This window comes from Salmo salar, chromosome ssa22 (assembly GCF_905237065.1).
Source record: "Salmo salar chromosome ssa22, Ssal_v3.1, whole genome shotgun sequence".
In the NCBI taxonomy this organism is placed as follows: Eukaryota; Metazoa; Chordata; class Actinopteri; order Salmoniformes; family Salmonidae; genus Salmo; species Salmo salar.
In genome coordinates this window covers 38,953,757-39,530,472 of record NC_059463.1, presented here as the reverse complement: position 1 = coordinate 39,530,472, position 576,716 = coordinate 38,953,757, and the positions used below count along the sequence as shown (strand labels likewise).

At 43.0% G+C, this 576,716-nt stretch overlaps 2 protein-coding genes across 19 annotated transcripts; one reads left to right on the top strand and one right to left on the bottom strand.

The window, feature by feature from the left end:
* Window positions 1–12,994: 12,994 nt before the first annotated feature.
* LOC100380688 (calcium-dependent secretion activator 1) lies at window positions 12,995–171,313 on the top strand. Of its 17 annotated transcripts, none has more exons than XM_014167815.2 (32): window positions 12,998–13,658; window positions 52,971–53,084; window positions 77,646–77,978; window positions 102,812–102,892; window positions 103,531–103,764; window positions 106,451–106,572; window positions 116,175–116,286; window positions 120,736–120,875; window positions 121,863–121,929; window positions 122,742–122,850; window positions 124,604–124,816; window positions 131,438–131,449; window positions 134,811–134,947; window positions 135,734–135,921; window positions 136,977–137,078; window positions 137,207–137,270; window positions 137,872–137,995; window positions 139,852–139,920; window positions 144,224–144,330; window positions 145,008–145,037; window positions 145,661–145,669; window positions 147,303–147,459; window positions 148,277–148,418; window positions 149,356–149,520; window positions 151,145–151,300; window positions 161,843–161,990; window positions 162,102–162,176; window positions 162,413–162,496; window positions 162,640–162,672; window positions 164,074–164,181; window positions 169,415–169,519; window positions 169,961–171,313. In XM_014167815.2, exons 1-32 carry the CDS (start codon window positions 13,311–13,313, stop codon window positions 170,135–170,137), a joined length of 4,065 nt encoding a protein of 1,354 aa, XP_014023290.1. In that variant the 5' UTR covers window positions 12,998–13,310; the 3' UTR covers window positions 170,138–171,313. The 17 variants fall into 17 exon arrangements, with proteins under 17 accessions (XP_045561254.1, XP_045561255.1, XP_045561256.1 ...); XM_014167819.2 differs by lacking the exon at window positions 139,852–139,920 and adding an exon at window positions 142,226–142,261 and having other exon boundaries at window positions 12,999–13,658; XM_045705298.1 differs by lacking the exon at window positions 149,356–149,520 and having other exon boundaries at window positions 12,995–13,658.
* Window positions 171,314–180,994: 9,681 nt separating this feature from the next.
* LOC106583528 (receptor-type tyrosine-protein phosphatase gamma) lies at window positions 180,995–436,049 on the bottom strand. 2 transcript variants are annotated; one of them, XM_045705290.1, is made up of 29 exons: window positions 435,497–436,049; window positions 394,234–394,344; window positions 299,971–300,150; window positions 284,770–284,918; window positions 258,346–258,441; window positions 252,291–252,357; window positions 244,656–244,813; window positions 232,564–232,762; window positions 224,412–224,584; window positions 219,576–219,684; window positions 219,389–219,438; window positions 218,447–219,215; window positions 216,356–216,494; window positions 192,835–192,926; window positions 190,338–190,429; window positions 188,421–188,517; window positions 188,247–188,329; window positions 187,939–188,073; window positions 187,679–187,813; window positions 187,189–187,361; window positions 186,826–186,961; window positions 186,413–186,559; window positions 186,098–186,191; window positions 185,753–185,829; window positions 185,233–185,361; window positions 184,962–185,108; window positions 184,506–184,648; window positions 184,288–184,423; window positions 180,995–184,020 (listed from the first exon to the last, which is right to left on the bottom strand). In XM_045705290.1, exons 1-29 carry the CDS (start codon window positions 435,579–435,581, stop codon window positions 183,874–183,876), a joined length of 4,248 nt encoding a protein of 1,415 aa, XP_045561246.1. In that variant the 5' UTR covers window positions 435,582–436,049; the 3' UTR covers window positions 180,995–183,873. The 2 variants fall into 2 exon arrangements, with proteins under 2 accessions (XP_045561246.1, XP_045561247.1); XM_045705291.1 differs by having other exon boundaries at window positions 232,594–232,762.
* Between the last annotated feature and the right edge of the window lie 140,667 nt (window positions 436,050–576,716).

Below are 576,716 nucleotides of genomic sequence, written 5' to 3'. Positions count from 1 at the left end.
CTCAGCACGGGACAGCCAGATAAGAGACATGTTGGCTCTAATCTGCTCTAACATAGGCATACTGAACTAGACTGAACAAAAATATAAAAGGAAAATGTAAAGTGTTTGGTCTGATGTTTAATGATCTTAAATTTTCCATTAGCACAAAAAGCGTATTTTTCTCAAATGTGCACAAATTTTGTTTACATCACTTTTAGTGAGCATTTCTCCTTTGCCAAGATAATCCATCCACCTGACACGTGTGGCATATCAAGAAGCTGAATAAACAGCATGATCATTACACAGGTGCACCTTCTGTTGGGGACATTAAAAGGCCACTCTAAAATGTGCAGTTTTGTCTCAAGTTTTGAGGGAGTGTGCAATTGGCATGGTGACGGCAGGAATGTCCACCAGAGTTGTTGCCAGATTATTTCATGTTTATTTCTCTACCATAAGCCACCTTCAACGTTGTTTTAGAAAATTTGGCAGTATGTCCAACCGGCCTCACAACAGCAGACCACGTGTAACCATGCCAGCCCAGAACCTCCACATCTGGCTTCTTCACCTGCGGGATCGTCTGAGACCAGTTACCCATACAGCTGGTGAAATTGTGGGTTTGCACAACCGAATAAGTTTTGCACAAACTGTCAGAAACCGTCTCAGGAAAACTCATTTGAGTGCTCGTTGTCCTCACCAGGGTCTTGACCTGACTGCAGTTCGGCGTCGTAACCGACATCAGTGGGCAAATGCTCACCTTCGATGGCCACTGGCACGCTGGAGAAGTGTGCTCTTCATGGATGAATCCTGTTTTCAACTGTACCAGGCAGATTGCAGACTGCTTGTATGGCGTTGTGTGGGCGAGCGGTTTGCAAATGTCAAAGTTGTGAACAGAGTGCCCCATGGTGGTGGTAGGGTTATGATATGGGCTGGAATAAGCTACAGGAAACAAACAGAATTGTATTTTATTGATGGCAATTTGAATGCACAGAGATACCGTGACGAGATCCTGAGGCCCATTGTCGTGCCATTCTACCGCTGCCATCACCTCATGTTTCAGCATGATAATGCACGGCCCCACGTCACAAGGATCTGTACACATTTACTGGAAGCTGAAACTGTCTCAGTTCTTCCATGGCCTGCATACTCACAAGACATGTCACCCATTGAGCATGTTTGGGATGCTCTGGATCGACGTGTACGACAGCGTGTTCCAGTTCCCCCCCAATATTCCGCAACTTCGAACAACCATTGAAGAGGAGTAGGACAATATTCCACAGTCCACTATCAACAGCCTGATCAACTCTATGTGAAGGAGATGTTTTTCTCTGCAAATGGTGGTCACACCAGATATTATTTTATCCCCATAACCTATTATAGCACATGCTAACATCCACAATGATAAATTGGTTCACAGATCAAGCATTCGACTGTTAAACACATCGTAAAAGAACATTTCAAACATAACATCTTTAAGTACTGTATGAGCAGCTATAACATTCAGGGTTTGTGATTTTCAACCTTTGGTGTGGAAAGCACAGACCCAGACTTTGTATATACTGTAACTGTATATAGTTCAGACAAAATTATACTTCTACAAACATGCAGTCCAGGAGACTTACAAACATCCTCTCCAAAAAATGACAGGGAGTTTACTGTACCTTCAGTGAAAAATCAAAATGTTATATGTGACAAAGATTCAGGAGGGATTATAATGCGGTTTAAGGAAGATCGTTCAAATTATATAACAGCAGAGAGAAAAGGAAAAACATTGGCTGAAGGTAATAAAATACATTATCAACTCAGATGTATATGCCCCCATCTGACTTTCCATATTTGAACAAATATTGTTTTCAGACTCTCTATTCTGATATGACTCATTTTCAGTCAGTAGACAAAGTTCTGTTAATGGGGAGTATCTAAATGATAGAACTGGTAAAGAAACAGACTACTGATTAAGAGGGAAACATCCATTTGCATCTCACTGGTTAAATGTACATCTCACTGGTTGAATCAACATTGTTACAATGTAATTTGTCTACGTATTGGGATGTGGAATTTACATGGGAAATAATTAAGATTTGAAAAAAGTTATCATAAACAGTACTGTTGTTTTTGAGGGAGAAATTTCAACCAAAGGATGATGTCAACATGGTAACCAAGTTTCAATATAGACATACAACATATAAAATATGTTGAATTTGTACCTTTAAAATAACATCAGATCTTAAACATTATGTCCACTACCAGAAACAAAACTATAGGCTGGGAAGCACCTCCTTCTGGAGAATTGATGTATCTACAGCTCCCCTTTGGTCTCCCATCCAGGGTTTTAACCTCTAAAAGGTTATAGAGAGAATTACTGAAGAGTCCTATAAAGAAAGTGATTATGGCAGAATCAGGAGTTGGGGCTTTAAGTCCCTAAATCACTGAGATAACTGATCTTTCCCTGCCTATCCTTCTCTCTCTCTCCCTTTCTATCTTTGAGGTCGAGAGGATGGAGGCTGGAGGACAAGAGTTTTAAAATGACCGTGTAACTTCGGCAAAGTACTTAGAACTTAATGAAGTCCATAAGGTGACTTGGAATGGAAATATGCATTTACGCAACGTTTCTAAGGTTTTACTGTAGGTATCTAATACCAGCTCTATAGGGATAACAAAATATCATTCATTGTTTACACCACACTGTCAGTTCTTCTTTCAGAAATGAAGTCATGCAATATGGGTGTATATTTTATGTATGTTGTGTGTTTATGATTCATCTGCACTATGTATGATTCAATCAGCATTTTTTGCACATTATACACAGGATGAGTTTAAAAGCCATTTCATGTTCACAATATTTACTAAATCAGAGAACACAGTATGTCCAACGTAAGTATCTATAGGAAAACCTACTTCACAATCAAAAACTAAGGGCAATTAAATGTCCCTGTTAGCTCTGGCATTGATGCACACAAACATGAATGTGTACACACGCCTACTCTGGCCAAACCCTCCCCTAACCCGGACGACGCTGGGCCAATTGTGTGCCGCCCTATGGGACTCCCGATCACGTCCGGTTTTGATACAGGGTCTGTAGTGACGCCTCTAGCACTGCGATGTAGTGCCTTAGACAGCTGCACCACTCAGCTGGAGTGTTGAGAGGCGCTAACTGGGGAAACATCTGAAGATGTCAGCTGGTCACCTCACGGGACCGGCTGAAAGATTCAATGTCATCTGAATGCCAGCAGGCAGCAGGATGAAAGCATCATGCCTGCCCATCCAGCACACGCTGAGCTGAGCCTGAGCCGAGCCTGCTTTCCTTTCTGCCTGCCTGCAGCACCATGGGAAGCACTAGCCCAGCACAGAGAGAGAAAGAGGGAAGAGATGAGGAACAGGAGAAGATATGGGATTATAATGATGACAGAACTACATGAGTTTGTATTTAGAATTTGGTGGTAACACATTGAGATTTGTGGTTGCAAAAGGTCCTGCCCCCAGAGCACAAATCACATTTTCACTTGCAAATCTCATTCTACAAACATACAAAACTTTTTACAAGCTTACGAATCTCTTGGTAACGTGACAACAGTGACAGAACTCAGAGCGCGAGCAGATTCAAAATCTGCAAATGTATTTTTGATTCAGATCAGAATATTCATACTCATAAATGGACTTCTGAAATCATTCTGATAATAAATTATACTTGCAAATCTTATTGAATGCATTGAAATATTAAGTTACATGTTTGCGACCATTTTTAAATCTTTCACACATCATGATACAAGCTTGCAAAATGTAATTACACATTTGCGAATCGTACTTGCGACCACGAACCTCAATGTGTGACTACGAAATTCAAAATACAAAGTCACGTAATTCTGTCATGATTATAATACCATAGTAGGAGGAGGGAGTAGAAGCAATTACGGAGGTGGCATCTTTAGCTAGAAAGAGAACAAAACCTTACTATTAGATCTCTTCTCACTCACCAGTCTACCTAACACATTTACAAAGTCCATTGCCCTGTACTTTAGATGTAGTATGGTGAAGACTGGTCTCAGAGTGAGAATTCAGCTTCTTTGCCCCACAAGCAGTAAATGTGTTTGTTTTTCAGTGGGGTGTAAACAAAGTATCACTTCTATGGATGTATTATTTCTTTAGCACCCCCAACCAAGCAAACACTGCTACAGTACCAGGCTGATTGTGTGAAACAGTGTGAAAGTATGTGCAGATGGATCTGCTGCCTACTCTTATTGGTGAGCATCTGGGACTCATGTTAGGGCCAGTGGTGTTTCTTATTTTATTTTTTTGTCTGAGAGAGAGAGAAAGAGAGAGAGAAAGGGAGAGAGAGAGAGACGTTAAATTGAAATTGAATTGAGAGAGAGAGAGTAATGCCGGCGCTGTGCCTGCAACCCCCATGGCATGGTTCCATAGCTGTCCTCTATCTCACACAGAGAGCCAGTCTTCAGAGAGACACTGGGGTGCTCACTCACTTCACTGCAGGGGAGACAGAGCCACTGAGATAGACTCAGAAAAAAGGGTTACAAAAGGGAATTCAGCTGTCCCCCCCCATAAGAGAACTATTTTGGTTCTAGGTACAACCCTTTTTGTTTCCAGGTAGAACCCTTTTGGGTTCCATGTAGAGCCCTCTGGGGATTGGGTTCTACATTGAACCCAAAAGGGTTCTTCAAAGGGTTGAAGAACTCTTTTAGGTTCTAGATTGCACCTTTTTTTCTAAGTGTGTTGCTGCTAAAGGAACCAGTTAAAACTGTGCTGTAAATACAAGGAGGTTCCTTCTCTGGTCCTATGGGCTCCTCAGCAAGATGCCCTTCTGTAATAAAATGTCAGTCTATTGTTCTATTGATTTATTTATTGCCTTTTTAAAGGTAACCTGTAGAGAATGCATTGTCTTACACAATACCAATCTGACCAAGAGGGAGCATGAAACAATACATTACCAGGGTCTATTGTGGAGCATAGTGTAACTTGAGTAGCTAGGTGATTTCTAAACACACGATTTCTAATGTTCATAACACAGTAAGTTCCAATATGAAACATTTTTACTAACAGAGATTGTATAATGAATTGCATATAGGACTATTATGTAATGCTCTAGTTAATAGTATGCAGAGTGCAGTTTCACAGTGGAGACCCAAATCCTGTCAGAGCTGGTGGATGGATGGTGCTACATACTGTAAAGCCTTAATTAGTCAAAAGGAATGTTGTCATATCCATCAACCACAATGGCGCAGGTTTTTAATCACTGAGGAATAATCCATAGCATTTTCTTATGGGGAAGAGGAAACACTATATTTACTCTGACACATCCACACAATGCTAGATTTAGAAAGAGAAGGACTAGAATGGACATTCACATTCAAGTAAAATTTCCTGATGCTTTTTGGCATTCTAGATATTTTATTTCTATGGCGAAAGACCCCCCTGGAATTACAAACACTCCCACGATGGCACACATACAGTTCACATACTTACACACACACACAGACACGGCACACACACACACACACACGGCACACACATATCAAACACATACTGCAGCAGTCATGTGGAACATCCTATTACCACATAATTTCACAGTAAAAATGTTAAATATATTTGCAGCTGTAACTGCAAAATGACAAGTGTGAGACGGCATCATAATGATTAACCCCTGAATAGCCTTTACACACAGCTGCACCAAGATAGTTCCAGTTAAACTCTTACCACCTAATAATAGGTTGTTTAAATTGTCTATATGTCAGAGGTGTATACAAGTCCTGCCAGAGATCACTAAAAGAGACATGGTGTCCTGGTCTCATAGCATCCTTCACCGAAGGCCTGAACTGCACTAATGATATTGAGTTGTGTTATAAAGAGGGCAGCTTCAGTACAGTAACACCGACATCACACAGTCTGTGTCCCAATTCATCACACAGTCTGTCTGTGTCCCTATTCCTTATATAATATAGTGCACTCATTTTGACCAGCGCCCTATGGGCCTACTAATAAACAAATAGGGTGCCATTTGGGACGCATCCACAGCGTACAGTCTTTTTCTTCCAAGCCATGAGTAGCCCACAAATATGGCTGTCACTACTGGGCATCTCTTATTTACCTACTGTAGGGGTCAATCACATGCTAACTTAATCTCTGCTCCGGTCATCACACTGGTTAGTTCAGCTCTTAGCCCTGTCAGAGTCTTCATGGTGACATGGCTGTGTGTGTGTTTGTGTCTGTTGTGTGTGTGTGTGTGTGTGTGTGTGTGTGTGTGTGTGTGTGTGTGTGTGTGTGTGTGTGTGTGTGTGTGTGTGTGTGTGTGTGTGTGTGTGTGTGTGTGTGTGCACATGTGTGTATGCATGCTTGTGGCGTGTGTGGGGTCACATGACAGTTCAACTAGTACCAGCTGCAGATCAATGGTCAGCTGACATTGTGGAATGTTCAGAATATGTTATGTAGAACAAACATGCTTCTGTGACATGTTGAGTGAGGAATCATGTCAGCTCTAATCATAACATTTCTATCTGTTACGTTCAGTTTGTTCCCTAGTCCAGCTGTAGGTCAGTGGTCAGCTAATGCAAGCAGCGTGGAGCTCTGAGTAGTGTCTAGTGGACACATGGTACAGCTGACACCCTGGTCTCTGAGGACCCGGTGGGGTTTTGACATGGATGTAAAGAAGCTGATCTGACCATTCTCTAGCTGAACAACACGACGATACCAGGCTGTAAAGTGGAATAGGGCTGGACAACCAGAGACCGTTCTCTAGCCTCAGAGCCCTCCTGTATCATAGACTTGTTCTGCACCATACTGTAAAATGAATAGGGCTGGACAACCAGAGAACACACCACAGCATTATTACAGCAAGGAGCTGTAAGGAGCCGCAGAATGAATTATTAATTCCATTTAGGGAAACTGCAAGGCTGGAAAGAAGTAACACACGCCGACCTGCAAAGAGGAAGTGACAATAAATGAGTTCATAAGCTATTTGGGAGAGATATTTGGTTGTAAAGGCATGTGCTAAAATGCTTTTTAAAGTCTGGTGAAACACTTTTTGAGTAGGCCCCACTTCAGCCAAGGTGTTATTATTTTTGCAAGACAACATGTAGCTACACTCATGGAAAAAAAAGAGCTATCTAGAACCTAAAAGGGTTTTTCGGCTGTCCCCATAGGAGAACCCTTTGAATAACCCTTTATGCTTCCAGGTTTGGGTTTCCCTTTTGGGTTTCATATAGGACCCTTTCCACAGAGGACTCCACATGGAACCCAAAAGGGTTCTACGTAGAACAAAAATAGTTATCCTATGGGGACTAATTGTGGATTACAGGAAAAGGAGGACCAAGCACCCCCCCATTCTCATCGACGGGGCTGTAGTGGAACAGGTTGAGAGCTTCAAGTACCTTGGTGTCCACATCACCTACAAACTAACATGGCCCAAGCACACCAAGACAGTCGTGAAGAGGGCCTGACAAAACCTATTTCCTCTCAGGAGACTGAAAATATTTGTCATGTATCCTCAGATCCTCAAAAGGTTTAATAACTGGACCATCGAGAGCATCCTGACTGGTTGCATAACTACCAGGTATGGCAATTGCTCGGCCTCCAACCGCAAGGCACTACAGAGGGTAGTGCGTACGGCCCAGTACATCACCGGGGCCAAGCTTCCAACCATCCAGGACCTCTATACCAGAAGTTGTCAGAGGAAGGCCCTAAAAATTGTCAAAGACTCCAGCTACCCTAGTCATAGACTGTTCTCTCTCCAACCACATGGAAGCGGTACCGGAGAACCAAGTCTAGGTCCAAGAGGCTTCTAAACAGCTTCTACCCCCAAGCCATAACAGTCCTGAACATCTAATCAAATGGCTACCCGGACTATTTGCATTGCCCCCCCCCTCTTCTACGCTGCTCCTACTCTGTTATTATATATGCATAGTCACTTTAATAACTCCACCTACATGTACATATTACCTCAATTACCTCAACACCGGTGCCCCCAAACATTGACTCTTTACCTGTACCCCCTGTATATACGTCGCTATTGCTATTTACTGCTGCTCTTTAATTATTTGTTATTCTTATCTTTTAGGGTTTTTATATTTTCTTAAAACTGCATTGCTGGTTAAGGGCTTGTAAGTAAGCATTTCACTGTAAGGTCTTGTTGTACTCAGAGCATGTGACAAATAACATTTGATTTGATTTGACAGGTGAAGATTCCTTTGGAAAACTTTTTTTCTGAGTCTATAGTGTAATGCAGAAACAGTAAAGTTGAGTCCACCATTGAAAAGGTTATGTCTACCTAAAACCATTGATGTGGCTACCTTATATTGATGGTTGAAAGCCAATTGAGATTTACATTTACATTGTTTACATTTGAGTCATTGAGCAGATGCTCTTATCCAGAGTGACTTACAGCAATTAGTGCATACATTTTAATAATTTTTTCATACTTTTTCTCTCTGCTGTCATCAACCAACTGGCAGTCATGACAACAAACTGATACTCTTAATTAAGAAGGCAGATGGCAGAGCAAAAGCCACCTCAAGAAGATGTCAACCTGCACAAACACACGCGCGTGCGTGCGTGCGTGTGTGTTTGTGCAGGTTGATACTATCAAGCTATACTGTACCAAATTCCTTCTCAAGTCTGTAACAAAGTTTTAGTTCCCTTTAATGTTTGGCACTGTGGAGTCTAATAAGCAACACATACAGCATAAAAATAATACACTTTAAAATTGTGTGTAGTATAGTAAGTAAGAAAAAAAATCTCATTAGGTCACTGCACTCAAAATTAATGTAATGCACTATTTAGTTGGAATCAGTTAGTTAACAGCTGAGTACCTGATGTTATGCAACCACGAATTGTCCGTAGAGCGCCGAGACGGGATTGTGTCGAGGCACAGATCTGGGGAAGGGTACCAAAACATGTCTTCAGCATTGAAGGTCCCCAAAAACACAGTGGCCTCCGTCATTCTTAAAGAAGTTTGGAACCACCAAGACTCTTCCTAGAGCTGGCCGCCCGGCCAGACCTCTGTGGAGATGGGAGAACCTTCCAGAAGGACAACCATCTTTGCAGCACTCCACCAATCAGGCCTTTATGGTAGAGAGGCCAGTCAGAAGCAACTCCACAGTAAAAGGCATATGACAGCCCACTTGGAGTTTGCCAAAAGGAACCTAAAGTTCTCAGACCATTAGAAACAAGATTCTCTGGCCTGATGAAACCAAGATTGAACTCTTTGGCCTGAATGCCAAGCAACACATCTGGAGGAAACCTGGCACCATCCCTATGGTAATGCATGGTGGTGGCAGCATCATGCTGTGGGGATGTTCTTCAGCATCAGGGACTGGGAGACTAGTCAGGATCGAGGGAAAGATGAACGGAGCAAAGTACACAGAGAGCCTTGATGACAACCTGTTCCAGAGCGCTCAGGTCCTCGGACTGGGGCAAAGGTACACCATCCGACAGGACAATTTTTTAATTGATTTTATTTTACCTTTACTTAACTAGGCAAGTCAGTTAAGAACAAATTCTTATTTTCAATGACAGCCTAGGAACAGTGGGTTAACTGCCTTGATCAGGGGCAGAACGACAGATTTGACCCTAAGCACAGAGCCAATACAACACAGGAGTGGCTTCGGGACAAGTCTGAATGTCCTTGAGTGGCCCAGCCAGAGCCCGGACTTGAACACGATCGAACATCTCTGGAGAGACCTGAAAATAGCTGTGTAGTGACACTCCCCATCCAACCTGACAGAGATTGAGAGGATCTGCAGAGAAGAATGGGAGAAACTCCCCAAATACAAGTGTGCCAAGGTTGTAGCGTCATATCCAAGAAGAATCGATTCTGTTATCGCTGCCAAAGGCTTTTCAACAAATTACTGAGTAAAGGGTCTGAACACTTATGTGAATGTAATATTTCAGTTTCATATTTAATAATTTAGGAAAAATTTCTAAAAACCTGTTTTTGCGTCATTATGAGGTATTTTGTGTAGATTGATGAGGGGAAAAAACTATTTTAAACCATTTTTGAATAAGGCTGTAACGTAAAAAAAAATGTCAAGGGGTCTGAATACTTTCCAAATACGGTGTAATTTGGGAAGCAGGCAGAGAGAACAAGATGCCATAAGCAGTGCTGTAGTTAGATGTGACAAGGTAATTGATAGTATTACGCAGTAGTATGAACCAATGGAGGGCCAGTTGCTACATAGAGAAATCCAAAACAGTGATTTGTTTTTAGTTCCTTCCATCATCAAAATGTACAATCAATTTTGTTTTCCACCATAGATAGCTTCCATTCAATGTATGGACAGCAAACTCTGAATTTTAAACTCAACATAAAATGCAAAGAGGACAAGGAAAAAGTAAATAAAAACACTCTTTAATGTGAAACCCAAATGGCACCCTATTCCCTTATCGAACACAATTTTAAATTCAGGTTGTAACACAACAACATGTGGAAAAAGTCAAGGGGTGTGAGTACTTTCTAAAGCACTGCATGCATAGACCTACTACCAGAGCCGAAGACATGCATCCCAAACAGCACCTTATTCACTATATTCCCAAAGGGCTCTGGTCAAACGTAGTGCACTAAATAGGGAATACAGTGCCATTTGGGATGCATGCTTGAGTTTGAAAAGTAACCAGAGTTTGAAATCAAAGTCTAGACAGAGATTTCCTCACCGACAACCACTCAGTTTTTCACAATTCCTGACATTTAATCCTAGTAAAAATTCCCTGTCTTAGGTCAGTTAGGATCACCACTTTATTTTAAGAATGTGAAATGTCAGAATAATAGTAGAGAGAATGATTTATTTCAGCTTTTATTTCTTTCATCACATTCCCAGTGGGTCAGAAGTTTACATACACTCAATTAGTGTTTGGTAGCATTGCCTTTAAATTGTTTAACTTGGGTCAAATGTTACGGGTAGTCTTCCACAAGCTTCCCACAATAAGTTGGGTGAATTTTGGCCCATTCCTCCTGACAGAGCGGGTGTAACTGAGTCAGGTTTGTAGGCCTCCTTACTCGCACATGCTTTTTCATGTGCGAGTGAGTCATAGAATTATAAATAGGGTGTGTACAGTGCTATAAAAAAGCTTATGCTGTTTGGTGCTCTAGCATCAACTGATCTTGATCCAAATATATTTTTGGTAACACTTTACGGGACATTATAAGAGGGCCATACTGTACATAGGTTCTGTGGCGTTGGTGAAATTTTGTCAGTTGGTGATTGTCAAGCAAATAACTGCCGGTCTCATAGTAACTGACCGTTAATTAATCTAAGCACATTTAGAATCCTGGCTTCCACACATAGCCACTGATGCAGACCTTTGGAACATCTACATTTTACACGTCTAATAAATCCATGTAATATAGCCTTCACCTTCACAATAAATCCATTATTTATTTTAGACAGGTCTAAAGAAACAAGAAAAATGTAGTCTATTTCAGATGTGTTAGGTCCTGATCTGGCTATGCCATATATCCTTAGCATTATTTTATAGTATGAAGAATACAATAGAACAAAGCTGAATAAAATAGGAATGACATTTTCTCCAAACGATTTGAGGGAGTATTCTGTGTTGAGCGGTTAACAAAGAAACACGTACTCCTATATTCTAAATGTAGAGTTATTAATGTAACTTTCGTTGTGACAGAAACGTTGGGCTATATGTCTTGATTTTAATACATTCTAAGACTGCATGATGCAACTCTAATGACGATTTGAAAAAAGTTGCATGAAACGCATGACCTCTGCTTTGTTTTTTGCGCAGTCTGTAAACCCTTCATCCGTCTCTCATTCACAATTTGACAAGCACTTGATAATGCCTCGAATTTCCCGGTGGCATCACCTTTGTTTGGCTGTAATGTCCCCTATAGAAATGTTGCGCAACATGAGCTCATGGGCTCTCGTGAAGTGATTGATTCAATTTTAGATGACATTTGCATTGATGTCAGAGTGATTCGAGGCACAGTAGAATGCTGAGTAGGAGGCAGTCAGGAAGTTTGGTCTGCTACTAATGACCAATGGCATCAGAGCTTTGAGAAGCCTAATTACCGTGACTAAACGGTCATTTGGAATTTGCCTTCGTGACTCGTTACCGCAGGTGTGGCGGCAATATGGTCACAGTAATAGCTAGTCATACAGCATGCTCATAACAAATCTTACAATGCGTAATTAATTATAATCGATTATACTTATAACGTTACATACCTTATATGTAACATTCATGTTATTTGCGGCCCTGTTTTCAAGCTTGATGGTGGTTGCACCATGTGTATCAATATGCTTGTAATCGTTTGGAAAATTTCAGAAAATGCAGTCATGGTTTTAGAAGCTTCTGATAGGCTAATTGACATAATTTGAGTCAAATGGAGGTGTACCTGCGGATGTATTCAAGGCCTACCTTCAAACTCAGTGCCTCTTTGCTTGATATCATGGGAAAATCAAAAGAAATCAGCCAAGACCTCAGAAAACAATGGTAGACGTCCACAAGCCTGGTTCATCCTTGGGAGCAATTTCCAAACGCCTGAAGGTACCACGTTCATCTGTACAAACAATAGTACGCAAGTATAAACACCATGGGACCATGCATCCATCATACTGCTCAGGAAGGAGACGCGTTCTGTCTCCTAGAGATGAATGTACTTTTGTGCGGGGGGGGGGGCAGTAGATTATGTTTACAGTATGTCATTCCTAATAGTAATTATACATTGGCGATATATGCTCTGAGTAATGGTAATAAACCTACCACTGTCACTCACTACGTATTTACATGTAGCCTATTACACCTCAATTTAATTGATTCGTGAATACAGTACGCCTACATACACTGTAACAAAACATCAACAACTGCAGAGGTCAATAATGGATATTCGTTCAAAGTCAACGGTACCCCGTTTCACGCGACCGACCGAAAGGCAGGCGCCAAAGAACAGATTCAGCACCATGGCCAGCTCCTCTCCTTACGCCTGCGCGACCTCGTCCAACAATTCTAGAGCTCAACTGGCAGGAAGAGGCAATCGCTTGCGTTTTTCATTGAAGGAGCCACTTTCACTCATTCGCGCCCCTCCTCCCTTTCTCTCCCACCTCCTTCTCGCACATCCGTGGCGGTGACTGGCGAGTCACCGTGAAGGAAAATATTGCCGTGCTGTGTCTGTGTGCGTGCAACATCTCAGCTCTCTCTCCAAGCATAAGTCGTATTTTATGGCAACCTTAAGAAAAGGCTCAGCAAATTCGGGTGTCTTTCGTTTTGAATCAGATAACGGTTTAATTTCAGTTTATTGTTCGAATTCGTATCAATTTCACAATTTCTGCAAATAGGAGTTCTGCCAGGCTACATCCTCTCTAGGCAGCGATATGTTGGATCCGTCATCCAGCGAGGAGGAATCGGATGGTGGGATGGTCGAGGAGGAACACCATCACAAGGAGGCATCGGCACCCCAGAGCGGAGCCCGCATCTCTCCAAGCCGGACGAGCGAGAGCTCCGGCGGGCTTGCGCCCAGCAGCAGCAGTCGCAGTAGCGCTCGCCCGACCAGCCCGAGCCCGTCTGCTGCCAGCGAGCAGGAGAAGGTGGAAGAGGCCAATTTGCAGAAGGAGGAAGAGGAGCGCAAAAAGAAGCTGCAACTATATGTATTTGTGATGCGGTGCATTGCCTACCCTTTCAATGCAAAACAGCCCACGGATATGGCTAGGCGACAACAGAAGGTAAGCCACCCACGGTGGAGGGGACGTAAATCACCACATGTCAACGAATAGCCTCCTTTTCACGGCAATGATTAGCTAGATGCTGTCATACAGGGCCGGATAAAAGCTACATTAATAATAAACCTACCATCCCACAAACCCTTACGCAATACCATCATATCTAATTGATAGGCTATACCATACCAACATTAGGTTTTTCCTCCAACACTGTTTATATGAATTTAGAATGTAGCTGAATTCAGCCATGCATAATGCGAGGATATGAAGCGCAGGCAGCTATGGTGTGGGTACGTAGGCAACCATCATGCAGATGGATGTTGCAGAGAAAAAAACACCGTTCTACACACACAGTAATCAGTCGCGGGGCCTGGCAAACCGTCCAATCCGTGCAGCGTGTCATTTATAAATGTATATTGCGGAAGGGAATATGTTGAATATAACCTAAATAAAGCAGTGTCATTGCAGTTGAAGACATCACCATTTGACTAGCTTTCATTTGAGGTCTAGAGCTGTGTGCCGTGCTATTCCTGTTATAGGATAAAATGTTAGCCTTTTTGCGCCATCACTTGACCCCTCGATTCATTTTCCCAAGGTGACTTAAAGTAAGACCCAAGTCCTGACAAGATTGAGGACATTTGGAAGGGCTGCACATTTTCCTTTTAGCCGGGAGACTGCAGGCAGTCTATACCATAATACATATTTATTCATAGAAATGTAATTATTTAATCAATCAATATTTGATTGTGTCACGTGATCCACATACCATCGAACCATACTATTTAGATAGGGTCAATTATGGTTTATTTAAACCCTTTCCCTGTTTGGTGAATAGGCATACATTCAGCCTTCAATATGCCCCCCCATATTTCGTCTCAATATAAACCATGGGTGTAAAACCTATGGCCTAAATATATATATTTATATATTTTTTTTTTCCCGGGTGGGGACTCAATATAGCCTACTTTAAAATGACTAATACCAAATCGAAACTGTGTAGGAATGATAATGGACCTACATTTATACAGTTTCCACGACTGTTTCCGGCTCACTGATAATCACCGAAATTAAAACTAGACAGTCAGGGAATATCGAAAATTCCAAAAACGATGGACTATCTTTCGCAAGTTTTGACTACGAGGAAATAAATATAGGGTAACCAATTTTCAGTGTGGCCCTCCGGCCCTACTTGAAGACCGAATACGGCCACGGGGCAAAATAAGTTTGACACCCCTAATATAAACTGTCCCTATAGGCGACCGTGTAGGCTAGATATAGCTGATTTTGAGAACATATTGTACCGGTGGCCACTTATCAACCGTCGCGGGATGCTGCCCAATCGACGGAACATGTCCACAAGATACCGACAAAAATATAACCCTAATGGTTAACGGAATAACAGTTTCTTCAATACTAAATCGCTAAATTGAGTCATACATATTGTAATTGAGATTCTGTGGCATGTTTTGGACGAGTGTCTATCCATTGTTCCTATGATCAAAAACAAAACTGTTGATCCACGTTGATTTGCTATATAATAATATCAGTAAAATCAAGCCGGCATGCCACATACGGCCGTTTGTGTTGGTTTGCATTAGGTCGGTGGAGGTAATAAGATAATGTAATTATAATCCCACAGGCCACTATTTGATGTCCATATTATCATCTTTTTAATTGCAAAGTACAATGGCAGGCTGCAGTGTTTGCAAAATGGCATAGGTCTCTATCCCTATACATTCTTATAAAAAAGCTACTATCTAGATCTTTTCAGATACATTGTCATTTTAGTAATTTAGCAGATGCTCTTATCCAGAGCAATTTACAGGAGCAATTAGGGTTAAGTTCCTTGCACAAGGGCACGTGAACATATATTTAATCTAGTCAGCTCAGGGATTCAAACCAGCAACCTTCCAGTTACTGGCCCAACACTCTTAACTGCTAGGCTACCTGCCAGCCTCCCCAGAGGGTTCTACATGGAACCCAAAACGGTTCTTCCTAGAACCAAAAAGGGTTCTACCTGGAACCAAAAAGGTTTATTTTATGGGGACAGACAAATCACCTTTTGGAACCCCTTTTTCTAAGAGTGTATAGCGCACCCTATGAGGCCTGGTCAAAAGTAGTGCACTTACACTACACTATAAAGTTAATATATGTAGCTTGCCATTCGGGAAGAAGCCTCACTTAATTCCTGTTCATTAAATGGCAGACGAACGTTTGTTCTTCATATCTTTGATGACTCATATGAGTCAGCATGGGTACAGCGCTGCATTGTAGGCCTACCCACTGATGGGATAAAGTGCAGTGTATTTAGCACATTTACATATTATTATCTCCCATCAGAGGAGGCTGATGGCGCCAGAGGAGATGGCTGCCGTTTTACGGGCTCCTAACCAATTGTGCTATTTTGTGTTTTTTTTCTCGTTGTTTGTAACTTATTTGTACCTAATGTTTCTGCCACCGTCTCTTATGACTGAAAAGCGCTTCTGCATATCAGAACAGCGATTACTCACTTTCTTTATTAACGAGTCGGACGCAAAGGATTTACTGCAGATACCGGACCAGGCCAGAATCCTCGTCATTCGCATGAAGAAAATAAGCCGATACAGGGGTGTGAGAATTAGTCGACGAGTGGGTAACCCTCCGTCCTATTAGCCAACGTGCAATTAATGGAAAATAAACTGGATGAGCTCCGTTCAAGGCTATCCTACCAACCAAACTGTAATATCTTATGTTTCACTGAGTTGTTGCTGAACAACGACATGAATAATAGACAGCTGGCTGTATTTTACAGAACTTTACTCTATAGACAGAGACACATACAAAGCTCTCCCTCACCCTCCATTTGACAAATCTGACCATAATTCTATCCTCCTGATTCCTGTTTACACACAAAAACTAAAGCAGGAATTACCAGTGACTCACTCAATACGGAAGTGGTCAGATGATGCAGATGCTAAGATACAGGACTGTTTTGCTAGCACAGACTGGAATATGTTCCGGGATTCATCCGATGTCATTGGGGAGTATACCACACCAGTCACTGACTTCATCAATAAGTGCATCGATGACATCGTCCCCACAGTGACCTTACGTACATACCCCAACCAGAAGCCATGGATTGCAGGCAACATCCACACTGATCTAAAGGGTAAAGCTGCCGCTTTCAAAGAGCGGGACTCTAACCCAGACGCTTATAAGAAATCCTGCTATGCACTCCGGCGAACTATCAAACAGGCAAAGCGTCAATACAGGACTAAGATTAAATCCTACTACACTAGCTCCGATGCTCATTGAATGTGGCAGGGCTTGCAAACTATTACGGACTACAGAGGGAAGCCCAGGCGTGAGCTGCCCAGTGACACAAGCCTACCAGATGAGCGAAATTACTTCTATACGCACATTGAGGAAAGCAACACTGAAGCATGAGAGCACCAGCTTTTCCTGACAACTGTGTGATCACGCCCGCTATAGCCGATGTGAGTAAGACCTTTAAACAGGTCAACATTTACAAGGCTGCAAGGCCAGACGAATTACCAGGACGTGTACTCCAAGCAGCACTGACAAACTGGCAAGTGTCTTCACTGACATTTTCAATCTGTTCCTGAGTCTGTAATACCTTCATGTTTCAAGCACACCAACATAGTCCCTGTGCCCAAGAACACCAAGGTAACCTGCCTAAATGACTACTGACCCGTAGCACTCACGTCTGTAGCCATGAAGTGCTTTGAAAGGCTGGTCATGGTTCACATCAACACATTCATCCCAGAAAACCTAGACCCAGTCCAATTTGCATACCGACCCAACAGATCTAGAGATGACGCAATCTCTATTACACTCCACACTGCCCTTTCCCACCTGGACAAAAGGAACACCTACATGAGAATGCTGTTTATTGACTACAGCTCAGCATTCAACACCATAGTTCCCTCAAAGCTCATCACTAAGCTAATGACCCTGGGACTAAACACCTCCCTCTGCAACTCGATCCTTGACTGCTTGATGGGCCACCCCCAGGTGGTAAGGGTAGGCAACAACACATCTGCCACGCTGATCCTCAACACGGGGGCCCTTCTTGGGTGCGTGCATAGTCCCCTCCTGTACTCCCTGTTCACTCATGACTGCGTGGCCAAGCACGACTCCAACACCATCATTAAGTTTGCAGCGGCACAATGGTGGTAGGCCTGATCACCGACAATGATGAGACAGCCTATAGGGAGGAGGTCAGAGACCTGCAGTGCGGACCCAGGACAACAACCTCTCCCCCAATGTGATCAAGACCAAGGAGATGACAGTGGACTACAGGAAAAGGATGGCTGAGCACGCCCCCATTCTCATCGACGGTGCTATAGTGGAGCAGGTTGAGAGCTTCAAGGTCCTTGGTGTTCACATCACCAACAAACTATCATGGTCCAAACACACCAATACAGTCGTGAAGAGGGCACTACAATGCCTATTCCCCCTCAGGAGACTGAAAGGTTTTGGCATGGGTTCTCGGATCCTCAAAAAGTTCTACAGCTGCAAAATCGAGAGCATCCTGACTGGTTGCATCACTGCCTGGTACGGCAATTGCTCGGCTTCTGACCGAAGGCACTACAGAGGGTAGTGCGTATGGCCCAGTACATCACTGGGGCTAAGCTGCCTGCCATCCAGGACCTCTACACCAGGCAGTGTCAGAGGAAGGCCCTAAAAATTGTCAAAGACTCCAGCTAACCTACTCATAGACTGTTCTTTCTGCTACCGCACTGCACGCTGTACCGGAGCGCCAAGTCTAGGTCCAAAAGGCTTCTTAACAGCTTCTACCCCCAAGTCATAAGACTGCTGAACAGCTAATGAAATGGCTAACCGGACTATTTGCATTGACCCTCTTTCCTTTTTTACACTGCTGCTACTACTGACTGTTTATTATCTATGCATAGTCACTTTACCCCTACCTATGTACATATTAACTGAATTACCTCAACTAACCAGTGTATTGCACATTGACTCTGTACCGGTATCCCCTGAACATAGCTTCGGTATTGTTCTTTTATTGCTTCTCTATTATTTTTAGTTTAGTTTATTTAGGAAATATTTTCTTAACTCTTATTTTTCTTAAAACTGCATTGTTGGTTAAAGGCTTGTAAGTAAGCATTTCACGGTAAGGTATGCACCTGTTGTACTCGGCGCATGTGACAAATAACATTTGATTTGATTATATTTTTTGGTGAAGGGACGGCTGTTATTAATGGCTGGAATGTTGCCATTCCATTCATTTCAGTCCATTCCAGCCATTACTATGAGCCCATCCTTCGATTTAAAGTGCCACCAGCCACCACTGTCTCCTATCCCCATCACTACTAGCATTAGTGCTTTTAAATGAATGTATAAACTGTATCTACAGGTATGTCAATCCTATGGAGTATTTGTATAGATTGAATGGAAGCCACATACAGTAGTCGTCTGTGATCCTTTAGTGGAGATGCTGCCTTTAATAATGGAATCCTGGCAATTCTGAGGCCTGTTGACATGACACGTGTCCGGCGCCATAGCATGCTGTAGGATACATCCCGTGTATGCAGGTATATATAAAGTTGTGCATTTGTACATTTTAAGAGTTCAAGAACAGTATAGCCAACTATTTGTCTCTATGAAAGAGGTTACAAATCCATTGGACACTGAGCAGAGTGGTTTAGATGTGTGCATCATTGCCCTACTGATATAAATATTGAAATAAAGGTTGAAATCAGATAATACTGTAAGTCATTAATGTTAGGTCTCAACTTCTAGACAGGGAAATGAAAAGCCAGACAGACACATTTACCAGTCATTACCATATTACCTACCTATGCTTTGAGCCCCACAGTGGAACCACACATTGGAACCATCGCAGCATCCCAAATGGCATCATATTCCCTATATATACCACCCCTATTATTGAGCCCTATGGGCCCTAGTGCACTATATTGGGACACTCTGACCCAGTCTACTCAGGACCGTGAGTCATTAATGTCACTACTGACTGAGACCATTAGCTAAAAGATGAAGTCATTAGGCGACCCTGAACTTCATTACAGATCTATTGTTGTGACTGAGTTTGGGACTTCATGGAGAGAATATTTTCTATCAGTTTTGACACATTGATTCAACATCATCACATACATTTTTTGGGTTGAAATGATGTTGAAACAATGTTGATTCAACCAGTTTTTGCACATTGGGAAAGGCCTAAAATTACAGGTACTTGCCAAGCACTACAGTGGAACTTAAAGGTGTTCTCCAGAACCTGTTGTTTCAGATATTTCCTTAAAAAAAGAAACATCGATCACTGATCAATCAAATAAATTAAAAGCTATATTGTTATCATTAATAATGTAGTCATCATCCATTTACATATTATTTATTCCTAAAAAAAATGATGGTTGTATAGTCATGACACATTGTCATGAGACCATACTTTGTAATTTTTGTTATATAAGGTTTCCCATTGGAAGCCCATTGATAATCAAACCAAGGGCTCACGTAAGAATTTCTTCCTAATTGCCCGATGGTGGATACATCTAGAAATAATATACAGCCTATATTTTTTTCCTATAGTTCCAGATTAGTCACCAGAATACGCTGAAAGCTTTTGTGTAATGAAAGGACTTGAAAGCCATTCTGTGTAGCTGCGTAGTGGAGGAGAGGAGAGGAGCAGCCAGGCTGCAGCATTATAATCCGTTATTAGGACTTGGGGCTGGCACACCAACAGAACATAGTGACTTGGGCTATCAGTGTGAAACAGGCCTTGGTACGGAAAGAGAGACAGACAGAGGAGGCAGCAGAGGCAGAGGAAAAGGAGTTGGGCTGTTGCTCCTTGAAGTGCAGCGCAGTGACCCTGTGAAAGACACAACACAATGGGGCAATTACTGACTGTCACTTCCTTTTGAGGCCCGTGAAAAATGATTTCTTCAGTCAGAAAGCTCTCAGCTAAAGGGAGAAGGGGCATATTGTGAACATTGCTGCATTACTGTGCTGCCATTGGGTCTATTCTTAAACACCAAACATATTTGAGTCAGTGTGTGTGCATATAGGCTCATGTACTTGTGTACATATTCGGTGTATGTGAATTTGTGTACAAGGATTTGTATTCATATGTGACATTACAATGCCTCTACTAGAGTTTGTTTGGGTATTAGGGATGTCAGTGGATTACTCACACCATATTCTACCTACCTTCCTCTATCCATGATCCATCTGAGAAACACCAATTCCCTGCACTATATTCAAACCTCAATCTCTGACTGACCCTTCATGAGATAAGCTATCCCCCTAACTCCTCGGTCCACCGCCCCACCGCTGCTCCCCTGCTTGTCATCTGTGCCTCCTCTGCTGCCTGGGAACAGGGAACCAGAGCAGGGGAGCTACGCAGCGCAGGCCTGATGAATTCATTATGAACACGATTGAGATGCAAATCAGTGGCGAATTGAGAGGTTGATGAAGTTAGCATTCTTGTAATCTAGTAGTCGTGCTTCTGCAATTCACTTCACTCCTCCGATCCTCTGCTTGTCGTTTGGTCCTCAAGGGCTTTTTAATGATGATGGTGAAGAGGTGCCAACGTGGCTCTTTCTGGAAATAGTATGGAAATTATCATGTCTAGTGTTTGTGTGTGTTTTGTCTATTTACTTTGGATGATATTTGGAACTGGCCTAGTGGTTAGAGCATTGGGCCAGTAACTGAAAGGTTGCTAGATCAAATACCCAAGGCAGTTAACCCACTGTTCATTGTAAATAAGATTTTGTTCTTAACTGACTTGCTTAGTTAAAAAAAGGTTTTAAAAAAAAAAATATATATATATAGTGGGACAAAGTGTGCAGGTTTTTATCCATGTCTGTTCGAGGTTTTGTAATGTGTTTGAAGTGGAAACGAGATGGAAAGGAAAGAAGCAAAAGAAAGACTACGCCCTACACACTCAGTACTAATATACCTATGGGCTCTGGTCAAAAGTAGTGCACTAAATAGGGAATTTGGGACACACATGTTTAGCGCAGAGAGAGCCTGATGGAAGGTTAGGATTTGGAGGATTAAGGCTGTATTAATACAACAAGATAAGTGAAGTGGATCAGCCCAACTCATTAGCCACATGAAAGCCAGGGTCAGATCTTGGCGATATATCAAAGCAGGGATAGGAAGGAAACAGGTGGCGGTGGGTAGTGCAGTATGGTTTTAAATAGCCATGGAGCGGTGCATTTCATTTCAAGTGGTTCCCTCCCTTCATATTCTCTTGTTCACTCCCCTTCACAGATCTGACAAGACTGGGTAGGGGAAAGCAATATGGCAGAAACGATGTACTTGTCTAAGATCCATGAATGGGAGTGGAGGGCAAAGGGGAGGGATCATGTTCCTAGAATTAAATGCAGCCCAGCAACACCAATCTTCAAGGAGAGTAGGACTGCATCCCAAATGGTACACTATGCACTATATACTGTAGTGCAAAACTTCAGACCTGAGCCCTATGGTCAAAAGTACTGCACTATGTAGGGAACAGGGGGCCATTTGGGACACAATAGTGTCTGGAGTGGTCTGTCTAAATCTTGATCTGATGCACCCAGCCCGAGTCGAGTGCTCCGCAGTCCACTCCGACAACAAAGTAGCATCATGAGGTAGAAGACTGTCTCACCTACATTTTAAAAGAACCCTATTGGTCCTGGCCAAAAATCTAGCCAAAAGTAGTGCATTACATACGGAATATAGTGCCATTTGGTCTGCCTAGTAACAACTCTAGGTCTCATGGCTTGACATCCTGTAAAGAGACGGTTGCCAGGAATGACAGGATAGGCCAGTCCTTTAAACAACCTAGTGGTGAGATTAGGTAGCTGCTAGGGCTACAAGATTCTGATAACTTTCCCAAAAATTCTCTCCTGATTTTGGGAATGTTCCAACCAGGATTTCTGGCAATCCTGGGAAGTTTGGAAAAGTTGGAATTTTTCAAGCCTAGCTTCCGATACCGTATTGGTCACTTGGACTGCATTATTTAGGTTTGATGTGTAGAGGACTTCAATTGGCTTACTGATAGTCAAAATTGTCCTGCCATTAGTTTCCCTTATTACAGTGCATTCGGAAAGGATTCAAACCCCTTGACTTTTTCCACATTGTTACAATAAAGCATTATTCTAAAATTGATGAAATCATTTTTTTCTCCCTCATCAATCTACACACAATACCCCATAATGACAAAGCAAAAACCGGTTTAGAAATTTGACCAAATTTATAAAAAATAAAACACTGAAATATAACATTTACATAAGCATTCAGACCCTTTACTCAGTACTTTGTTGGAGACCTTTGGTAGCAATTACAGCCTTGAGTCTTGGTTAGGACGCTACAAGCTTGGCACACCTTTATTTGGGGAGTTTCTCCCATTCTTCTCTGCAGATCCTCTCAAGCTCTGTCAGGTTGGATTGGGAGCGTTGCTGCACAGCTACTGTACTTTCAGGTCTCTCCAGAGATGTTCGGGGTCAGGCTGCGCCACTCAAGGATATTCAGAGATTTGTCCCGAAGCCACCCCTGCATTGTCTTGGCTGTGTGCTTAAGACTTTGCCCCAGCATGAGGTCCTGTGCGCTCTGGATCAGGTTTTCATCATGGATCTCTTTGTACTTTGCTCCGTTCATCTTTCCCCTTGATCTTGACCAGTCTCCCAGTCCCTGCCACTGAAAAACATCCCCACAGCATGATGCTGCCCACACCATGCTTAGGGATGGTGCCAAGTTTCCTACAGATGTGACGCTTGGCATTCAGGCCAAAGAGTTCAATCTTGGTTTCATCAGACCAGAGAATCTTGTTTCTCATGGTTTGAGTCCTTTAGGTGCCTTTTGGCAAACTCCATGCAGGCTGTCATGTGCCTTTTACTGAGGAGTGGCTTCTATCTGGCCCCTCTACCATAAAGGCCTGATTGGTAGAGTGCTGCACAGATGAACTTTCGGGTTCTTGGTCACTTCCCTGACCAAGGCCCATCTAAGGCCCATCTCCCCCGATTTCTCAGTTTGGCCACGCGGGCCAGTCTAGGAAAAGTCTTGGTGGTTCCAAACTTCTTCCATTTAAGAATGATGGAGGCCACTGTGTTCTTAGGGACCTTCAATGCTATAGAAATGTTTTTGTACCCTTCTTCAGAGCTGTGCCTCGACACAATCCTGTCTGGAGCTCTATGGACAATTCCTTCGACCTCATGGCCTAATTTTTGCTCTGGCATGCGTGGTCAACTCTGGGAGCTTAAATAGACAGGTGTGTGCCTTTCCAAATCATGTCCAATCAATTGAATTTACCACAGGTGGACTCCAATCAAGTTGTAGAAACATCTCAAGGATGATCAATGGAAACAGGATGCACCTGAGCTCAATTTCGAATCTCATAGCAAAGGGTCTGAATGCTTATGTAAATAGGTTATTTCTGTTTTTTATATTTAATGAATTTGCAAAAATGTCTAAAAAACAGTTTTAGCGTTTGTCATTATGAGGTATTTATTGAATACATTTTAGAATAAGGCTGTAACATAACAACATTTTAAAAAGTCAATGGGTCTGAACACTTTCTGAATGCACTGTACATACTAAGGTGCTGGAAGAACATGACAGGAAAGAATGAGATCCTATAAAACCATAACACGGTGTAAAATAAATAAAAAATGAAGATACAATTCCTGGTTCTGGGTGATAGTAGCATGATACCACAATGGACCTTCATGTTCATGTCGTGAGATTAACCAGAAACTGAATCCTGGTCATGCCACAGTTGGACAGCAGCTAATGATTACACAGCTGGGAATACTCTGTGTGTGATCAGATGATGAAGGATTATTGATTCATTAATTGATTAAGACACCAAGCTGAAAAGGAACAGGCCACATACCTTTTTACAACCACATCCAATCAATAAACCCCTCTCCAGGAACATATGAACTGTGGTTGGACGATTCAGCTCTTACAGGGTAAACATCACAGGCCTGCAAGATGATAGTGAAGGACTTTAGTAACATTGAATAAGGGATGGTCATTCCATGACTGTATGAATAAAATCCGTAAAATCCCAAATCCGTAAACACAGGCACCCTTATAGATGTCATCCTAACCAACTTACCCTCCAAAGACACCTCTGCTGTTTTCAACCAAGATCTCAGCGATCACTGCCTCATTGCCTGCATCTGTTATGGGTCTGTGGTCAAACGACCACCCCCCCATCACTGTCAAACGTTCCCTAAAACACTTCAGCGAGCAGGCCTTTCTAATCGACCTGGCCCGGGTATCCTGGAAGGATATTGACCTCATCCCGTCAGTAGAGGATGCCTGGTTATTATTTTAAAGTGACTTCCTCACCATCTTAAATAAGCATGCCCCATTCAAAAAATGTAGAACCAGGAACAGATATAGCCCTTGGTTCACTCCAGACCTGACTGCCCTTGACCAGCACAAAAACATCCTGTGGCGTACTGCATTAGCATCAAATAGCCCCCGTGATATGCAACTTTTCAGGGAAGTTAGGAACCAATATACACAAGCAGTTAGGAAAGCCAAGGCTAGCTTTTTCAAACAGAAATTTGCATCTTGTAGCACAAACTCAAAAAAGTTCTGGGACCACTGTAAAGTCCATGGAGAATAAGAGCACCTCCTCCCAACTGCCCACTGCACTGAGGCTAGGAAACACTGTCACCACCGATAAATGCACGATAATTGAGAATTTCAATAAGCATTTTTCTATGGCTGGCCATGCTTTCCACCTGGCTACCTCTACCCCGGTCAACTGCCCAAACACCCCCCACAGCAACTCGCCCGAGCCTCCCCAGCTTCTCCTTCACCCAAATCCAGATCGCAGATGTTCTGAAAGAGTTGCAAAACCTGGACCCGTACAAATCAGCTGGGCTAGACAATCTGGACCCTCTCTTTCTGAAATTATCCGCTGCCATTGTTGCAACCCCTATTACCAGTCTGTTCAACCTCTTTTTCGTATTGTCCGAGATCCCTAAATATTGGAAAGCTGCTGTGGTCATCCCCCTCTTCAAAGGGGGTGACACTCTAGACCCAAACTGTTACAGACCTATATCCATCCTGCCCTGCCTTTCTAAAGTCTTTGAAAGCCAAGTTAATAAACAGATCACTGACCATTTAGAATCCCACCATACCTTCTCCGCTGTGCAATCTGATTTCCGAGCTGGTCATGGGTGCGCCTCAGCCACGCTCAAGGTACAAACGATATCATAACCACCATCGATAAAAGACAGTGTTGGAACGAATTGCAAAAATCGCTGAAGCTGGAGACTTACATTTCCCTCACTAACTTTAAACATCAGCTATCTGAACAGCTAACCAATCGCTGCAGCTGTACATAGTCCATCTGTAACCCAATCTACCTACGTCATCCCCATATTGTTTTTATTTACTTTGCTGCTCTTTAGCACACCAGTATCACTACTTACAAACCATCATCTGCTCATCACTATCTGCTCATCTATCACTCCAGTGTTAATCTGCTAAATTGTAATTACTTTGCTACTATGGCCTATTTATTGCCTTACCTCCTCATGCCATTTACACACACTGTATATAGACTTTCTTTTCTTTCTATTGTGTTATTGACTGTACGTGTCACGCCCTGACCTGAGAGAGACGGTTTATTTCTCTATTTTGTTAGGTCAGGGTGTGGGGTGGGCATTCTATGTTTTATATTTCTATGTTTTGGCCAGGTATGGTTTCCAATCAGAGGCAGCTGCCATTCGTTGTCTCTGATTGGGAACCATACTTAGGCAGCCCTTTTTCCCTCCTTGAGTTGTGGGATCTTATTTTTGTACTGCTCGGTAATCCTGCAAGATGTGACGGTCGTTTACCTTTGTTTATTATTTTGTTTAAGTGTTCTGATTTAAATAAAATATCAAGATGAACACATACCACGCAGCGCCTTGGTCTACTCCTTTGGACAACCGCTACAGAAGATCCCACCACAAAAGGACCAAGCAGCGTAGGCAGGATGACCGGACCTGGGAGGAAACCCTGGATGGGGCAGGACCCTGGACAAGGCCTGGGGAGTATCGCCGTCCGCAAGAGGAGATAGAGGCAGTGAAAGTGGAACGGCAATACTGGGAGGAACAAGCAAGGCAACAACGGAAGCGCCTGAGGCAGCGCCCCAATTGTATTTTTTTGGGGGGGGGGCACACGGGGAGATTGGCGAAGTCGGGGTTGAGACCTGAGCCAACTCCCCGTGCTTACCGTGGGGAGCGAGTGACCGAGCAAGCACCGTGTTATGCTGTGATACGCACTGTGTCGCCAGTGCACACTCACAGCCCGGTGTGCTCGGTGCAAGCTCCTCACAGTTGCCGTGCTAGAGTTGGCAGTCAGCCAGGAAGAAGTGTGCCGGCTCAGCGTTCCTGGTCTCCAGTGCGTCTCTTCGGCCCAGGTTATCCTGTGTCAGCTCTACGCACGGTACCCCCCGTTCACCAGCACAAACCAGTTCGTCCTGTGCCAGCGCTCCGCCCTTCCTGGGCTAAAATAAACATCCAGCCAGGACAGGGTGTGCCAGCCCTAAGCTCCAGACCTCCAGTGCGCCTCCACGGTCCAGTATACCCTGTGCCTGCTCTGCGCACCCAGTCTCCTGCGTCTCCCCAGTCCGGTGAGAGCGGTTCCAGATCCACGTAGGAAGCCTCCAGGGATGATCTATGGTCTGAAGCCTCCAGTGATGAACCATGGCACGAAGCCTCCAGTGATGATCCATGGCCCGGAGCCTGTAGAGATGATCCATGGCACGAAGCCTCCAGTGATGATCCATGGCCCGGAGCCTGTAGAGATGATCCATGGCACGAAGCCACCAGTGATAATCCATGGCCCGGAGTCTCCAGTGATGATCCATGGCACAAAGCCTCCAGTGATGATCCATGGTGCGGAACCTGTAGTGATGATCCATGGCACGGAGCCCGCAGCGACGTTCCCCGGTCCAGAACCTACAGCGACGCTCTCCAGTCCGGAGCCTTCAGCAACGCTCCCCAGTCCAGAGCCTTCAGCCACGCTACCCAGTCCGGAGCCTCCAGCGATGCTCCCCAGTCCAGAGCCTCCAGCAACACTCCCCAGCCCGGAGCCTCCAGCGACGCTCCCCAGCCCGGAACCTCCTGAGACGGCCTGCAGCCCGGAGCCTCCTGAGACGGCCTGCAGCCCGGAGCCTCCTGAGACGGCCTGCAGCCCGGAACCTCCTGAGACGGCCTGCAGCCCGGAACCTCCTGAGACGGCCTGCAGCCCGGAACCTCCTGAGACGGCCTGCAGCCCGGAACCTCCTGAGACGGCCTGCAGCCCAGAGTCTTCAGCGACGGCCTGCAGCCCAGTGTCTTCAGCGGCGGCCTGCAGCCCAGAGTCTTCAGCGGCGGCCTACAGACCAGAGTCTTCAGCGGCGGTCGACAGTTCAGAGCCTCCGGCGATGATCCACAGTCTGGTTCTTCCGGTGACACAGAAGTGGGGGGATCAGCGGGAGGTGTGGGGGCTACGCCCCGAACCAGAGCTGCCGCAAAGTATAGATGCCCACCCGGACCCTCCCCTATAGGTTCAGGTTTGCGGCCAAAACTGTTAAATAACACATATGGAATCATGTAGTAAGCAAAAAAATTTTAAACTAATTGTATATTTTAGTTTCTTCAAAGTAGCCACCCTTTACTTTGATGACAGATTTGCACAGTCTAAACCAGCTTCACCTGAAATGCTTTTCCATCAGTCTTGAAGGAGTTCCGACATGTACTGAGCACTTGTTGGCTGCTTTTCCTTTACTCTGCGGTCCAACTCATCCCAAACTATCTCAATTGGGTTGAGGTCGGATGATTGTGGAGGCCAGGACATCTGATGCAGCCCTCATCACTCTCTTTATTGGTCAAATATCCCTTACACAGCCTGGAGGTGTGTTGGGTCATTGTCCTTTTGAAAAACAAATTATAGTCCCACTAAGCGCAAACCAGACGGCATGGAGTAACTTTTTTGGTTACTACATGATTCCATATGTGTTATTTCATAGTTTTGATGTATTCACTATTATTATACAGTGTAGAAAATAGTAAAAATAAAGAAAAACCCTTGAATGAGTAGGTGTGTCCAAACTTTTGACTGGTACTGTATATCGATATACTGTATACTGTATCTATATAAGAGCATGATGGCACTTGTATTGATGTGTATACAGGGCTCATCTGTAAAAGAGAGCTTGGTCTCAGCATGACTCCCTGTTGAAATAAATGTTAATTAAAATGATTTAATGGTTACGTGGTCATACAGTAGTTAATCACACATGTACAGCTACAGTACATCATGTACAGCTACAGTACATCATGTACAGCTACAGTACATCATGTACAGCTACAGTACATCAGTTCATTATGTACAGCTACAGTACATCAGTACATCATATACAGGTACAGTACATCATGTACAGCTACAGTACATCAGTACATAATGTACAGCTACAGTGGGAATGGACATGTTCCACTAACATTCACACTTAAAATGAGCAAGTGACTCATTAAACCCCCATGGATATACTGTATGCGATATTTCCCATCAGACACTGCTGTATACGTATGTATGGTGACATACATCTGCTGAGTGAACCATCACTGAGCAAAATATAGAAATACGTGAGAATTAAGAACAAATTCTTATTTTCAATGACGGCCTAGGAACAGTGGGTTAACTGCGTTGTTCAGGAGCAGAACGACAGATTTCAGGGATTTGAACTTGCAACCTTCCTGTTATTAGCCCAACACTCTAACCACTATGCTACCCTGCCGCCCCGAATAGGAGTGAACAGCTGGTGTGGCTAAGATACTGTGAGTGTGCTAAGATAGAGATAGATAGATAAAGAGAGAGAGAGAGAGAGAGAGAGAAGAGAGAGAGAGAGAGAGAGAGAGAGAGAGAGAGAGAGAGAGAGAGAGAGAGAGAGAGAGAGAGAGAGAGAGAGAGAGAGAGAGAGAGAGAGATAATAATGCCTGGAACGGAGCAAATGGAACGGTGTCAAAAACATGAATCCATGTGATTGCTGTATTTGATACCGTTCCACATTTAACATTTAACTTCAAGCATAATACAGATATTCACACATATACACACAAACACACACACACACACACACACACACACACACACACACACACACACACACACACACACACACACACACACACACACACACACACACACACACACACACACACACACATACACATACACACACACTGAGACCATGAATATGACATGAGGGCTGCTCTTCAAAAAAAAGTATTAAGCACAGGAGATACCCTCTACTCTCTGATCATCCTTCCCTCTGTTTTTAATTTCTCTCTATCCCTTCTCTCTATCCTCCTATATTTTCTCATGCTTCTCTCCCTCACTTTTTCTCCCCATCTCCCCATCATTTCATTTTCTCCCCATCACACGCTTTCTCCACATATCTTTTTCTCATGTAAATACACCCTCGAACAACATAAATTGATATGCTACTTTGAATTTTCATAGAATGCAAATTAACCAATGCATGTCATATCTTCCGCCACAAGGGAAAAAGAGGATAGTTGGTTGGTATAGTAATAAAAAAATACAGCTATTCTAGCATTCACAAAATGCTCTTGCAGTATGTTAAATACTTGTTACTAACACAAAACATAAGTCCTTGGTAAGCAGTAAACATTAAAATAAGTCCTTGGTAAGCAGTAGACATTAAAATAAGTCCTTGGTAAGCAGTAGACATTAAAATAAGTACTTGGTAAGCAGTAGACATTAAAATAAGTCATTGGTAAGCAGTAGACATTAAAATAAGTACTTGGTAAGCTGTAGACATGAAAATAAGTCCTTGGTAAGCTGTAGACATTAAAATAAGTCCTTTGTAAGCAGTAGACATTACAATAAGTCCTTGGTAAGCAGTAGACATTAAAATAAGTCCTTGGTAAGCAGTAGACATTAAAATAAGTACTTGGTAAGCTGTAGACATTAAAATAAGTCCTTGGTAAGCGGTAGACACCAGCCCCTACTACTACTATACACAACACCAGACACTACTACTATTGTACACTACAACAGACCCTACTACTACTGAACACTACACCAGACCCTACTACTACTGAACACTACACCAGACCCTACTACTACTGTACACTACACCAGACCCTACTACTACTAAACACTACACCAGACCCTACTACTACTGAACACTACACCAGACCCTACTACTACTGAACACTACACCAGACCCTACTACTACAGTACACTACACCAAACCCTACTACTACTGTACACTACACCAGACCCTACTACTACTGAACACTACACCAGACCCTACTACTACTGAACACTACACCAGACCCTACTACTACTGAACACTACACCAGACCCTACTACTACTGAACACTACACCAGACCTTACTACTACTGAACACTACACCAGACCATACTGCTACTGTACACTACACCAGACCCTACTGCTACTGAACACTACACCAGACCTTACTACTACTGAACACTACACCAGACCCTACTACTACTGAACACTACACCAGACCCTACTACTACTGTACACTACACCAGACCCTACTACTACTGTACACTACACCAGACCCTACTACTTCTGTACACTACACCAGACCCTACTGCTACTAAACACTACACCAGACCACACTACTACTGAACACTACACCAGACCCTACTACTACTGAACACTACATCAGACACTACTACTACTGTACACTACACCAGACCACACTACTACTGAGCACTACACCAGACCCTACTACTACTGAACAGTACACCAGACCCTACTACTACTGAACACTACACCAGACCCTACTACTACTGTACACTACACCAGACCATACTACTACGGAACACTACACCAGACCCTACTACTACTGAACACTACACCAGACACTACTACTACTGTACACTACACCAGACCACACTACTACTGAACACTACACCAGACCCTACTACTACTGAACAGTACACCAGACCCTACTACTACTGAACACTACACCAGACCCTACTACTACTGTACACTACACCAGACCCTACTACTACTGTACAGTACACCAGACCTTACTACCACAGTACACTACACCAAACCCTACTACTACTGAACACTACACCAGACCATACTACTACTGTACACTACACCAGACCTTACCTACACAGTACACTACACCAGACCCTACTGCTACTAAACACTACACCAGACCCTACTACTACTGAACAGTACACCAGACCCTACTGCTACTAAACACTACACCAGACCCTACTGCTACTAAACACTACACCAGACCCTACTACTACTGAACACTACACCAGACCCTACTACTACTGAACAGTACACCAGACCCTACTGCTACTAAACACTACACCAGACCACACTACTACTGAACACTACACCAGACCCTACTACTACTGAACAGTACACCAGACCCTACTGCTACTAAACACTACACCAGACCCTACTACTACTGTACACTACACCAGACCTTACTACTACTGTACACTACACCAGACCCTACTACTACTGAACACTACACCAGACCCTACTACTACTGAACACTACATCAGACACTACTACTACTGTACACTACACCAGACCACACTACTACTGAACACTACACCAGACCCTACTACTACTGAACACTACACCAGACCCTACTACTACTGTACACTACAACAGACCCTACTACTACCGTACAGTACACCAGACCTTACTACCACAGTACACTACACCAAACCCTACTACTACTGAACACTACACCAGACCATACTACTACTGTACACTACACCAGACCTTACCTACACAGTACACTACACCAGACCCTACTGCTACTAAACACTACACCAGACCCTACTGCTACTAAACACTATACCAGACCCTACTACTACTGTACACTACACCAGACCTTACTACTACTGTACACTACACCAGACCCTACTACTACTGAACACTACACCAGACACTACTACTAATGCACACTACACCAGACCACACTACTACTGAACACTACACCAGACCCTACTACTACTGAACACTACACCAGACCATACTACTACTACTACTGAACACTACACCAGACCCTACTACTAATACTGTACACTACACCAGACCCTACTACTACTGAACACTACACCAGACCCTACTACTGAACACTACACCAGACCCTACTACTACTACTGGACACTACACCAGACCCTACTACTACTGAACACTACACCAGACCTTAATACTACTGAACATTACACCAGACCCTACTACTACTGAACACTACACCAGACCCTACTACTTCTACTGAACACTACACCATACCCTACTACTACTGAACACTACACCAGACCCTACTACTACTACTGTACACTACACCAGACCATACTACTACTGAACACTACACCAGACCCTACTACCACTGAACACTACACCAGCCCCTACTACTACTGAACAATACACCAGACCCTACTACTACTGAACACTACACCAGATCTTACTACTACTGAACACTACACCAGACCCTACTACTACTACTGAACACTACACCATACCCTACTACTACTGAACACTACACCAGACCCTACTACTACTACTGTACACTACACCAGACCATACTACTACTGAACACTACACCAGACCCTACTACCACTGAACACTACACCAGCCCTTACTACTACTGAACAATACACCAGACCCTACTACTACTGAACACTACACCAGATCTTACTACTACTGAACACTACACCAGACCCTACTACTACTACTGAACACTACACCATACCCTACTACTACTGAACACTACACCAGACCCTACTACTACTGAACATACACCAGACCGTACTACTACTGAACACTACACCAGACCCTACTACTACTGAACATACACCAGACCCTACTACTACTGAACACTACACCAGACCTTACTACTACTGTACACTACACCAGACCCTTTTACTTCTGAACACTACACCAGACCCTTTTACTTCTGAACACTACACCAAACCCTACTACTACTGAACATACACCAGACCCTACTACTACTGAACATACACCAGACCCTACTACTACTGAACACTACACAAGACCTTCGTGAGACTTGTGACCTCTGTGTTGAATTTAGGTTTGCATTTACACCAAAAATCGTAATTCTGTCGTCTTTGCTGTCTCTTTTGCTCCCAGATTGTCTGACACAGGAGCGCCACATGATATCTGGCTGCCTGCCTGTTACAGTAAGCTTAGCACAGGAATAGTCTACTGTAGCTATAGACACTCTAATTAGTATTTGTTGGTACACTGAACACATGACCTAACCTTTGGACAATCAATTTAATCACTTTCGAGCAAATGAAAACAGTGAGCCGAGCCCAGCTGTCAATAAGGGGTGTGTCCTGTGTTCCCTGTCTCCTCTCCATCTGTGACGATTGAAGACACACGCCCTCTTCCGAGAGAGGACAGCCAAGGACGTGTGTGTGTGTGTGTGTGTGTGTGTGTGTGTGTGTGTGTGTGTGTGTGTGTGTGTGTGTGTGTCGGGCCAGCTATCAACTCATTACATTCTGCTAGAACAGCCCTGATTGGCATACGGGTGAATATTAACATTTCTGCACCTCCGGATGGTCCTTGAACACTGCAGTCTATTAGGACAGAACAGGGACAAGTAGGACAAGTGCATGTGTGTTTGTGTGTGTATTAGGACAGAGCAAGGACGAGTCAGAGCTTCTCCACTCTCTTCTGCTCTAGCAGCTGTTGGGGTAGAGAGACAAAACCACAGATGCCGAATCTCAAGTATTGATCTCTACGCCATATTTTTCTTCCTCTAGCGCTTCTGCTTTTCATCTATCTATCTATCTATCTATCTATCTATCTATCTATCTATCTATCTATCTATCTATCTATCTATCTATCTATCTATCTATCTATCTATCTATCTATCTATCTATCTATCTATCTATCTATCTATCTATCTATCTATCTATCTATCTGTCTGTCTGTCTGTCTGTCTGTCTGTCTGTCTGTCTGTCTGTCTGTCTGTCTGTCTGTCTGTCTGTCTGTCTGTCTGTCTGTCTGTCTGTCTGTCTGTCTGTCTGTCTGTCTGTCTGTCTGTCTGTCTGTCTGTCTGTCTGTCTGTCTGTCTGTCTGTCTGTCTGTCTGTCTGTCTGTCTGTCTGTTCCCCAGCTTTTTCTCTCAGAAAAGGTTGTCTTGTCAGAGGAGAGTTTTTTGGTTGATCTGGCGGACTCACTAAACACACATGATTCGTTTGTTGGAGTGTGCCCCTGGCTATTTGTAAATAAAAAAAAAATTAAAAAAATGGTGCCATCTGGTTTGCTTAATATAAGGAATTTGAAATTATTTTAACTTTTACTTTTGTATAGTATATTTTATCAATACAATGTACTTTCGATACCTAAGTATATTTAAAACAAAATACTTTTAGACTTTTACTCAAGTAGTATTTTACTGGGTGACTTACACTTTTACTTGAGTAATTTTCTATTAAGGTATCTTTACTTTTACTCAAGTATGAAAATGGGGTACTTTTTCCACCACTGGAAATACTATTACACATGGTGAGGCTGAGGTGGCTGCTGAACTAAAGTGTCAAAGTGTAATCCAAAGTAATGCCTGCAGAGCACACACCCAACTTTGATTTAATGTTTTAATAAAATATAGCTATGTGGTTTGAGGGGCTCATAAAGTATTGAGATAAAATGCATATACAAATATCTTCTTGTCATCGACAGGACATGGAAAAAGAAAGATGTTGTAATTTTTATTACAGTGTGGACCATTCAATCTATGTACTGTATCATCTAGGATTAACAGAACATGACAGGGTTGTCTAATATAGTTACATTATAAAGGAGAGGTATTTCTGATCCTGCCTGTCTCTCTAGCATGTGGTCTTTACTACAGGCGACCATCTTGCTCCTGTTATCAGTCATAATTGGTCAATATTTGTTTTTCCTACTTAAATACCCAGGATTCCTCTGTGAAATATTGATGCAGATGATTCAGTTGTGCTTTAGTGAGAGATTACATTACATCAAATCAAATTTTATTTGTCACATACACATGGTTAGCAGATGTTAATGCAAGTGTAGCGAAATGCTAGTGCTTCTAGTTCTGACCATGCAGTAATATCTAACAAGTAATCTAACAATTTCACAACAACACAAGTGTAAAGGAATTAATAAGAATATGTACATAAAAATATATGGATGAGCGATGGCCGAACGGCATAGGCAAGACTGTTTAACAGTCTGATGGCCTTGAGATAGAAGCTGTTTTTCAGTCTCTCGGTCCCAGCTTTGATGCACCTGTACTGACCTCGCCTTCTGGATGATAGCGGGGTGAACAGGCAGTGGCTCGGGTGGTTGTTGTCCTTGATGACCTTTTTGGCCTTCCTGTGACATCGGGTGGTGTAGGTGTCCTGGAGGGCAGGTAGTTTGCCCCCGGTGATGCGTTGTGCAGACCTCACTACCCCCTGGAGAGCCTTACGGTTGTCGGCAGGGCAGTGGCCGTACCAGGCGGTGATACAGCCTGACAGGGTGCTCTAGATTGTGCATCTTAGGTGACAAGCCAAATTTCTTCAGCCTCCTGAGGTTGAAGAGGCACTGCTACGCCTTCTTCACCACGCTGTCTGTGTGGGTGGACCATTTCAGTTTGTCCGTGATGTGCACGCCGAGGAACTTAAAACTTTCCACCTTCTCCACTACTGTCCCGTCGATGTGGATAAGGGGCTGCTCCCTCTGCTGTTTCCTGAAGTCCATGATCATCTCCTTGGTTTTGTTGACATTGAGTGTGAGGTAATTTTCCTGACACCACACTCCGAGGGCCCTCACCTCCTCCCTGTAGGCTGTCTCGTCGTTGTTGGTAATCAAGCCTACCACTGTAGTGTCGTCTGCAAACTTGATGATTGAGTTGAAGGCGTGCATGGCCACGCAGTCATAGGTGAACAGGGAGTACAGGAGAGGGCTGAGAACGCACCCTTGTCGGGCCCCAGTGTTGAGGATCAGCGGGGTGGAGATGTTGTTTCCTACCCTCTCCACCTGGGGGCGGCCCGTCAGGTAGTCCAGGACCCAGTTACACAGGGCAGTGTCGAGACCCAGGGTCTCGAGCTTAATGACGAGATTGGAGGGTACTATGGTGTTACATGCTGAGCTGTAGTTGATGAACAGCATTCTTACATAGGTATTCCTCTTGTCCAGATGGGTTAGGGCAGTGTGCAGTGTGATTGCGATTGCGTCGTCTGTGGACGTATTGGGGCGGTAAGCAAATTGGAGTCGGTCTAGGATGTCAGGTAGGGTGGAGGTGATATGGTCCTTGACTAGTCTCTCAAAGCACTTCATGATGATGGAAGTGAGTGCTATGGGGTAATAGTCATTTAGCTCAGTTACCTTAGCTTTCTTGGGAACAGGAACAATGGTGGCCCTCTTGAAGCATGTGGGAACAGCAGACTGGGATAAGTTTTGATTGAATATGTCCATAAACACACCAGCCAGCTGGTCTGCGTGTGCTCTGAGGACGCAGCTGGGGATGCCGTCTGGGCTGGCAGCCTTGCGAGGGTTAACATGTTTAAATGTTTTACTCACGTTGGCTGTAGTGAAGGAGAGCCTGCAGGTTTTGCTAGCGGGCCGTGTCGGTGGCACTGTATTGTCCTCAAAGCGAGCAAAGAAGTTGTTTAGTTTGTCTGGGAGCAAGACATCGTGGTCCGCGATGGGGCTGGTTTTCTTTTTGTAGTCCATGATTGACTGTAGACCCTGCCACATACCTCTCATGTTTGAGCCGTTGAATTGCGAATCTACTTTGTCTCTATACTGACGCTTAGCTTGTTTGATTGCCTTGCGGAGGTCGCCTTGCCCTGATTAAAAGCAGTTGTTCGCGCTTTCAGTTTTGTGCGAATGCTGCCATCAATCCACAGTTTCTGGTTGGGGAAGGTTTTTATAGTCGCTGTGGGTGCAACATCACCGATGCACTTGCTAATAAACTCACTCACCAAATAAGCGTATTCATCAATGTTATTGTCTGACGCTATACGGAACATATCCCAGTCCACGTGATCGAAGCAATCTTTAAGCGTGGAATCCGATTGGTCGGACCAGCATTGAACAGACCTGAGCATGGTCGTTTCCTGTTTTAGTTTCTGTCTATAGGCTGGGAGCAACAAAATGGAGTCGTGGTCAGATTTTCCAAAAGGAGGGCGGGGAGGGCTTTGTATGCGTTGTGGAAGTTAGAATAACAATGATCCAGTTTTTCCAGCCTGGGTCGCGCATTCGATATGCTGATAAAATTTAGGAAGCCTTGTTTTCAGATTAGCCTTGTTAAAATCCCCAGTTACAATAAATGCAGCTTCAGGATATGTGGTTTCTAGTTTATATAGAGTCCAATAAAGTTCTTTCAGGGCCGTCGATGTGTCTGCTTGGGGGGGATATACACGACTGTAATTATAATCGAAGAGAATTCTCTTGGTAGATAATGCGGTCGGCATTTGATTGCAAGAAATTCTAGGTCAGGTGAACAAAAGGACTTGAGTTCCTGTATGTTGTTATAATCACACCACGTCTTGTTAATCATAAGGCATACACCCCCGCCCTGTTTGTTTCTGTCGGCGCGATGCGTGAAGAAACCAGGTGGCTGTACCGACTCTGATAACGTATCCAGAGTGAGCCATGTTTCCGTGAAACAAAGAACGTGACAATCTCTGATGTCTCTCTGGAAGGCAACCCTTGCTCGGATTTTGTCTACCTTGTTGTCAAAAGACTGGAAATTGGCGAGTAGTATGCTCGTGAGCAGTGGGCGTTGTGACCGTCTACGGAGCCTGACCAGAAGACTGCTCCGTCTACCCCTTCTGAGGCGCCGTTGTTTTTGGTCGCCGGCTGGGATCCGATCCATTGTCCTGGGTGGTGGACCAAAAAGAGGATCCGCTTCGGGAAAGTCGTATTCCTGGTCGTAATGTTTGTGACTTGACGTTGCTCTTATATACAATAGTTCCTCCCGGCTGTATGTAATAAAACTTAAGATTTTCTGGGGTAACAATGTAAGAAATAATACATTAAAATTATTTTAAAAAAAATACTGCATAGTTTCCAAGGAACGCGAAGTGAGGCGGCCATCTATGTCGGCGCCCGAAGTCTGCACAAATCCTAGCAAAGACAGAAGGTGCAATATAACATATTTCAGATATATTTCAGATACAGTTTTCAGATAGGCTAAGACTATCATTAGAAATGTACAGTTTATATGCAGATTGTTTTCTTATGCTCAGCACTACAAACGTTCCTACCTTGTCAGAAGCAATCAAATCAAGAGCTATGAAACACCCCAAACATTTATCTTCTCAAAACAGGGAACTACACTCCCCTCCATATTTATTTGGACAGTGAAGAAAACATTTGTGAATTTGACTCTATACTCCAGCATTTGTATTTCAGATCAAATCTTTCATATGTGGCAACAATACAGAATGTCACCTTTTACTTTAGGGTATTTTTACACTACCGTTCAAAAGTTTGGGGTCACTTAATTAAAAATGTCCTTGTTTTTGAAAGAAAATCTATTTTTTTGTCCATTAAAATGAAATCAAATTCATCAAAAATACAGTGTAGACAATGTTAATGTTGTAAATTACTATTGTAGCCAGAAACGGCTTATTTTTAATGGAATATCTACATAGGCTTATAGAGGCCCATTATCAACAACCATCACTCCTGTGTTCCAATGGCACGTTGTGTTAGCTAATCCAAGTTTCTCATTTGAAAGGCTAGTTGATCATTAGAAAACCCTTTTGCAATTATGTTAGCACAGCTGAACACTGTCATTCTGATTAAAGAAGCAATAAAACTGGCCTTCCTTAGACTAGTTGAGTATCTGGAGCATCAGCATTTGTGGGTTCGATAACAGGCTCAAAATGGCTAGAAACAAAGACTTTCTTCTGAAACTCGTCAGTATATTCTTCTTCTGAGAAATTAAGGCAGCTTCATTAAATAGTACCAGCAAAACACCAGTCTCAACGTTAACAGTGAAGAGGCAACTGCCTTCTAGGCAGTGTTCCTCTGTCCAGTGTCTGTTCTTTTGCCCATCTTAATCTTTTATTTTTATTGGCAAGTCTGAGAAATTGCTTTTTCTTTGCAACTCTGCCTAGAAGACCAGCATCCCGGAGTCGCCTCTTCACTGTTGAAGCTGCCAGTTGAGGACTTGTGAGACATCTGTTTCTCAAACTAGACACTCTAATGTACTTGTCCTCTTGCTCAGTTGTGCACCGGGGCCTCCCACTCATTCTATTCTGGTTAGAGCCAGTTTGCGCTGTTCTGTGAAGGGAGTAGTACACAGCATTGTACGAGATCTTCAGTTTCTTGGCAATTTCTCGCATGGAATAGCCTTAATTTCTTAGAACAAGAATACTGACGAGTTTCAGAAGAAAGTTTTGTATCTAGCCATTTTGAGCCGGCAATCGAACCCACAAATGCTGATGCTCCAGATACTCAACTAGTCTAAAGAAGGCCAGATTTATTGCGTCTTTCATCAGAACAACAGTTTTTAGCTGTGCGAACATAATTGCAAAAGGGTTTTCTAATGATCAACTAGCCTTTCAAATGAGAAACTTGGATTACCTAACACAACATGCCATTGGAACATTAGAGGGATGGTTGCTGATAATGGGCCTCTGTACGCCTATGTAGATATTCCATAGAAAATCTACTGTTTCCAGATACAATAGTCACGGCTGTCGTAGGAGAGAGAGGACCAAGGCGCAGCGGGTTGCGTGCTCATCATAATTATTTATTAAAATGAATGTGAACACGGGAAAAACAATAAACAAAAGAACGACAGAAGACAGTTTAACAGGCTATACTCACAACAGCAGTGTTAAAGACAACTACTCACAATTAACAACCCCAAACACATACCTATATATAGGACTCTCAATCAGAGGAAAATAGAAACACCTGCCTCCAATTGAGAGTCCACACCCAAACCTAAACATAGAAAAACTAAACTAGACAGAACGTAGAAAATACAACATAGAACACAAAACCCAGAACATACACCAAAACCTCTACAATACACATAACCCCCGAACCACATAAAACAAATACCCTCTGCCACGTCCTGACCAAACTACAATACAAATAATACCTAAACTGGTCAGGACGTGACAGCACTGTATTTCTGATCAATTTGATGTTATTTTAATGTCTTAATTTTTTCTATTTTCTATATTATAGAATAATAGTGAAGACATGAAAACTATAATATAACACATATGGAATCATGTGGTAACCAAAAAAAGTGTTAAACAAATCAAAATATATTTTATATTTGAGATTCTTCAACGTAGCCACCCTTTGACTTGATGAGAGCTTTGCACACTCTTGGCATTCTCTCAACCAGCTTCATGAAGTGGTCTCCTGGAATGCATTTCAATTAACAGGTGTGCCTTGTCAATAGTTAATTTGTGGAATTTCATTCCTTCTTAATGCATTTGAGACAATCAGTTGTGTTGTGAAATGGTTGGTATACAGAAGATAGCTCTATTTGGTAAAAGACCAAGTCAGTATTATGGCAAGAACAGCTCAAATAAGAAAAGAGAAATGACAGCCCATCATTACTTAAAGACATTAATGTCAATCAATTTGGAAATGATAGTTTGTTGGTGATGTGGACACCAAGGAACTTCGAAGCTCTCAACCTGCTCCACTACAGCCCCTTCGATGAGAATGGGGGCGTGCTGGGTCCTCCTTTTCCTGTAGTCCACAATCATCTCCTTTGTCTTGATCATGTTGAGGGAGAGCTTGTTATCCTGGCACCACACTGCCAGGTCTCTGACCTCCTCCCTATAGTCTGTCTCATTGTTGTCGGTGATCAGCCCTACCACTGTTGTGTCATCGGCAAACTTAGTGATGTGTTGGAGTCATACCTGGCCGTGCAGTCATGGGTGAACAGGGAGTACAGGAGGGGACTGAGCACGCACCCAAGAGGGGGCGCCATGTCGAGGATCAGCGTGGCAGATGCGTTGTTACGTACCCCTACCACCTGGGGGTGGCCCGTCAGGAAGTCCAGGATCCAGTTGCAGAGGGAGGTGTTTAGTCCTAGGGTCCTTAACTTAGTGATGTGCTTTGAGGGCACTATGGTGTTGAACGCTGAGCTGTAGACAATGAATTGCATTCTCACGTAGGTGTTCCTGTTGTCCAGGTGGGAAAGGGCAGTGTGGAGTGTAATAGAGATTGCATCATCTGTGGATCTGTTTGGGCGGTATGCAAATTGGAGTGGGTCTAGGGTTTCTGGGATAATGGCGTTGATGTGAGCCATGACCAGCCTTTCAAAGCACGTCATGGCTACAGACGTGAGTGCTACGGGTCGGTAGTCATTTAGGCAGGTTAACTTAGTGCATCATCTGACCTCTTCTTCATCGATGAAGTCACTGGTGCTTCCTGGTTTAGTTTTTGCTTGTAAGCTGGAATCAGGAGGATAGAGTTATGGTCAGATTTGCCAAATGGAGGGCAAAGGAGAGCTTTGTACGCATCTCTGTGTGTGGAGTAAAGGTGGTCTGGAGATTTTTTTGTCTTGGTTGCACATTTAACATGCTGGTAGAGTCCCCTGCCACTAGGAGCGTCACCTCTGGATGCGCGTTTTCCTCTTTGTTTATGGCCTTATACAGCTTATTGAGCACCCCACACTTGATGGTGTGGGGGTGCTTTTCTGGCGACACTGTCTGTGTTTTATTTCGAATTCAAGGCACACTTAACCAGCATGGCTACCACAGCATTCTGCAGCGATACGCCATCCCATCTGGTTTGCACTTAGTGGGCCTATCATTTGTTTTTCAACAGGACAATGACCCAAAACACACCTCCAGGCTGTGTAAGGGCTATTTGACCAAGAAGTAGAGTGATGGAGTTCTGCGTCAGATGACCTGGCCTCCACAATCACCCAACCTCAACCCAATTGAGATGGTTTGGGACCGCAGAGAGAGGGAAAAGCCGCCAACAAGCGCTGAGCATACCGTATGTGGGAACTCCTTCAAAACAGTTGGAAAAGCATTTTTGAGAGAATTCCGAGAATGTGCAGAGTTGTCATCGAGGCAAAGGGTGGCTACTTTGAAGAATCTAAAATCTAAAATATATTTTGATTTGTTAAACACCTTCTCGGTTACTGCATGATTCTGGTACTGTACGTATTTGGACAAATTCTCTTATAGTGTATTAATGTAGTCAAAAGTTTAGTATTCGGTGCCATATTCCTTGCAATGACTACATCAAGTTGTGACTTTACAAACTTGTTGGATGCATTTGCTGTTTATTTTGATTGTGTTTTAGATTATGTTTGGCCCAATAAGAACTGAATGGTGAATAATGTATGATGTCATTTTGGAGCCCCTTTTATTGTAGGTAAGAATATAATATGTTTCTGAACACTTCTACATTAATATAGATGCTACCATGAGAATTAACTGTATAATCAGGAATTAATTGTAAATAATAATAATGAGAAAGTTACAGAGGAACAAAGATCATACCCCACAAAAAATGTTAACCTCTCACCATTACCAATACAGTATAATTTTTTGGGGGGTATGATCATTGTTTATCTGTAGCTTTCTCACTCATCATTATTCTCGATTCATTCATGATTATCCATAATCATGGTAGCATCCACATTAATGTACAATACTTGTCTTTTGACTACCTTAATAGATAAGTGAATTTGTCATAATACTTATGAAATAAATTAATTCAAATGGGGGACATAAGGTGAAATACATAAGGTGTATTTCTAAACGGAAAAACAGATATGTATGAAAATACCCTCAAATAAAAGGAGGCATTACGTACTCTTTCCTCATATGAAACATTTGATCTCAAATCCAAAATGCTGTAGTCAAATTTACAAATGTTATCTTCACTGTCCAAATAAATACAAGATGGTGTAGCAGTTCAGACGTCTTTGTCTTTGTCTTGTCATGTCCCGTGTATATATCTTTTTTCCCTTCGTATATACAGCTGTATTTGGTATATATTTTGTATATTTTTAACCTCAGTTTCAACATACTCTCCTGCAATCGCCTCACACAATGTGGTATGGATCTGCTATTTTCTATACTTTAGAACCAGAACCCACAACAGAAGCTAGCCAGCTAGCTACTAGCTAGTAGTCAGTTAGCCACTGCTAGCGGTCATCAGCTAACCTTAGCCCGGTTAACTCCTGCCAGTCTGCACAGCGCGATTCAACCCAGAGCATACCGGACTGCTTTTTCTCCACATCTCCGGTTTCCTACTTCAAGCTCTGAACCTTTTCACCTGGATCATCGCAGCTGCTATCCGAGTGGCTACCCCCTGGCTACTGTCTCTGTCCCGAAGCAAGCACCAGTGAGCCTGGAACTAGCCTTGTGCTAGGCCCATCTCCTGGCTAGCAGAAGAGGTCCATCAGCCACTCCTTGGACTACAATACATATTTTGCCAAATGGCATGGACCCCTTTTTATTGCCGATACGGAGCCCCGCCAATTCCATCACGACTGGTCTATCGACGTAATCCGCCAGATGGGTTTCAACAGTCTCCTCCGTCATGACGTCCCCTGAAGGCCCATTCGCTAGCCTGCTAGCTACGGCCCGCTAGCTGCCTAGAGCATATCGACTGTTAGCTGAAGAGGACCATCAGCAAATTTCTAGGGCTACAATACCTATTTTGCCAATTGGTCTGGACCCTTTTACTGCCTACACGGAGCCCTGCTGATCCAACACGACTAGTCTACCGACGTAACCGTCTGAGGGGGCTACAAAAGACTCTCTGAATCGCCGTGTCTCCAGCTCGCCAAGCTTCCCACTATGATCACTCGGCTACGCATGCCTCTCCCTAATGTCAATATGTCTTGTCCATTGCTGTTTTGGTTAGTGATTATTGTCTTATTTCACTGTAGAGCCTCCAGCCCTGCTCAATATGCCTTAGCTAGCCCTTTTGTTTCACCTCCCACACATGCGGTGACCTCACCTGGTCTAAATGATGTCTATAGAGACAAAACCTCTCTCATCGTCACTCAATGCCTAGGTTTACCTCCACTGTATTCACATCCTACCATTCCCTTGTCTGTACATTATGCCTTGAATCTATTCTTCCGCGCCCAGAAACCTGCTCCCTTTACTCTCTGTTCCGAACGCACTAGACAACCAGTTCTTATAGCCTTTAGCCGTATCCTTAGCCTACTCCTCTTCTGTTCCTCTGGTGATGTAGAGGTTAATCAAGGCCCTGCAGCACCTAGCTCCACTCCCATTCCCCAGGCACTCTCAATTGTTGACTTCTGTAACTGTAAAAGCCTTGGTTTCATGCATGTTAACATTAGAAGCCTCCTCCCTAAGTTGGTTTTACTCACTGCTTTAGCACACTCTGCCAACCCGGATGTCCTAGCCGTGTCTGAATCCTGGCTTAGGAAGGCCACCAAAAATCCTGAAATTTCCATCCCTAACTATAACATTTCCCAACAAGATAGAAATGCCAAAGGGGCTGGAGTTGCAATCTACTGCAGAGATAGCCTGCAGAGTTCTGTCATGCTACCCAGGTCTGTGGCCAAACAATTTGAGCTTCTACTTGTGAATTGATTGCTCCCCATCTATCTTCAGAGCTCGTACTGTTAGGTGACCTAAACTGGGACATGCTTAACACTCCGGCAGTCCTATAATCTAAGCTAGATGCCCTCAATCTAACACAAACAATCAATGAACCTACCAGTTACAACCCCAAATCTGTAAACACGGGCACCCTCATAGATATCATCACTGTCAAACGCTCCCTAAAACACTTCAGCGAGCACGCCTTTTTAATCGACATGGAAGGATATTGACCTCATCCCGTCAGTAGAGGATGCCTGGTTAATCTTTAAAAGTGACTTCCTCACCATCTTAAATAAGCATGCCCCATTCAAAAAATGTAGAACCAGGAACAGATATAGCCCTTGGTTCACTCCAGACCTGACTGCCCTTGACAGCACAAAAACATCCTGTGGCATACTGCATTAGCATCAAATAGCCCCCATGATATGCAACTTTTCAGGGAAGTTAGGAACTTATATACACAGGCAGTTAGGAAAGGAAAGGCTAGCTTTTTCAAACAGACATGTGTATCCTGTAGCACAAACTCCAAAAAGTTCGGGGACACTGTAAAGTCCATGGAGAAAAAGAGCACCTCCTCCCAGTTGCCCACTGCACTGAGGCTAGGAAACACTGTCACCACCGATAAATGCACCATAATTGAGAATTTCAATAAGCATTTTTCTACGGCTGGCCATGCTTTCCACCTGGCTACCCCTACCCCGGTCAACAGCTCTGCATCTCTCACAGCAACTTGCCCAAACATCCCCCATTTCTCCTTCACCCAAATCCAGATAGCTGATGTTCTGAAAGAGTTGCAAAATCTGGATCCCTACAACTCAGCTGGGCTAGATAATCTGGACCCTCTCTTTCTGAAATTATCCGCCGCAATTGTTGCAACCCCTATTAATAGCCGGTTCAAACTGTCTTTCGTATCGTCTGAGATCCCCAAATATTGGAAAGTTGCCGCGGTCATCCCCATCTTCAAAGGGGGAGACACTCTAGACCCAAACTGTTACAGACCTATATCTATCCTACCCTGCCTTTCTAAAGGTCTTTGAAAGTGTAAGGTCTGTCGTCAGAAATGGACCAAGGCGCAGCGGGAATGTGGATACTCATATTTCTTTAATAAAAGCACGTAAAGCATTCACAGGGAAAACAATAAACAATACTTACGACGACAGGAACAGTTTTGCAGGCTAACAAACGCAGTGCAAAAACAACTACCCACAACCACAAGGAAAAACACACCCTACTATATAGGACTCCCAATCAAAGGCAACTCAACACACCTGCCTTCAATTGGGAGTCCAACACCCAACTCACACGTAACACAAAATCTCTGCCACGTCCTGACCAAAACGAATACAATTGCTCCCTCTGCTGGTCAGGACGTGACAGTACCCCCCCTCAAGGTGCAGACCCCGGAATGCACCTTAACCTCTATGGGCTAGGTGGGACGCTAGCGTGCCACCCGTGGTGCACTCCATCAACAGCAGGTGCATTTCAAGAGCGGCAAATTTGAATCCAAATAAATGTCAAAATTCTAATTTTTCAAACATACAACTATTTTACACCCTTTGAAAGATAAACATCTCCTTAATCTAACCACGTTTTACGATTTCAAAAAGGTTTTACGGCGAAAGCATAAATTTAGAGTATGTTAGGACAGTACATTTACAAGAGTTGTGTGTAATGTTTTGTCGATTCAAAGACAGGGTCACCAAAACCATAAAACCAGCTAAAATGATGCACTAACCTTTTACAATCTCCATCAGATGACACTCCTAGGACATTATGTTAGACAATGCATGCATTTTTAGTTCTATCAAGTTCATATTTATATCCAAAAACAGCGTTTTACTATGGCATTGATGTTGAGGAAATCGTTTCCCTCCAATAACCGGCAGTCAAGTCAGCGTCACAAATTAAATAATTAAAATTAGAAAACATTGGTAAAATATTATATTGTCATTTAAAGAATTATAGATTTACATCTCTTGAACGCAATCAACTTGCCAGATTTAAAAATAACCTTACTGGGAAATCACACTTTGCAATAATCTGAGCACTGCGCCCAGAAAAATACGCGTTGCGATACAGACTAGACGTCATGTTGGGGAGATCTAAAATCGAAAATACTATGTAAATAATCCATTACCTTTGATTCTCTTCATCAGATGTCACTTCCAGGTATCACAGGTCCATAACGAATGTAGTTTTGTTCAAAAAAGCTCATCATTTATATCCAAAAATCTCCGTCTTGTTAGCACGTGATCTAAGCCAGCCGGACTTCTCGTCATGAACGAGGGGAAAAAATATATTTACGTTCGTTCAAACATGTCAAACGTTGTATAGCATAAATCATTAGGGCCTTTTTAACCAGAACATGAATAATATTCAAGGTGGACGAATGCATACTCTTTTATAACGTATTGGAACGAGGGTACCCAACATGAACTCGCGCCAGGTGTCTAATGGGACATCATCGTTCCATGGCTCTTGTTCGGTCAGATCTCCCTCCAGAAGACTCAAAACACTTTGTAAAGGCTGGTGACATCTAGTGGAAGCAATAGGAAGTGCCAAAATATTCCTCAGCCCCTGTGCTTTTCAATGGGATAGGTTTAAAGGTAATACAACACATCAGGTATCCACTTCCTGTCAGAAAATGTCTCAGGGTTTTGCCTGCCAAATGAGTTCTGTTATACTCACAGACACCATTCAAACAGTTTTAGAAACTTTCGAGTGTTTTCTATCCATATATAATAAGTATATGCATATTCTAGTTACTGGGTAGGATTAGTAACCAGATTAAATCGGGTACATTTTTTTTATCCAGACGTGCAAATGCTGCCCCCTAGCCCTAACAGGTTAAAAAAGAAAACACAAAAAAATCCCCAATACCCCAACAAAACCAATAAACAATACCCCCTAAACAATAAGGGAGGGAAGGGAGGGTGGCTGCCGTCAACGACGGCACGGTGCTACACCCTCCCTCCCCAACCCACCTATCCTGGAGGTGGCTCAGGTGCGGGACGTGAACCTCGCTCCACCTTCGGCGTCGCCCACTTCGGTGGCGCCGATAGCTGCGCCGGACAGACGGGCCACTCGGGCTGACCCTGGCAGACGGACCACTTTGGCTGGGCCGGAGGACAGGCGGGCCACTTGGGCTGGGCTGGAGGACAGGCGGGCCACTTGGGCTGGGCCGGAGGACAGGCGGGCCACTCGGGCTGGGCCGGAGGACAGGCAGACAACGTGGGCTGGGCCGGAGGACAGGCGGGCCACTCGGGCTGGGCCGGAGGACAGGCGGGCCACTCGGGCTGGGCCGGAGGACAGGCGGGCCACTCGGGCTGGGCCGGAGGACAGGCGGGCCACTCGGGCTGGGCCGGAGGACAGGCGGGCCACTCGGGCTGGACCGGAGGACAGGCGGGCCACTCGGGCTGGACCGGAGGACAGGCGGGCCACTCGGGCTGGACCGGAGGACAGGCGAGGCACCTTGGCAGATCCGGGCAGACTGGCCACTCTGGCAGATCCGGGCAGACGGGCCACTCGGGCTGGGCCGGAGGACAGGCGGGCCACTCGGGCTGGGCCGGAGGACAGGCGGGCCACTCTGGCAGCTCCGGGCAGGCGGGCCACTCTGGCAGACCCGGGCAGACGGGCCACTCTGGCAGACCCGGGCAGATGGGCCACTCTGGCAGACCCGGGCAGACGGGCCACTCTCGCAGACCCGGGCAGTCCGGCCACTCTGGCAGCTCCGGGCAGTCGGGCCACTCTGGCAGCTCCGGGCAGTCGGGCCACTCTGGCTGATCCGGACAGGCGGGCCACTTGGGCTGGGCTGGAGGACAGGCGGGCCACTTGGGCTGGGCCGGAGGACAGGCGGGCCACTCGGGCTGGGCCGGAGGACAGGCAGACAACGTGGGCTGGGCCGGAGGACAGGCGGGCCACTCGGGCTGGGCCGGAGGACAGGCGGGCCACTCGGGCTGGGCCGGAGGACAGGCGGGCCACTCGGGCTGGGCCGGAGGACAGGCGGGCCACTCGGGCTGGACCGGAGGACAGGCGGGCCACTCGGGCTGGACCGGAGGACAGGCGGGCCACTCGGGCTGGGCCGGAGGACAGGCGGGCCACTCGGGCTGGGCCGGAGGACAGGCGGGCCACTCGGGCTGGACCGGAGGACAGGCGGGCCACTCGGGCTGGACCGGAGGACAGGCGAGGCACCTTGGCAGATCCGGGCAGACTGGCCACTCTGGCAGATCCGGGCAGACGGGCCACTCGGGCTGGGCCGGAGGACAGGCGGGCCACTCGGGCTGGGCCGGAGGACAGGCGGGCCACTCTGGCAGCTCCGGGCAGGCGGGCCACTCTGGCAGACCCGGGCAGACGGGCCACTCTGGCAGACCCGGGCAGATGGGCCACTCTGGCAGACCCGGGCAGACGGGCCACTCTCGCAGACCCGGGCAGTCCGGCCACTCTGGCAGCTCCGGGCAGTCGGGCCACTCTGGCAGCTCCGGGCAGTCGGGCCACTCTGGCTGATCCGGGCAGTCGGGCCACTCTGGCTCATCCGGGCAGACGGGCCACTCTGGCATCTCTGGGCAGACGGGCCACTCTGGCATCTCCGGGCAGATGGGCCACTCTGGCAGCTCCTGACTAGCGGGCGGCTTTGGCGACTCCTGACTGGCGGGCAGCTCTGGCGACTCCTGACTGGCGGGCAGCTCTGGCGACTCCTGACTGGCGGGCAGCTCTGGCGACTCTTGACTGGCGGGCAGCTCTGGCGACTCTTGACTGACGGGCAGCTCTGGTGACTCTTGACTGGCGAGGCTGGGCTGACGCACTAGATGCCTGATGTGTGGGGCTGGTACTGGACATGCCAGCCTGGAGACATGCACCTCCATGCTAGGGCGTATAGCGGGAAACACCGGACCGTAGAGGCGCACTGCCGGTCTTGAGCGCAGGGTTGGCATCACCCCTTCACGCTCGATGCTCATCTCGCCCTGGCACATGCGGGGCACTGGTACAGGGCGGACTGGGCTGTGCGTGCGTATAGGCAAGATAGTGCGCACCTCAGCGAAACATGGCGCCCTCCACCTCATACGCTCCTCCATGTAATCACAGGTAGCTGGCTTACGGCTCTTCCTTGGCCTAGCCAAACTACCCGTGTGCCCCCCCCAATTTTTTTATTGGGGGTGCCTCTCCGGCTTCCTCGCCAGCCGTGTTCCAGCATAACGTTCGCTCTCTTTTCCTGCTGCCTCCGCTCTCCTGGCTGCCTCCACCTGTTCCCATGGGAGGCGATCCCTTCGAGCCAGGATCTCTGCCCATATGTAGGATCCCTTGCCGTTCAGGATATCCTCCCATGTCCATTCATCAACCCGATGCTCCTTCCTCCTCCGCTGCTTGGTCCTTTTGTGGTGGGTAGTTCTGTAAGGTCTGTCGTCAGAAATGGACCAAGGCGCAGCGGGAATGTGGATACTCATATTTCTTTAATAAAGCACGTAAAGCATCCACAGGGAAAACAATAAACAATACTCACAACGACAGGAACGGTTTTGCAGGCTAACAAACACAGTGCAAAAACAACTACCCACAACCACAAGGAAAAACACACCCTACTATATAGGACTCCCATTCAAAGGCAACTCAACACACCTGCCTTCAACTGGGAGTCCAACACCCTACTCACACGTAACACAAAATCTCTGCCACGTCCTGACCAAAACTAATACAATTGCTCCCTCTGCTGGTCAGGACGTGACAGAAAGCCAAGTTTACAAACAGATCACCGACCATTTTGAATCCCACCGTACCTTCTCCGCTATGCAATCTGGTTTCCGAGCTGGTCATGGGTGCACCTCAGCCACGCTCAAGGTCCTAAACGATATCATAACCGCCATCGATAAAAGACAATACTGTGCAGCCATTTTCAGTGACCTGGCCAAGGCTTTTGACTCTGTCAATCACCACATTCTTATCGGCAGACTCAACAGCCTTGGTTTCTCAAATGACTGCCTCGCCTGGTTCACCAACTACTTCTCATACAGAGTTCAGTGTGTCAAATTGGAGGGCCTGTTGTCCGGACCTCTGGCAGTCTCTATGGGGGTACCACAGGGCTCAATTCTCGGGCTGACTCTTTTCTCTGTATACATCAATGATGTCGCTCTTGCTGCTGGTGATTCTCTGATCCACCTTTATGCAGAGGACACCATTCTGTAATCTTCTGGCCCTTCTTAGGGCACTGTGTTAACAAACCTCCATATGAGCTTCAATGCCATACAACTCTCCTTCCGTGGCCTCCAACTGCTCTTAAATGCAAGTAAAACTAATTGCATGCTCTTCAACTGATCGCTGCCTGCACCTGCCTGCCCGCCCATCCAGCATCACTACTCTGGACGGTTCTGACTTAGAATATATGGACAGTTACAAATACCTAGGTGTCTGGCTAGACTGAAAACTCTCCTTCCAGACTCACATTAAGCATCTCCAATCCAAAATTTAAATCTAGAATCAGCTTCCTATTTCACAAAACAAAGCATCCTTCAATCATGCTGCCAAACATACCCTCGTAAACTGACCATCCTACCGATCCTTGACTTCGGCGATGTAATTTACAAAATAGCCTCCAACAATCTACTCAGCAAATTGGATGCAGTCTATCACAGTGCCATCCGTTTTGTCACCAATGCCCCATATACTACCCACCACTGCGACCTGAATGCTCTCGTAGGCTGGCCCTCGCTTCATACTCGTCGCCAATCCCACTGGCTCCAGGTCATCTATAAGTCTTTGCTAGGTAAATCCCCACTTTATCTCAGCTCACTGGTCACCATAGCAGCACCCACCCATGGCACGCGCTCCAGCAGGTATATTTGACTGGTCACCCCCAAAGCCTATTTCTCATTTGGCCACCTTTCCTTCCAGTTCTCTGCTGCCAATGACTGGAACGAATTGCAAAAATCACTGAAGCTGGAGACTCATATCTCCCTTACTAACTTTAAACATCAGCTGTCAGAGCAACTCACAGATCATTGCACCTGTACATAGCCCATCTGTAAATAGCCCATCCAACTACCTCATCCCCATATTGTTATTTATTTTTTGCACCTTTGCACCCCAGTATCTCTACTTGCACATTCACCTTCTGCACATCTTTCACTCCAGTGTTTAATTTCAAAATTGTAATTACTTCACCACTACGGCCTATCTATCGCCTACCTCCCTTATCTTACCTCATTTGCACACACTGTATATAGATTTTTCTATTGTGTTATTGACTGTACGATTGTTTATTCCATGTGCAACTCTGTGTTGTTGTTTGTGTTGCACTCCTTTGCTTTGTCTTGGCCAGGTCGCAGTTGTAAATGAGAACTTGTTCTCAACTGGCCTTCCTGGTTAAAGTTGAAATAAAAAAATCGAAAATAAAAAGAATTGTTCATAGGGGAGTGTACCTTGACTAATGTAAGTCAACTGTCTTCCATAGCTATAGCCCATACATCTCCCTTCTGTGACTAATGAATATCTATCCCTACCCATGGCTGTGTTATATCACTGTAATTGAGATGTCCTCTGTGTTATATCACTGTCGTTGAGATGTCCTTTGTGTTATATCACTGTCATTGAGATGTCCTCTGTGTTATATCACAGTCATTAAGCTGTCCTCTGTGTTATGTGGCTGTCATTGAGATGTCCTATGTGTTATATCACTGTCATTGAGATGTCCTCTGTGTTATATTGCTGTGTAATTGAAGTGTCCTCATTGTGTTCTCTGCCTCCCCAGATCACAGAGCAGCAGCTCCGGCAGACCAACGACCGCTTCAAGGCCTTCCTCAACGGAGACACCCAGATAGTGGCTGACGAAGCTTTCATCAACGCAGTCCAGAGTTACTATGAGGTACAGTAACATAACCTCTCTCTACTGCCACAGACCCATAACCCCATCTCTCTCTCTCTCTCTCTCTCTCTCTCTCTCTCTCTCTCTCTCTCTCTCTCTCTCTCTCTCTCTCTCTCTCTCTCTCTCTCTCTCTCTCTCTCTCTCAAAATCCCATAGTATTACTACCAGTCCAGAGCTACTAGGAGGTAAACTCTATCTCTGTGACTAACTTGCAGTCTTCACCCCCTGGGCCCAGTTTTTCAAAAGTTATCGGATTTTGGCAATCAGATAGGGTTAAATGCACAGGAATAGAACAGGCATTCAAGTCAATGATATGCCCGTTCTATTAATTATATTTCTATGCATTTATTCCTATCCGATTGCATTTTGAAAAATGGGGCCCTGGAGTCTGTCACAGTCTTATAATACTACGAGATAACCTAACAGGGTTGTGTGCTCGGCCCCGTGGCTACGCATGACTCCAACTCAATCATCAAGTTTGCTGAAGACACAACAATGGTAGGCCCGATTACCAACAACAATGAGACCGTCTCTAGGGAGGAGGTTAGAGCCCTGGTGGAGTGGTGCCAGGAAAATAACCTCTCCCTCAACGTAAAAAAACAAACAAAGGAGTATGGTGTCAAATTGATCTCTAAAATTGAGCGCGTGCGAAATGATGTTGTTGAACAAGATGGAACATCATTGAGCAAGTAAACACTGAGTCGAGAGAGCAGAGGACGCATCCTGTGAGCAGTAGATGAGTGCTGCGAGTGCATAGACCAGTTGAAAGCACAGATATTTGGCCAAGACCGAAAGGATGGGTCCCACGAGTGCACAGGCCAAACTTGAGAGCTTGCAAGTGCGACTTTGAGTGAGCAGAACATCATTGCCGCAGATCAAAAATAAAAATCGTGTAATAAAAAAATACAGAACCGTAAGCAAACACACGTTGTTCAAATGTGAAAAATGTATTGGAAAGCATCAAATTGTCTACCAACAATAGGCAAGTCTTTGTTAAGTTTTCACTCTCAATTTCTCAAGTTGCTCTCTCTCAGGTCTTGGCACCTTTGGGTTTCAATGTCTGTTTTCTTTTGATTGGATTTCAGGCTGGTGGGGGCAGGCGAATGCTTGCCAGTGGCCAGTCCAGTGTTGCGTTGTGTGATTGGCTGAGTCTTCTTGGGTGCATGACTTCAAACAGATGAGCTTTAGAGCCATCTGTTTAGCTTGATAGCCAGCTTGAACAGTAAGTACCGACCGACTTGGGAAACCCAGCTTCAACATGATACATAAGCAAAGCAATTGGGAAATAGATTATAAACTATACTATACCTTTAGTTGAGTGGAATCTACTTGCTAAAGTTAGCTAACTAACTAATTACTTGTTAGCCAGTAACGTTTGTCTGTAAGACGAAAAGCAGACAGTCTGCTCTAGCTAAGTAACACCATAGTCCATCACTAGATAATAGTTTCTCTTCACTTTTCCACAAAGTGTCTGGTAGGTGTTTGCTTGATATGAGGGAGTTAATGTATCAAAGAATAATTAGATTATGGACATAATGTGGATGTGATCTAACAGGTTCATTCATCACACAGTAGGTCCTGGACATCATTTAATACAGCTAAATATAATGATTCCATTGTTGGGAATAACATGTGAGTGCACACATAATAATGGCATAATGATGATACCATTGAAAGAAAAGAAGGACCAGGAGGGTAGTTAAGAGAAAGTGTAGGAATTGAGATGAAGGCAGGATCCAATATTTAGGATATTTACTCTATTAAGGGCATACATGCAGCACATGGGGGATTTTTTAATTATATGGTGACATGAAGGGGAGAGTCTAATACTTTAATACAGTACATAACGAGTGCCTTATAGAATGTAAACTGAAATGAATATGATTAACCAGCTAAACTCAGGTCAACATGTTATCATGGTACACACAGTATTCAAAGGAGGACTGAGGACAAAGCAACGCTATGTATTCACCAAACATTTAACTGAGGAAAACAGATTTGTTTTATAGTAACTGTCTGATTGGGAACCACAATTGCCTATCAAATTACAGTCTCAAATTATTTCAATTTACCATTGGATGTATTATTGAGTATAGGCAGTAATATAGGAGTCGAATCACATGGGGAGTCTGATCAGATCAGATGTTATCAGCAAGCCAGAGCCATCTGTGGAAAGAGCTCAAGTTGAACAAAGTTATATGTGCAAACGGATAACAAATGTATCATTCGACATAAGATTCCACCTAAAACAATGACATGAGCTCTGTCGCAATTATTCTCAACTCCTCACTTCCTCTCTACTCAGACTGTGTGTGTACTGATGTCTGGCCAGAGTGTGATTTAGTAAGGAAAAGTTTCAACCTAGGGCTGAATATGTCACGCAGGTTGCCAGCCTAAGAAACTGGGGAAAACGCAGAGTGGAATGTTTACATTTTCTACACCGGTAACTGGACGGCGTTCACACTTGTTGAATAGTTTCACCGTCCTGGAGCCTGATTTTCCTGCACCTTCGTCGCTGGGGGTGCCTGTATCAGCGGCCGCAGTGCCTACTACTACGATTTAGAAGTTGACGTCTGCAACCTTCCGTCCCTGCTCTGGATTAATTGGGGCTTCTCCAACTGTCGGAGGCCTGCACCAGGCACCGGGAGGAACAGGCTTAAGTCATCCAGCCTCTCGCCCGTCCATAAAGGGTTCTCCAGCTGTGATTTTAGGCAGATCCATGGTAGGAAATGTGACTGTTCCTGGTGCAAAAACATTGTCCTATCCCGGAGCTCGAGTAAATGACATTACTAAACTGCTCCCACATGTACTACGTCAGGTCATGGACATCGATTCTATCGTAGTCCATATGAGTTTTAATGACATTATGAAGAGTAGGTCTGAACAGTTGAAACTGGATTTTAAAGATCTGACTGACTCTCTGCTAGACACTAACAAAAGACCAATCATATCTGGCCCTGTGCCCTCTATGAATCGTGGCATTGAACGCTTTAGCAGGATTCTTTCTCTTCACAACTGGCTATGTGGTTATTACAGCTCAATGGGTGCAACTTTTGTTGACAATTTCGATATCTTTTGGAAACAAAACACATTTTATAAGGAGGATGGGATCCACAAAAATCATTTTGCTTCAGGTTATCAGTCAACCTAACAGGGCAGTTACAAACAGCACAGGAATGAAATCATCAAAATGTATTAATCACATCTTTACTAATGCTGCAGAAATTGGCTTGAAAGCAGTATCCAGATTGATTGGATGTAGTGATCACAATATAGTAGCCTTAACTAGGAAAACCAAAGTTCCAAAGGCTGGGCCTAATATAGTGTATAAGAGGTCATACAAAAACTGTTGTAGTGATTCCTATGGTTATTGATGTAAAGAATATTTGTTGGTCCGTGGTTTGTAATGAGGAGCGAACAGATGCTGCACTTGACACATTTATAAAATTGCTTATGACAGTTACTAATAAGCACACACCCATTAAGAAAATTACTGTAAAAACTGTTCAATCCCAGTGGATTGATTAGGAATTGAAAAATTGTATGGTTGAGAGGGATGAGGCAAAAAGAATGGCAAATAAGTCTGGCTGCACAACCGATTGGCAAACGTACTGCAAATTGAGAAATCATGAGACTAAACTGAATAAAAGAAGAAGAAACTACACTATGAAACAAATATAAATTACATAAATAATGATAGTAAAAAGCTCTGGAGCACCTTAAATTAAATTTTGTGAACAAAGGTAAACTCAATAGATATTGTCAATTACTTTAATGATTTTTTCATTTGCTAGATCAGCAAATTTAGGCATGACATGCCAGCAACAAACGCTGACACTACACATCCAAGTATATCTGACCAAATTATGAAAGACAAGCATTGTAATTTTGAATTCCTTAAAGTGAGTGTGGAAGAGGTGAAACAATTATTGTTGTCTATCATCAATGGCAAACCACTGGGTTCTGTCAACTTGGATGGAAAATTACTGAGGATAATAGCAGACGATATTGCCACTCCTATTTGCCATATTTTCAATTTATGCCTACTAGAAAGTGTGTGCCCTCAGGCCTGGAGGGAAGCAAAAGTAGTTCCGCTACCCAAGAATAGTAAAGCCCCTTTACTGGTTCAAATAACCGACCAATCAGCCTGTTACCAACCCTCAGTAACCTTTTGGAAAAAGGGTTAGGGTTAGGGTTAGGGTTAGGGTTAGGGTTAGGGTTAGGAAAAAGGTGTTTGACCAGATACATTGCCATTTTACAGTAAAGAAATTGACAACAAGCTTTCAGCATGCTTATAGGGAAGAACATTCAACAAGGACAGCACTTACAATTCATGATAAAAAGATTGTGGGGGCTGTTTTGTTAGACTTCAGTGCTGCTTTTGACATTATCGATCCTAGTCTGCTGCTGGAAAAACGTATGTTATGGCTTTACAACCCCTGCTATATTGTGGATAAAGATTTACCTATCTAATAGAACACAGACGGTGCTCTTTAATGGAAGCCTCTCCAACATAATCCAGGTAGAATCAGGAATTCCCCAGGGCAGCTGTTAAGCCCCTTACTTTTTTCTATATTTACTAATGACATGCCACTGGCTTTGAGTAAAGCCAATGTATCTACTGTATGTATGCAGATGACTCAACGCTATATATGTCAGCTACTACAGCGAGTGAAATGACTGCAACACTTAACAAAGACCTGCAGTTAGTTTGAGTGGGTGGCAAGGAATAAGTTAGTCCTAAAAGTTTATAAAACGAAAAGCATTGTATTTGGGACAAATCATTCACTAACCCTAAACCTAAATGAAATCTTGTAATAAATAATGTGGAAATTTAGCCAGTTGAGGTGACTAAACTGCTTGGAGTAACCCTGTATTGTAAACTGTCATGGTCAAAACATATTGATACTACAGTAGCTAAGATGTGGAGAAGTATGTCCATAATAAAGCGCAGCTCTACCTTCTTAACAGCACTATCAACAAGGCAGGTCCTACAGACCCTAGTTTTGTCGCTCCTGGACTACTGTCATGTGGCAGTAAAAGGGACTCAAAAATTGCAATTGGCTCAAAGCAGGGCAGCACGGCTGGCCTTTGGATGTACACAGAGAGCTAATATTAATACATATATATGTCACTCTCTCCTGGCTCAAAGTGGAGGAGAGATTGACTTCATCAAAACTTGTATTTATGAGAGGTATTGACATGTTGACACCCCACAAGACATGCCAAGAGGTCTCTTTACAATCCCCAAGTCCAGAACAAACTATGGGAGGCACACAGCACTATATAGAGCCACAACTACATGGAACTGTAGTAAAATTAGATTTGTAAAAAATTGATAAAAATACACCTTATGGAACAGCGGGGACTGTGAAGCAACACAAACATAGGCACCGACACATGCATACATGAGGTGAACTGTACCAATCCACATAGGCACAGATAACATATGCACTATACACAAGTACATATGGATTTTGTACTGTAGATATGTGGTAGTGGTGGAGTAAGGGCCTGAGGGCACACAGTGTGTAGTGAAATCTGTGAATGTATTGTAATGTATTTCAAATTTTATAAACTGCCTTAATTTTTCTAGACCCCAAAGAAACATTAACCCTTAAACAGAAGAGGTAAATAACGACTCTGCGAACTAGCCAGTTCAGTCCATTAACCTGGAGGTTGACTAAGATGCCTAACGGAGCCTAAGAATGAAAGGAGGTTAAGTCGTCCCCCAGATGAGCAGGTTGAGTTCGTGCCCTCATTGGCTGTTATTCAGCCACCCCCGCATGTGGCTCTTGCCCTTGGGGAGCCCACAGAGGCTGGGGCTTGGGTGGTAGTAGTGGAGGAGGTCCATCAGGTGGAGTCTCTGGCCTGTAAGTCAGTTTTGTGGGCATTTGTGTTCTTTGAGGGGCTGGTACTTTTCTAAGGCGGCTGGCGTGCCAGCGTGATCCATTGCTCAGCATGAAGGTGGCGTGCCCCAGTTGTCGTCTGACCTGCAAGGGGTCCGACCAGAATGAGGCCATTTTGTTGCACCACTGAGGTCAACGGGCTCAGACCCAGTCTGACACTTGGATGATTGGCTTCTTCACCCTGTGTGCCTTGTCAAAATGCTGTTTCATTGTTCTTTAGTGCCTGGTCACTGCCTGCTTTTCAATGGTGCGCATAGTCGCCGGTTCTGTTACTCTCTGTGTTCTAAGTCTGTCCAGTGGCAGTTCCATCTCACGACCTAGCATGAGAGATTCTGGGGAGACCTGTGTTGTTGTGTGTTTGCTTTCTCTGTAGTGCATTAGTGTTTGGTTCAAAGCAGTTTGGAACGTGCACCCCTGGACCAGCTTCTGGGTTGTAGTAGGCCATGAGGATGTGTTTGATTCCCTTGTTGCTGAGATAAGAGGAGAACTCGACAGAGGTTAGCTGGGCCCCATTGTCCGTGGTAAGGGGGAGGCCCCACCCTGTGAACAGGCTGTCTAGGATGTCCATGATGGCCTGTGTTGTGACAGTTCCAACAGGAACCACTTCTGGCCACTTAGAGTGGAGGTCATATGCCACCACCAGGAAGCACTGATGGTGAGGGACTGCGTGCCCATGGATCTCGCCACAGATGTCCAGCTGGATGTGCTCCCAGGGGCGGGACGGCCATGCGAGAGGCTGCAGGGAGGGGGGGTCCTGTTTTCCCACTGAGGAGGCATGCAGTACAATCTCTGACCAGGGCTTCAACGTCGTGGTCGGTGCCTGGCCACCACACAAGGTCTCGACATCGCTGCTTGACCTTCACTATGCCAAAGTGACCCTCGTGCGCCATTGATAGAACATGTTTACGCAGGCCACTCGGGACCACAGTGCAAAACCCTCAAGAGACACAGACTTCTTCCCAGCAAGGAAGTTCATGCTTCACCTTGGTGAAAGTCACCAGCTCTTCCAGCACACATGCTGGCCATCCAGTGCATATGTAGGTGCGCAGGGTAGACAGTGTGGGATCCTATTCCGATGCTTCAGCTCCTCCAGTGAGACGACTGACTGAAGGGGAGCGTAGTGCATTTGTACGAGCTCTGTTTCGTTGTCGTCTGGCAAGACGGTCGGAGTAGGAGCATCAAAGGAGCATGAGAGGAGGTCTGCCACCAAGTTTTCTCTCCCCGAAGTGAACTTCAGCTGATAGTCATACTGTCTGAGGCTAAGTTGCAGAATATGCCTGTGGAGGGGGTCTTGACCACACTCTGGCTGTTCCCCAGACAGCGGTGATGCTGGAACATGTCCCAGGCACTGTTGGTGGCCACATCACCTCCCTCAGAACTACTGAAGATTTCCAGGTTCTTTCAGTGGGGCTACAGTACAATCTATAGAGAGAACAGAAAAATACTGGAGATGGAATTAGATTTAGTATGGAGTCCAAGGGCTGAATTAAAACCTTGTAGCTCGAATTGTTATGGAAGTGACAACAATGCATTATTTATGCAAAAGTCTCAGTTGTGTCTAGGTGTTTAATAGTGTGTGGGAACTAATCGAGTCAATGGGTGTATATGAGGACTGGACATCACTGAGTGCAGAGTAGAAGGGCAGGCTCAGACGAACACTGTAGTCCATCCCTGCCTAGAAACTCTGGTCTGAGGAGACGAGAGAGAGAGAGGTCACAAAACACTGCACTAAATCACACACAAGAAAAGTGTAACATAAAACATAGGCCTGTAATACAGGGTGTATACAGACTCAGAGTAGACTCATGTACACATCATGTATATCCTACACTACACACTTGCATATACAGACCCATTACTCACTCTCTTACATGCAACAAACATACAGTACACAGACAGAGAGGCTAGGTGTGTCTTTACTGTCATCCAGGGTGGAGGAATATCGTCTGGTAGTCGTCATCAGGCATGGTGTTAGCACAGCAGCTGTTCGTTGAGATCACACTGGGATGCATCACTGTTATCAACACCTCCTCCCACTGAGGAAGGTGGAGGGATACATACAGTGTGTGCTGAGTTGTGTAAGGCACAAGATGAGTTAGGGAACATCCATGACCCCAAAAGCCTTAGAAGAAAGTTACGTCAAGGTCAAAGGTGACTCAGAGGTCCAAACTTGATGTCCTCTGCCTCGTAGGTGTAGTGCTACAGGGCAATGAAGTAGAACCCTGACTCCACCTTGTCAGACATATGTTCTCTATACAGACACTGACCCGTCTCCTGAGAACAACTGCAGTGATGGAGAGAGTAAAAATATGATGTCTAGAAATATCAGAGTTCAATTGGAGTTGAAAAGTTTTAACATCTTATTTTTTTATTCTTTTATTTTATTTCACCATTATTTAACCAGCTAGGCCAGTTGAGAACAAGTTCTCATTTACAACTGCGACCTGGCCAAGATAAAGCAAAGCAGTGCGACAAAAAACAACAACACAGAGTTACACATGGCATAAACAAAAGTACAGTCAATAACACAATAGAAAAATCTATATACAGTGTTCAAATGGAGAAAGGAGGTAAAGCAATAAATAGGCCAATAGTAGCGAAGTAATTAAAATTGAGCAAATTAACACGAGTGATAGATGTGCAGATAATGATATGCAAGAAGAAATACTGGTGTGCAAAAGAGCAAAAAAAGTAAATAAAAAAAATGTGGGGATGAGGTAGGTAGTTGGATGGACTATTTACAGATGGGTGGTGTACAGCTGCAGCGATCGGTAAGCTGGTCAGATAGCTGATGCTTAAAGTTAGTGAGGGAGATATAAGTCTCCAACTTCAGCGATTTTTGCAATTCGTTCCAGTCATTGGCAGCAGAAAACTGGAAGGAAAGGCGTCCAAACCAGGTGTTGGCTTTGGGGATGAACATTGAGATATACCTGCTGGAGAGCGTGCTATGGGTGGGTGTTGTTATGGTGACCAGTGAGCTGAGATAAGGTGGAACTTTACCTAGCAGAGACTTATAGATGACCTGGAGCCAGTGGGTTTGGCGACTAATATGTAGCGAGGGCCAGCCGACGAGAGCATACAGGTCGCAGTGGTGGGTGGTATATGGGGCTTTGGTGACAAAACGGATTGCACTGTGATAGACTACATCCAATTTGCTCAGAAGAGTGTTGGAGGCTATTTTGTAATTGACATCGCCGAAGTCGAGGATCGGTAGGATAGTCAGTTTTACGTGTGTTTGGCAGCGTGAGTGAAGGATGCTTTGTTGCGAAATAGGGAGCCAATTCTGGATTTAATTTTGGATTGGAGATGCTTAATGTGAGTCTGGAAGGAGAGTTTACAGTCTAGCCAGACACCTAGGTATTTGTAGTTGTCAACATATTCTAAGTCAGAACCGTCCAGAGTAGTGATGCTAGACGGGCGGGCGGTGTGGGCAGCTATCAGTTGGAGGCCACGGAAGGAGTGTTGTATGGCATTGAAGCTCGTTTGGAGGTTTGTTAACCTCTCTGGGCTAGGCGGGACGAATTCGTCCCACCTACGTAACAGCCAGTTGAAGCCTGTGGCGCGATTTTCAAAACCTTAAAAATCCTATTACTTCAATTTCTCAAACATATGACTATTTTACAGCTATTTAAAGACAAGACTCTCGTTAATCTAACCACACTGTCCGATTTCAAAAAGGCTTTACAACGAAAGCAAAACATTAGATTATGTCAGCAGAGTACCAAGCCAGAAATAAGCAGACACCCATTTTTCAAGCTAGCATATAATGTCACAAAAACCCAGAAGACAGCTAAATGCAGCACTAACCTTTGATGATCTTCATCAGATGACAACCCTAGGACATTATGTTATACAATACATGCATGTTTTGTTCAATCAAGTTCATATTTATATCAAAAAACAGCTTTTTACATTAGCATGTGACGTTCAGAACTAGCATACCCCCCGCAAACTTCCGGGGAATTCGCTAACATTTTACTAAATTACTCACGATAAACGTTCACAAAAAGCATAACAATTATTTTAAGAATTATAGATACAGACCTCCTCTATGCACTCGATATGTCCGATTTTAAAATAGCTTTTTGGTGAAAGCACATTTTGCAATATTCTAAGTACATAGCCCAGGCATCACGGGCTCGCTATTTAGACACCCGGCAAGTTTAGCACTCACCATAATCATATTTACTATTATAAAAGTTTGATTACCTTTTGTTGTCTTCGTCAGAATGCACTCCCAGGACTGCTACTTCAATAACAAATGTTGGTTTGGTCCAAAATAATCCATCGTTATATCCGAATAGCGGCGTTTTGATCGTGCGTTCCAGACACTATCCGAAATGGTAAAGAAGGGTCGTGCGCATGGCGCAATTCGTGACAAAAAAAATCGAAATATTCCAGTACCGTACTTCGAAGCATGTCAACCGCTGTTTAAAATCAATTTTTATGCCATTTTTCTCGTAGAAAAGCGATAATATTCCGACCGGGAATCTCCTTTTCGGCAAACAGAGGAAAAAATCACAAAGACGGGGGCGGCCAGGTCACGCGCCTAAGCCCAGAGTCCCTTGATCGGCCACTTGAGAAAGGCGATAATGTGTTTCAGCCTGGGGCTGGAATGACGACATTCAGGTTTTTCCCGGGCTCTGAGCGCCTATGGACGACGTAGGAAGTGTCACGTTAGAGCAGAGATCCTTAGTAAAAGATAGAGATGGCAAAGAAGTTCCAGAAATGGTCAGACAGGCCACTTCCTGTAAAGGAATCTCTCAGGTTTTGACCTGCCATTTGAGTTCTGTTATACTCACAGACACCATTCAAACAGTTTTAGAAACTTTAGGGTGTTTTCTATCCATAAGTAATAAGTATATGCATATTCTAGTTACTGGGTAGGAGTGGTAACCAGATTAAATCGGGTATGTTTTTTATCCAGCCGTGTCAATACTGCCCCCTAGCCCTAACAGGTCAACACAGTGTCCAAAGAAGGGCCAGATGTATACAGAATGGTGTAATCTGCGTAGAGGTGGATCAGAGAATCACCAGCAGCAAGAGCAACATCATTGATATATACAGAGAAAAGAGTTGGCCCGAGAATTGAACCCTGTGGTACCCCCATAGAGACTGCCAGAGGTCCGGACAACAGGCCCTCCAATTTGACACACTGAACTCTATCTGAGAAGTAGTTGGTGAACCGAGCGAGGCAGTCATTTGAGAAACCAAGGCTGTTGAGTCTGTTGATAAGAATACGGTGATTGACAAAGTCGAAAGCCTTGGCCAGGTCGATGAAAACGGCTGCACAGTATTGTCTTTTATCGATGGCGGTTATGATATTGTTTAGGACCTTGAAAACCGGAAGGTACAGTAGGATTCGAAATGGTCAGTGATCTGTTTGTTAACTTGGCCTTCAAAGACTTTAGAAAGGCAGGGCAGGATATATATAGGTCTGTAACCTTTTGGGTCTAGAGTGTCACCCCCTTTGAAGAGGGGGATGACCGCGGCAGCTTTCCAATATTTAGGAATCTCGGACGATACGAAAGAGTGTTGCATTCAAGGTAATAGTGCATTTTAAGACTGCTGCTGAATCAAAAGAGGCAACTATGGATAATAATTTAGCCAATTAAGTGATAAAATACTATGTGGGACTGAGGCGAACTGTACTAATCCATGCCACTCGTCAGCCAGTATGGCTCAGTATTGAACAGACTGCTTTCATTTCATTCCCAACCCTCATCGTGGAAAGCTATCCTATAGGTTTTCACTTCATCCCTAACCTAACCTACTTGTACACATACAGTACAGAACCATCCTCTTTATAGAACAATCGTTCTAACCAAAGTCAATAACATCATCCTCTCTACGTGACAAATAATAACAATGCCTCCATACCGTGTCAAAACAATCAGTACCACTAAGGATTAAGTTATCGGGGTGATTGATAGTAGTCATGGCTACCTGCAGGAAGTCCCCAGAGTGATGTGCATAAAGGAGAGCCAAGGTACATGGAACAGAGTGGACTCCCGTATCTCCTATCTCTGTCAGCTAAGCAGAAAACAACTTCCCCACCACATAGTGACGGTGGGCCAGCATGGAAAGAGGGATGGAGAGAGAGAGAGTGTGGAGAGAGAGTGTCACGTGTGCTCCCTCCCCGTTCTCTAGGTCACCAGGCTGCTCGTTATGGCGCACACCTGTCACTATAGTTACGCGCACCTGCGTGTCATCACTCACCTGGACTCCATCACCTCCTTGATTACCTGCCCTATATATGTCACTCCCTTTGGTTCCTTCCCCAGGCGTCATTGTTTCTGTTTCATGTCTGTGTGTTGTTTCTTGTTTTGTATTATGTTACCTTTATTTATTAAAACACTCACTTCCTGAACTTGCTTCCTGACTCTCAGCACACTCGTTACAGAGAGATGGTTATTCTCTTTTATTATAACTGCACATAAACTGACAGATTAAATGTAATATCTGTATTTCAGATAGACTGTATCTCATAGAATGCAGTTAGCAGTTTAATGGTTATTTAGTTCAGAGTTTGATATCTCTTGACTCCCCCTCACCCAATCTCAATCCAAGGGAATCTTCCCCAGAAAGGGGCTTCCCTGTTCGTTCTCACCCTGCCTCTCCCTCCTTCGCCACTCCTTCCAAGTCATGCTTGTCTTCCAAGTCCTCCTTCTCTACCAACCCCGTGTTTACTTAGCTAGCTAGCTTCAATGCTCTTGGTTAAACCAAAGATACTGGTAATTTATATATGTGGTTAAATGTTAGCTAGTTAACTTAGCTTTCCTAATCAATAACTTGCTTAAATAAGATTCTCTACTGAAAAACAATAGAGTTGACCTTTTTATCGTTGGCCATCGTCTCACCATCACCTTTCCTTTCACCGTCAAAATCTGGTTAGAGAGCAGTCAAGCCGTGATTGGTCAAGAAACCTGACGAATTGCGTTTCAGGAGAACGCCACAGCGGTCTAAGGCACTGCATCACAGTGCTTGAGGCGTTACTACAGACCCGGGTTTGATTCCAGGCTGTGTCACAACCGGCCGTGACCAGGAGTCCCATAGGGCGGAGTGTAACAGTGTAGGTTCCGTCCCTCTCTTCGCCCCAACCCGGGCTCGAACCAGGGACCATTGCACACATCAACAACTGACACCCCACGAAGCAATGTTACCCATCGCGCCACAAAAGCCACGGCCCTTGCAACGCAAGGGGAAACCCTACTTCAAGTCTCAGAGCGAGTGACGTCACTGATTGAAATGCTATTAGCGCGCACCACCGCTAACTAACTAGCCATTTCACATCGGTTACAGGAGCACAATTGGCCCAGTGTCGTCCAGGTTAGGGGAGGGTTTGGCAGGAGGGGCTTTACTTGGCTCATTGGGCTCTAGCGACTCCTTGTGGTGGGCTGGGCACCTGCAGGCTGACTTCGGTCGTCAGTTAAATGGTGTTTCCTCCAACACATTGATGCAGCTGGCTTCCGGGTTAAGTGGTGGCGGGTGTTAAGGATCGCGGTTTGGTGGGTCATGTTTCGGGGACACATGACTCGACCTTCGCCTCTCCCCATCGTGTTGAGGAGTTGCAGCAATGAGACAAGATTGTAATTGAAAAAGGAGGTAAAATACACACACACACACACACACACACACACAGAAAAAAAAACATTTCACCTGTAATAAAATGATTATAAACAAGAGCAAGATTTTTTTGTGTAAGAGGAAAAATCCATATGGGGATGCGGTGTATTTTTTAGAGTACAGTAACAAAACAAAAATCTCTGCTCTGAAATTAATATTTTGCGTGCAGCAACGATGTTCTGGTCACTCAAAGTATTACTTACAACTCAAGTTTAATTTGCGTGCCCCCCGCTGCATGTGTGCTCGTGGGACCCATCCTCTATGCTCTCATCCAAATGTCTGTGCTCTTGACTGGTCTGTGCGCCAGCGGCATTCATCCTCTACTTGCGGGACCCATCATCTACAGTCTTGATTTGTGTTCTCTTGCTCAATGATGTTTCCTCTTGCTCGACAGCGCCATCTTGCGCGTGCTCAACTTTAGAGATCAACTTGACACCATAATGGAGCTGATAGTGGACTACAGGAGAAGGAGCACGCACCCATCCACAGCGATGATCTGCCCGGTACTTTGCCCTGCACCTTCAGAATAATGCCCCATGTACAGTATATAGAGTCATTGAACCCCGGTCACCTCATAGACTGTATAATGTTGTTTACTCACTATGTACAGTACCTGTAAAAAGTTTGGACACACCTTCAAGGGTTATTCTTTATTTTATTGCACAATAATAGTGAAGACATCAAAACTATGAAATAATACATATGGAATCATGTAGTAACCAAAAAAGTGTTAAACAAATCAAAATACATTTTATATTTGAGATTCTTCGAAGTAGCCACCCTTGCCTTGATGACAGCTTTGCATTCTCTTGATATTGCCTCAACCAGCTTCATGAGGTAGTCACCTGGATTGCATTTCAATTAACTGGTGTTCCTTGTTAAAAGTTAATTTGTGGAATTTCGTTCCTTAATGCGTTTGAGCCAATCAGTTGTGTTGTGACAAGGTAGGGGTGGAATACAGAAGATAGCCTTATTTGGATAAAGACTAAGTCCATATTATGGCAAGAACAGTTATAATAAGAACAGAGAAACGACAGTCCATCATTGCTTGAAGGACAGTCAATCCGGAAAATTTGAAGAGCAGTCGCAAAAACCATCAAGCCATGTGGTGAAATTGGCTCTCATGAGGACCGCCACAGGAAAGGAAGATCCGGAGTTACCTCTGCTGCAGAGAATACGTTCATTAGAGTTACCAGCCTCAGAAATTGCAGCCCAAATAAATGCTTCACAGAGTTCAAGTAACACACACTTCTCAACATCAACAGTTCAGAAGAGACTGCATGAATCAACTCAAATTTTATTAGTCACATGCTCTGAATACAACAACCTTACAGTTCTATAGACTATATACAGGGGGGTACCGGTACAGAAGTCAATGTGCGGGGGCAGCGGTTAGTTGAGATAATATGTACATGTAGGTAGAGTTATTAAAATGACTATGCATAGATGATAACAATAGAGAATGCAGCGGTGTAAGGGGGGGTTGGCAATGCAAATAGTCTGGGTGGCCATTTGATTAGATGTTCAGGAGTCTTGGGGGTTGAAGCTGTTTAGAAGCCTCTCGGACCTAGACTCTCCCACACCGCTTTTGCCGTGCGGTAGCAGAGACAACAGACTATGACTAGGGTGGCTGGAGTCTTTGACAATTTTAAGGGCCTTCCTCTGACACTGCCTGGTATAGAGGTCCTTGATGGCAGGAAGCTTGGCTCCAGTGATGTACTGGGCAGTACGCACTACCCTCTGTAGTGCCTTGCGGTCGGAGGCTGAGCAGTTACCATACCAGGCAGTGATGCAACCAGTCAGGATGCTCTCAAGGGTGCAGCTGTATAACCTTTTGAGGATCTGAGGACCCATGCCAAATCTTTTCAGTCTCCTGAGGGATAATAGGTTTTGTTGTGCCCTCTTCACGACTGTCTTGGTGTGCTTGGACCATGTTAGTTTGTTGGTGATGTGGACAGCAAGGAACTTGAAGCTCTTAACCTGCTCCACTACAGCCCCGTCGATGAGAATGGGGGCATGCTCGGTCCTCTTTTTCCTGTAGTCCACAATCATCTCCTTTGTCTTGATCATGCCTAGGTAGAGGTTGTTGTCCTGGCACCACACTGCCAGGTCTCTGACCTCTTACCTATAGGCTGTCTCATTGTTGTCGGTGATCAGGCCTACCACTGTTGTGTCATCGGCAAACTTAATGCTGGTGTTGGAGTCGTGCCTGGCCGTGCAGTCATGAGTAAACAGAGAGTACAGGAGGGGAATGAGGACACTCCTCTGAGGGGCCCCTGTGTTGAGGATCAGCATGGCGGATGTGTTGTTATCTACCCTTACCACCTGGGGGCGGCCCGTTACGAAGTCCAGGATCAGGCCTTCATGGTGGAATTTCTGCTAAAAAAACACTACTAAAGGACACCAATAATAAGAAGAGACTTGCTTGGGCCAAGAAACACGAGCAATGAAAATTAGACTGGTGGAAATCTGTTCTTTGGTCTGATGAGTCCAAATTTGAGATGTCTTTGTGTCTTTGTGAGATACAGAGCAGGTGAATGGATGATCTCTGCATGTGTGGTTCCCACCGTGAAGCATGAAGGAGGAGGTGTGATGGTGTGGGGGTGCTTTGCTGGTGACACTGTCAGTGATTTATTTATAATTCAAAACACACTTAACCAGGTTGGCTACCACAGCATTCTGCAGCCATACGCCATCCCATCTGGTTTGCGCTTAGTGGGACTATCATTTGTTTTTCAACAGGACAATGACACAACACACCTCCAGGCTGTGTAAGGGCTATTTGACCAAGAAGGAGAGTGATGGAATGCTGCATCACATGACCTGGCCTCCATAATCACCCAACCTCAACCCAATTGAGATGGTCTGGGATGAGTTGGACCGCAGAGTAAAGGTAAAGCAGCCAACAAGTGCTCAGCATATGTGGGAACTCCTTCAAGACTTTTCACCTGGAAAAGCATTCCTCATTAAGCTGGTTGAGAGAATGCCAAGAGTGTGCAAAGCTGTCATCAAGACAAAGGGTGTCAACTTTGAAGAATATAAAATATATTTTGATTTGTTTAACTACATCATTTGGTTACTACATAATTCCATGTGTTATTTCACAGTTTTGATGTCTTCACTATTATTCTACAATGTAGAAAATAGTACGAATAAAGAAAAACCCTTGAATGAGTAGGTGTGTCCAAACTTTTGACTGGTACTGTATGTACATACTGTATTCCAATCCTAATATACCTACTACTGCTCATACCATTTTCTTTCCAAATGATGTACTGCCTATACACACCAGTTATTTATACTCTGGATTCTGAGAGATGCTCACTGGTATATATCTGCTCTGGGTTGTTATTTGGACTTGTTCCGTCACTTCTTTATTTCTTGTTTCGATTTTTTGATTATATGTCTATTTACTGCACTGTTGGAGCTAGTAACATAGGCATTTCTCTGCACTTGCTGTAACACCTTTCTCTTTCTCTCTCTGTTTCTCTCCCTCCCTCTCTGCTGTAACACAATGCTGTAACTCAACCTACCAATTTGACATTTCATCTGTCAACAAACCACCCTGTCAAAATACGCTTGTTAACTGAACCATCAGAATCATGTTCTCTTTCTCTAAGGAAACCACTGTTATGTGTTCTAATGTTGTGCATGTTTCCTATGTGTTGTGGTGGTGAGATAGTGTTGGTAGTCAATGTGATAGGCCAGGCTGAATAGCTGTCATATGCTGCTCTAACTCAATTAGCATAGAGATGAGTCTCATAAAAAGACCCTCCAGCTCCCTCTGTCTCCCGGGACCTGTTATGAGAGCTTCTCCTATGAATCAAAATCCGAGCAACAAAAGAGTTGACATACAGTCTGTCCATCCTGCTGAAAACGGAGTGGCAGAGTTGAGATACAGAGGGACAGAAAAAGAGAAACCTCGTCCTTAGTGCTGCTCGGGGAGTCAGTGAGTTAGTCTCTTGCTGAAGGTCTAGGAAGCCATCTCTCGTATAGTGGGATTGAAGCGGCGGTTCTGTTGCTTTGGCCTGAATTCCAGAGAACTGCTGTGCTATGTGGGGGGGAGGAATGAGGAATGAGATGAAGCAGAAAACCCATATAGGGGATTTCTTATTCTTTCCTCCTCTATCCTCCTCTATAGGATACTTAGAGCCCCCATTCTATACGTCTACATCAGGGATCCTCAAGTAGATTCAGCTGTGGGCCAAGTTCTTCTGGAGTGGATGGTCAGGGGGTCGGAACATTATTATAAATCATTTGTGGACTTCAACTTGACCGCAAGAAGCCCAAACAGATATAATAGTTGACTAAAACATAATCATTTCAAACCTTCCTTACATTTGTATACGATCACATACACTGAGTGTCATAGACTGACCAGGTTAATCCAGGTTAAAGCTTTAATGCCTTATTTATGTCACTTGTTAACTTGGCCAAATAAAATCTATTAATGCAATGCGTTGAATGAGCTCCAATGCAATTCATTTGAAAACAAACAAGTCGATTTCATTTAAATAGACAAAATGGCGACTCCATTGAAATAGTGTTTACCCACTTAATGGATGACGGCAGGTTACTTTGTCTTCTTTGTTTGACTGAGACACCCCCACACAGCTCTGTCTTCTTCCTGGGCCATGAAGAACTCTGAAAGCACCAAAGGCAATCAGGACAAATCAGGACAAATAGATCTACTGTTACAGGCTTGTGTTAGCAAGTCTCTCTCTCTCTCTCCCCCCTCTCTCTATCTCCCAACCCACAGCAACTCCATTATTTCAGTGTTGTAAATACATAACATGACAGGGTTAAAACTCTACTGTCTTCTTGCTGTAGTGTGTCACTGGTGTTTAGTCTCAGTGGCCAATGGGGCCACAATTTGATTGTTATAGTCTTAGAGTGTGCTGGGGCCTGATAGACACTAACTCTGATGTGTGTCCTGTGCTATTACAATGGCCTTGTCTGGTTCGCTCCCCATGACTCTGTCATTAAGGGGATGGAGGTTGACCCTGAGAACGGACTGGCCTGTCCCTTGCTGCTGCAGTTGCTGCCACCGCCACACACACACACACACACACACACACACACACACACACACACACACACACACACACACACACACACACACACACACACACACACACACACACACACACATACATACATACATACATACATACATACATACATACATACATACTCTGTAGTGCCCAGGATACAGCCAGTGTTCTGTTGGCTTCACTATACTAAGAGAGGATATCAATGAAACTGACAGGAAACAAGAGACAGGAAGAACAACCACCACTACCAATATGAAAGACTGAGGTAAAAAAAAAAAATGACACTGTAATGATGTAGGGGTTTTAGATGTTGTTCTTATGATGTACAAAGCCTGCTTGTCCATGTTCCATTCCTGACAGATAATGACAAAAGAATACCACCGCCACGCCATTTCATTGAGATGATTCACTTCTCCAGCAGTGGTTTGTCTTCTGTTAGTGCTATCCGGTATCCTTGGGACATCCCTACCCTAAATCCTAACCCTAACCTTAACCCTCACCTAAACTATTTGAAATTTCAACTTTAATGGGGTAATGTCAGAGTCGAGATGTCCCAAGGACACCGGATAGCAAGGACCATTTGTCTCAGCTGTGATTGTGAGAGTAAGTTCTCCACAGGTAGAGTAGCTCTCTGTAAAATGGCTGCCGTCTGCCTGGATAGGAACCAGAAGGTAATTTAGAGCCCCATCACTCTCCTCGTCCTTTCACAGGAGAGAAAAGGGGTTTAAAGAGAGAGCAGGCAAAGTATATATGCCAGATTTCAGACTGACTGTGGGAAACAACATCAATCAGTATTTTACTAGCCTAGCTGCTCTATAAAGTAAGGTTGGTTTGGACCCTGTAGGAGAGAAAGTCCATCTGGCAGGTAGCTCTAGTACATACAGGGTCCTCAGATAGACATTTACTCTACTCTATACACACACACACACACACACACACACACACACACACACACACACACACACACACACACACACACACACACACACACACACACACACACACACACACACACACACACACACACACACACACACACACACACAGTAAATGAGAAAGAATAGCTTTCAGTCTGATTAATTCAAGACTAGAAGGAGACCAGGAGAGAGAGAGTCTGGAGTGGATTTCAATCCAGTGGCCATCAACATTACTCCCCAATATTCTATATGCTACTACCTATCTTTCTGTCTCTACTGCTATGTCTATGGTTATATTACTCCAGTATATCACTGTAGAGCAGAGAGCTAACATCTAGTTACACTGCATCGTTCAGTATTCCACCACTATTGTGGTGTGGTATTGCAGTCAGACTCTGGCCTTTCCTTTTTTTGTTGTCCTGCATGGATGGCTACCTTCCATTGGCTCGTATTCATCTGCAGGCTGAGAGTCAGAGTGGTTGCAGTCACAGACACAGACACACAGGATGGCCCCGACTTTTGTTCTTCTGTACATTGGATCCACAATGATGAACAAAATGTGTGTGGAGTCTTAAATGTTATGGTCAACAGCAGACCTAGGTTTAAATACTATTTGAGATCATTTGAAATACTTTAGCTGGGCTTGATTGAGTTTGCCTGGCATAATGGAACCGAAGGAATAGTCGTAAAATGACAAACCCTGCCCATCTGGCACTCCAGGCGGGCTGAAGCAAATGTGAAAGATTGTGAAACGCATTTGAAAGATTTTATAATTATATGAGATTCCTCTTAATCATACATGTAACTGCCAAAATAAAGGAAACACTTGACTTCAGTATATGAGGGATACAAAGTACACTGAACAAAAATATAAATCCCAGAAATGTTCCATAATTACAAAGAGGTTAGTTTTCTCAAATGTTGTGCACATATTTGTTTACATCCCTGTTAGTGAGCATTTCTCCTTTGCAAAGATAATCCATCCACTTGGTGTGGCATATCAAGAAGCTGATCATTACACAGGTCCACCTTGTAATGGACACAATAAAAGGTCACTCTAAAATGTGCACAATGCCTGAGATGTCAAAAATGTTGAGGCTGCTTGCAATTGGCATGCTGATTGCAGGAATGTCCACCAGAGCTGTTGCCAGAGAATGTAATGTTAATTTCGCTACCATAAGACAATTTCTCTACCAACATAGTTTTAGAGAATTTGACAGTACGTCCAACCGGCCTCACAAACGCAGATTTCGTGTAATCACGCCAGCCCAGGACCTACACATTTGGCTTCTTCACCTGCGAGATCGTCTGAGACCAGCCACCCAAACAGCCAATGAAACTGTGGGTTTGCACAACCAAAACATTTCTGCACAAACTGTCAGAAACTGTTTCAGGGAAGCTCATGTGCTTGCTCGTCGTCCTCACCAGGGTCTTGACCTGACTCCAGTTCGACATCGTAAGAGACTTCCGTGGGCAAATGCTTACCTTCGATAGCCACTGGCACGCTGAAGAAGATTAATCCCAGTTTCAACTGTACCAGGCAGATGGCAGACATCGTGTATGGCGTTGTGTGTGCGAGCGGTTTGCAAATGTCAACGTTGTGAACAGTGTGCCCCATGTTGGCGGTGGGTCATGATATGGGCAGGCATAAGCTACGGACAACAAACACAATTGCCTTTTATAGATTAACTATTTTATGCACAGAGATACCGTGACGAGATCCTGAGGCCCATTGTCATGCCATTCATCCGCCGCCATCACCTCATGTTTCAGCATGATAATGCACGGACCCATTTCGCAAAGATCTGTACACAGTTCCTGGAAGCTGGAAAATGTCCCAGTTCTTCCATGGCCTGCATACTCACCAGACATGTCACCCATTGAGCATGTTTGGGATGCTCTGGATCGACGTGTACGACAGCGTGTTCCAGTTCCCGCCAATATCGAGCAACTTCGTACAGTCATTGAAGAGGAGTGGGACAACATTCCACAGGCCAAAATCAACAGCCTGATCAACTCTATGCGATAGAGATGTGTCGCTCTGCATGAGGTATATTGTAGTTGCACCAAATACTGACTGGTTTTCTGATCCACGCCCCTACCTTCTTTAAAGGTTATCTGTGACCAACAGATGCATATATGTATTCCCAGTCATGTGAAATCCATAGATTAGGGCCTAATTTATTTATTTCAATTGACTGATTTCCTTATATGAACTGTAACTCAGTAAAATCTTTGAAATTGTTGAATGTTGCATTCATACAGTTGAAGTCGGAAGTTTACATATACTTAGGTTGGAGTCATTAAAACTAGTTTTTCAACCACTCCACAAATTTCTTGTTAACAAACTATAGTTTTGGCAAGTCGGTTACGACATCTACTTTGTGCATGACACAAGTAATTGTTCCAACAATTGTTTACAGACAGATTATTTCAATTATAATTCACTGTATCACAATTCCAGTGGGTCAGAAGTTTACATACACTAAGTTGACTGTGCCTTTAAACAGCTTGGAAAATTCAAGAAAATGATGTTATGGCTTTAGAAGCTTCCGATAAGCTAATTGACATCATTTCAGTGAATTGGAGGTGTACCTGTGGATGTATTTCAAGGCCTAGCTTCAAGCTCAGTGCCTCTTTGCTTGACATCATGGGAAAATCAAAAGAAAACAAATTGTAGACCTCCACAAGTCTGGTTCATCCTTGGGAGCAATTTCCAAACACCTGAAGGTACCACGTTCATATGTACAAACAATAGTACGCAAGTATAAACACCATGGGACCACACAGCTGTCATACCGCTCAGAAAGGAGATGAGTTCTGTTTCCTAGAGATGAACCTACTTTTGTGCGAAAAGTGCAAATCAATCCCAGAACAACAGCAAAGGACCTTGTGAAGATGCTGGAGGAAACTGGAACAAAAGTATCTATATCCACAGTAAAACGAGTCCTATATCGACATACCTTGAAAGGCCGCTCAGCAAGGAAGAAGCCACTGCTCCAAAACCGCCATAAAAATGCCAGACTATGGTTTGAAACTGCACAAGGGGACAAAGATTGTACTTTTTGGAGAAATATCCTCTGGTCTGATGAAACAAAAATAGAACTGTTTGGCCATAATGACCATCGTTATGTTTGGAGGAAAAAAGGGTGAGGCTTGCAAGCCGAAGAACGCAATCCCAACCGTGAAGCAGGGGGGGGGCAGCGTCATGTTGTGGGGGTGCTTTGCTGCAGGAGGGACTGGTGCACTTCACAAAATAGATGGCACCATGAGGCAGGAAAATTATGTGTATATATTGAAGCAACATCTCAAGACATCAGTCAGGAAGTTAAAGCTTGGTCGTAAATGGGTCTTCCAAATGGACAATGACCCCATGCATACTTCCAAAGTTGTGGCAAAATGGCTTAAGGACAACAAAGTCAAGGTATTGGAGTGGCCATCACAAAGCCCTGACCTCAATCCTATAGAAAATTTGTGGGCAGATCTGAAAAAGTGTGCGAGCAAGGAGGCCTACAAACCTGACTCAGTTACACCAGCTCTGTCAGGAGGAATGGGCCAAAATTCACCCAACTTATTGTGCGAAGCTTGTGGAAGGCTACCCGAAATGTTTGACCCAAGTTAAACAATTTAAAGGCAAAGCTACCAAATTCTAATTGAGTGTATGTAAACTTCTGACCCACTGGGAATGTGATGAAGGAAATAAAAGCTGAAATAAATCATTCTCTCTACTACATTTCACATTCTTAAATTAAAGTGGTGATCCTAACTGACCTAAGAGGGACTTTTTACTAGGATTAAATGTCAGGAATTGTGAAAAACTGAGTTTAAATGTATTTGGCTAAGGTGTATGTAGACTTCAGACTACAACTGTATGCTTGTTCAGTATATATTGAACGCAGGTGCTTCCACACAGATGTGGTTCCTGATTTAATTAAGCCATTAACATTCCATCATGCTTAGGGTCATGTATAAAAATTCCCAGTTGCCATTATTTTGGCTGCCGTGGCTAAATTAAGGGATCTGTGAATTTGAAAGTTTGGTCTCAAAGGAGCGTAGGGGCATTTAAAGTGTTGTATGTTCCTGTGTGTGTCTCAGTCACCAGATCTCAACCCAAATTAACACCTATGGGAGATTCTAGAGTGGCGCCCAAGACAGCAGTTTCCACCACCATCAACAATTTCTCATGGAAGAATGGTGTGACATCCCTCCAATAGAGTTCCAGACACTTGTAGAATCTATGAATTTACTCATTGAAGCTATTCTGGCAGCTAGTGGTGACCCAACACCTTATTAAGACACTTTATGTTGGTTATGGTTATGTTGGTGTTTCCTTTATTTTGGATGGTACCCATATGTAATCACAATACCCACTTGGCACAGCGGGCAATTCAATGTTGGTTCAAAGTCATTGTAATCCTTCAAAGTTCAAAGTAATCCTTGAAATTACTTAGAAACAATGTTGATTCAGCCAGTGTGTCCTCAGTGGGTATAGTCTACTCAACAATATGTTAAATAAAATACACAAGGAGATTCATAGTTTATTTGCAGTAGTTAGATAGCCTCTTACAGTAGCAGTGTAAATACTTCAGTTATGTTATTATAAATTATATTATCTCAGCAGACCTGGTTAATGTCTTTTCATACCTCCATTGTCTGCTGTCTGCATTCCAAGTGCCTTCAGGAGCAAACATGAAAATTTGTTTTTCTTTTATATCGGTTTGCCACTTTTCGTGCTTTGGTATTCTTTGTAATGAAAAGCACTATATAAATGAAATGTACACCTATTATTATCTATAGCTGCAACGGCAGTTTGACCCTTTCTGTTTCTACTCTGTTACAAGACAGTCATTGACATCACATTGCTCTCTTTCTCTCTGTGGCATTATAACTTCAGATGCTCTACTTTCATTTACCTAGGTTTGATTACTTGATGTAATCAAAATGTATATGAGCCAGGTGTGGGTGCCCTTTATCACACAGTTTTGTATTTCTTCTGGATGTTTTCAACAGTGTACACATATCTATTCTTTCCAACATGTCTCTCTGTGACCGCAGGTGTTCTTGAAGAGCGACCGCGTTGCCAAGATGGTCCAGAGCGGGGGCTTCTCAGCCAATGACTGCAGGGAGGTGTTCAAGAGGCACATTGAGAAGCGTGTTCGCAGCCTGCCTGAGATCGACGGCCTGAGTAAGGAGACAGTGCTCAGTTCCTGGATGGCCAAGTTCGACACCATCTACCGCGGGGACGAGGACCCACGCAAAGCCCAGCAGCGCATGACGGCCAGCGCCGCCTCAGAGCTCATCCTCAGCAAGGACCAGCTCTACGAGATGTTTCAGAACATTCTGGGTATCAAGAAATTTGAGCACCAGCTGCTCTACAACGCCTGCCAGGTAAGAGCAGGCGTTAGTAGAGGGAGGGTGTGTGTGTACGCATCATTGTGAAATATGGTTGCATCCGAAATGGTTCCCTATTCCCATCACTGCTTTTGACTAGGGTCCATAGGCTGCTATTTCTGATGCATCTATGTGTGTGTACATCACTGTTAAAAAAGAACACTACTTTCCCAGTGGGCAAAACTGACTGGTGACAATGAAGTCATCATGATGTCATCACAACCAGAGACTGATGTCATTGCAGACAGTTTTGCCTGCCAGGTAAACAAAAAACAATCAAGGCCAAGAACAGTGCAGCATTTGTTACTGTTGTTTGGGCTATGCCTGCAGCTGGACAGCTACAGTGGAAAGTCTGCTGTCTCCTTTCTCTCATGCAGTAGCAAGGTCACGGATCAATATGGGTTTATAGAATCACACCAGGTTTTAGAGACCAACTGTATTTTTCAAGCATCTCAAGTTTCAAGTTTTAATGTCACATGCACAAGTGCAGTGAAATGCCTTTCTTGCAAAGTCAAACCCCAACAATGCAATAACCAATAACAATGTAGGAGTGCTGACTTAAGATCAGGTTTTCCTTTAAGATTATAATGCATGGTCGAACTGATCCTCGATCAGCGCTCTTACTCTGAGACAATTTGTGGATATGGGCCCAGGTTTTACACCTTGACTAGAAGGCCTGTTTTACTTTAAAACAGGCTCTTCCTGTTCTTGTATTTTGGCAGAAACAGGTTTCCATTTGGTAAAATAATATAAAATAACATGCACCTGACACTTATTTTCAAGAGGGAGATAGCACAAAGCCAAAGCTGGTAAATCACAGGCCTATCTTACAGCCCAGCGCCTAGAGAGCCAGAGCTTCAATCTCCTTCCTATGAGGAGTGACATGTTGAGATTGCTAGAGGACAATGGTGGAAACCAGTGTGCTTGTGTCAGACATAACTCTCCTACCCGCAGCGCTGCTTCACTTGTACAACACTCTATGAGAACGCTGAGACTTAGAGAGCAGATAGCAGTGCTAATATATTGTTCTTCCAGGAGCTTGATTAAAAGTCTGATCACAGGAAGCATTCGGAGCCAGAGCTCAGATACATTTACATTTACTCATAATTTAATGCATTAGCAACCACACTTAAGTGAATGGTCTCATTCTCTCCCATTTCGATTTAATGCACGTGGCCCTCAGAAACCAATGAATTGTTGAAACGGCTTAATTTCTGCCTGAGAGAAGAAGGTATCATCTTACTATTTTCTTCGTCATTTATGTTGTACAACATTTAAAGATGCACTGCGCAGAAATCGTTCTGCCATTTCCTGGTAGAACAAATTCTAAAACTTTGCCTAATTTCAGTTTATGTGACAAAATTGGCAAGAATAGTGTAGAGAATCATAGTACCATCTAAACAGCGGTGAAATATATTTTCCATAACCAAAAATATAGTGTTTTCTGTGGTTTGAAGCTGGTGTACAAACCCAAAAGTAAGAGACGCAAAACAAAACTTCAGAACGGGAGGGATAAAAATATTGCACATAGAACAGACTTGCTTTCAATTAAAATTATAGATGGTTGAGTCTCCTAAAAAGTTACAGCTTTAATGGTTGCTATCCCAACGGCATATCCTCAGGAAGCTTTGAACTGATGTGTTTTTCCTTCAACTGAAGTATAATGGCAGATTGTGAATGGAGACTGGGTTACAATGTGAAGTGATAGATTGATCAGTCTTGTAAATTCAGAGGCATGAGTCTCGCTCCCTCTCTTTCTCTCTCTAACTCGCTCTCTCTCAAATGGCTTTATTGGCATGGAAAGTGTTACCACGTACATTGCCAACACAAACATATAGACACGCATCAAATCAATGATGACGCAGATAGATAACAATAGGACAAATAATAATACTCAATGAGTAGTAACAATTAACGGGACACTACACTAATAAATGAACTAGGACAATAATGAAATAGTGATAAAGACACAGTTAGCAATGTTATTGCTCTGGTTTGTCATTCCACTGCTTGTCCCTACCAGTGTGGTAAGAAGCTACATATTTAGCAGCTAACGTGGCACAAAGTTTGTTTTTGTTTTTCTCCCAGTAGATATTTGATTTTTTCCCTTTCTGTTTTGGTTTCAAATTGTATTTGTTTTCAATTTTGGGAAAGAAAATTGCTCATAAGTCTGTATAGTTCTGGCAATGTTGGAGAAAGTGCAGCTCTGTCTCTGAGGGAAGAGTGAGCACAACCTGTCCTCTCGGAGATTTGTCTATGACGGCTGGTTTCTATGGCCAGGCTGTGCTTACTGAGTCTGTACACAGTCAGTGTTTTTCTCACTTTTTTATCAGTCACGGTGGATAGATAGTCTGCCACCATGTACTGTCTGTTTAAAGCCAAATAGCTCTCTCTCTTTCTCTCTCTCTCTCTTTCTCTTTCTTTCTCTCTCTCTTTCTCTCTCTCTCTCTCTCCAATCCTTAATGTGTTGGTTTGTCTCACGCTGAGATAAAACATAGCCCCTCTGAATCTTCCCATAGTTGCTTTAGATTCTCCCCTGCTCATCCTTTGAAGATGGCTAACCTAGTTTTCCTGTGCAACCTGGCGGCGGAGCAGAGTAGAGCCGCTGGTGGAGGGTCAGGAATGAATCTGCTTGCAGGACAAGGACACAGTGCTGTGGGTTGGTATGGTGTCATGGTGGGCAATCCCTCTGAACATATCCCACTTGGCACTAAGTACTGCAGATCTGCAGACAAATGAAGCTGCCAAATTATAAATATAATCAATCGTGTTCTGTTCGTTCTTTTTGCCCTTTTGCTTTTTTTTTGCATTGGTAACAGGAAACTGTGTTGCTGTGTTTTAGGTATAGAATATTGTGGTGCTTCTCCTCCATGATATGTCTTCAGGTCAGGTCAAAGAGCTGAACTGGGCAGATCAATTTACCATTTGTCTGGATTGGAACACAGACACACATGCTTAAAATCATGCGTTCATGTACGTACACCCACACATATGCACACAAACACATGCACACACAAACACACACACGTACAAACATACACACACACGTACAAACATACACACAGACACACACACACACACACACACATGTACAGACATACACACACACGTACAAACATACACACACGTACAGACAGACAGACAGACAGACAGACAGACAGACAGACAGACAGACAGACAGACAGACAGACAGACAGACAGACAGACAGACAGACGCACAGACAGACGCACAGACACACACACAGATGCAATGATGCACACATAAACAGAGAGATCAGAGGCGAGCCATTTCAGCATACTAAATATCCCTATTCCAGTTACCATCTTGTCACAGCAGTGAAAACATCACTGCTCACAATCAGCAGAATAGCTATTTTCTGCTGACCACTGACACTATAGACCTTTTTACCACAGTGTTCAGTATGACAGGAGCAATAGGCCTTTTTACCGCAGTGTTCTTATGACAGGAGCAATAGTCCTTTTTACCACATTGTTCAATATGACAGGAGCAATAGGCCTTTTTACCACGGTGTTCAATATGACAGGAGCAATAGCCCTTTTTTCCACAGTGTTCAGTATGACAGGAGCAATAGGCCTTTTTACCGCAGTGGTCTTATGACAGGAGCAATAGCCCTTTTTACCACAGTGTTCAATATGACAGGAGCAATAGGCATTTTTACCAGTGTTCAATATGACGGGAGCAATAGGCCTTTTTACCACAGTGTTCAGTATGACAGAAGCGATAGGCCTTTTTACCACAGTGTTCAATACAACAGGAACAATATGCCTTTTTACCACAGTGTTCAATATGACAGGAGCAATAGGCCTTTTTACCACAGTGTTCAATATGACAGGAGCAATAGGCCTTTTTACCACAGTGTTCAATATGACAGGCACAATATGACAGGAGCAATAGGCCTTTTTACCACAGTGTTCAATATGACAGGGGCAACAGGACTTTTTACCTCAGTGTTCAATATGACAGGCACAATATGACAGGAGCAATAGGCCTTTTTACCACAGTGTTCAATATGACAGGAGCAATAGGCCTTTTTACCACAGTGTTCAATTTGACAGGAGCGATAGGCCTTTTTACCACAGTGTTCAGTATGACAGGAGCAATAGGCCTTTTTACCGCAGTGTTCTTATGACAGGAGCAATAGCCCTTTTTACCACAGTGTTCAATATGACAGGAGCAATAGGCCTTTTTACCAGTGTTCAATATGACAGGAGCAAAAGGCCTTTTTACCACCGTGTTCAATATGACTGGATAAGCAGACCTTTTTCCCAGAGTGTTCAATATGACAGGAGCAACAGGACTTTTTACCACAGTGTTCAATATGACAGGAGCAATAGGCCTTTTTACCACCGTGTCCTTATGACAGAAGCAGTAGAACTTTTTACCACAGTGTTCAATATAGCAGGAGCAATATGACAAGAGCAATTGGCCTTTTTACCACCGTGTTCAATATGACAGGCGCAATTTGACAGGAGCAATAGTCATTTTTACCACAGTGTTGAATATGACGGGAGCAATAGGCCTTTTTAACATTGTGTTCAATATGACAGGAGCAATAGCCCTTTTTACCACAGTGTTCAATATGACAGGAGCAACAGGAGTTTTTACCATGGTGTTCAATATGAAAGGAGCAATAGGCCTTTTTACCACAGTGTTCAGTATGACAGGAGCAATAGGCCTTTTTACCGTAGTTTTCTTATGACAGGAGCAATAGGCCCTTTTACCACAGTGTTCAATATGACAGGAGCAACAGGCCTTTTTACCGCAGTGTTCAATATGACTGGATCAGCAGGCCTTTTTACCACAGTGTTCAATATGACAGGAGCAATAAGCCTTTTTACCACAGTGTTCTTATTACAAGAGCAATAGGCCTTTTTACCACAGTGTTCAATATGACAGGAGCAACAGTACTTTCTACCCCAGTGTTCAATATGACAGGAGCAATAGTTTTTTTTTTACCAGTGTTCAATATGACAGGAGCAATAGGCCTTTTTACCGCAGTGTTCTTATGACAGGAGCAATAGCCCTTTTTACCACAGTGTTCAATATGACAGGAGCAATAAGCCTTTTTACCAGTGTTCAATATGACAGGAGCAAAAGGCCTTTTTACCACCGTGTTCAATATGACTGGATAAGCAAACCTTTTTCCCAGAGTGTTCAATATGACAGGAGCAACAGGACTTTTTACCACAGTGTTCAATATGACAAGAGCAATAGGCCTTTTTACCACAGTGTTCAATATGACTGGATAAGCAGACCTTTTTCCTACAGTGTTCAATATGACAGGAGCAACATGACTTTTTACCACAGTGTCTAATATGACAGGAGCAATAGGCCTTTTTACCACAGTGTCCTATGATAAGCTGACCTTTTTACCACAGTGTTCAATATGACAGGAGCAACAGGACTTTTTACCTCAGTGTTCAATATGACAGGCACAATATGACAGGAGCAATAGGCCTTTTTACCACAGTGTTCAATATGACAGGAGCAATAGGCCTTTTTACCACAGTGTTCAATTTGACAGGAGCGATAGGCCTTTTTACCACAGTGTTCAATTTGACAGGAGCAATAGTCCTTTTTACCACTGTTCAATATGACAGATGCAAAAACACAACCTCTCATGCTTGATTTTCTCTCTTTTGCTGCGTAGAGAGTACTCACCACTTAGATTTAATGGCCAGTGGTTTGGTTTTTGTCTGATGAATTTTGAGCGGTAAATAAATGTATTTGCATTGCAGGATGTAGGATAATTTTCTGTAGGGGCACATTTTTTATGATGGATGTTTTTCTGTTAATGGGGCAATCCGTGATTCAAAAACAACAACGGCTGTATATCATTATTTTAAGGCTAGGCACCACAGGCTGAAGTTAGATTTTTGCATATAACTATCAATTTTGAGATTTGTTTGTGTACAGTATAGTGTACTACTTTCAACCACATAAGGCTCTGGTCAAAAGTAGTGCACTATGTAGGGACAAAGGTACCATTTGGGGAGACAATCCTCATAAGAACCAACCCATGGCAATGGCAGCGCCGCATTCTCCACGGTTCTCTCTCGATGATTATCCTAGAATCCAGATTGATATGCTGTGTTATTATTTGAAACAATGGTGAAATGGTGCATATCCATTTAGATTGATGACGGAGTTCTCCCCAAACAGAAGATGATGCTGTTCACTGCTCGCTGCTCAGCACTAGATGCCTCAGGGCTGGTTGGAGAAGATGTGATGAGAGGTTTTCAGGGATTGGTTAAGATTCAGAGGCCATCAGTTTTAGCTCTTATCTCGTGGGATTTAAGTCATTTGTTAAAGTCACATAACAAGAGAGCGGGGGAAGGGAAAATGACTATTTCTGTCCCAGATAGAAGGTACCAGGAAGCACTGCAGAAATATGGGAGTGACTCGGAGCAGGGTGACTAGACTGGTACAGTGTGACTTGTTGTAAGGCTTGGGCGTAGTGGGTGAGGAATCAAGCGCAGGAAGCAGCTATACAGGGTAGTGGCTTTTAAGGAGCACAACGGCGAAACACAAGCCACCCCAACAGCGATCCAGAGCGCACACAAAACAATGTGCCCCAAACACAGGGGACAGAAAACAGTCGGCGCAAAACCACGCACTAGAGCATAAACACAATCAGCGTGAACACAAGCAAAAATACAGAGCAACAATCCCGCACAAAGAGCAGGTGGGCCTACTGGCTAATATAGCCCCGCTAATCAGCCCAACACATAACAGGTACAAACAATAACGGAAAGGGGGGAAACAAAAGGGAATCAGTGGCAGCTAGTAGGCCTGTGACGACGACCGCCGAGCGCCACCCGAGCAGGAGGGGGAGCCACCTTCGGTAGGAGTCGTGACACCTGTGGCCCCCCTGCACCAGCCTTCCTGGCTCTCCCAATACAATGTAATGAGGCTGGGCTGCACAATCAGGTGATAACCAGGTGAATGTGGTACAAGTGGCACTGAGAGTGACTCAGAGCAGGTTGAGTATACTGGTACCTTGTACTAGTAGACTAGTACACTGGTACAGTATGTATGACCAACGGCCCCATCGCACCAGCCTGCCTGGCTCTCATGATACGACACACTGAGGGTGGGCTGCACAACCAAGTGACCTAACTGTGCTATGCGTGGCACAGTCCAGCAGACATATCTATGGTAATGCAAAGATGTACATGTCTCTTTTCCTCATGCCTATTGGAGATGTGCAGGAATATGTATTTCTAAGAAGGTTGTTACAGCCAATCCATGTATTTTTTCTTTCTGCTTCGTGTCTGCTTTCCATTCTGTAATGTGACTCATTATGAGTTCCAGTTCAGTAAAGCATGAAACACACATACACAGAGTAATATGTTTCGTGTCGTGAGTTTCAGTAAAGCATGCAACTGAATAGACGCTTCAAGGCCACATCATGACAGCCGCTTGACCTAGTTAAATGGCTCTCTGAGTGGCGTGTAGCAGTCGTTAGTGTGTGTGTGCGTGGGCACGTGTGTGTGTGTGTGTATGTTTGGTCGTGTAGCCACGATAAGCCAAAGGCAAGCCACTCTGCATCAAACACATCCATCCACATAAAACATACATCATTTAGCCTTTCTGATGGTGATGGAGTGAATGGCATTTTTTGTCAATAGAAAGGCGTTCTAAGAGGCGTTCTGAATGAGTTTGTGCCATTAGACGACACATACACCACCTGGAGTTTATTTAATGAAAGCACAATTAGACATAATTAGCAGAAATTGTCGGGCAACGTAAGCGCAGTCGGAAGCAGAAAATGTGAATGTGCTGTTGCCTGCCATGTACTCACGCATAGAGATGAGATGGATGGCCTTACGAATCTCTTTCTCATGTTAACCAACAAATCATTTTAACATTTGCCATCTGATCTACTTGGATGATCGTTTGCCTTGCTGAAGAGGTTGCCACAGAAGGCTGAATGCATATGAGTCATCTTTGTAACCAATGAACCAGTCAATGCCAGTGTCAGCAATGACATGGCAAAAATAAAAAATAAAGATGACAATTATTGTCACGCAACGAAGCATCACAAATGTGATGATAATCACACCTCAAGGTGACAGATTCATTATCTTGGCTTTGAGCTGTAGTGACGCGGTTATATTCTTTGAGCATTACTGTAACTCAATAACAAACAATGAGACTGCTGGTTGGGTATTATTGAAGGCCAGTGCTGTGTCCAGTATCCAGTGCTGTGTCTCTACAGTACCACAGTAACAATTCAGTCTCTTAGCTCCTCTCACAAGGCTGCTTGGGTGCTGCTGAACAGTTACAGGCACTATGTATGGAAGTGGTCAGCGTTAATATTATTCATATGGAGCAGATAACACGCAGACTGTGTCCCAAATGGCACCCTATTCCCTATGTAGTATGCTACTTTTTACCAGGGCCCATACGATTTTTCTAACAAATAATAGTGTACACTTAGTACTAATGTATTTGTACATTTACATTTATGTCATTTAGCAGACGCTCTTATCCAGAGCGACTTAAATATGCACAAATATAGCCTAGTTCAAATACATTTGATAGAACTTTGGTTTTGAATATTTTGGATCACAAATTGAGAGTGGGAGGAATAATTTACATTTTGTTTAATCATTTAGACTCTGAAGTCTGGCATTTCATCTGTGACATTTTCACAATGCAACAATCCAGAGTTTATTTTTTTGTTTTGTTATTCCGTCAATGCATAGTGCGCACAGCTCACAGCCTACTGCCTACCTGCTATGGTGAGGGGGTTCATGTCTACAATAGCCTGGGTTTCTGCTGCACTAAAATACTGTAAATAGTTAAGCACTTAAGTGCCAAACCTCAATACTGCATCTAGAGGTATTCAATGAAAGCAGATTTGGTTGCTTGTTAGTGCTATGACACCACAGGGTGAAAATATCTGTTCTGTTGGTGGAGCGTGAATCTGATACAGTGATACAATGATGCAGTGTAACAACATCACTGACTGGTTAAAAAAAACACTGTTTCTCACACTCTCCTCGCTCAGCTGCTCTGATGTGTGATCATGAATATTTACCCGCACGGATGAACTCTCTTTCTCTCTCTTCGACTGAAATTTTTCCCCAATCTCAAGTGGCAGCTGATTAAATTACCTTCATCGTACGCACAGGGAGATGTCAAAGTGAGGTAAGAGAGAGCAGAGAACATTAAAATGAACCTCTAACTCTGAAACGAGCAATCACAAACCCCGCAGCCAACAGACAAAAATGTGTGTGTGCAGTGGTGTAGAATAACCCTAGTGTTTGAATAACAAGTGTTGAACCGAAAACCACACCCATCATGCTCACATTTATATTTTAGCAGACACTCTTATCCGGAGTGAGTCCATACATTTTCATACTGTTCCCCCATGGGAACCAAACCCACAACCCTGGTGTTTCAAGCACCGTGTCCTACCAACAGAGCCATACAGGACTTCTATTGCAAATTGATTTTGAGAATGTTTGTTTCAATATCTATGTTTTTGCATGTTCATCGATGAATTCATCCTATGCTACTCTATTAAATAACATAGATTTTCTAAATGAATCTAATCTGTTACTTGGATTTATTGCACCTGTTACTGAAATGGTTATTCCAGTTTAGATGCTTTAGGTAGTCTCATATCTTAGTCTTCCTAACCCTGGCAGTCATACTGAATGCAAGTTGCGGATGAATAATGTTTGATATCCCCACTCTGGCTGGATTCCGATAGGAATTACACATCACTTAGCAAGCCAGCATTATGTGACTTGCAGGCCTGATGTGGTGTGCAAACCATGAGGTTTAATTGGGCTCTCACTTGATAAAGGTCACAGGACTGAAAATGAACGAATGCAACAAGCATGTTTTTGTCACTAACAAATACAATCACGGGTGGTAACTCTACAATTAACTCGAAATATGCAAATAAGGCTTTACACCAGAGGTGTCAAACTCATTTTTTCCCTAGGGCCGTGTTCGGTTGTCAATGAGGTCCGTAAGGCCGCATTGAAAATGTATTTTATTTCCTCACCGTCAAAAAGAAATAGTCCCCTATCCATTGTTTTTTGCCATTTTTGATGCTCCCTGACTGTCTATTTTAATTTGGGAGATTATTAGTGAGCTGGACACAGTCAAGAAACTGTATGAATGTAGGTCCATTATCATTTGTACACAGTTTCCATTTGATTTTGATTGGACACCTGCTTTACGATAAGCAATGTGTTATTTTAATACTGAAAAGAGTGGAACCATAAAGACACTGGAACATTGTTTCATTTAACACTCTCAGTGTTAATTTAACACTGGAGAATGTGCTGTGCATGCACACCACACACCCACAGACACACACACAGCTCCCCCACTCCTACTGGTGTTGGAGGAGAAAGGCAACACCCCATTATGCCTTCGTTTGCTTCGTCAGCAACTGTTCGCTGGTGAATTATGCTTGAGGGAGTTCTGCTTCCAGCATTGAACTGATCTGATTATGGAACCCTCTGTGTGTGTGCACGTACATGTGTGTGTGTATGTGTTTGTGTATGTCTCTTTGCGTGCCTTCATGTGCCTGCGTGTGCGTGTGGTAAGGCTGGTGATGGGATCTATATAATGCAGCACTATAGATTGGAAGAAGGGAGAAGGGGAAGGGGGACAGACTGCATATTGTTGCTAAGCTAGCCGCGAGGAGAGGGAGGGCTAGATAGATACACTCTTATCAAAAAGGGTTCCAAAAGGGTAAATCAGCTGTCCCCACAGGCAACCCCTTTTGGGTTCCAAGTAGTACACTTTGGTAACACTTTACTTGAAACCCAGCGTCATAACACATTATGACACGTCATGACCATGTCGTAATATATCATAACAGCTTACATAACTTGTCATAACCTTTTATAATATGGTCATAACACTGTCATGAGACATATATGTTGACCTGTTGTGTCATATAATGTGTTATTTTATGTCTGGTTATGACAGCTACATAAGAGTGTCAAAACCCACAAAACCTACCACACAAGGCAAAACATTCCGTTACACCATAACCTACATGTCAACAATATGTTTATGTTATATACAATACCAGTCAAAAGTTTGGACACACTGCAGGGTTTTTCTTTATTTTTACAATTTGCTATATTGTAGAATAATAGTGAAGACATCAAAACTATGAAATAACACATATCATGCAGTAACCAAAAAAGTATTAAACAAATCAAATATATTTTATATTTGAGATTCTTCAAAGTAGCCACCCTTTGCCTTGATGACAGCTTTGCACACTTTTGGCATTCTCTCAGCCAGCTTCATGAGGTAATGGAATGCATTTCAATTAACAGGTGTGCCTTGTTAAAAGTTAAATTGTGGAATTTCTTTCTTTCTGAATGTATTTGAGCCAAGCAGTTGTGTTGTGACAAGGTAGGGGTGGTGTACAGAAGATAGCCCTATTTGGTAATATACCAAGTCCATATAATGGCAAGAACGGCTCAAATAAGCAAATAAAAACGACAGTCAATCATTACTTTAAGACATGAAGGTCAGCCGCAAAAACCATCAAGCGCTATGATGAAACTAACTCTCATGAGGACCGCCACAGGAAAGGAAGACCCAAAGTTACCTCTGCTGCAGAGGATAAGTTCATTAGAGTTACCAGCCTCAGAAATTGCAGCCCGAATAAATGTTCAAGTAACAGACACATCTCAACATCAACTGTTCAGAGGAGACTGCGTGAATCAGGCCTCAAATTGCTGCAAAGAAACCACTTGTAAAGGACACCAATATAACCTCTTACATCTAGACGTTCCGCTAGCGGAACACCTGCTCCAATATCCAATGATAGGCGTGGCGCGAATGACAAATTCCTCAAAAATACAAAAACTTCAATTTTTCAAACATATGACTATTTTACACCATTTTAAAGACAAGACTCTCCTTTATCTAACCACACTGTCCGATTTCAAAAAGGCTTTACAGCGAAAGCAAAACATTAGATTATGTCAGCAGAGTACCCAGCCAGAAATAATCAGACACCCATTTTTCAAGCTAGCATATAATGTCACAAAAAACAAAACCACAGCTAAATGCAGCACTAACCTTTGATGATCTGCATCAGATGATAACCCTAGGACATTATGTTATACAATACATGCATGTTTTGTTCAATCAAGTTCATATTTATATCAAAAACCAGCTTTTTACATTAGCATGTGACGTTCAGAACTAGCATTCCCACCGCAAACTGCCGGTGAATTTACTAAATTACTCACGATAAACGTTCACAAAAAACATAACAATTATTTTAAGAATTATAGATACAGAACTCCTTTATGCACTCGCTATGTCCGATTTTAAAATAGCTTTTCGGTGAAAGCACATTTTGCAATATTCTGAGTAGATAGCCCGGCCATCACAGGCTAGCTATTTAGACACCCACCAAGTTTAGCCCTCACCAAAGTCAGATTTACTATAAGAAAAATGTTATTACCTTTCCTGTTCTTCGTCAGAATGCACTCCCAGGACTTCTACTTCAATAACAAATGTTGGTTTGGTTCAAAATAATCCATAGTTATATCCAAATAGCGGCGTTTTGTTCGTGCGTTCAAGACACTATCCAAGGGTGACGAAGGGTTACGCGCCCGACGCGTTTCGTGACAAAAAAATTCTAAATATTCCATTACCGTACTTCGAAGCATGTCAACCGCTGTTTAAAATCAATTTTTATGCTATTTTTCTCATAAAAAAGCTATAATATTCCGACCGGGAGTCGTTGTTTACGTTCAAAGACGAAAGAATAAAAACATGGGGTCGCCTCGTGCACGCGCCTCAGTCTCATAGTACTCTGACCGACCACTATCCAAACGCGCTAATGTTTTTCAGCCAGGGCCTGCAAAGCCACGATTCAGCTTTTTGCCCGCCTTCTGAGAGCCTATGGGAGCCGTAGGAAGTGTCACGTAACAGCAGAGATCCCTTGTTTTGGATAGAGATGATCAAGAAGGCCAAGAAATGGTCAGACAGGGTACTTCCTGTACAGAATCTTCTCAGGTTTTGGCCTGCCAAATGAGTTCTGTTATACTCACAGACGCCATTCAAACAGTTTTAGAAACTTTGGAGTGTTTTCTATCCAAAGCTAATAATTATATGCATATTCTAGTTTCTGGGCAGGAGTAATAATCAGATTAAATCGGGTACGATTTTTATCCGGCCGTGAAAATACTGCCCCCTATCCATAACAGGTTAAGAAGAGACTTGCTTGGGTCAAGAAACAATAGCAATGGACATTAGACTGGTGGAAATTTGTCCTTTCATCTGATGAGTCCAATTTTGAGATTTTGGGTTCCAACCGCCGTGTCTTTGTGAGACGCAGAGTAGGTGAACGGATTATCTACACATGTGTGGTTCCCACCGTGAAGCATGGAGGAGGAGATGTGGGGGTGCTTTGCTTGTGACACTGTCAGTGATTTATTTAGAATTCAAAGCATGCTTAACCAGCATGGCTACCACAGCATTCTGCAGCGATATGCCATCCCATTTGGTTTGCGCTTAGTGGGACTATCATTTGTTTTTCAACAAGACAATGACCCAACACACCTCCAGGCTTTGTAAGGGCTATTTGACCAAGAAGGAGAGTGATGGAGTGCTGCATCAGATGGCCTGGCCTCCACAATCACGCAACCTCAACACAATTGAGATGGTTTGGGATGAGTTGGACCGCAAAGTAAAGAAAAAGCAGCTGACAAGTGCTCAGCATATGTGGGAACTCCTTCAAGACTGTTGGAAAACTACTCAAGGTGACTACCTCATGAAGCTGGTTGAGAGAATGCAAAGCTGTCATTAAGGCAAAGGTGTCTACTTTGAACAATCTAAAATATAAAATATATTTGGATTTGTTTAACACTTTTTTGGTTACTACATGGTTCCATATGTGTTATTTCATAGTTTTGATGTCTTCACTATTATTCTACAATGTAGAAAATAATACATCTAAAGAAAAAGCCTTAATGAGTAGATGTGTCCAAACTTTGGAATGGTACTGTATATATTTTTTTAATTGACCATATTAAATTATCATTGTAATTGTGCACACATTGATGCCAGATATGCACCTACCCCAATGCTCTGTTGCTGATGACTGAGATGAATGTGGGTTTTGACACACTTATGTAGGTGTCATATCCAGCCATAAAATAACACACTATATGTCACAACAGGTGTAAATATGTGTGTCATGACAGTGTTATGACCATATTATAACAGGTTATGACACTAGGTGTCAAGTAAAGTGTTACCAACCCTTTTTGTTTTCAGGTAGAACTTTTTTGGGGTTCCATGTAGAACCCTAAGTGGAAAGGGCTCTTCATGGAACTCAAAAGGGTTCTACCTTGAACAAAAAAGGGTTCTTCAAAGGGTTACACTTTTAGGTTCTAGATAGCAGCTTTTCTTTCTAAGAGTGTACGAGCACATTCTGTAGCAGCAGGCATCACCTCTCCTCGTCAAGCCTTTCTATCTAACTACACCCATCCTGTCACCTCTCATCACCAAGCCTCTCTATCAAACTACACCCATCCTGTCACCCCTCACCACCCATCCTCATCAAGCCTCTCTATCTAACTACACCCATCCTGTCACCCCTTATCACGTCAAGCCTCTATCTAACTACACCCATCCTGTCACCCCTCCTCGTCAAGTCTCTCTATCTACCTACACCCATCCTGTCATCCCTCATCACCTCTCCATCTTACTACACCCATCATCACCTCTATCTAACTACACCCCTCATCACCTCTCCTCATCAAGCCTCTCTACCTAACTACACCCATCCTGTCACCCCTCATCACCCCTCTTTGTCAATCCATCTACACCCTCATCACCCCTCCCCGTCACCCTTTCCTGTCACTCCTCCCCATCTAACTACACCCCTCTCTGTCACCCCTTCCTATCAAACCTTCCTGTCACCCCTGACCTGCTCTCAGCTTCAGCTATCATTCAGGCAACGTCACCTCTGTGTTCACTGCAGTGTGGCTGTCACTTTCACTAACGCTGAGGGAACATTACATTTTAGCCAGGGCCGGGCGTGGGCTGTGTGTGTGTCCCACGTGTGTTGTGCTGGTGACAGCAGTGATCTTCAGGCTGGGCTGATTATATACATATATATATTTTAACCTTTATTTAACTAGGCAAGTCAGTTAAGAACACATTCTTATTTACAATGACGGCCAAGGAACAGTGGGTTAACTGCCTTGTTCAGGGGCAGAATGACAGATTTTTACCTTGTCAGCTCGGGGATTTGATCTAGCAACCTTTCAGTTACTGGCCCAACACTCTAACCACTAGGCTACCTGCCGCCCCTGGATGGAGATTGTGGGGCTGTGTAGGGGCTCCATGAGGGGTGTCAGATTGCCCCTTCATTAACGTGTCCCTAGGCACCCCCTATTGTGTTGCAGACCAGACCACCTCTGTGACTGACACTCTCAGAGGGGTGATAAGAGGGAAATGAAGGTCACCTGCGTTTGTCATCTTTGCCTCCAACACCAATCACACATAACCCACCCAAAACCACTCACTGCCCATATAACTGATCTACCATACGTCACAGTTCTATCAATGAGATACAGTTCTTACAGCCTTCAAAACTACTAACAACATCAACACCTGCATTTTATCCAGTAGATTCACTCACTTCTGAGGTTTATTGAAATAAACAAATTAAAAAATATCCTTGGATTTTTCATTGTGCTCGTGTTCAGTTAATCTAAATTGGATGTCTTCGTTTCTGGATGTCTAGACTAGTGGACAGACGTGACCAAGTCCTTGTGTTGTCAGGATGCAGTCAGACAAAGACAGCGATCTACACAAGCTGCTCTGTTGCTGGCATTTCCAGGGAGGCGTGGCCTTCTCTCCATCCCTCTGTGACTGTGACAGTTCTGCTTGGATTGCACTATGCCGGCCAGTCAGAGGTCGCTAGCCTTAGCCTCACACACCAGTACCACACACACACACACACACACACTCACACACACACACACACACACACACACACACACACACACACACACACACACACACACACACACACACACACACACACACACACACACACACACACACACACACAAACACGTACAGACGCACACACATACCACACAGACACATAGACATACACACCACACTTGCACATGCACACAGACACACACACACCACACACACACCAGTCCCTTAGAGCCCCACAGTTCAGCACAGCACACTCAGATGGACAGGCAGCAGCAGCCAGCGTCAGGGAAAACCACTCGAACACACACACACACACACATACACACACACACACACACACACACACACACACACACACACACACACACACACACACACACACACACACACACACACACACACACACACACACACACACACACACACACACACACACACACACTCTGTAATGGCTCTGCACTGCCTGGGTGAATCCTGGGTAAATTCCATGAAGCCAGTCTGAGAAATGTATTTAATCCTAATCGGCAGTGTGTGTGACGCTCTGAAAGGCTGAAGCCCTGACAGTGCAAAGGCAGAGCAGAACTTCTGGTGGCAAAGTTCTGATTATGTGGTCTACTAACCAGGAACTCTGTGAATTCATCCCAAATGACACCCTATTCCCTATATAGTGCACTACTTTCCAATAGGCCCTGGTTGAAAGTAGTGCACTATAAAGGGAATAGGGTGGCATTTGGAATGTAGCCTGTGAAAAACAGCAGGCAGGGTGGCTGCACAGTGGCCCAAACACTCCAAACATACACTACTATACTGTACACACTGACATCATAGCAGCTCATGCCAATATTTTCTATTTATATGGAGAAGGAATACAGACTAATACTGGTAAGAGGATGCATTAACAAAACACAATCATATTAAACATCAGACATCCATAGTATAGCCAATACTTAAATTGAATGCAGAATCCCAATTATTGTAGTAATTGCTTCTTTTTTACTGGCGTTAGGATTGTGGGGATCTTATAAACTAGATGGCCAGACCTCATCCAGAGAGTAGCTGTATTTTCCCTTTTCAATCTGAGGAGAGGACTGCTTCATACTGTTTCCTTGATTATTTAAGTGAGATCCATCAGTGTACTTAAAGCTGTCTCCCCCTTTTCTCTCTCTCTCTCCCTCTCCCTCCTATTGCTCTATTTCCCCATACTCTCTCTCTACCTCTGTATCTCCCTCCTTCTCTCCCCCCTTTCTCTTTTCCCCCTTTTCCCCCTCTTTCTCGGTCCTTCTCTACATCTCTCTCTTCCTTCTCTTTCTCTCTCTCCAGCCCCACCCCCTTCCTTCACTCCATCTCAGTTCAGCAGCTTTCACTTAAAGCCCCCCTCCCTTCCACAGTGGTAGCAGCTCATTCTCTCTTTAAGGGGATTGCTGGAAGGAGCGGGGAATCAATACAGTAAAGCCTCAGAGATGCACTAGGCCTGTTAATGTAGTAGGAATAGGTGAAATACGGGACAGAGTGCAGGGGCGAGGAGAGGAGAGAAGAGGGGAGGAGAGGAGAGGAGACGAGGGGAGGGGAGGGGAGACGAGGGGAGGGGAGGAGGGAAGAGGAAGGGAGTGAGGAAGTGGGGAAGGGAGGACAGTGCAGATGAGAGAAGAAGTCAACACTAGCCATGTCTCTGCAGCAGAAGATTGAGACAGGGCTTCTAGACCTCCTTTGTTATTTTATTTTTTAATTTTTAATTTCACCTTTATTTAACCAGGTAGGCAAGTTGAGAACAAGTTCTCATTTACAATTGAGACCTGGCCAAGATAAAGCAAGCAGTTTGACACATACAACAACACAGAGTTACACATGGAGTAAAACAAACATACAGTCAATAATATAGTAGAAAAATAAGTCTATATACAATGTGAGCAAATGAGGTGAGATAAGGGAGGTAAAGGCAAAAAAGGCCATGGTGGCGAAGTAAATACAATATAGCAAGTAAAACACTGGAATGGTAGATTTGTAGTGGAAGAAAGTGCAAAGTAAAAATAGAAATAATGGGGTGCAAAGGAGCAAAATAAATAAATAAATACAGTAGGGGAAGAGGTAGTTGTTTGGGCTAAATTATAGATGGGCTATGTACAGGTGCAGTAATCTGTGAGCTGCTCTGACTGCTGGTGCTTAAAGCTAGTGATGGAGATAAGTGTTTCCAGTTTTAGAGATGTTTGTAGTTCGTTCCAGTCATTGGCAGCAGAGAACTGGAAGGAGAGGCGGCCGAAGGAGGAATTGGCTTTGGAGGTGACCAGAGAGATATACCTGCTGGAGCGCGTGCTACAGGTGGGTGCTGCTATGGTGACCAGCGAGCTGAGATAAGGGGGAACTTTACCTAGCAGGGTCTTGTAGATGACCTGGAGCCAGTGGGTTTGGCGACGAGTATGAAGTGAGGGCCAGCCAACGAGAGCGTACAGGTCGCAGTGGTGGGTAGTATATGGGGCTTTGGTGACAAAACGGATGGCACTGTGATAGACTGCAACCAATTTATTGAGTAGGGTATTGGAGGCTATTTTTTAAATGACATCGCCGAAGTCGAGGATCGGTTGGATAGTCAGTTTTAAAAGGGTATGTTTGGCAGCATTAGTGAAAGATGCTTTGTTGCGAAATAGGAAGCCAATTCTAGATTTAACTTTGGATTGGAGATGTTTGATGTGAGTCTGGAAGGAGAGTTTACAGTCTAACCAAACACCTAGGTATTTGTAGTTGTCCACATATTCTAAGTCAGAACCGTCCAGAGTAGTGATGCTGGACGGGCGGGCAGGTGCAGGCAGCGATCGGTTGAAGAGCATGCATTTAGTTTTACTTGTATTTAAGAGCAGTTGGAGGCCACGGAAGGAGAGTTGTATGGCATTGAAGTTCGTCTGGAGGATAGTCAACACAGTGTCCAAAAAAGGGCCAGAAGTATTTCAGAATGGTGTCGTCAGCGTAGAGGTGGATCAGAGACTCACCAGCAGCAAGAGCGACATCATTGATGTATACAGAGAAAAGAGTCAGCCCAAGAATTGAACCCTGTGGCACCCCCATAGAGACTACCAGAGGCCCGGACAACAGGCCCTCCGATTTGACACACTGAACTCTATCAGAGAAGTAGTTGGTGAACCAGGCGAGGCAATCATTTGAGAAACCAAGGCTATTGAGTCTGCCGATGAGAATGTGGTGATTGATAGAGTCGAAAGCCTTGGCCAGGTCAATGAATACGGCAGCACAGTATTGTTTCTTATCGATGGCGGTTAAGATATCGTTTAGGACCTTGAGCGTGGCTGAGGTGCACCCATGACCCCCGACCCCCTACCAGACATCACATCAGTAGGCCCACTCAGCAGGGGCGGCCATGCTGGAGCTTCTCCTGCTTGGATGGAATTTGCTCTCAGATGGGGGTCAGACACACACCAAACAACCTTTTTTTTTAACATCCATGATGGAAAATCACTCACAATGCGCTACATATCAAAGGCGCTATCTAGAACCTTAAAGAGTTATTCGGCTATCCTCATAGAATAAACATTTGAAGAACCCTTTTTGGTTCCAAGTAGAACCGTTTTAGGTTCCATGTAGAACCCTTTCCACAGAGGTCTCTACATGGAACCCAAAAGGGTTGCACGTGGAACCAAAAAGGGTTGTACCTAGAACCAGAATGGTTCTCCTATGGGGACAGCCAAAGAACCCTTTTGGAAGCCTTTTTTCTAAGAGTGTGGCGTGCCTGTAATTCTACAGTAGAAAGAACATCTGAAAAAGTCCACTATAAATCCCCATAACTCTACAGTCAATATACTACAACATAATAGCCCTGTCCTCTACTGTTCTGTCCTCCACCTCTTCCGCTTAACATGCAATACTTTCCACCATGTGCAAGACCAAGCCAGCCCCATTTATACTAACATGTTTTAGGGCTTTATTTTGCCTCTGTCTGTCTGTCTGTAAGGTCCCTGTCTGCAGGGTATGTGCTGTGGGCTCTGCTGTGTCCTCAGTAAGGCGGACGGACTGACTGACACAGTCAGGGTCATCACAGCGGGTGGCAGTGAGTCACAGCATTAATGTTGCTGAAAGATGAACAATGCTGCTTTTGCCAGAGAGAGAGAGAGAGACAGAGAGAGCGAGAGAGAGAAGGGGAGAAATGCAGAAAGAGAGAGAGAGAGAGAGACCAAGCCCTCAGCCCTCTCCACTCCTCTCTTTGCCTGTGTCAGCTAATATACAGTATATGTCTTCATTCATTATTGATGTAAGGGAGACTGTGAATTCCTCTGCTTTTCATTACTCTGGGGCAGAAGATTTGGCAAACAGATGCCAGGCTTCTCTCTCTGTCCTCCTTCAGATGGCTTTTATCTATCTAACCAGGACCAACCCATGATAGCTCCCACACAGGAACCCTGTATAAAGCCCCGCTATTGTTATTTACTGCTGCTCTTTATTTATTTGCTACTTTTATTTCCTATTTTTTAGGTATTTTTCTTAAAACTGCATGGTTGATTAAGGGCTTGTAAGTAAGCATTTTACTCTAAGGTCTACACCTGTTGTATTCGGCATATGTAACAAATAAAATTTTATTTGATTAGAAATAGCGACTTCAACATTATTATAAACACCAAGGTCATCTCTAGGTAACTGCTCTTGAAGTCAGACGTCTCTTACAGACTAATGTCGATTTTCTTTCTGAATCACTGTGTTTGTCATTGATTGAGTTCGTGCAGGTCTTAGTCACCTCGGGAATGAAAACTTACCGTAATTTCCGGACTATAAGCCGCAACTTTTTTCCCACGCTTTGAACCTCGCGGCTTAAACAATGACGCGGCTAATATATGGATTTATCCCGCTTGCAATTTTCTTTTCACAAAAAAACATTCTGTGACGTGCTCAGTTTTTTGGCGGCATGAAGCTTTCATTAGACCAATGAAATTGCCGAACGGGTTAAGGTCAAACAACTTTTTTGTTTACTGTTTAGATTAAATTGAGCGCTCTCAAACTTCCCTTCATTCTGATTACGGTAGTCATTTTGTCACCCTCATCATGGCAAAGACACGGAGAAATGCATATGATGCAGCTTTCAAGTTGAAGGCGATTGATCTGGCTGTTGGAAAAGGAAATAGAGCTGCTGCATGGGAGCTTGGTCTTAATGAGTCGATGATAAGACGTTGGAAACAGCAGCGTGAGGAATTGACTCAGTGCAAAAAGACAACTAAAGCTTACTGCTAATTTTTTATTTTTTGTTACAAGCCGTGTTTCGTTAAAGCCGATTTATTTTTGTTACAAGCCGTGTTTCGTTAAAGCCTGTGTAAAGTTAATTTGTTTCAATGTACCGGTAGGCACCTGCGGCTTATAGACATGTGCGGCTTATTTATGTTCAAAATAAAAATAAACATTTCATTCAGTGGGTGCGGCTTATATTCAGGTGCGCTCAATAGTCCAGAAATTACGGTACAGAACCCTCTCGTTAACTACGTTCCCTTATTTACTTAACATGGCCAATGTGACTGTTCTGGTGGTCTCTATGGCCACAACAGCAGAGTTTTACTCAAGTTGTTGAAAAAAATGATGTTATTTTCATAATAAAAACAGAATCTAGAATTGAGTAGATTATATAGATTATATTTCAATGCTTTTTATTCTGTCTATGATGTCAGTCAGTACAAAATAGTCTAACTGCTGCATGAACAAAGAGATGGTTTATTCATAGAATTACGGACCCATTGACTAGAATGGGAATTTTCTATTCTAGCAATTCCATTTCTATGGGTTTTAGTCACTGTTTAAGTTCAAGACAATGCCACGCCTTAGTCACCACCACCGCCAGTGTCCATTAGCAGCCTTGGATGCCTGGGTCACGTGATCAGGTTGTTGTGAGCCTGCCTGAGGTCATGCTTGAGTGATTCAGTTAGCCCCTGGCCTCTGTAATTGAAATCTAGTTACACTACAACATTCCCCTCTCCTGTGGTTGCACACACACACACATACGCAGGCATGCATGCAGGCACATACACGCACAAACAAACACACACACACACACACACACACACACACACACACACACACACACACACACACACACACACACGCACAAACACACATGCACAAACACACACACACACACAAACACACACGCACAAACACACACGCACAAACACACACACACAAACACACACACACGCACAAACACACACAAACACACACACACACACACACACACACACACACACACACACACACACACTAGTTATAACACCATTCTTCTCTTGTGGTTACATGCAGACATTTTCCTCCCTTCACTCTATAGCGGTAACATTACAGAGCTGGGGTTTGCCACAACACAACCGCTCAGCAGCATCACACACCATGACAATCCACCATGGTAACAGTAACATGACATTGCCATTAGGCCACCTGTTTTGTCAACAGGGCTGGTTTAGCCTATTTGTCTTCACAGAACGAGGAAGGTCCTCCTCTATGCCCTCTGCACATGTTCTCTGTAAGTGGAGTGCAGGCAGCAGTGTGTAGTAGCTATCAGATCTCCTTGTACAACACTAGAAAGTTGTTTTCTGGAGCGCGATAGCTGCTCCATGTGGATGTGCATCAGCGCTGCAGGGTGGTGGTGTTCCGGTTCAGCTTCGTGGCAGTACCGTGGAGCACTTGAAGGCTGTGTGTGTGTGTGTGTGTATGACTATGTGTGAGTGGGCGGGTGAAGGCACACTGCATGTGTGACATGACTGGAAGTGACTGCTCTACAGGGCCAACCTGGCTAAGACATCACGTTGCTGCTACTCTGTGTGGGCAGGCTGTGGGCAGGCTGTGGGCGAGCTGGAGGGTAGACATGTCACAATGCTAGTTTCAGGGAGTGTGGCTCTCCACACTCCCTGGCCCCCGCACATTGACTCTGTACCAGTACCCCCTGTATATAGCCTCCACATTGACTCTGTACCAGTCCCCCCTGTATATTTTATTTTATCTTTATTAAACTAGGCAAGTCAGTTAAGAACAAATTCTTATTTTCAATGACGGCCTAGGAACAGTGGGTTAACTGCCTTGTTCAGGGGCAGAACGGCAGCTTTTTACCATGTCAGCTCGGGGATTCAATCTAGCAACCTTTCAGTTACTAGTCCAACACTCTAACCACTAGGCTACCTGCCGCCACGTTGACTCTGTATCGGTACCTCCTTGTATATAGCCTCCACATTGATTCTGTACCGGTACCCCCTGTATATAGCCTTCACATTGACTCTGTACTGGTACCCCCTGTATATAGTACTGGTACCCCCTGCATATAGTACTGGTACCCGCAGCATATAGTACTGGTACCCCCTGTATATAGTACTGGTACCCTCTGCATATAGTACTGGTACCCCCTGCATATAGTACTGGTACCCCCTGTATATAGTACTGGTACCCCCTGCATATAGCCATGCTATTGTTATTTTACTACTGCTCTTTTTTTTCCTCTTTTAATCTTTATTTAACTAGGCAAGTCAGTTAAGAACAAATTCTTATTTACAATGACGGCCTACCCCGGCCAAACCCAGACGACGCTGGGCCAATTGTGCGCCACCCTATGGGACTCCCAATCATGGCCGGATGTGATGCAGCCTGGATTCGAACCAGGTACTGCAATGACAACTCTTGCACTGAGATGCAGTGTTTTAGACCACTGCGCCGCTTGGGAGCACCAATTTTTTTTTTTTATTACTTGTTTCTTTTATTTCTTATTCTTATTCATATTTTATAACTGCATTGTTGGTTAGGGCTTGTAAGTAAGCATTTCACTGTAAGGTCTACACCTGGTGTATTCGGTGCATGTGACTAATACAATTTGATTTGATATTGTATCAATTATTAGAGCTATGCCCTCTCTGTCTACACAGAAACCTATGGCCGGTTCTCCAGATTCTCCATGGAAAGAGCTTTTCCATCCATGACTAAGTTTAATCTGTCTGGGAAACTGGCCCTTCAAGTAAAGTCAGCCTTATATCCTTATAACAACACAGTATTTATTGACAGTGTGAATCTAATCCCCCATCCTGAGATCAAAAGAGATAAATCATCAACATGGGAGGTGGGTGTTGACCTGTAACCCTCTGACCCCATCCTGTTCGGGGTCATCTAGGAACATAATGGAGAATGTATTGATTACCCAGCTCAGTGGTGATGTCCTCCTGGGCCCATGTTGTGTGTCCCAATAACCACCCCTTTCTCCTGCCCCCGTTTATTACTTCCCACAAAAATCTAAAATAATTGAATTAGTGGAGGCATGGTCTTATGGGAGTTTTCACCATATTTCTTAGAACAGTAATTTCCTTTGAAAACAGTGAAGGGAAGTGAAAAGTGCACACTGTGGGAGAAAGGAGAGATAATTGGGACATAGCCGTATTCACAAAGATTGCTGATCTAGCATCAGTATTGTCTTTTATATCTTGAATACAGATACATGGACAGGGAGGACCTGATCCTAGATCAGTACCTCTACCCTGAGACACTTTATGAATACAGATTCTAGTCTTATTCCATGTAAAATCATAATGGATATTGTATTAATTATTACCATGTGGTGATGGGTGAGGTAATGCCTATAGGCTTACATAGCTCCAATGTCATGGATATCCAAGACCACACCTGGGTACCAGTGAATCATCACAGGCTGATTCATCTATCTCATTGTCCCGTTTTCCTGAAGAAGGCACAGTTGGGGTCAAAACGTTGCTTGATTAAACCAACACTTGAGAGCATAATGATTCTCTCTAATCAAGTTCCTGGGACACATTTATTTTGAAGTATGAGCACACAACACTTCTTCCTGTCTCTTCTGTGTTTGACCCTCCTCTAGTTGGACAACCTGGACGAACAGGCTGCTCAGATCAGACGGGAGCTGGATGGACGCCTGCAGATGGCCGATCAGATTGCCAGAGTGAGTCTGATAGCCTACAGACATAGGATCTTAATTTGAGCCAGTTTGCTACAGCAGAAAAATAATCCTGCAGCAACAGGAAATGTGAATTATTATGTGGATTATAATGAATGGATATTTTGTAGGGGTTGATAAAAATCTTCTTCAGGGAAAATCAAGTTTGAAATTTCAAAGTGGAAATTACAAACTTCAGAAGACTTTTTAATACACTCCCAAGTAAAAAATGTCCTGCATTGCAGGAAAGTTCTCCTGCATCAGGGTGATTGAAGTCAGATCTTACAGCTGTATACACACCGCAGTAGGGTGACATCAACACACGGGTAACATTGTGCTGAGCTACATAAGAACCTCAGTTTGTAGGCTAAGAATCAAAATGGCTTCACTATGCGAGTTCCCTATTCTAGAAACAACTTTACATCACAATGAATACTGTAGTCTACATACAGTAAATGTTAATCTATTGAATGACAAGCATTTACATTAGTGTTGACAATTTGGATATATTTTATAAATAAAATGTCTTTCATTTTCAGGATGACTAGTCAACATGGACACAAAAGCTGACTTGAAATCTAGTAAAAACACTTTTGTACAACATAATTTTTGGTATGATTATTATTTTTTATTTTTTTCCAAAGGGTGGCAAGTTCCCCAAGTTTGTGTCGAAGGAGATGGAGCACATGTACATAGAGGAGCTAAAGGCATCGGTGAACCAGCTGATGGCCAACCTGGAGAGCATGCCGGTGTCCAAGGGAGGAGAGTTCAAACTGCAGAAGCTGAAGAAAGGACACAACACCTCCATCATGGATATGGGCCAGGAAGACGAGAACACACTGTCTAAGTCTGACGTGGTGCTCTCCTTCACTCTGGAAGTAGGAACCCTAATCCTGTCTAACCCTACCCCTGACCATCACCCTAACCCTAACCCCCTAATCCTAACCCACCTCAACAGTAACACTAACGCTAACCAAGTACAAGTCTGATGTAGCCCTAACACTGTCTAGGAAGGATAAAACCTCAGCATTTTGACAGAATATCCTAAATACAGTATTACCATTCACCTGCCTCTGTCTTTATAAGCAGGATAAGTCATCAAAAACATGATCAACCTATTTATTTACAATGTATCTGTGTTCTGTGGCAAGGAAAACACTGTTTCTATTGAGGTCTGTGGTGGTGGTGGTGATGGTAGTGGTGGTGGTGATGATATAGCAGATTTTTACCTCAGATTTTTACCCTTTGATAAACTAGATCTGATTTGCACTTTCATTGGTCTATTGGTTATTTTAGAACATGGATGCATTCCATGCCGAAGTCCCAGAGTGTGTTTGCTTATGCTTTAGTTTTCTTCTATCTTGATAGATGTGTATAAACCTAGACCAGGGCCCGTATTCACATAACATCTCTGAGTTGGGGTGCTGAATGATCTAGGATCAGGTTCTCCCTCTTATTAGTTATGATTTGAAATGCAAAACTGATCCGAACTCATACTCTGAGACGCTTGTGAATATATACCCAGTATAGATTGCAAACATGTTGCCCTCCAGCCATAAAGAAAGAGAAGAAAAATTAGATGAACAAAGGAGTGAAATAACAGATCACAAGGTATACCTAGGTAATGTAGTGAAATAAAATAATACCTCCTTTTTTACATTTCATAGCAAACTTCATAATAACTCATTATAGTAACTCTGGTTATGATGAACGATCTAAGAGAATACGATATACTCAGAAGAGCTATTTCTGTTCCCCTAGCTACTTAAGGAGAAGGAAGTTCTAGCACTGGAAGCAGGATTGGTGGGTCCCCTGCGGGACGGTACTGCTAACGTAGGCTAATGGGATTTGCACAAGGTTGTAAGTAACAAGAACATTTCCCAGGGCATAGACATATCTGATATTGGCAGAAATCTTAAATTCTTGTTAATCTAACTGCACTGTCCAATTTACAGTAGCTATTACAGTGAAACAATACAAAGCTATTGTTTGAGGAGAGTGCACAGTTTTGAACATGAAAAGTTATTAATCAACAAATTAGGCACATTTAGGAAGTCTTGATACAACATTTTGAATAGAAATGCAATGGTTCATTGGATCAGTCTAAAACTTTGCACATACACTGCTGCCATCTAGTGGCCAAAATCGAAATTGTACCTGGGTTGGAATTATGGCCTTTCCCTTGCATTTCAAAGATGATGGTACAAATAAAATACAAAAAACTGTTGGTTTTTTCTTTGTATTTTCTTTTTCCAGATCTAATGTGTTATATTCTCCTACATTCCTTTAACATTTCCACAAAGTTCAAAGTATGTCCTTTCAAATGGTACCAAGAATATGCATATCCTTGCTTCAGGGCCTGAGCTACGGACAGTTAGATTTGGGTATGTCATTTTAGGCAAACATTGAAAAAAAGGGGCCGATCCTTAACACCACTCCCTCCCCAGCCTGATCTCATAGACATGTAACATAGTAAATGTAAATCCAGAACACTCAAATTAGTATATGGTACGTTACATAAGACAGAAGGATGCTAAAGTCAAAAATGAAAGTAGGGTGGTTGGTCGGGGTGGATGGGTAGGTGCATAACGTGAACGTCTAGCAACCCAAAGGTTGCGTGTTCGAATCTCATCACCTAGCCACCTAGCTCACGTTAGCCACAACAAATTGCAATTGCAAACATCCACAAATGAATACATACCATACGAAATGTAGCATATCACACTAATTAGGGTGTCTCTGATTTACATTTATTATGTTACGTCTACCACTGAGTCCACGTTGCCCTCCCAGCAGTTGATTGTAGTGTAGAGAAGAGAAGATGATTATGGTGCTAGAACTGAAACTACTGCTTTATAGATTGGAGAGGCTGGCCTGATTTGTAGCTTCTGTCATGGAATTTAGTGATGGGGTTTTTGCCCACCATTGTCTTTCCCATTTTAATTATCATGAGTTTTAGTTTGCTTGAGTAGGTCTCACTGTTATCATCTTTCTCTCAGTGGGGTGTAGGGAACCATGATAATGGCTGGAGCGGAATCAGTGGAATGGTATCAAATACATCAAACACATGATTTCAATGTGTTTGTTGCCATTCTGTTCCCTCCGTTCCAGCCATTATTATGAGCCGTCTGCCCCTCTGCACCATCCATTGGTTTAAGGTACTTTAAGATATACTGTAAATGTTGTTGACCAATAGAGCTAAGGGTGATAATGAGTTTTAAACTAATGATTGTTAATGGGGGTTTTATGAGGTTATACTGTATGTATTTACCTATGTGGGTTTCTGCCTTTGATCAACAAGGTCAAGGTGACTGTTGTAGTTGTGTAAAGAGCACCATAGACAGTTACGGGTCATGGTTCATGGCTTTACAGGGTGAGTGCTGGGGCCTGTTCAGGAATGTGCAGAGTGCTCAGATGTATTGTCTAGACCAAATACAGTATGATTGTCTTTCATGTAGAATAGAGAGTAATGTTAGCTCTATATTTAATACATTTCTGCTACATTGTGAACCTTATTGAATACACCTGTGGTTTAACAACATGCTGTTTGTGTGTGCCCTCCAGGTGGTTATCATGGAGGTGGTGGGCCTGAAGTCTTTGGCTCCTAACAGGATTGTGTACTGCACCATGGAGGTTGAGGGAGGGGAGAAACTGCAGACAGACCAGGCCGAGGCCTCCAAGCCAACGTAAGACCCTACTATCTCTCTGTCTCTGTCTCTGACTCTCTCTCTCTCTCTCCCTCTCTCACCTCCCCTTTCTCTTTCTCTCTCTCTTTCTCACCTCAACCCGGCTTTGCTCAACATCCACTTACTCATGTATTCTCATTGTATCTGAATGCAGTCACCTTCTCTTCTCACTTTGATTTCTGAGTCAGCTGTTGAAGTTGTGAAAGAAGGCTCACAGTGTAATCTTCCATTTAGAACAGTCTGTCTCCATGGGAATTAGAGGAAGGTTCGATGAGTCAATCTCAGGTCATGAGCATACCAAAAAGGTTCTCCTTTGAACACCTCACATTTACCTACGGATATAACCATATAGATACATACTGAAACTATATCTAAGGGTCCAACACCTTAAGTTGGTTCATGTTCATCCCTGCCTGAATGATGATGATGATGATGATGGAGGTGAATGTGTCGATCATGATCATGTCTCCTGTAATGAAGGACACAGTCTATAACAGTACAGTGTGTCTATGAAGCCAGTCTTTCTCTCTTGTGATGTTTAGTGCATGAGCTATTTCAGGGACACATCATCCTGCTTCTTTCCTTCTCTGACACTGATTGCGCCGACAGACAAGGCAGCTCTGCTTCTAGCTCCTAAGCAACTTTACAGTATTACAGCTGAAAATAACTTTTGAATATCAGAGCGGTGGTAACTCACCATCATTACGACCAGGAATACGACTTTCACGAATTGGATCCTTTGTTCATACCCCCCAGGGCAATTTAACTTGTCCCAGAGGCTGCTCCAAGTCGAAGCCGGCGGGGAAGAGGTATTTGGAGTGGACGTCTAGTCCGACTCAGGAGGCGGGCACACCATCCACCACTTTCGAGTGTATTACTCGCTAATGTTCAGTCTCTTGGACAATAAAGTAGACAAGTTCAGGGCGAGGATCTCCTTCCAGAGAGACACCAGGGACTGTAACATACTCTGTTTCACGGAATCATGGCTCTCTCGGCATATACTATCCCTGTCCATGGAGCCAACTGGGTTCTCATTTTATTCGCGCAGACAGGAATAAAGAACTCTCCGGGAAGAAAAAAGGTGGGGGTGTATGCTTCATCAATAACTACTCATGGTGTGATTGTGATAACATACAGAAACTCAAGTCCTTTTGTTCACCCGACCTAGAATACCTCACAATCAAATGCCGACCGTATTACCTCCCAAGAGAATTTTCTTCCGTTTTAGTCACAGCCGTGTATATTCTCCCTCAACCCGATGCCATGACAGCCCTCAAGGAACTACACCGGACTTTATGCAAACTGGAAACCACACATCCTAAGGCCGCATTTATTGTAGCTGGGAATTTTAACAAAGCAAATTTGAGGAAAACGCTACCAAAGTTCTATCAACACATTGACTGTAGTACTTGCTTAACAAAAACACTAGATCACTGCTACTCACCTTTTGAAAATGCCTACAAGGCCTACAAGGCCCTCCCTTCGACAACTCCATGTTGCTTCTCCCTTTCTATAGGCAGAAACTCAAACAGGAAGTACCCATTCAAAGGTCTATTCAATGCTGGTCGGACCAATCGGAATCCATGCTTCAAGATTGTTTTGATCACGCAAACTAGGATATGTTCCGGGTTGCCTCAGAATAACATTGATGCTTACACGGACACGGTGATTGAGTTCATCAGGAAGTGTATAGGGGATATTGTTCCCACGGTGACTGTTAAAACCTACCCAAACCATAAACCGTGGATAGATGGCAGCATTTGTGCAAAACTGAAAGCGTGAACCACCACATTTAGCCCTGGCAAGGTGACTTGGAATATGGTGAATACAAACAGTGTAGTTATTCCCTCCATAAGGCAATCAAACAGTTAAAACGTCAGTACAGAGGAAAAAGTGGAATCATAATTCAACGGCCCAGACAATAGATGTATGTGCAGGGTCTACTGACAATCACGGACTACAAAGGGAAAACCAGCCACGTCACGGACACCGACGTCTTGCTCCCAGACAAGTTAAACATCTTCTTCGCCGGCTGCCGGCCCTAGACGGCAACCCTCAGAGGATGCACAGACCAGCTGGCTGGAGTGTTTACGGACATATTCAATCGCTCCCTATCCCAGTCTACTGTCTCGACTTGCTTCAAGATGTCCACCATTGTTCCTGTACCCAAGAAAGCAAAGGTAACTGAACTAAATGAATATCGCCCGGAGCACTCACTTCTGTCATCATAAAGTGCTTTGAGAAGATACTTTACCTGACACCCTAGACGATGCAATCGCCATCGCAATGCACACTGCCCTATCCAATCTGGACATGAGGAATACCTACGTCAGAATGCTTTCATTGACTATAGCTCAGCCTTCAACACCATAGTACCCTCCAAGCTCATCATTAAGCTCGGGGCCCTGGGTCTGAACCCTGCCCTGTGCAACTGGGTCCTGGACTTCCTGACGGGCCGCCCCCAGGTGGTGAAGGACAGAAACACCACCACTATGCTGATCCTCAACACAGGGGTCCCACAAGGGTGCGTGCTCAGCCCCCTTCTGTACTCCTTGTTCACCCATGACTGGGTGGCCACGCATGCCTCCAACTCAATCATCAAGTTTGCAGACGACACAACAGTAGTAGGGCTGATTACCAACAATCCCTACAGGGAGGAGGTGCCAGGAAAATAACCTCTCTCCCAACATCAACAAAACGAAGGAGCTGATCGTGGACTTTAGGAAACAGCAGAGAGCACGCCCCTATCCACATCAACGGGACCGCATTGACAATCTGAATTGGTCCACCCACACAGACAGTGTGGTGAAGAAGGCACAACAGCGCCTCTTCAACCTCAAGAAGCTGAAGAAATTTGGGTTGGCCCCTAAGACCCTCAGAAACTTTTACAGATGCACAATTGAGAGCATCCTGTCGGGCTGTATCTCCGCCCGGAATGGCAACTGCACCGCCCGCAACCGCAGGGCTCTCCAGAGGGTGGTACGGTCTGCCCAACACATCACCGGGGGCACACACCTGCCCTCTAGGACACCTACAGCACCCAATGTCACAGGAAGGCCAAAAAGATCATCAAGGACATCAACCACCCGAGCCACGGCCTGTTCACCCCAATATCACCCAGAAGGCAAGGTCCGTACAGGTGCATCAAAGCTGGGACCGAGAGACTGAAAAACAGCTTCTATCTCAAGGCCATCAGACTGTTACACAGTGCATTTCACTACACCCACAATAACATCGGCTAAATATGTATATGTGACCAATACATTTGATTTGATTCGGGTGAGAGAGAGAATGGGGGGAGAGAGAGAAGGGGGAGAGCGTGAGAGAGAGATGGAGAGAGAGAGATGAATGAAGGACAGACAAGGAAAGAGAAAGTGACAGGTGACAGACAAAGCGGTAGAGAAAGGGGAGGGGCAGAAACGGAAAGAATGAGAGAGGGGGAGAGAGAAAATAGAGGTAGAGGGAGAAAGGTAGAGGAGAGAGTGAAAGAAGGAAAAGGAGAGGGGGAGATGGAGGTAGAGAAATGGGGAGATGGAGGGAGAGAGAGGGGGAGAGCAGCCTTACTGTAGTGCAGCCAGGCAGAGAGAGGCTGATTAGGACACAGCATCTCAATGGAGCAGGAGAGAGTCCCCATCCAGCACTCATGGAAATGACAAGCATAACGTGCTGCTAGCTAGGTGTCTGCTTATCCATCACATACACCATCACACTGCTCACACACACTGTACACACTGCACGCAAAAACGTACAAACACGCATACAAACAGGATAACACAAAGCACACAGGTACACATTCACAAGCATGCATGCCCACGTATGCACACACACACATTGTTTGTACACTCACGTACACACGTACACAAAACATGCACACAACACGTACACAAAGCTCATCTAATTCACCAAGCATGGATTGACATGGGTGAGCCATACACAGCCACTGTGTATCTTAGCAATCTGCAGCGATGTATACATACTGTACTTATGGGAAAACACTGACACAACCTTTGAGTGGACAAGCTTCAACTTCCCCCATTTGAATATACACGATGCACACCGATGCAAGGTCAAATACAACACAATAATGAAATCCATTTGTGAAGACTGGAGAGTGATTGATAGGTGATGGGGTTGATATAGTACTGGGTTGAGGGACCAGCATAAGCACCAGTGACTGTTTCGTCCTTCTTTGTAATGACATGAGACCTACTCCAAGCCACTCAACCCAGATATGAATGAGACACTCATTTATATGCAGCAGAGTAGGAGTATGGACCTTGGTGTTGTTGCTTCCTTCGGCAAGGTCCCCGTCATGTTCTTCAAATGGCCTCTGTAGCCTACCACACACAACGCTGCCTCCAAACACACACACACACTCATAGAACTCCCTCTTTGCCCAGTCACCTTACTCAAACTGTACCCCTATCTGTTGTAAGAGAATTCCAAACCCCTTGGACAGGATGAGACACGTACAGATGTAGGATCTTAATTTGATCACCCTGTTGCAGGACAACTTTCCTGAAATGCAGGACATTTTAAACTTCTAATGAATTTGAGGTTTAAAAAGTCTTCTGAAGTTTGTAATTTCCACTACGAAATTTCAGTATTGATTTCCCCTACAAAAATGTCCATTAATTATAATCCAACATAATAATTAATAATTTCCTTTTGCTGCAGAATAATTTTCCTGCTGTAGCGAACTGTCTCAAATTAAGATCCTGCATCTGAATCCTGACTGATCTAGGATCTGCTGTCATTTTGTTGAACAAATTATCTTTCTGCTTCTTGAAGATATTACAGTACTACACTCATTCTTATTGATTATATCCATATCTATATTCTGCCCTTGAATTGCGTTCCCATGCAAAACTAGACAGATAGCTAACAACTAAGTCTTCAATAAAAATTAGAAGGCTTGACTTTTCTAAAATGAATTTATTGAAAACGTTTATGTTGTGAAACTGCAAAATACAGAAAAGAATATACTTTAGTATTCAATTCAAATCGAGATACTGTAGCTGTACATTATACCTTTCAAGTTGAAGTTGCATGAAAATACAAAGCACGTGCCAAGGTACCATGCATCTGGCATGACGCCAAACCATATAGCTAATTGTTACTCATATGGTAATTGGCTAACTCCTTTCATTACTCTAATAATGTACAACCATCTCTGTAGAATAACAAAGCATATTACACTAGAAACAGTAACAAAACCACAGTATTGTATATTTTACAATTCGTTTGCATGACGCACAAGCAAAGTAATACAGCTGACGGCGTACATGAAAGGCAAGGCAATTTGTGAGTAGATGCAACCAACATTGATATGTAAGAAATTCTATCAATAACAAGATTATCATCACTAGCTAAATGCTTGAATTGAACTTACAACCAAATATTTTCCGAGGCAGAAGCGTGCCAAGAGAACTGCACCGTAGAGTTGTTTTTAGCTGCTTCTCCGCATCTCTTCCTGTTTCCGTCTCTGCGTGTCTCTTCCTGTTTTCCTTACAGTCTAAGTACCAAAAAGCTCCACTAGGGGGCGAATAACACCATGGAAAACAATGAAAATCCATCTTAACCATTGTAATAAAATTATCTGTTACCTTCAAACAGGATGGCAGCACAATCTATATTCAATAAATGATCAATACATGTAGAAATATAGGGCCAATGTGAAACAGTTCCGTGTAAGATGAGACACCACTGGCCCCCCTGGTGGTGCTGAGTGGTAGTGTCAGAGAGGAGCAGGAGGAGGAGGAGAGAGTGACACTGTTGCTGTGTTCACGCACCGTTTCCCCTGTCCCCTTTCTGTGTCTCCATTTGTCACATCATCACTCACAGATGCAGCTCACGTAGAGGGACACTCACAGCAGGAGGACAAACGGCACACACAGACGCTCAAACACGCGGGCAGACACACACACACACACACACACACACACACACACACACACACACACACACACACACACACACACACACACACACACACACACACACACACACACACACACACACACACACACACACACACACAGCCTCAGACTGCTGGCTCTGCCTCCTTGATGATGATATCACGTGTCATCCCACTGTGATTAAAGACACAATAACCCCTATGAACATGTTAGTATATGTCTCTTTGTGAATGTGCATGTGTGTGCATGCATGAGTGTGCATGTGTGTTTGTCTCGTGGTAGTGTTTCCTCAGGCTGGTAGTGCTCCCTGCGTGGTGCGGTCGGTGGCCTGTCTCCTTCTCAGTCTCAATCAAATTGTATTTGTCACATGCACCCAATACAACAGCTGTAGACCTTACAGTGAAATGCTTACTCACAAGCCCTTAATCAACAATGCAGTTTTAAGAAAAATAAGAAGCTGTTTAGAAGCCTCTTGGACCTAGACTTGGCGCTCCGGTACCACTTCATCTCTTCTCTGTAATAAATTGAATGTTGCTGCTGCACAGTGTGTGTGGGACTGGGACCAGACAATGCATTTCATATCCCCTCCCTCTACTCCCCGCAGCCCACTCTCCGCAAGTTCAGCCAAGACAAAGAAAGTGTCAGCTGCTGTTCTCAGTCTGTCTCATAATTCAACAGTAAATTGCTTACTCAGTCAGACCTAACTTTTTCTTTTCCACTTTGGTTTTCTAGTAATTTATATCTAACCACCACTCACTCCTTCTGAGAGTGCAGGTATCGAGAGGATGAGAGAAAAAGAGATGCACACACACAGAGAGAGAGAGAGAGAGAGAGAGAGAGAGAGAGAGCGAGAGAGAGAGAGAGAGAGAGAGAGAGAGAGAACCTATTGGGTGAAATACCAGTGTGCCATCACAGCAGCAAGATTTGTGACCTGTTGCCACAAGAAAAGGGCAACCAGTGAAGAACAAACACCATTGTAAATACAACCCATATTTATTTTTCCTTTTGTACTTTGACTATTTGCTCATCGTTACAACACTGTATATCGACATAATACGACATTTGAAATGTCTCTATTCCTTTTGAACTTTTTTGAGTGTAATGTTTACTGCACATTTTTTTATTGTTTACTTCACTTCTGTTTATTTTCTATTTCACTTGCTTTGGCAATGTAAACATATGTTTCCCATGCCAGTAAAGTCGTTAAATTGAATTGAATTGAATTGAGAGAGAAAAGGGACGGAGATGGAGTTTGTTTTGTAGATCGTGTGCAATACCTCTGGGTCAGGCAGATGTTAAGTAAGGCTGGGATTCAATCCAATTCAATTACATTCACTCTAAAGACTGTGAATGTCGGCTCGAACAGAAATCCCCTTCCAAATGAAATTTCAGTGCAGGTTGTTTATCTGCATTAGTTTGAATCCTGGCTAAATTTACAGCCCCTTGGATGTTGCAGTTGCTCCCATGTTTTGAGTCATGCCAGAATGTAGTGAAGGTATAATGCTTCTGATGTTTGTGCAGTGGTGGAAAAGTATTCAATTGTCATACTTGAGTAAAACTAAAGATAACTTAACAGAAAATTACTCACGTAAAAGTGAAAGTTACCCATTAAAATACTACTTGAGTAAAAGTCTAAAAGTATCTGGTTTTAGATGTACTTAAGTACAGTTCTAGAAAAAGTACTAAATTGTCATTCTTGAGTAAAAGTACAAGTAAAAGTAAATGCTATACATCAAATTCCTTATATTAAGCATACTAGATGGCACTATTTTCATATTTTTAATTACAGACAGAAAGGGGCACACTCCAACAGTCAGACATCATTTACAAGCACAGTAGTTGTGTTTTGTGAGTCCGTCAGATCAGAGGCAGTACGGATGACAAAGTGTTATATTGATAGGTGCCATAATTTTGTCCTGCTTGAGCATTCTACATGTAACGAGTACTTTTGTGTGTCAGGGAAAATGTAAGGAGTAAAAAGTACATTATTTTCTTCAGGAATGTAGTGGAGTAAAAGTAAAAGTTGTCAAAAATATAAATACACTGCTCAAAAAAATAAAGGGAACACTAAAATAACACATCCTAGATCTGAATGAATGAAATAATCTTATTAAATACTTTTTTCTTTACATAGTTGAATGTGCTGACAACAAAATCACACAAAAATAATCAATGGAAATCCAATTTATCAACCCATGGAGGTCTGGATTTGGAGTCACACTCAAAATTAAAGTGGAAAACCACACTACAGGCTGATCCAACTTTGATGTAATGTCCTTAAAACAAGTCAAAATGAGGCTCAGTAGTGTGTGTGGCCTCCACCTGCCTGTATGACCTCCCTACAACGCCTGGGAATGCTCCTGATGAGGTGGCGGATGGTCTCCTGAGGGATCTCCTCCCAGACCTGGACTAAAGCATCCGCCAACTTCTGGACAGTCTGTGGTGCAACGTGGCGTTGGTGGATGGAGCGAGACATGATGTCCCAGATGTGCTCAATTGGATTCAGGTCTGGGGAACAGGCGGGCCAGTCCATAGCATCAATGCCTTCCTCTTGCAGGAACTGCTGACACACTCCAGCCACATGAGGTCTAGCATTGTCTTGCATTAGGAGGAACCCAGGGCCAACCGCACCAGCATATGGTCTCACAAGGGGTCTGAGGATACCTAATGGCAGTCAGGCTACCTCTGGCGAGCACATGGAGGGCTGTGTGGCCCCCCAAAGAAATGCCACCCCACACCATGACTGACCCACCTCCAAACCGGTCATGCTGGAGGATGTTGCAGGCAGCAGAACGTTCTCCACGGCATCTCCAGACTGTCATGTCTGTCACATGTGCTCAGTGTGAACCTGCTTTCATCTGTGAAGAGCACAGGGCGCCAGTGGCGAATTTGCCAATCTTGGTATTCTCTGGCAAATGCCAAACGTCCTGCACGGTGTTGGGCTGTAAGCACAACCCCCACCTGTGGACGTCGGGCCCTCATACCACCCTCATGGAGTCTGTTTCTGACCGTTTGAGCAGACACATGCACATTTGTGGCCTGCTGGAGGTCATTTTGCAGGGCTCTGGCAGTGCTCCTCCTGCTCCTCCTTGCACAAAGGCGGAGGTAGCGGTCCTGCTGCTGGGTTGTTGCCCTCCTACGGCCTCCTCCACGTCTCCTGATGTACTGGCCTGTCTCCTGGTAGCGCCTCCATGCTCTGGACACTACGCTGACAGACACAACAAACCTTCTTGCCACAGCTCGCATTGATGTGCCATCCTGGATGAGCTGCACTACCTGAGCCACTTGTGTGGGTTGTAGACGCCGTCTCATGCTACCACTAGTGTGAAAGCACCGCCAGCATTCAAAAGTGACCAAAACATCAGCCAGGAAGCATAGGAACTGAGAAGTGGTCTGTGGTTACCACCTGCAGAACCACTCCTTTATTGGGGGTGTCTTGCTAATTGCCTATAATTTCCACCTGTTGTCTATTCCATTTGCACAACAGCATGTGAAATGTATTGTCAATCAGTGTTGCTTCCTAAGTGGACAGTTTGATTTCACAGAAGTGTGATTGACTTGGAGTTACATTGTGTTGTTTAAGTGTTCCCTTTATTTTTTTGAGCAGTATAGTAAAGTGAAGTACAGATACCCCAAAAACTACTTACTTAGGTACTTTACACCACTGTGTGTGTTGTGTTTCAGCTGGGGGACCCAGGGAGACTTCACCACCACACACCCCCTCCCTGCTGTCAAGGTGAAACTGTTTACAGAAAGCACTGGAGTTCTGGCCCTGGAGGACAAAGAGCTGGGCAGGGTAACACACTTTACATCTCTCTCTCTCTCTCTCTCTCTACAGTCTCTCTCTACAGTCTCTCTCTCTCTCTCTCTCTCTCTACAGTCTCACTGTCTACAGTGTCACTCTCTACAGTCTCTCTCTCTCTCTACAGTTTCTCTCTCTCTCTCTCTACAGTCTCTCTCTATACAGTCTCTCTCGCTACAGTCTCTCTCGCTACAGTCTCTATCTCTACAGTCTCTCTCGCCATACAGTCAGTCTCTCTACAGTCCCTCTCTCTGTACAGTCTCTCGCTACAGTCTCTATCTCTACAGTCTCTCTCGCCATACAGTCAGTCTATCTACAGTCTCTCTCTCTTTACAGTATCTTTTTACAGTCTGTCTCTACAGTCTCTCTCTACATACAGTCTGTCTCTCTACAGTCCCTCTCTCTATACAGTCTCTTGCTACAGTCTCTATCTCTACAGTCTCTCCCTCTCGCTCTACAGTCTCCACAGTCTCTCTCTACAGTCTATCTCTCTCTCACTCCACAGTCTCTCTCTCACTCTACAGTATCTCTCTCTCTACAGTAATTTTCTGCAGTCTCTTTCTCTCTACAGTCGCTCTCTCTCTCTCTACAGTCTCTCTACAGTCTCTCTCTCTCTATACAGTCTCTCTCTCTACGGTCTCTCTCTCTCTACAGTCTCTCTCGTTACAGTCTTACTCCTTACAGTGTCTCTCTCTCTCTACAGTTCTCTCTCTACAGTCTATACAATGTCTCTCTACAGTCTCTCTCTACAGTCTTTCTCTCTACAATGTCTCTTTCTACATTGTCTCTCTCTCTACATTGTCTCTCTCTCTACAGTGTCTCTCCATAGTCTCTCGCTACAGTCTCTTTCTACAGTGTCTCTCTACCGTCTCTCTCTACAGTCTCTCTCTCTACAGTCTCTCTCTCTCACTACAGTCTCCCTCTCTCTAAAGTCTCTCTAAAGTCTATTTCTACATTGTCTCTCTCTCTACATTGTCTCTCTCTACAGTGTCTCTCCACAGTCTCTCGCTACAGTCTCTCTCTACAGTGTCTCTCTACCGTCTCTCTCTATAGTCTCTCTCTCTCTAAAGTCTCTCTCTCTACCTGTCACCTGTCCCTCTCTTTCTCTCTCTCTGTATTTATCTCCATCTTCCTCACTTTTATGTTTGTATTGTTATACACTACCAGTCCAAAGTTTTAGAACACCTACTTATTCAAGGTTTTTTCTTTATTTTTTACTATTTTCTACATTGTAGAATAATAGTGAAGACATCAAAACTATGAAATAACACATATGGAATCATGTATTAACCAAAAAAGTGTTAAACAAATCCACCTATATTTTATATTTGAGATTCTTCAAAGTAGCCACCCTTTGGCTTGCACATTCTTGGCTTTCGCTCAACCAGCTTCACCTGGAATGCTTTTCCAACAGTCTTGAAGGAGTTCCCACATATGCTTAGCACTTGTTGGCTGCTTTTCCTTCACTCTGCGGTCCAACTCATCCCAAACCATTTCAATTGGGTTGAGGTCGGGTGATTGTGGAGGCCAGGTCATCTGATGCAGCACCATCACTCTCTTTCTTGGTGAAATAGCCCTTACACAGCCTGGAGGTGTGTTGGGTCATTGTCCTGTTGAAAAACAAATGATAGTCCCACTAAGCGCAAACCAGATGGGATGCGTATCGCTGCAGAATGCTGTGGTAGCCATGCTGGTTAAGTGTGCCTTGAATTCATAAATAAATCACTGACAGTGTCACCAGCAAAGCACCCCCACACCATAAAACCTCCTCCTCCATGCTTTACAGTGGGAAATACACATGTGGAGATCATCCATTCACCCACACCACGTCTCACAAAGACACTGTGGTTGAAACCAAAAATCTCCAATTTGGACTCATCAGACAAAAAGACAACAAGAGGCTGATTCAGTCTCATCTACACTGCCTGATACTTATTCAGTACAGTACTGTAGGTGGGCTGAGTCAGTGATGGTTTTAACCCCCCACAACCAGAACTTAATTTCAACCAGTTTTACCTCTGAGCTGTGACCCCGTCACAGTTCCTCAATGATATCCCCGGGCCACATACTGTACACGACTGTCATATTTCTTCACTTTGATTAACATGTTTTAATTAGTTGCATATTAATAATGCAATTTGCATCATCTATGACAGGAAAGTCATGCAGAAATGTCTTAATCATCTGGTTTGCTCCTCTCTGGCGCTGTCCTCTGGTGCAGAGAGCGAGAGCAATCGATCGTCCTGTGACCGTGTGACGGATGGCCCCGGGCTCGGCTGGGCTCACTGCTGGTTATCAGAGGGGCTAGCTAGGGCTGATTTGTGGCTGTGGTAGACTGAGGCTGTGGAAAGGAGAGGCGAGGAGGGGAAGGGTGGGGATGGGAAGGGTGAGGAGGGTGAGGAGGGGAGAGGCTGTAAGACATCACTTTGGGGTAGTGACCTTGGCTTTGACAGGAGCTCTTTGGTCTCCTGCTGCAGTGGCAGAGAGGCAGCCAATCAGGCACTCAAAAAGTGAGCCAGTCAGTCAGTTGATCAGTCAGTCAGTTAACCAGGCAGGCAGTCAGTCAATCAGCCAGCCAGTCATCCTGCTGGGCCACAATGCTTCCTCAAAGCTCTTTAACTCAGCAAAGATAGATTAGACCCCCTCTTCAGGGAGGCAGTGTGGAGCAGAGCGACGCGGAGTAGAGGAGAGTGGAGGCTGCTGGGCTTCTCTCTCCTTTGATACGGCTACGCAGCTACACAGATAGGCTGAGCCACCAGCTCAAATGTGGCACGAAGCACAGGCACACTGGGGCCCAGGCTGCCAGAGCACGATTAAGATTTAATGGAAGCTCGTGAAAATTAATTGAGTGTTCAGAAATGTTGAGAATGCTGACTCATGGTACTGAATACAGACTCACTGGATGGATGAATGGATACAGACCAGAGATATCTCCAATACACCTGGTACATTATACTCAAAACGGTGCACATTATTTCTATCTCAAATCAAATCAAATGTTATTAGTCGAATGCACCGGATACAACAGGTGAAATGCTTACAGTGAAATGCTTACTTACAAGCCCTTACCAACAATGCTGTTTAAAAAAAGAAGAGCAGCAGTAAATTAACAATAGTGAGACTATATACTGGGGGGTACCGGTACAGAGTCAATGTGCGGGGGCACCGGTTAGTCTAGGTAATTGAGGTAATATATGCATGTAGGTAGAGTTATTAAAGTGACTATGCATAGATGATGATAACAGAGAGTACCAGCGGTGTAAAAGGTGGGGGGGGGGGGCAATGCAAATAGTCTGGGTAGCCATTTGATTAGATGTTCAGCAGTCTAATGGCTTGGGGGTAGAAGCTGTTTAGAAGCCTCTTGGACCAAGACTTGGTGCTCTGGTACCGCTTGCCATGCAGTAGCAGAGAGAACAGTCTATGACTAGGGTGGCTGGAGTCTTTGACAGTTTTTAGGGCCTTCCTCTGACACTGCCTGGTATAGAGGTCCTGGATAGCAGGAAGCTTGGCCCCAGTGATGTACTAGGCCGTTCGCACTACCCTCTGTAGTGCCTTGCGGTCGGAGGCCGAGCAGTTGCCATACCAGGCAGTGGTGCAACCAGTCAGGATGCTCTCGATGTTGCAGCTGTAGATCCTTTTGAGGATCTGAGGACCCATGCCAAATCTTTTTAGTCTCATGAGGGGGAATAGGTTTTGTCTTGCCCTCTTCACGACTGTATTGGTGTGCTTGGACCATGTTAGTTTGTTGGTGATGTGGACACCAAGGAACTTGAAGCTCTCAACCTGCTCCACTACAGTCCCATGGATGAAAATGGGGGAGTGCTCAGTCCTCTTCTTCCTGTAGTCCACAGTCATCTCCTTTGTCTTGATCACGTTGAGGGAAAGGTTGTTGTCCTGGCATCACACGGCCAGGTCTCTGACCTCCTCCCTATTGGCTGTCTCGTCGTTGTCGGTGATCAGGCCTACCACTGTTGTCATCAGCAAACTTAGTGATGGTGTTGGAGCCGTGCCTGGCCGTGCAGCCATGAGTGAACAGGGAGTACACGAGGGGACTGAGCACGCACCCCTAAGGGGCCCCCGTGTTGAGGATCAGCGTGGCGGATGTGTTTTTACCTACCCTTACCACCTGGGGGCGGCTCGTCAAGAAGTCCAGGATCAAGTTCAGAGGGAGGTGTTTAGTCCCAGGGTCCTTAGCTTATTGATGAGCTTTGAGGGCACTATGGTGTTGAACGCTGAGCTGTAGTCAATGAATAGCATTCTCACATAGGTGTTCCTTTTGTCCAGGTGGGAAAAGTCCGTGTGGAGTGCAATAGAGACCTCAATGGGACTCACTTGGTTAAATAATAAAGTATAAAAACAAATATTAGTTTAGTTATTGTCATATTTTCTTAATCTCTAAATCTCTCTTTCAATATGAACTTATTTGATACTTCTCTCTTCCAGGTGGTCCTCCACCCGACCCCTAACAGTCCCAAAGCCTCAGAGCTCCATAAGATGGCCATCACTAAGGCCTGCCCCGACCAGAACCTTCAGATCAAACTGGCCATCCGCATGGACAAACCGCAGAACATGAAGCATTCTGGGTAAGCATGGACAAGCTGCAGAGCATGAAGCATTCTAGCAAAGCATGGACAAGCCGCAGAACCCGAAGCATTCTGGGTTGCAGAAGAAAAGGTCTTCTGAGCTCAATGGGCCTACCTTACTGAATAAATGTTTACTTAAAGAAGAAGTCTGCTACTATAACATTCTCATGATGACAAAGGAGCAGGAGGATGATCTCCAAAGAGGGCTTTATTTTTATTTGTGTATCTAGAACTCCACCAGCCTTCTCATTGGTTCCTTCTTGGCCTCATTTCTAGTCACATAGATATAGTGGAAAAATACTGCGTATTGTACTGATTTAGCCCCTCTGGTGGTTACTAGTGGGTACTTTGATCTGTACAACTCTTAGAAAGTTTCCCATGGAATTCTCTGCAAATTATTGAGGACCATAATCATAAATATTGCATGACATTGACATACCATTCAGACTACCATCAGGTGTTGGAATTCATTGAGACAATCTATATGAATTATCTTGTGTTTCCGTAGATACACTATAACATTATAATTGCAGCACATGACTAGATGTCTTATGACCATTCTGCCTGCCTATGGAGGGCCCTTTTGTCCTTGTCTGTTTCACCTTTGGGGAGCAACAAAGCCTCTAGCTTAAAGGCTAAAATGACTAATTCTCGCTGTGTCAACTCAGGGTCATCCAGTCTGCATGAAACATAATTGTCATCCCTTATGGAAAACCACATACATTTCACATGTGATCTTATGTGAAGTTAATGTGATAACATGTTAAGCAACATGTGACAACATGAAACTACATATGTCAAATGTAATGTGAAATTATGTGGTTTTTCAGCCTCTCTTTTCCACGTAGGAGGGGATACAGTCTTGTCTATACATTTAGTGTGGGCTAAACCTGGCCATTCTGTTGCTGTTGCTACAACACAGGAAACAATATGAGCCAATTCTCATACCAATGCCATGTAATAAACTTTAACATTGTTTTCTGGAAGGTATTTGTGGGCTTTTGGGAAAAACGTCTGGAAGCGATGGAAGAAGCGTTTCTTTGTCCTGGTGCAGGTAGGTATATCATCAGCCTCTGAAATATCACGTCTGCTCAAATGAAAGGTTATTTAAATTAGTACACCACCAACACCAAAAGAAACATATGCCTGAAGCAGTGGTGGATTTAGGTATAGGCGACATTGGCAGCCGCCCAGGGCGACATCTTGCAGGGGGCGGCACGGGGCGCAAAAAAAATCATAATGGTAACATTTGCGCGATCGGTTTTCTAATGCTCGTTTGCATGTCATGTCAATGATATCATGTCACCGTGTGGGACTGTGGGTCAATTAACCTTGTCGGAGTGGGCACCCTGATTCTATTTTGCGAGCTAGGCAGGCTACTGCCTGGAAAGGTCTCCCACTCAGAAGTATGAGATTGGGAGGGGGCCGGGGTAGGTTGACCTCAGGACTCCCCACTGGAAGCCCGAGGTAAGGTGAGCGGGGGAATCTATCAAATAGCGCACCTCTAACTTTGTACAGTACTAATGCAATTAGTAAAATCAGTCACACTACGAAATGCTACCAAATAAACCATAATTAATTCATAATACTGTGAATATATAGTTTTACAGTCATGTTGTTGCATTTTTTTCTGGTTTGTGTGAAGTCATTAAGAATAATATTAAACCAGTCTGCGCTCCACCAAGCTGAATTGGTTTAGTCTTGACTCTTCGTTTAAGGGGGGGTCGCCCGAAATGCCACTGGGAAGGGATGGTTTCCACACAAATATAATACCTTTTTAAAGAAGCTCATACTTGAAAAGTCACCACTGATCCTGTAATGTTCCTCAGCACATGACGTGTGACGTGTCTGTCCTCTCTGGTGTAGGTGAGCCAGTACACCTTTGCCATGTGCAGCTACAGAGAGAAGAAGTCTGAGCCACAGGAGCTGCTACAGCTGGATGGTTACACTGTAGATTACACCGACCCCCAGCCAGGTACATACAGTTGAAGTCGGAAGTTTACATACACCTTAGCCAAATACATTTAAACTCAGTTTTTCACAATTCCTGACATTTAATCCTAGTAAAACTTCCTTGTCTTTGGTCAGTTAGGATACCCACTTTATTTTAAGAATGTGAAATGTCAGAATAATAGTAGAGGGAATCATTTATTTCAGCTTTTATTTAATTCATCACATTCCCAGTGGGTCAGAAGTTTACATACACTCAATTAGAATTTGATAGCATTGCCTTTAAATTGTTTAACTTGGGTCAAACGTTCGGGTAGCCTGCCACAAGCTTCCCACAATAAGTTGGGTGAATTTTGGCCCGTTCCTCCTGACAGAGCAGGTGTAACTGAGTCAGGTTTGTAGGCCTCCTTGCTCGCACACACTTTTTCAGTTCTGCCCACACATTTTCTATAAGTTTGAGGTCAGGGCTTTGTGATTGCCACTCCAATACCATGACTTTGTTGTCCTTAAGCCATTTTGCCACAACTTTGGAAGTATGCTTGGGGACATTGTCCATTTGGAAGACCAATTTGCGACCAAGCTTTAACTTCCTGACTGATGTCTTGAGATGTACTTCAATATATCCACCTACTTTTCCATCTATTTTGTGAAGTGCACCAGTCCCTCCTGCAGCAAAGCACCCCCACAACATGATGCTGCCACCCCCGTGCTTCACGGTTGGGATGGTGTTCTTCGGCTTGCAAGCCACCCCCTTTTTCCTCCAAACATAACGATGGTCATTATGGCCAAACAGTTCTATTTTTGTTTCATCAGACCAGAGGACATTTCTCCAAAAAGTACGATCTTTGTCCCCATGTGCAGTTGCAAACCGTAGTCTGGCTTTTTTATGGCAGTTTTGGAGCAGTGGCTTCTTCCTTGCTGAGCGGCCTTTCAGGTTATGTCGATATAGGACTCGTTTTACTGTGGATATAGATACTCTTGTACCTGTTTCCTCCAGCATCTTCACAAGGTCCTTTGCTGTTGTTCTGGGATTGATTTGCACTTTTCGCACCAAAGTACGTTCATCTCCAGGAGACTGAACACGTCTCCTTCCTGAGCGGTATGACAGCTGCGTGGTCCCATGGTGTTTATACTTGCGTACTATTGTTTGTACAGATGAACGTGGTACCTTCAGGCGTTTGGATATTGTTCCCAAGGATGAACCAGACTTGTGGAGGTCTACAATTTTTTCTGAGGTCTTGGCTGATTTCTTTTGATTTTCCCATGATGTTAAGCAAGAGGCACTGGGTTTGAAGGTAGGCCTTGAAATACATCCACAGGTACACCTCCGATTGACTCAAATGATGTCAATTAGCCTAACAGAAGCTTCTAAAGCCATTACATCCTTTTCTGTAATTTTCCAAGCTGTTTAAAGGCACAGTCAACTTAGTGTATGTAAACTTCTGACCCACTGGAATTGTGATACAGTAAATTATAAGTGAAATGATCTGTCTGTAAACAATTGTTGGAAAAATTACTTGTGTCATGCACAAAGTAGATGTCCTAACCGACTTGCCAAAACTATAGTTTGTTTACAAGAAATTTGTGGAGTGCTTGGAAAACGAGTTTTAATGACTCCAACCAAAGTGTATGTAAACTTCCGACTTTAACTGTAAATACACACGTACACAAGCACAGATGGATGCATGCGCACACATACACATGCACGCACACACTTACGCACACACACATACACACACATACACAACTTGTCCCTAAACCCTCCTCTCTATCTCTAGGTCTGGATGGTGGGAGGACCTTCTTCAACGCAGTGAAGGAGGGCGACACTGTGATCTTTGCTAGTGATGACGAGCAAGACCGCATCCTGTGGGTCCAGGCCATGTACCGGGCCACCGGTCAGTCCCACAAGCCTGTGCCCCCCACCCAGGTCCAGAAACTCAACTCCAAGGGGGGCGCCGCCACCCAGATGGACGCGCCCATCTCCCAGTTCTGTGAGTAAACCAATACAAAACCTCAGCATCAGATCAACCAATCAGAAGGCAGTGTCAGGTTTCATCCCCCCAATCCCGTGACAGCTCTCATCCATAACATTTCACCACGCCATGCGTCTCTCCCCACGCCACACTGCAGGCACATACTGTAAGTGTTACACGCTGCTCTGTAGAACTAACGGCAACACACAGCCACGCACACGCACACACCCAAACTATCACACACACGCACGTAGGCACGCCTCCCTCGTTGCTGTATCACACAGAGTACTCAGCATCCTTTGGGCCTCCACTCACCATCACCAACCAGTCACACGTGGCATGTTTAAAGGTGCAACTTCACATAACTTTTTTTCCCCTTCAGTCTCTCTCTCTCTCTCTCTCTCTCTCTCTCTCTCTCTCTAAACATCAACAAAGCTGACAAACTAAATTGAGAAAGACTAAATGACGCCCGATGAGGTAGAATCTAGATTAAACCACCAAAAAGATGGTTAAGCCATGAAACATCAAGCTTCCAAACTTTTTTTGGTATTTTATTAGAATTCCCATTAGCTGTTGCAAAAGCAGCAGCTACTCATCCTGGGGTCCACACAAAACATGAAACAAAATACAGAATGACATAATAAAGAACATTATTAGACAAGAACAGCTCAAGGACAGAACTACATAAAAAATATATAAAAAAGATACACGTAGCCTACCTATCAATGCATACACTCAAACTATCTAGGTCACATTTTAGACTTTTGAATCCTCTTGAAACTTTTAAAAACTTTTTATGACATTTTGAGATAACAGTAGTACTTACTGTAAGTGTAATTTTTAAGACACTGCTAAGATGTCAGGGAGTATTGCATAATCACCCCAGACCCCAGCCTTCTGTATGGTAGAAAACAACAGCTGTTGAATTTCTGAGTTTCCGCTCACCCTGGCCCTGTCTCGGTCTAGCCACTGCTCTGTCAGTCTTCTCTGTAGTGTTAACCATTCCTCTACGTGTTACTGTACTTGCACCTTTAAGCAACCTACCTACTTATCCCCACTGGTCCTATACTGGTAAGACCAGTCCCCACTGGTCATTTACTGGTCAGACCTATCCCCACTGGTCAGATACTGGTAAAACCAATCCCGGCTGGTCAGATGCTGGTCAGACCTATCCCCACTGGTCATATACTGGTCAGACCTATCCCAACTGGTCAGATACTGGTCAGACCTATCCCAACTGGTCAGATACTGGTCAGACCTATCCCTACTGGTCAGATGCTGGTCAGACCTATCCCCACTGGTCATATACTGGTCAGACCTATCCCCACTGGTCATATACTGGTCAGACCTATCCCCACTGGTCAGATACTGGTAAGACCAATCCGCACTGGTCAGATGCTGGTCAGAACAGTCCCCAGTGGTCAGATACTGGTCAGACCTATCCCCACTGGTCAGATACTGGTCAGACCTATCCCCACTGGTCATATACTGGTCAGACCAATCCCCACTGGTCAGATGCTGCTCAGACCCAGTGGTCAGATACTGGTCAGACCTATCCCCATTGGTCAGATACTGGTAAGACCAATCCCCACTGGTCAGATGCTGGTCAGAACAATCCCCAGTGGTCAGATACTGGTCAGACCTATCCCCACTGGTCAGATACTGGTCAGACCTATCCCCACTGGTCAGATACTGGTCAGACCTATCCCCACTGGTCAGATACTGGTCAGACCTATCCCCACTGGTCAGATGCTGGTCAGACCTATCCCCACTGGTCATATACTGGTCAGACCTATCCCTACTGGTCAGATGCTGGTCAGACCTATCCCCACTGGTCACATGCTGGTAAGACCAGTCCCCACTGGTCATTTACTGGTCAGACCTATCCCCACTGGTCATATACTGGTCAGACCTATCCCCACTGGTCAGATACTGGTAAGATGATGTATCTGGTCCTATACTGATCAGACCTATCCCCACTGGTCAGATACTGGTCAGACCTATCCCCACTGGTCAGATACTGGTAAAAACCAATCCCGGCTGGTCAGATGCTGGTCAGACCTATCCCCACTGGTCATATACTGGTCAGACCTATCCCCACTGGTCATATACTGGTCAGACCTATCCCCACTGGTCAGATGCTGGTCAGACCTATCCCCACTGGTCAGATGCTGGTCAGACCTATCCCCACTGGTCATATACTGGTCAGACCTATCCCCACTGATCATATACTGGTCAGACCAATCCCCACTGGTCATATACTGGTCAGACCTATCCCCACTGGTCAGATACTGGTCAGACCTATCCCCACTGGTCAGATGCTGGTCAGACCTATCCCCACTGATCATATACTGGTCAGACCTATCCCCACTGGTCATATACTGGTAAGACCAAGCATCTGGTCAGATGCTGGTCAGACCTATCCCCACTGGTCCTATACTGGTAAGACCAAGCATCTGGTCAGATGCTGGTCAGACCTATCCCCACTGGTCCTATACTGGTAAGACCAAGCATCTGGCCAGATACTGGTCAGACCTGTCCCCAATGGTCCTATACTGGTCAGACCTAATCCCACTGGTCAGATACTGGTTAGACCAATCCCCACTGGTCATATACTGGTCAGACCTATTCCCACTGGTCAGATACTGGTTAGACCAATCCCCACTGGTCAGATGCTGGTCAGACCTATCCCCCTGGTCCTATACTGGTCAGATCTATCCCCACTGCTCAGATACTGGTCAGACCTATCCCCACTGGTCATATACTGGTCAGACCTATCCCCACAGGTCCTTTACCGGTCAGACCTATCCCCACTGGTCATATATTGGTCAGACCTATCCCCACTGGTCAGATACTGGTCAGAACAATCCCCACTGGTCATATACTGGTCAGACCTATCCCCACTGGTCAGATACTGGTCAGACCTATCCCCACTGGTCCTTTACCGGTCAGGCCTATCCCCACTGGTCATATACTGGTCAGACCTATCCCCACTGGTCATATACTGGTCAGACCTATCCCCACTGGTCCTTTACCGGTCAGACCTATCCCCACTGGTCATATACCGGTCAGACCTATCCCCACTGGTCATATACTGGTCAGACCTATCCCCAATGGTCAGATACTGGTCAGACCTATCCCCACTGGTCCTTTACCGGTCAGGCCTATCCCCACTGGTCATATACCGGTCAGACCTATCCCCACTGGTCATATATTGGTCAGACCTATCCTCACTGGTCAGATGCTGGTCAGAACAATCCCCACTGGTCAGATGCTGGTCAGACCTAATTCATTCAAATAACAGAATTGTGAACTTCACTTTAGTCAGAAGGCTACAATATGAACTAAATGACCATGGATTACTGTGTATAACATCAGACCTATCCCACTGGTCAGATACTGGTCAGACCAATCCCCACTGGTCAGATGCTGCTCAGACAAGATACTGGTCAGATCTATCCCCACTGGTCAGATACTGGTCAGACCTATCCCCACTGGTCAGATACTGGTCAGACCTATCCCCACTGGTCATATACTGGTCAGACCTATCCCCACTGGTCATATACTGGTCAGACCTATCCCCACTGGTCAGATGCTGGTCAGACCTATCCCCACTGGTCAAATACTGGTAAGACGAAGTATCTGGTCATATACTGGTCAGACCTATCCCCACTGGTCAGATGCTGGTCAGACCTATCCCCACTGGTCAGATACTGGTCAGACCTATCCCCACTGGTCATATACTGGTCAGACCTATCCCCACTGGTCATATACTGGTCAGACCTATATAAAAGTAAGACTACACAAATACACTGAGTGTACAAAACATTATGCTCTTTCCATGACATAGACTGACCAGGTGAATCCAGGTGAAAGCTATGATCCCTTATTGATGTCGCTTGTTAAATCCAATTCAGTCAGTGTAGATGAAGGGGAAGAGACAGGTTAAAGAAGGATGTTTAAGCCTTGAGACAATTGAGACATGGATTGTGTATGTGTGCCATTCAGAGTGTGAACTGGCAGGACAAAATATTTAAGTGCCTTTGAACTGGGTATGGTAGTAGGTGCCAGGCACACCGGTTCGTGTCAAGAACTGCAATGTTGCTGGGTTTTCACACTCAACAGTTTCCCATGTGTATCAAGAATGGCCCACCGCCCAAATGACATCCAACCAACTTGACACAACTGTGAGAAGCATTTGAGTCAAAATGGGCCAGCATCCCTGTGGAACGCTTTCGACACCTTGTAGAGTCCATGCCCTGACGAATTGAGGCTGATCTGAGGCCAAAAGGGATGCAACTCAATATTAGGAATGTGCTCTTAATGTTTTGTCCACTCAGTTTATGGCGTAATACGCTTAGGTTGTTGTTGTTTTACATGATAGATCTAATTTACACTTCATAAACACACTGAAACCTGAACAGGTTTAACTTAACTTGGGAAATTAATACACATTCTGTTATTTTACAACACTAAAGAACTCACCTTTTAAAACCAGACTGAATGCTGTGCTCACCATTGTTTCAATAAGGTGAGTGCAGTGTTCAGTCTGGTTAACCAGGCTAACTACTAAAGATCAATCCACAATAATAGATCCTGCTATTCAAAGCCAAACATGATCATGTATTTTGGTGTGCATCTTTCCTTTAACTCCTTTAGTTATTTGAAGGATTGTTCTTATGTCCAAACCGTTTTCGTTAGAGTCAACGGGTTGTAGAAAAAACATTTTTTTTCCTCCTTATAATATTGGCATTTTTATAACCAGAAAACAATTCAACAATAAAAACGTCCATATAGGTTTTTATACTGGAATTGCACTGTTTAGGTTAGACAAAAACACAGTTTATTTATTTAAAGAAAATCTATATTTTTAATGAATTACTCTTCATCTATAGCACATTGAAATAAGTAGCTCTAGTTTTCAACAGTTTTTATAAATATAATCTATAAATATACATTTTCTGTGGTATCCATTGGTTTCTTTGTCCAGTATGTGATTGTTATTGTGGTTAGATGGTTACATCCTCTATATAAGACCAGCCATACTGATGCCATTCAATGCCCCCTCACAGTGGCACAGACCTCCTTCCTCTACCGCCCTCCTCTCTGAAACACTGTGCCACACCAAGCGTAGATGTTTCACCCCACCCTGGTGGTCTTGAATGGCACAGAGGCCATAACATACACAACACCACCCCGTTACTCACCCCTCTCTCTCTTTCTCTCTTTTTCTCTCTTTTTCTCTCTCTCGCTCTCTCTCTCTCTCTCTCTCTCTCTCTCTCCTCTGAACTTTGCTGCAAATGATTTGTCTGATTCTAGAATGCAATGACAGTTCTGGAGCATTGGTTTGGAATGATAGGAAAGAAGTCTTTCTAAAGGAGAACTTACAGGCTAACTGCAACTCATTACCAGACTACATCACCTTGCTTTAAGTGGACTCTGATATTCATATCCATATAATAATAAACTATTCTGATAAAATGATAACATAAGATGGATATGTCAGGTCTATTGCTATTGAGTTAGCCATATTATGTTATTACTCTACATACATTTTTCCTCATAGATTCATAAGAGGATACTGGCATCATGTACACATCATCATATTAGAACTAGTAGGTGGTGTTGGACTGCTGGAGCCGGTAAATGTATGGGCTAGTGCTCCTCTACACTCTTTGAAAAAAAGGTGCTATCTAGAACTTAAATGGGTTCTTCAGCTGTCCCAATAGGATAACCCTTTGAATAACCCTTTTTGGTTCCAGGTTGAACCCTTTTGAGTTCCATTTAGAACCCTTTCCACAGAGGGTTCTACATGGAACCCAAAATAGTTCTACCTGGAACCAAAAAGGGTTCTTCTGTTGGGACAGCCGAATAACCATTTTGGAACCCTTTTTTCCAAGAGTGTAGTTAGTATAAGCTGGAGAAAGCAAAGTGAATCTATCATATTGTGATGGTAATGTATAATATATGTTAGAGGTAGTATTGTGAATAAGATAGAACTAGATCAGAATCCAGACTAAATCAACTGCAGCAGAGTGATGAGAACCCTTAACTACTTCTCTCTATCTCTTCTCAGTCTTCTCAATCTTCTCTCGATCTTCTCTCTCTCTTTTTCTCTCTCTTTCTTTTAATTATATATCTCAATCAATCTGTCCTTCTTTCGCTCTTTCTCTGTATACTTTTCACTACATCGATCTCTTTCTCTATTTCTCTCTTTCCCTTTCTTTCTTTCTTTCTTTCTTTCTTTCTTTCTTTCTTTCTTTCTTTCTTTCTTTCTTTCTTTCTTTCTTTCTTCTTTCTTTCTTTTCTTTCTTTCTTTCTTTCTTTCTTTCTTTCTTTCTCTATCTCTCTCTCTATCTCTCTCACTCACTCTCTTTCTGTTCTCTCACTTTCTCACTCTCTTTATCTTTTGTTCTTTCTTTCTCTCTCTCTCTCACTCTCTCTCTCTCTCTCTCTCTCTCCCATGTTGGTACAGGTTGTTGTTTTTTGAGTTGTGTTTTTCTTCCTCATGCTTTGCTTGTTACCCCTCTTTAGTATTGCAGCTGCTAGGTCAGGGTATCTCGTGTTTGCTCTCCTCCAGCCTTGTTGCTAGTCTTTATGTTATTCTGGTTTGTCCCTTCTTACCCCGCTGTCTTCTAGCTGGACTTAAGGGTAAGTGCTTCCCTGTAGCCGGCACAGCTCAGATAATCCCTGACGATTATCTGACAAATGCAACGTGCTTTCTCTCCTCTTTCCCTATCCTCCTACTCCCCCTCTTAAGTCTCCTCGCTTCATGTCTTTAGACATTAGTAGATAATGTCTTTTTAAGTATGATTTCTTCTCAATTTGAAGTTTTAAGTACCTATTAGCTTACATTCTTGACAGTTTAGGATGCATGTGTTTGATTCTTAGGCTTATAATTTGGCTCAGTAATGATTCTTAGGCTTATAATTTGGCTCAGTAATGATTCTACTTTATATGATGGTTATTATTAGGATTTTTTTGCATAATTGCCTTCTCTCCTTAATCTTATTGGTGTTCAAGGACCCCTCAGAGTAAAGCATAGAGATCGCCCAATGTGACATGATGCCATCAGAAAATAAAATTCCACAAAATGGCTGCTAGTTGTGACTCCATCAACAGTTATGTAAATTCAATCCATTTTTCAATTATATTTGAGTTTTAGAGAGCAGTAGTGGACAGTCCCATTTTTTCCTACCAGAACTTCGGTGCTTGTAATCAAGCTTGTTTTGTTTTAGAAAAAGCTTTTCACAACATGAACAAATGATTGAACATTTCCGTATTGTTAAATCCATTTTTCAAAGAGTAGAGCAGTTGGAAAGCTATGACGTTGGACATTTTGGTTGAGATTAGTTTGGACCCTTTTAGCAGGGTAACCTGATTCCTCTATACTAACATGGGTCATGCTTTACTATCGAGGGCTCAATTGTTTTTAGTTATTTTCTTTAGTGCTCTGTTCACGAGAGTTGGCAAATATGTACGCGGAGTATTCTGAATGACAATCACAAGGAGTAGCCATTGCCACCCCTTCCCAAACAATACTCTGGATGATCCCCTTTAATAGATGGGCCTGTAGACAGCAGCTATTCCCCCATAGTAGCACCTTTAGCAGGGAACAGATCTCATTTTGGTTTCTTTTGATTGCCCTTTGATTGCCTGAATTGGGGAACACCTTTGTTATGTATTATTCCGTTGATGGAATTGCAGGATTTTTATATTTTTTTCCCCCCCCTGCCATCTCCAAAAGAATGATCTAGTTTTTGCATCTGTCGGCTTGATGCTATATACCTATGTACTTGCATCAAATTGTATTGCTACTTTGTTAGAGATACTCCGGTAGTTGGTATGCCTGTTAGTTGTGCTCTATAAAGATCATGAATACACTGCAACATACTCAAGTATTGTCAACTTGCAAATGCCAAGAGAAAAAGGAATGCTCAAAAAATGGAATCCAAATGTTGAAAATAGATCTGCAGATGCATGACATAACATGTTGAAAGCACAATGAAAAGTCAAACTGTTCTATTTTGTCAGTGAGTATTTATTAACTACAGTATTTGCCTATGTTCAGTATGGAAAAACAATCCAGTCTTTTGAATCAATCATCTTGTCTTTAGATGATGACGTCATCATCGATAAGAACTCACAAAATATGATAATGTCCCCTATAGTTCATTTAGTCTATTAATCAAAAATCAAACTCCATTTTTTCATTTAAAACAGAAGAGATATTCCCCACCCCCCTCCTCCCGCCCACCTTCAAGCATTTTCTATCACATATCGCACCTTCACTCTGCCCTTATCGCAAACTTTCTCTCACCCTCACCCTTCCCTGTCCCTGTAACTCTCCCACCCCTTCTACTATCACTTCCTCCCCCACTTTCCTGGCAGTCTGTTTGTCCCTCATCTATTTCTCTCCCTTTGTCTCAGTCGTTCTCTCAGTCCCTTTCTTTCTTTCCTTCTCTCTCTCTCTCTCTCTCTCTCTCTTTTTTTTCACCCTCTGTTTCCTCTCACACCCTTGACTTTTGAACTCTATCTTCCCCTACAACATTTTTTTTTCTATCATATCTATAATTTCTTCCATGTCTCTCACCTCGCTCTCACCCCGGCTTTCATCTGTCTCTTACCCTGTGCTTACCCCTCTCTCCCTTTTATCTTGAGATAGGGACTTTTTATTCAGTTCCTAGAAAAACCAGGGATACATATTATTTTGGTCTAGTCCACTCATTTCAAAGATTAAGAAACAAAACATCTCCTAATTTGACGCTATAGAAGCCATTGAACCTATAGCTATCCTATCCTCAGCCGTTGCCCTCCATCCTCCTTGTATCTCTCCCTTTCTATGAACATGGGACTGACAGATGTCACTTGAGTTGACAGTTAGTAATGCTATAGTAACCCTCCTCTCAGCCAAGCCCACTCCCTTATCCACACGCCCTGCCCCCCTCACGTCATCCTCACTCCTTTCAGTGTCACACAATTGGACATGGCATATGTCACTCACCCACCCTAAGGAGAACATGAACATCAACCCCACTCTTGTCTCTATATTGAGTACCCCTCTTCATGCACACCTCATCTCATCACTGATCGAGATCTGACTATTTATATTATGTATCTCTGGAAAATGGGAGCAATATGTAGGCCTGTCTCATTTTTGATCAGGTACTGGTGATATTCTGCTTTTAGGCTTCTCATCAATGACTGTATTACATGAGGGTATTCTAGTCATTATTGTCATGACAGACAGAATACATATTGTTGTTTCAGAAGGTCATACATGCTAGTGTCTCCTGTACTTTCTTATGGTTCTCTGTCCTCAACTTATTCACTACAGTTTAAAGTATATTTAACAATCATACAACACTAATCAAATACCGTCAAAACATGGGCACTCGTTACTCGACCAGCTCCCAGAATGCATTTGTAAGAAGATAAGCAGTTCCTTAGACGCTAGCGTGTCCGCTACCCAACCTTTATGAAAACTTTCTTCCCTGTAGAATAGAAAACACTCTCCTCTTACAGTTTTTAATCCACTAGCCTTCATCCTTAAACCAGAGCTATTTGTTCATCTTAATAATTTAAGAAATCACTCTGTTCTCTTATTTCTGTTTTTGTTTTTCAGCACACGACCCATCATTGGTCAGGAACTGAGTGACATTCACCAATCATTCTCGAATGGCAGAATCTATTGAATACACATTACAAATGAGATTTGCATCCTATTCAATTTAACCCACTACTTCCTCAATACATGTTTTGGATCTAAGATGCCTAAAATGGTAGCCATTGAAATGTTAACAACACATACAGCAAAAAGCTGCAAGTTGATAATGTAAAGCTGTAAGTGTTTAGAATTGTCCCTAGCAAGAGCTCTAGTCAGACTGGCCCAGTGTGTTGTACTGTGTTGAGGTAGAGAGACATGCTATACTATTTTTCTGTGCTTCACTGATGCCCTATTCATCTGAATCCTGTCCTTTTCTCTGTGCTGGTTGGCTGGTTGGACACACAGACGCAGACAGAGCTCAGAAACACGGCATGGATGAGTTTATCTCGGCTAACCCCTGCAGCTTTGACCACGCCTCCCTGTTCGAGATCGTCCAGAGGCTCACGTTGGACCACAGGCTCAATGACACCTTCTGCTGCCTGGTGAGTGTCATTCTCCGTACCCACAGTACCGTGGAATAAGGATGAATGCATACATTAATAAAATGGTTTCCCAAAAGCACCTTAAGGCTAAGTTCATCGTAAGAACCTTCATAGGACCAAATCTCCAAACTGTTTCCCAAAACAATTGTTACTTAAGTTGCACTTGAAAGCGCTCGTTATTTACTGACTGCCTCAGACCACTTGTAGAACTGCTAAGTGCGTCGTTTCGTTAGATGCATTCAATTGATTTCTATTTTGCTAATTGTAGACTGCTGTCTATAATTTTTTCCTCAATATATTTAATGATGTGTAACAACAGGTGCCCAATGATGTACCAAATCTTGATTTAGTGCATTATTATAGAGTAAGCATTAGAATAAGCTGCCTCAATGTGTGCAGCCATGGGTGATAATATCTCTCTAGGAGCTGATCTGTAGTCAGTATTGTGGAATAATTCTAATGTTAAGGTAAGATTTCATTGGAGAAAGCTGATCCGAGAGCAGCACTGCCTTTCTTTTGATCCTATAAGCATCGATACTATGCCTCAATGACGTATTTAGTAAGTGGTCTCTATGCGTGGTGTTTTGGGAAACACATGCTACATCTTCGACCATTGTAGGAAAGATGCATCGTTAAAACACCCGTAAGCCTATGTTCCATCGCTATCGGGAAACTCTCTCACAGAGGGATGCTAGCGCCAAGGTCATTGTTTAGTTTGGGACAGGTGTTTGTTTGTGATTGTGATCATGGTGCTAACCTGCTAAAAACTCTTATGTGGTGTTTAAGGGATGGTTCAGCCCGGGCCAAGTGTTTGTCCTGGATGAGTACTGCTCCAGGAATGGCGTGCGTGGGTGTCATAGACACCTGGGTTACCTAGGCGACCTGCTGGAGAGGGCAGACAGAGGAGCCATGATCGACCCCACCCTGCTGCACTACAGCTTTGCTTTCTGCGCATCCCATGTCCACGGAAACAGGTAAAGTCTACACCCCATTCAACCTGGGTCTCCTGCTCATTAATCCAAAGTCTTCACATTGGACCAAGAGGAAATGCTCAAGGTCAAGGTGCAGCACTGGGCTTACATGTCTCAGGCAGGGCAATCTACTCACATTATTCTAAATCACCACCATAGTCTATGGCAAGAGAGATGGCTAAACTTCAAACATCAAATACGCACTCAAAGGTCTTCAAATGACAAAAGAAGAGAAGGAAGGAAGGAAGGAAAGAAGAGCTGGCCATAGTGAGAGAAGACAAGGGTCAGATTCCTCTAAAGCATCCGAGCATCTTTTCTTATTGTTTTATGATTTTCCATTGTTATTGTCATTAATGTTTGCATATGATTTATTACTATTTTGGTCATTTTGTCCTCTATATTATCATGTTATCATTTTGTCCTGTATGTTATCATGTTATCATTTTGTCCTGTATGTTATCATGTTATCATTTTGTCCTGTATGTTATCATTTTGTCATCTCTTTTTTTTACTAATCAGTTACATATACTTTGTTTTCCACTATTCCTCTTCTCTTTCTCTTATTTTCCATTCCTCGTCTTTTGCTGCCCTGTTCAGTCTTATTATGTAGATGTTGCTCATCCTCCCATGCATCCCTATAAAGTCAGAGAGGGCAGCGGTTACTGGGGGCCACTGATGGGTTGTCAGGGACCCTGGGGCCCTGGCGGCCACCAGAACCTAGGACCAGGGGCTGCGGGCTCTAAACAGGGAAGAAAAGATATGAAGTTTAGAAAGAAAAGAGAATCCAAATCGTCCAAGAGCCCATCAGGTAAGATACTGTACTGTATAATAACAAACATTGAAGGTTAGTAAACATGCTGAAGAATGATTCTGTTTCACTCACACAAGCAGCAGTACAATCATGGAGAACTAAATTATCACACTGTTTTGGTGTAAATTGCTGTATTGTTCCTTTTTGTAGGGGCTCTAACTGGTGGCTCTGCAACTGCATGATTGGCTGGGCTGATGTGTTTGCGTTGTGTTTATGTTTTGTTTGTATTGTATGATGTCATCCTCAGGCCTGATGGACTGGGAACAGTGAAGGTGGATGAGAAGGAGCGCTTTGAAGAAATCAAAGAGCGGTTGCGGGTGATCCTGGAACACCAGATCACTAACTTCAGGTGACTGCTTCCTACTGGTCATCCATCCATCCAACTATCCGGCCTCATCTATTGTTCTGTTCATCATTGCTCATTTTTCCCTAGTGAGTTTTATTTCATTGTGATTCTACTCTTTTATCTTACTGTAGATATTGTTTCCCGTTCGGCCGTCCAGAGGGAGCGCTGAAGGCCACTCTGTCTTTGCTGGAAAGGGTTTGTACATTTAGATGACTCCAATCTTTTCTTTCACATTTTACAGAAACTTTGCAGGTCATGAATGATTCACATTTTACAGAAACTTTGCAGGTCATGAATGATTCACATTTTACAGAAACTTTGCAGGTCATGGATGAATCACATTTTACAGAAACTTTGCAGGTCATGAATGATTCACATTTTACAGACACTTTGCAGGTCATGAATGATTCACATTTTACAGAAACTTTGCAGGTCATGAATGATTCACATTTTACAGAAACTTTGCAGGTCATGAATGATTCACATTTTACAGAAACTTTGCAGGTCATGAATGATTCACATTTTACAGAAATTTTGCTGGTCATGAATGATTGATATTTTACAGAAACTTTGCAGGTCATGAATGATTCTCATTTTACAGAAACTTTGTAGGTCATGAATGATTCTCATTTTACAGAAACTTTGCAGGTCATGAATGAATCACATCTCGTTGCTCATATAATCTCATATATATGCTTGAAAAAGGAAATTGAAAATGAAAACTATTGTAAGCTAAACTGTAATTCAGTGGTGAGACTCTAAGGAAGACTTGTCCTGCCCTGTTTCTCACTTTCAGGTGCTGATGAAGGACATTGTGACTCCCGTCCCACAAGAGGAAGTGAAGGGAGTCATCCGTAAATGTTTGGAGCAGGCTGCTCAGCTCAACTACGCTAAAATCACAGAATACGCTCAAATGGAAGGTAACTATCCATCATTTACATATATAGACACACCTTCAGAATGCAATAGCATTTACCTCTGTTGGTAAATTATAGGTCGTTGTTGCTTTGAAACATGTAACTGATTGTTTTTCTTTTGATGATTGTAACTATTAAATAATGACCTCTTTCAGTACTTTAGTGACTTTTGAGTCATTCTGGGGGTGTCTATGTGGAACAGGCGCGTCAAACATTCTGCTCTCTTTCGGAAGTGACTTGTCTTTTACACTTTGATTCATATTTTAGCATCCTACAGTGGGAATCCTTTCAATATTAACCTGGACAAGAAAACAAGTACTGAAGAAACATACTGATATATCTTATTTTTTTTTTACCAGAGATGTGGATTACATTTTTTCTCACATGATGAATTCAAGAGGAGCAGCCTATACAGTATTTTTTCATTTGACAGATTGGTTGTCACTTGTTTGTCACTCAGCCATTTCTCTCCCCCTTGTTTCAGGCAGGCTGCTTTAGCTGTGGTGTTCTGTACTCTACTTTACTCTACTCTATTGAACTGTACTCTACTGTACTCTACTGAACTGTACTCTACTGTACTCTGCTGTACTGTACTGTACTGTACTGTACTGTACTGTACTGTACTGAACTGAATTGTATTGTCCTCTACTGTACTCTACTGTACTCTACTGTACTGTTTTGTACTGTAGGTGAAGTTGGCTTTCTGTATAGGTGTTGTGAGTAAAAATGCATTCAAATCCAAAGTTTTGGATTCAAGCCCTGTTGATATACTGGGCTGGCCCCCCTTTTACTGTACCTTGACTCTAGCTGTATCCTGGCCTATGGCATGTGGTGATTTAACAGTATAGTGCGCAGTATATATTATAGATCTACATTATGCAGTAAAGATAATCAGTAGCTAGAATCAGATCTCCCCTGAAGAGAACCCCCCTCTCAAGACTCCAGGGCCTACAATCTGCCTCTCTTCTTCTCCTTTCCTAGGGACCCTTGTCCTTCTCTCCCTCTCCTTTCCGCCCTCTTTCTCCTTCTCCCTTTCCTTCCCCTTTGTCTTATTCCTCCGGCGGACCACTGCCCTCCTCTCCCTAGTCCTCTGCTGTCCTCTTCCTCCCTCTCCTCTTATTGGCTTCACCACATTTATCACCTCACATTTCTGTGATACTTGGTTTTGAAGCCAATGAAAAAGAATGTTGGGATTGGACAAAGACAACCCAGCATCTGTCACCTGCATGTGCTACAGGACATTATGGAAAGGTTTGTCTTTATAGGCATGGACTAGCCACTACATATCACACTTTACCTTTAAAAACAGCCCTTTTGCAAATGCCATATACAGTACTCTATTCTTGCTTGCATAACACCATTTTGGTTTCCCTATAAAGTCAAATGCATAGCTTGCATTGACATGCATGTCAACAGGTTGATTCCAAAATGTGTAGTCAATACATAGAAAGACATTCTTATGGTGCCGAAGGTACTTGGGTGTTTATCCCTTACTATCTTGAAAATATACCAAGTAGAATTTGTCTCCCTGTCCTTGTGATGCTGTTGGTCCAATAGTCCTAAAACAATCATTATTGGACCCAGTCATCCATAGTCCAAACCCAAGTCAATACTCACCATTGTTGTGTTCATTAGGCCACCAAATGGAAGAAAACAAACTGAAACAGCGAAGATCTACCTGGACATGTCCAATAAGAAACGTTTTGTTTTGTTTTCTGTTACAAAAAGTGTTGCTATGGTGTGCCCTAATGAACATGACCCAGGACAGTTCTCTACCTTCCCATCTCCTCTGACCTTTAACCTCTCACCCTATCCTCTGACCCCAGACTCTTGCATGTCCCAATCCTCCTCTTTTGTAGGGAGAAAGAGGGAAATGTTTGAGCACCCTGTCTTCTGCTTGGCGTCACAAGTGATGGATTTAACCATCCGTGAGTACCTGCCTCATCCTTCCCTGTCTCTCCTCCCTCCCTCTTTCAACCTTCTTTGACCACATCACCCCCTCCCTCCTTCCCTCCCTCCCTCACTCCCCTCAGAGATGTCCACTCCTCCTTCCTCCTTTGTGCTTTTTTTTAGTCTATCGCTCATGTCTGTGAGAGCGAGTGGGGGGAGAGAGAGAGTCAGTCTGGTCTGTGGAGGTCTGTCTGAGAAGCCAGTACTTCTAGGGACCTACAGTTACACATATGTTTGTGACCCACATGAATGATCTGTCGGTCTGGTCTGTAAGCTTATTTCTTTTGGTTGGACATACGCCCATGCCCACCCATGTGACTTGAATGCATTTTTTACATTGCTTCTGTGTTATCTCCTTCAGTCGTCTGATCATGTGTCAGTGTGTGGTACGCTCGCCACGCTGCGCTGTGCGCTGGGACAGACAGGTATGATGCTATGTCACTGCCAGAGACAGAGATGGAGGCCATAGAAAAGAGCAGCAGCTGCAGGCAGAGCTACAATACCAGGAGGACAGAAAGGATTGCCTATAATATGTGTTTTAACTCAGCTCAACTCACCACCGGTCAATGTGTCCTGTCTTTGGTTCAAGCAGCTGTTGTTCGTCTTATGTCTAAGTTCATGACGGTCTAAAGCTGTCTGTCTGTTACTGTTAACTGCATCCTGTTGTTGTTGCTTCTTTAATGTTGACTTCTCCTCAGGCTAATGTCTCAGCGTTTCAGAGTGTCTGTACCAATCTGTACGTCTGTGGAGTTTTGTCAACTACTGTAGCTACCTAACATATTCAACTACTGTAGCGATCTAACATATTCAACTATTGTAGCTACCTAACATATTCAACTACTGTAGCTATCTAACATATTCAACTACTGTAGCTACCTAACATATTCAACTACTGTAGCTACCTAACATATTCTACTACTGTAGCTATCTAACATATTCAACTACTGTAGCTACCTAACACATTCAACTACTGTAGCTACCTAACATATTCAACTACTGTAGCTACCTAACATATTCAACTACTGTAGCTACCTAACATATTCAACTACTGTAGCTACCTAACACATTCAACTACTGTAACTATCTAACATATTCAACTACTGTAGCTACCTAACATATTCAACTACTGTAACTACCTAACACATTCAACTACTGTAACTACCTAACACATTCAACTACTGTAGCTACCTAACACATTCAACTACTGTAACTATCTAACATATTCAACTACTGTAGCTACCTAACATATTCAACTACTGTAACTACCTAACACATTCAACTACTGTAGCTACCTAACACATTCAACTACTGTAACTATCTAACACATTCAACTACTGTAGCTACCTAACACATTCAACTACTGTAACTACCTAACACATTCAACTACTGTAACTATCTAACACATTCAACTACTGTAACTAACGAAACACATTCAACTACTGTAACTACCTAACACATTCAACTACTGTAACTATCTAACACATTCAACTACTGTAACTATCTAACACATTCAACTACTGTAGCTACCTAACACATTCAACTACTGTAACTACCTAACACATTCCACTACTGCAACTATCTAACACATTCAACTACTGTAACTATCTAACACATTCAACTACTGTAGCTACCTAACACATTCAACTATTGTAGCTACCTAACATATTCAACTACTGTAGCTACCTAACACATTCAACTACTGTAACTAACGAACACATTCAACTACTGTAACTATCTAACACATTCAACTACTGTAGCTACCTAACACATTCAACTACTGTAGCTACCTAACATATTCAACTACTGTAGCTACCTAACACATTCAACTACTGTAACTAACGAACACATTCAACTACTGTAACTATCTAACACATTCAACTACTGTAACTATCTAACACATTCAACTACTGTAGCTACCTAACATATTCAACTACTGTAGCTACCTAACACATTCAACTACTGTAACTATCTAACACATTCAACTACTGTAGCTACCTAACATATTCAACTATTGCAGCTACCTAACATATTCAACTACTGTAGCTACCTAACACATTCAACTACTGTAACTAACGAACACATTCAACTACTGTAACTACTAACACATTCAACTACTGTAACTATCTAACACATTCAACTACTGTAGCTTCTCTCAGATGGAGAAGCGTAAAGCATGACATCTTTCCTCTCTCTTCTGGAAGATAAACTAATAACCATGGTGTTATAAACCTAAATATCTCTTCTTTTCTCTTTCTTGTCTTTCTTTTCTCTCTCTCTTTCAAGTTGAGAAAGATAAAAAGCCGGATCCAAATGATCCAGGTGAAGCCCTGTTTGACTTTTAGCTTAGCCCCAATACACACCTACCCTAAACACACATACACACACTCACGTGCACGCATGCATGCACGCACACACACACACACACACACACACACACACACACACACACACACACACACACACACACACACACACACACACACACACACACACACACACACACTTAAACACATACAATACATACATCATATAAACACACATAAACCCCTTTCAAATTCGCCCTCATGTCTTGGCATGGCAACATTTAGCACACTAATATTTGTGTAGTGATTGTATTACTTTATAACAACATACTGGGATAATATATACTGTAGATGCATTCATGAATGATTTTCCATTGTTTTTCCTGATACTATGATACATGTATTGAATAAAGCAAAAATACATCAGAAACATAAGCAAAACAATCTCTCACAAATATGCAGACAAAAGGTAGCATCTCCAATGTGTTGAGAGAAATAATGCAATACGAGCTTGCTTAAATATATCTGGCTATCAGTTTTCAAGTATACAATGAGTAAAATTATTACAAATGATTACATTTGTATACAAAATAGATTCCATTCTCTGATAACATGATATATTTCATAAAACAGATGAACACATTGGATATGGATGAAGTATGATACATTTGACAATGATAATCACCACATTATCATTCTGCTCATTATACTTCAGTGTAAGGTCTAAAGACCAACATAAAGGCTCTGTAAGGAATCCTCTGCATGATCTCTCGTTAGCCTTATTAACTGTGCTGTGGGGTTCAGGGTCCTTTTAGCTGCATGGCTACTTAGTAGTCAAGGTAGTACATAGCATAGAGCAGGGTTCCCCAAATGGCGGCCCGACAGTAGTTGGTTTTATTTTGCCCCTAAGTTTTCTTAGACATTTTTAAAATAATTTTCATTGTTGAAATAAAAGACTGTAAAAACACCAGGAAATCAGCCCCAAGTAATTTTAAATTAAGAAATCTGTTCCAAAGTATTTCCATGCATAATAGAGAGACAGCTGAACATATACAAATGTAAGCAAGGTTTGAAATGATTACGTTTTAGTAAAATATTATATCTGTTTGGGCTTCTTGCGATCAATTTGCAGTCTACAAATGATTTGTAATTATGTTCCGGCCCCCCGACCATCCGCTCCAGAAGAAAATTGGCCTGCAGCTGAATCTAGTTGATGATCCCTGGCATAGAGTATATGACGTGTGACTAAAATATTTTGAGAATAAATAGGCTACACTGAAAGTATCATTTCAACATTTAGACAGATATGATAAAAGTGATATGATGAAATTATAATTTACCAATATTAACTCTGCACAGTTCTATCTCCTTATTTCAAATTCTTATTTCAAATTAATTTGAGCCGTCCAATTAAATGTCCTGATGTTTTGCCACATTATTGTTAATAATCTGAATGCCTAATTTCACCATAATCAATTGTCCATTCAATTGTATGTCAACAGATAAAATGTATATGAAAAAAAGTGTCCAGGTTCACCCTAGATCTTACCAGCGATATCTGTTACAAACTCAACATTGAAAATCCCAAGCAACAAAAGCATGAAGAGCACAAGAGCATTTTGCATGATAGTATAACAATGCATTTGATTTCTCCATGGGATTGATTTAGTCCATCACTTCTACCCGACTGTGTTGTCCCATATCACCTCACACTAACTGTTTACACACCATGTACAAGTACCAGTTCATTGGGGGCATGCTTTAGAAACCATGACACTCTCATCTTCAATGCTGGTGGTCAGTGTGGTCTGTGTGCGCCAGAGAGAACCCAGAGCACTTATTATGTCTTTCATTTAAAATATCTCTGGAGTTAACGAAATCGATGGGAAAACCATTCTAACAGATTCTGTTAGCTACCCCACTCTGCCTAATTAACCACCCACCCCCCCCACCCCTGCCCCCCACCCTTCTGCTCCAGAGAACGTAGGCCGGTTAGTCACGCCCGCCAAAAAACTGGAGGACACTATTCGCCTGGCCGAGCTAGTCATAGAGGTCCTCCAGCAGAACCAGGAACATCATGCGGAGGTGAGTGAGTAACCCCTCCTCTCCTCCTTCTCTCATCCCTCTCTTTGTCTATGTCACTTCTTTACCTCCTCTGAAACCTCCTTCATGGCATGGAGGATGGAGCTAGTCCATTCCTTCCTGACACCTTTATATGTAATGCTGTCTTTGTGTATGGATGCATTTTTTAATCAAATATTTAATACACAGCCCGAAATCCTTAATGGGAGATGAATGTTAACATTGTACCAGGCACTATTTCTACCAGAGGAGGCATTTTAAAGTAGGAAGTGTACAGTTCCCTTCACTTATTCATCATTCATAACCCTGGTGGTACAATGTTACATAAACATTGGTTGCCTTGAAAGATGGTAATGCCTAAATTGATTTCAGCTCAATGTGTACAGTAGAGTAGAGAACAGAACAGTATAGGTAGCTCTAATGTAGGCTAGGTGCTCCTAGTCGTACTGAACTGTAGGTGATGCATGCTCATTCCGTGTTAGCTGAGAAATTGGATCATGAAATAGAAACAGCACTAAATAGCTTTTCCCTTGTCTTTGTATTTCCTAAAAGTATAATAAACTAATGTAAACAAACAGCATGATGAGCATGTATAGCATATCTATAGGTGATCCTATGGGATCGATAAGATTAATGCAGATAAGCAGATTTATTCTATCTCTCTGACATATGCTTGACAGGCTGCAGTCACAAGTTCTGGAGATCAATCGGTACAGTATAATTATTTACCTTTCTCTTCAGTCCCATCACAAACCTCCTCTCCCTATCTATCGCATGTTGACCTGCACAGAGACTAGGGCTGCCCTTAGTGTTGTAAGGCTGAGGGGAATACACTAGAGAGGGATGGGTGGCTTTTGTGTGTTGGTGCAGAAACATCAGCTAACATGCTGAATCTGTAATGCTCCACTATACTATAGGCTGCACAACATCACTTTGATCATGAGCATGTCCATGGGGCCATAAAGACTAGTCTTCTTTCCTCTAGCAGCATGTTGAAGTGAGATACACCACAGTATTCTCTCTGTGGTTCTTTTAAGGTTTGATTCAATCCAAAACTCTACCATGAATGTCTCTCCTCTCCTCCCTCCATCCAGCTTTAAGTTGGGTTTCAAATCACGGTTCACACTCTTTGAAAATGTAGAACATTCCTCTTCCTGCTGGCTTCTCCTCTTCCATCTCTCCGCTCTATCCCTCCTTCCGTTTAAGAATTGTTCCACCACTCAGAAACCCTTTATAGGAATGCCTAATAATGTAGATACACTACTGTTTACTATCCTGTACATCTCCCTGTGTTTTCACTGTCTGTATGATCGGTGATATTCGCTCCCTTCAGGGCAAAGAGGTACGTGGTGAAGTTGAATGAGAACCCCCTCCCCCCTGTAACCCTGTAATGGTTTGTGCATGTCCACTAAATGCCCTGCCCCCTTTCTCTGAAGTGTTGGTACAGTCCTCCAGGACTTCTCCTTTGAGCCTATTGTGAACAATGGTGCCTGTTGCAACACTAGAGCCTGTACCCTCTCTGGCTGAGCCTGAGCACTGAGCCTGGGTGTGCAGTAGAGGCCTGGGCCTTGCCTGAGTTCCCCTCCCCCAACATACAGTAGGATGGAGCCCACAATTTACCTGTCCATCCCTCCTTCCTGGAACTATAACCTCCCCCTGAGTCCACACTCACTAACGCTGCCCTGTGTATGATGATGGAGCTTGTACAGGTCTGCTGCGTGTACTATAGCACTAATGATTTATAGTGTTGTAAATAGTATTGGTGGGGGTGGGCAGGTAACTGGGCAGACAAGTAGGTAAGTGAGGACTTGACTGCAATACCGTACCACTGCGCTGGGCTAGCTATAGTCCCCCTATGACAGATGTTTTTCAGGGGATATTGATTCGATATGGAATAAAAGCATGCAACATAACGGGAAGGATTAAGCTTTTCACAGTTTAATCAGTTTCCCCTCTTGGAATTTGTCAAATGTCAAGTTTTTCCAAAGATGAGCAAATAAGCAGAGCCAAGACTGCGAGCACAGGAGCAACATCAACAGAAGCAGAAAGGTCAATGAAAACAGACATGATAAATACCTCCTTCTGACTTACTAAGTAGCATTGTTCACCCTAACTAGTCATCCCGAAAATCACTGGGGAGACCCATATCAAGTACCTTGGTCTGTCCACAAATTATCACTCAGAAGACCCTGTAGTTAGTAGAGAAGCTATGTGCTGCAGTCTTCGGTCAGTGTGCCTACTTCCTATTATATGGCAGAGTACAGTGCATGGACATGACCTGTGTCACATTCACATCTACAGAGGAGTGTTCTGTTGGTATGGCAATGATGTGAATGGTGGAAACCCGAGCTCCTTCCTGGTCCTGGAGAGCAAAGCATGTAGGGAGTTTTCCACGTCAGTCTGCATGAGAAAAGGTACCTAAGGCGCCCCCCGCCAGGCTGTGACCCTCCCTCAATCTAGAGATTAATAATCAATAATCAATGAATACAACATAATTACTCAGCTATATGCTATCATTATGCTATTTTTGGCTTTGTGTATAAATGTATTGTAAAGTTCTTCTCCCGTTGGTGGGAGGCTAGCTAAGGTTTTATGCAGCCCAGATCCCTTTAGTCTTCACCAGCAAGAGCTGTGGATTGGTTTTACTCATTATTGGAGAACACATGGGTTTGCAAGGCTACAGACATCCATTACTATAGATAACTACATAAAATCATTACATTTAACAGCCAACAATGCAAGTACTCTGTGCCTACCTACCTACACTAATATCAGTCCACAGTGCTTTGCTGGTGTGGGGTTTGTTAGAGCTCTGATTAGCTACAGTACGTGTGTGATCCTTCCCAGTCTGCTCTGCCCCCTCGCTGTCCAGCCTGCTCTACCCCATATCCTCACACCTTGACAGGGACTTGTGTTCACCATTCACCCCCTCCCTGGTTCTGTCTCTGTCCTGTCCGTGGTGTGTGTGTGTCTAGGCCTTTGCCTGGTGGTCTGACCTGATGACGGAGCACGCTGAGACCTTCCTAGCCATGTACGCTGTGGACATGGACGCTGCCCTGGAGATCCAGTCTCCTGAGAGCTGGGACAGCTTCCCTCTCTTCCAGCTGCTCAATGACTTCCTCCGCACGGACTGTACGTTTCCTGTTTCTCTTCCTATATACACCAATGGCCTTCTCCAATAAACATTAAGGAACAAGTTAGATTCATGTCATATCTTGGAATGTGAAAGGGATTAACCACCCACTCAAAAGTCCAAAGTTTTCACCCATCTTAAACAGCTAGAGGTGGTTGTGGCTTTTCTCCAGAAATCACACCTTAGAAACAGTGATTCAGAACAGATTATTTTCAAAAACACGTACTGTTCTGTGCTATACTAACACTGCTTGGTCCTGCCCCTTTGTGAAATTTATGTTATAATTGTAACAGTCGTCGTATGGAGTGGACCAAACTGCAGCGGGTATATTGAACATCTTCTTTTATTCGAAGGAAAAACAAACCACTTACACAAAACAAACGACGAAACAGTCCCATCAGGTACACAGACTAAACAGGAAACAACCACCCACAAACACAAGAGAAAACTAACCTACTTAAATATGGCCTCCAATCAGAGGCAACGACAACCAGCTGCCTCTAATTGGAGGTCCTTCCAAAACCCCAACAAAAAAATAGAAAAAATAGATAAACACATAGAAATAGAAAACATAGAACATCAACCAAAAACCCCGAAACACACTAAACAAACACCCCCTGCCACGCCTTGACCAAACTACAATAACAAATAACCCCTTTTACTGGTCAGGACGTGACAATAATATCAATACTGTATTCTCTCTCCCCCTCTTCTGCCTAAATCACTGCCCTTCTATGATGTTTATTAACAATATAACTATAAAACAATGTTTATTGCTATAATCTCTTTATTCTCTCACTCTTCTTCTGCTTCTAGATCACCTGTGCAACGGGAAATTCCACAAACACCTGCAGGACCTCTATTCTCCCCTGGTGGTTAGATATGTGGACCTGATGGAGTCCTCCATCGCTCAGTCTATCACCAGGGGGTGTGAGGGAGAGTCCTGGGTGCCTGTAAAGTAAGGGACCGTCCATCCTCTCACTAACTGTCTGCTCTTTAGGATGGCTAGATAGGCCAGGAGAGAGAGACTCTTACAAGACTACTATACCTCATGTTGGTCACTCCTTATTGAGATTTGACTGCCTCACCACACTCCTCAGTCAGAGTTTCTTTTCTGAGAAGGAAAACATATCCCGATAGGCATTAATACAACTTTTATTAGGATACAAAGGCCTTGGAGATTAGTTATTCCAACTTCAGAAACAAATTAAACCTGAATATGATGGTACGACTCATAAGGTATTATTAAAACTATTAGTTTTATTGTCAGAAGCTCTAAACTTTAGTGTATATTGTTCGGTTTAGTTGAAGTCTATCTCCAATATTTCCATCCTTTTTGTTTCATGCTCTAACGTTCATAGTGTGTGCTTTGAAATGTCACTAGGGACAGAAGCTCTCCGGTTTAGTTTGTGTTTCTAATTTGCTCTTTTTCACTTTGTAAGTAATTCTTATTGATTTGTCATTCCATTTACATTTTGCTTTGCTTTCTTCATAAAGGAAGCTCTTTACAAAGCTCTAAACCTCAAAAGAAAATACATATTTCTAGACTATAGGTCTAGTGTTTATATAACTTTGTTGTTTTGTCTTACTGCTGCTTTTATACTGTATGTGTCTCTGTGTCTCTGAAATCCACTGCTTATTCTGAATGTAGTAGGTCCTCTTTTTCTATGTGCTTCCGAAAACATCTGCTTCTCTAACTGTTGCTCTTGTTTATGTGTGGTATTTACATACTATGTATCATGTCAGAAGATGATCGGTTTCTTTGTGACTTTTCCTCTTGTGTTCTGGATTTGATTACTTTTACTGTACAGTGTCACATGGCTTTGATCTGCAGCAGTGTCTACATTACCACTGTTCTGGATTTATTTTGTTCTTTTTGTCTGTCTCTTCTGCAGGAGCTTAACAAGTAATCTGCCCAATGTGAATCTCCAAATACCAAATGTCAACCTCCAAATTCCCAAAGTACCAAATCTGCCGCCAGTAGCAGGACTATCAGTTAACCTTCCAACAATGCCTAGTTTTTCCACCCCGTCATGGATGGCTGCTATCTATGTCCCTGAGTGTGTATTCAACTAGTTCACCTTAGATTTATGTGCATCAGCAATGTATTGCCTTGGTATGAAGATGTCCCCTAGGTCCCCAAGTCACAGGTCATTGACAATTAAAATATTGATTTACATTTTGAAATATCTCTGCCAACGACCTGCTTAGACATTATGTAAGGGAAAACAGCTTATTTCTCAACTCCATAGGCTAGAGCATGGCACGCACATTCCAGATATGACTACTTTACCCTTACGTTCCTCAAATCAAATCTGGGGTAAACATTAAAGCAGAGCGGTCTTTACCGATCCTATCATGTTCATGCCAAGAGCACTGCAAAGGGGTTAAACACAGTAGTTTAGGCTTGTTTAGAGTTTAGACTTGATTGTTCTCGAAATGAAGGGCTATCTGATGCCTTCTCATTTCCCCTCAACATGCATGCAGTTGAGCTGTGAGGTACAGAGATACAGATCCAAACCATCTCTCACTGGAAGTGTTGAGCTTTGTTGCACTGAACTCTATTGCAGCAGTGGACATAATTCAGCTGGAATTTTCTGTCCAATGTGTATCTTTCCTCTTCTCTCCAACAGTTTTCATAATTGCACTAGCTGTAGAGAATAAAGTAGTTTGTCCATAGTGCTCATGAATAGTTGACTGTACCACTGATTGCTAATAGAAAACACAGTTGCATCAGCACCATGTATGAATATTACTGGTCCTGGCTCACATGACTGTCTATGGCCAGTGGGATAGGGTGGGTGGGGCTGGTGGTTAGCGGATGTTTTCATTCTAGTGTTTCTATTTTTATGGTTGGGATGGGGAGGGGTGGGTAGAGAGTCCACCTGGTTGTATCTGGGTGGGTGGACTGTTAGCTGAATGCTCTGAAGCAACCATCGCTTCAGTGCAGCTGGCATCCAATATAGTAGAGATCTGCCCCCTCTCCTGTCCTCTTTTCCTCTCCTCCTCTTCCTGTTTTTCCTGCATCCCCCTATCCCAGTCAGCTCTACCCAGGATGACAGCACCTTCAGACAGGACTGCATGGTGTGTTTAATATCTACTGTACTGTAGGATACACTCCCAGTACCACCAGCCTGAGGACATGGGGGGTGAGAGAGGGGGCTGCTCTTCAAGAGTTGTATTTTCTGTGATTGATCGTGTATACCCAAAACAAACCAAGTTCAATAGAGATCAATTAAACCTACTTTTGAACACAAAATTATAGCCATGTTTCAAGGCACGCCTTCCCTTACCTCTCTACTCCCTCGCTCTGTATAGACACAAGTCAGCGTGTGAGATATCTGCAGTGACTATCCTGCATGATTCCACTTCACACCTAAAGGGTTAATAATAACCATATGCTACAGCATGGTTATTTCAATGTTGGAGTCAACCCTGACCTTTTATTTCCCCCACACACTGACTGTCTGTCTAAAGAGAAGATCTGATATTTATAAGTTGAGTTAATATGAAGGACATTACTCTGGAACAGTCGGTCGGTGTGTGGTTAGAATAAAGGACCTTTGACCCCAGACGTTGAGGTGTGGAGGACCAGCATCCTCCTTTACACCCCCCTGACCCCTCTGTCTTCTTTGACCTTTGCCCTCTGACCTGTTTGTGTTTGGGTGTGCCGTTGGTGTGCAGCAATGGCTCTGGGACATCGGAGGACTTGTTTTGGAAGCTGGAGGCACTGCAGACCTTCATCAGGGACCTGCACTGGCCCGAGGAGGAGTTCGCCAAACACCTGGAGAACCGCATGAAGCTCATGTCCAGCGACATGATCGAGAACTGCGTCAAACGGTGTGTGTGTGTTGTGTGTATGTTTCTGTGTTGGATTCGATATAATGTGGTTGTCAGTGTTTGTGGGGGTCGGTGCATGTGTGTGTCAAATCAAATCAAATCAAATTTTATTGGTCACATACACAAGGTTAGCAGATGTTAATGCGAGTGTAGCGAAATGCTTGTGCTTCTAGTTCCGACCATGCAGTAATATCTAACAATTTCACAACAACTACCTTATACACACACAAGTGTAAAGGAATGAATGAGAATGAATGAGAATATGTACATATAAATATATGGATGAGTGATGGCCGAACGGCATGGGCAAGATGCAGTAGATCGTATAGAGTACAGTATAAACATATGAGATGAGTAATGTAGGGTATGTAAACATGATATAAAGTGGCATTGTTTAAAGTGACTAGTGACTAGTGATGCATTTATTACATCCAATTTTTAATTGTTAAATTGGCTAGAGATTTGAGTCAGTATGTTGGCAGCAGCCACTCAATGTTAGTGATGGCTGTTTAACAGTCTGATGGCCTTGAGATAGAAGCTGTTTTTCAGTCTCTCGTTCCCAGCTTTGATGCACCTGTACTGACCTCGCCTTCTGGATGATAGCGGGGTGAACAGGCAGTGGCTCGGGTGGTTGTTATCCTTGATGGCCTTCCTGTGACATCTGGTGGTGTAGGTGTCCTGGAGGGCAGGTAGTTTGCCCCCGGTGATGCGTTGTGCAGACATCACTACCCTCTGGAGAGCCTTACGGTTGTGGGCGGAGCAGTTGCCGTACCAGGCGGTGATACAGCCCGACAGGATGCTCTCGATTGTGCATCTGTAAAAGTTTGTGAGTGTTTTTGGTGACAAGCCAAATTTCTTCAGCCACCTGAGGTTGAAGAGGCGCTGTTGTGCCTTCTTCACCACGCTGTCTGTGTGGGTGGACCATTTCAGTTTGTCCGTGATGTGTACGCCGAGGAACTTAAAACTTTCCAACTTCTCCACTACTGTCCTGTTGATGTTGATAGGGGGGTGCTCCCTCTGCTGTTTCCTGAAGTCCACGATCACCTCCGTTGTTTTGTTGACGTTGAGTGTGAGGTTATTTCCTTGACACCACACTCCGAGGGCCCTCATCTCCTCCCTGTAGGCCGTCTCATCATTGTTGGTAATCAAGCCTACCACTGTAGTGTTGTCTGCAAACTTGATGATTGAGTTGGAGGTGTGCATGGCCACGCAGTCATGGGTGAACAGGGAGTACAGGAGAGGGCTGAGAACGCTCCCTTGTGGGGCCCCAGTGTTGAGGATCAGCGGGGTGGAGATGTTGTTTCCTACTCTCACCACCTGGGGGCAGCCCGTCAGAAAGTCCATGTCCCAGTTGCACAGGGCGGGGTCGAGGCCCAGGGTCTCGAGCTTAATGATGAGTTTGGAGGGTACTATGGTGTTAAATGCTGAGCTGTAGTCGATTAACAGCATTCTTACATAGGTATTCCTCTTGTCCAGATGGGTTAGGGCAGTGTGCAGTGTGATTGCGATTGCGTCGTCTGTGGACCTATTGGGGCGGTAAGCAAATTGGAGTGGGTCTAGGGTGTCAGGTAGGGTGGAGGTGATATGATCCTTGACTAGTCTCTTAACCTGTCTGGGCAAAGTGGGACGTTTGCGTCCCACCCTAGTCAACAGCCAGTGGAATCGCGTTGCGCGAAATACAAAACCTCATAAATGCTATAACTTCAATTTCTCAAACATATGACTATTTTACACCATTTTATAGATACACCTCTCCTGAATCGAACCACGTTGTCCGATTTCAAAAAGGCTTTACAGCAAAAGCAAAACATTAGATTATGTTAGGAGAGTACCCTGCCAAAAAAAATCACACTGCCATTTTCAAAGCAACTAGATGCATCACAAATACCCAAAACACAGCTAAATGCAGCAATAACCTTTGACAATCTTCATCAGATGACACTCCTAGGACATCATGTTACACAATACATGCATTTTTTGTTGGATAAAGTTCATATTTATATATGAAAACAGCATTTTACATCGGCTCGTGACGTTCAGAAAATATTTTCCCTCATTGTTAAAATGTAATATTGTCATTCAAAGAATTATAGATTAACAGCTCATGAATGCAACCGCATTGCCAGATTTAAAAAATTACTTTTTTACTGGGAAATCACACTTTGCAATAAATGACATGTATGCTCAGAAAAATAGGCTAGGCGATACATGTTAGCGCCATCTTGGAACCATCTAAAATCAAAAATACTATTGTTAATATTCCCTTACCTTTGATTATCTTCACCAGAAGGCACTTCCAGGGATCCCAGGTCCACAACAAATGTAGTTTTGTTCGAAAAAGTTAATAATTTATGTCCCAATAGTTCCTTCTTGTTAGCGCGTTCCGAAGGCTACTCATAATGTACTGAAGCGCGCGGGACTTGTCGTCATGTATGTGCAAAAAATATATATTTACGTTCGTTCAAACATGTCAAACGTTGTATAACATAAATCTTTAGGGACTTTTTCAACCAGAGCTTCAATAATATTCAAGGCGGACGATTGCATTGTCTTACTAAACGTTTCGAAAGGGGAGGGTAGCCATGGGCGCCCACGTCATAGTGGTAATGGCCCTCCCCCTGTGACCAACTTCCCAAGCATCTCTTTGGGTCAGTTTCTACCATAGAAGACTCAAACCACTTTGTAAAGACTGTCGACATCTAGTGGAAGCCTTAGGAAGTACTAAATGATTAATAAGTCCCTGTGTGTTTCAATGGCAAAGGTTTGAAGTGATTCCACACATCAGATTTCCATTTCCTGTTAGGATTTGTCTCAGGGTTTTGACTGCCATATGAGTTCTGTTATACTCACAGACACCATTCAAACAGTTTTAGAAACTTTAGAGTGTTTTCTATCCAAATCTACTAATTATATGCATATTCTAGTTACTGGGCAGGAGTAGTAACCAGGTTAAATCGGGTACGTTTTTTATCCGGCCGTGCAAATACTGCTCCCTATCCCCAACAGGTTTTAAAGCACTTCATGATGACGGAAGTGAGTGCTACGGGCCAATAGTCGTTTAGCTCAGTTACCTTAGCTTTCTTGGGTACGGAGAAAAAATGTATGAAATGTATGTATTCAATACTGTAAGTCGCTCTGGATAAGAGTGTCTGCTAAATGACTAAAATGTAAATGTTGGGAACAGGAACAATTGATTGAATATGTCCGTAAACACACCAGCCAGTTGGTCTGCGCATGCTCTGAGGACGCGGCTAGGGATGCCATCTGGGCCGGCAGCCTTGCGAGGGTTAACACATTTCAATGTTTTACTCACGTTGGCTGCGGTGAAGGAAAGCCTGCAGGTTTTGGTAGCGGGCTGTGTCAGTGGCACTGTATTGTCCTCAAAGCAAGTAAAGAAGTTGTTTAGTTTGTCTGGGAGCAAGACATCGTGGTCCGCAACGGGGCTGGTATTCTTTTTGTAGTCCGTGATTGACTGTAGACCATGCCACATACCTCTCGTGTCTGAGCCGTTGAATTGCGACTGTACTTTGTCTCTATACTGTTTGATTGCCTTGCGGAGGGAATAGCTACACTGTTTGTATTCGGTCATGTTTCCGGTCGCCTTGCCCTGATTAACCTGTTAGGGCTAGGGGGCAGTATTGACACGGCCGGATAAAAAACATACCCGATTTAATCTGGTTACTACTCCTGCCCAGAAACTAGAATATGCATATAATTATTGGCTTTGGATAGAAAACACCCTAAAGTTTCTAAAACTGTTTGAATGGTGTCTGTGAGTATAACAGAACTCATATGGCAGGCAAAAACCTGAGAAGATTCCTTACAGGAAGTGCCCTCTCTGACAAGATCTTGTTCTTCTTGTCTCTGTTTATTGAAGACTGAGGATCTTTGCTGTAACGTGACACTTCCTACGGCTCCCATAGGCTCTCAGAGCCCGGGAAAAAGTTGAATGATATCGAGGCAGCCCCAGGCTGAAACACATTATCGCGTTTGGATAGTGGCCGGTCAGAGTACTCTGAGACTCAGGCTCGTGCACGAGGGCATGAGATGTTTTTATTTTCTCTCTCTTTGTACGTATACACGCTTTCCCGGTCGGAATATTATCGCTTTTTTACGAGAAAAATGGCATAAAAATGGATTTTAAACAGCGGTTGACATGCTTCGAAGTACGGTAATGGAATATTTAGAATTTATTTGTCACGAAATTGAATCTAGAAAAAATCTAGAAAAGATTTAGAAAAAAAGATCTAGAAAAACGCATGTCAAAAATGTTATAAATTGATTTGCATTTTAATGAGGGAAATAAGTATTTGAGCCCTCTGCAAAACATGACTTAGTACTTGGTGGCAAAACCCTTGTTGGCAATCACAGAGGTCAGACGTTTCTTGTAGTTGATCACCAAGTTTGCACACATCTCAGGAGGGATTTTGTCCCACTCCACTTTGCAGATCTTCTCCAAGTCATTAAGGTTTCGAGGCTGACGTTTGGCAACTCGAACCTTCAGCTCCCTCCACAGATTTTCTATGGGATTAATGTCTGGAGACTGGCTAGGCCACTCCAGGACTTTATTGTGCTTCTTCTTGAGCCACTCCTTTGTTGCCTTGGCCGTGTGTTTAAGGTCATTGTCATGCTGGAATACCCATCCACGACCCATTTTCAAAGCTCTGGCTGAGGGAAGGAGGTTATCACCCAATATTTGACGGTACATGGCCCCGTCCATTGTCCCTTTGATGCGGTGAAGTTGTCCTGTCCCCTTAGCAGAAAAACACCCCCAAAGCATAATGTTTCCACCTCCATGTTTGATGGTGGGGATTGAATTCTTGGGGTCATAGGCAGCATTCCTCCTCCTCCAAACACGGCGAGTTGAGTTGATGCCAAAGAGCTCCATTTTGGTCTCATCTGACCACAACACTTTCACCCACTTGTCTTCTGAATTATTCAGATGTTCATTGGCAAACTTCAGACGGGCATGTATATGTGCTTTCTTGAGCAAGGGGACCTTGCAGGCGCTGCAGGATTTCAGTCCTTCACGGCGTAGTGTGTTACCAATTGTTTTCTTGGTGACTATAGTCCCAGCTGCCTTGATATCATTGACAAGATCCTGCCGTGTAGTTCTGGGCTGATTCCTCACCGTTCTCATGATCATTGCAACTCCATGAGGTGAGATCTTGCATGGAGCCCCAGGCCGAGGGAGATTGACAGTTCTTTTGTGTTTCTTCCATTTGCGAATAATCGCATCAAATGTTGTCACCTTCTCACCAAGCTGCTTGGCGATGGTCTTGTAGCCCATTCCAGCCTTGTGTAGGTCTACAATCTTGTCCCTGACATCCTTGGAGAGCTCTTTGGTCTTGGCCATGGTGGAGAGTTTGGAATCTGATTGATTGATTGCTTCTGTGGACAGGTGTCTTTTGTACAGGTAACAAGCTGAGATTAGGAGCACTCCCTTTAAGAGTGTGCTCCTAATCTCAGCTCGTTACCTGTATAAAAGACACCTGGGAGCCAGAAATCTTTCTGATTGAGAGGGGGTCAAATACTTATTTCCCTCATTAAAATGCAAATCAATTTATAACATTTTTGACATGTGTTTTTCTGGATTTTTTTGTTGTTATTCTGTCTCTCACTGTTCAAATAAACCTACCATTAAAATTATAGACTGATCATTTCTTTGTCAGTGGGCAAACGTACAAAATCAGCAAGGGATCAAATACTTTTTTCCCTCACTGTACATCAATGTTGTTGTCCGACGCTATCCGGAACATATCCCAGTCCACGTGATCGAAGCAATCTTGAAGCGTGGAATCAGACTTGTCAGACCAGCGTTGAATAGACCTGGGCATGGGCGTTTCCTGTTTTAGTTTCTGTCTATAGGCTGGGAGCAACAAAATGGAGTCATGGTCAGATTTGCCAAAAGGAGGGCGAGGGAGAGCTTTGTATGTGTCGCTGAAGTTAGAGTAACAATGGTCCAGAATTTTGCCAGCCCGGGTCACGCATTTGATATGCTGATAAAATTTAGAGAGCCTTGTTTTCAGCTTACCCTTGTTAACCTCTATGGGCTAGGTGGGACGCTAGCGTGCCACCCGTGGTGCACTCCATCAACAGCAGGTGCATTTCAAGAGCGGCAAATTTGAATCCAAATAAATGTCAAAATTCTAATTTTTCAAACATACAACTATTTTACACCCTTTGAAAGATAAACATCTCCTTAATCTAACCACGTTTTACGATTTCAAAAAGGTTTTACGGCGAAAGCATAAATTTAGAGTATGTTAGGACAGTACATTTACAAGAGTTGTGTGTAATGTTTTGTCAAGTCAAAGACAGGGTCACCAAAACCATAAAACCAGCTAAAATGATGCACTAACCTTTTACAATCTCCATCAGATGACACTCCTAGGACATTATGTTAGACAATGCATGCATTTTTAGTTCTATCAAGTTCATATTTATATCCAAAAACAGCGTTTTACTATGGCATTGATGTTGAGGAAATCGTTTCCCTCCAATAACCGGCAGTCAAGTCAGCGTCACAAATTAAATAATTAAAATTAGAAAACATTGGTAAAATATTATATTGTCATTTAAAGAATTATAGATTTACATCTCTTGAACGCAATCAACTTGCCAGATTTAAAAATAACCTTACTGGGAAATCACACTTTGCAATAATCTGAGCACTGCGCCCAGAAAAATACGCGTTGCGATACAGACTAGACGTCATGTTGGGGAGATCTAAAATCGAAAATACTATGTAAATAATCCATTACCTTTGATTCTCTTCATCAGATGTCACTTCCAGGTATCACAGGTCCATAACGAATGTAGTTTTGTTCAAAAAAGCTCATCATTTATGTCCAAAAATCTCCGTCTTGTTAGCACATGATCTAAGCCAGCCGGACTTCTCGTCATGAACGAGGGGAAAAAATATATTTACGTTCGTTCAAACATGTAAAACGTTGTATAGCATAAATCATTAGGGCCTTTTTTAACCAGAACATGAATAATATTCAAGGTGGACGAATGCATACTCTTTTATAACGTATTGGAACGAGGGTACCCAACATGAACTCGCGCGCCAGGTGTCTAATGGGACATCATCGTTCCATGGCTCTTGTTCGGTCAGATCTCCCTCCAGAAGACTCAAAATACTTTGTAAAGGCTGGTGACATCTAGTGGAAGCAATAGGAAGTGCCAAAATATTCCTCAGCCCCTGTGTTTTTCAATGGGATAGGTTTAAAGGTAATACAACACATCAGGTATCCACTTCCTGTCAGAAAATGTCTCAGGGTTTTGCCTGCCAAATGAGTTCTGTTATACTCACAGACACCATTCAAACAGTTTTAGAAACTTTAGAATGTTTTCTATCCATATATAATAAGTATATGCATATTCTAGTTACTGGGTAGGATTAGTAACCAGATTAAATCGGGTACATTTTTTTATCCAGACGTGCAAATGCTGCCCCCTAGCCCTAACAGGTTAAAATCCCCAGCTACCGTGACGGCCGTCGTAGTGATTGGACCAAAATGCAGCAGGTATGTGAATGCTCATCTTAACTTTTATCGAACACTACACAAAACAAGAAAAAAAACGAACGACAGCTAAACGGTTTTGCAGGCTAACCACAGCAGTGCAAAAACAACTTCCCACAAAAAACAGGTGGAATAAGGGCTACCTAAGTATGGCTCCCAATCAGCAACAACAAAGTACAGCTGTCCCTGATTGAGAGCCATACCAGGCCAATACAAAGAAATACACAACATAGAAAGAACATAGACATACAAAACATAGAACAATACCCAAAAACCCCGACAACACAAAGCAAACACACCCCTGCCACGCCCTGACCAAACTACAATAACAAATAACCCCTTATACTGGTCAGGACGTGACAGTACCCCCCCCAAAGGTGCAGACCCCGGACGCACCTGAAACAAAATCTAACAAAACAATAACCCACAACAAAAAATCCCAAAACTACAGGGGAGGAAAGGGAGGGTGGTCACCGTCACCGACGGTTCTTGTGCACCACCCCCCCTCCCCAATCCTCCTACCATGGAGGTGGCTCAGGAGCGGGACGCAGACCCCGCTCCACCACTGGCTCACCCCACTTTGGTGGCACCACTAGAGCGAGGTCCCTCGCCACCGACCCCGGACGGGGGACCCTCGCAGCGGGCGACTCTGGCTGCGCCGGACAGGAGGGCAACTCTGGCTGCGCCGGACAGGTGGGCGACTCTGGCTGCGTCGGATAGGCGGGCGGCTCTGGCTGCGCCGGACTGGCGGGCGGCTCTGGCGGCTCCGGACTGGTGGGCGGCTCTGGCGGCTCCGGATTGGCGGGCGGCTCTGGCGGCCCCGGAAGCTCTGGACAGGGACTGCACACTGAAGGCCTGATGCATGGGGCTGGCTTTGGAGGCGCCAGACTATTTTCATGCACCACAGGGCTAGTGCAAGGAGTAGGAGCAGGATGAACTGGACTGGGCTGACGCACTGGAGGCCTAGTGCGTGGGGCTGGTACTGGAGGTACCAGACTGGAGACACGCACCTCAGGGCTAGTGCGAGGAGCAGGAACAGGATGTACTGGACTGGGCTGACACACTGGAGGCCGGGTGCGTGATGCTGGCTTTGGAGGTGCCAGACTAGGGTCACGCACTTCAGGGCTAGTGCGAGGAGCAGGAACTGGATACACCGGGTCTTGAACACACACTGGAGGTCTGGAGCGCACAGCCTGCACAACCCATCCTGGCTCGATTGTCAGCGTAGCCCTGCACGGGCGGAGTGCTGGCACAGGGCGAACTGGGCTGTGCTGAGAACCGATGGCTGCCGTGCGTAGAGCAGGCGCAGGGTAGCCTGGATCCAAGAGACACACTGGTGGCCAGATGTATTGTGCCGGCGCACTTCTCCCAGGCTCGATGCTCACTCTAGCACGGCACTTACGGGGGGCTGGTATCACCCGTACCGGACTGTGCGTGCGGCTGGGCGAGACCGTGCGCACTTCCGCATAGCATGGTGCTCTCTTGTTCCATCGCTCCCCGTAATAAGCACGGGAAGTTGGCTCAAGTCCCAGTCCTGGCCTAGCCAACCTACCCATGTGCCCCCCCCAAAATTTGTTTTGGGGCTGCCTCTCAGGTTTCCTTGCCAGCCGTGTTCCCACATAACATTCCCGGTTGTCACCAGCCTTCTTCCATGGTCCTTTTCCAGCTAGAATCTCCTCCCAAGTCCATGACTCTAGATAGCTCTGCTGCTCCTTCCTCCGCTGCTTCGTCCGTTGTTGGTGGGAAGTTCTGTAATGGCCGTCGTAGTGATTGTACCAAAATGCAGCGGGTATGTGAATGCTCATCTTAACTTTTATTGAACACTACACAAAACAAGAAAAAAAACGAACGACAGCTAAACAGTTTTGCAGGCTAACCACAGCAGTGCAAAAACAACTTCCCACAAAAGACAGGTGGAATAAGGGCTACCTAAGTATGGCTCCCAATCAGCTGTCCCTGATTGAGAGCCATACCAGGCCAATACAAAGAAATACACAACATAGAAAGAACATAGAAATACAAAACATAGAACAATACCCAAAAACCCCGACAACACAAAACAAACACACCCCTGCCACGCCCTGACCAAACTACAAAAACAAATAACCTCTTATACTGGTCAGGACGTGACAGCTACAATAAATGCAGCCTCAGGATATGTGGTTTCCAGTTTACATAGAGTCAAATGAAGTTCTTTCAGGGCCATTGAGGTGTCTGCTTGGGGGGGGGAGATACACGACTGTGATTATAATTGAAGAGAATTCTCTTGGTAGATAATGCGGTTGGCAATTGATTGTAAGGAATTCTAGGTCAGGTGAACAAAAGGAATTTAGTTCTCGTTAAACGACTCGTTAATCATAAGGCATACACTCCCGCCCTTCTTCTTACCAGAGAGATGTTTGTTTCTGTTGGCACGATGCGTGAAGAAACCAGGTGGCTGTACCGACTCTGATAACGTATCCAGAGTGAGCCATGTTTCCGTGAAACAGAGAGTGTTACAATCTCTGATGTCTCTCTGGAAGAAAACCCTTGCTCGGATTTTGTCTACCTTGTTGTCAAGAGACTGGACATTGGCGAGTAGTATACTCGGGAGCGGTGGGCGATGTGCCCGTCTATGGAGCCTGACCAGAAGACTGCTCCATTTGCCCCTTCTGCAATGCTGTTGTTTTGGGTCGCCTGCTGGGATCCGATCCATTGTCCTGGGTGAAAGCCAAACACAGGATACGCTTTGGGAAAGTCGTATTTCTGGTCGTAATGTTGGTAAGTTGACGTTGCTCTTATATCCAATAGTTAATCCCGGCTGTATGTAAAAAGACTTAAGATTTCCTGTGGTAACAGTGTAAGAAATAATACATAAAAAACAAAATACTGCATAGTTTCCTAAGAACACGAAGCGAGGCGGTGTTGTGTCGTGTCGGTGTTGGTGTCTCTCGATCATGTGGCTGGACATGAGCCTCTGCCTCAAACAAAATATGATACATTGCATAGAGATGTTCCCTGATGTGTATTGCAGCACTAAGATGGCATTTGAGTCCAAGCTGGCAAAGAGCAGCAGGGGCACAGACTTCCGCATCTCAGCAGCAATATGCACCATGTTCAATGTGATGGTGGACGCAAAGGACCAGTCCGCCAAGCTGTGTGCCATGGAGATGGGCCAGGAGGTAAGAATGTGGTGCAAAGGTTGTGGGTTCATTTCCCACAAGGGATCACATACACCTACTAGAAAATGTACCACCAAAATAGATGAACTGTGTGTTATTTTGGTATTTCAGAAACAGTACCACGCCCAAATAGATGAACTGATTGAGGAGAGTGTGAAAGACATGATCCAACTCATGGTGGCTAAGGTACACTTCACTCTTCTTCTTTCTTATAGAAGTTGTCCTTCCTAACGATACGTGACTCATTTTGTGGTTGGCCTCAGCTTGCTTTGTGGTACTAGAAAAGAAGAACAAGGTGATTTGTGGTCTGGGATAAATCTATTTGTTAGTTGTTTGTAACCATTTCACTGTTGTATTCGGCCCATGTGACAAATACGATTTGATTTGTTTATTTGTTGTTTGTGTGTCTCACTTCTTCTCAGTTTGTGGTTATTCTGGAGGCCCTGTTGGCGAAGATCTCCCGATATGATGAAGGCACTCTCTTCTCATCTTTCATGTCATTCACGGTAAGACTAGGCTTCTCTACTGTATCTCCTCCAATATCGTGGCAGATGGAACTGTGTTTCTGTCAATTATTGTAGTTATATTGGTGACTGTGCAAATGATGCAATTCTCATCTTTTCTTGTCACATTCTGTCTGTAATTTCAGGTGAAAGCTGCGTCTAAGTATGTGGATGTCCCTGTAAGTGTGCTGCAGTCCCACATGTCAAACCAGTAAAGCTATGTGATCTGAAAGCAATAACATATAATTCAGTACATTCTTATGTGTTTGCTGTGATTTTACTGTGCTGTGCAGAGAAGATATATTTTTCTCCCATAACCCCTTTCCTCTGCCTCTCCCAACCCTTCCTCTATTTATTATCCTTAATACTTTTTACTGTGTGAGTAGGTACAGTTGAAATCGGATGTTTGCATACACTCGTTTTTCAACCACTCCACAAATTTCTTGTTAACAAACTATAGTTTTGCCAAGTCGGTTAGGACATCTACTTTGTGCACGACAATTGTTCACAGACAGATTATTTCACATATAATTCACTGTATCACAATTCCAGTGGGTCAGAAGTTTACATACACTAAGTTGACTGTGCCTTTAAACAGCTTGGAAAATTCCAGAAAGTTATGTCATGGCTTTAGATGCTTCTGATAGGCTAATTGGCATGATTTGAGTCAATTGGAGGTGTACCTGTGGATGTATTTCAAGGCCTACCTTCAAACTCAGTGCCTCTTTTCTTGATATCATTGAAAATTCACAAGAAATCAGCCAAGAACTCAGAAAAAAATTGTAGACCTCCACAAGTCTGGTTGATCCTTGGGAGCAATTTCCAAATGCCTGAAGGTACCACGTTCATCTGCACAAACAACAGTACGCAAGTATAATCACCATGGGACCACGCAGCTGTCATACTGCTCAGGAAGGATACGCGTTCTGTCTCCTGGAGATGAACGTACTTTGGTGCGAGAAGTGCAAATCAAAACCAGAACAACAGCAAAGGACCTTGTGAAGATGCTGGAGAAAACAGGTATAAAAGTATCTATATCCACAGTAAAACGAGTCCTATATCGACATAACCTGAAAGGCCGCTCAGCAAGGAAGAAGCCACTGCTCCAAAACTGCCATAAAAAAGCCATACTACGGTTTGCAACTGCACATGGGGACAAGGATCATACTTTTTGGAGAAATGTCCTCTGGTCTGATGAAACAAAAATAGAACTGTTTGGCCATAATGACCATCGTTATGTTTGGAGGAAAAAGGGGGAGGCTTGCAAGCCGAAGAACACCATCCCAACCGTGAAGCACAGGGGTGGCAGCATCATGGTTGAAGTACATCAAAACCAATACTTTATTTAATGTATAGCTGGGATTAAATGTCAGGAATTGTGAAAAACTGAGTTTAAATGTATTTGGCTAAGGTGTATGTAAACTTCCAACTTCAACTGTATTTAGTACATTACATCATTATTTAATTTCAGAGTTGTCAATATTTTATTTATTTTCCATATTCTTTAGTATATTTTAAATACATTTTTACATAATACAAATGACAGATTTACAATGTTTCTGTTTCTGGTGTGTTTGCAGAAGCCTGGGATGGATGTTGCCGACGGTTACGTGACCTGTGTCCGCCACTCTCAGGACATCCTGCGAGATAAGGTCAATGAGGAGGTGTATATAGAAAGGTTATTTGATGTAAGTAAGATGCCTCCTCCTGACCAATAGGAAGGGGGATTTCCAAAATGTGGCAAAACAATTGTGACAGAGAAGGGATATGATATGTCACATTTTGAGACCATGGGCTGTGTGTATACCTACCACAGCCTGGTACAGAAGAGGGCTGTGTTTTATTATCCTCCTCTAGTGGCTTTTCTCTTCTATCTATTCTTCCTCCTCTGCTGCTGCCCACTGTATTCTGGTATGCATTGCCACAGTGTTTTTGGACCTTTGGGAATTGGTTGGATCCCTTTGGTTTACAAGCAAAGAATCCAAACAAGCACCATCAGGCAGGATTATCGAAAGCAGTGCTCTCTGGGTAAAGAAAGATATGGGATTATGTACAGATGATCTAATTCACTCCAACACTAGGATACATAATAACTAACATTGATTTTCTATGTCAATAATCTTGAATATTATATAGTACTTTACAATACAGATGTCGGATCTTAATTTGTGGATTAACATTAATGGATATTTTTGTAGGGACTGATCAATTTTTCATAAGGATAAATCAAGCCTCTTTCAATGTGGAAAATACAAACTTCAGAAGCCTTTTTAAACCTCAAACACTCTAAAAGATTTAAATGCCATGCATTGCAGGAAAGTTCTCCTGCAACAGGGTGATCAAATGAAGATCCTACATCTGTACACGTTCACGTTTGAATCGGTCTGGCAAAAGCCAGGGATATGAGAGCACTGTCTTACAAGCACGTAATCCTTATGTGGTACATTTGAAATAATGTGTCCACCATTTCCGTGAGGTGTACTACAGTGATGTGTGTCTGCTTCATACCCCTGAAATGTATAAACTGTACAGTATTGTGGTGCACAGATGTGTGTGTGTGTTGGCTTTGTGTGTCTGAGAGATGTGCGGTACAGTGATTCAGTATGTGTATTAGTGTGTCTGAGAGGTGTTTGGTACAGTGATTCAGTATATGTATTAGGTGTGTATTAGTGTGTCTGAGAGGTGTGTGGTACAGTGATTCAGTATGTGTATTAGCTGTGTATTAGTGTGTATGAGAGGTGTGCGGTACAGTGAATCAGTATGTGCATTAGCTGTGTATTACTGTGTCTGAGAGGTGTGCGGTACAGTGATTGAGTATGTGTATTAGCTTTGTATTAGTGTGTCTGAAAGGTGTGCGGTACAGTGATTCAGTATGTGTATTAGCTTTGTATTAGTGTGTTTGAGAGGTTTTATTCGTGCAGTAGCATTCTGTTCCAGCGCTGTCACTGTGTGTTGGCTTTGTGTGTTTGAGAGGTGTGCTGTTATGTGCTAGCGAGGTGTGCTGTTATGTGCTAGAGAGGTGTGCTTTTATGTGCTTAGAGTGGTGTGTGTTTTGTGCTTGAGAGGTGTGTTGTACTACTGTGAAGTATGTTTGCTTTCATCTTTGAAGTCAACACTGGCTGTCCCTGTCTGTCTCCTTGTATTTCTACACTGCTAAACAGTACCTCCTCCCTACTGTTTCTGATGTGTGGCTGTTAGTATAGCTGCTTCTGACCTGACCCTACCATGTTTGACTGTTTACATCTTTTGAGCTGTGGATGTTTTGGTTGCAACAGTGTTTAACTTTGTATTTCCATTAGTGTCTGATGATTAGATTGGTGCTTTTATAAACATTATTTTCCATCCTAATGCTATTATATTCCATCCATCTCTTTGCATGAAACTGGCAAAACTCCCCAATGCTGCATCTCGCTCTCTCTCTCTCTTTCTATCTTTCACTTATTCATTTCAACAACTTTACTTTTTTTCTCTCTCTCTCAATTCTTTCTTTCTTTATTAACCCCATAACTCCTACCGCCTTATCTCTCTTCAGAAAGTGGCACTTATCTCTAATGTTGCATTGTTTTAGCACATTATGTTGAATGGCATGAATTCAAGTCAAATAATCTTCCTGTGTACATCTTCTAGCATGACCATTCTCCTCTTAGAGTTCTGCCTCAGTCATACTACTATACTACCCTACTACCATACTAATATACTACCATACTACTACTGTATACTACCATACTACCATACCACTATGCAACTATACTACCATACCAACATACTACTACTATATACTACCATACTACCATACCACTATACTACTATACTACTGTACTACTAAACTACCATACTAATATACTACTATACTACCATACTAATATAGTACCATACTACTACACTACCATACTACTACAGTGCCTTCGGAAAGTATTCAGACCCCTTAAATTCCCACATTCTGTTACGTTACAGCCTTACTCTAAAAATGGATTAAATCGTTTTTTTCCCCTCATATATCTACACTCAATACCCCATAACGGCAAAGCAAAACAAGATTTTTTTGTATTTTTTTGCTAATTTATTAAAAAGAAAAAACGGATATATCTCATTTACATACACTACCATTCAAAAGTTTGGAGCCACTTAGAAATGTCTGTCACGTCCTGACCCTAGTAAGATGTCATTTTCTATAGTAGAGTAGGTCAGGGCGTGACAGGGGGTGTTTTGTGTTTTTCTATGTTTTCTATTTCTATGTTTGTGGTTCTAGGTTTTCTATTTCTATGTTTTTTTGGGGGGGGGGGGGTTGATCTCCAATTGGAGGCAGCTGGTCCTCGTTGCCTCTGATTGGAGATCATATTTAAGTAGGGGTTTTTCTTCCTGGGTTTTTGTGGGTAGTTGTTTTCCGTTTTGTCAAGTGGACCTGACGGAACTGTTGGCTGTCGTTTTGTTGTTTTGTTTAAGTGTCTTCGTTAAAGTTAAGAAATGAGCACTCTACACGCTGCGCCTTGGTCCCCTTTATACGACCCGCGTTACAATGTCCTTGTTTTTGAAAGAAAAACACATTTTTTGTCCATTAAATGAACATCAAATTGATCTGAAATACAGTGTAGACATTGTTAATGTTGTAAATGACTATTGTAGCTGGAAACGGCAGATTTTTTATGGAATATCTACATAGGCGTACAGAGGCCCATTATCAGCAACCATCACTCTTGTGTTCCAATGGCACGTTGTGTTAGCTAATCCAAGTTATCATTTTAAAAGGCTAATTGATCATTAGAAAATCCTTTTGCAATTATGTTAGCATAGCTGAAAACTGTTGTACTGATTAAAGAAGTAATAAAACTGGCCTTTAGACTAGTTGAGTATTTGGAGCATCAGCATTTGCGGGTTCGATTACAGGCTCAAAATGGCCAGACACCAAGAACTTTCTTCTGAAACTTGTGTCTATTCTTGTTCTGAGAAAAGAACGCTATTCCATGCGAGAAATTGCCAAGAAACTGAAGATCTCGTACAACGCCGTGTACTACTCCCTTCACAGAACAGCGCAAACTGTCTCTAAGCAGAATAGAAAGGGCAGTGGGAGACCCCGGTGCACAACTGAGTAAGAGGACAAGTACATTAAGAGTGTCTAGTTTGAGAAACAGACTCCTCACAAGTCCTCAACTGGCAGCTTCATTAAAAAGTACCCGTAAAACACCAGTCTCAACGTCAACAGTGAAGAGGTGACTCCGGGGTGCTGGCCTTCTAGGCAAACATTTCTAAAAACCTGTTTTCGCTTTGTCATTATGGGGTATTGTGTGTAGATTTCTGAGGATTTTTATTTATTTAATCCATTTTAGAATAAGGCTGTAACGTAACAAAATGTGAAAAACGTCAAGGGGTCTGAATACTTTCCAAAGGCACTGTATATGAATATACTGCCATACCACGATACTACTAGACAACACATACAGCCAACTAATCTCTGCACGCACGCATCCACCCAGCCACCTACCCACCTGCCTTCCAGGTCTGCATGCACTGCACGCACGTAGGCTCAACTCGACCGTGTGAAGTGGACAGGCATCCATCCGCTAATATCTGACCTCAAGCGCCAATCCAAAACCTCCTGACCTACCAGTCCTCTCTACAGGACAAACAAACTTGGGTCCAATCAAATTAGAGCTAGGGCAATTAGACCAGTCAAACCATCCAAATACCAACCAAAAGAAGTCGAATCCTGGCCTTCCAGGCCCTCATTCCTGAGCCTCCAGGCCCTCCAGGCCCTCATTCCTGGCCCTCATTCCTGACCAGGCCCTCAATCCTGACCCTGCCTACTCACTCCACATTACTCAAAGTTTATATTTTTTTCTGGACGTTCGAGGGAGGATGACTATATCCTATCTTCCTTGGTTCATCACTCCTCTCTTGTGTGCTGTTCTCTTATAACTTGATCTCTGATATGAATCATCTAGATCAATCTTATCCTACACTCTGAATGCATGAATGAAACGATCTTCTGAAAAGGTATAAGAAAATAGCACAACTATCTGCTCCTTGCCTGCCTAACACTTTCCTCATTTTCTCATTATGATTTCATTTCCGCAAATGATCGAGTTGAAAGGACACTATGGAGTTACAGTATGTAGAAGGAATGTTCTAAGACGTTGTTGTGTTGCTAATAACTATTGAAGAGTCTTCATAGGGCTTTAGCTCTAGTCTGGAAGTACATTTGAAGTAAAGAATTTACTTATTTAAATTCAGATACAAATTATGTATGGCATATTATGTTCAGTTTATTAAAAACTATATAAGATTCTGTCCCTGAGTGTACTGGAGCCAGAACTTTAGTGCCAGAAAACATAAAGATTTTATAGATTAATGTCTACTACTAATACTAATGTCTACTAGTATACCCTGGCAATTTATTAATCATTTAATTGTTTCCCTCAGATTTTCGTAGAGTCCTGCAGTGATTGGAGAAATGGGAATTATGAAATAATAATGTGCTTTTTTCTGAATCTGTATTTTATGCATGTTCAGTGTGTGCTTCTATTCACCACTACAGTATTGTGTCTTCTGTGTGTGTGTGTGTTTTGAAATGTCTGTCTCATCTTTCCTGGAGAATACTGTGAATGTCTGTGTGTGTTAAGTGTCAGAAAGTACGTCCCTATGTGTGTGTGTTTTGCTTGTAAGACGTGTGTATGTGTTCACTAGAAAACATATCAAGCTGCATCTTGATATTCAGAGCTCTAGTTTGCTTGAGTGTGTGTATGTGTGTGTGTTGCTTGCTTTTGTCAATGTGTGTGTGTGTGTGTGTGTGTGTGTGTGTGTGTGTGTGTGTGTGTGTGTGTGTGTGTGTGTGTGTGTGTGTGTGTGTGTGTGTGTGTGTGTGTGTGTGTGTGTGTGTGTGTGTGTGTGTTTTGCTGGAGAACGCTGTGTTTGTGTGTGTTGCAGCAATGGTACACAGCCACCATGAACCTACTGGGGACCTGGCTCACTGAGCGAATGGACCAGCAGCTCCATGTCTACCAGCTCAAGATCCTCATCAGGATTGTCAAGGTAACTCACTGGCAGGGAGGGGTTAATAACCTGCACTGTAACCCAGGTACTGTAACTTCTGATACTTTTTTATTTAAGCTTTATTTAACTAGGCAAGTCAGTTAAGAATTCTTATTTACAATGACGGCCTACAAACTTACTGGCACCCCAGGGGTTAAAACTCTTTTGAGACTAGCGTCGCCTTACGTGATGGCAAGATGGGAACGTGATTGAAAGGGTATGTTGAAAAATGTATCTTAGTGGTATGGTAGGCGTTATAGTGTGCTGGAGATGGTGATTGGAGAGACCCTCATCTCTTCATAATCATTATCACTGATTTCCATGTAGTCTACCTCTAACCCGGTGAAACACGTTCTTTCTAGAGCCTTTAGTTACTGTCAACATTATCATCCCTCTGTACCGGCTAACCAATTTACTCATGAATAATCCTTCTCCTTGTAGAAAAAGTACCGTGACTTCCGTCTGCAGGGGGTGCTAGACTCCACCCTGAACAGTAAGATGTATGACACGGTGAGGAACAGGCTGACCCTGGAGGAGGCCAACGCGTCCATGAAGGAGGGAGGCATGGGGGGAATCTCCATGAAGGACAGTGACGAAGAGGACGAAGACGACGACTAGAGCCCGGCACCACCCAACACCGGAACTGGCACCTCCCTTTACCCCCGTCTGACTCCTGTCTCCACACCCCACCGCCGACCCCCTCCTCTCACAACTTTTGACTTAGCCTGGTAACCAATGCATGTACCAACTCTGTTACTCACATATCAACTCTAGGACATGTTTGTCAGCTTGAAATGCCCATGAAGGACCTGTAATAAACAATACAAATAGTAATTACTATACTGAAGAAAAATGTTGAAAAAATAAACCATGATCGACAGTTTAGCTGTGTCATGCTGAAGATAGCACCGATGATATCTTTGTCTCATTGATTTCTAAATTCATTTCTATGTGTTCCTAAGCAATATGGAGTACCATTTGTTTGACAATGTTGAGTGAGATTATTAGGTGTGTTCCTGTCCAATGCAAACCTAAATGGCGCTTCTTTGTCGTATTCTACACTCATTATAATGGTACATTTTTGTGACGATGAGTGTATGTACCCTTTTCTTTGTCTTGTCTGTCTTAAAGTGGATGCCAACTGCTTCAAACTGAAAATGACCCTCATTATTTAAGTTCAAAGCTGTTTAGGATAAACGTCTTCTCGTCTACTCACTCTACTCTCAACCCCACAGTATGTTCTAGAACTTGCGTTTCCATATCTATGTCAATGCTCTGTGACCTCATAATCTCTCACCCTAACACTAACGAGACATTGTCCAGCAGCCATTTTGAACTAAAATGAGTGGGTATTCTAGAAATGCAATATTCTCATAGCTCCATTTTGATATCTTGTTGGAGATTATATTTTTATTTCTACGTTGTTGAAAAGACCTTGAAACAGGTTCTACTCTATTTTAAATTGAGTTGCACTTTTACAGAGAAAAGAGCTCTAAAAAGAAAAAGGTTTTTTATTTACCAAAATGAAAGTTGGTTCGTCTTTTATGTTTGATTCCGTAGTTGATTAGGATGAGCTGTGTGGCATTTCCTTGGATCTCACTGTTGTTTTGTATATACAACGCTGTACATTGCATTCTGAGCCATTGCTGCATGCCCGTGGGTCCCCACCCTCTGAACGCTTTCTGTTTTCTGTGTGAAATTAGCTGGTGGATCATTCTTGCTTTTGCCTTATGAAAGCCAACAGTTGTAATATGCAAGAGCTGTGGCCTCTAAATAAAAATTACTGTACAAATACACAGTTGTTTTCCGTTTTGTGTTATTTATATAATGTATGTCAATTACCTATTTGACCGAGGGAAAGGGGAGAGGAGATGTTTTTAAATCTGCACATAGGGAGAGAACAATGTTGTCACGGATCCCTCTGGAACTTTCATTGAGCACACCTGGCCCCTATTCCCACTGATTGTATTTGTATATATGTGCCCTTTGTTCACCATGGTGCTGTCGATTATTGTTACAATGTCCGTTGGAGCGTGTGAGTACATGTGCTGTGTGTTTTGGTTTTCGTGCCGTTGATTACGGGTCTCGTCCCGTGTGTTAATCATTCTGCGCGTGTGTATTTATTCGAGGTACTCCTCTCTCTTTTGTTTGGGTTTCAACCCTGTGTTTTGTTACGTGCTTGTTTGGTCTTCGTCCCCGTGCCCTTACCCGGCATGCCGTAATTTGGGGTGTAATAAAAAAGCCTATTATGCATTCCTGCGCCTCCCGAGTCATTGTTACCAATGTGACAAATGTCCATAATGGTGAGGTTAGGTATAACTGTAAAACAACTACTGGCAACCAGAGGGTGATAATGTTACCATAGAAAATAGAACTGACCTCATCACTAAGCTAAGGTCCACGGGACTGAACAGCTCCCTCTGCAACTGGATCCTGGACTTCCTGACGGGCCGCCCCCAAGTTGCTGAGGGTAGGCAATAACACACCCACCATGCTGACCCTCAACACGGGGCACCTCAGGGGTGAATGCTTAGTCCCCTCCTGTACTCCCTGTTCACCCACGACTGTGTGGCCACGCACATCTCCAACACCATAATTAAGTTTGCCGATGACACATCAGTGGTGGGTCTGATCACCAACGACGATGAGACAGCCTATAGGGAGGTTAGAGATCTGGCAGTTTGGTGCCAGGACAACAACCTCTCCCTCAACGTGGGCAAGACAGAGGAGCTTATTGTGTACTACAGGAAACGGAGGGCTGAACATGGCCCCATTCACATTGATGGGGCTGTAGCAGAGTGAGTTGGTGTCAAATTAAATCAAATCAAATCAAATTTATTTATAAAGCCCTTCTTACATCAGCTGATGTCACAAAGTGATATACAGAAACCCAGCCTAAAACCCCAAACAGCAAGCAATGCAGGTGTAGAAGCACGGTGGCTAGGAAAAACTCCCTAGAAAGACTAGAACTTAGGAAGAAACCTAGAGAGGATAGTCCACTAAGAACTGATTATGGTCCAAACACACCAACACAGTCGGGAAGAGGGTGCGACAATGCCTCTTTCCCCTCAGGAGGCTGAAAAGATTTGTCATGGGCCCTCAGATCCCCAACAAGTTATACAGCTGCACCATTGAGAGCATTTTGACTAGCTGCATCACCATTTGGTATGGCAAATGCTCTACATCCAACCGCCAGGCGCTACAAAGGGTAGAGTTTACGGCGCAGTACATCACTGGGGCCGAACTCCTTGCCATTCAGGACCTCCATACCAGGCGGTGTCAGAGGAAGGACCTTAACATTGTCAAAGACTCCAGCCACCAAGTCATAGACTGTTCTTTCTGCTATCGTACGGCAAACTGTTCTGGAGCGCTAAGTCTAGGATGAAAAGGCTCCTGAACAGCTTCTATCCCCAAGCTATGACTGCTAAATAGTTAACCAAATAGCTACCCGGACTATCTGCATTTACCCTTTTTGCACTAACTCTTTTTGACTCTATGCACACACAGTCAGTAGCGATGCGTGGGGAAAATCACTGGGGAAGCCAATCCAGAAAAAACGCCATATTACACCCTATGTGTTGGGATTATTGCGTTATTTGCTCAATAATTAATTCATATGCCTTGACGCCATAATATAGAGGCCTAAGGCCGAGACAATGAGAAGACACAGCGGCAGAATAAATTCAACCACACATTTGTTTCATTACAAAACTGGAGAGCAACATCTGTCCGGTGAAGTCCACAAAATATATTGCATGTAACAAACAGTTACATGACCTACAGCATTGTCAAGTGTCATGACGTTGGCCTGTGGGTAAGGTTTATGACCCCCCCATAAATACCTTTCTACCTTCCCCTCTCTTTCTGACCCTACTGAAGGACTGTTGAATAGCCTTTGTTAAATATAGAGATTCTGGGAACATCAAACAAATGGGGAAAAGGAACCATATTTTGGTAATAAAACCAGTTGGAAATATGCTTTGGAACTTAATGAGTATGGATGTCAGCTCGGTTGTCATCTGAGACATTATGACTGATGACAGGACGACATAAACTGTACCTGGGAAAGTATACACCCTCTAGTTATCAGAGTCACATGGAATTGTTATGCAATTGAAATGTTTCATATTGAAATTTTTGTTAGGAGATTAAATGTAATTTTAGCTTCCAAGTGAGAGAATTGGGTTTTCATAAGGAAAGTGCCCTGCTTTATCAGTGGCCCGCCCCTGTAAAGAGACAGGGGTTATAAACGATGACACAGCCTTCTCCCCTCGCCACTATATAAGACAATGACACAATGTAACCGGGTTCCACTACGTGAGGTCTGCAGCCTCTGCGTTACAAGGACACACATGTCAAGTACCGAACTAAGCCAACCTCGGCATGAGCTTTGGTTGTGAATGGTATGAACTTTGAACTTATTCACTACAGAAGTGATACTTCCTAGCCGTTGAGTTAGCAGCGGCCGCTGTAGACGTGGGCTAGGAAAGGACGGACGACGGATCCAGTCTACCACAGACGAAGATACTACAACGTAACCACTTTACCACCATTGACATTCTTCCGAGGACAGGAAGATCTGTTGGCCAACCTGGCCAGCATCTACGACCTAGCCTAACTTCCTTTCATGCGTAACGATATGCCAGGCCAGCTAGTTAACATTAGTATACTACATCTAGCTACATGTTGAAATTCCATCCTCTCGGCCCAGGGGCACAATGTATGACTTTTATGGTTGGATCAGAATCACCGTTATAATCATTGGCTAGTACGGAGAATTAAGTAAAACCACAAGTCCAAATCCTATCTCCATCCCATGTCTAATTTAGGAAAGGGCTGATTTTAGCTAGCTAGCTAGACACCGGAGGACAACAACACAACAAGATGCAACAATAAAAACCAAATCTGTCAATAATGCAATTTGGCTGGCTTGTGACGTGATTGGCTTGAAGCCAAATCCAAACTGGCTTCCCTTGACACTTTTTTTGGTGCGCCAGGACCATTCACAGCTGAGCTCACTCAGTTTAGCTCAACACTGATTGGCTATTATTTTTTTAATGTATCAAGGGAGGCCAAATGCTCACTGGCTTCCCTTGCGTTCAATGCTATGGGCGGCAACAATGTCATACTCTTTCTGACCTGACGGCATCAGATAGATACCCTACACAGACTGAGTCAGACAGAGTTTTGTTCGGTCGGATGCTTTCTACGGTGAGATACATTCAGTATCCTCTTGCACAGTTAAGGAAATGTATGAAACACAGAGAGAAGAAAGAAATTGTTTTTGTATGTTTTTTTCTTGGAACATTTTTGGTGGATGTCTGGCTTCCCTTGGCATCCATGAATACACATCACTGTACACACTGGACTCTAACCACATATTCACACATACATACACTGACACTCCAACACACTCACTCACTCACTCACTCACTCACTCACTCACTCACTCACTCACTCACTCACTCACTCACTCACTCACTCACTCACTCACTCACTCACTCACTCACTCACTCACTCACTCACTCACTCACTCACTCACTCACTCACACATAACACGTACACGCAGGTAAACATTCGTCACAAATACAAACACACACTTCCACAATCATCACATACGCTGCTGTTACTTGCCACGTTCAAAACAACTGGGAACTCTGAAAAATACGAGGTCAAATCATAACGTCAGTGATCTTCAGGTCGGAAGGTCAGAGCTCTAGAAAGAGGCCAGAGTTCCCGAGTTGTAATTCCCAGTTAGCTGACCTTTCAAATAGATTTTTCCCAGTATGAGCACGTTTTTTCCAGTTTCCAGTTATTTTGAAGGCACTGAAGTCGTAAGTCTGAGATTTCCGAGTTCCCAGTTTTTTTGAACAACTGCCTATTATCTTTCCTGTTGCCTAGTCACTTTACCCCTACCTGTCACGCCCTGATCTGTTTCACCTGTCTTTGTGCTTGTCTCCACCCCCCTCCAGGTGTTGCCCATCTTCCCCATTATCCCCTGTGTATTTATACCTGTGTTCTCTGTTTGTCTGTTGCCAGTTTGTTATGTTTGTCAAGCTTACCAGCGTTTGTCCTGTCAGCTCCTGCTTTTCCTAGCCTCTCTTTTTCACGCCCTCTTGGTTTTGACCCTCGCCTGTCCCGTCTCTGTACCCGCCTGCCTGACCACTCTGCCTGCCCTGAGCCTGCCTGCCGACCTGTACCCTTGCTCCTTCTCTGGATTATTGACCCCTGCCTGCCTTGACCTATCTCTTGCCTGCCCTTTGGACTATTAAACCATTGTTTTTTGAACGTGTCTGCATTTGGGTCTTATCTTGATTCCTGATACTACCTATTGTGGCAGACCAGGGGGTTGGGTCAAGACATTTACACAGATCAGACACGGACAGAGTATGATTAGCTCGGTTTCAAGGGTGTTTATTAAATAATAAATCAAAAGAAAAGGATAGGTCTCCCCATGAGACCCTTTCCGGGATATCGTCTTCTGGGCTCTGGGTCTTGCTGTATGCTGTCGGGCACACAAACTCAAACTCCCTCATCTTAGCTCGGGCACCGTCTCCAACTACACGGAAGTTACCTTACTTCCCCCAGTCCTCTCCTGTGTGCTGCCCTTCTGACAGCTTTATGGGGCTTTATACAGCTGGTGAGCAATCAGCCCTTGATTACTCACCAACTCCCCAATCAGCCCCAATTAGTCCTGGGCGGAGAGCCCGTCGAGAGCTGGCACGTCCAGCAGATGGAGCCATCGCCTCGTGATGTATACTCCGTCTGTCACCAGGCCTCGACGAGTCTCCCCCTGGTGGCTGACCTGCTGTACGCCACACTATATATACAGCGCATTCGGAAAGTATTCATACCCCTTGACTTTTTCCACATTTTGTTAGGTTACAGCCTTATTCTGAAATGGATTAAATAAAACATTTTCCTCATCAATCTACACACAATACCCCATAATGACAAAGTGAAAACAGGTTTTTAGATTTTTTTGCAAATGTATACATTTTTTAAAACAGAAATACTTTATTTACAAAATTGAGCTAAGGTGCATCCTGTTTCCATTGATCATCTACAACTTGATTGGAGTCCATCTGTGGTAAATTCAATTGATTGGATATGATTTGGAAAGGCAGTGGGAATTAACATTTTATGTTTGTGGTTTTCTAATAACCAATTCAACTGGGTTCATGCAAGTGACTGATTGATCATGCCTGTGAGGAATCCTCACTATCAGTTGAAGCAATTTGTCAGTAAGCCCAGAACATTGTTTTGAGAACGGAAAGGGATATCTCAGTATCAAGGTCTCAGCATGGAGAGAAGAAACCTCGTGAGGTATTGGTTGGTCACATGCATGAGCTATACGTAAATTATGAAGTAATTATGAATAATGAATAAGCTAAATCATGCAAATACAGTTGAAGTCAGAAGTTTACATGCACCTTAGCCAAATACATTTAAACTCAAATACATTTAATGTTTTTCACAATTCCTGACATCTAATCCTAGTAAAAATTCCCTGTCTTAGGTCAGTTAGGTTCACCACTTTATTTTAAGAATGTGAAATGTCAGAATAATAGTAGAGAGAATGATTTATTTCACATTTTATTTCTTTCATCACATTCCCAGTGGGTCAGAAGTTTACATACACTCAATTAGTATTGGTAGCATTGCCTTTAAATTGTTTAACTTGGTCAAACGTTTCAGGTAACCTTCCTGTCACGTCCTGACCAGTAATAGGGGTTATTTGTCATTGTAGTTTGGTCAGGACGTGGCAGGGGGTATTTGTTTTATGTGGTTCGGGGTGGTTGTGTGTTTAGTGGTGTGTTTGATTTATTATTCCGGGGTTTTGGGCACTGTTCTATGTTCATGTATTTCTATGTTTAGTCTAGTTCTTTGTATTTCTAGGTTTAGTTTATTGGGGGTTGAACCCTCAATTGGAGGAAGGTGTTTTCTCGTTGCCTCTGATTGAGGGTACTATAAATAGGTATGTGTTTGTTTTAGTTTTGTGGGAGATTGTGCTGTGTATAGCTTTGTGCCTTACCGGCCTGTTATTAGTCGTTGTGTTTTTTTTGTGTACGTGTTGTTTTGGTTCACCTTCTTGTCCATTTAATAAAAAGAAGATGTGTGCACATTTCCCCGCTGCGTCTTGGTCCACTTTACCCTACGACAATCGTGACACTTCCACAAGCTTCCCACAATATGTTGGGTGAATTTTGGCCCATTCCTCTTCACAGAGCTGGTGTAACTGAGTCGGGTTTTTTGGCCTCCTTGCTCGCACACGCTTTTCAGTTCTGCCCACACATTTTCTATGGGATGAGGTCAGGGCTTTGTGATGGCCACTCCAATACCTTGACTTTGTTGTCCTTAAGCCATTTTGCCACAACTTTGGAAAATTTGCTTGGGGTCATTGTCCATTTGGAAGATTCATTTGTGACCAAGCTTTAACTTCCTGACTGATGTCTTGAGATGTTGCTTCAATATATCCACATAATTTTCCTTTCCTCATGATGTCATCTATTTTGTGAAGTACACCAGTCTGTCACGCTCTGACCATAGAGAGCCCTTGGTTCTCTATGGTGTTTAGGTCAGAGCGTGACTAGGGGGGTGTTCTAGTCATTGTATTTCTATGTTGGTGAGTTGTATGGTTCCCAATTAGAGGCAGCTGGTAATCGTTGCCTCTAATTTGGGATCATATTTAGGTAGCCTTTTTCCCACCTGTGTTTTGTGGGATATTGTTTTGTTTAGTGCATTGTGTGCTACGAACAGCACGTTCATTTTGGTCTTTGTTGTTTTGTTAAGTTTCACTTTGAAATAAAATATGTGGAACTATATGCACGCTGCGCTTTGGTCCCGTCCTTTTGAAGAATGTGACAGAATATCCAACCACACAAGGACCAAGCGGCGTGTTCATGAGGTAAAGGAGTTTTGGACATGGGAGGAGATCATGGGAGGACACGAGACCCTGCTTTGGTGGGAGTTGCAGAAGACGCAGGAAGGACAGCGATGACGCCAGGGACCGCGGCCACAGAAACCCCAAGATGTATTTTTTGGGGGGGGCTCGAGAGGTGGTCGACTGAGCAGCGGGGAGTGCCAGAGCCCGCCTGGGAGTCAATGGAACAGTGTGAGGAAGGATACCGGAGAGAGGGGTTAGCTAGGAGTATGCGGTAAAGCAGGCGTTTGGAGGAGCGTGTCATCAGTCCGGTGAAACCTGTGCCGGCTCCACGCACCAGGCCTCCAGTGCGCCTCCCCAGTCCGGTACGTCCTGTGCCAGATCCCCACACTCGTCCTGAAGAGCAAGATACCGTCAGGGAGACAATGGAGAAGTTGGGAGAGAGAGAGATGAGAGAGATGTTGGTCAGGTGTGTTCTGCACAACATTTGACCTGAAGATCCTGTCAGCAGTCTGGTGCGTCATGGGCCAGCTCCCCGCATCCTCCAGGAAGTGCGTGTCACCAGTCCGGTGCCACTTGTGCCGGCTCCATGCATCAGGCCTCCAGTGCGCCTCCCCAGTCCGGTACGTCCTGTGCCAGCTCCACGCATCAGGCCTCCAGTGCGCCTCCCCAGTCTGGTACGTCCTGTGCCTGCTCCCCGCACTCGCCCTGAAGGGCTTGTCACCAGTCCGGCACCACCTGTGCCAGCTCCACGCACCAGGCCTACAGTGCGCCTCCCCAGCCCGGTACGTCCTCTGCCGGCTCCATGCACTAGGCCTCCAGTGCGCCTCTACAGCCCGGAACCTCCAGCGACGGTTTACAGTCCAGAGCTTCCAGCGACGGTTCACAGTCCAGAGCTTCTAGTGACGGTTCACAGTCCAGAGGTTGGAGTCATTAAAACTCGTTTTTCAACCACTCCACAAATTTCTTGTTAACAAACTATAGTTTTGGCAGGTCGGTTAGGACATCTACTTTGTGCATGACACAAGTCATTTTTCCAACAATTGTTTACAGACAGATTATTTCACTTATAATTCACTGTGTCACAATTCCAGTGGGTCAGAAGTTTACATACACAAAGTTGACTGTGCCTTTAAACAGCTTGAAAAATTCCAGAAAATTATGGCTTTAGAAGCTTCTGATAGGCAATTGACATAATTTGAGTCAATTGGAAGTGTACCTGTGGATGCATATCCAGGCCTACCTTCAAACCCAGTTCCTCTTTGCTTTGACATCATGGGAAAATCAAAAGTAATCAGCCAAAACCTCAGAAAAAAAATGTAGACCAACACAAGTCTGGGTCATCCTTGGGAGCAATTTCCAAACGCCTGACGGTACCACGTTCCTCTGTACAAACAAGAGTACACAAGTATAAACACCATGGGACCACGCAGCTGTCATACCGCTCAGGAAGGAGATGCCTTCTGTCTCCTGGAGATTAACGTACTTTGGTGCGAAAAGTGCAAATCAATTGCAGAACTACAGCAAAGGACCTTGTGATAATGCTGGAGAAAACAGGTACAAAAGTATCTATATCCAGAGTAAAACGAGTCCTATATCAACACTGCTCCAAAACCGTCATTAAAAAAAGCCAGACTGCAGTTTGCAACTGCACATGGGGACAAGGATCGTACTTTTTGGAGAAATGTCCTCTGGTCTGATGAAACAAAAATAGAACTGTTTGGCCATAATGTCCATCGTTCTGTTTGGCGGAAAAGGGGGAGGCTTGCAAGCCGAAGAACACCATCCCAACCGTGAAGCACGGGGTGGCAGCATCATGTTGTAGGGGTGCTTTGGTGCAGGAGGGCTGGTGCACTTCACAAAATAGATGGCATCATGAAGAAAGGAAAATTATCTGGATATATTGAAGCAACATTTCAAAACATCAGTCAGGAAGTTAAAGCTTGGTCGCAAATGTGTCTTCCAAATGGATAATGACCCAAGCATACTTCCAAAGTTGTGTCAAAATGGCTTAAGGACAACAAAGTCATGGTATTGGAGTGGCCATCACAAAGCCCTGACCTCAATCCTATAGAAAATGTGTGGACAGCACTGAAAAAGTGTGTGCAAGCAAGGAGGCCTACAAACCTGACTCAGTTACACCAGCTCTGTCAGGAGGAATGGGCCAAAATTCACCCAATTTATTGTGGGAATCTTGTGGAAGGCTACCTGAAATATTTGACCCAAGTTAAACAATTTAAAGGCAATGCTACCAAATACTAATTGAGTGTATGTAAACTTCTGACCCACTGGGAATGTGATGAAAGAAATAAAATCGGAAATAAATCATTCTCTCTACTATTATTCTGACATTTAACATTAAAATAAAGTGGTGATCCTAACTGACCTAAAACAGGGATTTCTTACTGGGATTAAATGTCAGGAATTGTGAAAAACTGAGTTGAAATGTAGTTGGCTAAGGTGTATGTAAACTTCCGACTTCAACTGTATTTACAAAGCATGTGACAATTAAAAATGTATTTGATAAGAGTACAACCCAATTCAAACCTTGCCTTATACTTTGGTCAATCTGACAAATACACAACACCAGGTTGAAGTACATCAAAACCAATACTTTATTTAATGTATAGCAATACAATTTACGTATTAAATAGCACTATTAAACTTTAATAACATTATATCATATCACAGTACCATAGTAATGCAACACCATGGTACTATCATACAATGACAGAATATAATAAATGGAAAAAACATTTCTTTATCTTCAAGTTTACAAAATAGAATGAATGCTGAACTTGCTTAGATGGATTGAGGCAGCAAACTTTACTCAGTGACTCCCTAGATGTCTTCCATTCATAGCACAAATTGGTCTGGTGTAGTCTATAATAAAAGTCTGATATTCAAATGGGCAGTAATAACATTCTTTACCCCGACAGAACAAAAAAGAATCATGGTACCCTATTCACTATATAGTGCACTCTTTTTCATCAAATGTATTTTATTTTATTTAACCTCTATTTAACTAGGCAAGTTGGCTAAGAACAAAACCCCTATGGGACTCCCAATCACGGCCAGCTATGATACAGCCTGGAATTGAACCAGGGTCTGTAGTGATGCCTCTAGTACTGAGATGTAGTGCCTTAGAACGCTGCGCCACTCAGGAGCCAAAAAGTATGGCGCTATATAGAGAATAGGGTGCTATTTTAGATGCAGTAATGGACTTGTGCTGGAATGTGATGTCGGTCTACTTGTTTATTTGGAGACTTGGGGCTCTATTCGCTGAAGCGTTACAGATTGCATTATAGAAATGTAAAGGTAATTTCCAACATGCAGCGTTTATGTGAATGCAGTCTCCGCTAACGCAGGAACATTACCTTTACATTTCTATCAAGTTGTAATGCTGAACTTCTGCGACAAGGATGGAATAGAGCCCTTAATTCCTACATATTCTCCACAAATGCAATGAGTGAGAGTAGGATAATGTTAAAGAAAAAAGCTTAATATGAAAATATAAAAGTCTATGATGATCACACAGCATAGATTATAACTTCCAAGAAGATTGGTCCTTGAAGTAAATATGTACATGACCTTGAAATAGCAAATTACACTAATGTTATAAATGAAATATGATTAAAGCATAAAGTTAATAATAATAATAATAATAATAACAATAATAGTTACAGGCAAAAACATTTTTTTTGCTGCCAATAACCATTTCGTGACAGATGAGCATGTAGGCTGTGCTTACACAGGCAGCCCTATTTTGATATTTTTTTCACTAATAGGTCTTTCGACCAATCAGATCTGAATAAGATCTGATGTAAAAAAATCTGGGATTGGTCAAAAGACTTAGGCGGCCTGGGTAAATGCAGCCATAGTAAGTCAGGACTTTTCTTCAAATGTTGGAGAGTTGTGACTTCATTTAACAAGATACTTGTTGAGAGAGAAGAGCAAAAAATAGGAACAAATAGGAAAATACAGCATGTATGTATCAGTACAGGGTACAGCTACAGGATACAGTATAGGGTAAAGTAGATATTGTGGTTTGGTGTAGGCGTTAGATAAAAACAACCTCTTTTAGCCCAGTTAAAACAACATGGTGCAGTATGGACTGACACATTGGACTGGTTTTTAGGATAAAAGCTTCATGTGACACTTGTTTACATTTTGGGCAAACAACTTTGTTGCAATTTTCAACCATGTCTTTGGTTATAATGACAGTAATACACTTCACCCTCCAGATTATGTTAAAACCAAGAACTCCATTCATATGGTAAAATGAAAGCTATGTTTAATATGAAGTTAAGTCCATTGTAATGGAACAGTTGATGCCAGACGAGTCACATGTAGACCTGGGTTTAGAAACTAACTAGTATAATTTATTAAAACAAATTTGACAATATGGGTCTCAGTGTGTCCAAGCACCAATCCACACAAGGCGAGAGAGGAAATGACAGAGTATACAAAACCAGCTGCTTAATATGATCAAGTATATAGTCATATGGATTACAAAACAATAGAAATCTTAATATAAAGCAATGAATGTTCACAGTAGTTGTTGTAATACCAATTTACAAATAGAATGGAGATATTTGGGTAATATAGGAATAATATGTATAATCTACAGATTATAAATGCTCCTGGGATAAGGTGGGTTTTACTGAATAAGAAGTGTTGGGTACACTTTATTTGGATAGTCCTGATAGAGCATCTACAGATGGGCTTACCATCAAAAAACGATCTGTTGATAAGCAACTGCTTGCTAAGGTTACGGTTAGTTAGGTATAGAATAAGGTTTAGGGTAAGGGTTCAATTTAGGATTAGGATAAGGGTTAGGGCTAGTAGATAGTTTAAATCTTACTGATAAGTCTGTAGAGCATCTACAGATGGACTACGCCAATAAAGTCTTACCGAAGAGTTGACCAGATGATAGTGTTGCAATGCTTGTTAAGTGAGCTGTACTGTCATACACTGAACTGGGATAGTCTGTATTGAGAAATCTTTTCGACTGGATCATGTTGACCTTCAGGGTTGTCCTTGGTCCTCATTCTTCATTCATTGAAGCTAAAGTCTGTTCTTTGCCACAATCCAAAGAGTTCCAATGAGTGTAGAGTACAGTGGAGCCAGGGTCTAGTTAATGGTACTGTATTATCTAACAGGGTTTTAGGCAGTAACACCGACAGTGTAGTGTAAACTGGACAGAGACACTTTCTTTTTCCTCACGTGAAACAATGTAACAGTTAACAACTCTCAGCAGGATAACAATTAAGACAAACAATTATGAAGAAAAAAATAAATATCCAAAAAGTTTATATCAGTGTAAAAAAGGTAATCAGGTTATTCATTTAACCAATAATTCTGGCTAAAAAGGCCTCAAGGAAAGTCCGCCAAAGTTCTCTTTGTTCCTCAGAGTTGTACAAATTAAGTGCCTTCGGATGGTGGTGTGGTCAGTCAGACCAGTAACCAGTCAGACCAGCGACTCCATGCTCTCAGCAGGATCTGATTGGTCCATGATGACCACCACTCCATTAGTGTCCATGTAGATGGGGCTCATCCCACTGTCTCTACTGCTCACCAGGCTCAGCATGGCCTTGTACAGGTACTGGTACTGCTCCTGGAGACAGACACACCGGGAGAGAGGAAGACCGAGAGACAGGTTAACACCACTGTAAATTACTGACAAATGTTACAACTTTAAATGATACTTCTAGGTCTATTCTAAGATTGTTGACATGTCAGAATGAGCAATGACAACCACCAAGTGATATTTGTTCCTATGACTGACTGGAGATTTTGCTTAAGTTAAATAAGTTATTGCTTATTGGCGATTATTGAAGCCTGACAGCACCAATCCTCCTGACTGGGTCAGGGGTGAACTCACTATGTCTGTGAAGACTCCCGGCCTCATGAGGTTGATCATCTTAGCCACCTGATAGACATCCACAGCCCCTTCACTCTCCAACTGCTGAGACAAGGTGGTGAGGGCACACAGAGTCCCTGCAGACACGGCCCCAAACCTACCAGGGACATGGAGGGACATGTTAACACACATACATACTCCTGATATACCAATGCATGCATGCCGACAAACACACTTACTCATCGTGTATAATGGTGGGTCCGTCTCGGGTCATAGCCTCCTCTTTGATGACGTTGATGAGCTCAAAGGTGCCGCTGAGAGGGGCATCAGGGTTGGGCCATTTAGGGCACTGGAAATGTCTCACCTCCAGGACATAGTCATCCTGTTAGTGGGAGAGATATTAGACAGACAGACAGACAACTAGGACACTGACAATACAGTACCGCTACCTCAGGCCAGCACTGTAGTTTAGCTAAAGCCCACTTATCGACACTTAGTTTGTATTAATGGGAATAATAAACTTTTAAATGTATTCAAATACTACTTTCCTATCTAGCTTGAAGGATCACTCTGGGACACACATGGCCCTGCCATCTGTGTACAGGTATGACAGGGTCTGAGAGGGTTTTATACACTCACGCAGGTGAGAGTTTACTTGTGAAGGGTGAAAGGTCAAAGGTGAAGGGTTACTGTACCTGCGTGGCCTCCAAGATGAAGTCGTGGATGATGATCTGTTCTTCGTTAGAGAGACACAGTCTGTCCTTGCTGATCAAGGTGACGGTGAAAGCTAGGCAGTTCATTGCCTCCTCTCTGCTGGGCCAGTACACAAACTCATCCTCAGCCTAAATACACATATGGCAGACATACATGTTAGATGTGTGTAATGTATGTGTGTGTAACCAGGCGAGAACAGTAGAGCGCTACTTGACTAAATGTTATAACCTTCTGGCCAGCTACTCTACTCACCAAACCATGGTTGTCTGCAAGCATGACGATGATTTGGGCATTGTGGTCCCAGATCATTCTCCAGAAGTCTGTGGTGGTGTGGGGTAAAGGATGCTGGGTAATGATGAACTCATTACTCCTGTAGTAACCCTGCGTGGCCCAAGGTAGAAGATCAATATGTAAGCACTCATACATAGTCAACAACTCACAAAATCTTCTATAACATGATTACCCAATTACTTTCACGTTGTCTAAACATCAGAAGGAATTTATTGTGCCAGTTAGGTTTTACATTTGATCTAAATGAGTTTTAAAAGGTTACGATCGGATCGTGATGAGTACTGTGTACAGGCCCTTGTCTCAATTTCTCAGTATTAATTATTCCTTATAATAAATAATTGACTATTATTCAGTAAGAGGCTTCACACAATAACAGTTTGAAATGCAGAGTAATTATAATCATCAAGGGAACAGAAGATATCATTAGACAGAGTGTGTGTGGTGAGCGTTGTGTGGTGTGTGGGGTATAGCAGTATCATACCATTATGTAGGAGGCATTGATATAGTCTGTGCCTTTCATTCCAGGGAGAGGGGCCAGTCCTACGCGAGCTCGTTCCGCTAGAGCGGGAAAACATGTATTCAATCACACCCATGGCCTTAGGGTGCCATGATACAGTACTAGATAATAATGCACATAACTGTTGCTGTGGCATCTACAGCACTTTCCATAACATGGCCAGGTAAATAAACTCTTTCTATAATGTCTCGGGGCGAACTGGCAAAGCATGACACCTCATTATCTCACTCAGTGCAGTAGATGATGGGGAATTGACAGAGAAATTGATAATGTAGCCTAGGATAGTATCTATAGAAATACTGTCCTCACATGGAACTACTGAGGAGTTGCGGTTCTTCTCCTTGTTGCAGTCTTTCTGGGCGCTGAAACACTCCACGAAGCTGCCGTTACTCTGGGTCAGCAGCTGGAGAGATAGAGGTAGCAAGACCGTACTGTGAGATAGAAAAATCTCACCATGAATGGGTTTAATGTTTATTAAGTGTGTATGTGACATGTATTACAGTGTTCAGTACACCGTAGCCCTTCAACTATGGAGTCTCTAAAAGGCTCTATTCCTTATAGTTTGTAAGACATACAGCACGAACTACACTATGCTACACCAAAGGAGTCTGGGGTTCATCATACCCTGAACTGCTTGTCGAGGCGTGTGCGGCCCCCCAGGCCGGGGGTGAGGATGCTGTTGACGTAACCATGGAGCTGCCAGGCGGGTACCTCTGTCTCACTGCCCAGGATGGCCTCCATCAGGGCATCATGGATGAACACGTACTGCTCCTATAGTCCAGGGGGAAGGGCAGAGGGAGGAAGAATTAGACTGGAGAGAACCACTGAGCTTATGGAGAAGATCTCTCTAGCTAGTGTAACATTGTGTAGGAGATGACATTCTCTTCGGAAGTTACTGTAGCTGTATGAACTTTGGAGGTGTATTGGAGGTGTCATTTGTCACACACACACACACACACACACACACACACACACACACACACACACACACACACACACACACACACACACACACACACACACACACACACACACACCTCTGTCTGGACCAGGTAGTTGCGTTGTGTGCGGATGTGTTTGAGAAAGCCCCAGACGTTGACTGTGCTTTTGTCTTTGATCTGCTGCAGCATGCTGTCGATGACGATGTACGTCCCTGTCCGCCCGACTCCAGCACTATACAACCAAAACACATGTTAACTACTAACTACCACAGGAGACCCATAGAACGAGCTGTATTACGGATCGTAGACAAGACTTCAATGAAACTAGTGGTGTTTCTGATTACTTCTTATGATGAGGAAGATGATTTTGTGCACTAGGATAGAGCGTCACCCTCTCTGCAGTAAACATGGGTGGAATCCATGTTTAGAGAACATCATTTTTCTAGAGAGCTATTGTACCTGCAGTGCACTAGGACAGGGCCCATGCCAGGTGCGCGTGCTGCAGAGGAGCGCCCTATAAAGGTGAGGACAGGTAGGGTGTATTCCGGAACGCCCATGTCAGGCCACTGGGTGTAGTGATACTGGATCACCATCCGCTCGTTCTGACGCCCCTTCGGGTTGCCCTTCTGACCCTGAAACAACATGGATGACATTTAAGAATAAACTGGATGGAGTATGTCCACTTGACAGATACAAAAATATAAGGCACACAAGGGAAGACCTTCTGGCTAAAGGGCCAATTTCCTTAGGCCTAGCCCAAAAACTATTTCAATGGAGGATTTCTATTGAACATGATTCTTAGTGATTTTAGCCAGGACTAGGCTTAATGTGTGTCTGGGGAAAGCAGCCCTAAGCGGAGGGGTCCCCAACACAAGGGAAGAGCACTATGCACAAACATCTCAGTAGTACTGTAGACGTACTGTAGGGGTACTGTACCATTTGGACATACCTTTTTGACTTTGGTGTTCCGTATGAGGAATTGTCTCAGTGTGTAACAGGCGTGAACTTTAGTACTCTTCAGAGTCACCACAATGTTGCCATACTCCTCACTGCTCTCTGTGGGCCAGTATTGGTCACATTTTCTCTGTGAAAGACAACAGTATTAATCTAATCTTCTCTGGAAAAAGAAAACAGTATTAATCTTATCTTCCCTGTCAAACAACAATATGATATGCTCTTTACACCAACAGTCAGCGAGAGACCACCTACCCTTCCTTTCTCTACCAGGTTGGTGATCATGACGATGATACCAGTGTTCTGTTCCCACACCATCCTCCAGAAGTCCTCGAACGTGGACTTGAGAGGGCCCTGGGCGGCGATGTAGGCCTTGGGATGGTTGTAACCCTGTTGAGAGGAGACGAGGGGCTGAGTGACAGCAGTACACTCACACAGAGCGCAAGTACAGTACACATAAGGTGAGTACCAGAGCATATATAATGACAGAGAAAGAGAACACAGCATACATAAAAACACTTAGAATAGCTACTAAATACATCTAAAGCAGTTGGTTGACCTACATCTACATAGTTAGCGTTCATGTAGTCACTGTGTTTAGCATCCTTGCCAGCCAGGGGTCGTAACTTCACCCTACTGTGATCGTCTGGGAGATAGATGAAAGGAATATTAGTCTCATTCTGCATTGCCTTTTTAACATCACACATGAATATAACAGGCTGTCAGTGTTGACTTACAAGCCACGATGTTGATGTATCTGTTTTTGTGCTTGTTGTCAGGATGATTGGAATGTTCTGCAGTGATCTTAAGGTCCACCGTACAACGCTGGACCTCCTAGGGAGAGAGAGGTCAAGATGGGAAGAAAACTATTTATTTTTCAAACAGCAAATGACCCATCAGTTAATATTGATATGTTTGAATTACATTAGAAACATGATCATTATCTTACGGGTTTGTATAGTTGTGTGTATCCACACATCTGGGACAACTAGCCTAGTGTTGCGGCTGTATGTCTGTACTCTGTTTGATTGACATAGTATGAATAATGTAGGTTCACCTGCACCCAGCTGTGTGCGTCTGTGTGCTGTGTGTGCAGTGTGTTCCTTCTGGGGAAGTGTTAGCTTTGTGCCTCCACCTGGTCACAGAGGCAGTGTGTTCCTGTCCAGCCAACCAGTCACGCCCTGACCTTGGAGATCCTTTATTCTCTATTTTGGTTGGGTCGGGGTGTGACGAGGGTGGGCATTCTAGTTTATTTAATTCTATGTTGGCCTGGTATGGTTCCCAATCAGAGGCAACTGTTTATCGTTGTCTCTGATTGGGGATCATATTTAGGCAGCCATTTCCCCACTGTGTTTTGTGGGATCTTGTTTGTGTTTAGTTGCCTTGAGCACTGCATAGCTTCACGTTTCGTTTTGTTCTTTATTGGTTTTTTTTGTGCCTGTTCACATAATAAAGATGATGAACCCAAACCACGCTGCATTTTGGTCCGATGCTTACTCTAATGATCGTGACAACCAGCAACTAGACTGTTAATTAACCTGCCTCACACTCAGCCATCTGCTCCACAACACACACTTTTTTCAGTATAAATATACTGAACAAAAATATAAAACGCAACACGTAAAGTGTTGGTCCCATGTTTCATGAGGTGAAAAAAGATCCCAGAAATGTTCCATACGTACAAAAAGCTTATTTCTCTCAAATTCTGTGCACAAATTTGTTTATATCCCTGTTAGTGAGGATTTCTCTTTTTCCAAGATAATCCAACCACCTGAGAGGAGTAGCATATCAAGAAGATTATTAAACGGAATGATCATTACACAGGTGCACCTTGTGCTGAGGAAAATAAAAGGCCACTCCAAAATGTGCAGTTTTGTCAAACAACACAATGCCACAGATGTCTCAAGTCGAGGGAGCATGCAATTGGCATGCTGAATGCAGGAATGTCCACCAGAGCTGTTCCTGGAGAATTTAATGTTCATTTCTCTACCATAAACTGCCTCCAATGTTGTTTTAGAGAATTTGGCAGTACGTCCAACCGGCCTCACAACCGCAGACCAAGTGTAACCATGCCAGCCCAGGAGCTCCATATCCGGCTTCTTCACCTGCGGGATCGTTTGAGACCAGCCACCCAGACAGCTGACTGAGTTGTATTTCTGTCTGTAATAAAGCCCTTTTGTGGCGAAGAACTCGTTCTGATTGGCTGGGCCTGGCTCCCCAGTGGGTGGGCCTATGCTGCGCTCCTGCCCAGTCATGTGAAATCCATAGATTAGGGCCTAATGGATTTATTTTAATTGACTGATTTCCTGATATGAACTGTAACTCAGTCAAATCATTGTATTTATTTATATTTTTTCAGTATACATACTGCACATGCCCTGTACACATTTCATAGTGTTTACACAGACATAGGCAGTAATGTACACACCTACACACTCACAGACATAGGCAGTAATGTACACAACTACACACTCACAGACATAGGCAGTAATGTACACAACTACACACTCACAGACATAGGCAGTAATGTACACAACTACACACACAGACAACATAAACCAGAATATGAGAATATCATAGACTCACAGACACACACTCCCCCTCAACAATAGGAGAAAGGCTGAGAGATAAAAACGTATTGTGTTACTTCCTACCTCAAACTCCTCAGAGAACCCGTGCAAGTTGTTGGAGTAGAGCTCCATGATGTGTTTGATGAACTGCCTGACAGGGATGGCATCCATGTCATCTGTAGGAAGACATACCACACTTAGAAAGACACAAATGTGGACATATCACACTTAGGCCTTCTTCACATTGGCAGAGAGAGAGTGACTTTCTTTGGCAATGTTAACATATGTTTCCCATGCCAATAAAGTGCCTTGAATTGAATTGAGTGAGTGTATGACTGTCACAAACAAAATCTAAATTTAGATCAATTTTAAATTCAGGCTATAACAACAAAATGTGGAAAAAGTCCAGGGGTGTGAATACTTTGTGAAGGTGTAAATAACAATATTAATATCCTGTCTAGAACCTCCCTACGTTTGTAACATCTTCCATATTTCAGACAGACAAATGAAAGACCAAATATTTGAATATCCCTTCAGCCTGTATCCCTTAGATTACCAACGTCCCACTGTGCTACTCTAGTGTGGCACAGCATTACAAATGAACCAGCAATCTGCTAGATGTTCACTGCCTCTCCCACAGACACTTTCAGACAAGAACATATATGGGGCCCAAACGTCTCAGAGTAGGAGTGCTGCTCTAGGATCAGGTCCTCCCTGTCCATTAAATCTCATTCAATGTGATCTAAAAGGCAAAACTGATCCTAAATCAGCACATCCCACACAGCCTCCCACTAAGACTAATAACTACCCCAGTAGTACAGATATTGTTGTTGTTTATGTTGAGAAGAACACTTATTAGCCATGTCACACAGAGCGATGGGAATCACACCACAGCTAAACCAGTCACTGGCGGACAAAGAGCCATAATTGTCTAATATGGGTGTTTAGAGGGGGTGGCATCTGTGTCAGATGAGCCACATCAGTCCCAAATTATCCATTAGGGAGGAGAGGTGATGGGGAGGCTACTGTCACACAGAGAAAGCCATCAGGACAAAGGGTGTGTGTGTGTGTGGACAGAGGAAACAGCTGCTGGGTTTGTCTGCTGGTGCTGGTGTGTGATATTACAGCCAATACACACTCCCAGCTGGGTCCACTGACAGACAGGCACTCCCTGACTCAGTTCAATGGTTCCATGGTTAAAGGTGATTGGGGGATTGTTTGAGTGTCCATTTGTCAACCGTCTTCCATTTATACACTAATCAATGGAGCTGATTACAATACTATGGGCACATTTGGATTTGCTAGAACTTTGCAGCTGTGCACACATTTTGCATCCCTTTATTCAGGAGAGAAGGGATGTGATGAAAGGTGGAACAAAGACATTCACGTGCAGGCAGGCACACGTGCAGGCAGGCACACACACTAGACCAGCTGTGTCAGAGTTTTGGCTCCATGCATTACAGTCCAGTGGGGGGATGGATTTAGCATTTCAGACGCTGTAAAACAATCACAGTTCTATAAACACTTAACACTCGGTTCTCTGAGATGGTATATTAACTTGTCTGTACAGAAAGAAGCAGTTCGTCTCCACATTGAGGAGAAAAGAGGGAGTAGGGGAGAGAGCGCGTGAGCGAGGAAGGGGACAGAGCGCTTGCGCGAGGAAGGGGGACAGGGAAAGAGCGAGCAAGGAAGGGGGACAGAGCGAGCGAGGAAGGGGGACAGAGCGAGCGAGGAAGGGGGACAGAGCGAGCATGTGAGGAAGGGGGACAGAGCGAGCCTGCGGTGAAGGGCGACAGAGCGAGCGTGCGGTGAAGGGCGACAGAGCGAGCATGCGCAGAAGGGGGACAGAGCGAGTGTGCGAGGAAGGGGGACAGAGCGAGCGTGCGAGGAAGAGGGACAGAGCGAGCGAGGAAGGGGGAGAGAGCGAGCGAGGAGGGGGGAGAGAGCCAGCGAAGGTGGGGGTGGGGGGGAAAGAGAGCGAGCAAAGGTGGGGGGAGAGAGAGGGAGAGAGAAAAGAGACAAAAGCAGAATGGATGAAGAGTCAATACAGACATCAGCTGAGTTCTTTAAGTTAACCATCATTGCTATGAACTGGGCCGTAGTGCCATAGTCCCTCTGTCCCTGAGTGTCTGCTCTCTTTAAAGGAACGCTATGCACTACACACAGCACTGTCTTCTCATTGTGCTATTGACTAGCTGCCTCTACACTGGGCTCTCTCAGAGAAGAACCCTCTCACATGACTCCTAATAGAGCAGGTCACAAGCATTTTTACATGCACTCAGGGTGTAAGCTGCTGAGTAAAATAGAAGTAGATTGGCCCATTCAAAAGTATTAAACTCACACTAGAATGGATCCTATCCTTAACAAGAGCAGATAATGACTAACAAAGAAAAATACTTGACTTTGAGAGTGTGGACAAAAACATTGACAAGAAAATGGTCACAGAATGGTTGTGGCTACTATAAAAACCTACCAGGAAGCGGTGGGCAATAGTTTGTAAACACAAAAATATTGCTAAAGCAGGTTAGATTGAATTGGGCTCTCATGTGTGTTATGGTGTGTTAAAGAAGGTGTGTCTTACCTGGGATGGGGATGACAGGGATGTTCTCATTGGCCACCACCCTGGGAGAACTACTGTCCTCCACATAGAAGTGAGCTGTCTGGAAAAACCTCCTGTAGATGAACACAGAAGAGGAGAGATAGCCCAACATCACCACACAGAAGAGGAGAGATAGCCCAACATCACCACACAGAAGAGGACAGATAGCCCAACATCACCACTGTCATGACGTTGGCCTGTGGGTAAGGTTTATGACCCCCCCATAAATACCTTTCTCCCTTCCCCTCTCTCTCTGACCCTACTGAAGGACTTTTGAATAGCCTTTGTTTAATATAGAGAGTCTGGGAACATCAAACAAGTGGGGGGAAAGGAACCATATTTCGGTAATAGAACCAGTTGGAAATATACCAGGTACTTAATGAGTATGGATGTCAGTTCGGTTGTCATCTGAGACATTATGACTGATGACAGGATGACATAAACTGTACCTGGGAAAGTCTACACATTCTAGTTATCAGATTCACATGGAATTGTTGTGCAATTTAAATGTTTGATATTGAAACTGTTTGTTAGGAGATTAAATTTAATTTTAGCTTCCAAATGAGAGACTTGGGTTTTCATAAGGAAAGAGCCCTGACCAATCAGTGGCCCGCCCCTGTGAAGAGACAGGGGTTATAAACGATGTGCAGATAACCAACAATTTACGATGTTTGGAATGAGATTGACGTGAGGTAAACTAACGCATCATTAATCAGAGGACTCATGGATCAGATATTATAATATCTGAAAGTTATATTAGGAAAATTATAACTTTGTAATCTGAATATTTTCCTTGGTGCCCCGACCTTCTAGTTAATTACAGTTACACGATTAATCAGTTTAATCGCGTAATAATAATTACACAGTTATTTGATAAACATGTCTTCCGTTTTATTGATGCCAAAGACACGACACCACACAGAAGAGGAGAGATAGCCCAACATCACCACACAGAAGAGGAGAGATAACATCGCCACCAGTACCACGCAGAGGAGAGAAGAGAGTAAACCCAACATCACCACCAGTACCACACAGAGGAGAGAAGATTGTAAACCCAACATTACCACCAGTACCACACAGAGGAGAGAAGATTGTAAACCCAACATTACCACCAGTACCACACAGAGGAGAGAAGAGTGTAAACCCAACATTACCACCAGTACCACACAGAGGAGAGAAGAGAGTAAACCCAACATCACCACCAGTACCACACAGAGGAGAGAAGATTGTAAACCCAACATTACCACCAGTACCACACAGTAGGACAGAAGATTGGAAACCCAACATTACCACCAGTACCACACAGTAGGACAGAAGAGAGTAAACCCAACATTACCACCAGTACCACACAGTAGGACAGAAGATTGTAAACCCAACATTACCACCAGTACCACACAGTAGGACAGAAGAGAGTAAACCCAACATCACCACCAGCAACACACAGGACAGAAGAGAGTAAACCCAACATTACCACCAGTACCACACAGAGGACAGAAGATTGTAAACCCAACATTACCACCAGTACCACACAGTAGGACAGAAGAGAGTAAACCCAACATCACCACCAGTACCACACAGTAGGACAGAAGAGAGTAAACCCAACATCACCACCAGTACCACACAGTAGGACAGAAGAGAGTAAACCCAACATCACCACCAGTACCACACAGAGGACAGAAGATTGTAAACCCAACATCACCACCAGTACCACACAGTAGGACAGAAGAGAGTAAACCCAACATTACCACCAGTACCACACAGAGGAGAGAAGAGAGTAAACCCAACATCACCACCAGTACCACACAGAGGACAGAAGAGAGTAAACCCAACATTACCACCAGTACCACACAGAGGAGAGAAGAGAGTAAACCCAACATTACCACCAGTACCACACAGAGGACAGAAGAGAGTAAACCCAACATTACCACCAGTACCACACAGAGGAGAGAAGAGAGTAAACCCAACATCACCACCAGTACCACACAGAGGAGAGAAGAGAGTAAACCCAACATCACCACCAGTACCACACAGAGGACAGAAGAGAGTAAACCCAACATTACCACCAGTACCACACAGAGGACAGAAGAGAGTAAACCCAACATCACCACCAGTACCACACAGAGATGAGTAAACCCAACATCACCACCAGTACCACACAGAGGAGAGAAGAGAGTAAACCCAACATCACCACCAGTACCACACAGAGGAGAGAAGAGAGTAAACCCAACATCACCACCAGTACCACAGAGGACAGAAGAGAGTAAACCCAACATCACCACCAGTACCACACAGAGGAGAGAAGAGAGTAAACCCAACATCACCACCAGTACCACACAGAGGAGAGAAGAGAGTAAACCCAACATCACCACCAGTACCACAGAGGACAGAAGAGAGTAAACCCAACATCACCACCAGTACCACACAGAGGAGAGAAGAGAGTAAACCCAACATCACCACCAGTACCACACAGAGGAGAGAAGAGAGTAAACCCAACATTACCACCAGTACCACACAGAGGAGAGAAGAGAGTAAACCCAACATCACCACCAGTACCACACAGAGATGAGTAAACCCAACATTACCACCAGTACCACACAGAGGAGAGAAGAGAGTAAACCCAACATCACCACCAGTACCACACAGAGGAGAGAAGAGAGTAAACCCAACATCACCACCAGTACCACACAGAGGAGAGAAGAGAGTAAACCCAACATCACCACCAGTACCACACAGAGGAGAGAAGAGAGTAAACCCAACATTACCACCAGTACCACAGAGGACAGAGGAGAGTAAACCCAACATCACCACCAGTACCACACAGAGGACAGAAGATTGTAAACCCAACATCACCACCAGTACCACACAGTAGGACAGAAGAGAGTAAACCCAACATTACCACCAGTACCACACAGAGGAGAGAAGAGAGTAAACCCAACATTACCACCAGTACCACACAGAGGACAGAAGATTGTAAACCCAACATCACCACCAGTACCACACAGTAGGACAGAAGAGAGTAAACCCAACATCACCACCAGTACCACACAGAGGACAGAAGAGAGTAAACCCAACATCACCACCAGTACCACAGAGGACAGAAGATTGTAAACCCAACATCACCACCAGTACCACACACAGGACAGAAGAGAGTAAACCCAACATCACCACCAGTACCACACAGAAGACAGGAACATGATGCAGAGTTCATTGAAAATCATCAGTACCACATCGATAGAGCTCTGTGGGTAAAGTTGCTGGCAATGACAACATAAACCAGATTGCAACCAGTTTGTGATGGTCACATGTAGCAATACACCTTTGCACTTTAAAGATGCACTCTGGGATCTTAAGCACAACAAATTTGTAACATATTGGGTTCATATCAAAATCAAATCAAATGTTATTTGTCACATGCGCAGAATACGACTGGTGTAGCCTTTACCAGAGGTGTGGACATGAGTCACAAATATGATGACTTTGACTTTAACACCAATGACTCGTTACTTAACTTGGACTTTATCCTTTTGACTCAACCTGACTTGATACCCTCCCCAAGCCCAAATATTAAAAATGATGCTATTAAAAAATGTGTGCAGCGCATCAACTCTTCATTTAACGGATTACAGTTTGAATCGGACAGCAGCCAATCAAATTGTGCCAGCTGAAAGAAAGTTGCACGTGGCAGTGCAGAGGAACGTCGGTGGGTGAATTCAGTCGGAGCCCTTGGAAAGATGATACCCCAAATGATTATTTTTGGATATAAAGACGATGCTGTATCAACAAAAAACGAATTGCAACTTGCAAAATATGAGGGAGGAAAATTACAGACGGAGGCGCAACAATTTCCAACTTTGTTCAAAATTTGAAGCTGCACAAAGAACGGTAAGTCGTGGCTAATATAGCCAACAGCTATATATTTTATTACTTTACTAGTGTATCATGTAGGCTAACGTAACATTAAATCAATGAGCCTCCACACAGTCAGTCAGTGCGGGAACGTGATCATTGCACCCAAGATTGAGCTACAACTGGCTAGGCCTGGTGTTACTGCTGTTCCTAAAACCATTAACATACGTTAGCCTACTGTAACCACACAGAGAGAGTGCAGAGTGTGTTAAGGTTGGGCGATTGTGTACAAGCCTACATCGCCCAATTGCGCCACAGAGATCCTCGATAGTCGATCACTATTGGTGGGGGGGTCTTTTCATGGCTACCCATGTATTTTCATGGAAATATGTTTATTTGGAAAGTAATAAATATATAGACATTTTTAAAAGCATTCATGATTTGAGTAAATGTAATATACTAACTATTACTCTTGTTAAAAATATGAAATGGTATTACATTTGGTGAAGAGCACATTATGACTTGTTTGAGACTTGACTTGATGGTCTTGACTTGAGACTTGACTCGGACTTGGCTGTCTTGACTTGAGATTTGAGTGCTAAGTCTTGAGACTAACTTGTGACTTGTAAAACAATGACTTGGTCCCACCTCAGGCCTTTACCATGAAATGCTTTCTACCGCGCCCTTCCCAACAATCTCACGAAATGGATGAAGTAGTACAATTAGATGACAATGTACACAAAATAAATTGCAAGCTAAGTGCACACCCTTACATTTATATTTGTAAAAGGATCATATTCCAACAACTATTTTCGATGTTTTGCTATTTTAGTTTTTTGCGCTCTCCTTTTGGTGTCTTATCTGCAGCATGGTGGCCTGTCACGTCCTGACCAGTAGAAGGGGTTATTTGTTATTGTAGTTTGGTCAGGACGTAGCAGGGGGTATTTGTTTTATGTGGTTTGGGGTGGTTGTGTGTTTAGTAGGGTGTTTGATTTATTATTCCGGGTTTTGGGCACTGGTCTATGTTAATGTATTTCTATGTTTAGTCTAGTTCTTTGTATTTCTATGTTTAGTTAATTGGGGATTGGACTCTCAATTGGAGGCAGGTGTTTTCTAGTTGCCTCTGATTGAGGGTCCTATATATAGGTATGTGTTTGTTTTAGTGTTTTGTGGGAGATTGTGCTGTGTATAGCTTTGTGCCTTACTGGCCTGTTATTAGTCGGTGTGTTTTTTTTGTGTACGTGTTGGTTTCGTTCACCTTCTTGTCTGTTTTAATAAAAGAAGATGAGTGCACATTTCCCCGCTGCGTCTTGGTCCACTTTACCTTACGACAACTGTGACATGGCCTGGTGTGCTTGTTAGAGGTTGTGCCACTAATTTTAGTTGGAAAGGAAAGGGTAAATAAAATAAAAAATCCAATCAGGATTTTTCTTTGCTGGTCTCTGGGGAGATACATCTAGCTAGTTTAGTCAGCCATTGGCTAGGCCATCAGAAGCTAGATAAAGGCATCTGCCATTCAACTGTATTCATTTTGGAGTGACAGTGGAATCAACCATTCACATTTTGACTTAATGAGTGGGAACGTTTTACAAAAAAATGTATGGAAACTTCTGCTTTCTTGAAGGCCAAAAGGTCACTGCACAATAGCAAGCAGTAGTTTTTCCACAGTCTAGCTAGCTAGCTTTTGTTGTCGGCTAATTTGCGGCTGCAGCAGGTGTTATCAAAGAGGATGTTGTTGCTAATTTGTTAGCTTCTCCGTTTTCAAGAATAACTTGAAACACAAAGTTATTTTTAAATGATCATCATCTGGTGAGTGGAACTGTGTTTTTTATCACAGCGTGCTTGCTGTTGTTAGCCATCTCTTTGTGAAACATTGTTGCATTTGAAGTGGACCTGACAGCATTTTAGCAAAATTGATTCTTATTCAAATCTGTTCATATCCACCCCCAGGAAGAATATGACACTTAAAAAAAACATCTAACAAGCGACCACTTAGATATGGTAATTTTCACGTTTTCATAAGAATACAATGTTTGGGAATGATGTATACTAAAGTATTTGTGAAAGTTCTATAGCCAGCATAGAGTGGGAAAGCGGCCATGTGTTTGGGCAATTAATAGACACTGCAGTAAATAAAAACATCTGTCTTGTCCAGGACCAGAGCACTATAGCCAATCAGAGCTACAGTACAGTCGTGGCCAAAAGTTTTGAGAATGACACAAATATTAATTTCCACAAAGTCTGCTGCCTCACTTTGTATGATGGCAATTTGCATATACTCCAGAATGTTATGAAGAGTGATCAGATGAACTGCAATTAATTGCAAAGTCCCTCTTTGCCATGCAAATGAACTGAATCCCCTCCAAAATTTCAGCCCTGCCACAAAAGGACCAGCTGACATGTCAGTGATTCTCTCGTTAACACAGGTGTGAGTGTTGATGAGGACAAGGCTGGCGATCACTCTGTCATGCTGATTGAGTTCGAATAACAGACAGGAAGCTTTAAAAGGAGGATGGTGCTTGGAATCATTATTCTTCCTCTGTCAATCATGGTTACCTCCAAGGAAACACGTGCCGTCATCATTGCTTTGCACAAAAAAGGCTTCACAGGCAAGGATATTGCTGCCAGTAAGATTGTACCTAAATCAACCATTTATCGGATCATCAAGAACTTCAAGGAGAGTGGTTCAATTGTTGTGAAGAAGGTTTCAGGGAGCCCAAGAAAGTACAGCAAGCGCCAGGACCGTCTCCTAAAGTTGATTCAGCTGAGGGATCGGGACACCACCAGTACAGAGCTTGCTCAGGAATGGCAGCAGGCAGGTGTGAGTGCATCTGCACGCACAGTGAGGCGAAGACTTTTGGAGGATGGCCTGGTGTCAAGAAGGGCAGCAAAGAAGCCACTTCTCTCCAGGAAAACTTCAGGGACAGACTGATATTCTGCAAAGGGTACAAGGATTGGACTGCTGAGGACTGGGGTAAAGTCATTTTCTCTGATGAATCCCCTTTCCGATTGTTTGGGGCATCCGGAAAAAAGCGAGCGCTACCATCAGTCCTGTGTCATGCCAACAGTAAAGCATCCTGAGACCATTCATGTGTGGGGTTGCTTCTCAGCCAAGGGAGTGGACTCACTCACAATTTTGCCTAAGAACACAGCCATGAATAAAGAATGGTACCAACACATCCTCCAAGAGAAACTTCTCCCAACCATCCAGGAACAGTTTGGTGACGAACAATGCCTTTTCCAGCATGATGGAGCACCTTGCCATAAGGCAAAAGTGATAACTAAGTGGCTTGGGGAACAAAACATTGTTATTTTGGGTCCATGGCCAGGAAACTCCCCAGACCTTAATCCCATTGAGAACATGTGGTCAATCCTCAAGAGGCGGGTGGACAAACAAAAACCCACTAATTCTGACAAACTCCAAGCATTGATTATGCAAGAATGGGCTGCCATCAGTCAGGATGTGGCCCAGAGGTTAATTGACAGCATGCCAGGGCGGATTGCAGAGGTCTTGAAAAAGAAGGGTCAACACTGCAAATATTGACTCTTTGCATCAACTTCATGTAATTGTCAATAAAAGCCTGACACATATGAAATGCTTGTAATTATACTTCAGTATTCCATAGTAACATTTGACAAATATCTAAAGATACTGACACAGCAAACTTTGTGGATATTAATATTTGTGTCATTCTCAAAACTTTTGGCCACGACTGACCTTTTATAGAGACAAGCCATTTGCCACACGGGCCAGCCATCATTCACTTTGAACTGGACTGTGTGTTTACAGGCAGTTACAACAACGAGACTTTAGATCATTACAAAACATTCGCCAAAAGCCACACAATACACTTACATTTTAGTCATTTAGCAGACGCTCTTATCCAGAGCGACTTACAGTAGTGAATGCATACATTTTCATTTCATACATTTATTATTATTATTTGTTTTCTTTTTCGCACTGGCCCCCCGTGGGAATCGAACCCACAACCCTGGCGTTGCAAACACCATGCTCTAAGAACTGAGCCACAGGGAAGACCGAATGGATTTCTGCAAATATGATAACACGGGAGTCCTCTTACATTTGGGAACTTTACTGCACATTTGATCAAACAACCATTAAAAAGGTTATGCACATCAACAACAAAAAGATCAACAACTAATGCTAGCCAGAGAAAGATGAGTTAAATATAACGAACGAACATTAGATAAATCCTCTCAACCCTTTCAGCTAGTTGGCTGTCAAAATTGCAGTGATAAACAATGGGAAATTGTAGCCTCCTCGTCCTTCTGCAGCTTTCCTGAAATCGGAGTAGATAGACAGAGTAGATAGCCAGAGTGAATATGCGAACGCAAGAGATATGCTAACTGTATAACAGTCGTTCAAGTTCTTGCTAGCTAACCAAATGACACCTGCATCTCTAGCTGTGTACAGTATAGCCACCAAAAATGATATGAGTGGAAAAAGTCAGTCACTCACCCACTCCTCCAATGACATGACATGACATCCTAGCATCTACAGTAGCTAGCGAGCTATCTATCTAACGTTAGGCTCTGTGTTTTTAGCTTGCTACATAAATAGATACGCTAGCCTATTAGCCACGTTATGACTGACTTGTGATCATTGACCTTGCTAGTTTGTTTGATAGTTACATTTGTCCGTTTTTGTCCAGAATATTTAGTCATTGAAACTGAAACAGTGCATCCCGAATTGAGGCAGCAAACAATGTTCCAGGGCAGCTGTGATTTACAACCTGATAACAATATTTTCTGGACTACCAAGAAATGTATTGGTGAATTATATTAATTGTGCATAGAACTGCATCGATCTATTCTGCCAAGAATGCCTTAGTGTACGTCATGGAACGTTCAGTCAAATATAACCTATTTTTAAAACCTCTTTAAAACCTATACATTTGGTTGTGTTTTTGTATTCTTATGATTGGGAGCTACTGGCTTATTATGTTGGAGTTTATGCCTTATCCTTTAACATCATGCTGTGTGTGACTGCTGTCTTTCCATCGGCCCTATGTAGTGGTGCCTGGAAGAAGTGGGTATACTCTAATTTTGCCAAAAGGTTCCCAAATGGCCCGCCCAGCGAAGGAAAGGCATCCTGTGTGAAAAATCCTGTTTTCCTATATTTAATTGTTTGTTTTTTTTTTCAGATTTTTTCTTCTTCAGATTTCCACTCTCCCATTTTTTTGGTTCAAGAAAAAAGACAGAAATGTGATGGTCTAAGTCCACAACAATTCTTAAACCACATCAATCTTATTGGGTCGGCCTGTCAGGGCCTGGTTCCCCAGTGGCCCATGTCCACCCAGGCCTATCCATGTCTACCCCCCTGATGCAAACAGCGCATGATGACAATATTGTGCTTCACAAATAGTCTACTAACCAACACTTTGGACGAACCATTTTCAATGCCTGGTTTGCATGTCCACAGTTGCCTTAGTTAGCATTTACTAGCAGATATCATAAGTTGAAACGTCTTTCCTCCCTACCGGCTACCGATGTCATTCTTCTGTGAGCTGCTCATACCAAAACCAGTTGAGATCTGCACACTTGCAGCCTGCAGATGATATTCCGCTGAAACTAGGCTACGTGTGTGGTACACATGTGAATATACACTGCTCAAAAAAATAAAGGGAACACTTAAACAACACAATGTAACTCCAAGTCAATCACAATTCTGTGAAATCAAACTGTCCACTTAGGAAGCAACACTGATTGACAATACATTTCACATGCTGTTGTGCAAATGGAATAGACAACAGGTGGAAATTATAGGCAATTAGCAAGACACCCCCAATAAAGGAGTGGTTCTGCAGGTGGGGACCACAGACCACTTCTCAGTTCCTATGCTTCCTGGCTGATGTTTTGGTCACTTTTGAATGCGGGCGGTGCTTTCACTCTAGTGGAAGCATGAGACGGAGTCTACAACCCACACAAGTGGCTCAGGTAGTGCAGCTCATCCAGGATGGCACATCAATGCGAGCTGTGGCAAGAAGGTTTGCTGTGTCTGTCAGCGTAGTGTCCAGAGCATGGAGGCGCTACCAGGAGACAGGCCAGTACATCAGGAGACGTGGAGGAGGCCGTAGGAGGGCAACAACCCAGCAGCAGGACCGCTACCTCCGCCTTTGTGCAAGGAGGAGCAGGAGAAGCACTGCCAGAGCCCTGCAAAATGACCTCCAGCATGCCACAAATGTGCATGTGTCTGCCCAAACAGTCAGAAACAGACTCCATGAGGGTGGTATGAGGGCCCGACGTCCACAGGTGGGGGTTGTGCTTGCAGCCCAACACCGTGCAGGACGTTTGGCATTTGCCAGAGAACACCAAGATTGGCAAATTCGCCACTGGCGCCCTGTGCTCTTCACAGATGAAAGCAGGTTCACACTGAGGACGTGACAGACGTGACAGAGTCTGGAGACGCCGTGGAGAACGTTCTGCTGCCTGCAACATCCTCCAGCATGACCGGTTTGGTGGTGGGTCAGTCATGGTGTGGGGTGGCATTTCTTTGGGGGGCCGCACAGCCCTCCATGTGCTCGCCAGAGGTAGCCTGACTGCCATTAGGTACCGAGATGAGATCCTCAGACCCCTTGTGAGACCATATGCTGGTGCGGTTGGCCCTGGGTTCCTCCTAATGCAAGACAATGCTAGACCTCATGTGGCTGGAGTGTGTCGGCAGTTCCTGCAAGAGGAAGGCATTGATGCTATGGACTGGCCCGCCCGTTCCCCATACCTGAATCCAATTGAGCACATCATGTCTCGCTCCATCCACCAACGCCACGTTGCACCACAGACTGTCCAGGAATTGGCGGATGCTTTAGTCCAGGTCTGGGAGGAGATCCCTCAGGAGACCATCCGCCACCTCATCAGGAGCATGCCCAGGCGTTGTAGGGAGGTCATACAGGCACGTGGAGGCCACACACACTACTGAGCCTCATTTTGACTTGTTTTAAGGACATTACATCAAAGTTGGATCAGCCTGTAGTGTGGTTTTCCACTTTAATTTTGAGTGTGACTCCAAATCCAGACCTCCATGGGTTGATAAATTGGATTTCCATTGATTATTATTGTGTGATTTTGTTGTCAGCACATTCAACTATGTAAAGAAAAAAGTATTTAATAAGATTATTTCTTTCATTCAGATCTAGGATGTGTTGTTTAAGTGTTTCCTTTATTTTTTTGAGCAGTATATTTCATTTGCTTTAAGATAGTGTAGGCTACTTTGTGCATGATTTCTCTATTGTACTACATAATTGATAAGTTGTGCACCTCCACTACACTACCTTGATACGCATCAGTAGGGATTACGAAGTGAGTACCGTAATTTCCGGACTATTAAGCGCACCTGAATATAAGCCACACCCACTGAATTAAAAAAATAAATATATTTTGAACATAAATAAGCCGCACATGTCTATAAGCCGCAGTTGCCTACCGGTACATTGAAACAAATTAACTTTACACAGGCTTTAACGAAACACGGCTTGTAACAAAAATAAATCGGCTTTAACGAAACATGGCTTGTAACAAAAATAAATAGGCTTTAACGAAACACGGCTTGTAACAAAAAAAAATAATTTGCAGTAAGCTTTACCGGTAGTTGTCTTTTTGCACTGAGTCAATTCCTCACGCTGCTGTTTCCAAACTCCCGTGCAGCAGCTCTTATCATCGACTCATTAAGACCAAGCTCCCGTGCAGCAGCTCTATTTCCTTTTCCAACAGCCAGATCAATCGCCTTCAACTTGAAAGCTGCATCATATGCATTTCTCCGTGTCTTTGCCATGATGAGGGTGACAAAATGACTACCGTAATCAGAATGATGGGAAGTTTGAGAGCGCTCGATTTAATCTAAATAGTAAACAAAAAAGTTGTTTGACCTTAACCCGTTCGGCAATTTCATTGGTCTAATGAAAGCTTCATGCCGCCAAAAAACTGAGCACGTCACAGAATGTGTTTTTTCAACCAAAAAAAATTGAAAGCGGGAAAAATCCATATATTACACGCGTCATTGTTTAAGCTGCGAGGTTCAAAGCCTGGGAAAAAAGTTGCGGCTCATAGTCCGGAATTTACGGTATACGCAATGCCCATTGAAAAAAGTGTGTATACGGCTTATACCTGCGTATACTCTCCACTACTGTCCTTTTGTGTTAGACAAAAAGTGCACTATCCTACATGAGTGTGCTCGTATTACAGTTGCTGTCCTTACAGAATCACGAACCCGTCACACACTGAAGGCCAATAGGTTCACCACTGTGCAAACATGTCTATAACAGATATTCATGTTTCAAGAAAGGAGAGTATATATTTGGCCTGGCGAAGCAGTTTTATGCGCTGACTGAAAGGAAGCTGGTAATAATTCATTCTTATGAAATTAGGAGTCCTCACTGTCCGAGACCGAGTTAAGACTGGATACAAATGTATCCAACACCGAGACAAGACCGAGATACTCAATATGTGGTCTGAAGACCGGACCTCGAGTACTACAACACTGTGTCCAGCATAGGGGGAATGGATTTTCACAGTTAAAATATTATGCTAGAATTTACTATTTAAAATGTATACAGTACCAGTCAAAAGTTTGGACACACCTACTCATTCAAGGGTTTTTCTTTATTTTTACTATTTTATACATTGTAGAATAATAGTGAAGACATCAAAACTATGAATTAACACATATGGAATGATTTAGTAATCAAAAGTGTTAAACAAATCCAAATATATTTATATTTTGGATTCTTCAGTGTAGCCAACCTTTGCCTTGATGACAGCTTTGCACACTCTTGGCATTCTCTCAACCAGCTTCACCTGGAATGCTTTTTCAACAGTCTTGAAGGAGTTCCAACATATGCTGAGCACTTGTTGGCTGCTTTTTCTTTACTCTGCGGTCCAACTTATCCCAAACCATCTCAACTGGGTTGAGGTTGGGGGATTGTGGAGGCCAGGTCATCTGATGGAGCACTCCATCACTCTCCTTCTTGGTCAAATAGCCCTTACACAGCTTGGAGGTGTGTTTTGGGTCATTGTCCTGTTGAAAAACAAATTATAGTCCCACTAAGTGCAAACCAGATGGGTTGGCGTATTGCTGCATAAGCCTGTGGTAGCCATGCTGGTTAAGTGTGCATTGAATTCTAAATAAATCACAGACAGTGTCACCAGCAAAGCACCATCACACCTCCTCTTCCATGCTTCATGGTGGGAACCACACATGCAGAGATCATCCTTTCAACAACTCTGCGTCTCACAAAGAGACGTTTGATGGAACCAAAAATCTCAAATTTGGACACATCAGACCAAAGAACATATTTCCACCGGTCTAATGTCCATTGCTCATGTTTCTTGGCGCAAGCAAGTTTGTTCTTCTTCTTGGTGTCCAAAAGTATCCATATCCACAGTAAAACGAGTCCTATATCGACATAACCCGAAAGGCCGCTCAGCAAGGAAGAAGCCACGGCTCCAAAACCGCCATAAAAAAAGCCAGACTACGGTTTGCAATTGCACATGGCACAAAGATCATACTTTTTAGAGAAATGTCCTCTGGTCTGATGAAACAAAAATAGAACTGTTTGGCCATAATGACCATCGTAATGTTTGGAGGAAAAAGGGGGAGGGTTGCAAGCCGAGGAACACCATCCCAACCGTGAAGCATGGGGGTGGCAGCATCATGTTGTGAGGATGCTTTGCTGTAGGAGGGACTGGTGCACTTCACAAAATAGATGGCATCATGAGGCAGGAAAAGTATGTGGATATATTGAAGCAACATCTCAAGACATCAGTCAGGAAGTTAAAGCTTGGTCGCAAATGGGTATTACAAATGGACAATGACCCCAAGCATACTTCTAAAGTTGTGGCAAAATGGCTTAAGGACAACAAAGTCAAGGTATTGGAGTGGCCATCACAAAGCCCTGACCTCAATCCTATAGAAAATTTGTGGGCAGAACTGAAAAAGTTTGTGCGAGCAAGGAGGCCTACAAACCTGACTCAGGTACACCAGCTCTGTCAGGAGGAATAATGGGCCAAAATTCACCCAACTTATGTGGGAAGCTTGTGGAAGGCTACCCGAAACGTTTGACCCAAGTTAAACAATTTAAAGGCAATGCTACCAAATACTAATTGAGTGTATGTAAACTTCTGACCCACTGGAATGTGATGAAAGAAATAAAAGCTGAAATAAATCACTCTCTACTATTATTCTGACATTTCACATTCTTAAATAAAGTGGTGATCCTAACTGACCTAAGACAGGGAATTTTTACTAGGATTAAATGTTAGGAATTGTGAAAAACTGAGTTTAAATGTATTTGGCTATATTTGTAAATTTCCAACTTCAACTGTAGGTTCTTCTTCATTTAATTCCATCTAAGAAAAGTTTTGCAACAGAATCTGCATAAGGAATACTATTTTTATGCACTATGGTTATTGATTTCTCTGACTTTGTAAAAAACACAAGTTTGCCAAAATAAACCGCCTAATAATTGCACTGCACCCTAATCAATTGTCTCTCATGCCTGTTTGGTCCTTCCCGTACACAATTGTCATCATAATGACATCATTGTATCTGTTTTCGCTAACACAAATTGGCACTCGGATAGGCCCGAATCTGGATCGGACCAGGTCTATAGGGAACAGGTGTAGTTTTCCTCTGGTCCGTTCGTAACAGTTCTCTATATTTAAAAACATTTATTTATGCATATCGGGTCCAGGTGGGAAAGCCCCAGGTCCATTTCAGAACGGGTCCAACTTTTTGGACCCGTGAAGACCTCTAGTATTAACACAACATATCGTCATCATTCTCAGGTTGTTGTTAACAGCAAGATGGTGAATATAATTACACAGACAGAGCTGCCAGTTACATTACAGGTAAAAGCCCCAGGGTGGTTAGAACCAGCCCTATTTACAAGCCTGCTGATGTTATTTACATTTGACATTTTAGTAATTTAGCAGACACTCTTATCTAGAGCAACTTAGGGGAGCAAATAGGGTTCAGAGCCTTGCTCAAGGGCACGTCGGCAGATTTTTCACATAGTTGGCTCGGGGATACGAACCAGCGACCTTTTAGTTACTGACCCAACGCTCTTAACCACTAGATTTCCTGCCGCCCACACAGTAATGACTCAATAGATGATGATCACCAGAGCACACAACAACACCATGCTGGAATAAGGTACACGCACACACACACACAGCCTTCTGTAAACGCGCATAGCCTTCTGTAAACGCGCACAGCCTCTTGTAAACACGCACAGCCCCGTGTAAACATGCACAGCCTCCTGTAATCTGAACACACACAGCCTCCTGTAAACTAAACACGCACAGCCCCCTGTAAACACATACAGCCTCCTGTAAACACATACAGTGAGCTGACCATATAAACTGCATGCACGCATGACCATTAGTCACTTTGGTTAAAAGCGTCTGCTAAATGGCATTTATGAGCCTTGGCCCATGACTCCTACTGCTACATAACAAACAGCAGGACTAGAAAGAGCCCTGGCAGTCTCTCTCTGCCTACAACATGTACACAAGCACAATGACTAGCTAGTCTCTAGTCTAGGCATATTTCTCTAAAGCTCGCATTTTGTCAGAAGCATTTTGAAATGTCACCCAACTTATCAGTATGTCTACTGATGTTACCCTACCAGTATGTCTACTGACATTCCCCCTACCAGTATGTCTACTGACGTTCCCCCTACCAGTATGTCTACTGATGTTCCCCCTACCAGTATGTCTACTGATGTTACCCTACCAGTATGTCTACTGATGTTCCCCCTACCAGTATGTCTACTGATGTTACCCTACCAGTATGTCTACTGATGTTCCCCCTACCAGTATGTCTACTGATGTTCCCCCTACCAGTATGTCTACTGACATTCCCCCTACCAGTGTGTCTACTGATGTTACCCTACCAGTATGTCTACTGACGTTCCCCTACCAGTATGTCTACTGACGTTCTCCCTACCAGTATGTCTACTGACGTTCCCTCTACCAGTATGTCTACTGCCGTTCCCCCTACCAGTATGTCTACTGACGTTCCCCCTACCAGTATGTCTACTGACGTTCCCCCTACCAGTATGTCTACTGACATTCCCCTACCTACCTGTACTTGATGCAGAGGAGAGAGCAGATGCTGGTCATTCTTGTCGAGAGATGAAGGAAAATAAAATAGGAGAGAGTGGCCTAAAAGCATTTGCAGAAAGAGAGGGGGAGGGAGGCAGAGAGTGAGAGAGAGAGGGAAAGACAGAGAGAAAGAAATGAATTGAATCGAGAGGGAAATAAAGAAACCGAGAGATTGAAGATATGAGGGGAGGGGTCTCCCCTGCCCCCCTCCACCCCTGCCCCCCAGGCTAATGACTCCCTGAGGGAGAAGGTGTGGTGTGGCTAGCTAACTAACCAGCCGTTCAACACCTCCCTTACACCGGGGGAGGGGGAACCCCATCTAAAGGGGGGAGGGGGGGCTCATTCAGAAACAGAGAGGGTGGGATGTATGGAAAGAAGTAGTGATAGAAGGATGAGATCTTTTCATTGGACAAAATTATCCTCCAAACAGACTAGCCTACCTTTTTCCCTAGCAACCGCTGACAGAATGGATACTGAGAATCACTCTCTCCTACCGGAGTTATATATAGTCATCATTTTCCCCTTTAAACCTCTGTGTGACATATGTGAGCTCCCTCTAACCATGTCCTCAAGCCCTCCAGATGGAGCCCTCCCCTTTAAAAGCAAATATTGTCTTAATAACGTTTTGATGCATAACTCAGATCTACTGTGAACCAACAACAATATAACCTATTGAGACAATAGAGTCATGAAATTGAGTCTCGGGATGAAAAATAACATTGGATCTAATAAGTGACCACAATATTCGCTGTACTGAAAAATGAAAAAAAAAGTGATGCTGAATTAATGACGACCACGTTTGCATAACTCCATTAGGAATAGCTCTTTTCTGAAAAATGTATTTTAATCTCCCCATTGTCTCCTTCCCTTCTGTCAGTAGGGATGGGGGAGTGTAAGAAAGAGATGAGAGGAGAGGGAGGATGGAGAGAGTGCTGGTACCAAGGCAGCACTCAACGAGCTGTATAGGGCCATAAGCAAACAGATGTGTTGCTCCTAGTGGCCGGGGATTTTAATGCAGGGAAACTAAAATACATTTCACCCATTTTTACCAGCATGTCACCTGTGCAACCAGAGCCGACAAAACTCTAGACCAACTTTACTCTACACAGAATCGCATACAAAGCTCTCCCCCGCACTCCATTTGGCAAATCTGACCATAACTCTATCCTCCTGATTCCTGCATAGAAGCAAAAACTCAAACAGAAAGTACCAGTGACACGCTCAATACGGAAGTGGTCAGATGAAGCAGATGCTACACTACAGGACTGTTTTGCTAGCACAGAATGGAATTTGTTCCTGGGATTCATCCGATAACATTGAGGTATTTACCACATCAGTCACCGGCTTCATAGGTAAGTGCATCGACGGCGTCGTCCCGACAGTGACCATATATATATATAATCCAACCAGCAGCCATGTATTACAGGCAACATCCACACCGAGCTAAAGGCTAGAGCTGCTGCTTCCAAGGAATGGGACACTAATTCAGACGCTTATAAGAAATCCTGCTACGACCTCCGATGAGCCATCAAACAGGCAAAGCATCAATACAGGACTAAAATCAAATCCTACTGCGCCGGCTCTGACGCTCATCGGATGTGGCAGGGCTTGCAAACCACCACGGATTACAAAGGGGAACGCAGCCACAAACTGCCCAGTTACACAAACCTACCAGACGAGTGGCACAGCGGTCTAAGGCACTGCATCTCAGTGCAAGAGGCGTCACTACAGTCTCTGGTTCAAATCCAGGCTGAATCACATGTGATTCATAGGGCGGCACACAACTGGCCCAGCATCGTCCAGGTTTGGCGGGGTAGGCTGTCATTGTAAATATGAATTTGTTCTTAACTGACTTGCCAAGTTAAATTTAAAAAAGTAAAATGTTTACTTTATACGCTCTTCGAGGCAAGCAATACTGAACTATGCATGAGAGCACCAGCTGTTCCGGACGACTGTGATCTCGCTCGCCCTAGCCGAATAAGACCTTTAAAACAGGTTATCATTCACAAGACTGCGGGGCCAGATGGATTACCAGGATGGGTACTCTGACCAGCTGGCAAGTGTCTTCAATTACATTTTCAATGTCTCCCTGACCCAGTCTGTAATACCTACATGTTTTAAGCAGACCACCATAGTCCCTGTGCCCATGAACGCCAAGGTAACCTACATAAATAACTAGATGTAGATGTAGCACTCACATCTGTAGCCATGAAATGCTTTGAAAGGCTGGTCATGGCTCACATCAACACCATCATCCCAGACACCCTGGACTCACTCCAATTCGCATACCGTCCCAACAGATCCACAGACGCTATCCCTATTGCACTCCACACTGCCCTCTGGATAAGAGAAACACCTATGTGAGGAGGCTGTTCATTGACTACAGCTCAGCGTTTAACACCATAATGCCCTCAGAGCTCATCACTACGCTCAGGACCCTGGGACTGAACACCTCCCTCTGCAACTGGATCCTGGACTTCCTGACGGGCCACCCCCAGGTGGTGAGGGTAGGCAATAACACATCCGCAATGCTGACACTCAACACAGGGGCCCCTCAGTCCCCTCCTGTACTCCCTCTTCACCCATGGCTCTGTGGCTGCGTACGACTCTAACACCATCATTAAGTTTGAGCATCTTGACTGGCTGCATCACCGCTTGGTATGGCAACTGCTTGGCATCCAACAACAGCTTCTACCCCCAAGCCATAAGACTGCTGAACAGTTAATCAAACGGCTACCCGGACACTCACTGGACTCTACCCACACACTCACACATACTTACACTGACACTCCAAGACAAACGTGCGCACACACACACACACACACACACACACACACACACACACACACACACACACACACACACACACACACACACACACACACACACACACACACACACATTTAAAAGGTCTCTGTAGGGTGTGGGGGCTGTGCTTTGGCAAAGTGGGGGTTATATCCTGCCTGTTTGGCCCTGTCCGGGGGTATCGTCGGACGGGGTCACAGTGTCTCCCGACCCCTCCTGTCTCAGCCTCCAGTATTTATGCTGCAATAGTTTGTGTCGGTGTGCAAGGGTCAGTGTTATGTCTGGAGTATTTCTCCTGTCTTATCTGGTGTCCTGTGTGAATTTAAGTACGCTCCCTCTAATTCTCTCTCTCTCCCCCTCTCCCTCCCATCCCAGAGGTCCTAAGCCCTGGGACCATGCCTCAGGACTACCTGGCCTGATGACTCCTTGCTGTCCCCAGTCCACCTGGTCATGCTGCTGCTCCAGTTTCAACTGTTCTGCCTATGGCTATGGAACCCTGACCTGTTCACCTGACGTGCTATCTTGTTCAGTTCCTGCTGTTTTTGACTCTCTCTCTCTACCGCACCTGCTGTCTCTAACGCTAAAGCTATGAAAAGCCAAACTGACATTTACTCCTGAGGTGCTGACCTGTTGCACCCTCTACAACTACTGTGATTATTATTACTTGACCCTGCTGGTCATCTATGAACGTTTGAACATCTTGGCCATGTCCTGTTATAATCTCCACCCGGCACAGCCAGAAGAGGACTGGTCACCCCTCATAGCCTGGTTCCTCTCTAGGTTTGTTCCTAGGTTCCTGCCTTCCTAGGGAGTTTTTCCTAGCCACTGTGCTTCTACACCTGCATTGCTTGCTGTTTGGGGTTTTAGGCTGGGTTTCTGTATAGCACTTTGTGACATCGGCTGATGTAAAAAGGGCTTTATAAATTAATTTGATTTGAATTTGATGTGTACAGAAAGCACCTCCTTCTCCAATCAGCTAGGCTGCTTGGAGAAGCTGAAACAAAGCAGGCCCGCAATCTGGAGGCCACGCGCCGCAAGCCTGTGTACGTGGCCGAGTCTGCCAAAGATCAGCGCCACCAGCTTGTACCTACACCCGAGGCTCTCCAAGCATGCCACGAGGGGCTGGTATTTAAGCAGCTTCTCGGCAAAAGCCTTCTCCATGAAGCCATAAAATGAGCACCTCCGCCTGCCCCCCCACAACAACAATATCTGGTGTATTTGGCACACAGAAAACCACATTGTCAACATCAAACCAGCTTCCCCTTACACAATAATGTTTCTGCATGTGTGCTGTTGTTGAGACTACTTGTCTCACCTCGCTGGCTATCAGGTCAACAAGGCAGTCATGTCTAGCAATGCACACACACACAGAATCTGTCAAATCGGGCCAAGCCTTTGCTTCAATGAAACAGCTCAATGCAGAGCTGCATAAATACATAAAGCATTAAACACAGATTTCTAGTAATGATCCCATTGTGCTGTATAGCTCATTAGGCAGCACATGCAGCCAGCTGTTAGCCTGGCCTGGCCTGTGTAATTACTGAGGCTGAGAGAAAGTCTGTGTGTGTGTGTGTGTGTGTGTGTGTGTGTGTGTGTGTGTGTGTGTGTGTCACACTGCAGATGAACACACAGCTGGGCCCTCTCCCGGCACCATGGCCCCTATTGGCTGGCCCCCCTGCAGAGAGGAGTGTGATAGCGATGTGGGAGGAGGGAGGAAGAAGGGGGAGGAGAGCGTGAGGGAGGGAGAGAGGGAGACGGGAGGGGGAAGGGAGACGGGAGTGGATTTAGAAAGAGAGGGAGGGGGGAGGAGAGAGGGAGGGAGGAGGAGGAGAGAGGGAGGGAGGAGAGAGGGAAAGAGAGAGGAGGAAGGGGGAAAAGGAGCGAGAGAGAGGGAGGGCTGCCAAAATACCAGTCATCTTCCACCAAGTAGGTTCCTGGTGGCCAGCAGCATGCAAAAATGCACGCACACACAGGACAGAACAGCAGATGGGCCGGAAACTCCCGAGGGGACAAGAGGATAGGTCACCCCACTCCAAGAGTGTGTGTCTGTGAGGTCAGCTAGGGTCAAGAGCCAGTGTGATGTCGTGTGAGGTAGGAGTGCTATCTGTACCTCTGGTTAAAGAGGGTTAACTGACAGCTGTGACTGAGCAGAGCAGTGGGGATGAGGAGATAAAAGGGGCCTCATCACTGGAAGTGGATGAGATGAATGCATGACAACATGGTGCTGCCCTGCGAAGGCTTTGATTGTCTTATAGTGGCAAACCAAAAATATGTTAATGACACTACAATTCTTCTGAGCTGTTTCCCAAACTAGGGGTCGCGACACCATGTGAGGTCGCCCGATTTGGAAATGGGGTCGCGAGAGAAAAGACGCGGTAGTAATAAACATAGTGGTTTCTGTTAGATGAGGTTGTAACAAACAGAGTGGTTTCTGTTAGATGAGGTTGTAATAAACATAGTGGTTTCTGTTAGATGAGGTTGTAATAAACATAGTGGTTTCTGTTAGATGAGGTAGTAATAAACATAGTGGTTTCTGTTAGATGAGGTAGTAATAAACATAGTGGTTTCTGTTAGATGAGGTAGTAATAAACATAGTGGTTTCTGTTAGATGAGGTTGTAACAAACAGAGTGGTTTCTGTTAGATGAGGTTGTAATAAACATAGCGGTTTCTGTTAGATGAGTTAGTAATAAACATAGTGGTTTCTGTTAGATGAGGTAGTAATAAACATAGTGGTTTCTGTTAGATGAGGTTGTAACAAACAGAGTGGTTTCTGTTAGATGAGGTTGTAATAAACATAGCGGTTTCTGTTAGATGAGGTAGTAATAAACAGAGCGGTTTTTGTTAGATGAGGTTGTAACAAACAGTGGTTTCTGTTTGTTACACCATAATTTGCTAATAAATTCATTAAAAATCCTACAATGTGATTTTCTGGATTCTTTTCCCTCATTTTGTCTGTCATAGTTGACGTGTACCTATGATGAAAATTGCAGGCCTCTCTCATCTTTTTAAGTGAGAGAACTTGCACAATTGGTGGCTGACTAAATACTTTTTTGCCCCACTGTAGTGGTTTCTGTTAGATGAGGTTGTAACAAACAGAGCGGCTTCTGTTTTCTTCCTACAAATGTGCTCTATCTTTTGAACTATTTAAGATACAAAATACTATGATCCCATCACTAAAAGAAACACGTACAGTGCCTTCAGAAATTATTCATACCCCTGGACTTATTCCACATTTTTTTGTGTCACAGCTTGAATTCAAAATGGATAAAATTAAAAAAACATTCTCAACTATCTACACACAATACCCCATAATGACAAAGTGAAAACATATTCACATCCCTGAGTAAATACTTTGTTGAACCAGATTTGGCAGTGATTACAGCTGTGAGTCTTTCTGGGTAAGTTTCTAAGAGCTTTCCACACCTGGATGTGCAACATTTCCCCATTATTCTTTAAAAAATTATTCAAGCTCTGTCAAATTGGTTGTTGATCATTGCTAGACAACCATTTTCAGGTCTTGCCATCAAAACTGTAACTCGGCCATTCAGGAACATTCACTGTCTTCTTGGTAAGCAACTCCAGTGTAAATTTGGCCTTGTGTTTTAGGTTATTGTCCTGCTGAAAGGTGAATCCATCTCCCAGTGTCTGTTGGAAAGCAGACTGAACTAGTTTTTCCTCTAGGATTTTGCCTGTGCTTAGCTCCATTCCTTAACGATTACAAGCATACCCATAATATGTTGCAGCCACTACTATGCTTGAAAATATGGAGAGTAATGTAATGTATTGGATTTGCCCCAAACATTACACTTTGTATTCAGGACAAAAAGTTAAATGCTTTGCCACATTTTTTGCAGGATCACTTTAGTGCCTTGTCGCAAACAGGATGCATGTTTTCTTTTCTCCTATCACAGCCATTACATTTTGTAACTGTTTATGTTACCATTGGCCTCATGGTGAAATCCATTAGCTGTTTCCTTCCTCTCCGGCAACTGCATGTATCTTTGTAGTGACTTGGTGTATTGATACACTATCCAAATTCTCATTAATAACTTCACAATGCATGAAGGGTTATTCAATGTATGCTTTTTGTATTTTAACCATCTACCAATAGGTGCTCTTCTTTGCAAGGCATTGGAAAACCTCCCTGGTCTTTGAGGTTGAATGTGTTTGAAATTCACTGCTCGAATGAGGGACCTTACAGAAAATAAAAAAATAAAACATAATTCCACTTTGACATTATGGGGTACTTACTGTGTGTAGGTCAGTGACCCCCCCAAAATATATTTTAAATTCAGGCTGTAACACAACAAAATGTGGAAAAAGGTGTGAACACTTTCCGAAGGCATACTTCCTTCAGATTGAAATACTGTCAACACTACTGTCAAACGGATTTGTAATGGACTGCCATAGACTCAATTAAAAAAGTAAACATTGGCCTTTGATTATATAACTTTTTTTACATGGTGGGGTCTGGAAAATGCACACACACCTAGCATGCATGACGAGGCAGAGCAGGGTGAGGGCTGAGACCACCACCAGGGGTCAGTAGGGGTTAGGGTTAGTAACCCAGTAATATAATAATATAACGTAATATATAATACCTCCAGTAGACCAGGACAGCCAGTAGCATGACGAGGCAGAGCAGGGTGAGGGCTGAGACCACCACCAGGGGTCAGTAGGAGTTAGGGTTAGTAACCCAGTAATATAATAATATAACGTAATATATAATACCTCCAGTAGACCAGGACAGCCAGTAGCATGACGAGGCAGAGCAGGGTGAGGGCTGAGACCACCACCAGGGGGACGATCCACTCCATCCTGCCCACCCCAGGGTGAGAGCTGCGGGTCATGTTGGACACACTAGTTCTGTCTGGAAAGGTGGAGGGGTGGAATGGGAGACATACACAGAGGATGTGTCAGACATCTACTCCAAAAACACTTTAACACACAAAAGTCAAATCAAAGTGAGATTATTCAGATTATTTGGGCCACTCATGGAAGCTTCAGCCTTCAAACAACCAATTCCACTTCAGAAAAAACTGTTTAGCTCCACTATTTATATATTTATACTGCTCTACCAAGCAAAAAGGCAGTAACTGCTCACAGTGTGGAACAGAGAAAAATGGCTTTTATTTACCTTGGTTTCACAGTAACTTTATGCAGTTACTGCTAAAATCACCCCAGTTTTCTTCAAAACACAGTACAATAGAGGCAGGATACTTGTCCACATGATTAAGCATGTATTTAATGTATCAAAAATGACATTAACTCATTTTCGACCAAATGAGCAGTTACTGTCTTTTTGCTTGGTAGGGCAGCATACATTTATTTCAGTGTGATGGCTTCATCAGTAGGGTGAGTTTATTTTATTGTATTTTAGTTACCTAGGCAAGTCAGTTAAGAACAAATTCTTATTTACAATGACAGTAAGTGACTAGGTTTACCCTGAGGCTTGGAGCACGACTCATCTAAAAAATGTTATTCAGAATGAATAAGGACATTTATAAGAGAGCATTGACAAACACTTTGTTATTCATGAAACAAATACCCTGCTTTACTTTTTCAGTTTTATTCCTGGCTGGTAGGCAGGCAGTTTGGTCTTGAAAATATGCCTCAGAGCATGCCCCAAACTAATGGCACCTCAGGCTAGGTAATGGCACCTTGGGCTAGGTAATGGCACCTCGGGCTAAGTAATGCCACCTCGGGCTAGGTAATGGCACCTCGGGCTAGGTAATGGCACCTCGGGCTAGGTAATGGCACCTCGGGCTAGGTAATGGCACCTCGGGCTAGGTAATGGCACCTCGGGCTGTAGAATAGTTCCATTACTTTCTCTAGGGCTCGCTCTGTGTGATATTATGGTGGCACTCAGAAATGTAGTTATTTGTCTCAGTCTATTGCCACATACTGAAGCTGGGGCTGGTCCCAAGGCTAATGTTTAAAATAGGCCCTGCCTGTCTCATATTTACTGTTGATATGCAGATTATATATATATATATATATATATATATAATAACACAGCCTGTGGTAAGGGTGAACCAGAAAACTAAAATGACATTATATAGGTCTAAATATTGTGTTAAATATCTCCAGTGTACAACTATACTGAACAAAAATATAAATGCAACATGTAAAGTGTTGGTCCTATGTTTCATGAGCTGAAATAAAAGATCCCAGAAATGTTTCATAGCCACAAAAAGCCTATTTCTACGGACAACGAACACAATTGCATTTTATAAATGGGAATTTCAATTCCCAGAGATACCGTGATGAGATCCTGAGGCCCATTGTTGTGCCATTCATCCGCCTTCATCACCTCACGTTTCAGCGTGATAATGCACGTCCCCATGTTGCAAGGATCTGTACACAATTCCTGGAAGCTGAAAATGACCCAGTTCATCCATGGCCTGCATTCTCACCAGACATGTCACCTATTGAGCATGTTTAGGATGCTCTGGATCGACGGCATGTTCCAGTTCTCTCCAATATCCAGCAACTTCGCACAGCCATTGAAGAGGAGTGGAACAACATTTCACAGGCCACAATCAACAGCCTGATCAACTCTATGCAAAGGAGATGTGTCGCGCTGCATCCGATATTTTTTTTAAAGGTATCTGTGACCAACTGATGCCTATTTGTACTCCCAGTCATGTGAAATCCATAGATTATTGCCAAATTAATTTATTTCAATTGACAGATTTCGTTATATGAACAGTAACTCAGTAAAATCTTTGAAATTGTTGCATGTTGCGTGTATAATTTTGTTCAGTGTAGTTGTGCTAAAAAGAGGGAAATGATATGGGTTATACAGAGAGTTCTACTCACCAGTGTGGACAGAGAAAGGCCAAAGGCTCTTCTCCTCCCCACCAGTCTTTGGGGAGCGTGTTGGGCTCTGAGGAATCTGCATCTCTCTCTCTGCTGTGTCCTTCTTTGGCTGCACCGTGGGCCCTGAGCTACTGTCCACTCTAAAAAGTTGGTCCTCTCCTACACTGGGAGGCACAGTGGTGCTGTTAGCCACAGGCTCTCCCTGCCCCTGTCCTTTCTCTTTGGCTGTGGGGGTAGGGACATAGGCGGAGGGCACTTTGACCACGGTGCTGTTCATCTTTGTCTCCACCTCATCAGGCGCTGTCTTGTTATTCTTCTTCCTCCTGTCGTCTTCCCCTTCATCCTTCTCTTCCTCTCCCTCCTCCCCCTCGGCCTCCCTGTCCACCCCTGCCTCCTCCTCCGCTGTGGGGGTGTCCGTGTCAGAACCACCCTGACGGGCTGTAGGGAGCTCAGTGGAGGCCTGGGACTGGGCAGGCTGGCGGCTGGGGATGGGACCCGGGCCAGGATTAGACCCAGGGCTGGCTGCAGGGGCCTGGGTGGGCCAGAGAGAGCCAGGCAGGGAAGAGATGACCCCTCCGCTGAAGCCCAGGCCGGCCAGCAGTGTGCTGGTCACCACCGATGCCACCGTGGCCTGACTGCCGCTGGAGGATGGGCCGATACCCCCCGTAGCCATGGAGACAAAGGAGAAGGGGAGGCCAGAGGAGGTCCAGGTGGAGGAGCCGGAGCTGATAGGAGCCATGTCCGCCGAGGAGGCTGGGGAGACGGTGGGCTGGGGGAAAGAGGAAAGAGAGGGGGAGAGGGAAGGAGGTGGAGAAAACGAGAGAGAAAGTGAGAGAGAGAGAGAGTTAGAATCATGCCATATCAAATCATGTTGGATCATCACAAAATAAATTGTTATGCTGCCATCTTCTGGACAAGACAAATGATCTGTACTTTACTCACCATTCCAGTTTTCACTATCCGTGTTCCCTCAAATATCCTGGTGGTGTTAGCTGGAAGACCAAACAGAGGAAAATATTACACATGTTTTGGAACAAAGACAAGTGTTTGTCCTTAGTACTTAGGATTATGTGACTCCATCCATAGGGCTGTACTGTATATGCTGTGTTATGGTGTGTTGTGTGGTTACCGCTGAAGAGCAGTGTCTGGCTGAAGTCACTGCGTAGGTCTCTCTGGCACACTGCCTGGACTCTGAACAGATACAGGATGTCTGGAGACACGTGGGTTATCACTGCCTTCTGTAGGATGGACACAGAGGCAGAGAGAGCAAGAGAGAGAATGAGAGTCAGACAGACACACCCTGTCACAGAGTCCTGTACATATGGGACATCCACACTACATGGCCGAAGGGGAGATGAGAGGAGGGGATGTGAAACTAAGGGCTTGAGTGGTTTTCAATTGATTCAACTATGATTGCAGGAAGCCTGCAGTTCCCTGATATAACCCAGATAAGGACGGAGATTTAAAATAAAAATGGAAATGAAGTGGGCAGAGAATGGGGAAAGGGGGCTGATGTGAGGGAAGAATGAAGGAGTGTGGTGATATGGCAAAGGAAGAGAGAGAGAGCGAGATTGATTGTAGGCAAAGAGAGATGGATGTCTCTGCATCGTCTCTCCTGGGACAGTGTTTTCCTGCAGTCTATGTTTATTCCTTTTAAATGATTGATCACAGCCAAATCCTCCTCTGTATGGCCTCATATATACAGTTGAAGTCGGAAGTTCACATACACCTTAGCCAAATACATTTAAACTGAGTTTTTCACAATTCCTGACATTTAACCCCAGTAAAAATTCCCTGTCTTAGATCAGTTAAGATCTCCACTTTATTTTAAGAATGTGAAATGACAGAATAATAGTAGAGAGAATGATTTATTTCAGCGCTTATTTCTTTCAACACATTCCCAGTGGGTCAGAAGTTTACATACACTTAATTAGTATTTGGTAGCATTGCCTTTATATTGTTTAACTTGGGTCAAACATTTAGAGTAGCCTTCCACAAGCTTCCCACAATAAGTTGGGTGAATTATGGCCCATTCTTTCTGACAGAGCTGGTGTAACTGAGTCAGGTTTGTAGGCCTCCTTGCTCGCACACACTTTTTCAGTTCTGCCCACAAATGTTCTATAGGATTGAGGTCAGGGCTTTGTGATGGCCACTCCAATACCTTGACTTTGTTGTCCTTAAGCCATTTTGCCACAACTTTGGAATTATGCATGGGGTCATTGTCCCTTTGGAAGACCCATTTGCGACCAAGGTTTAACTTCCTGACTGATGTCTTGAGATGTTCCTTCAGTATATCCACATAATTTTCCTGCCTAAGGATGCCATCTATTTTGTGAAGTGCACCAGTCGCTCCTGCAGAAAATCACCCCCACAACATGATGCTGTCACCCCCGTGCGTCACGGTTGGGATGGTGTTCTTCGGCTTGCAAGCATCCCCCTTTTTCCTCCAAACATTACGATGGTCATTATGGCCAAACAGTTCTATTTTTGTTTCATCAGACCAGAGGACATTTCTCCAAAAAGTACGATCTTTGTCCCCATGTGCAGTTGCAAACCGTAGTCTGGCTTTTTAATTGCGGTTTTGGAGCAGTGGCATCTTCCTTGCTGAGCGCCCTTTCAGGTTATGTCGATATAGGACTCGTTTTACTGTGGATATAGATACTTTTGTACCTGTTTCCTTCAGCATCTTCACAAGGTCGATTGATTTACACTTTTCGCACCAAAGTACGTTCATCTCTAGGAGACTGAACGCGTCTCCTTCCTGAGCGGTATGATGGCTGTGTGGTCCCATGGTGTTTATACTTGCGTACTATTGTTTGTACAGATGAACGTGGTACCTTCAGGCATTTGTATATTGCTCCCAAGGATGAACCAGACTTGTGGAGGTCTACCATTTTTGTTCCGAGGTCTTGGCTGATTTCTTTTGATTTTCCCATGATGTCAAGCAAAGAGGCACTGAGTTTGAAGGTAGGCCTTGAAATACATCCACAGGTACACCTCCAATTGACTCAAACGATGTCAATTAGCCTATCAAAAGCTGCTAAAGCCATAAAAGAATTTTCTGGAATTTTCCAAGCTGTTTAAAGGCACACCCAACTTAGTGTATAAAACTTCTGACACACGGGAACTGTGATACAGTGAATTATAAGTGAAATAATCTGTCTGTAAACAATTGTTAGAAAAATTACTTGTGTCATGCACAAAGTAGATGTCCTAACCGACTTGCCAAAACTATAGTTTGTTAACAAGAAATTAATGGAGTGGTTGAAAAACGAGTTTTAATGACTCCAACCTAAGTGTATGTAAACTTCCGACTTCAACCGTATATATATATATATATATATATATATATATATATATATATATATATATATATATATATATATACACACACACACACACACACACACACACACACTACATGACCAAAAGTATATATACACACACACTACATGACACCTGCTTGTCGAACATCTCATTCCAAAATCATGGGCATAAAAATAGAACTGCCCCCCCCCTTTGATGCTATAACAGCCTCCACTCTTCTTGGAAGGCTTTCCACTAGATGTTGGTACATTGCTGCGGCATTGGTGCGGGGACTTGCTTCCATTCAGCCATTAGTGAGGTCGGGCACTGATTAGGTCTTGTTGGGCGATTAAGCCTGGCTCGCAGTCGGCGTTCCAATTCATCCCAAAGGTGTTCGATGGGGTTGAGGTCAGGGCTTTGTGCAGGCCAGTCAAGTTCTTCCACACCGATCTCGAGAAACGATTTCAATATTGCCCTCACTTTGTGCACGGTAGCATTGTCAACAATGCAGGGAAACTGTTATAGCCTCGCTACTGTATATAGCCTCGCTACTGTTATTTTTCACTGTCTTTTTACTGTTGTTTTATTTATTTACTTACCTATTGTTCACATAAAACCTTTTTTGCACTGTTGGTTAGAGCCTGTAAGTAAGCATTTCACTGTATGGTCTACACCTGTTGTATTCGGCGCACATGACAAATAAACTTTGATTTGATTTGTCATGCTGAAACAAGAAATGGCCTTGCCACAAACTTGGAAGCACAGAATCGTCTAGAATGTAATTGTATGCTGTGGTGTTAAGATTTCCTTTCACTGGAACTAAGGGTCCTAGCCCGAACCATGAAAAACAGCTCCAGACCATTAATCCTCCACCACCAAACTATACAGTTGGCACTCTGCATTGGGGCAGTTAGCAATCTCTTGGCATCCGCCAAACCCAGATTTGTCTGTCGGACTGCCAGATGATGAAGCGTGAATCATCACTCCAGAGAACACGTTTCCACTGATCCATAGTCCAATGGCAGCAAGCTTTACACCACTCCAGCCAACGCTTGGCATTGCGCATTGTCACGACTTCCGCTGAAGTCGGCCCCTCTCCTTGTTCGGGCGCCGTTCGGCGGTCGACGTCACCGGCTTTCTAGTCACCACCAATCCATGTTTACCTTTTCGTTTTGTTTTGTCTTGATTACACACACCTGGTTTCAATTCCCTTATTATGTTCCTTATTTAACCCTCTGGCTTACCTTTCTGTTTTGTCTGTGATTGTTCTTTGTCAGTGGTTGTTGGAGGTGTTTCTCCTCACACTGTTGTTTCCTGTTGGAGATTTTGCTTGTGTTTTTCTTGAGTAAACTAGACTGTTTTCACTCAAACCTGTGTCCTGCGCCTGACTCCGCTACGTCTCCAAACCCAGGTCATTACACGCATGGTGATCTTAGGCTTGTGTGCGGCTGCTCGGCCATGGAAACCCATTTAATGAAGCTCCTGACGAACAGTTCTTGTGCTGACGTTGCTTCCAGAGGCAGTTTGGAACTCGGTAGTGAGTGTTGCAACCGAGCACAGCAAATTTTTACGCACTACGCGCTTCAGCAGTTGCCAGTCCCGTTCTGTGGAGCTTGTGTGGCCTACCACTTCATGGCTGAGCCATTGTTATTCCAAGATGTTTCCACTTCCCAATAACAGCCCTTACAGTTGACCAGGGCAGCTCTAGCAGGGCAGACATTTGATGAACTGACTTGTTGGAAAGGTGGCATTCTATGATGATGCCATGTAGAACGTCACTGAGCTCTTCAGTAAGGCCATTCTACTGCCAGTGTTTGTCTATGGAGATTGTTTGTCTATTGGGTGTCCACATACATTTGTATATAGTGTATTTAGAGGATGAGACAAGTTAGGCTCCATTTGGCAAGTCTAAATAGTCGACACATCCAAGTTGGAAACTAATGTGAAGGCGTGAACTATATCAATAACAACCACTGGCTGAATGAGAAGACTGCCATGATGTCTTTAAAAATAGAACTTCACTGAGATCCCACGTTACAGTGACGGTACGAGCCAGACGTGGTGTGCATCTCACCTCTCACTGACACATTAGACTGGAGGGAGCTGAGCCCATCGGACACATCACAGTGGGAGTCTCGGTGCAGTGTGTGTGTCATGGATTGTTCTCTCTACCGCACGGCAAGCAGTACCGATGCACAAGTCTGGAACCAACAGGACCCTGAACAGCTTCTGTTAGTTAAATAGTTAACCAAATAGCTTCCCAGGACTATCTGCATTGACCCTTTTTGCACTAACTATTTTGCCTAGTCACTTTATCCTTACCTATATTTACATATCTACCCCAATGACCTCGTACCCCTGCACATTGTCTCAGTAGTGTTATCCCGTATATACTGTATAGCCAAGTTCTCGTTACTCATTGTGTATTTATTCCTCGCGTTATTATGTTTTCTATTATTTCGATTTTTTTCTCTCTGCATTGTTGGGAAGGGCCCGTAAGTAAGCATTTCACTGTTAGTCTTCCCCATGATGTTTACAAAGCATGTGACCAATAAAATGTGATTTGATTTGTGACAGACAGACCTGGAGTGTCTATTTCCAGCCAGGCAACTGTGACCGACTGACAGTCTGTACAGCGTTCTCTGTCTGTGTGTCTCACCATGTTCTGGTCCCCAGTCTTCTCGTAGGCCACGTCACTCTTCATCCAGCTGTAGGAGACCATGAAGCTGGTGATAGGCGGGTGGTAGACCACTAGCGGGCGCTGCCAGCTCACCACCAGGGCAGTGCCGTTCAGTGGCTGGATCTTCATGTTGACCGGGGCACTGCTGCAGACTGGTGAGGGAGGGATGTGGGGGGGAGGAGGGAAGGAGGTGTGTGGGGGGGGGTTGAGGAAGGACAATCAGAATGGAGAGGGAAGGAGGGGTGAAAGAGAGTGAAGAGGAATGAGGAGACGGAAGGATTGAGAGAGAAAACGGTAAACACATTATTTATTTGACAATAAAAACCACCCTGGGCGGAAGAGGATAGGATAGAGAGAAAGAGCAAGAGAAAGCCTTGAAGACTTGTTTTTCTGATGAATGAAGTGATGATGGTGACAGAAACAGGTAAAAAATAAAAGGATTCACTCGGAGCGGCGGACTGCTGGTTGTGTACATCTCACCAGCTCTGTCTGATCTGATAATGGCAAGGTGTGTGTGTTTGTGTGCTACATGCGTGGGTCGCAGGCAGCCTGAGGAGAAACTACATATTTTATTACTGTCTGACTGCTGACTCATCCAGCCGTTGGTTTCCAGAGGAGCAGCTTTAACCAGACTGAAAGAATACATAAGCTCATAAAGACACTAGCCTTGAGCCTCAATACACAGGGCTCTGGTATAGTACAACAAACCAGTCTCTAGGGTACTGGATGGAGCGATAGAGGGATGGAGGAGTGGAGAGACGGAGATAGAGGGATGGAAGAAGGAGGAAGTAGGAATGGAGGGATGAAGAAATAGAGAGATAGAGGGATATAGAGATGGAGGAAGTAGGGATGGAATGGTGGAGAGCTAGAGAGTTAGAGGGATGGAGGAAGGTGGGACGAAGGATTGGAGGGGTGGAGGGATAGAGACCAGGGTCTGTAGACTGGAGGAGTGAATGTGTGTGATGAATCTGAAACAGGAGTCAGGCATGTGTGGTGTTGTTGACAACTTCTTTAGTCATCTTCAGTGGTTCTATATTTAAGTGAGTCAGTCGTCTCATCTGTGGTACTAGAGAATAGATCAGAGAATGACTCACTCACACACTGTATGGCTGCAGTACTATACATAACCTCAAGGTGGTGATGTAGGCTACAGTATGGTCACCGTATGGTCACCGGAAAGACATCCATATCCATGTGTCCTTCCTTCCTTCCTTCCTTCCTTCCTTCCTTCCTTCCTTCCTTCCTTCCTTCCTTCCTTCCTTCCTTCCTTCCTTCCTTCCTTCCTTCCTTCCTTCCTTCCTTCCTTCCTTCCTTCCTTCCTTCCTTCCGTCCTTCCGTCCGTCCGTCCGTCCGTCCGTCTGTCTGTCTGTCTGTGCATGGAATGTTGAGTTACTAGACAACGGATTAAGAAGCTGTCTACAACCAGTTTCAAGGCAGGAAGCTCTATGTTTTCTGTCTTAGATTGCTCCATTATTCCACTGAAAAAATTATGTGAAAGTAGTGTGAATTATGTATACATGAAATGGAGGTGGGACGTGAGGAGAGGGTTAGGTTGGGTGAGAGATGGAGGAGAGGAGAGAGGAGAGCAGATAGGAGGAGAGAGGAAAGGAGAGAAGAGGAGAGAGGAGAGCAGAGAGGGCGAAAGCAGAGAGGAGAACAGATAAGAGCAGAGAGGAGTGAGGAGAGCAGAGAGGAGGAGAGAGGAGAGCAGAGAGGAGGAAAGAGGAGGCGAGAGGAGAGCAGAGAGGATGAGAGAGGAGAGGAGAGCAGAGAGGAGGAGAGAGGAGAGCAGCAGAGGAGAGCAGAGAGGAGAGGAGAGCAGAGAAGAGGAGAGAGGAAAGCAGAGAGGAGGAGAAAGGAGAGCAGAGAGGAGGAGAGCAGAGGAAAGGAGAGGAGAGCAGAGAGGAGAGCAGAGATGAGAAGAGATGAGAGCAGAGGAGAGCAGAGAGGAGAGCAGAGGAGCGCTGAGGAGAGCTGAGGAGAGCAGAGGAGAGCAGAGAGGACAGCAGAAAAGAGGAGGGAGGAGAGCAGAGGAGAGGAGAGAGAAGAGAGGAAAGGAGAAGAGTGCAGATAGGAGGAGAGGAGATCAGAGAGGAGAAGAGAGGAGGAGAGGGGCTATTATACTGTATCTACATACAGTTGAAGTGGGAAGTTTACATACACTTAGGTTAGAGTCATTAAAACTTGTTTTTCAACCACTCCACAAACTATAGTTTCAACCACTCCACAAACTATAGCTAGGACATCTACTTTGTACATGACACAAGTCATTTTTCCAACAATTGTTTACAGACAGATTATGTCACTTATAATTTACTGTATCACAATTCCAGTGGGTCAGAAGTTTACATACACTAAGTAGACTGTGCCTTTAAACAGCTTGGAAAATTCCAGAAAATTATGTCATGGCTTTAGAAGCTTCTGATAGGCTAATTGACATCAATTGAGTCAATAGGAGGTGTACCTGTGGATGTATTTCAAGGCCTACCTTCAAACTCAGTGGCTCTTTGCTTGACATCTTGGGAAAATCAAAAGAAATCAGCCAAGCCCTCAGAAAACAAATTGTACACCTCCACAAATCTGGTTCATCATTGGGATTTCCAAACGCCTGAAGATACCACGTTCATCTGTACAAACAATAGTACGCAAGTATAAACACCATGGGACGATGCAGCCATCATACCACTCAGGAAGGAAACGCGTTCTGTCTCCTAGAGATGAACGTACTTTGGTGCGAAAGGTGCAAATCAATCCCAGACCAACAGCAAAGGACCTTGTGAAGATGCTGGATGAAACAGGTACAAAAGTATCTATATCCACAGTAAAACGAGTCCTATATCGACATAACCTGAAAGGCCGCTCAGCAAGGAAGAAGCCACGACTCCAAAACCGCCATAAAAAAAGCCAGACTACGGTTTGCAATTGCACATGGCACAAAGATCATACTTTTTGGAGAAATGTCCTCTGGTCTGATGAAACAAAAATAGAACTGTTTGGCCGTAATGACCATCACTATATTTGGAGGAACAAGGGGGAGGCTTGCAAGCCGAAGAACACCATCCCAACCGTGAACCACGGGGGTGGCAGCATCATGTTGTGGGGGTGCTTTGCTGCAGGAGGGACTGGTGCACTTCACAAAATAGATAACTTCATGAGGAAAGGAAAATGATGTGGATATAATGAAGCAACATCTCAAGACATCAGTCAGGAAGTTAAAGCTTGGTCGCAAATGGGTCTTCCAAATGGACAATGACCCCAAGCATACTTCCAAAGTTGTGGCAAAATAGCTTAAGGACAACAAAGTCAAGGTATTTTAGTGGCCCTCACAAAGCCCTGACCTCAATTCTATAGAACATTTGTGGGCAGAACAGAAAAGTGTGTGTGAGCAAGGAGGTCTAGAAACCTGACTCAGTTACACCAGCTCTGTCAGGAGGAATGGGCCAAAATTCACCCAACTTATTGTGGGAAGCTTGTGGAAGGCTACTCGAAACGTTTGACCCAAGTTAAACAATTTAAAGGCAATGCTACCAAATACTAATTGAGTGTACACTGCGTGCACAAATGTTAGGCAAATTGTATTCCTCGAGATTCATTTTACTGTTCAACAAACACAATGCTCTCAGTCAATCCAAAATGTTATTGAACCTCAAACCTGAATGTTCAACAAAGGAAAAGTGAGTTTTGTCTTTCTCAGGGAAATATATAAGTGTACACAATTATTAGGCAACTAAATTACAAAAATAATTTCTCTCAACTCACTTGTTGACTCTCAATTTTTAGAGTAAGTGTAACAGATAAGTAACACAAAACGACAATTATATAACATTTTTGGCCTTTCAAAAATATTCAGTGACCAAAATAGCCACCCTTATTTTCAAGAACTGCCATGAGCCTTCCATCCATGGAGTCTGTCAGTTTCTTGATCTGTTCACGATCAATTTTCGCTGAAGCAGCAACCACAGCCTCCCAAATGCTGTTCAAAGAGGTGTATTGTCTTCCCTCACTGTAAATCTCACGTTTGAGAAGGGCCCACAAGTTCTCAATAGGATTTATGTCAGGTGAGGAAGGGGGCCAGGTCGTTATTCAGGCATCTTTGAGGCCCTTGCTGGCTATCCAAGCAGTGGAGTACTTGGATGCATGTGATGGAGCATTGTCCTGCATAAAGATCATGGTCTTCTAGAATGCTGAGGACTTCTTCCTGTACCACTGTTTGACGAAAGAATCTTCCAGAAACTGGCAGTAGGTTTGGGAGTTGAGTTTCAGTCCATCTTCAACCTGAAAAGGTCCAACTACCTCATCCTCAATGATAGCAGCCCATACCAGTACCCCTCCTTCACCTTGCTGGCACCTGACTCAAAGTGGTGCCCTGTATCCATTACTGATCCAGCCACGGGCCCATCCATTTGGTCCATCAAGAGTCACTTTCATTTCATCTGTCCATAAAACCTTTGAAATATCTGTCTTCAGGTATTTCTTTGCCCAATCTTGACGCTTCATCTTGCGAATCTTATTCAGTGGTGGTCTTGTTTCAGTCTTCTTGACCTTGGCCATGTCTCTGAGCACTTGACACCTTGTACTTTTGAACACTCCAGGTAGGTTGCAGCTCTGGAATACGGTGGCACTGGAGGATAATGGGTTCCTGGTAGTTTGACGTTTAACTCTTCTCAAGTCTTTTGCAGTTAATTTGCGCCTTTTCTTCCCCATGCGTTTTTTGCGCCCCAGTTGACTATTCGCAACAAAACGTTTGATTGTCCGGTGGTCACGCCTCAATAGTTTAGCTATTTAAAGAGTGTCGCATCTGTCTGAAAGGCATTTTTTGGCTTTTCAGTGTCAGTTAAATCTCTTTTTTTGGCCCATTTTACCTGAGGTAATGAGGCTGCCTAATAATTATGCACACCTTGATATAAGGTGTTATTCACTTTCGCCACACCCTCCCTCATTACACAAATACATATATCCTGAAAATGATTAAATCCAATAAGCGTTCAAGTTTATATGGTTTGGAGTTCGAAAATGTGAATAGAAATAATGATAAGATCAGAATACTAACTTGCCTAATAATTGTGCACGCAGTGTATGTAAACTTCTGACCCACTGGGAATGTGATGAAAGAAATAAAAGCTGAAATAAATAATTCTCTCTACTATTATTCTGTCATTTCACATTCTTAAAATAAAGTGGTGATCCTAACTGACCTAAGACAGGGAATGTTTACTAGGATTAAATGTCAGGAATTGTGAAAAACTGAGTTTAAATGTATTTGGCTAAGGTGTATGTAAACTTCCGACTTCAACTGTATATATCAGTAGACCCAGGGATCAGAGAGGATACGTCTGAGAGAAAGGGAGAGAGAAAATGGGACAGAAATGGAAGAGGAAATGGAAGAAAGATGAGAGAGAGACAGAGCAATTTCACAACTTAATTTGTATGACAATTTTTTGTGTGCATATTAATGATGATTACTCAGTCATGTAGCCCGTTACAGCGCTAGCTCCCACTTCATCACAATCACTCCCATTCAATTCTCTCTGCCAGCCACACTCAAAACAAAGAGAGCTGGCATTTAAAGAGGCAGGGGCCTTTCTGGATGAACTCGACCGGTTTTAGCGGAGCCTCAACTAGAGGTCGACCGATTAATCGGAATAGTTTTCATAACAATCGGAAATCAGTATTTTTAGACACCGATTTGGCCAATTTTTTATTTTTTTTTAACCTTTATTTAACTAGGCAAGTTAGTTAAGAACAAATTCTTATTTTCAATGACGGCCTAGGAACTGCCTTGTTCAGGGGCAGAATGACAGATTTTTACCTTGTCAGCTCGGGCATTCAATCTTGCAACCTTATGGTTAGCTAGTCCAACGCTCTAACCACCTGCTTTACATTGCACTCCACGAGGAGCCGGCCTGTTACGCAAATGCAGTAAGAAGCCAAGGTAAGTTGCTAGCTAGCATTAAACTTATCTTATAAAAAAACAATCAATCAATCATAATCACTAGTTAACTACACATGATTGATGATATTACTAGTTTATCTAGCCTGTCCTGCGTTGCATATAATCGCTTAGGTACACGTTGCTCCAACCATAAACATCAATGCCTTTCTTAAAATCAATACACAAGTATATATTTTTAAACCTGCATATTTAGTTAATATTGCCTGCTAACATGAATTTCTTTTAACTAGGGAAAATGTGTCACTTCTCTTGCAAACAGAGTCAGGGTATATGCAGCAGTTTGGACCGCCTGGCTCATTGTGAACTATGAAGACTATTTCTTCCTAACAAAGACAGCCGACTTCGCCAAACGGGGATGATTTAACAAAAGCGCATTTGTGAAAAAAAGCACAATCGTTGCACGACTGTACCTAACCATAAACATCAATGCCTTTCTTAAAATCAATACACAGAAGTATATATTTTTAAACCTGCATATTTAGCTAAAAGAAATCCAGGTTAGCAGGCAATATTAAGCAAGTGAAATTGTGTAATTTTGCATTCATTGCACGCAGTCAGGGTATATGCAACAGTTTGGGCCGCCTGGCTCATTGCGAACTAATATGCCAGAATTTTACGTAATTATGACATAACATTGAACGTTGTTCAATGTAACAGGATTATTTAGACTTAAGGATGCCACCAGTTAGATAAATTACGGAACAGTTCCGTATTGCACTGACAGGAAAAACGATTTGTTTTCGAGATCATAGTTTCCGGATTCGACCATATTAATGACCTAAGGCTCGTATTTCTGTGTGTTATTATGTTATAATTAAGTCTATGATTTGATATAGCAGTCTGACTGAGTGATGGTAGGCAGCAGCAGGCTCGTAAGCGTTCATTCAAACAGCACTTTTTTGCGTTTGCTAGCAGCCCTTCGCAATGCATTGCGCTGTTTATGACTTCAAGCCTATCAACTCCCAAGATTAGGCTGGTGTAACCGATGTGAAATGGCTAGCTAGTTAGCCGGGTGCGCGCTAATAGCGTTTCAAAGTCCCTCACTCTGAGACTTGGAGTAGTTGTTTCCCTTCCTCTACATGGGTAACGCTGCTTCGAGGGTGGCTGTTGTCAATTTGTATTATATTAAGTTAAAATAAGTGTTCATTCAGTATTGTTGTAATTGTCAGCAACAGCCAAATAATGGTGGTTGAAGATATCCCTCTAGTGGTGTGGGGGCTGTGGTTTGGCAAAGGTTTCTTCCTAGGTTTTGGCCTTTCTATGGAGTTTTTCCTAGCCACCGTGCTTCTACACCTGCATTGCTTGCTGTTTGGGGTTTTAGGCTGGGTTTCTGTACAGCACTTTGAGATATCAGCTGATGTAAGAAGGGCTATATAAATACATTTGATTTCATTTGATTATTACAAATAAACAAAAAAATAAAAATATCGGCCGATTAATCGGTATCGGCCCGGGTTGGTCCTCCAATAACCGGTATCGGCGTTGAAAAATCATAATCGGTCGAACCCTAGCCTCAACTAACAATGTCAATAATGCAAAATAAAGCAGTGAAAAATATTTTATTCAAAGACAAAGAAAGGCAATAAACAACTGAAAGACTGATTGACTGAATAAACGTATGAGTGAATGTTGATTCAAATAATCAAACTAATCATAAAGCTTCAATAATTTGAATCAGCTGTGTAGTGTTAGGGCAGAAACCAAAACGTGCACCCCTTGGGGTCCCCAGGACTGAGTTTGTGAAACACTGGTATAGACAAACGACAGGCACTAAGTGAAAGACCGAGTGGCATGGTGAGAAGAAGCGTAAGGTCAGATCAGATCAGCTATATTGGTACCTCTGGATGTGTCTGGTGACTGACTGACTGACTGACTGACTGACTGCATGTAAGAGAGTGTATAGTGTGGTACCTCTGGATGTGTCTGGTGACTGACTGACTGACTGACCGACCGACCGACCGACCGACTGACTGCATGTAAGAGAGTGTATAGTGTGGTACCTCTGGATGTGTCTGGTGACTGACTGACCGACCGACCGACCGACCGACCGACCGACCGACCGACCGACCGACCGACTGACTGCATGTAAGAGAGTGTATAGTGTGGTACCTCTGGATGTGTCTGGTGACTGACTGACTGACTGACTGACTGAATGTAAGAGAGTGTATAGTGTGGTACCTCTGGATGCGTCTGTGATGCCGTCTGTACCTAGTCCCTGGCTGTCAGTCAGGTCCCTCTGCCAGGCATCTTTAACAGCGGACTTCAACACCTCCCTGTTGTCCAGGTCCTGGAGGGGTCTGTAGTTGTTTCTCAGGTACTCTACTGACTTCACATGGTCCTGCTGCTCAGTGGTGAAGATGGAGTAGAACGCCTCCAGCTAGACAGAAGAAGAGTGAGAGAGGGATAGGCTTCAGTAAGGCAGAAGCAGTGTGTGTGCATGTGCATGTGCGTGTGACTGTTTTGCTTGTGTGTGTGTTGCATGTTGGTTGGAGGGGGTGCATGTGTGTGTCCCTGAAGCAAAGGACATAAACGTGCCTCTGTTCTGCTCAACTGGCTCCAGGAGTGTGTAACATTTCAATGGGGCAAATGTTCTGCCATCGATCTGTTTGACTGATGCCCTGCAGAGCGCTGTAATGACTAACCATTAAAGACGGGCTAGAATCAATTTCTTCTATCGACGGATGGAAAAATGAATTACGTATTCATAAGAGACCATATATGAATGCCATAAAACATTGCAGTACACAGTCAATACTCTGCGTCCAGTGATCCAATACAGAACAAAGGATTTGTCCTCTGCTGCAGGTTTGTGAACATATCTCATCCGGAGCTCTTCAAACATGCAATGTACATTCAAGGAGATATGTGAATATATGTGTATATAACCAAGTGTTGCACATACTAAGATAATCCAAATAAGATCATAAGACCATGTCTTACTGAGAAAGGATTATTAAAAGCCAAGCACTTGATGTGCTATTTATTATCCTTTCTACAGTAGCAGTATATTTATAAAGCAGCTGGGAAGTTTTATTTATCTCGGGGTGCATGTCAGAATCAGATTTGAAAACCTTTTATCAGGCCAACTTTGCTCCTCTTTTAACTCGTTCTAAGGACGATTTGGAATGCTGGTCTTTGCTACACCTCTCCTTAGTCGCAATAATTAATTCTATTAATATGAATACTCTCCCTAAATTCTTATATCTCTATTGGTGCCTACTGATTTTTCTTCCCAATACGTTTTTCAAAAAGATTGACAGCCTAATTCTAACTTTTATATAGGACAAAAAGCCCCTTATGATAGGAAAACAGCTTTTGCAGAGGCTTAGACCAGACGGCGGTCTAGCGCTACCGGATTTCAGATTCTATTATTGGGCTGCTAACCTTAGGATCATTCACTACTGGTTGCAGAGCAGAGAGATATTCCCACCCCCAATTTGACTAGAGATGGAGGCCGTCTCATCTATACCGGCATCATTGTCTTCCCTCACTCACTCCTCCGTTACAGGCCCTTACTCCTCCTTCAACAAAAATATATGTGTCAAAACAACATTGAAGATCTGGAATCAATTTAGCCACCACTTTGGGTTTCAGACAACCTCTTCTTTGGCTCCGGTAGCCTCAAACTCAGCTTTTTCCCCATCAATGGTTGATGGTGCTTTCTCAACATGGTCTAGTCTCAGTATTAAAAGATTCAGAGAGCTATATTAACAATACATTTAGTACGTTTGAACAATTATTATAATTTCTTTACATATCCGGAGTTACGTCCACAGCATAGATCCCAGATTCCTCACCCTTCCTGGTGAAACACAGTTTGACACATTTCTTATCCCACTTCCTACTCTGAAAGGCACCTTGTCAATAATCTATAGTCAAATTTGCTCACTACAAACCACCTCATTAAACAATATTAAATCCTCATGGGAGGAGGAACTGGGTGAGGAAATATCTGATGAACTATGGGAAGGGCCACTCAAAAGGGTACATACCTCTTCTATTTGCGCTCGGCATGGTCTCATTCAATGCAAGCTCATTCATAAGACCCACTGGACCAAAGCAAGATTGTCCAAAATTTACAAGGATGTGAACCCTAATTGTGTACGATGTAACCAGTCTCCTGGTAATCATGTACACATGTTTTGGTGTTGCCCATCTCTTGTTGGTTTCTGGAAAGACATCTTTAACACACTCTCAGAATTAAGCGGCACACAGATCAGATCAGATGTCTCTGGGCCTACTCACTGCCACAGTCATACTCTGGACCTAGTTTTGTCCCGTGGAATAAATGTTGTGGATCTTAACCTGTTGGGGATAGGGGGCAGTATTTGCACGGCCGGATAAAAAACGTACCCGATTTAATCTGGTTACTACTCCTGCCCATTAACTAGAATATGCATATAATTATTGGCTTTGGATAGAAAACACCCTAACGTTTCTAAAACTGTTTGAATGGTGTCTGAGTATAACAGAACTCATATGGCAGGCAAAAACCTGAGAAGATTCCTTACAGGAAGTGGCCTGTCTGACAAGTTCTTGTTCTTCTTGGCTCTGTTTATTGAAAACTGAGGATCTTTGCTGTAACGTGACACTTCCTACGGCTCCCATAGGCTCTCAGAACCCGGGAAAAAGCTGAATGATGTAATTCCAGCCTCTGGCTGAAAAACATTAGCGCGTTTGGATAGTGGCCGGTCAGAGTACCATCAGACTGAGGCTCGTGCACAAGTCGACCCCATGTTTTATTTTCTTTCGTCTTTGAACGTAAACACGCTTTCCCGGTCAAAATATTATCGCTTTTTTACGAGAAAAATGGCATAAAAATGGATTTTAAACAGCGGTTGACATGCTTCGAAGTACGGTAATGGAATATTTCGAATTTTTTTTGTAACGAAATGCGTCGTGCGCGTCACCCTTCTTTACCATTCGGATAGTGTCTTGAACGCACGAACAAAACAGAGGATATTTGAACATAACTATGGATTATTTTGAACCAAACCAACATTTGTTATTGAAGGAGAAGTCCTGGGAGTGCATTCTGACGAAGAACAGCAAAGGTAATAACATTTTTCTTATAGTAAATCTGACTTTGGTCAGGGCTAAACTTGGTGGGTGTCTAAATAGCTAGCCCTGTGATGCCGGGCTATCTACTCAGAATATTGCAAAATGTGCTTTCACCGAAAAGCTATTTTAAAATCGGACATAGCGAGTGCATAGAGGAGTTCTGTATCTATAATTCTTAAAATAATTGTTATGTTTTTTGTGAACGTTTATCGTGAGTAATTTAGTAAATTCACCGGAAGTTTGCGGGGGGTATGCTAGTTCTGAACGTCACATGCTACTGTAAAAAGCTGTTTTTTGATATAAATATGAACTTGATTGAACAAAACATGCATGTATTGTATAACATAATGTCCTAGGGTTGTCATCTGATGAAGATCATCAAAGGTTAGTGCTGCATTTAGCTGTGGTTTGGGTTTATGTGACATTATATGCTAGCTTGAAAAATGGGTGTCTGATTATTTCTGGCTGGGTACTCTGCTGACATAATCTAATGTTTTGCTTTCGTTGTAAAGCCTTTTTGAAATCGGACAGTGTGGTTAGATTAACGAGAGTCTTGTCTTTAAAATGGTGTAAAATAGTCATATGTTTGAGAAATTGAAGTAATAGCATTTCTAAGGTATTTGAATAACGCGCCATGGGATTCAACTGGCTGTTGAGTAGGTGGGACGATTTCGTCCCGCCGACCCTAGAGAGGTTAATGTTTTTCCCCATAATCCTGGACTATCGGACCACCATTTTATTACGTTTGCAATCGCAACAAATAATCTGCTCAGACCCCAACCAAGGAGCATCAAAAGTCGAGCTATAAATTCTCAGACAACCCAAAGATTCCTTGATGCCCTTCCAGACTCCCTCTGCCTACCCAAGGATGTCAGAGGACAAAAAGAGGAACTCAATTTAACCTTGCGCAATACCCTAGATGCAGTTGCACCCCTAAAAACTAAAAACATTTGTCATAAGAAACTAGCTCCCTGCTATACAGAAAATACACGAGCTCTGAAGCAAGCTTCCAGAAAATTGGAACGGAAATGGCGCCACACCAAACTGGAAGTCTTCCGACTTGCTTGGAAAGACAGTACCGTGCAGTATCAAAGAGCCCTTACTGCTGCTCGATCATCCTATTTTTCCAACTTAATTGAGGAAAATAAGAACAATCCGAAATTTCTTTTTGATACTGTCGCAAAGCTAACTAAAAAGCAGCATTCCCCAAGAGAGGATGGCTTTCACTTCAGCAGTAATACATTCATGAACTTCTTTGAGGAAAAGATCATGATCATTAGAAAGCAAATTATGGACTCCTCTTTAAATCTGCGTATTCCTCCAAAGCTCTGTTGTCCTGGGTCTGCACAACTCTGCCAGGACCTAGGATCAAGGGAGACACTAAAGTGTTTTAGTACTATATCTCTTGACACAATGATGAAAATAATCATGGCCTCCAACCCTTCAAGCTGCATACTGGACCCTATTCCAACTAAACTACTGAAAGAGCTGCTTCCTGTGCTTGGCCCTCCTATGTTGAACATAATAAACGGCTCTCTATCCACCGGATGTGTAACAAACTCACTAAAAGTGGCAGTAATAAAGCCTCTCTTGAAAAAACCAAATCTTGACCCAGAAAATATAAAAAACTATTGGCCTATATCGAACCTTCCATTCCTCTCAAACATTTTAGAAAAAGCTGTTGCGCAGCAACTCACTGCCTTACTAAAGACAAACAATGTATAGGAAACGCTTCAGTCTGGTTTTAGACCCCATCATAGCACTGAGACTGCACTTGTGAAGGTGGTAAATTACCTTTTAACCTGTTGGGTCTAGGGGGCAGCATTTGCACGTCTGGATAAAAAAAATGTACCCGATTTAATCTGGTTACTAATCCTACCCAGTAACTAGAATATGCATATACTTATTATATATGGATAGAAAACACTCTAAAGTTTCCAAAACTGTTTGAATGGTGTCTGTGAGTATAACAGAACTCATTTGGCAGGCAAAACCCTGAGACATTTTCTGACAGGAAGTGGATACCTGATGTGTTGTATTGACTTTAAACCTATCCCATTGAAAAACACAGGGGTTTAGGAATATTTTGGCACTTCCTATTGCTTCCACTAGATGTCACCAGCCTTTACAAAGTGTTTTGAGTCTTCTGGAGGGAGATCTGACCGAACAAGAGCCATGGAACGGTGATGTCCCATTAGACACCTGGCGCTACTTCATGTTGGGTACCCTCGTTCCAATACGTTATAAAAGACTATGCATTCGTCCACCTTGAATATTATTCATGTTCTGGTTAAAAAGGCCCTAATGATTTATGCTATACAACGTTTGACATGTTTGAACGAACGGAAATATATTTTTCCCCTCGTTCATGACGAGAAGTCCGGCTGGCTTACATCATGTGCTAACGAGACGGAGATTTTTGGACATAAATGATGAGCTTTTTTGAACAAAACTACATTCGTTATGGACCTGTGATACCTGGAAGTGACATCTGATGAAGAGAATCAAAGGTAATGGATTATTTACATAGTATTTTCGATTTTAGATCTCCCCAACATGACGTCTAGTCTGTATCGCAACGCGTATTTTTCTGGGCACAGTGCTCAGATTATTGCAAAGTGTGATTTCCCAGTAAGGTTATTTTTAAATCTGGCAAGTTGATTGCGTTCAAAAGATGTAAATCTATAATTCTTTAAATGACAATATAATATTTTACCAATGTTTTCTAATTTTAATTATTTAATTTGTGACGCTGACTTGACTGCCGGTTATTGGAGGGAAACGATTTCCTCAACATCAATGCCATAGTAAAACGCTGTTTTTGTATATAAATATCAACTTGATAGAACTAAAAATGCATGCATTGTCTAACATAATGTCCTAGGAGTGTCATCTGATGGAGATTGTAAAAGGTTAGTGCATCATTTTAGCTGGTTTTATGGTTTTGGTGACCCTGTCTTTGACTTGACAAAACATTACACACAACTCTTGTAAATGTACTGTCCTAACATACTCTAAATTTATGCTTTCGCCGTAAAACCTTTTTGAAATCGTAAAACGTGGTTAGATTAAGGAGATGTTTATCTTTCAAATGGTGTAACATAGTTGTATTTTTGAAAAATTTGAATTTTGACATTTATTTGGATTCAAATTTGCCGCTCTTGAAATGCACCTGCTGTTGATGGAGTGCACCACGGGTGGCACGCTAGCGTCCCACCTAGCCCCAAGAGGTTAATGGCATCAGACCAAGGCTCTGCACCTGTCCACGTGCTCCTAGAGCTTAGTGCTGCTTTTGATACCATCGATGACCACATTCTTTTGGAGAGATTGGAAACCCAAATTGGTCTACACGGACAAGTTCTGGCCTGGTTTAGATCTTATCTGTTGGAAAGATATCAGTTTGTCTCTGTGAATGGTTTGTCCTCTGACAAATCAACTGTAAATGTCGGTGCTCCTCAAGGTTCCGTTTTAGGACCACTATTGTTTTCACTATATATTTTACCTCTTCGGGATGTCATTCGAAAACATAATGTTAAATTTCACTGTTATGCGGATGACACAGAGCTGTACATTTCAATGAAACATGGTGAAGCCCCAAAATTGCCCTCGCTAGAAGCCTGTGTTTCAGACATAAGGAAGTGGATGGCTGCAAACTTTCTACTTTTAAACTCAGACAAAACAGAGATGCTTGTTCTAGGTCCCAAGAAACAAAGAGGTCTTCTGTTGAATCTGACAATAAATCCTGATGGTTGTACAGTCGTCTCAAATAAAACTGTGAAGGACCTCGGCGTTACTCTGGACCCTGATCTCTCTTTTGAAGAACATATCGAGACTGTTTCAAGGACAGCTTTTTTCCATCTACGTAACATTGCAAAAATCTGAATCTTTCTGTCCAAAAATGATGCAGAAAAATTAATCCATGCTTTTGTTACTTCTAGGTTGGACTACTGCAATGCTCTACTTTCCGGCTACCCGGATAAAGCACTAAATAAACTTCAGTTAGTGCTAAATATGGCTGCTAGAATCCTGACTAGAACCACATTTTTTTTTATCATATTACTCCAGTGCTAGCCCCCCTACACTGGCTTCCTGTTAAAGCAAGGGCTGATTTCAAGGTTTTACTGCTAACCTACAAAGCATTACATGGGCTTGCTCCTACCTATCTTTCCGATTTGGTCCTGCCGTACATACCTACACGTACGCTACGGTCACAAGACGCAGGCCTCCTAATTGTCCCTAGAATTTCTAAGCAAACAGCTGGAGGCAGGGCTTTCTCCAATAGAGCTCCATTTTTATGGAATGGTCTGCCTACCCATGTGAGAGACGCAGACTCGGTCTCAACCTTTAAGTCTTTACTGAAGACTCATCTCTTCAGTGGGTCCTATGATTGAGTGTAGTCTGGCCCAGGAGTGTGAAGGTGAACGGAAAGGCTCTGGAGCATCGAACCACCCTTGCTGTCTCTGCCTGGCCGGTTCCCCTCTCTCCACTGGGATTCTCTGCCGCTAACCCTATTACAGGGGCTGAGTCACTGGTGTTCTTCCATGCCGTCCCTAGGAGTGGTGCGTCACTTGAGTGGGTTGAGTCACTGACGTGGTCTTCCTGTCTGGGTTGGCGCCCCCCCTTGGGTTGTGTCGTGGCGGAGATCTTTGTGGACTATACTCGGCCTTGTCTCAGGATGGTAAGTTGGTGGTTGAAGATATCCCTCTAGTGGTGTGGGGGCTGTGCTTTGGCAAAGTGGGTGGGGTTATATCCTGCCTGTTTGGCCCTGTCCGGGGGTATCATCGGATGGGGCCACAGTGTCTCCTGACCCCTCCTGTCTCAGCCTCCGGTATTTATGCTGCAGTAGTTTATGTGTCGGGGGGCTAGGGTCAGTCTGTTATATTTGGAGTATTTCTCCTGTCTTATCCGGTGTCCTGTGTGAATTTAAGTACAGTGGGGAAAAAAGTATTTGATCCCCTGCTGATTTTGTACGTTTGCCCACTTACAAAGAAATGATCAGTCTATAATTTTAGTAGGAGGTTTATTTGAACAGTGAGAGACAGAATAACAACAAAAAAATCCAGAAAAACGCATCTCAAAAATGTTATCAAATGATTTGCATTTTAATGAGGGAAATAAGTATTTGACCCTTCTGCAAAACATGACTTAGTACTTGGTGGCAAAACCCTTGTTGGCAATCACAGAGGTCAGACGTTTCTTGTAGTTGGCCACCAGGTTTGCACACATCTCAGGAGGGATTTTGTCCCACTCCTCTTTGCAGATCTTCTCCAAGTCATTAAGGTTTCGAGGCTGACGTTTGACAACTCGATCCTTCAGCTCCCTCCACAGATTTTCTATGGGATTAAAGGTCTGGAGACTGGCTACGCCACTCCAGGACCTTAATGTGCTTCTTCTTGAGCCACTCCTTTGTTGCCTTGGCCATGTGTTTTGGGTCATTGTCATGCTGCAATACCCATCCATGACCCATTTTCAATGCCCTGGCTGAGGGAAGGAGATTCTCACCCAAGATTTCACGGTACATGGCCCCGTCCATCGTCCCTTTGATGCGGTGAAGTTGTCCTGTCCCCTTAGCAGAAAAACACCCCCAAAGCATAATGTTTCCACCTCCATGTTTGACGGTTTGAGATGGTGTTTTTGGGGTCATAGGCAGCATTCCTCCTCCACCAAACACGGCGAGTTGAGTTGATGCCAAAGAGCTCCATTTTGGTCTCATCTGACCACAACACTTTCACCAGTTGTCCTCTGAGTCATTCAGATGTTCATTGGCAAACTTCAGACGGGCATGTATATGTATTCTTGAGCACGGGGACCTTGCGGGCGCTGCAGGATTTCAGTCCTTCACCGCGTAGTGTGTTACCAATTGTTTTCTTGGTGACTATGGTCCCAGCTGCCTTGAGATCATTGACAAGATCCTCCCGTGTAGTTCTGGGCTAATTCCTCACGGTTCTCATGATCATTGCAACTCCACGAGGTGAGATCTTGCATGGAGCCCCAGGCCGAGGGATATTGACAGTTCTTTTGTGTTTCTTCCATTTGCGAATAATCGCACCAAATGTTGTCACCTTCTCACCAAGCTGCTTGGCGATGGTCTTGTAGCCCATTCTAGCCTTGTGTAGGTCTACAATCTTGTCCCTAACATCCTTGGAGAGCTCTTTAGTCTTGGCCATGGTGGAGAGTTTGGAATCTGATTGATTGATTGATTGCTTCTGTGGACAGGTGTCTTTTTTACAGGTAAGAAGCTGCGGTTAGGAGCACTCCCTTTAAGAGCGTGCTCCTAATCTCAGCTCGTTACCTGTATAAAGGACACCTGGGAGCCAGAAATCTTTCTGATTGAGAGGGGGTCAAATACTTATTTCCCTCATTAAAATGCAAATCAATTTATAACATTTTTGACATGCGTTTATCTGGATATTTTTGTTGTTATTCTGTCTCTCACTGTTCAAATAAACCTACCATTAAAATTATAGACTGATCCTTTCTTTGTCAGTGGGCAAACGTACAAAATCAGCAGGGGATCAAATACTTTTTCCCCCCACTGTATGCTCTCTCTAATTCTCTCTTTCTCTCTCTCGGAGGACCTGAGCCCTAGGACCATGCCACAGGACTACCTGGCATGATGACCACTTGCTGTCCCCAGTCCACCTGGCTGTGCTGCTACTCCAGTTTAAACTGTTCTGCCTGCGGCTATGGAACCCTGACCTGTTCACCGGACGTGCTACCTGTCCCAGACCTGCTGTTTTCAACTCTCTAGAGACAGCAGGAGCGGTAGAGATACTCTCAATGATCGGCTATGAAAAGCCAACTGACATTTACTCTTGAGGTGCTGACTTGTTGCACCATTGACAACTACTGTGATTATTATTATATGACCATGCTGGTCATTTATGAACATGTCCTGTCCCCTTAGCAGAAAAACACCCCCAAAGCATAATGTTTCCACCTCCATGTTTGACGGTGGAGATGGTGTTCTTGGGGTCATAGGCAGCATTCCTCCTCCATGAAAAATCTTGGCCATGTTCTGTTATAATCTCCACCCGGCACAGCCAGAAGAGGAGTGGCCACCCCTAATAGCCTGGTTCCTCTCTAGGTTTCTTCCTAGGTTTTGGCCTTTCTAGGGAGTTTTTCCTAGCCACTGTGCTTCTATACCTGCATTACTTGCTGTTTAGGGTTTTAGGCTGGGTTTCTGTACAGCACTTTGAGATATCAGCTGATGTAAGAAGGGCTATATAAATACATTTGATTTGATCGAGCGAGACCCTTTTATTGCATTATTTGGGGTTTCCTTACCCACAATACAACTGACCAAAATGAATAAGGATGTAATTGCCTTTATCACTTTGTTAGCGAGACGATTAATATTACTTACATGGAAATCTTCTGCACCCCCTTCTCATGCGCTTTAGATTAAATCCATTTTGAATTGCATAAAGTGGAAAAAATTAAACAAACACTCAATGGGTCTGTAGACAAATTCTATGCAATGTGGGCTCCCTTCTTTTCTTATGTTAAACGACTACATTTCCCTGCAGTTCCAGAGTGATGTATATTTCTATATCGGTGATGTAAGAGGCCTGGTATGTGTTTACACGGCATCTGGTATGTCAAGGAGGACTGTATTATCTGTGCTAGTTGACCTGTAGCAACTGTATCAAAATATATAATTTTTTTTGTCTTTGTTTAAAAAATATATATATTATGTTTCTGTCTCACTCTTTGTTTTGCTGTATTGTTGTCCTTGATGTGTTGTTTTATATGACTACCAAATAACTTACAAGTGCAATTATTTTGTAAATGCTGGTGTTGAAAATCCAATAAACAAAGTTTTAAAAAATAAAGCAGCTGGAAGACTGCGTGGTGTGGTGTGTAGGTAATGTTAGGAGAGGTCATTTGCAGTAAATATGCAGTCACCTCCAGTATTTAGTGTGATATTCAACCTGGTGTCAGAGGGAATTTACAAGCCTGTAGCTGCCCGCAGCCAGTCTGTTTGCGTGTGTTCACAGCCCCTATAATTCACATACTGTAGCAGTAATTGGCTACACCTGTTTAATCATCCACCACATAGGCAGTTAATGTTTGATACACATAGGAAGAGAAGGAGGAGGGAGGCGAGGAAGGGTAGGAGGAGGAGGGGAAGAGGGGAGGAGTAGGTTGGTGTATAGAAACAGAGGGATAATAGTAAACTTGGGCAGTCTCCAAATTGTCAAACCTTCATATCAACCTTGTGTCATACCAGGATATTCGGTAATACCGGCACTGAACACAGGGGGCGCTGTTTTCTAACCCCACTGATACGCTATAATCCGAAGGTTAGCAATGCTAACAAGTACATGGCAAATCCCATAGAGAATACTAACTAAAAGGTAACGAGCGCATTGCGAACATTTTGTACAGTTTCTGTCCTAAACTATACAAGTATACAAGTAACTCAACAATGCTACTCACAGTTTGATGCACACACAACACAAATATTAGCCAGCAAGGATCTTGATCCAGGAGTGGTGATCTCTGCTGTTAGCAAGTGAATGCTTGATTTTGGAAGAAGCTAACCACAGCTAGATAGCTAACTAGCTACTAAATTAGCAAGCCAAATGCAAAACTGCAGAGCATTTAGCACATTTTGGATAGTTAACTTGACAGTTATAAGATATCTATCTAGCTGGCAAACATTTAGTTGTTAATTCCATACTGTAATTAGATCACCTGGCACTGCAAAACCATGAGTGACTCACAAGGCTCAGGTTTCTTGTCCTTGTATGCTTGTCAACAATCACCATGTGACTGGGGACTACTGTAAGCTTCCAAATAATGTGACAGTTAAATTGAAAAAACTTAGTTTCAATTGAATTGACGGTACTGAAAAACCATCCCGTGGCTTTTTCCAAATATCCTGATTTACGGTATATGCGGTATACCGCCCAAGCCGAGATGATAGTGTGTGCGTGTGTGTACATGTTTTCCTACATTATCAGGACCAGAATATCCTGACAAGTCCCCAGAATGTCCTGACAAGGTAGAAAAACAAAAAAAGTTTGCAAAAGTTTTTTTCAAAACCTGAATTTGTTAAAATGCTATTTTAGGCTTAAGGGTTAGTTTTAGGGTTAAAGTTAGAAGTTAGGTTTAGGGTTAGGGAAAATAGTATTTTGAATGGGAATACAGTTTAACTCCCCAAAATGTGTGTGTGTGTGTGTGTGTGTGTGTGTGTAACTGACCTGTGAGTGGGAGAGTAAGACGGGCCTGGAGAAGACGATCCACTCAACCACCTTGCTGCAGGGCGGGCTGGTGAGAGAGCCTGTGTAGCGGTAGTAACTCCCCAATAATGACGGTAGCAGATCCCTCAGGATAAATGGACTCAGGAATGTCTCCTTCTCTGAAAGGGGGAGAGACAGAACAGATACACACATCAACACAGAGAAAAACTAACTAACACATCAACACAGAGAAAAACGAACTAACACATCAACACAGAGAAACTAACTTACACATCAACACAGAGAACAACTAACTAACACATCAACACAGAGAAAAACTAACTAACTCATCAACACAGAGAAAAACTAACTTACACATCAACACAGAGAAAAACTAACTAACACATCAACACAGAGAAAAACTAACTAACACATCAACACAGAGAAAAACTAACACATCATCGTTCTCGAGGGGAGAATAGAGAGAGCACAGGAACGCATATATCAACACATAAACACAGCCCACACACACTCAGAAACCCACACACAATCAGAGACCCACACACAATCAGCGACCCACACACACACTCAGAGACCCACACACACACACTCAACTCAAATCAAACTTTATTTGTCACATGCGCCGAATACAACAATGTAGACTTTACAGTGAAATGCTTACTTACAAGCCCTTAATCAACAATGCAGTTCCAAGAAGAGTTACCCTCACTACCCTCTGTAGCGGTTGCCATACCAGGCGGTGATGCAACCGGTCAGGATGCTCTCGATGGTGCAGCTGTAGAACCTTTTGCGGATCTGGGAACCCATGCCAAAACTTTTCAGTCTCCTGAGGGGGAAAATGTTTTGTTGTGCCCTCTTCACGACTGTCTTGGTATGTTTGGACCATGATAGTTTGTTGGTGATGTGGACACCAAGGAACTTGAAACTCTCGACCCACTCCACTACAGCCCCGTCGATGTGAATGGGGGCCTTTTCCTGTAGCCCAAGATCAGCTCCTTTGCCTTGCTCACATTGAGGGAGAGGTTGTTGTCCTGGCACCACACTGCCAGTTCTCTGACCTCATCCCTATAGACCGTCTCATCGTTGTCGGTGATCAGGCCTACCACTGTTGTGTCGTCAGCAAACTTAATGATGGTGTTGGAGTTGTGTTTGGCAACGCAGTCGTGGGTTTACAGGGAATTCAGGAGGGGACTAAGTACACACCCCTGAGGGGCCCCAGTGTCAAGGATCAGCATGGCTGACGTGTTGTTGCCTACTCTTACCCCCTGGGGGCGGCCCGTCAGGAAGTCCAGGATCCAGTTGCAGAGGGAGGTGTTTAGTCCCAGAGTCCTTAGCTTAGTGATGAGCTTCGTGAGCACTATGGTGTTGAACGCTGAGCTGTAGTCAATGAACAGCATTCTCCCATAGGTGTACTCAGAGACCCACACACACTCAGAGACCCACATACTGTAAAGAAAATGTAGATTATTCCCACATATTTAAATAGAAAATAGACATTATAGTGCGTCTTTACGCCTATTTCAATCCCCAAATGTTTAGAGTACAGTGCATTTATTTACTGTGCATAATCAGCCATAAGTTCTGTATTTTATTTTAAATCAGGTAGGAGGATCCGTGTTTATTTACAACTGACAGTTATTGGGAACATCGCTCTAAGAGATTTTCGCTGGCGTCCTGTTTTACATGGACATTTCCTGCCTAAAAACCTCCTTCTGGCATTTGTTTGGCAACATCAGGGCTTAACAGAAAGGAGAGGAAGAGGAGGAGGAGGACGATCAGATAAAGTGTCCTGCTCTGACAACTAATCCATCGGTGGGCTGCTGTAGCCCGCTGTAACCACAGGGAGAGAGAGTTCCCTCCTTGGATACACCCTCCTGTGTTTTGAGGCTGCTGTCACAATCCGGGGTAGTAAAGTGGGAGATGGAGACAACCTGTGGTGGAAGCAGGACCTTGAGCTTGGGGTTAAGATATAAACCAAGCCATGTGGGTATGAGGGAGATCCTACTAACAGTCATATATGTTACTATGGAAGGATGAAGAGGACGCTATACCGTGGACTATGGGGAGTGGGACGAGACAGCAGACGTGTAGAGCAGAGGTGTAGAGCAGAGGTGTAGAGCAGATGTGTAGAGCAGAGGTGTAGAGCAGATGTGTAGAGCAGAGGTGTAGAGCAGATGTGTAGAGCAGAGGTGTAGAGCAGAGGTGTAGAGCAGAGGTGTAGAGCATAGGTGTAGAGCAGATGTGTAGAGCAGAGGTGTAGAGCAGATGTGTAGAGCAGACGTGTACAGCAGACGTGTAGAGCAGATGTGTCCCAACATCATGGGATGTTTCAGTAGTCACAGCATCTCTACTACCGCCTGACCTCAGACAGCACAACCCCTTTCTGTTCCCGACATCGTGTGTCGTTTCAGTAGTCAGACAGCACAGCCCCTTTCTGTTCCCGACATCGTGTGTCGTTTCAGTAGTCAGACAGCATAGCCCCTTTCTGTTCCCGACATCGTGGGTCGTTTCAGTAGTCAGACAGCACAACCCCTTTCTGTTCCCGACATCGTGTGTCGTTTCAGTAGTCAGACACCACAGCCCCTTTCTGTTCCCGACATCGTGTGTCGTTTCAGTAGTCAGACAGCACAACCCCTTTCTGTTCCCGACATCGTGTGTCGTTTCAGTAGTCAGACAGCACAACCCCTTTCTGTTCCCGACATCGTGTGTCGTTTCAGTAGTCAGACAGCACAACCCCTTTCTGTTCCCGACATCGTGTGTCGTTTCAGTAGTCAGACAGCACAACCCCTTTCTGTTCCCGACATCGTGTGTCGTTTCAGTAGTCAGACAGCACAGCCCCTTTCTGTTCCCGACATCGTGTGTCGTTTCAGTAGTCAGACAGCACAGCCCCTTTCTGTTCCCGACATCGTGTGTCGTTTCAGTAGTCAGACAGCACAGCCCCTTTCTGTTCCCGACATCGTGTGTCGTTTCAGTAGTCAGACAGCACAGCCCCTTTCTGTTCTCGACATCGTGGGTCGTTTCAGTAGTCAGACAGCACAGCCCCTTTCTGTTCCTGACATCGTGGGTCATTTCAGTAGTCAGACAGCACAGACCCTTTCTGTTCCCGACATCGTGGGTAATTTCAGTAGTCAGACAGCACAGCCCCTTTCTGTTCCAGACATCGTGTGTCATTTCAGTAGTCAGACGCACAGCCCCTTTCTGTTCCCGACATCGTGGGTAATTTCAGTAGTCAGACAGCACAGCCCCTTTCTGTTCCCGACATCGTGTGTCGTTTCAGTAGTCAGACAGCACAGCCCCTTTCTGTTCCTGACATCGTGGGTCGTTTCAGTAGTCAGACAGCACATCCCCTTTCTGTTCTCGACATCGTGGGTAATTTCAGTAGTCAGACAGCACAGCCCCTTTCTGTTCCCGACATCGTGTGTCGTTTCAGTAGTCAGACAGCACAGCCCCTTTCTGTTCCTGACATCGTGGGCCGTTTCAGTAGTCAGACAGCACAGCCCCTTTCTGTTCTCGACATCGTGGGTCGTTTCAGTAGTCAGACAGCACAGCCCCTTTCTGTTCCTGACATCGTGGGTCATTTCAGTAGTCAGACAGCACAGCCCCTTTCTGTTCCCGACATCGTGTGTCGTTTCAGTAGTCAGACAGCATAACCCCTTTCTGTTCCCGACATCGTGGGTAATTTCAGTAGTCAGACAGCACAGCCCCTTTCTGTTCCCAACATCGTGTGTCGTTTCAGTAGTCAGACAGCACAGCCCCTTTCTGTTCCTGACATTGTGTGTCGTTTCAGTAGTCAGACAGCACAACCCCTTTCTGTTCCCGACATCGTGGGTAATTTCAGTAGTCAGACAGCACAGCCCCTTTCTGTTCCCGACATCGTGTGTCGTTTCAGTAGTCAGACAGCACATCCCCTTTCTGTTCTCGACATCGTGGGTAATTTCAGTAGTCAGACAGCACAGCCCCTTTCTGTTCCCGACATCGTGGGTAATTTCAGTAGTCAGACAGCACAGCCCCTTTCTGTTCCCGACATCGTGTGTCGTTTCAGTAGTCAGACAGCACATCCCCTTTCTGTTCTCGACATCGTGGGTCGTTTCAGTAGTCAGACAGCACATCCCCTTTCTGTTCTCGACATCGTGGGTCGTTTCAGTAGTCAGACAGCACAGCCCCTTTCTGTTCCCGACATCGTGGGTCGTTTCAGTAGTCAGACAGCACATCCCCTTTCTGTTCTCGACATCGTGGGTAATTTCAGTAGTCAGACAGCACAGCCCCTTTCTGTTCCCGACATTGTGTGTCGTTTCAGTAGTCAGACAGCACAGCCCCTTTCTGTTCCTGACATCGTGGGTCGTTTCAGTTGTCAGACAGCACAGCCCCTTTCTGTTCCCGACATCATGGTTTGTTTCAGTAGTCAGACAATACAGCCCATTTCAGTTACTGACATTGTGGATTGTTTCAGTAATCCCTAGTGCCACCCCACATTAACCTTTCTGTTGCTGACATCATGGGTTGTTTCAGTAGTAAGACAGCCCAGTGCCGTATGGTGGTGCTACCTCAGACCTGCTAATGAATGGATGGCTGAGGCTAACAAGCTGGTGGAAAGCCCACCACCGCCACCCAGCTAGAAGAGAACAGTATAGTGCGTCCCAAATTGCACCTTATCACCTATGTAGTGTCCTACTTTGACCAGAGCCCTATGGGAATAGGGTAACACTTGGGACACAGCCTAAGTACCTAGCCAGAGAACCAGGAGCCTCCCTTGGACCATCAGAACAACAACACAACCCAGCATGCTTTTTAGTTTACTAAACCTAGCAATACCACCTGCCTGCTAGCCCCATTCTAGCCCCCTTCCAGCCATGTCAGATCATTCAGTATAGATAGTCAGTGTAATGAATGGGATAAAGACCCAGAGAAGCACGGAGGAGCTCCAGTTGTGTGAGATGAATCAGCATGAGTAAAGAGACCATATGCTCTCAGTTTATTCCCTTCTTCCATTAACATGTTTTCTCTCCGTCTGTCTCTGAGTGGACCCACATAAAGAGAACTACGTCAGTAGCACATTGTTAACCCAGCTGTATGTGTTAGTACACACAAAGCGTGCATGCACACATACACAGCGGCACGGCTCCATATGCAATACAATACAACTTCATGAATCCCTAAGGGGCAATTCGTTCAGGCCGGTGTGCGTGTGTGTGTTTAGGCAGGTGCAGCAGGGGATTAGGGAAACATGGTAAAGCACATCCGGATACGGGCTGGTGGAGACACGGCATTACTCATGTTTGTATCGACACCAGCTAACTCCACTTTCAGACCATACAGATAGGCATGTCTATCTGTGTCCCCCTAGCATTAAACATTAATGGTGCAAGCGAGCATGCATCTGATGCTGCTGCTGTGTATGTAAATTCTGTGTGTGTGTGTGTGTGTGTGTGTGTGTGTGTGTGAGCGAGCGAGACAGTGTTGACAAATTGAGGTTTAGATGCAATTAACTTTTCCGTCTCTTCTTTGCAGTGCTACACAGAGAGAGAAGCAGGGGTAACTCTGTACTGCCTTCCTCTTGATGGAAGACTGGGCTCACAGCTTCTGGTCAGACTCTAATTTGGGATTAAAAATAAACGCCAAGGTAAAGTATCTTCAAAAGCTTAAACAAATGGATGGAAGACCAGATGAGAGGCGTGGAATCTCTATTCACAGACAGTCTGGGAGATGTGTGATGTCTGATAATAGACAGTCTGGGAGATGTGTGATGTCTGATAATAGACAGTCTGGGAGATGTGTGATGTCTGATAATAGACAGTCTGGGAGATGTGTGATGTCTGATAATAGACAGTCTGGGAGATGTGTGATGTCTGATAATAGACAGTCTGGGAGATGTGTGATGTCTGAAAATAGACAGTCTGGGAGATGTGTGATGTCTGAAAATAGACAGTCTGGGAGATGTGTGATGTCTGAAAATAGACAGTCTGGGAGATGTGTGATGTCTGAAAACAGACAGTCTGGGAGATGTGTGATGTCTGATAATAGACAGTCTGGGAGATGTGTGATGTCTGAAAATAGTCAGTCTGGGATATGTGTGATGTTTGAAAATAGTCAGTCTGGGAGATGTGTGATGTCTGAAAATAGTCAGTCTGGGAGATGTGTGATGTCTGAAAATAGACAGTCTGGGAGATGTGTGATGTCTGGGAGATGTGTGATGTTTGAAAATAGACAGTCTGGGAGATGTGTGATGTCTGAAAATAGTCAGTCTGGGAGATGTGTGATGTTTGAAAATAGACAGTCTGGGATATGTGTGATGTTTGAAAATAGTCAGTCTGGGAGATGTGTGATGTTTGAAAATAGACAGTCTGGGATATGTGTGATGTTTGAAAATAGTCAGTCTGGGAGATGTGTGATGTTTGAAAATAGACAGTCTGGGAGATGTGTGATGTTTGAAGTAATCACCTCACATTAACCTCACAAACAACAACTTGGGAAATCATTTCTCTGTCTCTTTTTTTTAAATTTGTATTTTTTTGTGGACATTCATTGAGTGCTCTTGTGTGTGACTGAAAGCCCTATACAGCCAGCAGTATACCACCATGCATCCCACTGCTGGCTTGCTTCTGAAGCTAAGCAGGGTTGGTCCTGGCTGGATGGGAGACCAGATGCTGCTGGAAGTGGTGTTGGAGGGCTAAGGAGATCCTAAAGCAATGAAGGGGACATTGCCCTGCATAGGGTGCTGTCTTTTAGATGGGAAGCTAAAGGGTGTCCTGACCCTCTGTGGTCATTCAAATCCCATGGCACTAGGGCCTCCTGAGTGGCGCTGTGCCACTAGAGATTCTGGGTTCAAGTCCAGGCTCTGTTGTGATCGGGAGACCCATGGGGCGAAGCACAATTGGCGCAGTGTCGTCTGGGTTAGGGGAGGGTTTGGTCGGCAGGGATGTCCTTGTCCCATCGTGCACTAGCGACCCCTGTGGCGGGCTGGGTGTAGTGTATGTTGACACTGTCACCAGGTGTACAGCGTTTCCTCTGACATGTTAGTGTGGCTGGCTTTTGGGTTAAGTGGGCGTTGTGTCAAGAAGCCGTGCGGGATGTGTTTCGGAGGATGCATGGCTCCCGAACTTCCGTACGGGAGACACAGTGATGAGACAAGACTGTAACTACCAATTGGATACCATGAAAAAGGGGTCATTTTTTAAATATAAAAATGCAAATAAATAAAAATAATCCCATGGCATTTATCATAAGAGTAGGGGTATTAAACCTGATATCATCCCCCTCATTCCTAATTGGTATACAATCACTCCTCACCCCTCGACCTGATAGCTGGTGAGTGTTCTGGCACAAAAATGGTCGCTGTGGATGAGGTGAGTTTCCCCATTACTATGTAAAGCGCTTTAAGTACCTCAGTTGGTAGAAAAGCGCTATATAAATCCAATTATTAGTATGAATTATAGCGAAAGTGATAAAGCCAAGGTCCTCTTTAACAATCATTAGTGTGTCTGTATTTATATCTGTGTTTCTGTGGGAAGACTGAGAACCTGGGGCCCTGCTGACTCTGTAGTTAACTGAGAAGTGCTATAGAACTAAGGTTGTTGAACAGCAGCACAGCGAGAGAGTAGTAGACAGTAGTAGTGTGAGTGCCAGTGGTATACTCACCGTGGTGTACAACCCGTTTCAGTCCCTGGATGATGGGCTCTACGGCTGGATTGTCTCTCCGCCCCACCTGAAGACAACAAACAAGACACAGGATATTTTACAGGACAGCCCAGAACAGCAGTTACAGTACCCACACTCAGTTCAGTACACATATCACATTTATTACCAACATTCCCAATGTGCTATTTACACTTAGAGGGGTGAAAAAAAGTGTTGAGATATGGGGACCGCTCCTCCTCCTCATCGTCCTTCCCATTCCTAATTCAGGTCAGTCCAATGAGAGTAATAGTCTGTAACTAAGTGCTGAATGTGGATAATAATATGAACCCCTTAGCGACCATTCATACACCCTCAGGGAGCCTAAATGCAGCTCGATTAGAAATGGTAAACTGGTGTGTCTGTGTGTGTGTGTATATGTGTATATGTGTGTGTGTGTATATGTGTGTGTGTCTGTGTGTGTGTGTGTGTATGTGTGTGTGTGTGTGTGTGTGTGTGTGTGTGTGTGTGTCAGGTGTGTGTGTGTAAATGTGTGTGTGTGTGTGTGTGTGTGTCAGGTGTGTGTCCTGCTCTTTAAAATGTAATTCAGCGGGATACATGTGTGTTGGCGCTGATGCTAATTGCTGAAGGGCTGTCAGAAAAACAGTGGTAGCATTTAGGTCTTCAATCACACAAGGTCCGTTGTTGTCTAGCCACAGACCTAGAAATACCTGTGTCCCCACTCCTACCTGCCTGCCTCTCTGTCAGAGAGGAACTGTGCCAGCCACTTTGTCTGTGTGGCTCTGAGTGTTAGGATAGAGTGCTTCTATGTAATAGATCACATCAGTATAATAGAAATAGAACCAGCCATTTTACTATGGCGTTGCCATGGCTAAATCCTTGCCAACACGCCCCCAAAAATGGAACATGAAAACAATATTCTGCTGAGGCGCACTTTGAAGATGCTAGAACAGTCCACATTTACTTTTCATCTGCAACCAAAACGAGTAATGAATAGAAGAATCAGAAAAACACTATACAAAAGTATGTGGACATCCCTTCAAATTAGTGGATTCGGCTATTTCAGCCACACCCGTTGCTGACAAGTGTATAAAATGGAGCACACAACCATGAGATCTCCATAGACAAACATTAGCAGTAGAATGGCTCGTACTGAAGAGCTTAGTGACTTACAACGTAGCACCGTCATAGGATTTCACCTTTCCAACATATCAGTTCGTCAAATTTCTGCCCTGCTGGAGCTGCGCCAGTCAACTGTAAGTGCTCGTATTGTGAAGTGGAAAGATCTAGGATCAACAGCGGCTCAGCCGCGAAGTGGTAGGCCACACAAGCTCACAGAACGGGACCGCAGAGTGCTGAAGCGTGCAGCGTGTAAAATTAGTCTCTCCTCGGTTGCAACACTCACTACCGAGTTCCAAATTGCCTCCGAAAGAAAAGTCAGCACAATAACTGTTCGTCGAGGGCTTCATAAAATGGGTTCCCATGGCCGAACAGCCGCACACAAGCCTACAATTACCATGCGCAATGCCAAGCGTCAGCTGGAGTGGTGGAAAGCTCGTCGCCATTGGACACCATTGGACTTCTCTGGAGTGATGAATCACACTTCACCATCTGATTCTGTGCTGCCATCTATGTGGCAACAGTTTGGGGAAGGCCCTTCCCTGTTTCAGCATGACAATGCCCCCGTGCACAAAGCGAGGTCTATCGAGATCGCTGTGGATGAACTTGACAGGCCTGCACAGAGCCCTGACCTCAACCCCATCGAACACATTTGGCATGAATTGGAATGATTACTGCGAGTAAGGCCTAATCGGCCAACATCAGTGCCCGACCTCACTAATGCTCGTGGCTGAATGGAAGCAAGTCCCCGCAGCAATGTTCCAACATCTAGTGGAAAGCCTTCCCAGAAGAGTGGAGGCTGTTGTAGCAGCAAAGGGGGGACCAACTCCATATTAATGCCCATGATTTTGAAATGAGATGTTCGACGAGCAGGTGTCCAAATACTTTTGGTCATGTAGTGGATTTACCTAGTCGGCTTGTTGTGTGTTTTATGTGAGATAAATATTCCTCTAGAGACGCATTGAAGTTGCGAGTTCCCTAGGGAGGGAAACATGCATTCTGACAAGCAGTCAATGCACAACAATGCTTGAAATTGCGAAAACAGCAGTTTTAATGGTACTTGTTAAAAAAAGGGGGATCCCAGCTTTCCATTCCTCATTTATTTATTTCTCAACTCTTAAATATGTGCAAACTGAACCATTTAAAACCCAGAGCAGCGGCATTATTAAGCACCTAAAAGGCGCTGCATGGTCAATCTGACATCTGCATTTTCCATGCTGCATTAATGGTGAGACGTCCTCTGCAGAAGTCAGGGCATTCATACTTCTTGCACTTCACCGAGCAGCGCAGAGCTGTTGAGCAGAGCTGTTGTGAAGGAAGTTGTCAAGGAAGTGAGTTTGTGTTTATAAAGGACCTCCCGCCCCTACCTACCGTCAAGAAATCATGTCAATGCGGAGCTGTATAGAGCTATATGGCGCCCTCCGCATTGTTACAAAATTTGGGAGGCGCACGGCGATGTCCTACGGAGGTGAATTTGACCTCTGAATTCCTCCGGGGGCAACGCACCACATTTTTGGATCAAGCATAAATTGTCTTTTACTCAGCAATTTGCTGTGAGTGCATAGGGGAGAGTGGGGCTAAATGTAACATGGGTCAACTGTAGGGTAACTTAGGGTAAAACGCTACCCTACCTCAAAATCATTTGGCAACCAGGGAAGGTGTTGGGGGGGATGGTGACCTGAATTGGTTTCTTTGAGAAGTACAGGCAGGGGGCGTGTTACCCCGGGTGGCAGGTTATCCTAACATGTAGGCCTACATTATATTCACTGTGTGTATGCAATTTCTTGGGACAACATTCATCAATAGAATGCTAACTAGTTAAAAGATCACATTTGGGATCTGGCTAATGATTATTCCAATAGGGTAACTGCAGACAGGCAACCTCATGCTTCAACCTATTTACAGTGGGGGAAAAAAGGATTTGATCCCCTGCTGATTTTGTACGTTTTCCCACTGAAAAAGAAAGGATCAGTCTATAATTTTAATGGTAGGTTTATTTGAACAGTGAGAGACAGAATAACAACAAAAATATCCAGAAAAACGCATGTCAGAAATGTTATAAATTGATTTGCATTTTAATGAGGGAAATAAGTATTTGACCCCCTCTCAATCAGAAAGATTTCTGGCTCCCAGGTGTCTTTTATACAGGTAACGAGCTGAGATTAGGAGCACACTCTTAAAGGGAGTGCTCCTAACCGCAGCTTGTTACCTGTAAAAAAGACACCTGTCCACAGAAGCAATCAATCAATCAGATTCCAAACTCTCCACCATGGCCAAGACCAAAGAGCTCTCCAAGGATGTCAGGGACAAGATTATAGACCTACACAAGGCTGGAATGAGCTACAAGCTCATCGCCAAGCAGCTTGGTGAGAAGGTGACAACATTTGGTGCGATTATTAGCAAATGGAAGAAACTCAAAAAATCTGTCAATATCCCTCGGCCTGGGGCTCCATGCAAGATCTCACCTCGTGGAGTTGCAATGATCATGAGAACTGTGAGGAATCATCCCAGAACTACACAGGAGGATCTTGTCAATGATCTCAAGGCAGCTGGGACCATAGTCACCAAGAAAACAATTGGTAACACACTACACCGTGAAGGACTGAAATCCTGCAGCGCCCGCAAGGTCCCCCTGCTCAAGAATACATATACATGCCCGTCTGAAGTTTGCCAATGAACATCTGAATGACTGAGAGGACAACTTGTGAAAGTGTTGTGGTCAGATGAGACCAAAATGGAGCTCTTTGACATCAACTCAACTCGCCGTGTTTGGAGGAGGAGGAATGCTGCCTATGACCCCAAGAACACCATCTCCACCGTCAAACATGGAGGTGGAAACGTTATGCTTTGGGGGTGTTTTTCTGCTAAGGGGACAGGACAACTTCACCGCATCAAAGGGACGATGGACGGGGCCATGTACCGTCAAATCTTGGGTGAGAACCTCCTTCCCTCAGCTAGGGCATTGAAAATGGGTCGTGGATGGGTATTCCAGCATGTCAATGACCCAAAACACACGGCCAATGCAACAAAGGAGTGGCTCAAGAAGAAGCACATTAAGGTCCTGGAGTGGCCTAGCCAGTCTCCAGACCTTAATCCCATAGAAAATCTGTGGAGGGAGCTGAAGGTTCGAGTTGCCAAACGTCAGCCTCGAAGCCTTAATGACTTGGAGAAGATCTGCAAAGAGGAGTGGGACAAAATCCCTCCTGAGATGTGTGCAAACCTGGTGGCCAACTACAAGAAACGTCTGACCTCTGTGATTGCCAACAAGGGTTTTGCCACCAAGTACTAAGTCATGTTTTGCAGAGGGGTCAAATACTTATTTCCCTCATTAAAATGCAAATCATTTGATAACATTTTTGACATGCGTTTTTCTGGATTTCTTTGTTGTTATTCTGTCTCTCACTGTTCAAATAAACCTAGTATTAAAATTATAGACTGATCATTTCTTTGTAAGTGGGCAAACGTACAAAATCAGCAGGAGATCAAATACTTTTTCCCCCCACTGTATTTCTAGCCACAATTCCGCATCAGTTGGGCTACAGGTGATAATGCTTATTCTTAATAGCATACCTGATAATATGGACCATGTATAGGCTATATGCATGGTCCAATATGTTCAAATAATTGTACCAACATGTTATTGATCATTGTGGGTGTATGTTGGAGAGTGATGATGCTGGGTTAGTGTACAGATATAAACCAACAGGGAAACAAAGTGGAGTGCTCATCCTTGTGTGCTCAGTAGAAGGTTCATTTCATTGCAGAAATAAAATATGTATTCGCTTTTTGAATTTAGAATACCATATACTTATCCAATAGCTTTTTGTAACAACCCACATACTAATACAAACAGGCAGGCAGACGGACAAATACTTTTCTTTTAGGTAAAGAGGGGATTTTTAAGAGATAGCGGCAGAGGAAGCCCTTATTCTCTCACTCTGTCTGTGCTTCTCTTTCACTGTAATGACTCCCTGAAGACACCTGTCTGTCTGTCTGTGCTTCCCTTTCACCGTAATGACTCCCTGAAGACACCTGTCTGTCTGTCTGTGCTTCTCTTTCACCATAATGACTCCCTGAAGATACCTGTCTGTCTGTCTGTGCTTCTCTTTCACCATAATGACTCCCTGTAGACACCTGTCTGTCTGTCTGTGCTTCTCTTTCACCGTAATGACTCCCTGAAGACACCTGTCTGTCTGTCTGTCTGTGCTTCTCTTTCACTGTAATGACTCCCTGAAGACACCTGTCTGTCTGTCTGTCTGTGCTTCTCTTTCACCGTAATGACTCCCTGAAGATACCTGTCTGTCTGTCTGTGCTTCTCTTTCACCATAATGACTCCCTGTAGACACCTGTCTGTCTGTCTGTGCTTCTCTTTCACTGTAATGACTCCCTGAAGACACCTGTCTGTCTGTCTGTGCTTCTCTTTCACCATAATGACTCCCTGAAGACACCTGTCTGTCTGTCTGTCTGTGCTTCTCTTTCACTGTAATGACTCCCTGAAGACACCTGTCTGTCTCTCTGTGCTTCTCTTTCACCGTAATGACTCCCTGAAGACACCTGTCTGTCTGTCTGTGGCAATGACAGAGTCACAGCTCTCTGGATAGGGATGATGTGTGTGTGTGTGTGTGTGTGTGTGTGTGTGTGTGTGTGTGTGTGTGTGTGTGTGTGTGTGTGTGTGTGTGTGTGTGGTGTGAGTGAGTGAGAGAGAGAGAGAGGGAATAGTTATGTACAATAGGGATATGGGAAGTTGGAAGTAAAGCGAGGAAGAGGAAGAAAGATTCCATGTGCCTCAGGAGAGCAAGCAGCTTTCGATCAGTGTATCCATTACTGTTGTTCATATTTTCCAATGAGCACTATATTCCTACCCTCTACCCTCCTGTTTCACTGTGTTTGGGAACAAATGAAACCAAAATATCTCAACACAGCCCGAAGCCAGTCTTACCTCAAAGAACACAGCCAGCGCAGCAATCATGCGTTTCTCCTTGATGGCCGCACTGAGACTGTCAAAGTCATCAGAGTTGTACAGGTAGATCTGCATCTGTGGAGAGAGCGAGAGAGAGAGAGAGAGAGCAAACAGAACATTAGAGGTTGCTCTTAAGTGATTCTTGCACGTCAAAATCAATCAGTTATTTGGACAGAATGCAGTGAACACTGGCAGGTACCCAAAACATATTTCCTTTCAGTAGGTTGCAAATAAACAGTACAACTTTCAATGGTTATAAAATCATTTCTAAAAAAAATACTAGTTTCTCTTTCCCCCTCTTCTCCGTCATTCTGTCTACCTCACACAAACCCACTGTTATCACACATCCCAGTGCTGTACTGTAATACTGTATGCTGCTGTATTTACAGAAGCATAATCACACATCCCAGTACTGTACTGTAATAGTGTATGACGCTGTATTTACAGAAGCATAATCACACATCCCAGTGCTGTACTGTAATACTGTATGCCACTGTATTTACAGAAGCATAATCACACATCCCAGTGCTGTACTGTAATACTGTATGCCGCTGTATTTACAGAAGCATAATCACACATCCCAGTGCTGTACTGTAATACTGTATGCCGCTGTATTTACAGAAGCATAATCACACATCCCAGTGCTGTACTGTAATACTGTATGCCGCTGTATTTACAGAAGCATAATCACACATCACAGTACTGTACTGTATCCCGCTGTTCTGACAGTAGCAGCAGGGTTCTACTAGGACTGGGACAGTACCAGTATGGCAATATTTTTTACATGGCAATAATAAAATCTGTCAAATGTGAAACGCTTAAAAGTAATAATACATACACAATGAATAACGATAAATGTGTTTTTTTATTTAACCAGGCAAGTCAGTTAAGAACAAATTCTTATTTACAATGACGGCCTACTCTGGCCAACCCCAGCCAACACTGGGCCAATTGTGCACCACCCGTATGGGACTAATCATGGCCAGATGTGATATAGCCTGGAATTGAACCAGGTACTATAGTGACACCTCTTGCACTGAGATTCAGTGCCTTAGAACGCTGCGCCACTCGGAAGCCCACTATAGTGTAGGGGTATGAAGTAATTGAGGTAGATATGTACATATAACCAGGAATAAAGTTACAGACAATAAACAGTACCAGCAGCGTATGTGATGAGTCAAAGAAATTAGTGCAAAAAGGGTGAATGGAGATAGTTAAATAGTTAACCAAATAGCTACCTGGACTAACTATTTATCAGTCTTATGGCTTGAGGGTAGAAGCTGTTCAGGGTCCTGTTGGTTCCAGACTTGGTGCATCGGTACCGCTTGCAGTACGGTAGCAGAGAGAACAATCTATGACTTGGGTGGGTGGAGTCTTTAGGGTCTTCCTCTGACACCACCTGGTATAGAGGTCCTGGATTGCAGGGAGCTTGGCCCCAGTGATGTACTGGGCCGTATGCACTGCCCTGCCCTGCGCTTTGCGTATGTAAGCCAAGCAGTTGCTATACCGAGCGGTGATGCAGCCAGTCAAGATCCTCTCAATGGTGCAGCAGTAGAACATTTTGAGGATCTAAGCGCTCATGCCAAATATTTTCAGTCTCCTGAGGGGGAAGAGGCTGTTCATGACTGTGCTGGTGTGTGTGGACCATGATAGATCCCTATTGATGGAACTTGAAGCGCTCGACCCGCTCCACTAGTCCAGGATCCAGTTGTAGAGGGAGGTGGTCAGTCCCAGGGTCGTTAGCTTAGTGATGAGCTTGGAGGGCACTAAGGTGTTGAACACTGAGCTGTAGTCAATAAACAGCATTCTCACATACAGTGCCGTGAAAAAGTATTTAGTACGGTCTAGTGTAGGTCAGTATCCAGATTTTCATATCTTCATACCGTCTTTCTCTCACCCCAGGATATATGGTATTACCAAATTAGTACACAAGGTGGCGCCAAAAATGCAAAAACAAACATTGGGCATCTATTTTTAATTTTACTTTTATTTAACTAGGCAAGTCAGTTAAGAACAAATTCTTATTTTAAATGACAGCCTAAGAACAGTGGGTTAAGTGTCTTGTTCAGGGGCAGAACAACAGATTTTTACCTTGTTAGCTCAGGGATTCAATCTTGCAACCTTTCGGTTATTAGTCCAACGCTCTAACCACTAGGCTACCTGCCATCTATTACCAGAAGGCTAACAAAATTAGCACACGTAATAACGGATTTCCATGGAGACGGCTAGCTAAATATGCTAACGAGCGCAAAAGAAAATAAACAAGTTGCAAAGACAGCTCATAAATTTATACATATATATGTAGGAACTACCGAATGTCATTTTTGGTGAGTTTGGACATTTACAAGCGAATGAGAACGAGAGACATCGTGCAAATGAACAAAGTTTTGCAGTACTGGCTCTCCCAGCAGCATGTCTACACACTGTGTCTGTGTGGAGTCTGAGTAATGGGCCACTAGGGCAATAGGCTTGCCTGCTCTGCTCAGAGAAGAGGGGCGAGGAGCCGAAGGGCCAAGAACGGAGAGCAGAAAAAAACACCAGGAAATCAAGATAGCAGTGGCAGCTGTACAAATAACGCATAAATAGTGCTTTGTCTTCTCAAACGCGGCAGAAAACGAACACAATATGATCCCCAGTCACCTCATTCAGTCATTTACTTAGATAGCAAGTTAAACTACAAGTCATGTTAACACATAATTCTGAATTTTTCACGCAGGAAAAAAAGATAAAACGCATAAGATATATCTTGCTGCGTTTTGTAAACACAGATCTAAAATGCTTCTTATTGTAATTTCTGCTTGGCAGCATTCTATCAGCAGATAGCGCTCTGACTGATGTGTACCTACTTTCTTGGTGTAGCCATCCTATTTTTCTTTGGTAAAATGCAAGATTAACTTTAAGCAAAACAATAGGAAATGTAGCTGTCTACATTCTTTCTATGATTGGCCTAAACATTAGAAATATGATGGCTATGCATCGTTTTTGTTTTTTCAATGTAAGCTCATTTACTTGTGTGGCTGCCGCCAAATAGAGTTGCACTTCTGTTGTCATCTGATGAAAATGAAGCTATTTTATGCCGAATGTGTTGCACTAATGTCAAGGAAAACTATAGTTGCACGTCCCTGATCAGTCTATTGAAGCAAACAAACACTGTTGACTTTCAATATAAAACGCGACCCCTGTCAATAGACAGCAGGACATAGTTTTCTCCTGTTGTGCTATTTACAAACAAACAGGTGACTGGCTCAACTGTTCTGGGGAACTATGGTAAGCTTCATAATGTAAAATAATGTGACAGGTGAAATGAAGAACGCAGTCTGCTTTATCTCCTAACATATTGCACAAGTTGACTGCAGGTATTTACTTAAAAAATAGCTACAAATATTAAAACATATTGAAAAACATATAAGAAATAGTTTCAACGGTATTGAAGGTATTGAAAAACCCTCCCGTGGCTAATAAAACATATTTTGCATCTTCAAAGTAGTAGGCATGTTGTGTATATCAAATGATATGGCATTTTTCCTAAATGACCCCCCCAAAATCTATTTTCATTCCAGGTTGTAAGGCAACTAAATAGGAAAAATGCCAAGGGGGTGAAACTTTCGCAAGCCACTGTAACTTGGAAGATAAATAAAGGTGACTCTGGATTTCAACATAATTATATATTTTTTACAATATTAGGTCTGTTGTATCTTTTTCCACTGGTGGCACTGGTGCTATCAACACGATATGCTTACACTATTTAAATTATTAAAATGGACCTGACCTGTGTCCCATAATGTGCTTGCAGAACCAGGCTAATAATGACTAGCAATCTTTTCAATTAGCATGCCCCTGTGTTCTTACATTAATTTGGATAGATTTGCTGTAACAGCAAAGAAAATAGACAAAATAAAGTCCAAAATGTTTTTATTGTAAATTTCAAATTGCTATATGTTATTTTCTGAAAAATCCTCTAGAGGGCAGAATAATATCAAAACAATACCACAGCAAAAAAAAAAGGAAAGCAGGTAAAAGGACTGATTTCCCACAGTTTTTTCAGGTTTTTGCTCTCAAAATCACCTGTTTAATAGAAAAACTTAAACATTGGATGTTCCATTGTCAACAACAATGTTAAAACCACATTAAGGATCAATTTTTGTGGCCTGGGAAAAATCGGAGGAATGTAGATTTTTGTTGTGTAGTTACCCTTTAATTCAGATGCCCATCAGCCAGACAGTTGTGTTTGGCTAGCAGTGTTTCTGTAGCGCACTGGATAGATACGAAGATTCATGATTCTGCCAGGTAGGCTACTTTTAATTACCTATCCATCTACCCAAAGGCTATCATTAGCATCACTGACGACTAAACAAAGTAGTAGACATATAGGCCCTATGAGCACCGTACACAGCAGGCAAAATTTGCCAGTACCATGCAACTGAAAGCTACTGGCCCAAATGAAAAATATACTGGCCGGGTCAAGGTCCGACAGGAAAGCGAATGATGTGTGAGTCATTTTAATAGTAGGTGATTTAAACTTTAATTTGTGGCTGAGCAAGTCGCCTATACAGAGTTCATGCAGACATTGGCAAGTCAAATTCAAGAACTTTCAAGGACTTTTTCAAGCACGTAATTGTAATTTTCAAGGACTTACGTGTTGCATTTAATTGTTGTAATAGCCTATAGAAAAACAAAGTCCCCCCAAAATGTATGCAAAAAAGTATGCATTACCACTTTAAGAATAACACATTTTCGAATAGGTCTACCTAAGGGCATTATTCATTGACATTGACATTATTTTTGTATTCTAAAATATGCCTGAATAATGTGGGCATTGCCTAACTAAATAGACAGCATGCTACCGACACAAACACACTAAAGAAGTCTGTCCATGTGCTAGTCAGTCTCACCATTTGAAATGTTGAAGAGTTATTGATGGGTTATTGTATCATGTTTTAAAATGAGAAAGCGACCAAAAACAGGGTTCCCTTTGTAATGGAATGCTTTGTATGGAAACCCAAGTTGAAGCCAACATTCGATGTTGTCTTGCTCATAATAACCACACATGGTTTTACCACAGGTAAAGCAGGTATTCCCAAACTGGGCTAAGCGCAATGCCATCGAGGGGGTACGCCAAATAAAAATAATATTCATATTTTTTTTTTCATGATTTATTTTTTGAAACTTTTTTTTCTCTTTACATTTTCAAACAGTCCATTTATATTTTCCAACGGGGCTACACATTTGGGTGATTTTTTTTCTCTCACCTGAGTAGCCTCGTTTCACTGTCAAAAATAAAATGAAACCATCTAGTGTTCAGCGAAATAAATAATAGCAAAATAATTTACATCCAATCACATTAACTGTTACTCTCTCGCGGGAATTCCACTAACGGTCCTTATGTAGCCAAACGTTGCTGCTGCTCATTCCATTTGCTCGAAAATGGATAAATGGTAAAAGAAATGAAGGCCCGCGTACATAGACACACATACCAGCTATACTGGTAGTACTGCTACTACCAGCAGTACTACACCTGCACCTGTCGACGACACAAGTTATTCTGCTTCCACGAGCACATCCAATGCTAGCATCAGTAATTCTACATTTGTTGTTAGCCCAGCTAGCATGGACACTGACAGTTGTGAATCTGATACAGCCGAAGAGCTACTGCCCCCATACCTGAGAAAGCACTGAACAACAGACAGGGACGTTGGACCATCGAAGAGGCGATAATATGATGAGAACTACATTGATTTGGGGTTCACTTATACTGGGAGTAGTGCCTTTCCTCAGCGACAGTGTTATATGTGCAAAAGTACTATCTCACAACTCGATGAAATCTTCACTCTTGCACAGACATTTAGAAACAAAACATGCCAATTTGAAAAATAAGCCACAGGAGTTTTTTGAGCGAGAATTAAGGTGACTTTCGAGTTGTAAGGCATGTATAAAAGCAACAGATACCATGAAGCGTATTATATGGTGAGCTACCGAGTGGCTAGGACAGTCAAGCCCCATACCATTGTGGAGGACATAATTCTGCCGTGGATATGGCTCAGACAATGCTGGGGTAAAAGGCCCAAAAAACTACACAGACAATGCTTTCATCAAACAACACTGTTTCACGACGCATCAGTGACATGGCAGGATATGTTTTGAAACAATTACTGCTTTGCATACAAGCCAGTGAATTCTATGCGTTACAGCCGGATGAGTCAACAGACGTGGAGGGCCTGGCACAGATCCTGGTATATGTCCGTTATGTTTATGGGGGGGTCAATTAAAGAAGACATCCTCTTCTGCTAACCACTGGAAAACAACACAACAGGAGAGGATATTTTTACAGTACTGGACAGCTTTGTGACATCAAATGGAGGTGGTCAAAATGTGATGGTATCTGTACTGATGGCACAAAAGCCATGACAGGGAGACATAGTGGAGTGGTAACGCGTGTGCAAGCAGTTGCTCCCGATGCCACTTGTGTACAATGCAACATCCACCGAGAGGCTCTTGCTGCCAAGGGGATGCCTGACGCTTGAACAATGTTTTGGACACTACAGTGAAAATGGTTAACTTAGTTAAAGCAAGGTCCCTGAACTTTCGTGTATTTTCTGCACTATGCAATGATATGGGCATGTAACGCTTTTACAACATACAGAAGTGCACTGGTTATCAAGGGGCAAAGTATTGACAAAACATTTTTATTTGAGAGATGAGCTTAAAGTTTTCTTTATTGACCACAATTTTCACTTGTCTGACCGCTTGCATGATGACGAGTTTCTCATACGACTGACCTATCTGGGTGATGTCTTTTCTCGCCTGAATGATCTGAATCTAGGATTACAGGGACTCTCTGCAACTATATTCAATGTGCGGGACAAAATTGAGGCTATGATTAAGAAGTTGGAGCTCTTCTCTGTCTGCATTAACAAAGACAACACACAGGTCTTTCCATCATTGTATGAGTTTTTGTGTGCAAATGAACTCAAGCTTATGGACAATGTCAAATGTGATATAGCGAAGCACCTGAGTGAGTTGGGTGCGCAATTAAGCAGGAACTTTCCCGAAACGGATGACACAAACAACTGGGTTCGTTATCCCTTACATGCCCTGCCTCCAGTCCACTTAGTGATATCTGAACAAGAGAGCCTCATCGAAATTGCAACAAGCGTTTCTGTGAAAATTTAATTTAATCAGAAGCCACTGCCAGATTTCTGGATTGGGATGCGCTCAGAGTATCCTGCCTTGGCAAATCGCTCCGTTAAGACACTGATGCTCTTTGCAACCACGTGCCTATGTGAGAGTGGATTCTCAGTCCTTACTAGCATGAGAACTATATACAGGCACAGACTATGTGTGGAAAATGATTTAAGACTGAGACTCCAATACAACTCAACATTGCAGTGTTATGTGCATCCTTTCAAGCACACCCTTCTCATTAACCTGTGGTGAGTTATTCACAATTTTCGATTAACAAATAAGGTTTTACATGTAAGATGGTTAAATAAAAAGCAAAATTATTGATTCATATTATATTATTATTATTTGTGCCCTGGTCCTATAAGAGCTCTTTGTCACTTCCCACGAGCTGGGTTGTGACAAAAACTCACAATCCAGGTGAAAGCTACGATCTCTTATTGATGTCACTTGTTAAATCAACTTCAATCAGTGTAGATGAAGGGAAGGAGACAGGCTAAATATTTTGAAGCCTTGAGGCAATTGAGACATGGATTGTGTGCCATTTAGAGGGTGAATGTGCAAGACCAAATATTCAAGTGCCTTTGAACAGGGTATGGTAGTAGGTGCCAGGCGCACCGGTTTGTGTCAAGAACTGCAATGATGCTGGGTTTTTCACACTCAACAGTGTGTATCAAGAATGGTCCACCACCCAAAGGATATCCAGCCAACTTGACACAACAGTGGGAATCATTGGAGTCAACATGGGCCAGCATCCCTGTGGAAGGCTTTTGACACCTTGTAGAGTCCATGCCCCGACAAATTGAGGCTGTTCTGAGGGCAAAAGGGGGCTGCAACTCAATATTAAGAAGGTGTTCTCAATGTTTTGTACTCTGTGTGTGCGTGCTGCGCACGTGTGATGAATAATCGACATAGGAAACGAACAGCTTCGAGAATCCATCTGTTTTAAAAAAAATCGCATTCTAACAATATTTTTTTCAGTGACTGACCCGGAGGGTTTCCAAAACCTTCCATGCATGTTGACCCCTGACATTTTTTGACAGGGGCATTCAAATTAATTTGAGCCGTGACACGCACAGATAGGGGCATTCACGTGCAGTTGTTTTCTGTTTTTGGTTAATTGCACATTAATGTTTGAATAAATCATGATGATAAAAAAATCGCTAATTGTGAACCAAAAACTAACGTGAACAGGTACATTTTTCTCACTGGCACCCTTGCGACCAATTAAAAATGTGACTGTTTTTGTTGCAGTATTGAACCCTGCAGTAGTGAGCATGGATCCACAGCAGGATTATACTCTTCACTAAGACCTAACTCCATGCCTTATTAATGCTATCAATGCACAGCTCCCAAATGCATTTTCTCTGAGAATGATGCACTCTGAAAATGTAGGCCTATGCATGTGTCTGCTTGATTTGTGTGAGTGTGAATGCATGAAACACAACCACAAAGCTGGGAGAGAACAGCACCATCAAAGAAGTGCTAGCAATCAACAGTCTCTTCACTCAAACTAAATTTAAAAGCTACCCCCTCATCAAACGGATGTGGCCGCCACGTCCCCATCTCACCCTGTGTGTTTGTGTTTGCATCACAACTTGTCTGTTGCTCTACCGTTGCTTCCCTCTCTCACTCCCTCTGTCTCTCTCTTTAATCAGATGAGTAGGCACTGAGCCGTGTTGCTGTTCTCCAGCCAGGAATAATTGGATGAATCAGCCATCAGACAGCCTTGAACTGTTCAGGGACAGTAGATAATGCTCAGGAGATGTCCTGTCTGGTGCATTAATACACACACAAGGCTTTGTGTATTATACAGAAGCTATGGCACATCATCAGAAGACGTTTGTTTGTCACAGACGCAAATGGCATTTTGTTGTGTTACAAAGTGGGATTAGAATGGATTTAATTATCATTTCTGGTCAACGATCTACACAAAATACTTTGTAATGTCTAAGTGGAAGAGAAATTCGAACATTTATAAAATATTTGAAAAATACAACACTAATATACACTACCGTTCAAAAGTTTGGGGTCACTTAGAGTTGTCCTTGTTTTTTGAAAGAAAAGCAAATTTTTTGTCCATTAGAATAACATCAAATTGATCAGAAATACAGTGTAGACATTGTTAATGTTGTAAATGACTATTGTCGCTGGAAACAGCAGATTTTTTATGGAATATCTATGTACATAGGTGTACAGAGGCCCATTATCAGCAACCATCACACCTGTGTTCCAATGGCACGTTGTGTTAGCTAATCCAAGTTTATAATTTTAAAAGGCTAATTGATCATTAGAAAATGTGAAAAAAGTAAAGGGGTGTAAATACTTTCTGAAGACACTGTATATTATTTATATATATATTGTGTTCTGCTTGTCTTCACACTGTATGTTGCTTAACAGCTATCACACACTATGCAAGCTAAAATCAATCATCAATATCCTAGTGAAGCACCTTCCAGACAACTTGCAACAGAACACTCCAACAATACCCTTGACAATCAAGGTTGCTGTTGATGACAGATTGCATTGAGGAGAAAATAAATAAATAGTAAATCAATCTTTTAATGCATAGAGTAAAACAGGCACAAAGGCAAGTGGTCCAATCCAGCTAATTATACTTAATCACTTTCCTCAAGTTCCTTTAACTGCAGTCCTTAATGGCACCCATTTGTTGTCTGTCTGAGAGCTAGCAGGGCAATGGCTATCTATTGCATGCACGCACACGCACGCACACACAGTCTTGTATAAATAACCTTGTGGGGGGACACAATTCAGTCCCATTCAAAATCCTATTTTCCTTAACCCCTAACCCTGACCCGTACCCTTACCGTAACCTGAAAACCAAATCCTAAAACTAACCCTAGCTCCTGAACCTGACTCTAAACCTAATTCTAACCCTAACACTAATTGTAACCTTAACCCTAAACCCCCTAGAAATAGCATTTGACCTTGTGGGGACTAACAAATGTCCCCAGTTGCTCACATTTTTGTTTACTATAGTGGGGATGCCACAAGTATAGTTAAAAGCATCCACACGTACACACATACACACACACACAGCTAGCACTAGCCATCCATCAACATTCAAACATTATTAGCTACATTAGCCAATTAGCCAAGCTCTGCTTTAGCCCCCCCAGGCTTCATTCCCTCACCAAGTCTGGCACACACAAGACCAACTCCTGTCATGGGCCCACTTAGAGCAAACTTGATACTCAATTATCAAATTATTTTATAGCGATAAAAAGGGCACAACGGATGTAGGTATAAAGAACACAGAGAACATAAAAGTCACACTGAATCAGTTGAAGTTCTAGTCAGGGATGAAAGCAGAGTGTCGATGTTACAGCTAAATGTCAGAGTCATATTTTCATAGTGATAAAACGGGGCAATTACCACAACAAATGATACTAAAATGAACATAAAGCACATAAAAACCACACTGATTCAGGAGAAGTTGACGTTAGGACTTCAAAAATGTTCAACTTCATATTCATCGTCTCCAGCACTAGTCCAACATCAGCATAGGTGAAAATGATGCGTTTCTATGTTTTGCAGTAAAAATGATAGTGAAAGATAAGTGTTTCCAATGACATCATCAACCAATTAGTAGACAATTAGTAGGCAATGCCTACTCACAATTGGTCAAAAATCACATGACGCACACCGATGATGTCATTAGAAACACTTATCTTCCTCTATCATTTTCACTACAAAACATAGAAACACACCATTTTCACAAAAAAAGAAACTTCCCTTTTTCAGGACCCTGTCTTTCAAAGATAATTCGTAAAATCCAAATAACTTCACAGATCTTCATTGTAAAGGGTTTAAACACTGTTTCCCATGCTTGTTCAATGAACCATAAACAATTAATGAACATGCACATGTGGAACAGTCGTTAAAATACTAACAGCTTACAGAGGGTAGCCATTTAAGGTCACAGGTATGAAAACTTAGGACATTAAAGGCCTTTCTACTGACTCTGAAAAATACCAAAAGGAAGATGCCCAGTGTCCCTGCACATCTGCGTGAATGTGCCATGAGGACTGCAGATGTGGCCAGGGCAATAAATTGCAATGTCCATACTGTGAGACGCCTAAGACAGCGCTACAGGGAGATAGGACTGACAGCTGATCGTCCTCGCAGTGGCAGACCACGAGTAACAACACCTGCACAGGATCGGTACATCCAAACATCACACCTGCGGGACAGGTACAGGATGGCAACAACAACTGTCCGAGTCACCCCAGGAACGCAAAATCCCTCCATCAGTGCTCAGTCCAGCCTCTCTCAGTCCACAATAGGCTGAGAGAGGCTGGACTGAGGGCTTGTAGGCCTGTAAGGCAGGTCCTCACCAGACATCACAGGCAACAACGTCGCCTATGGGCACGAACCCACCGTCGCTGGACCAGATAGGACTGGCAAAAAGTGCTCTTCACTGACGAGTCGCAGTTTTGTCTCACCAGGGGTGATGGTCAGATTCACGTTTATCGTCGAAGCAATGAGCGTTACACCGAGGCCTGTACTCTGGACCGGGATCGATTTGGAGGTAGAGGGTCCGTCATGGTCTGGGGCGGTGTGTCACAGCATCATTGGACTGAGCTTGTTGTCATTGCAGGCAATCTCAACACTGTGCGTTACACGGAACACATCCTCCTCCCTCATGTGGTACCCTTCCTGCAGGCTCATCCTGACTTGATGACTCCCTCCAGCATGACAATGCCACCAGCCATACTGCTCGTTCTGTGCGTGATTTCCTGCAAGACAGGAATGTCAGTGTTTTGCCATGGCCGGCGAAGAGCCCGGATCTCAATCCCATTGAGCACGTCTGGGACTTGTTGGATCGGAGGGTGAGGGCTAGGGCCATTCCCCCCAGAAATATCCGGGAACTTGCAGGTGCCTTGGTGGAAGATTGGGGTAACATCTCACAGCAAGAACTGGCAAATCTGGTGCAGTCCATGAGGAGCAGATGCACTGCAGTACCTAATGCAGCTGGTGGCCACACCAGATACTAACTGTTTCTTTTGATTTGACCCCCCCTTTGTTCAGGGACACATTATTCCATTTCTGTTAGTCACATGTCTGTGGAACTTGTTCAGTTTATGTCTCAGTTGTTGAATCTTGTTATGTTCATACAAATATTTACACATGTGCCCTTTACTGAGGAGTGGCTTTCACCTGGCCACTCTACCATAAAGGCCTGATTGGTGGAGTGCTGCAGAAATGGTTGTCCTGGAAGGAACAGAGGAACTGTGTTCCTCTCCACAGAGGAACCGTGGATCTTTATCAGAGTGACCATCGGAATCTTGGTCACCTCTCTGACCAAGGCCCTTCTCCCCCAATTGCTCAGTTTGGCTCGGCAGCGCGCTCTAGGAAGAGTCTTGGTGGTTACAAACTTCTTCCATTTAAGAATGATGAAGGCCACTGTGTTCTTGGGGACCTTCAATGTTGCAGAAATGTTTTGGTACCCTCCCCAGATCTGTGCCTCGACAAAATCCTGTCTTGGAGCTCTACAGACAATTCCTTTGACCTCATGGCTTGGTTTTTGCTCTGACATGTGGGACGTATATAGAGTGGTGTGTGCCTTTCCAAATCAAGTCCAATGAATTGAATTTACCACAGGTGGACTCAAATCAAATCAAACTGTATTTGTCACATGTGCCAAATACAACAAGTGTAGACCTTACCGTGAAATGCTTACTTACAAGCCCTTAACCAACAGTGCAGTTCAAGAAGAGTTAAGAAAAGATTTATCAAATAAACTAAAGTAAAAAATAACACAACAAATTATCAATAACGAGGCTATATACAGGGGGTACCGATAACGATACCGAGTCAGCGGAGTTCTCCAATCAAGTTGTAGAAACATCTGAAGGATGATCAATGGAAACAGGATGAACCTGGGCTCAATTTCGAGCCTCATAGCAAAGGGTTTGAATACTTATGTAAATAAGGTATTTCTATTTTTTCTACAAACCTGTTTTCGCTTTGTCATTTTGGGGTATTGTGTGTAGATTGATGAAGTAAAACATTAATTTCATCCATTTTAGAATAAGGCTGTAATGTAATAAAATGTGGAAAAAGGGAAGGGGTATGAATACTTTCCGAATGCACTGTATAACACAACAAATATAGTAATAAAGGGCATAAAAGGACACCGACTCAGGGACAAGTTGAAGTCAGGTGAAGTTATTGGTGGGATAACGTTGAGAGTAAGCAGTGCAACAATATTCATCACTTCTCATGTGTCTGTGTGACATTCTATGTTGTGCCCCCTCGTTGTCCATGAATTAATACTCTGTTGTGATCCCATGCTACTGTCACGACGTGGCACTTTTGGGGTGTATATGGTGTGCCCCCCCCCTCTCACATCAGGTTTTACTACGGTCATACAATCCTGCTAGAAACCCCCTCTCTTCGCTGCCATGGAGTATGGAGGGAGAGAGCCTATGGAGAACAAAGAAATTATTATTCCCAAAACTACTAATCCCCAAAATTGGAGAATTAAACAATATTTATATTTATGAGAATGGTCCGTGGACACTTAAGGGACAGTCATTTCGAGTTTGTTTCATTTGGAGATCTCATGAAGGACTGGAAACACATATAACTATATCTCTTAATGTGTACATTTCCCAGCTGTCTGGTTTACATCTGAAGGTTGTATAAGATGAATGGATAAGTATAAGAATACTTTTGAAAAGTTAACAATGTGATTTAGTCTTCTAAATGAGAATTGATTGTTTTATGGTAACTTATGCACGGTCAGTAGCCACGCCCAGGTGGGCACAAACATGATGAGACGGCCCTTTTCTACCCAAGTATAAAAGCCCCCGTGACGCAATTCACACCAGATCACGCAAACCACGGTGTAAGCTAAGGTTGCACATTGTTGAATTTCTAAGACCAGACATACAGCGTAGCTACACAGCTGGAATGGTTCAACTCTGAGACTATCAATTCACTACAGAAGTAAGAAATCCTAGGTCGTCGAACTACCAGTCCGCAGCAGGAAATGTACGAAGCCTAGGACAAGAATACCGACATTCGTCAAAACATCTATCTATGCGACAACCATGGGTACGCCTGACGTATCCATTATGAACACAACCAGAGACTTTCTGTCGATTGACTCTCCAGCAGACGGACCGGCGACCACAGAGAGAGACAACATGACATACACTCGTAAATATGTACATTTTCGAATGAGCGTTCGTTCACGTAAGGTATTAGAAATTTCTATGAGTGTAGTTATCAGCTATGAGTTTCCCGCTCTTGAGCGGTCCACACCCCCTTTCCTTTGTCTATCAAGCCATCATATCGGTTTCATCCACTAGGGCCTTGTTCTTTATAACATGTAATACTCAATGTATGAACTATTGTGTGTGTGTGTTATGTATTTCTGTGATTATTTAGCTAGTTAGTAAATAAATAATTCGGCCAATTTGTATATCGCTGATTCATCATTTAGGCTAGGGTTCGTGCAGATATCCAAGGGTTTGCGACTTTCAGTAATGAGAACTGATGAGATAATAATGGTACATTAATAGAAGACTAATCGATAAGATATGAAAATATCTGAATTGCCGATTTGGGAAATAGAGACTCTAAACATTTTCCCGTGGTGCCCCAACTTCCTAGTTAATTAAAGTTTACATGATTAGTTTAATCACGTTATAATAATTACACATAGAGAATTGATTTGATAATATGACAGTCTTCACATTTAATGATAGTCCAGACACGACACTACCCATGTATTATAACTGTCTGTGGGGCCAAGGAGAGAACCAACAGCCATAAAAAACATCCTGCAACTATCATTTATAAGTATAAGACACTTTGGTTGTAAATCAAGTTGGTTGTGAGGCAGAAATATATGCAATGTTAATGAGACCTTGTTGTTCACTTTGAGCACAAAGTAAAGCACAGGCTCACACCAAGACCAACACACAGACAAAAATCACATCGCAAGAACAATTATAGTAGCTGCGAGCATATGAAAGCATGCACGCACACATCCACCCTTCTGCTGTGCCTTGCATATCACATTTCATATCATATTTCATATCGAATTCGTATAATGAATGTAACAGGAGGTGACACATTAATACATTATTATAACAGATATCCCCGTGGCCTCCTGTGGGGGAAGTAGCTCCTTCATCAATCACTGTACTGACTGGGATCTAACAGGTGGTCCATTTATCGATCCCACCACTTCACTGCTTTGAAAAAGAGCATGACAACATCAGCCAGGGGCCACAGGCAGTGCAGCCCACTGGTCTTTATGTAACGGCCATGCTCACAATATGGCAATGTGGTTCAGTGATCACCAGTGCCAGGCTCACGACTTGGCAGTGTGTTTCAGTGCAGCTCAGTGCAGCTCAGTGATCACCATAGGGGCGGACCATGTTCATGTTTGTCAGGATATGTAAACAAGACAGGAGTGATCTGAAGGTCTTAGAGGATTACTGTGCTGCTTGTCTTGTCTGCCAGGCAATATCAAATGACTAACTAAATCGGATGACATGTTTGCAGCTACTATACAAACTCTTAAATCAATTGTTATAAAGTTGTTCTAAAAGTTGGGTTTGAGGATCTCCAAATAAGCTCTAACTTTGGAAAAAATCCCACAACGCCCCACAGTCAGCGTCACACGATGAATGAAAAACTTGAGAATGAGAATCAGGCGGGCACATTGGGCGTTCACTCGTCAATCTACGGGGCAGATTTTATCCCTGAGAACTTCCACAGCTATCAACAATGGAAGGAGGGCTTCAGTGAGAATTTGCTTCTCAAAGTGGATGCCCTCTCTACCATCAATAAGGCTTCTAAAGCATCTCAAACAGCCAGCAGTACCAGCAGAGATCGTGAGAATGGAAGTGAATCAGGTAAGTGAAAGAGCTAGCTTGCTACCTCCATGCTAACCTTTGCTAGCTATAGCGCATTTAGCTCACGTCTTCCATCTAAATAACACTGATACAACTAACCAAATGTAAACATGTCTGCCAGCTGTTACAGTTTAGTCATTTAGCAGATGCTCTTCATCCAGAGCGATTTACAGTAGTGAATGTACATTCTACATACTGGTCCCCTGTGGGAATCGAACCCACAACCCTGGCATTGCAAGTACCATGTTTTATTAACAGCTGAGCCACATGAGACCTTATGGCAGCTAACTGCTGATGCTGTCATACTGTAGATAGTACAAGCCTATGGGAAGAGTAGTTTTGGCCACGATGGAGGTCACTGTTACTGTATAGAGCAAGTTTTAAAGGTGTTTGTTTGGCTGCACGTTGGGGTAAATCGTCCATTCTGAGCCTCTGGGAGAGTTTTATATAGAGTCTGCCGAGTGCGGGCTAAACTGAAATGTGACGCTTCGATTATGGATTTGATCGTGGATCTGGTGGCATTTCGGAGAAGCCCCAGAGCCATGCTTTCTTTGGAGGGGTGAATTGTGGATTTGGCTCAATGGAAAAGTTTATTTTGTGATCTTAGGACCATTGTTGTCGCAGTTGTTTCTTGTTGAAGAATCAGCTGCTAAGTTTACCTTGCTATAGCTATCTATCTTCTTCCTGCATTTCTGAAGTAATTTCTGTCAATTTTTTTCTAGCTGGTAAAATAATAGAATAGGCTAAGAAGCTATCGGCCAGTCTGATAGTTTTTGCCATGATACTCTTATACTGCCCGTGTCTAAGTGATGGAAGTGGGGAGAACAGGCCGTGGCTCAGGTGCCTGAGGTCCTTGATGATCTTCTTGGCCTTCCTGCGACACCTGGTGTTTTAGGTGTGCTGGAGGGCAGGCAGTGAGCACCCAATGATGCATTCGGCTGAGCATACCAAACTCTGTAGAGCCTTGCGGTCAGCGGTGGTGGAGTTCCCATACCAGGCCGTGATGCAGCCCGACAGTATGGTATCGATGGTGCTCCTGTAGAACACTGTAAGGGCCCTCAGGGACAGGCCGAGTTTCTTCAGCCTCCTGAGGTTGAAGAGTCGCTGCCGTGCCTTCTTCACCCCAGTGTTACCTACCTTCACCACCTGGGGGCGGCCCGTCAGGAAGTCCAGGACCCAGTTGCAGAGGGAGGAGTTCAGTTCCAGGTTTGCTGAGCTTTGTGAAGATCTTAGAGGACACTATAGTATTGAAGGCCGAGTTGTAGTCGAACAGCATCCTCACATACTGTATGCATTCCTGTAGGCCAGGTGGGTGAGGGCAGTGTTCAGGCTCTGAAGTGCAATGGCAATTGCATCATCCGAGGATCTGTCAGGGCGGTAGGCGAATTGGAGAGGGTTGAGTGTGTCGGGGATGGTGATGTGGGATTTGAATAGCCTCTTGAAGCACTTCATGATGATGGAAGTGAATGCTACGGGTCGGTAGTCCTTCAGTTCAGATAATTTCCCTTTCTTGGGCATAGGATGATGGTGGGGATAACAGCCGGAGCTAGAGAGAGAAAATGTCAAAAAACACAACAGCTAGCTGGTCTGCACATGTGGGCTCTGAAGGCGTGGCTAGAGATACCGTCTGAGCCGGCAGCCTTGCGAGGGTTAACACGCTTGTATGACTTAAATACTTACTGCGTATTACAGACTCAATTCAATCTATCAATTCTCAAACATGAAAAATGTATGATGAAAATGACCATTTTCCACTGAATGACAAATATGCCATTTGACTGACTGTCAAACAGTAAATGGCTCAAAGCTTTTAGATACAGTTTACTGGGGGGAAAGACTGAACATTCATCAGATGACAATCTTGAGTGCTTGATAGAGAGTATAAGGAGTCTTGGGATTTTGTAACAGTCCTTTGAAAAAGTAATGCTTTCCTACCTAATTCACTTCAGTGAATTGTATGTGTGTGTGTGTGCTTTATCCAGAGTGTGAGGCTTCCGCAGGCAGTTTTCTCCTCTTTATTCCACTGATATTGCACTTCCTCTCTTCCTTTCTGTGTGCCAGAGGTCAGGGGTAATTTCCCCATGGTGTCACTTACTGCATCTCAATCCATGCTGCCAGAACCCCAGCCAGCCCTATCTGGGCCGAGTGTTCCATGCTAAACAGGACCTCAATCTCTGCTGCCAGAACCCCATACAGCCAGTCCTGGTTTAGGGTTAGATTTAGCTGCCCGAACCCCAGCCAGCCCTATCTGGGCTGAGTGTTCCATGCTAAACAGGACAACTTCTGAAGGAAGACCGGTCACACACACACACACACACACACACACACACACACACACACACACACACACACACACACACACACACACACACACACACACACACACACACACACACACACACACACACACACACACACACACACACACACACACACACACACACACACACACACACACTTCCAATCCGTTTATCATTGCAATGAGACACTGAATGAGCTCAGTCTGTAAATACTCTCACTTCACAAAGTTATTCCTCTGATCTGCTACAGCATAAAGTCAAGACTTTGAGGTGAGTGAGTTTGAAGTTAAATCCTCATACACAACTATGTCCCCTAGGTGTTTGCATTGTGAAGCTACAAGATACAAAGCCAGAAGCTATGTAGCACATACGCACTCATCCCCACCCACCGACACACACACACACACCCACACCCACACACGAGGGCCCTTCAGAGCTTGTACATTCAAACATATGGTTTGTTTAGGCTTTATTTTATCTGGGTTCTTTGTTTCTTTGTTCCGTGTCCAATGGGGACAACGGTGGAATGAATTGCCCACCCATTCCCTCCCTAAGCCATTATTTTTATTAGTGACATTGTGTTGGGGAGGCTCCATCAGTCTATAGCTCAGAGCAGCAAGAAGTACACAGGAAAAATTGCAGCCCCCCTTTTCTGAGAAAGGAAACAATAATCATACATTGAAGATAACTATCTGAAGTTCTGTTCTCAAGTGAATCTAAGAAAGACTACTAGGCTATATCTATGGCTGATATCCATTGAGTGCTGTGATATGAAAATAGAAGGCTAGTGATGTTTAGCAAATCATATAGTGGACTTGTGAATGGAAAATCAAAGTTTGTTAGGGGTAAGCCAAACTATATACAAATATTGGGACACGGCCATAGAGAAGAGTGAGTGGTAACAATCCTAAAGGATGTCAGGTTTTATGAAGGTTTCTTTACTTTTTAACTCTTATTCCTCAAAATGTTTACACATGGACACAAAAACGCACGCACACACCATGTCTATTTCAAATGAAAAATACTTCACACTATGGGCAGGTTTCCATTGACCCCGTCATTGGGACGTGTAATGGAAACGGCAGATATCGGATAAATGTTCTAAAGATGGACAATATTTTAATCCGTTCGACAGGACTGGATTTTTCTATGTCTAACTTTCCTTATTAGAACACATGATGAAGGAAATTGTGTTTTTCAAATAAATGATGATTGCCGAATAATTTTGAAGGTATGCGGGGCACATGATGTGATGGCCCCAGTTGCATTTTTAAACAAATAATTTTGCTTCATGAAATCCATAGCCTAATATGTAAACATAGGGTGATAGTGGGCAATTGACAGTGAGCTGTGAGCAAATTAAGCAGACTGGAAGTTGACAATGGCTTAATAGGTATAAATACATTGAATTTCTATGGTTGCAGTCCTCAAAGATGGAATTGAATCAAATCTAACGATTTACCGCCTATAGGGCGGGATGTTGCCATTTTATTCTAAATGCCTTCTGCTTGAAAAAAACACTTTTTTATATAGAAATTATGTCTATTTGCAGGAAAATGATTTTCTTGACTGTCTAGAATTCCTAAATTGCTTTGCCTTGTTTTCTGGTTGGCTGGATGTTATTATTTCAGATCTACAGAAGAGCAAATTTCACCATGGCACGGACCGTGGTGATACGTTGGCAGATGATAATTATTAGAATATGGCAAATATGAGTAAATTCCTGCATTTCTATCCATGGTGGCTTTCATTGCGCTACCAGAGAAATTAAACAGCTATGTGGGAGGACATACAGCCTGTCGCCAATTTATTAATGCGTAATTTACCTAAATGTGACCCGTTTCAGGAAACTAGGCGTATGTCGCGGTCATTACTTCACATGAGAGCCATTTGAATGTAATCTTTTTTTAGATCAAAATATGATTTTTTGACAGAAACGCCTTCTGGAACAAGTGAACTTTCATGTGCCTTAATAACAAACTTGTATGCCATCTGTAAATATGAATAAAATTGTTAAATTACGAGCCTAGTTGGTTTAGCCACAGAAAAAGTGAGCAACCTTCTCGCTAGCCATGATTGGCTGAGATAATGAGAGAGATGAGTTCGGATTGGTCTGCCATATAGCACACTTCTGACTATTTGAGCTGGTTAGTATGTGTAGGTAATCCTTTCTAACGCTGCTTTTTTAAAATATATTGCTTAGTAGAACTGCATAAGTGTTGCTCTCTACTTTCTGGACGACCGAGTTTTGAAATCAGTGGAATTAGAGTATGATAGCTAAGGAGATGGAGAAAAAAACCTGTCTAAGGATTACTTCTTCAAACTAAGGGAAACCATGGCATCCGTGACAGGGAGAAGCGTCAAACCATGATGTATACGCGTAAGATAATGTAGCTAGCTACATTTGTTTTCATTTCATTGTAGCTAGCTAGCTACATATCATAACAAAAGACTCCACTATGCAAGTATCCATTTCAATAGAATGTCAATGCGACAACTGTTGATAGACGTAGCTGGTAAATTTGCTCTAGCTATCTACTCCGATTTCAGAGCAAGGGTAAGATAGTCTAGCTAGCTACATTTTCAGATATTAAAGGTTTTAAATTTTGACAGAAAGTCGCTTTCATTTAAAGTTAAAGTGTACTGTTAACTAGCGACCCTTAAAGAGATGGGTCGGGCGAAAGCTTAAGAGGGTGTGAACGATGCTGAATAGGTGTAGACAAAGAAGAGCTACCCAGTTGGTACCAAAACGTTCAAAGGCAATTTTCTCAAAAAGTGAGGTTACAAGTTTATCAACTTTCAAAGCAGAATTACTGTCCCATTGTTCTTCAAATACAGTGTATGATATACCATTTTGTAGCTCTGTGTCTCTGCTTTTATCCAATGTAAAAAAAAACACACTTTCAAATGTTGCTACATAAGACTGAATCAAGGCGGTCGGTCACAAATGGTTAATGGAAACACTTCAACCACCTCATTTTTATTCAACACTGTAGGTGTCATTTTTTATATTTTTAGGTGTTACATCAATATGTCCAGCTGTTTTTATCGACACAAGATTGTTAAATGGAAACACACCGTAGTAGGCAATTGTTGCATCTATTTTCTATGCAACTTTAAAAATGTCTACAAAAAAAAAATTCACTTGACAAGTTAATAGAAACATATCGACTGTCCTCTGAGTTCAAGTAATTTTTTTCTTGTCACATGTGAGCCATAAACTAAATGGCTATATAAAGTGCCTTCAGAAAGTATTCATACCCCTTGACTTATTCCAAGTTTTGTTGTGTTACAGCCTGAATGAAAAATTGACTAAATATATATTTTTTATCTCACCCATCTACCCACAGCACCCCATAATGTGTAACGTCCGTCGTTCAAGGTAGACCAAGGCGCAGCGTGTGTTGGGTTCATCATATTTTATTTAACGGTGAACCAGCAAAAACCAAAACAATACAACAAACGAAAAGTTTTGCAGGCTACTCACAGCAATAGAAAAACAAGTATGGTTCCTAATCAGAGGCAACGATAGACAGCTGCCTCTGGTTAGGAACCATACTCAGCCCAACACAAAGAAATACAAAACATAGAATGCATAGGAAAAAAAAGACAGGATTTTCTCCCCCCCCCAAAGGTGCGGACTCCCGGTCACAAACCTGAACCTATAGGGGAGGGTCCGGGTGGGCATCTATACTTGGAGGCGGCTCTGGTTCGGGGCGTAGCCCCTACACCGCCCGCTGATCCCCACGCTTCTGTGTCGCCGGAGGATCCAGACTGTGGATCAGCGCCGGAGGCTCTGAACTGCCGACCGCTGCTGAAGACTCTGGGCTGCGGGCCGTCGCTGGAGACTCCGGGCTGCGGACCGTCGCTGGAGACTCCGGACTGTCGCTGAAGACTCCGGGCCGGAGCCTCCAGCGACGCCCTCCAGTCCGGAGCCTCCAGCGACGCTCCCCAGTCCGGAGCCTCCAGCGACGCTCCCCAGTCCGGAGCCTCCAGCGACGCTCCCCAGTCCGGAGCCAGCGTCACTGGAGGCTCCGGACTGGTGAGCGTCGCTGGAAGCGCCGGACTGGGGAGCGTTGCAGGAGGCCTCCTACGTGGAGCTGGAACCGGTCTCACCGGACTGGGGAGACGCATAGGAGACTGGGTGCGCAGAGCAGGCACAGGGCACACTGGGCCGTAGAGGCGCCCCGGAGCCCAGCAAGGGCGGGGCGCTGGTACAGGATGGACTGTGCTGCGCTGGTGAACGGGGGGTACCGTGCGTAGAGCAGGTACCTGGGCTGTAGAGACGCACTGGAGACCAGATACGCTGAGCTGGCACACTTCTTCCTGGCAGCCGGCCAACTCTAGCACGGCAACAGTGAGGAGCTTGCACCGAGTGCACTGGGCTGTGATTGCGCACTGGTGACACAGTGCGCATCACCGCATAACACAGTGCTTGCTTGGTCACTCGCTCCCCACTGTAAGCACGGGGAGTTGGCTCAACATTTTCCCATTATTATTTTTGAAATTCTTCAAGCTCTGTCAAATTGGTTGTTGATCATTGCTAGATAACTTTTTTCAGGTCTTGCCATATATTTTCAAGTAGATTTAAGTCAAAACTGTAACTCGGCCACTCAGGAACATTCACTGTTTTCTTGGTAAACAACTCCAGTGTAGATTTGGCCTTGTGTTTTAGGTTATTATTCTGTTGAAAGGTGAATTCTTCTCCCAAAGTCTGATGGATAGCAGACTAAACTAGGTTTTCATCTAGGATTTTGCCTGTGCTTAGCTCCAATCTGTTTCTTTTTATCCTGAAAAACTCCCCAGTCCTTAACGATGAAAAGCATACCCATAACATGATGCAGCCACCGCTATGCTTGAAAATATGGAGAGTGGTACTCAGTAATGTGTTGAGTTGGATTTGCCCCAAACATAACACTTTGTATTCAGGCTTCCTTCCTTTTCACTCTGTCAATTAGTTTAGTATTGTGGAGTATCTACAATGTTGTTGATCCATCGTCAGTTTTCTCATATCACAGCCATTAAACTCTGTAACTGTTTTAAAGTCACCATTAGCCTCATGGTGAAATCCCTCAGTGGTTTCCTTACTCTCCGGCAACTGAGTTAGGAAGGACACCTGTATCTCTGTAGTGACTGGGTGTATTGATACACCATCCAAAGTGTAATTAATAACTTCACCATGCTCAAAGGGATATTCAATGTCTGTTTTTCTATTTTTATCCATCTACTAATAGGCGCCGTTCTTTGCGAGGCATTGGAAAACCTCCCTGTTCTTTGTGATTGAATCTGTGTTTGAAATTCACTGCTTGACTGAGGGACCTTACAGATAAATGTATGTGTGGGGCACAGATTTGAAGTAATCATTCAAAAATCATGTAAAACACTAGTATTACACAGAGTGTGTCCTTGCAACTTATTATGTGACTTATTAAGCAAATGTTTACTCCTGAATGCATTTAGGCTTGCCATAACAAAGGGGTCTAATACTTATTGACTCAAGACATTTAAGCTTTTCATTTTTATTAATTTGTAAACATTTCAAAAAACATAATTCCACTTTGAAATTATGGGGTATTTTGTGTAGGCCAGTGACCAAAAAATCTAAATTTAATCAATTTTAAATGCAGGATGTAACATCAAAATGTGGGAAAAGTCAAGGAGTGTAAATACTTTTAGATGGCACTGTATGTGACCAGATTTATTTCTTTTTTTAAACTTTTTATAAAAGTACAGCCTCAGCGCTTCAAATTTGTATATCACTGTAGTTGGAGGAAACATGGGAAAGTTATGCTGCAGTTGATAAACGTGTTATCCCACTTAGGAGACAAGTAGAAGAAAATTGCCTTTTTATTCTTTGTTTACGCCCATTCAGCATCATTCACATCCTCTTAAGCCTTAGCCTCACCCAGTATAAATACAGTAAAGTACACACACTAAAGGGTTACAAAAATATATTTTCAGCAAAAGAGTGTTTTTAGACACCACTGCGCAAAAAAGTGTTTTGTGACACAACTGCAAACTGCAAGGAGTAGGGTTTGATGGGAAGTCGTGATGTCATCGGCCTTCCCCCTGGCTTAAAAACAGCCTTACTGTGAAATAGGAACTAGCGTCAAACTCCTAGGATCCTGTAACCAGTCAAATATTTGAACAGAAATGAATAGCATAAATCCCTTTACCTTCTCTTCTCCTGCTGCCTTTCCTTCCTCCCCCTTAACTACCCACTAACCACACAAACCTTTCATCAAAGTTAATTACACATCCGTAATTACCACCACGACAGGTAACGGCAGCACTATCAAATGCAGCCATATGTACAACAGCTAATACATTTAGAGTTTAGTCATTTAGCACACACTCTTATCCAGAGCGACTTACATTTACATTTTCATACTTTTTTCATACTGGCCCCTTGTGGGAATCAAACCCACAACCCTGGTATTACAAGTGCCATGCTCTATCAACTGAGCCATACTGAGCACTGCTTTCAATTAAAATGGCTGTATATCATCCATCCAGTGCCCTTTAACGGGTCATTGGTCACAGAAAGATATGAGGAGACAAAATGGTGATGGTAATTACACAAGCATTCAGAATCAGAAACCTGAAGGGAAGAAAAGCTCTATAAGAAAAGAGCTAGCGCTACAAAGACAGACAAGGAAGGAAGGTTTTATGTGAGAAGCTTAATGAATACAGGCCCTGACTGCCAGACGGAAGGCTTTATAAGAACAGTGCTAGGCTAGAAAGAAACCTAGCTGGAAAGAATTCCCAGGTCTATGAGATATGGAGAGAAAAGCAGCACACAGAGAGCTCTCCCTTCTATTTCACTAGTATGCAAAGGATTCAAAAACAGGTAGCTTGTAGACATAATGGTAGCGCAAAGCTAAGTGCTTTAGGTGCTGGAAAGTTCACTGTGTTGACATGCTGAAAGTGTCTCTCCACTTCTGACTCCCTACTCAGTCTGAATGATTAATCTGCCATCAGGGTGAGAATTTATCTGCATCGCAAAGGACAGCCACAATAGGCTATCAATGTGTGTCTCTCTCTCGCTTTCTCCGTATCGGCCACAGTCTTTCTGTCACTCTCTTTTTGCACATCTCTCAAATATGACCCTTACGTTCATCCACTCAGCATGAGGCTTACATGGTTATACTCACCCCGTTGAGTTGCAGTAACCTCCTGTATTCTTGGTTCACAGCCTGCACTGACACATCCTTCTCTTTTGGGATCAGTGTATCATTCTCAACCATAAACACCCTCAGTCTCGTCCCCTATCCTTTGTGTCCATATGATCTAACCCCTACAGCCCTCTATCCTCTGTGTCCATATGATCTAACCCTTACAGCCCCCTATCCTCTGTGTTCATATGATCTAACCCTTACAGCCCGCTATCTGTGTTCATATGATCTAACCCCTACAGCCCCCTATCCTCTGTGTCCATATGATCTAACCCCTACAGCCACGTCCTCTGTGTTCATATGATCTAACCCTTACAGCCCCCTATCCTCTGTGTTCATATGATCTAACCCTTACAGCCCCCTATCCTCTGTGTTCATATGATCTAACCCCTACAGCCCTCTATCCTTTGTGTCCATATGATCTAACCCCTACAGCCCTCTATCCTCTGTGTCCATATGATCTAACCCTTACAGCCCCCTATCCTCTGTGTTCATATGATCTAACTCCTACAGCCCCCATCCTCTGTGTTCATATTATCTAACCCTTACAGCCCCCTATCCTCTGTGTTCATATGATCTAACCCTTACAGCCCCCTATCCTCTGTGTTCATAGGATCTAACCCTTACAGCCCCCTCTGCTCTGTGTTCATATGATCTAACCTTTACAGCCCCCTCTCCTCTGTGTTCATATGATCTAACCTTTACAGCCCCCTATCCTCTGTGTTCATATGATCTAACCCCTACACCCACGTCCTCTGTGTCCATATGATCTAACCCCTACAGCCCCCTATCCTCTGTGTCCATATGATCTAACCCCTACACTCCCTGTCCTCTGTGGCCAACTAATCTTACCTCCACAGGGAACTTCCTGTTGTTGATGCTGTGTTCTGACCCTGCTGATCCGTTACTCTGACCCCAATGGAACTCAATCTTCTCCGCCTTGAAGCGTCCAGGCAGTCCTGCCCCCCGTACAAAGTAGTCATCCTTCAGCAGCACAGCCACTGGGGAGAGATGGAAAAGTGAATACAAATGAGCATAGGGAATATTAGTTGAGAAACAGGCGCGACTCTCACTCACAATTAAAAGCTGATGATTTATTTTTCGTCAATCAAAAGCATAACAATTCGGCCATCAATAGCTTTCATCAGATAGATAGATAGATAGATAGATAGATAGATAGATAGATAGATAGATAGATAGATAGATAGATAGATAGATAGATAGATAGATAGATAGATAGATAGATAGATAGATAGATAGATAGATAGATAGATAGATAGATAGATAGATAGATAGATAGATAGATAGATAGATAGATAGATAGATAGATAGATGTGTGGGGAGGAGAGGAAGAGGATAAAATGAAGATATGGGTAGAAGATAAGAGGAGAGGGAAAGCAGATAAGAGATAGTCAGTAAGGGGAGGGATAACTTCATTAGTTATCTGGAAAGTGTCTTACGTCAATCTGTGACTTACCTTTTCTCTGAGAATGTGCCTCTGTCCATTCTGGTTTTGTTGAGAACCGTTATGACTGAGACCAATGTAAAATGCACTTGATATATATTCGACTTGACTTGTGTGCAGACCAGAACATCCTGTTTAATTTACTCCTAAATGAAAGTATTTTTCTACTGATGCCTTTTGGAAGCTAGGGGACTCCAGGAGTGGGACACATAACAGCCTTCTTCTTTGCTATCATCATTGGCCTAAAAAGTCCCTGATGACATGCTAATTCACAGATCTCTCAGTTAATACTTGGAGCGCTGAAATTCCATAACTACTAGAATGGCCATGACGGTCATGCTGTTGATATTTCAATTGTGTAAATATTCCATAATAAACAATAAATTGCTAAATGAATGCCTTTATTATGTTAAAATAGGTCATAAGAAACCCCAGGACACCAAATGTAAATTGTAATCAGTCAGAAAATGTATTGATTGATCCAAAAGCGCATAGACTGCAAATACTAAGGTGGCTGAGGGATTTCGGCATGCCTCCCAGAGTCCTCTCCAAATACTACCACTGCACCATCGAGCGCATCCTGACTGGTTGCATCATGGCCTGGTATGAAGTAACTTCGTTCACGACTTCAAGGCCCTTCAGAGGGTGTTGAAGACAGCCCAGTACATCACTAGGATCGTGTTCCCACCCATCCAGGAGATCTACTCGAAACAGTACCTGAGGAAGGCACGCAGCATAATCAAGGACCACACACACTACAGCCACGAGCTGTTCTCTCCCTTACCGTCGGGCAGACGGTATCGAGGCATGAGGTCTGATACCAACAGGCTCAGAGACACTTTCTATTTACAAGCTATCAGACTGCTGAACGCTTGAACTGCACTGTCCACCTGCTCTGATTCTCTGCACCTTAGCACACGTGTACTCACTTATGCACACAGACACTCATGCACACACCCACACACGCACACACCTCACAACTGCTGCTACAAAACCCTTATTATACTGATCAGTTTACACACTTCCCCCCCATCCCCAAAACACATGTAAATATTGTACAATAAATTGTGCCTTTCTGAATTATACTTGCAGGCTACTCACAGCCTTTCTGTATTATAAAAAATATTATATTCTACTGAGCCATTTACTTTATGTTCCTATTCTTATCTTTTATTATTGTTGCATTGTCGAGATGGAATCTGCAAATAAGCATTTTGTTAGACGATGTATACAATGTTTATCCCGTATATACAGAACAACTAATAAAACTTGAACTTGAACTACTAAAATAAGGAAATAGTGTATTTTCTGACTGCAAGACAATAGTTGCCTGCCCAGCTGGCCCATCCAAAAGACACCTAAACTACATTGGAACTATTTTCACACATAAAATAATAATAATAATAATAATAATAATAATAGACGTGGACTAAAGTAGTCTGATGGGTGAAAATATTATCAATTGTCAAATAGTGACAGATGACCAGCGCAGTGTGCATTGACAAAGAAGGGAAAGGAGATGAAATAGTACTTCTTCCATATCATCCTACAGAGGTCCATGCAGGCCAGACATTTGATTGCTATACCCTATCAGAAAGAGCAGATTCGAAGGTTTCTAATGACAACTCCACCAATTGCGGGGATGGTCTCTGTTTCAAAATATAACTTTTTCCTAGAATAACTGTGGCTCCCTGCACGTTCCTCATGTGAGTAGGTTACTGGTAACAATCAGCATGTTATATCTGCTAAATTAACACCTTCATTTCATTGGCATGACACAGCCATAGCCTTGGCTACTAAGCACAGATAAATATAACTCAAAACATGCTATTCTGTTCTTTTGAAATACATTGTCTTGAATCATGTTTTTTTATGGCCTTCCTAAACAAAATATGAATGTATTTCTTAGTGATTCTGTATATGAACACCAGAAAGACAGACAGCATCATAATGACTAACAACACATTTCAATGTTTAATTACTCTACATTTATAATGTCATATCCCCCTCATCCTTGACTTTTCCTAAATAAGTCTATAACACACTGCTGTTGTTAGAATCTTAATATCACAAACAGAACTGGAGTTATAACCAGTTTTAGGATGGCATGTCATTTTATGAATGTTTTTCCCTGCTGCCCCTTTTCCCAACAGATTGGCCTACTCCGTTCCTTCTCTCAATAGTTGAAGGTGTCGTGCCCAGTTGATAATCACCTCGAAACTGAACCTAGACTATACCGAAACTAATTTCCCACATATGAGAACGTATTAAATAAATTAAATATAGTATGATGGGGGAGAATGGGTGAGTTGAGCAAGAGGAAGCGAACAATGCATAATTACGTAACCACCAATTGTGAATGAAGAGCAGGGCGGGCTATTCTATTGCATTCATCTATTGTAATTATAATCTCAAAACAGTGTACCCTTTATCAGTCCACTGAATCCATTTTAGAATCTGTCTGTAATGTAACAAAATGTAGAAAAAGTCAAGGGGTCTGAATATTTTCCGAATGCACTGTATATGAGGGCCAAGGCAGCAGCAAAGATTCAACGTGAGCCGTTGCGCGAGCTAAATTGTGCACAGCCCCTGGGGAGGAGAAACTGCCCTCAGAACAGAACCCATGACACCAGTTTCAGCTGCAAGGAAATTGTTGTGGGAAGTGATTCATTCTATAGCTAGAGGACTCCTGATATCTCCAGGAGTGCTAGCTAAGTGCTGCCTGTTTATCTCCAGGAGTGCTAGCTAAGTGCTGCCTGTTTTCCCAGTAGCCTACTTGGTGTGTGAACTGCTGACTGCTCATAATTTGCAGATAGTTATTGACACATCAATCACGATCAAGGGGAAGGGCAATTTGTGACTTGTTTTTGGTAATCAGATGCTGTATTTGGGGGGGAGTGGTTTCACCTCTCCTAGGCAATCAGCAATTAGTACAGGGATGTGTGCTCTCCACCTCTGCTGGGAAATTATCAATGATTGTTAGTTCTTCAGTCTCCCCTGGTTTCTCAGTGGCAGCTGTAAGTGGCGGTCGTGTCGGTGGCAGTTTTGTCGCAAAACAAAGACCGTAGCCAAAACAAAGACCGTTCTGCGGAGTTGTTCTGCCGAGTTGTTCGAGGAAGGAAAGAGAGGAAGGCTCACACCAGTCTCTCACTTGAGTATCTTACCTAGTTACTTTGCTCTTTTGTAGCTTTGTCAACTATGTGTGTGTTTTCTATACCCTTTCGCACCTCTCCCTATAGGCTTTACAGACGCTCCCGACCCCTTGGCTGCAACCCTTCTAATTTAGTGTACCCTGCACGCACAACTCATGTGGAATTCTGGGTCTCTGGCAGCGTTTGCGGTCAAGAAAGCTGAGTTCATCCCAGCCTAAGCTAACCATCAGTCCCTTGACTTTTTGCCCAAGATGGAGACATGGATCACCCCCCAGAGAACACTGCTACTCCCGTTGCTCTTTCTTCATCTGACTATGTTGTCTCTCATAGTCCGAGAGCATCTGTTTGTCGCAGTAGTGGCACAGGTCTACTAATTTCTCCTAAGTGGAGATTTTGTCTTTTCTCCCAAATGTCCATCTCCTCATTTGAATTCCATGCTGTCACTGTCACTTGTCCACCCAAGGTTAACATTACTGTCATCTATCACCTACCAAGTGTTCTTGGAGAGTTCCTCAATGAACTTGACACCTTGATGAGTTCATTTCCTGACAATGGCTCACTGCCCTTCGTACTTGGCGACTTCAATCTCCTGACGTTTGCCTTCGATTCACTTCTTTCCAACTCTCTTTCCCCTCCTTGCCTTTTTTGACCTCACCCTTTCCCAATCCCCACCAACTCACATGGCAGGCAATACGTTTGACCTCATCTTTACTAGAAGCTGCTTGCCTACTAATCGCCCTGCAACCACCCTACAAGTATCTGACCACTACTTTGTTTCTTTTTATGTCTCCTTTTCCTCCAACCCCAGGCTCTCAGCTCCTAGCCAGATGGCCATGCGCCATCGCAATCTTCGCTCTCTCTCCCACTACTTTGTCCTCTCTATCCTATCATCTCTCCCTTCCGCTAAATCCTTCTCCCCCCTGTCTCATGATTCTGCCTCTTCGACCCTACTCTCTGCCCTTTCCGCATCCTATGACTTGCACTGTCCCCTTTCCTACCGGCCGGCTAGGCCCTCCTCTCCTTCTCCATGGCTGAATGACTCATTGCGAGCTTACAGAACAGGGCTGCGGGCACCTGACTGAAGGAAAACAAAACTTCTTGAGGACCTATCATCCTTTCACTCCCTCCTCTCTATTTTCTCTTCCTCTGTATCTGCTACTAAAGCCATTTTCTACCACTCTAAATTTCAAGCTGTGCCTCTAACCCAGGAAACAGTTTTCCACCTTCTCCTCCCTCCTTAATTATCCACCCCTCCCCCTTCCTCCGCGGACGACTTTGTCAACCACTTTAAAAAAAGGTTGACAACATCCGCTACTCATTCACTCAGCCTATTGAGTCCACTCGTCTCAGTTACACAGAACTACCCTACGCCTTGACCTCTTTCATTGACTGACTTTCATCAAGCTGCCCACTCAAGAAAAAGCTACAAACTAAACAAGTGCATGCAATCTGCTTCAGGTTATCAATCAACCTACCAGGGTAGTTACAAACAGCACAGGAATAAAATAATCAACATGTATTAATTACATCTTTACTAATGCTGCAGAAATTAGCTTGAAAGCAGTATCCAAATCCATTGGATGTAGTGATCACAATAGTGTAGCCATATCTAGGAAAAGCTCATTTCAAAAAGCTGGGTCTAATATAGTGTATAAGAGGTAATACAATCACTTTTGTAGTGATTTCTATGTTGTTGATGTAAATAATATTTGTTGGTCTGTGGTGTGTATTGAGGAGCAACCATATGCTGCACTTGAAATTGCTTATTCTAGTTAAATGGCTGTAAAAACGGTTAAATTCCCGTGGATTGATGAGGGATTGAATAATTGTATGGTTCAGAGGGATGAGGCAAAAGGAATGGCTAATTATTCTGGCTGGACAACCGATTGGCAAACATGCTGAAAATTGAGAAATCATGTGACTAAACTGAAAAAGAAAAAGAAACTATACTATGAAAAAAAGACAAATTACATAAATAATGATAGTAAAAAGCTTTGGAACACCTTAAATGAAATATTTGGCAAAAAGGCAAACTCAGCTCCATCAGTCATTGAATCAGATGGCTCATTCATCACAAAACCGATTAATATTGCCAATTACTTTAATGATTATTTTCATTGGCAAGATTAGCAAACTTAGGCATGACATGCCAGCAACAAACGCTGACACTACACATCCAAGTATAACTGATCAAATTATGAAAGATAAGCATTGTCATTTTGAATTCCATAAGTGAGTGTGGAAGAAGTAAAAAAAATGATTGTATCTATCAACAATGACAAGCCACAGGGGTCCGGTTGCAAAATGACTGAGGATAATAGAGGATGATATTGCCACTCCTATTTGCCATATATTCACATAGCTGACCAATCAGCCTGTTACCAACCCTTAGTAAACCCTTAGTAAACGTTTGTAATAAATTGTGTTTGAAAAGATACAATGTAGTAGTATAGTTTCTTCTTTTTTACTGTAAACAAATTGACAACAGACTTTCAGCGTGATTATAGGGAAGGATGGCGCCGGAGCAGAAGGCAGACGTTTTACGTGCCCCCAAACGATTGTGTTTTTTTGTTCGTTGATCTGCGCTGTTCGTAACTTATTTTTGTACATAATGTTGCCGCTGCTATCTCTTATGACCGAAAATAACTTCTAGACATCAGGACTGCGATTACTCACCACGGACAAGCAGAATCCTTTTTCTTCTTTCACGACTCTGACGAGCCCGAGGCGAAAGCTATACGGCTCCCTCGGGAACAGGCCCCAACACCAGTGATCTGTGTGAAGAGGAGGCGGAGAAAGAGAGGCCGGAGGGCGGGCTGCCTTCTGAGGAGTCAGAGGCGATTGAATAAACCCCTACTCCCCTCAATTCTGCTAGCAAACATGCAATCTTTGGACAATAAATTGGATGAGTTATTAGGAAGATTAAACTACCAACGGGACATTAAAAACTGTAACATCTTATGCTTCACGGAGTCGTGGTTGAACGACGACAATATCAACATACAGCTGGCTGGTTATACGATGTACCGGCAGGATAGAACAGCGGCGTCTGGTAAGACAAGGGGCGGCGATCTATGTATTTTTATAAACAACAGCTGGTGCACGATATCTAAGGAAGTCTCGAGCTATTGCTCACCTGAGGTAGAGTTTCTCATGATAAGCTGCAGACCACATTACCTACCGAGAGAGTCTTCATCTATATTCCTTGTAGCTGTTTACATACCACCACAGTCAGAGGCTGGCACTAAGATAACATTGAATGAGCTGTATTCCGCCATAAGCAAACAAGAAAACGCTCCTAGTAGCCAGTGACTTTAATGCAGGGAAAAGTAAGTCAGTTTTACCAAATTTCAATCAGCATGTTAAATGTGCAATCAGGAGGGAAAAGATCTCTGGACCACCTATACTCCACACATAGAGATGCATACAAAGCTCTTCCTCGCCCTCCATTTGGCAAATCTGATCATAATTCCATACTCCTGATTCCCCATTACAAGCTAAAATTAAAGCAGGAAGCACCAGTGACTAGATCAATAAAAAAGTGGTCAGAGGAGGCAGATGCTAAGCTACAGGACTGTTTTGTTAGCACACACTGGAATATATTCCGGGATTCCTCCAAGGGCATTGAGGAATACACCACATCTGTCATTGGCTTCATCAATAAGTGCGTCGATGACATTGTCCCCACAGTGACCGTACCAGAAGACTGTGTGATCACGCTCCCCGCAGCCGATGTGAGTAAGACCTTTAGACAGATAAACATTCACAAGGCCGCAGGGCCAGACGAATTACCAGGACGTGTACTGCGAGCATGCGCTGACCAACTAGCAAATGTCTTCACTGACATTTTCAACCTCTCCCTGTCTGAGTCTGTAATACCAACATGTTTCAAGCAGGCCACCATAGTGCCTGTGCCCAAGAACACTAAGGTAACCTGCCTAAATGACTACCGACCCGTAGCACTCACGTCTGTAGCTATGAAGTGCTTTGAAAGGCTGGTCATGGCTCACATCAACACCATCATCCCAGAAACCCTAGACCCACTCCAATTTGCATACCACCCCAACAGATCCACAGATGATGCAGTCTCTATTGCACTCCACACTGCCCTTTCCCACCTGGACAAAAGGAACACCTATGTGAGAATGCTATTCATTGACTGTTCAACACCATAGTGCCCTCAAAGCTCATCAATAAGCTAAGGACACTGGGACTAAACACCTCCCTCTGCAACTGGATCCTGGACTTCCTGACTGGCCGCCCCCAGGTGGTAAGGGTAGGTAACAACATATCCGCCACGCTGATCCTCAACACAGGGGCCCCTCAGGGGTGCGTGCTCAGCCCCTTCCTGTACTCCCTGTTCACTCATGGCTGCACGGCCAGGCACGACTCCAACCCCATCATTAAATTTGCAGATGACAACAGTGGTAGGCCTGATCACCAACAACAACGAGACAGCCTATAGGGAGGAGGTCAGAGACCTAGCCGTGTGGTGCCAGGGCAACAACCTCTCCCTCAACGTGATCAAGACAAAGGAGATGATTGTGAACTACAGGAAAAAGAGGACCAAGCAGGGCCCATTCTCATAGACAGAGCTGCAGTGGAGCAGGTTAAGAGCTTCAAGTTCCTTGCTGTCCACATCACCAACAAACTAACATGGTCCAAGCACACCATGACAGTCGTGAAGAGGGCACGACAAAACCTATTCCCCCTCAGGAGACTAAAAAGATTTGGCATAGGTCCTCAGATCCTCAAAAGGTTCTACAGCTGCACCATCGAGAGCATCCTGACTGGTTGCATCACTGCTCAGCCTCCGATCGCAAGGCACTACAGAGGGTAGTGCGAACGGCCCAGTACATCACTGGGGCCAAGCTTCCTGCCATCCAGGACCTCTATACCAGCCGGTGTCAGAGGAAAGCCCTAAAAATTGTCAAAGACTCCAGCCACCCTAGTCATAGACTCTTCTCTCTGCTACCACATGGCAAGCGGTACCGGAGCGCCAAGTCTAGGTCCAAGAGGCTTCTAAACAGCTTCTACCCCCAAGCCATAAGACTCCTGAACATCCGGTCAAATGGCTACCCAGACTATTCGCATTGCCCCCCCCACCACTGCCACTCTCTGTTGTCATCTATGCATAGTCACTTTAATTAACTCTACCTACATGTACATACTGCCTCAACTCAACTAACATTGTCTCTGTACCCGCACCCCCCTGTATATATTGTTATTTTTTACTGCTGCTCTTTAATTACTTGTTACTTTTATCTCTTAATCTTATCCATATTTTTTTTAAATGCACTGTCGGTTAGGGGCTCGTAAGTAAGCATTTCACTGTAAGGTTGTTGTATTCGTGTCAAGGTATGCGTGAAGGGCTGTAGAAAGTCAGGCGCAGGAGAGCAGATATTTGGTAGCAAAACGGAGCCTTCTATTTGGCGAACCAAAAGCACACGTCACAAACGAACATGAAATACAAATACGGGTTGAACATAACCCAGCGCAACCAGCCTAACGTGTGCATACATGAAAACAGATAAACAATACCACACAAAGACATGGGGGAAACAGAGGGTTAAATATATTTAACCCTCTGTTTCCCCCATGTCTTTGTGTGGTATTGTTTATCTGTTTTCATGTATGAGGAAAATGAGAACCTGGTGTGTGGGAAAACGAGACAAAACAAATGGAAAATGAAAAATGGATAGGAGATGGGTAGAAGACCGGCGATGTCGACTGCCGAACACCGCCCGAACAAGGAGAGGCATCGACTTCGGCAGAAGTCGTGATAATTCGGCGCATGTGACTAATACAATTTGATTTGATTTCACATTCAACAAGCACCACACTTACACAAATTACTGATGATTGGCTGAGAAATGTAGGACTTCAGTTCGGCTTTTGACATTATTGATCATAGTCTGCTGATGGAAAAACTTGTTATGGCTTTACAGCCCCTGCTATATTGTGGATAAAGAGTTAACTGTCTTACAGAACACAGAATTCTCCAACATAATCCAGCTACAATCAGGAATTTCCCAGGGCAGCAGTCTAGGCCCCTTACTTTTTTCAATCTTTACTAACGACATGCCACTGGCCTTGAGTAAAACCAGTGCGTCTATTTACGCAGATGACTCAACACTATACACGTCAGTTACTACAGCGAGTGAAATCACTGCAACACTTAACAAAGAGCTGCAGTTAGTTTCAGAATGGGTGGCAAGGAATAAGTTAGTCCTAAAATATTTCCAAAACTGAAAGAATTGTATTTAGGACAAATAATTCACTAAACCCTAAACCTCAACTAAATATTGTCATAAATAATGTGGAAATTGAGCAAGTTGAGGTGACTAAACTGCTTGGAGTAACCCTGGATTGTAAACTGTCATGTTAAAAACATACTGATAAAACAGTAGCTAAGATGGGGAGAACTCTATCCATAATAAAGCGCTGCTTGGCCTTTCTAAAAACAAGGCAGGTCCTACAGGCTCTAGTTTTGTCACATCAGATTTCTAAAACAGTTAAAAATACACCTTATTTAACAGTGGGGAGTATGGAGACACACACAGGCACAGACACACATGATAAGACACACACGTACGCATGTTGTATTGTAAATATGTGATAGTGGAGTAGTGGCCTGAGGGAACACACTAAATGTATTGGTAAAGTGTTTTGGGTACATTATGAAATGTAATGTCATGTCATATTTCAAATTGTAAATAACTGCCTTAATGTTGCTGGACCGCAGGAGGAGTAGCTGCTGCCTTGGCAGGAACTAATGGGGATCCTTAATAAATACACAATTAAGGCATCAATTAACCCCTGCAACCTCCAGTAAACACGCTTTGTCAAGGAGATATCCGTGTTCGATCAAAGGGCTTGGACTAGCTTGCTGGCTACAGCCTTCCCTGGGCTTTCTACATTTAAATACATTATCAAACACAGTTTAATTAGCATTAACGGTTGTCAACTTTTTTTTCCATCATGATGCAAGCAAGAGGACTTGCACATTTTAGAGACAAAACATGGCTTTGCAGTTTGCTTTGAAGTTAGTTACATCTTGTCTTGTTGAAGAATTCCCCTTTCAGAAGTTGGGAAATGTAATTATAAGTAAAGGCTTTGTCCGTGTGTGGTGTAAACACTAAACACTGATGCTGGATTTCTAGTGTTTTCGCAGATGCCTACCCTCCTATTCACATCTGAAGTCCCGCTGAGTTTGTCTGAGTCACACAACATATGGGCCTGTATTCGAAGAGTGATGTGCTGATCTAGGATTAGTTATGCCTTTTAGATCATAATGAAAAAGATTATATGGACAGGGGGGTCGTGATCCTAGAACAGCACTCCTCCTACGCTGAGACGCTTTATGAATACAGGCCACGAAACTCCATCGTATGTGAACAACTCTGACATTTCCCCTCTCTGTCCGTGGCGTGGTAGCTAAGTGAGTGTGCTCTGTGCATGTTTCGATGAATCCATAACCCTTGAACATCTCTCCAGCTGATATTATTAGCCAGATTAGGCCCCTGATCCCCCTGACTGTTATAGGTGGACTAAGCCTAGCTGGGCCCTCCAAAAAAGATGCAGCAAGGCTTCTTTTATTAACAAAGCCAACTGAGGAGGAGAGGAGATGAGCATGAGGACAAACAAACCCGAGTGACTGTAAAAAAACAGAGCTGTGGAAACAAGCAGTGTCACGGGAGTGAGAGAGGGAGGGTGGGAGAGAGGGAGAAAAAATAGAGAAAGAGAGAGAGGTAGACAGGACAAAAGACAGTGGAAGAGATGGACAGTATGAATGAGGGGAAAGAGAGTGAGACAGAGGGAGAGAGAGAGAGAGAGAGAGACAGGGAGAGATGGCTGTACATGTCTACCAGGCTAGGGTTTGTGAAAAGGCCCCAGATCCAGGAGATTTTCACAAGCTCCTTCAAGTACACTATAAACATACAACCACACAGCTGAAAACTGACCCCCCCTGCTATGGACAGTGTCATAGTCAACAGTCAACCAAAATGCATACACATGCAAAGAGACACATGCAGATGCACACAGAAGAGGAGATGAGAGTAGTGTTGCCACAATACCATAATTCTTACTTTGGTATTTGTATCAGATTTAGTATCACAATACTCAATACCATCACGATACTCAATACCATCACGATACTCAATACCATCACGATACTCAATACCAAAACGATACCACAACAAAAAAGTCACAGAATGGCACTTGATCCAGACAGAGTTATTATTTTTTTGAGACACCCATGTATGCAATAAATAATCAATTATACAATCAATTTTATTTAGCTTTTACCTATTTAACTAAAAAATAACAATGGTCATCATTTATTTGAATGATAAACTGGGTAAATCAAGATGTAGCCTAGGTCTATTCCCAATGCCGGTGAATGCATATTATTCAATAGGAGTGTGTGCATGCATTGAGTTATTGCGGTTCTTTTAGCTGATTTCATGGGTAGTTAATTCAGCTGTAAGCTAACAAGGAAGGTTAGTCTACAATTAAAGCTGGAAGCTACTGATATTGTCTTGCATTGTAAAAGTGTTCTGGCCTCTATGGACATTGTTTTGCGAAATGTAATTTATAAATGTTTGTATTTTATTTAACTAGGCAAGTCAGTTAAGAACAAATTCTTATATACAATGACGGCCTACCCCGGCCAACACTGGGCCAATTGTGCGCCGCCCAATGGGACTCGAAATCACGGCCTGTTGTGAATCAGCCTGGAATCAAACCAGGGTCTGTAGTGACGCCTCTAGCAGTAAGATGCAGTGCCTTAGACCGCTGTGCCACTCGGCAGCCCAAGAGGTAATGAACAGTTAAAACATTTCTACATGCCGTGTTGCATTATTCAAACTGTTCTGGAGCGGGTCGAGAGGTTCAAGTTCATTGGAGTCCACATCACTAAGGACTTACCATAGTCCACACATACGCGCATAGTTGTAAAGAGGACATGGCAACGCCTCTTCCCCCTCAGGAGGCTGAAAAGATTTGGCATAGGCCCTTGGATCCTCAAAAAGTTCTACAGCTGCACCATCGACAGCATCTTGACTGGCCGCTTGGTATGGCAAATGCACCAACCTTGACCACAAAGCGCTACAGAGGCTGATGCAGACAGTACAGTACATCACTGCGGCCGAGCTCCCTCTATATCAGAGGAAGGCCGGAAAATTGCCAAAGACTTCAGCCACCCAAGCAATAGACTGTTCACTCTGCTACCGTCCAGCAAACATTACCGGAGCATCAGCTCTCAGACCAACTGGCTCCGAGACAGCTCCGACCCCCAAGCCATAAGACTGCTAAATAGTGGTACCCTAACTATCTGCACTGACTATATATACACACCATATACACCCTCACACACACTACATTGACACTCCCACACAAAACCCACACACATTCATTTCACTACACACGCACACACGCACACACACACACACACACACACACACACACACACACACACACACACACACACACACAATAATTTACTGCTGCTATTCTGTTCTTTATTTTACTCTTATTATTATCTATCCTGATACCAAGTCACTTTACCTTGCCTTCATGTGTATCTACTGTACCTCAAATACCTTGTACCTCTGCACAATGATCTAGTAATGGTACACCCTGTATATAGTTCAATTCTTGTGTATTTCACTGTATTCGTTGTGTTACCATGGAAAGGGTTCATTAGCAATGATTTCACAGTAAAGCCTACACCAGTTCTATTCGGTACATTTGACAAACATATGATTTAATTTGATTTGGGGAGCTAGCAATGCAGCCCAGAAAGCTCTTGCAGTGAATGAGTAAGTGGAGCAGAAACTGTGCTCTTCACACTATAAAGGGCCTGCAATGTATAGACTTGATCCTCTCAATCACGTGAGACAGATTTGACAGAAGTACCGAACGTAAAAAAAATTCTAGTACCGAACCTTTATTATTAGCCATTTTTTGGGGGTTTCGGTACACCGTGCAACACTAAAGGAGACGCAGGCGGGCCGGCCCTGGGACTTTGATTAGCGATGCAACCCTCTCTGTGTTTGAGCGCTCCAGCAGTCGAGCCGAGCAGAGCAGGAATTAGATGCTAAGCCAAAAATACCTTGAAGCACAGGCTGTGAAAGAAGGGAAGTAAATCCTTGATCAATGCAAATGTCTCCGGGACCATCTTTCCACATGAATTTGCTTAAAGGTCCAGTGCAGTCAAAAACATGATTTCCTTGGTTTTATATATTTTTCCACACTATGATGGTTGAAATAACATGGTGAAATTGTGAAAATGATGATAATGGTCTGTGAGTGTAAGAGCTGCTTGAAAAGACTGGCTGGAATTTCAGTAAATGTGTTAATAGACCAATAAGAAAGCATTAAAAACCTCTCTGCCAATAAGAGCTAGTTTTCCATTTTCCCCTCCCCACTCCCAGACAGTCCTAGCAAAATGATTGCTTGAGAAATAGCTCTTTGCTAAGAAGCAATTTTTGTTTACTCTTGACCACAAACTGAAAATGAGCAGAGTATGGTATTTCATTGTTACCCAGAAATTGATATAGAAATTTGCCTGGGGAAATCTTTTTTTAGCTGAAGACTTCTGGACGCTGGCCAATCAAACACAGCTTAAAGCCAAAGCGGGTCAAGGCACCATGCAGAGAAAGTAAAATCATTAAGAATCAACTATTAAGATATTGACCCTTTGTGTTTACTGTAATTACAATGTCGGCAGGAACATGCAAGATGAAGTTTAACACTATGTAAAGCCAAAACCAAACGTTCACTCATCATAATCGATAGTGTGTATTTATGTATCGTCTCGACCAGCTCTGCTAAAGAATTAAAAACCTAAGCCTGTTCTACTCCAATAGTTTTTTTTTTTCCTTCTTTGTGGTATCCAATTGGTAGTTACAGTATTGTCCCATCGCTGCAACTCCTGTACGGACTCAGGAAAGGCGAAGGTTTGAAAGCTGCACATCCTCCGAAACACGACCCTGCCAAGCCGCACTGCTTCTTGACACAATGCCCGCTTAACCCGGAAGCCAGCCGCACCAATGTATCAGAGGAAACACCATACACCTGGCGACCGTGTCAGCATGCATGCGCCCGGCCTGCCAAAGGAGTTGCTAGAGCGCGATGGGACAAGTACATCCCGGCCGACCAAACCCTCCCCTCACCTGGACAAAGCTGGGCCAATTGTGTGCCGTCCCATGGGTCTCCCTGTCGCGGCTGGCTGCGACAGAGCCTGGACTCAAACCAGGATCTCAAGTGGCACAGCGATGCAGTGCATTAGACCAGTTCTGTTGAAGTGAAGGAATCTAACCTGTTATCTAACCTGAGCATTGAGGACAGCACCCATTCCTGTCTCACCCTGCTAAGGAAGTGAAAATCTTTTGAATTCAAAGAGTTCTGAATGAATGAGGGCACGCTAACCTGTCTTCCCTGTGTTCTTCATGGATGTCTTGTTGGACGACTCAGCGTTGAACCCATTGAGGGTCAGCTCCTGGTACTCCTGAGACACCTGGGCATCCTCGTCTGAAATATCCACTGGTGATTGGTTCCTCTCCACACACTCAGGGTAGGAGGAGGCCCAGCCCCCAGTCCCGTGGGTCCCTACAGGAAGAGAGGAGAGAGAGTCAGTTACACCATCCACAGCACTAAGATCTGGGACAGTATTCAAAAAGTGTCTCAGAGTACTACAGCTCCTAAATAGAGACAGAGAGTGAAACCCCACCTCCCACCTTTCTCTTTGCAGTGAAAGAGACAGTGAGCCAGTAGAAAAATATACTTCCTGATTCACAGTCTGCTCTTCTAATCCTCTCTCACCCCCACAGAATAATCCCCCATCGAAAGACGTGGCTGCTCTTGATCTGTTCACTGCTACACATTTCAATGTTTTTATTTACCTTTATTTAACCAGGTAAGACACATTGGGGTTAAAAACCTATTTTGCGAGGGCAACCTGGCAAGAAGGCAAAACAGAGAAATAGCAGCATGTACATAAAATATTACAGAAATACTAAAATACCCCCCCCCACCCCCGCACACTCACACCTGAAGAGCAATCCACTGCAGTCATGCTTTATTCAGATGAATTTGTCACCAGTTTCTCATGCTGAAGCAGAAAACTAGACCCCTGAGTGCTACAGATTTGTCCATCAAGTTAAATTAGGATGAATCGTCTTCTCCCCGTTCCACATACTGCCTGGAAGCGTACATTGATTGGCCAGGTCGGGATTCCATGGAAGAGCGGCCGCTATGGATCTGGTGTTTGCTTCTCACTAATAGCTGCATCAGTAAGCTGGAGTGAAGTCATCATTCATCGCTTGTGTCTGTCTGTACCAGCGCCACTCTAATATCTCACACCGCTAAAGAAAAGCATGCACACGTGCGCGCGCGCGCACACACACACACACACACACACACACACACACACACACACACACACACACACACACACACACACACACACACACACTTCTTGCCATAGTAATAAGAGCAGATAAAGGAAATATGCTCGCCACACAACAGTGTGCCGACTGAAGAACACCGTTTGTGTCTCAAAACAGCAAGAGAAAATAAGTAGTTCTCACACAGTTAAATAGCATCCCCCCGCACTTCAGCCATAGCAATAACAGATGATAGCTGCTTGCCACTCAACAGGATACTGTTTATACACTGATTGCACAAAACATTAGAAACACCTGCTCTTTCCATGACATAGGCTAACCAGGTGAATTCAGGTGAAAGCGATGGTCCCTTATTGATGTCACCTGTTAAATTCACTTCAATCAGTGGAGATGAAGGGGAGGAGACAGGTTAAAGAATGATGTTTAAGCCTTGAGACAATTGAGACATGAATTGTGTATGTGTGCCATTTAGAGGGTGAATGGGCAAGACAAAATATTTAAGTGCCTTTGAACGGGTATGGTAGTACCGGTTTGAGCGTGTCAAGAACTGCAACGCTTCTGTGTTTTTCACGCTCAACAGTTTCCCATGTGTATCAAGAATGTTCCAGCACCCAAAGGACATCAAGCCAACTTTAAACATCTGTGGGAAGCATTGGAGTCAACATGGGCCAGCATCCCTGTGGAACGCTTTCGACACCTTGTAGAGTCAATGCCTCAATGAATTGAGGCTGTTCTGAGGGCAAAAGGGGGTGCAACTCAATATTAAGAATGTGTTCCTAATGTTTTATACACTCCGTGTATAGGCTACAGTAGGGAGAGAGAGCAGGCTCTGAGGAAATGTAATGTATTTTCTACTTCTGTAAATAAAACCCTGGCTGTCTCATCTTGGTTTGACATATTCCTCTCTCTCACTCTACCCTGATCCAGTTAACTATACCAGGTGGAAACACAAATCGAATCCTTTATGGACACATCAGTTTTCTTCAAAATAGCAAACAATCTAATTACATGTAAAAACCCATGTTTTCAGGAATGCACATAATATAACTACACCACAGATATAAATAAATGAATGAAACAAATAACAGTCAAATAATACGCTCCACAGAAACGTAATTACACACACTTAAACTTGAAACGCTTTTTTATTTTTTCCAGTTGTAGTCTCGAAGTTCACCTTTCTGGAAAGCAATCCCTGATCAAAAGCTAGCTCAGAGCTTTCCACGTCTGTATTATTTGTCGGCAACTTATTTGGTAAACAACCTGCAGCTTTATGAAAACAGTTGTCATTGTAGCCTCAAATCCTGATGCCCCTCCTCACAGTCAACAACACCACCACACACTCATCATGAAGAGTTACAGCACATTTATGTATCCAACCTCTATCATACTGTACCTAATAGTTACATCAATCATTTTCCAATTTATCTTTACAGAAATGTAAGACTAATGTTGAGGGAATTTCTTTAACAGATAATATTATATTGACTATGTATTCACCATGCATAATTTCATCTATTTATTTTTCCCCCTGGAAGCTATTTCTTCCCAGAATGGCAATTGACATGATTAAACAATGGGTAATTATATGTATTCCTTACAATCTTTGCTTACGTGGTAGAAAACGTTTTCTGTACCGATGAGCAAAGTATACACAATGGGAATTTGGGCTTTTAGTTTTAATATATAACCATTGTAATAACAATCCATGAGCTTCTCCCCATCCCACTGTTTTCTTATGAGGCCCTCTGGCCTTTCCAATCCACAGGAGTTTGACTCAATTTCCCCTGCTAACAGGAAGCCCCTGCCAGCCCCTGCTCCCATCCCCATGTCACCCCAGATCTACTTAGGGTTTTCTAAAGCTAACCAGAATCTGTTAGCTTCACATTCCAGCTCAGGCTTCATCCATACTACGATGGTGGATATTGCTCGTCCGCCTGCCGATAACTCTAGCAGGCTTGTAACTGGGTGTGCATGTCGCACGTGGCTAGTCGAACACCAAACTCTTTATTGAGACAATGCTGAAACATCAACCCATGGGCGAGTCAGTGACACATTTTCATTTGTTCCGGAATCAAAATGAAAAGTTATCTTGCAAATTCAGCAGGCTATGGTGTGAAATAAGCTTTATGTTACCACGTCTTTATGTTACCACGTCTTTATGTTACCACGTCTTTATGTTACCACGTCTTTATGTTACCACGTATCGTTAATGCCGACTTTGGTGTTCTTATCAGTGCACAACCACAAACACCTTTTCCACCCACTCCGATCGATAAAATAACTGTATTAAGTCATACAAAAGTGTTACTGTGTGTAAAGATGAAAATGCATTCTGTCATTACCAAATGTGTAATGTGATATATATTAATATTACAAAAAAAGTGGTTTAAAAAATATTTAAATCCGTCCCTTCTCAAATGAAGGGAATGATGACACAATGTTTGCAAGAGGAAGGAAACCTATTTTCATTGGTCCTCAACTTGTGGATCAGTCATTTCCTCCAGGGTAGGTGGAGTTAGCCGTGAGATAGCCTGGTTAGTTCTGAACGATTTGTTGCCATAGAAAATGTACTTGGCTAAAAGTTGAGCCACTTACATATGACCAGTCATCCCGAGTTGATCTCAGACTTGACCAAAGTTACCTTGATAACTCCTCAAACCTGCTTCGTAGGATACCCCTCAGGTCAGTCACACACACGCACGCACGCACGCACGCACGCACGCACACACACACGTAAGTAACACTGGGGACTGGTGGGAGGGAAAGGTTTGACCGTCACACCAGAGAGACAACTTACTGGACCAGTGAACAATGTGAACAAAGACAGGTGATATGTTCAGTTGGGCTGGATGACAGACATGTTATAGAACGTTAACGACACAGTTGGCATTGTAGTTAGTCTTGCATAGCGTCTTGTGATCGAGGAGAAGCAGGGAAATCCAGGCTAGGATTTCTTTCACCCACATGAAGCAGCGACGGTCAAAAACAACGGCTGACAGAGTACATGCCCTGGTAGAGGAATAAAGGAATAGGCTGTCTTTTCAGGAGTGGCTTTCCACGCCTCACTAACCATAGACATTATCCTACTCTGCACATTTACCTATTCCTATTTAACACTGTAGAACGATAATAGAACACTTTTAGCTGAAAAGGAAAATACTAATTCTGGTGAAACAAAGGATTTCTCCAGTACGTTAGTTAAAGAGAGGCAATGAGGCTCCTCTGAATGTGAAGACCTGTAATACAGTACAATGCTGTTGGCTGACAAGAAAAGGGTGGTAGCTAGCACTGTCAGGATGAAACCACTGTTTGTTGAAAGCTGTTGCATTATTCCCTGGTTTATTGGCTCATAAAGAGGAGAAGAGCCTCAAGGCTGTAAATACAGTTCTGTCTGTGTGAGTGTTACAGTTGAGGGTGACTCACTGTTTAACCTGCATTTGCCTGTTTGCAAATACTAGTCTTTGATATAACTAGGAAGAGTTACAGTACAATGCCTCAAATATTACTCACAGTAACACATTTATATGTGCTCACTGTTTCTCGAATAGCTGAAATAGCCAATGTATCTTGTAAGAGACGAAGTACATTCATGCACAATGTTCTAGACAGAGCTTAACACAAATAAGTGTTTTCATGCCACTCCCACACCTTATTGACAAGCCTCCAATAACTTTATCTATTCCAGTTCCATGTTAGAACTTTCTATTCCACTTCCATGTTATAAATGTCACTATTACAATTCCATGTTAGAACTCTGTCTCTTTTCCAGTTCCATGTAGTACCTGTCTCTATTCCAGTTCTATTTTAGAGGTCCTAGGAGACTTGTACCATGTTTCCCCCACAGCCCATGTCTCCAGCAGGAGAGAAACAGCAATTGCTGGTTAGTGTCAATACAAATAAATGAATGAGTGTAATAAACCCAACGCTGGAACAACTCAAATACTAATTGCACACGTGTCAGTTTTGTCCAAACGCAACTTGCAACAGGGTCTAATCTGGTGTTCATTTTCCATCAGAAATAGATTCCATGCCATTTACCAGCACTGAGATAATTGGGGTCTTTAAAAGTAACAGAGAAAGGGAGGAGCAGAGCTGGGATCAGATAACAAAGGGTTGCGAAGTCGGTTAATCATTCTACAATGTCATCCATCAGGCTGACTGTAATCCTAGTGGCTGGCTCTGCCTCTGCTGCCACTGAATGGATGGAGGGAACAGTCACCCTTCGGGCAGGAAGACTACAGAAAAGAGAACTTGGATGTGCAACATCTAACCAAGCTGCAATAAACCCAGTCAAGTCAACTCAACCATCTGGCGAAAGATGGACTTTATGCTAGTTCACGGTAGCAGTGAGGTGCTACCCTTAACTAGCCTCCAGTCCACCATTCACTATATGGTCTGCCGAGCCAGATGGTTGACTTGGCTTGAATGCATTTATTGTAGGTTGGTTTACAAAGACAGTCCAGTGACATCAGCATTAAAGGTTAGTGGGGGGGATTGATACAGTTATATATCGTGACATTATTTTTTAACTATATTATATCGGTACTTCACTCAAAGTATCGATTTGTAAAAATATATATACACAACCGTTCAAAAGTCTGGGGTCACTTGAAATGTCCTTGTTTTTGAAAGAAAAACACATTTTTTGTCCATTGTTTGTTTAATAAAGAAGATAATGAGCATTCATGTAACCGCAGCATTTTGGTCCAATTCATACGACGCCCGTGACACATACACCTTAGCCAAATACATTTAAGCTCAGTTTTTCACAATTCCTGACATTTAATCCTGGTAAATATTCTTAGGTCAGTTAGGATCACCACTTATTTAAAGAATGTGAAATGTCAGAATAATAGTAGAGAGAATGATTTCTTTCAGCTTTTATTTCTTTCCTCACATTCCCAGTGGGTCAGAAGTTTATATTCACTCAATTAGTATTTGATAGCATTGCCTTTAAATTGTTTAACTTGGGTGAAACGTTTCGGGTAGCCTTCCACAAGCTTCCCACAATAATTTGGGTGAATTTTGGCTCATTCCTCCTGATAGAGCTGGTGTAACTGAGTCAGGTTTGTAGGCCAACTTGCTCGCACATGCTTTTTCAGTTCTGCCCACAAATTTTCTTTAGGATTGAGGTCAGGGCTTTGTGATGGCCACTCCAATACCTTGACTTTGTTGTCCTTAAGCCATTTTGCCACAACTTTGGAAATATGCTTTGGGGTCATTGTCCACTTGGAAGACCCATTTGTGACCAAGCTTTTACTTCATGACTGGTGTCTTGAGATGTTGTTTCAATATATCCACCACATTTTCCTCCTCATGATGCCATCTATTTTGTGAAGTGCACCAGTCCCTCCTGCAGCAAAGCACCCCCACAACATGATGTTGCCACCCCCGTGCTTCACGGTTGGGATGGTGTTCTTCGGCTTGCAAGCCTCCCCCTTTTGCCTCCAAACATAACGATGGTCATTATGGCCAAACAGTTCTATTTTTGTTTCATCAGACCAAAGGACATTTCTCCAAAAAGTACAATATTTGTCCCCATGTGCAGTTGCAAACCGTAGTCTGGCTTTATTATGACGGTTTTGTAGCTGTGGCTTCTTCCTTGTTGAGCGGCATGTCAGGTTATGTCGATATAGGACTCGTTTTACTGTGGATATAGATACTTTTGTACCTGTTTCCTCCAGCATCTTCACAAGGTCCTTTGCTGTTGTTCTGGATTTATTTGCACTTGTCGCACCAAAGTACGTTCATCTCTAGGAGATGAACGTACTTCCTGAGCGGTATGACGGCTGTGTGGTCCCATGGTGTTTATACTTGCATACTATTGTTTGTACAGATGAAAGTGGTACATTCAGGTGTTTGGAAATTGCTCCCAAGGATGAACCAGACTTGTGGAGGTCTACAATTGTTTTTCTGAGGTCTTGGCTGATTTCTTTAGATTTCCCCATGATGTCAAGCAAAGAGGCACTGAGTTTGAAGGTTGGCCTTGAAATACATCCACAGGTACACCTCCAATTGACTCAAAGTATGTCAACTAGCCTATCAGAAGCTTCTAAAGCCATGACATAATTTTCGGGAATTATCCAAGCTGTTAAAAGGCAGAGTCAATTTAGCGTATGTACATTTCTGACCCACTGGAATTGTGATAGTGTATATATATATATATATATATATATATATATATATTGTGATCAACTGTATGTATGTGACTGTGCCTTTTAACAGCTTGGATATATATATATATATATACTGCTCAAAAAAATAAAGGGAACACTTAAACAACACATCCTAGATCTGAATGAAAGAAATCATCTTATTAAATACTTTTTTCTTTACATAGTTGAATGTGCTGACAACAAAATCACACAAAAATAATCAATGGAAATACAATTTATCAACCCATGGAGGTCTGGATTTGGAGTCACACTCAAAATTAAAGTGGAAAACCACACTTCAGGCTGATCCAACTTTGATGTAATGTCCTTAAAACAAGTCGAAATGAGGCTCAGTAGTGTGTGTGGCCTCCACGTGCCTATATGACCTCCCTACAACGCCTGGGCATGCTCCTGGTGAGGTGGCGGATGGTCTCCTGAAGGATCTCCTCCCAGACCTGGACTAAAGCATCCGCCAACTCCTGGACAGTCTGTGGTGCAACGTGGTGTTGGTGGATGGAGCGAGACATGATGTCCCAGATGTGCTCAATTGGATTCAGGTCTGGGGAACGGGCGGGCCAGTCCATAGCATCAATGCCTTCCTCTTGCAGGAACTGCTGACACACTCCAGCCACATGAGGTCTAGCATTGTCTTGCATTAGGAGGAACCCAGGGCCAACCGCACCAGCATATGGTCTCACAAGGGGTCTGAGGATCTCATCTCGGTACCTAATGGCAGTCAGGCTACCTCTGGCGAGCACATGGAGGGCTGTGCGGCCCCCCAAAGAAATGCCACCCCACACCATGACTGACCCACCGCCAAACCGGTCATGCTGGAGGATGTTGCAGGCAGCAGAACGTTCTCCACGGCGTCTCCAGACTCTGTCACGTCTGTCACGTGCTCAGTGTGAACCTGCTTTCATCTGTGAAGAGCACAGGGCGCCAGTGGCGAATTTGCCAATCTTGGTGTTCTCTGGCAAATGCCAAACGTCCTGCACGGTGTTGGGCTGTAAGCACAACCCCCACCTGTGGACGTCGGGCCCTCATACCACCCTCATGGAGTCTGTTTCTGACCGTTTGAGCAGACACATGCACATTTGTGGCCTGCTGGAGGTCATTTTGCAGGGCTCTGGCAGTGCTTCTCCTGCTCCTCCTTGCACAAAGGCGGAGGTAGCGGTCCTGCTGCTGGGTTGTTGCCCTCCTACGGCCTCCTCCACGTCTCCTGATGTACTGGCCTGTCTCCTGGTAGCGCCTCGATGCTCTGAACACTACACTGACAGACACAGCAAACCTTCTTGCCATAGCTCGCATTGATGTGCCATCCTGGATGAGCTGCACTACCTGAGCCACTTGTGTGGGTTGTAGAGTCCGTCTCATGCTACCACTAGAGTGAAAGCACCGCCAGCATTCAAAAGTGACCAAAACATCAGCCAGGAAGCATAGGAACTGAGAAGTGGTCTGTGGTCCCCACCTGCAGAACCAGTCCTTTATTGGGGGTGTCTTGCTAATTGCCTATAATTTCCACCTGTTGTCTATTCCATTTACACAACAGCATGTGAAATGTATTGTCAATCAGTGTTGCTTCCTAAGTGGACAGTTTGATTTCACAGAAGTGTGATTGACTTGGAGTTACATTGTGTTGTTTAAGTGTTCCCTTTATTTTTTTGAGCAGTGTATATATATGACATGTTATATCTCCTAAAAAAATCAATTATCTGTGTGAAAGCAGATCACTATTAGGCTCATATTAAAACCGAACAGGACTCTGAAACATTGTAAATGATGTGCTGTATAAATTTCTCCTTTCTTCTCTTCTCCTTCCTTGTTTCATTTGTTTCACCAAAGAATAGGGGTGAGCTATTATGCATATTTCACGTTCAGATTATTTTAATTATTTACTTTTCAGGGCTACTTTGGATGTGATAGTATAAAGTTTTGAATAGGATAAATTGCTCAAGTGTCAGTCTTGGTCGTGGTCTGGGATGCATATTGCCCAGAGTAAAGAAAGTAAAGTAATGTTTAGTGATGCACCGATATTTCCCTTGTAAAAAAAAAAACAGATACCAATAACCGATATTTAAAATCTTAGTGGCCTTTTAAGCATTCTAGTACAGTTATATAGTTAACACACACATGGATACAGCGGTCTAAGGGACTGCATCTCAGTGCAAGAGGCGTCACTACAGTTCCTGGTTCGAATCCAGGCTGTGTAACGAGTGCGCTGAGAGTCCATAAACAAAACAATAAACAATAAACACGAAACACAAACAACACACCGATATGAAACAGAGTCAATAACACCTGAGGAAAGAACCAAGGGGAGTGACAGATATAGGGAAGATAATCAAGGAGGTGATGGAGTTCAGGTGAGTGTCATGAGGCGCTGGTGCGCTTGCCGATGGTGACAGGTGTGCGGGATAATCATCAGCCTGATTAACTAGAGGCCGGAGAGGGAGTATAAGTGACGGCTGTATCACATCCGGCCGTGATTGGGAGTCCCATAGGGTGGCGCACAATTGGCCCAGCGTCGTCCGGGCCGTCAAATAACACAACATAATCTGTTAGTGTAGCTATAGTTAGCTAGCTAATTATATAGCTAGGTGTCATCATCTAAAATAACCCTAATTTATAAGACAGTTCTTATTTGATTAATGGTGGTCGGACCCATCTATGTGAAGCTAGCCACAAAAAGGATTAGCCACAATAGTGGGCATGGTGGTTAGCCTTCAAAATAAAAGTATGGCATTTTACTATTTGTATTAATTTGCATCACTGTCAATGACATACTTTTATTTCAAGGCAAACCGCAAATTCCACTATTGTGCCTAATCCTTATTGTGGCTAGCTTCACAACACATAACCCGGTCCGGTCGAGCCTCACTAGCCAGATGAAACTAGCTGCTCATAACGTTAGCTTTGGGCAACAGAGTTAAGTAGCTGGCTAGCTATTTACTTTCATGAACTGAAGTTCAATTTCAATAGGTGAATAATAAGTGACAACCTAGCTAATACTTACTCACAAGGATTCCTAAATCATTGCTAAGTTTCTACTGGTCATTGTTTTCAGGCTGGTTGTATTGGTGCTAGCTAGGTACCAAGTTAAAGCTAGCTACCCCAGAAGTTGTGGTTGACAAATGATGCTTTATTACCAACGCAGTATCATAAACACATAGTTCGTGGCCAGTGTTTGCTTGTTTGCAGACTTTTTGTACAGCTTTGACAGTGCTACTGTATTTTTTTGACACGCAAAGACACAAACGGCGTTCCATAGTATCTATGTCGTGAAGCTACTAGCAGTGACAGTATTAATGTGTAACTCCAGTATGGCAACATCAGAAAAATATAGCACTTGGTAGTGCTCGACCAGTCGGCAAAAGCCAACATCACCCACGACAGAGAACGATTAGTTGTCAAGGGCAATGAATTCCATTATCTTGGCTTTAATGGAGTTCACCTTGGAGTTGTCTCGCTGAAATGTTCTTACTCTTTCAAATGACTGCTTGATCCACACAGCAGACATTGTGTGGGCTAGGTTAGGAATGCTGTGTTTCAAGTGTAGCGCAAAATTTTATGTGCCGTTATTACGTCATGTAACTACGTTACATAGGAATGCACGGTACCTTTGACATCGGTTTTTAACATCACCGTTAAACTAGACATTGGCCGATACAGATGTCATTTTTAGCTAATATCGGCCGATTCCGATATGTTCACCGATATAGTATAGTAATGTTAAAATAGAGTATGTGTTCAAACTTTCACAGCAGTGTAATGTAAACGACTACTTTACAGAAGTTAGCCCTAATTGAAGAGTAAAGCACCTCATCACTCAACCAACTGTGTTATTAGAATAAAGGACTAAATCATCTTGATTTCAGTATTTTCAAACAACTCATCTGGAGCCTAGAGTGAAAACCACAGTGGTTAGTAGTTTGATGGAAAATAAATGGAAGAGGGCTTTTGAAGCACATAATATCTCCCTTCCACCTAGAAAATATTTTAAATTATTTTAAATATATTCTGTGAGAATAGGTAGCTTCAAAGAACAAGGAAAGGGGACATGTAGAGGTGAGGGAAGTTCATGGTGTGATGAATTAATCTGTTGAAGAGTGCCTTCGATATGACAGGAACATTATCTCGTGTGTGTGTGTGTGTGTGTGTGTGTGTGTGTGTGTGTGTGTGTGTGTGTGTGTGTGTGTGTGTGTGTGTGTGTGTGTGTGTGTGTGTGTGTGTGTTTGTTCATCCGTTCGGGATTACCTCCGATATGACATAAACATTACCCTCCAGCTCCATCATTTATTGGGCTGAGAGAGAAAGAGAATCCTGTCGGAGGCATGACTAACTGTCAGGAAACTGTCAGGTCTCTGTGAAATTTGTTCACTCCTCACACCGGAAGAATGTGATCTGGATTGGCACAGAGACTGTGAGGGAACTTGCAGGCCTGTGTGAATTCAGTTAACCCCTTAATTTGATCAGGATTGGCAAGGAGATTAGCGTGATGGCATTCTGGGTCCTGGAAGAGTCGTCAAGTCAACTGGAAGGCATGTGAACAGACCTTCCAGTTTGTGTACAAGACCATTCAGCGAACATGATTGGCATCACCAGAGCTCAAGGGGATTTTGTTTAGTTTTTGGGAGCAGTCAAACTGAATTTGTATATCAGAATTGTATATCCTGTCCTGAATACAGAGAGCAAATGCTGTGGTTTCCTTGGCTCCTCACTTGCCCTCCAAACAGTTGGATCTGCCAAGTCACGTAATCCTGTCACACTGAGTTAACCAATCAATCTCACAAGACTGTTATAATAATACTAATTTGGTGGGTGCTTATATTTGTCCTATTTGGAAACGTTTTTTTTGCATATCTCAACTCCCCCAGACAGTGGGGTCAAGGCGAAGGTCAGCCATTATCAACAGTGACCCAGGAGCAATTAGGGGTTAAGTGCCTTGCTCAAGGGCACAGACACATTTTTTATTAATGTTATCGGCTTGGAGATTCAAACTAGCGACCTTTTGCTTAGTGGCCCAAAGCTACCTGTCTCACTAAATGTGAGCTCCCATAACGGGAGCTGAACCCAGGCCGTCTGGGTGAAAACCAGGAATCCTAACTTCTAGCTGTTGAGGAATCATAACCACTATAATCTCTATGAAAGATCTCAAACTGTCACAACAAAGTTATAAATCTCTTGAATATATTTGGTTCATTCTAATCTCTAGACATCAGATAAAGACAGATCAGGGTTGGTACTCAAAGGCTGAGGCTCAAGTATGGCCAATCATGCAATTGGACAGCAAGAGATAATTACAGAGTCAGTAGAAAGGCTATTGCTGATGTAAGCATCCCCTTGTGGGAAAATTATGCCACAACCCCAATGTTTGACAATGTAGGTAACAAGCAACACTCTCTATTGGTGTTGAAACATTAGAATCGAGGAGTGTCTGGCTGTTTAAACTTTACAAGTATCAAAAAGTTCACACTGTTAAGGGAATGTGACATTACCCATAAGAAGAGACAGATCTGCTATCTGGGCAGAGACTTGAGAAAATGTTTTTGGCATTTAATTTTCTGTCTGACAGACTTATCCCCAAACTGTCACCTTTTCTCTTTCCTTTGAATAATTTCGAAAGTTTCACAGAAAAGCCACTTCCCAGTTCCTAATTTTCTCTATCAATGACTTTTGACTTGACGCCTCTCTGCCATTCCCAGAACCACCTCACTGTTCTTCAGCATTGTACAGCGTTGACGTAAATCTTGATCCAAGGTCAGAATCAGATCGAGGTCCTTGGCGCCTCGAAGGACGTTAATTACTATGAAACAGCTCTTTTGTTAAAATGTCTATATTCTGTTTCACCGTCTATATGGAGATGCAAAGACTTTTAATGTCCTCTGAAATGGAGAAGAAATTGCAGTTGTTAACATACTTTCTTCTCTCTGTGTGTGGCTCCTGCTAAGTGACTAGTTACCATGGGAAAGACAGGCTAACCTGATTGCAGTCGAGAAGACCAAAGCGATATGCTTAATTTAACACAAGTTCAACTAGAGAGATTTAGTGAGAAAATTATATCCATAATATAATGCTGTGGTGCAAACTAAGCATCTGCAATTATATAATTCCATGAAGTATGCTGTTGGAGCTAGAAATTGCCAGCAACCTCACAATATGATCTTATCATGATACATTTTACCAGGTAAGTTGACTGAGAACACATTCTCATTTACAGCAACAACCTGGGGAATAGTTACAGGGGACAGGGATGAACAAGGTTGGAGGGCCAGATTGGGAATTTAGCCAGGACACCAGGGTTAACACCCCTACTCTTACAATAAGTGCCATGGGATCTTTATTGACCTCAGAGAGTCAGGACACCTGTTTAACATCCCATCTAAAAGACAGCACCCTACACAGGGCAGTGGGATATTTTTTAGACCAGAGGAAAGAGTGTCTCCTACTGGCCCTCCAACACCACTTCCAGCAACAGCTGGTCTCCCATCCAGGGACTGACCAGGACCAACCCTGCTTAGCTTCACAAGCCAGCAGTGGTATGCAGGGTGGTATGCTGCTGGCTACATACAGTGCCTTCAGAAATAATTCATACCCCTTGACCTATTCCACATTTTGTTGTGTTTTATATATTGTTTTCTTACACATCTACACATAATGACAATGTAAAAACATGTTTTTAGAAATGTTAGCAAATGTATTGCAAATTAAATACAGAAATATCAATTTACATAATTATTCACACCCCTGAGTCAGTACATGTTAGAATCACCTTTAGCAGTAATTACATCTGTGTCTTTCTGGGTAAGTTTCTAAGAGCTTTGCACACCTGGATTGTACAATATTTGCACATGATTATTTTATGTATTTTTTATACCATGGTATACAGTATATACGGTATACCAGCCAAGCCTACTCAGCATCAACATCCCCTGTCTGAACAGCACAGATGGTAGCTAGAATGGTTCAGTCTAACAGTCTTCACAACAATAGGCTTTTTCACCAGCTTCTTCCTATACAGTATGTCTGATAGAAAGTAAAGACCACAAAGGCTTTCTCTTCTGTATGCTAGAGAAATATACTGTATTTTCACTAGATTCACAACTGTTTCTGCTACAAGTAGGCCTGGTTTCTTAAAAGGTCAATGTCTCAGTGCTTAGTCACATTAGAGTAGCTTGGCCAGCTTAACATAGCATTTTTCTCTTCTACAGTACAGCTGACACAGTCCGTGTCTTAAATACTTAAAATGTCTCTCTGTACCTTGCCACTGGATTTTAATCCTTGGCCAAGTGATGGGTAGGAAGACTTAACTCAATGATTGACTCATGTTATATTACTCAATGCTGTTGGGTTTTTACATTGGTCCTTCCATCACCAAGCAAAACATAAAAGCATGATATCCTTGGCCACCACCAGACCTTGACACAGCTGTCATTTATTTCACAGTCTTGACAGCCCAGGCTAATTACCTTGACTGATACAGTAATTGGATGAATTGAGAGTTCATTCCTTGAATCCTGGAGAGACAGATGTAAACAAATGTGCACAAATTAAAACATAATTCTACTTCACTTAACTTTGCAAAAGACCTAGGCCCACAGTACAAGTAATGTAACATATACAGTATTTGAAATGTGTCATTTTAATAAGCTAATAAATGAATACTGTTACTTTAAGAGAATTTGATAATCGATGGAATAAGGGAAACATGTACACTCACATTTCATGTAGAATGGAGATAGCGCAGCATCCCCATAAACCATGATACAACACCATTCGTCCTACTACTACCCCCCCCACCCCACATCACCACCCTGGGCCACTGATACCTGGCACTGAACCACACAAAATGGTGGAAGGGAACAGTCCCACAGCATATTTCATGAAGAATGCTGTGTGTGTACCCTGCAATGAGCCTGTCCTATAACCGTAGGCAACTACGATGGGCTCCATTGCAGCTGGTTCCTTCCCTTCCCCTCCCTGTTTGACACAACCCACATCCCAAATGGCACACTATTCCTTATTTAGTGCACTATATTAGGAGCAGGGTGCCATTTGGGATGCAGTCATGGTACCGGTGAACCAGAGTAAGCTGTAAATGGTGTGGATAATTCAGCTTGAGATGGCGATTGGATGAGGAGAGCCCCTGGGCTGCGGCTGGGCTGTGGTGAGACAGGTCCTCACAAGGCGTCATGATACCACAAATCTACCATCATAGCATGGTCAATTACACACCGATACAAGGATGTGCAAACACACAGGCATACGCACACACACACACACACACACACACACACACACACACACACACACACACACACACACACACACACACACACACACACACACACACCGTGTACTAGAGATGGGAATTTATCATAATGTTGGTTGGTCCACGTCGCCCAGCTCTACTGTGTACATAGGCCAGCACGCACGCACACACGCACGCAAGCACAGTCACACAGACTCATACACGCACACAAAATGTAAAGCACACAGAGTTTTATCATGACTGAGTCAGAACAGTCTGATGTGTTAAATCGTTAGCTTTGCCTTTGTGAAAAAATCCACCTCATATTATTATTAGACTGGGGTTTAGGCATACAGCAGCAGGCTGAGCATGGTCACACAGCTATGGTACTGCACTCTGCCATGCAAGGGGACATTGTATTTAAACATTTTCCACATGACCTCTATCATTTCCATACAGCATCAGCAGCAGTGAGCCATATCCATGTAAATAGCCCACTACCCAGTCAGAGTTCTCACAGAGGTGAGAGGAGAGAAAGGAATATAATAATTAGCTGGCTGGCTTCTACAGCACAAACACAGTAATTGACAATTATGCTAGATTCAGGAATTACAGGTAAAATAGGTTGCAATGTACAGTTTACATCGTTTTTTATCTCCAATGTATGGTATGCTGGGATGAAATAATTATCTCCTACTGTGAATATACAGTAGCTGTCCCACGTTCATACATGCCTAATCACATACAGTAGAGAATGTTATAGCAAAACAAGGAATGTATCTGAAAAAATGTCTTCGCAAAGTTTAACACACCTATTCCGTTCCCGTGTTTCCCCTATATTCATTCAGCAGTGGCGCACTGAGACACGCTTTTAAGAATGAGTGACAAGTTACAACATCAGATTGTCCGAGAAACCTCCAAGGTAACTAGCTAGCTAGATTGTAATCCTGGTAGTGTAGCCAAACCTATGAGATCAGTACTAAGGATTAATCATCCTACAAAGAAAGACCTAAAAATGGCACTTACAATTGAAGTTGGAAGTTTACATACACTTAGGTTGGAGTCATTAAAACTCGTTTAACCTCTTGACGTTACCCTAGGATAGGGGGCGCCACAGCGCATTTTGGAAAGAATTCGTGCCCATTTTCAACGGCCTACTAATCAGACTCAGAAGCTAGGATATGCATATAATTAATACCTGTGGATAGAAAACACCCTAAAGTTTCTAAAACTGTTTGAATGGTGTCTGTGAGTATAACAGAACTCATATGGCAGTCAAAACCCCGAGACCGATTGAACCAGGAAGTGGAATTCTGAATTGTGGACTCAACTTCACGTCGTCGCCTATTATTAACACCGTGAGATATCGTTTATTGAGCACTTCCTATTGCTTCCACAAGATGTCGCCAGTCTTTACAAAGTGTTTTGAGCCTTCTACTGTCGAAACTCAGTGAATGAGACGCGTTGGAAATTGGTCACAGCGGGAGGGCCATCACCATTATGACGCCCGGCGGCCCTGTCTACCCCCACCTTTGGAAACGTTTTGAAACACATTGAAATCGTCCCCCTCGAATCTTATTGGCTCTCTTGTTGAAACAGGCCCTGAAGATTTATGTTATACAACGTTTGACATGTTTGAACGAACCTAAATAAGAAAAAAATGCTTTTTGTTGACAGAGTAGCCCCGCGCACGTCGGAACTTTTGGTGCAGCCTTCAGAACGCGCTAACAACAACAAGCTAATGGAACATAAAGGATGAACTTTTTCGACCGAAAATACATCTGTTGTGGACCTGGGATTCCTGGAAGTGCTTTCTGATGAAGACAACTAAAGGTAAGGGATTATTGACAATATTATACAACATTAGATGTGATATGCGATTGTTCCAAGATGGCGCCGAGCTGTATTTACTAGCTCATTTTCTGAGTATCGCATCCCCTTTTATCGCTAAGTGTGATTACCCAGTAAAGTTATTTTTAAATCTGGTATGACAGGTGCTTTCAAGAGATATTCATCTATAAATCTTAGAATGACAATATTACATTTTAAACATGTTTTGGAATAGTAATTCAGTAAATTGTAGCACTGTTCCATCGGATGCTTTTGACGGGAAAATAGTTAGTCAACGTCAGACGCCGATGTAAAATGCTGTTTTCATATATAAATATGAACTTTATTGAACAAAAGAATGCATGCATTGTGTAACATGATGTCCTAGGTGTGTCATCTGATGAAGTTTGTAAAAGGTTAGTGCTGCATTTAGCTGTTTTTTGGTTATTTGTGATGCATGTGTTGGTCATAAAATGGCTATGTTGCTGCTTTTTACGATGGACTCCTCTAACATAATCTAATGATTTGCTTTTCCTGTAAAACCTTTTTGAAATCGGACGACGTGGGTCGATTCAGGAGAGGTGTATCTATAAAACGAAATTTTTTTTTTTTTTTTTTTTCAAATTATTAAATTTTGTTATGCTAATGGCGATATGATTTTTCGCTGGATTTTGATCCCGCTGACGGGATGAGACGCTGAAGTTAACAACCACTCCACAAATATCATGTCAACAAACTATAGTTTTGGCAAGTCGGTTAGGACATCTACTTTGTGCATGACACAAGTAATTTTTCCAACAATTGTTTACAGACAGATTATTTCATTTATAATTCACTATATCACCATTTCAGAAGTTTACATACACTAAGTTGACTGTGCCTGTAAACAACTTGGAAAATTCCAGAAAATGATGTCATGGCTTTAGAATCTTCTGATAGGCTAATTAACATAATTTGAGTCAATTGGAGGTGTACCTGTGGATGTATTTCAAGGCCTACCTTCAAACTCAGTGCCTCTTAGCTTGACATCAAGGGAAAATCAAAAGAAATTAGCCAAGACCTCAGAAAATAATTTGTAGACCTCCACAAGTCTGGTTCATCCTTAGGAGAAATTTCCAAATGCCTGAAGGTACCACGTTCATCTGTACAAACAATAGTACGCAAGTATAAACACCATGGGACCATGCAGCCGTCGTACCGCTTAGAAAGGAGACGCGTTCTGTCTCCTAGAGATGAACGCACTTTGGTGCGGAAGTGCAAATCAATCCCAGAACAACAGCAAAGGACCTTGTGAAGATGCTGGAGGAAACAGGTACAAAAGTATCTATATCCACAGTAAAATGAGTCCTATATCAACATAACCTGAAAGGCCGCTCAACAAGGAAAAAGCCATAGCTCCTAAACCGCCATAAAAAAAGCCAGACTGTGGTTTGCAACTGCACATGGGGACAAAGATCGTACTTTTTGGAGAAATGTCCTCTGGTCTGATGAAACAAAAATAGAACTGTTTGGAGGAAAAAGGGGGAGGCTTGTAAGTCGAAGAACACCATCCCAACCGTGAAGCACGGGGGTGGCAGCATCATGTTGTGGGGGTGCTTTGCTGCAGGATGAACTGGTGCACTTCACAAAATAGATGGCATCATGAGGAGGATAATTATGTGGATATACTGAAGCAACATCTCAAGACATCAGTCAGGAAGTTAAACCTTGGTCGCAAATGGGTCTTCCAATTGGACAATGACCCCAAGCATACTTCCAAAGTTGTGGCAAAATGGCTTAAGGACAACAAAGTCAAGTTATTGAAGTGGCCATCACAAAGCCCTGACCTCAATCCCATAGAACATTTGTGGGCAGAACTGAAAAAGCAGTGTGTGCGAGCAAGGAGGCCTACAAACCTGACTCAGTTACACCAGCTCTGTCAGGAGGAATGGGCCAAAATTCACCCAACTTATTGTGGGAAGCTTGTGGAACGCTACCTGAAATGTTTGACGCAAGTTAAACAATTTAAAGGCAATACTACCAAATACTAATTGAGTGTATGGAAACTTCTGATCCACTGGGAATGTGATGAAAGAAAGAAAAGCTGAAATAAATAATTCTCTCTACTATTATTCTGACATTTCACATTCTTAAAATAAAGTGGTGATCCTAATTGACCTAAAACAGGGAATATTTACTAGGATTAAATGTCAGGAATTGAGAAGAACTGAGTTTATATGTATTTGGCTAAGGTGTATGTAAACTTTGGACTTCAACTGTAAGTACTGATGTGCAAGAGAGTATTTGTTGATCTAAGCAGCTACTTTCAGTGTCAGATCAAAGTGGTTTAGTCTGATGTGACATCAGCCGCTGTGTCTCTTGCTTAACCTCTCTAGGGTAGGGGGCAGTATTTGCACGGCCGGATAAAAAATGTACCCGATTTAATCTGGTTATTACTACTGCCCAGAAACTAGAATATGCATATAATTGTTTGATTTGGATAGAAAACACCCTAATGTTTCTAAAACTGTTTGAATGGTGTCTGTGAGTATAACAGAACTCATATGGCAGGCAAAAACCTGAGAAGATTCCTTACAGGAAGTGCCCTCTCTGACCATTTCTTGGCCTTCTGAGGATCTCTGCTGAGGATCTCTGCTGTAACGTGACACTTCCTACGGCTCCCATAGGCTCTCAGAAGGCGGCAGAACGTTGAATGATGACTTTGCAGCCCATTGCTGAAAAACAGTAGCGCATTTGGATAGTGGTCGATCAGAGAACAATGAGACTGGGGGCGCGTGCCCGAGACGACTCCATGTTTTTATTTTTCCGTCTTTGAACGAAAACAGGGTTTCCCGGTCAGAATATTATCGCTTTTTTACGAGAAAAATCGCATAAAAATTGTTTTTAAACAGCGGTTGACATGCTTCGAAGTATGGTAATGGAATATTTAGAATTTTTTTGTCACGAAACGCGTCGGGTGCGTGTCACCCTTCGTCACCCTTCGGATAGTGTCTTGAACACACGAACAAAACAGAGGATATTTGAACATAACTATGGATTATTTTGAACCAAACCAACATTTGTTATTGAAGTAGAAGTCCTGGGAGTGCATTCTGACGAAGAACAGCAAAGGTAATCCAATTTTTCTTATAGTAAATCTGAGTTTGGTGAGGGCCAAACTTGGTGGGTGTCAAAATAGCTAGCCCGTGATGGCGAGCTATCTACTCAGAATATTGCAAAATGTGCTTTTGCCGAAAAGCTATTTTAAAATCGGACATAGCGATTGCATAAAGGAGTTCTGTATCTATAATTCTTAAAATAATTGTTATGTTTTTGTGAACGTTTATCGTGAGTAATTTAGTAAATTCACCGGAAGTTTGCGGTGGGTATGCTAATTCTGAACGTCACATGCTAATGTAAAAAGCTGGTTTTTGATATAAATATGAACTTGATTGAACAAAACATGCATGTATTGTATAACATAATGTCCTAGGAGTGTCATCTGATGAAGATCATCAAAGGTTAGTGCTGCATTTAGCTGTGGTTTGGGTTTATGTGACATTATATGCTAGCTTGAAAAATGGGGGTCTGATTATTTCTGGCTGGGTACTCTGCTGACATAATCTAATGTTTTGCTTTCGTTGTAAAGCCTTTTTGAAATCGGACAGTGTGGTTAGATTAACGAGAGTCTTGTCTTTAAAATGGTGTAAAATAGTCATATGTTTGAGAAATTGAAGTAATAGCATTTCTAAGGTATTTGAATATCGCGCCACGGGATTCCACTGGCTGTTGATATACCCTAGAGAGGTTAAGTAAAACAGGCACATGTTTGTCTTGATTCGCCACCTTTGCTACCTGACGCTATCTCATTAACCTTGGCAATAAATAACCTTGCCAGCCCGAGCAAACACGGCGACAGAATGGGAGGGCATGTGTAGACTCACAGCCTCCCTCGCAACTCGCACACACACAGCCTGGCAGGTCCCCCTCACGACGGGCGTTTGGCACAGCAACTCTTACACATCCAGTCCAATAAGTCCATATGCAAGACGACCAGCGACAACAAACAAACAAGCAGTGTTGACGTGAGTCAGACTGACAGCGTAACTGGTCTGGGTGTGCACAGATCACCATGGTCTGGTCCATGGTGACAGTGCAAGTGACATCCATCACATTACATTTTCGTCATAAATTCCCAAAAGTCCCGTGTTGTCATTGAGCTGTAGGTCTATCATGTTCCAATAAACTTTCACGACTGCACGCACATGTGAAGGATCGTATGACAAATGTCAGACAAGACAAGAGTTAGATGATATATTGACCTGTCATTTCCCAAAACAATGCAGACCCTCCCTTTAGCAACAGTCAATGAAATTGTTAAAAGGTTAAAAGGAATCCTTTTTTGATGTCACTTGCTAAATCGACTTCAATCAGAGTAGATGCTGGAAGAGGAGACAGGTTAAAGAAGGATTTTTAATAGGGCTGGGCGATAAATCAATATCAATAACTAGAGGTAACTACTTCCCTCAATGACAATATAAAAACGTTTAGATAAATTGTCGAGAAATTTCGATATCGAATGATTAGGTATAGCAGTCCATTTCACCTCTGTGAAGCAGCAGGAATGTGCGGAGAAGTGACAATAGGCACGTGGAGAGGTATACGCCCACTAAAAACCACTTAGCACCTTGAGTGATGGAGTAGCCACTGTTAAACACAAACAATGAGTGATTTAGGCGAAAACAGTGGCAGTGATAGCCATGGAGAAGGAGCAGCTTCCAACGAAGAAATGATTGATGAAAAGGGTTCAACAGTTATTTGGAAGTGGATTGAGGTCCGACAAAGAGCAGAGCAATGTTCAGTGCAAATTGTGCCGTAGACAGGTGGCTACCAAGTCTGGTAATATGACGAACCTGTTTCACCATCTGAAGCAAAATCACTCTTTGGAACATGCAGAAAGTTTGAGTTTGCACCAAGGTATTCATAAACGCCCCTCAAGCACCAGCCAATTTAGGGATGTTCGCCCGAAGCAGTCAACACTGACAGCTTTTATGCCCTATGAGCAAACATCGAAAAGACACAATGACATCACAAATGCTATTATGCATTGCATTGCTAAGGACATGCTACCAATTAGCACAGTCGAAAAGGTTTCAAGAGGCTTTTCAATTTAATTGACCCCACGTACGTGCTCCCTGGCTGTATATTTCTCACACCACACTGCCTAAACTCTACGCTGAGTGTAGGGGAAAAAGTTGAGGAACAGCTCAAGACAGATTTTACGCATTTTGCTACTACTACCGATCTATGGTCAAGTCGCACGTCAGAGCCTTATATTAGCCTCACGATCCACTATATTGACAAAGAGTGGAATCTTTGAAATAAATGCCTTCAAACATCATACTTTTCCGACGACCGCATGGGTGAAGCTATAGCAGAGGGGCTCATTGACAGACAGGTATGCATTACAACGGATAGTGGGGCGAACGTGGTGAAGGCCGATCAAATCAACAAATGGACCAGACTGCAATGTTTTGGACATCGTTTGCACTTGGCCATTAGTAAGTATCCTTGTCAATTGTGTATATTGAAGTAATTGGTTAGATGAAACTAAATGTGTATTTTTTTTCATCAACTGATTAAGTTAAATATTACATTTTTACATAACTAAAGGGATTATTGTGATTTTAAAATTGTATTAAAATCTCTTGATTTCTCTTAGAGAGAGTGGGTACAGACAAACGGGTAAATTGAGCAATTGGAGTGTGTAAGAAAGTGGTAGGTGCCTTTTCCTATTGGTGGAAAAAGAAGAGAGACCTGGCAGTTTCTCACAAAGAACACAACCTACCCCAGCACAAGTTGGTGACAGAGTCGCCTACCAGGTGGGGATCACGTCAAAAGATGGTGCAAAGAGTACTGGGGCAGGAGAAATACATTTCACAGGTCTTGTCCAGTGACAAGAAGACCCGGCACTGAGCTCCCACCTATACAGATATAGATGTTCTTAAGTCCATCAACGAGGCATTGACCCCACTAGAATTCACAGATGCTCTGTCTGGTGAGTCTTATGTCAGTGTATCTTACCTGAAGCCAGTACTACACCTATTCAATACAGAGATCATGAAACCTGATGATGGTGAAACAGAGCTCACGTTAACCATCAAAACGATATTCATGGACTATCTGAATAAGAAATATGATGACCTAGCCACAGATGACCTCCCGGACATAGCCTCGTTGGTCGACCCTCGGTTTAAAACACATTACATCAAAGAGGAGAAAGTGGGTCACATAAAAGCAAGAGCTGTCTCAGAGATGGTCAGCGAGGGACATGAAAACCCAAGTCCAGCACAGGGAGACGTTGCTGCTGCTTCACCACAACTGTCAGCTAAAAAGAGAAAGTATTTTTTTCAAAAAGCCATGCTCCACCACCACAGGTCTTACTGAAATCCAGCTGGTAGAAAAGGAACTCAGCTGCTACCTTCAGTCTCCTGATGCTGACAGTGAAACCAATCCACAGGACTGGTAGAACATGGACCAAAAAAAGTTTCCCAACGTCAGCCACCTGGCAAAGCGCTACCTGTGCATACCAGTTCCCCCTCAGAGCGTATTTTTAGTGGCATCATAGTGACCTGCCATAGGGCATCTTTAAAGCCAGAGACTGTAGACAGACTTGTCTTTCTGGCTTGTAGCTTGTAAGTTTACAACTTCAACTGTGATGTGCCATTAGGCTAACAGATACAATGTATGTTTAAAACATATATATATATATATATATATATATATATATATATATATATTTTACCTTTATTTAACTAGGCAAGTCAGTTAAGATCAAATTTTTATTTACAATGACGGCCTAGCGGGGAACAGTGGGTTAACTGCCATGTTCAGGTGTATAACGACACATTTTACCTTGTCAGCACGGGGATTTGATCCAGCAACCTTTCGGTTACTGGCCCAATGCTAACCACTACGTGCCGCCCCATATTGACTTGCACTATTTGTTTTTTACATTTTTTATTTATTGTTCATAACTTGTAAGGGTTTATAGCTTTAAAAAAAGTGGAGTTAATGTTATTTGTAAGTTCTTGTACTTCTGACAATAAATAACAAACATTAAAGCCTTGGTTTGTTCAGGCAGGCTTGAGTCTGAAGCAGAAATGACCCTTTTACACATTACTTGATTAATATCGTTATCGAATGAAAAAATATATATAGTAATCATTTATTTGCCATATCACCCAGCCCTAATTTTTAAGCCTTGAGAAGATTGAGAAATGGATTGTGTATGTGTACAATTCAGAGGGTGAATGGGCCTTTGAATGGGTTATCGTAGTAGGTGCCAGGCCTACCGTTTTGTGTCAAGAACTGCAATGCTGCTGGGTTTTTCCACGCTCAACAGTTTACCGCGTGTATCAAGAATGGTCCACCACCCAAAGGACATCCAGGCAACTTGCACAAATGTGGGAAGCATTGGAGGCAACAAGCATCCCTGTGGAACGCTTTCGACACCTTGTAGAGTCCATGCCCCGACGAATTGAGGCTGTTCTGAGGGAAGGGGGGGGGGGGGCAACTCAATACTAGGAGTGTGTTCCTTATTTTTGGTATACTCAGTGTAGATGGGATACCAGTACCGAGTCGATGTGCAGGGGTACAAGGTAATTGAGGTAGATATGTACATATAGGTATCAGGTATTACTTTTTAAGATTTTGTGTTAAAATCTATAAAATTACATGTTCCTCATTTGCATAAAAATACACTGGCTGTTTTTGCATGTCTGAATTAACATAAAATAGTGCGCTGTCTAAACTGCCTCATTAATTAGACATGAAGATTGCGCAGGAGGGGATGGCTGCCGTTTTATGGGCTCTTAAAACCTGTTGGGGCTACAGGTTAGCAATGAACCCCGAGCCGGGATTGCTAACAAGGCTGGAAATTCAAAACATCAAAAATCTAATAATTTCAATTTCTCAAACAATCAACTATTTTACACAATTTAAATGATAAACATCTCCTTAATCTAACCACATTGTTCGATTTTCAAAGAGGCTTTACGGCAAAAGCATAAAGTTAGATTATGTTAGGACAGTACATAGCCACAAAAGTACAAACATCCATTTTCAATTCAAGGTCAGGCATCACCAAAAGCAGAAACCAGCTTGAATTATGCACTAACTTTTGTCAATCTCCATCAGATGACACTCCTAGGACATTATGTTATACAATACATGCATTTTTTGTTCCATCAAGTTCATATTTATATCCAAAAACAGCATTTTACAGTAGCGTCAAATTCAGATTTTTTCTTCTCTGAAATGCTTCCGGTGAACATAACAAAATTACTATTCGAAAACATTGGTAAATTATAATATTGTCATTCAAAGAATAATATATTATCATCTCGTAATTGCTACCGAATGGCCAGATCTCAAAATAACTTTACTGGGAAATCACATTTTGCAATAAACGGGGTGCTATGCTAAGAACAACAGGCTATGCTATACAGTTAGCATCATCTAAAATCGATAATAACATTGTAAATACCCCCTTACCTTTGATTATCTCCATCAGAAGGCAGGATCCCAGGTCCGGAAGGCATTCCAGGTCCGGAACAAATGTGGTTTCTTTTGACAAAGTTCATAATTTATGTCCAAATAACACCAAGTACTTAGCGTTCATTATGCTCCCACAAAACGTGGTGTGGGGCTGGTAAAATCACGCCGAAAAGCTAAAAAAACCTAGTAAATAATCTATTTATGTTCGTTCAAACATGTCAAATGTTGTTTAGCATTAATCTTTTGGTCCATTTTTAACGTTAAACATCAGTAATATTTTCACACAACCTATCCTATGTCTAGATAAAAAATTATGACAAACTCACGTTTCTCAGATTTATGCGCAGGCGCAAAAAAATGAAGTGATGACATGTCAACTTCCTTGGATTCTAATTTGCTCTCTGTTTATCATAGACGCTTCAAACAACTTTATAAAGATCGTTGACATCTAGTGGAAGCCGTAGGTGTTGCGAAATGAATCCTTTCTCACTATGGTATCTATAAAACAATGACACTAAATAGTACAGTCACAAAATTCACATTTTTTTGGATCTATTTTTCACAGGTTTTTGCCTGTAATATGAGTTTTGTTATACTTACAGACACCATTCAAACTGTTTTAGAAAATTCAGAGTGTTTTCTATCCGAATGTGTTAATAATATGCATATCCTAGCTTCTGAGTTGGTGTAGGAGGCAGTTAAAAATGGGCACATATTTTTTTTTAAATGTCTCAATACTGCCCCCGAGCCCCAACAGGTTTAACCAACCGTGCTATTTTGTTTGTTTTTTCGCAATCTTTGTAACTTATTTTGTACATCATGTTGCTGCTACCATCTCTCATGACCGAAAAGAGCTTCTGGACATCAGAACAGCGATTACTCACCTTGAACTGGACAAAGAATTTTTTTTTTAATGAGTCCGACGAGAGGGATTTACTCCAGACACCCGAACAGGCTCTCGTCTCCGTCATTCGCAGGAAAAAGAGACGGAGGATTCGCAGAAGGAGATCGGGGTCCCTTATGAGGATTCGGCGACGAGTGGCTAATCTGCCTTTGCCATCTGTACTATTGGCCAACGTACAATCGCTTTATAATGAAGTGGACGAACTACAAGCACGTATATCCTACCAATGACATTAAAAACTGTAATATCTTATGTTTCATCGAGTCGTGGCTGAACAACGACATGAATGACATACAGCTGGTGGGTTATAGACTGTATCGGCAGGATAGAACAGCATCCTCTGGTAAGACAAGGGGTGGCGGTCTCTGTATATTTGTAAACAACAGCAGGTGCAAAATATCTAAGGAAGTCTCAAAGTTTTGCTTGCCTGAGGTAGAGTATCTCATGATAAGCTGTAGATCACACTATCTACTTAGAGAGTTTTCATCTATATTCTTTGTAGCTATCTATTTACCACCACAAACCCATGCTGGCACTAAGACCACATTCAATGAGCTGTATATGGCATAAGCAAACAGGAAAAGGCTCATCCAGAGGGGGTGCTCCTAGTAGCAGGGAAACATTTTTCTCCGTTTTACCTCATTTCTACCAGCATGGTAAATGTGCAATCAGAGGGAAAAGAACTCTAGACCACCTTTACTCCACACACAGAGATGTGTACAAAGCTCTCCCTCACCCTCCATTTGGCAAATCTGACCATAATTCTATCCTCCTGATTCCTGCTTATAAGCAAAAATTAAAGCAGGAAGCATTAGTGACTCAGTCAATAAAAAAGTGGTCAGATGAAGCAGATGTAAGCTACAGGACTGTTTTGCTAGCACAGACTGGAACATGTTCCGGGATTCTTCCAATGGCATTGAGGAGTACACCACATCAGTCACTGGCTTCATCAATAAGTGCATCGATGACGTAGTCCCCACAGTGGCTGTACGTACATACCCCAACTACAAGCCATGGATTACAGGCAACATCCGCACTGAGCTAAAGGATAGAGCTGCCGCCTTTCAAGGAGCGGGACTCTAACCTGGAAGCTTATAACAAATCCCGATATGTCATCCGACAAACCTTCAAACAGGCAAAGCGTCAATACAGGACTAAGACCGAATCGTACTACACCGGCTCCGACGCTCATCGTATATGGCAGGGCTTGCAAACTATTACAGACTACAAAGGGAAGCACAGCCGAAAGCTGCCCAGTGACATGAGCCTACCAGAGGAGCTAAATAACTTATATGCTCGCTTTGAGGCAAGTAACACTGAAACATGCATGAGAGCATCAGCTGTTCCGGACGACTGTGTGATCACACTCTCCGCAGCCAATGTGAGTAAGACCTTTAAACAGGTCAACATTCATAAGGCCGCTTGGCCAGACGGGTTACCAGGACGTGTGCTCTGAGCATGCGCTGACCAACTGGCAAGTATCTTCACTGACATTTTCTACCTCTCCCTGTCTGAGTCTGTATTACCAACATGTTTTAAGCAGACCACCATAGTCCCAGTAATGACTACTGACCTGTGGCACTCACGTCTGTAGACATGAAGTGCTTTGAAAGGATGGTCATGTTTTTTGTACTTTTTTTGTATTTTTATGATTTTCTTTATTTTAATATATTTTTTCTATTCTATTTTTTTATTTGTTTGATATTTTCTTTTTTATATATTTTTTCAATCGTTTATTCATTTATTTTTTCATTTTTATTAATGTCAACTGTATTAAATTATTACTTTTTTCAAATCATCAAAAAAATGTACACCCATCTTTCTTCTCTTTCTTGTGATGTATGTGTCGAGATGGTGTGTTAAATCCCCGACAAAACTTTAACATTCTTATAGAGTCAACGTTAACGTGAAAAAATGTCAGGTACAAGCAAGAGAACAAAAGAGTTGCAGGAGTAAAATGAAAGCAATCACTCCAGCGAGATTTAAGTGACGTGGATTTTGCAGCCCCAAAAACAGGAAATATATGGCTAAAAAAGACAGGGCCTTAGGTGGGCGGGGCATGTACATTGCTACTCCCTCTCACAGGTCATGTTACCAAACAGGTAAAATTACCTGTCTGTCCCTTCCTCCATCTATAGTCCTACAGTCCCAGTCCCAGAGGGAGACACATTCTATAACTGGATGTGACAGACCAACTGGACAACAATCCATTCACAATGACAAAAATGGCACTGGTTTTAGACCATTATTCCCCACAGTATTCAATACTGACACATAGAAGCCTGAGGTGTCTACATCATGTTTTCTTGGTGATGTGATCCCATCTGAACTTTCTATGATGTCAACAGTGACAGTAGCTCAATAGAAACCCAGCAGGATGTGTTTGAGGCTGTACGACATGCTGCAGGGCTGGCCATCCACTCTCAGCTTGCTCTCGCTCAGGCAGGCGGGTGGCGGTTTCCATGGCGTCAGATAGCCTGTCACAACAGGCTTTTTTACTGCTTTCTTTTTTACAACAGAGTGCCCACCCCCACATCCCTGTCTCTCCCCCTCTCCCTCCCTCTATCCCTCCTCTCTCCCCATCCCTCCTTCTCTCCCCCCCTCTTCTTTCCCTCTATCCCCCACCTGCCAGCAGTACCTCTGATGTGCGTATCTCTTTACATGCTTCCCGTCAGGCAGCTCTTTGGTGTGACAGGGTAGAACGTGACACAGGAAGAGATGAGAAGAGCACAGGCTCAATACACAGCTGAGTCAACTAATGGGAAAAAATGGGCTGCACAGCGTCTGTCTGTCTGTCTGTGCCTCAGGGGAGAATGACTGCCCCCTCTCATTGAAGCCACGAGTTCAAGGCCGACCGCGGTACTGCAGGCATTGTTAGCAGAAAACAGGATCCCCCATTATAGTGAATGGGAAAATGGCAAACTTTATGGAGTAGCTCAAACTGCACATGTTATGTCTCCATAATGGCTTTTTCCATTCATATATACAGTCATTGCTGTGCCTCACTGAAAACAGTGTTGACTGTTATAGTGTTCACAGAAAGACAATTACTCTTATTTTACCTGTCTGGCTCATTAAACGGAGGAGGCAAAATATAAAATCTAGGCATAGATAATCTCTCATTGACTGACTAAGTAAACAAACATTAAGCAGGACTTATGCTTGCTTTATTACTGTGAATTTAATCAGTAGAAAAATCAGTATACTACTGTTGGGTCATGTAAATGAGGCCTGGGCAGAGGAGACATTAGAATCTTGTTGAGAGTGTCTCCCCATACAGTACTCTTTCAGAATAATATAACCAGTATAACTTCATAATAATGGGCTCAGGCAAACAACACTAATCCCTTCAGCCCGTCAGCAACCAAGCAGCTGATTAGTGTACATATAACGAATGACTATAACTTGGCTCTCCCTCTCCCTGGGAGCGCACGTGCTACACCCTGCCATGTAGGCCTACCTCACTCAGAATCAAGTCTACAACTCTTCCAGGGATGTATTCATTTCACATCAAATAGAAGGAATACTGACTGAAATAGGGAGGGACTACATGAACTTGTCCAATAAGAAACGCTCATTTTAATTTTCTGTTGAAAACATGTTTCTATGAAGTGCCCTAATGAATACCACCCTGTTAACTAGCACTCAACAAGCAAAGCAGTCTGGGAAATCAAACCAGGAAATCTATCCCCTTTTCATCAGAAAAGTTTCAGTAACCTCAGATGACTTACCTCTGACAAACAGAGAACGAGAGTGACTTAGAAGGTGAAGAAGGAAAATATGTTTATGAAAGGGAATCTCTTCTTCGCTACTTGTGATAGCTTAATTAATCTTCTTGGTGTGAGTCTGCTCTTCAGAGAGCCCTGTACCTTCAAAGAGATGCGGAGCAAGAGTCTTATTGGCCGGCTGCTTTGGATGAGAAGAGTCAATCGTCATTGGCCAATAGATACACGTACAACAAGCATAACTAACAGTTCAGTGGGCTTCAAAGTCTAGCGGGCGAAGGAATATGGGATATCTGATGGATAACAGTGATTGACTTCAGCCAGGAATCACAAAAAAAAGATAGGCAATAAAAAAGTATATTTTGATAATAATTCATGGGATTTAAGGGTGTATTCTCGACTGAGCATTCTACTCAATGCATTGTAAATGAGCGCTAATGAAGATTTCATCAAAAGTGCATTACAGTGGCTTTTAAATACAATGACATTTCAAAAGGAGGTAAATAATTAGTAGGAAAAACCTGTCATAATGTTGAAGTTGCCAGATTGACTTTAGATGCATTATAACGTTAGCTAGCTAAAATTGCGGGGAGACCACTGGATTGCTAGCTATTTTTGAAGAGCTTTGCTAGCTAATGCATTGCCATCTGTCTTAAAGCTGCAATATGTAACCTTTTGGGTGACCTGACCAAATGCACATAGAAATGTGAGTTATAGATATGTCACTTTCATTGAAAGCAAGTCTAAGAAGTGGTAGATCTGTTCTATGTGCACTCTTTCTATGCTTCCTGTTCTTAAGTTTTGTTTTTGTGTCTTTACTTTCAGTTTTGTACACCAGCTTCAAACAGCTGAAAAATCAATATGTTTGGTTATGGTAAATATGTTTCGCAGCAGTTTAGATGGTACATTGATTCTCTACATTATACTTGCTTGTTTGGTCACTCACTTGCTTGTTTGGACGCAAACTATTAGAGTTTTAGCAACCAGGAAATGGCGAAGCGATTTCTATATATTGCAGCTTTAAATACATTTAACGGCATGATATTTATGGAAAAGTTGATTCCTACTAAATACTTGCCTACTTTAGCAATGTCTATGTATTTCTAGGCCACTATAATGTAATTTTGACTAAACCGTCATTAGCCTCCGTTCAGAATGACTGGGCTCATCACGACTTTTGGGCACCACTATGGCAGAGCGCGGCTTGAGAACGTTCATAACAATGGCATGACGCGACCGACTGACAGAGGTGCAACCTATGAATAAATTAAAAAAAGACAATAAAATTAATAAAATCTACTTAGTTTACACTTCGTATGCATTTCTTGACCAATAACCAAATTGTCATTCTGGACAAGAGCCTCTGTGACAAATGACTAATATGTCAAATCCATTTCTGTTCTTGGAGAAAATAGTACGAAGCATTCAAAATGAAAACAATGTGTAGAGATTTAACAGATACCTTTCGGGGATATCTCCCTGAGGCCATGGCTCTCAGCAGAGAAGTGTTAGACAGAAACATGGGTGCATGCATCCTAACATCCCCCTGTCATCATAAACAATAACCTCATGGAGAGTAAAAAGCATATGGAATTCTGAAGCTACAGTTACACTCCCTCCACAATATGAAGTGTATATTTGACCATAGTTCAGCACCGAAATGTTTTTTTTTTACAAAACAACCTTGGAATAACCTCTAATTCATATCACAGATTCCCTTTGAACTTATTGAAACATGATTAGGGGACAGAGAAATAACGTTGTGCCATAGCAACTCAATCTATACACAACCTCAATGTTTACCACCACAATGCAATTCATAGAATTCATGAGCACATCTATTTTTGTCACGCCCTGACCTGAGAGAGACGGTTTATTTTCTCTATTTTGTTAGGTCAGGGTGTGGGGTGGACATTCTATGTTTTATATTTCTATGTTTTGGCCTGGTATGGTTTCCAATCAGAGGCAGCTGCCTATCATTGTCTCTGATTGGGAACCATACTTAGGCAGCCCTTTTTTCCTCCTTGAGTTGTGGGATCTTATTTTTGTACTGCTCGGTAAGCCTGCAAGACGTGACGGTCATTTACCATTGTTTATTATTTTGTTTAAGTGTTCTGAGTAAAAATAAATATCAAGATGAACACTTATCACGCTGCACCTTGGGCTACTCCTTTGGACAACCGTTACAGAAGATCCCACCACCAAAGGACAAAGCAGCGTGGTCAGGAGGACTGGACCTGGGAGGAAATCCTGGATGGGGCAGGACCCTGGACAAGGCCTGGGGAGTATCGTCGTCCACAAGAGGAGATAGAGGCAGTGAAAGTGGAACGGCGATACTATGAGGAACAAGCACGGCAACAATGGAAGCCTGAGAGCCAGCGCCAAATTGTTTTTTTTTTTGGGGGGGGGCACACGGGGAGATTGGCGAAGTCGCAGCCCGGTGCGCTCGGTGCAAGCCCCTCACAGTTGCCGTGCTAGAGTTGGTAGTCAGCCAGGAAGAAGTGTGCCAGCTCAGCGTTCCTGGTCTCCAGTGCGTTTCTTCGGCCCAGGTTATCCTGCGCCAGCTCTACGCACGGTACCCCCCGTTCACCAGCACAAACCAGTTCGTCCTGTGCCAGCGCTCCGCCCTTGCTGGGCTAAAATAAACATCCAGCCAGGACGGGGTGTGCCAGCCCTAAGCTCCAGACCTCCAGTGCGCCTCCACGGCCCAGTACACCCTGTGCCTGCTCTGCGCACCCAGTCTCCTGTGCATCTCCCCAGTCCGGTGAGACCGGTTCCAGCTCCACGTAGGAAGCCTCCAGTGATGATCTATGGTCCGAAGCCTCCAGTCATGATCCATGGCCCGGAGCCTATAGGGATGATCCATGGCACGAAGCCTCCAGTGATAATCCATGGCAAGAAGCCTGTAGGGATGATCCATGGCTCGGAGCCTGTAGAGATGATCCATGGCACGAAGCCTCCAGTGATAATCCATGGCCCGGAGCCTCCAGTGATGATCCATGGCACAAAGCCTCCAGTGATGATCCATGGCGCGGAACCTGTAGTGACGATCCATGGCACGGAACCTACAGGGACGCTCTCCAGTCCGGAGCCTCCAGCGACGCTCTTCAGTCCGGAGCCTCCAGCGACGCTCCCCAGTCCGGAGCCTCCAGCAACGCTCCCCAGTCTGGAGCCTCCAGCGACGGTCCGAAGCCCGGAGCCTCCAGCGACGACCCGCAGCCCGGAGCCTCCAGCGAGTCTTCAGCGGCGGCCCGCAGTCCGGAGTCTTCAACGGCGGCCGGCAGTGCAGAGCCTCCGGCGATGATCCGCGGTCTGGTTCCTCCAGCGACACAGAAGCGGGAGGATCAGCGGGCGGAGTGGGGGCTACGCCCCGAACCAGAGCCGCCGCAAAGAATAGATGCCCACCCGGACCCTCCCCTATAGGTTCAAGTTTGCGGCCGGGTGTCCGCACCTTTGGGGGGGGTACTGTCACGCCCTGACCTGAGAGAGACGGTTTATTTTCTCTATTTTGATAGGTCAGGGTGTGGGGTGGGCATTCTATGTTTTATATTTCTATGTTTTGGCCAGGTATGGTTTCCAATCAGAGGCAGCTGCCTATCGTTGTCTCTGATTGGGAACCATACTTAGGCAGCCCTTTTTCCCTCCTTGAGATGTGGGATCTTATTTTTGTACTGCTCGGTAAGCCTGCAAGATGTGACGGTCGTTTACTATTTTGTTTAAGTGTTCTGCGTAAAAATAAATATCAAGATGAACACTTACCCCGCTGCACCTTGGTCTACTCCTTTGGACAACCGTTACAATTTTTCACAAAGAAAACTTGTATTTGCTTGTCAATAATACATATATCTTCCTACTTTTCCACCATGATGGAACTGACTGTAACTGGAGGAGTGTCTTTAATATATTCTCTGTCTTATGCTGTGTGGCCTTTGCGTGCGAGTCTGTGGTACCTCTCCCTCACACCTCCTCGATGAATCACCTGAGTCTGACTGAGCTAGAGGAGAGAGTGAGAAGTGAGAACCATTTGGAGAAGATGGAAGTGAATTTATTATTCATTAGAAACGGCTTCAGCCTGAATCGTAACGATGATTTAGTGTAGAACAGTGTGGTAGTGGGACTTAACACTCTCTATATGAAGGCATTCCCCCCCCCCTTTTTTATCCTCCCAATCTCCACTTCCTGTTCAGAGGACAATTATAATGGCCCTTAGCTCTACTAAAACATAGCAAGTTATATCATCATGGGGGTGGAAGGAGTGAAACGGGCAAGGTAATAGGAAAATGCAAGGTAATATCTGATTACCGTACGGTCACTTCTAGGTACATTTACAAAATCCAACTATTCTCCTGTTAGTGAAGAATGAAAATGGGATTTGGTTTCTAAAGCTGCAAATAAATCTCTTCCGAGCAGAGGAAGAAAATATGGTTCCTGTCATTGTTGGTTTCAGTTTGTTTGTATGAGTGTTATTTGCACATTCAATAAGGCGCCAGTTAACAAAAACTGGGTCGCCAAATTGGGTCTCATCCACAGAAAGTGAAAGATGTAGCTCAAAATCAAGTGTGTTGACCCCAATATTGAGTCTTTCATACAACAGGATGATATACTGTAAACCGCCAGTTTATATCAGACAGCACACAGTAGAAACATATCACGCATATACACCATCTCTGGTTGTGAGGGACTGGGTTCCCAAAATGTACAAAAATAAACTAAACCTATGAGGGAATGAGGCCACGTAAAATTACTTTTTTTTATTGTTACATTATGACATTTCACACTGTGTCCTTTGGTAAATGGCAGTTGGTTCTACATTAGATACGATAATTTAGATCAGAGGAGATGTGTGTTGTTTTCAACCTGACAAAGTAATGAATATAGCAACATTTTTGGCAATCTACCAGTTTTAGCCATTTGCTTAATAGCTCATATACAACACTATTATATTAAGAGGTATAATGAAACCTGTCAGGGAGAGTAATAATAATTTAATTCATATCAAGTTAAGTCAATTTACTTGGCACTACTGTTATAATCTTGTGTACGACTACTCTACAGTACATAGCAGAAGCATATAAAGGAAGATAGTGTAGTAACGGATTTAGCACCTGATAAAACATCAGCCTGATAGCTATGACATTTCATCACATCACACAGATAGTAGCCTCTGATTCAGGGGGGTTGGGTTAAATGCAGAAGACAGATGCCTTGGAGGTCAGACCTAGAGAGCAACTGCCTGTGACAGGTTCTTAGACGTCTGGTTTAGGAGCGCGAGAGAGTGCGAGAGAGAGAGCGTGAGCGAGAGCGAGAGAGCGAGAAAGAGAGCGAGAGAGAGAGAGCGAAGGTCGGAGCAACATTTTCCCCACATGAAAACCTGAAGATACAAAATTCTCACCCTTGCAGAGAAGGGAAAGTGGATCAAGCGTCTTGGTTAGTGGTGATCTAGAATAAATGTTGCCCATCAGGGGCTCCTACCCTCTGACAAAGTATGAATATGGGCCCAGAGCACAGCTAAAAAGGGTCGTTTTGACATCATGGCCTCCTCGTCCTCTGAGTCACCCATTGACCTGCATGACACCATCTGCAATTAACAGCTTCCATAACCGGAGGCTTGTTATTTTAGATTTCAGCATCAACCGATGTGATAAGACAAGAGGTTGCTTAATTGTTTCTCCCCTTTCAGTTCAAATTAAAGCCCCAGCAGTATTTTTCCGGCCTCGGCCCGTTTCCTGATGTCTGTGTGTGTATGAAAGAGTGGTGCTCCGCCCGGAAAGACATTAATCAGCCTCATTAGCTGGGCGGGGTTGTGGCCCCAACAGTCTGATCTATTACAACACTGAATTAATATTCAGTAAACACAAACACACCCAATATGTCCAACAATTATTCTACTGGGTTGTGTTCATAAGGGCACGCAATGGAAATCGCTTTAAATGGAAAATGAAAATGAGTACATGTAGTGATGTAGTTCATGTAGTCCCTCCCTGTTTCAATCTGTTTTCTTCCATTTGGTGCATACAATCATCAGTTCACATAGTTCATGGAATGTTGGTGCAACATGCAAAAGATGGCTGCTTTGTAGCTATGGTTTTAGGCCTACATATCTAACTGCTCAGAAGCATGGCCCTTGCGTGGCTCATAAAATATCAAACACAAGTGTAACTAGGGTTGCGCATTTGGGGAATAATCAGAGGTGGAAACTTTCGGTGGGAATTAACGGGAATATGTGAATTAACGGAAATATATGGAAATTAATATTAATACCATTTAAAAGTAGATGTTTTTTTGTATTGGATATATTTTCCATATCATATGGAGACAGTGGGGGGGAAAAGTATTTGATCCCCTGCTGATTTTGTACGTTTGCCCACTTACAAAGAAATTATCAGTCTATAATTTTAATGGTAGGTTTGTATGAACAGTGAGAGACAGAATAACAACAAAAAAATCCAGAAAAACGCATCTCAAAAATGTTATCAAATGATTTGCATTTTAATGAGGGAAATAAGTATTTGACCCCTCTGCAAAACATGACTTAGTACTTGGTGGTAAAACCTTTGTTGGCAATCACAGAGGTCAGACGTTTCTTGTAGTTGGCCACCAGGTTTGCACACATCTCAGGAGGGATTTTGTCCCACTCATCTTTGCAGATCTTCTCCAAGTCATTAAGGTTTCGAGGCTGACGTTTGGCAACTCGAACCTTCAGCTCCCTCCACAGATTTTCTATGGGATTAAGGTCTGGAGACTGGCTAGGCCACTCCAGGACCTTAAAGTGCTTCTTCTTGAGCCACTCCTTTGTTGCCTTGGCCATGTGTTTTGGGTCATTGTCATGCTGGAATACCCATCCACGACCCATTTTCAATGCCCTGGCTGAGGGAAGGAAGTTCTCACCCAAGACTTGACAGTACATGGCCCCGTCAAATGATGCGGTGTTGTCCTGTCCCCTTAGCAGAAAAACACCCCCAAAGCATAATGTTTCCACCTCCATGTTTGACGGTGGAGATATTGTTCTTGGGGTCAAAGGCAGCATTCCTCCTCCTCCAAACACGGCGAGTTGAGTTGATGCCAAAGAGCTCCATTTTGGTCTCATCTGACCACAACACTTTCACCAGTTGTCCTCTGAATCATTCAGATGTTCATTGGCAAACTTCAGATGGGCATGTATATGTATTCTTCAGCAGGGGGACCTTGCGGGCGCTGCAGGATTTCAGTCCTTCACGGCGTAGTGTGTTACCAATTGTTTTCTTGGTGACTATGCTCCCAGCTGCCTTGACATCATTGACAAGATCCTGCCGTGTAGTTCTGGGATGATTCCTCACCGTTCTCATGATCATTGCAACTCCACGAGGTGAGATCTTGCATGGAGCCCCAGGCCGAGGGATATTGACAGTTCTTTTGTGTTTCTTCCATTTGCGAATAATCACAACAAATGTTGTCACCTTCTCACCAAGCTGCTTGGCGATGGTCTTGTAGCCCATTCCAGCCTTGTGTAGGTCTACAATCATGTCCCTGACATCCTTGGAGAGCTCTTTGGTCTTGGCCATGGTGGAGAGTTTGGAATCTGATTGGTTAATTGCTTCTGTGGACAGGTGTCTTTTATACAGGTAACAAGCTGCGGTTAGGAGCACTCCCTTTAAGAGTGTGCTCCTAATCTCAGCTCGTTACCTGTATAAAAGACACCTGGGAGCCAGAAATCTTTCTGATTGAGAGGGGGTCAAATACTTATTTCCCTCATTAAAATGCAAATGAATTTATAACATTTTTGACATGCGTTTTTCTCGATATTTTTGTTGTTATTTTGTCTCTCACTATTCAAATAAACCTAACATTAAAATTATAGACTGATCATTTCTTTGTCAGTGGGCAAACATACAAAATCAGCAGGGAATCAAATACTTTTTTCCCCCACTGTACATATAAATAGTTAAGCAGTTAGATTAAACTATTTTGTAAGATAAATGTTTTAAAATGAAACATGTATGGAAACAGGTGAATTAACACTCCTAAGTTAGCAGGCTCAAACAAGCTAAAACCCACACGGTAGCAAAAACTAACTAGCAGACAATGTTAAGTTAGAAATGATTTAAACACACTTTGCTGTAGGCTACTATTTACTAGTTAACAAAAAATAATGTATGTCATAAAAAATATATTCACTCCACCCAGTATTGTAATCAAAACTTACCAGAAAGGCTCAGACAGTGTGGTAGTGTGGGCTCAAAAGCATCTCATTAGTGTACAAGCTCTTGAGAATCAGCTGCACATGTGGTGGAAGAATGCACTGTGCATGCAGAGGGATGCAATTCCATTGAATTGGGGATAGTTTAACCAAAAGATGCCACAATACCTAGAATTTACTTATGTGTATCCCACAAAAAAAGGTTCACTGTTATAAGCTAACTTTTTTGATGAATTTAAGCAAAATTCCCAAAATGTCCAGGCTTAACTTCCCATGGAAAAAACACCAACTTGAACATAACCAATATACTGTCTTCACAGTATATAATCATCAATTAGATCACTAACAGCTAAATAAGTACTCTGTCTGGAACAAGGATGAACTAAGGAAGTGAATCCAGATGCAGCACTGGAAATATTTTACAACTATTGATGCAAATTGTTGACAAGCATCCACCTGTTAACCTCTCTAGGGTAGGGGGCAGTATTTTCACGGCCGGATGAAAAACGTACCCAAATTAAACGGCCTACTACTCTGGCCCAGGAATGAGAATATGCATATTATTAGTAGATTTGGATAGAAAACACTCTGAAGTTTCTAAAACTGTTTGAATGGTGTCTGTGAGTATAACAGAACTCAGATGGCAGGCAAAAACCTGAGAAAAATCTAAACAGGAAGTGGGAATTCCGGTGCTTGTAGTCCTTTCAAGTCATTGCCTATCGAACACAAAGTGACTTAGGGTTCATTTTGCACTTCCTAAGGCATGGGTGTCAAACTCTGGCCCGCGTAATTATATTTGGCCCGCGAGACAATACCAAATTACTACTAGAGCTGGCCCGCCGGTATTATACAGCGCATACACCGCTAATACTACGAATCCCATAATGCTCTGCTGTGTTGTTTTCGCGCGCCAATCAGGACAGGACCCAGAAACGCCCTCTCCACTGTGACAGTAGTCATAGCAACATAGACGCTACAACTGTCAGCGCGCTATCCCTTCCCAAAAATGGCGAAAAGAAAGGCAGAAAACAGGAGCTTTCTGGACAAGTGGGAGGCAGAATATCTGTTTACATATGTAAAAGACAAACCTGTTTGTCTTGTTTGTGGAGTCAACGTGGCTGTAAGTAAGGAGTACAACATTAGACGACACTATGAAACGAAACACCATGACAAATACAAGGACCTGGACATGACTCAAAGGAGCCAGAAAGTAGAGGAGATGAAAAGAAGTTTGGTTTCACAACAGAATATGTTCAAAAAAGCCACATCACAAAGTGAGGCTGCTGTAAAGGCTAGTTATATAGTGGCAGCAGAGATCGCAAAATCAGCCCGGCCCTTTAATGAGGGAGAGTGCGTGAAAAAGTGCATGATGAAAGTTTGTGACCTCGTATGCCCAGAGAAAAAGCAAGCATTTTCAAACGTGAGCCTGAGCAGGAACACAGTAGCTGATCGCACATGTGATCTTGCCACCAATCTGTATGACCAGCTGATGGAAAAGGGAAAAGATTTCGTTGCGTTCTCCCTCGCTGTGGATGAGAGCTGCGACGCATCTGATACTGCTCAGCTGTCAGTCTTCATCCGTGGAGTGGACTCAAATCTGTGTGTTACGGAGGAGCTATTGGGATTCAAATCAATGCATGGCACAACCACAGGAAAGGAAATCTTTGAGGAGGTTTCCAAATGTGTAACTGAAATAAAGCTGCCGTGGGATAAACTCGTTGGATTAACGACAGATGGTGCGCCAGCGATGTGTGGTAAAAAGAGTGGACTGGTGGGCATGGTTCGGGAGAAGATGCGGGAAGAGAACTGTGCAGGTGAGCTAACTGTTTACCACTGCATCATACATCAGGAATCACCGCCGGTGATTCCTGGCGGTGATTCAGGTCTGAATCACCGCCAGTTTAATTTTTTTCTAGAGGAGTGTGGTTCGGAATACGCAGACGTGCCGTATCACACAGAGGTGAGATGGCTAAGCAGAGGAAAAGTACTGAACAGATGTTTCGAGCTGCGTGAGGAAATATGTCAATTCCTGGAAACCAAAGGGAAGGATACAGCAGAGCTCCGGGAGCAAAAGTTTCTGTGTGAGCTGGCCTTTCTCTGTGACATCTCGAGCCATCTCGATGCGCTGAACCTGCAGCTTCAGGGACGGGGGCGCATCATCACAGACATGTACGCTGTAGTGAGGGCCTTTAAAACTAAACTAAACCCTTGCCATTTTCCCTGCTGCCAAACCATAAAAGCGCAGATCTCTACCGCCGTGTTCCCATGCGCACAGTTTGCTGAAAAACTCAGTGTTCTCGCCGCTGAGTTTAGCCGGCGATTTGCCGACTTCGATGTCCAGAAATGTAGGTTTGAACTGCTTAGTAATCCCTTCGCAGTTGATGTGGAAAATGCACCAACCAACATCCAAATGGAGCTGATTGAACTCCAGTGCAACGACACGCTGAAGTCAAAGTATGATGCTGTGGGCGCCACACAGTTTCCACGGTTCATCCCTGACACAATGCCTCAGCTCCGCACCCAAGCTGCTCAGATGCTCTCCATGTTCGGCAGCACTTATCTATGCGAGCAACTTTTCTCCTCGATGAAGATGACCAAAACAACTCACAGGAGACGTCTGACTGATGAACACCTTCGCTCGATACTGAGGATTTCTTCAGCTCAGAGCCTGAGCCCAGACATTGATGAACTAGCATCCAAGAAGAGATGCCAGGTATCTGGCTTGGGCACATCAGATTAGATCAGTGTGCAATAATTAACGTTTTCTTTGTGCACTTTTTCTTGCTACAAGGCATGGGCTTGAATGGTTGATTGATTTATTATAATTTTATTTGTAAAATTATTAGCCAGTGGAAAAAGTTTTTGGGGGTATTTAAATCAGAAGGCTGCAAATAGAAAAGAGGCATACGATTTTTATTTAAATTTTATTTATTTAATAAATGAATGCCATTGATGTGTTTTTTCATTTGAAATTCGATTTTGCATGTCTCCACTATTAAATTATATATTGTATGGTAATAAGCGATGCTTGTTCCATATTCAATGTTAAAGCAAAACTTGTTTGGGTCCATATTAAAAGGTTAATTTGTTCAATGTTGGCCCGCGACTTTGTTCAGGTTTTACATTTTGGCCCACTGGGTATTTGAGTTTGACACCCCTGTCCTAAGGCTTCCACTAGATGTCAACAGTCTTTAGAAAGTTGTTTGAGGCGTCTATGATGAACAGAGAGCGAACAGAGGAAGTTGGAAGTTGTTGACTGGCGTTCATTGGCGCGCGTTCACGTGAGAGTTAGCTGTGTTCCAAAACGTTTTTCAAGACATTGCAATCGTCCGGTTGGAGTAAGGCCCTAAAGATTGATGCTATACAACGTTTGACATGTTTGAACGAACGTAAATATAACTTTTTTTGACTTTTCGTCGTGACATTTTCCGCGCTTCCTACATTTGGAGTAGCTAACTGAATGCGCTAACAACAAGGAGCTATTTGGACATAAATTATGGACTTTATCGAACAAAACAAAATTTATTGTGGACCTGGGATTCCTGGAAGTGCCTTCTGATGAATATCATCAAAGGTAAGTGAATATTTCTAATGAAATTTATGATTTTAGATGACTCCAAAATGGCGGGTATCTGTATTGCCTAGTGTATTTTTCTGAGCGCAGTACTAAGATTATTGCAAAGTGTGCTTTCCCCGTGAAGCTTTTTTGAAATCTGTCACAGCATTTGCATAAAGGAGATGTTCATCTATAATTCTTTGAATAAAAGTTTAATATTTATCAACGTTTATGGTGAGTATTTTTGTAAATTGTTGTGCTGATTCACCGCCAGTATTGGAGGCAAAATATTTTCTGAACGTCACGCGCCAATGTAAAATGCTGTTTTTGGATATAAATATGAACTTTATCGAACAAAAAATGCATGTATTGTGTAACATGATGTCCTAGGAGTGTCATCTGATGAAGATCGTCAAAGGTTAGTGCATAATTTTAGCTGGTTTTCTGGTTTTTATGACGCCTGTCCTTGCTAGGAAAATGGCTGTGTGCTTTTTCATGTGTTGGGACTGTCCTAACATAATCTAACTTTATGCTTTTGCCATAAAGCCTTTTTGAAATTGGACAATGTGGTTACATTAAGGAAACGTGTACCTTTAAAATGGTGTAAAATAGTCATATGTTTGAGAACTTTGAAGTATGACATTTTGTGGTTTTGAATTTGGCACTCTGATTTTTCACTGGCTGTTGAATAGTGTGAACCGTGGGTTATTTTTGTTAAGTTTAGTCACAGCGTTTCACAGTTTCTCAGTATGCGAACCAATTAGCTGAGCAGCCTGACTTGTTTGACACCTTGTTTGCCACCTCTTTTGCATTATTTACACTTGCCTTTGAGTCATAAAATGCTTAAATTCGTCAATCCAGGGGGCTCCAACTGTTCTAAAAGTACATTGACAGGTTAACCTGTTGGGGGTAGGGGGCAGTATTTACACGGCCGGATAAAAAACGTACCCGATTTAATCTGGTTATTACTACTGCCCAGAAACTAGAATATGCATATAATTATTGGCTTTGGATAGAAAACACCCCAACATTTGTTATTGAAGTAGAAGTCCTGGGAGTGCATTCTGACGAAGACAGCAAAGGTAATAACATTTTTCTTATAGTAAATCTGATTTTGGTGAGTGCTAAACTTGGTGGGTGTCTAAATAGCTAGCCCTGTGATGCCGGGCTATCTACTGAGAATATTGCAAAATGTGCTTTCACCGAAAAGCTATTTTAAAATCTGACATAGCGAGTGCATAGAGGAGTTCTGTATCTATAATTCTTAAAATAATTGTTATGTTTTTTGTGAACGTTTATCGTGAGTAATTTAGTAAATTCACTGGAAGTTTGCGGGGGGTATGCTAGTTCTGAACGTCACATGCTAATGTAAAAAGCTGGTTTTTGATATAAATATGAACTTGATTGAACAAAACATGCATGTATTGTATAACATAATGTCCTAGGGTTGTCATCTGATGAAGATCATCAAAGGTTAGTGCTGCATTTAGCTGTGGTTTGGGTTCATGTGACATTATATGCTAGCTTGAAAAATGGGTGTCTGATTATTTCTGTCTGGGTACTCTGCTGACATAATCTAATGTTTTGCTTTCGTTGTAAAGCCTTTTTGAAATCGGACAGTGTGGTTAGATTAACAAGAGTCTTGTCTTTAAAATGGTGTAAAATAGTCATATGTTTGAGAAATTGAAGTAATAGCATTTCTAAGGTATTTGAATAACGCGCCACGGGATTAAACTGGCTGTTGAGTAGGTGGGACGATTTCGTCCCGCCGACCCTAGAGAGGTTAAGAAATGTACTTTTAGAACAGTTGGAGCCCCCTGGATTGACGAATTTAAACATTTTATGACTCAAAGGCAAGTGTAAATAATGCAAAACAGGTGGCAAACAAGGTGGCAAACAAGTCAGGCTGCTCAGCTAATTGGTTTGCATACTGAGAAACTGTGAAACGCTGTGACTAAACTTAACAAAAAGAAGAAATTAGAATACCAAACCAAAATAAATGATATAAAACACAATGGAAAAAGACTTGAGTACCTTAAATTATATCATGGGCAGACAACTCAATTCATATCCATCATTCATTGAAGTTGGTTGGTCATTTATAACAAATCCTTTCGATATTGCCAAACATTTCAATGACTATGTCACTAGTAAAACTCAGAAGTGAAATGACAACATTGAACAGTGAACCATCATATTTTTGTATAAAATATAATAATGAAAAGATAAGAACTGCTGTATTGAATTTGGTAAAGTTGGTGTGGGAGAAGTGGATAACCTATTGGTATTCATCAATAATGATAAGACACCAGGTATCGACAACACTGATGGGAAACTATTGAGAATGGTAGCAGACTGTATTGCCACCCCTATTTACTATATCTTTAACCAATGCATAAAGGAGTGGGTGTGTCCACTGCCTAAAAATAGTAAAGCACCCTTTGCTGGCTCTAACAGCCGCCCCAATCAGTTTCCTGCCTGTTCTTAGTAAACTGATAAAGAATTGTGTTTGACCAAATGCAATGCTATTTTTTAGAGAACAACTTCCAGCATGCATATAGAGAAGGGCACTCAACTTGTACTTCCCTGACTCAGATGATTGGTTCATATAAATGGATAATAAGATGATAGTTGGAGCTGTATTGTTACATTTCAGTGGAGCCTTTGATGCTCTTGATCATAAATTGTTATTGAAGAAATTCACTTGCTATGGTTATACACAACCTGCCATGGGTTGTAGGCTTAATTATTCAATAGAACCCAGAGAGGGTTCTTCAATGGAAGCTTCTCTAACCTCAGATATCTATAATGTGGTGTCCCTTAGGGCAGTTGGCTTGGGCTGTTAATCTTCTCTATTTTTACAAATTATTTGCCACTGGTCTTACACAAAGCTAGAGTGATTATGTATGGGGATGATTCCACACTCAACATGTCAGTGTCACGATCGTCGTAATGATTGGACAAAGGCGTTCCACATCAGTGTCACGATCGTCGTAATGATTGGACAAAAGCGTTCCACATCTTTATTACAACGTGAAACTTCAGCAAAATACAAAAACAATAAATGATCAAACGAACCGTGAAGACAGTGAAGTGCAAATAGGCACCTACACAAAAACAAGATCCCACAAAACGCAGTGGGGAAATGGCTGCCTAAATATGATCCCCAATCAGAGACAACGCTAAACAGTTGCCTCTGATTGGGAACCATTCCAAGCTCACCAACATAGAAATAAACAACATAGAACACCCCCAGTCACGCCCTGACCTACTATACCATAGAAAACCAAGGGCTCTCTATGGTCAGGGTGTGACAGTTAGCTCACTGAAATTCAAAATAAGGAGTATCAGCATGGGTGATTAATAAAAAATTGGTCTGAAATACAACTAAAACTAAAAACATTGCATTTGTTTCAAAGCATTCTCAAAGACCTAAACCTTAACTGGAGTTGTGCATTAAGAGTGTGACCATTGAACACGACGAGGAAGCTAAACAACTAGGTACTGTATTACATTGGATAGTCAATTATCATGGTCAAGTCATATTGACAAAGTTGTTGTGAAGATGGGGAGATGTATGTCTGTTATAAAAAGATGATCTGCATTTTTGACCTAAAAATCTAATGTTCTAGTTGTTCAGGTTCTGTTCTTGTCCAATCTTGATTACTGTCCAGTAATATGGTCAAGTGCAGCAAAGAAAGATCTAGCAAAGCTGCAAATGGCTCAGAACAAAGCAGCATGCCATACAGAACTAACATCAACAGCATGCATGCCAGCCTTTCCTGGTTGAGGGTTGAAGAGAGATGAACTGCTTCTATTTTACTTTTTATGAGAAATATTACTGTGATGAAAATTTCAGATTGTCTGCATAATTAAATAACATTCAGCTCAGACACCCATACAATTTCTAAAAACAGGTTTTTAGACATTTTTGCAAATGTATTACAAAAAAAACAAATATCACATTTACATAAGTATTCAGACCCTTTACTGAGTACTTTCTTGAAGCACCTTTGGCAGCATTTACAGTCTCGAGTCTTCTTGGGTATGATGCTACAAGATTGGCACACCTGTATTTTAGAGTTTCTCCCATTCTTCTCTGCAGATCCTCTCAAATTCTGTCAGGTTGGATGGGGAGCATCGCTGCACAGCTATTTTCAGGTCTCTCCAGAGATGTTGGATCGGGCTCAAGTCTGGGCTCTGGCTGGACCACTCAAGGACATTCAGAGACTTGTCCCGAAGCGACTCCTTCGTTGTCTTGGCTGTGTGATTTTCATTTTTTTATTTTTTATTTAACCTTCATTTAACTAGGCAAGTCAGTTAACCTGTCAAGGTATAGGGGGCAGTATTTTCGATTTCGGATGAAAAGCATGCCCAGAGTAAACGGCGTAATACTCGGGCCCAGAGTCAAATATTTGCAAATTATTAGTAGATTTGGATAGAAAACACTCTAAAGTTTACAAAACTCTTTGAATGATGTCTGTGAGTATAACAGAACTCATATGGCAGGCAAAAACCTGAGAAAAATACAATTAGGGAAATGAAAATCTGGTCGCTGTAGTTTTTTCAAGTCATTGCCAATCGAACACACAGTGAGTTAGGGTTCATTTTGCACTTCCTAAGGCTTCCACTAGATGTCAACAGTCTTTAGAAAGTTGTTTGAGGCTTCTATGGTGAACAGAGAGTCAACAAAGGAAGTTGGAAGTTGGTGACCCAGGGAAGGGCATCAGTTCATTTGCGTGCGTTCACGTGAGAGTTAGCTGTGTTCCAAAACGTTTTTCAAGACACTGGAATCGTGCGGTTGGAATATTATTGAAGTTCTGATTGAAAAAGGCCCTAAAGATTGATGCTATACAACGTTTGACATGTTTGAACGAACGTAAATATAACTTTTTTTGACTTTTCGTTGTGACATTTTCCACGCGCGTCCTACATTTTGAGTAGCTTACTGAATGTGCAAACAACATGGAGTTATTTGGACATAAATTATGAACTTTATCGAACAAAACAACATTTATTGTGGACCTGGGATTCCTGGAAGTGCATTCTGATGAAGATTATTAAAGGTAAGTGAATATTTATAATGCTATTTATGCATTTAGATGACTCCAAAATGGCGGCTATCTGTAATTGCCTGATGTATTTTTCTGAGCACAGTACTCAGATTATTGCAGTGTGCTTTCCCAGTAAAGTTATTTTGAAATCTGTCAATGCGGTTGCATTCAGGAGATGTTAATATATAATTCTTTGAATAACAGTTTAATATTTTATCAACGTTTGTGACGAGTATTTTTGTAGATTTGTGCTGATTCACCGGCAGTTTTGGGGGAAATACATTTTCTGAACGTCACGCGCTGTAACGGCTGTCTGTAAGAGGGAACCAAGGTGCAGCAGAGGATGTGTTCATCATTAGAATTTTAATTCAAAAAAGCAAGAGAACACTACAAAAATGAACAAAAACGACAGCAAACAGTCCTGTTAGGAAAATACTCTAAACAGAAACAATTACCCACCAAAACCCAAAGGAAAAACATGCTCCTTATGTGTGACTCCCAATCAGAAGCAACGAGCGTCAGCTGTGCCTGATTGGGAGCCACACACACGGCCCAAAACAAAGAAATACCAAAACATAGAAAAAGGAACATAGAACACCCACCCAATGTAACACCCTGGCCTAACCAAAATAAAGAACAAAAAAACCCTCTCTATGGCCAGGGCGTTACAGTACCCCCCCCCCAAAGGTGCGGACTCCGGCCGCAAAACCTGACTCTGAAGGGGAGGGTCCGGGTGGGCCTTCTTACGGCGGCGGCTCAGGTGCGGGACGTGGCCTCTGCTCCACCCTTGACGTCGCCCTCTTATGTGGCGCACCTGGCCGCGCCGAAGGTCTGGTGGGCGACGCTGACTGCGCCCGGCTGGCGGGCGACCCTGGTTGCGCCCGGCTGGCGGGCGGCGATGGTTGCGCCCGGCTGGCGGGCGACCCTGGCGGCTCCGACGGCACTGACCCAGGATTCACCAGGCTGGGGAGACATGATGGATGCCTGGCCCTGGGCACAGGCACAGGACTCACCAGGCTGGGGAGACAGGACAGAGGCCTGGCCCTAGGCGTAGGCACAGGACTCACTGGGCTGGCGGGCGTCCCTGGCCACTCTGGCAGTTCAGGGCAGTCTGGCCACTCCGGCAGTTCAGCGCAGTCTGGCCACTCCGGCAGTTCAGCGCAGTCTGGCCACTCCGGCAGTTCAGCGCAGTCTGGCCTCTCTGGCGACTGTTGACTGGCGGGCAGCTCTGACGACTGTTGACTGGCGGGCAGCTCTGGACAGGTGAGACCCACTGGAGGCCTAGTCCTGGGAGGTGGCACAGGATGGACCAGGATGGGGAGACCCACTGGGGGCCTAGTCCTGGGAGGTGGCACAGGATGGACCAGGATACTCCCCAGCTTGAGCCCATGGTTCACCTTCGTCCAGTAATTCCTCCCATCTCCAGGAATCCTGAACGATCCTCTCCATCTTCTCCAAAGTCCATGAGTCCTTCTCCTGGTGCCTCTCCTTCCTCTGCTGCTTGGTCCGTTTTCGGTGGGTAATTCTGTAACGGCTGTCTGTAAGAGGGAACCAAGGTGCAGCAGAGGATGTGTTCATCATTAGAATTTTAATTCAAAAAAGCAAGAGAACACTACAAAAATGAACAAAAACGACAGCAAACAGTCCTGTTAGGAAAATACTCTAAACAGAAACAATTACCCACCAAAACCCAAAGGAAAAACATGCTCCTTATGTGTGACTCCCAATCAGAAGCAACGAGCGTCAGCTGTGCCTGATTGGGAGCCACACACACGGCCCAAAACAAAGAAATACCAAAACATAGAAAAAGGAACATAGAACGCCCACCCAATGTAACACCCTGGCCTAACCAAAATAAAGAACAAAAAAACCCTCTCTATGGCCAGGGCGTTACACGCGCTAATGTAAAATGGGTTTTTTGGATATAAATATGAACTTGATAGAACAAAAAATGCATGTATTGTCTAACATAATGTCCTAGGAGTGTCATCTGATGGAGATTGTCAAAGGTTAGTGCATAATTTTAGCTGTTTTTCTGCTTTTGGTGACGCTTGTCCTTGCATTGAAAATGGCTGTGTGTAATGTTTTGTCTATGTACTGTCATAACATAATCTAACTTTATGCTTTCGCCGTAAAGCCTTTTTGAAATCAGACAACGTGGTTGGATTAAGGAGATGTTTATCTATAAAATGGTGTAAAATAGTTGTACGTTTGAGAAATTTGAATTATGACATTTTGTTGTCCCACTAGCCTCAAAAAGTTAATTACAAATGATTATTTACAATGACGGCCTACCCCGACCAAACCCTAACCCGGACGACGCTGGGCCAAATGTGCGCCACCCTACGGGACTCCCAATCACGGCCGGTGGTGATACAGCCTGGAACCGAACCAGGGTCTGTAGTGACGCCTCTACCATTCACCTTCCAACAGGGTCGTTGTCCTGTTGGAAGGTGAGCCTTCGCCCCAGTCTGAGGTCCTGAGCGCTCCGGAGAAGGTTTTCATCAAGGATCTCTGTACTTTGCTGCGTTCATCTTTGCCTCGATCCTGACATGTCTCCCAGTCCCTGACACTGAAAAACATTCCCACAGCATGATGCTGCCACCACCATACTTCACCGTAGGGATGGTGCCAGGTTTCCTCCAGACGTGACGCTTGGCATTCAGGCCAAAGAGTTCATTCTGGGTTTCATCAGACCAGAGAATCTTGTAACTCCAAGCGGGCTGTCATGTGCCTTTTACTGAAGACGGGCTTCCGTTTGGCCATTCTACAATAAAGGCCTGATTGGTGGAGTGCTGCAGAGATGGGTGTCCTTCTGGAAGGTTCTCTCATCTCCACAGAGAAACTCTGGAGCTCTGGACTATTGGGTTCTTGGTCACCTCCCTGACCAAGGCCCTTCTCCCTCGATTGCTCAGTTTGGCCGAGCGGCCAGCTCTAGGAAGAGTATTGGTGGTTCCAAACGTCTTCCATTTAAGAATGATGAAAGCCACTGTGTTCTTGGGGACCATTAATGCTTCAGATATTTGTTGGTACCCTTCCCCAGATCTGTACCTCAACACAATCCTGTCTCGGAGCACTACGGACAATTCCTTCAACCTCAAGGTTTTTGCTATGAAATGCACTGTCAACTGTGGGACCTTATATATACAGATGTGTGCCTTTCCAAATCATCTCCAATCAATTGAATTCACCAAGTTGTAGAAACATCTCAAGGATGATCAATCGAAACAGGATGCCCCTGAGCTCAATTTCGAGTCTGATATCTAAGGGTGTGAATACTTATGTAAATACGTTTTTTTATTTTTATATTATACATTTGCAAACATTTCAAATAAACTGTTTCTGCTTTGTCATTATGGGGTATTGTGTGTAGATTGATGAGGAAAACCAATAATTGAATCAATTTTAGAATAAGGCTGTAACGTAAAAAATGTGGAAAAAGTCAAGGGGCCTGAATACTTTCTGAATGCACTGTACATACACCACAATACATGCCACCAAGTGTCTCTTCACAGTCCCCAAGTCATGGGGCAGTCTATACATGGACATTATGCTGGCACACAGTCTGTTAAACCAATCATGGCATGTATCCATAGTGACAGAATGATGCCCAGAGTGATAGCTCTGAGGAAGTGGAGCTTAGAGCCCCGATTTCCAAAAGACAAGCACCCTGGAGGTTAGTAGGGCACAGTTAAATGTCACTTCCCCACCAGGAGCAACCAGGAAATCTCAATGGACAAAGGATACTAAGCAGTGAATACATCTGAACTATGGACAGGCAGTACAGTATGCTGCTGACTTGTGTGCACTGTTCTCTGCCTTGCTTATCACATAGACACCTGACTGGCTTAGTGCTGTGGTAGTTATTGACACACTGACAACACAACATTGACTTGGTTTTGTAGTATCAGTTAGTAGTATCTCTTTCCTTTCTGAGAGAGAGACCTCTTAGATCTTTAAAAATAACACATTCCCCTAGCTGCCACTTGAACATGATTCTCATTTCTTCAGAGTAAAGCTTGAGATTAATTTACTTGAGCATTTACTTCTGAAACTGTAAACGCAGAGGATATCAAAGAAAATCTAATACAACACCTAAGTGGCTTGATAATGCCTTTATAATCCTGTCACACTCGAGAGAAAGTTAGAACTTGTCAACTGCGTGGGTTTGGTTTCTCACATTGGAATTGACTTGGCATGCCATTTCCTCTGTGACTCAGACAATGGTTTACAGCTACTAGTGCATCCTGTAAAGTTGTCAGTCATCATAAAAGCAAAGTAAATTACTGGCATAAAGTAAACCCCTTCACATACAGAATGACCCATATAAATAGTTGTCTATTCCTATGGTATTACCAGTGTATGTAATAATTGGGGGTCTGGTTGATGACAGGTAGGAGTACTGTAGTACTAGGAGTCCTAGGCGGTACTAGGAGTACTACTATAGTACTAGGAGTCCTAGGCAGTACTAGGAGTACTACTATAGTAATATGAGTCCTACGAAGTACTAGGAGCAGTACTAGTAGTACTAGTAGTACTACTGTAGTACTTGGAGTCCTAGGCAGTACTAGGAGTACTACTGTAGTACTAGGAGTCCTAGTCCACTATCAGATAAGAGTAGAGTGGCTCCATGGCAGTTCCGTCTCAGAGTTCTGAGCTCAGAGTCTTTAATCGAAGCTCAAAATTAGCCTGAAACACACAAACACACACACAAGCACCAAGAGACTGAGATACAGAGAGAGAGGAAGCTCTAAATCAAACAGCCATCGGAGCCTAATTGGCCAGCCCGACCAGTTCCAGACAAAATATTGTTTTCCCTTGGTGCTATCTGCTTCCAACTAACAGACGTTCATGAAAACTGTGGCTTCCTGTTCCAGGGTGTTGGCCACAAAATGTTCAACATCCCCTGGTCGGTCTGCAAAAATAATCTCAGAGCGCAGCGAGCCTCTTGAATAAGGGTAAGGAGGAGAAAGGAGGATAAAGGGGGCCAGAAATACATTCTGTTCGGTGAGAAAATAAAAGTTCCCTCCTCCAACCTAGAGCCAGGACAACAGTGAGGAAGTAGAAAAGCTTCAGAGGCAGAGGGAGGTTTCTCCATGGCAGAGTGAAGTACTCATGAGCTCGAACTCATTTAGGCTGTACGTGATTCCTCTCATCTCCTCTTAACCGTATTGTAGGGATTGTAGGGAAAGTATTGTAGGGAAAGGTCAAATTCCCCCCCCCTCGTACCTTCTTCTCAATGCATTTTGAGGAGGCGAGGAGAGAAGACATGAGGAAAGAAGAACTGAGAAAAATGTATGGTCTCGGCAACCTCTTCAAAACCAAGTCGTTACACTATTCAGCTCCAGCCTCTTCCATATCAACGGCTAAACTAGGTCAGACCAATCAGGCCCATGTGACATGGCAGTCAGGACCTTCACAGTCACCTCTGAGCTCTCCCTGTACAATGACAAAACCTCAGGACCTTCACAGTCATCTCTGAGATCTCCCTGTACAATGACAAAACCTCAGATGTCCTCTGATAAAACAAAACCAGGTCATATCTATCAGAGAGAAGAGTAATCTCCACCCATCACCAGCACTGTGTGTACGTGTCCTCTAGAGCTGTGAAATGGAAAAGGATGAGGAGAAGAGGGTGATAAGCTGTCTTTTGATTATCAACGATTGTGTTTTGTTTTCTCCTCTGGGGAGACAATTGTGAGCCTTTCTACAGGATAAAGTGAGGTATAAAAGCTGAGAGATTTTAAATTACTCCTTTATATTATAGTTTTATATTTGAACTGTTTTATATCACTATATTCACTTAGTATGAATATATTGTTTTTATATCCTTAGAGACAGAAAGCAGTGTTAGGTTAAAGCTCTTTATGTATGAGAAGAGTAATTATTCCCTTTACACAACATGCGTCATACAAAGTGCATTCAGTGGAACATTCAATTTATACTCGTATCAGCTGGAGTGGTTAGTGTACACTGTAGGCCTACAGTAACTGCCTGCTGTACAGAGCCATCAGTTGAATCCCTCTTCATGGTTCTCTTCATCGTGGCCATAAGCCCAGCCATGCAGTATCAATTCTCCACTAACATCAAAGGCCAGTTAAATAGGAAGGGAGGAGGACTGCAGGGCAGGCAGGCATAGTGAAGAGATATAGACTGACTGTGTCCCGAATGGCATCCTTTTCCCTATATAGTGCACTACTTTTGACCAGTGCCCATAGGGATCTGGTCAAAAAGAGTGCACTATGTATAGAACTGTGTTGGACTCCTCTACTATATTGGTATTGTATTATACTGTAGGTGGAGGCAAGGACAGAGAGCTTTGAGGTGAAATGGCTCTTCCTGCCTCCCAATCCATTGACCGGTGGGTACAAACAGTGAAGCAATTGTGTGAGCAAGCAGAAGAGGAGTTTAAAAGTGTGTATAAAGTTTCCGCCGTTTCCAGAGAGTAGAGGACATGTTAAAAGAGGTGATTGTGGGATGTCATGTTCCAGAGTCTAAAACATGCAGTAACATTTAGCTCCTATTGTCACGTCCTGACCATAGAAAGCTTTTATTTTTCTATGGTAGAGTAGGTCAGGGCGTGACAGAGGGTTTTGTCTAGTTTATTTATGTCTATGTTGGTTCTAGTTTCTTTTTTCTATGTTGGGGGTTTTGTCTAGTTTATGTATTTCTATGTGGGGTTCTAGTTGTTTTATTTCTATGTTGTTGTTTTTGGGATGATCTCCAATTAGAGGCAGCTGGTCATCGTTGTCTCTAATTAGGGATCATATTTAAGTTGTTGTTTCTCCCACTAGGAGTTGTGGGAGATTATTTTGAGTAAGTGTATGTTGCACCGCTTCGTCACGGTTTGTTGTTTTGTTCATTAGTATGTCTTGCATAGTTTCACAGTTATAATAAAATGTGGAACGCTACGCTTTGGTCCCATTCTTCAGACAGACGTGACACATATTCTGTTATGTAAATTGTTACATTTGAAACATTCCTCAATTAAAGAAAACACACACATAGCATTAGGAGATCGTGAAAGAGGCTAAAACGTTAATGAAGGAGTTGGAGGACATTACACAGGATAAGTGGAATGTGATTGAAGAGGGAGACGTGCTCTGCAGCCAGCAGAGAAAACAAATCTTCTCAGTGCCCCGCCTGTCCATTATCCTGACTTATCAGCAGTCAAAGCAAAGTATGGGCCAGTGTTGGATGCACCAACTACCCTTGTGTCTGGTGCCGGACCTAAAGCCAGCCATGGGATTAGCCCACATGTCCTCTCAATAACAGGAGACTATTATTTTGAGGAACATACACTCTTAGAAAAAAAGGTGCCATCTAAGGATGTTCAGCTGTCCCTATAGGGGAAACCTTTGAAGAACCCTTATTGGTTCTAGGTAGAAGTCTTTTGAGTTTCATGTAGAACTCTTTACACAGAGGGTTCTACACGGAATCCAAAAGAGTTCTACCTGGAACCAGAAAACGTTCTCCTATGGGGCCAAAGAACCCTTTTGGAACCCTTTTTTCTAAGAGTGTATAGGTGAAGCAACAAAAATGGCCCTAATATCGCACAACCAGGAACTCTTTCTAATCACCTGAGGATTTCAAAAGGGGGGGGGGTAGTGTCCGTCCAGTATGATTTACAACCCGTATGTTAAGTTATGGACCGGGGTAGATTCCACAAGGGGAAGCTGCCACTACCTCTCCAGGTACTCCCATTCAATACCATCCACATCAGGCTGCTGTGCATCAACCATTGAGTCCTGGGGATGTTAAGGATATGTGTAAGGAGGTGCCCCATGTGTACAAACATACAGTCAATAATACAGTAGAAAAATAAGTCTATATACAATGTGAGCAAATTAGGTGTGATAAGGGAGGTAAAGGCAAAAAAAGCCATGGTGGCAAAGTAAATACAATATAGCAAGTAAAACACTGGAATGGTAGATATGTAGTGGAAGAAAGTGCAAAGTAGAAATAGAAATAATGGGGTGCAAAGGAGCTAAATAAATAAATACAGTAGGGGAAGAGGTAGTTGTTTGGGCTAAATTATAGATGGGCTATGTACAGGTGCAGTGATCTGTGAGCTGCTCTGACAGTTGGTACTTAAAGCTAGTGAGGGAGATAAGTGTTTCCAGTTTCAGAGATTTTTGTAGTTCGTTCCAGTCATTGGCAGCAGAGAACTGGAAGGAGAGACGGCCAAAGGAGGAATTGGCTTTGGGGGTGACCAGAGAGATATACCTGCTGGAGCGCGTGCTACAGGTGGGTGCTGCTACGGTGACCAGTGAACTGAGATAAGGGGGGGACTTTACCTAGCAGGGTCTTGTAGATGACCTGGAGACAGTGGGTTTAGCGACGAGTATGAATCGAGGGCCAGCCAACGAGAGCGTACAGGTCACAGTGGTGGGTAGTATATGGGGCTTTGGTGACAAAACGGATGGCACTGTGATAGATTGCTTCCAGTTTATTGAGTAGGGGATTGGAGGCTATTTTGTAAATGACATCGCCGAAGTCGAGGATCGGTAGGATAGTTCGTTTTACGAGGGTATGTTTGGCAGCATGAGTGAAGGATGCTTTGTTGCAAAATAGGAAGCCAATTCTAGATTTAACTTTGGATTGGAGATGTTTGATGTGAGTCTGGAAGAAGAGCTTACAGTCTAACCAGGCACCTAGGTATTTGTAGTTGTCCACATATTCTAAGTGAGAACCATCCAGAGTAGTGATGCTGGACGGGCGGGCAGGTGCGGGCAGCGATCGGTTGAAGAGCATGCATTTAGTTTTACTTGTATTTAAGAGCAGTTGGAGGCCACGGAAGGAGAGTTGTATGGCATTGAAGCTCGTCTGGAGGATAGTTAACACAGTGTCCAAAGAAGGGCCAGAAGTATACAGAATGGTGTCGTCTGCGTCGAGGTGGATCAGAGACTCACCAGCAGCAAGAGCGACATCATTGATGTATACAGAGAAAAGAGTTGGCCCAAGAATTGAACCCTGTGGCACCCCCATAGAGACTACCAGAGGCCCGGACAACAGGCCATCCGATTTGACACATTGAACTCTATCAAAGAAGTAGTTGGTGAACCAGGTGAGGCAATCATTTGAGAAACCAAGGCTATTGAGTCTGCCGATGAGGATGTGGTGATTGACAGAGTCGAAAGCCTTGGCCAGGTCAATGAATACGGCAGCACAGTATTGTTTCTTATCGATGGCGGTTACGATATTGTTTAGGGCCTTGAGCGTGGCTGAGGTGCACCCATGACCAGCTCTGAATCCAGATTGCATAGCGGAGAAGGTGCGGTGGGATTCGAAATGGTCGGTAATTTGTTTGTTGACTTGGCTTTCGAAGACCTTAGAAAGGCAGGGTAGGATAGATATAGGTCTGTAGCAGTTTGGGTCAAGAGTGTCCCCTCCTTTGAAGAGGGGGATGACAGCAGCTGCTTTCCAATCTTTTGGAATCTCAGACGACACGAAACAGAGGTTGAACAGGCTAGAAATAGGGGTTGCAACAATTTCGGCAGATATTTTTAGAAAGGGTCCAGATTGTTTAGCCCGGATGATTTGTAGGGGTCCAGATTTTGCAGCTCTTTCAGAACATCAGCTGACTGGATTTGGGAGAAGGAGAAATGGGGAAGGCTTGGGCGAGTAGCTGTGGGGGGTGCAGTGCTGTTGACCACGGTAGGGGTAGCCAGGTGGAAAGCATGGCCAGGCGTAGAAAAATGCTTATTGAAATTCTCAATTATAGTGGATTTATCGGAGGTGACAGAGTTTCCTATCCTCAGTGCAGTGGGCAGCGGGGAGGAGGTGTTCTTATTCTCCATGGACTTTACAGTGTCCCAGAACTTTTTTGAGTTTATGTTACAGGAAGCAAATTTCTACTTGAAAAAGCTAGTCTTGGCTTTTCTAACTGCCTGTGTATATTGGTGTCTAACTTCCCTGAAAAGTTGCATATCACGGGGGCTGTTCGATGCTAATGCAGAATGCCACAGGATGTTTTTGTGTTGGTTAACCTCTATGGGCTAGGTGGGACGCTAGCGTCCCCCCCGTGGTGCACTCCATCAACAGCAGGTGCATTTCAAGAGCGGCAAATTTGAAACCAAATAAATGTCAAAATTCAAATTTTTCAAACATACAACTATCTTACACCCTTTGAAAGATAAACATCTCCTTAATCTAACCACGTTGTCCGATTTCAAAAAGGTTTTACGGCGAAAGCATAAAGTTTGATTATGTTAGGAGAGTACATTGACAATAGCTGTGTGTAATGTTTTGTCAATTCAAAGACAGGGTCACCAAAACCATAAAACCAGCTAAAATGATGCACTAACCTTTTACAATCTCCATCAGATGACACTCCTAGGACATTATGTTAGACAATGCATGCATTTTTAGTTCTATCAAGTTCATATTTATATCCAAAAACAGCGTTTTACTATGGCATTGATGTTGAGGAAATCGTTTCCCTCCAATAACCGGCAGTCAAGTCAGCACCACAAATTAAATAATTAAAATTAGAAAACATTGGTAAAATATTATATTGTCATTTAAAGAATTATAGATTTACATCTCTTGAACGCAATCAACTTGCCAGATTTAAAAATAACCTTACTGGGAAATCACACTTTGCAATAATCTGAGCACTGCGCCCAGAAAAATATGCTTTGCTATACAGACAAACGGCCATGTTGGAGAGATCTAAAATCGAAAATACTATGTAAATAATCCATTACTTTTGATTCTCTTCATCAGATGTCACTTCCAGGAATCCCAGGTCCATAACGAATGTAGTTTTGTTCAAAAAAGCTCATCATTTATATCCAAAAAGCTCTGTGTTGTTAGCACATGATCTAAGCCAGCCGGACTTCTCGTCATGAACGAGGGGAAAAAATATATTTACGTTCGTTCAAACATGTCAAATGTTGTATAGCATAAATCATTAGTGCCTTTTTTAACCAGAACATGAATAATATTCAAGGTGGACGAATGCATTCTCTTTTATAACGTATTGGAACGAGGGTACCCAACATGAACTCGCGCGCCAGAGTCTAATCGGCCATCACCGTTCCATGGCTCTTGTTCGGTCAGATCTCACAGTAAAAGATTCAAAACACTTTGTAAAGGCTGGTGACATCTAGTGGAAGCAATAGGAAGTGCCAAAACATTAATCAACCCCTGTGTGTTTCAATGGCATAGGCTTAAAGGTAATTCAACACATCAGGTATCCACTTCCTGTCAGAAAATGTCTCAGGGTTTTGCCTGCCAAATGAGTTCTGTTATACTCACAGACACCATTCAAACAGTTTTAGAAACTTTAGGGTGTTTTCTATCCATAAATAATACGTATATGCATATTCTAGTTACTGGGTAGGATTAGTAACCAGATTAAATCGGGTACGTTTTTTTATCCAGCCGTGAAAATACTGCCCCCTAGCCCCAACAGGTTAAGGGCAGTCAGGTCTGGAGAGAACCAAGGGCTATATCTGTTCCTGGTTCTAAATTTATTGAATGGGGCATGCTTATTTAAGATGGTGAGGAAGGCATTTCAAAAAAATAACCAGGCATCCTCTACTGACGGGATGAGGTCAATATCCTTCCAGGATACCCGGGCCAGGTCGATTAGAAAGGCTTGCTCGCTGAAATGTTTCAGGGAGCGTTTGACAGTGATGAGCGGAGGTCGTTTGACCGCTGACCCATTACGGATGCAGGCAATGAGGCAGTGATCGCTGAGATCTTGGTTGAAAACAGCAGAGGTGTATTTAGAAGGCAAGTTGGTTAGGATGATATCTATGAGGGTGCCCGTGCTTACGGCTTTGGGGTGATACCTGGTAGGTTCATTGATAATTTGTGTGAGATTGAGGGCATCAAGCTTAGATTGTAGGATGGCTGTGGTGTTAAGCATGTCCCAGTTTAGGTCACCTATCAGTACGAGCTCTGAAGATAGATGAGGGGCAATCAGTTCACATATCTATAGCAGGCGGCAATGGTGAGAGACTTGTTTTTAGAGAGATGGATTTTTAAAAGTAGAAGTTCAAATTGTTTGGGTACAGACCTTAAAAGTAGGACAGAACTCTGCAGGCTATCTCTGCAGTAGATTGCAACACCGCCCCCTTTGGCCGTTCTATCTTGTCTGAAAATGTTGTAGTTAGGGATGAAGATTTCAGAGTTTTTGGTGGACTTCCTAAGCCAGGATTCAGACACGGCTAGGACATCCGGGTTGGCAGAGTGTGCTAAAACAGTGAATAAAACAAACTTAGGGAGAAGGCTTCTAATGTTAACATGCATGAAACCAAGGCTATTACAGTTACAGAAGTCATCAAAAGAGAGTGCCTGGGGAATAGGAGTGGAGCTAGGCACTGCAGGGCCTGGATTCACCTCTACATCACCAGAGGAACAGAGGAGGAGTAGAATAAAGGTACGGCTAAAAGCTATGAGAATTGGTCGTCTATGACGTCCAGAATATAGAGTAAAAGGAGCAGGTTTCTGGGGGCGATAAAATAGTTTCAAGGTATAATGTACAGACAAAGGTATGGTAGGATGTGAATACAGTGGAGGTAAACCTAGGCATTGAGTGATGATGAGAGAGATATTGTCTCTAGAAACATCATTGAAACCAGAAGATGTCATAGCATGTGTGGGTGGTGGAACTGAAAGGTTGGATAAGGTATAATGAGCAGGGCTAGAGGCTCTACAGTGAAATAAGCCAATAAACACTAACCAGAACAGCAATGGACAAGGCATATTGACATTAAGGAGAGGCATGCTTAGCCGAGTGATCATAAGGGTCCCGTGAGATTCAGACAGCTAGCAGGGCCATAGGTAGCAAGCTGGCAGAAGATGGAGGTAGGTCTGTTTTTAGCCACCTCGTGCGTTTCCGTCTGTAGATTAGTGGGGTTCCGTGTGGTAGGGGGGACCAGTCCAATTGGCAAAATAGTTATAGTTATAGTGGCCCAAAAAAACTGTCCGATACACCTATTCAGATAGCAGCCGATAAGACAGCTAACGATTAGCAGGCCGCAGATGGGCGTTCAGGTTACGTCGCGACGGAGGGGCCAGTTGGATAACTCCCTCGGGCAGATAACGTCGGTAGTCCAGTCGTGAAGGCCCGGTGGGGCTCCGCATCGGCAGTAAAACGGGTCCGGATAGGTGATTGTAGCCCAGGAGTGGCTGATGGAACTCTTCAGCCGGCTAGCTCCGGAATAATTGATGTTAGCTCAGGGACCAATGTTAGCCAATAGTCACTCGGGTAGCAGCTAGCTAGCTGCAAGATCCAGGTGTAAATGTCCAGAGCCTGTGGTAGAAATCCAGGGATTTAGAGAGAAAATAGGTCCTGTATGCTCTGGTCTGAGTCGCGCTGTACAAAACTGGCGATAGCTTTTTGAGTTAAGGGATAGCTGATGACCGCCAACCTCTGGCTAGCTTCTGTTGAGGATTTCAGATTTCAGACTTTTTTTTTTTAATTGGTGAGGCGGGTTGCAGGAGAGTGTTTTGAGGTTGAGTTTTTAGAAAAAAATATATAAAAAGATATGCGAAGAAAAGAAGTAAATATATATATACATACATGGGACACGACAAGACGAAGGACAAAGACGTCTGAATGCTACGCCATCTTGGATTAAGCCAGATGAGCAAATATGCGGACCACCTATAGAACATTCTGAGAACATACTTTTCAATTGACGCTAACACTGTGGTACGGAGGTCACAGCTTATCGCTGGTCTCCTACCAAACATTAAGGCAGCAATCGTTCGGGTGGTAGACACCTTGAATGGGTGGGAAGAAATAGTGGCGGCTGCAGTGTTCTGGTGGTGCTAGAGAACACCTCTGTGGTATATGGGACAAAGTGAAATGGCAGCTGAGGAATAAGGGATAGAGAAACGATCAACCTGCAAACCCTGCTAGGGGACAAGGCAACGGTTGCTTCCGGAGTGAGGATATAGGACATCAGAATCAGAACTGCCCTCATGAAGAGGCCAAAAAGTGGAAGCCATCTGCTGCCCCAGCCCCAGACGCAGGACTAGTGGAACCGTTTTCTACCCTACCAAAAGCACAGCAAAAGGCCCTGTTGGGTACAGGGGAATGTATGCATATGGATAGGGGTGTTTGGCCTAGGATCAGTGGTAACAAAAGACACAGATGGCTTCTCTATGGAAGGTAACATTGGATGCCGCATTACGTTCAACTTCCTTATAGACACAGGTGCTAAAATTTCACTCATACCTCACAACTCCATCACAGATGCATTCGAATTTGAAGCTGAAGCACCCTTTCATGGAGTTTCAGGAGTTTCACAAAATGCACGCATCACTGTCCCAGCTATGTGGCAATGACAGTTCAATTAAAAATAGCTCCAGTCAAAGAAACTATATTAGGATTAGATGTGATGTCGATGTTCCCAGGGGCATGGGTATATTCAAAAGAAATGATGGACTATCTACAGCATGTGCGCAGGGAAGAAATACATTTGGATTCTAAATGGGACAAATATGATTGCTTGGCAAAAGACAGATTTGATTCTGGAAATGTTGTTGGCTGTGAACCAGCGGCGATTGAGGGTACCCACCTAAACCATTGAGACAATATCCTATCAGAGTTCCTTTGTCCAGTGTCTGTTGCCTTTTGCCAATCGTAATCTTTTATTTTTATTGGCCAGTCTGAGATATGGCTTTTTCTTTGCAACTTTGCCTAGAAGGCCATCATCCTGGAGTCACCTCTTCACTGTTGACGTTGAGACTGGTGTTTTGCGGGTACTATTTAATGAAGCTGCCAGTTGAGGGCTTGTGAGGCGTCTGTTTCTCAAACTAGACACTCTAATGTACTTGTCCTCTTGCTCAGTTGTGCACTGGGGCATCCCACTCCTCTTTCTATTCTGGTTAGAGCCAGTTGGCGCTGTTCAGTTAAGGGAGTAGTACACAGCGATGTACGAGATCTTCAGTTTCATGGCAATTTCTCACATGGAATAGCCTTCATTTTTCAGAACAAAAATAGACTGACGAGTTTCAGAAGAAAGTCTTTGTTTCTGGCCATTTTGAGCCTGTATTCGAACCCACAAATGCTGATGCTCCAGATACTCAACTAGTCTAAAGAAGGCCAGTTGTATTGCTTCTTCAATCAGAACCACAGTTTTCAGCTGTGCTAACATAATTGCAAAAGGGGTTTCTAATGATCAATTAGCCTTTTAAAATGATAAACTTGGATTAGCTAACACAACATGCCACTGGAACACAGGAGTGATGGTTGCTGATAATGGGCCTCTGTACGCCTATGTAGATATTCCATAAAAAATCTGCCGTTTCCAGCTACAATAGTTATTTACAACATTAACAACGTCTACACTGTATTTCTAATCAATTTTATGTTATCTTAATGGACAAACAATTGTCTTTTCTTTCAAAAACAAGGACATTTCTAAGTGACCCCAAACTTTTGAATGGTAGTGTATATGCACCCCATGCAGCACTTTCGAATTCGGTCCTATGCTACCTGTGATGACCATGGCGTAATAGAGCAGGGAGCATTACCACCTCACACATCCACGCAGACAGCCGAAGTAAGGGCGCTGGCCAGAGCGTGTGCAGTGGCTGAGGGGAAATGTGTACATATGTATACTGACTCTAGATATGCTTATGGCCTGGTACATGATTCTGGGCTAATTTGGTAACAAATGGGAATGAGGACTGCAGCTGGGACTCCAATTAAAAACAGTGTAGAAGTATTAGCGGTCCTAGAAATGTGCTTGAAGCCTCAAGAAATTCCAGTCATGAAGTGCCAAGCTCACCAAGTAGATGAGGATATGCGAGGCAACCGGCGAGCAGACCTCGCCGCTAAACAAGCAGTAGGACAAATGGACCCACAAGTGCGCAAGTGCAGTCCATGTACATATGAAATGTCCTGCTGGAAAGGTGCCAGCCGGGTGACTCTGTAATGTGTGCGGGACAACTCTGTAAAATAGTCCTGGACAAACAGAGAGAACTGCGGGAGATGCAGGAATCCACACCAAGTAACGTTCAATGGCATTAGCTGGAGAAGGGGGCAGAAGTGACCCCTGATGGCCTTTGGTAATATAAGAATGGAGGGAAGTTGGTCGCTCCACCATGTATTCTAGGAACACTCTTGCAGAACTGCATCATGGAATAGCTCAGTGAGATCCTTACTAGCATAATGACTAAGTTGTAACACACTTGGTGGCCCCGGGGGCCGAGCAAAGTTTAAAGACTACACCAGGAGCTGTGGAGTGTTTTATTTGATTTATTGAACCTTTATTTAACTAGGCAAGTTAGTTAAGAATAAATTCTTATTTGCAATGACGGCCTACCAAAAGGTAGAAGGCCTCCTGCAGGGACAGGGGCTGGGATTAAAAAAAATATATAGAGGCAAGTAGAAGGGGAAAAAAGTGAGGAACTTGTATGTCGGCCCTTTATTAAAGAACATAAATGGTTAAAGAAAAGTGTGATAAATAAAAACATATACCAATTTCATTAAAAGGACCAAAAAACTGACAGCTGTGCCATATAGAATGCAAAGTAGTTGGGAAGAGATTTTTGATGTACCCATTCCATGACACATGGTTTATGAATTGATACGCAAAACAACGGCGGATTCAAAACTTAGAATCTTTCAATTTAAATTACTATACAAAATTCTTGCAACCAATAGAATGTTATATGTATGGGGGATTCAATCTTCCCAGCTCTGCAGGTTCTGCTGTGAGGAGGCAGAGTCATTAGATCATTTATTTTGGTATTGTCCATATGTAGCTCGTTTTTGGTCACAGGTCCAGGAATGGCTGAAGAATTGCAACATTTGCCTAGAACTAACGCCGCAGATAGCAATACTGGGTGATTTGAAAAGCTGGCCAATATAGGACAAAACACACATCACGAAAAGAGAGACAACACTACATAAAGAGAGACTTTTAAAATCGGGCCATTGCCAAGGAGTCATTTAAATAAATGTGCTGGAGTGTGTAAACACCTTCACTAAGTGGGTCGAGGCATTTCCTATGTCTTACGCGACAGCAAAGAATGTAGCGGCAGCTCCGCGAAAGGGCATCATCCTCAGATGGGAAGTTCCCCAATCCCTAGACTCTGATCATGGTACACATATCACTGGGGTACTGATAGGGGCAGTGTGTCGTGCTCTAAAGATCTAACACTATTTTCACACCCCATATCACCGGCAGGCATCTGGGGTCTTGGAGAGGACAAACAGGAATCTGAAGGAAAAAACGTTCCAAGGCGTTAATGGAGTAGGGCTCCTGGGTAGATTATCTATCTGCTGTTCTGATGGCCATCAGGGCAGCAGCAAATCCCCCTTCGAGATAGCTACGATAAGATTGCCAGGGGCACCGATATCTTAGACGTAAGAGTGTGATCTCAAAATGATAGGAGATAGACTCTGGACCTGCTAAACAAGTCACTCTGGTATCTAGGTCTGTGTCTTCCCAGGTAAGAGAGGCCTACTGGAAGCTACACACTCACTGCTCCCTGGGGAAGACGTGTACCTGAAGGTCCATCAGCCAGCAAGCCTCGAACCCAGGTGGACCGGACCCCATACAATCCTACTGGCGAACGACATGGCGGTGAAGGTTACGGGAAAGAAAGCCTGGATTCATGTATCTCAGTTTCTGCTATTACACTTTACGATCACAGACGAAGGAGAAAAAAGGTAAGAAACTCAATTTCGAATGTTATTGACTATTGTATAAAACGTTTAAACATTAAGGAATATAGTTTAAAAGGGGGTACTGATTGTAAATTACTGTTTTATATTACCGTTTAATATCATTATATTATCTTAGTACAAATAGATTGCTTTACAGATAAAAATTTGTGTTAGGTTAAAGCACTTTATGTATGAGAAGAAAGTAATTATTTAGTGGACTGCAGCGGACTGTAGGAATGTGTATTCCCAATAAGGCCTCTCATGATTGATAAGATATCCTGTGATATGCACGGAGGAGCACAGAGATATCTTGTGATATGCATTGAGGAGTGGAGGAGCACAGAGAAATCCTGTGATATGCACAGAGGAGCAGAGAGAAATCCTTTGATATGCACGGAGGATTGGAGGAGTAGAGAGACATCCTGTGATATGCACGGAGGAGTGGAGGAGCACAGAGAAATCCTGTGATATGCACGGAGGATCACAGAGAAATCCTGTGATATGCACGGAGGATCACAGAGAAATCCTGTGATATGCACGGAGGAGTGGAGGAGCACAGAGAAATCCTGTGATATGCACAGAGGAGCACAGAGAAATCCTGTGATATGCACGGAGGAGCACAGAGAAATCCTGTGATATGCACGGAGGAGCACAGAGAAATCCTGTGATATGCACGGAGGAGTGGAGGAGTAGAGAGACATCCTAAGTGATGGAAAATATTGAAGTACATCTTTGTGGAAGGGGAGGGGGTGAGACTCAGGCTATAAGTGGGCACCGCACTGTACTGAATGTATGTATTCAGCAGTCCATCTTCGCCGAGTAAACATTTGAAACGTCAGTCGGAGATTGGGCTCTTTTGTATGATAAATATGTTTATTGTATATTGAGAAATTGCTCATCTTTTCAAAACAAACATTTGAGAGATGATCTATCTCAACACACGTGTAATGAAATGGCATGTGTAATAACATGTGTAATAACATGTGTAATAACATGTGTCAGCTGTTGCTCAGTTGGTAGAGCATGGAGCTTGATACTCCAGGATTGTGGGTGCGATTCCCAGTGGGACCATCTATATGGAAAATGAATGCACACTATAAGTCGCTTTCGATAACAACGTCTGCTAAATGACATGTATTATTATTATTATTATTCTTCTATGATGTGTAATGTAAGCACCATGCACGCACAAGCTCTGTGTGCAAACTCTGGGCTTGCACTGGTGAAGCTTCCCTTGAATTGATCTTTGCCATCTGCTTACATCTGAGGTGACTACTTCCTGTGACAGCAGCTGAGTGAATCAGGTCAGTCAATCAGTCTCCCAGTCTCCGAAAGGCCAATGTGGAGATCCCCTTAATGATGTATTTATCACTTTAAAGATGTGGAGATTCCTTTGACGTGTAGAAGATCCCTTCTAATGTGTTCAGTGGTGTTGGACTAGGAGGCCATATTCATTTACTCTCTCAAGACAGACTTAACATCAACATCAATACATCACTTTTTTGGTTAGTTCTGCCCCCAGAATCAAATCGAGTAGCTAGCTAACACACAATATTATTTGTCACCACTCTTCAGATGGTTTCGGGATTTATTAGCACCCTTAGACAAACTGGCAGTGTCTCAAACTGTGAATATTGCAAGTTTTGTCTACAAGGGTACAATAAAAATGAACCAGTTGCCTATATTACAGGGCTTATAAAATGTATGAAACAAGTAACATTTGTAAAGCAATCGTAGAGGATGTTTATGAGACTTATTAAACCAAAGCCAGTTCTTAGCTACAATACTTCCTGCAAATGTAGTCCTCCTGGGAAACCTTTTCTTTTTCTATCTCCATAGATTTAGTCGCTCTAATTTTGACCATCCTTCAAGGGTAACAACTTCAATAAGTGTTGAATGGATTATGATACAGACATGAGGGTTGTACCATTGGTTTTCATAGAGGAGTATCTACACAATGAACATACTATTTTACCCATTGGTCAAAAGATGCATTTTTGATTGGACACCCTAAATTATTGTATGTCAAAATGGCCAATAAAATGGCTTCAGGTAGAGCAGGTTGAGCTGAAACAGAAATGTGGCTATAGATAGGGTGAAAGGAATGGCCCAGTGGGGGGAAATATTAAATGACTTCAGGAGATCCATACAGAACAGCTTGGTTAGAACTACTTTACCCATGCGCATAAAGTCTACTGTTCCCTCAGTCACCTGAAGGCTATGCTCTGGCTTAGTTTGAGCTGAAGTAGACTAAACCCATATGTCTGTCTACGCTAAATGTCTCCTGTTACTGGGACTGAGCCGCTATCTCCTCAAGGCTATAATGTTCTTGCTTAGCTTGGTCTGAGGAACTAGACTAGACCCATGTGTCTGTACATGTAGAGTAAATATCTCCTGGTCCCTATCCTCAGTCTCCTTCAGGGTATATGAGACCCATGTGTCTACTGTTACTGCTATATTTAATCCGGGCAATGTTCTGGCTTCATGAATAATCCATCCACTTTAAAGGAGCCTTTTGTTGCTCTGACATGAGGCTTTATATCCTATCTATCAACACCTGGCCAGGTTCAGTCAGCCAGCAGACCCATTATCCTCTCCTTTCCTCTGTCCATCCAGGACCTGTCAGCCTAACGGCTAACGCCTCAGAACCCCAGGAGATAAACAATGTGTCTGACACTGATAAACAATATGTCTGGTTCAACTTGTGATTTCATAAAGTAAAGGTTTATGGGTATAACGGTCTATTTGTATGTATGACTAGGCAGTACTATGTAGAGTACACAGAAGTGCAGTCTGAATTACATTGCTTATGCCAAGGTGTATAGGCTACTGCAGACAAACGGTACCATATTTCAATAAATACACTGGGCACAGGCAATCAGGACCCCCCCTACTGATACCCATTGTGTTATCAGCCACTGTTTGCACAATGTTAGTTAGTTCAACAGTATAGGGCCTAGACTTGGCTACTAGACAGGCACATATTGCATATCAGTGTAAGGGAAGCTCTTGCTAATTGTAAAAAGTGGGGAGGTGAATGCTGTGAAGCAGAACACAGATCTCCTGCCTCGCGTGTGTGTGTGTGTGTGTGTGTGTGTGTGTGTGTGTGTGTGTGTGTGTGTGTGTGTGTGTGTGTGTGTGTGTGTGTGTGTGTGAGAGAGAGAGAGAGATGGAGCCGCGAAGTGAGATGCTGATTAGCAACTCTACTGTCCAAGGGGAACTGTTTCGCAAAAACAAAGAGCATGTTTCAACATGGAAACCAAGCAGCTAGCCAACCTTACCTAAGTGTTCACAAGCAAATATCCTGAAGCTATCCTGAAGCGTGAAGGATTGTAGACTATAAAAGTGGGTTATTCTTTTTGTAATATTACCATAAAAAGTGAGAGAAAAAATGATTGACAAGTGTTTCATCAGTGTTTTTTTTCTCTGTTTACGAAGGGAAAAATGTATGTTGAAACAAAGATCTGTAGTTATGTTCCGTTCCTCTGTGTGAGCTGCTCCCACATTAGCACATACAGTGATATAATTAGAGAGAGGTTTGCATTTGAATATGTTTGAGGGACTTTGGTCACTGGAATGGGGTTGGTGGGGGGAGGCAGAGAGAATAATCCAACCATCCTGAATACTACAGCAATCCATACCCATGCTACTGTGTGTAGAGAACGACTGATATGGAATTTTTTTGGCCCACTATTTGGGGGTCAAGGAGGCCGATATTTTATGCCGATCATTAAACTTGAACATTTTGATAACAACTTTTCAGAGGGACAGCCATGTATGCATTAATGAATCAAATGTTTTAATCATACATTTAAACTACATAAAATAACAATGGTAATCATTTTATTTGAATGGTTAGTGTCTTGATAAACTGGGTAAATCAAGATGGCATAGGCCTACTCCACAATACAGGTGAATGCATATTCAGAGGACTGTGTACATGCATTGATTTATTGAGCTGACTGAGTTGTTGTTTTGGCTGATTTCAGTGGAGACTATTGCGCTACAGATGACAAACAATCTGTTGCCCTTCCATTTAGGACTTAGATCCTAGCCTACCTGACCAACAACATTCACGCAGAAGCAGCCTCATCTCTTCCTTTATCAAAAAAGGTGTGACGTCTCTTTAAGACGTGTGCAGCCCAGTCACTCACGACCACAAATCACTCACATTGCGTGCAAACATTTCATCAACAAAGACAAAGATGAGTCATTTAACCCTGTGAACGTGTTTTAAGACAATCAGCTTTGAAATCGGCAAGCTTCAATAATATGGTTTGCATATTATCACAAATAAAGTTCTACGGTAGTGAACTGACCTTAGCTTCAGCTGTAAGCTGGCAAGGTTAGCTTTCTGTGACTGAATATAACCTATTTTGCTAGCTACCTGTTATGGACATTGTTTTACTGAATAGTAAATGAATGAAGACTTTCAATCTGTTTGAGTCTCATTATTTAAGTGTGCTTGCAGCTAAATGATATGCAGCATGAATGGGTAGCTAACAAGATGCAGACCAGCCAGAGGTTCCTTGAGGACAACTAGTAATGAATGAGTGAGTGTCACCGGCTTCTGCGCTCACACTTCATAGGGGATATCGGCTGTGCCAAAAGTATCGGCCCAACCGAATATCGGATATTCTCTAACTGTGCACGTGTGTGGTAGCGAATGAACCAGGAGAGGGCAAAGGTGTGACTAGCTCTCCATCCCTTCCCATATCCACCTGTCTCTTTCTTTCTCTCAATCCCTCTACATTCCCTCATCCCTTCTTTTTTTTTAGCTCTCTAATATCTAGATTTTTCAGCCATTATCTCTCTGTGCATCCCTCACTTTCTCCCACCTTCTCCTCACACTCCATTTGTCTCTCCCTTTGCTACATCCACATTTCTCTCCACCCCTCCTCATCCCCTCTCCCACCCACCCTAACCTCCCCTCCTTTTCCTCTCTCTCTGTCTGTCTGTCTGCCACTGAGGTGTGCTTTCTGCAGCACCAGTGTGAATATTAACGTGGAGCACCTGCCACTCAGAGAGGGTTGGTGTGAGCATTGATGCATGCCTGCAGCAGGGGCCCCTGCCCTGGGGACACAGCGATAACACTGGAGAGAGGGCCACGGGCCACGGGTCACAGGAGACACACACACAGTAACACACACACACAGTGACACATAGGTAGGGAGTGACACATCAGGCCAGGCATATGAAACAGATTCTCCTGTCCAGACAATCGTCTCTGAAATCATCCCTCAACTAGAATGTCAGCTGTCTCCACAGCTTGCCCCGAGTCTCGCTAGGTGAGTTAACTCTCTGATTGGATATGAGAGTCCGCCAGGTATAAGTTAACTGATTGGATATGAGAATCAGTCTGGCCGATACTGTAACTGATTTGAGCCGTGTGTCTCTCATCACAAAGCAGAGCTGGGCTCAGTGAGAACCGACCAGGCCAGCCAGAAAATGAACAGGTAGACAAAGAGGGTTCTGGGATTGATGGAACTCTATTCAGAACTATGACAATCGTATTACCTCACACAGGCTTAGCAGCCATTCCATTCCATTATAGTCCAGACATGTACGCACGGATGCACAAAAACACGCACGCACACACAGGCAAATGCACACATGCAGCAGGTGGTCATGGTATTTGGGGACAAGTGACAGAAGGAGGAGGGTAAGAGACAGGACAGGAAGACAGGGAAAAACAACAAGGTCATCAGTGATGGAAGGTGAGGAGAACTGTGTTTGAAGACACACACATACACACAAGCAAACAAATCAGCAGTGTGTTTATTTACTCCAGCAGCCAGTCATTTGGCGGCTGGCCAGTAGAGGGGTGTGTGTGTGTGTGTGTGTGTGTGTGTGTGTGTGTGTGTGTGTGTGTGTGTGTGTGTGTGTGTGTGTGTGTGTGTGTGTGTGTGTGTGTGTGTGTGTGTGTGTGTGTCGGATGGCGGGGGAATAGGAGGAAACCGGGAGGAAGTGAGGACAGGAGGAGAGGAGAGAGTGGGCAGCAGAAGCAGAAAGGAAACAGCCTGGGGTGCCCCAAAACAGCTAATTAGGCCACAAATCACAGACAAGCACAAACCACATCCCTGGATGATTACTACAGCTACCCAGCCCAGTCTAAACCCTGCTACCCCTGTCCAGCCCCGTCCACTCCCCACCCCACCCCAAAAATGTCAGGGCTCTACGCTGACCATTTTTTACAAGGACCACATGTGCACCTAAGTTGAAAAATGTAGGCGCACACAAAGAAATGTAGCACAATGAAAAAAGAAGAAGAGCTATACTGTAATCATAACAAATGAGAGAAATCATCTTATTCCAATGAGTCATCACATTTCATGTCAGTACAGCCCGCAAGCTCTCCATCAGTACAAACTACAGTGCCCCGAAACATTGACTTAAGAACAGATCTGAGTTCTCCTCCAGTCTTTACATGCTGTGGACTATAGCCTGTTGTCCAGGGCCTGTATTTATCAAGCGTCTTAAGGTGCTCATCTAAGATCAGGTCCTCCATATCCATAACAATCTTCTTCAGTGTGATCTAAAAGGAAAACTGCTACCTGATTAGCACTCCTACTCTGGTCCTGCAAGGTAAGCGTGGACAACAATAGTTGCTTCAGGTTTACACACGGAGCATCCTGCTAATTCCGAACCACAAATCTATAGTTACCGGCGTAATTCACTTATCCAGAGATAACAGGGTAAGGAAAAACTACTAAAATGAACAGAGGAAGGAATCAAGGAGTGCTAAAAGGGATGAAGATGCAGGCCAGGAAGCAGTCATCGTAAACTAAATCCCACCAAGTCAACGTCTTACTAAGAACACTGCCATCTGTGTTGATAAATATCTACAGTACCTGTTAAAGCTACAGATGACACCTTCAATGAATTTATTATAGTTACTGCCATTCTGCAGGCAGTTACTCCAGTACTGTACATTAGCAGGTGTGAATGCAATGGAGGATGAGGTATGAAGGGGACTCATACAATGATCAACAGGGATTCAACAAGTTTCACATTTTGCAGGTGTTGACAGTCTGTGTCCTCTCTCTCTGGATGCAGTAAATATATTAGGAATGTAAATACATGGGGGATTTGTGTGTGTGGACGCCGAGCTAATGATCCATAAATCTATGCCACCCTTATGACAGCATTATCAAATAAAATTAAATAAAATTGTATTAGTCACATGCGACGAATATAATAGTTGAAGACCTTACAGTGAAATGCTTACTTACAAGCCCTTAACCAACAATGCAGTTTAAAAAATACGAATAAGAAATGAAAGGAACAAGTAATTAAAGAGCAACAGTAAAATAACAATAGTGAGACTATATAGAGGGCGTACCGGTAGAGAGTCAATGTGCGGGGTCACCAGTTAGTTGAGGTAATTGAGTTAACGTGTACATGTAGGTAGAGTTATTAAAGTCATTATGCATAGATAATAACAGAGAGTAGCAGCGGCGTAAAAGAGGGGGGTGGGCAATGCAAATAGCCTGGGTAGCCATTTGATGTTCAGGAGTCTTATGGCTTGGGGGTAGAAGCTGTTTAGAAGCCTCTTGGACCAAGACTTGGCGCTCCGGTACCGCTTGCCATGCAGTAGCAGAGAGAACAGTCTATGACTATGGTGGCTGGAGTCTTTGACAATTTTTAGGGCCTTCCTCTGACACCGCCTGGTATGTACTGGGCCGTATGCACTACCCTCTGTAGTGCCTTGCGGTCTGAGGCCGAGCAGTTGCCATACCAGGCAGTGATGCAACCAGTCAAGATTTTCTCGATGGTGCAGCTGTAGAACTTTTTGAGGATCTGAGGACCCATGCCAAATCTTTTCAGTCTCCTGAGGTCGAATAGGTTTTGTCGTGCACTCTTCACGACTGTCTTGGTGTGCTTCAACCATGTTAGTTTGTGTAATGGAAATTATATGATTAAAGGTTTGACTAAATGATTTCACTCAGAAACCATATAACCTGTTGAAATGTATTCGAAATTATAAAGCTATAATAATGGGTTAAAAACTATATTCCAATACTGTGTGTGAGTAAGACACTGTTACTATTTCAAAATGAACAGGGCATAGTTGATAAGACGACCTTGTGAGAGGAACAGGAACAGGGCCTCCCTAAGTTAGGGAGGGGAACAACTGCCCAAAAACGGCAAGGCTGGCAAAAGATAAGGAGACAGGTGGTCTGGGTACTGTGGAAAAATACAGCCGCCTAAAGCGGGGTGGAGTTCTCTACTGATGTAAGTTATTTGTGTGTGTGTGGTAATATAGAAGGCTGTGTGCATTGTATGAATTTTAGAGCTCTCATAAATAAACGTTTTGACCATTGTAGGCTGGTTCTCCATCTGCTTCATTCAACCGGAATCTTACACACTCTGGGGGGGGGGCAGACTGAGTAGTTTAATTGAAGTTCGGTTTAAGAACATTGATAACTTAATTCACGTAACAGTTTGTTGCCGATCCGTCTGGCCCTGCGGCCTTGTGAATGTTGACCTGATTAAAGGTCTTACTCACATCGGCTGCAGATATCGTGATCACACAGTCGTCCGGAACAGCTGGTGCTCTCATGCATGTTTCAGTGTTATTTGCCTCGAAGTGAGCATAGAAGTAGTTTAGCTCATCTGGTAGGTTCGTGTAACTGGGCAGCTCTTGGCTGTGCTTCCCTTTGTAGTCTGTAATGGTTTGCAAGCCCTGCCACATCCGACTAGCATCGGAGCTTTTGTAGTTCGAATCGATCTTAGTCCTGTATTGATGCTTTGCCTGTTTGATGGTTCGTCGGAGGGCATAGCGGGATTTCTTATAAGCTTCCAGGGTAGAATCCCGCGGTCTTAGTGCCAGCATCGGTCTGTGGTGGTAGACAGCTATGAAAAATACATATGAAAACTCTCTAGGTAGATAGTGTAGTCTACAGCTTATCATGAGATACTCCACCTCAGGCGAGCAAAACATTGAGACTTCCTTAGATATCGTGCACCAGCTGTTGTTTCCAAATATACATTGTCCGCCCCTTTGTCTTACCAGATGCTGCTGTTCTATCCTGCCGATACAGTGTATAACCATCCAGCTGTATGTTGATAATGTCGTCGTTCAGCCACGACTCCGTGAAGCATAAGCTATTATAGTTTTTAATGTCTCGTTGGTAGTTTAATCTTCCTCGTAGGTTGTCGATTTTATTTTCCAGTGATTGCATGTTAGCCAGTAGAATGGAAGGCAGAGGGGGTTTATTCGATGCCTACAAATTCTCAGAAGGCAGCCCAACCTCCGTCCTCTTTTTCTCCGTCTTCTCTTCACTCAAATGACAGGGATATGGGCCTGTTCCAGGGAAATCAGTATGTCCTTCACGTCGGGCTCGTCGGACTCGTTAAAGGAAAAAAAAAGCTTCTGCCAGTTTGTGGTGAGTAATCGCTGTTCTGATGTCCAGAAGTTATTTTAGGTCATAAGAGACGGCAGCAGCAACATTATGTACAGAAAAAGTAAAAAAATAAGTTACAAACAACGCAAAAAAACGAACAAAAAACACATTTGGTTAGGAGCACGTAAAACGTCAGCCATCTTCTTCGGCGCCATGATACAGGACTTATGACACATTTCTTATGATGATGACATCTCCGTTATCTTAATGCTCCTCCTTAGGCCTCTTATAACCACAATAAGGTAGCAAATGTTATTGCATATATTTCATCTGCCCCCTGCAGTTCAGACAGCATAACAACATTAGAGCAGAGAGAACCTGTGTGCTCAGGCTGGCAATCACAGTGTTACCATCCATCGGGCCATTACCATCCCATCATCATCACCGTAGGCTGGCAATCTGAGCCACATTCTCCTTATTACCCATCCCATCAGGCCAGGCATGTCCTCATCTGTTAGACTGGAGTAATGGCACGGCACCAACAGCTAGTCAGCCACTGACACCTCAATGCTCCAGAACCACTTTAAAAATATAGAGGCTGACGTCTCAATACTCTATATAGCCAGTAAAGTAAAACAGCAATCGACTCACTATCCACATATAACGAGCTTATTGCTGAAGTAATGTTTCAATTTTATTGACAGATTATTTTAGGCTAAACTGGAGTTTTCAGCCAGCCAGTGTTAAGATAGGCTAGTTACTCACATCAGCCCAGGCTATGAGGTGATCTACAATACTGGATGCTTGTCTAGGCAGCACTGGCCCAGCATATTCATCTCAATATGCCCTCATTGCAACACTGCAATCAATCAATCAGCCACCAAAAAAAGCTCAGCGTTGTCACATACAAATCCCCCATGTATTGACACCCCTGATATATTTACTGCATCCAGAGAGAGAGGACACAGACTGTCAAAGGCAGGCAGGCAGAGATGGAAGATGATTTGGAGATTCCGCACACAAATTAGTTCCTGCCAGGGTGATACATCATGGAGAATTAAGAGGTCTCTGTCTTCACCTCACCTCACACACCAGAACCTGGGCGGCCGACAGCCATATTGGCACATCTGTCAGGAGAGGATAGAGGAACCCAGCCAGGACAGAGACTGTGTGTGTGTGTGTGTGTGTGTGTGTGTGTGTGTGTGTGTGTGTGTGTGTGTGTGTGTGTGTGTGTGTGTGTGTGTGTGTGTGTGTGTGTGTGTGTGACACCCAGGACAGAGACAGAGATGGATGGACCAATCACAGCTCCACAATTGGCTGATCTGATCTGACCAGCAATAACCAAGATGGATCCTCCTATCCTGTGTCAGCTTGCAGCGTGCCAGCACCGGGGGAATTCATTTTTAATAATTAGTGTTCACTTCCAGCGAGCATCTCGGAGTCTCTTCAACAGGAATTACGTGCAGGTAGATTGAAAGGGTTGCAAGGCATCCGACAGCAAGGTGCTAGAGGGTGGTGAGTATGGTCCAGTACATCACTGAGGCCGAGCTCCCTGCCATCAAGGACCTCTACACCAGGCAGTATAGACTACAACCACCCGAGTCCTAGACTTTTCTCTCAGCTGGAACCAACAGGACCCTGAACAGCTTCTACTCCCAAGCCATAAGACTCTTCCTCGCACCCTTCGATCCTTCCTGTCCTCGGGCTCGTGCAGTGGGGAGATCTTCGTGGGCTATACTTGTCCTTTTCTCAGGGTAGTAAGTTAGTGGCCTGTTGATATCCCTATACTGGTGTGGGGCCTGTGCTTTGCTAAAGTGGGTGGAGTTATATGCTGCCTGATTGTCCCGGTCCGGGAGTAACTTTGGATGGGGCCAGTGTCCCCCGACCCCCTCTGTCTCAGCCTCCAGTATCTATGATGCAACAGTCTATGTGCCGGGGGGCTAGGGTCAGTCTGTTATATCTGGTGTAATTTTCCTGTCTTAGCTGGTGTCCTGTGTGACCTTAGATATGCTCCCTCTAATTCTCCCATCTCTCTCTCCCCTCCCCGAGGACTAGGTAGTCCATGCCTCAGGACTACCTGGCCTGACGACTCCTGGCTGTCCCCGTCCCTAGTCCACCCCTCAGAGCCTGGTTCCTCTCTAAGTTTCTTCCTAGGTTCCTTCCTTTCTAGGTCGTTTTTTCTAGGTACCGTGCTTCTACATCTGCATTGCTTGCTTGCTCACTGGGTTTTAGGCTCGGTTTCTGTATAAGCACTTTGTGACAACTGCTGTTGTAAAAAGAGCTCTATAAATACATGTAATGGATTGATTGACTATTAAAGAAGACTGCTAAATAGCTAATCAAATGGCTACCTGCATTGACTCTTTTTTGCAGTAACTCTCTTGCACTGACTCTATGCACACACCCTGACATCCCAACAAGCACGCACGCACACACACACACACACACACACACACACACACACACACACACACACACACACACACACACACACACACACACACACACACACACACACACACACACACACACACACACACACACACTACAGTACATACGCCCACACACGCATATGTGCATACTGACGCCACACACACACTCACCACATCACTGCTGCTACTGTCTATTATCTATCCTGTTGACTAGTCACTTTACCCCTACCTATATGTTAAAAGCTACTTCGTACCCCTTCACATCGACTTGGTACTGGTACTCCCTGCATATAGCCATGTTACTTTTACTCCTTACTGTTATTCATTATTCACTTGTGTATTCATTCCTCGTGTCACTATTTCAATGTTTTATTAAATGTTTCATCCTAACTCTGCATAGTTGGAAAAGGACCCGTCAGTTAGCATTTCACTGTTAGTCTACACCTGTTGTTCACAAAGCATGTTACAAATACAATTTTATTTGATTTTATTTGGTTGACAATTCACATCATCAGTGAAAGACACACACACACACACCAATGACACAATGAGTTATAAATGACGGGTGTTGAGCTGCTATCCTCGCGGGGAGCCGTGTGTGTCTGAGCCACAGAGTGTGATTGTAAATGCACATTGTAGCACGGCCGCAATGGCTGCCTCATTCTCAGACAGGTGAATACGTCTCCCCTCTCTCCAGGGAGCTGAGAATAACTCAGTCCCTTACCCTGAGAGAGAGAGCTCCCTGTCTGACTGGGTTGTATGGAACCCCCCTCTTTTAACTGGCCTGGAGACTCCTTCCATAGAGAACATTGACATTAGAGTCAAGGTTGTATTTTGAATGGAACCTCCCTTTAACTGGCCTTCTGACCATACGGAGGAACAGGGTTTAAACAGAGCAGGTAGTCTGCCTCCTCTCTGTTCTGTTCTGCCATGGCTTGGTTTGCCTTGGTTCAGTGACCAACGCAGCACCACAATCAGAGAGAGGAGGGAGGAGAGATAAAGGGCAAGAAACAAGGGTGATGTGGGGAGAGGGGATACAGGAAAGCGAGAACTTGTGTGTATGTGTGAGAGAGAGCGAGAGAGACAGAGAGTGAGAGATCAGGAAAAGAGTGAAGAGAGAGGAGGAGCCGACACACACATCGGCACATGCTCTGTTGCATTCTAGGACAAAGCTATCTTCCTGAAGGCAGTCTGATCTGTGGAGCCATTCTACATGTTCTCATCCACAACAACAGCAACATGTAATGGTTGCTTTAAAGATGTAAACACAGAGAAACAGACAATAGTACAAACTCTCTCTCTGAGGATAGGTAGGTAGTTGGACACTAGCCATAACAATCAGCAGTTCTATTAGTACTGCATTACCGTTGTGAAAGGTGAGGTGAGGGGTTGCTAACTGTGAGGCACATTCCCTTCCTGAGTCTCCTAGGAGTAGAATGATCCACAGCCTGGGAGAGTATCTTTCAGCCCCATACTCAGGCAAGCTAACCAACCACCTCTCCAGTTCTCCCTCCATCACCTTGACCATGCAGTGCCAACACCGACTGGAGACAGTACATCTGAGTGACCCATTATGCTCCACTGACCATGGCTGACTGACAATAGTGTACTGCATGCAGGATGTGTGTCCATGTAACTGCCTAAATAAAGGAAACACCCACTTAAAGTGTCTTAATAAGGTGTTGGGCCACCACGTGCCACCAGAACAGCTTCAATGCGCCTTGTCATAGATTCTACAAGTGTCTGGAACTCTATTGGAGCAATGTGACACCATTCTTCCATGAGAAATTCCATAATTTGGTGTTTTGTTGATGGAGGTGGAAACTGCTGTCTCAGGATTAGAGGTCGACCGATTAATCGGAATGGCCGATTAATTAGGGCCGATTTCAAGTTTTCAAGACAATCGGTAATCGGCATTTTTGGACTCCGATTATGGCCGATTACATTGCACTCCACGAGGAGACTGCGTGTGCAGCAAGGAGCCAAGGTAAGTTGCTAGCTAGCATTAAACTTACCTTATAAAAAACAATCAATCTTAATATAATCACTAGTTAACTCCCCATGGTTGATGATATTACTAGTTTATTTAGCTTGTCCTGCGTTGCATATAATCGATGCGGTGCCTGTTAATTTCTCATCGACTCACAGCCTACTTCGCCAAATGGGTGATGATTTAACAAAAGTGCATTCGCAAAAAAAGCACTGTCGTTGCACCAATGTGTACCTAACAATAAACATCAATGCCTTTATTAAAATCAATACACAAATATAGTATACACAAGCTCTGTTGCGGAAAGACGGATACATGTTTGATAGTGTCTTGATGCTGTACTGTTTGTCCTTCATGTTCTAATACTTTAATGTTACCCCTTCCTTGTGTTTTTTGTAATAAATAATAAAAAATATTTAAAAAACACACAAGTATATATTTTTAAATCTGCATATTTAGTTAATATTGCCTGCTAACATGAATTTATTTTAACTAGGGAAATTGTCACTTCTCTTGCATTCTGTGGAAGCAGAGTCAGGGTATATGCAGCAGTTTGGGCTGCCTGGCTCATTGCGAACTCTGTGTAGACTATTTCTTCCTAACAAAGACTCTAATTAATTTGCCAGAATTGTACATAATTATGACATAACATTGAAGGTTGTGCAATGTAACAGCAATATTTAGACTTAGGGATGCCACCCTAAGTATTTCACTGAAAGAATAAACGTTTTGTTTTCGAAATGATATGGTCAAATCTGGAAACTATTAACCTGTTGAGGTGTAGGGGGCAGCTGGATGAAAAACGTACCCAAATTAAACTGGTTACTACTCTGGCCCAGAAACTAGAATATGCATATTATTGGTATATTTGGATAGAAAACAATCTGAAATTTCTAAAACTGTTTGAATGGTGTCTGTGAGTATAACAGAACTCATATGGCATGCAAAAACCTGAGAAAAATCCAATCAGGAAGTGGAAAGTCTGAGAATTGTAGTTCTTCTTTTGATTCTCTATCGAAACTACAGTTTCTGTGGGGTCACGTTGCACTTCCTAAGGCTTCAATTGGCTGTCAACAGCTTTCAGAAAGTTCTTTCAGCATTCTCCTGTCACTGGGCAGATAATAGGAGCTCAGTCAATCAGTGGACTGCCTGTGGGGATTGGATATGCGTGATCCCGCGAGCGCGCCCCTCCTTTTTCTTCTTGAATGAATATGCTATTGTCCGGTTGGAATATTATCGCAATTTTACGTTTAAAATACTATAAAGATTGATTTTAACCTCTATGGGCTAGGTGGGACGCTAGCGTGCCACCCGTGGTGCACTCCATCAACAGCAGGTGCATTTCAAGAGCGGCAAATTTGAATCCAAATAAATGTCAAAATTCAAATTTTTCAAAAATACAACTATTTTACACCATTTGAAAGATAAACATCTCCTTAATCTAACCACGTTTTACGATTTCAAAAAGGTTTTACGGCGAAAGCATAAATTTAGAGTATGTTAGGACAGTACATTTACAAGAGTTGTGTGTAATGTTTTGTCAATTCAAAGACAGGGTCACCAAAACCATAAAACCAGCTAAAATGATGCACTAACCTTTTACAATCTCCATCAGATGACACTCCTAGGACATTATGTTAGACAATGCATGCATTTTTAGTTCTATCAAGTTCATATTTATATCCAAAAACAGCGTTTTACTATGGCATTGATGTTGAGGAAATCGTTTCCCTCCAATAACCGGCAGTCAAGTCAGCGTCAGAAATTAAATAATTAAAATTAGAAAACATTGGTAAAATATTATATTGTCATTTAAAGAATTATAGATTTACATCTCTTGAACGCAATCAACTTGCCAGATTTAAAAATAACCTTACTGGGAAATCACACTTTGCAATAATCTGAGCACTGCGCCCAGAAAAATACGCGTTGCGATACAGACTAGACGTCATGTTGGGGAGATCTAAAATCGAAAATACTATGTAAATAATCCATTACCTTTGATTCTCTTCATCAGATGTCACTTCCAGGTATCACAGGTCCATAACGAATGTAGTTTTGTTCAAAAAAGCTCATCATTTATGTCCAAAAATCTCCGTCTTGTTAGCACATGATCTAAGCCAGCCGGACTTCTCGTCATGAACGAGGGGAAAAAATATATTTACGTTCGTTCAAACATGTCAAACGTTGTATAGCATAAATCATTAGGGCCTTTTTAACCAGAACATGAATAATATTCAAGGTGGACGAATGCATACTCTTTTATAACGTATTGGAACGAGGGTACCCAACATGAACTCGCGCGCCAGGTGTCTAATGGGACATCATCGTTCCATGGCTCTTGTTCGGTCAGATCTCCCTCCAGAAGACTCAAAACACTTTGTAAAGGCTGGTGACATCTAGTGGAAGCAATAGGAAGTGCCAAAATATTCCTCAGCCCCTGTGTTTTTCAATGGGATAGGTTTAAAGTCAATACAACACATCAGGTATCCACTTCCTGTCAGAAAATGTCTCAGGGTTTTGCCTGCCAAATGAGTTCTGTTATACTCACAGACACCATTCAAACAGTTTTAGAAACTTTAGAGTGTTTTCTATCCATATATAATAAGTATATGCATATTCTAGTTACTGGGTAGGATTAGTAACCAGATTAAATCGGGTACATTTTTTTTATCCAGACGTGCAAATGCTGCCCCCTAGCCCTAACAGGTTTAACAGCCTTTGACATGCTTCTAAGTACGGTAATGGAACATTTTGACTTTTCGTCTCTGGTACCGCACTCGCGCGTTATGCCTTTGGATAGTGCTCTGTATGCACGAACAAAATAGAGGTATTTGGACATAAATAGGGATTATTTCGGACAAAAACAACATTTATTGTGGAAGTAGCAGTCCTGGGAGTGCATTCTGACGAAGATCAGCAAAGGTAAGAGAATATTTATAATACTAATTCTGAGTTTAGGTGACCCCGAACTTGGCGGGTGTCTGTATAGCTTGCTGTGATGGCGAGCTATGTACTCAGAATATTGAAAAATGTGCTTTCTCCGTAAAGCTATTTTAAATTCTGACATAGCGGTTGCATCCAGGAGTAGTCTATCTATAATTCTTTAAATAATTGTTATATATTTTGTCAAAGTTTATGATGAGTATTTTTGTAAATTGTGCACATTCACCGGAGTTTTGGTGGGAATACATTTTCTGAACATCACGCGCCAATGTAAAATGCTGTTTTTGGATATAAATATGAACTTTATCGAACAAAACATACATGTATTGTATAACATAATGTCCTAGGAGTGTCATCTGATGAAGATCGTCAAAGGTTAGTGCTTCATTTAGCTGTGTTTTGGGTTTTATTGACATGTCCTTGCTTGGAAAATGGCTGTGTGATTATTTTTGTCTATGTACTCTCCTAACATAATGTTTTGCTTTCGCTGTAAAGCCTTTTTGAAATCGGACAATGTGATTACATCAAGGAGAAGTGTATCTTTAAAATGGTGTAAAATAGTTGTATGTTTGAGAAAGTTGAATTATGACATTTTGTTGTTTTGAATTTACCGCCCTGATATTTCACTGGCTGTGTCCAGTAGGGTCGCTAGCGTCCCACGTAGCCCATAGAAGTTAATGACCTAAGGCTCGAATTTCTGTGTGTTATTATATTATAATTAAGTGTATGATTTGATAGAGCAGTCTGACTGAGCGGTGGTAGGCACTAGCAGGCTTGTAAGCATTCATTCAAACAGCACTTTCCTGCATTTGCCAGCAGCTCTTTGCTGTACTTCAAGCATTGCGCTGTTTATGACTTCAAGCCTATCAACTCCCGAGATTAGGCTGGCAATACTATAGTGCCTATAAGAACATCCAATAGTCAAAGGTATATGAAATACAAATGGTCTAGAGAGAAATAGTCATATAATTCCTATAATAACTACAACCTAAAACTTCTTACCTGTGTCACGTTTATCTGAAGAATGGGACCAAGGCGCAGTGTGTGTATCGTTCCACATTTTATTGTAACTGTGAAACTATGCAAGACATATAAATAAACTTGTCACGCCCTGACCAGGTGAACTCTTCTATTTTGGTCAGGGTGTGGCATTTCTATAGTTTATTTTCTATGTTTTTGGTATAGCCTTGCTTTGGGGCGTATTTCTATGTTGGGTTCTGTCGATTCCCAATCAGAGACAGCTGTCACTAGTTGCCTCTGATTGGGGAATCATATTTAAGTTCCTTTTCCCCCCACGATGTTTGTGGGTTGTTGTCTCTTTTTGTTGGAGCAGTAGCGATACGTTTATTCTCTGTTTTGACCGTGTTATTTCAGTCTGTAATAAATAACATGAGTTCGCTCCCAGCTGCGCCTTGGTCCACTTCTTCCTTCCTGCACGACGATCGTTACAGAACAACCCACCAAACCAGGACCAAGCAGCGGGAGGAAAAGGAGCGCGAGAGATGGGCTCGCGAGGGAAAGGAGTTCTGGACCTGGGAGGAGATCATGTCGGGGAAAGGACCCTGGCGGAAGGATTCCCAGGTCGAGGAGGTGATGCCAGCCGGTGGAAGGAGTCGCAGGCGGCGGTCGAGGAGGCCCGGAAGACACCCCCAAGAAAATTTTTTTGGGGGGCTAATGGGGTGGTCCGGAAGGGCAGAGGAAGAGCCCAGACCACTGTTCTCGTGGGGGATAACGGCGAAGGAGGAGGCAGAGATGTGGCAGGTCCTGGAGGACCTGCGTAGGGACAGCGTGGAGGAAGAGCCTTGGGTGGCAGAGGTGCGCACGGTATCGCCAGTGCGCCTGCACAGCCCAGTGCGCTCTGTGCCAGCGCCCCACATTTGCCGGGCTAGGGGGAGTGTTCAGCGAGGACGTGTTGTGCCGGCTCAGCGCTCCTGGCCTCCGGTGCCCCTTCTCGGTCCGATGTATCCTGCGCCGAGGACGCGCACTGTGTCTCCGGTACGGCTACACAGCCCAGTGCGTTCTGTGCCAGCGCTCCACACTTGCGAGGCTAAGGTGGGTGTTGAGCCAGAACGGGTGATGTCAGCTGTGCACTCCAGACCTCCAGTGCGCCTCCTCGGTCCATGATATCCGGCGCCGCTTATGCGCACTGTGTCGCCGGTGTGCGGCCCCAGTCCAGTCCGGCCCGTCCCTGCTCCCCGCACCAAGCCAGTGGTGTGTGCCCCCAGTCCAGTCCGGCCCGTCCCTGCTCCCCGCACCAGGTTAGTGGTGCGTGTCCCCAGTCCTGTCCGGCGCGTCCCTGCTCCCCGCACCAGGTTAGTGGTGCGCGTCCCCAGTCCAGTCCGGCCCGTCCCTGCTCCCCGCACCAAGCCAGTGTATGTGCCCCCAGTCCAGTCCGGCCCGTCCCTGCTCCCCGCACCAGGTTAGTGGTGCGTGTCCCCAGTCCTGTCCGGCCCGTCCCTGCTCCCCGCACCAGGTTAGTGGTGCGTGTCCACAGTCCTGTCCGGCCCATCCCGGCTCCCCGCACCAAGCCGGTGGTGCGTGTCCCCAGTCCAGTCCGGCCCGTCCCTGCTCCCCGCACCAGGTTAGTGGTGCGCGTCCCCAGTCCAGTCCGGCCCGTCCCTGCTCCCCGCACCAAGCCAGTGGTGTGTGCCCCCAGTCCAGTCCGGCCCGTCCCTGCTCCCCGCACCAGGTTAGTGGTGCGTGTCCCCAGTCCTGTCCGGCCCGTCCCTGCTCCCCGCACCAAGCCAGTGGTGCGTGTCCCCAGTCCTGTCCGGCCCATCCCTGTTCCCCGCACCAGGCCCACGGCGCGTGTCCACAGTCCGGCACGGCCTGTGTCCGGTCCACCGGTGACCAGTCCTGTTCCGGTCGGCGGCTCCGCTCCGGAGCCTGAGCATGCCGCTCCACCGTGGTCCAGTCCGGGCCAGAGGGGTAGGGCTAGGGTGGAGGCAGGGGGAGAAACACGCCCGGGGCCAGAGCCTCCACCGAGGGTGAGGCGCCCACCCGGTCCCCCCCCCCCTAATAGACTTTAGGTTGGTGCGCCGGGAGTACGCACCGTTGGAGGGGGGTACTGTCACGCCCTGACCAGGTGAACTCTTCTATTTTGGTCAGGGTGTGGCATTTCTATAGTTTATTTTCTATGTTTTTGGTATAGCCTTGCTTTGGGGCGTATTTCTATGTTGGGTTCTGTCGATTCCCAATCAGAGACAGCTGTCACTAGTTGCCTCTGATTGGGGAATCATATTTAAGTTCCTTTTCCCCCCACGATGTTTGTGGGTTGTTGTCTCTTTTTGTTGGAGCAGTAGCGATACGTTTATTCTCTGTTTTGACCGTGTTATTTCAGTCTGTAATAAATAACATGAGTTCGCTCCCAGCTGCGCCTTGGTCCACTTCTTCCTTCCTGCACGACGATCGTTACAAAACTACTAGACAAAATAACAAACCGTGACGAAGAGGTGAAACATACACCACCTCAAAATAATCTTCCACAAACCCAGGTGGGAAAAACAACCACTTAAATATGATCCCCAATTAGAGACAACGATGACCAGCTGCCTCTAATTGGAGATCATCCCCCAAAAACAACATAGAATCACAGAAACTAGAACCACCCAACATAGAAAATACAAACTAGGCAAAACCCCCGTCACTCCCTGACCTACTCTACCATAGAAAATAAAAGCTTTCTATGGTCAGGACGTGACAACCTGGGAATATTGAAGACCCACCAGCTTTCATATGTTCTCATGTTCTGAGCAAGAACTTAAATGTTAGTTTTTTTACATGGCAAATATTGCACTTTTACTTTCTTCTCCAACACTTTGTTTTTGCATTATTTAAATCAAATTGAACATGTTTCATTGTTTGAGACTAAATTGATTTTATTGATGTATTATATTAAATAAAAATAAAAATGTTCATTCAGTATTGTTGTAATTGTCATTGTTACAAATATATATATATATTATATATACGACTTGAATGAGTGTTAGTAAATGAACAGAATGACTAATTTGCCTTACACCAAGGCTAATGTAGCTAGCTTTTATCACAATACAATGCCAGAAATGGAATACAAGCCCAACAATGTATCAAGAGACAGATGCCATGTCTACATAAATATGACTAATCTCATATCCAACTGGTTTCATCCAACTGTGGGTGTCACGGTTGTTGTAAGGAGAGGACCAAAATGCAGCAGGGAAGTGTATACTCATCTTCTTTATTACGGACAAAGAAGGAAAACCAAAATAAACACGTATACAAAAACACAAACGAACTAGACAGTCTTGTCAGGCGCGCACACAGCAAAACAAGAAACAATCTCCCACAAACACTAAACCAAACACATACCCATATATAGGACTCTCAATCAGAGGCAACTAGAAAACCCCTGCCTCCAATTGAGAGTCCAACCCCAATTAACTAGACATAGATATACAACTAACCAGAAAGAACATAGAAATACTAACACAGAACATAACCCCAAAACCCAGAACTAACTAACCAAACACCCTACTAAATAAACCACCACCCCGAACCACATAAACAAAATACCCTCTGCCACGTCCTGACCAAACTACAATTACAAATAATCCCTAATACTGGTCAGGACGTGACAGTGGGGAAATATAAAAAGCTCTGAATAAAAAGTAAGAACTACACACTCAGAGCCAGAGACAAAAACAGAGAGAGAGAGAGTGAAAAGGGGATAATGAAAAAGATTCAGAAAGAGAAAAAAACAACAACTGATAAATGATGCAGATCTGAGTTCCTGAGGGGTCTCGTGGTGTGAGATATCATCTCATGAAAAATGCCTTCGCCGAGCACACACATGCCTTGAATAACCTTTAATCACATTCCAGGGTGTGGGTTTCTGTGTAACTTATTTAGTGTTTCATAACTAAAGTACACACACTGCATTGAGAGTGAGACACAGTACACCTTTCTCTTCTGCACAGCAAATGTGAAAGAATAAGAAGTAGGTTAGGTTAACCTTCTCTTAATGTTGTAAAGTGTAGATTAGAATATTCAAATCTGTACAACATTTTCTATCCTTTCATTTGCATCTGCAACATTTTGACTTTCTGCATTAGGCAGTCTCCCTGGCAGAGAAAAAGTCCATAATTTTTTTTGAAATATAGATTTCTGATTGACACAGTGAATTACTTGCACAACACCAGAGAGGTGTATTGAAAGTGTAAAGGCTAAAAAGCTATAGAACCTTGGTAGAGACCGGTAAATAATCAAATGATTCTCCTGACAACTGAGTGGAATATAGAGGAGGCTCAAACTCTGGTGTCAGGTGATATGAATCACAACATAAGTCAGACACTACACCATCCAAGGCTGGGTTACCTCACGAGACCGACTCATGTCCACTACATAGGCAAGAATGGCTGCCGTAGACAGGAATCCTATTCAATAACTAGGCATGCCATAGGGTGAATGACTGAAATGTGTGTAGGTAGATGGAGGCGTACTAGCTCTCCATAACAGTGTCTGAGGCATCCTGCTTCTTCCACAATAGTCTGGTCTCCATAGCAGAAAGTACAGATCAAAGCTCATTAGGAGAACAGAACTGTAGGGGACATGAAGGGGGGGAGTGGTGAAGCCGGAGAGTAAGAGCGAAGGAGGAAGGAATGGAGAGAGTAAGGTGAATAGGTAGGGAAAGAGGAGAGTGAGAAAGCTGTGTGAGAGAGGTACATAGGGTGAGGGTGCAGTATCCTTGCTGAAGGCACTACTCCTCTAGCTGCAGTTATCACTTAGCCTGGAATCCTAACTGCTATGCTCCAGTTGCACCTGGGGTTATCTATGGTCTCCACTCCCCATGTACTAAAGCTGCAGCTGAAGTTTCTAGGGTTGTTGTTACTCAGAGGTATCGTGGGAAAAAAAGAAAACAACATTTCCTGAGGAAAACAGTCCTAATGTTGGAAACAAACAGCCTTATATTGTCACCCAGAATCACAGGATTCTTTTCCAAGCTATAGCACAAAACTGTTATTACATACTGTAGGTTTTCGAAGGACCAAAGAGTATAGTCTGCTTTGTGTTTTCCTTTTTGCCATGAAAAATCAGTGATCGCGATACTGGTATAATGACAACCCTAAGCTGAACATAGAGAGACACAGTAGTAACAGTAGTGACAGATGCTAGTTTGCCCGACCACTGTGAGAGCTGAGGGCTCTTCACAGAGGAACACTACAACAGGATAATGGCACAGAGGCCTGGGAAAGGATGGAGGCAGGCTGGAGTCAATTACAGCATACGAGAGAAAGTCAGTTATTCCAACCAAGTATGCCCTTTTTATTTCTTTATAACCTTTATTCCCCAGGTGGTCCCATTAGGGCCAAAATACCTCTTCAAAAAACCTACTGTAGCATGTAGCAGCAGACTAACCCAGGCCAGTCTGTAGTGGCTGCTACACTGCCTGTATACGTCTCCATTCCCTCCCACGTGGCTCTTAATAACCATTTAGCTGCTATGGCATGCTTGTCCTTCCCCCATTCACAGCCCATAGACACTAATTACTTCTCTAAAGCAACGTTGGACAACATTTGTCTTCTGTCTTCCCTTTCTCCGATGGCTCCATTTAACTCAGTCACAATGAACTAGCTGCCTCACCATTAACCCTGCTGTCATTTACTCACAGTGCTTCTGACTACATATTCCCCCTAACAATACAAAGCACACTGAGGCAAAAGAGCTTTTAGCTGTCTGAATCCCTATAGCTCAGTGTCAACACAGGTTCAGTGTCCAACAACTAAGACAGGTCTGAATAGAGAGCATGACACATTAAAAGCTCAGAGAGCACAGAGAGAGGCCTGGCAGACAGGCTGCAGAGGCTAGGGTTTGCTATGTGCTAAGTGCTATGACTACAAAGGCAATTACAATTACAGTGAAACTATCTTTACCATATTCTGAACTGCTACCTAACAAATAGCTTTATTTAAGTGTTTAGGTGTATTGTACAAAGAATGTCAGAACAGTGTGGACAATAACTACAGTTGACCCCTGAGCTGACACTACAGCAGTAAATGTAACACATGGAAATATGAGTAAACATTACTATCAATGATCTATGGGTAGTGATCCTTGTAAAATAGGTATTCTGACCTCAATGGGTCTTCCTAAATAAAGGTTCTCTCCTCTCCCAGGAGGTACAGCATCAAGGAGAAGATCATCTCTCGTGGACAGATCCACATAAACATAACTGGTACCGTAGAATCTGTCAGGATTGAATGGGATGCGTAGCATAATTTTTCAAATGTTTGGGTTTTTCTTCACTGTTTATTTGTACAAATCACGATTTTGCAGGTGTTAGCGTATTTGTAATGTCAGAAGGGGAGGGGACATTCAGCCTGTAACTTGCAAAGAGAGAGAGTGGAGCTCCTCGTTCCTGTTCCAATCCTCTTTCTAGTATTTCTTGATCCCTTCTCTTAACGCTTTACACTTGTACACGTATACAGGTTCAAAATAGCAGATTTGGATACAGATAAGCACCTAAATTGGAACACAGTGTCTGTACAGTAACATGCTATACATGACGTCAAAGCTCAAGGTCTAAGCTTCACAGCAAAGTATTGGTTTTGAATGACAGCGGTTCTGAACATGAACACCGCACGCAACAACAAGTTGCCCCCATTCCTCCCACAAACTGGGCAACTTTTGCAAATGTGTTGTCTGAGTAAGGTAAATGCTGAAAATAAAGACAACTCGATGTATTTTGAAAGATGAGATGTTGAGGATTATAATAAATACCGCTTTGATTTCATAAAAGCAAGCTAAACACCTGTTAGTCTTCACATTCCCATATCATTCCCATACAGTAACAAGATGAAATGGCGCCAGCGCTTTGTTGTTCTGAACAGAATGAGCCTATGTTTTTTGTATTGTGAACACATTTGGCAGGGAACACGCATCTGAATGTACTCATGACTAGGGCTGGGTGATATACTATACAATAAAATGTAAATGTACACTACCGTTCAAAAGTTTGGGGTCACTTAGAAATGTCCTTGTTTTTGAAAGAAAAGCAAATGTTTTTGTCCATTTAAAATAACATCAAATTGATCAGAAATACAGTGTAGACATTGTTAATGTTGTGAATGTGTCACGCCTGCTCCCGCTCTTCCCCCCCCCCCTGGCGCTAGAGGGCGCCAGGCTGCCCTGCATTACGCACTCCTGCCGCCATCATTTACTCACACCTGCCTTCCCTCGTCACGCGCTTCAGTGATATTGGACTCACCTGGACTCACTCAATCACCTGTTTATTACCTCCCCTATATTTGTCAGTTCCCCAGCTCTGTTCCCCACTGCTGCATTGTTTGTCATATGTCCGTTTGTTGATGCTGTTCCTGTCTTGTTCTATGTATGTTCCCGAATAAATGTCTGACTCCCCGTACCTGCTTCTCCTGTCCGGCGTCGGTCCTTACAGAATGACTATTGTAGCTGGAAAAGGCAGATTTTTTATGGAATATCTAAATAGGCGTACAGAGGCCCATTATCAGCATCCATCACTCCTGTGTTCCAATGGCACGTTGTGTTAGCTAATCCAAGTTTATTATTTTAAAAGGCTAATTGATCATTTGAAAACCCTTTTGCAATTATGTTAGCACAGCTGAAAACTGTGGTTCTGATTAAAGAAGCAATAAAACTGGCCTTCTTTAGACTATTTGAGTATCTGGAGCATCAGCATTTGTGGGTTCGATTACAGGCTCAAAATGGCCAGAAACAAAGAACTTTGTTCTGAAACTCGTCAGTCTATTCTTGTTCTGAGAAATGAAGGTTATTCCATGCGAGAAATTGCCAAGAAACTGAAGATCTCGTACAACACTGTGTACTACTCCCTTCACAGAACAGCACAAATTGTCTCTAACCAGGAGTGGGAGGCCCCAGTGCACAACTGAGCAAGAGGACAAGTACATTAGAGTGCCTAGTTTGAGAAACAGACGCCTCACAAGTCCTCAACTGGCAGCTTCATTAAATAGTACCCGCAAAACACCAGTCTCAACGTCAACAGTGAAGAGGCGACTCCAGGATGCTGGCCTTCTAGGCAGAGTTCCTCTGTCCAGTGTATGTGTTCTTTTGCCCATCTTAATCTTTTATTGGCAAGTCTGAGATATGGCTTTTTCTTTGCAACTCTGCCATTCTGGTACCGCTACCAACATTTTAGCACTGACTGTTATGTGCTAGCTGTGTAGTCTGTGTTTATAAATGTGCAGTGACTGTAAAAATGTGCATTTGTATAAGGAATTGGCAACTCGTTCTCATCTTCTTATCCAGGTAGACTACTTGATTTCAACATCTAAACAAAGTGAACAGGCTGTTGTTCAAACAGTTGGAGACGGACAGGAGGGTGTATTCATAACCAGTTCAACTGCTCTACCTTACTAGCAAGCAAATAGATCCAAGTTGGCTAGACTTTAAATATAACGATTAGCTGGCTACTCACTAGCAGTGGGCTTGTGCTTGCAAGATTGTTTATGAGAACTGTGTTCATTTTCTATAACGGCTGCTACCAGAAGTTGGACTGAGTGGCGGAGCAGTCTAAGGCACTGCATCGCAGTGCTAGTGGCGTCACTACAGACAACAGATTAGATCCAGGGCTGTATCACAACTGGCCGTGATCGGGAACCTCATAGGGCGGCGCACAATTGGCCTAGCGTCGTCCGGGTTAGGGGAGGGTTTGGCCGGGGTAGGCCATCATTGTAAATAAGAATTTGTTCGTAACTGACTTGCCTAGTTAAATAAAGGTTAAATAAAATAAAACATTTGTGGATGTGCATGGATCTGGTTACATTTGTAAAAGAAATTGGCATTTTCATAGACTTGAAAGCCAGATCAGTGATTTTTGCAAATAACATTTTTATAAAATACAATTATTACCACCCGTCTTATGGTTGAAGGCTTATATTTAGCATAGGTTCACAAGTCCTGAATTCATTAGATTATTACTGACTGTTTGAAATGCAGTGTATTGATCTTTAATTGTGGAACAAAGCTTATTTAGAGAGAATATTTTTAGGCCATATCGCCCAGCCCTACTTGTGTCTCCATTCTATGTGCACCAAAATTCGATCTGATTCTCTGAATTGCCTTGTGAAAGCCTAACACTGTAAGATTGTTTTTAGAATGCGTAAACAACAACAGTAATTTTGTGATGGCGGGGATGCAGGGCTGTGTTCCAAAGAAAACAAATACAAGTTTGCTTGCTCTAGTTCCTCAACAGCACAGCTAGAAGAGCTCAAAATAGTACCTTATGGTTGAAGTCTCTTCTTTGAGTCATAAAAGTGCATTGAAAATAGATAGGAACTGTGCACACTTCGGAGAGGTGTGTGGCCACTTCGAGACAACAGTTAGTCCTCTCACTCAAACCCATGTCATTTCTTTTGTTGCACCTACCCCAAATGTTCCATGAATATTCTTATCATGTTACTGAATGTATCCAAAGTATTTTTAGATTTCGTTATCAACAAATGTGGCAAAAAGTACAGTAAAAGTAAAATGCACACTAAATTGACAGTATAATGTTTGGATTCAGTCTTGAGTCAGATTAAGTGTTTTGTTCTCACCTTTAGTCTAATAATTTTCCCATGTTCAAACTGTTCCCTTTGATTGCTACCATGGTTATGCATTTCCATATTTCTTCTATAAGAAACATTTCAATTTAGCCCTATCAATATAGCAAATTCCCACCAGTGTATGGAGTTAAAATGTACCCAGAACTTAACTGAGCAGCTGACCAATTACACAACACTTTAGTTCTGGGTTAACCGAGATTAAGGAGGAGAAGAAGTGTACTAAAAATGACTTCATCCTACTTCATGCTCCAAAGGAAACATCACTGGGAATATAACCGTTAAATCAGTTCATTCGTTTAGCTCTTTCCACAAAGGCAAAGTGGAATTGGAAAGGGGTTTGAAAAGGTTTTTTAGTGATCTTTTCCTTTTTAAATATTTTTAAATATGACTGCAGGCGGTGCTAAAATAAGCAGGAGGGAGGTAGTGAGAATGACTTTTCAAGCATAATATGCAATCCAAAGAGGCAGAATATCATCAATTTCCATCTTACTTCAGCGTTGTCCTACTCAGATGGCCGAGAGCACTTTGTTCATGTCCTCATCTAATGGGAAATTTGCACAGTTAGTGGATATGAATAGGACAAGGGACACTACTTCTAGCTTTTCGATTAAAATTCAAGCCGCTGCTTTTGAGGATCACAGTGAGGTAGCTGGCTAGCAGCACAATGGTTGTAAAAAACCACATTCAGTGAATTAATCACATATAGGCCTACACACAAACACTGCTTGAGCGTACACACACCCACAGACATACAGTACATACACCCACCCACAGCATGTCGTGAATAACCAAAGGCACAAAGTAAATGTATGCATGATGAATCATCTATTAGATCTGAAACCTTATTGAAGGCTGCCCTGCAAAATACACCTCATCATCAGACCTTGTGAAAGTTTTTCTGGACACAACTGTACTTTAAAATATGTTAATTTAGCTCTAGCTAGGGATGTGCATGGTTATATGAATATCCGAATGGACGTTAGTCTTCAAATTATATGAATATCCGAATGGACGTTAGTCTTCAAATACTTGCCTGTGAATTTATTTTTGACAGAAAAAATATATGTAGGCTACTTTTAACACTGAAAAGGCTTTTTCTAAACTAATTAAAATATTCATGTGACATTTTTACATAGAAAGATATACCAAGACATTTCAAAGTATTAATTAAATAAAACAAACTTTTCAATGTAGTTTTTATGACGTGCACCATGCTCCCCATAAGAAGACCAGTAGCATTCATGTGTGTAGCTTGTTGTTTATGTTGGCCAATCGAAGCGGCTCAATGTGTAGCAAGTAGAGTGAGAGTTCACTAATGCACGATGGAATTAAAAGTTAGCAAAATGAGGAGGAGTAGGCTACAACGGGCAACCTACAGGTAGGGTGTTGTGTTAACTGAATGGGGTTGGGGGAAAAGCCCAGCATATGGCCTCGTTTAGCCTAACTAGCCTCTAGGCTACTCCAGTCAAGACAGGCACTGTTATATGGGATGATAAATAACATTGTGGCTACTACAAGTTAGCTAGTCTTGGCTGTAGCCGAGTTTCCTTGGCGTCTCTTTCTCCATCCATCTGCTCCCTCCAATGACTGTAAGGCTCGCTCCCATCTCACACACACCACCCCCTCTGCAGCTGCAGCAATAGAGCGCCAGCCTCTCTCCCACGCCCAGCAGTGCTCAGGTTAAAAACGTATATTTAAGAAACACATGTGTGGCTGAATGGTGCTCACAAGGACCACACTAGTCCCTACTCCAGCACAGAATCATCCATAACACACATCAACAACTACTCCATGTAGCTACCACTCAGAGGGAGAGAGGGAAAGAGGGAAAGGGAGAGAGGGAAAGAAGAGTTGAATTATGAGCAAAAAAAAATAAGTGGATATTGGATATTGGGAAGGAGTTGGAAAGAAGGGAGAAAAGTTGGGAGGGAGAAAGGTTGAGAATCAATAAAAGACAAAAGAGGAAGATAACAGAGTTACAGTAAGGTAATATGTCTCTACAGCCACAGTCCAGTTAGGTTTGACCCATCTCATTAATTGATCAGAGCAGAGCAAGAGACCGAATCCTAGAGAGGAATTAGGGCTAGAACCTGTGGCAAAAGAGTTAATCCATCTTGCCTGGGGACATAGCTGTACCACTATGGAGGAGAAAATTACTCACCTGAATAAGCCCAGTAGGAGTCTCCTCCTGCTGCCCTCCTCTCCCTCACCCTGCCCCCCATGCTCCCATGATGCTCTTTTCCTACTGGCCCCGACTGGCCACCCTGTAGAGCTGAAGGAAATAAGAGAGACAGAGGTTAGAGGTCAGAAAGAATATATAAGAAAAACCTAATATTGAGTTGCACCCCTTTTGCCCTTAGAACAGCCTCAATTTGTTGGGGCATTGACCCTACAAGGTGTTGAAAGTGTTCCACAGGGATGCTGCCCCATGTTGACTCCAATGCTTCCCACAGTTGTGTAAAGTTGGCTTGATATCCTTTGGGTGGTTGACCATTCTTGATACACACGGGAAACTGTTGTGAGAAAAACCCAGCAGTATTGCAATTCTTGACACACACAAACCAGTGTGCCTGGCACCTACTACTATACCCTGTTCAAAGGCACTTAAATATTTTGTCTTGCCCATTCACCCTCTGAATGGCACACATACACAATCCATGTCTCAATTGCCTCAAGGCTTAAAAAATATTCTTTAACCGGTCTCCTCCCCTTCATCTACACTGATTGAAGTGGATTTAACAAGTGACATCAATAAGGGATCATAGCTTTCACCTGGATTCACCTGGTCAGTCTGTCATAGAAAGAGCAGGTGTTCTTTTTAACCCATAAAAGTCTAAGCCCTGTTTAAGCTGGGGGAGTACTACTAAGCTATACGGAATTGTTTTAAGAAGGTTGTACCAAGGATCATTTTGCTATTTGATTTAGAATTTTAAGACCCATTGAAGTATCCCAAAAAATCTGAAACAATTATTTGATGAAAAAAATGTTGGGGCATTAATGCTATTAGCCCATACAAACACATTGAAAAACTGATTGACTACATGGAACAACAGATAGTCCCAAACAAATATCTAAAGGAAGTTTGTTTTGAAGTGTCTTTCCTCTATCTGAGAGATACAGTACATGGCTGACACATGCTCGTCAAACATGTCATTCCAAAATCATGGGCATTAATATGGAGTTGGTCCCCCCTTTGCTGCTATTACAGCCTCCACTTTTTATGGAAGGTTTTCAACTAGATGTTGGAACATTGCTGCGGGACTTGCTTCCATTCTGCCACAAGAGCATTAGTAAAGTCAGGCACTGATGTTGGGCGATTAGGCCTGGCTCGCAGTCGGCGTTCCAATTCATCCCAAAGGTGTTCGATGGAGTTGAGGTCAGGGCTCTTTGCGGATCAGTCAAGTTCTTACAAAGCGATCTCGACAAACTATTTCTTTACGGACCTCGCTTTGTCCACGGAGGCATTGTCATGCTGAAACAGGAAAGGGCCATCCCAAAACTGTTGCCACAAAGTTGGAAGCACAGAATCATCTAGAATGCCATTGTATGCTGTAGCGTTAAGATTTCCCTTCACTGGAACTAAGGGACCTAGCCCGAACCATGAAAAACAGTCCCAGACCATTATTTCTCCTCCAACAAACTTTACAGTTGGAAATGGCACTAGGCATTCGGGCAGGTAGCGTTCTCATGGCATCCGCCAAACACAGACTCATCTGTCAAAGTGCCAGGTGGTGAAGCGTGATTCATCACTCCATAGAACGCACTTCCACTGCTCCAGAGTCCAATGGCGGCGAGCTTTACACCACTCCAGCCAACACTTGACATTGTGCATGGTGATCTTAGGCTTGTGTGCGGCTGCTCGGACATGGAAACCCATTTCATGAAGCTTCCGACAAACAGTTGTTTTGCTGACGTTGCTTCCAGAGGCAGTTTGGAACTGTTGCAACCGAGGACAGACGATTTTTACGCGCCATGCACTTCAGCACTCGGCGGTCCCATTCTGTGAGCTTGTGTGGCCCACCACTTCGCGGGGTAGCCGTCGTTGGTCCTAGATGTTTCCACTTATATTTCCACAATAACAGTTTCCACTTATGTTTCCACAATAACAGCACTTACAGTTGACCGGAGCAGCTCTAGCAGGGCAGAAATTTGATGAACTGACTTGGTGGAAAGGTAGCATCCTATGACTGTGTCATGTTGAAAGTCACAGAGTTCCTCAGTAAGGCCATTCTACTGACAACGTTTGTCCATTGGGATTGGATGGTTGTGTACTCGATTTTTTACACCTGTCAGCAACGAGTGTGGCTGAAATAGCCGAACCCACTAATTTGAAGGCATGTCCACATACTGTTGGCCATGTAGTGTATAAGAAAGATCAGGAAAAACTGTTATTTTTAAAACATTTTTATTTTGCCTTACCCCTACAAAGGCACTGAATAAAATATTCACTATATGGAACAACAGATAGTCCCTCCCAAAAAATCTAAATGAAGTTTATTCTGAAGTGTCTATCCTACTGTATATCTAAGAGATATAAGATAGATCAGGAAACATTTGTTGTTTTTTTTACATGTTTTGAACCCCTTATTTTTGTCACTAAACAGTCTCCATATACTATATACTTCCATTAATTTTTTCAACTGGTAACCTTCAGAGGCCTGTGGGTGTCTCGCATTTAAACAGAGGGGTCATCTTATTGTGTAGCCCAAACTGCTTAAAGACGCTACAGACATAAGTTGGCAGATCGGCTGTACCGACTTCAGACGAGTCCCAAGACACTTCTGGGGGTCGTAGAGCAAAACGGAGAACACCATCATGTTCGTGGGAGTCTCATCTTTCCATAGATGCGTCATAATAGTTTGGACACTACAGATGATTTTGTGAGAAGAGCGATTTTCGGGCTGTCTCATGGTCTGAAAAACACTGCTCTAGCTCTGTCACCTTTCACTGCAAATGCAGAAGTGTTACATACTGATATATCTAGCTTAAACTGACAGATTTTTATGGGGATTTTTTTGTTATGCTAATTCGATTTCCGCAGGGGCGTGGACATCGACCTTAGGGGGTTAATGTTTTGTATAGTCAGTGTATGTTAGAAATGTCTAAACTTGGGCCTCCCGAGTGGCGCAGCGGTCTAAGGCACTGCATGGCAGTGCTAGAGGTGTTACTACAGACCCAGGTTCATTCCTGAGCTGTGCCGCAGTGGCCGGGAGTCCCATAGGACGATGCACATTTGGCCCAGCGTCATCGAGGTTAAGGGAGGGTTTGGCCGGTGGGGCTTTATTTGGCTCATCGCACTCCTTGTGGGGGGCCTGCGGGCTGACCCCGGTCGCCAGTTGAACAGTTTTCCTCCAACACATTGGTGCGATTGGCTCCCGGGTTAAGTAGCACGGTTAGTCGGGTTATGTTTCGGAGGACACTTGGCTCCATTTTCACCTCTCCCGAGTCGATTGAGGAGTTGCAGCGATGAGACAAGATCAAAAAAATTGGGGAGAAAAAAGGAGCAAAATACATTTTTTTTTTTTTACAAATAATAAATAAAAAACATTTCTATACTTAGATTTTAGTGGGCTTAATAGGTACACTTACCCTATTGTTTAATATTTTCTGTATTTACATTGAATGAAAAATGTTTTGGGATCTATAGTATATAAAAAAATTACATATGTATAATTCTAACTGCAATACAAAGTTATAAAATACTAAAAAAGTGTTCCTGGTCTTTGTATGTTAAACTCTAGGGAATGGGATAGATGTTGCCGTCTCAGCCTCAGGCAGGTCAATTAAGCCAAACTGCTGAGTAGGAGCCAGAACAATCTGGGCAATCATCCAAAATGATGAAGAGAGCAAAGAAAGAAAGGAACCATTCTGTGAGCCTTTATAACATCACAACTATGAAGACTGGAGCTGTAGGTGGGTGTGGGTGGGATAACTCCTGAGAGGTCAAAGGTTTTTAGGGGGTTTGTGGTGCAACAGAACACGGATAGGAGACTGTACTTCTTGTATATCATGCACTGACACAAAGGTGAACCAAACAATGTACACTCTTCACTTCCTCTGTAACTCCCCTTTCATAAAATAACCCTACTTTGCCATCCATTTTGTAGTGATGGAGGGAGAGTGAGATGGAGAGTTCAATCAAGGCAGAACAGAACATGCTGTGGGGGTTAAACAGTCAGAGACCTGGAGAAACAGAATAGACTCTGGTGGTATACAGCCAGAGACCTGGAGAACCAGATGATAGTTTGATTGGCCCACAAGCCTTACCAGCAAAAGCAGGAGAAGACTGCCTGCCCCCACAGTAACCACAGCCCAGGTGTCATCATTGCTACACACAATGTAATGCATTTTATTCCTCATTGCCTCCTGTGTGGATAATTTAACCTACAGTATGTGTCTGTCTTCCCTCTGTGTGGACCTTAATCAGAAGTAATGATCACAACCATCAGGGTTGATCCAAGGGGGAGGTGGAACAACAACAATAATAGTTTATCTGAAAACCCTCAGAGCCCTTTGATACTCGAGGCTGCTCTCCCACACACTCACCATCCATCAACTGCATTCAGACGGTGCCTGGATTTCCTGAACAAACTGTATTCTGGAAATTGATGAGGAGGCTGTACTGTGCACCGAAATATAAACTGCAATTTGATAATAACCAAATTGAAAAAGCTATTTTTCTTTCTGATAAGGTTGTTTAGGTGGTTTTAGATTACTGCCCATTCACTACGCCCAGTAACAGGCTGAGAAGCTACACTATATATAAAAAAGTATGTGGACACCTTGAAATTAGTGGATTCGGCCATTTCAGCAACACCCGTTGCTGACAGGTGTATAAAATCAAGCACAAAGCCATGCAATCTCCATAGACAAACATTGGCTGTAGAATGGCCTTACTCAAGAGCTCAGTGACTTTCAATGTGGCACTGTCACAGGATGTCAACTTTCCAACAAGTTAATTCGTCAAATTTCTGCCCTGCTAGAGCTGCCCCAGTCAACTGTAAATGCTGTTATTGTGAAGTGGAAACATCTAGGAGCAACAACGGCTCGCCGTGAATTGGTAGGCCACACAAGCTCACAGAATGGGTCTGCCAAGTGCTGAAGCGCGTAAAAATTGTCTATCCTGTTGCAAAACTCACTACCGAGTTCCAAACTGCCTCTGGAAGCAACATCAGCACAATAACTGTTTGTCTCGAGCTTCATGAAATGGGTTTCATGGCTGAGTAGCCACACACAAGCCTAAGATCACCATGTGCAATGCCAAGTGTCAGCTGGAGTGGTGTAAAGCTCCCTGCCATTGGACTCTCGAGGTGTGGAAACGCGTTCTCTGGAGTGATGAATCACGCTTTACCATCTGGCAGTCCAACGGACGAATCTGGGTTTAGCGGAGGCCAGGAGAACGCTACCTGCCCGAATGCACAGTGCCAACTGTTTTTCATGGTTCAGGCGAGGCCTCTTACTTCCAGTGAAAGGAAATCTTAATGCTACAGCATGCAATGACATTCTAGACAATTCTGTGCTTCCAACTTTGTGGCAACAGTTTGGGGAAGGCCCTTTCCTGTTTCAGCATTACAATGCCCCCGTGCACAAAGCGAGGTCCATAAAGAAATGGTTGTCGAGATTGATGTGGAAGAACTTGACTGGACTGCACAGAGTCCTGACCTCAACCCCATTGAACACCTTTGGGATGAATTGGAACGCCAACTGAGAGCCAGGCTTAATCGCCAAACATCAATGCCCGACCTCACTAATGCTCACGGCTGAATGGAAGCCAGTCCCGGCAGCAATGTTCCAACATCTTTTGGAAGAGTGGAGGCTGTTACAGCAGCAAAGGGGGGACCAACTCCATTAATGCCCATGATTTTGGAATCAGATGTTCGATGAGCAGGTGCCCACATACTTTTGATCGGGTACTGTATGTTAGCTGCTGTCTGCAGGAGGGAGAAGGAGAGAGACACTGTAGCCCAACACATCTAGAGTGCACCAGTAACAGAGATACTGGGCTCTTCTGGCGTAGGCTATGAACTTGCACGTGGGGGGTGGTATGCTCTCACCATGTATCTCATTGAACCAGGTTATCCACTGAGAGAGGAGACAGGGGAAGCTGTCCATCCCTGCGTTTGAAAGACTAGCCACACAGATACAGTAAAGATTTTCAATTTTCCCTGAGAGCCTACCCTGGGTGTGTGTGTGTCTGAGTTATACAAAGGTCTCTAACTTCTCTCTCCTTCAGCTGAGCGCAATACTACAGTAGTGGTGTAGGTAAGCAATATTAGAATGCCTCCATCTTACAGTGACTCAGTCATCAAATACACTCATCCTACCCTGCAACCTTTAATGCTCTGTTCTCAGTAGCTCCTCTCTCGCCCACCTCAGCCCAATTACCAGACACCAAAGATCATCTTTTAGGCCAACACGCACTCAGAGACCCAAACAGCTTAGCTGCCTGCTGCAACTTGGTAAACATTTCCTTCTGCCAAGAACATTTAGAACTATAATAATATCACCCACCACATCCTACAAATGGAAGCGTATGTACCCAGGATAGGGCTGTGGAAGTGGAGCCATGCCTATTGATTGAGAACACCCACTCCTCTCTAGTATTGTGTCATTGGGGAGTAGGGGGCGGATTGTAACTTTAGCCTTAGGAGTCAGAGGGGGATTCCTTTATTATTCTACAGCCCCCTCTTGAGAGTGACTCATAGCTTTAGCTCACACACACACACACACACACACACACACACACACACACACACACACACACACACACACACACACACACACACACACACACACACACACACACACACACACACACACACACACACACACACACACACACACACACACACACACACACACACACACACACACACACAGGCCTCTCCTCTGCCCAGCTCAGTTCTTACTGGTAGTTGCATCATTAGAAGTGGGATTAATTAAGATTCTTCTCTCTGGCTTCAGGTGGTGCACTGTTCTGTTATGATCAAAAGGTAGCACTATATCTTCAGCACCACAACGCTGATCTGGGAGAAAGTCATTGATGCTATATGAATAAGACAACTAATGACTAATGTTTTGTTAGCATCAATGAGCATATGAGGGATACAAAGTACTTGATATGCATGTAGTAATTTTGGCTTTTGAGATGTAAGACAGACAGATGTCAGTGATCAAGACTTTGCTTTGATGTTCAGAAATACTGACAGGTGTCAGAAAATGGCTTCTATTGAAACATATTGAAGATGATACTCCATGTCTCCTGTCTGTGATGAAGGGAGGTGAAAGAGCTAGCAGCTTATATCTAAATTGATAGTGTGGCAAGATGAATAGAGTTAGAAAGAGGGGGAGAGAGATAGAGGGGTAGAGTGAGACAGAGACACAGTGAGACAGAGAGAGAGAGAGAGAGAGAGAGAGAGAGAGACACAGAGTGAGACAGAGAGAGAGCGCATAGCCTTGCTATTGAGAGAGGCCGCCGTAGGCAGACCAGGCTCTCAAGAGAAGACAGGCTTTGTGCACACTGCCCACAAAATGAGGTGGAAACTGAGCTGCACTTTCTAACCTCCTGACAAATGTATGACCATATTAGAGACACATATTTCCCTCAGATTACACAGATCCACAAAGAATTCGAAAAACAAATCCATTTTGATAAACTCCCATATATATTGGGTGAAATACCACAGTATGCCATCACAGCATCAAGATTTGTAACCTGTTGCCACAAGAAAAGGGCAACCAGTGAAGAACAAAGCACATTGTAAATATTTCCCCTTCTGTATTTTCACTATTTGCACATTGTCACTACACTGTATATAGCCATAACATGACATTTGAAATGTCTCTATTCCTCTGGAACTTTTGTGAATGTAATGTTTACATCTCATTTTTTATTGTTTATTCCACAATTGTTTATGATCTATTTCACTTGCTTTGGCAATGTTAACATATGTTTCCAATGCCAATAAAGCCCTTTTAATTGAACTGAGAGAGAGAGAGAGAGAGAGAGAGAGAGAGAGAGAGAGAGAGAGAGAGAGAGAGAGAGAGAGAGAGAGAGAGAGATCGCAGATATAAAGGTAAAGAAAGAGAGTGAGGGTTTGTCTGTGTGGGAGGATGGCACACCGGCCAAGCAGCAACAGCATAGCTACCTGAAGGCAACAGGCAGAAAAGTGTAACAGAAAAGAAGGGTTCCTCCCAGTCAGCCAGTCAGTCTAAGATCAGAGCTGAAGAGAGACAGCACCATGTCAACAGTTTAAACTCCCTCCTCAGCCGGGAGGGAGTCCCATGTGGCCCCAGGATTAAAGCAGCCAGCTGGAGCCATAGAGCAGAGCAGACAACAACACAGGGCTCAGGGCTTAGGCCTGGGGAAGCCTGCTTAGAGCACTCATAGACCCTGAACATTAATACACCTACCTCAACACGACCTGACACACACAGGGCTTAGGTTTATAGGCCTGGGAAAGGATGGTAGAGCATGCTACGGCTATACATCTTTACACACCTGAAACAGCATCTACCTATTCATCGGTTGTACCTCGATCACTCAGTCGTCATTGTTATGAGCGTTTTAAAGACGTCTCACACACTAACCAGACCGGCTGCATTGCGTGAGCGAGCGTGAACAAGTTATTCACAAGTACAGGCTATTCACAAGTACAAGTTATACGATTTAAAAATATATATAAGTTCCAGTCAAAAGTTGAGACGCCTACTAATTCAAGGGTTTTTCTCCATATTTACTATGTTCTACATTGTAGAATAATAGTGAAGACATACAAACTATGAAATAACACATATGAAATCATAAAGAAACCAAAGAAGTGATTTGTTTAACACTTTTTTGGTTACTATATGATTCCATGTGTTATTTCGGAAAGTATTCAGACCCCTAGACATTTTACACATTTTGTTACATTACAGCCTTATTCTAACATGGATTAAATTGGTTCTTTCCTCATCAACCTACACAAAATACACCATAATGACAAAGCAAAAGCAGGTTTAGACATTTTTGCAAATGTATACAAAATGAAATACTGAAATATCACATTTACGTAAGTATTCAGATCCTTTACTCGGTACTTTATTGAAGCACCTTTGGCAGCGATTAGAGCCTTGAGTCTTCTTGGGAATTAAGCTACAAGCTTGGCACAACTGTATTTGGGTAGTTTCTCCCATTCTTCTCTGCAGATCCTCTCAAGCTCTGTCAGGTTGGAGCGTTGCTGCACAGCTATTTTCAGGTTGAAAGAAAGAGGTCAATCGGTTTCAAGTCCGGGCTCTGGCTGGGCCACTCAAGGACATTTAGAGACTTGTCCCAAAGCCACCCCTGTGTTGTCTTGGCTGTGTGCTTAGTGTCGTTGTCCTGTTGAAAGGTGATCCTTCGCCCCAGTCTGGGGTCTTGCACGCTCTGGATCAGGTTTTCATCAAGGATCTCTCTTTACTTTGCTCCGTTCAACTTTCCCTCAATCCTGACTAGTCTCTCAGTAACTGACACTGAAAAGAATTCCCACAGCATGATGCTGCCACCACCATGCTTCACCGTAGGGATGGTGCCAGGTTTCCTCCAGATGTGACGCTTGGCATTCAGGTTCAATATTTGTTTCATCAGACCAGGGAATATTTTTTCTCATGGTCTGAGAGTCTTTAGGTGCCTTTTGGCAAACTCCAAGCGGGCTGTTAAGTGCCTTTTACTGAGGAGTTGCTTCTGTCTGGCCACTCTACAAAGGCCTGATTGGTGGAGTGCTGCAGAGATGGTTGTCCTTCTGGAAGGTTCTCCCATCTCGATAGAGGACCTCTAGAGCTCTGTCAGAGTGACCATCAAATTCTTGGTCACCTCCCTGACCAAGGCCCTTCTAACTCGATTGCTAAGTTTGGCCGCAAGGCCAGCTCTAGGAAGAGTACTGGTGGTTCCAAACTTTCTTCATTGAAGAATGATGACAGTCACTGTGTTCTTGGTGACCTTCAATGCTGCAGACATGTTTTGGTACCCTTCCCCTGATCTGTTCCTCGACACAAACCTGTCTCGGAGCTCTACGAACAATTCCTTCAACCTTATGGCTCGGTTTTTGCTCTGACATGCACTATCAACTGTGGGACCTTATATAGACAGCTTTTTGTGTGCCTTTCCAAATCATGTCCAATCAACTGAATTTTCCACAGGTGGACTCCAATCAAGTTCTAGAAAAATTGCAAGGATGATCTATGGAAACAGGACGCACCTGAGCTCAATTTCGAGTCTGATAGCAAAGGGTCTGAATACTTATGTAAATAAGGTATTTCTGTTTTTTTATTCTTAATAAATTAGCAAAAATAATTAACTACCTGTTTTCGCTTTGCCATTATGGGGTATTTTGTGTAGATTGATGTGAAACAAATATAATTGTATACATTTTAGAATAAGGCTGTACCGTTACAAAATGTGGAAAAAGTCAAGGGGTCTGAATACTTTCCGAATGCACTGTATGTGTTAGGTTTTTTGCTAGCGATAGTTGACTGTACCTGCACACAAGCTATGGTATTTTTCATCTTACAACTTGTCTTTCATATTATTTTTAAATAGTTAGCCAACATGTTTTCAGCACTTTTACTTCCCTGATTTATCAAAACTCGTTTTCTTATGCTCTCTCACATCTCACTGCAGCAAACAGAGTGAGCAATATGTTTGGAACATCAAATCACAATATATATATAGAATCGTGAGAATCGCAATACATATCGCATCGGCACCTAAGTATCGTGAAAATATCATATACTGCTCAAAAAAATAAAGGGAACACTTAAACAACACATCCTAGATCTGAATGAAAGAAATAATCTAATTAAATACTTTTTTCTTTACATAGTTGAATGTGCTGACAACAAAATCACACAAAAATAATCAATGGAAATCCAATGTATCAACCCATGGAGGTCTGGATTTGGAGTCACACTCAAAAATAAAGTGGAAAACCACACTACAGGCTGATCCAACTTTGATGTAATGTCCTTAAAACAAGTCAAAATGAGGCTCAGTAGTGTGTGTGGCCTCCACGTGCCTGTATGACCTCCATACAATGCCTGGGCATGCTCCTGATGAGGTGGTGGATGGTCTTCTGAGGGATCTCCTCCCAGACCTGGACTAAAGCATCCGCCAACTCCTGGACAGTCTGTGGTGCAATGTGGCGTTGGTGGATGGAGCGAGACATGATGTCCCAGATGTGCTCAATTGGATTCAGGTCTGGGGAACGGGCGGGCCAGTCCATAGCATCAATGCCTTCCTCTTGCAGGAACTGCTGACACAGTCCAGCCACATGAGGTCTAGCAATGTCTTGCATTAGGAGGAACCCAGGGCCAACCGCACCAGCATATGGTCTCACAAGGGGTCTGAGGATCTCATCTCGGTACCTAATGGCAGTCAGGCTACCTCTGGCGAGCACATGGAGGGCTGTGCGGCCCCCCAAAGAAATGCCACCCCACACCATGACTGACCCACCGCCAAACCGGTCATGCTGGAGGATGTTGCAGGCAGCAGAACGTTCTCCATGGCGTCTCCAGACTCTGTCACATCTGTCACGTGCTCAGTGTGAACCTGCTTTCATCTGTGAAGAGCACAGGGCGCCAGTGGCGAATTTGCCAATCTTTGTGTTCTCTGGCAAATGCCAAACGTCCTGCACGGTGTTGGGCTGTAAGCACAACCCCCACCTGTGGACGTCGGGCCCTCATACCACCCTCATGGAGTCTGTTTCAGACCGTTTGAGCAGACACATGCACATTTGTGGCCTGCTGGAGGTCATTTTGCAGGGCTCTGGCAGTGCTTCTCCTGCTCCTCCTTGCACAAAGGCGGAGGTAACGGTCCTGCTGCTGGGTTGTTGCCCTCCTACGGCCTCCTCCACGTCTCCTGATGTACTGGCCTGTCTCCTGGTAGCGCCTCCATGCTCTGGACACTACGCTGACAGACACAGCAAACCTTCTTGCCACAGCTTGCATTGATGTGCCATCCTGGATGAGCTGCACTACCTGAGCCACTTGTGTGGGTTGTAGACTCCGTCTCATGCTACCACTACAGTGAAAGCACCGCCAGCATTCAAAAGTGACCAAAACATCAGCCAGGAAGCATAGGAACTGAGAAGTGGTCTGTGGTCCCCACCTGCAGAACCACTCCTTTATTGGGGGTGTCTTGCTAATTGCCTATAATTTCCACCTGTTGTCTATTCCATTTGCACAACAGCATGTGAAATTTATTGTCAATCAGTGTTGCTTCCTAAGTGGACAGTTTGATTTCACAGAAGTGTGATTGACTTGGAGTTACATTGTGTTGTTTAAGTGTTCCCCTTATTTTTTGGAGCAGTGTATATCATGAGGTCCCTGGCAATTCATCGCCCTAGTTACAAGCATCTGAGTTGACGAATGCTAAAATGGAACTTGCTTCATAAAAACCAACGTGGGTGCATGGAACATCACACTTGGTCCCTTTCAGCCAATTTTTGTGAACTCAGTGCGGTTCACAAAATGTTTGGTGCAGTGTGAACACTCCAAAAGAACTCAGACCCCTGAAAAGAGCCCTCGAAACAAACTGAACAGAGTCCATCTCAAGAGGTGTTTTGAGTTCAGTTTGCTTTAATTACGCAGTCCGGTTCCCTTTTTTTAGGGGAATGTGAACACAAATCTCCCCAGGATCGCTTGTAATTATTCTCGCACCACACACTAGACTGCAACACCGCTTCCATGCTATAACATCTCACATTGGTGCCACATGATGATGTGCAGGTTTGTGGAAAAAACATGTGCCATTTTTTTATTTTTTATTAGCAATTAGTCAAAGATACAGAAAAATTCCAAAATATGTGTAGAGTTTTGTACCGACATGATGTATAGATCATTTGGTTGCAATATGTGATCTATAGACTAAGACAGCTTCATATGCTAGTTATTCGATTGTGGGGCTTGAATAGTGTAAGAAGACCACAACATTCAGTTGATGTCGGAAGTTTACATATACTCGAAAATCTTAGGACATTATGTTATACAATACATGCATGTTTTCTTCAATCAAGTTCATATTTATATCAAAAACCAGCTTTTTACATTAGCATGTGACGTTCAGAACTAGCATACCCACCGAAAACTTCCGGTGAATTTACTAAATTACTCACGATAAACGTTCACAAAAAACATAACAAGTATTTTAAGAATTATAGATACAGAACTCCTTTATGCAATCGCGGTGTCCGATTTTAAAATAGCTTTTCGGTGAAAGCACATTTTGCAATACTCTGAGTAGATAGCTCGCCATCACGGGCTAGCAATTTTGACACCCACCAAGTTTGGTACTCACCAAACTCAGATTTACTATAAGAAAAATTGGATTACCTTTGCTGTTCTTCGTCAGAATGCACTCCCAGGACTTCTACTTCAACAACAAATGTTGGTTTGGTTCCAAATAATCCATAGTTATATCCAAATAGCGGCGTTTTGTTCGTGCGTTCAAGACACTATCCGAAGGGTAACGAAGGGTGACGCGCGGACGCGTATCGTGACAAAAAAATTCAAAATATTCCATTACCGTACTTCGAAGAATGTCAAACGCTGTTTAAAATCAATTTTTATGCGATTTTTCTCGTAAAATAGCGATAATATTCCGACCGGGAGTCGTTGTTTTCGTTCAAAGACTGATAATCTAAAATGGACTCTTCACGTGCACGGGCGCACCCGTTTCATTGTTCTCAGATCAACCACTTACCAAATGCGCTACTGTTTTTCAGCCATGGGCTGCAAAGTCATCATTCAACGTTCTGGCACCTTCTGAGAGCCTATGGGAGCCTTAGAAAATGTCACGTTACAGCAGAGATCCTTTGTTTTGGATAGAGATGACAAAGAAGGCCAAGAAATGGTCAGACAGGGTACTTCCTGTACAGAATCTTCTCAGGTTTTGGCCTGCCATTTGAGTTCTGTTATACTCACAGACACCATTCAAACAGTTTTAGAAACTTTGGAGTGTTTTCTATCCAAAGCTACTAATTATATGCATATTCTAGTTTCTGGGCAGGAGTAATAACCAGATTAAATCGGGTACGTTTTTTATCCGGCCGTGAAAATACTGCCCCCTATCCATAACAAGTTAACCCATCCTGCCCTCATAACATAGGTTATGTTTCAACTTGTAAATTCCTAATTATTTTCTAACAATTTTTTCTAAGAACAGTTTTAATTGAGGTGTGTTCCCCTCCTCATTAATTCAGAAGAAGTAGCCCACACACTTTTCCCCCTGGCACATTTTCTGGCTCGCGCTCGCATTACCTTCATTGTTGTTTTCCTTACAAATAATAACTTTGGTCATGTGTGCTTTCATATCAAAGTAAGTTACTTTTTTTCTGTATATCTTGTTGTCGTTTCTACTGTAGCATACAGTATTGTATGTATGGAGCATAATGTATTTACCGTTTTATACACGTTTTCAGGTACAAATCATGCATTCTGATTATTGCATCAATTGTAATGGACACCTATGATGTGTGTAAAATATTTTTTGGAAGGTTATACTGATTATGATGAGCTAATGCTAAGCTATTTGTCAGCTATGAGTGGCGCCATGTTTGTTGACATTATACAATGCAGTCTGGGTGTCACGTAAACGTCTGTCAGACTAAAGATGTTATAACAAAATAAAGTGAAGGAATGGTTCACTCATCTTTTGAGTAAACTACGGAAGTGAATGAAGGGAAGTGAATGATCGTAGACGACACACCCCTTTCAACATGCATACTGCAAACAGACCAAACTCATCTTGTCACCTCTTCTTATCTTTGGTTGATGCCGAAACAAACAATCATGATGGCGTGCATAAACTACCCATCAGACACTTTTGATTTTTAGAAAGTGTTTTATTTGGGTTTGTCAAGGTTTGGCGGGTTATGCAACTGGGTAAACTTTGAGCACCTTTATCTCCTAAATGTTCTGGTATTCAGGTCCAAAAAAATCACTTTCTGACCACTTCTTGCATTGGCAAACAAGTACAGAAAGTTTTGTTTAAATCAAAATGGAGGCTGTCAAAAAGTGATTGAATTCAAATGGATTTACCCAACAGTTAGCTAGCTAAATGTCCATGAATGTTTCATGTGTACTTTGACATGCACCCAAATTAATATAATTGATTCCCAAATGGTTTTGGTATTTTAACCTGTGTGCCATGATCACGTCTGGTGTGAATAGACAAAAATCAACACAGCGCACGGCCTGTCTGGTCAAGGTGTCAGCCATAGTGACTCCTGAAGGTCGAGTGGTGCCCGGTCATTCTTAAAAAGGGGGCTAATGATTGTTTTGTCTGAATTACTTAGTGGCTTGGAAATACCACGACATTACAAAAGTAGGCAAATAATTATTAGGAAACAACTTTGCCATTATTTTGATGTCGTCAAATTTACTTTCGAGAAAGGGCAATGTGGACATTAGCTAGCAAATGTTGTAAAAAAATAGCTAGCAATCCCAACTTTGGCTAGCTAAAATCCAGTGCTCTCCCCTCAATCTTAGCTACCTAGCTAAAGTTATCCTGTTGGGGATAGGGGGCAGTATTTGCACGGCCGGATAAAAAAACGTACCCGATTTAATCTGGTTACTACTCCTGCCCAGTAACTAGAATATGCATATAATATGGCTTTGGATAGAAAACACCCTAAAGTTTCCAAAACTGTTTGAATGGTGTCTGTGAGTATAACAGAACTCATATGGCAGGCAAAAACCTGAGAAGATTCTGTACAGGAAGTGCCCTCTCTGACCATTCCTTGGGCTTCTTGGCTCTGTTTATTGAAAACTTAGGATCTTTGCTGTAACGTGACACTTCCTACGGCTCCCATAGGCTCTCAGAACCCGGGAAAAAGCTGAATGATGTAATTCCAGCCGCTGGCTGAAAAACTTTAGCGCCTTTGGATAGTGGTCGATCAAGGGACAGTGGGCTTAGGCACGTGCACTGGCCGCCCCCGTCTTTGTGTTTTTTCCTCTGTTTACCGAAAAGGAGATTCCCGGTCGGAATATTATCGCTTTTTTACGAGATAAATTGCATAAAAATTGATTTTAAACAGCGGTTGACATGCTTCGAAGTACGGTAATGGAATATTTAGAATTTTTTTGTCACGAATTGCGCCATGCACGTAACCCTGATTTACCATTTCGGATAGTGTCTGGAACGCACGAACAAAACGCCGCTATTCGGATATAACGATGGATTATTTGGGACCAAACCAACATTTGTTATTGAAGTAGAAGTCCTGGGAGTGCATTCTGACGAAGACAACAAAGGTAATAACATTTTTGTTATAGTAAATCTGATTTTGGTGAAGGCTAAACTTGCCGGGTGTCTAAATAGCTAGCCTGTGATGGCTGGGCTATGTACTTAGAATATTGCAAAATGTGCTTTCACCAAAAAGCTATTTTAAAATCGGACATATCGAGTGCATAGAGGAGTTCTGTATCTATAATTCTTAAAATAATTGTTATGCTTTTTGTGAACGTTTATCGTGAGTAATTTAGTAAATTGTTAGTAAATTCCCCGGAAGTTTGCGGGGGGTATGCTAGTTCTGAACGTCACTTGCTAATGTAAAAAGCAGTTTTTTGATATAAATATGAACTTGATTGAACAAAACATGCATGTATTGTATAACATAATGTCCTAGGGTTGTCATCTGATGAAGATCATCAAAGGTTAGTGCTGCATTTAGCTGTCTTCTGGGTTTTTGTGACATTATATGCTAGCTTGAAAAATGGGTGTCTGATTATTTCTGGCTGGGTACTCTGCTGACATAATCTAATGTTTTGCTTTCGTTGTAAAGCCTTTTTGAAATCGGACAGTGTGGTTAGATTAACGAGAGTCTTGTCTTTAAATAGCTGTAAAATAGTCATATGTTTGAGAAATTGAAGTAATAGGATTTTTAAGGTATTTGAAAATCGCGCCACTGGATTACACTGGCTGTTGCGTAGGTGGGACGAATTCGTCCCGCCTAGCCCAGAGAGGTTAAACTGCATCTAAAGTCAATCTGATGACATTACAATGATGACAAAAGGTTTCCATACTAATTATTTACCTTCCTTTGAAATGTCATCATGTTTCCAAGACACTATAATGCACTTGATTAAATGAGAATCCTTCGAGTACAACCTTTCGCCTGGCGGGCACCAGTCCTCAAGATAATCTTTGTGACGTAACATGCAACCCATTAAATACTAGTATGCAGGATTTATACAGTTGACTGGAAAACAGACAAAAGACAACAACTCCTTAACACAAAGAGCATCTCTCACACGCACTCATTATTTTCCTCCTATTCCCCTGAACCATATATCCAACTAGCCCTTTCTATTTCCAGCTCCACACAGTTCTCCCTGTAGACCTCACACAGTGTTCAAAAACAAGCAGTGTTACCCTGGAGAAGAGAAGAAATACCTCAGTAAAGCCACCACATGACCACTACACCTTCATTATTATTCATAAAAGGCCATACTTCCCTCTCTTAACCATGAGCATGGTTACCAGGTATAGCCTGTCATGGACCTGAAGGGTATGATGAACATGTTCATCCCCTGGATTAATTAACTCACCCCAGCTCAAAAATCATATTCAGTTGAACTCAAGCAGTGATAAATATAAACAAAGACATTCACACAGTGACAGTGTTAAAAAGCAAGCTCTGCTCTCCACTCCAATGAGGGCATTCACAACACTCAGGACCAGGAAGAGAAAATGTCAGGAATACATGTCACGCCCTGACCTTAGAGAGACGTTTATTTTCCTCTAGTTTGGTTAGGTCAGGGTGTGATGTGGGCAATCTAGTTTGTCTATTTCTTTGTGTTGAGCCGAGTATGGTTCCTAATCAGAGGCAGCTGTCTATCGTCTCTGATTAGGAATCATAATTAGGCAGCCCTTTTTTCCACCTTTAGTTGTGGGATCTTGTTTTTGTGTAGCTGCCTTTGAGCAGCCCCAGAACATCACGTTTTCATTGTTCTCTTGTTTTGGTGAGTTTCATTAAAAAAGATGTGGAATTCCATGCACGCTGCACCTTGGTTTATTTATGATCGGGAGTTCGAAGATAGCGATCGTGACAATACAGTACAAATACAGTATAAAATACTTCAGCTCGCCCAGGAATACATCTCTACAAAACGTTCAGCATGGTGCCTGTTATGAGTAAGCACTTTCTACCCTGGCAGGGATTATTTAACCTTGCAGGGGGGATCCTGAGGGCATGACTGCAAGGTTGTGTCCCAAATGGCACCCTATTCCCTATATCAGTGTTTCTCAACAGTCCTCCAGTACTCCCAACAGTACATCTTTTTGTTGTGGCCCCGGACAAGCACAACTGATTCTACATGTCAAATAATCATCAAGCCCTTGACAAGTGGAATCATGTGTTTTTGTCCGGGGCTACAACAAAAATGTGTGCTGTTGGGAGTACTCAGGGACTGGACTTGGTAACCACTTCCCAAAACAGTGCCAGTCAAAAGTTAGGAGACACACTGACTCATCAAGGCAAAGGGTGGCTACTTTGAAGAATGACAGCTTTGCACACTCTTGGCATTCTCTCAACCAATTAAAAGGTGTGCCTTGTTAAAAGTTAATTTGTGGAATTTCTTTCCTTCTTAATGCGTTTCAGCCAATCAGTTGTATTGTGACAAGGTAGGGGTTGTATACAAAAGATAGCCCTATTTGGTAAAAGACCAAGTCCATATTATGGCAACAGCTCAAATAAGCAAAGAGAAATGACAGCCCATCATTACTTTAAGGCATGAAGGTCAATTAATCCAGGAAAACTTTGAAAGTTTCTTCAAGTGCAGTCGCAAAAACCTTCAAGCGCTATGCTGAAACTGGCTCTCATTAGGACCGCCAAAGGAAAGGAAGACCCAGAGTTACCTCTGCTGCAGAGGATAAGTTCATTAGAGTTACCAGCCTCAGAAATTGCAGCCCAAATAAATGCAACAGAGTTCAAGAAACAGACACATCTCAACATCAACTGTTCAGAGACTGCATGAATCAGGCCTTCATGGTCAAATTTCTGCAAAGAAACCACTACTAAAGGACAACAATAGGAAGAAGTGACTTGCTTGGGCCAAGAAACATGATCAATGGATATTAGACCGGTGGAAATCTGTCCTTTGGTCTGATGAGTCCAAATTTGAGATTTTTGGTTCCAACCGCCGTATCTTTGTAAGACGCAGCGTAGGTGAACGGATGATCTCCACATGTGTGCTTCCCACCGTGAAGCATGGAGGAGATGGTGTGGGGGTGCTTTACTTGTCACATGGTTGGTAACTTATTTAGAATTCAAGGCACACTTAACCAGCATGGCTACAACAGCATTCTGCAGCGATACACCAACACATCTGGTTTGCGCTTAGTGGGACTGTCATTTGTTTTTCAACAGGACAATGATCCAACACACCTCCATGCAATGTAAGGGCTGTTTGACCAAGAAGGAGAGTGATGGAGTGCTGCATCAGATGATCTGGCCTCCACAATCACCCGACCTCAACCCAACCCAACATAAGGAAGTGGATGGCTGCAAATTTTCTACTTTTAAACTCGGACAAAACAGAGATGCTTGTTCTAGGTCCCAAGAAACAAAAGAGATCTTCTGTTAAATCTGACCATTAATCTTGATGGTTGTACAGTCATCTCAAATAAAACTGTGAAGGACCTCGGCATACTCTGGACCCTGATCTCTCTTTTGAAGAACATATCAAGACCGTTTCAAGGGCAGCTTTTTTCCATCTACGTAACATTGCAAAAATCAGATACTTTCTGGCCACAAATGATGCAGAAAAATTTATCCATGCTTTTGTTACTTCTAGGTTGGACTACTGCAATGCTCTACTTTCCGGCTACCCGGATAAAGCACTAAATAAACTTCAGTTAGTGCTAAATACGGCTGCTAGAATCCTGACTAGAACCAAAAAATGTGATCATATTACTCCAGTGTTAGCCTCCCTACACTGGCTTCCTGTTAAGGCAAGGGCTGATTTCAAGGTTTTACTGCTAACCTACAAAGCATTACATGGGCTTGCTCCTACCTATCTTTCCGATTTGGTCCTGCCGTACATACCTACACGTACGCTACGGTCACAAGACGCAGGCCTCCTAATTGTCCCTAGAATTTCTAAGCAAACAGCTGGAGGCAGGGCTTTCTCCTATAGAGCTCCATTTTTATGGAATAGTCTGCCTACCCATGTGAGAGATGCAGACTCGGTCTCAACCTTTAAGTCTTTACTGAAGACACATCTCTTCAGTGGGTCCAATGATTGAGTGTAGTCTGGCCCAGGAGTGTGAAGGTGAACGGAAAGGCTCTGGAGCAACGAACCGCCATTGCTGTCTCTGCCTGGCCGGTTCCCCTCTCTCCACTGGGATTCTCTGCCTCTAACCCTATTACAGGGGCTGAGTCACTGGCTTATTGGTGTTCTTCCATGCCGTCCCTAGGAGGGGTGCGTCACTTGAGTGGGTTGAGTCACTGACGTGGTCTTCCTGTCTGGGTTGGCGCCCCCCCTTGGGTTGTGCCGTGGCGGAGATCTTTGTGGGCTATACTCGGCCTTGTCTCAGGATGGTAAGTTGGTGGTTGAAGAAATCCCTCTCGTGGTGTGGGGGCTGTGCTTTAGCAAAGTGGGTGGGGTTATATCCTTCCTGTTTGGCCCTGTCCGGGGGTATCATCGGATGGGGCCACAGTGTCTCCTAACCCCTCCTGTCTCAGCCTCCAGTATTTATGCTGCAGCAGTTTGTGTCGGGGGGCTAGGGTCAGTCTGTTATATCTGGAGTATTTCTCCTGTCTTATCCGGTGTCCTGTGTGAATTTAAGTATGCTCTCTCTTTCTCTCTTTCGGAGGACCTGAGCCCTAGGACCATGCCTCAGGACTACCTGACATGATGACTCCTTGCTGTCCCCAGTCCACCTGGCCGTGCTGCTGCTCCAGTTTCAACTGTTCTGCCTGCGGCTATGGAACCCTGACCTGTTCACCGGACGTGCTACCTGTCCCAGACCTGCTGTTTTCAACTCTCTAGAGACAGCAGGAGCGGTAGAGATACTCTCAATGATCGGCTATGAAAAGCCAACTGACATTTACTCTTGAGGTGCTGACTTGTTACACCCTCGACAACTGTGAATATTATTATTTGACCATGCTGGTCATTTATGAACATTTGAACATCTTGGCCATGTGCTGTTATAATCTCCACCCGGCACAGCCAGAAGAGGACTGGCCACCCCTCATAGCCAGCTTCCTCTCTAGGTTTCATCCTAGGTTTTGGCCTTTCTAGTGAGTTTTTCCTAGCCACCGTGCTTCTACACCTGCATTGCTTGCTGTTTGGGGTTTTAGGCTGGGTTTCTGTACAGCACTTTGAGATATGAGCTGATGTAAGAAGGGCTATATAAATACATTTAAATTGATTTGATTTGAATAGAGATGGTTTGGGATGATTTGGACCGCAGAGTGAAGGAAAAGCAGCCAACAAGTGCTCAACATATGTGGGTACTCCTTCAAGACTGTTGAAAAAGTATTCCAGGTGAAGCTAGTTGAGAGAATGCCAAGAGCATGCAAAGCTGTCATCAAGGCAAATGGTGGCTACTTTGAAGAATCTAGAATATAAAATATATTTTCATTTGTTTAACCGTGGGACTAGGGGCAGCATTTGGCCGTCGCCGATAAAAAAATCCCATATGGTCAAACTACCCCAAACTAGAATATGCATATACTTATTATATATGGGTAGAAAACACTACAAATTTTTCAAAAGCTTATGTTGGGGTGTGTGGGATAAACAAAATTAATTTGCCGGCAAAGCCTGGAAAAATTTTGTGACGGGAAGTAAGTCGCTATAGGTTTTGTGTAATTTTTAATAATTAAATAAAAAAAAAAGGGGGAGAAGGGGTGTTACTTCCTTTTCCTTCTTTTACCCCCTTTCTACAGATGTCCCATTAGACACCTGGCGCTACTTCATGTTGGGTACCCTCGTTCCAATACGTTATAAAAGACTATGCATTCGTCCACCTTGAATATTATTCATGTTCTGGTTAAAAAAAGGCCCTAATGATTTATGCTATACAACGTTTGACATGTTTGAACGAACGGAAATATATTTTTTCCCCTCGTTCATGACGAGAAGTCCGGCTGGCTTACATCATGTGCTAACGAGACGGAGATTTTTGGACATAAATGATGAGCTTTTTTGAACAAAACTACATTCGTTATGGACCTGTGATACCTGGAAGTGACATCTGATGAAGAGAATCAAAGGTAATGGATTATTTACATAGTATTTTCGATTTTAGATCTCCCCAACATGACGTCTAGTCTGTATCGCAACGCGTATTTTTCTGGGCACAGTGCTCAGATTATTGCAAAGTGTGATTTCCCAGTAAGGTTATTTTTAAATCTGGCAAGTTGATTGCGTTCAAAAGATGTAAATCTATAATTCTTTAAATGACAATATAATATTTTACCAATGTTTTCTAATTTATTATTTATATTATTTAATTTGTGAGTGACTTGACTATTATTCTTCAATGTAGAAATCCGTAAAAAATTAAGAAAAAACATTTAATAAGTACGTGTGTCCAAACTTTTGGCTGGTACTGTATAGTGCGCTACTTTGGGCTCTAGTCAAAAGTGGTGACCTATAAAGGGCATAGGGTGCCATTTGGGATGCACCCTGCAAAAGCGGCAGAGATCATGTGATCCTACAGTAAATAATAGAACAGACAGAGTTGACTTCTGTTCTCTCTGTTTGAATCTGCACGGGAAAAACTGGCACAATAATCTGCTTTAGTTACAGTACACTGGCTTGCAACAGTATTGGATTAGTGGACTGCAGAGTGTATTATGGGGACATGTCAAAAATCTGCTGGTTTATATTTAGTTGATGTCCTAAATCTTCATTGTAATACTGTTTACAATTAAAATACTATTAGAAAACATCAAGGCCAAAGGAAAGTCAGATTTGAGTTTGTGTGCACAGCGCATGTGTATCTGCTTCTCAACCCTTCATGTTCACATAACCACATCCAACTCTCTTCCATTTGAGCTAGAATCACATCAAGCTGCTGTCTGAATAATCCAGTAGTGGCTTTAAATCCTTCCAGCTATAGTATAGCAAGCCACATCATGTACCATGATGAAAGTCTTTCCCACCCACTTCAATGTTATAAACAGTCATATACTGTATATGGGTGGTAGGTCATTGTTGTATGTACACCCAAAGGCACTGTTCCTTCATTCCAAGCTTTTAAGCTTCTAAGCAGTTCGGTGGTTGTCTGTAGTTCTGTTGGACACTTCTAACCTTCTACCATGATTGACATGATCCAGTTGAGAGCACCATCTTCAGCTATGATGTAATTTCTTCATTAAATTACAGATTCTATGTGTGAGCCAAACACAGAGGAAGAGAGGATATCTCCCCAAAAGCAAAACCTTTAAAAACAAGTTTTGTTGTATAGCATTCCCTATGTTCTGTACGTAAACGTTAGCTTGTGTTCAAATAAAGTGTTACCATGATGGAAATCAGGCCTAGTTATTGTGTATCAAGTCTAATGGACTCTCCTAACTTAAGAACTGACTTAAATCCAAACATACATATATGCCTACCAACCAGAGACATATATAGCTTCCTCTCCACAGGGACTGCACTCGATGAGAACATTGCTAGATGTTTAGTGAAAGCATCAGACTTAGACTGCTCTCGATGAGAACATTGCTAGATGTTTAGTGAAAGCATCAGACTGTGAGAGACTGCTCTTGTGGAATTCCTGGGCACCATGTGGAGAACAGATGTGCAGTAGACCCAGGCCGGCTGGCAGCTGCTGTCTGTGTGGCAATCCTAGCTGCTATCCCAGTTTGTCTCCAATGAAGAATGCCCACTGTGCTGTGAACAACTCACCCACCGACTGTTACAGCACATCACATCCAGCTAGCACATGTTCACATGGCAAAGTTCCCGGTCTTTATTTTTGCATGGTTAGAAACTCTCCACTTGTGTTTACTCTACTTTAGTAAGTGTTTATAAGAGGAAAGGCCACCATGTTAAATCCCATGCATTTCCACAGACAAAACCTCACTGAGCTGAAAGGTGAGAACGCGGTACGAAGAACAGTGAGTGAGTGGAGGGGGGTGGGAGAGAAGAACGAGATGCCAAAAGAAGTGTGTGTGCTTTTTCTCATTCCTCAGGCTCTTCCTCTCCATCTCCAGCTGGAGATGGTGTATGTGTTGACCCTCAGAACTACACCACCCATAGGCCTGCCAGGAAAAAACGAGATTGCTAAGATCAGCCAACAATGTGGTGATGGGAACACAGCCCCAAGACTTATACATAAACCACAATGAATTAATAGTCAAACAAACACTAAACAGCTCTCACAACCAACCTCAATGAAAACAGGTACAATGCTGTAAAGAAACACAGTCTTGGTCACAGTCATAGCATTTATTATATTACGTCACATACTTTTATAGATACTGTTAACCCTTCTTGAGATCCATCATCTGTTTTCATTTGTGCAAGATCAAGATTCAGGAGAAAAGAAGCTTAGTAAGCTAATCAACCACTCAGATCAGTGTTACATCTTCATCTCAACGACACACAGAGCTGCCATGAGCTGAGCTGGGCGTCTGACCAATCCCTGACCTGGGCGTCTGCTACCTGACCAATCCCTAGTAAGGTTGCCCTCCACTAGGGAAGAACTCCTGGTCAGTAGTGACTTGACCGGTCAAATATCACTAGGGCAAAGCAGCAGCTTTGTTGTTCGTCAGAGAATCTTAGATTAGTTCCAGTGTCAGGACAATTGTTTACAGAATACCTTTACTGAGATCACTTTTTGTAAACAATGACCAGATTTACTACTCTGAAATTAAATCTCTCTGACAGGAATCTGATTCACACAAGGAGCTTCACAAGTGCAGCCATTAAACCCAATAGGGTCATGTAAGTCATGCAGTCTCCAGCAAGCTCATTCTCCCCTCTCCACACAGTGTGGTGGGAAAAATCCTAACATCCTGGCATTTCCTCTGTACTCATCATGGTACTGTTGATGACCCAGTATTCTATTGTGTGACTGAGGAAAAACTTGCCCTCTTTTGTCAAGCCCCACTGTAAGACATCCTGAGGGGTCGTTCCACCTCAAAAAGCAAAAGAAAGAGGATTTGAATCCTATAATTTCAAATGGCCAATTTCATTGCAATCATTTAGCTTAATATCTAAGAGGTCAAATTATATGTCAACAAAATAAAGTTGCACCAATGCTAATATTATCTGTTTGTAACTACAGAAATAATTTCAGAACAATCTGAGATGGTGGGTGTCATGGCTGCTGAAATGACATGGAACGACCCTGAGGAGAAGTCAATGTTGAACTAAGTTATTTTTAAACTACACACTTCAACGTGTGCTCTAAAAACAGAACAGACTTGTTTAAATATGCGCTGCATATCTACTGTTAGTGGTCTAACATTAAGGACCCCATGTCTCCTGGTCTTGACTTGCAGTCATATAACTAACTAACAATATGCATCAGCCGTTGGTCCACCCAGTGGATTCATTCAGCCACAGGTAAAAAGCCTGTTTGTTTTGCTCACTGATTAAAATTACCTTTGAACAAATCCCAAACTGTAGCTTTAATGGTGTGCTGTGCTAAGCTCTGTGATTAAGTGTATCGGGGGCTTTGGTGAAAGCCATTAACCAGATTAGACACAGAGGGGGGTAATGACAGCTCACACACATCTCCCTGCTTTCATTCAAAACAAACAGTTCAGCCCGCCCAGTGCTATATGTACTGTGGATAAAATATTCAAATCCTAAACTAGTGTCTTATGTCAGCAAATGTGCGACCCGCCCAGAATCATTCAACAGGCTCTCTACTAGTGATCTCTACAGGTCTCTACTGGACTGTACTGGATTCTACTGGAGTCTACTCTATAGTACTGAACTCTCCTGGGCTTCACTGTGCTGTACTGTACAGTACACTCCCTGGCCTGTTCTGTGTCCCCTATCATCATCAAACAGTAGAGGGATACAGTCCATGCTCCTGGGCATACATACAGTACACAGCAACAAATACTGTCACAGTGAATTTATTGGGAGTAAAGTGATGCTGTCAATGTGTGGAAATTACAGCGCTAAAGTGCTGGGTGCTTCCCAGGTCATTTCTCGGGCCATTGTCAGGAGTCATGACTCCCTGTATGAATTGTACAGCTATTGATTTAGAAAACAATTCTACTGTAGCGACTAGCCTATTGTGAATAATATCACACATCCACAGCACATCATTGACATGTTCTTGACGCCTGCAGTCTGTGATTAACCTGGACGACTGACATTAATGATGAAAACTGTAAATACTGTAGGCATCTGCCCACAAATAAGGAAAGGCAATAACACCCAAAACAGGCCCTTGTGTTTGCCAATGACAAGTTCATTCTTCATTATCATTGCAACGTTTAAGGCATTCCACTATACCACGTGAATCTGGTCAATTACAGGTTTTTCTTTCCTCATTAGAAACTATTCCTTTAGCAACCGGTAGCACCATCTAGCCAATTTGACCTTGCAGTAACCACAAATGATGTGGTTCTTAAAAAGCTAATTGAATATATTTAAGAAAAGTTTTCCTCAAGTACAGCCTCTCTTTTTCCACTGCCGCTGCTGATGAGGTATTTAGCCTGGCTGCCAACTGGCCAAATGACTACATTACAATTATGGCTATAAACACTATAATACAATACCAACATAGTAGAGGAGTCCAACAGTTCTATACATAGCGCACTCTTTTTGACCAGATCCCTATGGGCACTGGTCAAAAGTAGTGCACTATATAGGGAATAGGATGCCATTTGGGACACAGTCAGTCTATATCTCTTCACTATGCCTGCCTGCCCTGCAGCCCTCCTCCCTTCCTATTTAACTGGCCTTTGATGTTAGTGGAGGATTGATATCGCATGGCTGGGCTTATGGCCATGATGAAGAGAACCATGAAGAGGGATTCAACTGATGGCTCTGTACAGCAGGCAGTTACTGTAGGCCTACAGTGTGCACTAACCATTCCAGCTGATACAAGTGTAAATTGAAAATTCCACTGAATGCACTTTGTATGACGCATGTTGTGTAAAGGGAAGGAGCCATTATGTTCTGAAAGAAAGAACATACGAGTTCCTCTTCACAACCAGTAATACATTTCTTTCAGTACGCTGGGAGTGACAGTAAGTACCGTCCTTTCATCTTTGTGCATTATGGTCACGTACACAGTTTTGTAGATTGCATCGCAGGTGTAAACTCTGCAGAGTCCCAACAATCGTATGTTCCGATTATCAGGGGCAATGGAAAGAGAATATGTGACGCGACTTCCGCTTTTGGACGTTAACAAGGCAACACTCCATCTTAACTCCTCCACATTTACTGGATTGGTTGAACAGTGCAGAAGAGAACCTTCCCCGACAGTATTTTCTTTTCTTGTCAAGACCAGTATGTAGGGATCTAGTTACAGGCGTTACTTTTACACCTGCTACGTTAGGTTACTGCAGGTGCAACAAAATGTTTCTAGCTCCAACAGTGCAGCAATATCTTGCAAGGATCCAACATACGAACATCTTCCCTTTTAAATGTTCTGCTCTCATCAACCAAAAACATCAAACAAATCACGGAGAAAAGGATACACTGAAACCAGGGCCTAAAATCATCAACCGCCAAATGTGGGTAGATTTTGGCATTGGCAGGTAAGGATGTTTAATTCACCAGCCCCGTTGGCAGGTGGTCACACTCAGGGCTCTACAGTGCGAGCACTTCATAAACATTATAAAAAGTCAAGTATTGGCACATGTGAGTAGTGATTTATAGAAAAATAAATGTTGCAGTAGTTGTTTTCAAAGTATTTCTGACATTTTGTTTCATATCTGGTAATGCACAAAGAAATAGAAATCCTAACGTTTCTCCTACTCGCACAGCAGCACTGCCTGGCTGGGGGCTGTGTGCACTGTCAATGAAGTGCTGAAAGATTCATTTTTAAAAGCAATGCGCACAGGCATAAAAGTTGGTCTAACTACTAAAGTGATCCTTTTATCTTTGTGTTTCTTGGATATTTATAATGTTTCGTTCACAAGTTAGGTTATTTTTCAAAGTTTGAATTTGCTTCCACTGCTAGCGAAGAGAACAGACGTCTTCGGCCTCTACTATTCAGATTCTCACAGGCACACATGAAGACTTGAGTGGCCCCATTACCACTTTCACCTTAAATGGTGCAGTTGACATTTTTTGTCTCATCTGATATTTTGGTTAGACACAGGTCACAAGATGTTAAATTTAATTCAGAAATGTACCACATTCCTTCTTACTAGTAATACATTCCTTGTTTTAGAAACATTACTAAGCATAATCATTCATTTAATTTTGTGTTTTGTGATGTAGTTAATGCAAAACATATTTTGGGTGGTAAAAAATCTGAGTGGCTGGTGGATATTTTTTAGCTACTTGCCACAGGGACTGGTAGAAGAAAAAGGTTGCTTTAGGACTTGACCAAAGGTAACCTTTTCTTAAACTCTTATGTTGAATATTGTGAATATTACATGGTGAACGTTACAGGAAGTATATATTTCTGCCTCATCATATTACTGTTTTGCTGAACAGTGGCACTACTCAGAACGGAAATGTAATGATATTTTGTTACCAGCCATCTTTACGTATTCTTTTACCCACTTCATATGGGGCGGCAGGTAGCTTAGTGGTTAAGAGTGTTGGGCAGTAACCAAAAGGTCACTGGTTGACTCCCGAGCCGGCAAGGTGGAAACATCTGCCATTCTGCCCTTGAGCAAGGCAGTTAACGCACAACAACTGCTCCCCTGGTGCCGATGACGTTGATTAAGGCAGCCCCCTGCACCTCTCTGATTCAGGTGAATGGCTCAGTTAGTTGATCATAACAAAGCAGAGGGATGAGAGCTCTGGATCCTACTGTGTTCCAGATTAAAAGGTCTGACCGTGCCGTGGGTGGGCTGGCCTGAAGAGAACAGCCAAAGTGACAGAGATCTCAGTGCGCAGAATGGATGATTATACCTCGACACAGGAGAGGTGACAGCCTTCATTTCTACAAGAGCAGTAGCACTGTGAAAGGCCACGACCAAAATGACCAATGACATAGAAAGAAACCCATTCAATACACCTCAATGAACCACCACTGTGTTTTAACAGCCCATAGCTTTCTACACTGATGTTAGTATATATATATATATATATATATACACATACATACATACTGCTCAATAAAATAAAGGGAACACTTAAACAACACAATGTAACTCGAAGTCAATCACACTTCTGTGAAATCAAACTGTCCAATTAGGAAGCAACACTGATTGACAATACATTTCACATGCTGTTGTGCAAATGGAATAGACAACAGGTGGAAATTATAGGCAATAAGCAAGACACCCCCAATAAAGGAGTGGTTCTGCAGGGGGTGACCACAGACCACTTCTCAGTTCCTATGCTTCCTGGCTGATGTTTTGGTCACTTTTGAATGCTGGCGGTGCTTTCAATCTAGTGGTAGCATGAGACGGTGTCTACAACCCACACAAGTGGCTCAGGTAGTGCAGCTCATCCAGGATGGCACATCAATGCGAGCTGTGGCAAGAAGGTTTGCTGTGTCTGTCAGTGTAGTGTCCAGAGCATGGAGGCGCTACCAGGAGACAGGCCAGTACATCAGGAGACGTGGAGGAGGCCGTAGGAGGGCAACAACCCAGCAGCAGGACCGCTACCTCCGCCTTTGTGCAAGGAGGAGCAGGAGGAGCACTGCCAGAGCCCTGCAAAATGACCTCCAGCATGCCACAAATGTGCATGTGTCTGCTCAAACGGTCAGAAACAGACTCCACGAGGGTGGTATGAGGGTCCGACGTCCACAGGTGGGGGTTGTGCTTACAGCCCAACACCGTGCAGGACGTTTGGCATTTGCCAGACAACACCAAGATTGGCAAATTCGCCACTGGCGCCCTGTGCTCTTCACAGATGAAAGCAGGTTCACACTGAGCACGTGACAGACGTGACAGAGTCTGGAGACGCCGTGGAGAACGTTCTGCTGCCTGCAACATCCTCCAGCATGACCGGTTTGGCGGTGGGTCAGTCATGGTGTGGGGTGGCATTTCTTTGGGGGGCCGCACAGCCCTCCATGTGCTCACCAGCGGTAGCCTGACTGTGATTAGGTACCGAGATGAGATCCTCAGACCCCTTGTGAGACCATATGCTGGTGCGGTTGGCCCTGGGTTCCTCCTAATGCAAGACAATGCTAGACCTCATGTGGCTGGAGTGTGTCAGCAGTTCCTGCAAGAGGAAGGCATTGATGCTATGGACTGGCCCGCCCGTTCTCCAGACCTGAATCCAATTGAGCACATCTGGGACATCATGTCTCGCTCCATCCACCAATGCCACGTTGCACCACAGACTGTCCAGGAGTTGGCGGATGCTTTAGTCCAGGTCTGGGAGGAGATCCCTCAGGAGACCATCCGCCACCTCATCAGGAGCATGCCCAGGCGTTGTAGGGAGGTCATACAGGCACGTGGAGGCCACACACACTACTGAGCCTCATTTTCACTTGTTTTAAGGACATTACATCAAAGTTGGATCAGCCTGTAGTGTGGTTTTCCACTTTAATTTTGAGTGTGACTCCAAATCCAGACCTCCATGCGTTGATAAATTGGATTTCCATTGATTATTTTTGTGTGATTTTGTTGTCAGCACATTCAACTATGTAAAGAAAAAAGTATTTAATAAGATTATTTCTGTCTTTCAGATCTAGGATGTGTTGTTTAAGTGTTCCCTTTATTTTTTTGAGCAGTATATATATATATATATATATATATATGTATGTATGTATGTATGTATGTATGTATGTGTGTGTGTGTGTGTGTGTGTGTGTGTGTGTGTGTGTGTGTGTGTGTGTGTGTGTGTGTGTGTGTGTGTGTGTGTGTGTGTGTCTAAAATCCCCTAGCTAGGTAATCATCTGTCTGGGGAGGGGAGAGGTTGTCTCTGCTGTGATAAAGACACGTGTCACATGACTGGGGACTAATCCTGTCAACAACAGACGTCCACTATCAGGCCAATAGCTCCTCTAACAGTGTGATGGGAAGGCAGGGAGCGATGCACACAGAGATGCGAGCAAACAACCTGCTTGCTTGTCCCCCCATAATCTGGTGTCAGGTTTATTCTGAACTGGATATGAAGTTAGGATTACAAAACAGGCTGCTTCTTTCAAATTCGTACTGTTCTACTATTTCACTTCCAGAATCTAGATTCCATTTTTTGGTTAGCAACTGCTACTTTTTGACAGTTTGACAATAAATGAGAGCTATCTTTTGTTGAGAGAAGCCTGAAACAATGTTATTGAAATATGAAAATGTCAGAAGAAAAGGTCATGATATTCAAATGTCTGTTTAATTACGGCTACTACTAGAGGGTGGTTGGATGTTTGTGTTAGTGGAAGTGAAACATTTGCATTATCTCCACAGGGATTATGTCAACAGCATGGATATGGAGCCTTCTCTACTGCACACTAAACACTGCTCTCTCTGCCTCAAAAACTAACTCACTCAGCACTTCTTCCCCATCAATTTGGACAAAAATATTCACAACAGAGGCTATTGTCATTCATGGTTATATAATATTTTACTTTAACTTCATCATAAGTCATGTCATATTACACAAAAAAAAAAAAAAAAGTTAACTTCTCAAAGAGAATTCTAAAATCTACTAAGCGACAGGTGTTGGGTCCAACTCATCCAGGAAAAGTTGTGGTCCAACTCATCCAGGAAAAGTTGTGGTCCAACTCATCCAGGAAAAGTTGTGGTCCAACTCATCCAGGAAAAGTTGTGGTCCAACTCATCCAGGAAAAGTTGTGGTCCGTCTGACTGTAGTTAGTTCGTGTGATATGTCACTGGGATAATATCATGACATCGTGCAAATGCCTTGCTGCTTACATCTCCAGACTTCACCACTGTGATGACTGCGATCTGAAATGTGCATCTGTAAATGTTCACAAACTTTGTCCACTCGAGTACATTTGAGCTGATCAGTGACTGGTGCAAAGTACGCACACATACAGTAACTACACACACACACACAAACACACAGAGTCATGCACACACACACACGTACCCAAATAAACATTACACATACACACAACAGAGGGCGCTGCAGTGGATAGCAGCAGTCTTGAGCCGCCCGCATGCCTCCCAATCCGGAACAGTTTGTAACAGTTTGTGCTACCGAACTTCGGCTTGCCTCAAGAAATGTTTTTGTGTGCACAAACACTTAAAAAAAACCTTGCCAAAGACCAAAACAAACCAAAACGTATTAAAGAAATGTTACGTTTGTTTGTTTTGGTCTTTGGCAAGTTTTTTTAAAGTGTTCGTGCACACAAAAACATTTCTTGAGGCAAGCCGAAGTTCAGAAACTGAAATCTACACTCCTTCGGCAGTGAATGGTTAACTGTTGGGGTGACGGAAGTTTCTTTTCCTTGATTCAGCCCGAAACTCATTGTGGATTCCACATGGCAAACAACAACAACATCGAGCATCACTTGGCCGAGGAGGTACAGAAGTACCTGCATCTCTACGAATCTAGCCATGCATTATATAAAGACCAGCATGTAAAGTCGAATTCATGGAGGAAGATTGCAGAGACACTGGGTTCAGACCCAGTCACTCGTTTGAAAAAGTGTGGTAATGTTCGTTGCAGCTTCCCTGGCTTGTTCGACACGTGAAGCATGGGAAGAAGGAAAGGAACTTCACCAGTCTTCACCAGAGGATGAGGTATGTTGTATTTTTATTGTAGTCGAGGAAAACAGTAGCCATGTTTGCTAACAATAGCTAGCAAGTTAGTGCTAGCTACTTGGATGTCTAGCTAGCATAATAGCAGACGCGTGGAGAGAAAGCAAGCCAACCAACTAAACAACTTTTTTTTAAACTTTTTGATCAAACATAATTTTGTCAGGAAAGAAAATCCTAAGCTTCCCATCTTGGTAAAACCGAAGTCAAAGTTCAGTAGCAAGGTCCAGCTAGCTAAAATGTTGCAAAATTGAAGTAACTTGGCCAGGCCTACTCAACTCTTGAAAGGTTTGCAACATTGTAGTTAATTGTAGTCTCAGTTAATGATATTTGATACATGGTTCATTGATGGTTTGGATATGTGTACTAAATAGCCCTGTACTTTTTTCTTTTTCAAAAAGGCAAACACCAGTGAATGGGGACAGCACCAGCTTTTGTACTCTGCAACCCAGCACTGCCTGTTCACCGCCCCCCAGCCCATATCCCACACTGAACTGTTGTGCAGAATGGGAAACCATCTCCATGCCAGACCTAGGAAGCTCTATCCTGGGCCCACCTCCAAGACCTACTCCTCACTAACGCCACAGAGCAGCAGCAGCAGTAGTAACAGGGCTGTGAGAAGGAAGAAAACAGCTGTAGACTCCGGTCGTGTCACATCACTCGCAAAGGCATTGCAAATGACTGCAGACATCAAGATCTGGAGAACGTCGTGCACCGAGCCACCAGCTTGTCCCAGAGGTAAAACATTTCAGACTCTCCTCCTTTACTATGATTCCCTTTCCTCACCACACTGCTCTCCACAGACACTCCTCTAATTTCCCCCACTCTTCACAGGGCCATGGCACCTACAGCAGATTTCATGGATGAAATATCACCAAAACTCTGGGAGGAATTCGATCACCAGCTGAGTGACTTCAAGCATGACTTCAGGACGAGGACATGGAACAAACGACTGGGACCACAGTGAAATTAACATGTTCTGGTGTTGTTCAGACATCTGAGGAGTCAGACACTTTCATGTTTTACACTTTTGTTGTTTACGTCTGTTTTTTTCGCAGACATTTGTAATGTACAAATAATTACATTTGTCTGACACTATAATTATATTTAATTGACACGTGCTGTTTACATGTCTGTTCTCAGCAGACAATTCAGTGTTGTATTGTGGTTTACTTTCAGAGCCCAGATGCAAGAATAAAGGTTTATTTTTGTGTACTAAAAAAGCTCTGTTTCTTCATCTCAATACAAGGTTTTTCAATGCGTTATTTTTGAACATCAAGTGCTGACAACATTGAGAAGAGCTGTGTTTCACAGACTTTACAGGCTTTCTTCTACTTGTGTGGTGTAGTTCAATCTAATCTTAATCTTAAATCTAATCTTAAAGCACAGTGAGATATAATCAAGTTTCATTTTATTAACAAGATTAAAACTAATTTTAGTACAAAGTACTTTGGTTCACAGTGCACACAAAGAAGAACTGTGAGTCTGTGTGTGTCCATCAAGGGTGTGTGTGGGTGAGCAGTCCAAACATAGGCCTATTCTGCATGATTGGCTGGCTTTGGGTTGAGTTGTCCTCTCCTTACCATGTCTTCTTGCAATGGCACAGGTCCAGGGAGGGAGAGGAAGAAGTCCCTGAGCTCGTTTCTTGTTTCACTTGCAAGCAGTGTCGCCCTGGCACGAGAGTCTCCTTGGCTCATGGAGATTACTGTCCCCTGCCACAACCCTGCTCCACTCTCCAGGTTGGTAGTTGCCAGAAGGGAGGGTCATGTCACCAAAAGCAGGAAGCACGTATCTTGCATTCAGCTCATGAGCTTTATCCGTGGAGGACAGGTAGTTGTGGAGGGCCACACATGCCTTCACAATGTCCTTAGCCTTTTCAGGGGTACACTAGATTGGCCGATCAAGAATCCTCATCCTTGCAGCCATGATGCCGAATGCATTTTCCATTACTCTATGAAAACGAGAGTTGGGGTAGTTGTACAGTCGTGGCCAGAAGTTTTGAGAATGACACAAATATTAATTTCCAAAAAGTTTGCTGCTTCAGTGTCTTTAGATATTTGTCTCAGATGTTACTATGGAATACTGAAGTATAATTACAAGCAATTCATAAGTGTCAAAGGATTTTATTGACAATTACATGAATTTGATGCAAAGAGTCAATATTTGCAGTGTTGACCCTTCCTTTTCAAGACCTCTGCAATCCGCCCTGGCATGCTGACAACTAACTTCTGGGCTACATCCTGAATGATGGCAGCCCATTCTTGCATAATCAATGCTTGGAGTTTGTCAGAATTTGTGGGGTTTTGTTTGTCCTCCCGCCTCTTGAGGATTGACCACAAGTTCTTAATGGAATTAAGGTCTGGGGCCATGGACCCAAAATATCCATGTTTTGTTCCCCGAGCCACTTAGTTATCACTTTTGCCTTATGGCAAGGTGCTCCATCATGCTGGAAAAGGCGTTTTTCGTCACCAAACTGTCCCTGGATGGTTGGGAGAAGTTGCTCTCGGAGGATGTGTTGGTACCATTCTTTATTCATGGCTGTGTTCTTAGGCAAAATTGTGAGTGAGACCACTCCCTTGGCTGAGATGCAACCCCACACATGAATGGTCTCAGGATGCTTTACTGTTGGCATGACACAGGACTGATGGTAGCGCTCACCTTGTCTTCTCCGGACAAGCTTTTTTCCAAATGCCCCAAACAATCGGAAAGGGGATTCATCAGAGAAAATTACTTTACCCCAGTCCCCAGCAGTCCAAGCCCTGTAGCTTTTGCAGAATATCAGTCTGTCCCTGATGTTTTTCCTGGAGAGAAGTGGCTTCTTTGCTGCCCTTCTTGACACCAGGCCATCCTCCAAAAGTCTTCGCCTCACTGTGCGTGCAGATGCACTCACACCTGCCTGCTGCCATACCTGAGCAAGCTCTGTACTGGTGGTGCCCCGATCCCTCAGCTGAATCAACTTTAGGAGACGGTCCTGGCGCTTGCTGGACTTTCTTGGGCGCCCTGAAGCCTTCTTCACAACAATTGAACCGCTCTCCTTGAAGTTCTTGATGATCCGATAAATGGTTGATTTAGGTGCAATCTTACTGGCAGCAATATCCTTGCCTGTGAAGCCCTTTTTGTGCAAAGCAATGATGACGGCACGTGTTTCCTTGCAGGTAAACATGTTTGACAGAGGAAGAACAATGATTCCAAGCACCACTCTCTTTTTGAAGCTTCCAGTCTGTTATTCAAACTCAATCAGCATGACAGAGTGATTGATCTCCAGCCTTGTCCTCGTCAACACTAACACCTGTGTTAACGAGAGAATCACTGACATGATGTCAGCTGGTCTTTTTGTGGCAGGGCTTAAATGCAGTGGAAATGTTTTTTGGGAATTCAGTTCATTTGCATGGCAAAGAGGGACTTTGCAATTATTTGCAATTCATCTGACCACTCTTCATAACATTCCTATTCTCATTCCTACACTCCTATTCTGGAGTATATGCAAATTGCCATCATGCAAAGTGAGGCAGCAGACTTTGTGAAAATGTATATTTGTGTTATTCTCAAAACTTTTGGCCACGACTGTAGGTACACCCAGGTTCATTGACATGGACACCTGTGAATGAGAGGTTAACAAGAGATTATGTCAGATATAAAATAATGCCTATTTGGTCAACAACAATAAAACACCATACCCTTTTCCAGGAACCATATTCCAAAAGCCTTGATAAAATTGTATTTCCCATATAGAGTTGCATACATTTATGCCGTAACAAGGGAAATTAGAAAAAGTGAAATTGATTCCAACATTATATTATATATTATTAAGGGCGTATGAGGTTCTCATGTAGGGGGAAAGCTGCATCTCCCAGGAAAACATTTGAATTGGCAGTGTGGTACATGGCAGAACAGCAGGTGGAGGTAAATTGAGGGTCTTCTGCAGCAGTTTGGATCCAAAAGAACTCTTGAAACACTCCACCATCGCTCTCTCGGCAGAATGCCCCTACATCTGTCTCGTGCCTATATGTTTTGCTAGGTAAAGCAAATCTTGTAGATCCCAGTTAAGTGTCTCTCTGTGTCACTAATATATTCTCCTGCACGTCTCTTCCTTGTTTGGCCGTAGATGGCTATTACCAGCTCATCGCCCTCCAATGTCCCGGGGTAATATTGCCACTTTCCCTCCTTTTTTTCGTTTTTCAAGTGAACATCTTTTAAGGGAGTATGCAAGTACACTCGGCTAGGTGCCACCCAAACCGAAGCATGCGTCATGGTGTCACTAACCTTCAAAGCCAGTCTTTGGAAAATCCATTGTTCTGGAGGAAACACAACAATAGTTAGCATAAATCACCAGATCACAATTTTGATTCCAAAGATGGAAAGCTTGGGTGCATCTCTTTTGAGGTTCCTACTGATAAAGTATGGTAAATTGTGTCTCTGTTTCGGCATGGAAGAGACGTGAAAGAATGACCAACTGATCTCCGATAGAAAAATGTGCATTTCGATCGATGTGTCCAATTACTTTTAATGCCTTTGTTTTATCGATCCCTTTGGCTTTCAGTTAAATGATTTACTACCTCTCAATATGCAGGTCAGGGATTGGAGAGGAGAGAAAGGCAGAGATGTGATGGGGAGGAAGAACGATCCCTTTCTGATTTCATTATATTGGCAGCCACTCAAACACAACGGAGCTTAGGCCTCATTAGGCATGAGGGAAGCAGACACTACAAAGAATGAAATACACAGAATTGCATTAAACAAAGAATGTCTGTAGGCTGTTTACAAGAGCTCCTTAAAGGCGAGATCCACGAAAGATCTGCGCCACTGGCCGCACCACCACCATTGTTATTGTTTTTGTTGCCGAGCATCATGCAGCATGGTAAAAATAAATGCAGTACATATTGTGCTGTTCGATCACTTGTGCAATGATGTCTGAGGGGGAGAAAACTGTGTTCGTTGTTTGCAGTATCTTCTTAGTTGTTGTATTATCACAAACAAACGTGGCAGTTTCACCATTAAGGATTGCAGCTTCAAGGTAGTGTGTGTGTATGTGTGTGTGTAAGGCTGTTTTGCCATCTTAGCTATCAGTCTGTCAGACTGACACATCACAACACTCTGTACAGGTTTAGCCTTTCCCTGTCAACAACTAATAGTATGGAAAACACACATACACACACAATCATAGGACGGCGAGCAGATACAGACACACAGCTGTGCAATCACACGCAAACACTTCACAATGTCTTAGACACAGCTAAGACACGCAAACACAATATCAGGTTAATTTGATGTATACTATATAAAGCACACAAATTGAATTTCCAAATCTCCTTAAATATCACTTACTCATGTGAGTTACATAAGAAACTCTCATGTCATGTAAACATATAACAATGTAACACAAACAGAATTCCAAAAGAAAGGAGAATCATGTCCTTGGAAAACACAACCCTTCCAAGTCAAAATAATCCAACAACCCTCCATTTTATTCTAGCCTCCTTTAAACAAGTGGGAAACAGATTCCGTGTTGAGAGTTACATTAGCAGAAAGGCCCTTCACTGTGCTTAACTCTCTCAGCAGAGCTGGGCCATATCAAAGAGACTCTGGAACCTTCTAAACACAGCCAACATCAAGGGACTGTTGCATCTAAGGACAGCATAGGGTCGATCAAATCAACAGAGGCAAAACAGTAGTAACCTTGCCAAATACCAAAATATAAGATGTGCCTTTTTCACTTCAGACATGCATTTAAGACAGGGCTTGTATGTCCTGTACTCCTATATGACTGGCACCTTGATTTGTATTTGTCAGTCTTTTAAAAACCTTACTTTTTGCTCCCTCATCTATACAGAGAACAGCTTGGATTACCGAGAGTACCAAATCCTCCATGATGCTTCAAATCAAATCAAATTTTATTGGTCACATACACATGGTATTGCGATTGTAGCGAAATGCTTCAATCACTCCATTGTTTGATGTGAGGGGAGGTGAACGTGTTGTGTAACCAGTGAAGGACTTCAGACATGAACACTGCTTTGTTTAAACACGGGATGAAATACTGTAGCTTGGTTTCAGCTTTGCTCTAATAATATAGTGAGAAAGAGTATACCTATCAAACCAAATCAATAGAGGGGTTACTGTGTTAGAAAATGTAGAGAGGATCTTGCCGAGAAAGACAATAGCCTACAGAAGCAAAAGAGTAAACATCATCAGTGACAAGAACGTGCCTCTTTCTGAGACAGTTTGAACTTTGAAGTGTTGTGAGCGATCTCCCCATAGCATTCCATCACAACAACACATTATGTAACATACAGCTCACACACATTGAAAATGAACACATTAACATTACCCATCCATTAGGGATATTCCCACAATAACAGGACAAACATTTTACGGGGACTAGGTCTTTAAATGCCAAGGGCCATCTACATTGATTGAATAACAGCAACAATAGCACATTAAAAATCACAGTCAAAAGACAACATGAGGAGACAGAGAAAGGGCAGGATGTATATCAGGTAAAGCCCTGCCAGAGAATTACTCTTTCAATTCTCCATACTGCCCTCTACCCACCCAGAGCAGTAGCTACTGACTCTTCAGCTGTAAGTTCAGTTAGCTTGATTGCTCACATCAGGGAGAGATTGTTTAAGAGAAGGATGGAGGAGGGGATGGAGAGACAGAGGACAGTCATTGATATGTCTGAGTCCTTGAGTGCAGCAGTATTGGTCCTTTAGTAAGAGTGCCTTATTGCCTGGACATTCATTACTGTTCTAATGACGTTTAAGGAGGAGAGTGGATGGAACACAGAGCATGTTCTCCTGGCTAGAGTATGGCTCTCTTCTCTCTCTGGAGGTCTGGACATGTATAACGTGTCTCAGAGTAGGAGTCCTGAATGATCTAGGATCAGTTTGGCCTTTTAGATCATCATAAATAAGATTATATGGACAGGGGGTTGAGGACTCACACTCTGAGACACTTTATGAATACGGGATCTAATCTGAATGTGTCTCAGACAGTACCATAATCCTCCTGCTTTTCTTCCTCATCTCTGTAGCTTGGGTGCTGATGGGACAGGTGATGGGATGCGGACGGTGCAAACCAGATGTGACCAGGGGGATAGGGTGATCATCTTGACAGATAAATATTCTGGATGGTTGAACTTCAGTTCTATGTGGCTGTGAGTGACCTGCTGAATAGGACCTGTGACAGACAGGACACAACTTATGGAAACTGAAACTATGTAACTATTCTGTGTGAATCTTGAGTAATGTTTTTTAAGATATGCACATCCATGGCAGCAGTATCATCAGTGTATGTCCGGTGGCTGGGCCCCTCCCTGATTTTGTCCTAGAAAATGTTATTACTGTTCTCTCTCTCATCCCTCACCTCTTCATCTCTCACCCCTCTTCCTGAAAAGATGCTATGGGACCAACACTACAATCACATTGGAAAACTATTACATGATTGATGACTGAATCTCAATATGTGACTTGTTCAGCCTCTTATACTGAGGAGATGGAGCAACGAATAGCAGTTTAACTTAGAGTGCAGCTGTGCAGACAACAGGTCAATGCATTAAAAACACAAGTACAATGTTAGAACAATGTAGCTATGAAGCTGTAATAAGCTGACATGCATGTTTCATTTAAAGTTCACAATGGGAGTTTGTAACTTTCCATCAAGGTCATAAACTATGATACACTGTTTGATCTAGAAACCACAAATTGCAGCAATGTAATGGCATGAGTGCATCCCCTTGGTTTGCAACCATATTCTCACGTTGAGAAGTCTATACTCAACAACCAATGTTAGCCTTTAGTGCTGAATTATATGGAGACCATCAGTAGGCAATTTTGTATTTCTCTGAATGCCTAGTATTATCTAGGCTGTGGCATCCTATTCACCATTCACGAGTAAAGGACTGAACTGCTCCATTACGTGTTTGTGTACTTAAAGGCTATATGCACTCAAACATGCCATTGTTTATGTTTTGCACTCGAATTATACCCTAGCCTATCAAAGTCGTGGGCTTTGAAGGTGCATTGAAACCTAGGCTCTGGACGGCCATGCGCGGGGTGCGAAGGAATTTAGGAGACGTGATCCCTCGATTCGTTCTCTGGACACCGGCCAGGTTCCAGTCCCGCTGTTACATCACTACATACTGTATGTGTGCATCGATCAGACCTGCTAAAGTACCGGACAGACACAGACGCCCTGTCACCTTCTGTATGAGCTAAGAATTGCGCCAAATTTTCTCAGGTGGTTTACTGAAACCATTATTTTATTGCGTAAAATTCCCCATGTGTGGTTAGAACAGGTTAAACATGATGTACGCATAGACTCATTCTTCTCCTTTCGAAGTAATGTCATTTTAATTATGTTGAATTGCTGACGGGAGTAGCCCATTTCAGCAAGTCACATTATGTATGTAGGATGAATGTCATCTCTTCCATGCGTGCGGCAGTAGCTATAGCAGCAAGTCTTCTCGTCCTGTTATCGTTTCGTGGTTGGGGTAACATAACATTGACAATGTTATTCCCCTTGATTACATGACACATATAAGAACACTGTTTCCTACATATGTATGACACACACTGCAATGAACATTGTCAAATATAATACAATATTGCAAACCATGCAACGACTTACCAGGATAGCAGTGGGTAAACATGGCCAATGCTGAAAACATTATGGATAAGGTCCACCAGTGACTGGATTCCAGTATTCGCCGCATGTCAGAATAGTCATCGAGAGCAACAAGGCAACGGGTGACAAAGTTTGAGGTCTACAAAATTACATAAACTTGATTGCAGAAAGCACACGTAAACCACATAGGACTTGAACACAACTGCAACCCCAAATTGAGTTTAGTTTGATGGTAATTCACTTGAAACCAATTCAGCATATGTTTCGAAGAATATCTATGGCTGCGGACCGCAGATAAATAGTTGTGATAGTCCGCCACATGCAGACAGGCTTTCTTTTCACGGAGAAAAAGTAAATCCTAGAGGAAAAGTAAACGAGTCCGACTCAATGTCGTACCCTTGAAGAGAAAGTGTTAGAATAATACTGATTATATGTGTTCGTCCATTCAGCGGAGACTCGCGCGGTCACTTAGATTGATTGTAGAGAGAATGTTGCGAAGGCAGCGCTGGAAGCGTTCCATTCTTCCATCCAGGAAGTAGCGGCATGCATGTGAGGGTTCTGGCGGACCGTTTAGAATAGATCGGGCTGCACGGGCGGGAGGGAAAATCAGAGCTCGGGACGCTGGATCCTAGCGCCGTCTTTTGGATCTCTAATAAACCTACAGCAACACTAAAACATTGTGTCAAGTTCTTATTTTTATACAAATCGCTTTCTACTCGTGATAACAATTTTTCTACAACTACAAATTGTTTTCTACGCGTGATAACTTTTTTTTCTACATCTACAAACTGCTGTCTACTCGTGATAACTTATTGTCTTTTTCTTGTCGTCAAATCCCTGCCAAAAATCTGGTTATTCTAAACGCTTCTAAATATGGAGTAGCAGGTTTGCCATATCTGTCATGTTTGCGCATATCTCTCCTATGTGCAAATCTTTATGGCAGTCATTTTACTTAAGGCCCTTGAAAATGACCTGCATATTTGCAGTTATAAAAAAATAGAAAGCAATATATCATTTTATAAATGCAAATCAAAAGGTGATTGTTTGTGGATAGTGAATTGCATTTGTGGATGGTGATTTACATTTGTGGAAAGTGATTTACATTTGTGGATTGGTGATTTACATTTGTGGATCGGTACTTATTTGTACAGATCATGATACACGAATACAACATGCAGGCTGTGTGTTCACAATACATTTGGCATGATATTTATCCCATAGATATGGCCTCTGCAGAAATCTGGGCATTCATACTTCTTGCCTTGCAGGACAGTGCAGTGCTGTTGAGCAGAGCTGTTGTGAAGGAAGTTGTCAAGGAAGTGGGTTTGTGTTTATGCAGGACCCCCACTCCACTTACCATAAACAAATCATGTCATTTCAGAGCTATAAGGAGACCTCTGCATTGTTACAAAATTCAGAGGAGCTCAATTTGGCCTCTGCATGCCTCCGGAGGCCATGCAATTGCGTCATACAGACTCTTTGACCACTTTTTCAGATCAAGCATAAATTGTCTCTAACAATGCGGAGGGCTCCGTAAAGGCTCCGCATTGACATGATTGGTTGACAGTAGGTGGGGGCGGGAGGTCCTGTATAAACACAAACTCACTTCCTTGACAACTTCCTTCACAACAGCTCTGCTTAACAGCTCTGCGCTGCCTGTGAAGCGCAAGAAGTATGAATGCCCTGACTTCTGCAGAGGCTATATCACCGTAAGTGCTGCACAGCCAATGCAGAGAGCAGATTGACCATGCAGCGCCTTTTAACCATGTTACATTTAAAACTTCCATGGGATAGGGACGTCTCAAGGATTGTAGATTGCAGGGACCCTGACAAAATGTAGGTCTACTGGAGTATGTGCAAACTTTGCCCACTAGAGGGAGAATAAATACAAACTAAAGCAACTGCCATTGGAATGGATTATTCTGTAAATACTTATTATTACGATAAACATAATGATGATCTTATTCAGCAAGGGCCAGCAGAAAATACCACAACAAAACATGCCATTCAAAAAGTTTATGAAACCTTTTGCAAATATGTGAATACATTTTATCTACTTCCATTGACTGGTGAATTGACCAGAGTTCTTGCATTGTCAAACAGACGAAAGTGATAAGACTCAAACTGTTTTTAAACACTCAGATACAACTGTTAAACGTTTACAGTCTTCCTAAAAATCTGTTATCTGTATTCTCTCAGTCATGAATTTTCCATTGTTGCCCTTTCAGAAACATGGTTGGCTGAAGAGATGTCTCATTATAATGCTGTTCACCACTGTAGAACATCAAGAGTGGGAGGAGTGTCAATTTTTGTTGATAAACGTTTTCAATTCTTTGTAAGAGAGGACCTTGCACTTACATCTCATAACATTGATGTTGAATCTCTTTTCATAGAAATTTCCTGTACATTTTTTGGTGGTAAAAAAAGTGGTTATTGGATGCATATATTGGCCACCCGATTCTGACAATGGTAGTTTCATTGAAATCCTTGCATCAACCTCGGATTTTATTCATGTTGAAGATAACATGTGTTTTATATTGGGGGATTACAACATAAACTGATTTAAAAGTGAGAACCACACTGACATCTGACTTTTTGAATACTTTATACTCCAGCTATGTGTATCCAGCTAAGCTCACAAGAGTTACCAGTTCATCTGCAACCCTTATTGATAATATTTGTATACATTCTTTGAATAATGTGGCTAATATAGGTATACTTTATACTGACATTTCTGACCACTTTCCACTTCTCTTTGGCAGCTGGAAAGGAACATATGGGAATGATTAGTAGCATTAAATGTAGAATATTTAACAAAAGTAGTTATTGATTGATGATATTTCATGGGAAAATATTTATAGTCAGGCCGATGTGGAGTCTGCTTACCAGACATTTCTCATATCTTTCAATTGTGTATTTCACCACTACCACTACTTGCCTTAGTTAAACCAAGTAAGAGAGCAGCAGAAGGGTTTTGGAAACCTTGGTTTACAACTGATCTAAAAAAATCCTCAGTTAAAAAAAACGAGTTATGTTAAAAGTTTATCACACATCCCTCTACCCTGAATTCTGCTAATAAAAAAAAGTATAAGAACAAATTTACTCACCTACTTCGGATATCCCCCAAAATATATTTTAAATAATAAAAGTCAACTTGGAAAATCATCACTCAACTGTTGAATAAGAAAAAGCCATCTATCCCATCTCAATGTATTGTTGGAAATAAGACCTTCTAGTTATCCTGATGTTATTTCATGTGAATTTAATCACTTTTTTATGAATGCGGGTTAAATAAAAAAATGTGGGTGGTGATTACTGATCAATTCATTTATACATTTATAATTAGTAGGTTTTGTTATATGTTTTAACAAACCTTTTTTTATTTGTGTACTTATATATTGTATATCATTTTTTTGTGGTGTGGTTTTCATATAAGCCCTTGGGCTGACCAACCACACCTGCACACCTTTTTTTAAAATCTGTATAGTTATTTATCACTTGTTTTCTTTTGTGCAAATACATTAAACTGAAACTTAACTGTTCAAACAGAGGCCTCATCAGAGCTATGTTAATGTGTACATTTTTCTCCAGAGTTTACAGGAGAACTCTGGAATGTAAACCACTTTACTGTACGCTATGTCGATCTTTACCAAGTGACAAAATAATGATTATAGTTTGGTAATAGTAGGGCTAGTTTCTAGTTTATTATGCATCTGTAATTAATTAATTGTTTGACATTGTGTGTTTGTCATTTAGGTGATTGTCAAATAATGAGCTTATGGCTGCAGTGGTGGCAATAATAAGGCCAGGATCATTCCTCCTGGTGGTTACAGAGATGCACACTCATTTTTAAAATGTCTACATTTAGAACAATGATATCACATTCAGAATATGTTTGGTTTCCATCAGAGCTAGTATTATTCTGCCGTCTTGACATCTAGTTTGCATAGTAATGCCGTTTGAGATCTTGGAGTCCAAAATCAGTGAAATCAATGACTTTACATACTGCAATGTCCTTCACCCTGATATCTTACGTGACATGGTCCACACTGTCCTCAAGACCAAATTCCTTGGGGGAGAATGTATTGATGAATGCTAGGTAATTCTACTACACCTCATTTGTTATATTGCTATACTGTAACATCTTGAAGAGAGAGTGTAGTGTTTCATAGTGGTGCTTCTGTGTTTCTTCCCACCCATAACCCATTGAATATGACCCTCAGGAGACCCTATAGTGTGATGGTCCCTTCCTTTCCCAGACTCCCACTGTCAGAGCTGTAAATGGAATACATTATAAGCATTTATCATCCTGACTATAATCAGGTATGTGTGTGTATTGATCAGAGAGGTCTCTGAGGTACAGTATGACACACCCCAGGTCCACAGCACCACGGACAGAGTCTGTGTCAATACAGGGGGCCATGGTAAAAAGAAGTGCACTACATAGGGAATAGGGAGCCATTTGGGACGTATACACAGAGACAGAAAAGGTGGAAATCAGCAGGACATTTAATTTGAGGAATCTAAATTCCTAATTTCCCTGTTCCCAGCGGGGCTGTTGAGGACTATCACAAGGGCCCTCTGCTTTAAATGTGGGCCATCTGCCTCCTCCTCTACTAAAAGCCTGCCTCTGTGCCTTGGCTCTCATACTGTATGGCTTCTTCACTCTGCCTCTCAGGCCCTGTGGTTCTTTCACATGGCCCTCCTCTCCTCTCACATTCCTACAAGTTCCACTGTACCATCACACAACACCACTTATAGCCAATGATGCAGGCCCACGGCCGTTTCCCCTCTCACACGGCTTCCCTAGTCTATCTCTCAGGCTATTCTCTCTTCTCGTACTCATCTAGGTTAGACCACTACACCGACAAAAAACACTATGTGTAGCCAATGACCCAGAGCCCTCAGTCTGCCTCCTATGCCCTCCTATAAAAGCCTGCCTCACACACGGCTTCCTCAGCCTTCTTCTCCTCTCACACTGTTCCAGGTTGGTTGGACCACCACACAACACAGCACAACTTGTAGCCACTAACCCAGAGCCCTGTAATTGTGTGTCTGGGATGATATTCTGAACCATAGCTAGAACCTCGAAGATCAGAGGCACAATTTAAGAATGCGACTCTGAACTGGCTTGTGGTCCAGGTCATGATCCTGTGATGTGGTTTGTGATGTTGCTGCCTTGTGTAGTAATATGGCACATACAACCGTCCTGATTCAAACCCTGCCACTAATATTGTACAGAGCCTCTGTGATCTTTGAATCCCAGCCTTGTTTTATGTAATGTGTGTAGACTTCTCGTCTCTTTCTCTTCTCTCCCCGCGGTTATGCCTGCTTCCTCCTCTCTACATTTTAAGACCTTGTGCCGATGATCAAGTTTTTAAATCAGTGCTGGGGGAGTTTATTTTTTATCTATGAAATCTGCTCTCTCTATCTCATCTACCTTGTAGCCATATACACTACTGTTCAAAAGTTTGAAAGAATAGCACATTTTTTGTCCATTAAAATAACATAAAATTGATCAGAAATACAGTGTAGACATTGTTAAATGTTGTAAATTGCTATTGTAGCTGGAAACAGCAGATTTGTTATGGAATATGTACATAGGCGTACAGAGGCCCAATATCAGCAACCATCACTCCTGTGTTCCAATGGCACATTGTGTTAGCTAATCCAAGTTTATAATTTTAAAAGGCTAATTGATCATTAGAAAACCCTTTTGAAATTATGTTAGCACAGCTGAAAACTGTTGTTCTGATTAAAGAAGCAATAAAACTGGCCTTCTTTAGACTAGTTGAGTATCTGGAGCATAAGCATTTGTAGGTTCTATTACAGGCTCAAAACGGCCAGAAACAAAGAACTTTCTTCTGAAACTCGTCAGTCTATTCTTGTTCTCAGAAATTGCTAAGAAACTGAAGATCTCGTACAACGCTGTGTTCTACTCCCTTCACAGAACAGCGCAAATTGTCTCTAACCAGAATAGAATGAGGAGTGTGAGGGCCCAGGGGCGAAAATCTGATATCAACTTTGGAGGGGACAATTACATGAAATTTTCTCAAGAGCAATTCCTGAGGGGGACACCAAAAGTAGTGCTGTAACACATAGCCTACATTGTAATATGGTAAATGTATATTGAGGAACCAAAGAAATAAGGTGTTTGCCGTACTCCTAACTACCGGTACCCAAAACTACACAACTAATCACAACAGCAATACCATTGCCTTTAACAAATCTTAGCTCAGTCACCAGTTTAATTTGAGAGTGGCGGTATCCATGGCATTTTCCAATTATGTTCCTATTTTACAAGTAAAAAAAATGGAGAACCTTTCATAATGTTGCCAAACAAAGACTCAACAAACTTACCTGAGACTCCCTGTCTCTGCCAGTCTGTCCCTGCATATCTGTCCCCAACTCTGCTGTCTGTGTGCCATCTGTTGCCTGCTCTGCCTAATGACATCATTGTGAAACATTTCCATTAGAATTTCATTTCTTTCTTATGAACATTTTATCAACTAGTCTTTGAGATATTAGGCTACTAGGGTTCTTACTTTGCGTTTTGGTGTACTGAAAAATACTCTGATGTCTGTCTTTTATTTTTCTGCCATTTTTCTACCTGGCTGGCTGGCTACACACACACACAGTGTGTAGGTTAATTACAGTAGGAGATGGGCTTCTATCATCTTATCTTTTATCATTCTATTTGGGCTTCGATCTAAAAGGTAGCTAGCAAATGTGAAACGGATTAAAATGACAAGAGTTGACAGCTGTATGAGTTCACCATTTACACAACATATGCTGCAACCTTTTGTAATTTTAATAGTTTGTTTCATATTGGCTGGCTTCCAACAATTGCTGAATTTGCAAAGCTAGCGAGCACCAATTCCGTTTCAGTGGTGTTTGCTATAATCTTTGCTACCCGGGTTAAATAAAGGTGAAATAAAATAAATAAATAAAAGTTCCCTTGTGACAATTTAGCTTTTGCAACGAGACCATTAAATATATTTAAGACAACGGTAGAAGAGAGTGTAGTTCTGTTCAGTTTGGACTTCAGTTTATCGCTAACCTTATCACATGGACTTTGAAGCACTAATTTACATCATCTGCATGCTGATCTTGGAATAAATTGACGATAGCAAAGATTCCATCTTTGACGAGGCCACATAAATGGAATAGGTACTAGCTAGCTTAATAGTTAATATTTGCGCGCTAGCTCTGCATATTCAGCTAGTGTGTGTGCGCGATTGACTGGATTAACCTCACGTCAGTTACGTTCATTGAGTGCCTTTCAGACAGTGGATAGACCCCTCTGTTACCTTGCCAACTAAGGAACTGGCAGTGGATCAAACCATTGTGAGGCAAAGGTTGGGGGGGTCGCAATCTTTTGTGGACACGCAATCTTAATCAGCACAATTGCTATCATTGCGTATTATTAATATTATTTAAATTACATAGTTATGTTTCAGTGATATATTGGGGGGGACAAATCATATTTTTCCCAGGATGGGGGGGTCATGTCCCCCCCGTCCCCCCCGGGATTTCCGCCCCTGTGAGGGCCCCAGTGCACAACTGAGCAAGAGGACATGTACATTGGAGTGTTTAGTTTGAGAAACAGACGCCTCACAAGTCCTCAACTGGCAGCTTCCCACAAAACACCAGTCTCAACGTCAGAAGTGAAGAGGCGACTCCGGGATGCTAGCCTTTTAGGCAGAGTTCCTCTGTCCAGTGTCTGTGTTCTTTTGCCAATCGTAATCTTTTATTTTTATTGGCCAGTCTGAGATATGGCTTTTTCTTTGCAACTCTGCCTAGAAGGCCAGCATCCCGGAGTCGCCTCTTCACTGTTGACATTGAGACGGTGTTTTGTGGGTACTATTTAATGAAGCTGCCAAGTTGAGGACTTGTGAGGCATCTGTTTCTCAAAATGTGCTTTTCTTTCAAAAACAAGGACATTTCTAAGTGACCCCAAACTTTTGAATGGTAGTGTGTTGCGTGTCTTTATTATTTTTTCAAACGATTTCACATGACGCTTGGTACATAATGTATGACTGCATTTATCTATTATCTATCATTTATTCAGGCTATGACTATATATTATTTATTAGATTCTCTCAGTCCTTGCATTATTCACCGGAGGGCTATATTTTACCCCTAACGCTCTCCAAATAGATTTCTGTTTATATATATTTTGTGTGTGTGCATGCGTGTGTGTGTGTGTGTGTGTGTGTGTGTGTGTGTGTGTGTGTGTGTGTGTGTGTGTGTGTGTGTGTGTGTGTGTGTCCCAGCTCCCTGCTCCAGGTCTATGAGTGACCATCATGTCTCCTAGCCTCCATGTGACATCATGTGTTATGTTATGCTGGACTCTGGATGCAGGATGCTGTCCATCACAACATTGCTGGGTCCAGATAGTGATCCCTTCTTTCATATACATGCTGTGTATATCACTCATCTGTGTCCCATTCTCAGTGTCCAGAGATTCTTCTGATTTGTCTTTTGTGTTATGTTTTATTGTACCACATTACAATACAGTACAGCAACAAATAAATTATAGAGACAACAATTAAGACACTACGTTGAAGGACATACATCTCAGCACATCATCGCATATTGAGATTTTGATTTACAGCGACTAGTCAAAACAGCAATGTTGGTCTATTCCCCCTTTCCCAAAAGACGTGTACTATAAATTGTGCCTTCCTGTATTATACTAACATGTCTATTCTATTCCAATGAGCCATTTGCTTTATGTTCATATTCTTATCTTTTATTATTTCTTATTGTTGTTGCATTGTCGAGAAGGAGTAAGTAAGCATTTCGTTGAAACTTCATTCCATCAATATGGGAATGTGTGTGCATTAATCAGACTCGTAGTTTACAGGGAAACAGTCCTGCTAATATTGTATCGATTACATGCAAAACAGTCAATTGTATGGTACTCTATCTGTGTTTTCCTCCAAGCTAATCCTTTATAGTGTTCATTGTAGAGGTCGACCGATTAATCGGAATGGCCGATTAATTAGGGCCGATTTCAAGTTTTCATAACAATAGGTAATCGGTATTTTTGGCCACCGATTTGCAGATAAAAAATAAATAAAAAAAGTTTTATTTTTTATAAATATTTTTTTAACTAGGCAAGTCAGTTAAGAACACATTCTTATTTTCAATGACGGCCTAGGAACGGTGGGTTAACTGCCTTGTTCAGGGGCAGAACGACAGATTTTTACCTTGTCAGCTTGGGGATTCAATCTTGCAACCTTACGGTTAACTAGTCCAACGCTCTAACCACCTGCTTTGCATTGCACTCCACGAGGAGCCTGCCTGTTACGCGAATGCAGTAAGAAGCCAAGGTAAGTTGCTAGCTAGCATTAAACGTATCTTATAAAAAACAATCAATCAATCAATCATAATCACTAGTTAACTACACATGGTTGATGATATTACTAGTTTATCTAGCCTGTCCTGTGTTGCATATAATCGATGCGGTGCGCATTCGCGAAAAAGGACTGTCGTTGCTCCAACTTGTACCTAACCATAAACATCAATGTCTTTCTTAAAATCAATACATAAGTATATATTTTTAAACCTGCATATTTAGTTAATATTGCCTGCTAACATGAATTTCTTTTAACAAGGGAAAATGTGTCACCTCTGCAACAGTCAGGGTATATGCAGCAGTTTGGGCCGCCTGGCTCGTTGCGAACTGTGTGAATACTATTTCTTCCTAACAAAGACAGCCAACTTCGCCAAACGGGGGATGATTTAACAAAAGCGCATTTGTGAAAAAAGCACAATCGTTGCACGACTGTACCTAACCATAAACATCAATGCCTTTCTTAAAATCAATACACAGAAGTATATATTTTTAAACCTGCATATTTAGCTAAAAGAAATCCAGGTTAGCAGGCAATATTAACCAGGTGAAATTGTGTCACTTCTCTTCCGTTCATTGCACGCAGAGTCAGGGTATATGCAACAGTTTGGGCCGCCTGGCTCGTTGCGAACTAATTTGCCAGAATTGTACATAATTATGACATACCATTGAAGGTTGTGCAATGTAACAGGAATATTTAGACTGATGGATGCCACCCGTTAGATAAAATACGGAACGGTTCCGTATTTCACTGAAAGAATAAACGTGATAGTTTCCGGATTCGACCGTATTAATGACCTAAGGCTCGTATTTCTGTGTGTTATTATGTTATAATTAAGTCTATGATTTGATAGAGCAGTCTGACTGAGCGATGGTAGGCACCAGCAGGCTCGTAAGCATTCATTCAAAACAGCACTTTTGTGCGTTTTGCCAGCAGCTCTTCGAAATGCATTGCGCTGTTTATGACTTCAAGCCTATCAACTCCCAAGATTAGGCTGGTGTAACCCATGTGAAATGGCTAGCTAGTTAGCGGGTGCGCGCTAATAGCGTTTCAAACGTCACTCGCTCTGAGACTTGGAGTAGTTGTTTCCCTTGCACTACATGGGTAACGCTGCTTCGAGGGTGGCTGTTGTCGATGTGTTCCTGGTTTGAGCCCAGGTAGGAGCGAGGAGAGGGACGGAAGCTATACTGTTACACTGGCAATACTAAAGTGCCTATAAGAACTTCCAATAGTCAAAGGTATATGAAATACAAATCGTATAGAGAGAAATAGTCCTATAATTCCTATAATAACTACAACCTAAAACTTCTTACCTGGGAATATTGAAGACTCATGTTAAAAGGAACCACCAGCTTTCATATGTTCTCATGTTCTTTGCAAGGAACTTAAACGTTAGCTTTCTTACATTGCACATAATGCACTTTTACTTTCTTCTCCAACACTTTGTTTTTGCATTATTTAAACCAAATTGAACATGTTTCATTATTTATTTGAGGCTAAATTGATTTTATTGATGTATTATATTAAGTTAAAATAAGTGTTCATTCAGTATTGTTGTAATTGTCATCATTACAAATACATAAAAAAAAGGAGAATCGGCCGATTAATCGGTAGCGGCTGTTTTTGGGCCCCCAATAATCGGTATCGGCGTTAAAAAAAATCATAATCGGTCGACCTCTAGTTCATTGTATTTTGTTCACTTACAGTATTACTGGAAGCTGTATCAGTGCTACATGTAGATAAAATACCTCTTATATGCAGTAAGATATTTGAGATATTGTAGACATAGTGTGTGTATAACAGATGTGATCTTTATTCTCTCTTGCATTGTTTAATAAAGAAAAGAAGGCCAGCCAATGGTCCTAGTTGGTCTGTAGCTTAATCTGCGACAATAGACTGTCACACCCTGATCTGTTTCACCTGTCTTTGTGCTTGTCTCCAACCCCCTCGAGATGTCGCACATCTTCCTCATTATCCCCAGTGTATTTATACCTGTGTTCTCTGTTTGTCTGTTGCCAGCTCGTCTTGCCTTGTCAGGTCTTACCCTGCTTTCTCAAGTTCTGTTTCCTAGTTTCTCAGGTTCTGACCATTCTGCCTGCCTTGACCCCGAGCCTGCCTACCGTTCTGTAGCTGCCTGACTCTGACCCTTTTACGAACCTCTGCCTGTCCAGACCCTGAGCCTGCCTGCTGTTCTGTACCTTATTGACTCTGCCCTGATATAGACAAAGGACAGCATCAGTTGTGCATAGCTCTATTATGGTGATGGCTGTAGATTCGCTCACATGTCAATATCAGACTGGCTAATTTGTAATCAAACATCGTAACAATGACAAAAATGTTACAAAATACAATAACTCTAAGTACCTGACGATAGACACAAGGAAGCACATTAGATGTGCAGCACAACAATATGTTGATGGCTGTATATTTGTGATTGGTCTGTTAGCATGGAAATAACTGTGAATTAGCAGGGCGCTAATGTGACCATTACAATTAGAGCATGCTAGCTAACGTGCTCTTAAAGTAATAACATACAAAAGCATGTCCCAGGATGCCCACAATATCTAACAGGTACCGTACACACACACACACACACACACACACACACACACACACACACACACACACACACACACACACACACACACACACACACACACACACACACACACACACACACACACACACACACACACACACACACACACACACACACCAGGCCAAGTACATGGTAAACTTGTACACATTGTAAATATGAAAGTAGAATACCGCTTGCATATCAATATCAGACTGGAAATAATTTATGTTCACGGTCTCCCCCTATCTGCAAGCATGACCAATGGCATAACACCTTATTGATATGTACATTCAACCAAACAATAGGAGTACATAAACATCAAATACACATTTCTACAGTGTCAAGTAGAAGCATAACCGACCCTGTTACATGTGCGTGTGTATGTATGCATGTGTCACACCCTGATCTGTTTCACTTGTCTTTGTGATTGTCTCCACCCCCCTCCAGGTGTTGCCCATCTTCCCCACTATCCCCTGTGTATTTATACCTGTGTTCTCTGTTTGTCTGTTGCCAGTTTGTTTTGTTTCGTCAAGCCTACCAGCGTTTTTTCTTCTGCTCCTATCTCTCGATTGTTCCTGTTTCCTAGTTTTCCCGGTGTTGACCATTCTGCCTGCCCTGAGCCTGCCTGCTGTCCTGTACCTTTGCCCCACCTTTCTGGATTACTGACCTTTGCCTGACCTGAGCCTGCCTGCCGTCATGTACCTTTGCCCCACCTATCTGGATTACCGACCTCTGCCTGCCCTTGACCTGCTTTTTGCCTGCCCCTATTCGATTAATAAACTGTTGTTACTTCAACCTTGTCTGCATCTGGTTCTTACCTGAAATTTGATAGTGTGGTGTGTGTGTGTAAAATGCACACTGTCCTTAAAAAAGTATTTTTAGAGTTCTAGCCAGCTTGTTGCAATATAGAGTATAAGGGTGTTCATATAAAGTTGAATCAAAATGTTTCTAACTGAAATGAAAAGAGGCCTTGTCCAGCCTCATACAACATGTTGTGAAGTTTTATGTTTTATTAGTGTTTTGGAGCCTTTTTACACTGCTGTACACTATATGGTAGCCGATTTGAAGAAAGCAATAGTGTTTTGAGATTTGCCAAACGATAACAGAACAAATTCAAAATGGAACGTCCTCTGACATTTAATGGTCCGTTGTATGCTTCCTGCTGCATTCATCTGATATACTGTGCTTTATTAACTTTTAATACCTTTTACTATTTTCTCCTTAATGGAAAAAGTGTTAACAATGATAAAGTGGGAGACAACTGCCTGAAACCAGTGAAATGGTTGTAAAATCCTTGACACTTTTATGACAGGTAATGTTAACTGAAATTATTGAACAGTGAATGCCAGAACCCAGAAGACACTGCTTTTACCTTTTAGCTATTGATTCAAATTGTAGGACTCAGCTTTCAAATCCCTATGTGCAATTTTAAGGGCTGCGGCTTATCATATAAACGGTCTCATTTCTGTTCTGATGAGTCTGTGGTCATAGAGAGGCTGTTCGTGTTATTATATCGTTATTATCTCTCACCTTGCCTCCCAATAGGACAGCTAGAGATTGCATCTGTCTGACTAAAACCACCTTAGAGATTTCTCTACCCTCTGTGGTTCATCTGCCTCTATCCTGCATAACTTTATATTAGGGACTTTATGACTCAGGTACTGGACATCTACATTATCTAATTGTGGCATCAAAGCATTTGTTTGAATTGCGTGTATTTGCACAGTATAGTAGTATAGTACTCTATTTGGACTTTTTGAACACTGCAGTAACTTCTGCAATTATTCATGTCATCTGAGGTAAGCAGCTTTCCTCTGGTGTTGAGGAAGGTAACACCATAGTGTGAAGCTACAGTAATCTTGTCGCCAACCACCTACGCTACATCTGCCACAGAAAACACTTGTGATATGACACACACATACACAATAAAGATATCTCACAAAACAATCATTTTTCAAAGTAAGCAGCCAGGAAATGTAGGAAGACAATATGCCTCAGCTGAGATCTGCTGTGCTGCTGAAGTTGAGCTCTGTTTAACATTTTGGCTCTAATGTGTCAGTGCCTGGCCTTAGGCAATCCGAGTTTGGCATTGGAAAGTGCTGATTTATTTGCTGTAATAGCAAGGCATTTTGGGAGAAGCAGGCAGTTAGCAGCCAGACAGAGGGGGAGGCACAGCAAGTTGCTTTGGTTACTTTGATTCAGCAATATTGCCCTCATACTTGCAAATTGTCCCCAAGAAGTAAACTTATTTGTAATATATTTGGAGGGATTCATTGGAATGTATGCTTATAAAGTATTTATGATGCATGCGACTGCTGAGGAGGCATATGCTCTGTGCTTATGGACCCTTTGCTATAATGGTTAAGAGGTGAAATTATTACCATTTTAAATGTTCATGGGTTACAACAGACTGGTAAAATTACTATTTCTTATATGGGTGTGTCCCAAATTCCACCCAATTTCCTACATAGTGCACCACTTTTGACCATAGCCTCATGGGCCCTAGTCACACTATATAGGGAATAGGGTGCCATTTGGGACGCATATCAGTAAGTTTGATGAATTATATAGAACAAAGCATTGCTTCATAAATGCTAATTGCTCTGAAGAGAACTGACAGTTTTCTCTCTAAATTCATTAGAGTTTCTGGCTCTGCTCAACTGTTAATGTTGACCTATACTGAATTATTAATTTGACTCAAGATCAAACAAAAAAATAGGGAAGGACTCTAGACATTGATCCAAGAGCTTGAGGATCAACTGAGAACAGTATTCACTCTAAGGCCAGATAAATGAAGCATTTGAACTGGTGAAAAATGGCACTGAGGCTTTGCTCAGCCTCTCAATTTGGTTGTCTATATGTGTGTTTGTGTGGGCTGGCTATAGTCATGATGATGATGGTTTTGTCATTGACAGGTGGTCTGTAGTCCACTGGTAGTACCGTGTAAGACAAGTAGAGGGAGGGTCTGTACGAAAGCATGCACAAACACACACACACACACACACACACACACACACACACACACACACACACACACACACACACACACACACACACACACACACACACACACACACACACACACACACACACACACTCTTTGCCAATAAAGTAGGAGGAGAAACATTTCCATGTAATTGATACCCGAGCTTAGTTCCTGCATCAACTGGGATATTTTCAGCAAAGCTAAGGGACCAATTTCCATCTCTCACCAATTTCCATCCTCCTCCATGGTATAAATGAAGTCATATTCCGTTTTCCATCCTCCTCCATGGTATAAATTAAGTCATATTCAGTTTTCCATCCTCATCCATGGTATAAATTAAGTCATATTCAGTTTTCCATCTATGATCAATGTGCCTCGATGAGCAGAACTAGAGAGACTGGAAACATTGACAGAAAATACAGCTGGTTTAAATCCAGACAATGGTATAGATAGACAATGTTTGATTTAACCATTTGAGATTGTTTTAATATTGTCCTTCAAAACCCAACATATTTCTAATATGCAAGTACTGTCAAAGCAAGATGTGGTTGGAGGCCCACCCACATCGCAGGCAAAACATGCCTCCCTCTTCGTTCGGAGCCCCTTAGCGCCCGGGTGGCCCTAAGCAGCCACTTATGTAGCTTATTGGCTGTGCCGGCACTGTATACTGTATCACCTATTTGCTCCATTCAATACTGAAGCATGTTCGACCATGAAGGTTTGAGTACTACCCAGTAGCTAACAGTATTTTCTGCACTTAAAAATCTTGAGCATTCATACTGGCTTTTCAAGTAACATCCTGAGGAACAAAATGGAAGACCAGAGTGAGGCTCCCCAATATAAGCTTACCCTCTTAGAAAAAATGGTGCTATCTAGAACCTAAAAGGGTTCTTTGGCTGTCCCCATAGGAGAACCCTTTGAATAAACCTTTCCACAGAGGGTTCTACATGGAATCCTAAAGGGATTCTACCAGGAAACAAAAAGGGTTCTACCTAGAACCAAAAAGGGTTATCCTATGGGGACAGGCGAAAACCCCTTTTGGAAGCCTTTTTTTCTGAGAGTGTATCTAGTAGTACTCTGCACTTAGAAAACATAATACATATTTATAATTTCCATAATGATACAGACTGGCTTTTCAAGTAGCATCATGTGAGGCCAGTAGGAGTGAGATTCCCCAACACTGGCTAGAGGCAGCACCAAGGTCGTTGTGCACTGATGCATTAGTCTCAATTAGGTTTCCTCCTCTCGTAACAGAACAATCTATCTCTGCTATTCCTCAGTGCCCAGTCGTGCCCAGTGGTCCTGATATCAAAAATTAGAACACTGGATTGCATTAACAACCTCTTACATCTTGAGTCTTCTCTAGATAGCGCTGTAGCGCTTTACGGTGTATGCTCCTCTTTCTCCAATTTCAACATCAATCGGCTATCCTGTAGGGCATTTAGAATATTGGAGGGAAGGACTAATCTAACACACTTTGATTTGTGTTCTATGGACGTTTCCTTGCCTGCTCTTTCATAGCTGAATACCTTGAATCCACTTACTGAGAAAAGGCTTTGAGATGCCCTTAGGGATATCTTCAGAAATTATACTAGGTGTAAAATGTTAATGCAATGTAATCAGGTTTGTTCTTTTATGGCTTGAGGAATTAACTCTATTTGTGTGATAACATTTGCATGCATAGAAAGGGTATTTGAGTGGACCTGTAATGCAGTGGGTCTTATATTGGGTATTATATGGAGCAGTCAATGGAACGTTATTATTCTGGAACAGATATTATGTTCCTGACACTGGTCCACATTGGTCAACATTCTTGGACCACAATACAGCTCACCGATACTGTGACTTCAGCTCATTGGTTCTATTCCAATATCAAGAGCGTGATTATTGTATAAAGAGTATACGTTTTGCGTCTGCTATTCCTACTCAATATAGCCCAGATTGTCGTCTAAACTTGTCTAAGGATGTTTTGTCATTAGTGAGACACATTTTCTGCTATTAACAAATAGTTTACTGCATATTTTAGAACCAAGAGCTATTTTTCAGGCTTTGTGCTGCAGTCTATAGAGAGTACTGGGTTGGGTATTCAGAGATCCAGCTCTGTGTGTTTTTTGATGAAGACTTGGCAGACTGTCTTCTTCCCCTTCTCTCCAGCTGAGCAATCACTGGGTTAATTCTAGCTGTAGATTATGTTGTGTGTGTGTGTGTGTGTGTGCGCGATCGTGTGTGTGTGTGTGTGTGTCTGTGTGGTGGCAGCTGTCCAGCCTGTGTCTCCTAGCCTATTGTCTTGGGGCCCAAAAAAATGCAGGAGAGAGAAATAAAGAAATCGATCACTTAAGCCATTGCCAGCATCCTGGTTTGAATCCCGCTAAGCTCCGGAATCATCTGTAAAGACCAGATTGAGAAAATCAGTTGTTTTGTTTAAAAGAGAAGAGAAAATCTGCATATCCCATGCAGAGATCCGTGGACCCAAAACATATCAGTCGGAAACAAAAAAAACAAATTAAGTTGTTGTATTGTGTGCATTGCACTAGTTTAGAAACTTTAGATGAAACATGTTGCTGTACTGATCAAATCAAATGTGGAGGCTAGAATCCCTGTGGGGATTTGAAAACCTCTGCAGCATATTTCTTTATATCATCATGCAAGAACATAAATAATTTGCTTATGTATGGTGTTATGAATGTCCTGTGAGGATCCAAATGGTCAGATCAGCTTGGCAATGGTTGACAGTAACTAGACCTCTCTTACCTGCAGAAAAGGGGAGGAGGGAGCTGGTGGGTGACAGCTTACACTCTGTCGTAAATTAAAGAACAGGACTCTCTTTTCCCCTTCAGTAAAATCCAACAAGGAATGTTCTTTGTCAACAGACTTTTTTCCGCCGAAACGCTAACATGTTCAAAAAGTGAATACTGGAACTATATTTCTAACATAAGAATCTGGGGGAATGGTCAGAGATGATCTATAGAAAACGAATGTCATCTTGAATTTTAATTTTGTGATGTCATTAACAAGGTTATAAAGGAAATACTGTAACTTGAAAAGTATTTACACTACAGGTATGAAGTCTCCATCCTTAACATTGTATATGAAAATTGAAAAATGATGAAAGTATGTTTGTTAAGATAGATTCTCTCATACCTCCTAAAATCACATCCCCATCTCCTATAAACTGTGCATATTAGGTAGCCATGCCCCGAGTGAGGTCAGAGAGTGAGTCAGACTGACGGAACCGTCCGCTTAGGCCAGAGTGCATAAAAGGCTTCGTAACAGAAATTAACATTAGACCAGAAAAATGTGAGGCGGTAGCCTACATGTTTGAAATGGTTGGAACTATGAACCTCAACATGAGGTGAAGAAAATCAACTCACCTCCCAGACTAGACCAGAACACCGCCAGGCTGCAGCTGTGAGTGTAACGTGGTTAAAACTCTGACTATCAACACAAGGTGGAGAGAGGAGAAAACTCCCCTCTCGGACAATCACTGGTACAGCTGATTAGTTGTCCTAAGTCAAATATCTAGAAAAGGGAACTCTTCAAATCATCCTACTGTACTACTCTTCTCAAATCACCGTATCCTACTACGCTCATCACCAATGGGAAGCGTCGACACGGCTGCCTAGCTATCTTCCAGAGTGAACAACAGAAGATGGGAAAAGGGAGACAGACCCCTTTTAGACAATTAGAGCCATACAAGCTTGTCGCTGAAAGGCCAACAACCTTCCTAAGGAGGGCTGGATCCGACAGAGATTAACGGAGAACGAAGGGATTCAAAGGTGACGTAAATACATTCATGACTTCTTATTCCAAACAGGCGGCGGTTCATGTGCGATGTATATGATTACTGTGAGAATGTTCTAAAATATATCAACGATAAGTGTCCCTTTTTCTCTCTCTTTCTCTTCACCACCTCTTTATTTTCTGTGTAACAAACCGTCATATGTTGTCAGTCCGTTGGGGACCTTTTTCTCATGTATTAAGTGTGCATGTTTATTCTGTGTAGTTATTTAGTTAGCTAGGAAATAAACAATTAAATCAATTTGTGCGGTACTGAATCATGAGTAAGGCTGAGGTTTTTGCAAGTCCAAGAAGGTTACGACTGTTCAGAATGATGATTATGATGAGAGATTATGATTAATATGTTGACTGTTTTATGGATGTGATAGGTAAAGACCTTTAGAGTTTAATTCCGCTCTCGTGGTGCTCCAAATCCTAATGAGTGAATTGTTACACGATTCATTTAATCGGGTAACAATTAAACATAGTTTGTTGATTAGATAAATAACAGACATCAGATTAATGAAAGTAAAAACTGTGGAATGTGGAAAAACTGGAAAAGCAGATGATGTAGTCTATCCCTCCATTGGCTTATGATATTTGATCTCTCTGATTCTGTTCAGATCATAGTATGCAATGTTTCTCTTGCATCTCTATCAGGCATAGTCACATCTATTGTATGCAAGCTAGCTGTGGACACATAAACAGACAGTACTGACTAAATTATATTTTATGTTTGCAGTCCAACACCAAATGACCTAATTTGTCACGGCTGTCAAAAGGATCGGACCAAAGTGCAGCGTGGTTGTAGTTCCTCATTTTATTAAATCCGTGAAACTTTGCAAAACATAAATAACTGAATTTACAAAACAACAAACCGTGACGCAGAGAGAAACAAACACTACTCAAAATATAATCACCCACAAAACCCAGGAAGAAAAACCCCTACTTAAATATGATCTCCAATCAGAGGTAACAAGGACCAGCTGCCTCCAATTGGAGATCAACCCCCAAAAACCCAACATAGAAATAGAAAAACTACAACATAAACATAGAAATAGAAAACATAGAAAAACACAAAATACCCCCTGTCACGCCCTGACCTACTCTACTATAGAAAATGACATCTTACTAGGGTCAGGACGTGACATCATTATAATACTCCTGATGGTATTCACACCCTCACATCACCACATACATACTGTACCAGCCATCCCCACTCTGCTCCGCTTACAGCCCCCTTCCCCTCCTCCACCCCCCATACACCACTGGACTCCTAGGACATGTACATACTTATAGTACCTCACTCTACTCCTCTACTCCCCTACCCATCGACCCCCTACTGCTGATATCCATAGAGGTCCTGTCCATATATACAGTATCAGTTTGTTGACAGGCATAACAGAACAGGCGTGCAGAACAGAACATCACTCAGAGGACAGGGAGACCAGAACAGCACCCAGGGGACAGGCAGAACAGAACATCACCCAGGGGACAGGCAGAACAGAACATCATTCAGGGGACAGGCAGAACAGAACATCACCCAGGGGACAGCAGAACATAACATTACCGAGGGGACAGGCAGACCAGAACATCACTCAGGGGACAGGCATACCTTTATGAAAGCTAACAATCCAAGTCTTTAAGGGTCCCTTCAAGCATCAGCATAATTAGTTTCAACCAAAGGCTCTGCGTGTTCTGGTCCACCCTTCCTTCACATGCCCTTGAAAGCAAAGATGGCTATTGATATTGACAAATGGAGTGGGGGGTCGGGTAGAGTTAAGGGGGGGCTGGGGCTGTATGTACTCCGGGTAGGATGATGTAAACGTACAAAAAATGCAAGTGTGTGTGTGCACGTGTGTGTGTGCACGTGTGTGTGTGTGTGTGTGTGTGTGTGTGTGTGTGTGTGTGTGTGTGTGTGTGTGTGTGTGTGTGTGTGTGTGTGTGTGTGTGTGTGTGTGTGTGTGTGTGTGTATGTGTGTATGCACGCGCGTGTTCCTCAATCGGATCTGCCAGACACATACTCTAGGTTTTATTTGAACCATAACTATCAGCCTCCACTCTGTTTTAAATGTATATCACTCATGCTGAACCGTGGACAGTAAATATTTAAGACAGGAGTGTAATACATATTAATAATGTATGTCATTTATGCTTCAGTCATGCTGTCATCCCTTTTAAAATGGTGAAGGGTTGCTGACTTCAGAGATGGAACCTGAGAGCAATAACACAAGTACAGTAGATAGACCAAATAAGTACCGACTGGGCTCAACACTACTGTACCATTGATGATCAATATTGATATAAGCTAGGGGCTCAACAGAATTTACAATGAATTTTACTCATGAAGCTCGTTTACTTAATATAAACTGGGTAATTTGGATCCTGAATGCTGATTGGCTAAAAATGGCTGATTGGATTAAGTATACCAGCAGTATGTATATGAGATGATATACCACGGGTATGACACAAAAATACCTGTTTACTGTTCTATTTGAGGTATCACTATGCATACCACGGCAAATAACAAGACAAAATCAAAAAGGCTTCTATTAACACATTATTCCCCCTTGCTTCTAGACAAGCAATTGGTTTTCAACAACGGGGGTTTATATAAACCTTGCTGTCTTTATAACTTGTTATAAGTGTGTAGGAGCTTTAATAATGTCTTAATAACATAGGAGCTCAACAGCATTTACAGAGATCTCCCATATGTAACTCATGTTCACACTTTACTTATATACAAGAAAGAAAGAAAGTTGCACCCTCTATATATGCTCCCAACAATTTAGTGGGTAGGCCTAAACCTCATGACCAACGTTTTGGCAACGCAGTGCCTTCTTCAGCCATAAAGGTTATAAGGTTTACCCATTCAATTGTAGGGCACATACTGTGTATAGAGTACGCAACTTTCTTTATTTTCATATACTTTATTCTCTGTTAGCAAGCAATTCTATAAACATTTTTGATTGTGCGTCAGCTCATGCTGTTTACTGCAAACTTTACTTATAGACTGCCGCTATAATGCTTTATAACTTGATATAAAGCATATCAAGACTGTTTCAAGGACAGCTTTTTTCCATCTACGTAACATTGCAAAAATCAGAAACTTTCTGTCCAAAAATGACGCAGAAAAATTAATCCATGCTTTTGTTACTTCTAGGCTGGACTACTGCAATGCTCTACTTTCCGGCTACCCGGATAAAGCACTAAATAAACTTCAGTTAGTGCTAAATACGGCTGCTAGAATCCTGACTAGAACCAAAAAATGTGATCATATTACTCCAGTGCTAGCCTCCCTACACTGGCTTCCTGTTAAGGCAAGGGCTGATTTCAAGGTTTTACTGCTAACCTACAAAGCATTACGTGGGCTTGCTCCTACCTATCTTTCCGATTTGGTCCTGCCGTACATACCTACACGTACGCTACAGTCACAAGACGCAGGCCTCCTAATTGTCCCTTGAATTTGTAAGCAAACAGCTGGAGGTAGGGCTTTCTCCTATAGAGCTCCATTTTTATGGAATGGTCTGCCTACCAATGTGAGAGACGCAGACTCAGTCTCAACCTTTAAGTCTTTACTGAAGACTTATCTCTTCAGTAGGTCCTATGATTAAGTATAGTCTGGCCCAGGAGTGTGAAGGTGAACGGAAAGGCTGGAGCAACGAACCGCCCTTGCTGTCTCTGCCTTGCCGGTTCCCCTCTTTCCACTGGGATTCTCTGCCTCTAACCCTTTTACAGGGGCTGAGTCACTGGCCTACTGGTGTTCTTCCATGCCGTCCATGGGAGGGGTGCGTCACTTGAGTGGGTTGAGTCACTGACGTGGTTTTCCTGTCTGGGTTGGCGCCCCCCCCTTGGGTTGTGCCATGGCGGAGATCGTTGTGGGCTATACTCGGCCTTGTCTTAGGACGGTAAGTTGGTGGTTGGAGACATCCCTCTAGTGGTGTGGGGGCTGTGCTTTGGCAAAGTGGGTGGGGTTATATCCTGCCTGTTTGGCCCTGTCCGGGGGTATCATCGGATGGGGCCACAGTGTCTTCTGATCCCTCCTGTCTCAGCCTCCAGTATTTATGCTGCAGTAGTTTATGTGTCGGGGGGCTAGGGTCAGTCTGTTACATCTGGAGTATTTCTCTTGTCTTATCCGGTGTCCTGTGGGAATTTAAATATGCTCTCTCTAATTCTCTCTTTCTCTCTTTCTGTCTTTCTCTCGGAGGACCTGAGCCCTAGGACCATGCCTCAGGACTACCTGGTATGATGACTCCTTGCTGTCCCCAGTCCACCTGGCCGTGCTGCTGCTCCAGTTTCAACTGTTCTGCCTGCGGCTATGGAACCCTGACCTGTTCACCGGACGTGCTTGTTGCACCCTCGACAACTACTATGATTATTATTATTTGACCATGCTGGTCATTTATGAACATTTTAACATTTTAACATCTTGACCATGTTCTGTTATAATATCCACCCTGCACAGCCAGAAGAGGACTGGCCACCCCTCATAGCCTGGTTCCTCTCTAGGTTTCTTCCTAGGTTTTTGGCCTTTCTAGGGAGTTTTTCCTAGGGAGTCTTTCCTAGCCACCGTGCTTCTTTCACATGCTTTGCTTGCTGTTTGGGGTTTTAGGCTGGGTTTCTGTACAGCACTTTGAGATATCAGCTGATGTACGAAGGGCTATATAAAAATAAATTTGATTTGATTTGAAATTTGATTTGATATAAGTATGCATTAACCTTTAAAATGTCTTATAACAACTATTTATAAAGCTTATACATTTACATTGGACATTTTTGTCATTTAGCAGATGCTCTTCTCCAGAGCAACTTACCTTTAGTGCACTCATCTTTAGATAGCTAGGTTAGACAACCACATATCACAGTCACAGTAAGTTAAACATTTCTCAAACAACACTCTGAAACACCATTTTACTGCATACTTCTGAGACACCATCTTACTGCTGAGACACCATCTTACTGCACATTGCTGAGACACCATCTTACTGCACACCGCTGAGACACCATCTTACTGCACACTGCTGAGACACCATCTTACTGCTGAGACACCATCTTACTGCTGAGACACAATCTTACTGCTGAGACACAATCTTACTGCTGAGACACAATCTTACCGCTGAGACACAATCTTACTGCTGAGAAACCATCTTACCGCTGAGACACCATCTTACTTTACTGACTTTATTGTCCCCATGGGTGAATTTTGTTGCAGTGTCATGTACATGTATAAAGTGGCGTTTAAATACAAAACAAAATGACAATACAACTTTCATAACAGTTACATACCAATAAAAAGAGACTAGCTTGCTGGCCTTACTGGGTCGATAGGAACATTAGCCCGAGCTATTTAGGACGGATATCACACCTGGCACAAATGATTGTCTAGTTCTGTTTTTCCTGCCGAGGAGTGCCCTATACCTGCGCCCAGAGGGGAGTAGTTCAATGTCCGGGTACAGGGGGTGGCTTGCGTCTAAAATGATTTTGTGAGCCTTGCAGAGGGGCCCTGACCTTAAAGATCTCATCCAGACCTGACTGTTTGACTCCAAGTACCTCGCTTGCTGTGGTGATAATCCTTCTCAACATATTTCTCTGGCTGACGGTGGCATTGCCAAACCAACAAACAATACAAAAAGTTAAAATACTCTCAATGAAAGAGAGTAGTGCTGAGACACCATCTCACCCTGATCTCAAATTAAAATGTGGAATAGTAAATAATGGATTGTTCTCCTTTGTGTTCGGTTTTTATCTCCCCAAAGAAGATGTAACAGATAACAACAATTAAGACCTCATATTAAACATATACTGTATTAAACTGGGAGTTAGAAAACAGTAGGAGATATTAAGAATTTACAATGCATTATTGTTTGACAAAATGAGATAAAAATATTGACCATTTTATTCCCACTTCTTCTATATCAAGGAAAACATCATGCAATACCAAGACAAAAGGTGAGACACAGGTATTCACTGACTATGCATAGTATACTTGTAACGGTCGTCGTATGAAATGGACCAAGGCGCAGCGGGTTGAGTGCTCATTTTAACTTTTAATTAGAACACTGAAAACACAAAACAAGAAAACGCACGAACGCACAGTAATGCAGGCTACACACTGCAATGCAAAAACAAACACTAAACAGTCCCGTCAGGTGCTACATACACTAAACAGGAAATAACTACCCACGATTCCCATTACCAAAACACCCCTATACATAGGACCTTCAATCAGAGGCAACGAGGAACAGCTGCCTCCAATTGAAAGCCAAATCAATAAACTAAACATAGAACTAGAAAGACTAGACTAGAACATAGAAATATACTAACATAGAACATAAACCAAAACCCCGGAACACTAATCAAACACACCTCTACAAAACACATAGCCCAACAAACCCCGAAAGACTCTAAACAAATACCCCCTGCCATGTCCTGACCAAACGAATATAACAAATAACCCCTTTACTGAATGAGGGTTGTGGAAGGAGAGGAGTTGCTGCAGTTGAAAACAACATTATGTTTGTTCATCATCTAGCTACATTGTTTTAACTTGGGTCATGGAGAAGTTATTGTTGTTGCGGAAGAAAAGAGATGATGTCAACAGTCTGAACAAAATCATAAAGGCGGATGGATCTACCACCGGCACCCACCAGGATAATCTAGAGCGCATTCTGGATAAGCAGATCCTCAAGAAACTCAACAACATAGAGACTAACACTAGCCACCCCCTTCACAGTATCTGCTTGGAGCATTGCAGTGCAATGGCAGACATTTTTATTTCACCTAGGTGCAAAACATAACTTTTCTGCAGATCCTTTTTACCCTATGCTAAAACACATCGTTTTTTGGATTCATTGATGATGTTCTTATAGCATGTTTGTGGTTATTTTGTGTGCATTTTGCTTGCAAATGTCATGCATGTCCCCATACAAATTCGGAATATTGTGCCACTGTAGGTCAATCGATGTTTCCTTCAATAATACAAACAATATTGTATATGCATTTTGGTTGACTAAAGTGTGTTTGTATGCCGTTTCCTTTTCCTTGTACACTACACTCTTAAAAAAAAGGGTTCCAAAAGGGTTCTTCGCCTGTCCCCATAGGATAACCCTTTTTGGTTCCAGGTAGAACCCTTTTTAATTGCAGGTAGAACCTTGTTGGGTTCCATGTAGAACCCTCTGTCGAAAGGGTTCTCATATGGGGACAGCAGAATAACCCTTTCAGGTTCTAGATAGCACCTTCTTTTCTAAGAGTGTAGCTGAGAATTCTAAATTAACATGCCTACACCTTTCTAACCTTCTGCAAAGGCATCACACATGTAAAAGAGCAGTGCCTGTGAGCACTGTGGTAAAAAATGTGCATGGAAACTAAATTTGAGGTTACACCAACAGAAAAAACACCCTAATCTGTGAAGTGTAAGGCTAGTTGAGAGCTCCTTGAACACGGTTATGCTTAACATTTTTAGAAGCATTAGACTAGAACCTGGATACTGATGACGTCTAAGTTTGAACATTAGTCATGAAGATTAGGCTATTTATTCCCTTGTGACCGTCATGCTATGTCCTAAGGACTAGTAAGATGAAAGTCCTGAGAATGTCCTAAAAAGTTCCTGACATGGTCCTCAGTGACGTCCTGGGAACATACAGGGAACTAGACCAAGGCCCTCCAGAGAATATTCCCTTGGGACCATCACGCAACATTCTTAGAACGTTCTCAGAAGGTCAATAGGACAACGGTGAGCCAAAACCCCTAAGGGACCTAATGGGAGTGTCACTGAATGTCCTCAGGATGTCTCCTGTTTGCCGGGATGTTTCATATGCACAGCCACATGTTTAAATGCCCTTGACATTGAAATGTAAAATGGACATTTATGCAAATGTACAGTACAGCCATAACCATGGTTTGTAATTCAATGCAAGTGAGGGCAAAGACATGCAAAACATCCTCCCAGAAACAAGTAAATGATATTGAAATTCTTCACTGTCAGCACAGAACAAGTAGGAATGAAACATGCGTAGTACAATGGTGTCATGCTGTATGTGCTCAGTAGACAACTAGAGGCAATTCTCTTGATACGTAGATCATTCACTTTGAAGAATGTGATAATGTTCATCGACAGCACCCACGTGCCAGGCATCAAATTCAGTCCCATATACCATTCAGCATCATGAAAAAAATATATATATAAACCGTCAGTTCAGTACCACGGACAGAGCTGAGACTCCATGACCAATAGGTGAAGATATCCGAGCAATACAAAATAGACGCTCTGCATATTATCTGGTACCGTTGAACCTCTAGCTACTGGAATACGAACCTCTAGTTCCTGGAAATTACGACCTCATTATCAATAGGTGGAGATTTTTTTAACATGATTATTTTAAATAAAAACATGTCTCTGTTTGATTTGGTTGTGGATGCTTCTCTGAATCTGATCTTCCCTCAGATCTTCGGGGTTGTCTCTCTGTTTCACTCTCACTGTCTGTCTGTCTGTCTCTCTCTCTGTCTCTTTAGACCCCAGTTGTATCTAATTTGATTTTCTGACACTAATGCCTTTGCCTGCTCTGCGTGCTCCATGCTCTGACACTGTGTGATAGTCGTGATTTATGGGCACGCTTTAATTGGATCTCAGTTTTATCTTATGAAAGGCCTTTGATTTTTATTGTCAAGAAGCCGCATGCCGGTGAAGTTAACGAAGTTAATGATACTGCCAATATCTGTGTGTAGAAATCTGATCTGATTTTAGATCTTTTTGAGAGAGAGAGTGGGAGAGAGAAAGAGAAAGAGAATAGAGAGAGGGAGAGGGAGAGAGAGAATAGCTCACATTAGCTTGCTGATGTCTGTTTACTTATTTAGTTTGTTGTCTCGTTTGCCGGTCAGGGACCTTGTCAGATGGGGTGTCTAAGTGGTGAGACGTGTGATGCATTGTATACAGATTCTGGTTCCACAACAAACAACAGAGCACAGTTATACCAATACCAAATCATCTTTCAATATCCAAATCTTCAGCCACTATTTGGGCAGTAATACTGGAAAGGAGGATGGAGGCTTTGAGGATGGAGTCAACATTTGATTGTGTAGTTAGCTAGTTCCCTTCCGCAATAGCTTTCAATGTGTCTACAACAGTGGTCCTCCCCCACCCCCTCCCCAAGAAAATAAGTAAAAAATAAATGTCTGGTTTTAAACTTACTCTTGAAAGTTGTAATACTAGAATGCACAAGGTGCAATTTCTAAATTGGGTAGTGCATCATCAGTTCCTCTTGTCATGTTAGTCATTGCCTACCTTAGAGAGCTATTATGTTTTTTATTTTGTTTTTTTAGCCCATAGATATTGTTGTCTCTCAATTATCACATGAATACACAGTAGACGATGCAAAATGTATAGAATTGCAAGAAATGTTGCTTTAAAACCTGCTAAATGTTTTCCACCAACAAGAGGGGTGTGAACAGTTTGTGGCATGAACAGCGCTTATGCCCATAGAAATAGACGTGGCTTATGCTTGTGCGCAAGGGGTGGGGGGCACGGGATGTTCCCCAATGCTGGAAGGGGGGCCCCCGAGTGAAAAAGTTTGGGAACCACTGGTCTACAAGATGAGGGAGACAATGTGAACATCTTTGTCGTCTTTTAATTAATGCCCAATGAATTAATGACACACTCGCATTGCAAGCCAACATCATACAGAAAAGCTTTCGTATTGAAAGGGTCATCATGTGTAGCTCTTTATTACCTACTCAATGCACTTGATGGAAAAATGGTTTATTTCCATTTGAATAAGGATGACTCAGAATGTTTGTGTTGCATTAACATGTAATTACTGGTTACTATGGGACCCCATTCAGATGCGGTCAGGATTATGAGTCCTGCACTACACTGTGGGCTGATATCCCTGTATGGCTGATGGTCTGTGAATATAATAGCTAGAAGTAAAATATATTTTTTAAATCCTGCCTGTTTTACAGCTAGCCCCCCCAATACCATAAGTGGTTTTATAATGTAACATTTGATAGAGAGAGTGGGCGAGAGGAAGAGAGAGTGGGAGGGAGACAGAGAGAGAAAGAGAAACTCCCATGTCTATTGGATGAAATACCACAGTGTGCTGTCACAGCAGAAAGATGTGTGACCTGTTGCCACAAAAAAAGGGCAACCAGTGAAGAACAAACACCATCGTAAATACAACCCATGTTTACTTTTATTTATTTTCCCTTTTGTACTTTAACTATTTGCACATAATATGACATTTGCAATCTCTTTATTCTTTTGGAACTTATTGTTTATATCACTTTTGTTTATTAACTATTTCACTTGCTTAGGTAATGTAAACCTATGTTTCCCATGCCAATAAAGCCCTTAAATAGAGAGAGAGAGAGAGAGAGAGAGAGAGAGAGAGAGAGAGAGAAAGAAAGAGAGAAGTTAAGCCTCCATTCATCTGTGCTTACAATCTTATCCTTGCTTTTTTTACTTGCCGAGCTCAAGTGATGTGCCAACAGAGAACCTCGCGTGCGTATATATGTAGAGCTGATGGCATGGCCAGGTAAATTCTTGATAATCTTCCACATTTTGTCAGTCTCTTTTCTCTGTACCATAATGTGGTAGATTTTCTGGTTGTGTTTATTTGTTATATACTAATATGGTTTTGTATTATGTCGGCAGTCCATTATGTAAACAGGACAGGGAACATTCCAAGGCTCATTAACTCTTGAACATTCATCTTCAGAATTCAGAATAGTGTTTTTGTAGAAATGGTACGTCCACACACACGCGTTCTCCCTCACATCAAAGCTCAGGGATTGGCATAATTTTCACCTAAAATGACATACCCAAATCTAACTGCCTGTAGCTCAGGCCCTGAAGCAAGGATATGCATATTCCTGATACCATTTGAAAGGAAACACTTTGAAGTTTGTGGAAATGTTAAATTAATGTAGGAGAATATAACACATTAGATCTGGTAAAAGATAATACAAAGAAAAAATGAGAAAAAAATTGTACCATCACCTGCGAAATGCAAGACAAGGGCTTCTGTCACGTCCTGACCAGTAAAGGGGTTATTTGTTATTGTAGTTTGGTCAGGACGTGGCAGGGGGTGTTTGTTTTATGTGTTTCGGGTTTTTGGTTAATGTTCTATGTTAGTTATTTCAATGTTCGTTCTAGTCTTTCTGTTTCTATGTTTAGTTTATCGGGTTGACCTTCAATTGACTCTAATTGAAGGTTCTATTTAGTAGGGGTGTTTTTTCATGGGGTTTTGTGGGTAGTTGTTCCATGTGTAGCTGTATGTCTCACAGGACTGTTTTTTCGTCATTGTTGTTTTGATTAAGTGTTTTGTTTCGTTTTCTTCTCAATAAACAAGAAGATGAGCATACACATTCCCGCTGCGCCTTGGTCCCATCTTTACGACGGACATGACAGCTTCTACATCTACATTGCTTGCTGCTTGGGGTTTTAGGCTGGGTTTCTGTCCAGCACTTTGTGACATGGGCTGATGTAAAAAGGGCTTTATAAATAAAAAAAATTGAAATTTGATTGATAATGTATTATCCCAGCCCAGGCGCAATTTAGATTTTGGCCACTAGACGGCAGCTGTGTATGTGCAAAGTTTTAGACTGATCCAATGAACCATTGCATTTCTGTTCAAAATGTTGTATCAAGACTGCCCAAATGTGCCTAATTGGTTTAGTAATACATTTAAGTTCATAACTTTGCACTCTCCTCAAACAATAGCATGGTATTATTTCACAGTAATAGCTCCTGTAAATTGGACAGTGCAGTTCGATTAACAATTTAAGCTTTCTGCCACTATCAGGTATGTCTGTGTCCTGGGAAATTTTCTTGTTACTTACAACCTCATGCTAATCACATTAGCCTGCATTAACTCAACCGTCCCGCGGGGGACCCACTGATCCTGTAGATGGCAGCGTAGCCTAGTGATTAGAGCGTTGGACTAGTAACCGAAACGTTGCAAGATCGAATCCCCGAGCTGACAAGGTACAAAATCTGTCATTCTGCCTCAGAACAAGGCAGTTAACCCACTGTTCCTAGACTGTCATTGAAAAGAAGAATTTGTTCTTAACTGACTTGCCTAGTTAAATAAAGGCAAAATAAAAAAGGGTCAGTAAAAATAAACTTGTGCTCTGTACTGGTATCTTTTTGTGTAATGTTTGTATCTCTCAGAGGAAAAATAAAACAAACCCCACACACATAAAGCATGCAAAATAGATTGTTTGTCATGTTGCTTTCCAATAAGAGAGATACTGAGGGAGGGAATGAGGTCATGGTACAAGGATAGTACATTTCCTACAGACTGGACATTGATTTATGGTTCTGATCCCCCTGATGGAGACAGATAGCTGAGGTGCTCCAGAGTAAAATTGGCATGTCAGATAACATCATCCTTCTCAATTAGCCCAAGTTATTTGACCAAAGTGCCAACATTTAACTGAAAGCTAATTCCTCTAATGTGGACAACATGGTTGTTTGGGACTGATGGTTATGGGTCTCATTTCAAAAGCTTGTGGAGTGAGAGAGAGAGGGATGAAAAGAAGAGAGGGACGTAGAGAAAGGGAGAGAAAGGGATGTAGTGAGAGAAAGGGAGAGAGAGGGATGTAGAGAGAGAAAGAGAGAGAACGAGAGAAAAACAGAGAGAGATATGTTCTAGAGTGTGGGGGACTAGACCAGGCCACGAAGAGGTGGACCACATAGTCCCAGAGCTGTCGTTGAGAAGTGATCTACAGCGTAGCTCTAATGAATTTACAGGCTTTAAGTGTGGCATCCCTGTCAACACGCCTGGCAATTCCTCTTCCAGGGGATACAGAATATGGAAAGCCTGAGAGGGCCCTGTAATCCTATTCACTTTGATGAATGGAAAGTCAATTCAGGGATTACAGAGACCTTATTTATTCTCTGGGACATGAATTACAAAAATGTTTTGACAGGGAGGCAGGTTGTTGCACAGGGACGAAGGGAGATGATTGGTGGGAGAGTGTAGACAGGTTGGTCAGTAAATGGAGAGACAGCTCTTGAGTGTCAAAGGGCAGGGTTGGGTAGGTTACTTTCTAAATGTAATCCGTTACAGTTACCTGTCCAAAATAGTAATCAGTAACGTAACTTGTCGATTACCCCAACTCAGTAACGTACAGTGCCTTGCAAATGTATTCATCCCCCTTGGGGTTTTTCCTATTTTGTTGCATTACAACCTGTAATTAAAATGGATTTTTATTTGGATTTCGTGTAATGGACATTCACAAAATACTCCAAATTGGTGAAGTAGAAGAAGAAAAAAAAACAAAGGAAAGGAAGACCCAGAGTTACCTCTGCTGCAGAGAATAAGTTCATTAGAGTTACCACCCTCAGAAATTGCAGCCCAAATAAATGCTTCACAGAGTTCAAGTAACAGACACATCTCAACATCAACTGTTCAGAGGAGACGTGAATCAAGCCTTCATGGTCGAATTTCTGCAAAGAAACCACTATTAAAGGACACCAATAATAAAAAGAGACTTGCTTGGGCCAAGAAACATGAGCAACGGACATTAGACTGGTGGAAATCTGTCCTTTGGTCTGATGAGTCCAAATTTGAGATTTTTGGTTCCAACCGCCGTGTCTTTGTGAGATGCAAAGTAGGTGAACGGATGATCTCTGCATGTGTAATTCCCACCGTGAAGGATGGAGGAGGTGTGATGGTGTGGGGTGCTTTGCTTGTGACACTGTCTGTGATTTATTTAGAATTCAAAGCATACTTAACCAGCATGGCTACCACAGCATTCTGCAGCGATACGCCATCCCTTCGTGGGACTATCATTTGTTTTTCAACAGGACAATGACCCAAAACAAACCTCCAGGCTGTGTAAGGGCTATTTGACCAAGGAGAGTGATGGAGTGCTGCATCAGATGACCTGGCCTCCACAATCACCTGACCTCAACCCAATTGAGATGGTTTGGAATGAGTTGGACTGCAGAGTGAAGGAAAAGCAGGCATCAAGTGCTCAGCATATGTGGGAACAGCATTTGTTTAATACTTTTTTGGTTACTACATGATCCGTATGTGTTATTTCATAGTTTTGATGTCTTCACTATTATTCTACAATGTAGAAAATAGTAGAAAAATAAAGAAAAACCATTGGTGGCTCTAGTGCAGTACCCAGAACCTTACTATCCAGCAGATCCTCCAGCAGAGGAAGTGGCTCCGGTTCGGGGCGTAACCCCCGCTCCGCCCACAGATCCCTCTGCTTCTGTACCACCGGACCGTGGATCGTCGTCGGAGGAACCGGACTGTAGATCATCGCCGGAGGCTCTGTACTGCAGACCGCCGCCGGAGGCTCTGTGCTGCAGGCCTTCGCCGAAGACTCTGGACTGGGGAACTTCTCAGGAGGTTCCGGACTGTAGGCCGTCTCAGAAGGTTCCGGTCTGTAGGCCGTCTCAGGAGGTTCCGGACTGTTGGCCGTCTCAGGAGGTTCCGGACTGTTGGCCGTCTCAGGAGGTTCCGGACTGTAGGCCGTCTCAGGAGGTTCTGGACTGTAGGCCGTCTCAGGGGGTTCTGGACTGTAGGCTGTCTCAGGGGGTTCTGGACTGTAGGCCGTCTCAGGGGATTTCCGGACTGTAGGCCATCTCAGGGGGTTTCCAGACTATAGGCCCTCTCAGGAGGTTCCGGACTGTAGGCCCTCTCAGGAGGTTCCGGACTGTGGACCGTCACTGCATCCCCGTGCCATGGATCATCACTACAGGTTCTGCGCCATGGATCATCACTGGAGGCTTCGTGCCATGGATCATCTCTACAGGCTCCCGGCCATGGATCATCCCTACAGGCTTCTTGCCATGGACTATCCCTACAGGCTCCGGACCATGGATAATCCCTACAGGCTCCGGGCCATGGATCATCACTGGAGGCTTTGTGCCATGGATCATCACTGGAGGCTTTGTGCCATGGATCATCACTGGAGGCTTTGTGCCATGGATCATCTCTACAGGCTTCGGACCATAGATCATCACTGGAGGCTTCTTTTGTGGAGCTGGAACAGGTCTCACCGGACTGGGGAGACACACTGGAGACCGGGTGCGCAGAACTGGCACAGGGTATACTGGGCCGTGGAGGCGCACTGGAGGGAGAGTGCGAGGAGCAGGCACAGGACGTACTGGGCTGTGGAGGCGCACTGGAGGGAGAGTGCGAGGGGAAGGCACAGGACCTACTGGTCTATGGAGGCGCACTGGAGGGAGAGTGCGAGAGGCAGGCACATGCTCACCACAATAATTACGGGGAGTTGGCTCAGGTCTCACCCCTGACCCCGCCAAACTACCCGTGTGCCCCACCCAAAATGTTTTTTGGGGCTGCCTCTCGTTCTTCCCCGGCAGGCTTCGATATCTGTCCAATACCTGGCCCGAAGTCCAGTTTATCCTTTCTCGCCACTCTTCTATAGACCAGGTATCCATCTCCTCTCGGGCACGCTGCTTGATCCAATTGTGGTGGGCAGTTCTGTAACAGCTGTCGTATAGAGGGGACCAAGGCACAGCGTGTTGAGTGCTCATAATTACGTTTATTTAAACTCAGAACACTAAAGAAAATAACAAAGAGAAAATGAACAGCTAACAGTTCTGTCAGGTACTGAAGTCTACACAGAAAAACAACTAAACAGAATTTAACTGCCCACAAACACACTAGCAAAAACCCCAACATAGAAATAGAATACTAGAACAAAACATAGAAATAGAAAACATAGACAAACCACCCAAAACACCCCCTGTCATGCCCTGACCTACTCTACTATAGAAAATGACATCTTACTAGGGTCAGGATGTGACACTCAATCAGTCCTCCATGGCAACAAAATCATAAGCAAGAGTAGGGCTGGCTAAAAAGTGCTTTGTTTTGGGGTTATGCTCAGGTAAATTAATTTGTCTAATCTGCACTTGCATATTTCCAAGTCCTATTCTTGAAGATCAAGGGGTATAACATTTATTGGAATGACTGGAATTCTGATATACTTTGGTTTTTAATGTAAAGATATAATTTAATCGTATTATTACACGTAGTAGAAAGCGATGGGTTAGAAAAAACCTACTTAACCAACCCATGAAGTAAAATGTAACATCCATATATGGCCAACCTTAACATTGATTTATCCTACAATAGATGTCGTTCAATTGGTAACATACATTTTTGTCTTGTTCTGATGCCTCTTAAGGGGAAAGTAATCTCAAAGTGACTGAATGTAGTCAGATTACAGTGGCTTGCGAAAGTATTAACCCCCTTGGCATTTTTACTATTTTGTTGCCTTACAACCTGGAATTAAAATACATTTTTGGGGGGGTTGTATCATTTTATTTACACAACAGACTTTGAAGATGCTAAATATTTTTTCTTGTGAAACAAACAAGAATAAGACAAAAAAGAGAACTTGAGCATGCGTAACTATTCACCCCCCCAAAGTCAATACGTTGTAGAGCCACCTTTTGCAGCAATTACAGCTACAAGTCTCCTGGGGTATATCTCTATAAACTTGGCACATCTAGCCCCAGGGATTTTTGCCCTTTCTTCAAGGCAAAACTGCTCCAGCTCCTTCAAGTTGGATGGGTTCTGCTGGTGTACAGCAATCTTTAAGTCATACCACAGATTCTCAATTGGATTGAGGTCTGGGCTTTGACTAGGACATTCCAAGACATTTAAATGTTTCCCCTTAAACCACTCAAGTATTGCTTTAGCAGTATGCTTAGGGTCATTGACCTGCTGGAAGGTGGACCTCCGTCCCAGTCTCAAATCTCTAGAAGACTGAAACAGGTATTTAGCACCATCCATCATTCCTTAAATTCTGACCAGTTTCCCAGTCCCTACCGATGAAAAACATCCCCACAGCATGATGCTGCCACCACCATGCGTCACTGTGGGGATGGTGTTCTCGGGGTGATGAGAGGTGTTTTTTTTTTCTGGTCACCCTTCTGTAAAGCCTAGCTCTGTGGAGTGTACGGCTTAAAGTGGCCCGATGGACAGATACTCCAATCTCTGCTGTGGAGCTTTGCAACTCCTTCAGGCTTATCTTTGGTCTCTTTGTTGCCTCTCTGGTTAATGCCCTCCTTGCCTGGTCCGTGTGTTTTGGTGGGCGGCCCTCTCTTGGCAGGTTTGTTGTGGTGCCATATTCTTTCAATTTTTTAATAATGGTTTTAATGGTGCTCCGTGGGATGTTCACAGTTTCGGATATTTTTTTATAACCCAACCCTGATCTGTACTTCTCCACAACTTCGTCCCTGACTTGTTTGGAGAGCTCCTTGATCTTCATGGTGCTGCTTGCTTGGTGGTGCCCCTTGCTTAGTGGTGTTGCAGACTCTGGGGCCTTTCAGAACAGGGGTATATATACTGAGATCATGTGACAGATCATGTGACACTTAGATTGCACACAGGTGGACTTTATTTAACTTATTGTGTGACTTCTGAAGGTAATTACTAGCACCAGATCTTATTTAGGGGCTTCATAGCAAAGGGGGTGAATAGATATGCACGCACAACTTTTCCGCTTAAAATTACCTGTGGTGGTGACTTCAACTGTATATATATATATATATATCTAGCTACATACACACATACATACATATATACACATACATACATATATATACATATATAGTTGAAGTCAGAAGTTTACATACACCTTAGCCAAATACATTTAAACTCAGTTTTTCACAATTCCTGACATTTAATCCTAGTAAAAAAAAAATGTTTTAGGTCAGTTAGGATCACCACTTTATTTTAAGAATGTGAAAAGTCAGAATAATAGTAGAGAGAATGATTTATTTCAGATTTTATTTCTTTCATCACATTCCTAGAGTGTCAATAGTTTACATACACTCAATTAGTATTTGGTACCATTGCCTTTAAATTGTTTAACTTGGGTCAAACATTTTGCGTAAAGTGGTTATCCTATCTGACCTAAAACAGGGAATCTTTACTTGGATTAAATCTTTGGAAATTGCTCCCAAGGATGAACCAGACTTGTGGAGTTATACAATTTTATTTTCTGAGGTCTTGGCTGATTTCTTTTGATTTTCCCATGATGTCAAGCAAAGCGGCACTGAGTTTGAAGGTAGGCCTTAAAATACATCCACAGGTACACCTCCAATTAACACAAATGATGTCAACTAGAAGCTTCTATAGCCATGACATAATTTTCTGGAATTTTCCAAGCTGTTTAAATGCACAGTCAACTTAGTGTAAGTAAACTTCTGACCCACTGGAATTGTGATACAGTGAATTATAAGTGAAATAATCTGTCTGTCAACAATTGTTGGAAAAATTACTTGTGTCATGCACAAAGTAGATGTCCTAAACTAGATTGTTAACAAGAAATTTGTGGATTGGTTGAAAGCGAGTTTTAATGACTCCAACCTAAGTGTATGTAAACTTCAACTGTGTATATATATATATATATACATACCAGACATCACCGGCAACAACGTTGCCTATGGGCACAAACCCACCGTCACTGGACCAGACAGGACTGGCAAAAAGTGCTCTTCACTGACGAGTTGCAGTTTTGTCTCACTAGGGATGATGGTCAAAATTCGCATTTATCGTCGAAAGAATGAGCGTTACACCGAGGCCTGTACTCTGGAGCAGGATCAATTTGGAGGTGGAGGGTCCGTCATGGTCTGGGGAAGTGTGCACAGCGTCATCGGACTGAGCTTGTTGTCATTGCAGGCAATCTCAATGCTGTGCGTTACAGGGAAGACATCCTCCTCCCTCATGTGGTACCCTTCCTGCAGGCTCATCCTGACATGACCCTCCAGCATTACAATGCCACCAGTCATACTTCTCATTCTGTGTGTGATTTCCTGCAAGACAGGAATGTCAGTGTTCTTCCATGGCCAGCGAAGAGCCCGGATCTCAATCCCAATGAGCACATCTGGGACCTGTTGGATCAGAGGGTGAGGGCTAGGGCCATTGCCCCCAGAAATGACCGGGAACTTGCAGGTGCCTTGGTGGAAGAGTTAGGTAACATCTAACAGCAAGAACTGGTGAATCTGGTGCAGTCCACGAGGAGGAGATGCACTGCAGTACTTAATGCAGCTGGTGGCCACACCAGATACTGACTGTTACTTTTGATTTTGACCCCACTCCCCTTGTTCAGGGACACATTATTCCACTTCTGTTAGTCACATGTCTGTGGAACTTGTTCAGTTTTTGTCTCAGGTGTTGAGTCTTGTTATGTTCAATTCTTGGGCCAACTCTTTTCTCTATATACATCAATGATGTCGCTCTTGCTGCTGGTGAGTCTCTGATCCACCTCTACGCAGACAACACCATTCTGTATACTTCTGGCCCTTCTTTGGACACTGTGTTAACAACCCTCCAGACGAGCTTCAATGCCATACAACTCTCCTTCCGTAGCCTCCAACTGCTCTTAAATACAAGTAAAACTAAATGCATGCTCTTCAACCGATCGCTGCCCGCACCTGCCCGCCCGTCCAACATCACTACTCTAGACGGTTCTTAGAATATGTGGACAACTACAAATACCTAGGTGTCTGGTTAGACTGTAAGCGCTCCTTCCAGACTCACATCAAACATCTCCAATCTAAAGTTAAATCTAGAATTGGCTTCCTATTTCGCATCAAAGCATCCTTCACTCATGCTGCCAAACATACCCTCGTAAAACTGACCATCCTACCGATCCTCGACTTCGGCGATGTGATTTACAAAATAGACTCCAATACCCTACTCAATAAACTGGATGCAGTCTATCACAGTGCCATCCATTTTGTCACCAAAGCCCAATATACTACCCACCACTGCGACCTGTATGCTCTCGTTGGCTGGCCCTCGCTTCATACTCATCGCCAAACCCACTGGCTCCAGGTCATCTACAAGCCTTTTTTAATTTTTTTTCAAGACCCTGCTAGGTAAAGTCCCCCCTTACCTCAGCTCACTGGTCACCATAGCAGCACCCACCTGTAGCACGCGCTCCAGCAGATATATCTCTCTGGTCACCCCCAAAGCCAATTCCTCCTTTGGCCGTCTCTCCTTCCAGTTCTCCGCTGCCAATGACTGGAACGAACTACAAAAATCTCTGAAACTGGAAACACTTATCTCCCTCACTAGCTTTAAGTACCAGCTCACAGATCACTGCACCTGTACATAGCCCATCTATAATTTAGCCCAAACAACTACCTCTTCCCCTACTGTATTTATTTATTTTGCTCATATGCACCCCATTATTTCTATTTCTACTTTGCACTTTCTTCCACTACAAATCTACCATTCCAGTGTTTTACTTGCTATATTGTATTTACTTTGCCACCATGGCCTTTTTTTGCCTTTACCTCCCTTATCTCACCTCATTTGCTCACATTGTATATAGACTTATTTTTCTTCTGTATTATTGACTGTATGCTTGTTTTACTCCATGTGTAACTCTGTGTTGTTGTATGTGTCGAACTGCTTTGCTTTATCTTGGCCAGGTCGCAATTGTAAATGAGAACTTGTTCTCAACTTGCCTACCTGGTTAAATAAAGGTGAAAAAAAAATGTTCATACAAATATTTACAAATGTTACGTTTGCTGAAAATAAACACAATTGACAGTGAGAGGACGTTTTTTTTGCTGAGTTTATAAACAAAGAGCCTGTAATAAATCCCACCTGTTGGGAAAAACTCATACTGATTCGCTGGGCCTTGCTCCCCATTGGTTGAAATAAATTCATTAGGCTCTTATTGCAGCTACAGTGAGGGAAAAAGTATTTGATCCCCTGCTGATTTTGTACGTTTGCCCACTGACAAAGAAATTATCAGTCTATCATTTTAATGGTAGGTTTATTTGAACAGTGAGAGACAGAATAACAACAAAAATATCCAGAAAAACGCATGTCAAAAATTATTAGTATTTTAATGAGGGAAATAAGTATTTGACCCCTCTGCAAAACATGACTTAGTACTTGGTGGCAAAACCCTTGTTGGCAATCACAGAGGTCAGATGTTTCTTGTAGTTGGTCACCAGGTTTGCACACATCTCAGGAGGGATTTTGTCCCACTCCTCTTTGCAGATCTTCTCCAAGTCATTAAGGTTTCGAGGCTGACGTTTGGCAACTCGAACCTTCAGCTCCCTCCACAGATTTTCTATGGGATTAAGGTCTGGAGACTGGCTAGGCCACTCCAGGACCTTAAAGTGCTTCTTCTTGAGCCACTCCTTTGTTGCCTTGGCCGTGTGTTTTGGGTCATTGTCATGCTGGAATACCCATCCACGACCCATTTTCAATGCCCTGGCTGAGGGAAGGAGGTTCTCACCCAAGATTTGATGGTACATGGCCCCGTCCATCGTCCCTTTGATGCGGTGAAGTTGTCCTGTCCCCTTAGCAGAAAAACACCCCCAAAACATAATGTTTCCACCTCCATGTTTGACGGTTCGACTCAAGTTGCCTAGAACGCTCAGAGTCCACCCCACCTTTCATGTCTCCTGCCTCAAGCCTGTGCTCCCCAGTCCTCTGCTGACCCCTCCGCCTCCTCCTCCTCCTCCTCCTCCTCCTCGGATGATCGGAGGTGGTCCTGTCTACACATTGCGCCGCATCATGGATTCCAGACGGCGGGGTCGGGGTTTCCAGTATCTCGTGGACTGGGAGGGGTATGGTCCTGAGGAGAGGAGTTGGATTCATCGGCGTCAGATCCTTGATGCTGACCTCCTTCGTGACTTCTACCGCCTCCATCCTGGCGCTCCGGGTAGTCCGCCCGGTGGCGTTCGTCGGAGGGGGGGTACTGTCATAAATCCCGCTTCCTGAGTCTGTTTTCTGCCTGAGTTGCCTGTTTTCTGTCTTGGAGTCTGTTTCCTGAGGTTCCTGAACGCACCCTGTCTGGTTGCAGGGCGACGAAGCTAGGTGGGAGATCTCTCGATTACCCGCACCTGCATCTCATCAGCTATCTGCACAACTGGTCCTGATCATCACCTCTCCACTTCATAAGCTCTGACCTGACATCCATTCCCTGCCGGATCGTTAGCAATGAACAGTATGTTGTGTCAGCGTATCAGCCTCAAGTTTACTAGAGTTAGTTTTGTTGTTCTGTACTTTTTGCTTGCCGTGTACTCACCTCCATTTACTCTGTCTATAGTCATTCTCCCGGAACATTCACCCCACCCCTGGCTGGTCGTCGGTGGCTTCTGTGACATCATTGGATCTGCCTATTCACTCTCACCAACTCACCTCCGCTGCCCGCTCCGTCTCCTGGATTATTCTGCTTTCACATTTTGAGTCTGTAAATAAATATTCACCTTCGTTCAACTCACCTTGTCCTGGTCTGCTTCTGGGTTCTGCTTTAGAGAATCGTGACAGTCACGCCCTGAACACTCTACTATGGAAAATGACCTCTTACAAGGGTCAGGACGTGACAGTGATACAGTGGCTAGGTTCATACAAAACCTTTTGTCTCAACAACCGACTCAAGGTTAGAGGTCGACCGATTAATCGGAATGGCCGATTAATTAGGGCCGATTTCAAGTTTTCATAACAATCGGTAATCTGTATTTTTGGCCACCGATTTGCTGATTTCTTTTTATTGTATTTTTTTATAAATATTTTTTAACTAAGCAAGTCAGTTAAGAACACATTCTTATTTTCAATAACGGCCTAGGAACGGTGGGTTAACTGCCTTGTTCAGGGGCAGAACAACAGATTTTTACCTTGTCAGCTTGGGGATTCGGTCTTGCAACCTTACGGTTAACTAGTCCAATGCTCTAACCACCTGCTTTGCATTGCACTCCACGAGGAGCCTGCCTGTTACGCGAATGCAGTAAGAAGCCAAGGTAAGTTGCTAGCTAGTATTAAACTTATCTTATAAAAACAATCAATCAATCATAATCACTAATTAACTACACATGGTTGATGATATTACTAGTTTATCTAGCCTGTCCTGCGTTGCATATAATCGATGCGGTGCGCATTCGCGAAAAAGGACTGTCGTTGCTCTAACTTGTACCTAACCATAAACATCAATGTCTTTCTTAAAATCAATACACAAGTATATATTTTTAAATCTGCATATTTTGTTAATATTGCCTGCTAACATGAATTTATTTTAACTAGGGAAAATGTGTCACCTCTGCAACAGAGTCAAGGAATATGCAGCAGTTTGGGCCGCCTGGCTCGTTGCGAACTGTGTGAATACTATTTCTTCCTAACAAAGACAGCCAACTTCGCCAAACGGGGGATGATTTAACAAAAGCGCATTTGTGAAAAAGCACAATCGTTGCACGACTGTACCTAACCATAAACATCAATGCCGTTCTTAAAATCAATACACAGAAGTATATATTTTAAACCTGCATATTTAGCTAAAAGAAATCCAGGTTAGCAGGCAATATTAACCAGGTGAAATTGTGTCACTTCTCTTCCGTTCATTGCACGCAGAGTCAGGGTATATGCAACAGTTTGGGCCGCCTGGCTCGTTGCGAACTAATTTGCCAGAATTTTACGTAATTATGACATAACATTGAAGGTTGTGCAATGTAACAGGAATATTTAGACTTATGGATGCCACCCGTTAGATAAAATACGGAACGGTTCCGTATTTCACTGAAAGAATAAACGTGATAGTTTTCGGAGTCGACCATATTAATGACCTAAGGCTCGTATTTCTGTGTGTTATTATGTCATAATTAAGTCTATGATTTGATAGAGCAGTCTGACTGAGCGATGGTAGGCACCAGCAGGCTCGTAAGCATTCATTCAAAACAGCACTTTCGTGCATTTTGCCAGCAGCTCTTCACAATGCATTGCACTGTTTATGACTTCAAGCTTATCAACTCCCAAGATTAGGCTGGTGTAACCCATGTGAAATGGCTAGCTAGTTAGCGGGTGCGCGCTAATAGCGTTTCAAACGTCACTCGCTCTGAGACTTGGAGTAGTTGTTTCCCTTGCTCTACATGGGTAACGCTGCTTCGAGGGTGGCTGTTGTCGATGTGTTCCTGGTTTGAGCCCAGGTAGGAGCGAGGAGAGGGACGGAAGCTATACTGTTACACTGGCAATACTAAAGTGCCTATAAGAACTTCCAATAGTCAAAGGTATATGAAAAACAAATCGTATCGAGAGAAATTGTCCTGTAATTCCTATAATAACTACAACCTAAAACTTATTACCTGGGAATATTGAAGACTCATGTTAAAAGGAACCACCAGCTTTTATATGTTCTCATGTTCTGAGCAAGGAACTTAAACGTTAGATTTCTTACATGGCACATAATGCATTTTTACTTTCTTCCCCAACACTTTGTTTTTGCATTATTTAAACCAAATTGAACATGTTTAATTATTTATTTGAGGCTAAATAGATTTTATTGATGTATTATATTAAGTTAAAATAAGTGTTCATTCAGTATTGTTGTAATTGTCATTATTACAAATACATTCAACAACAACAACACAAAAAAAATCTGCCGATTAATCGGTATCGAGGTTTTTGGTCCTCCAATAATCGGTATCAGTATCAGCGTTGAAAAATCATAATCGGTCGACCTTTAGTCAAGATCAGTTGGTTAGTTGGTAGTGGAGAGATAGGCATGGTCTTTTCTAGAGACACAAAGTCTGTACATACATGTACAGAATACGCAACTGCACTAAAGGTCACTCACAACTTTATTTAGCAGTAAAGTTTGCTAGTTCATTATATAGCATCTCTTCACATTGGTTGGTAAGTGAAAAAATATAAAGGAATAGTCTAGGAAAGGTATAGGCAATGTCCAGAGAGACACAAAGCATTAGTAGGACTCTGATTCTTAGTTAGCAGTAATGTTTGCTGGTTCATTCTATACATCATTGGTTCACAATGTCAGTCCTCAAGGACCACTGTAAAGTTACTGACAGCTTTGTTTTGACTAGGAATGGAGATCTGAGGTCATCACATTGCCTGCAGACAGACCTTATAGTTAATGTAGGCAACTAAGGAATGAAGGCTAACCTTTTGTGATGGAAAATATTCACAATTCCTGGTTTCCTTGACATTCCATGAGTTTCTTTGTGTGTGAAAAAACAGTAAGATTTGTTTTTAATTATGTTTTATCGCTAGATAAGCAAAGTTTAACTATTACTGAATGGAAGTTAAGATTTAAAATTGCTGCATTTTAACTTCTTAACTTCCTTTTTCACCTAAAATGACATACCCAAATCTAACTGCCTGTAGCTCAGGCCCTGAAGCAAGGATATGCATATTCTTGGTACAATTTGAAAGGAAACACTTTGAAGTTTGTGGAAATATGAATTGAATGTAGGAGAATATAACACAATAGATCTGGTAGAAGAAAATACAAAGAAAAAAATGATTGTTTTTTTTACCACCATCACTGAAATGCAACAGAAAGGCCCCAAATCTAACCATCACTCTGGTTGTAATTCCGATGGTGTCCACAAGATGGCAGCAGTGTATGTGCAAAGTTTCAGATGGATAACTTGAAGTATGAGCAAACTACATGACTTTTAGTGTGAAGTCAACCAGGTACATTTGGGCAAATCGTGAAGGAGACATTCACATTCACATTACATTTTTCTGCAAGAATATCGTCAAATCTGTATACTTGGACTTTGATTTAGCTTTTCCAGTATTAGTAGCCATATTATAAGTTCAACATTTGCAAAGCACCCAGTTTTCATAACTTCACAACTGTCCATATCCTTATAATTTTTGTCCAAAAGGAAAAAGCTTGCTATCGCACCAGGTTAGCAGCTACACTTTGTGACAGATACGGGGTTTCTCGACACTCCCGTAAAGCCCAGCTCATTGGCTATCTAGCTGGCTTTATTTGACCCCGATTGATAAAGTTATATGATAAAGTTACAGTCAATCAAGTGATGACCGCCTGCGTCATTGGCGTGCCATGAAGGTGTCGCTCTCTGACCAAATTTGATGTCCTATAGGATATACTACACCCCTAATAATATAGTGAAGTCTGGTTATATTCTAGGATCTCTGAGGAATAAATACTAATGTGATTTTACTGGTTGAAATAACGTTTAGGGTTAGATTTTCACAGATTCCTTTTTTTGCAAATTGAACGAGTGGAAATACAAAATCGATCATGCATGGTATATGGACCTTTTTAGGATATGAAAAATGATTTAATCTAACAAAATGACACTTCATGTTATCTCTGGGACCCTTTGGATGATAAATCAGAGCAAGCTTTCAGAATGTAGGTACACATTTCACCTTCAGAGGTGAATTTATCAAACCTATCGTGTTGAAAAAAGTGTTTTGTTGTTAGGAGCTCTCCTCAAACAATAGCATGGCATTTTCTCACAGTAATAGTTACTGTAAATTGGACAGTGCAGTTATATTAACAAGAATTTAAGCTTTCAGCCGATATAAGAAGCTTATATGTACCGATATTTGTTGCTTCACTAAAATCTGCGATCGTGACACAAGGCTCTGCATGATTTACAACTGTCCCGTTAACGGGATGCCTTTGTGGGGATTCCACCTTTTAAACAGTCTCTAATTAGTCTCTGAGGACATCTGTTAGACTGGCTCTTCTCCTTAGTTAGATTGGATCATTAGCATGGATAATAACCATAGTCAAGGAATGGACGATGATATGCAGAACAAATAATGAGGCATTCTAACCCAAAACAATTATAAAGACAATTCAATGTGTTTTATATCTCCCAATGTCATTCATTGCTTGTGTGTTTGTGTAAGTAAATATTCTCAGCTGTTTATTCACTCTATGAAACAGTGAACACTCGTGGTACAGTAAAAATATTGTTTCCACTGTGGAGAAAACTGTTTCTTGTGATTGGAGGAAGCCAAGACTGAATTTACTTCTAAATTGCTGCATATGGTAATAATGTTCTAAACGTTTCTGAAGCTGTGGCATCTGTCCTCATTAGCATGCTGTCATTCCCTGCTAATGGTCTAAACCCTTTAAATGCACTTGCCCACAGGAACGAGCGAAGCCAAGCAAAATTGGAACAAGTTTGTGTTTAAGGAAAAAAAGATTGAATGTATTTTTTATAAAATGTCACCATCACTTGGAAGCAGTGAACCATAAAGGTTTCATTTGCCCTTGGTTAACTTCATATATAGGCTAACATTTAGAGGGAAAATAACAACTCTGTAATATTTTTCTGCCCCAGGTGTAGTACACAGTGCCTTCAGAAAGTATTCAGAACCCTTGACTTTTTCCACATTTTGTTACGTTACAGCCTTATTCTAAAATTGATTAAATAGTTTTTCCCCCCTCATCAATCTACACACAATACCACATAATGACAAAGCATAAACAGGTTTTTAGAAATGTTTGCAAATGTATTAAAAATAAAAAAACATAAATTTTACATTTACATAAGTATTCAAACCCTTTAATCAGTACTTTGTTGAATCACCTTTGGCAGCAATTACAGCATTGAGTCTTCTTCGGAATGACGCCACTGTATGACGGTAAGCTTGCCACACCTGTATTTGGAGAGTTTCTCTCATTCTTCTCTGCAGATCCTCTCAAGCTATGTCAGGTTGGATGGGGAGCATCACTGCACAGCTATTTTCAGGTCACTCCAGAGATGTTTGATTGGGTTCAAGTCCGGGCTCTGATGGGCCACTCAAGGACATTCAGAGACTTGTCCTGAAGCCACTCCTGCATTGCCTTGGCTGTGTGCATAGGGTCGTTGTCCAATTGGAAGGTGAACCTTCGCCCCAGTCTGAGGTCCTGAGTGCTCTGGACCAGGTTTTTATCAATGATCTCTCTGTACTTTTCTCCAATCATCTTTGCCTCGATCCTGACTAGTCTCCCAGTCCCTGCCACTGAAAAACATCCCCACAGCACGATGCTGCCACCACTGTGCTTCACCGTAGAGGTGCCAAGTTTCCTCCAGACGTGACACTTGTCCTTCACGCTAAAGAGTTCAATCTTGGTTATATCAGACCATACAGTATAATCTTGTTTCTCATGGTCTGAGAATCTTTAGGTGCCTTTTGGCAAACTCCAAGTGGGCTTTTACTGAGTAGTGGCTTCCGTCTGGCCACTCTACCATAAAGGCCTGATTGGTGGAGTGCTGCAGAGATGGGAGAACTTTCCAGAAGGACAACCATCTCCACAGAGGAACTCTATAGCTCTGTCAGAGTGACGATCGAGTTCGTGGTCACCTCCCTGATCAAGGCCCTTCTCCCCCGATTGCTCAGTTTGGCCGGGCGGCCAGCTCTAGGAAGAGTGTTAGTTGTTCCAAACTTCATACATTTAAGAATGATGGAGGCCACTGTGTTCTTGGTGACCTTCAATGCTGCAGAAATGTTTCAGTACCCTTCTCCAGATCTGTGCCTCGACACAATTCTGTCTCGGAGCTCTACGGACAATTCGTTTGACCTCATGGCTTTGTTTTTGCTCTGACATGCACTATCAAGTGTGGGACATTATATAGACAGGTGTGTGCCTTTCCAAATCATGTCCAATCAATTTGATTTACCAAAGGTGGTCTCCAATCAAGTTGTAGAAACATCTCAAGGATGATCAATGGAAACAAGATGCACCTGAGATACATTTTGAGTCTCATAGCAAAGCGTCTGAATACTTAGGTATTTCAGCTTTTTTCCCACAAGGTGTTGAAAGCGTTCCACCGAGATGCTGGCCCATGTTGACTCCAATGCTTCCCACAGTTGTATCAAGTTGACAGGATGTATTTTGGGTGGTGGACCATTTTTAATAAACACGGAAAACTGTGTGAAAAACCCAGCAGCGTTGCAGTTCTTGACACAAACTGGTCCACCTGACACCTACTACAGTACCATACCCCGATCAAAGGCACTTCAATTGTTTGTCTTGCCCATTCACCCTCTGAATGGCACACACACAATCCATGTCTCAATTGTATCAAGGCTTAAAAATCCGTATTTAACCTGTCTCCTTCCCTTTGTCTACAAGTGACATCAATAAGGGATCATAGCTCTCACCTGGATTAATCTGGTCAATCTATGTCATAGAAAGAGCAGGTGTCCTTAATGTTTTGAATACTCAGTGTGTATACAGTATACATACACATACACATATACATATATATATATATATATATATATATATATATATATATATATACATATATATAAATACATACACTATCTGTCAACATTTTGGACATACCTACTCATTCCAGCAGGGGAAAAAAAATCCATTATGAAGGAAAGAAAGTCCACAAATGAACTTTCAACAAGGCACACCTGTTAATTGAAATGCAATCGAGGTGACTACCTCATAAAGCTGGTTGAGAGAATGCCAAGAGTGTGCAAAGCTGTCATCAAAGCAAAGGGTGGCTACTTTGAAGAATCTCAAATACTAAATATATTTTGATTTGACAAAACGTTTTTGGTTACTACATAATTACGTGTTATTTCATAGTTTTGATGTCTTCACTACTTTTCTACAATGTAGAAAAGAGTAAAAATTAAGAAAAACCCTTGAATGTGTAGGTATATCTAAACTTTTGACTGCATATATATATGAGAGAGCTAGAGCGAGAGCGAGAGCGAGATTTTTCTGAGCTGAACAGCTCTCTCTACGCATGCTGGGCAGTCCAGCTCTCTCTACGCATGCTGGGAAGTCAACAGCTCCGAGGGGAACTCTTACAGGGAGTTCTGATGAGGAAAACACACATGTATGTGCACACATGCGCATGCATTCACGCCACACACACACACACACACACACACACACACACACACACACACACAGCCTGTAGCAGCTCAGTCTCTCTGATGCTCTGTGGGATTCATTAGAACCGGTCATAGTTTCTAACAGTGACCTAATCACTGAAACCTCACTGTAATATCTCTCAATTACACCAGATCAAACAGGACTTTTCTCCACAAATAAACCACAGCATAAATGATAGTTTAATTGAGTACCTTACTGTCATATAAATGACAAAGTAGTAAAATGTTGATTTGCATTTTAAGGGCACCATGGTTCCCTCAGGGGGATGTTATAGTCATATCCAAAATGTGAATCAGTTGTGATGTTTTAATCTGGTGGGGTATTTGTTGGACATGGTCCCTGTCAAATGACACTAATAATATTAGATGTCTATATCACTCTGTCTGCAGCCTGAAGAGCATCCTTAATAACTGCCAATTCTATGTTCTGCTTTGTTTCCTGGCCGTCTTCATCATTCATTAGATATATACAGTATTTCCTGGTGAAGATATTGGCTTCCAGGGCAATGTTTGGAAGACATCTTTGAGCCTGAAAAAAGCAAGACATGTACTAAACTACCTGTTGACCTTAAGATGCATATTGGAATACTTGATTATACTCTGTTTCATGAGATTAGCTTCATTTGACACAATTCCGTTACAGTTCAACCAGTTAAGCTGAATGTCTTGAATCACTACAATTGACCAGTCAGTGTTAAAATTCTAATCAAGTTGAGGGAAAGTCAATCGTGGTAAGATTGGAGCTGTGCAACATCCTTAGAAATGTTTGGAGACAACCGCTGTCATGAGACGAGTATGAGTACACTGTAGATACAACATAATTGCTGATTGATTGTTGCCTGGTGCTTAAATGACCTGTGACATAAAATGACTATTTATATGACTGCAACCTTGCTAACGTTAACAACAAAGGTTGATGATAGAGGTTGTTCTGTCAATCAGGTTGACATATATAGTTCCTTGGTTTCTTGGTGGTTTATTTGCTGTATGCTCTTAATTAGATTAGTTGTTCTCTGTGAGGTTGTTGTGTCAGGTCATGGTTTCTCTGTGGTTGCCTTGACTTGCTGTGTGTTATTAAGCTGTTAGTGGAACAAATATTCCTGGGATTCTTGGTCGTTGACTTCCTGTATGATATTAAAGTATGTTAATGAGATAAGTTGTTCTGTGATGGAGGTTGTTGTGCAAGGTCTTGGATGTTGTGCCAGGTCTTATTATAAGCCCTATAATTGAGTCATCCTGAAGATCATGTTAACAAGCAGAAGAAGCTGAGGTTAAATCCACTTAATGAGCCTTGCAAAACAGCATGGAGGAACACACACACACACTGCAGCAGCTCAGCCTCTTTGATGCTCTGTGGGATTCATTAGAACAGGTCATGAACCTAATCACTGGAACCTCACTGTAATATCTCTCAATTACATCAGATCAAACAGGACTTTTCTCCACAAATAAACCTCAGCCTAAGTTACCATTTAATTGAGTACCTTACTATCATATAAATGACAAAGTAGTAACATGTTGATTTGCATTTTAAGGGCACCATGGTTTCCTCAGGGGGATGTTATCGTCATATCCAAAATGTGAATCAATTGTGATGTTTTAATCTGGTGGGTTATTTGTTGGACATGGTCCCTGTCAAATGACACTAATAATATTAGATGTCTATATCACTCTGTCTGCAGCCTGAAGAGCATCCTTAATAACTGCCAATTCTATGTTCTGCTTTGTTTCCTGGCCGTCTTCATCATTCATTAGATATATACAGTATTTCCTGGTGAAGATATTAGCTGCCAGGGCAATGTTTGGAAGACATCTTTGAGCCTGAAAAAAAGCAAGACATGTACTAAACTAAACTGTCTGCAGCCTGAATAGCATCCTTGATAACTGCCAATTCTATGTTCTGGTTTTCTTCCTGGCTGGCTTGTTTGGTTAAAGTGACCTGCTGTTTGCCTATCATAAATAGCAACTGTGTTTTGTTTTGTGTTGTTGTGCCCCAGGCTGATGCAAAACAGCTGTCCAGGGATAGGATGACATTTGATCCAGATATGCCAAGTAGGCTATAACCTGTCCAAACAACAGAGATGAGGAGGAGGACTATTGATGGGTGTGATACTATACTAACAGCATGATAATGATGTCTCCAACTTTAAAAGATCGTTGGAATTACCATAGGTGGTGCTTGTGAGGATTTTATATATTAACAGATCATCTTTAAGTGCCTCTCTCCAGGGATTGTGGTTCAACCAGGTATGTGATAGTGTCATACAAACGACAAATGGCCACCATGGTTGAATAGGTTACTTTCTAAATGTAATCCATTACAGTTACTAGTTACCTGTCCAAAATTGTAATCAGTAATGTAACTTTTGTATTACCCAAACTCATTAACGTAATCGGATTACTTTTACTATCCCCTTAAGAGGCATTAGAACACAGGATTATGGTGGTGCCTTAATTGGGGAAAACGTGCCCAAGTTGATGACTGCAGTGGAATAAGTGGAATGGTATCAAATACATCAAACACATGGTTTCCATGTGTTTGATACCATTCCATTTGCGCAGTTCCAGCCATTATTATGAGCCATTCTCCCCTCAGCAGCCTCCTGTGAATTAGAAGAAGACAAAAATGAATATTACCATTTGAATAACATCTATTTTAGGATAAATCAATGTTAGAGTTTACATAGCTGGCCATAAATGAATGTTGCATTTTACTTTATGGGTTGGTTTTGTAGTCTTTTTCTAACCCATTGCTTTCTACTACAGATAATAATATAGTCATGTTTTAACTTTAAATTAAAAACCAAAGTCTGTCAGATTTCCAGACATTCCAATTAATTTAATACCCCTTCAAGAATAGGACTTGGAATTATGGAAGTATAGATTAGCCAAATTGTTTAACCTGAGCCTGGGAATATCTATGTTTTCTTTTTCTTTGTTTTTGAGCCAAGTGTGGTTCTGTCACGTCCTGACCAGTATAAGTGGTTATTGGTTATTGTAGTTTAGTCAGGACGTGGCAGGGGGTATTTGTTTTATGTGGTTCAGGGTTTAATGGGATATGTATTTATGTAAGAGGGGTGTTTGATTTATGTGTTCCGGGGTTTTTGGGTATGTTCTTGTTTTGTATTTCTATGTTTTTCTATGTTGTGTATTTCTTTGTTGGCCTGGTATGGCTCTCAATCAGGAACAGCTGTACATCATTGTTGCTGATTGAATGTCATACTTAAGTAGCCCTGTTTTCACCTGTCCCTTTGTGGGAAGTTGTTTGTGCATTGCTGTGTGTAGCCTGCATTACTGTGCGTTTTCATGTTTTGTGTTTTCAGTGTTATAAATTAAAAGTTAAAATGAGCACTCAACCCGCTGCGCCTTGGTCCCTTTCATACGACGACCGTTACAGGTTCCCAATCAGAGGCAGCTGTCTATCGTTGTCTCTGATTGGGAATCATACTTAGGCAGCCTGTTTTCCATCTGAGTTTTGTGGGAGGTTGTGTTCTGTTTAGTGTATGTGCCTGACGGAACTGTGGGTTTTCGTTTTTCCCTTTTGTTATTTTGTTTGAGTGTTTCTTGAAAATAAATAATCATGAGCACTTACCACGCTGCGCTTTGGTCCACTTCAACTACCACCTACGATGAACGTTACAATTAACCTATTCTGTTGTTTATAATATTGTTGTCATGGAGGATTGGGCTCATTGCTTCGAGTTGAAAATAAACGCTGCTCTCATGGAATGTTATGCTTTGAGCACTGCCAAAAAGTGCTGTTTGTATGTGAAAAATTAATGCCATATGCAGCATTTACTATATTGTTTACGTTTTTGTTGGTGACACTTAGGAGCTGTTTAAATGGCAAATCCACAGTTGTAACAATAACAAAGTGGGCACCTCACCTTTTAGCCAGCAGCATACCACCCTGCATCCCACTGCTGGCTTACCTCTGAAGCTAAGCATGGTTGGTCCTGGTCAGTCCCTGTATGAGAGACCAGATGCTGCTGGAAATGGTTTTGGAGGGCCAGTAAGAGTCACTGTTTCCTCTGGTCTAAAACAAATATCCCCAGGGCAGTGATTGGGAAGTCTGTATAAAGTGTGTGCAAATGTATTTTAATTTGATTTTATTTAACCAGGTAGGCTAATTGAGAACAAAGAGGTTGGTGGCACCTTAATTGGGAAAGGGAAAGGGGGATACCTAGTCAGTTGTCCAACTGAATGTATTCAACTGAAATGTGTCTTCCGCATTTAACCCAACCCCTCTAGGATGGGCTCGTGGGAATGGCTAGAGTGGAATTAGTGGAATGGTATCAAATACAGAGAACACATGGATTTAATTCCATTCCATTGGCTCCGATCCAGACATTACTATGAGCCGTTCTCCCCTCAGCAGCCTCCTGTGTCCCCAACCTTGATGGCCATTTCCATGGAAAAGGATCCATGAGCACCACGTGAAGTTCATAGAAGCACATCAAATTTGGTGTCAAATGAAAGCTAAGAGTATACATATATATTTTAAATGAATGCATATATATATATATATACACATTTTGAACCCTCTTCTATCCAAAAATTTGGAATAGGCAAATATTTGATTTCTGATCAGATGTAAAGGGGTCTTCGAAAACTATCAGAAAAAGTCTTAGGAGGTATTAAATACTTTAAAACATAATGTTGAAGTTAAAACCTCTTGACAACCCCTTCGAGATAAAATCCCGTTAACGGGATTGGTTGGACAACAACCAGTGAGATAGCATGGTGCGAAATTAAAAAAAAAAATCTAAAAATTAAAATTCAAGTATTATACGGCATTTTAAAGATACTCTACTCGTTAATCCAATCACATTGTCTGATTTCAAAAAGGCTTTACAGTGAAAGCAAAACATTCGATTATTATGTCATCATCAGATGACACTCCTGGGACATCATGTTAGACAATACATGCATTTGTTCGATCAAGTTCATATTTATATCCAAAAACCCAATTTTTACATTGGCGCGTGACGTTCAGAAAAAGTTTTCTCCCCATAACTCCCGGTGAATAGGCACATTCATTTACAGAAGAACTCATAAACGTTGACAAAATGTATAACAATTATTTAAAGAATTAGAGATAATCTACTCCTTTATGCAACCATTATGTCAGATTTCAAAATAACTTTACGGAAAAAGCACATTGTTCAATATTCTGAGTACAGAACTTAGCCTTCAATGCTAAGCTATACAGTTAGCCTACAACCACGGCATCGACAAATCTCTAAAAATATGTTCGAAATATTTTCTTACCTTTGCTGATCTTCGGCGGAATGCACTCGGAAGGGGTCCCACTTCCACAAGAAATGTTAATTTGTCTGCAAAGTCCATCATTTATGTCCAAATACGTCAGTTTTGTTGTCCCATCCAGAACACTTTACAATGCCATGTAGCGTGGACGCAAATCCATAGACGAAATGTTCAAAGTTCCATTACCGTTTGTAGAAACACGTCAAACGATGTTTACAATCAATCCTTTAGGGTATTTTTTTTAACCTGTTAGGGCTAGGGGGCAGTATTTGCACGGCTGGATAAAAAAATGTACCCGATTTAATCTGGTTACTAATCCTACCCAGTAACTAGAATATGCATATACTTATTATATATGGATAGAAAACACCCTAAAGTTTCTAAAACTGTTTGAATGGTGTCTGAGTATAACAGAACTCATTTGGCAGGCAAAACCCTGAGACAGATTCTGACAGGAAGTGGATATCTGATGTGTTGTATTACCTTTAAACCTATGCCATTGAAAAACACAGGGGCTGAGGAATATTTTGGCACTTCCTATTGCTTCCACTAGATGTCACCAGCCTTTACAAAGTGTTTTGAGTCTTCTGGAGGGAGATCTGACCGAACAAGAGCCATGGAACGATGATGGCCCATTAGACACCTGGCGCGCGAGTTCATGTTGGGTACCCTCGTTCCAATACGTTATAAAAGAGAATGCATTCGTCCACCTTGAATATTATTCATGTTCTGGTTAAAAAAGGCCCTAATGATTTATGCTATACAACGTTTCACATGTTTGAACGAACGTAAATATATTTTTTCCCCTCGTTCATGAAGTGAAGTCCGGCGGGCTTAGATCATGTGCTAACAAGACGGAGATTTTTGGACATAAATTATGAGCTTTTTTGAACAAAACTACATTCGTTATGGACCTGTGATACCTGGAAGTGACATCTGATGAAGAGAATCAAAGGTAATGGATTATTTACATAGTATTTTCGATTTTAGATCTCCCCAACATGGCGGCTAGTCTGTATCGCAACGCGTATTTTTCTGGGCTCAGTGCTCAGATTATTGCAAAGTGTGATTTCCCAGTAAGGTTATTTCTAAATCTGGCAAGTTGATTGCGTTCAAGAGATGTAAATCTATAATTCTTTAAATGACAATATAATATTTTACCAATGTTTTCTAATTTTAATTATTTAATTTGTGGTGCTGACTTGAATGCCGGTTATTGGAGGGAAACGATTTTCTGAACATCAACGCCACAGTAAAACGCTGTTTTTGGATATAAATATGAACTTGATAGAACTAAAAATGCATGCATTGTCTAACACAATGTCCTAGGAGTGTCATCTGTTGGAGATTGTAAAAGGTTAGTGCATCATTTTAGCTGATTTTATGGTTTTGGTGACCCTGTCTTTGAATTGGCACAACATTACACACAACTCTTGTAAATGTACTGTCCTAACATACTCTAAATTTATGCTTTCGCCGTAAAACCTTTTTGAAATCGTAAAACGTGGTTAGATTAAGGAGATGTTTATCTTTCAAAGGGTGTAAAATAGTTGTATTTTTGAAAAATTTGAATTTTGACATTTATTTGGATTCAAATTTGCCGCTCTTGAAATGCACCTGCTGTTGATGGAGTGCACCACGGGTGGGACGCTTGCGTCCCACCTAGCCCATAGAGGTTAATGTAAAATTGCGATAATTTTACAACCGGGCAATAGGTATTCATCCCAGAAGAAAAATAACGAACAGCAAAGTCACATGCATGCACGTCACGAGACACCTGTCCTCAGACTGGCCACTGATTGACTGAGCCATAATTTTCTGCCCGGTAACAGGTGACGGATGAAACCAGTTCCTAAAGATTGTTGACAGCCAATGGAAGAGTTAGGAACTGCAACGTAAATCCTATGTCACTGTAGTTTTTCAAGGGATTCAAAAGAAAAACCAAATTTCTAATTTCTCCCACTTCCTGATTCAAATTTTCTCAGGTTTTTGCCTGCCATATGAGTTCTGTTATACTCACAGACACCATTCAAACAGTTTTTGAAACTTCAGAGTGTTTTCTATCTAAATCTACTAATAATATGCAAATTCTATTTTCTGGGCCAGTAGTAACCTGTTTAAATTGGGTACGTTTTTCATCCGGCCGTGAAAATACTGCCCCCTAGCCCCAAGAGGTAGACCCTTGCCAAGTAAAATCAACATTTATATTTAGCTGAAATGATTTGCCTTCTGTACATTTAAGAAATCTTGCCTAGTGTCTTGACATTCTGTTACAAAAGCCTTCACATCTTCAAGATATTTAAACATTTCTCTCCCACATGAGGAGAGAGGATAATGAAAGTTCACAGAAGTAAAGAGTAAAGGTAGACCTCTCATTTGTTATAGTGTTTTTACTGATAAAATGTTGTTTATGATTTATTAAGTGATTAAAATGAAATCACAAACAGAATGACTGAAAAATCTGTAACACAATGACTGCAATTGAATTGGCTAAAATGGGAAATGATAGTAGTCACAAACCACAGTTGGGTCACCTATTGTCCTCCCACTGGCAAACTGTTGTGTCCAGTTCATAATTATGAAAACAGTCTGGATAACCCCTCCCTATGTCTCCCCCTGTCTCTCTCTCTCTCTCCTCTCTTCAGTTAATGTCACTTCTCCCGGCTCTTAATGACACTTACCCATGAGCCCACTTTCTTTCCATTTACTGATACCAGCATTCTTAACCACTGTGCACCAACGGAAACCGAATGTCCATGGACATTGAAAAGTAGCTGAAATTTGTCCAGTCCAAATCTGAACCAATCATTGAAGTCTATGTTGTACAAGATTGGACAGCACATGACAGTACAGTAAAGACAAGAAGAGTATCGTATATGTCAGTACAGTACTCTACAGTAGAATAGATTTTAGTACAGTAAAGAAATGTAGTGTAGAGTATACAGTAGGTCAGTACAGTACTGTACAGTAGAGAAGAGTTTAGTACAGTACTGTATACAGTAGAGCACACTAGAGTAGAGTACAGTATAATTTATTGTATTGCACCAGACCCGGCGCCAGAGCGAATCAGTTGGATGGGCCTTTGATTTCCATAGGGCGGAATGTTTTTTTCACAGGACAAGCTAGTTCACATTTTTTTAAATGGCTGTAATAGTAGTTGTCTAAAATAATGTTTTTGTTTCTCAAAATCATTGTCACGTGGTTAATCATAAAAATCTGAAGTAAAATGATACAAATCTAAAAATGTAAATTAAACTATGGCAAAAGTGCACTAGCCTCTGCCATATGGACACATTGATACACTGTGATCCATTGGCAGCTAAAGAAATGAGAGCATAGATGCAGCAGTAGACCTATAACTTCCATTGTCAACTAAGTTAAAAACCTAGGCCTAAAGATGACAAATAAAATATAGAAAATATCCTAATGAAAATTCTGGTTCTTTCAAACACATTCATCTCTCTACTGCACCAGTCTGCCTCCCTCTCTATCTGTCTTGACTTGATACATTGCTAGTGAAGTGCAACATTGTATCAAATCGTCACTTGGTATGGTCTGAAGCTCTCACTAGCAAACTTGCAACATCATGCCAACTAGCCTATTCCGGGCCCTCAGAGGTTCCTGTGCCAGTGAGCTCGGGACAGAGCATTTTTTATGACGTTTCCACTAGATATATGGGATCATCAGATGATGATATTTTGCTCTTTCACGTCGAGGCTTGGTGATTATCGAGGCCGGGTGTGTTGGAAAGATATTTCAAATACTGAGGAACTATCATTTGCAATCGATGTAAAATAAACAGACTTTGTAAAAATGTAACAATGTTTTGTTGACTTGCGTAAGGTGAAGAAACATTTGTGGTGTACGTGGTGAGTTACACTACTCCAGCATTGGCTGGAGTGATGTAAAGCTCGCCACCATTGGACTCTGGAGCAGTGGAAATGCATTCTCTGGAGTGATAAATCACGCTTCACCATCTGGCAGTCTGAAGGACGAATCTGAGTTTGGCGGATGCCAGGAGAACACTATCTGCCCGAATGCCTAGTGCCAACAAGTTTGGTGGAGGAGGAATAATGGTCTGGGGCTCATGGTTCAGGCTAGGCTCCTTAGTTACAGTAAAGGGAAATCTTAACGCTACAGCATACAATGACATTCTAGACGATTCTGTGCTTCCATCATTGTGGCAACAGTTTGGGAAGGCCCTTTCCTGTTTCAGCATGGCAATGCCCCCCGTGCACAAAGCGAGGTCCACACAGAAATTGTTTGTTGAGATCGGTGCCCTTGGCCTGCACAGAGCCCTGATCTAAACCCCATCGAACACCTTTGGGATGAATTGGAATGCCGACTGCGAGCTAGGACTAATCACCCAACATCAGTGCCCGACCTCACTAATGCTCATGTGGCTGAATGGAAGCAAGTCCCTGCAGCAATGTTCCAACATCTAGTGGATAGCCTTCCTAGAAGAGTGGAGGCTGTTATAGCAGCAAAGGGGGGACCAACTCTATATTTATGCCCATGATTTTGGAATGAGATGTTCGGCGAGCAGGTGTCCACATACTTTTGGTTATGTAGTGTATTTTGAATTATTTTATTTAGACAGTAGTAATTATATAATTTTGAGGAAACATCTATTTACTTTAGGGCAATCCAGTACCTAAAAGTGCACTGTGCACCTGCCAACTTTCCTTTCTAATTCGCAAGAGGATAAACCAGAGCTCTGTATATAATGATGCGATTTTAATGTCTCTGCCCTAAAAATGGGAGTCTTTGTTCCAAAGGCGGGAAGGCAGGTGACAAGCTGAGGTCTGCATATTATTCCCATAGAAAAGCTTTGGGTTTATACTAGACAGATTTTGGCGAGAGTGAGCTCTTAGTCTCTGCTGAAACAATATCACCAGAGAAAGCATCCGACTGAGCGAAACAGCGCCCCTCTATATGTAGCCCATATATCTGATGCTGTCTGAACAGAAATAGTATGACAAGCCATACTCTATTGGTCCACACAGCATCGGATACATGGTCTACACATACTGAGACAGAGGGTCGCTGTTTTGCTCACTTGGATGCTTTAACTGAGATTGATTCGTCTTTCTGTCACCGCTTGTCTCGGTCAAATAAATGATCAATATTTCAATATTTTATTTGGATGGGCAAGGAGGTATGGTAGGGTAGGCCAGGCCCCCTAAGGCCCGCCCATAACACCAGCCCTGTATTGTACTATACTGTAGTGAACTGAACTGTACGTTACACTGCTGTACTGTGCTTTACGGTGTCCAAACTTGTGAAACATAGACGTCTAAGATTGGTTCAGATTTGATCCGGTCTGTACCAACAAAATGTGTTCTTGTTTGGGTTTTTGGAAAACTTTGTCAAATAAAAAATTGAGGGAGATTTTACATACATTCTGTTACAAAACATTACATCTACACTGTTCTTCGAATATATGAGTTTTTGAAACATTTTGAAAGACATTTTGAAAGACATTTTTGAAAGTATAAAGTAGTTATTGTGCTTAGAGTTGTATGGTTTGTTTAACTTTGCAATCAATGGTTTTTAATTGGCATACAATTTAATCTCAACACCTCAGCATCTGACATAAGACTTGCATCCTAAATGGCATCTCCTACTTAGTGCACTTTTTTTGACTAGAGCACTATGGGTGCCATTTGGGACACAGCCATGTGTCTAATTATTGAAAGTAAGAAGTGCATTTCTATTTTGTCTTTCAAAATGCAGTATTGGTTGAATTATATAAAGTGTGTGTGAGTGAGTGCGTGTGTGTGAGTGTATATGTGCATGGGTGTTGGGGGGACATTTGGTGTGTTTGAGGCATACAAGTTATTAAGTCATTTATTGATATGTGGTCATGCATAACATATTGTGCTGCATAATACAGTAGGAGATTAGTGTTTTTTATGGAGATAAAAGGGAAAGCCTGTATGAATAATCCAAGCCTAATTTTAGATTCAGGTATGGAATCAGAAGGGTTTTGCATAGCAAATAACTAGCTCATCTCATTCACCAAGAAGCCATCTCATAAACGGCTTACCATCAGATATGTACGTCAAACATTCTCTTGGGAAAATATCAGCTTGTCATCAATCGTTTTAACTTAACTTGAGGAATTACATTTGACATTTTAATCATTTAGCAGACGCTCTCATCCAGAGTGACTTACAGTTTGTGCATCCATCTTAAGATAGCTTAGTGAGACAACCACATATAGCTATATCCAAAGTCAGTGCTAGTAAGAAAAGACAAGTGTGTTTGACAGTGCAAACAAGGCGAGGATCTTAATTTTTTTCCTTTTAAGATACATGCTTTTTAAACATCCTCTTATCCAAAGGTGTAATTTGAAATCCTGATATTTTTTCTCATACTTATAGGCTTATAGTCTTTCAGTGCAAATGAGCCAAAGAAAAGTCTTTCCACAGAGAGCAGATAAGATAACCATCATTAGCTGTCCTATCTCTGACTCACCACAGCAACCCACACTGATGACTGTCAGAACAGAAACAGGTACTGTCCCAAACGGCACCTTATTCCCTTTATAGTGCACTACATTTGACCAGATCCATATGGACTAGTGCACTGCAATGGGAATAGGATGCCATTTGGGACACAGCCCTAGCATTTGAAAGTTAGCAATTATCATTAGCGATGGCCTTTCCACTAACGACCAGTAGGGGTTGTATTATTTTGTACTTCTCCTAGTGACAGTTCTTCACTGGGTTAGCCTAACTCAGCTCTGGCACTCAGCAGCATTCTACTGTAGCTACATGGGCCAGTTCAGAGGTTATGGGATCAGAGGTGACAGCCAGGCTGACAGCATGCCAAGACGCAGCACGCACACTGCTGTTGAGTGTACAGATGACCCCAGATGCTCCCAGCCTCTTCCCTCAGAGTGGGGGCATGGTGTCACCCAACAACCAACGGCTGCCAGTGAAACAGCCCAGACTGCTGCTGCTGAGTCACCATAGCTGTGTCTAGAAAGCCAACCAACAGAGCAGCCTCTGATAAATGACGAGTTTGTGAGCCGACAGAGCTCTTTTTGCACCTGAGTTATTTTCGAAAGTAATGAGAGAGAGAGCAAGGTACAGTGGAACAAGAGAGTGAAAAGAGAGGGATAGAGAGAGAGAGAAAGGAGAGAGAGCGAGAGAACAGCATGGAGGAATATAATTAGATTGTAGTTCAAACTGCTTATACCGTTCACCATAGATCATATCACTGATACTTAACTGAAGGGTAATGCATACTGTATATCACCTATATATTACCTGCAACTTGATCTCATAGTTTTCGATTTTTGATCCATTAATACATTGATACAGAGTTCATGCCGCATGGTTACAGGGTTTAAACAGAAACAACTCAAAGGGTTAAGTTTAGGTATTAATTCCGAAGGCTTAAAGTGAGGGCTATGGTTTTGGGAAAGCATAAAACTGTGTATAGTGTGTTTGTATGTGTGTGTTTGTACCTGTGTGTGTGACTCTTCACAATACTCACTGATCCAAAAGTTGTATTTTATCTTTTTTTTTAAATCTGATTTTACTGCTTGTGTGAGTTACTTGATGTGGAATAGAGGTCCATGTAGCCATGGCTCTATGTAGTACTGTGCAACTCCCATAGTGTTTGTACCTGTGTGTGTGACTTATCACAGTCCTCACTGATCCATAAAGTGTACTTTGTCTGTTAGTTTTTTTTAATCTGATTTTACTGCTTGCGTTGAGTTACTTGATGTGGATAGAGGTCCATGTAGCCATGGCTCTATGTAGTACTGTGCACCTCCCATAGTCTGTTCTGGACTTGGGGACTGTGAAGAGACCTCTGGTGGCATGTCTTGTTGGGTGTGCATGGGTGTCCGAGCTGTGTGCTAGTAGTTTAAACAGACAGCTCGGTGCATTCAGCATGTCAATACTTCTTACAAAAACAAGTAGTGATGAAGTCATTCTCTCCTTTGCTTGGAACCATGAGAGTTTGACATGCATATAATATTATTAATGTTAACTCTACGTGTACATTTAAGGGCCAGCCGTGCTGCCCTGTTCTGGGCCAGTTAGAATTTTCCAAAGTCTCTCTTTGTGGCATCTGACCACACGAATGGACAGTAGTCCAGGTGTGACAAAACTAGGGCCTGTAGGCAGGTGATTTGTTTATAGTGTTGTTAAGAAGGCAGAGAAGCGATTTATTATGGACAGACCTCTTGTAACGGTTGTCATATAGAGGAGACCAAGGCGCAGCGTGTTAAGTGCTCATTGTTAAATTTTTATGAAAACGAACACTAGACAAAATGACAGCCAACAGTTCTGTCAGGTAAATACAACGAAACAGAAAACAACTACCCATGAAAACCAAGAGGGAAAAGGCTGCCTAAGTATGGCTTCCAATCAGAGACAACGATAGACAGCTGCCTCTGATTGGAAACCATACCCGGCCGAAACAAAAACCATAGAATGCCCACCCCCTATCCTCCTAACTAAACAGAGATAAAATAGCTCTCTTAGGTCAGAGCGTGACACCTCTCCCCATCTTAGCTACATTTACATTACATTTTAGTCATTTAGCAGACGCTCTTATCCAGAGCGACTTACAGTAGTGAATGCATACATTTCATACTTTTTTTTTTTCTGTGCTGGCCCCCCGTGGGAATCAAACCCACAACCCTGGTGTTGCAAACACCATGCTCTACCAACTGAGCTACAGGGAAGGCTACTATTGGGGAAGGCTACTATTGCAGCAAGATGTTTTGACCATAACAGTTTACAATCTAGGGTTTGCTCAATTGCTCAATTTCTACATTATTCATTGCAATATTTAGTTGAGGTTCAGGGTTTATTGAATGATTTGTCCCAATTACAATGCTTTCAGTTTTGGAAATATTTATAACTAACTTATTTCTTACCACCCATTCTGAAACTGACTTCAACGTTTTCTTAAGTGTTGCAGTGATTTCACTCGCTTTATTAGCTGACGTGTATTGTGTTGAGTCATCCACATACATAGACACACAGGCTTTACTCAGAGCCAGTGGCAGGTCATTAGCAACATTAGCAAAGATTGAAAAAAGTAAGGGGCCTAGACAGCTGCCCTGGGGAATGCCTGATTCTACCTGGATTATGTTGCAGAGACTACTATTAAAGAACACCCTCTGTGTTCTGTTAGACAAGTAACTCACACCCCTGCTATACTGTGGATTGAAAGGCCATAATATATATATATGTTTTCCAGCAACATACTATGAGCATTCATGTCAAAAGGAGCACTGAAGTCTAATAAAACAGCTCCCACAATCTTTTTATTATACATTTCTCTCAGCCAATCATCAGTCATTTGTGTAAGTGCAGTGCATGTTGAATGCCCTTCACTATAAGCGTGCTGAAAGTCTGATGTTAATTTATTTACTGTAAAATAGCATTGTATCTGGTCAAACACCATTTTTTCCAAAGGTTTAGCTAAGAGTTGGTAACAGCCTGATTGGTCAGCTATTTGAGCCAGTAAAGAATGCTTTACTATACTTGGGTAGCGGAATGACTTTTGCTTCCCTCCAGGCCTGAGGGCACACACTTTTTTGTAAGCTTAGATTGAAGATGTGGCAATATTGTCCACTATCATCCTCAGTAAGCTGTCAGACCCAGGTGGCTTTCATTGTTGATAAACAATATTTTTTCACCTCTTCCACATTCACTTTACGGAATTCTTGTCTTTCATAATTTGGTCAGTTATACTAGGATGTTTAGGTTTGTTGTTTGTTGCTGGCATGTCAACCCTATGTTTGCTAATCTTACCAATGAAAAAATGTGCAATATCAGTGGGTTTTGTGATAAATGAGCCATCTGATTCAATGAAAGATGGAGCTGAGTTTGCCTTTTTGCCCAAAATGTAATTTAAGGTGTCGCCATGGCTTTTTATATAATTAATTTGTTTCATAGTACTGTTTCTTCTTAGTTTTGTTCTGTTTAGTCACATGATTTCTCAATTTGCAGTACTTTTGCCAATCGGTTATGCAGCCAGACGTATTTGCCATTCCATTTGCCTCATCCCTCTTAACCATATATTTTTTTAATTCCTCATCAATCCATGGGGATGTAATAGTGTTTACAGTAATTTTCTTAATGGGTGCATGCTTATTAGTAACTGGAGTAAGCAATTTCATAAATGTGTCAAGTGCAGCATCTGGTTGCTCCTCATTACATACCACAGACCAGCAAATATTATTTACATCATCAACATAGGAATCACTACAAAACCTCTTGTAGGACCTCGTACATACAATATTAGTTCCAGCCTTTGGAACTTTGGTTTTCCTAGCTGTGGTTACCATATTGTGATCACTACATCCGATGGATTTGGATACTCCTTTACACCAGATTTTGGTATTTTATTAGGATCCCCATTAGCTGTTGTGAAAGCAGAAGCTACTTTTCCTGGGGTACACAGAAAACATGAAACATGACATAGTACAGAACAGCTCAAGGACAGAACTACAACAATTGAAAATGGCACACATAGCCTACATACCAATACATACACACAAACTATCTAGGTCAAATAGGGGAGAGGCGTTATACCATGAGGTGTTGCTTTTTTTTTTTTTTTAAACCAGTTTTACTGTTCATTTGAGCAATATGAGATGGGAGTTCTATATAATACTGTACGCTTTCTTGAATTTGTTCATGATTTGGGGACTCTGAAAAGACCCCTGGAGGCATGTGTGGTGGGATAAGTGTGTGTGTCAGAGCTGTGTCTAAGTTGACTATGCAAACAATTTGGAGTTTTCAACACGTTGTTTCTTATAAAAACAACGAATGATGCAGTATCTCTCTCCTTAACTCTTAGCCAATACAGACTGGCATGCATAGTACTTATATTAGCACCCTGATTACAATGAGGAGGAAGACGTGTCGCTTTGTTTTGGGCCACCTGCAGCTTAACTGGTCTTTCCTTGGAGCACTCAACCACACACCTGGACAATAATCAAGATAAGACAAAACTAGAGCCTGCAGGACTTTCTTTTTAGAAAGCAATGTTATAAAAGCAGATGGGGAGAGGTCTGTCCATAATAAAGAGATTGAATCTATATGTTTTGACCATGACAGTTTACAATCTAAGGTAACACCAGGTAATTTAGTCTCCTCAACTTGTTCAACAGCCACACCATTCATTACCAGATTCAGCTGAGGTCTAGAACTTAGGGAATGATTTGTACCAAATACAATGCTCTTAGTTTTAGAGATGTTCAGGGCCAGTTAATTACTGGCCACCCATTCCAAAGCAGACTGCAACTCTTTGTTACAGGTTTCAATGACTGCATTAGCTGTGGTTGCTGATGCATATACAGTATGATTGAATCCTCAGCATACATGGACACACATGCTTTGTAACTGTTGGGGCTACAGGTTAGCAATGAACCCCGAGTCGGGATTGCTAACAAGGCTGGAAATTCAAAACATCAAAAATCTAATAATTTCAATTTCTCAAACAATCAACTATTTTACACAATTTAAAAGATAAACATCTCCTTAATCTAACCACATTGTTCGATTTTCAAAGAGGCTTTACGGCAAAAGCATAAAGTTAGATTATGTTAGGACAGTACATAGCCACAAAAGTACAAACATCCATTTTCAATTCAAGGTCAGGCGTCACCAAAAGCAGAAACCAGCTAGAATTATGTACTAACCTTTGTCTCCATCAGATGACACTCCTAGGACATTATGTTATACAATACATGCATTTTTTGTTCCATCAAGTTCATATTTATATCCAAAAACAGCATTTTACAGTAGCGTGAAATTCAGATTTTTTTTCTTCTCTGAAATGCTTCCGGTGAACATAACAAAATTACTATTCGAAAACATTGGTAAATTATAATATTGTCATTCAAAGAATAATATATTATCATCTCGTAATTGCTACCGAATGGCCAGAACTCAAAATAACTTTACTGGGAAATCACATTTTGCAATAAACGGGGTGCTATGCTAAGAACAATAAGCTATGCTATACAGTTAGCATCATCTAAAATCGATAATAAAAATCCATCAGAAGGCAGGCATCCCAGGTCCGGAAGGCATCCCAGGTCCGGAACAAATGTGGTTTCTTTTGACAAAGTTCATCATTTATGTCCAAATAACACCAAGTACTTAGCGTTCATTATGCTCCCACAAAACGTGGTGGGGGGAGTGTAAAATCACGCCGAAAAGCTAAAAAAACCTAGTAAATAATCTATTTACGTTCGTTCAAACATGTCAAATGTTGTTTAGCATTAATCTTTTGGTCCATTTTTAACGTTAAACATCAGTAATATTTTCACACAACCTATCCTATGTCTAGATAAACAATGATGACAAACTCACGCTTCTCAGATTTATGCGCAGGCGCAAAAAAATGAAGTGATGACATGTCAACTTCCTTGGATTCTAATTTGCTCTCTGTTTATCATAGACGCTTCAAACAACTTTATAAAGATCGTTGACATCTAGTGGAAGCCGTAGGTGTTGCGAAATGAATCCTTTCTCACTATGGTATCTATAAAACAATGACACTAAATAGTACAGTCACATTTTTTTTGGATCTATTTTTCACAGGTTTTTGCCTGCAATATGAGTTTTGTTATACTTACAGACACCATTCAAACTGTTTTAGAAAAGTCAGAGTGTTTTCTATCCGAATGTGTTAATAATATGCATATCCTAGCTTCTGAGTTGGTGTAGGAGGCAGTTAAAAATGGGCACATATTTTTTTCAATATGTCTCAATACTGCCCCCGAGCCCCAACAGGTTTTTAATGCCAGTGGCAGGTCATTGGAAAAAATTGAAAAAGGTAGAGGGTCTAGAGAGCTGCCCTGGGGTACATCACCCTTTATATATATGACATTAGAGAAGTTTCCATAAAAAAACTCTGAGTTCTATTAGATAGATAGCTCTGAATCCACGATATGGCAGAAGATGAAAGGCATAATACATACGTTTTCTCAACAACAGGTTATGGTCAATAATGTCAAAGACTACACTGAAATCTAACAGTACAACTCCCACAATCTTCTTATTTCTTTGACCAATCATCAGATATTTGTGTCAGTATTGTACATGTCGAGTGCCCTTCAGTATAAGCGTGCTGAAAGTCTGTTATAATTTGTTCTCAGAGAAATCGCAATCAAGGACAATTTTTTCCAACAGTTTTCTAAGAGCTGGCAGCGAGCTGATAGGTCTGCTGTTAGAACCAGTAAAGGTTGCTTTACCACTCTTGGGTAGCAGAATAACTTTGGCTTCCCTCTAGGCCTGAGGACAAATACTTTCTTCTAGGCTCAGATTAAAGGAATGGCTGTAGAGTCAGCTACCATCCTCAGTAGCTTTCCATCTAAGTTGTCAATGACAGGAGATTTGTCATTATTAATTAATTTTATTTATTTTTCATTTCACCTTTATTTAACCAGGTAGGCTAATTGAGAACAAGTTCTCATTTACAACTGCAACCTGGCCAAGATAAAGCAAAGCAGTTCGACACATACAACAACACAGAGTTACACATGGAATAAACAAGCACAGTCAATAATACAGTAGAAAAAACAATATAGAGTGTGTGCAAATGAGGTAAGATAAGGGAGGTAAGGCAATAAATAGGCCATGGTGGCGAAGTAATTACAATATACCAATTAAACACTGGAGTGAGATGTGCAGAAGATGAATGTGCAAGTAGAGATACTGGGGTGCAAAGGAGCAAGATAAATAAATAAATAAATACAGTATAGGTATGAGGTAGTTGGATGGGCTATTTACAATGGGCTATGTACAGGAGCAGTGATCTGTGAGCTGCTCTGACAGCTGGTGCTTAAAGCTAGTGAGGGAGATTTGAGTCTCCAGCTTCAGTGATTTTTGCAGTTCGTTACAGTCATTGGCAGCAGAGAACTGGAAGGAAAGGCGGCCAAAGGAGGAATTGGCTTTGGGGGTGACCAGTGAGATATACCTGCTGGACCTATTGATAACAATAATTGTTCTACCTCTCCCACACTAACTTTGCAAAATACAAACTTGTAATGCTTTTCTTAAATTATTCGTTTTTTTTACGCATTAGTACGATGGCTCAATATTTGTTGCTGGCATTTCCTGCCTAAGTTTGCCCACTTTGCCAATGAAGTAATCATTCAAATAATTGGCAACATCAAATGGTTTTGTGATGAATAAGCCATCTGATTCGATGAAAGATGGAGTTCAATGTCTTTCTGCCCATAATTTCACTTAAAGTACTCAAGTTCTTTTTCCATCATTCTTTATATCATTGATCTTGGCTTCATAACAGTTTCTTCTTTTTGTTGAGTTTAGTCACTGAACTCCCGAGTGATGCAGAAGTCTAAGGTACTGCATTGCAGTGCTAGAGGTGTCACTACAGACACCCTGGTTCGATTCCAGACAGTATCACAACCGGCTGTGATTTGGATTTCCATAGGGCGTCACACAGTTGGCCCAGCGTTGTCTGGGTTTGGCCGGTCTAGACCGTCATTGTAAATATGAGTTTGTTCTTAACTGACTTGCCTAGTTAAAAAAAAATATATATCAATTTGCAGTAAATCTGCCAATCAGATGTGTAGCCAGACTTATTAGCCACTCTTTGTTTTGCCCCATCTCTTTCAACCATACAGTTTTTAACCATACAGGTCAAGGGCAAGCAGAGGTCAGTAGTCCAGAGCAGAGTCTGAAAGGTACAGAATGGCAGGCAGGGTCAGGGCAGGCAGGGTCAGGGCAGGCAGGGTCAGGGCAGGCAGGGTCAGGGCAGGCAGGGTCAGGGCAGGCAGGGTCAGGGCAGGCAGGGTCAGGGCAGGCAGGGTCAGGGCAGGCAGGGTCAGGGCAGGCAGAGGTCCGTAATCCAGGGTGGTGTGACAACGTACAGAATAACTGACAGGCTCATGGTCAGGGCAGGCAGAATGGTCAAAAACTGGGAAAGCTAGAAAACAGGAACTAGAGACAGAAAGGAGCACAGTAAAAAACGCTGGTAGGCTTGGCGAAACAAAACGAACTGGCAACAGACAAGCAGAGAACACAGCTATAAATATACTGGGGATAGTGAGGAAGATGGGCAACACCTGGAGGGTGATGGAGACAAGCACAAAGACAGGTGAAACAGATCAGGGTGTGACACATTCCGCAGTCCATTAATCGGTTGGTGTGTGTAAGTGTGTTAAAGGTATGAACACAGGCTTGGCTCTCTCATCACTTCCAGGCTTTTGGGAGGGAGGGTAGACAATGAGCCTGATATATCGGATGTAAGCAATGTTCACATGCACTCTGGCAGCTTTCATGGCTGGGATAAGTTCTTTCCTCTTCTGTCATACAGCTTCCGGATAGTCCTCATTGAGGAAGATATACGTTCCTCTCAAGTTCTTGGCTCTTTCCAGAACAGCTACAGTATGTGTTCACTGGAATGGGAAATGCTTTACAATTAGTCTGACAGTCAAATGAGTGAACATGTACAATACACCACTGCTGAAATAAGAAAACAATGACAATAATAACAGGGATTTCTTCCTGTGTCAGTATTTGTACTAGTACAGCAGCATTCTAAATGACATAACTTCTCCATGTACCAGTCTATTCATTAGGAGGAGATGTTGTGTGTGTGTGTGATGTCTGTGTGTGGGCAGGGTGCTTGAGGAGACAGGACTGCTTTAAAAAAAAATCCCCCCACTAATCTAGTTCTCCTGCTCGTGGCTACAGCGGCAGTCCAATGAGCAATCATCATCACAGCACCAACCATGGTCATGAACAGAAGAGTTTTAATGAGACGTGGTGCCTACTACTCCACAGGGTTCGTGTGTGTGTGTGTGTGTGTGTGAGTGTGTTTTTGGATTCCTTCCTACAGCCCCAAATTACACACAACTTTCCATTACACACTAGCACTGCAAATATACCCTGACAAATTTTCACAAACCAATGTGAGGTGGGACTTGGAGACTGACTTCGTCAGAACCGTGAAAGTGAGAGAGAACTCAGACAGAGACTCAGTCTCTAATCCCTCTGGCTCAGTGGCTTCTTAGAATTCATCTGGGATATTCTTTACTATATGAGATTCATTTGGAACTTGAAGAACAAATTCAATATCACAAACAGGATACAATGAAATCGTCCATGGACAGAGAGGACAGGGGACTATATACACTGAGTATACAAAACATTAAGGACACCTGCTCTTTCGATGACAGACTGACCAGGTGAATCCAGGTGAATGCTATGATCCCTTATTGATGCCACTTGTTAAATCCAACAGGTGTAGACTGAATGCAACAGGTCTAACCCTTACTGTGAAATTCTTACTTGCAAGCCCAAGAAAATAGAGAGTTACAAAAATGTTACTAAATAAACTAAAGTAAAAAAAATATATATTAGCTAACACAACGTGCCATTGGAACACAGGAGTGTTGGTTTTTGATAATGGGCCTCTGTACGCCTATGTAGATATTCCATAAAAAATCTGCCGTTTCCAGCTACAATAGCCATTTACAACATTAACAATGTCTACACTGTATTTCTGATCAATTTGATGTTATTTTAATGGACAAAAGGACATTTCTAAGTGACCCCAATCTTTTGAACGGTAGTGTATATTTTGCTATAAAATATACTGTGTGGACTGCTGTCATGACTTCCGCCGAAGTCGGTCCCTCTCCTTGTTCGGGCGGCGTTCGGCGGTGGACGTCACCGGCCTTCTAGCCATTGCCAATCCACTTTTCATTTTCCATTTGTTTTGCACACCTGGTTTCAATTCCCCAATTACTTGTTCATTATTTAACCCTCTGTTCCCCCATGTTTGTTTGTGAGTAATTGTTTATTGTATTGTGGTCCGTATTGTGTGGCCTTGTATTTATATTAGGTGTATTGTGTTTATATTGAGTAAATTGCTTTCTTTACTCATATCTGCTGTCCTGTGCCTGACTCATCTCACCAGCTACACACAGAAGCATTACAACTGCACTGAAATTGAAATCCTTTGTAATACCCTCCACTTTCTCTGCACTGCCTAGCTGTGTTTTTCAGGTAGGAGTGAGGAGACCAGGGTACGGGTGCCGCTGCTTTGAGTAATGACAGAGTAACTAACTGAGGCCACAGTGATTTGTGAATGTTTTAAAGGACAGCCTGGATTTATGACTGTTTATCACCAGCAGCTCTGTATTACCTGTCTGCAATACATACTGTTGTGTAATGAACGTGTTTACAATATGTAGTAGCTGTGGATTAGTGTGTGTGTATATAGTTTGGTAGTACATTGCAGGCATAGATTAAACAAACAAGAAGATTCTCGGAGCTCTGCTCATACATGCATACATTTGGAACAGCAGCCGGGCTTTAAACGTGTCTAAAATTCAATGTAACTTTGTGGTAACTAATAGATGGGTGTCCTTCGATAGCATGAGAAAAGAATGTAATGAATATTCAACCTTCTAAAATCTATTGGAATTATTATTTTATTGGAGATTCTGTATTGCATTTGAGAGAGCTGTGAGATATATGGCATTCCACTGACAATAGCACAGCTTTTATTACACTAACAAAGACTTGGAGCAAGAACACATCAGCAGAGCAGACTGAACAGTGTCACAGATTTATTGTCCATTACCTTCTATTGAACCACTAGAAGACAGAAAGTACCACGCTTTAGTTTAGGAGACAGCTTCATAAATATTCTCTCATGGAGTATGTTGGCCAAAGGGTAGAGGAAACATTTTAGGGCTAGATTCTACCAGGTCCGCGCTAGCAGACATCCGCATAGCAGTTGATTTGGCGATGTCGGAGTTGGAAATGCGTTAGTGCTGTCAAATCCACAAGCGGCTCATTGCATTACCTAATCATGGACATTGCCTTTGGACGCAACAAAACGACATCCGACTTTATTTCTGACAAATGCCATGCAACCGCATTAGAAGTGTCATGACTTCTGCCGAAGTCGATGCCCCTCCTTGTTCGGGTGCTGCTCGGCGGTCGACGTCACCGGTCTTCTAGCCATCACTGATCCATTTTTCATTTTCCATTGGTTTTGTCTGGTTATACTACACACCTGGTTTCAATCCCATTCATTACATGTTGTGTATTAACCTGTTTAGGATAGGGGGCAGTATTTTCACGGCCGGATAAAAAACGTACCCAATTTAATCTGGTTATTACTCCTGCCCAGAAACTAGAATATGCATATAATTATTTGATTTGGATAGAAAACACCCTAAAGTTTCTAAAACTGTTTGAATGGTGTCTGAGTATAACAGAACTCATATGGCAGGCCAAAACCTGAGAAGATTCTATATGGGAAGTGCCCTGTCTGACCATTTCATGGCCTTCTGTAGCCTCTTTATCGAAAATAGAGGATCTCTGCTGTAACGTGACATTTTCTAAGGCTCCCATAGGCTCTCACAAGGCGCCAGAACGGGGAATGATAACTCTGCAGTCCCTGGGCGAAAAACAGTAGGGCTTTTGGAAAGTGGTCGTTCTGAGAACAATGACACTGGTGCGCACGTGCATGTGAAGACTCCATTTTCTATTTTCAGTGTTTGAACGAAAACAACGTCTCCCGGTTGGAATATTATCGCTATTTTATGAGAAAAATCGCATAAAAATTGATTTATAAACAGCGTTTGACATGCTTCGAAGTACGGTAATGGAATATTTTGCATTTTTTTGTCACGATACGCGCCGGCGCGTCACCCTTCGGATAGCGTCTTGAACGCAAGAACAAAATGCAGCTATTTGGATATAACTATGGATTATTTGGAACCAAAACAACATTGGGTGTTGAAGTAGAAGTCCTGGGAGTGCATTCTGACGAAGAACAGCAAAAGCTATTTTAAAATCGGACACCGCGATTGCATAAAGGAGTTCTGTAACTATAATTCTTAAAATAATTATGTTTTTTGTGAACGTTTATCGTGAGTAATTTAGTAAATTCACCGGAAGTTTGCGGTGGGTATGCTAGTTCTGAACAAAACATGCTAATGTAAAAAGCTGTTTTTTTTTATATAAATATGAACGTGATTGAACAAAACATGCATGTATTGTATAACATAATGTCCTAGGAGTGTCATCTGATGAAGATCATCAAAGGTTAGTGCTGCATTTAGCTGTGGTTTTGGTTTTTGTGACATTATATGCTAGCTTGAAAAATGGGTGTGTGATTATTTCTGGCTGGGTACTCTCCTGACATAATCTAATGTTTTGCTTTCGTTGTAAAGCCTTTTTGAAAACGGACAATGTGGTTAGATAAAGGAGTGTCTTGTCTTTAAAATGGTGTAAAATAGTCATATGTTTAAAAAAATTGAAGTTTTTGCATTTTTGAGGTGTTTGTAATTTGCGCCACGCTCTATCATTGGATTTTGGTGAGGCGTTCCGCTAGCGGAACATCTAGATGTATTAACCCTCTGTTTTCCCTCATGTCCTTGACCGAGATTTTGTTTATCGGTTTCGTGTATTTTGTATTGGTGAGCTATGGGTATTTTTTACCCTTGTTATTTTTATGTATGTTGGTTTTGGAGTTTGTGTTTGTTTATTCTTTATTAAATAACTCCAGTAATACCAAGTTGGTTTCTCCTGCGCCTGACTTCCTTGCCACCTACACACACGTCGATGACAGAATCTCGGACCACTATATGAAGTCAGCAGGAGAGGGTACCCCGGACATGGAGGTGGAGGAGCGCGTCCAGGAGAATGTGGAGAAGCTTCACCATCTATGTGCCGCCATGGATTGCGTTGTCCAGAATATGGACCTCTGGGAGAGACAGGGAGTTTTTCCAACGCCTCCACCAGCCCAACCGGGGTCTATCCTGAGTGCCCCTTCTCAACCTGAACCCGGTGGCATTCGTCTATCCATGCCTCAGGGGTACGACGGAAGTGCTGCCACCTGCCGGGGTTTCCTACTCCAATTAGACCTTTTCCTGGCCACGGTCCACCCAGTTCCATCTGACCGTGAGAAGAGTTTCGCCCTTGTCTCGTGCCTCACCGGGAGAGCCCTGGAGTGGGCCAGCGCTATGTGTGGAGGAGATGTGGCGTTGGACCATTATGAGGAGTTCACCCGCCGTTTTCGGGCAGTCTTTGACCATCTACCCGAGGGCAGAGCGGTGGGTGAGCGCCTCTACCATCTGAGGCAGGAGACGAGGAGCGTCCAGGATTTTGCCCTGGAGTTCAGGACCCTGGCAGCCGGTGCGGGATGGAATCACAGGGCCCTGATCGACCATTACCGCTGAAGTCTTTGTGAGGACGTCCGTCAGGAGCTGGCCTGCAGAGACACCACCCTCAACCTCGACCAGCTGGTGGAACTGTCCATTCGGCTGGTCAACCTACTGGCTGCTCGCGGACATCCAGATCGGGGTCTGGTGGTTGCATCCTCCCGCTCCCCCTCTCCTAGACCCAGGGAATTGGGAGAGGGGGTGCACAGGGAGCCCGGAGGGGGTTCCCGCTCGCGCACCATCTGTGGCTGCAGAGGTCACACTGCTGGTCGGTGCCGGGTAGGTTCCTCTGGGAATCGAGGTAACAGGCAGGGCGCTCTTGCGCCACCCCAGGTGAGTAGGCACCATTCTCATCCAGAGCCCTCTGTTGCACTTATGTTTGTGTCAGTTACTTTTCCTGATTTTTTCCCCCCGCGTTCCCAGCATAAGGCGCTAGTAGATTCAGGCACGGCTGGGAATTTTATTGATCAAGCTTTTGCTCATAGTTTAGGGATCCCCATTGCACCCGTGGATGTGCCTTTCCCCGTTCACACTTTAGATAGTCGACCATTAGGGTCAGGGTTAATCAGGGAGGTCACAGCTCCTTTGAGTATGGTGACACAGGGGGGTCACAAGGGAAAACATTTGTATTTTCCTTATGGACACTCCTGCGTATCCCGTGGTGCTGGGTCTACCTTGGTTAACCTCTCTAGGGCCGGCAGGACGAAATCGTCCCACCTACGTAACAGCCAGTGGAATCCTGTGGCGCGTTATTCAAATACCTTAGAAATGCTATTACTTCAATTTCTCAAACATATGACTATTTTACACCATTATAAAGACAAGACTCTCGTTAATCTAACCACACTGTCCGATTTCAAAAAGGCTTTACAACGAAAGCAAAACATTAGATTATGTCAGCAGAGTACCCAGCCAGAAATAATCAGACACCCATTTTTCAAGCTAGCATATAATGTCACAAAAACCCATAAGACAGCTAAATGCAGCACTAACCTTTGATGATCTTCATCAGATGACACACCTAAGACATTATGTTATACAATACATGCATGTTTTGTTCAAGCAAGTTCATATTTCTATCAAAAACCAGCTTTTTACATTAGCATGTGACGTTCAGAACTAGCATACCCCCCGCAAACTTCCGGTGAATTTACTAAATTACTCACGATAAACGTTCACAAAAAGCATAACAATTATTTTAAGAATTATAGATACAGAACTCCTCTATGCACTCGATATGTCCGATTTTAAAATAGCTTTTCGGTGAAAGCACATTTTGCAATATTCTAAGTAGATAGCCCGGCATCACAGGGCTAGCTATTTAGACATCCAGCAAGTTTAGAACTCACCAAAGTCAGATTTACTATAAGAAAATTTTTATTACCTTTGGTGTTCTTCGTCAGAATGCACTCCCAGGACTTCTACTTCAATAACAAATGTTGGTTTGGTCCCAAATAATCCATAGTTATATCCAAATAGCGGCGTTTTGTTTGTGCGTTCAAGACACTATCCGAAAGGGTAAATAAGGGTTACGAGCATGGCGCATTTCGTGACAAAAAAATTCAAAATATTCCATTACCGTACTTCGAAGCATGTCAACCGCTGTTTAACCTCTCTAGGCTAGGCGGGACGAATTCGTCCCACCTACGTAACAGCCACTGCTATCCTGTGGCGCGATTTTCAAAACCTTAAAAATCCTATTACTTCAATTTCTCAAACATATGACTGTTTTACAGCCATTTAAAGATAAGACTCTCGTTAATCTAACCACACTGTCCGATTTCAAAAAGGCTTTACAACGAAAGCAAAACATTAGATTATGTCAGCAGAGTACCAAGCCAGAAATAATCAGACACCCATTTTTCAAGCCAGCATATAATGTCACCAAAACCCAGAAGACAGCTAAATGCAGCACTCACCTTTGATGATCTTCATCAGATGACAACCCTAGGACATTATGTTATACAATACATGCATGTTTTGTTCAATCAAGTTCATATTTATATCAAAAACCAGCTTTTTACATTAGCATGTGACGTTCAGAACTAGCATACCCCCGCAAACTTCCGGGGAATTCGCTAACATTTTACTAAATTACTCACGATAAACGTTCACAAAAAGCATAACAATTATTTTAAGAATTATAGATACAGACCTCCTCTATGCACTCGATATGTCCGATTTTAAAATAGCTTTTTGGTGAAAGCACATTTTGCAATATTCTAAGTACATAGCCCAGGCATCACGGGCTCGCTATTTAGACACCCGGCAAGTTTAGCACTCACCATAATCATATTTACTATTATAAAAATTTCATTACCTTTTGTTGTCTTCGTCAGAATACACACCCAGGACAGCTACTTCAATAACAAATGTTGGTTTGGTCCAAAATAATCCATCGTTATATCCGAATAGCGGCGTTTTGTTCGTATGCGTTCCAGACAATATCCGAAATAGTAAAGAAGTGTCACGCGCTTGGCGCAATTCGTGACAATAAAATTCTAAGTATTCCATTACCGTACTTCGAAGCATGTCAACCGCTGTTTAAAATCAATTTTTACGACATTTTTCTCGTAGAAAGCGATAATATTCCGACAGGGAATCTCCTTTTCGGCAAACAGAGGAAAAAATCCCAAAGGCGGGGGCGGTCGGGGTCACGCGCATAAGCTAGTGTCTCTTGATCGGCCACTTGAGAAAGGCGATAATGTGTTTCAGCCTGGGGCTGGAATGACGACATTCTGTTTTTTCCCGGGCTCTGAGCGCCTATGGACGACGTGGGAAGTGTCACGTTAGAGCAGAGATCCTTAGTAAATGATAGAGATGGAAAAGAAGTTCAACAAATGGTCAGACAGGCCACTTCCTGTAAAGGAATCTCTCAGGTTTTGACCTGCCATTTGAGTTCTGTTATACTCACAGACACCATTCAAACAGTTTTAGAAAATTTAGGGTGTTTTCTATCCATATGTAATAAGTATATGCATATTCTAGTTACTGAGTAGGAGTGGTAACCAGATTAAATCGGGTATGTTTTTTATCCAGCCGTGTCAATGCTGCCCCCTAGCCCTAACAGGTTAAAATCCATTTTTATGCAATTTTTCTCGTAAAAAAACGATACTATTCCGACCAGGAATCTGCATTTAGGTAAACAGACGAAAGAAAATAAAGCACGGGGTCGACTCGGGCATGCGCCTAAGCCCATAGTACTCTGATCGGCCACTTGCCAAAAGCGATAATGTGTTTCAGCCTGAGGCTGCCTCGATATCGTTCAGCTTTTTCCCGGGCTCTGAGAGCCTATGGGAGCCGTAGGAAGTGTTACGTTAGAGCAAAGATCCTCAGTCTTCAATAAAAAGAGCCAAGATGAAGAACAACTTGTCAGACAGGCCACTTCCCATATAGAATCCTCTCACGTTTTTGCCTGCCATATGAGTTCTGTTATACTCACAGACACCATTCAAACAGTTTTAGAAACTTTAGGGTGTTTTCTATCCAAAGCCAATAATTATATGCATATTCTAGTTACTGGGCAGGAGTAGTAACCAGATTAAATCGGGTACGTTTTTTTATCCGGCCGTGTCAATACTGCCCCCTACCCCCAACAGGTTAATTTGTCATAACCCCACTTTTTCTTGGCCACAGAGGGCTCTCACGAGGTGGTCGCGAGAGTGCTCAGTTAGGGTTTTCCGTTGGTGCTACTATGGTGGAAAGTCCAGACCAGGTCTCCACCGTGCGCGTTCCCCCCGAATATGCCTATTTGGCTCTCGCCTTCTATTGTTTGGTGGCACCGGTAGTGTGGGAGCTGGATGCGGACATTGAGCGGGCGTCACGTGCAGAGCCCGTTCCCCCTCAGTGTCCAGCTGGGCGTCTGTACGTTCCGTCTGCTGTCCGCGACGGATTGATCTACAGGGCTCACACGTTACCCTCCTCTGGTCATCCTGGGATTGGTCGGACGATGCGCTGTCTTAGTGGGAGGTACTGGTGGCCCACCTTAGCTAAGGATGTGAGGGTTTATGTTTCCTCTTGCTCGGTGTGCACTCAGTGCAAGGCTCCTAGACACCTACCCAGAGGTAAGCTACAACCCTTACCCGTTCCACAACGGCCGCGGTTGCACTTGTCAGTGGATTTCATAACAGATCTTCCACCTTCACAAGGTAACACCACGATCCTGGTCGTTGTGGATCGTTTTCTAAGTCCTATTGTCTTCTCCCTTTGCCTGGTCTCCCTACGGCTCTACAAACGGCAGAGGCTCTGTTTACGCACGTCTTTCGGCACTACGGGGTGCCTGAGGATATAATGTCTGATCGGGGTCCCCAGTTCACGTCAAGGGTCTGGAAGGCGTTCATGGAGCGTCTGGGGGTCTCGGTCAGCCTTACCTCAGGTTTTCACCCTGAGAGTAACGGGCAGGTGGAGAGAGTTAACCAGGATGTGGGTAGGTTTCTGAGATCTTATTGTCAGGACTGGCCGGGGGAGTGGGCGGCGATCGTGCCCTGCGAAGAGATGGCTCAGAACTCGCTCCGCCACTCCTCCACTCACCTCTCTCCCTTTCAGTGCGTGTTGGGGTATCAGCCGGTTCTGGCTCCTTGGCATCAGAGTCAGACCGAGGCTCCTGTGGTGGACCACTGGTTCCGGCGCGAGGAGGAGACCTGGGACGCCGCTCACGTCCACCTTCAGCGCACCGTACGCGCCAGAAAGTTGGCGCAGACCGTCACTGCAGTGAGGCCCCAGTGTTCGCACCGGGGGACAGGGTCTGGCTCTTGACCAGAAACCTGCCCCTCCGCCTGCCCTGCCGGAAGGTGAGTCTGCGGTTTGTGGGGCCGTTTAACCTGTTGGGTCTAGGGGGCAGCATTTGCACGTCTGGATAAAAAAAATGTACCCGATTTAATCTGGTTACTAATCCTACCCAGTAACTAGAATATGCATATACTTATTATATATGGATAGAAAACACTCTAAAGTTTCCAAAACTGTTTGAATGGTGTCTGTGAGTATAACAGAACTCATTTGGCAGGCAAAACCCTGAGACATTTTCTGACAGGAAGTGGATACCTGATGTGTTGTATTGACTTTAAAGCTATCCCATTGAAAGACACAGGGGTTTAGGAATATTTTGGCACTTCCTATTGCTTCCACTAGATGTCACCAGCCTTTACAAAGTGTTTTGAGTCTTCTGGAGGGAGATCTGACCGAACAAGAGCCATGGAACGGTGATGTCCCATTAGACACCTGGCGCGCTACTTCATGTTGGGTACCCTCGTTCCAATACGTTATAAAAGGCTATGCATTCGTCCACCTTGAATATTATTCATGTTCTGGTTAAAAAGGCCCTAATGATTTATGCTATACAACGTTTGACATGTTTGAACGAACGGAAATATATTTTTCCCCTCGTTCATGACGAGAAGTCCGGCTGGCTTACATCATGTGCTAACGAGACGGAGATTTTTGGACATAAATGATGAGCTTTTTTGAACAAAACTACATTCGTTATGGACCTGTGATACCTGGAAGTGACATCTGATGAAGAGAATCAAAGGTAATGGATTATTTACATAGTATTTTCGATTTTAGATCTCCCCAACATGACGTCTAGTCTGTATCGCAACGCGTATTTTTCTGGGCACAGTGCTCAGATTATTGCAAAGTGTGATTTCCCAGTAAGGTTATTTTTAAATCTGGCAAGTTGATTGCGTTCAAAAGATGTAAATCTATAATTCTTTAAATGACAATATAATATTTTAACAATGTTTTCTAATTTTAATTATTTAATTTCTGACGCTGACTTGACTGCCGGTTATTGGAGGGAAACGATTTCCTCAACATCAATGCCATAGTAAAACGCTGTTTTTGTATATAAATATGAACTTGATAGAACTAAAAATGCATGCATTGTCTAACATAATGTCCTAGGAGTGTCATCTGATGGAGATTGTAAAAGGTTAGTGTATCATTTTAGCTGGTTTTATGGTTTTGGTGACCCTGTCTTTGACTTGACAAAACATTACACACAACTCTTGTAAATGTACTGTCCTAACATACTCTAAATTTATGCTTTCGCCGTAAAACCTTTTTGAAATCGTAAAACGTGGTTAGATTAAGGAGATGTTTATCTTTCAAATGGTGTAACATAGTTGTATTTTTGAAAAATTTGAATTTTGACATTTATTTGGATTCAAATTTGCCGCTCTTGAAATGCACCTGCTGTTGATGGAGTGCACCACAGGTGGCACGCTAGCGTCCCACCTAGCCCCAAGAGGTTAAAGTCCTGAGGAGAGTGAACGAGGTATGTTATAGGTTAAAGCTTCCCGCCCATTACTGCATTAACCCCTCGTTCCTTGTGTCTCTCCTCAGGCCGGTGGTGGCTGGCCAGTTCCAGGAGGCTGAGGTGCGGGAGGTTCCTCCACACCCTCTGGACATTGAGGGTGCCCCGGCATACTCTGTTCGATCGATCCTGGATTCGAGACGTCGGGCTAGGGGCCTTCAGTACCTCGTGGACTGGGAGGGGTACGTTCCGGAGGAGAGATGCTGGGTTCTGGTGGAGGATGTGTTAGATCCTTCCCTGCTGCGAGAGTTCCATCATCTCCATCCGGATCGCCCTGCACCTCGTCCTCCGGGTCGTCCCTGAGGCCGGTGTCAGGGGGGGTACTGTCATGATTTCTGCCGAAGTCGATGCCCCTCCTTGTTCGGGTGGTGCTCGGCGGTCGACACCACCTGTCTTCTAGCCATCACTGATCCATTTTTCATTTTCCATTGGTTTTGTCTCTTTTTACTACACACCTGGTTTCAATCCCATTCATTACATGTTGTGTATTAACCCTCTGTTTTCCCTCATGTCCTTGTTATCGGTTTCGTGTATTTTGTATTGGTGAGCTACGGGTATTTTTTACCCATGTTATTTGTATGTACGTTGGTTTTGGAGTTCGTGTTTGTTTATCCTTTATTAAATAACTCCAGTTATACCAAGTTGGTTTCTCCTGCGCCTGACTTACTTGCCACCTACACACACGTTGATGACAAGAAGTTCATGCAATCGTGTTACAAGTTGTAACAAATCCCATATTACAAAGTAGTTTAAACCTTTTAGAAAAAATATATATATTTTAGAACCTAAGTGTACACAGAGCCTCATAGGGAGATGACAAGTAGGGATCCTAAAGTCTGTATTATGTGATTAATTAAATTCCAAATTAAATTCTGATTAGCTCTTTAACTATGAAGCCGGTGGGTCTTTTCTAACCTTCAATGAAAGCTGGCAAGTTCCTTTTCAGCTCTAACTTTGATCTGTAATTGCATCAACCTTTTCAACAATTAATGCTTTCCATCAGAGGCACTTCGGAAACATATGATAACAGGGGCTGTTTCTTTGTTTTAAAACGCTTTTTAAAATATCACCGCAGGTATAATTGCAGGTAAATACATACGTTGGTATTCAGCGCAACAGAAAACAAGGAATTAAAAAGTTGATTTCTGGTTCCGATCAGGAACATTCTACTGTCATTCCTTGTTTCGATTGGAGGGATCAACATGTTGAATACAAAATGTTTTACATTACAGAATATTCACGACATACCAGCACACAGTATCTCTTTGCTTCTAAACTCCTCATTATGAGCAAAGCCAATATAGAACGGCTTTAGTGGCCCTCTGACATGTTCTTTATTATTCAGTTCTGATTGCATGTTTGGCAGGCCGTGACTCACATGCATAAAATACACGTTTTCACAGAGATCTAATTTCATTTCACATCCTTTCATTCTTTACTCTCTAAGGAGAAGATCAATAAACACCTCAAAATGTTGTGAGAAATGTAATGATGTCTACATCAAGGTGACTACAACAAGGTGACTACAACAAGACTGTTAGGGGGCAATCTGTACTTCAAACAATTACAAATCTTTCACCCTGCCACTGTTTGGTTAACAACTGAGAAATGGGGCTGGAGAAATATAACTCTCACATTATAGACAGAGCTATGGATGCAAGGACTGACCAACCTGGATATAAAAATGATAGTTTTACCCATGTTTTGAGGCTCTACAGTGTTTGTCTACATTGCTTACTAACAATGGACTAAAACAAGCCTATATTTAGGGTTCTGATGGGGTACGACAGTTGAACTAAGCTCATGAGGCATTTGCAAGTTGTATTCTTTAAGAACCTTCATTTAAAAGTGAAACAATTGATGTACAGCGGCTTGCGAAAGTATTCACCCCCCTTGGCATTTTTCCTATTTTGTTGCCTTACAACCTGGAATTAAAATTGCTTTTTGGGTGGTTTGTAATCATTTGATTTACATAACATGCCTACCACTTTGAAGATGCAAAATATTTTTTATTGTGAAACAAACAAGAAATAAGACAAAAAAACTGAGAACTTGAGTGTGCATAACTATTCACTCCCCCAAAGTCAATACTTTATAGAGCCACCTTTTGCAGCAATTACAGCTGTAAGTCTCTTGGGGTATGTCTCTATCAGCTTGGCACATCTAGCCCCTGGGATTTTTGCCCATTCTTCAAGGCAAAACTGCTCTAGCTCCTTCAAGTTGGATGGGTTCCGTTGGAGTACAGCAAGTCATACCACAGATTCTCAATTGGATTGAGGTCTGGGCTTTGACTAGGCCATTCCAAGACATGTAAATGTTTCCCCTTAAACCACTCGAGTGTTGCTTTAGCAGTATGCTTAGGGTCATTGTCCTGCTGGAAGGTGAACATCCATCCCAGTCTCAAATCTCTGGAAGACTGAAACAGGTTTCCCTCAAGAATTTCCCCGTATTTAGCGCCATCCATCATTCCTTCAATTCTGACCAGTTTCCCAGTCCCTGCCAATGAAAAACATCCCCACAGCATGATGCTGCCACCACCGTGCTTCACTGTGGGGATGGCATTCTCGGGGTGATGAGAGGTGTTGGGTTTGCGCCAGACATAGCATTTTCCTTGATGGCCAAAAAGCTAAATTTTAGTCTCATCTGACCAGAGTACCTTCTTCCATGTGTTTGGGGAGTCTCCCACGTCTTTTGGTGAACACCAAACACTCTTCTGTAAAGCCCAGCTCTGTGGAGTGTACGGCTTAAAGTATTCCTATGGACAGATTCTCCAATCTCCGCTGTGGAGCTTTGCAGCTCCTTCAGGGTGTCGTGTCTTTGGCATCATTAAACTGAAGATGAATCTTTATCAAAAATTCTCTGTAATTATTATTACGTGATTAAACTATTTAATTATGTAACTGTAATTAACTAGGAAGTCGGGGCATCAAGGAAAATATTCAGATTACAAAGTTATAATTTTCCTAATATAACTTTGATGTTTTAATATCTGATCACTTAATCTTCTGATTAATGAATTATTCTTTACCTCACGTTAGTCTCATTCCAAACGTCGTAAATTGTTGGTTGTCTGCACGAACCCAGTCTTCACTATGAGTCATCCATACATCAATTGTCTTAAAATCATTTATTTACTAAGTACTCACAGAAATGCATAACGAACAGTAGATATGGTTACAAAGAAATTATAGGGGAATGTGCCCTCGTGGGCTAAATCGGCATGGCGGCTTGTTAGACAGAGGGACTGATAAGGGCGCGAAAGATAAGTGACACTACAAAGTTGATAATTATAACAATTGAAATGCTAATCCTTTGCAAATGAACGTTCACTCATTCGGGAATAATTGCAATAAATATAAATATTTACGCTCAGTGTGTCATCGGGATCTCTGTTGAAAAGTTTGTTTCTGTTGGAGAGTTTGTCCACCCTCTCTCTGTCGTGGTTAGAATGGATAGTTCAGAGTGACATTCATTCATGTCCTTATAGAATAGATGTTTCGGCAGTTGTCGGTCTTCGCGTTCAATGATACCGAATTCCTAGCTGCAGACTAGTAATTAATATCAAAGACTTGTTCTTATTTTGTCGATATCGATAGTCTAAGAGTTTAACCACGTGGGATGGTTAAAAGATTCAGCAATCTACTTAACATCTCTGGGCTACGTAACAGCCAGTTGAATCCTGTGGCGCGATTTTCAAAACGTTTGAAATGCTATTACTTCAATTTCTCAAACATATGACTATTTTACAGCTATTTAAAGACAAGACTCTTGTTAATCTAACCACACTGTCCGATTTCAAAAAGGCTTTACAACGAAAGCAAAACATTAGATTATGTCAGCAGAGTACCAAGCCAGAAATAATCAGACACCCATTTTTCAAGCTAGCATATAATGTCACAAAAACCCAGAAGACAGCTAAATGCAGCACTAACCTTTGATGATCTTCATCAGATGACAACCCTAGGACATTATGTTATACAATACATGCATGTTTTGTTCAATCAAGTTCATATTTATATCAAAAACCAGCTTTTTACATTAGCATGTGACGTTCAGAACTAGCATACCCCCCGCAAACCTCCGGTGAATTTACTAAATTACTCACGATAAACGTTCACAAAAAGCATAACAATTATTTTAAGAATTATAGATACAGAACTCCTCTATGCACTCGATATGTCCGATTTTAAAATAGCTTTTTGGTGAAAGCACATTTTGCAATATTCTAAGTACATAGCCCAGGCATCACGGGCTAGCTATTTAGACACCCGGCAAGTTTAGCACTCACCAATATCAGGTTTACTATTATAAAAGTTTGATTACCTTTTGTTGTCTTCGTCAGAATGCACTCCCAGGACTGCTACTTCAATAACAAATGTTGGTTTGGTCCAAAATAATCCATCGTTATATCCGAATAGCGGCGTTTTGTTCGTGCGTCCCAGACACTATCTGAAATGGTAAATCAGGGTCGCGCGCATGGCGCAATTCGTGACAAAAAAAATCGAAATATTCCATTACCGTACTTCGAAGCATGTCAACCGCTGTTTAAAATCAATTTTTATGCCATTTTTCTCGTAAAAAAGCTATAATATTCAGACCGGGAATGTCCATTTAGCTAAACAGAGGAAAGAAAACAAAGCTTTCGGTCGACGCGGGCACGAGCCTGAGTCTCACAGTACTGTAACCAGCCACTACCCAAACGCGCTACTTTTTTTCAGCCAGAGCCTGCAAAGCCACGATTCAGCTTTTTACCGCCTTCTGAGACCCTATGGCAGCCGTAGGAAGTGTCACGGGACAGCTAAGATCCTCACTCTTCAATAAACAGAGACAAGAAGAACGACACCTTGTCAGACAGGCCACTTCCTGAATGAAACCTTCTCAGATTTTTGCCTGCCAAATGAGTTCTGTTATACTCACAGACACCATTCAAACAGTTTTAGAAACTTTAGGGTATTTTCTATCCATATGTAATAAGTATATGCATATTCTAGTTACTGGGTAGGAGTGGTAACCAGATTAAATCGGGTACGTTTTTTATCCAGCCGTGTCAATACTGCCCCCTAGCCCTAACAGGTTAAAACTTATTTCCCTCTGTGATAGAGGTACTGGTCTGGTCTCAAACCTTGGCCCTCTCGTTATCGAGGTAAGCTGGTCTGAAGTGGGAAAACCCAGGTGGGGGTTTTATTCGGAACATAGAAAAGGGCTGTCCCATGATGCAGGTCCTGTCTGTGCCCCTGGGGGCGTGCCAATGACTTAGTGAAACTTTAAACAGAAATACAATTCTCTCACATTAACATCATTACATAGCATCACATTTCACAAGTAGTTTCATCTTTACTCATTCATTTTATACAACAATTAGACGTACGCCTCATAATTGAGGCTATTGTATAAACAGCATTATGGTAATGTGGCCGTATTGTCTCTCATGAGTTTCACAAAATTGTACCAAACGGACCAGTTCGCAGCTGGATTCTTCACCGATCTTTTATACATTCTCCAGAACATAAATATTGTTCAGACCTCCAGTTCTGTGAGGTGGAAGAAATTCCTTTGTTCTCTCTATGAAAACTCACTCTCTCTCTATACTCTGGCCATGAGGAGGGGATCTCTTCTAGGAATTTATGACCTCTCTGACCACAGCAGCCTGGGTGTAGGAGAATGGTGCAGAGGTAGGGGGATGGTGCAGAGGGAGGGGGAATAGTGCTTGCGGTACCCAAAGAGGGCAACGTCATGACAAGGGTTATCTTTGGTCTCTTGTATGCCTCTCTGATTAATGCCCTCCTCGCCTGGTCTGTGAGTTTTGGTGGGCGGCCCTCTCTTGGCAGGGTAGTTGTGGTGCCATATTCTTTCCATTTTTAAAAATGGATTTAATGGTGCTCCGTGGGATGTTCAAAGTTTCTGATCTTTTTTTATAACCCAACCCTGATTTGTTCTCCACAACTTTGTCCCTGACCTGTTTGGAGAGCTCCTTGGTCTTCATAGTGTCGCTTGCTTGGTGGTGCCCCTTGCTTGGTGGTGCCCCTTGCTTGGTGGTGTTGCAGACTCTGGGGCTTTTCAGAACAGGTGTATATATACTGAGATCATGTGACAGATCATGTGACCACTTAGCTTGCACACAGGTGAACTTTATTTAACTAATGGTGTGACTTCTGAAGGTAATTGGTTGCACCAGATCTTATTTAGGGGCTTCATGGTAAAGGCGGTGAATACATATGCACCCACCACTTTTCAGTTTTTTGGGGAGGGGAATGTTTTGAAACAAGTAATTTTTTTCATTTCACTTCACCAATGTGGACTATTTTGTGTGTCTATTACATGATATCCAATTAAAAATCTATTTAAATTACAGGTTGTAATGCAACAAAATAGGAAAACGCTAAGGGGGATGTGTCACGACTTCCACCGAAGGTGGCTCCTCTCCCTGTTTGGGCGGTGCTCGGCGGTCGTCGTCGCCGGCCTACTAGCTGCCACCGATCCCATTTTCGTTTAGTTCTGTCTGTTTTTCACACCTGTGTTTAGTTTAGTTGATTTCGGTGGGTTTATTACACCCCGCTGCAGGCTAGGCTGTGTGCGGGATTATTGCTGTGTATTGTGCTTGTAAGGGGTGCGTGCCTGCACCACGGGATTTCATTTGTTTCTTACGGTATATGTTTACCGAGTGCATTTTGCTCTTTAGTTTGCGGAGTTGAGGTTTCTCCTCCATGTGCGCACTTCCTTCCCTGTCGGTGGCGACGACGTTAGTGCGGTTGTTTCCCATTGTGTTTGTGTTGTGCTTTCGGGACCGCCTGAATAAACGTTGCATTACACTGGAACTTATCTGCTCTCCTGCTCCTGATTTCCTACACACCACCCTCCTATGAGAGGCGCTGTTACAGAATCCCGCACCACCTCAATGGAGTCAGCAGGAGCTGACGCGCTCTCCACGTCCATGGAGGAGCGCGTACAACATCACACCACCGTTCTCCACCGTCTCGGGACCGCCATGGATCAGGTGATGGCAACGATGGAGAGATGGGAGAGGGGTGGCCTGCCTACCCCTGCACCCACCGCGTACCACCCTACACCATCACCTGCGCCGGCGCCACCCGGGCCCAGCGGTTTTCGGCTCGTGCTCCCGAGGGAGTACGATGGGATGGCTGCCGGGTGCAAGGGTTTCCTGCTCCAGCTGGAGCTGTACCTGGCAACCTTTCACCCGGCTCCTTCGGGAGGGGAACGCCCTCGTCTCCTGCCTGCCCGGCAAAGCTCTGGAGCGGGCCAACGTGGTCTGGGAGGGACCAGACTCGGCGAGGGACAACTACCCAGAGTTCACCCGCCCCTTCCGGGCCGTGTTCGACCATCCCCAGGAGGGGCGAGCGGCGGGTGAGCATCTGTTCCATCTACGGCAGGAGACGAGGAGAGCCCAAGACTTCGCGCTGGAGTTCCCGGACCTTGGCCACCGGCTCGGGGTGGAACGACAGGGCCTTGATTGACCACTATAGGTGCAGCCTACGTGAGGACGTCCGCAGGGAGCTAACCTGCAGAGACGCTACCCTCACCCTGGACCAGCTAGTGGACATGTCCATCAGGTTGGATAACTTGCTGGCTACCCACAGGTGTCCAGATCGGGTCCTGTTGGTTCCACCCCCCAGCACCTCCGCTCCAACCCCCATGGAGTTAGGAGGTGCTACAGCGAGGGCGATCGGAGGAGGAGCTTCCTCCTGCACCGGATGTGGTCGGAGAGGGTACACTGCCGACCGGTGTTGGAGGGGCTCGTCTGGGAGTTGAGACGGCAGGCCGAGCACTGTTAGGACACCCCAGGTGAGTCAGCACCAGGCTCACCCCGAGCCCCCTGTTGGTCACATGTATGTGTTGATTTCTTTCCCTGAGTTCTTTCCCCATTCTCAGCATAAGGCGCTAGTCGATTCAGGTGCAGCAGGGAATTTTATGGACCGTGGTTTTGCGCATAGGTTAGGGATTCCCCAGGTTCAGATGGACAAACCCTTTCAGGTGCACTCCCTAGATAGTCGATCATTAGGGTCAGGGGTGCTCAGGGAGTCCACGGCTCCACTGGACATGGTTACGCGGGGGGATCATGAGGAGAGAATTACTTTTTTCCTCATTGATTCTCCTGCGTTTCCGGTGGTGCTGGGGATTCCCTGGCTGGCCTTTCACAACCCTACTATTTCGTGGCAACAGAGGGCTCCAAAGGGGTGGTCAGAGGAGTGCTCAGGCAGGTGTGTGGGAGTTTCCATCGGTGCAACGACGGTGGAGAGTCCAGACCAAGTCCCCACCGTGCGCATTCCCCCCGAGTGTGCCGATTTGGCTATCGCCTTCTGTAAGAAGAGGGCGACCAAATTACAGGGGATTGTGTGATAAACCTCCAGGTAGACGCCGCACCTCCCAAGAGTCATGTGTATCCCCTGTCACAGGAGAGGACGGTGGCTATGGAAACATATGTCTCTGAATCTCTGAGGCAGGGGGACATTCGGCCCTCCATGTCACCCGCCTCCGCGAATATCTTTTTTGTGAAGAAGAAGGGAGGAGGGTTGCGTCCGTGCATTGACTATAGAGGTCTAAATTCGATTATGGTGGGGTACAGTTACCCGCTACCTCTCATCACTACGGCGACGGAGTCATTCCACGGAGCACGCTTCTTCACAAAATTGGATCTCAGGAGCGTGTATAACTTGGTGCGTATCCGGACGGGAGATGAGTGGAATACAGCATTTAATACCACATCCGGCCATTATGAGTACCTCGTCATGCCGTATGGGTTGAGGAATGCTCCAGCCGTCTTCCAATCCTTTGTAGATGAGATTCTCAGGGACCTGCACGGGCAGGGTGTGGTGGCTTATATCGATGACATTCTGATATATTCCGCTACACGCGCCGCGCATGTGTCTCTGGTGCGCAGAGTACTTGGGCGACTGTTGGAGCATGACTTATACGTCAAGGCTAAGAAATGCGTGTTCTTCAAACAGTCCATCTCCTTCCTGGGGTATCGCATTTCCACATCAGGGGTGGAAATGGAATGTGACCACATTTCGGCCGTGCGTAATTGGCCGACTCCCACAACGGTGACAGAGGTGCAGCAGTTTTTAGGGTTTGCCAATTACTACCGGAGGTTTATCCAGGGTTTTGGGCAGGTGGCTACTCCCATTACCTCACTGCTGAAAGGAGGGCCGGTGCGTCTGCGGTGGTCGGCTGAGGCGGATAGAGCTTTTGATCGCTTGAAGTCTCTGTTTACCTAGGCTCCCATATTGGCTCATCCGGATCCCTCTTTGGCATTCATGGTGGAGGTGGACGCGTCCGAGGCTGGGGTAGGAGCTGTGCTCTCACAGCGCTTGGGCACGCCACTGAAGCTCCGCCCCTGCGCTTTCTTTTCGAGGAAGCTCAGCCCGGCGGGGCGAAACTATGACATGGGGGACCGGGAGTTGCTAGCTGTCGTAAAGCTCTGAAAGTGTGGAGACATTGGCTCGAGGGGGCCAAACACCCTTTCCTCATCTGGACTGACCACCGTAACCTGGGCGGCGAGGAGACAACCCTCGTCAGGCAAGGTGGGCCATGTTTTTCACCAGATTCAGCTTTTACTATCTCGTATAGACCAGGTTCCCAGAACACTAAGGCAGACGCACTGTCCCGTCTGTATGATACGGAGGAACGGTCCATCAATCCCACCCCCATACTTCCGGCCTCTTATCCTCTATGGGCTAGGTGGGACGCTTGCCTGTGGCGTGATTTTCAAAACGTTAAAAATCCTATTACTTCAATTTCTCAAACATATGACTATTTTACAGCTATTTAAAGACAAGACTCTCGTTAATCTAACCACACTGTCCGATTTCAAAAAGGCTTTACAACGAAAGCAAAACATTAGATTATGTCAGCAGAGTACCAAGCCAGAAATAATCAGACACCCATTTTTCAAGCCAGCATATAATGTCACCAAAACCCAGAAGACAGCTAAATGCAGCACTCACCTTTGATGATCTTCATCAGATGACAACCCTAGGACATTATGTTATACAATACATGCATGTTTTGTTCAATCAAGTTCATATTTATATCAAAAACCATCTTTTTACATTAGCATGTGACGTTCAGAACTAGCATACCCCCGCAAACTTCCGGGGAATTCGCTAACATTTTACTAAATTACTCACGATAAACGTTCACAAAAAGCATAACAATTATTTTAAGAATTATAGATACAGACCTCCTCTATGCACTCGATATGTCCGATTTTAAAATAGCTTTTTGGTGAAAGCACATTTTGCAATATTCTAAGTACATAGCCCAGGCATCACGGGCTCGCTATTTAGACACCCGGCAAGTTTAGCACTCACCATAATCATATTTACTATTATAAAAGTTTCATTACCTTTTGTTGTCTTCGTCAGAATACACACCCAGGACTGCTACTTCAATAACAAATGTTGGTTTGGTCCAAAATAATCCATCGTTATATCCGAATAGCGGCGTTTTGTTCGTGCGTTCCAGACACTATCCGAAATAGTAAAGAAGTGTGACGCGCATGGCGCAATTCGTGACAATAAAATTCTAAGTATTCCATTACCGTACTTCGAAGCATGTCAACCGCTGTTTAAAATCAATTTTTACGACATTTTTCTCGTAGAAAAGCGATAAGATTCCGACAGGGAATCTCCTTTTCGGCAAACAGAGGAAAAAATCCCAAAGGCGGGGGCGGTCGGGGTCATGCGCATAAGCTAGTGTCTCTTGATCGGCCACTTGAGAAAGGCGATAATGTGTTTCAGCCTGGGGCTGGAATGACGACATTCTGTTTTTTCCCGGGCTCTGAGCGCCTATGGACGACGTGGGAAGTGTCACGTTAGAGCAGAGATCCTTAGTAAATGATAGAGATGGAAAAGAAGTTCAACAAATGGTCAGACAGGCCACTTCCTGTAAAGGAATCTCTCAGGTTTTGACCTGCCATTTGAGTTCTGTTATACTCACAGACACCATTCAAACAGTTTTAGAAAATTTAGGGTGTTTTCTATCCATATGTAATAAGTATATGCATATTCTAGTTACTGAGTAGGAGTGGTAACCAGATTAAATCGGGTATGTTTTTTATCCAGCCGTGTCAATGCTGCCCCCTAGCCCTAACAGGTTATACTTACAGACACCATTCAAACAGTTTTAGTGTTTTCTATCCAAACCTGAACAATAATATGCATATTCTAGCTTCTGAGTTGGTGTAGGAGGCAGTTAAAAATGGGCACATATTTTTTCAAAATTCTCAATACTGCCCCCTAGCCCCAACAGGTTATTAAAGGCGCAGTCAACTTAGTGTATGTAAACTTCTGACCATCTGGAATTGTGATAGTGAAATAATCTGTCCGTAAACAACAGTTGACAAAATGACATGTGTCATGCAGCAAGTAGATGTCCTAACCGGCTTGCCAAAACTATAGTTTGTTAACAAGAAATTTGTGGAGTGGTTGAAAAACGAGTTTTAATGACTCCAACTGTCAGGGGACTCAAAGCAGCAGGAGGGGTGAAGTCAGGCGCAGGAGACCAAGGTCCGTGAACACACGTTTAATAGGCAATAGTCCAACAACTGCCAACAGCATGTAGGCAGGGCAAAAATACAAGCACAGAAAGAGCCTGAAAACAGGGTAGGGGCACAGCCCAAAACACACAGCCTTACATACACATTTTACATTTGCATTTTAGTCATTTAGCAGACGCTCTTATCCAGAGCGACTTACAGTAGTGAACACATACATTTCATTAAAAAAATTCTCCGTACTGGTCCCCGTGGGAATCGAACCCACAACCCTGGCGTTGCGAACTACATGCTCTACCAACTGAGCCACAGTAGAGGCAGAGGAAAATACCTTAAGCCCAACCTAACCAAACCAGACCAAAAATAATCACGCACAATACCCAAACCTAAACAGAGAGACTAAATACCCCCCTAACGATCTAACACAATACAGGTGCACACAAAACCATACCTAACCAAAAGAAAAGTAAAAGAGGATTGGTGGCAGCTAGTAGGCCGGCGACGACGACCGCCGAGCGCCGCCCAAACGAGGAGAGGCGCCACCTTCAGTCGACGTTGTGACACCAACCTAAGTGTATGTAAACTTCCGACTTCAACTATATATGAATGTTAGGGATGTGCATCTGTCCCTTTCAAGATGATTCAATACATATCTAGACACATGGGCTCTGGTACGATACAGGAACGATATGTTTTAGTTTGAAACGATTTGGTGTTATTCGGTTTGATATATGCGACACGATTCAATTCACTAACATTTGTTGCATAAACACATTAATTTTCCATTCTCAATTCAAATCTGCTGCTGATGTGTCTCATAAGCTGGTTCTCTCTGAGATACATCTGTCTGAGCTGACTTCTTTGTGTGTGTGTGTGTGTGTGTGTGTGTGTGTGTGTGTGTGTGTGTGTGTGTGTGTGTGTGTGTGTGTGTGTGTGTGTGTGTGTGTGTGTGTGTGTGTGTGTGTGTGTGTGTAAATTATCTATGTCTATGGTACCCAGGACTGCTACTTCAATAACAAATGTTGGTTTGGTCCAAAATAATCCATCGTTATATCCGAATAGCGGCGTTTTGTTCGTGCGTTCCAGACACTATACGAAATAGTAAAGAAGTGTCGCGCGCATGGCGCAATTCGTGACAATAAAATTCTAAATATTCCATTACCGTACTTCGAAGCATGTCAACCGCTGTTTAAAATCAATTTTTACTACATTTTTCTCGTAGAAAAGCGATAATATTCCGACAAGGAATCTCCTTTTCGGCAAACAGAGGAAAAAATCCCAAAGGCGGGGGCGGTCGGGTCACGCGCCTAAGCCCAGTGTCCCTTGATCGGCCACTTGAGAAAGGCGATAATGTGTTTCAGCCTGGGGCTGGAATGACGACATTCTGTTTTTTCCCGGGCTCTGAGCGCCTATGGACGACGTGGGAAGTGTCACGTTAGAGCAGAGATCCTTAGTAAATGATAGAGATGGAAAAGAAGTTCAAGAAATGGTCAGACAGGCCACTTCCTGTAAAGGAATCTCTCAGGTTTTGACCTGCCATTTGAGTTCTGTTATACTCACAGACACCATTCAAACAGTTTTAGAAAATTTAGGGTGTTTTCTATCCATATGTAATAAGTATATGCATATTCTAGTTACTGGGTAGGAGTGGTAACCAGATTAAATCGGGTATGTTTTTTATCCAGCCGTGTCAATACTGCCCCCTAGCCCTAACAGGTTAACTGGTGGTGGTGTGGGAGGTGGATGCGGACATCGAGCGGGCATCTCGTTCGGAGCCTACTCTGCCTCAGTGTCCTGCGGGACGGAGGTATGTCCTGCTTGGTGTCCGCGGTAGATTGATTCGGTGGGCGCATTCGTTACCTTCCTCTGGTCATCCAGGTATAGATAGGACGGTGCGAAGCCTTAGGGGGAAGTACTGGTGGCCCACTTTAGCAAAGGACGTGAGGGTTTACGTCTCCTCCTGTTCGGTGTGTGCTCAGTGCAAGGCTCCTAGACACCTGCCCAGAGGGAAGTTACAACCCCTCCCCCTTCCACAGCGGCCTTGGTCACACTTTTCGGTAGACTTCCTGACCGATCTCCCTCCATCCCAGGGGAACACCACGATCCTGGTCGTTGTGAATCAGTTTTCTAAGTCCTGTCTTCTCCTCCCTTTGCCCGGTCTCTCTACGGCCCTACAGACTGCGGAGGCCCTATTTACACACGTCTTCCGGCACTACGGGGTGCCTGAGGACATAGTTTCTGATCGGGGTCCCCAGTTCACGTCCCGGGTGTGGAAGGCGTTCATGGAGCATCTGGGTGTCTCGGTCAGCCTAACCTCTGGTTTTCACCCCGAGAGTAATGGGCAGGTGGAGAGAGTGAACCAGGATATGGGTAGGTTTTTGCGGTCGTATTGCCAGGACCGGCCGGGGTAGTGGGCGAGGTATGTTCCATGGCCAGAGATGGCCCAGAACTCGCTCCGCCACTCCTCAACGAACATTTCGCCCTTTCAGTGTGTGTTGGGGTATCAGCTGGTCCTGGTACCATGGCATCAGAGCCAGACCGAGGCTCCTGTGGTGGAGGATTGGGTACAGCGCTCGAGGGAGACCTGGGAGGCCGTCCAGGGGCACCTCAAACGGGCCGAAGGCCGGCAGAAGACGAGCGCTGATCGCCACCGCAGTGAGGCCCCAGTGTTCCGCCTGGGGATCGGGTCTGGCTCTCGACCCGAAACCTGCCCCTCCGCCTGCCCTGCCGGAAGCTGGGTCCGCGGTTTGTGGGGCCGTTTAAAGTCCTGAGGAGGATAAACGAGGTGTGTTATAGGTTACAGCTCCCCCGTTATTACTGTATTAACCCCTCATTTCATGTCTCTCCTCAGGCCGGTGGTAGCTGGTCCGCTTCAAGAAGCTGAGGTGCAGGAGGTCCCTCCCCCCCCCTGGACATCAAGGGGGCCCCGGCGTACACAGTACGATTCATACTGGATTCCAGACGTCGCGTGGGGGGCCTGCAGTACCTCATGGATTGGGAGGGGTACGGTCCGGAGGAGAGATGCTGGGTGCCAGTGGGGGACGTCTTGGACCCATCTCTGCTGAGTGAGTTTCACCGCCTCCATCCGGATCACCCTGCACCTCGTCTTCCGGGTCGTTCTCGAGGCCGGCGTCGGTGGGGGGGGGTATTGTCACGACTTCCACCGAAGGTGGCTCCTCTCCCTGTTTGGGCGGTGCTCGGGCGGTCGTCGTCGCCGGCCTACTAGTTGCCACCGATCCCATTTTCCTTTTTCGTTTAGTTCTGTCTGTTTTTCACACCTGTGTTTAGTTTAGTTGATTTCGGTGGGTTTATTACACCGCGCTGCAGGCTAGGCTGTGTGCGGGATTATTGCTGTGTATTGTGCTTGTAAGGGGTGCGTGTCTGCACCACGGGATTTCATTTGTTTCTTACGGTATATGTTTACCGAGTGCATTTTGCTCTTTAGTTTGCGGAGTCGAGGTTTCTCCTCCGTGTGCGCAATTCCTTCCCTGTGGGTGGCGACGACGTTAGTGCGGTTGTTTCCCATTGTGTTTGTGTTGTGCTTTCGGGACCGCCTGAATAAACGTTGCGTTACACTGGAACTTATCTGCTCTCCTGCTCCTGATTTCCTACACACCCCCCTCCTACGAGAGGCGCTGTTACAGGATGAATACTTTTGCAAGGCACTGTACAAATTGCAGATTGCCGCTTTAAGGCTGACTTTACAGCTGTTGAACAGATGTCCCTGGATGTAAATTAACTTAAATAATCAATTTCTCCTTCATTTTATGAAACCATAATGAGCAGTTACAATATATTCGTGAGGCGTAAGGATAATGCAGAGGAACATTGATTGATTGCTGAAGTTCGATCAACGCTATTCTCCAGAACAACAAAGCAAGACAATCATAAATGTGATGTTATTCAATGCTACTCCACTTTAAGAAACTGTGTGCAGTCCAAAAATAACACCTTGGAAATATCAGTGTCAACTCACATTATATCAAATCTTCAAAACAAACACTGTGTAATTTTGTTAGTGTATTTCTATTAATGCTTCAATCGGGAAAGAAAACAACAAGTAATTGAGATGGAATGATACAGCGATGGATGTTGATTTGTTGTGAAAGAAATTATTTAGGAAACCTTAACACAAGCAATTATAATGGGAATGGGGAGTGTGTGTGTTTGTGGTTTTGGTATTAAACATACTATTTCTCATAACACCACCACTTCTATTTCACATTTCTTTATTTCTATTTTGATATCTAACCTCTCAAACCAAAGTAGATTTGAGGGAGAAGGTACAGGAAAAGTTAGTGAGTGTCTATCTACCAACTCCACTGAGTATAATATCAGTCTGGCCTGCCCCCATTGGTTATGGTGTTATTGTCAGTCTGCCCTGCCCCATTGGTTATGGTGTTATCGTCAGTCTGGCTTTCCCCCATTGGTTATGGTGTTATCGTCAGTCTGGCTTGTCCCATTGGTCATCAGTCTGGCCTGCCCCCATTGGCTACGGTTTTATCGTCAGTCTGGCCTGCCCCATTTGGTTATGGTGTTATAGTAAGACTCTGTGTTATCCACACCTACCTCAGACTGTCTGAGCATCCATCTCAGGGATTCAATACAAAACAAGGAACAAGGGAAATGTCCTCACCAAGGCACCCTATATGTATGGGAAGTTGAGGTTATATTATTCATTCCAGCATATTGTTCAATGTTGTTCAACACATGATATCACATTCTCTGAATTAATAATAATTATCAGACTTCACACACTGGATTTGGTGGTCAATTTGATAAAAGATAACAATCATATAGCTGCGAGCAGCAAAACAGGGTCCTAACATCCATACAAACAGCACCACCTAGTCACCTGTTGGGCACCATGGCAATGAAAAGCACAAGGGCCAAACCTTTAAGCATGTTTACAAAGTTGCATGATTATACTTCAAATAGGGGATGAGTTATGATTAAAAAAAAATTCAATCACTTTGGTGCAAGTTTCACAAGTATGTGGTACATTTTCACAACTCCTAAAGGGATACTTCAGAATTTTGGCAATGAGGCCCTTTATCTACTTTTCCAAAGTCAGATGAACTTGTGGATACCATTTTTATGTCTCTATGTGTAGTTTGAAGGAAGTTGCTAGCTCTAGCGCAATTGCTAACTAGCGTTAGCACAACGACTGGAAGTCGATGGGTATCTGCCAGTATGCTAGCAGATACCCATAGACTTCCAGTCATTGCGCTAACACTAGTTAGGTTTTGCTCATATTATATTCTTTCTACCTTCTGAAAACACCTCATCTTTTGTGACAACTGATGCGTCTTCTCCTTCAGTGTTGAACTGCATGTAACTGTTCACAGTCATTGATCTACATGTCATTTTAATAGCCTGGTCAAACTGCGCATTGTGCCCAGCTTCGTGAGTTGACCAACACGAGGTAGGCAGCCTGTTTTTGATCTTGCACATCTGTGAAGCACCTTCAGCATTTAAATGATAAAATGGCTTGCGTGATATTAGGCTTTATTAGTTGAGTGACAACCTATGTAATTTCCTAGGTTATTGTTATCTATGCACTGTTGAAAATGTAGTTTGACCAAAATAAAAGTAAGCTAATGGGGATACAACTCTCATCTGGCTATACCTGCTGAACGGGGCTTACAGTACATTTTATTTGGATTGTTCAGGTTTACCAGCAGCAATGTGTTTGGTAGTTTTGCTTTAAACAATCAGAGTATATGGTCATTTTAAGATATACAGCGTAAAGTTGATAATGAGGACAGCAATCACTTTTGCGAGGCGCACTGCATGGCCGAGGCGAGAGGAGATCACTAAAAAACTTCCAATAGGTCAAAACCATTCGATTTTGAGATGGGAAAATCAAAGTTGGGCTAGATGTCCATTAGCTATGTCATAGCTCATTTATAAATTATAAATATTAATATATTACTAGCTCTGCTACGTTCCCCAGCAAGAAACCAAAAAAATAGAATGGGAAACTAACAAAGAGTCACTGACAACAACCAAAACGAAACAGGTGGGGTTTTAGGAGGGGTTCTGAAAGACAATCATTGGGTGTCCACAGAAAGTTGACTAGCAACAACAAAGACACCCACCGCTAGTGCCCATTAAATTTGCCCAAGAAGAGGCAAACAAAATAAAAACCCACACCAAGCTTAAAGACAAGAAGCAAACCGAAACGGGGAGCAAAACTAAAACAGGGAAGATCAAATAAAGGAGTGTTTTTCTAAAAATCAAATAGGGACAGCCAACTAGAGGTGTTAACTTTCCACATGTGTCAAGACAGCTGGAGCACTGGGCGTGTGTGTAAATCACTCTTAAATATCAACTGGACCAGCACTGTTGAAACGCCTTCCGACTAACAAGATGTACAAGCCAGCACAGGTGTAACACATACTGACTAACGAGGTGACACGAATCTGTGTGCCCTACGTGCAAACGTGCTACCCTCGAAATATAAATGGAAAAACCAAAGCCTGAAACAAATCCCCCTTAAGACAACACATATAGCCTACATTTTGATTGGACAAGTTTGCTCACCAACAGAAAACAACTTCCATTTCATAATATGATCACCTTAGATGTTTCACTCTATGGGCTAGGTGGGACGCTAGCGTGCCACCCGTGGTGCACTCCATCAACAGCAGGTGCATTTCAAGAGCGGCAAATTTGAATCCAAATAAATGTCAAAATTCAAATTTTTCAAACATACAACTATTTTACACCCTTTGAAAGATAAACATCTCCTTAATCTAACCACGTTTTACGATTTCAAAAAGGTTTTACGGCGAAAGCATACATTTAGAGTATGTTAGGACAGTACATTTACAAGAGTTGTGTGTAATGTTTTGTCAATTCAAAGACAGGGTCACCAAAACCATAAAACCAGCTAAAATGATGCACTAACCTTTTACAATCTCCATCAGATGACACTCCTAGGACATTATGTTAGACAATGCATGCATTTTTAGTTCTATCAAGTTCATATTTATATCCAAAAACAGCGTTTTACTATGGCATTGATGTTGAGGAAATCGTTTCCCTCCAATAACCGGCAGTCAAGTCAGCGTCACAAATTAAATAATTAAAATTAGAAAACATTGGTAAAATATTATATTGTCATTTAAAGAATTATAGATTTACATCTCTTGAACGCAATCAACTTGCCAGATTTAAAAATAACCTTACTGGGAAATCACACTTTGCAATAATCTGAGCACTGCGCCCAGAAAAATACGCGTTGCGATACAGACTAGACGTCATGTTGGGGAGATCTAAAATCGAAAATACTATGTAAATAATCCATTACCTTTGATTCTCTTCATCAGATGTCACTTCCAGGTATCACAGGTCCATAACGAATGTAGTTTTGTTCAAAAAAGCTCATCATTTATGTCCAAAAATCTCCGTCTTGTTAGCACATGATCTAAGCCAGCCGGAATTCTCGTCATGAACGAGGGGAAAAAATATATTTACGTTCGTTCAAACATGTCAAACGTTGTATAGCATAAATCATTAGGGCCTTTTTAACCAGAACATGAATAATATTCAAGGTGGACGAATGCATACTCTTTTATAACGTATTGGAACGAGGGTACCCAACATGAACTCGAGCGCCAGGTGTCTAATGGGACATCATCGTTCCATGGCTCTTGTTCGGTCAGATCTCCCTCCAGAAGACTCAAAACACTTTGTAAAGGCTGGTGACATCTAGTGGAAGCAATAGGAAGTGCCAAAATATTCCTCAGCCCCTGTGTTTTTCAATGGGATAGGTTTAAAGGCAATACAACACATCAGGTATCCACTTCCTGTCAGAAAATGTCTCAGGGTTTTGCCTGCCAAATGAGTTCTGTTATACTCACAGACACCATTCAAACAGTTTTAGAAAATTTAGGGTGTTTTCTATCCATATGTAATAAGTATATGCATATTCTAGTTACTGGGTAGGAGTGGTAACCAGATTAAATCGGGTATGTTTTTTATCCAGCCGTGTCAATACTGCCCCCTAGCCCTAACAGGTTATTAAATGTGTTGCTTTTTCCAATATAAACATGGTGTCTACCGTGGACAGTATATCTTCTTTTTTTCCTTTTTTCTATAGCTGCCTACAAATCTGAATTTGTGAGAAACAGGGGTAAAATCACGTACGTTTCTATAACTCTTGTAAATGGAAAAAACTAAGCCTGTAACAAGCTCAAACACTTAATCTACAAAAATGACAAGTTCCTTAGTGGGTTATGGTGACTTGACAAAAAAAGATTGCCCCTCCTAATCTGATAGTGGTAGATGCCTAGTCTCCTTTATGGCTAAGCTCAGGTGCCTACATAGTACATACACCATAGACATAGATAATTTACACACACACACACACACACACACACACACACACACACACACACACACACACACACACACACACAAAGAAGTCAGCTCAGACAGATGTATCTCAGAGAGAACCAGCTTATGAGACACATCAGCAGCAGATTTGAATTGAGAATGGAAAATTAATGTGTTTATGCAACAAATGTTAGTGAATTGAATCGTGTCGCATATATCAAACCGAATAACACCAAATCGTTTCAAACTAAAACATATCGTTCCTGTATCGTACCAGAGCCCATGTGTCTAGATATGTATTGAATCATCTTGAAAGGGACAGATGCACATCCCTAACATTCATATATAGTTGAAGTCGGAAGTTTACATACACTTAGGTTGGTGTCACAACGTCGACTGAAGGTGGCGCCTCTCCTCGTTTGGGCGGCGCTCGGCGGTCGTCGTCGCCGGCCTACTAGCTGCCACCAATCCTCTTTTACTTTTCTTTTGGTTAGGTATGGTTTTGTGTGCACCTGTATTGTGTTAGATCGTTAGGGGGGTATTTAGTCTCTCTGTTTAGGTTTGGGTATTGTGCGTGATTATTTTTGGTCTGGTTTGGTTAGGTTGGGCTTAAGGTATTTTCCTCTGCCTCTACTGTGGCTCAGTTGGTAGAGCATGTAGTTCGCAACGCCAGGGTTGTGGGTTCGATTCCCACGGGGACCAGTACGGAGAATTTTTTTTAATGAAATGTATGTGTTCACTACTGTAAGTCGCTCTGGATAAGAGCGTCTGCTAAATGACTAAAATGCAAATGTAAAATGTGTATGTAAGGCTGTGTGTTTTGGGCTGTGCCCCTACCCTGTTTTCAGGCTCTTTCTGTGCTTGTATTTTTGCCCTGCCTACATGCTGTTGGCAGTTGTTGGACTATTGCCTATTAAACGTGTGTTCACGGACCTTGGTCTCCTGCGCCTGACTTCACCCCTCCTGCTGCTTTGAGTCCCCTGACAGTTGGAGTCATTAAAACTCGTTTTTCAACCACTCCACAAATTTCTTGTTAACAAACTATAGTTTTGGCAAGCCGGTTAGGACATCTACTTGCTGCATGACACATGTCATTTTGTCAACTGTTGTTTACGGACAGATTATTTCACTATCACAATTCCAGATGGTCAGAAGTTTACATACACTAAGTTGACTGCGCCTTTAATAACCTGTTGGGGCTAGGGGGCAGTATTGAGAATTTTGAAAAAAATATGTGCCCATTTTTAACTGCCTCCTACACCAACTCAGAAGCTAGAATATGCATATTATTGTTCAGGTTTGGATAGAAAACACTAAAACTGTTTGAATGGTGTCTGTAAGTATAACCTGTTAGGGCTAGGGGGCAGCATTGACACGGCTGGATAAAAAACATACCCGATTTAATCTGGTTACCACTCCTACTCAGTAACTAGAATATGCATATACTTATTACATATGGATAGAAAACACCCTAAATTTTCTAAAACTGTTTGAATGGTGTCTGTGAGTATAACAGAACTCAAATGGCAGGTCAAAACCTGAGAGATTCCTTTACAGGAAGTGGCCTGTCTGACCATTTGTTGAACTTCTTTTCCATCTCTATCATTTACTAAGGATCTCTGCTCTAACGTGACACTTCCCACGTCGTCCATAGGCGCTCAGAGCCCGGGAAAAAACAGAATGTCGTCATTCCAGCCCCAGGCTGAAACACATTATCGCCTTTCTCAAGTGGCCGATCAAGAGACACTAGCTTATGCGCATGACCCCGACCGCCCCCGCCTTTGGGATTTTTTCCTCTGTTTGCCGAAAAGGAGATTCCCTGTCGGAATCTTATCGCTTTTCTACGAGAAAAATGTCGTAAAAATTGATTTTAAACAGCGGTTGACATGCTTCGAAGTACGGTAATGGAATACTTAGAATTTTATTGTCACGAATTGCGCCATGCGCGTCACACTTCTTTACTATTTCGGATAGTGTCTGGAACGCATACGAACAAAACGCCGCTATTCGGATATAACGATGGATTATTTTGGACCAAACCAACATTTGTTATTGAAGTAGCAGTCCTGGGTGTGTATTCTGACGAAGACAACAAAAGGTAATGAAACTTTTATAATAGTAAATATGATTATGGTGAGTGCTAAACTTGCCGGGTGTCTAAATAGCGAGCCCGTGATGCCTGGGCTATGTACTTAGAATATTGCAAAATGTGCTTTCACCAAAAAGCTATTTTAAAATCGGACATATCGAGTGCATAGAGGAGGTCTGTATCTATAATTCTTAAAATAATTGTTATGCTTTTTGTGAACGTTTATCGTGAGTAATTTAGTAAAATGTTAGCGAATTCCCCGGAAGTTTGCGGGGGGTATGCTAGTTCTGAACGTCACATGCTAATATAAAAAGCTGTTTTTTGATATAAATATGAACTTGATTGAACAAAACATGCATGTATTGTATAACATAATGTCCTAGGGTTGTCATCTGATGAAGATCATCAAAGGTTAGTGTTGCATTTAGCTGTCTTCTGGGTTTTTGTGACATTATATGCTAGCTTGAAAAATGGGTGTCTGATTATTTCTGGCTTGGTACTCTGCTGACATAATCTAATGTTTTGCTTTCGTTGTAAAGCCTTTTTGAAATCGGACAGTGTGGTTAGATAAAGGAGAGTCTTATCTTTAAAATGCTGTGAAATAGTCATATGTTTGAAAAATTGAAGTTTTTGTATTTTAGAGGAGTTTGTATTTCGCGCCACGCCCATCATTGGATATTGGAGCAGGTGTTCCGCTAGCGGAACGTCTAGATGTAAGAGGTTAAGCCTATGCCATTGAAACACACAGGGCCTTATTAATTGTTGAGCACTTCCTATGGCTTCCACTAGATGTCACCAGTCTTTACAAAGTGTTTTGAGTCTTATACTGTGAGATCTGACCGAACAAGAGCCTTGGAACGGTGGTGGCCGATTAGACTCTGGCGCGCGAGTTCATGTTGGGTACTCTCGTTCCAATACGTTTTAAAAGAGAATGCAATCGTCCGCCTTGAATATTATTCATGTTCTGGTTAAAAAAGGCACTAATGATTTATGCTATACAACGTTTGACATGTTTGAACGAACGTAAATATTTTTTTCCCCCTCGTTCATGAAGAGAAGTCCGGCGGGCATAGATCATGTGCTAACAACACGGAGCTTTTTGGACATAAATTATGAGCTTTTTCGAACAAAACTACATTTGTTATGGACCTGGGATTCCTGGAAGTGACATCTGATGAAGAGAATCAAAGGTAATGGATTATTTACATAGTATTTTCGATTTTAGATCTCTCCAACATGGCGGTTAGTCTGTATCGCAAAGCGTATTTTTCTGGGCGCAGTGCTCAGATTATTGCAAAGTGTGATTTCCCAGTAAGGTTATTTTTAAATCTGGCAATCCGGTTGCGTTCAAGAGATGTAAATCTATAATTCTTTGAATGACAATATAATATTTTACCAATGTTTTCGAATAGTAATTATTTAATTTGTCGTGCTGATTGACTGGCGGTTATTGGAGGGAAACGATTTCCTCAACATCAACGCCATAGTAAAACGCTGTTTTTGGATATAAATATGAACTTGATAGAACAAAAAATGCATGTATTGTCTAACATAATGTCCTAGGAGTGTCATCTGATGGAGATTGTCAAAGGTTAGTGTATAATTTTAGCTGGTTTTCTGCTTTTGGTGACGCCTGTCTTTGAATTGACAAACATTACACACAGCTATTGTCAATGTACTCTCCTAACATAATCTAACTTTATGCTTTCGCCGTAAAGCCTTTTTGAAATCGGACAACGTGGTTAGATTAAGTAAATGTTTATCTTTCAAAGGGTGTAAGATAGTTGTATGTTTGAGAAATTTGAATTATGACATTTAATTGTTTTCAAATTTGGCGCTCTTGATATTTCACCTGTTGTTGATAGGGTGTACCAGGGGTGGGACGCTTGCGTCCCACATAACCCATAGAGGTTAAACAGCTTGGAAAGTTTCAGAAATTGATGTCACAGCTTTAGAAGCTTCTGAGAGGCTAATTGACATCATTTGAGTCAATTGGAGGTGTACTTGTGGATGTATTTCAAGGCCTACCTTCAAACTCAGTGCCTCTTTGCTTGACATCATGGGAATATCAAAATAAATCAGCCAAGACCCCAGAAAAATAATTGTAGACCTCCACAAGTCTGGTTCATCCTTGGGAGAAATTTCCAAACGCCTGAAAGTACCACGTTCATCTGTACAAACAGTAGTATGCAAGTGTAAACACCATGGGACCACGCAACCATCATACCGCTCAGGAAGGAGACGCGTTCTGTCTCTTAGAGATGAATGTAGTTTGGTGTGAAAAGTGCAAATCAATCCCAGAACAACAGCAAAGGACCTTGTGAAGATGCTGGAGGAAACGGGTATAAAAGTATCCATATCCACAGTAAAACGAGTCATATATCGACACAACCAGAAAGGCTGCTCAGCAAGGAAGAAGCCACTGCTCCAAAACCGCCATAAAAAAAAGCCAGACTATGGTTTGTAACTGCACATGGAGACAAAATGAAACAAAAATATAACTGGCCATAATGACCATCGTTATATTTGGAGGAAAACGGGGGAGGCTTGCAAGCCGAAGACACCATCCCAACCGTGAAACACGGGGGTGGCAGCATCATGTTGTGGGGGTGCTTTGCTGCAGGAGGGACTGGTGCACTTCACAAAATAGATGGCTTCATGAGGAGGACAATTATGTGGATATATTGAAGCAACATCTCAGACATCAGTCAGGAAGTTAAAGCTTGGTCGCAAATGGGTCTTCCAAATGGACAATGACCCCAAGCATACTTCCAAAGTTGTGGCAAAATGGCTTAAGGACAACAAAGTCAAGGTATTGGAGTGGCCATCACAAAGCCCTGACCTCAATCCCATAGAAAATGTGTGGGCAGAGGAGGCCTACAAACCTGACTCAGTTACACCAGCTCTGTCAGGAGGAATGGGCCAAAATTCACCCAACTTATTGTGGGAAACTTGTGGAAGGCTACCCGAAACGTTTGACCCAAGTTAAACAATTTAAAAGTAATGCTACTAAATACTAATAGAGTGTATGTAAACTTCTGACCCACTGGGAATGTGATGAAAGAAATAAAAGCTGAAATAAAAAATTCTCTCTACTATTATTCTGACATTTCACATTCTTAAAATAAAGTTTTATTCCTAACTGACTCAAGACGTTTTTTATCCGGCCGTGAAAATACTGCCCCCTATCCTAAACAGGTTAACCTGTTGGGGATAGGGGGCAGTATTTGCACGGCCGGATAAAAAACGTACCCGATTTAATCTGGTTTCTACTCCTGCCCAGTAACTAGAATAGGCATATAATTGTTTGATTTGGATAGAAAACACCCTAAAGTTTCTTAAACTGTTTGAATGGTGTCTGTGAGTATAACAGAACTCATTTGGCAGGCCAGAACCTGAGAAGATTCCAAACAGGAAGCGCCCTCTCTGACCATTTCTTGGCCTTCTTTGTCATCTCTATCCAAAACAGGGGATCTCTGCTGTAACGTGACATTTTCTAACGCTCCCATAGGCTCTCAGAAGGCGCCAGAACGTTGAATGATGACTTTGCAGGCCATGGCTGAAAAACAGTAGCGCATTTGGTAAGTGGTCGATCTGAGAACAATGACACTGGGGCGCGCATGCACGAGATGACTCCATGTTTACATTTTCAGTCTTTGAACGAAAACAACGACTCCCGGTTGGAATATTATTGCTTTTTTACGAGAAAAATCGCATAAAAATTGATTTTAAACAGCGTTTGACATGCTTCGAAGTACGGTAATGGAATATTTTGAAATGTTTTTGTCACGAAACGCGTCGGGCGCGTCACCCTTCTTTACCCTTCGGATAGTGTCTTGAACGCACGAACAAAACGCCGCTATTTGGATATAACTATGGATTATTTGGAACCAAACCAATATTTGTTATTGAAGTAGAAGTCCTGGGAGTGCATTCTGACAAAGAACAGCAAAGGTAATCCAATTTTTCTTATAGTAAATCTGAGTTTGGTGAGTACCAAACTTGGTGGGTGTCAAAATAGCTAGCCTGTGATGGCCGGTCTATCTACTCAGAATATTGCAAAATGTGCTTTCACCGAAAAGCTATTTTAAAATCGGACACCGCGATTGCATAAAGGAGTTCTGTATCTATAATTCTTAAAATAATTGTTATGTTTTTTGTGAACGTTTATCGTGAGTAATTTAGTAAATTCACCGGAAGTGTTCGGTGGGAATGCTAGTCACATGCTAGTCACATGCTAATGTAAAAAGCTGGTTTTTGATATAAATATGAACTTGATTGAACAAAACATGCATGTCCTAGGAGTGTCATCTGATGAAGATCATCAAAGGTTAGTGCTGCATTTAGCTGTGGTTTTGGTTTTTGTGACATTATATGCAAGCTTGAAAAATGGGTGTCTGATTATTTCTGGCCGGGTACTCTGCTGACATAATCTAATGTTTTGCTTTCGTTGTAAAGCCTTTTTGAAATCGGACAGTGTGGTTAGATTAACGAGAGTCTTGTCTTTAAAATGGTGTAAAATAGTCATATGTTTGAGAAATTGAAGTAATAGCATTTCTAAGGTATTTGAATATCGCGCCACGGGATTCCACTGGCTGTTGACTAGGGTGGGACGCAAACGTCGCACCTAGCCCAACCTGTTAGGGCTAGGGGGCAGTATTGACACGGCTGGATAAAAAAACATACCCGATTTAATCTGGTTACCACTCCTACCCAGTAACTAGAATATGCATATACTTATTACATATGGATAGAAAACACCCAAAATTTTCTAAAACTGTTTGAATGGTGTCTGTGAGTATAACAGAACTCATTTGGCAGGCAAAACCCTGAGACATTTTCTGACAGGAAGTGGATACCTGATGTGTTGTATTGCCTTTAAACCTATCCCATTGAAAAACACAGGGGCTGAGGAATATTTTGGCACTTCCTATTGCTTCCACTAGATGTCACCAGCCTTTACAAAGTGTTTTGAGTCTTCTGGAGGGAGATCTGACCGAACAAGAGCCATGGAACGATGATGTCCCATTAGACACCTGGCGCGCGAGTTCATGTTGGGTACCCTCGTTCCAATACGTTATAAAAGAGTATGCATTCGTCCACCTTGAATATTATTCATGTTCTGGTTAAAAAAGGCCCTAATGATTTATGCTATACAACGTTTGACATGTTTGAACGAACGTAAATATATTTTTTCCCCTCGTTCATGACGAGAATTCCGGCTGGCTTAGATCATGTGCTAACAAGACGGAGATTTTTGGACATAAATGATGAGCTTTTTTGAACAAAACTACATTCGTTATGGACCTGTGATACCTGGAAGTGACATCTGATGAAGAGAATCAAAGGTAATGGATTATTTACATAGTATTTTCGATTTTAGATCTCCCCAACATGACGTCTAGTCTGTATCGCAACGCGTATTTTTCTGGGCGCAGTGCTCAGATTATTGCAAAGTGTGATTTCCCAGTAAGGTTATTTTTAAATCTGGCAAGTTGATTGCGTTCAAGAGATGTAAATCTATAATTCTTTAAATGACAATATAATATTTTACCAATGTTTTCTAATTTTAATTATTTAATTTGTGACGCTGACTGGCTGCCGGTTATTGGAGGGAAACGATTTCCTCAACATCAATGCCATAGTAAAACGCTGTTTTTGGATATAAATATGAACTTGATAGAACTAAAAATGCATGCATTGTCTAACATAATGTCCTAGGAGTGTCATCTGATGGAGATTGTAAAAGGTTAGTGCATCATTTTAGCTGGTTTTATGGTTTTGGTGACCCTGTCTTTGAATTGACAAAACATTACACACAACTCTTGTAAATGTACTGTCCTAACATACTCTAAATGTATGCTTTCGCCGTAAAACCTTTTTGAAATCGTAAAACGTGGTTAGATTAAGGAGATGTTTATCTTTCAAAGGGTGTAAAATAGTTGTATGTTTGAAAAATTTGAATTTTGACATTTATTTGGATTCAAATTTGCCGCTCTTGAAATGCACCTGCTGTTGATGGAGTGCACCACGGGTGGCACGCTAGCGTCCCACCTAGCCCATAGAGGTTAAGTCAAACGACACCGCTGGTCCTGCTCATATTGCCCTACCCTATGCTTTGATCTCTTTCTCCCCTCTCTCCAGATGAAATCTTGCGACTTGTGACGGCCGGCCGCCCAACAACCTGCCCGCTTGACCCTTTCCCTTCCTCTCTTCTCCAGACCATTTCCGGAGACCTTCTCCCTTACCTCACCTCGCTCATCAACTCATCCTTGACCGCTGGCTACGTCCCTTCCGTCTTCAAGAGAGCGAGAGTTGCACCCCTTCTCAAAAAACCTACACTCGATCCCTCCGATGTCAACAACTACAGACCAGTATCCCTTCTTTCTTTTCTCTCCAAAACTCTTGAGCGTGCCGTCCTTGGCCAGCTCTCTTGCTATCTCTCTCAGAATGACCTTCTTGATCCAAATCAGTCAGGTTTCAAGACTGGTCATTCAACTGAGACTCCTCTTCTCTGTGTCACGGAGTATCTCCGCACTGCTAAAGCTAACTCTCTCTCCTCTGCTCTCATCCTTCTAGACCTAGACCTCACCCTCTCCGAGTTGGGCATCTCCGGCGTGGCTCACTCTTGGATTGCGTCTTACCTGACAGGTCGCTCCTACCAGTTGGCGTGGCGAGAATCCGTCTTCGTACCATGTGCTCTCACCACTGGTGTCCCCCAGGGCTCAGTTCTAGGCTCTCTCCTATTCTCGCTATACACCAAGTCACTTGGCTCTGTCATATCCTCACATCGTCTCTCCTATCATTGCTACGCAGACGACACACAATTAATCTTCTCCTTTCCCCCTTCTGATAACCAGGTGGCGAATCGCATCTATGCATGTCTGGCAGACATATCAGTGTGGATGACGGATCACCACCTCAAGCTGAACCTCGGCAAGACGGAGCTGCTCTTCCTCCCGGGGAAGGACTGCCCGTTCCACAATCTCGCCATCATGGTTGACAACTCCATTGTGTCCTCCTCCCAGAGTGCTAAGAGCCTTGGCGTGACCCTGGACAACACCCTGTCGTTCTCCGCTAACATCAAGGCGGTGACCCGATCCTGTAGGTTCATGCTCTACAACATTCGCAGAGTACGACCCTGCCTTACACAGGAAGCGGCGCAGGTCCTAATCCAGGCACTTGTCATCTCCCGTCTGGATTACTGCAACTCGCTGTTGGCGGGGCTCCCTGCCTATGCCATTAAACCCCTACAACTCATCCAGAACGCCGCAGCCCGTCTGGTGTTCAACCTTCCCAAGTTCTCTCACGTCACCCCGCTCCTCCGCACACTCCACTGGCTTCCAGTTGAAGCTTGCATCTGCTACAAGACCATGGTGCTTGCCTACGGAGCTGTGAGGGGAACGGCATCTCCGTACCTTCGGGCTCTGATCAGTCCCTACACCCAAACAAGGGCACTGCGTTCATCCACCTCTGGCCTGCTGGCCCCCCTATCTCTGCGGAAGCACAGTTCCCGCTCAGCCCAGTCAAAACTGTTCGCTGCTCTGGCACCCCAATGGTGGAACAAGCTCCCTCACGACGCCAGGACAGTGGAGTCAATCACCACCTTCCGGAGACACCTGAAACCCCACCTCTTTAAGGAATATCTGGGATAGGATAAAGTAATCCTTCTAACACCCCCCCCCCAAAAAAATATATAAAGATGTACTATTGTAAAGTGGTTGTTCCACTGGATATCATAAGGTGAATGCACCAATTTGTAAGTCGCTCTGGATAAGAGCGTCTGCTAAATGACGTAAATGTCATGTGTGTGTGTGCCTGTAGCACAAGATTTTATCTCTCCTTGAATATATGAATTATAATTAAGCAGTATCTAGAGCAGTCAGAGAGAATAGGATGAAGAGGACACTGTGGACAACAATCATTTCATAACTGACCACAATAGTTTATTGGATGATCACAAAATGACATGTCATCCAAAAGGGAGGGTCAACCATACAACATTGCCATCATTGATTGATAGTGATGACATCACAGATGATGAGTGATTACATATGGAGACTGTAGAGAGGACCATCAGTTTCCCCATCCTTGTCACTCCTCAGCTTTTACTTTCCAAAAGTAAATATAAAAAAATGGTTAGTCTGATTGGTTGAGAGGCATTCGAAGCCGTGTAAAGCGGAAATAACCTCACGGCTACCTCATTATTTTCACTCGAACATATCAATTTTCTCGTTTTTATTAAGACTGTCAGGATGGGGTTAGTTGTAATAAGTGTTACACTCCGCATTCAATTCAAGTCGATGTTGACAATACAAATCATATCAAATATAGCTTTTTTATCTAAAGTTAGTACTGACATCCTATGTATTTTTTTCTGTTAAAGCAGAAATCTTGTAAGCAAACATTAACAAAACGGACACCCTGCCACCTCTTTAGTAAACAGCTGAGGGATGGGGCTATAGAAATGTGACCACTCTCAAATTCATTGACGGAGCTATGACTGCAAGGCTTGAAGTTATATTCTTCAAGAATAAATGTCAATACATCATTCATTTAGAAGTCCAAAAATGAATATACCAATCCTAGATTGCCTCTTTCATAATCCACATATTCAGGTTTGAATAAGTATACAATTTTAGGACACTTTGATTAGCTGTAGTACTATCTACAATGCTAGGTAGCGAGAGACAAAGCTAATTTGCTTGATGCTAATGTGATGGAAAAAAGACGAGGTCATAGGGGTACGGAAGACCTCGGGCTGAGATTCCAGATCCCCCCCCCCCGGTGTAGCTGCTGGTGAGGGAGTTAGCTGCCCTTACTCAACTCGGCTTTAATTGAAATTAAACAGCATGTCTGAAGGTGTTTGCATTAATAGCTGCATATCTTACCTGTACTTGATTTCAAACACACAAATCCATGAGTAGACTGTTATAATATAGTACCTGATACAATCAGTGCTTGATTGCTGATAAACTTTACAGTATACACAGTGCTATAGAAACAAATATTACTAGGAAGACTGGACTGAGTAGGCACAGCTATGTTTTCCACTTTTCATGGTCACTGAAATGGAAAGAAATTCTTAAAATGGATAGTGTGTTGCTCAGAGCAGTATGAATACTTTGCAGTACTCTATGAGAGGCCTATCGATAAACTGACAGTATCTCTGCATGGTGCGTCGTTCCCCTCGTCTAAACCATTTTCTCGCTATCCAGTAGCATTTCCTTTCAGTTCATATTGTAGATAAACATTGTGTCACGCACATTGTATCTTCCACACAGACAGGAGCATTGTGAGTGCTGCTAAGAAACAGGGAACTGCCAGTGGCAGGTTCATTCCTGGAGAACATGCTCAACTCTAAATTCACTTGTGTAAACAGGTAAATCAATCAAGTTATTTCTAAACATTCATGTACATACTACCGCAATTGGGCCGACCAACCAGTGCTCCTGCACATTGGCTAACCGGGCTATCTGCATTGTGTCCCGCCACCCACCACCCCCTCTTTTACGCTACTGCTACTCTCTGTTCATCATATATGCATAGTCACTTGAACCATATCTACATGTACATACTACCTCAAATCAGCCCGACTAACCGGTGTCCGTGTGTAGCTTCGCTACTTTTATAGACTCGCTACTGTATATAGCCTGTCTTTTTACTGTTGTTTTATTTCTTTACTTACCTATTGTTCAACTAATACCTTTTTTGCGCTATTGGTTAGAGCCTGTAAGTAAGCATTTCACTGTTGTATTCGGCGCACATGGCAAATAAACATTGATTTGATGTGATTTGATAAAGCCCTTCTTACATCAGCCAATGTCACAAAGTGCTATACAGAAACCCAGCCTAAAACCCCAAACAGCAAGCAACGCAGATGGAGAAGCACAGTGGCTAGAAAAAACTCCCTAGAAAGGCAGGAACCTAGGAAGAAACCTAGAGAGGAACCAGTCTGTGAAGGGTGGCCAGCAGGGTCAAATGGTAATAATCACGGTGGTTGTAGAGGGTGCAACAGGTCAGCACCTCAGGAGTAAATGTCAGTTGGCTTTTCATAACCGAGCATTCAGAGTTAAACACAGCATGTGTGGTAGAGAGAGAGTCAAAAAACAGCAGGTCCGGGACAAGGTAGCACGTCCGGTGAACAGGTCAGGGTTCCATAGCCGCAGGCAGAACAGTTGAAACTGGAGCAGCAGCACGACCACGTGGACTGGGGACAGCAAGGAGTCATCAGACCAGGTAGGCCTGAGGCATGATCCCAGGGCTGAGGTTCTCTGGGAGGGGAGGGAGAGGGAGAGAGAGAGAATTAGAGGGAGTATTCTTAAATTCACACAGGACACCGGATAAGACAGGAGAAATACTCCAGATATAACAGACTGACCCTAGCCCTCCGACACATGAACTATTGCAGCATAAATACTGGAGGCTGAGACAGGAGGGGTCGGGAGACACTGTGGCCCCATCCGACGATACCCCTGGACAAGGCCAACCAGGCAGGATATAAACCCACACACTTTGCACACACATACTACCCTGAAACACGGCTGAGTATAGCCCACGAAGAGTGGCGCCAACCCGGACAGGAATATCACGTCAGTGACTCAACCCACTCAAGTGACACACCCATCCTGAGGACATCATGGAAGAGCACCAGTAAACCAGTGATAGTGTTAGAGGCAGAGGCAGAAAATCTCAGTGGAGAGAGGGGAACCGACCAGGCAGAGACAGCAAGGGCGGTTCATTGCTCCAGTGCCTTTTTGTTCACCTTCATACCCCTGGGCCAGACTACACTCAATCATAGAACCTACTGACAAGATGATTCTTCAATAAAGACTTAAAGGTTGAGACCGAGTCTGCATATCTCTCACATGGATAGGCAGACCATTCCATATAAATTTAGCTCTGTAGGAGAAAGCCCTGCCTCCAGCTGTTTGCTTAGAAATTCTAGGGATAATAATTAGGCCTGCATCTTGTGACCATAGCGTATGTGTAGGTATGTATGGCAGGACCAAATCGGAGAGATAGGTTGGAGCAAGCCCATGTAATGCTTTGTAGGTTAGCAGTAAAACCTTGAAATCATCCCTAGCCTTAACATGAAGCCAGTGTAGAGATGCTAGCACTGGGCTTGCTCCAACCTATGCTAGTAATGTGCTCAAATTTTTTGGTTGTAGTCAAAATCCAGAAGCCATGTTTAGCACTAACTGAAGTTTATTTAGTGCTTTATCTGGGTAGCCGGAAAGTAGAGTATTGCAGCAATCTAATGTAGAAGTGACAAAAGCACGGATGAACTTTTCTGCATCCTTTTTGGACAGAAAGTTTCTGATTTTTGCAATGTTACGTAGGTGGAAAAAAGCTGTCCTTGAAATAGTCTTGATATGTTTGTCAAAAGAGAGATCAGGGTCTAGAGTAACTTATTTCTTCCTTCACAGTTTTATTTGAGATGACTGTACGTCCATCAAGATTAAGTTATCAGATCCAACAGAAGATCTCTTTCTTTCTTGGAACCTAGAAATAGCATCTATTTTTTTTGTCCGAGTTTAAAAGTAAACAATTTGCCGCCATCCACTTTCTTATGTTTGAAACACAGGCTTCCAGGGAGGGCAATTTTAGGGCTTCACCATGTTTCATCGAAATGTACAGCTGTGTATCGTCCAAATAGCAGTGAAAGTTAACATTATGTTTCCAAATGATATCACCAGGAGGTAAAATATATAGTGAAAACAATAGTGGTCCTAAAACGGAACCTTGAGGAACACCGAAACGTACAAACCACCCACAGAGACAAACTGATATCTTTCCGACAGATAACATCATCTAAAGATTTAAATAGGCTGCGTTGGGATAAAAAACTGGGTTCTGATTTGCATCTTTGTTTGGGCTTGAAAAGGCGTGTTACATTTGTATATAAAGAACTGTTAAAAGCTTAATGGAACTACTTTGCATCTTTGTTTTCAGTTGCAGTTTAAACCTGAGCCCACTGCCATTTTATTGTTGCTGCTTAGAAACATATTTATTTAACTCCCTTGATGTCAAGAAAGTCAAATGTACATGCACGGACTAACTATTGTAACGAATTCATATCAAATGAAATCTATTTAAATTAGCAAGTACACCATAAATGTGATTTAACCTGTTGGGGCTAGGGGGCAGTATTTGCACGGCCGGATAAAAAACGTACCCGATTTAAACTGGTTACTACTGGAGAAGTCTCGTGAATGCGCATCTCAGTCTCACTGTCCCCAGGCTGACCACTCACAAACAGAGCTGTTGTACTTTGCCCAGAGACAGCAGACACCCATTCCACTTTCTGGCGGCTTTAGAGAGCCAATGGAAGCCTTAGAAAGTGTCACGTTACAGCACAGATGCTGTATTTTTGATAGAGATGCAACAGAAGGACAACAAATTGTCAGACAGGGCACTTCCTGTATGGAATCTTCTCAGGTTTTGGCCTGCCATATGAGTTCTGTTATACTCACAGACACCATTCAAACAGTTTGAAACTTTAGAGTGTTTTCTATCCAAATCTACTAATTATATGCATATTCTCGTTTCTGGGCAGAAGTAGTAACCAGATTAAATCGGGTACGTTTTTTATCCGGCTGTGAAAATACTGCCCCCTATACCACAACAGGTTAATCATATGCCATTTTCTTGAGTGTGATTATATGTGAACCATACCAAGACTTTGAGTATCATGTCAGGGGTTCCTCATGAAATTGAACATTATTGTTTTTATTATAATAGGTGGAAACGATGCTATATACTGTAATGATGTTTGTCAGTTTCTGATCATGTTCTGATCTATATACAGTAGAGCAGATCAAATCTGGACATCTAAACCAGTGCCACTGCTCATATTCACCTGGGACACCAGGTTGGTGCAACAGAAAAGCAGCGGTACTCCAGACCTCCAGGCTCAGATTTCAATACCTTGCTGTAGAGTAAAGTAAAGCTAAATGACAGTTGAATTCTCAGACAAGCACTGGTTACCATAAAATCTCCCTGGGTGGTGATCATTTTGCATCCAGAATGGCGCTCTATTTCATATATAGCAGACTGTTTGACCAGGGCCCAATAGTGCACTATAAAGAGATCAGGTTGCCATTTGGTACGGACCACATTCCTCCTCTGAATAACAAATAGAGGACAGAGTTATGGTGACGGAGGAAATCAATGTGAATCACTACATACTGAAGGACAAAACAACTCAGCATCTCACTCTCCTCACTCACAGCCAGACTGAGATTAAAGGACCCGTCTTCCACCCTCCACCCTCTACCTTCCTTCCCCATTCTCAATCCCAATCTGCATTTAGATACATCATTGATTACGCCTGTGGAAATCAGAGAGATTGAGAGAGAGATGTGGGGGAATTCTATCCTGCGTTGCAGTGGAGAGAGAGAACGAAAGACGGAACAAACAAGATTAATAATAGCTGGTGGTGTTCATCCCTGGGGCCTGACAGCTAACAACTCTTGAAAAAAACAAGGTTGAGAGAGGCAGATGGATTGTCCGTAGACATGAAGAAGAATGTGAATTGGTACTGTAATGAGGAGGAGAGAAGGTAGGTAGAGCTGGGAGTCAGGGGGCTGGACGATCCCCAAACCCCTCTGAGGGGCTGCCTGGCTGGTATTACGCTGTATGGAAATTAAATCAGCCCTGTGACAGTTACCATCTACTCCCTGCCTGTGTGTGTGTGTGCGTGCGCATGTGTGTCTGTGATCGCAGCACACTGAGCATGGCTGTGGTTAAGCAGGAATCACCCTTAGATTTTTAAAGCATTTGATCATCAGGAACAACACTCTTTAGTGAAAATAGATTATTCGTCTAAAAAATAGATTTTCCTCGATCTGGATACTAGGGTGTATATACAACACAATGCAAGCTTTCAGAGACTCCAAAACAAACTCTACACAATGATCCCATCTTTGGGAAGCTACACTATTTTTGTAAAAATGTATTAACCTGTTGGGTCTAGGGGGCAGCATTTGCACGTCTGGATAAAAAAAATGTACCCGATTTAATCTGGTTACTAATCCTACCCAGTAACTAGAATATGCATATACTTATTATATATGGATAGAAAACACTCTAAAGTTTCCAAAACTGTTTGAATGGTGTCTGTGAGTATAACAGAACTCATTTGGCAGGCAAAACCCTGAGACATTTTCTGACAGGAAGTGGATACCTGATGTGTTGTATTGAGTTTAAACCTCTCCCATTGAAAAACACAGGGGTTTAGGAATATTTTGGCACTTCCTATTGCTTCCACTAGATGTCACCAGCCTTTACAAAGTGTTTTGAGTCTTCTGGAGGGAGATCTGACCGAACAAGAGCCATGGAACGGTGATGTCCCATTAGACACCTGGCGCGCTACTTCATGTTGGGTACCCTCGTTCCAATACGTTATAAAAGGCTATGCATTCGTCCACCTTGAATATTATTCATGTTCTGGTTAAAAAGGCCCTAATGATTTATGCTATACAACGTTTGACATGTTTGAACGAACGGAAATATATTTTTTCCCCTCGTTCATGACGAGAAGTCCGGCTGGCTTACATCATGTGCTAACGAGACGGAGATTTTTGGACATAAATGATGAGCTTTTTTGAACAAAACTACATTCGTTATGGACCTGTGATACCTGGAAGTGACATCTGATGAAGAGAATCAAAGGTAATGGATTATTTACATAGTATTTTCGATTTTAGATCTCCCCAACATGACGTCTAGTCTGTATCGCAACGGCGTATTTTTCTGGGCACAGTGCTCAGATTATTGCAAAGTGTGATTTCCCAGTAAGGTTATTTTTAAATCTGGCAAGTTGATTGCGTTCAAAAGATGTAAATCTATAATTCTTTAAATGACAATATAATATTTTACCAATGTTTTCTAATTTTAATTATTTAATTTCTGACGCTGACTTGACTGCCGGTTATTGGAGGGAACGATTTCCTCAACATCAATGCCATAGTAAAACGCTGTTTTTGTATATAAATATGAACTTGATAGAACTAAAAATGCATGCATTGTCTAACATAATGTCCTAGGAGTGTCATCTGATGGAGATTGTAAAAGGTTAGTGTATCATTTTAGCTGGTTTTATGGTTTTGGTGACCCTGTCTTTGACTTGACAAAACATTACACACAACTCTTGTAAATGTACTGTCCTAACATACTCTAAATTTATGCTTTCGCCGTAAAACCTTTTTGAAATCGTAAAACGTGGTTAGATTAAGGAGATGTTTATCTTTCAAATGGTGTAACATAGTTGTATTTTTGAAAAATTTGAATTTTGACATTTATTTGGATTCAAATTTGCCGCTCTTGAAATGCACCTGCTGTTGATGGAGTGCACCACAGGTGGCACGCTAGCGTCCCACCTAGCCCCAAGAGGTTAAACATCTAAAAACATGCATTTTGCCTGATCTGGATACTCAGACTAGCTGTAGTTATAGGCTACCAAACAAGCTTTCACAGAGTAAAATTCTATTTCTACACAATGTTCTCAGACTAGGGAAGCCTGATGAAGACAAAGAGTTGTGAATGCTACACTTTGTTGAGCACCTTAGGGAGAAAGAAGAGTGTATCATTGTGCACAAGGGCATATAAAACAAATTGAATTAGAATGGTACTGACACATGGGCATTGGATCCTAACTGTTTAGGTGAGGGACACATCAATGAAAGTTTTGCATCTAATGTCAGAGATTAACAGCAGTTGAAGGAAGGAGAGTGATGTTGGCCAACAATGATAAACAGTTAAAGTACTTCAAGGCCATAAATGCCCACAGTGAAGTTTTGAGACCTGGACATCATCTAACTTCCAATCGACTGAATTGAAGCAGTTTCTTGTAAAAGCAGAGTGTGAAAGGAGAAGTTGTTGTGAGAGGGAGAAACTGGGCAAGCTTATCCCACTAAATCATATCATCAGCTATCTGCGCAGGTAACCGATCGCTGCAGCTGTACACAGCCCATCCAATCTACCTACCTCATCCCCATATTGTTTTTATTTACTTTTTTGCTCTTTTGCACACCAGAACTTCTACTTTCACATCATCATCTGCACATCTATCACTCCAGTGATAATTTGCTAAATTGTAATTACTTCGCCACTTGTCACGCCCTGACCTGAGAGAGACGGTTTATTTTTCTATTTTGTTAGGTCAGGGTGTGGGGTGGGCATTCTATGTTTTGTATTTCTTTGTTTTGGGCCGAGTATGGTTCCTAATCAGAGGCAGCTGTCTTTCGTTGTCTCTGATTAGGAATCATACTTAGGCAGCCTTTTCCCACCTGTGGGTAGTTGTTTTCTGTTTTGTTATATGTGACCTGACAGAACTGTTGACTTTCCTTTTGTTTCTTTGTTCTAGTGGTTTCAGCATTAAATCATTATGAACACTTACCACGCTGCGCTTTGGTCCCCTTCCTCTAACGACAGCCGTAACACCACTATGGCCTATTTATTGCCTTACCTCCTTACGCCATTTGCACACACACTGTATATAGACTTTTCTATTGTGTTATTGACTGAACGTTTGTTTATTCCATGTGTACCTCTGTGTTGTTGTTTGTGTTGCACTGCTTTGCTTTATCTTGGCCAGGTCACAGTTGTAAATGAGAACTTGTTCTCAACTGGTCTACCTGGTTAAATAAAGGTGATTTAAAAAAATATATGTTTAAATAAAGCAACAGGCATGACCACTAGACTGATTGAAGCCAACAGACAACTCCAAATAAGCAGAGGGGCACTATTTCTGTTACATGCATTTGAAATATATATTTCAATTACTTCTGAGAATTTTGTGTTACAGTGGGCTGAACTACATTAGAATGTATTTTGTTACAAGATACTTTTGAGAGCTGTATATTTGTATTTTTTTAAATACATTTCTATACCATTTGTTTTATATTTTTTATACCGATTCACATTTTGTGGCTCCCTTTCACCCTGCGTTGGCATCAGAAGTCTGATGGCACGATAAGAGAGTCTGCAAAATGAACTAAGTACGAATGAACAATTGCAAAGCATGCTGAAAATTATTCTAATGTGCTCTTCCCCATGACAAGGCCAATAATAATACCCAGTGTGCTTTGCAGTTCATTTTGGTATGTTCATTTTCACATACAATACATATATACATTTTGGTCATGTAGCAGACATGATCCAGAGTGACTTCCAGTCAGTGCATTCAACTAAAGTAATAAACAACATATCACAGTCATAGCAAGGAAAAGGTTTCTGTAAACGTTACTATGAATGTTGTTGCGATTCGGGCTGACTACTTGCAAATATGTATTTAAATGTTTGATACATTTATCTTTACAGCATTTTGTAATTTTTTCCCATTCTTGCAATTAAGAAGTTTGAAACTGAAAGACCTGAGCCAAGTAAGGACTAGTGAGAAATCAACTCCTCAAGAAACAAGAAAAGAGTTCCGAAAATGCCAAATGATACCCGTACTTAGGTTGTTTTTACACCTCTGTTGTAATAGTGTGCTCTCACCTAACTGTCCTGTATGTCTGGTACATGTATCTCAGTGACTCACTGTCTCAGTTTGAGTATGCCATTATGGTGACAAATGTAGACAGAGGAAACAAAAGGCAATACCTTTCAGCCCCCATTGAGCCAGGTAAGTAATAAAGGCTATGCACCTCTAAGATGAAATAAACCAGGGGTTTTGTTGAGCTGCTATTGGCAAGAAACTCAGTGGAAGAAGGATGACCTGACATTTGGTCGATTCAAAGCATCTCAACCTGATCACAACAGGGCCTCTGTCCGTCTGTCTGTCACCCTCCCTATGTCTTGTAATACAGCACACAGCCTTTGCTGGTGTATTGTTATGATTAGACATCCATACACCATAAACCATAACACTCAATATTCTAGTGGTGGGGATGGCATCCCTTTAGTATTCCCCAGACCAGTTATTGTTTTACTACCGTTGTGAGGACTCCTGGTACCCACAAGGACAGGTAAACAAAAACACACACACGGTAGTGTACTACTATCCTTGTGTGGACCAAATAATTGATTCCCATCCAAAATCCTACTTTCCCTAACCCTAAATCTAACCCTAACTCTAACCTCAACCCTTAACCTAACCATAGCCCTAACCTTAACCCCAAGCCTGACCTTAACCCTTCACCCTAACCCTAACTCCTAAACCTAACCGTAACCCCTAACCTTTATTCTAACCCTAACCATAATTCTAACACCTTAGCACAGGCCCCACGACCAGCCCCCAGACTTGGAGCAATTAAAAAAGTACCAACTTCAGGCAAACAAGCGTCACGTCCAACCTTGGCTTGGTACTCTAGGTCCTCACCTGGCACTGCTACCGTACCGGGAGCTTCGTAAACACTGGCTAAGGCCTTAGATAACATACCACAGTTTGCTTCCCCAACTCCTAATAGGTCCACTTCCCTACCCCCAGTTAATTACCTCCCCACTACCTGACCCTGATTAATTTGTGGTAGATTTTGAGCTAAGAGAGGAGGAATTTCCAACTCTCCAGTCTATCATGGTGCTGGCATAACACACCATGGCCCAGACTAAGACCATTACGGTCCAGGCGCAGGTGATCCACAGACCCTTCAGTCAACTTGACTCCCAGAATGCCCCCACATTGACTGTGGCCCTAGAGACAGCACAACCACCCCAAACACCAAGTATTAGTAATGTAGCCATTCATTCTGATCTAAACATTTCCGACCTTTCTAGCTCGAACACTAACATCTCCACATCTGTTCCCACAGAGGCCCAACCCAATACACCCCAAAACCCCTCTGAGGTGGTGATTACGGAGAAAGGATTAAAGGTGGAAAAAGTTGTGACGATGGGAGAAAACAAAGGGAAAAACCAATCCCAACAGTTTCCCTTCTGAACCTTCCCCAATACTAACCTCTCCACACACCAGATACCACTTACCCACCCCACTTAGTCTTTGTCCAAAAAATAGGGTTCTTCCAGAGCCTACTGTGAGACTCTCACCCTTGCCTTCACCAAGACACTGCACCCCAACATCCCCCGCCATCCCCCCACTCTTGTACCAGCCCACTAGACATATGACAAACAGAAAAATGTATGACTGGCAAATAAAATCTCACAATCCGATTGCCATCATTGGAGATTCAAACTTGAGCAGAATACCTTAACATCCATACAAATACATCCAAAATGATAGCTATCCCGGAGCACAGCTCCACCACATTACTGGGGTCTTGGCAAAATCTACCCCAAATCACAACACCAAGGTGGTGGTGCTGTCCCTGGCCCTGAACAACAAAGATCAAACACAGAAACAAACACCCATAGGACAACTGCAATTACCTCACAGTAAAGCAACTACACTGCTCAAAACAATAAAGGGAACACTTAAACAACACAATGTAACTCCAAGTCAATCACACTTCTGTGAAATCAAACTGTCCACTTAGAAAGCAACACTGATTGACAATACATTTCACATGCTGTTGTGCAAATGGAATAGACAACAGGTGGAAATTTAGGCAATTAGCAAGACCCCCAATAAAGGAGTGGTTCTGCAGGTGGGGACCACAGACCACTTCTCAGTTCCTACGCTTCCTGGCTGATGTTTTGGTCACTTTTGAATGCTGCCGGTGCTTTCACTCTAGTGGTAGCATGAGACAGAGTCTACAACCCACACAAGTGGCTCAGGTAGTGCAGCTCATCCAGGATGGCACATCAATGCGAGCTGTGGCAAGAAGGTTTGCTGTGTCTGTCAGCGTAGTGTCCAGAGCATGGAGGCCCTACCAGGAGACAGGCCAGTACATCAGGAGACGTGGAGGAGGCCGTAGGAGGGCAACAACCCAGCAGCAGGACCGCTACCTCCGCCTTTGTGCAAGGAGGAGCAGGAGGAGCACTGCCAGAGCCCTGCAAAATGACCTCCAGCAGGCCACAAATGTGCATGTGTCTGCTCAAACGGTCAGAAACAGACTCCATGAGGGTGGTATGAGGGCCCGACCTCAACAGGTGGGGGTTGTGCTTACAGCCCAACACCGTGCAGGACGTTTGGCATTTGCCAGAGAACACCAAGATTGGCAAATTCGCCACTGGCGCCCTGTGCTCTTCACAGATGAAAGCAGGTTCACACTGAGCACATGACAGACGTGACAGAGTCTGGAGACGCCGTGGAGAACGTTCTGCTGCCTGCAACATCCTCCAGCATGACCGGTTTGGCGGTGGGTCAGTCATGGTGTGGGGTGGCATTTCTTTGGGGGGCCGCACAGCCCTCCATGTGCTCGCCAGAGGTAGCCTGACTGCCATTAGGTACCGTGTTGAGATTCTCAGACCCCTTGTGAGACCATATGCTGGTGCGGTTGGCCCTGGGTTCCTCCTAATGCAAGACAATGCTAGACCTCATGTGGCTGGACTGTGCCAGCAGTTCCTGCTAGAGGAAGACATTGATGCTATGGACTGGCCCGCCCGTTCCCCAGACCTGAATCCAATTGAGCACATCTGGGACATCATGTCTCGCTCCATCCACCAACGCCACGTTGCACCACAGACTGTCCAGGAGTTGGCGGATGCTTTAGTCCAGGTCTGGGAGGAGATCCCTCAGGAGACCATCCACCACCTCATCAGGAGCATACCCAGGCATTGTCGGGAGGTCATACAGGCACGTGGAGGCCACACACACTACTGAGCCTCATTTTGACTTGTTTTAAGGACGTTACATCAAAGTTGGATCAGCCTGTAGTGTGGTTTTCCACTTTAATATTGAGTGTGACTCCAAATCCAGACCTCCATGGGTTGATAAATTGGATTTCCATTGATTATTTTTGTGTGATTTTGTTGTCAGCACATTCAACTATGTAAAGAAAAAAGTATTTAATAAGATTATTTCTTTCATTCAGATCTAGGATGTGTTGTTTAAGTGTTCCCTTTATTTTTTTGAGCAGTATATTTACTTCCCCATCATCAATTACTCACCCCACCTGTCAGAGAAACAACAAACCGTGCTGAAATATATTAACTCACACATTGCAACACCCTACTAGAAATCCACCATTCAGATTTCCACACAGAGAAAGACAATATACATACATTGGACACCAGATACGGAGGAAAAAAATACTTAAACATTGGGTGGAACATCTAAAATAGTGGGGGAGGGTATGCATACATCACAGCTCCTCCAAGACACAAACCTTTAACTTTTCACCTTTATCCCCACACCACTGCACTCTGACAATAGGGACCTCCAGACGGACTTCCACAGGTACATAGAACTCTGAAACTATTGGACCACTTTGATTATACATCTGACTACCTAACCCTACAGTACCATTCACAGCTCCATCAAGATAGGAACCTAAATCACAGACAATATCAGCACCCATTAGGAAATTCATTAAAACCAACACACAAATCAGAGAATTCCATACCTCCACCATAACCTCACAACAGAACACCACACTAGAATAAAGACAAGCCATAGCTAAATTAAGGAAACACAAACAAATAACCATAAAACCAGCAGACAAAGGCTCAGCAGACAATTATTATGGACAACCAACAGTACCTCTTTGAAGCCCACTGCCAGCTCTCTAACACACGACACTATACTCCTATCCCTGGTTCTACACAGATCCAGACACCAATAAAAATCTGACAGATAATATCAGACCTCTATGGAAAGAAATACATTACACATAGACAAAAGGAATATCTAGATGGACTAGACTTACCCAGAGAGAGACTCTTCTATCTCCTCTCGAAGGGAAGACTGTTGGAGTGTCAGACTGTGGGAGTGAGTCCTTGCCAGCAGCCAAATTCATTGACTACTTCCTCAATCCCATCTCACGAAGGCACACTAGCTACTTTAAGGACACATACCATTTCATAGACACACTTCACACCACTCCAGTCCCAGCTCATGCATACCTATTCACTATAGATATAGATTCTCTCTAGACCAACATAGATATCTTGTCAGGTTGACAGCCGTCGAATCTACACTCCGGAGATATCCAGATAGACCAGACTTACACCTCTTACGGCTTCAGGAACTTGGCTTAAGAAACATTGATTTCTCTTTTAATAACAAACACTACCTACAGATTCATGGGACGGCGATGGGTAAAAAGTTTGCTTTGGCCTATGCTAATATTTATATGGCAGACTGGGAGTTGACCGCCTTGGCTAAATGCCCATTGCGTCCCAAATTTTATAGACAATACCTGGATGATATCTTTGGAGTGTGGGAACATCATCTGGTACATTTCACAGCATTCATTGATATACTCAATAACCATCATCCTACCAAAACAGTTAAAAATGTCATCCACCCACATACAATCAACTTCTTGGACACAACCATTTTTTATTCCAGATACTGACATAGTCTCCTTACAAACAAAAGTATATTTCAAGGACACAGACACACATGTTCTACTCCACTAGTCCAGTTATCACCCAAAACATACATTCACTGGCATTTTCAAATCACAACTCATTCAATTCCATAGACTATGTACACAACAGAAAGACTTTCATTCAGCCACACAGACCTTCTTTAGTGCACTGGGGAAGAGGGGATACTCAAAGCGTTAATTGAGGTACATAAAGGCAAACACACTGGCAAGCCTTGACCAAAACAGAATGGTTGATCCCCCCCCAACCCTTACACACTAGCAGGCCTAACCCAGAACAGATTGCCTGATCCCCCTAAAAATAACCTTAACCCTAACCTCCATAACTTTCCCTGCAGAACTCTGGACCAGGCACTGACTCATGACCTGGGCAAACATGCCTCACATATTCTTAACTTTACCGATTCTGGGTCCGTATCCCTATCCCTATCCCACCCATCCTATCCCTGTCCTCCACCCTCAGACCTTTCCCAGATCCTCTTCCTATCCCCCCAACAGATACAGAACCCCAGATTATACCCCTCATCAGACCCCTTCGACTGGATTACCGACGTAATCCGCCCTAGGTGGTTTTTCAACAGACTCCTTCGTCGCAACGTCCCCTGAATGCCCATCTGCTAGCCTGCTAGCCGTCTAGAGCATACCGGACTGTTAGCTGAAGTGGTCCATCAGTCAATTTCTTGGGCTACTATACCTATTTTGCCAATTGGCCTGGACCCTTTTACGACACGGAACCCTGCTGATCCATCACGACTGGTCTGCAGATGGGGGCTACAACAAGGGGGCTACACAAGGGGGCTACAACAACACACTTCTTCCATCGCGACATCCCTCGAAGGCCCTTCTGCTAGCCTGCTATCCCCGGCCCCCTAGCTATCTGAATCGCCGTGTCTCCAGCCCATCCAGCTACTCATTGGACCCTATGATCACTCAGCTACGCATGCCTCTCCCTAATGTCAAAATGCCTTGTCCATTGCTGTTTTGGTTAGTGATTATTGTCTTATTTCACTGTAGAGCCTCTAGCCCTGCTCAATATGCCTCAGCTGTCCCACCTCCCACACATGCGGTGACCTCACCTGGTTTAATTGATGTCTCAAGAGACAATACCTCTCTCATCATCACTCAATGCCTAGGTTTACCTGAACTGTATTCACATCCTACCATACTTTTGTCTGGACATTATGCATTGAATCAATTCACCGCGCCCAGAAACCTGCTCCTTTTACTCTCTGTTCCGAACGTACTAGATGTCCAGTTCTTATAACCCTTAGCCGTACCCTTATCCTACTCCTTCTCTGATCCTCTGGTGATGTAGAGGTTAATTCAGGCCCTGCAGTGCCTAACTCCATTCCCATTCCCCAGGCCCTCTCATTTGTTGACTTCTGTAACCGTAAAAGCCTTGGTTTCATGCATGTTAACATAAGCCTCCTCCCTACGTTTGTTTCATTCACTGTTTTAGCACACTCTGCCAACCCGGGTGTCTGAATCCTGGCTTAGGAAGGCCACCAAAACCCCAGAAATTTCCATCCCTAACTATAACATTTCCCGACAAGATAGAACTGCCAAAGGGGGCAGAGTTGCAATCTACTGCAGAGATAGCCTGCAGAGTTCTGTCATACTATCTAGGTCTGTGCCCAAACAATTTGAGCTTCTACTTTTAAAATCCGCCTTTCCAGAAACAAGTCTCTCACCATTGCCGCTTGCTATAGACCACCTTCTGCCCCCAGCTGTGCCCTGGATACCACATGTGAATAGATTGCCCCCATCTATCTTCAGAGCTTGTGCTGTTGGGTGACCTAAACTGGGACATCCTACAATCTAAGCTTAATGCCCTCAATCTCACAGAAATGATCAATGAACCCACCAGGTACAACCCCAAATCTGTAAACACGGGCACCCTCGTAGATATCATCACTGTCAAACGCTCCCTAAAACACTTCAGCGAGCAGGCCTTTCTAATAGACCTGGCCCGGGTATCCTGGAAGGATATTGACCTCATTCAGTCTGTAGAAGATGCCTGGTTATTCTTTAAAAGTGCTTTCCTTACAATCCTAAATAAGCATGCCCCATTAAAAAAAAATGGAACCAGGAAGAGATATAGCCCGTGGATCGCTCCAGACCTGACTGCCCTTGACCAGCACAAAAACATCCTGTGGCGTACGGCATTAGCATCAAATAGCCCCCGCGATATGCAACTTTTCAGGGAAGTTCGGAACCAATATACACAGGCAGTTAGGAAACCAAAGGCTAGCTTTTCAAACAGAAATTAGCATCGTGCAGCACAAACTCCAAAGAGTTCTGGGATACTGTAAAGTCCATGGAGAATAAGAACACCTCCTCCCAGCTGCACTGAGGCTAGGAAACACTGTCACCACCGATAAATCCATTTTTCTACGGCTGGCCATGCTTTCCACCTGGCCACCCCTACCCTGGTCAACAGCCCTGCACCCCCACAGCAACTTTCCCAAGCTTCCCCCATTTCTCCTTCACCTAAATCCAGATAGCTGATGTTCTGAAAGAGCTGCAAAATCTGGACCCCTACAAATCAGCTGGGCTAGACAATCTGGGCCCTCTCCTTCAAAAAGGATCAGTTGAAATTGTTGCCACCCCTATTACTAGCCTGTTCAACCTCTCTTTCGTATCGTCTGAGATCCCCAAAGATTGGAAAGCTACCGCGGTCATCCCCCTCTTCAAAGGGGGAGACACTCAGACCCAAACTGCTACAGACCTATATCTTTCCTACCCTGCCTTTCTAAGGTCTTCGAAAGCAAAGTTAACAAACAGATCACTGACCATTTCGAATCCCACCATACCTTCTTCGCTATGCAATCTGGTTTCCGAGCTGCTCATGGGTGCACCTTAGCCACGCTCAAGGTCCTAAACGATATCATAACCGCCATCGCTACGAAACAATACTGTGCAGCTTTATTCATCGACCTGGCCAAGGCTTTCAACTCTGTCAATTATCACATTCTTATCGGCAGACTCAACAGCCTTGGTTTCTCAAATGACTGCCTCGCCTGGTTCACCAACTACTTCTCAGAGTTCAGTGTGTCAAATCGGAGGGCCTGTTGTCCGGACCTCTGGCAGTCTCTATGGGGATGCCACAGGGTTCAATTCTTGGGCCGACTCTCTTCTCTGTATACATCAATAATGTCGCTCTTGCTGCTGGTGATTCTCTGATCCACCTCTACGCAGACGACACCATTCTGTATACTTCTGGCCCTTCTTTGGACACTGTGTTAACTAACCTCTAGACGAGCTTCAATGCCATACAACTCTCCTTCCGTGGCCTCCAACTGCTCTTAAACGCAAATAAAACTAAATGCATGCTCTTCAACCGATCATTGCCCGCACCTGCCCGCCCATCCAGCATCACCACTCTGGACGGCTCTGACTTAGAATACGTGGATAAATACAAATACCTGGGTGTCTGGCTAGACTGTACTCTCTTTCCAGACTCATATTAAGCATCTCAAATCTAGAATAGGCTTCCTATTTCGCAACAAAGCATCCTTCACTCATGCTGCCAAACATACCCTCGTAAAACTGACCATCCTACCGATCCTCAACTTCGGCGATGTCATCTATAAAATAGCCTCCAACACTACTCAACAAACTGGATGCAGTCTATCACAGTGCCATCCGTTTTGTCACCAAAGCCCCATACACTACCCACCATTGCGACCTATATGCTCTCGTTGGCTGGCCCTCACTTCATACTCGTTGCCAAACCCACTGGCTACAGGTCATCTACAAGTCTCTGCTAGGTAAAGCCCTGCCTTATCTCAGCTTGCTGGTCACCATAGCAGCACCCACTCGTAGCACGCGCTCCAGCAGGTATATCTCACTGGTCACCCCCATAGCCAATTCCTCCTTTGGTCGCCTTTCCTTCCAGTTCTCTGCTGCCAATGATTGGAACGAACTGCAAACATCTCTGAAGCTGGAGATTCCCATCTCCCTCACTAGCTTTAAGCACGAGCTGTCAGAGCAGCTCACAGATCATTGCACCTGTTCATAGCCCATCTATCTACCTCATCCCCATACTGTATTTATTTATTTATTCTGCTCCTTTTGCACCCCAGTATCTCTACTTGCACATTCATCTTTTGCACATCTACCATTCCAGTGTTTAATTGCCATATTGTAATTACTTCGCCACCATGGCCTATTTATTGCCTTAATTCCCTTATTTTACCTCATTTGCACTCACTGTATATAGACTTTTTGTTTTCTTTTTTCTACTGTATTATTGACTGTATGTTTTGTTCATTCCATGTGTAACTCTGTGTTGTATGTGTCTAACTGCTATGCTTTATCTTGGCCAGATCACAGTTGCAAATGAGAACTTGTTCTCAACTAGCCTACCTGGTTAAATAAAGGTGAAATAAAAATAAAAAAAATAGAAAAGCATTTACTTTTAATGACACGTTAGTCATAATAAGCTACATAATAAGCTATTGATGCAAAGAGTCTGAGTCTTTGAGGCAAACATTTGTGTGTGTTTACGTTTTCATCAAAGATTAGAGACACCAATTAAACCTCAAGAGAATAAATTATGTGCTTCTGTCTCCACTTGGACCTCTGAGCCAAATTTTTTTAATAAACTTGAGTTAATGCATTTACAGATATAGGATCTTCATTTGATCACCCTGTTGTTGCAGGAAATGCAAACTTGTAGTGTATTCCAAATTTAAAAATGTTTCTAAAGTTTGTAATTTCCACTTGATTTGCCATACAAAAAAATGTATCAACCCCTAAAAAATGTCCATTAATTATGATCCACACAATAATTCACATTTCCTGTTTGATAAAATGATAAAATGAAGAGCCGACATCTGTAGGAGCTGTAAGCTCTTTTTCCTGCAATTTGTTTTCTTGCTCTTCCTTTGTCATTTTACCCTGAGCCTAAGAGATGTCCTTGAGCTTGCGGACATAATCCGAAATGAAATAGATTCGATTTACTCAAACTAAAACGTTACTAAAAAGTTACTTCATTCAATGACCTGAATGATGATCTTTTTGGCCTTCCTGTGACATTGGGTGCTGTAGGTGTCCTGGAGGGCAGGTACTTTGCCCCCGGTCATGCATTGTGCAGACACACCACTCTCTGGAGAGCCCTGCGGTTGCCGTACCAGGCGGTGATACATCCCGACAGGATGATCTCAATTTTGCATCTGTAGAAGTTTGTGAGGGTTTTAGGTGACAGGCCAAATTCCTTCAACCTCCTGAGGTTGAATAGGTGCTGTTGCGCCTTCTTAACCACACTGTCTGTGTGGGTAAACCATTTCAGTTTGTCCGTGATGTGTACGCCGAGGAACTTGAAACTTTCCACCTTCTCCACTGCTGTTCCATCAATGTGGATGGGGGGTGCTCCCTTTGCAGTTTCCTGAAGTCCACGATAATCTCCTTTGTTTTGTTGACGTTAAGTGAGAGGTTATATTCCTGACACCACACTCCGAGTGCCCTCACCTCCTTCCTATAGGCTGTCTCGTCGTTTTGGAGATCAAGCCTACTAGTATTGTGTCGTCTGCAAACTTGATGATTGAGTTGGAGGCGTGCATGGCCACACAGTCATGAGTGAACAGGGAGTACAGGAGGGGGCTGAGCATGCACCATTGTGGGGCCCCAGTGTTGAGGATCAGCGAAGCGGAGATGTTGCTTCCTACCTTCACCACCTGGGGGAGGCCCGTCAGGAAAGCCAGGATCCAATCGCACAAGGCGGGGTTGAGACCCAGGGCCTCAAGCTTAATGATGAGCTTGGAGGGTACTATGGTGTTGAATGCTGAGCTGCAGTCAATGAACAGCATTCTTACATAGGTATTCCTCTGTCCAGATGGGATACGGCAGTGTGCAGTGTGTTGGCGATTGCATCGTCTGTGGACCAATATGGCGGTATGCAAATTGCAGTGGGTCTAGGGTGATTGGTAAGGTGGAGGTTATATGATCCTTGACTAGTCTCTCAAAGCACTTCATGATGACAGAAGTTAGTACTACGGGGCGAAAGTCATTCAGTTCAGTTACCTTTGCTTTCTTGGGTACAGTAACAATGGTGGCCATCTTGAAGCATGTGGGGACAGCAGACTGGGATAGGGAGAGATTGTCTGTAAACACACCAGCCAGCTGTTATGCTCATGCTCTGAGGATGCGCCTAGGGATGCCGTCTGGGCCGGCAGCCTTGCGAGGGGTAACACGTTTAGGTGTCTTACTCACGTTCAGCCACGGAGAAGGAGAGGGGGGGACGGCAGTCCTTGGTAGCGGGCCGCGTCGGTGGCACTGTATTATCCTCAAAGCGGGCAAAGAAGATGTTTATCCATAAATGTATTAAATCTATCACACAGCCATGCAATCTCCATAGACAAACATTGGCAGTAGAATGGCCTTAATGAAGAGCTCAGTAACTTTCAACGTGGCACCGTCATAGGATGCCACCTTTCTAACAAGTCAGTTGGTCAAATTTCTGCACTGCTATAGCTGCCCCAGTCAACTGTAAGTGCTGTTATAGTGAAGTGGAAACGTCTAGGAGCAACAACGGCTCAGCTGTGAAGTGATAGGCCACACAAGCTCACAGAACGGGACCGGTGAATGCTGAAGCATGTAGCCCATAAAAATCGTCTGTCCTTGGTTGCAACACTCACTACCGAGTTCCAAACTGCCTCCGGATGAAAAGTCAGAAAAATAACTGTTCGTCGGGAGCTTCATGAAATGGGTTTCCATGGCCGGGCAGCCGAAGATCCCCATGCGCAATGAAATGCGTCGAATGGAGAGGTGTAAAGTTCGCCACCATTGGACTCTGGAGCAGTGGAAACACATTCTCCGGAGGGATGAATCACGCTTAACACCTGGCAGTCCGACGGATGAATCTGGGTTTGGCGGATGCCAGGAGAACACCACCTTTCCCAATGCATTGTGCCAACTGCAAAGTTTGTTGGAGGAGGAATAATGGTCTGGGAGTCCCATAGGATGGCACACAATTGGCCCAGCGTCGTCTGTGTTTGGCCGGGGTAGGCCGTCATTGTAAATAAGAATTTGTTCTTAACTGACTTTCCTAGTTAAATAAAGGTTAAATAAAAGAAGATTACATTCTAGACCTGTGCTTCCAACTTTGTGGAAATAATTTGGGGAAGGCCCTTTCCTGTTTCAGCATGACAATTTCCCCGTGCACAAAGCGAGGTCCATACAGAAATGGTTTGTCGAGATCGGTGTGGATGAACTTGACTGGCCTGCATAGAGCCCTGGCCTCAACCCCATCGAACACCTTTGGGATGAATTAGAACGCCGACTCCGAGCCAGGCCTAATCGCCAAACATTAGTGCCCGACCTCACTAATGCTTTTGTGGCTGAATGGAAGGACGTCCCCACAGCAATGTTCCAAAATCAAGTGTCCACATACTTTTGGTCATATAGTGAACATTCCATTCACTTTTCCAAGACTAGTTTAATTAAATAAATTCTCTGCATACATTTCCTGCTCCATAAAAAAATGTTGCCAGCTCTTTTGTCTGCAATCTCTCTCAAGTCTGCATTTGATGCTTTCTTAAGACGTTCTTTAAACACAGACACCTTAATGGTAGCAATTTACTGTCATTTCACAGTCTGCACAAACATCTCGTATCACAATGCCTCTGTTTCTAAAGATTTCATTTAACTGTACTGTATATAAGAATATAAATATGTAAATATGAATAGCGTGTAAATAGTATTTTATTCCGAATTTAATGTAATATCTTATGTTGTTCCTGTATATTACAGTTCCGTACTCTTGTCATGTAGGCCTGTTTGTACATTTTATGTGCACCCTAGGAAGAGTATCTGCTTCATATGGAGTAAGTAATGGGTATCCTAATGAACTAAACATCATCATCATCATTTTCACACCTTTCCATCCTCTAATCAAAGTGGTGCAGGTTCCTCATTCTTTCCCCACAAAAGCTATAATGATAACTCATTCTCACCCAACAGAGATCAATAGAAATGAGGGTTGTTCTCCAGATAACTTATTTTCAGAAGCGAAGTGCAGCATCTCGGGGTCAATTATAAAGTTGGAGACATGGGTAGGATTGTAAAAACTGAAATGAAAAAACTATCTACGTACAGGTAGTCTCTTTCTTTTTCTCACAGCAAAGCCTTGTTGCTCAATGGCTGAGACAAAGGAAGCTCATACTGGATTCTTAGAATGGATCCTAAATTGTGAATGACATGAGACACCAAATCATGAGTCAAAGTTTGTATTTTACATTCCTTGCTACAGAACTGGTAGTTAATGGACATAATAAGAGGGTTAAGTTGTTTTGTTCATGTTGTGTGTATGTGGTGGTGATAATGTGTGTATATACTGTATGTGGTGGTGCTAATGTGTGTGTATACTATATGTGGTGGTGAACAGAGCAGCCAGTAGTCAGAATCAAATTAATTCTGACATTGATGTGCATTTTCCTTTGCTTGACACCACACTAGCAGTTATTGGACATACTGTACATGCTTGTGTGTAGCCTATGTGATGATGAACATAGCATCTGCAGATCGAGCTCCATTCTACTGTCAGGCAGACACACTAAACCAGAAAGGAAGAGGCAAAGCTAGAGGGTCCACTCCCCTCAATCTGTTCAGCAATAAGCAGACTGATAAGCAGACCTGCCTTCCTGCCTTTGGGACAATAACTCCCGTTAGGGCAGAGACAAGACCATCTCGTCATTATATACAGCATCTCTGACGAAACCAACCCAGAGTAGAGGCCCCTAGGGTAGCGGCATCACTGTGAGGGCCCGGTTACTGCCTGACATATCTAATCAAGTGCGTGGGTCCACTTTTAGACAGGCATGATCTGCAGTGACCTATTCCCATGAGCAGAGGGTCTTCGCATCAAAAGGATGAGCAAGTAGAAAAGAAAACGTAACGATCTTCATCGTCTCTTGGTTTGGTTTTATCTTCTAACTTAGATCGTATTCATAACAATATTTTACAAATTTTTAAGTGGTAGGCTAAGTAACTAGCTTTCTTTCCTGAGAACTTTTCCAATTTATTTTGATCGAAACATTAATGTGTTTTGAACAATTAAACTGTAAATGATGGTTCCCAATAAACTCATTCAAGTCATATTTTTTTATATCACAGTAATTAATCACTAATTTAAACCAGAATTACATTGTTTAACTGCCAAGGCATGTATTGTCTTAATACATAAAATATTATTAATCTGTTGAGTTTCATATTTAATCATATCAGACATTTGTTCATACTTGTTGCACACGAATCATCCCCCTGTTCCATAGTGTCATCAAAATGTGAAAATGAGGAGCAATAGAATAATATTTTACACTGGGGTGTTTCTCAGTTGAATAATTAGTAAACAATTGTTCATTGCAAATGAATACGAGCCATATGATTTCAATCATGCTGATCACAGTGACAGTGGAAAATGGGAGATTTAGACTAGAGCACCAAAGACAAGGGATGACAGGTTTTTTTGTTGTTGCAGTTGAAGTGCTTTAGTATAGTCGTGGCCAAAAGTTTGGAGAATGACACAAATATTAATTTTCACAAAGTTTGCTGCCTCAGTTTGTATGATGGCAATTTGCATATACTCCAGAATGTTATGAAGAGTGATCAGATGAATTGCAAAGTCCCTCTTTGCCATGCAAATGAACTGAATCCCCCAAAAAACATTTCCACTGCATTTCAGCCCTGCCACAAAAGGACCAGCTGATATAATGTCAGTGATTCTCTCGTTAACACAGGTGTGAGTGTTGACGAGGACAAGGCTGTAGATCACTCTGTCATGCTGACTGAGTTCGAATAACAGACTGGAAGCTTCAAAAAGAGGGTGGTGCTTGGAATCATTGTTCTTCCTCTGTCAATCATGGTTACATGCAAGGAAACACGTGCCGTCATCATTGCTTTGCACAAAAAGGGCTTCACGGGCAAGGATATTGCTGCCAGTAAGATTGCACCTAAATCAACCATTTATCGGATCATCAAGAACTTCAAGGAGAGTGGTGCAATTGTTGTGAAGAAGGCTTCAGGGCGCCCAAGAAAGTCCAGCAAGCGCCAGGACCGTCTCCTAAAGTTGATTCAGCTGCGGGATCGGGGCACCGCCAGTACAGAGCTTGCTCAGGAATGGCAGTAGGTAGGTGTGAATGCATCTGCACGCACAGTGAGGCGAAGACTTTTGGAGGATGGCCTGGTGTCAAGAAGGGCAGCAAAGAAGCCACTTTTCTCCAGGAAAAACATTAGGGACAGACTGATATTCTGCAAAAGGTACAGGGATTGGACTGCTGAGGACGGGGGTAAAGTCATTTTCTCTGATGAATCCCCTTTCCGATTGTTTGGGGCATCCGGAAAAAAGCTTGTCCGGAGAAGACAAGGTGAGCGCTACCATCAGTCCTGTGTCATGCCAACAGTAAAGCATCCTGAGACCATTCATGTGTGGGGTTGCTTCTCAGCCAAGGGAGTGGGCTCACTCACAATTCTGTCTAAGAACACAGCCATGAATAAAGAATGGTACCAACACATCCTCCGAGAGCAACTTCTACCAACCATCCAGGAACAGTTTGGTGACGAACAATTCCTTTTCCAGCAGGATGGATCACCTTGCCATAAGGCAAAAGTGATAACTAAGTGGCTCGGGGAACAAAACATTGATATTTTGGGTCCATGGCCAGGAAACTCCCCAGACCTTAATCCCATTGAGAACTTGTGGTCAATCCTCAAGAGGCAGGTGGACAAACAAAGACCCACAAATTCTGACAAACTCCAAGCATTGATTATGCAAAAATGGGCTGCCATCAGTCAGGATTTGGCCCAGAAGTGAATTGACAGAATGCCAGGGCGGATTGCAGAGGTCTTGAAAAAAGAAGGGTCAACACTGCAAATATTTACTTTTTGCATCAACTTCATGTAATTGTCAATAAAAGCCTTTGACACTTATGAAATGCTTGTAATTATACTTCAGTATTCCATAGTAACATCTGACAAAAATATCTTAAGACACTGAAGCAGCAAACTTTGTGGATATTAATATTTGTGTCATTCTCAAAACTTTTGGCCACGACTGTACATGCCACAGACTAAATACTGTAGTTCTGTTGACTAACCTCTAACACAAGTTGGCAGACCTGTGCAGCAAGAAGGGCAACTTTGCTCCCTTGGCTGGCCCAACAACGGTGTGTGGTTTTGCTGAGGCAGGGAGATAGAGGAGGGTTGGGGGAACAACAATGATTGTTCTATCACTAATTAACATTGCTACCATTTGGGCTGTGGATGTTGTTCCTCCAGTGTGGACTAATAGGGGCACAGCTGTTCAGGACAAAATGCATTTGTCAGCCTGTGTTAATAGATTTGCCATAAACAATACACATAGCAGAGTACCTCTTCTCCTGGGTCTACCTACTTGATTGAAGTACTTTCATGATATTTCTCTGAGGTCATTTGTCTACTCATAGTTCATGGTAGGAATAGCACAGTTCTGCTTCTTTATGCTTTAATCATTCACTTGTTCTGCTGTTTGTAGGACTCGGTTTGTATTTTTTCCATTATAAAAGTATGGACAGGGCCTTTGAACAAACAAATGATCTGGCAAGTCTGAATTAATTCTTACAAAAGGAGTGCCTTACTGGAAGCCATTAAGGGAAGCATAGAGTTTGGGGTTAAGGTTTGACAGTGTCCGTGAACCAATTTGACAGCAGACCAGTGTTGTGCTCAGAGCATAGATGAGTAAATAATGATCTAGCAGTAAAATAAATAACAATGTTTCCTCTCTCAGCAAGCACAGTGCCTTGTCACACATATAATAATTATGTGGTATGAGCTACAGACTAATTTCGCACACACAGAGAGCAAGAGAATGAGAGACTGCGAAAGAGAAAGAGCGAGAGAGAGAAACAGAGCACTTACTGAAGTAGATCATAACACTGTACATAGCCATAATGACATTTCAAATGTGTCTATGCCTTTGAGTGTAATGTTTACTGTTCATTTCTACTGTTTATTTCAGAGGGGGTTTAAAGAGAGAAGCTACTGAAGTAGAGCCATCCCACTTGGCACAGAAGTCAGTTCAACATCTAGTTTTGATTTACATTTGGCTGAGCTGTCAACTACTGTGAATTTGACGTGAAATCAACAAAACATTTCACCATGTCATTGGATTTAGGTAAGAAATTGGATTAAAAAATACAAAATGTCCTTACGTTGATGACTTTTTTCAAATCCAATTAGTTTTCCACGTTGATTTAACATAATCACATTGAATTTTTGGGTTGAAGTCAACAACAATTTCAGTGGGAAGTCCATTATCCAAACCAACTCAGAGATTCAGAGATCAGCTTGAACTCAATCATCAGTAACTGGTACCGCCGAGCATATTAGTAGAAAAATTGCAAAACAAACTAGACATTCAACCATTTTTTTACTGTTGCTTGTTTGCCAATATTGGAAAATCATTTTTTACTATAAATCAGCATGTTCTTATAAATGTATTTTACTCCTCACATTGGATGACTGGGTATAGAGGGAAGCCCTGTCTTTGTATTTGGGTGTATCAATCTGCAATATCGCTCTCCTCCCCTTGCACACTTTCTCCACCCCGTCCCTTCCTCTCCACACCTTATTTTTCTCTCTCTCCACCCCCCTTTTTTCTCTCTCTCTCTCTCTCTCTCTCTCACACACTTTCTCTCACGACTGACTGGGTTTCATTTCATTTCAAAGATTGTATCAGTGTAAGAGGATGATTTCTGCAATTGAGAGAACGTCTATATTCTAATACAGGGGTCAACTCTAGTTCACATTCTGCATGTTTCACACTTCTATTCTGTGTGCTCCCGAACCGAGTGAGCTGATTTAAAGCTTCAACACATTTGCTTCCACAGTACAAGGTCCCTGCAACTCAGCTGGAGAATCGCTTAATTTGTGCACAGTGTCTATACCTTTTCAATTGATAGACACGGAATAAAAACATGTTATATTTTCTAATGGCCCTGTGAGCTATACATGTGTCAGCTGAGAAAAGACGACACTTCCTTTCTTTCTATGGGTCTTTCTTGCTCTATGCCTTTCTCTCTCTCCTCCCCCATTTTATGTGTGTAACCTCAGTCTCTATATAGCTTTATTCAAATCTCCTTCAAGCACTTTGTACTACAGTACATGCTGTTCAGTATTTGTATACTCAGTATTCCGTCAGAGAGTCAGAAAGGTGTTTACTTGTTTTGGTTAACATCCTGTTTGTAATACAATCCAAATAAATGACTGAACCAGGACATTTGAATCTGAATGTTATTTAAGTTTCCTCCTAACACTACAGTGGCTTGCGAAAGTAGATGTATTCACCACCCCCCTTGGCATTTTTACTATTTTGTTGCCTTACAATCTGGAATAGAAATTGGGGGGGGGTTGTAATCATTTGATTTACACAACATGCCTACCACTTTGAAGATGCAAAATCTTTTTTATTGTGACACAAACAAGAAATAAGACAAAAAAACTGAAATCTTGAGCGTGCATAACTATTCACTCCCACAAAGTCAATACTTTGTAGAGCCACCTTTTGCAGCAATTACAGCTGCAATTCTCCTGGGGTATGTCTCTATAAGCTTGGCACATCGAGCCCCATTCTTCAAGGCAAAGCTGCTCCAGCTCCTTCAAGTTGGGTGGGTTCTGATGGTGTACAGCACTATTTAAGTCATACCACAGATTCTCAATTGGATTGAGGTCTGGGCTTTGACTAGGCCATTCCAAGACATTTAAATGTTTCCCCTTAAACCACTCGAGTGTTGCTTTAGCAGTATGCTTAGGGTCATTGTCCTGCTGGAAGGTGAACCTCCGTCCCAGTCTCAAATCTCTGGATGACTGAAACAGGTTTCCCCTAAGAATTTCCCCGTATATAGCGCCATCCATCATTCCTTCAATTCTGACCAGTCCCTGCCGATGAAAACATCCCCACAGCATGATGCTGCCACCACCGTGCTTCACTGTGGGGATGGTGTTGGGTTTGCGCCAGACATAGCGTTTTCGTTGATGGCCAAAAAGCTCAATTTTAGTCTCATCTGACCAGAGTACCTTCTTCCATATGCCTTTTGGTGAAATCCAAACGTGTTTGCTTATTATTTTCTTTAAGAAATGTTTTTTTTTCTGGTCGCTCTTCCGTAAAGCCCAGCTCTGTGGAGTGTACGGCTTAAAGTGGTCCTATGGACAGATAGTCCAATCTCCGCTGTGGAGCATTGCAGCTCCTTCAGGGTTATATTTGGTCTCTTTGTTGCCTCTCTGGTTAATGCCATCCATGCCTGTTCCGTGAGTTTTGGTGGATGGCCCTCCCTTGGCAGGTTTGTTGTGGTGCCATATCCTTTCAATTTTTTAATAATGCATTTAATGGTGCTCCGTGGGATGTTCAAAGTTTCGGATATTTTTTTATAACCCAACCCTGATCTGTGCTTCTCCACAGCATTGTCCCTGACCTGTTTGGAGAGCTCCTTGGTCTTCATGGTGCTGCTTGCTTGGTGCTGCCCCTTGCTTAGTGATGTTGCAGAGTCTGGGGCCTTTCAGAACAGGTGTACATATACTGAGATCATGTGACACTTAGATTGCACACAGGTGGACTTTATTTAACTAATTATGTGACTTCTGAAGGTAATTGGTTACACCAGATCTTATTTAGGGGCTTCATAGCAAAGGGGATGAATACATATGCATGCACCATTTTTCCGTTCCAATTCTTTGAAACAAGTATTTTTTTTCATTTCACTTAACAAATTTGGACTATTTTGTGTATGTCCATTACACGAAATCCAAATAAAAATCCATTTAAATTACAGGTTGTATGTCACGTGTGCTCCCTTTTCGGCCTCTAGGTCACCAGGCTGCTCATTATGGCACACACCTGTCACCATCGTTACGCGCACCTGTGTGTCGTCAGACTCACCTGGACTCCATCACTTCCCTGATTACCTTCCCAAAATATGTCACTCCCTTTGGTTCCTTCCCCAGGCGTCATTGTTTCTTGTGTATTTATTTATTATATGTATTCACTCCCGGAACTTGCTTCCTGACTCTCTGCGTATATCTTTACATTGTAATGTAACAAAATAGGAAAAACGCCAAGGGGGATGAATACTTTTGCAAGGCACTGTAGTACAGCCTACTGACAAACTGTACTTCATCTCTAAGATTATCTTATAAGGGCCAGAGGTGGCCTTGATATTAATAAGGCTGCCGCCCTCTGCACATATGCGATTCCCCGCCTGCATAGGTACGAATCCTGTCACCTACGGGCCCTACTTTGTGTCTCACTTCTCTCGGGTTTCCCCTTCACTTCCAACTCCAACTGTCTCTGTCAATAAACAATAAAAACATTTAATAATTATAATCCGTCTCCTGCTCTCATCTGGTTAAGAACTTGTCCATCTGCTTCTGCTTGGAAATCAAAGCAATGGATGTTGTGCTTCATTCTGTCTTGTGTAAAAGACAATGTAAATCCAGGACACTCAAATATGTTTTACATTTGGTATGGTTACATGAGCCAAAAGGTTGGGGTGGATAGGTGGGCATATAATGTGAACGTCTGGCAACCCAAAAGGTTGTGTGTTTGAATCTCAACACAGACAACTTTAGCATTTTAGCAACATTGCAAATACTTATTACTTTTTAGCTACTTTGCAATTACTTAGCATGTTAGCTAAGTAACCCTAACCTTAACTCTTTAACCTAATTCCTAATCCTAACCTTAACCTTTTAACTTAACTCTTAACCTCTTGGGGCTAGGTGGGACGCTAGCGTGCCACCTGTGGTGCACTCCATCAACAGCAGGTGCATTTCAAGAGCGGCAAATTTGAATCCAAATAAATGTCAAAATTCAAATTTTTCAAAAATACAACTATGTTACACCATTTGAAAGATAAACATCTCCTTAATCTAACCACGTTTTACGATTTCAAAAAGGTTTTACGGCGAAAGCATAAATTTAGAGTATGTTAGGACAGTACATTTACAAGAGTTGTGTGTAATGTTTTGTCAAGTCAAAGACAGGGTCACCAAAACCATAAAACCAGCTAAAATGATACACTAACCTTTTACAATCTCCATCAGATGACACTCCTAGGACATTATGTTAGACAATGCATGCATTTTTAGTTCTATCAAGTTCATATTTATATACAAAAACAGCGTTTTACTATGGCATTGATGTTGAGGAAATCGTTTCCTCCAATAACCGGCAGTCAAGTCAGCGTCACAAATTAAATAATTAAAATTAGAAAACATTGGTAAAATATTATATTGTCATTTAAAGAATTATAGATTTACATCTTTTGAACGCAATCAACTTGCCAGATTTAAAAATAACCTTACTGGGAAATCACACTTTGCAATAATCTGAGCACTGTGCCCAGAAAAATACGCGTTGCGATACAGACTAGACGTCATGTTGGGGAGATCTAAAATCGAAAATACTATGTAAATAATCCATTACCTTTGATTCTCTTCATCAGATGTCACTTCCAGGTATCACAGGTCCATAACGAATGTAGTTTTGTTCAAAAAAGCTCATCATTTATGTCCAAAAATCTCCGTCTCGTTAGCACATGATGTAAGCCAGCCGGACTTCTCGTCATGAACGAGGGGAAAAAATATATTTCCGTTCGTTCAAACATGTCAAACGTTGTATAGCATAAATCATTAGGGCCTTTTTTAACCAGAACATGAATAATATTCAAGGTGGACGAATGCATAGCCTTTTATAACGTATTGGAACGAGGGTACCCAACATGAA

Excerpts from the sequence above, each read along its gene's own strand:
- LOC106583528 (XM_045705290.1), bottom strand. The coding sequence starts at position 435,581 with ATGCGGCGAATACTGGAATCCAGTCACTGGTGGACCTTATCCATAATG. Across the intron at positions 186,962-187,188 it reads CCTGTCCTAGTGCACTGCAG|TGCTGGAGTCGGGCGGACAG; the intron begins GTACAATAGCTC and ends TTGGTTGTATAG. Across the intron at positions 186,560-186,825 it reads ACTACCTGGTCCAGACAGAG|GAGCAGTACGTGTTCATCCA; the intron begins GTGTGTGTGTGT and ends CCTGGACTATAG.
- LOC100380688 (XM_014167815.2), top strand. The coding sequence starts at position 13,311 with ATGTTGGATCCGTCATCCAGCGAGGAGGAATCGGATGGTGGGATGGTC. Across the intron at positions 122,851-124,603 it reads TTACACCGACCCCCAGCCAG|GTCTGGATGGTGGGAGGACC; the intron begins GTACATACAGTT and ends CTCTATCTCTAG. Across the intron at positions 162,497-162,639 it reads CATCTTTCATGTCATTCACG|GTGAAAGCTGCGTCTAAGTA; the intron begins GTAAGACTAGGC and ends CTGTAATTTCAG.